The following is a 552612-nucleotide window of genomic DNA, read 5'->3' on the forward strand; positions in this document are numbered from 1 at the left end:
ACATAATAAGACTTCTTTAATTATACACTCGCGCACCCGCCGCCTCTCAGGTCACCTAAGTGGACATACTATGCTGGCTGATAGCGGCCCCCCCTCCCACATTTAGTATGCTTCACCGCGTAACTAAGCTGTACTGCGGCGAAGAAGCCGTACATTTGTATTGAGTGAATAAACAAGTGGTTTTTTACAACAGTAAGAAATAAACGCGCACCATGCATCAGTCTACCACACGGAAGAGCGTCGCAATATACGGTAGCTGATTCACACAGGCCGTGTAGCCCACTTATCAGTCGTAAAGGGTATTATGGGTAATTCAAAATTTCAGACAACACATGTGTTTGTTTACGTTCGCACTCCTTGCGTAATAAGACTCCCAGAACTTCCACAATAGAAAGTAATTTACAACACACAAACGCAAAGAACACTACATGTCTCGTTTTCAACTCGGCCGTCATGCAAATGACATATAGCGCGGAAAAACGTGAACATGCTGTGTATTAGCGTCGTAAACTTTATACTAGGGAAGGAGCTAGCACACCACAATCCCGCAACAGCCGCTAATGAGACCAAGACGGGAGCACATGTCTTTGAACGCGCAAACCCTAAGCCACTCTGCTCCTCCAAACACCCCCGCTGCACGGCTGCACCACTCGTTTCAAGCACAGCACACCAAACACACATTCAGCGCTGAACAGCGGGCGGTCGACGCAGTTGCATTTACATGACTTGCAGCGAGCAGCACATCCCTCGATGTCCGTTAAAGTCGGACACGGCGACGCCACATCGCGGTTCGCAGAACTTCGCTGCCGAAGCGCTAATCCACTTCGATATTTCAATTGTCACCACCGCCGGGTTCTCAAGAAAGCACGGGTCACACAACGCAGATTCTGTAGTGCCAGAGCTCATCGAGGCCAAAGCTGCATTGCCGCACCGCCACTACTCACGGCTTTCCACCAAGTAACACAGAACCTACAACCAACACATAAGCAACGCACGCACGATTACATGAGCAATGTTGAACAACGCGCGGTCCAGAAAACGATCACGCCGAGGACGAACACGCCACGGCGTCGCTCGGCGCCAGCATCGTGCCTTCTCAAAAATCCCTAAATGATGCTGTCCCTAGGCACCTAGGATCAGGTCACGTGAGGGATTTTTGTACGACAAATAGACGCACGCGGTTCCCAGAGGTTCCTACTTTTCCGGCCCAGCGTTTCCTCTAGAGTTGTTAGTAACTCTATGACGTCATCCGTCACGCATAAAAAAAATGGCAAAATAGGTTTTTGATGATGATGATAATGAAGGCAACATAGTGAGTTCGCAACACTGGCTTAGTGGCGCTGGCCACCAGCCTGTTTCGAAAAGGATGCGCATAATATCCGTCCACGCAAATATCCAGCGAAAAGCGCGCCCGCCGCTGTTGTGCATGTGCGCTCATGGTGTGCCGGCGTTTGGAATCACTCTGGATTACCGTCATCGTGGTGCCCATGTAAAACCCAAGCTTTGTTCGCGAAAGTAGATGGCACCGTTATTGTCTTCTCCCCCCGCGGCCGAGGCGGCGGCTGTTGCGCAGGCTCTGGAGAGCACGGTGAAGCTCGTCGAGCACGCCCTGCAATCGGACAGCTCATACCCGCTACTCGTGGACCAGTTCGCTGCTTACGGACCTCTGCCGAGTTGCAGCGGTCTGCAGGATCTCGACTACCCGGCAGATCCCTACTGTGTCGCAGCACCGGCGCCTGGTGCTTCGTCGCTGCTGCGAAGGGTGCCGTTGCCCGCTGAACTGGTCGAGCAGGTCAGTCAAGTGCGCCTATGCTTACTGCTGGGTCATAGCGCGGTGGTTGTCGTAGTCTTAGTGCAGCTAGAGCAGCGCGCGGTTGTTAATGCGTGGCTCACTGCATCACTTACTCAGTGCGCTGCTGCACTTGATTGGGGTAGGGAACCTCTGGTGGTGCTTGTCGAGGGGTCCGTCGGAGCGGACGTTTCAAGAGGACGCTACCTTCGGCAGTGTCTTTAAGACAGCTACGTCTGTATTACAACTGCACTAAAATTTATACTTACTTTACACTCGTTGAGTATTGTTACCCAGACATGTTTCTCGCCTTCCCCCCTGTAATGGAATGCCTCCAGTCTCTTTAATTAAGGTACAAATGAACGAAACGAAAGATCCTGACTGGTTGCACCTTTGCAAACTTTCATTTCCCCCACGGCCTGACAGATGACTTGCACTGCCGTTTGGAATATGGTATGTGATGAAAAAAATCGCCCTGGAGCTCCTGCTATTCCAGTCAGAAACTTGCCGAATAGACCCCAGCACTGCGCCTCTTCAGTTATTCGTCCCTGGCAGTCCCGGATTGGCTGAGATGCTGCACACGCAACGCTCATTGACTGAAAGCACCGCCTTGTGTAGTCCAGGACTGTCGGGGGACGGATAATCAAAGAGGCCCACTGAGTATGGTATGTAACTCTTTTGAGTATGGTAACTCAGGGAAAAGTAGTGTAGTAGATGGAATCCCGGCCATGGCGGCCGCATTTCGATGGGGGCGAAATGCGAAAACACCCGTGTACTTTGATTTAGGTGCACGTTAAAGAACCCCCAGGTGGCCAAAATTTCCGGAGTCCCCTACTGCGGCGTGCCTCACCTTTTTGTCTAACCATGTATGCTGGCGATACGCTCCCAGGAGTGAAAAACCTCTTGTAAACTACGCGTCTTGTCACTCTAAGCTTGTTAAATTCGGAATTGTAACAGGATGTATTGGTATAGCTGTAAAAAAATCGTGTAATTTTCCGCAAACTCAAACGACGGAACAATCCGCAAAAATGGGAAAGATACTTGACGGTATTGCGGGAATACACAAGTTTGCTGAGACAATCTAAATGCAAATATTTCCACCAGGATCTGTTGAGCATTCTGCGTGTCAACCCTTGCAAATTCTGGAACTCATTATCACTTAAACGTACTTCATGTCATAGTATCGCGTTAATCAACTCGGACGGGTCTCCTGTTTCAGTGAGTCAGCGTCCCGATGTCATGAACTCTTATTTTTGCTCGGTTTTCACTAATGAACCTCCCACTGATATTCCTACGTTGCCATCTACTCACTTTTCGGAAATACCGGCTGTTAATATACATACTCAAGGAATCTCCAATTTAATCGATAACCTTAAACTTTCCAGTGCGCCAGGCCCAGACGGCATAACGGCCAAAGCTTTAAAGGGCAACAAATATCAATCTAGCCGCTTCTTGAAATTGATTTTCACTCAATCTATTGCCTCTTCTACTATTCCGAATGATTGGAAAATAAGCAGTATTATACCTGTGCACAAATCTGGTAGTCGTTCTAGTCCAAGTAATTACCGCCCTATCTCTCTAACTTGCATACCTTGTAAAATTCTAGAGCATATATTGTACTCCAGCATTGCATCTCATTTAGACAAGCACTCTTTTTTCTTTCCCAATCAACATGGATTCAGACGAGGCCACTCATGTGAAACGCAGCTGTTTGAATTCACCACAGACCTTCACCTCCACCTTGACTCCCGTTTCCAAACTGACGTTATCTATCTTGACTTTGCAAAGGCGTTTGATCGTGTCGCCCATCTACGTCTTAACGCGAAACTTGCTTGTCTTAATCTCGACCCACTTGTTTTGTCCTGGATTGAATGTTTTCTCACAAACCGCTCACAACACACTGTCATCGATAACCTCAAGTCGTCAAGTAGGCCAGTTTTGTCAGGTGTACCACAGGGCTCTGTGCTCGGACCTCTTTTGTTTCTAATTTTTATAAATGACCTCCCTAATAGCATTCTTTCATCGATTCGGTTATTCGCTGATGACTGCGTCTTGTATCGGCGCATATCATCCCGTAATGACCAACTAATACTCCAGGAAGACCTAAGCAAAATAGCAAATTGGTGCTCTATTTGGCTCATGTCCCTCAACGTTTCCAAGTGCAAGTACATGTGTGTAACTCGCAAGCGGGACATCATTAACCACCAGTACTTTCTTAATTCCATACCATTGACTAAAGTTGACTCTTACCGTTATCTAGGCGTTACTATCACTAATCAGCTTACATGGTCTGCACACATAACTGAACTTATAAACGACTGTTCTAAATCACTTGGCCTACTCAAAAGATTGATTTTTCTGTCTCCTGTTCCCGTACGCAAGCTCGCCTATGAAACATTCATTCGGAGTAAACTTGAGTATGCCTCAGCAATTTGGGACCCTCACCAGTCCTATCTTACTAACTCGCTCGAAGCAATGCAGAATCGCGCAGCACGTTTTATCGCTTCAAACTATGACTGGCATACAAGTATAAGCGGCATTAAATCATCCCTCAGCATCCCTAGCCTAGCAATTCGTAGGAAGATTTCACAACTTTCCCTTTTCCACAAACTCTATTACAATTTTCCACATCTCAGGAACACTCTCTTACTTACGCCCAACCGCTTTTCTAAGCGACTCTTTATCAACCTGAGTCTGCAACGTCTCCCTGGTTCCTCTAATGCCTTTAACAACTCTTTCTTACCCAGTGCTATTGAATTCTGGAACGTGCTACCCAACAGCATAGTAAATGAAAGCAATCCAGATAAATTTAGACATCTCTTTTCATGTTTTCTAAACCCTTAACCTACCAGTACTATGCTGTTACTCTAACATCTAAGTTTTTTTTTTTTTTCACTTTTCTGTTATATTGCTGGTTGTGTTGCCATTTCTACTTCTGGTTTGTACCTTAGTTTATTTTTGTATGTTTTTAAAAATTTTTCTTGCCCGTCGTCTACTAGCATGTATACTAAGTTTTGTTTACCGTTATAGTAATGAGTTAACCATTGTATAATAATGACGATAGTGTTTCTTGATGCTTTTGCCCCCCCCCCCCCTTATGTAATACCCTGAAAAGGGTCCTTAAGGGTCAATAAATGATGATGAAATGTCCAGTAGCCTGATAGTCCAAGCCCAGAGATGCAGAGAGGCCGGTTTTCCAGATTCTGTAATTGCGGCTGGTGCTAATAAGATTATAAGAACGCTGAAATGTTCGGAACAGCCCAAAGAAAATGTCGTGGGGAAAAAGGTTGTTGTCATGCCTTATGAGCACGCGTTGTCACATCGTTTTAAGAGAGTAGGGGCCAAGTATGATGTGAGGGTCGTTTTTTCTGCTCCGATGAAGCTGGGTAAATTAGGGGCAGCAGTTCAGAAGAAGCAGGAAGGCGTTAAACGGAATGCTGCATGCAAGGTAAATCATGTCAATAAGTACATCAGTTGCAAGAAGGGCGCTGTCTACCAAATTCCTTTATCTTGTGGCCAAACTTACATAGGCCAGACAGGCCGTTGCATCAATATTAGACTAATGGAGCATGCCAATTCATTAGACAAAAAAGACACTAATCTGGCAAAGCATTGCAGTATTTGTAAATGCGTACCTTTCTTTGACGATACAAAATTGTTATTTTTTCATAGTGACAAGACTACCAGAGAAGTCGCTGAAGCATTTCATATCATAAGAAAATCTAATAGGTGCGTTAGCAAAACATCTTTACTCTTGTCGGCGAAAGAAATGGCATTGCTGCATAAAGGGTAGATTGCAAGGCAGGTACAACGCGTGCGAATGTTGGCTGTCCGGAGTTTGTATCTGATCATCGATGTATGACCGGGCGCATGCGTGCCCAGTTTTGTACGTATAAATGTTGACTTCTTACTTCAAATAAATCAGTTGTAAGTTCAGCGCCGTGTTTGTCTCCTCCTCATTCTGGTCCTGTTGTTTAGCGCTGTTTGAATTTTATTGTTCCCCGCAGGGCCGTCTGCGTTAGCAGGCATTTGGTGTGTTGCGACACCACGTACCCGAGCACACGAGGGTTGGACCGTCCCGCGTGTAGCCGTGCGCGGCTTAGCTGTGTCTGGGGAAAGGGGGATCCTGGGGGTTGAGCTGATGCTGGGTGTTTGGACCTTTAAGGCCCCCCGGCGGAGGCAACACACCCCTTTGGCCTCTGCTTCACATAGACGGCACCCCCGGACTGATCCACCCGGGGGAAATCGGTAGTTGCTTTTTCCTGTCTCTCTCTCCCTCCAGCCTTCGTCTTTCTCTCACTTTCCACCTTTCCTGTCTTCTCCTGGCTTCTTCTCACTTCCAATTTTCCAGGCAGCAAGGGTTAACCTTGTGTGAATAGCCAACCTAGGTTATTTCATATTTGGTTATAGTGGTAACAACGTACAGCTGGCGTTTGCAGGCCCTGTTTTTCAGGCCCTGCAGCGTCCCCTTGTAGGACTCCACGGTGGGTGGCTGGCGTTACTGCCGAAATCTCACATATATTTATGGATAGCTCCTTTCCTCCACTTCCTGATCGCCCTCAGAAAAGAGGGCGCACCGATGAAGTTCTTCAGTTTTTCGGATGCCAAGTCCACAACTTCCCACGTTTCCATGTAGTTCACTCGGAAAAACCCGGCAAACCAGTGCGCACTATTTCACTGTTCCTTGTATCAAAGACTTTGACTGATGTTTTTGGAGCTGGTTATAAGGCGACCAGGATGGCAAGCGGTGATCTCCTCCTGGAACTCCGTGATAAGAAACACTGCCTAAGCTTGTGTCATTTGGGGATAACCAACTAACAGTAACCCCGCACTGTACTATGAACACCACCCGCGGCGTTGTGTCGGACGATGACTTGCTGGAGCTCACTGAGGCTGAACTCTTGGAGGGCTTCAGTGAACAGAATGTAATCAATGTGAAAAGAATTAAGATGAGGCGAGATGGCAAAGAAATCCAAACCAAGCACTTGATAATCACCTTCAGATCAAGTGTCCTGCCTGAGTCAATCGAGGCAGGGTACATCAAGCTCCGTGTTAGGCCGTATGTGCCCAATCCGCTCAGATGTTTCAAATGCCAACGTTTCGGCCACAGTTCGCAGAGCTGCCGAGGCCGTCAAACCTGTGCGAAGTGCAGTGCCCACGAACATACCTCTGAAGCTTGTGAGAACACTCTCCAATGTGTAAACTGTGAAGGGGAGCACGCCGCATACTCGCGGTCGTGCCCATCCTGGAAAAAAGAAAGAAATTGTGACAATAAAAGTCGAGGAAAATATTAGTTTCAAGGAGACACGCAGGCGAGTATCCTACCTGCCCAAAAACACATTTGCCGAAGTGGCGCGTCAGGGGGCAGCGCCACAACAGTCTCTGGCGGCTGTACGACTCACACCCAGTGAGGCGGCAGTAACGCCATCCGCACCCCCCCCCCCCCCCCCCCCCCCCCCCCCCCCCGGCGGCTGCAGCTAGCGCTGCTGCGCCATCTACCTCCGGGCAGGTGCCCCCAAAGGCCTTGTCCAATGTGCCGAGGCCTTCACGCCAAACAAAGCGCTCAGAAGAGCGCGTGTTCAGAGCCTCGCGAGAGGCGATGGACACAACCACCAGCAAGATGGTGCCACCAGCGCCTAAGGAGCGGCGATGCGCTCTCGACCGCTCCGAAAGAGACAAAACTCCCGTCACGGCGCCTGAAAAAGGCCCGTGAGCTAACTCTTCTCTCTTAAACACACAGTACCCAACACATTTATCATAATGGAAACACAAATACTACAGTGGAATGTACGAGGACTTTTACGTAACCTCGACGACATTAAAGAACTGTTACACAAACATAATCCAAGGTTGCTGTGTGTTCAAGAGACACATCTGAAACCTACAAACACTAATTTTCTTTGTATTTACTCTATCTTTCAGAATGACCGCCTCTGGCGGTGTAGCAATAGTAGCCCACAGATCTGTCGCTTGCCGACCCGTCGCTCTTAACACGCCCCTCGAGGCAGTGTCAGTTCGGGCCATTCTTTTTCACAAATTAGTAACAGTGTGTTCCATTTATATACCGCCAAACCAGTGTCTCGAAAAAACAGCCTTTTATAACCTCATTGACCAGCTCCCCGAGCCTTACATACTCGTGGGAGATTTTAACGCCCATAACCCGATGTGGGGAGACTCACGATGCGACGCGAGAGGTCGACTCATTGAAAATTTCCTTTTAAACTCTAGTGCGTGCCTCTTTAATAAGAAAGAACCGACCTACTACACTCCACAGCATAATTCATACTCCTCAATAGACCTGTCTATCGGTTCTGGTTCTATCTTCCCTGATTTAGAGTGGTCTGTAATTAAAAATCCATTTGGAAGTGATCACTTCCCATTAACTCTAAACCTAGTAACACAACATGACTCCCCTCCGCCTGTTCCTCGCTGGAAACGAGCCGAGGCTAATTGGGAATGCTTTAAAGAATCCACCTACATATTACCAGATTTTATAAGTGATTTTAGCATAGATCATGCCGCGTCATATTTTACCGCTCTTATCATTGATGCAGCAGAGAAATTCATCCCTCAGACAAACGGCACTTCATTGAAAAGACGGGTCCCCTGGTGGAATAACGATTGCAGAGAGGCATGGAGGAGACAAAATAAAGCTTGGGGCAAACTACGTGAATGCCCTACCGCCAAAAATTTAGTAGAATTTAAACAGGAAAATCCCAGGGAAGACGAACGCGAAGACAGGCAAAGAGGGCAAGCTGGCAGAGGTTCCTTTCAGATATAAATTCATACACTCAAGAGGCTAAAGTGTGGGACGGGCTTAGAAGGCTAAAGGGACAAGAAATTCATCCGTTGCCCCTAGTAAACGATGAAGGCAATAGCTTAGAAGATCAAGCTGACGCACTCGGGGAACATTTTGAGTGGATTTCCAGCTCAAATAATTATTCGAAGGCATTCCTACAGCACAAACAAACAGCAGAACGTGAGGCCATCAACCGCAAATGCAGACAGAACGAATTATATAACTAGCCTTTTAACATTGCCGAATTGACAGCTGCTTTGGCTGCATGTCAGAGCTCTGCACCTGGACCTGACAGGATCATGTACAATATGCTTAAACATCTCCACAACGATACTCAAATAACGCTACTCGCACTTTTCAATGCTATATGGGCTGCCGGGTACCTCCCATCTAAATGGAAAGAAGCTATTGTTATCCCTGTTTTAAAGCATGGTAAAGATACATCACTGCTGACCAGCTACCGTCCTATAGCGCTTACGAGCTGTCTTTGCAAGCTTTTTGAAAAAATGATGAATCGCCGTCTTGTACATTTTCTAGAGTCCAGCAATATGCTTGACCCACTTCAATGTGGCTTCAGGGAAGGGCGATCTACAACCGACCATCTCATGCGCATTGAATCAAACATTCGCGATGCTTTCGTACATAAACAATCCTTCCTATCCGTATTTCTTGACATGGAAAAGGCGTACGATACAACTTGGCGGTACGGAATATTGCGCGAGCTGTCGGCACTGGGCATCCGCGGCAACATTATAAACATTATCGAAAGCTACCTACAAAACCGTATATTTCGGGTGAAAATAGGTAATGCACTGTCGTGTACATTCACACAGGAAACTGGTGTACCCTAGGGAGGCGTACTCAGTGGCACTCTGTTTATCATTAAGATGAACACACTCCGCGCTTCATTACCGCCAGCTATATCTTATTCCGTCTACGTAGATGACATACAAATAGGTTTTAAATCCTGTAACCTTGCAGTGTGCGAAAGACAAATACAGCAGGAATTGAACAAGATATCTAAGTGGGCCGACGAAAACGGGTTTAAAGTGAATCCAAACAAAAGTTCTTGTGTGCTTTTCACAAGAAAGAAAGGGCTCGTTGCAGATCCCAATATCGAAATGTATGGCCAGCAAATCCTTGTGAACAAAGAGTACAAGTTTATAGGTATCATACTTGACTCTAAACTAACATTTATTCCACACATAAAGTATCTCAAGGTGAAATGCTTAAAAACAATGAACTTACTGAAAATTATATCCCATACAACATGGGGCAGCGACAGAAAATGTTTGATGAATCTTCACAAAAGCCTCATTCGATCACGATTGGACTATGGTGCCGTGATTTATCATTCCGCAGCCCGAGCGCGCTAAAGATGCTAGATCCGGTTCACCATTTAGGAATCTGACTGGCCACTGGCGCTTTCAGAACAAGTCCCATTGAAAGTTTGTATGTAGAATCAAATGAGTGGTCACTCCATCTCCAGAGAACATACATCAGCCAAACATATTTCCTGAAAGTCCACTCTAATCCTCAACATCCATGTTTCAATACCGTTAATGATATGACATATGATACACTCTTTCATAATCGTTCCTCTATAAGACAGCCCTTCTCACTTCGTGTGAGGGAGCTTAGTGTTGAAATGGATGTCCCAATCCTCAAACATCGCCTAATGCCTCCAGCTAAGCTGCTAGCTCCTTGGGAGTGGCAAATGATACAATGCGATATATCTTTCCTACAAGTTACAAAGGAAGCCCCAGATATCGAAATCCGAATGCATTTCCGGGAACTCCAGTACAAGTACTCCTGCACGGAGTTCTACACAGACGCATCGAAGTCACGCGACAGGGTGTCCTATGCAGCCGTCGGTCCATCCTTCTCGGAATCCGATGTACTGCATCTGGAAACTAGTATCTTTACGGCTGAGGCCTACGCACTGTTGTCGGTTGTAAAGCATATAAAGAAATCAAAACTCCAGAAATCTGTTATATATACGGACTCCCTAAGTGCTGTGAAGGCCTTAATGTCATTATTTAAGCACAATAATCCAGTAATCAATGAACTATATTCCGTCCTATGTAAAGCGTATATATGTAACCAGCATGTCATCATATGCTGGGTGCCGGGTCATAGGGGCATCGAAGGTAACGTTCTGGCGGACCAGGTGGCCACATCAATTGCATCATATTCTGTTAATCCTACCGCTGCAGTCCCTGTCACAGATCTGAGGCCCTTCTTGCACAGGAAACTGCGAAACGACTGGCAACGCTCGTGGGACATGAAAACAATAAGCTGCACGTAATAAAGCCACAATTAGGGTTCTGGCCTTCTGCAACAAAATCACCCCTAACAGATGTCCTATTCTGTTGTCTAAGAATAGGACATACATTTGGGACCCATCATTTTCTACTTGCTGGAAGTGAACCTCCAACCTGTAGTAGATGTGTTGACAGGCTGACTGTCCTCCATGTCCTCTTGGAGTGTCGGAAAGCTGAACCTGAAAGAAACATTTTCCGCTTGCATACCGTTATTACATCCCTCTACACCCGGCTATGTTTCTTGGTAAGGAACCGCTTTTTAACACCAAGGCAGTTCTCGACTTCTTAAAGGATGTAGTTCTACACGTTATAAGCCCATTAAATTTGTAGAGCATCCTCGCTCCGGAGGATGCCGCTGCAATAATTGTTTTAATAGCACATGCCTCCAGGCCCTTGTGTTTCAAGGGCTGTAAGGAGGCAGTAGTGCTCTAGCATATCTTATATAACCTGATGTATTTTTAGACATATCATTCTTTTTAAATGCGTCTTATTGTTCACAGTACACTTCATAAGTCATCGCCATAATCTTATTATACAGATTTTACGCACTTTAACGCGACCATTTTTAAGGCCCCTCTACAGCCACGTCACACCAACTTCATAGTACTCATGATTTCGCTGCAAACTTATTAACACGGACCTGGCGCTCTTTGGCCATACTTGGCCCTTGCGCCATAAAACATCATACATTCATTCAATTTTATTGTTACCATGCAACACCAACTCGCCCATCCGCTGCCACACTCCAGTGTGCCATTTATGTTTGTATGCAATGATGTGTTGTAGTGGACCAGTTGGTTCTGTGACGTGATGGAACAGTGTGCTGCGAAGCAATACTTTCAACATGGACACAAAGAACTAAGACATTCCACACATGTGAAGAGGAACAACAAGAACCACAGACTAACAACTGTTTAATGGCAGTTGCAGACCCCTGTGAATGTTGCTGGAGAACGCTGTGCCTTAAAACAAAAAGACAATTTAGTTGGGAGAGATGTATATACTTTTTTTCTATCATTGTCAGTAAATACTTAGTCTGTACTTCATGAGTGTCTAATGTCTTAGTTCTTTACATCTGTGTTGAAAGTATTGCTTGGCAGCATAGTGTTCCTTTGTATGCAACTTTGACGTCATTAAAAGTGTCTTAATTTCCACTGTAATAAGATCATGATTGTTTGTTTATTTATACTGTCAGTCCAAGAATGGACCATTGCAGGAGTGGATAGAAATAAAACAAGCATACAATATATCAGTACATGTACAACGAAAAAGGAGACAGGTGAGTGTCTGTATATGTACATCCCTTTTCTAATGGCTATGCATCACGAACCAGCCCAACAAGAATATCTCATAATACATATCTTTGTGCTTCCTTCAAGGACCCCATTCCATGTCTCCCTGTACCTCTTCATTTCTAGTTTTTCAATGAACATCCAATGCTAATCTACGTAATGCTTTCTGGTTTATTTCCAGCCATGACTGTATTTGTAACTTCAAAATGCATTATTGCACTTCTGAACTTCCCAGCTACATGGGCACCACCATGCAGATTTTCTCCGAAGCCGATGAGGTCCAGGTGGTTTCCCCAGTGTTTTGGTGCTTTTTGGAAGAGAAACAAACGTGTCTTAGAACGACAGAAAGCTGAGCTAGTTGGTAAGGACTCGTTATGCAAAAAAAGAGGTGAGGCGTGCAGACAGGACACAAGACTAGAGAAGTGGACAACACGAACTTCGACCATCAACTGAAGGGAGCACAGGGGCGAAAAAAGAAATAAGACACAAAACTCATCTCCGCAAGCTCAGGAATGGTAACACCACGTGTCAGTCGGGTACACGTGCCAGTCTACGTGAGAGAACTGTTAAGGCACTTAATCTCTTTCTTATGTAAAGTAATCGAAGGCTGACTCACGCACGCGTTTCCACCATTATAGATATGCCATGCTGCTACCATAAGACGCGTATCTTCATTCTTATGCCTGTACAATATCGCGCATTCATCTAACTCTGGCGTGCAGTTACAATCTTGGCAATGTAGGGAAAGACACGTGGTAATGCCATTCCTGAGCTTGCGCAGATGAGTTATGTGTCTTTTTTCTTTTTTCTCCCCTGTGCTCCCTCCAGTTGATAGTTGGCGTTCGTGTTGTCCACTTCTCTACTTTTGTGTCTTCCTGTCTGCATGCCTCACCTCTTTTTTGCATAATAAACAAACGTGAATGGGCAAGAAGCATTGAAAAGTACAGTGTGCCACAATGCGAATGTCGGGAAAAAAGTACAGTGTGCCACAATGTCGGGAAAAAGAAGCCTGCACCATATTCTTGAGGGTAATACACGAAAGAAGGTGCTGGTGATTTTAAAGCTGCAGGTACTTTTAAGTTCCTGTGTGTTGCTTAGGGTGTGGGTTCAATTGCTGGCCGTAGCAGTGCTATTCTGATGGAGTGCTAAAACACCTGTGTGCTTGGTTGTGCATTATGAGGTCTATCTACTAAGATGTCTCTTGTAGCAGACGTGTCGCTTCGTGATGTTTGATGCTACACTTGGACTGTAAAGCTGCCGACGGGTAAAATGTGAGTGATAAAAAGAGCACAGCACTTTATTAGGGGCCACCTTGGTTAGTCTTTCTGAGTGTTGGCCCATGTTCGGTGTTTTCATTTCCACTTTTTGCAAGTTAATCGTGAAATACTTAAAAATGTGTTGAAACCCCTGTAAATGTCGCTGAAGAATGTTGTGCCTTCAGAGAAAGAGGAATTTTAGCTGTGAAAGCTTTATAAACAAATGTTGCACTTTTTCAAGATTGCCCTATAGATGTGTGCTTACTGGCACATCTGATTGTCTCGCACAAACCTTCTTACGTGGCACTACTAAACTGCTTTGTTGTAATTTTGACTTTCTTAACCAGCATTGCACAAACTGAAGCAGTTTGTTATTGTGAATGATTACAGCGTTTATTTTATGTAACTGCATGGCTGTGAGCCACTTTAATAGTGTGCTTCTCTAATTTATGCCTGAGTGATGTCACGCTCACTATTTAATAGCTGGCTATCTTCTCTTACACATTTTAGAAGTATTAGAGAAAGCAACAAAAAGTGATGTACTGATGCTTACAGCACCAGTTCCACTACAACTTCAATACTAATGCTGTGATAGGAGCTAGTTGGTGGAGCATCATGGCTTGATCTGCACCCAGACAGTATGATGTTACAGCTGCTTTATTTTCTTGATGAATGAATTAAGGTTATGTATTCTCATTACATGCATGGAAAAGAACCAGAATAGGAACCCGCACAACATGGCTTCAAAGTGTTCGAGGCCCGACAACAGGCATGGCAAACGACAGCACACCACGAGTGCACTAGCATGCTCACAAAAAAGCAAGAGAGAATCTTCTCTCTACCCATCACACCAAAATTAAGTTGCAATCAGTATTTATATACAGACAAAAGCAAACTTAGGCAGATAGCTTACACAGCAAAGGAAACAGTTAACTATTTTCAAGCTAAATGTTAGTATTGTTTCAAACATCACTTGCTGCATGTACAATGTATGCGCTGCAAGTGGTGTTTGAAACAATGGAATACCAACTAGCCCGTACTCAAACCCTGCGTTAGTATTGTCACAGAAAAGAACTAAACTACCAAAAATATTACTGCTAGTACGAAAGGTGCTTTCGGGGCAATGTAACAATCTAACTTTGCTTTTGAATATTCAATGTTTTAGGGACAGTTCCAATGTATTTGGGACAATTCATAATGCAAAGAAGGGGTAAGGCATGGAGACATGGACACTAGAGGAGTGGACAACACGAACACCACTTCTCTTGTCTGTGTCTGCACGCCTTACCCCTTCTTTGCATTATGAATCCTTGCCAACTAGCCCAGCTTTTTGTCGTTCTTGGGACAATTCCATTAGAAAATGTGGCTTAATGCAGGAAATCTACAAAAAAGCAGCCATTTCCATAGATGGGAAAACCTGACATGACGCGTCTTAAAACTGTAAGAACACACACTTACCTTGTCGTTTTTCTTCTTGAACATGTGCAGCATTCAATAATTAAAGTTCTTGTTTTGGTTAGAGCTGTGGATAGTTCGTATATGCAGTATGGCAAGTGTTGCGTGCTTCATAATCTCTGACGTAGTAGTTCTGTGGAAACCCGCAAGGTGGAGAGAAGTAATGAATAAAGGGAAAATCGGACATCCACCCGTTCGTAGCAATTGCTACAAAGGAAACCCATACCAGTTTCTCGAAAGAAAAGCTTCGTAGTTGAAAAATTCGTCCTGGTCCGGGATTCGAATTTGGGACCACTGCATTTCCGGGGCAGCCGCTCTACCATCTGAGCTAACGAGGTGGCTAGCAGATGGCAGGGCGAAGTCGAATGTGTCGACAACACGAAGCAATGGCAAGTGTTTGACGTAGTAGTTCTGTGGAAACCCGCAAGGTGGAGAGAAGTAATGAATAAAGGGAAAAAGAAATCTCTGTTCCATAAAAAAGACAATAGTCTCAACAAAGCATGCCACACAGTGGAATGCTGGATTTCCAGCGAGCTTTTTTTTTTTAATAACTATTGACACAAAGATGTGGGGCTCCCGCACCACAGGACGGCACGCGCGAAGGTCGGCGCCACGAAAGACGATGAAGTGCGTAAGCTGCACACTCTTGTTCTGGCCTGCCATTAAAGAGAAGCGTCTATTTTGCAAGACTCAGTCTCCAATCTACGTGACATTTTTCTGGTGGAGGTGCGGGGTACATGCTACCACTCCCAGATCGAACACCGTCTACAAGCCCAGTACGAAGTCCGGTCGAGCTGACTCCTGTGCACGTACGGACAAGCTGCCGACTTCAAGGACTGCTGCCTGAGCACGAGCCTCTACCAAATCAAGTCAGAAGGATGAGTACATCGGTTCCATCTTCTTCCTCGATCGCACCGACCGAGGTCGTACTTAACGAGCCGCGAATCCCCACATCTTTCCATGGGGCACCTTCGAAGGTGTTGAGGACTGGCTCGATCACTTTGAGCGTGTCGCAGAATTCAACTGCTGGACTCCAGAGCGCAAGTTACGCAACGCCTACTTTGCCCTCGAGGACTATGCGCGGACATAGTTTGAGAACCGTGAGGCGGCCCTATCGACATGGGACGAATTCCGATGGCAGCTAATCGGCTCACACGCCAGCCTCGATCGCAAGGAGTGAGCTGAATCTGCAATTCAGGCGGGAGTGCAGCGGCCGAACGAAAGCATTGCAATGTTTGTGGAAGATATGTGCCGACTTTTCCGATGCGCGGATCCGTCCATGCCGGAAGAAAAGACGCTCAGGAACTTGATGCGCAGTGTCAAACAAGAGTTATTCGGTGCCCTAATACGCAATCCACCTAAGACCATTGCAGAGTTTCTCGCGGAAGACGTGTCAATGGAAAAGGCACTGCAGCAGCGAACAAGGCAGTACAACCGCGACGTGTCGACCCTATCGCGTGACTCTCTTGCTATACCCCTGGACAGTACTGATGCCTTGCGGGAGCTCATTAGGCTTATTGTTCGAGAAGAGCTCCAAAAGTTTCAGGTGGCTTCAGCATCGTTACAGTTACTCGCTCTGGCTGAGGTTGTACGGGAGGATATCAGGCAGGCAGTCCAAGTCCCAGAGCGAAGCGAGACACCACAGCACGAGGTACGGCAGCCACTACCTTGCATGTCGTATGCAGAAACTGTGCGAAGTTCATTGTCCCCGATTTTTCGCCATGTGAGCGACGTCCCAGACTTCCATGGTGTGCGCGCCATTGAACAAGCAACTGGCAACTTCAGGCCTCACCGCACACCATTCATGGCTGAAACGCGACCACCCCGCAAGAGCAACGTATGGTGCACCACAGGCCGGAGGCCCTTGTGTTTTCATTGTGGTAAACCCAATCACCTCTACAGGGCGTGTCCTTACCGCCAAGCTGGGTTCCGTGGATTTTCACTGAATGCGCCATGCCCGCGCAATGGTGAACGCCCTCTGGAGATTGAAGCATACCTCACGGACACCAGGACATCATTTGCCCCATGATTCCTTGAGCCCCGGTCACCGTCACCCACCTGCAACAGGTCTTCCAGCCCCCTATTCACGCCGAGAGCAACCAGGCGTGAATAATGAGTATCCAGCGACCTGTGGAGTTGAAGTCACTGACGTTGCAAGTGCTCAAGATGCTCCACTTCGACGACCGCAATATGACGTAATTGAAACGCAGCGAAAGCAGTGTAGTTCTGTGTCAGTATCCTGTGACGTACCAGTTACCATAGATGACCACCAAGTCACGGCGTTAATCGACACGGGTGCGTACACGTCTGTTATGGGCCAGAATCTCGCGCGTATACTGAACAAAGTTTCGACGCAATGGACTGAAACTCAGATTCGTACTGCAGGAGGGCATCTCATAACTCCAATGGGCCAGTGCACGGCACGAGTTGACATTCGGGGCTTCACGTACATCGGCGACTTCGTCATTCTTCCTGAATGTTCAAAGGACCTTATACTCGGCATGGATTTTCTACAGGTGAATGGTGCTATCATGGACCTGCAAGAGCCTAGAGTCAGCTTCGCTACTACGCAAGTCATAGCGAACAGTAATGACAACGACCATGACATTGCGCTTTGCGTAGCTGACGATCACGTCACGTTGCCACCCAAGAGCAGCGTGCTTACCCTTGTCCGATGCGACATGGAGGACGACACTGAAGAAATTGCTGAGGAAAACATGCCCCTGCTTCTTGAGTGCCACATTTGTATAGTCAGAGGGTTTCTTCAGGTGCGAAACAAATCTTCAGTCGTCTTGGTAACAAACTTTACCAATGAATATCGGCATGTACTGCGATGAACGACAATGTCATTTCTTTGCGAAATCACTGATGTTACGACATTGCCACATTGGAAACTGCATCGTCTCAGCAATCTGAGTTACCCAGCCTAAAAAAATGGATTCACGTTAACGCCGCTCTGCCAGACCATCAGAAAGACCGTTTACTGAGTCTCGTGAATGAAATTGTGGATTGTTTTTCAACATCATTCAAAGTGCGGCACACGTCCATCACAAAGCACCGCTTTATTACAAACGAGTCCGCACGTCCTGTTCGTCAGCATCCTTACAGAGTGTCTCCAGTGGAAAGGGAAGCGATCAAGCATCAGGTGAAAGAGATGCTCCAAGACGACGTGATCCAGCCGTCCACCAGCCCGTGGGCCTCCCCTGCAGTGTTAGTCAGAAAGAAAGGCAACACACTACGCTTCTGTGTAGATTACAGAAAGTTGAATCGTTTGACCAAGCGCAATGTTTATCCATTGCCACGCATCGACGACGCATGGGATCATCTACAACATGCCAAGCGTTGGATCTTAAATCAGGGTATTGGCAAATCGAAGTTGATGAACAGGATCATAAAAAAACAGCATTTGTGACACCTGACGGGCTTTATGAGTTCAAAGTTCTCCCCTTCGGTCTCTGTACCGCACCTGCCACCTTTCAGCGGATGATGGATACCATGCTTGCTGAACTCAAATGGCAAACCTGCATCGTATACTTGGACAACGTCGTCGTCTTATCGAGCACGTTTGATGAACATCTCGCACGAATCGAGAGTGTCCTCGCTGCGATCAAGGCTTACGATCAAGGCTTTCAGGCTTACCATCAAGCCTGAAAAATGCTACTTCGTGTTCCAAGAGCTCAAAATTTCTTGGCCATGTCGTTGGTCCTCAAGGTGTCCGACCAGACCATGACAAGTTAGCTGCCGTCGCTGAGTTTTCACCACCTACAGACAAGAAAGCTGTCCAACGCTTCCTTGGTTTGTGCGCATATTATAGGCGCTTTATCGAGGTATTCTCGAGAATTGCTGAGCCTCTGACTCAGCTTACACGCGACGATGCGCCTTTCATTTGGGTGAATGAGCAGCAGCAGTCGTTCAATAAATTGCACAAGCGTTTGCAAGAGGCCCCAATACTTGCTCATTTCGACGAAGACGCTGACACTGAAATTCATACTGACGCCAGCAATGCGGGTCTCGGCGCAGTGGCAAGCTGGTGCGGAACACACCATTGCTTATGCAAGCCACAGTCTCACCAAGGCTGACAAAAACTACTCTACCACTGAAAAAGAATGCTTAGCGGTTGTGTGGGCAATTGGTAAATTCCGACCCTACTTGTACGGTAGACCTTTCAAGGCTGTTGGCGATCACCATGCCCTGTGGTGGCTTGCCAACCTCAAGGATCCTTCAGGCAGACTAGCCCATTGAAGCCTGCGCTTACAAGAGTACAATATTACAGTTGTCTACCGATCTGGAAGGAAACACAGTGACGCTGACTGTTTGTCACACGCACCACTCCCTATGACGTCATCGGACCCTGCCATCGGACCTACTTGCCATTTGTCGGTGTTATCGACGCCAAAAAGATGGCTGAGCACTAGCACGCTGATGCTGAGCTGCTGCCGCTGATCGAGCACCTCCAAGGAGTTGAAGGCATTTTACCCCACTCGCTTGTGCGCGGCTTATCATCATACTACTTGCACAACAACGTCCTTTACATGAAAAACTGCGGAAGCAGTCCCAATACGTACCTCCATGTCGTGCCGTCGGTGCTACGCCAAGACATTTTGCAAGCCTGCCATGATGAGCCATGCGCGGGACACCTGGGATTCGCTAAGACATTAGCGAGGATACGACAGAAGTATTACTGGCCCCGGCTTTATTCTTCTGTGCAATGGTACGTGAATACCTGCCGTGATTGTCAGTGCTGCAAGAAACCACCAGTTAAACCAGCTTGCTTTCTTCATCCTCTGGACCCTCCTCAAGCACCATTCTAACAAATAGAAATGAATCTACGTGGGCCATTCCCAGTGACCTCTTCGCGCAACAGATGGATAGTCATCGCTACTGACTACTTAACCCGGTAGGCCGAAACCGAAGCTATTCCGCAAGCAAAGTCATATGAAGTGGCCAAGTTCTTTATACGCCACATTGTCCTACGACGTGGTGCACCGTCTGTTCACATCACTGACCGCGGTACAGCATTTACAGCTGAACTTATGCAGGACGTTCTCCAGCTGATGCATAGCTCTCACCGCAAGAGCACTGCGTATCACCCTCAAACCAATGGATTAATGGAACGTCTGCACAGAACGCTGGCTGATATGTTCTCCATGTATGTCGACGTAGAGCACAAGAGGAGGGACGAGATCTTGCCCTATGTGATTTTCACGTATAACACTGCTGTACAGGACACTACGCAGTTTATGCCGTTCGAACTTGTATATGGGCGCCGTGCTACCTTTGGCTGATAATAGCCCGACCAGCGAACACGTGGAAAGTTCGTACAAAGAGCCGAAGAGGCATGCCAGCTTGCTCGGCATCGTATAAGGAGCCAACAGCATACCGACACCCTTCGCTACAACCAGGGTTGACGCGACGTCTATTACAATACCGGCGCTTGCGTTTGGGTCTGGATGCCCGTCCGTCGCCATGGACTCTCGGAAAAGTTGAGCCGCCGGTATTTTGGTCCTTAAAAGGTTACACGGTGCCCCAGTGACATGACTTACGAAGTCGTCCCCTGCAGTTCTGACCCCGGTTCACTCTGTTGATGTCCTCGCACTGAAGTTGTTCATGTAGTGCGCATGAAACCACACTATGCGCGTACGTGAACGCCGAGATGCATTTCTTGTGTCGCTGAAAGACTTCTTGACGTGAAGGAGACGGCCGCTTTTCGCATCAGGGGCAATTGACACAAAGATATGGGGCTCCCACACCGCAGGACGGCACGAGCAAAGGTCGGCGCCACGAAAGACGATGAACTGCGTAAACTGCACGCTCTTGTTCTGGCCCGCCATTAAAGAAAAGCGTCTATTTTGCAAGACTCCGTTACAATCTACGCTACATCACGTGGCAATCTACGTTACATCATCATCATCAGCCTGGTTACGCCCACTGCAGGGCAAAGGCCTCTCCCATACTTCTCCAACTGCCCCGCTCATGTACTAATTGTGGCCATGTTATCCCTGCAAACTTCTTAATCTCATCCGCCCACTTAACTTTCTGCCGCCCTCTGCTACGCTTCCCTTCCCTTGGAATCCAGTCCGTAACCATTAATGACCACCAGTTATCTTCCCTCCTCATTACATGTCCTGCCCATGCCCATTTCTTTTTCTTGATTTCAACTAAGATATCATTAACTCGCGTTTGTTCCCTCACCCAATCTGCTCTTTTCTTATCCCTTAACGTTAGTTACACCTATCATTCTTCTTTCCATAGCTCGTTGCGTCGTTCTCAATTTCAGTAGAACCCTTTTCGTAAGCCTCCAGGTTTCTGCCCCGTACGTGAGTACTGGTAAGACACAGCTGTTATAAACTTTTCTCTTGAGGGATAATGGCAGCCTGCTGTTCATGATCTGAGAATGCCTGCCAAACGCACCCCAGCGCATTCTTATTCTTCTGATTATTTCAGTCTCATGATCCGGATCCACAGTCACTACCTGTCCTAAGTAGATGTATTCCCTTACCACTACCACTTACCACTACCACTAACAGTACTTACCACTACTACGCTACAATATGTTGCCAATAGTGCGTTTAATTAGACCCTCTGTCCAAAGCACTTTGCCACTTTGTTCTCACTTTAAGTCATTTTGGTAATCTAGTGTGTTGTGACCTATTTTCATGCAATGGACAACACTAAAGAAAAAGCTTAATTAATTTAGGCTTCTAACAAGTAATTGTTCAAAGCTATTTCAGTTCATATTGGGGTAAGAGGTTGATTGCTAAAGAGAAATTGAGACATTTTCATTTTTTACATTTCTTGCCAAAATCTCAGTGCTGATACGTTAGTGTGATGTCACGGATTACAAAGCACTTTCCCACATTAGAGCTATTGTCGCATCCATGACCCTGCTCGAAACTGTGTTTCAAGAAGGTTCTGTGGGCAAAGTGTGTTTTGGGCAAAATGTTCTGTTTGTTCTGTGGGCAAAATGAGCAAACTGTGTGTGGCTCATTTAGAATGCAAAGTTGTCCATCTTTACTGATAAATAATAACTAGGCCTAAGTAGAATTCATCTAAATCCACGACATCACAGTGCAGGGAAATTGAAGGCAACGAGGCCAACTGTCTGTCACATTTTGCACTTTTTTACTTAACGTTTTCCTACGGCAAGGGTGGCTTTCGTGGTTTATTGCAAAAGGGCAATTTATGATTGCAGCTCAAAAAGCTTCTCCTCTTCTGTGTCCCTTTAAGCATGGAACAAAGAGCACTAAGAGTCTGAAAAGTATTTTAGGCTTTCAAATAATGAATGAAAAATTTGACGCGGTATGTATATTGATTTGTCGCTATTAATGAATCAAGGTGCTTTCCAAATTGTTTTGAATACTCAACATTATCAGTTGTACACAGCTAAGCATAAACTGGAACAATGCACTGCTTTCTTATTCTGGCAACCATCATCATAATAATCATCACCAGCCTATTTTATGTCCACTGCAGGACGAAGGCTTCTTCCTGCGATATCCAATTACCCTGTCCTGCGCCAACTGATTCCAACTAGCGCTCGCAAATTTCCTAATTTCATCGCTCCACCTAGTCTTCTATATACTATGAGTAAGCTAATGGGCCTATAATTTTTCAATTCGTTGTCTCCCTTTTTGTGGATTACTATAATGCTTGTATTCTTTTAGTTTTTTGGGACCCTTGCAGTCGAAGACGCCTTGTATAAAGAGCCGCCAGTTTTCCAAGGAGTATGTCTCCTCCATCTTTGATTAAATCAACTGTTATTCCATCTTCTCCTGCTGCTCTTCCTCGTTTCATGTCTTGCAAGGCCTTTCTGACTTCATCGCTAGTTATAGGTGGAGTTTCTGTATCCTGTTCATTACTGTTTCAAATGGAGGTATCCTGACTCCTCTGGGTTAGTGTGATGTCACAGATTACGTCACAGGTCAGTATAGAATTCTTCCGTTTCTTTTACTATATCTTCCAGATGCTGATGATATTACCCTGCTTATCTTTCAGTGCATACATCTTGGTTTGTCCTATGCTAAGTTTCTTTCTCACTGATTTCAGGCTGCGCCCATTTTTTATGGTTGCTTCAGTCTTTCTCACATTATAATATTTAATATCTTTTAATTTCGCTTTGTTGATCAGTTTTGACAGTCCTGAGAATTCTATCTTAATCTCTTGAGTTGAACGCTTTCATTCTTTATCGTTTCTTTATTAACTCCTTTGTTACTTGGGAAAGCTTGCCTACTGGTTGCCTTGGTGCCTTGCCTCCCACTTCAATTGCTGCCTCTGAAGCCACTCTAGTTACGGTTTCCTTCATTACCTCTATCTCATCATCATATCTCTGTTCTAAGGCTGCATATTTGTTTGCATGTATCAGCCTGAATTTGTCTGCTTTCACCCTTACTGCCTCTAGGCTGACCTGTTACTTCTTCTGGCAACCATATTGTACATAAAGATATGAAATTACGTTATTTGTCTACTGTAAAGATGTACTAATGCACAAACTATTAACTGGTGCAGTGTCCTTTAAAAATATAAAAAACATTGGAGCAATGTAGAAGTTATGTTATTAAAAGATGTGAACTGCACTAACTAAAACGGTAAGCACATACAGTGCGGTCCACTGTTAAATGTGCGGCTTTCACTTTGCTGGCGTCCTAGCTGCAAGTGGCTACAGAAGCGTTGGTAGAGATTCATGCTAGAAAAAAGTAGGCTAGCAGAGACAGATGTGTTCATTGCCAGTTTCTTTTTCTCAGTGGACATTTCAGGGTAATGGTAGTCATTCATTCACAATTTCTTTGTCTGTCACTGTGCAAAAGGCCCTGCCATAGGCTGCCCTGCAGTGACAGAGCATCTAGACATGTGCTCCACCTGCATTTATAACTTGCAAGGTTTGTGTTTTTTGTTGCATGAATTGATTCAGGAGAGGCTGTTTCACTGTGCTGAAAATGCAAAGCAAGTAGTAGCACAGCTTTTTGATGGTGGCACGTGTGCACAGGCGGCGCATGCGCAGATGCAGTGCCGGCTGGGCCTGTTTCCCGAGATAGGGCGGGCCTGGCTGGCGGTGGACAGTGACCTGTTTGTGTGGCGTTACGAGACGGGCGACGACCTGGCATACTTTGACGGGCTGAGCGAGGCCATCTTGGCCGTGGGCTTGGTGCATCCTCAGCCAGGAGTGTTCCAGCGCCAAATCCACTCCCTCCTCTGCCTGGCCACCTGCACTGAGATTGTCATTCTTGGTGCAACCCTGCAGGGTACGTATTGACTGCAGCAGTTGGCTTGTGATGTCATAACAGTTCAGCTCAGATTTTTTGGCACAATTTATTAATTGGGCTCTTTTGCTGAGTACTTTGTCGGCACACATATGGAACTTCCACTTCTGTGAGTTCACTTGAAGTCACCTGAAGTGACAACTATATCTAACAACTATAGTGTGTTGTCAACAGTCAAGTGCCGCAGTGGGCATATTATGGTTAATGAAAAAAGATGAGATTTTTGCCAGCAGTATTAATGTCAACATGGCAACACAGATTGCTTAGCCAAATGTGCTTTACAGTGCACTTAAAATAACTGCAACTGAGTAGAGCCAGATCTACATCCTGAAAGCAGCACTAAACATGGCATGTGAAAATGATGACTCCATACAAGTGATATTTCACAGAATGGTAATACAGCACAATAATGTAATATTTTACACAGGAATGTGGCAGCTAAGAGTTGGTCAACTCGTGCATGTGTTCACTCACTCGGAGTGGTGATGAACAGCTCAACGTACAGTTGATGCTCATTACAATGGATCTGCATGTAACATACTTTCGGATATAACCGACCATTCTTCGCCCTTATTTTGGTCTGGTTATATTATCAATGCTACAAGTTCCGCATCTAACATTGTCAGCTGCGACGGAATATCCAATACAGTGGTCAAATAGTTGGGGAAATCTTGGCTAGATGGTGTAATTACACCATCCTTTGCTGCAGCAATGTCTGCGTGTGGCATTGGACTCAATTATACTGTATTTCAGTTCTTCGCAGCAGAGCCAAGGCTACGTGACATGCAAGCGCAGATTCTTGCGCAATGAGATGTAGTGCCACAGTTCGGAACCTATTGGATCACTAAATGGCCTTGACAAGTGGTCTTGTCAGCACGTGTTTACTTGGAAGCTTCTCTGCAGATCTCAGAGTGGTTTATTGTGCAGTTTTGTTTCGTTATTTAATAAAACATTTATTAAGGCTCTATGATACTGAAAATGGAGCTCTCCACTTGTTCTAACGAAAACGTGCAAAGAAAAAGAAATATGCAGTGCTGTCGTACCGACATTAATTTGCATTTAAACACTACAAACAGTTAATAGCATTGACAGTGGCTAGATTCATACATTTAGTCAGCGCAGCTGCAAGCCTATCTACAAACCTGGTAAGCCGTCCTTTGATGACCCAAAAATCCTGTTTGTGCACATTGATAGCATTACAAGTAAAGTGGCAGAAGCATTTCACATAATAAGAAGAGGTAGTGGGTGTGTTAGTCAGCCTTCCGTAACCTTATCTTTGAAGGAAATGGGCTTGCTAAACTGGGGTGAACAGCGCTGTTAATCTCACCCACGACCACGAGGCAGTGTGTTGAGAATGACAAGTGCTTTTATTCACATAGAGCATGTGCGCACGCTTGATGTAAGGTTTTAAAAAGCCATCGTGTTATTTCCAATAAACGCAATTGTAAGTCAGTGCCGTGTGTGTTCCACCCTCTATTCTGCTGTCTGGCGGAAGTGTTGAGCACTCTTTTTAAACAATATGGAACTCGCCCAATCTGCCATTCTTCTCCAGTTACCCAAGCTGGTGTTGAAGAGGTTCATTGCAGACCAGCACTGACCGAGTGGCACATACCCCGTAGCCCCAGTCAGCGTCAAAGAGTTTCTTTGAACAGTGGTTGCCTAACCAGTCCTGCATCTACAGTGACCCATGTCGGCTTGAAAGAGGTTCATCGAAGGAAGGCACACACTGAGTGTGTTTGTGGCACTGGCTGCTAAAGCATCAGGTTGCTGTCCTTGAGGAATGCTTGAGATGTGGGTTTGACTCCACTCACCATCGGATTAGCTAGGTATTTTTTTTGTCATTGTAAAGCAACATATTCCCAGTGCACATAACTAGTTACCCTAGTTGACATGAAAGATGTTTGTTAAGGAGCGGTGTGCACCTATTGCCACATGACCCAGTTACCCAAGTTGGTGTAGAAGAGGTTAATTAGAGACCAGCGCAGACAGAGTGGCACATACCCTGTGGTCAGCGTTTCTCCGAACAATGGTGCCAACCAGTCCCATGTTGGCACGAAAGAGGCATGCATGTACACATTGCCATCTGCACTTGAACCTCGTTATAACGAAGTTGAAGGGGAGCTGAAATTACTTCCTTATACCTGTTACTTCGTGATATCCATTATTGTCATTTACTGCCGTATATACCCAATGGTGTGCACAATTGTAAACATGTTAATAGGAAGATGACTGTGGCCCGCGCGACTGCTACATGGCCACGCATGCAATGCTACAATGCTACATGGCCACGCATACATGGCCCCACATGCTGGGCAAAGTCGAAATTGTCGATTTCGCCCTGCCATATGCTAGCCGCCTGGTTAGCACAGATGGCAGAGCGGCTGCCCCGGAAAGGCGGTGGTCCTGGGTTCGAGTCCCGGACCACGCCGAATTTTTTTCAACTGTGATGCTTTTCTTTCGAGGAACCTGTATGGGTTTCCTTTGTAGCTATCGCTACGAATGGGAGGATGTCCGATTTCCCCTTTATTAGCCTTTAGATAGCTGCTTTCAATGCCTTGTGATGCTCTTTCGTGTCCGCCTTCCACTTGGCTCGTTGGTGTCGAGCAGTGCGAGATACACAAGACAGTGTTGCGCTGTGTGATCGAGGGGTCAAGCGAACTGTGCCGGGTCGGCTTGACTCGGCTGGCTCATGGCTTCTGAGATTGCACTGGTGCCAATGTGATCTCGGAGGTCACGCCCAGTTGCCAGACTGCACGGCACTCTGCAGGGAGAAGAGAATGCACAGCCTGGGTAAGAGACCCTGAGTGTGCCGGGTAGATTTTTGAAGCTAGGCCCAGCTGTGGCTGCCTGCACAGTGTACCATAGAGAAAGAGAGAAGTGAATGCACTAATTATTTTGCACTGCCACACGTAGCCATGCAGCTAGGCGCGACTCATGCACGCTTCCCCATGACCCCTGAGATACTGTTGGTGAGATCTCGGAGGCGATGGCCAGCTGCTCTTGCCTGTCCGGTGCGCAGTGGAAGTGAATGCACTAATCTTTCACACTGCCGCACATCTTTCGCATTGCCGTACGTCTCGCACAGCCAGGCATGCGCAAGAGAGAGTAAGTGGAGAAGTGCGATAGTGAGCTGCTGCTTGTGCGAGATGCTCAACTACGTGTGGCAGTCAGGAAGAGCAGTGTTTTTCGACGACTTATTCGAAGCGAGGATGTGGGAGTTTTGAACTGCCGCAGCAAATGAGTCCTGAACCCCGCGGAAAGCAATGTACTTGGTGCGCAACGGTCGGCTATTTTTTGCTTCTGGAGACTAATCTAGTTCGTTATATCCATTGGCCGAACATTTTCACTTCAGTAAAACGAGGCTTTGAGTGCGTGCATCTGTATGGGGATTTCAAGGGGAGCTTTATTAACTTTGTTATATTCATTTTGTTACATTGCACTTCATTATAATGAAGTTCCTGTGTACTCAGTGATTCAAGTTGGTCTGATGGGTGGTTTCGAACCCTCGTACCTCAGCACAGCAGTGTGACACGACCTTGGATTGTGACATGGACTAGAAGCAGGCAGGACAAGCGCTAACTCTCAACTAAATTTTTATTGAAACTTAATAAAAATAGTAAAATAAATAATAAAAACTTAATAATAATTAAAAATTATATATATAGGCGATGGCAAAAAACCGCAGCATAAGAACATGAAAAGGTATAAAGACATCAGTTAAACATATCAGGACATAGGGAAGTCAAAAAGGAAACAAAAAAACGCTACTTCAGATGAACAGACGTCTTGTGAAGATACTGAAATTCGCATTCTAACAGAGACAAAGATGCATGGCTAACGCAAGTGTCTCCTAATCTTTTGATATGGAATGCCTCGATTATTTCCTGTGTGGTTTGGCATTTGTGTCTGGAAAGAATTTTTGTGTCTTTAAAAAGAGGTTTACAACCACAATTGAAACAATGTGACGCTAGATGTGAAGCATTAGGGTTGTTTAGGGAATATTTGTGTTCTTTTAGTCTAATATTAATGCACCTGCCGCTCTGTCCAATGTAAGTTTTCCCGCACTTGAGTGGAATCTGATAAACTATACCAGTGTTACAAGGCACAAAAGGGGACATATGTCTAACACCGCAATCATCTTTTCTTTTCTTGCCACACTGTTCAAGTTTCCTATTTATCATAGGGCACGTGATAGACAACTTGCGGGGAGGCCGAGAAAACAGCCAAGACAGAGCCGACAGCAGTGCGAAAGCGGAACTATGGTGGATATCGTAAGGGAAAGCGCATAACGATAAGCTTATTTCTTTATTTTATGACGCCAACTTTGATGCTCGTTGCAATGGACAACCCTGACAACGACACTTTGGCTTGCGATGCTGGGCTTGACTTCAGCGATTTAAGCACTGATAAATGAGGCCTGCTGCTGAGGGCTTGCGCTGCCGGCGTCATTGCGTACTACTACGACGGCAACTGTATGTCATGGCTGTACATATTCGCACATTTGTAGCTTTTCCTTCGTGAGAACTAAATGCCGCACTCACCGCTCTGTCTTCGACCCAGTTGTTCTTGCGCTTCGTAGAATGCAGGCAAGACCGACGGAACAGCGCTACGGGAAAGCATTGCTTTGAAAGGCACTCCACACAACTTCAGTAAGTCGGCGTTGAACTCGCAATCCTCTGGACAAAAGTGCAGCGAGCACACTATGCGATTTTTCTGCTCTTTGCCAACGCGCTGTGCCAGAGGTACGGCACTTAAACACTTCGAACGGAAAGGTTCACTCGTTGGCACACAGTGATGAGTAACGTTGGATTCACCGCTGCAACTGCCCTTGGCCAAGTTCCGCGACCGTTCGTGCATCCCACGACATCGCAAGAACGTGGCATTCTCGCTGCCTGTTCCAAATGTGTTTTTTTCGTCAAGCATGAGCCTAGGTTGGTTACAGCATACAAAGAAGGTTTCTTTGTTGTTGTTCCTTAGGAATTGTACACACAAAGAGCTAAAACTGGTATTGACAAATATTTTGTTTCAAAATATGGGCGGCCAAGGTAACTTGCTAAATTTGATCGAAAGCTATCTGTCCAACCGCACATTTCGTGTTCGGATTGGTAACGTCCTGTCTCGTCTATTCAGGAGACTGTTGTGCCACAAAACGGAGTGCTGAGCTGTACTCTATTTCTTGTAAAAATGAACTCGCTCCATACTGTCATACCACCTACAATCTTTTATTCTGTATATGTAGGTCATATCCAAATAGGTCATGTAATCTTAGTATCTGCGGGCGACAAGTGCAGCTTGGCCTGAATAAATTGTCTAAGTGGGCAGACGAGAATGGTTTTAAACTAAACCGTCAAAAAAGTACATGCATTCTCTTCTCGAATAAGAGAGGTGTAATACTGGAGCCCGTTATTGATCTTAATGGAGAACGGTTATCTCTGAGCCATGAACATGAATTTCTAGGTCTCATTTTAGATTTTAAACTAACTTTTATGCCACATTTAAAACATTTGAAAACGAAGTGCTTGAAGACAGTGAATCTACTGAAGCTCTTGATCTGCACAATTTGAGGAAGTAACAGAAGATGCCTTTTGAGCTTGTACAAAAGTCTTATACGATCACGCCTTGACTACGGAGCCATTGTGTATAACTCTGCCACGCCTAGTGCTTTGAAGATGCTGGATGCCGTCCACCACTTCGGTATCTGTCTTGCTACTGGTGCGTTCTGGACTAGCCTCGTAGAAAGCCTGTACGCTGAATCCAACTAATGGTGTCTACATCTCTAAAGGACATATTTAAGTTTCTCCTATGCCCTGAAGGTGAAATAAGATTTCCATCATCGCATGCCATTCAGTTATTTGAGACCTGTCCAGGGCCAGGCTGTTCCGTAACCGCCCAGCCACTAGGCCTCTGTCCCTCCGGTTTGAAGCACTGTCTGAAGAAACGGGTGCCTCAATTTTAGAGAATGTCATAAAGGCAACTATGCGGCTTCCACTGCCTTGGGAATGGCAGACTATCAAGTGTGACATCTCATTTGCAGAAATATCAAAACGAGTGCCTGAGGAACACATACGTTCACATTTTCTATAGCTTCAGGAGAAGTATTCTTGTGCTGAATTTTACACAGATGCCTCTAAGTCTCCTTCTGGTGTTGCCTACGCAGCACTAAGACCAGCATTTTTAATATCCTGTACATTGAATCCACATACATGTATTTTTACAGTGGAAGCATATGCAATACTGTCTGCAGTAAAGCACATCAAGCAAACGAATCTCACTAGGGCTATTGTGTTCACAGACTCATTGAGTGTAGTCCGATCCCTAATGAATCTACGAAAACATAAAAACACTCTCTTTAATGAACTGTATACATTGCTATGCTCAGCTCATAATGCTAAACAAGTGATCATCCTATGCTAGGTACCCAGCCTCTGTGGCATAAAAGGCGATGAAGCTGCTGACGAGAAAGCTACCTCAGTAACTTTTAGCGACACTGTCACAAATGTATCCACCCCAGCCACAAATCTTAAACCATACTTGCGTCACAAGCTGAAAATCCACTGGCAGAAACTGGAATATTCAGATATCCAATAAACTACACTTGATCAAACCCAAATTAAGACATTATATATCTGAAAACATCACAATATAGGTGAAGTGCTCCTTTGCCGATAAAGAATAGGACACAGTTATGGCACTCGCTCTTACCTGGGGACTGGGGACCGTCCTCCGACTTGTAGTAAGTGCGGCAAAAATCTCACAGTCCTGCACATTCTTATTCAATGCCCTGCAGTAGAAGCACAGAGGAAAAAGCATTTCACTTCTGCACATTGCAAAAATATTCCTCTTCACCCGACATTTTTTCTTAGCAATGAACTGCTTTTTAATATGAAATTAGTCTTAGAGTTTTTAGCTGAAACAGACACGCTGAAAATCATTTGACCAGGTAATTTTTTGCACATTTATAACAGCCCTTGTACTCAAGGGCTTTCTTAATGCAAGAAAGAGGTGAGGCGTGCACACAGGACACAAGAGTAGGGATAGAGAAGTGGACAACACAAACACCGACTATCAACTGAAGGGAGCACTGAGGCGAAAAAGAAAGAAGACACAAAACTCATCTGCGCAAGCTCAGGAATGGTATCACCACGTGTCAGTCGGGTACATGTGCTGGTCTACGTGAGTGATAACTGTTAAGACACTTAATCTCTTCCTTATGTAAAGTAATCGAAGGCTGACTCACGCATGCACTTCCACCATTATAGATATGCCATGCCTCTACCATAAGACGCGTATCTTCATTCTTATGTCTGTACAATGTTGCGCATTCATCTAACTCTGGCGTGCAGTTACAATCTTGGCAATGTAGGGAAAGATTAGAAGGCGATCCACTGGTTAACGACCTTTTATGTTCCATTAGCCTCTGATTGATACACTGTCCCGTTTGCCCTACGTAGAACTGGCCACAGCTAAGGGGCCACAGCTAAGGGGCCACAGCTAAGGGGCCACAGCTAAGGGGAGGCGCAGCGGTGGCGTAGAGGTAGAACACCCGCCTCGCGTGCAAGAGGTCCGTGGTTCGAATCCCGGTGCCGGCAATTTTCCACCAAATTAAAGAAAAAAATCCGCGTATTGATAAAATTGCACAAACAGGCCTGGAGTGTGGCCTGATCCCGGTGACCAGAACCGGTAACGCACTCCCTCACCAGAGCAGGATTGGCCACCCTGGTGCAGTACTTGGCCACAACCTCCTATATGAACACAACAATCAAACCCCGGCCCTCAGTCCCCAGCAGCTGCGAAGCAACTGACCACGGCGGCGGTCAGACCTGCGACGCTGCAGAGGGTGCTAAGAATCACTGGCTCCGGACAGGCCGCCATTGGAATATGAACCTGGCAACGTTTAACGTTAGAACGTTATCTAGTGAGGCGAGTCTAGCAGTGCTATTGGAAGAATTAGAGGGCAGTAAATGGGATATAATAGGGCCCAGTGAAGTTAGGAGGCCAAAAGAAGCATATACAGTGCTAAAAAGCGGGCACGTCCTGCGCTACTGGGGCTTAGCGGAAAGAAGAGAACTAGGAGTCGGATTCCTGATTAATAAGAATATAGCTAGTAACATACAGGACCTCTATAGCATTAACGAGAGGGTGGCAGGTCTTGTTGGTAAACTTAATAAGAAGTACAAAATGAAGATTGTACAGGTCTACACTCCTACATCCAGTCATGATGACCAGGAAGTCAAAAGCTTCTATGAAGACGTGGAATCGGCGATGGGTAGAGTGAAAACTAAATACACTATAATAATGGGCGACTTTAATGCCAAGGTAGGCAAGAAGCAGGCTGGAGACAAGGCAGTGGGGGAATATAGCATAGGCACTAGGAATAGCAGTGGGGAGTTATTAGTAGAGTTTGCGGAACAGAATAATATGAGGATAATGAATACTTTCTTCCGCAAGCGGGATAGCCGAAAGTGGACGTGGAGGAGCCCGAATGGCAAGACTAGAAATGAAATAGACCTCATACTCTGCGCTAACCCTGGCATCATACAAGATGTGGATGTGCTCGGCAAGGTGCGCTGCAGTGACCATAGGATGGTAAGAACTTCAATTAGCGTAGACTTGAAGAGGGAACGGAAGAAACTGGTACATAAGAAGCCGATCAATGAGTTAGCGGTAAGAGGGAAAATAGAGGAATTCCGTATCAAGCTACAGAACAGGTATTCGGCTTTAACTCAGGAAGAGGACCTTAGTGTCGAAGCAATGAACGACAACCTTATGGGCATCATCAAGAAGTGTGCAATAGAAGTCAGTGGTAACTCCGTTAGGCAGGATACCAGTAAACCATCGCAGGAGACGAAAGATCTCATCAAGAAATGTCAATGTATGAAAGCCTCTAACCCTACAGCTAGAATAGAACTGGCAGAACTTTCGAAGTTAATCAACAAGCGTAAGACAGCTGACATAACGAAGTATAATATGGATAGAATTGAACATGCTCTCAGGAACGGCGGAAGCCTAAAAACAGTGAAGAAGAAACTAGGAATTGGCAAGAATCAGATGTATGCCTTAAGAGACAAAGCCGGCAATATCATTACTAATATGGATGAGATAGTTCAAGTGGCTGAGGAATTCTATAGAGATTTATACAGTACCAGTGGCACCCACGACGATAATGGAAGAGAAAATAGTCTAGAGGAATTAGAAGTCCCAAAGGTTACGCCGGAAGAAGTAAAGAAAGCCTTGGGAGATATGCAAAGGGGGAAGGCTGCTGGGGAGGATCAGGTAACAGCAGATTTGCTGAAGGATGGTGGGCAGATTGTTCTAGAGAAACTGGCCACCCTGTATACGCAATGCCTCATGACCTCGAGCGTACCGGAATCTTGGAAGAACGCTAACATAATCCTAATCGATAAGAAAGGGGACGCCAAAGACTTGAAAAATTATAGACCGATCAGCTTACTGTCCGTTGCCTACAAAATATTTACTAAGGTAATCGCAAATAGAATCAGGAACACCTTAGACTTCTGTCAAGCAAAGGACCAGGCAGGATTCCGTAAAGGCTACTCAACAATAGATCATATTCACACTATCAATCAGGTGATAGAGAAATGTGCGGAATATAACCAACCCTTATATATAGCTTTCATTGATTACGAGAAAGCGTTTGATTCTGTCGAAACCTCAGCAGTCATGGAGGCATTACGGAATCAGGGTGTAGACGAGCTGTATGTAAAAATACTGAAAGATATCTATAGCAGCTCCACAGCCACCGTAGTCCTCCATAAAGAAAGCAACAAAATCCCAATAAAGAAAGGCGTCAGGCAGGGAGATATGATCTCTCCAATGCTATTCACAGCGTGTTTACAGGAGGTATTCAGAGACCTGGATTGGGAAGAATTGGGGATAAAAATTAATGCAGAGTACCCTAGTAACTTGCGATTCGCTGATGATATTGCCTTGCTTAGTAACTCAGGGGACCAATTGCAATGCATGCTCACTGACCTGGAGAGGCAAAGCAGCAGAGTGGGTCTAAACATTAATCAGCAGAAAACTAAAGTAATGTTTAACAGTCTCGGAAGAGAACAGCAATTTACAATAGGCAGCGAGGCACTGGAAGTCGTAAGGGAATACATCTACTTAGGGCAGGTAGTGACGGCGGATCCGGATCATGAGACGGAAATAATCAGAAGAATAAGAATGGGCTGGGGTGCGTTTGGTAGGCATCCTCAGATCATGAACAGCAGGTTGCCATTATCCCTCAAGAGAAAAGTGTATAATAGCTGTGTCTTGCCAGTACTCACCTACGGGGCAGAAACCTGGAGGCTTACGAAAAGGGTTCTACTCAAATTGAGGACGACGCAACGAGCTATGGAAAGAAGAATGATAGGTGTAACGTTAAGGGATAAGAAAAGAGCAGATTGGGTGAGGGAACAAACGCGAATAAATGACATCTTAGTTGAAATCAAGAAAAAGAAATGGGCATGGGCAGAACATGTAATGAGGAGGGAAGATAACGGATGGTCATTAAGGGTTACGGACTGGATCCCAAGGGAAGGGAAGCATAGCAGGGGGCGGCAGAAAGTTAGGGGGCCGGATGAGATTAAGAAGTTTGCAGGGACGGCATGGCCGCAATTAGTACATGACCGGGGTTGTTGGAGAAGTATGGGAGAGGCCTTTGCCCTGCAGTGGGCGTAACCAGGCTGATGATGATGATGATGATGAAGGGGAATTTTATAAACCACACCCATACGACAGCCAGTAAAACGGTTATTCTTATTGTGCTTCACTGGACAAATATCTGTTCTTTTCTTGCCTTTTACCTGCTCCTTTTTCCTCTGTATGGCAGCGCATATCTTACCTAGCTTATTGGGAGCAGTGAAAGAAACATTAACATCATATCTACTTGCAACTTTTTTAAATTGTGCGACACTGAATGAAAGTACAAAATAGCCACTACTCTTTTTTTGCTATTACTGGTTTCTGTAATCACGTCCGTCCCCCTCAAAACCGACTTCTTTAGGCGCTCAGCCACAGTGGCCACTGCTACACTAGGATAACCTGCTTCTAATAGGCGCCGGACCTGTGCATTAAAACTTGCGCTCATTTTGTGCGTGCAGGATCTGGTGAGGGAAAACTTAAGACACGACATGGCACTTCCGTTTTTTAGTACGTTGGAATGCTTGGATTGAAAGTTTAGCAACGGCTTCGAAGATCTTGGGGAGTACTGCCAACAAACGTGATTTTGTTCGAAGACCAAGGAAATGTCAAGAAACTGAAGTACGCGTCGCTGAGGAAATTCCTTAGTAAGCATTAATCCTCCTCCATAAAGTTTAAATTGCTCACTTACTGAGGTAACAGCGGAATCGAATTCCTTCCTCTTGCAGAAAATCAGGTAATCATCAACGTAACGAAATATCTTGATAACGCGATCACCTAAGGCTTTCTCTAAGCAGCTGTCAACCTTACTCAGGTAAATATTGCTAAGAATAGGGGCAACCTTTGAGCCAATACAAATGCCTGATTTCTGCAGAAAAACTCCATCTCTCCACCCAATCAGCGTCGACTTCAGGTACATTGAAATAATTTCTAGAAAAGCTCCCATGGAAACACTACATCTGTCAATAAAAGCCGACTCTTGCACCTGTTTTTTAATGCACTCATTTACCTAGTAATGTACTCCTTTACCTAGTGTTCCACAACATTGTGAACGACAATACACCTCATCGCATTTGGTGGAGGTGCTGGGTGAAGGCACTACAAGGGCTGTCGGTAGCACGGGATTCGCTCGCGATCATGGCACGCTCCTTCGTCTTCCTTGTCAGTCGGCACATACACAGGGGCGCGTGTGCTTCATTACAATATAGATAAAACAAAGTACATTAGGCCACCCTTCCAACATTCGGAAAGAACAAATCACCGTAAGTGCATCAGACAGTTTTCTGCGTGTGGCAACACATTCATTTTTTCCATCTGCAATTGAAGCCTGGAACCGTCTGCCGGAACCAATTGCACATGTTGACTCCATCGAAAAATTCGCAACCAGGATATGTGCACTTTTTTGTGATTAGGTCTGTTTCTGATTATTTACTGCTTCGTTACAACGTTGCGTTGTGCAACTGTGTCTTGGCCATTTCCCACTACATCTGAATTGTTCGTAGCTCTTACCCCTTCCATGTATTATCTGCCTTGTACTGTTTGCTTTGGTCTGTCGTTTTGTTTGCATGTCATATCTTTGAATTGTAATAATTAGCGTATTTCATTGCTATCTTCTGTTTTGACCCACAATGTTGTTTTGATTGTGACCCACTCCTGTATGAGCCTGTAAAAATGCTTACAGTATCGCTAAATAAATAATAAATAAATAATACCTGGCCCTTGTGGGGATGCGGGACTCTCACGCGTCCCCTGATATGTTGTTTTGCCGCATAGCTCCCGTCTTCTCCAGTGCGGCTTCGCCGCGTGGCCTGGCGCCCGCGGCAGTCGGAGTGGTTGAAGCGCAGTGCGAGAGATGGCGCTAGTTGCGCTGCTGACGCCGCCTCACGGCAGGGTTACTTGGGGGCGCAGGGGAGAACACGCTTCCTCTTTGGTTGGAGATCGTCAAGCGGCGCGGACGTTCCGCGCGTGCGCCGATCCATGCTTCTGCGAGACCGTCTCGCGTGGCCGCGGTCGAACGCGCCACCGTTCGCGTGACCGTACGTGCAAACGACCAGGCGTTCGGATCCAGCATGGGGCGAACTTATTCGCTCGCTATCCGGTTGCAGTGAGTCGGGCTTCCTAGATTTGTCGTGCGCCCATCGGCATGTTTTGTGGATAGCAACTCGGCTAGCAGGCATTGATCTATGAAAGGTGCAATAAATGCCCTTGTGATTGTTTGCACTACTGTGTTGTCGTTCCTTTGTCCCAAGAGCACAGGAGAAGAATCCCACACCCTTGCGCCATAAAACACCACACATCATCATCATCATCATTATCATTATCATGCACATATATAGATAGATAAATGATAGCCGCCGGTCGGTGCGTGAAGTGCCCTATGAATGCTAATGCATTAAAACATACAATTCGAAGTCACTAAAAAAATTCACTGACGATATTACGATACTCCCTAATGCGAAATTTTAGCTCAAGTCTGTACGTGTTTTTCCTTTTGCATGTCAATATTTTATATTATGATTATATGGGTACATGGTTTATATTGACACGTGTACTTGTTTGGCTTTATTGGACAACCACATTTCACCATCTAAGAAATGTTATCACTCAGTGCAGGATGTGCCTGTATGTGTTGGAAGTACCAAGGATGTTATCGAGGGTTTTATCTGCGATCTGTTGTCACTGAGCCTTGTGTAATCTGATTGCTTGTATGCACGACGCGAATTGTGTAGAACTTTCTGGAAGACAAGCGGGCATCAATGGTTATTCTGGAACCTTTGATGACTTATGTATAAAAGCCGACGCGCTTGCCCTGTAGATCAAATTTCGATGATTGCCGACTGTGTTCACCGCTATTGTTGTCCTTTGAGTGTAACTTGTTTTTGTGGGCAAAATTCGCCCAATAAAAGTTAGTTTCGTCATTCACAGTTTTGCATGCAACTGTTTTCTTCATCGTCACTGCAACATCCCGGCCACGGCGGCCGCATTTTGATGGGGGCGAAATGTGAAAACACCCGTGTACTTAGATTTAGGTGCACGTTAAAGAACCCCAGGTGGTCGAAATTTCCGGAGTCCTCCACTACGGCGTGCCTCATAATCAGAAAGTGGTTTTGGCACGTAAAACCCCATAATTTCTTTTACTGTCACTGCAACGTTACGGTTTCCTTTGTAGCAATTGCTACGAACGGGTGGATGTCTGATTTTCTCGTTATTCATTACTTGTCTCCACCTTGCGCGGGTTTCCGCAGAACTACTTCATCAAACCATTGCCTTTGCTTCGTGTTGTCGACAAATTCGACTTCGCCCTGCCATCTGCTAGCCGCCTGTTTAGCCCAGATGGTAGAGCGGCTGCCCTGGAAAGGTGGTGGTCCCGGGTTCGAGTCCCGGACCAGGACGAATTTTTCTTCAACTATGAGGCTTTTCTTTCGAGGAACTCATATGGGTTTCCTTTGTAGCAATTGCTACGAAGGATGGATGTCTGATTTTTCCTTTATTCGTCTGGTGAAGGTGCTAGTGTGTTCATGCACCGAACGTGCCCCCAAAGCCAGGAGCCAAGCCCGAGCCACGAAAACATAGTCACCAAGGACTAGTGAGCTAGCTGCATGCTGCAAGGACTGCCCCCCCCCCCGGAGCATGGACTTTTGCCTGAGAAGATCGGGATGTGCACGGCCATGACAGCAGCTACAATGACAGCCCCAGTGTTGCCAACACAGATCGTGCTACAGCAGCCCAGGAGCCACCGACTTTCCGAAGTTCAACATGTGAGGACCCAGAACGCTAGCGGAGACATATGAGAGGGTCCCTGCATTTAACAGCTGGAACAGTGACGACAAGCTGCACAGTGTCTTTTTCACATTGGAAGATGCCCCCACGACATGGTTTGAGAATCGAGAAACTACCGTCAGACCTGTTCCAAAGTGACTTCCTGCAGACATTCAGAAATGTTGTGCGCTAAGAGCAAGCCCAAGCTCTACTAGAAACCCGAGTACAGCTGCCTAATGAGACAATTGAGATCTTCACGGAGGACATCGCCAGTTTTTCTCGGCACGCAGATTCAGAAATCTCCAAGAAAAAAGTTCGCTTCATAATACGAACCGTCAAGCAAGAACTTTTCGCCGGACTAATCCGCAACCTGCTGAAGACCGTAGCTGAGTTTTCGACAGAGGCAATGACGATTGAGAAAACTGGAAATGTGCACCAGGCAATATTGTTACGCGAAGGACGAGTCAGTAAGACGAGCAACTATTTACAGGTTATATTTACAACAACGGTTGCAGCACTGACTGGTTAGATTCTCAGCGCGAGCCCAGTTCGTTCTTCCTCCTCATTTCTCGAGTGATGGCGCCCACGCGCCTCATTCAAACAATGAAATACCACACGCGTGTAGCATAATCCTGCGGCGGTAGAAGCGACGTCCCGAAGCGTCTAAATGTCATAACTGGGAGCGTGATACTGCTTCAGTTGAGTAATGTGCACGATATCACTGGACTGGGAAGCAGATGGGGTATCAAGGGCGATCTCGTAGGTGACGGGAGTGATGACATGAGGCACTCGGTATGGGCCTGTGTAATGAGACAGCAGTTTTTCTGACAGGCCGACCTGACGCGACGGAGACCATAGAAGCAGCAAAGAACCAGGTGCGAAGTGCACATCTTGGTGTTGCCGGTTGTACAAACGCCATTGACTCTCTTGGGATTTCAGAAGGCGGTCACAGGCAATATTCTTTGCGTGGGCACAGCGGGCGATGGCGTCAAGTGCATATTCACTGGTTAGTGCCGCATGAACAGGGAGGGTTGTGTTGAGGGGCAGTGCTGGTTCTTGGCCGAACAGAAGGAAACATGGGAAAAACCGTGGCGCAAGGGATTGTAAGCAAATGTGACAAATGGTAGAGCGAGGTTCCAGTAAGTGTGGTCTGAAGAGACATATTTCACGAGCATGTCTTTGAGAGTGTGATTGAGACGCTCCGTGAGGCCATTTGTTTGTGGATGGTATGACGTGGATAGCTCGTGCCGCGTGGCACAGGACTGCAGGATGTCCGCAATAACTTTTGATAGGAATGTCCGGCCACGGTCTATGAGAAGTTGTCGCGAAGCTCCATGTAATAAATTCACATCACGTAGGAGAAAATCGGCGTCATTTGTGGCGCAGCTTGTAGGAAGCGCTCGGGTGATGGCGTAGCGTGTGGTGTAATCCGTGGCCACAGCGATCCACCTGTTCCCAGAGGTAGAAAGAGGAAAAGGGCCAAGTAAGTCCAAACCAACCCGAAAGAATGGTTCCGTGGGAGTGTCGAGTGCTTTAAGGCACTCAGCAGGGAGCATCTATGGTGTCTTGCGTCGCTGGCATTTCTCACACGCAGCTACATATCATCGAATGGAGTGAGCAAGCCCTGGCCAAAAGAAGCGTCGGCGGATCCGGTCGTAGGTACGTGACACACCCAGGTGACCGGCAGTGGGGAGGTCGTGAAATTCGTGGAGAACAGCCGAACAAAGGTGTTTAGGGATCACAAGGGGTAATGCAGGGCCGTTGGGGTAAACGTTGTGGCGGTAGAGTACGCCATCTTGAAGTGTGAATAAGCAAAGGGAACTGTTGGCAAGCGACGATTCCAGGCGGTCAATGATGATACGCAAAGACGGGTCAGGGCGCTGCTCGTCGTTGACATGGAGCAATGGAAAAACAGAGGGAACACAGGCATCGGTGTCCGTATCAGACGTAGAGGTCGCGCTTTTGACTGGGTAGCAAGAAAGGCAATCTGCGTCCTTTTGTTGGCATCCCGACTTGTAAGTCACTGTGTAGGGATATTTTTGTAGTCGGAGGGCCCAACGACCGAGCCGGCCAGTAGGGTCCTTGAGTGATAAAAGCCAACAGAGCGCATGATGGTCTGTGATTACTGAGAAGGGCTTGCCACATAAATATGGGCGGAACTTCAAAACAGCCTAGGTTAGAGCAAGACCTTCGCGCTCGGTAATCAAATAGTTGCGCTCTGCAGTTGTCAGGAGCTGGCTAGCGTAGGCTATAACGTGGTTGTGTCCGTGTTGGCGTTGCAATAAGACGGCACCGATCCCATAACCACTGGCATTGGTTTGGACCTCTGTAGGGGTGGACGGCTCAAAGTGGGCCAAGACTGTGAAGATTGGTGAGAATCGTGATAAGGCGTGAAAATGAAGCAGGTTGAGGGGAACCCCACGTAAAAGGCACGCCTTTCTTCAGAAGTTCAGTGAGTGGTGGAGCGATTGCTGTGAAATCTTTTACGAACCGTCGGAAATAAAAACAGAGCCCCACAAAACTCCGGACGTCTTTGACAGACTGAGGTACAGAAAAAGCCGCTACTGCTCAAACCTTCTCCGAGTCGGGTTGTACTCCGGAAGCATCGACGAGATGGCCTAGCAGTGTAATCTTTCGGCGCCGAAAGTGGCACTTCGATGAGTTTAATTGGAGCCCAGCCTTGCGGAAGACATCTAGGATATCTGCGACGCCCACAAGGGGCGTCTCAAATGTAGGAGAAAACACAAGGACGTCGTCGAGGTGACAAAGGCAAGTTGACCATTTGAAACTTTGAAGCAGAGAGTCGATCATCCGTTCGAACGTGGCAGGGGAATTGCATAAACCGAACGGCATAACCTTGAATTGGTAGAGGCCATCTGGATTGATGAAAGCGGTCTTTTCTTGGTCTTGCTCATCGACAGAAATTTGCCAACAACCAGATCGAAGGTCGATGGACGAAAAGTATTTGGCACCGTGAAGACAATCAAGAGTGTCGTCGATTCGTGGTAAAGGGTAAATGTCCTCTTTAGTAATTCGGTTTAGGTGGCAGTAACACAGAAACGTCACATGCCATCTTTCTTTTTGACGAGCACGACCGATGACAGCCAAGGACTCAATGAGGGTTCAACAATACCTCTGTCGAGCATCTTCCTGCTGAATAAGTTGCCGCTCTGCCGTGGACACGCAATACGGTCGACGGTGAAAAGGGAACAGCATCGCCAGTGTTTATCCGATGCTTAACAAGGGACGTCTGACCAAGTGGTTGATTGTCAGTGTTAAATATGTCGCGGTAGGAAAGCAAAAGGCGATATAGGGTGGTTGCTTGGTCAGGTGCGAGGTCCGGAGCGACCATGGGATGTAATGGGCCATCGAGGTTCAAGGCATCCTGTGGGTGATCTGGAGGATCTGGGGACGCGTCGGCTGCAAACGCAGTGACGTGGCCGTCTGTCACTGACCGGAGTGTGGCCACCGCTATGCCTTCAGGTAACACTTGCTTCGTCAAGCCAAAATTGATAACGGGGAGACACATCTGATTAGTGGTAAGGGTTATGATGGACTGTGGCACAGAGATGTCACGTGCCAGGAGGACATCGCGAATCGATGCGATGACATAGTCGCTATCAGGCACAGTTACCGTTCAGGCCATTTCGACAAAGGTTAGGACTTTTGGAGGTAAGCGAACAAACGCTGTAGTGCAGAGGGTGTTTGGTTATTCGGGGCGAACGTCTGAAAGAAGAGGAAGCTCGAGGCACAGCATACCGTTGGAACAGTCGATGAGGGCAGAATGCGTCGTCAGAAAGTCGAGCCTGAAGATTAGGTCATGAGGGCAACTGGTTAGCACGGTGAATAGGACTGCAACTTGGCGGCCCGCAATTCCTATGCGAGCAGTGCACATACCCCTGACGGCAACAGTGGCGCCAGTAGCGACACGTACGGCTTGAGTGATGGCAGGTGTAAGAACTTCTTTGAGGCGACGAGATAGGTTAGCGCTCATTATGGACACTTGGGCTCCAGTATCAATTAATGCCATCAATGGAACACCATCTGCGTCTACTTCAATTAGGTTCGTGTTGATGAGGAGCATCAACGGAGGATTTGGACAGGACAAACGTGAGGCAGCACTACCTCCAATTTTGGCATGGCCTAGTTTTCCGTCTGTCGGTTTGGCGAGGAAAAGCGGCGAGGCTGGGGTGACGGGGAGCGACGGCGTTGAGGAGATGGCGATCGCACGGAGGAGCGACTGTCAGGGGCATCAGAAGTAGGGTACAGACGGCGAGGTGAATAACAGCGAGCGTTGGCATATGGGCGGGGAGCAGGGAATGAGCTCCAGTACGGCGGCATCCAGGTGGTGCGGCAGTGGCGGGATACATGACCAACATGGCAGCGGAAGCAGATCGGTTTGTCGTCTGGGGTACGCCATTCAGCAGGATTGCATGGCCTGGGAGCGAAATACTAGTCATTACAGGTTGTGCACATAGGAATGGGTGCCGAATCAGGTCCGGAGACGGAGCAAGCGGTAGGAATGCCAAGGTTTGCAATTTCTTGCCGCACAACTGCTTGAATAACAGAAATAGTGGGGGCCGCTTGGTCAAAGGTACCGTCAGGGGGCCATGGATGAAGGGGGGGGCCGGACTCGCCGCTTCAGTCTCACGGCGAACGATACATGTGATGTTCTCTTGAAATGGTCGTGTGGCTGTGAAAGGACGTGGCAGGGGTGTTGGGGAGCAGAGGAAACTGTGGGACGATGCGGCGGCTTTTGGCTACCTCGAAACGACGGCATTCTTTGACGATAGCGTTGACGGTAGAAATGTCGTTATAGACAAGTAAATTGAAGGAGTCGTCCGCAATGCCTTTTAGGATATGGCCCACCTTGTCAACCCCAGTCATGTGCTCGTCGACTTTCCGGCAAAGCGCGAGCATTTGTATGTAGGAGACATATGATTCGGTCGACGACTGGACACGGGTGGCAAGTGCTTTTTGCACTGCCTCTTGGTGACCTGATGGGTTGCCATATAGGTCGCGAAGCTGCTCTTTGAAAATGTCCCAGCTGGAGAGCTCGATCTCATGGGTGAAAAACCAGACACATGGTGCTCCGTCCAGATAAAAGATCACATTGGCAAGCATGATAGTAGGGTCCCAGTGGTGGCTTTCGCTAACACGCTAATACATGCTGAGCCAGACGACGTCATTTTGGGCAGAGAATGTCCCACTATCACGGAGACTAGGAACCATAACGTGCATTGTGGTTGGCGCTGCAGGTGTAGGTGGCGACGGGGTGGTTCCATCGGAAGCCTTTGCTGAGAAGACAATGGTGCGGCCGCTTTGGAGCTTCGTGGCGAGGAGGGGAAATGTTCTACCTTCACCACAATGTTACGCGAAGGATGAGTGAGTAAGACGATTTACAGGTTATATTTACAACAGTGGTTGCAGCGCTGACCGGTTAGATTCACAGTGCGAGCCCAGTTCGTTCTTCCTCCTCTTGTCTCGAGTGATGGCGCCCACGTGCCTCGTTCAAACAGTCAAATACCACACGCGTGTAGCAATATAACCCCAAGTTCTCTCGACGCAGTGTGCCATCCAAGCACTGGGTTCTGACGACCTTCAAGAGGCCATCAGCACCATTGTGTGTGAAGAACTGCTCAAGATCTTGCTTTTGTTGCAACCCCAGGTGGCCTCGGTCACTGACATAATCAAGGAGGAACTACAACGATCACTTGGAGTTTCTCAGGTGCAGCCCCAATCCCCGCAACCCTCGCCAAAAGCAGACATACGCCGCCATCACACGCCACCGTGATCCCACTCTGCGCTCGCGCCGGGACCCCGCAGTTTCGCAATTCCATTTTCCACCGCCGCCGCTGCCAGCATGCCCAACCATCGCTCAGCGCAGCATTCCAAGGAAGACTGGCGTTTGGCGCACCCCTGACCATCGTCCCCTGTGCTATCGCTGCGGAGAAGCAGGCCACGTCTACCGCCGGTGCCCATATCGTGAAATGGGACTATGACACTCTGCGCCCGGAGGAAGGTGAATGCCTTCATGATATTGCTGACTATCTCGCCGCCACATAATGGAGCCCTCAACGACTGCCCCTGTCGGCGTCACAAGGCCGCTACCTGTCGCCGCAACACCGGCCATACACTGGCCCAGCCCGGGGCCGGTCCGTCAGCCCATATCCGGAAAACTAAAAGGAGCAACTGATGGAGGTGTGGTTGCTGTTAGTCGAACTGACAAAAATCCTCTGTCACCGCCAAAGACGCCGAAGAGTATCTCGAGGACATGACGCGCCGCCATTCAGATGAAGCCTGGAAGCAAAGAATGCACCGACCAAAGACCTGATGACACTACGTACCAGCCACACGTCAACGCGATGCAGCCGGGATCTGATGCCAAGACATAACTGCAGCGCAAGACAAAGAACTACTGACCTTGGTGTGCTTCTCAATGGCCACGCAGTCATTGCACAGGACACAGGAGCCGACTACGTGATGAGTGGACCCATTGCCGCCCTGTTGAAGAAAGTTAAGACTGCATGGGAAGGCCCTCTAATCTGGACAGCTGGAGGACATCTAATAACGCTGACTGGAATCTGTACAACAAGAATCACCGTTTGTGAGTGGACCTCCCCTGCTACCTTCGATATCCTCCAACAGTGTTCACAAGACATCATTCTCTGCACGGACTTCCTGAACCAACAGGGTGCATTCATCGACCTGAAGTCAAAGTTGATAACGCTATCCGAAGACCAAGCAAAACCGCCAGTGAGCGCTCGTATCACTATGCCCTGAGCGTACTTGAGGACCAAGTCAGCATCCCGCCTTGCTTCAGCATTGTCATTTCGGTCGGCAGCACAACACCCGCAGACGTAGGGAGCGTCATTCAGGGCACCCAATGTCTACTGCTCAACCGTGAAATTTGCATTGCAAGAGGGATCGCTCGACTGCATGGAGGGAAAGCGAAAGTGATGGTGACAAACTTCAAGCACATCAACAAGGGCACGACGATCGCATATATAGAGGTAATTGTGGAAGTCAGCAATGTGTTTGTCCTCTCGAATTCTACGCCATCTACCCTGATGACCATAGTTCCCGAACCAGACTTCAACATAAATCCAAGTTCCTCATGAGTAAGCAGCAATAGCTCAGACTGCTTTTCGACATCATAGAGGATTTGACAAACACCAGTCGCAAAGCATTGCATAATAACCGAAGAGAGCGCTCGACCACTCTGCCAGAGCTCTTACTGAGTTTAACGCGAGAACGTGAAGCTAAGGCAATAAGTTGAAATGCTGCGCGACGACATCATCCAGCCATCAAAAGCTTGTAGGCACCTCCTGTAGTCTTGGTGAAGAAAAAGGACGGAACCCAACGCTTCTGCGTCGATTATCGTCAACTGAACAAAATCACGAAGAAGGGTGTATACCCCCTCCCACGGATAGATGACACATTGGATTGACTCTGTAACGCTAAGTACTTTTCAGCGATGAATCTTAAGACTGGCTACTGGCAAATAGAAGCCGACGAGAGGGATTGCGAAAAGACTGCCATCATCACACCGGACGGCCTATATGAGTTCAAGGTCATGCCATTCGGACTGTGCTCGGTACCTGCAGTGTTCCAGTGCATGATAGACACGGTGTTAGCTGGATTGAAGTGGCAGATCTGTCTTGTTTATTTGGATGCCATCGTCATCTTTGTGGGAAATTTGAAATGCTTTGAAACTTGAAATGTGCAGCAGGCCGATGCATTTCAAGAACTCAAACGACGCATGCAGTCGACACCAGTACTTGCGCACTTCGACAAGGACGCCGGCACAGAAATCTACACTGACGCCAGTAGCCTGGGCCTCAGTGCCGTCCTAGTCCAAAATAAAGACGGACTTGATTAGGTTATAGCTTACGCTAGCCGGTTGCTGTCAAAAGCGGAAGGCAATTATTCTATGACCGAAAAGGAATGCCTCGCCATCATTTGTGTTACAGTAAAATTCTGGCCTTACCTATTTGGCAGGCCGTTCAAAGCCATCAGAGGCCATCATGCGTTGTGTTGGCTAGCGAAATTAAAGGACCTTTGAGGATGCCTGGCGCGGTGAAGCCTCAGACTGCAAGAATATGATACGGTCGAACCTCGATATATCGAACAGCGTGGTGATCGCAAAATAGTTCGATATAGCCAGAATTCGATATATAAAATCACGTATAAGACGCGTAAAAAACTAGCACAAATCAATCAATGAACCAATCGTGGCGCAGTAGATACTCACATGAAGCTTCAAACAAAGTATTTATTTCGTTCGCTGAAAGTACTGAAGCAGCGTAGCCTGCTTCATATTGGCAACCGCATGCTTGACCACGGCGTCCTCAACATAGTCCAAACGGTCCACAAGAGACAGTCCAATGCCTTCTATTGCGCCGCAGTAGCGGCGTACAACAGCCAAAGCAGCTACAGCCTCAGTTGCAGTCGGGAGCAGGGCAACATCAGCGCTTGCTGGATCAGCCTCGGCAGCGTCTTCGTTTGGCCGCTCAGCAGTCACTTCTGCCGCGATCTCCACGTCTGTTAACTCCGCCACTGTTCCGGTGTTGTCGTCACCGCCAATGAAGTCCTCAATGCACATGCTGTGTGGCTCAGCACCGACAAAGCGCTCCAACTGGCTCCAGGTTTCTTCGAGCTGGCATTCTTCCTCTGTGCCATCCAACATTAAATCTTCGGTTGCTTCCTCGGAAGCTTCTTCAATGCGGCTCACGAAACCCGCATGCCGAAAGCAGTGAACTATTGTCGACTGCTTGACATTGTCTCACGAGGCTTTCAGCATTTGAATGGCCCCAAAAGGTCTATCTTTAGCTCTTGGCCCATCCGCAGCTTGAGTAGCAAAATGTCGATCAGCTGACGCTTATAAATGGACTTGAAAGCGCGAATAATGCCCTGGTCCAATGGCTGCAGCTTTGACGTCGTGTTTGGCGGCAAAAAATGAATTTCAATACTGCTCAGCTGGACATCTGTGTGGTGTGCTGTGCAATTGTCGACGATGAGGCAAACCTTCCGGCCTTGACGCGCCAGCTCAGAGTCCCATGCCTTCAACCATTTTTGGAATATATCCTGAGTCATCCATGATTTCTTGTACCAGGCATATGTCACCGGAACGCTGGGGCAGTTGCGCATGCACCTCGGGGTTTGAAACTTGCTTATGACAAGCGGCCGCAGCTTCGTGCTTCCGTCCATATTAGCAGCCAACAGAACTGTGATACGTGCCTTGCCTTGCTTGCTGCCATGGCACTTGTCTTCGCGAGTGTCGAGCGTTTGTCGTGGAAGGATTTGCCAGAACAGGCCCGTTTCGTCAGCATGAAATATCTGATTGGGCTTATACTTGGCGAGAATCTGAAGCCACTCTTGTTCAAGCCACTTCTTGATCTCGCCTTCATTGGCGTCCTCACTTTCCCCCATGACTGTCTTCCCGACAATGTTAAAACGGGCCTTAAAACGTTGCAGCCAACCGCTGCTGGCGTTAAAGTTCTCGGCGCCGAGAATGAACGCAGAGTTCTTGGCCTTCTGCTGTAGCATTGGTCCCGATAAAGGAATATTCCGGGCCCTTACGTCGATAAACCATTTGTACAGCGCCTTCTCGACGTCTTCAAAGGCAGCTTTGTGCACCCGCCACGTGCCTGAGTGCTGGTTCTGTTCTGCCTTGGCCTTTATGTCACTCTTGTTTTTCAGCAGAGTGCTCAAAGTACTCCTTGGGATGTTGAAAGCTTCGGCAACGCTCGACTTCTTTTCTCCATTTTCAACGCGCTGTATCACTTCCAATTTCGCAGCATACTATGTCAGGGACGTCCGCTTCTTCGCTTTTGCAGCCATCACACCAACCACGACAGGCCTAAGCCACACCCACACTAACAATGACTGTCGTAGCACAAGCGGCAGCACCGAGACACACGTGTCGTTGACGTTTTCAAATTAGCCAACCTGGCCAAGCCACGGCCACGCCAAGCCCGCGCAAGCGTTTGCCGCTACGTTTAAATGGCGCCCTCGGCGCAACCGATGTGGGCAGCTGTCGTACGCAGCAGTCTGGAACGCCCATCGCGCCGCCGCTATCTTCGAGAGTTGCGGGAAAGCTCGCTTCCTGTCAACAGAGTGCACTTGGTCTGGGGCAGCGGAGTTCCATATATCCATTTTACATCCGGCCTCGTTCGAAATAAAAAATAAAAAATGCATGCGATTTTCCACGTGATATAGAAATTGTTCGATATACGCAATAATTCGATATATCCGTGTTCGATATATTGAGGTTTGACTGTATTACTGTTATCTACAAGTGCCGACGAAAACACTTACCAAGTGCCTTGTGCTCCCGTGGACCCGCCTCCCCAAGGTGACCAAGACGAGGATGCCTCTTCAGGTACACTAAATGCAGACAACTTTGCCGAGCAGCAGCGAGCTGACCCAGAGCTTAGAAGCCTTGCTGAGTACTTGCAAGGCAAGAGTGACTTTGTCCCCAGGCTATTTAGGCACTGATTGTCTTTGTTTTTCTTTCGAAGCTATGTCCTGGTGAAGAACTTTTCACCAGCTAGCGCAAATTACGTTCTCGTTGTACCTGCAGCACTTCGGTCAGAAGTCCTGAATGATGATAAGACAGCTGGGCACCTCGGGTTTTCCCGTACACTTCCAGGAACACAAGAGAGGTACTATTGGCCCCAGCTGACCGCCGACATTGCCCGTTACGTGAATACATGTAGAGACTGCCAGCGAAGTGAGGCCTGCGGGATTACTACAGCCAATCGAGCCTCCTTGCTGATCATTTCAGCATATCGGGATGAAGTTGTTGGTATCCTTTCCGATGTCAACATCTGGAAACAAGTGGATCGTCGTAGCCACTGACTACCTTACTCGCTACGCCAAACGAAAGCGCTGCCCAAAGGTAGTGCAGTGGAAGTAGCTAATTGTTTTGTTGAGAACATCGTGCTACGACATGGTGTGCCAGAAGTCCTCATTACTGACAGAGGAAGGGCTTTTACAGCTGAGCTTACTCAAACGATCCTGCAGTACAGCCAAACAAGTCACTGGACCACTGCCTACCACCCACAGACAAATGGCCTAATGGAACGACTGAACGCTCGCCGACATGTTAGCGATGTACCTAGAGTTGAACACAGGACATGGGATGTCGTGCTCCCGTTGGTCACAGTTGCTTACAACACGGCAGTGCAAGAAACAACACAGATCACGCTGTACAATCTGGTTTACAGAGGGAACCCGACGATGACTCTCGACACCATGCTGCCGCACATCACTGACGAAAAAACGTCGCCGCCTATCTCTAGCGCGCCGAAGAAGCCCGACAGCTGGCACTAGAATGTTCGACGACGCTATGTGGAATACCAGCCTGGCGACCGTGCTTGGGTTTGGACCCCAATACGGCAATGAAGATTCGGTGAGAAACTATCGCGGCGCTATTTCGGATCCTACAAGGCTATCGACGCATTGGCGCACTGGTCTATGAGGTCTTGCCAGACAGCAGAAGCTTGATGTGGGCGAGTTGGTTTTGCATACTTGAAGAAAAGAGCGCTACGACGACGCGGACTAAAAGAGCGCCTTGTCCGTTGTGCATGTGCTTCTTTTAGTCCGCGTCTTCATAGCGCTCTTGTCTTCAAATCTTGCCAGGCAGTATTTCACAATCACAGTGGCGCCGTTTGCTACCTGAAATAGTCCATGCTGTGCGCCTAAGCTGTTCTGCCAGCACTAACGAAGTTTGGGGCTTTGGTTCTTCGTTGCTTTGTTACTTTTTTTTTACTAACCGTGCTTTTGTTTTTCACTCTCCTGTTATGCTTGCAGCATCGGGACAATGCTATTTAGGAGGGGGGCACTAAACACTTCTATTTGTTTATCTTTATTGGATGACCGCATTTCACCGTCTAAGAAGTGTTATCGCTCAGTGTAGGACATGCCTGCATGTATCAGAAGTTTCTCAAATGTTATTGATGGTTCTATCTGCTGTCTGTTGTCACTGAACCTTGTGTAATCTGATTGCTTGTATGCACAACGCGAATTGTGTTGAACTTTCTGGAAGACACGCGGGCACCAGTGAATATTCTGGAACCTTCGATGACTCGTGTATAAAAGCCGATGCATTTACCCCACAAATAAGATTTCAACGGTTGCCGACTGTGTTTGCCGCTGTCATTGTCATCATCATCAGCCTGGTTACGCCCACTGCAGGGCAAAGGCCTCTCCCATACTTCTCCAACAACCCCGGTCATGTACTAATTGCGGCCATGCCGTCCCTGCAAACTTCTTAATCTCATCCACCCACCTAACTTTCTGCCGCCCCCTGCTGCGCTTCCCTTCCCTTGGGATCCAGTCCGTAACCCTTAATGACCATCGGTTATCTTCCCTCCTCATTACATGTCCTGCCCATGCCCATTTCTTTTTCTTGATTTCAACTAAGATGTCATTAACTCGCGTTTGTTCCCTCACCCAATCTGCTCTTTTCTTATCCCTTAACGTTACACCTATCATTCTTCTTTCCATAGCTCGTTGAGTCGTCCTCAATTTGAGTAGAACCCTCTTCGTAAGCCTCCAGGTTTCTGCACCCTAGGTGAGTATTGGTAAGACACAGCTATTATACACTTTTCTCTTGAGGGATAATGGCAACCTGCTGTTCATGATCTGAGAATGCCTACCAAACGCACCCCAGCCCATTCTTATTCTTCTGATTATTTCCGTTTCATGATCCGGATCCGCCGTCACTACCTGCCCTAAGTAGATGCATTCCCTTACGACTTCCAGTGCCTCGCTGCCTATTGTAAATTGCTGTTCTCTTCCGAGACTGTTAAACATTACTTTAGTTTTCTGCAGATTAATTTTTAGACCCACTCTTCTGCTTTGCCTCTCCAGGTCCGTGAGCATGCATTGCAATTGGTCCCCTGAGTTACTAAGCAAGGCAATATCATTAGCGAATCGCAAGTTACTAAGGTATTCTCCATTAATTTTTATCCCCAATTCTTCCCAATCCAGGTCTCTGAATACCTCCTGTAAACACGTTGTGAATAGCATTGGAGAGATCGTATCTCCCTGCCTGACGCCTTTCTTTATTGGGATTTTGTTGCTTTCTTTATGGAGGACTACGGTGGCTGTGGAGCCGCTATAGATATCTTTCAGTATTTTTACATACGGCTCGTCTACACCCTGATTCCGTAATGCCTCCATGACTGCTGAAGTTTCGACAGGATCAAACGTTTTCTCGTGATCAATGAAAGCTATATATAAGGGTTGGTTATATTCCGCACATTTCTCTATCACCTGATTGATAGTGTGAATATGATCTATTGTTTAGTAGCCTTTACGGAATCCTGCCTGGTCCTTTGCTTGACAGAAGTCTAAGGTGTTCCTGATTCTATTTGCGATTACCTTAGTAAATATTTTGTAGGCAAGGGACAGTAAGCTGATCGGTCTATAATTTTTCAAGTCTTTGGCGTCCCCTTTCTTATGGATTAGGATTATGTTAGCGTTCTTCCAAGATTCCGGTACGCTCAGCGTCATGAGGCATTGCGTATACAGGGTGGCCAGTTTCTCTAGAACAATCTGCCCACCATCCTTCAACAAATCTGCTGTTACCTGATCCTCCCCAGCTGCCTTCCCCCTTTGCATATCTCCCAAGGCTTTGTTTACTTCTTCCGGCGTTACCTTTGGGACTTCGAATTCCTCTGCTGTCATTGTGCTTTGAGTGTAACTTGTTTTTGTGGGCACAGGTTCGCCCAATAAAAAGTTAGTTTCGTCGTTCAGTTTTGTGACTGTTTTCTTCATTGTCACCACAACGTGACAATGTTAGGAAGAGAACGCTGTGGGGAGTCGCACACTTGGTTTCCATACAGATGATGCACGCTACTCTGGGGCCATATCGTAGCTATCATTGCCACACAGCCTGTATTGCATGGCACTGCGCTTTTCTGCTCATGCTTTTGTTCTACCGATGACTAGAGTGGCCCTTCATATCGGGGAAGTCATGCCAACAGTGTCAGTGGCGACAACACTCAAGGCAGCGTCACATTGAGCCTTACATCGAGCTGCTCGCCATCGCCCCTTGCAGGAGCAGTGATACATGTCACACGCGCTAGTACCGCGGATTGACCTCAGCAGCTGACTCCACAGACGAGTGTAGCCCTGCCCACTACACGCCACCCTGGTACATTGTCCTAGAAGAGGGCAGTGGGCTTACTCAACCACTCCTCTGATGCAGTTAACGTCACATCCAAGAGGAGGTGGCACCACAGACAACTTGAATGGAAGCTGTGCTTGCAGTTACTTGCAGAACTAGAGCAACCCTAACAGGTGCTTTCATTTTCCTTGCACTGCTGTTCATTTCAGTTTGAAGCACTTCACACTTTTTTAATTTCGGCACACTTGAGATTCTTTACATATCCTTAGCAAGCACTATATTTGTTTAGGCCGCATGATATTTGACACAACAGTACCTTGTGGAAAAGGACGACACCAATCCTTTGGCGATTTGTTGCCTATCCAAACTGCAAAACTTTTTATGCAAATAAATCATCACCGATGGATTTTGCTTATGTGGAAGGGGCCTTAAAATTTTCTGAATTATCAGGCAATCGTAAAAAAATTAATTTGAGAAACAATCTTGTTGAATTAGAGGGTCGGTGACCAAATGTACGGTTTCATGTCATGTCGACCTAACCTAAAATGATTTTGTGCCAAGATTATGTGAGGTAGTTCACCAGTGAATTAGTCAGAAAACAGTGTGTGCATACTTCCTAGCCGAGCTAAAAAAATGCAGGTACGCTTGCCAGATGGGGGGGGAAGGGATGAGAGGAGGCTTAGCCTTCATTTTCACCAGTAATAGTCAACTAATTTCCACCAAATATAATGACGATAGTATTTTGAAAGAATACCAGTGTAAAGTGATTAAATTTCCAGGTCGCATTCTACACACGACAGTGGATCAGTGGCTATGGCGATCTACCCTGCTTAGCCGATCTACTCTGCTTGTATGGCTGAAATATTTACGTGTTTCACTTGGGTTGTTTCACGTGTGATAGTAGCCTTCTGCATTATTTCATTAATCATCATTGTGCAGTTACATTCTTGTTTTGCTTATGTATAGCAATAGGATTTTTTGTCAATGTGGCGGCATGGCTCAGTCACTGCAAAGCATACTCATCTCTTGCATACTGTGTGCGACAAAAACACTGCAGAAAAAGAAATTTCACGTAGAGACTCCTCTGGTAGTTGTCTAAGTACGCATAAGCGTTGTGCCACTTGCTCATCTCTAGGCAGCTCGGCGTTATAAATTTTGTTGAAATTGATTGGACCAGTATAAACCCTTATCAACCCTCATTGGTCGTTCGCTTATCATGTTCGACAGAGAACATGATGAGGCAAGTTTAATGAAGAGAGAGAGAGTTACGGCACTGGAACCCACGACCATTCCTGTTAATCAAGTTGCAGTTAATTAGCCACATTTAATTAAGATAAAGTTAATTAAGGTACTAAAACCCTTGACTTTCGGTAATTAACACATTTCGTGGTAATTAAGCTGAATTAGGGCTAATTTAGCAAAGCTGTTGCAAAACCACCACTACATTTGCTGAGGGGTGTATGCAGGGGTGTATGCATTTATGGTGTGCATTCGCTCGGTTACGTGGTATAATGCTGCAGCTGAGGCAAGCCGATGTTCAACGCAAGAATGGCTGCTTTCATCATCATCAGCCTGGTTATGCCCACTGCAGGGCAAAGGCCTCTCCCATACTTCTCCAACTACCCCGGTCATGTACTAATTGTAGCCATGTTGACCCTCCAAACTTCCTAATCTCATCCGCCCACCTAACTTTCTGCCGCCCTCTGCTACGCTTTCCTTCCCTTGGAATCCATTCCGTAACTCTTAATGACCATCGGTTATCTTCCCTCCTCATTACGTGTCCTGCCCATGCCCATTTCTTTTTCTTGATTTCAACTAAGATATTAACTCGCGTTTGTTCCCTCACCCAATCCCCCGCAGGGGCGTCTGCGTCAGCAGGCGTTTGGTGTGTTGCGACACCACGGACCCGAGCACACGAGGGTTGGACCCTCCCGCGTGTAGTCGTGCGCGGCTTAGCCGTGTCCGGGGAAAAGGGGATCCTGGGAGTTGAGTCAATGCCGGGTGCTTGGACCTTTACGGCCCCCCAGCGGCGGCAACACACTCCTTTGGCCTCTGCTTCGCGTAGACGGCACCTCCGGCCTGACCCGACCGAGGGAAATCGGCAGTCGCCTTTTCCTGTCCTCCCCTATATCTTTCACTTTCCTGTCTCCTTTCTCACAACTCTCCTGTCTCCTCATCTCTTCTTGCATTTTCCCTTTTTTCCTGGGTGGCTAGGGTTAACCTCGTGTGGTGAGCTGTCCTGAGTTCAGCCATATTTGGTTATAGTTGCGCTGTACAGCTGGCGTGGGCAGGACTTGCTTACAAGTTCCTCTCCCGTCCCCTTGTAGGGCTCCATGGTGGGTGGCTGGCACCGCGGCCGAATTATACATTTTTCCCATGGCACCTCCTCTCTCCAAACCAGATCGCCCTCAGAAAAGAGGGCGGACCGATGTCACTGCTGATTTTTTCCAAACAACCAAAGAAGTCTTCCCTAAGTATCACGTGATACACAGTGAAATGCCAGAAAAACCGGCTAGAAAGATATCTCCGTTCTCAGTTGCAAGATGTCTGGAAGAAGCCATAGGCACTAGCTATAAAGTAACAAAGCTTGCTAGCGGTGACCTACTGCTAGAAATCCAAAGCAAAGCTCAAGTGTGCAAACTTGCTAATATCTTGTCGTTTGAAGACATCCCCATCTCAATTTCAACCCACAGATCGCTGAACACAGTGCGTGGGGTGATTTCTGAAATTGACTTTTTGGATCTCTCCGAAGAAGAAATGTTAAATGGTCTTTCCGAACAAAATGTGAGCAATGTTCAGAGAATTAAGATAAGAAAAGACAACAAAGAGTTACCTACCAAGCACCTAATTTTGACTTTCACCTGCTGCACACTTCCAGAGACAATTGAAGTTGGGTATACGAAAGTTGCAGTTCGCCCATACATACCGAACCCTCGACGTTGCTTTAACTGTCAGAGATTTGGCCACGGCTCCCAGAGTTGCCGTGGGCGCAAAACGTGCGCGAAATGCGCATCGAAAGACCATACTTCCGAAATATGCGAAGCAGCACCTTGCTGTGCGAACTGTGAAGGAGACCATGCTGCATACTCCAGATCTTGTCCCTCATGGAAGAGAGAAAAAGAAATCATTACATTGAAAACAATTGAGGACATTTCATTCAAAGAGGCTAGAAACCGCACCCTAGTTAAAAACAAGTTTTCACTCAAACCGAACATGAACTTCGCCGATGTGGTGCGACAGGGCGATCCACCACACCGGCCTCCGGCACCTACCCAGACCACACATAGTGAGGCTGGGACGGAGCCATCCTCGCCCCCGGTGGTTGCAGCTCACGCTGCTCCACCAGCCGCAAAGCAGGCTATGCCGTCCCTCGAGTTGGCAAGCCTCAAGGCCTCTTCCCACGAGGGGAGGTCTGAAAAAAGTGCCGACGTGCAGTCTGCACGACCCTCCAGCGCCTCTGATGAGGTGATGGAGACGAGCCAGGGTGGTTCCGTGCCGTCAACGTCGCAGGGACGGCAGAACTCCTTAAATACTGCGTATAAAGAAAACCCCCGAATCACGGGGTGAAAACCAATTAAACGTATCCCGACCCCACACACATAAATTAATATGGCGTTCCTAATACACTGGAATTGCAGAGGACTCCTAAATAATATTAGTGATATAAAAGAGATCATAAATTCTTTCTCTCCTGTAGCAATGTGCCTACAGGAAACGAACTTAGGTCCCCAGCATACAATTGTACTGAAGAAATATAAAGTTTTTCACCGTGACCGAGAGCAGGCAAACAGGCTCTCAGGAGGGGTAGCCATCATTGTACAAAGTGGCATTGCAGCTCGTGAAGTAAAAATAAAAAACTAAATTTGAAGCTGTGGCAGCCACTTTGCTCTCTTACAAAACGATTACTGTGTGCTCTGTGTATTTAGAACCACACCTAAAAATAACCCTTCATGAGGACCTGTTCCAACAATTACCAGAACCCTATGTGGTAGTTGGGGATTTTAATGCGCATTCCGCTTTTTGGGGAAGCGAGAAAACAGACGTAAGAGGCCAAATTATAGAAGATTTTATTTTGAGCAATAATGTTTGTTTGTTGAATTCTGGCAAATCAACATACTGCTCCCCAAGCTCAGGAAAGATGAGCTGTATCGATTTATCTTTTAGTTCACCTTGTATTTTTAACGATTTTAAATGGGACGTCATAGATAACCTATATGGAAGTGATCATCTACCAGTCATAATCACTCTTCCATCCTCACCTGCAATCATTCCAAACAAACCACGACGATGGAAGCTCCAAGCAGCTGACTGGACACTGTTTAGAGAAAAGGCCAATCTAGATGAAGTCTTTTCTGAAGACCTTAGTGTCGATGATCTAAATGAAAAATTCACAACCTGTATTTTAGCCGCTGCCCGTTTAGCTATTCCCCAGACTTCAGGAGTGGTGAGACAAAATCACAAGGTGTGGTGGACTCGGGAATGCAAAGAAGCAAAGCGAAAACAAAATAAAGCCTGGGGTGTCCTTCGCCGATATCCAACTCAGGACAACCTCCTAATCTTTAAAAAGGCACGAGCTAAAGCACGATACGTCCGCCGTAATGCCGAAAAGACGTCATGGCAAGCATACGTTTCATCAATAAATAGCACAGTCACATCAAAAAAAATGTGGGAGCAGGTACGTAAGCTCCATGGTAGCTACTCCCCATTTACAATTCCTCTCGTGACAACCCCTGGCATCCAAACAAGTATAGAGGAACAGGCCAACATATTAGGAGAACATTTCGCTGCAGTCTCTAGTTCTTTACACTACACTTATTCATTTTTAAAACATAAAAACGTGTCTGGAAAGCAAAGGCTTCCGATTAGTGGCAGCATAAATGAGCCGTATAATAGTTTAATCACTCATCAAGAAATCACTAGAGTACTGTCTGCAGGGAAACAAACTGCACCAGGGCCTGATGAAATTCACTATGAAATGCTGGCACATCTTTCCGAATCCGCTATAAATGTACTTCTGCATTTTTTTAACAAGATACTGTTACAAGGGAAAATACCGGAGGCCTGGAAAAAAGCTATTATTGTACCCTTTTTGAAAACCGGAAAGCCACCGACATCTCCCGGTAGTTACAGGCCAATAGCCCTTACCAGCTGTCTGGCGAAATCTTTCGAAAGCATTCTGAATATTAGATTGACGTTTATTTTAGACTCCCGTGAACTACTTGACATCCATCAATGTGGTTTTAAAAAAACGTGCTCTACAACTGATCACCTCATTTGACTTGAAAACAGAATCCGAGAGGCATTCATCCATAGATAACACTGCCTTGCCGTTTTCTTCGATCTAGACAAGGCTTATGATACTACTTGGAGGTATGGCATTCTCCACGGCCTAGCAGACCTGGGCATTCGCGGCAGGATGTTAAATTGCCTGCGTGACTTTTTGTCCAACCGTTCCTTCTATGTGCGCCTCGGTTCAACTCTCTCAAGGAAGTTCAGTCAGGAAAATGGGGTACCACAAGGGTGTATCTTAAGCACTACCCTCTGTATTGTAAAAATGAACTCCCTAGCACAAATAATTCCGAAATCCATTATGTATTCAGTTTATGTTGATGATCTCCAGATTGCTTGCACATCATCAAACATAGCAACATGTGAGAGGCAACTACAGTTAACAATAAACAAACTATCAGCATGGGCAGATAAAAATGGATTCCAGTTTTCCCCACAGAAAACAGTAGCTGTTATGTTCTCGCTGAAACGAGGTTTACAGCCTGATCCCACCTTACACCTTAATGAAACCCAACTCCCAGTAAAAAACGAGCACAAATTCCTTGGCATTACTTTTGACAAAAAGCTCACTTTCCTACCCCACATAAACACTTTGAAAAACAAGGCCTCTAGAGCACTGAACATACTTAAAGTCCTTTCACGGAAACGCTGGGGCTCTGATAGGGCATGCCTTTTACAAATATACCGCTCCGTCATACGGCCGTCCTTGGACTATGGGTGTATAGTGTATGGGTCTGCCAGATCATCTTATTTGCAACGATTGGACCCAGTACACAATTTAGCTTTACGCTTGTCAACTGGTGCCTACAGGACGTCGCCAATAACCAGTTTGTATGTAGAAACTAACGAACCCCCTCTTGCCGACAGAAGAAGCATGCTGACATGCTCATATGTTCTAAAAATCCGTTCCTTGCCAAAACATATATGTTACCCAATAGTTAACAAATGCCCATCTAGAATATTATTTACAAACAAACCCCAGGCTATCAGACCACTCCTTCTCCGTTTTGAAGAGAAATTACAAGAGTTAGATGTAACTGACACACTGCCTAATATTGCCCAGAAACCCAAACCACTGCCACCATGGTACTGCTTGCCTTCTGTTTCTGACTTCGCATTAACACGATTTCAGAAAAAACTAACGCCGCAGGAACATATATTACAAGAATATTTAGCACTAAAAGAAAAATATGCGGAATATACAGCATTTTATACCGATGGTTCGAAAGCTGCACACTATGTGGGATGTGCTGTGATACAGGATAGCTGGGAAAAAATCGTATGGCTGCCACAATGTGCATCGATTCTCACGGCAGAGGATCATGCAATTTCCATGGCTGTGGAAAGAATAATACATGAAAACATTGAAAACAGCATCATTTATACAGACTCACTAAGCATACTTGCAGCCCTTCAGCCTAGGAATGCAGTTCTGCCAATAATCGGTGACATCCTACACAACACAGCAGGAGCCACGAGGCGGGGACAAAACATCAAATTTTGTTGGGTGCAGAGCCACGTAGGAATCTGTGGAAATGAGAAAGCAGACGAGAGTGCAGCTAAAGCTCGAAATAAGGAAATAAAAAACATAAGAATTCCTTACAGAGATTGCATGAAATTAGTGTGCCATAAACTGAAAGAAAAATGGCAGTCCGCATGGAACAATCAAACGAACAATAAGCTACGCCTTGTAAAACCCATCATAGAAGAGTGGAAGTCATGTTCACACCAAGAACGTTTTATTGAAGTTGTCTTATGTCGCCTCCGCATTGGCCACACACACACTACCCATAACTACTTGCTGACAAAAAAAGACAAGCCAGTTTGTGAGAAATGCGGAGACGAACTTACAGTGACCCACATTTTACTCTCCTGCAGACAACTTGAGACATTGAGAAAAAAATATTTTACGCCATTTTACAGCGAACGTATTCCTTTCCATCCTTCACTGATTATAAGTGAAGATGCGCTGGTTGGGACAATTCATGTATTTAGCTTTTTAAAAGAAGCCGGTTTTCTTGAAAAATTGTAAAGCGTGACCTTGTTCTCTTTTACATCCAGTGACACACCTCCTCCACCTTCTCATGTCTGAGAAGAAGGCTGAGGTGTTTATTTAATTTGTTGGAATCCTCGGGGTCCTCTATCAGAAAAGGACCTTCTGAGGTTACCCAGCTTTTTCCTACATTATGCCTTGTGATTGGCGCATGATAGCCTTAGTTGCTTATGCGCCATTAAACTCAACATCAACATCAACTTCCCTCACCCAATCTGCTCTTTTCTTATCCCTTAACGTTACACCTATCATTCTTCTTTCCATAGCTTCTACTTAAATTGAGGATGACGCAACGAGCTATGGAAACGAGCTGCTTTAGATATACGCTATAAATATTTGGCAGACTCTGACATCCACTTAATGTAGTGTTGCACAAATAATTGAAACACCAGACGCTGACGTGTGCTGAGCTGCATTGTTGTTTTTGCGGCATCCTCAAGGTTGCGTTTGTGCTCCTCGAATTCGGCCCGAGTCAGCAGCTTCATCTTGTGGGCAGGGCATTTCAGCAAGGAGTTTTAACATGCCAACTTATTGGGTATCGTTGCAGCACGAAGTGGAGACTGGTGATTCTCGAGCAGCCAGAGTGGGCCAAGATGCACTTTGTTGTTTTCATAATGCGTAGTGTTTTAAGATTTTAAAATGGCAATGAGAAACCGAAATAAAATCAAGCTGGTGAGTGATGCCAGAGTCCAATTCTGCTAGAGCAAAATATGACGCTCACTTTGCGTCGTTTGCAGGTGGCTACGGCGGCACGTTTGGGTTATTGTTTATACAAAGCTTGCAGTACGCTTCCAACAGTAGCATGCCACTTACACTGAAACAGAAAGTGCTTGTTGCAATAGGATTGGTGGGCATAGCTGTGAATGCAGTGCACAACGAACTGGGAGGAGATGTGCTGGTACCAGAATCGGAAACTGAGTGCCCGCTGGTGATTTCACGTGACAAGGGTAAGCAGGTATTGCGGTGAAGGCTGTATTATGGTGGTGGCTTACTGCGCTCAGTCATGCGCCTCTGCCAAGATTCTCTGCCAAGTGTTTTGCTCTGAAGGTACCACTATTTTTTCTGCGGTTGTAGGGGAGGAGCTGCTGCTGTTGCCGGAGCCTGTGTTTACGCTGTCAGCTGATGGTGCGCCTGCGACGTGCGTCGTGGGCTCAGCATCGGGGCGGATCTTCCTGGGGGGCCGTGACGGCTGCCTCTACGAGATCGTCTACTCTGCTGGCAGCAGCTGGTTTGGGTCGCGCTGCCGCAAGGTGAACCACTCGAGCAGCACCCTGGCCTACCTGCTGCCCGCTTTCCTCAGCCTGCCCTTTGGCGAGGAGGACCCCATCGTGCAGGTGGGCTGCTGGCTACTCCAAGCAATTCCTCTACTTGTCATGCATAATTATACTGCCAACAAGTGAACAATTTTTGTAGCTCAGGTTTTGTGATCGTAAGCTCTGCCGTGAAGCCACACCTCAAGGCAAGGTTCTCCACCATTCAAAGTATCTCCTAGGGAACCCCACTTCCTCCCCACCCTTGCGTGCTGAAGCTCCCTTCTCTCTACTTTCACGGTCGCCCATTCTCCTACTTTTTACAGGCCGCCATTTCGTGTTTAGTACTTGGCGAATAGTGCACGTGGCACCGGCAAACTCGTGCGTCATCCGTTCTCGCGGCGCTCCCTCAGCCTGCACTATATAGCAGTGAGCCAAATCACTGTTGGGATTTTCGGCTCGGTCGCGTTTGCTCCATTGCCGATGCAAGGGCTTCTCCGTGTGCGCTGTCATCCGCTACCATGCAAGTGCTAGCTGCGGAGTGATCCAATTCACATCAGATATCATGCGATTGATTCGTCCGCGATAATGTGCGGCATGTGAATCCAGCTTTGTCAGCATCGCCGAAGAATGGGGGAACAGAGCCGTTGGCCGACATAGGCAAGTTGTGCAACCGTCAACGGAGACTGCTTTATTTATTTATTCAGCACCTGCGTCACCTTGGAAGGCATTACAGCAGGGGGGTGCGTACATATCTACATCCATTGTCACTCATTTCAACATACAAAGTGTGGTAAAAGCTTTCATTACATTGTATACCTACAATATTTCACGGGAGAGTATTCCACTCCCTCATGGTCCTATAAAAATATTCATAATGCAAGGTGTCTTCCTTAAAAAGAAATTCATGAAGTTTCAAAGCATGGTCCCTTCTACGCAAGATATACGGCGGTAATGTAATATATTTGTTCCTGTCAATGCCTGTTTTAGAATGGTAAACACTGAAAAAATTTGATTCTGAGGCCATTTCTTCTGTCCTTTAGATCCTGCCAATGAAGTCTGTGCTTGCTTTCGGTGATACTGAAGTTTTTGTTGTAATTGTGGAGAATGAATTGAACCACTCTATTCCGAATTTTTTTTCAAGCGATTCGACTAACTGACACCAGGGTTCGCACGAGTGCTTGAAAACCTTGAAAACCCTTGAATTTGAAAATGTGATTTTCAAGGCCTTGAATACCTTGAAATATTTAGTGGTGCCAGAAAAACCCTTGAATTCCGTGATGATAGTCATTGGCGCCGCTCAGCGATTGCCCGTTGATCAACTGGCCACATTGAAAGCGAGGGTTGCCTCCCGATCCAAGCCAAGAAAATCCAGTCCAGTTCGGGCGTTCGTCCTCCATGTTTTGTTTATTTTGTTCGCTGCGATCGCGCACTTTATATAGTTGCCGTCCTCATACCGCTTGCTAATCGCCTTCCGTTGGCTTATTCAGAGCACGTGTACTGCAGCACGCGCTGGACGTGGACGTAATTGTGTGTGCCCGCAATGCCCAGGAAGTGCAATTTCCAGCGATCGCGGCTTAGCCATGACGAGTACAAGGACTGGATTGCGCCGGACACCACAAGTTCGCATCGTGCTAGATGCAGACCGTGCGGAAAAGTGTTTTGACATCTCGTCGATGGGAGAGTCTGCGCTGAAGAGCCACAAGAGGAGTTCGAAACACAGCACGAGCATGAAGAATGCAGCAGGTAGCTCCATGTTGAACTACGTGACATTGCGCGAGTGTGGCGAATCCGTTCGTGTGGTCGAAACGCAGTCCTCGATATTGAATGCCGCAAGCAAGGCTCACGATTTAGTGACAGAAGCCAAAATATTGTGGGCTTTGAAAGTTGTCACGTGTCATTACCCGCACAGCTCATCCGCCCACACAAGCGATCTGTTCAAGAGAATGTTTCCCGATAGCGAAGTGGCGAAGGTCTTCACATGTGGAGAGAAAAAGTGCGCATGCCTGGCATGTCATGGTCTCGGGCCATTCTTTCTATCATCCATTCATTGGGCAATATATAAGTGTGACTATTGCGTTGTTCTGTGTGATGTATCCGTAAATGATTACCTCCATCAGAAGCAGATGGATATACACGTCAGGTACTGGGATGCATCTCAAAAAATAACAACAAGGTACTTCACATCCGTTTTTATGGGCCACGCGACGGCAGATGGCATCGAGGATAAATTGTTGATGGCACTGGAGCCATTACCACTTGTTAAGATCCTACAAGTGTCCATGGATGGACCGAATGTCAACTTGAAATTTTTCAGAAGCTTTCAGGAGCACCTGCAAAAAAACTATCAAATAGTACAGTAGAACCTCGTTAATTCGAAGTCCGTTGGACCGTGAAAAATCATCGAATTAACTGGGTTTTCGAATTATCAAAAATGGACTAAAAACGAAAAACAAACGTATGAAATGTGGCTGTATCAACACTGCACCTTTATTTCGCCTGAAAAACGGCCACTTTAAGTATGTCATCGATGTGTGACTGCTTGGCGTGGTAGTTAGCCGCACCGTCGGCTGCGTCCTCCAGTCTGTTTACAGTGCCGATGCCTCCTTTACTAGATGCCCGCTGCGTTGCTCGCTTTCCCATTGTAGCGGCGTTTCCCTTAGTTCAGCATAAATAACCTGAGGCGGCGCTCGTTGCCTTTTTAATTTCCGGTGGATGTGGCAGCAGCGGCTGAATGCTTCCGCCAGCGCGTTATATGCGCGGGCGTCTGTTAAAGGGCTGTTTATAGTTCGACGTAACGCTCGCGCGCGTGCACGCTACGTCACGTCGGCGAAAACGTCACCTCTATAGTCGGGCGCGCCGGCGCAGCCAACGTAACCGGCGGCTTCCGACGCGCCCCAACGGGCCCGGCGCCGATATGGCTCCTGAGCCATTCGCGCGTCGAAGTCGGCGCAACTCTCGCACCCCAATGCATTGCGCGCGAAGAAAAAGGCGCCAACACAACTCCGCAGGCGGCTTTTGCGGACGGCGCGCGACTTGGCGAACGTTCTGCGCATGTTCCGAAGATAGCAGCCGAAGGTGCGCGTGTTCAAGTATAGAGGGGATAGCATCTCCGCTGGCGCAGCGCAACCGACGTAGCGTGACTGACCGCGAACGACGCTCGCCCGTGCGCCAATAACGTCGGACTATAAACGTAGCGAGCGTTATCACGGACCTCCGAGATGGTGAGAGATGCCATGGTAATCTGCCGCAGCAAGTGATATAAGTTGCAGGCGTTCGCCATGAGAGGCGCTCGTTGCCTTTTCGCGGAGACGAGAAAAGGGAGAGGGCACGGAACCGAGTTTACCGGACAACGCGGCAGGCATCTAGTAAAGGAGCTATTGACAGTGTGCAGCAATTCAGTTAGTGCCGCTACACTCCACATAACTGCGCACAACGTTCGCCGGAAACAGAAAGTTGACTTAAAGTGCCGCCTGGCTGCCACTCCGGCAACTATACTGGCCTCAGAGACTGGCACACTAACTTTTTTTGTTGCGGATCACGGAGGCCATGGTTTAAACTGACGTATTATCCGGATATGGGCACGCTGGCTGTTCAAATTATCCGGCAAAATTTGCATGCAAACTGTTGGGACCGCCGAAAACCTTCGAATTACGCGGGATTTCGGATAAACCGAGTTCGAATTAACGAGGTTTTACTGTACAATGCCGAGATTTAGGCACTTGCGGTCTGCACGTTGTGCACGTCTACAGGGCGGGTCTAACTGCCAGCAAGTGGGGAGTGGACATTCCCCCGCGAGGCGAGAGGACTTCATAGCGGTGACTGGTCAGACTAATTTCCCCTTAAGTACGTCGCCCATCACTGGGTTGAAAACGTTCCAGTAGTTGAACGAGCCCTTTCACTGTGGCCTGGTGTGAGAATTTACATTGAGTCTGCAAAAAAGAAAGAAGTGAACCAGCCAAAATGTGTCTCCTTTCAAAACTTGCTCAGTTTCTCCAGTGACCCACTAGTCCCAGCAAAACTTAACTTTGCCCTTGGGATTGCACTAGTTCTGAAACCTTTCCTGATGGACTATCAGGCAGACCAACCACTTGTGTTTTTTCTGGCAAGGGACCTCGAAAGAATTGTCAGGAAGCTTCTCACAAAGTTTGTGAAGTGTTCAGTTCTCTCTGCGTCAGTTGGGACTATAGGCCTGTTGAAAATCAACATTAAAGACGTGAACAGTCACACACCACTTGAGAAAGTGGACATTGGTTATGCAGCTGAACAAATTTTGAAGAATTCCAAGGTCAGTGCAAAAGATGCGTTTGCATTTAAAATGGAATGCAAGCAGTTCCTTGTTACTGTGTGTAAAAAGGTTCTTGAGAAGAGTGCTTTAATATTCCCTTTGGTTAGAGGCCTTTCCTCACTGGATCCCCGTCAAATGTCAAGCCAGACCCGTCAAGCCAGACCAGTGCCTAGCAGGGCTCGAGAATGTTTTGAATGCCCTCATCGCTGCAAAAAGGTTGAGCGTTGACCAACGGGACTCTGTTCTCTTTGAGTACGCCGAAATGCTGCAGATGGAGGAGCACAAGCTGCGATTGTTTGAAAAGAGCTCTGACAGGCTAGACATTTTTGTCTTAGAACTCCTAAAGTTCAATTCATCCTACGCTGAGCTCTGGACAGTAGTCCAACTTTTGCTTGTGCTCAGCCACGGCCAGGCAACTGTGGAAAGAGGATTTAGTGTCAACCGGCAGGTCTGTGTGGAAAGCCTGAAAAGTCTGTCATATGTCTCACAACGCGTTATATGTGACGCTGTTGATAAGGCAGGTGGCATCCTTAACATTCCTATAACAAAGGAGTTGAGGACCTCTGTTTCAGCTGCAAGGCATCGTTATCATGCATATCTGGAGGTGCAGAAGAAGGAGCAACTTGAAGAAACAACGGAGTCAAAGAGGCGCCTTGTTGTGGAAGAAATTGATACCTCAAACCGAAAGAAAGCAAGACTTGAAGCAACCGTTGCTGATCTGACAGCTTCAGCAGACAACTTGGCTGAGAAAGCAGAAGACATGCGACGTCATGCAGATTGTGAAGTCAAATTGCCTTAGGAAAACGGCAAAAAGCAAGACGGAAGAACTTCTAAACATCAAGCAAGAAATAATCACAAAGCTTCAGGAGCTTTCATGAACGCTTGTTACGACCTGTCTTAGTTTACTATTAAACTAGTCTAGTCTGTAAGTGTGTCTTTTTCTTAGTGTTCAATAAATTTGTTGCAGTATGTTTTTAAAAAGTTGTTTTTCTATAAAGGGTACTAAATTGAGTATTCAAATGAGTCCTTGAAAAAAACTTTTGGGGGCCTTGAAAGTCCTTAAAAACCCTTGAATTTGTGCCTTCAAAGCCTTTACGAACCCTGTGACACGTATAAGAATCCCAGTAAATACACGCCTAGTCAAGTACCAAACGTACGTGAGTGAAATACAGCCATTCTTTCAACTTACTAGGTAATTGGCCAAACTTCTGACATAGAAAGCCCAACTTTTGTGCCGCCTTCCTTCTTACCTCCTGTACATGCCTGTCCCACCTTAAATCCGAGGTACACAAAACTCCTCTAAGTATTTGTATTCCGTAACCCTTTGCAAAGGTCTGAGCAGTGTGGTATGCTGTTACTTTCGCAGTTTATATGCAGGCTTTTTTCTTTCTTCCCCAGCTGTTGTAATTGGAAGTGCAGATTATAAGCGATGGCAGGTTACAGTCGCCGACGGTTTATTCGGACCTCATGGAGACTGCGGAAATGTCCGAATAAACAGGTGTCTAAAAAAGCAGATTAAGAAAAAAAAAATGAATCCTTTATTTCCACGCCTTATTTGGGCTCTGCAGTAGGCTTGAAGAAATCTGAATGTGCCGTTGCACGCTGTTCCGTTTACGCGCAATCAGATAAGCCTGAATCTCGGAGAGGGTCGTACGGTCACTATAGGCGGCTGAAAGCACAGTCAGTGGGCGCGTTAAGTTAGCGCGCTCCGAACTCGAAAGGAGCACGCTCGAGTGCGCGCAAGTGCGATGCCTTCGGAGCTTAACTTAACGGCCATTTTCGCCCACTGTTTTCGGGTGCACGAACGCGTCGTCTGGCGAATGTTATGTTGCTTCCGCATCCGCTATCGCGCTTCGCACGCTTTTCTAAATTGGCCCCACCGACTGTACTCCTGCAGTTCTTGTTACACGAGGCAGAGGTAGAAGAACTTGACGCGCCCCCTCTAGCCACCATAGACGCGCGGCGGCGGGGGCAGCAGCAGCGGCTTACGTATGCGATGCGCCAAGCTCAAAGCGTGCCAACACGTTTCCGATCTCGCCTGAGAGCAGCTTCAGACGCATGGCTGCGTGGCGGCGGCAGGAACGAGTGGGCTAGGAGAAAGGACTTGCATCAGTAGAAAGAGTAGGAAACACGTCATCTTTCCGGAAGCCGTAGCAGGCGCGCGCTCTCGCGCACCGTTTCCAGGTTGGGGCGCGTAGAGCGCGCTCTGCAATCACGCACTGGAAGTCGCTTTTTAGCCGTTAAGTTTAAAATAGCGCACTCTGCTGGCTAGAGCGCGCTCGAGCGCCTTAATTTAACGCGCCCACTGTTTGTGCACGCTCAGCATGCGACGGCAGTGTAGCACATGGTGCGTCATCTTCCGACTCGGAGACAATCGTCCGGCGGTGCAGCAGAAACCTGACGAATGATCTCGCCGTCGTTGAGTTCTGCGCATGTCAGTACTGCAGTGTCAGCACCTGTGAAACTGTCAAATGAGACAGTGTCCGGAATCGCAATGCAACCACTGCGCAGGTCTCGGCAGAACATTTTCCGACAAATCTTAGGCCTCCCGGCACCCGCTTGCCGGCATTCCCCAGCGAAGTCTGCGCGGGCACTGTCGGCGCCATTAGACACTTGACGCGATGTTTCCGTACGCCGCGTTGGATCACGGAAACCTCGACACAGCACACAAAGCAAACACCACCGTGCCGACACCAGTCGCACAAATGAAAAATGTGGCCTGCTCACACCGTCGTGCGCGAAGAAACAAATCAGCTGCTGGATTGTCTTGACATGGCTTACTAAGCTGAAACCGGAACTGCTGTAGAGCCACTCTATCGAACCAGGCAGAAACGATGATGATGAGTGGGGATTTCCAGTAGCGCCACTTCGTGGGGCAGCAAGGAGGCTCTGTTCAAAACAAAAATGGCGTTCAGCAAGCCGAACTATGCCCCGGTCATAGTCGGTGCATGATGCTCTCGATCGAGTTGGCTCAAGGAGTGTCCGAAAAATCAGACGAGAGGTTGCAACGTGTCCGAACTTTCAGCAGTTGTTATACATTATGGTCTATGGGGAGAATGGCGGTGCCGGGAAGCTGACCGAATAGTCGGGCATGTCCGAATTTTTGGAGTCCGGAAAATCGGTCGGCGACTGTATATGCTTCAATATACTGTACATACTGTATTCTGTGACACTTGCCCTTTTCCACTTGTGGTATGCCTCACCGCAATACTTTGTGTATGCTTCACCATGTAACGTTGCTGTGTCGAGGTGAAGTTGACGTTTGGGAAACTTAATCATGCTATGCGTCCTGTTTTCCAAGCTTCAAAACCATTGGTGAACATTACAAAGGTGGAGTCGGCACCATTGCAAACAGTAATGAATTGTTTTAATGATAAACACGACACCGAACAATGAGGAGCTTGGTAGCAAACGTCGAAGTGGTGGTGGCTACGGCTGCCAGCATATCTGCATGCAAGAGCACCGGTTCGAGGCAGTGCGATAATCAAAATGACGGTGGTAGTGGCTTTGATTAATGCCGTTTTGGACGTGTGGTCGTGGCAAAATGTAGCGAAAAATGGGTGGTGCGTCCAAAATTGTGCCTCCGAAATTTCAGATGTTCTTTTAAATATTGACTATGAAGTCTGTGGCAGTGCCGTGACGGCGTCCAAATTATTGGGCATGTCACGCATTGTCGCCACGCAAAGTTATAAAGGATCAGTGGTTACTACGCTTTTATCAGGAGATCACGGTTCGACGGCACTTTGTTTGCGCTCCTAATGGTAACAGCACAAACAAAACAATGACGGAGTGAAAGGACACAGGACGAGCGCTGTTTACGTGTTGCCAATTGCTGATAACGTTTCGTGGAGACATTCTATTTTTTGAACATCGCATTTTGTACACCTGAAGCGACATACAGTGAAATCTCCATATGACGAACTACAGGGGACCATGGTAAATTGTTTGTTATTCTGAAAGGTTGTTATAGTTTACCATAATTAACCATTTTGCTCTTAACCCATCAGCTCACCACTTGTCATTGTATGAGTTATCCATTAAAATGTTGCTGTTGACTTTTGGCTCGCGCTCTTGCTATTTCCTATAGCATGGGTTCTAAAAGTGGGTTCCGTGGAACCCAGTTGGTCTGCAGGCCCCTCCTTGGGGTTCCGCGAGCCACTGATAAATATTCCCTGGTCCCGCACTTGCCAAGTTACTAAGATGGCAAATACGAGTGCGATCACCCGTGCCCGAGTGTCATCACCCGTGCCCGAGTGTCAAATAGCACGTTACAGTACGTGAATGAAGTATGCGAACCATGCAATAATTCCGCCAGCAGTTTGTAGCCAGCCAGCCTCCGAAAACGGGCAGTGTGCCTAAGCTTTTGCACTTGAATCTCGAAGGCTGTAACTTACCCTCGTGCGCATCTCTCCCACTTGGATCGGTGCTGCTAGCGTGCACGCCTAAATATACACCAAAGGAAAGAAATAGGCATGGAGCAGCACAGCACATTTGGTTCTTACGGTAGCTGAGCAAGCGCCACAAATGTGCGACTCAAAAGAGCAAAAACGGTGTCAGCATCCAACCAAAACGGAACAGCAGATTCCACATTGTCGTAGTCATCAGCGGAAATGGTATGTGACGCTTGAATGACACAAATGCCGGAGCGCTTCATGCCTAATTGTGCCTTTGAACTCTTTATTATTGCGTATATCATTGGGCACAACACCGCGTTGGCGACTGGTGACATGTCTTCATAAATGCATAGTCGTCACCCATGATCACGTCAATAGCCACCGTGGTTTCGTCCACAGTGGTTGCAACAAACAATAGTTTTGTTTTTACTCTATGCATGCGTCGACCGCGTGCCTTCAAAAATGCATAGTCACCCTCCATGATCACGTCGACAGTCACCGCAGTTTCGTCCTCAGTTGTTGCAGCAAACAGTAGTTCGATCTTGTCTTGGTGTGTGTGTTGGCTGCCTGCCTTCACAACTGCAAGGTCACTGTCAACAGCGCCTGCGGTTTCATTTGCAAGTTTCGCCCGTGGTTTCGTTCGCCAACAATGATTTGTTGGTGGCCAACTCACTGGCCAAAAAACAATCTGGATCTGTGCGTGCTAGTGAATACAGTCAACGACCGATTTTTCGGACCCTCTAGGGGACGTAAAAACGTCCGAAAATTCAGGCAGTCGGAAAAAATGAATGCATGCAAAAAACGCACCTTTTTTTTTCTTCTCGGATCTAGAGGTAAAGGGCGAAGTACCACGCTTCCGAAACCCTGCCAAAGCATCAATGAACGTGCTATAAAAAGAGGCATTGAAAAACTCGGTATGCAGCCGACTGCCGGTTTATTATGTACACGTGCATCGTCGGGCAGCCAGTGTTATTGCTGCAGTGGCTTGAAAAACTTGTTGATTGTTGTTTGGACGGCGTTCTGGTTGCATGCGATCATATTCGCCTCGATCCGAGCAAGGGTCATGTCAGCACTGTACACTGATGAAAGAGTCAACAGTGCTTGCGTCAACTCGGCGCTTGTAGGCGGCGCAGGCATTGGCTCCTCATTTTCAACATCGGAGTCTTCTGAATCCCCCACAACCTGACGGACTATTTTCTCGTCAGTCAGTTCTGCGCAGAAGCTGAGCTCGTTTTCAGCGTCAACAAACTGTTCAAAAGTTATTTCCGTGGGTACGGTACTGCTTTCCACGCTTCGATGCCATCGGTGAGGACGACGAAGACGAAGAGGGGGCCATCGAAGGCAAGCGAAATCCTCAAGTTGCGAACAGTGCAGTTCACTGACGAGCCTCGAAGCACCTAGGCCTAGCGTCGCAGAGCACACTTGACACAACAGCACAACCACACACCACGCTAGCCAAAACGTGGCTTGCGCAAATAAACGAAATAGCGCCGCTCCGGAAACTCCGCCGGAGGCGGAAGTGCGGCCATTTGCGGCGATCATGGCGGCAATGAACATAGCTAGCGTGGCCACACCAAATCGGTGTGTGACGGCTAGATTCGGCTAGTTGTGGTTCAAAGCGGTAATATGCTTTGGCTGCAAGTCGATTTCCTTCGCAAGGGCGCTGTGCTTGGAGCCAAAGGACCTTCCGTCGCGTCAAAAAGTCCGGCGGGGGGTTCGAGCGTCGAAACTTCAGATGTCATACATTGATTCTATGGGGCTCGTGGCGGTGCCGCGAAGACGTCTGAAATATCAGGCATATCCGAAAATTTGGCCGTCCGAAAATTCAATCGTTGCCTGTAGCATGTCTCAGATGAAGACGCACGCCGTGGCTGCACTGCGAAGGAAGTCACGAGGCCTTCCCCACTGTAAGTGCTAATCAGTCACGAGATGATGAGAACTGCATCTTCCACACTGCACTTTTTGGGCAAGTTGGTTCATCTTGAAACATGGGTAACAGCGCAAACAGACGGCCACAAGAAGGGAGACACCTGCCAACCCTCCCGATTCGCCCGGGAGACTCCTGATTTTTTACTGAACTTTCCGATTGTATGATCAATGTCATATATCTCCCGAAAAGTGGTCTCTGTTCGCGCAAGAGTGGTTTTTGCGAAACCGGCACTGTGAAATCTAAAGCCACATCGTAATTGTCAGCATCACCAACAACGGCTGCACTAGCACCGTCGGTATCATCGACTACGCAGCCGAGTACGGTGCCTGGTAAGCCAACCAAAGGCAAAGCCGATGTAGCTCTTGCATTTCATGCAGGTCTTCCTCCATGGTGCAGGTTGTTGCTGCTGCTTGTGTGTATGATTAGTGTTGGCTAGGCCGTGTGTACGCGGTGCATCGTGTAAAGTTACAATCCTCGTGTGCTTGATGCCATAGGGCTATCAAAGGCCAAGAACAGGTATTTGCAGAAGTTTTTGCGATCCTATACTTCTAAATTTCCATGCTTTTTGGCATCAAGAAAAGGAGAACCCTATTCATTTTGTACAACGTGTAGATGCGACGTCAGCACGCGGTGGCAAAGGCGACTTGAAACTGCATGTTCCCACGACGCACCTCTGAGCAGCAAGACAACATAGTGAACTTTCTCCGGAACAACTGCGACGACAGTGTCATACGTCTGGAGTGCCTGTTTACAAGATTCCTCGTCGAATACAACCTACCCCTTAGTGTCAGCAACCACGTTGGGCCTCTTCTACCGAAAATGTTTCAGAAATGCGACGAGGCAAAGCATTATGGATGTCAACGCAACTCTGAAACGCAACTTGGAAGAGTGCGGAGATGGCCAACCTGAAATTTATTTCACAGGCATCGCTCTCGAGTCTTCATTTTTTTATTCAAAGTTTCGATCAGCTGCTACCCCGAGGAGGAAATAACTTTATTGTGTCCTGAGGAACCCCTCCCCACCCACTCTTGGTTTAGTGGCTGGCAGGGGTTGCGGGCCGCACCCACGTTGGGACGGGAAGCCCGTGAGCCTCCGCCCTTTCGTGAGCCCTCTGGACGGCCCGGAGCTGGGTCTGGTGGTCGTCGCTTTGCAGGGGGTCCACCCAGTCTTCTTCTTTAGTGAACACTGTGCCGCTCACCGCGGAGCATTGCCAGAGCATGTGCGCTAGCGAGCAGTACGATTTGCCACAGTCCGGACATTGCGGCTCTACTTCTGGTGAATAACGGCTCAGTCTGCCTCTCGAGGGGAACGACCCTGTCTGAAGCATTCTGAATATCGATGACTGTGGTCTAGTGAGTTTAGCGTGGGGGAGTGGGAAGGTCCTCCTTGATAGCTGATAGTGTGTTGTTATTTCGTTGAAGGTGAGCAGCGGGTCTCGGTGCTCCCCTCCCTCCCCGCCACTTTGCTTGCCACGATCGGCGCGGTGCGAGAGTCCTCGCGCGCGTCCGTGCGCCAGTTCGTTGGCGTTGGGAAATTCGGGGTGCACGTCGGCCCCCATGAGGGCTGGAAACCATTTGACGATGTGCTGACCCGCGGCTCCCTCGCTGCCGAGGATGGCCGCCGCTTCCCGGGATATCGAGCCCGAGGCGAATGCTCTTGCCGCCGAGATTCCAATGAATCTGCTGAAGACGCTTTAGATGCTCTCAGAGCTGAGTTTGCCACACTACAGGCATACAGTCCTCAAGAGCACATCCTGAATGAAGAAAGGTGGGACGTGCAGTGGTCTATGGTTGGAAAAATGAGAAACATTGATGGAAAACAGGTTTCGATGAGTTGCTGAGGTGATGCTCGATTTACTCGTGATACTGCGTAGCAAGGCAGTGTGTGAGAGGATTTTAGCACGGCACGAAAAACTAGGGACTGCATTCCGCTCATCAATGTGCAACACAACCCCCCAACACCTGGGGCTAGTGAAGGGGTTTTGAGCAAAGCTACTCGGACAAATTTGTGAAGTGAGCAAAGTCTGCTACTACGAGGTCCCTTCAAAAGGACTCGTCCAACACTGCCTGAAAGTTCGACCCCCCCCCCCCCCCCCCCCCCCGGTCCCAACAGAAGTTGAAACAGTGAATTCAACACCCCCCGTTGGCGTGAAGGGTGATAGCATGCCAACAACGCAAGTGTAATACAGCCAAGCATGCGTAACAAAATGCCTACAATTATTTTCTTTTTCTTTGCAATCAGAACCCCCCTGACAGCCGCATCCAGAAGATCTAATTCAGCATCAAAGAGAGCAAGGGAAGGGGTGCTAAAGGCACTTTCTACCTAATTTTCTAATGTGGTAGGCTTTTAAACTGATGCGCACGGTCTTGTCACGGTTCTTACCTAAAATCGTTGTCTCTTTCAACCGGGCCACACGATCCGTACACTTGCTAACATGCGCAACTAAATGTGCGTATTTATCATCTAGTTTTTTTAGTTTTTGAGCGTGTTCCCCTAAACGCTGACCAGTTTCACCGGCGTAAACCTTCCCACTTGACATGGGAATGCAATACACCATTCCAGTGAAACATTTAAGAAACGGCGGGTGGTGGTTCTTCTGCAACGCCAGGCAACGTGGATACGTTGCCTGGCGTTGCAGAAGCGTAACAGTGCTTGTGTGTACGTGTCTCCCTTCTTGTGGTCTTGTGGTCGTATGTTTGCGATGTTACCCATATGTTCCACACTGCTCTTCCGCAAAATCGAAACGGGATTTGCCAATTCATTCAGTAAATAAAGCGTGTTGATGTAGTAAGCATTTGTTTGTTGTTTTCTGTATACCCTCGATAATTTTACATTCTGTTAATTTGGACATTTTGTTTTCGGTTCTGTGAAATTCGAAATGATGAGGTTTTACAGTACTTAAAGTAGAGTAGGCACTAATTCCAAGACTTCTTGTGATGAAAGATTATAACTCTCCCCATGCAATATGCACTGAAACTTGCGATTGATTCTCGGCATGCCTTGGTTGCTATGCTGTCTTGTATTGGCTCATGACATTGGCACCCAGTTTGCACCACGTGGGTTGCATATTGCCACTAAATAGCCTGTCGACCACCAGCGTTGGCCTCAAACATGTTTTAGTAAGATCTTGATGAGGGCTAGTTGGTTCATACTTAGAACTGAGGTGAAACAGCGCGAAAAAGACGAGGACACAAGGAAACAAATACCACAGACAAGCACTGACTGCCAACTATAAGTTTATTTGAAAATCACCGGACATTTATACCTTCTTCAGCATAGGCATGCGCACATCAGTCGCAAAAACATCTGCAAATCATCATTTTAATCTTTCTTCCAAAAATGTGATTTCTTTTCCCGACAAGGCAAGAGAGGGAGTGCTTACACATTTATCGCCTTCCTTTCTTATATGAAAGGCCTCTACTGTTTCCCTTTCCTTCTTACTCTTTCCTTTCCCTATGAATTTAGTCTTTTCAAATATGGGGGTGCATTGACACTTGTTACAGTGTCCAGCTAAATGACTCCCATAGCCCATCTTTAGGTTAGTGCTGTGCTGACGAGCTCTTTCATTGAAGCACTGTCCCGTTTGACCTATATAGGATTTTCCACAGCTGAGCGGTATTTGATACATGACGTTGTGCCTGCACTCAGTGAAACGAGTTTTATGATTTGTGGGCACAGGTGCCTTTCGCGCTTGTTCATGCGATTGCATGTCGAGGACAACTTACACGGGGCACTGGAAACCAAATTAATATTATGTCTATTGGAAACTTTCTTCAGATTGTGAGACAGCTTGTATAGGTATGGCACCACGTGCGCTAGTCTTTTGTCTTTGTTTTCTTCTTGGGAAGCATCGGAACTTCTTTTCTCTTTCTGCAAAATGGCTTCGCATACTCAAGTGATCACAGAACTGGGAAAGCCTGCGTTCTGTAGTCGCGATATCTGATTTAAAAAACTATGATCGCACTCATGCTCACATGACTTATTAAGTGCTGCCTTAATGCACATTGTTGCTATGCCTCTCTTAATCAATTTAGAGTGTGCGCTGTTGTAACGCAACAAGGTTTTCTTAGATCTGGGATGATATCCCCAGCATACGTGCTCGTCCAAAGAAAAACGGAGGTTAATATCTAGAAACTGAATACGGTTGTTAATTGGCAATTCATACGTGAACTTAAGTCCTCCCGATGAGTTGATGAACAGGTTCAAAATTTCTTCGACCGCGTCATGAAAATGCATACAGGAATCTTTCTTCATAACAATTAAGTAGTCAACATATTTAAACACTCGCTTTACAGGCATGTCAACCAACTTAGCAGAAATTACATTGTCAACCGAGGATAAAAAAATGGCACATAAAATGGGGGCGATGGCTGATCCTATACAGATGCCAGTACGTTGGATGTAGAATTGGCCATCATAATTAACAGCAGTTGAATGAAGATAAAAGTCTAAAAGCGCTAAAAAATTGTCGCTGTTGACACATACAGAATTATGAAAATTGACTTCTCCAAAATACTCTATCCTATCGCGCACAGCGCACATCAAACCATCTCGCGGCACAGAATAATACGCGTCCTCTGCATCTACTGAAAATGCCGTTAGTGCGGTTCTCTGGCCGAGATATGGCCGAGATAACTTCTTCCGAGCTTCTTACCAGGAAAGGGTCATTTATCTGCAACATCTTGCAGATTGTGTCTGAGAAGACGTCATGGCAATGTCATGTAGGAAAAGTTCTGCAAGGCCATCTCAAGATGTTGCAGATATGCAACATCTTGCTAAAGAAGGTATAAATGTCCGGTGATTTTCAAATAAACTTCCAGTTGGCAGTCAGCGCTTGTCTGTGGTATTTGTTTCCTTGTTTCCTCGTCTTTTTCGCGCTGTTTCACCTCAGTTCAAACATGTTGTTCGCTATGCCTAGCATCCCCTTGGCACTTGATGAAGCTTAGCAGGGTTCCCTTGGACCAACATGCTGGAGAACCTGTAGAGATGCAGACCTACGCAGAATAGGACGGCTCATGGAAAAATTTCAATCCCAGTGAAGTAATACAATGCATTGGAATGCTGATCTACATGGGAATTGTGGAACTGCCTCGCCTCCATCTATACTGGAATACTTCGTAGTTATTTTGGGGCCTCATTCCTCCAACGATTATGCCCAGAAGCCGATTTCTTTCTTTCCTTGTTTTTCTCAGAGTTATGGACCCAGAGAAGACTGACTCTGTCCGTGATGGCAAGCTGCACAGGATCGCACATCTACTGCAGCATATGAATGACGTGTCATGTCAACTTTTTGAGCCATACTGAAATTTGTGCGTGGATGAAAAAATTGTTAAATCAAAAGGACGATCGTGAATTTGGCAGTATATGTGTGGTAAGGGGGTCAAAGGGGGGGGTATAAGGTATGGATCCTCGCCGACTCAAGGACAGGCTACACTGTTCAAATCAGTGTTTACGCCAGGAAGCGAAAAACGGCCAGCTCAAAGGGACTGGCTTATGGCGTTGTAACCTGCCTGTGTGATGCATATTTGGATCAAGGCTACATCATCTACCTTGACAACTTCTACACGTCCACTGCCCTTTTTGAACGTCTTCTTGAAAGGAAAACTCTCTTGCAAAACAACGCAAAGATCGTCGTGGATTTCCCTCCCAGTTGAAAGACATCACATGGGAGAAAAGAGCAACTCGAGGGGACATTCGCTGGCTGCAGTGCCATGATGTGCTGTACTTGCAGTGGAAAGACGAGCACGCTGTAAGCATGATAAGCACAGTGCACACTGCCAACAATCACGTCACTGCAATGCGCAAAGACAGGAGACCAATAAACAAAGCTCCCCATCAGGAAGCCGCTCTTGCTAGAAGACTACAATAAGGGCATGCTTGTTGTTGACAAGTCCAATCAACTTATTATTTTTGATGAAGTGTGTCAGGTGGTGGAAGACACTGTTCTTTCGCTGCATTGACATTGCTGTCAACAGCTTCATCATTTTCCAAGAACACCGGGAACATCACCCTGAGATAGAGGAGCTCTTCAGAAAGACTGGCTTTGACCAGCTTGCATTCCGAATTGAGCTGGCAAACCAGATTCTTGGGATGGGCGACAGACATGTTCACCCTCCACCTCCTCCAACAAAGTTGGAGCACAAGCCCCAGGTGTAAAAAAAAGCGCCGTAACTGCAAGCTCTGCAGTAGAGATGAAGACTGCAGTTTTTTTGCGGGCCATGCGGTGTGTATCTGTGTTTGATCCCGATGAGGGACTGCTTTGGAGAATGGCATGCCGCCCAACCCTGCTAACTTTTTTTTTTGTGGAAAGAACAGTTTTCCGCAAGACTTTCTAAAACTTGTGTCGTCTCTTTATGGCGTAATAGGCTACAAAATGTGTATCTTCAAATTTTCTCACTCTCGATATTTTTGAAGTTGTGCACCTTTTTCAAGCAGGATATCCTCACTATAAATTTTTACACTGTAAAATTTTTTTCAATAATTTGTGTAATAAATATACATATATGCAACATTTATGTTATTGAATAGGAAATTATTTTAGCTATATTTTGATACCAAACAATGTAAATAAGGCATTAGTGTCTAGCCGCCAAAAAATATTTCCTTCCACTTAGTAAAAACTGCCCTTTTTCTTGTCGTAGCAAAAGAGTTAAGGGAGTACACTGCCATTGAAATAAGGTTCATCATTTCTTTCATCAGTATTAATGAAACACTGCAGTCTTATTAAGATTCTTGTGCTGATTTCAAATACGTAATTCATTTTCAAATTAGTTTTGAATTTAAATGAAACTCATTGTCCATCGTCTGCAGAAACAATAGAAAAATAACCGCGCTACAAAAATTCATATTGGCACATTCATAGGTACTAGAAAACATGAACGCAATGGTAGGAATACTTTTTTGATATAACAGATATTAGTAATTCTATAGTAATTAAATCTTCACTGTTTCAAATGTGGTTACCCTACTGTCTGATCTAAAGCAGAACTGAAAAATTTTGAAGCATAAATTCCAAAATCTGTTTCTACCATTGTGGGCTTCGCACACACAACTACGAGCCATAACAAAAATTATGGCTCTACGTGCCTTGAAGGCAGAGATATCACTGCTGCAAATCAGCAAGAAGTAAAAAATAGGTATTTTGAGAAAATGAGAAAAAGGAAATACATTCACTTTTAATCAAAAGTGTAGGAAAAGTTTTACAATATTTTGCAGTGAAAGTGACTAAGAGCCACCAAGAATGTGGTTGCTCTGACTACAGCCATCCAAATGAGGCAAAAACATCGTTTAGTGCTGTTGGTCGATTCCTGGTGGCTTACATCGCATGTGTGGTGAACACAAATATGCCGCGGATAAGCCGCGGTGCTGCCAGCGCGGAACATAGCCGACTGCAGTCGACCATAGCCAGCCGGTTGCTGAGAAAGGGCCTGCGCACAAAGAATAAAGACCAGTTGGCACCGAGACTCCAAGGCCCACGCCTCGTCTCTGCTTTCCTCGCGCGTGCCAATACATGCGCGGCTAGAACGTTCACAAAGAACAGGTTGCTCTTCTGGTTGCCGTTCACGCAGGGCGAACTCTATGCCAACGCGATATCACCGCTGCACGCGCATGTGATGATGGTCTTCATGGCGAGGCCATATTCTCGTTTGCTTTAGCGTACTGTGATGCTACCACGCTATGCACCTTGCACTTGACAAACGACAGTGCGGTCACACTGTTTATAGTGAAGCCTGCGTCAGCGTCAACTGGTGCGGCCGCAACGTCTGTGCGAGTGAGGGAGTCCAACTTCCGCTTTGTGGCTGGTGTTGAAGCAAGAACATGAAGTTCTTTTTTTTGGGGGGGGGGAGGGGAAGGGGGCATTCATATCCCTCTGCAGCAGATCGGCATGCTGCAGCATTGCAGTGTCCTGCTGAACGCAGCTGCTGTCTGGAACACTTTCACTCATTGGTGAGCTGGCTAGTCCTTCTTCGTCATCACTTTCTGATGGCGGCAGACTATTCTCGATGTTTTCCAAAGGAATGGAATACTTTTGAAAGTTATAAGCTGATTGCTTCTTGTTTTCGCTGAACTTGTGTGCCTCATGGCAAACTTTGCCAGTGGATCAGACATAGTTGTGCACTTGCTACAAGCCTACGAGATGCGCCATTGTGTTGCCTGCGGAGTGGAGCAGATGACAGGAACCTTGCGCAGCCAACCACAGCACGTGTTTCTGGTCACGTGTGCTAGTCGACGAATGGGATCGTGCATTTGAACCTTTTCTTCTCCCCAGATTTCAGTATCACCGGTGAGCTGGCAGAGTCACTTTAGGCGGGAAATTGAAGAAGAAAGGCTCTTTTTTCCAATGAGACCAAGATGGCTGTGATTGTATGCGTAGAAAAAGAGCTACGCGCCGTGATAAAAAGGGTTCTTGTGCGGAATTCAGCTCACAGTGGTGTTATAAATTGATATTGCGAGCAGAATACTCATCCGCAAGATGGGAAACTTGGTGAATTGAAGGAATAGTAGCTGTAGGCATTAAAAATGTCAATTTCAAGAAATCGATTCTTTTCATGTTCTTTTTTGCCTCAAAGAGCTGTGTCCTCCCCCCCCCCCCCCTCTTTAACCTGTCTCAGCAGACTGAAGTGTGTAATCTTGGGTGAAGAACATTTAAAGGTGTCCTGCACATCCTTCCCACGAGCATTTCACGTGGTGCTCTGCCAGTGACCTCACGTGGTGTGGTTCAGTAATGAAATAACAACCTTTAAGTTTGAGTAAAACTTTAAGCAGCGCGCAGAAGACGAGAACACACACAACAGGACGAGCGCTGTTCTGCCAACTGGAAAATTTATTGAAAGGTCCCACAGCTTTTATAATATATCAAAAAACACCAATAACCAAAAGGTTTAAACGCATGCATTCTGCCTACAAGTATAAGTGCTTATCTAAGAAATTTCTCATGTTTTGCTAGGCTGAGCGACGCTACGCGTTTTTGATTCTCGTTTTTTCTATTGTTGTCTTCGTCTTCTTCATGCTGCTTCACGTTTTACTTGAGATGAACCAATTCGCCCAAATCAAGTTGTTGCTACTATTGAAGTATGGGTTTGAAAGGATCCACAACCGCTCTTCTTGATCTTGACAGCCCGTACAACTCGCTCTACCGCACCATTGAAAGCTGGTTGGTTGTGCGGCACAAGCATGCGACGTATCCCATTCCGTGTCAGGATTTCCAAGTATTGCTCACTTGCAAAGGCAGGTCCATTATTGGACACGATGACATCCGGCAGTCAGTGCTGTGCAAATGCTGTCACAATGCTGGGATGACAGCATCTGCTGACATTTGTGCCACTAGACAGACTTGGATCCATTTTGAATAGGTGTCAACAATGACAAGAAATGTATGTCTCAAGAATGGGCCCTTAAGTCAACTTGAAGCCTTGACCAAGGCCTCTTCTTTGGAAATGGTGAGGGTGTGTGCTGAATGCGTTGACAGTGCACTGGTAAGCTTGGCATCTAGCACAAACCCTTACGCTCTTAGCGGTGTCACTATCAGTGCCCGGCCACCAGTCATGGCTTCTGGCAGTCAACTTGATTTTCTCAATGCCAGGATGCCCAGCATGAAGAAGAGTCAGGACTTTGCCTTGCAGAGATTTTGGGATAACAACTCTGGGATCCCACAGCAAGTAACCCTCGTGGAGGCTGAGTTCAGTGCTGTCAATAGATTCCTTCTGGTCCGACTGGAAGCCCGTCTCCTCGCAGGAGAGCAAGAACTATGTGACTCGGGAGGGCATCATTTCTTGTAGTCTGTGCTACTACCGAGCACTTTCCGAGCACTTCGAAGTGCTCGGAAACTAAAGGGACAGGCATTTTTATTAATGAAGGCTACTCAAAAGATGTTAGACAGAAGCGATAAAACCTTTGGAACAGTGCTTTGAGGGATAGGGAGAGCGGGTGCAAAGTTATTCTTGTTTACGACAAGATGAAGATTGACGGCAGCACTATGCCTGGGATGACGTGAAGAAGCAACGTTATGTAATGTATCAGCAAAAGACAGACCCGAATGCAGCTGGAACTAGTGTGTTAACATCTGACTGGCGTCCCCAGACGCGCAGGCTTCACTTGCTCAATATTAATGCCCGTAGCCTCTTAAACAAAAGCGTTGAACTGGAGTATGTTTTGACCGAGCATGAGCCGGATGTAGTGATAGTGATGGAAACGTGGCTCTACTCCAAAGTTTATGATCACGAAATCTGTTCGCCGTGGTACAAAGTGATAAGGAACGACCGTAGCAGCTGAGGTGGGGGTGTGGCGATTTTCATTGATAGCAGACTGCGGCATACAGTATTTGAGTATCCTTTTAGATATAGAAACAGCGTGGTATAAAATTTTTTTGGGGGGTAAATGAGGTTATCGGTGCAGTGTATTGCCCACCTGGGACAAGCACAGCAGCTATCGAGAGACAATGATTTCATGCACTGCTTGCGTGTGCAACACAAGAACGTTGTTGTAGCAGGTGATTTTAATGTTCCTGGAGTATTGTGGGACAGCATGTTGCCGGCAAATAGGGAATACGAGTCTGCCACCACACTATGAAATGTGTTTTTCGCACAGTTTTCACCAAGTTGTCAATGAATACACTCGTGTCCAGCAAGCCAGCAAATCTGTCCTTGACCTTATATTTCTGAGTGAAAACTTGTTCCTCCGGCTACACAAAGTTGAGCTTTTTCCTGGAATTTCTAATCATTTTATCGTTGGCATTATCGTTGGCGTTGGCACTGACGTTGCAGCAGAATGGAAATGTATCCAGGCATGTTTCGACTTACAGGGACTACAACAATATGGCCGATGATACGGCTATACTTGACAAATTAGACATTTATTTTGAACGGTTTCAGGAGCTGTGTCTCCAACAAAATACGGATACAAGCAAAGTTTGGCTAATGTTTAAAGCCCTTATACACAAATGCATAACCCAGTTTGTGCCCTTGAGGGTAAAAAAGAAATGTGTGCATAACCCCTGGATATCACGCGAAATTATCCATTTGAAAAGGAAAATACAACGATCCAAAGCAAGGTACAAACATGTGTGCGATCTAGATCTGTTAGAACAGATTATTGTGCTCAAAAAAGAGTTGAAGGGTAAGAGTGTCCAAACAGAAGTATTTTAGTGTTACAGTGTCAAAGTTCCTTAAAGCTTCACCCCAGAAGTTCTGGAGGCACTTTTCAAAAGATAAAAAGGCAATCTCTGAGTTAAGTACGACACAAGGCTTTATTACTAATGAAGAAGATATTGCAAATGAGCTTAACATTTTCTTCTCCAGTGTCTTTACTACAGACAATGGCGAAGTAAACTTTTGTGTTTCTCGTTGCTTCCTTTCTCTAGGGGAACTCCAGCTTTCCGAGTGAGGTATATTTAACCCTCTCGCTGTCGGACCTTTCTGGCCGTGACGCACCCCCAGTGTCGGCTTGGTTTCAGGGAACGAGCATAACAGGGAATGAACATAGCAATTTATTTTTTATTATGATTGGTATACAAATAATATAGTCAATGCAATATGCACACTTCAGTGTTCTGCAGCTGCTGTTAGTAAACATCATCATCATCATCAGCCTGACTATAAAATCTGTTCAACATCCGAATCTGACGATGCGGAACCCTCTTCCTCGCATGCGACTCTGTCCGAGTCCGAATCCGAGCTCGGCTCGTATACACGAATCGGAATTCAGCCACCTCCTCTATGAGCAGACGAAGGTCCCGCACCGCTCAGCCATCCGAAAGTAACCGGGCGCAGGGAGGATGCGCTTTCAGTCGCCCGCACAACGGAGAGAAATGGGACGTTGCGTGATCAAGAGGACAGAGGGAGAGGGAAAAAGGCTAAACAAAGTTCGAAGGGCTTTACGTTTACTGCTGCAGGTCGGAAGCGAGGGTGCGGCGAGAGAGCGAAAGCAGCAATCGAGTCGCCCTTTTTGGAGAGGCAACGGCACGTGCGCCTGAACTTGACGCGCCGTAGCAGGCACACCAACAGAAGAAAAATAAAAACCTTCAAACCAGCGGAGATTGCAGAACAACCCTTGAACCCATAACCACATGCGCGCGACGCATGATCCAGCGAACGCGGAGCCACCGCGCCACTCAGCAAAGAGAAAGGGGCAGTGGCAGTCGCACCGTACTCTTCAATACATGCACTAACACAGGTCGGGGTGAAAATACGAACTTGTAGAAAGAGTCAACAGATGGCGTGGCCAATCTAGGAGCGAATTTGGTATTCAATGAAAACAGTCAACAGACAGGGGAGATACAGGGCCAAGAAATACCTCGGGTAACAGAATATAAATACCTTGGTATATGGATAAACGAAGGCAATGGATATATGGAAACACAGGAAAATACCATAACAGTCAAGGGGAAGAGAAATGCAGCCATAATGAAGCACAGAGCGCTATGGGGATACAATAGGTACGAGGTCCTCCGAGGTATGTGGAAAGGGGTAATGGTTCCAGGACTTACTTTTGGAAATGCGGTTGTTTGCTTTAAATCAGGGGTACAATCAGGACTCGACGGGAACCAAAGGTCAGTGGGTCGCCTCGCATTGGGCGCTCACGGGAAGACTACAAATGAAGCTGTGCAGGGGGATATGGGCTGGACTAGTTTTGAAGTGAGGGAAGCTCGCAGTAAAATTGAGTATGAAGAACGGCTGAGGAATATGGAAGAAAGTCAACGGGTTGGGAGAGTGTTCAGGTATCTGTACAGGCAAAACATTGATTCACAGTGGAGGAAAAGAACTAGGAAGCTTACCAGCAAGTATGCGGCCTGTGGGGTGGGCAACACAGCAACAAGGAAGGTCAAGCGGAAAGTCAGAGAGGCTGAATTAATCTCGTGGGTGGCGGCAATGGAAAAGAAACCTCCCATGAGTAACTACTTAAGAGGAAAAAACGAAATCAGGAAAGAAACCATTTATGATAACTCAAAGGGAAGCTCATTACTTTTCGAAGCGAGATCGGGATGCCTTAGAACATGCACCTATAAAGGGAGATATAAGAAGGAAGAAGAAGCATGTGCTTGCTGCGGTAAAGCTAAGGAAACGACGGAGCATATTTTATTAGAATGTGAAGACGTCTACCCAGCGGTCGATTTAGGCACCACTGGCCTCCTTGAAGCCCTTGGGTTCAGCAGGAGCAGTGGTAAAGCAAACTGGTCCGCAATAGACATTAGTAAGAGGCGATTGGAGGATTGGTGGAAGAAAAGTAGGGAAACGACAAAAGACGGAGACGTACAAAAGCACAATTCACAATAGGGGATCAGAAAGTTTGGACGCGGTAGTTCATAGTGTTCTTTTTTTCTTTTTTCATTGGTTAACCTAGGTAGGATATTAGGCAGCATAGTAGCAAGAGCTTGGTGGCGCAACCCACCGCCCCGTTCCAAAGGGGACGCTCATAACATCCATCCATCCATCCATCCGCCAGCTTTGCGCTCAGGCGCGAAATTTTGAACGCACGATAGAGAGCGTACCGGTACATCAGTGACACTGTGGGGGGAAAGCGCGATGACGTACCGGTACGTCCGTGACAGCGAAAGGGTTAAACTATTGCTCAATCTAAAACAATGTAAATCGTCTGGACCTGATGAAATTCGTAACGCATCTTTAATGAGGTATGCAGAGTGGATGTCCAAATACCTCTTAGTTATCTTTAAAAAATCTCTGTTGTCGAGGGCTCTACCTGACGATTGGAAATTAAGTAAAATAATCCCAATACCAAAAGGCGGAGATCTTAAATGTGTTTCCAACTACAGGCCTATTGCACTAACGTCAACACCATGCAAGATTCTTGAACACATTGTCTCCAAACACATCAGATAATTTCTGACGAGCAAAAAATTCTTCAGTGAGTCTCAGCGTGGTTTTCATAGCGGCCTCTCGACAGTGACGCAACTTATGGAAACAGTGTATTTCATCTGTGAAGTGCTAGATCGAAGAGGCCAGGTAGATATAATTACCTAGACTTTAGAAAGTCATTTGATACGGTTAGTTGCACGAAACTATTATTGAAGTTAAGAGTCGTGTTAGGTAACTGCAAAGTTGTCCAATGGATCGAAGCTTTTCTAGTAAATCGCCGACAGTTCGTTAGTGTTAAAGAAAGCCAGTTTACAATATGTGAGGTTGTCTTCGGAGTGCCGCAGGGCTCTGTGCTGAGACCCCTGCTCTTCCTAATATATATATCAATGACCTGATAGCAGACCCATCCATTCAAGTCAAATTATTTGCAGATGATTGCGTTATTTTGACTGAAGTAACCTCCACAGCTGACCAACTTAAGCGCGGGCTACATGGAGCGAATTGTCACGGCGAACGTGGCGCGGCGAACAGGGGCGCGGCGGCAAGACGTCGAAGATGCGTTGCATAGCAATACATGAGGCAAACAGCGGGCGGACGCCGCCGCGAGTTCGCCGTGTTGGCGCCAGTGTTATCAGACTTAGCATACGCGTTGGGGTAAACGATGAAACACATATAAGCGCTTTTTAAGGTGGCATATACCGCTTTTATAACTGAAAAATACACCAACACTAGCGCAGACACCAACATGGTGGCAGAAGACAAGAAAAAGCCCGCGCGTGAAAGACCAGCATGCCTAGCGACCGGAACTGGCGCCTCTCGATTTTCCTCTCGTCCGCCGCTGCGCGCTCCACGCTTCCGGCGGCCCTACGACAATATTTGGACAGGCAGGTCGGCGGCGGCCGTAAAATTTTTGGACGCCGGCCGTCGGGCGTTCGCCGCCCAAGGAAGTTCGTCGCTCGGACGCCGGTTATTCGCTCCATGTATTCCGGGCTTTAAGGGGGACGCGGCCCTCGAAAACTGAAAAATCGCGAAAAAGTCGATTTTTGAAAAAACATTTTTGCGTTGTATGTCTCATAAACTACCTGTTCTGTAATTATCAGCACCTAATTCAACCGCAAAGTACAAAAAAAACTACCTTTGAGGCCACCGTGGCCCACAAAACACGTGCAAATGCCGAAATGAAGTCAAGCTTCGCCCGCGCCATCTTGGTGTTGTTTTGACCGTGAATTCTTTGTCTCCGTTTTGCCACCTTGCAAAATGGCATCGTCGGCGCGGTTGAGGTGCTATTGGCGTTTTCCTGCAACGTGATGCAGAGCGCTGATTGGCCGGAGCAGCGCTCTCAAATCCCGCAGGCTAAAGCGCACCTGCCATTGGCTGCTGCGAGGGCGGCGGCTGCTCCCTTTGATGTCACGTCCGCTGCGCTCGCGTCGTTGTTGCCCCTTGCTCCGTCCGCCTCAGCACTGAGCTTGCGAGCTGCTCATCGCCTTGTGCAATCTTTTGGATTATTTTTTCAGCTTTTTCTTTCTTTTTTTCGCTAGTTCTTTGCCGCACGCGAAGCCGACAAAGCCCAAGACAGTGCAAATGTTCGGTGCGCGGGAGCGCGATATGCTTCTTGTACGAGCATGGAACTTCCGATCTTCCGCAGCGAGTGCCGACTGCGTAGACGCTTTTCAGCGGCGGAACTGTGCTTTCAGCTGTTGCCAGTCATAAATCCAACACATGGAGTGTGCCTGGAGCTGCAAGAGTTAATTAAAAGCTCCGCAGGAGCTTTCTACTAAAAAAACACATGTGTTCAACTTTAAGGCCTGTTTTCTCGGAATGGGTTTTTTCACTAGTAGTGGTGCTGGGGAAGGCGATATCTCAAGAACCGCTCATCAGATTTGTATGCCGTTTTTTTATTCTGTTCCTGAATGACTTTGCCAGGGGGTAACAGGCTTCTTTTTTTTGAAAGATGGTGCAGTTAATTTATAATAAGCGATTAATTTTTTATGAATGTGGTCATTACTGACTCCATCAAATTCAAAGTTGTCTTAAAATATTTTGGAGGGGAAATTAAAGAAAAGGGCTCTTTAGCCCCCTGAGATATCTATCAAGGGATCATCACAGTGAATTTCAGCTTCCTATGATGTCCTGGCATTTCTCCAGGCTCTTCCTCAGGCATATACATGAACCACCTAGTTAGACCTCAATAACTCTGGAACTAATGAACACATCTTCATGAAACTTTGCAGTTCCTCATAGTTCGGTGGTGTGGACGTACCCTGAAAGTTTCATCTGGATATCTTTAAAAATGAAAAAGTTTGGTCTCCAGGGTAGCCTCCCCCCTTAAAGTTAATTCTTACTTCAATCAAATACATTAAAACCTCGTTAAACTGCACCCGCTTAAACTTTAGTTTTGTTTTAAAAGTAGTAAAGTCAAATCCCCGACTCAGCGGCCATTGAACATAATGTGTTTTGTATCCGCATAAACCGTACCAGCTTATTGCGTACGCATCGGTTAAAAAGTAGCATTTCCTCTTTTCGTCGCACAAACACAGCGGTGCGTCGTCTCCATCGGGTAGCTCGGCAGAACAACAAGCCTCAGAGATTGAAACAACGGCCTCCAAGCGCCCTGTGCATTTGCGCGTGAAGCCACATCAACATCATTTCGACGCCATACCAGAGAGTGTTGTGGCGTTGTGGTGTCGTGCATACGAGGACTCGTGTTATACCGAAGCTCAGATAAAAGAGACGCTGGGTGCTCAGCATCGAAGAAAAATTGGATATCGTCTGTGCTGTCGAACGTGACACGAAGAAGTCGGCACTGGCACATGACAGGGATCTGCTGTTGACTACAGTGTGTGGCATTTGGAATGCGAAGAAGTTGCTCGGCAGCGCTGCAGTGACTGCGAAAAGATGTCGGCTACGAGGTTTGACTTTTCGCCATTGTCGCCTCTGTTGTTGCCGAAGTGTCGACTAGCGACAGTGATGAGGACGACACAGAAAGCGACGGCACGGGCGATTCAGGATCGACAATGGCAGAAGCTGCGCGTTACGTCAGCCTCATGAATACAGTCGTCGCGACGAGAACAGGGATGCGGTAACGTAACTATTCCAAACAAAAAGTATTCCGAACTCCGACACCAGGCAATGAAAAAGGCACCCCGGGGCTTCTGCAGCACTACCGCGCGCGTGCACGGAGAATACATAATGCCAAAGAGGAATCTGCCATGCGAGTGTTTGCTGAGAAAGAGGGGGCTGGCTGAAAAGCAAGCACGCAGTAAGTTTGAGGCCACTGCCGTCGTGCTAGGCCGCCGCGGCATGAAACGAAAATAACAATTTTGTCGCGCGAAGTGAATAAATACTGCATGTTTTTTTTCCCTTTCATCGCACTCTCTCTGAGTTCCGTTTTCGACGGTAAGTGGACGAGCTCATGCTATTTCGTTTAAACAGTACTACTGTTTAGTACGTACTTTTTCCGAGCTCCGGCCAACTACGGTTTAACGAGGTTTCACTGTACATGAATGATGTAGAAAATGGCAAATGTCATTGAACTTGGATAAAAATGTATGCATGACAATATTGCACAAACGCGCCCCTTTACAGTTCAACTACTCCTCATCAGATACCCCACTAACTTGAGTGGCCGAATACAAGTACTTGGGCGTAACTTTGACTGCAAATATGAGTTGGACGACTCACATTGACAATTTAGTAGGCAAAGAAAATCAAAGATTAGGATTTATTCGATGCACTTTCAAACAAGCACCTGCAGAATCCAAGCTTATCATATACAAAATGCCAGTTCATACTATAATGGAATATGCGTGTGCAGTCTGGGATCCGTACGACCAAATTTAGGTGTGCATCGGCGTGCCTCGTGCTTCATTTATTCCAAATATCGAAGACAAGACACGGTGTCACCGCTTTATGAAAAGGCAAACCTTCCTTTACTTAAAATGTGAAGGAAACAGAAAAGGCTGAGCCTTTTTTACAGCATTATGAATCACATGGTGCTGGTAAACAAGGAATGCTACATAACCGAGACAATGTCGCGGGTAGTAAGGAGTAAACATTCAAAGTACGTGAAAGAGGGTAGATTTTCTAAGGATTGTTTTATTGCAAACTGCGAGAGAATGGAATAAACTGCCAGAGAGAGTGGTAGGCGCAACAGACTGCGAGCAGTTTCGGACCCATCATCATCATCATCATCATCATCATCATCATCATCATCATCATCCTGGTTACACGAACTGCAGGGCAAAGGCCTCTCCCATACTTCTCCAACAACCCTGGTCATGTACTAATTGTGGCCATGTCGTCCCTGCAAACTTCTCATCTTATCCCCTTAACGTTACACCCATCATTCTTCTTTCCATAGCTTGTTGTGTCGTCCTCAGTTTAAGTAGAACCCTTTTCGTAAGCCTCCAGGTTTCTGCACCCTAGGTGAGTATTGGTAAGACACAGCTATTATACACTTTTCTCTTGAGGGATAATGGCAGCCTGCTGTTCATGATCTGAGAATGCCTGCAAAACGCACCCCAGCACACTCTTATTCTTTTGATTATTTCAGTCTCATGATCCGGATCCGCAGTCACTACCTGTCCTAAGTATATGTATTCCCTTACCACTTCCAGTGCCTCGCTACCTATTGTAAATTGTTGTTCTCTTCTGAGACTGTTAAACATTACTTTAGTTTTCTGCAGATTAATTTTTAGACCCGTTCTTCTGCTTTGCCTCTCCAGGTCAGTGAGCATGCATTACAATTGGTCCCCTGAGTTACTAAGCAAGGCAATGTCATCAGCGAATCCCAAGTTACTAAGGTATTCTTCATTAACTTTTATCCCCAATTCTTCCCAATCCAGGTCTCTGAATACCTCCTGTAAACACGCTGTGAATAACATTAGAGATCGTATCTCCCTGCCTTACGCCTTTCTTTATTGGAATCTTGTTGCTTTCTTTATGGAGGACCATGGTGGCTGTGGAGCCGCTATAGATATCTTTCAGTATTTTTACATACGGCTTGTCTACACCCTGATTCCGTAATGCCTCCATGACTGCTGAGGTTTCGACAGAATCAAATGCTTACTCGTAATCAACAAAAGCTATATATAAGGGTTGGTTATATTCCGCACATTTCTCTATCACCTGATTGATAGTGTGAATATGATCTGTTGTTGAGTAGCCTTTACGGAATCCTGCCTGCTCCTTTGCTTGACAGAAGTCTAAGGTGTTCCTGATTCTATTTGCAATTACCTTAGTAAATAGTTTGCAGGCAACTGACAGTAAGCTGATCGGTCTATAATTTTTCAAGTCATTGGCGTCCCCTTTCTTATGGATTAGGATTATGTTAGTGTTTTTCCAAGATTCCGGTACGCTCGAAGTCATGAGGCATTGTGTAGACAGGGTGGCCAGTTTTTCTAGAACAATCCGCCCACCATCCTTCAACAAATCTGCTGTTACCTGATCCTCCCCAGCTGCCTTCCCCCTTTGCATAGCTCCTAAGGCTTTCTTTGCTCCTTCCGGCGTTACTTGTGCGATTTCAAATTCCTGTGGACTATTCTCTCTTCCATTATCGTCGTGGGTGCCACTGGTACTGTATAAATCTCTATAGAACTCCTCAGCCACTTGAATGATCTCATCCATATTAGTAATGATATTGCTGGCTTTGTCTCTTAACGCATATATCTGATTCTTGCCAATCCTTATTTCTTCTTCACTGCTTTTAGGCTTCCTCCGTTCCTGGGAGCTTGTTCAATTCTATCCATATTATACTTCCTTATGTCATCTGTCTTACGCTTGTTGATTAACTTCGAAAGTTCTGCCAGTTCTATTCTAGTTTTAGGGTTAGAGGCTTTCATACATTGGCGTTTCTTGATCAGATCTTTCGTCTCCTGCGATGGTTTACTGGTATCCTGCCTAACGGAGTTACCACTGATTTCTATTGCACACTTCTTGATGATGCCCATAAGGTTGTCGTTCATTGCTTCGACACTAAGGTCCTCTTCCTGAGTTAAAGCCGAATACCTGTTCTGTAGCTTGATACGGAATTCCTCTATTTTCCCTCTTACCGCTAACTCCTTGATCGGCTTCTTATGTACCATTTTCTTCCGTTCCCTCCTCGAGTCTAGACTAATTCGAGTTCTTACCATCCTATGGTCACTGCAGCGCACCTTGCTGAGCACGTCCACATCTTGTATGATGCAGGTTTAGCGCAGAGTATGAAGTCTATTTCATTTCTAGTCTCACCGTTCGGGCTCCTCCACGTCCAATTTCGGCTATCCCGCTTGCAGAAGAAGGTATTCATAATCCGCACATTATTCTGTTCCGCAAACTCTACTATTAACTCTACCCTGCTATTCCTAGTGCCTATGCCATATTTCCCCACTGCCTTGTCTCTAGCCTGCGTCTTGCCTACCTTGGTATTGAAGTCGCCCATCAGTATAGTGTGTTTTGCAAAAGGATAGAGAGTTGGGCGAGTTGGTACGGTAACATGATTTTGGCTTCTAGCGCGAGTGAAACACGGACACAGGAAGGAGCAGACAGGACGAGCGCTATTTTTTACTCTCAAGTAAATTTTTATTAAAACGAAGAACATATATATAGGTGATTGCAAAAACCGTAGCAAAAGAACATGACAAGGTAAAAAGCATCAGTTAAACATATCGGGGGGGTATCGAAGTCAAAGAATAAAAATTACTTCAGGTTAGTACAAGTATTGCGAAGGTACTGAAATTTGCAATCTAACAGAGACAACGAAGCATGACTGACGCAAGTGTCTCCTAATCTTTTTATGTGGAATGCCTCGATAATTTCCCGCGTGGTTTGGCATCTGTGTCTAGAAAGAATTTTTGTGCCTTCAAAGCAAGGTTTGCAACCACAATCGAAACAATGTGCCGCTAAATGTGATGCATTAGGGTTTTTAGTGAATGTTTGTGTTCTTTTAGTCTAATGTTTTAGCGCTCGTCCTGTCTGCTCCTTCCTGTGTCCGTATTTCACTTCGTGCTAGAAGCCAAAATCATGTTAGTGTATTTTGTTTTCACTCTACCCATCGCCGATTCCACGTCTTCATAGAAGCTTTCGACTTCCTGGTCATCATGACTGGATGTAGGGGTGTAGACCTGTACAACCTTCATTTTGTACCTCTTATTAAGTTTCACAAGACCTGCCACCCTCTCGTTAATGCTATAGAATTCGTGTATGTTACGAGCTATATTCTTATTAATCAAGAATCCAACTCCTAGTTCTCGTCTCTCCGCTGAGCCCCGGTAGCACAGGACGTGCCCGCTTTTTAGCTCTGTATATGCTTCTTTTGGCCTCCTAACTTCACTGAGCTCTATTATATCCCATTTACTGCCCTCTAATTCCTCCAATATCTGCTAGACTCGCCTCACTAGATAACGTTCTAGCGTTAAATGTTGCCAGGTTAATATTCCAATGGCGGCCTGTCCAGAGCCAGGGATTCTTAGCACCCTCTGCTGCGTCGCAGGTGTCGCAGCCAGAAACAAAGATAGGAGAGTTTTTCTGTCGTGGAACTGCACTGCGACATCTGCTTTGCCTTGAACTTGTGTAAGCTCGCCCGAGTAGCTTTGTAGGAGCACATCCGATGGCATGACAGTCATCGACGGTAGTAGCTCCTGAAGATTTTTTTTTTGCACTGACAGAAATGCTTGCATCTGTGTCCAGCTCTATATGGAGCGGCTTGCCAGAAACGCTACAAACGCTAACGGTCATGATGAAGGGTGGCGAAAGCACGACGGTGTTGACTGGCCACATGTCAAACACATCGGCAGGTGCGTTGTTGTCAACAGTATTGACTTAGTGTGTTCCACTTGAAGTTTTACGAGTTGGAGGTGCGGAACCGTGTAGTTTTGTAGACTTGCGCTTCCTTGATAAAGCGTGTTTTCTCTTCGAGTTGCGCACTCGAGCATTGTGTCCCTGTTTTTGGCAGTAGTTGCACGTAGGGCTGATGTGCTTGGCCTCGGTCGCGAGTTGTTCCTCCCTGCAGCGGTAGCATGAGACATACTGCTTTGATGCCGCAACCTTATGCTTAGGAAGGGAACTTCTGCTGGAACTGGCTATCTCGCTGGCATCTTTCTTCGCAGCTTCTATGTCAAGTGTAGTTTTTGTCTTCGTATATAAGGTCTGCTTTCTTGAGCAGCCTCGTCTGCACGGCTGAGCCGTTGATGCTGCTTCTGAGCAGCCTCATCTGCACGGCTGAGCCGTTGATGCTGCTTCTGAGCAGCCTCATCTGCACAGCTGAGCCGTTGATGCTGCACAGGATATGGTCGCTCAACATATTGCCATGCTCAGTTCCAAAGTTGCAATATTTAGTGAGAATTTTGCATGACGCCACGAAGTTACTGATGGACTCGCCCTCCGTGTGAACGCGCATGTAGAACCTAAACTGCTGAACAACAGCAGGTGGCTTGGGGCAGTAATGGTTACCCAGCGCGGAAAGAATCTTTTGCAAGGTTTTGACTTGCACCGGAGCGGGTTTGACGAGATCTCGCACGAGGGCGTACTGTTTTCTGCCCACAGTAACTAAAGAAGACTGACCTTTTTTCTCTGCTGAAATGTCATTAGCGATGAAGAAAGCTTCAAGGTGTTCAACGTAGTAGGGCCACGCATCTGTCTCCTCCGTCGAAGGCTTCGAAGTTCCAAACATTGGTATGACGAAATTCTGTTACGTCGAATTCACTAGACGAATGACGAACTCACGTGCGTAAAAGTGGGGGTGGAAGGACGATGTGCTTGAATGACAACGCACTTGAAGAAACTTGAATGAGAAACTTGAATGCTTTTTCCCTCGTTGCCACTTCTTACGAGTGTAGCCAAGCAGTTCCGAGAGGCAGACCAACTGGGCGGTCACCGTCAACGGTTTCGCCCAATGAGCAGAAACAAACGATGTACTGCAGCACGACCGTACACTTGGGACCGCGCCTGCAACTAATCCCGTGTTGTTTATTTTCTCTGCGTTTACTGGGTGGCATCGCCATGCAACGCCTCTGAAACAAAACCATAAGAGGGATGACTGTTATTCACGGCTGCCATCTTTGTGAAAAATTGCATGGTGACCCCTCCTTACAAAAGCTGTTCGTAGGCGTGCAACGGTCTCTTGTAGCATCGAGTGACCTGTCACAACACTAGCTTCGGATTTACATGGCGGGCTCGAAAATATCATGACAGTGCGCTTGACCCCCTGCTGCAGACGCATTTAACAGACGGCAGATGGATGTGTGCAAAAAAAGAAAAGGAAGGGGGAGAAGAAAACTGGAAGCAAAGCTTTCTTAGCAATAGAGGATCGCCATTAAGCACAGTATTGCCCACTATTCAACCGAAAACTATATTTGTGTTTAGAACATGTTTGCTATTTGTTCAGCTTCACAAAGCACTTGATTCTATTTGACAGACGTTCTATTGATAAAAAATATTTCACAGACCTTTGTGCACGAATGGGCTGTTATCAGTGCTCGCATACTAATTTGGTGTTTCCTTTATTTAGAGTAGAGCATAATATACATCTCGATTCGTAGGCTTCCAAGTTACTGTCAGCTAGCAAGATTCTTGTTAAGTAATGTGATAGCGTCTTGAGCATGTGCAGCACTGCGTTTATTGCACGAAATTTGGAAGCCTAAAAGATTGTGTTTTCTGATATTCGATAGTCGTGATGTATGTAGTGCGCGACACGGTGCGGTGGTTGGAGACTGTGATGTGCGTAGTTTGCGTCGCGGTGCGGTGGTTGGAGAGGACAAGAAGCAGACAAGTAGTGCGCATGCTGAGGCGAATTCTGTGCTAGAAAACGACAACGTCGAAGAGCGTCTTGCACGTGATCACGTCGCACAAGGAAAGAAACTAAAAGAAAATGAAAAACCAGAAGAAACCACGGAGCTTCAAGCAGCCAGTGAGCAAACAACAAATCGGTCAGAGCGGCAGAAAAGCGAGGCGCGTTGGAGAAAATATTTGCTTCTGTATGCATCTCCTTTTTATTCGTATTTGAGAATGTCTGACTCGATTTGCAATTTTTTTCAGAGGCATTTTATTTGCTGTGCATTTTGCTAAACCCTCCCTTTTTTCTCTTTTTGAATAACGTAAACACTACTCCTTAGTATTCAAAGTGGATTAAGTCGGTTTTTAATATTTTGTTTCATATATTTACTAGAGTGACAGCATCGGGCGATAAGCTTTCAGCCCGTTTTGACATAAAACATAGTTCTGCATCACTCAGGGAATTTCGCTAAGGCACTCAGAGAAAACCTGGCAAACTCGGGGAATTTGGAAATGCTTTCTTGGTAGACACCCTGATATGATCTGCCGCTCTGTTGTCCATGAAGATAGTTTCCTTCGCACCTGTCAAACTCCGGCAGAGTAGTCCATGCGAATAGAAAAATTCATGCCTTTGAGCTTAGAAGCCACTGCAAGAATCCTTGAATTACCTTTAAATCTTGCATATTTTATAATAATAGGCCTAGATTTGTCTTACTGGTACTGACCCAAGTCGGGCACTCTCCAAGTTGTCTGTACCAATGGATAAACCCAAGCTTCTCGGAGCAGAATGATACTATTTTAGTCTGGGACTCAAGCCAAGTCTTGCCCTTTGTGTCTTAAATTCCACAGAAAAATAAGCTTAAACGACGCAAGCCATTTTCTCCAGCATCGCATTTTTCGGTAACAACTTTGATTTCAGTGGAAAGTTTTGCAAGGCTACCATTCACGTCTGCCTTTAAACCTATTTCGTTTGACTGAGTCGACTAGACGATCTTCTCTAGGGCATCAACACGAGCCGAAAGGCTGGCCACGAGGGTCTCGATGCTATTCTGTGATGCTTGGATTAAAGAAAGTTTGACAGAACAGAGCTTCGTGATGTTTCTATGTGAGATATGGCCTTTGCAATATTTATTTATTTATTTATTATACAGTCCCACATTCGCTCAGAGAGCATTACAGTGGGGGGGGGGGGAGTAATACATATGTTGAACAGTTGTAATTATGGTTACATAACAAAAAGAAACACGGTGACGAATAATGCAGTGCAGGCAGCATAACTATCCCAAAACAAGAAGGAGAGAAAAAAAAAAAGAAGAAATGGACTATATGTACATATATACACACATACATGGGCATACATGAGCATATGAACACATATACACTCAGAAATACATATAGTAGGCAAGCAAACGCGAAAAATAAAAAAAATAAAGAAAAAGAGAGAAAGAACATCGAAACACGCAAAATGATCACTTTTCAAGCAGTTCATTGAAAAAGGCTGAATTTGATGTTTTAGAAACGGTATCCTGAGGCAGAGCATTCCATTCATTGATGGTTTTAGGAAAAAAGGAATACTTTAACAAGTTCGTTCTTGACTTCATTGGCCTTACTTTTAATGGGTGTTCACGGCGATGGGATATGTAATGGGGGTTAAGCATGTATTTTGATTTATTGATGCCAGTATTGTTGTAAAAGAGCTTATGAAAAAACTTGAGACGCAAGCAGCGCCGGCGTTCGGCTAACGTCGTAAGCGCTAAGCGTATTTTCATTTGTGTGACGCTACTAGATCTGCGATAGTTCCGAGTGATGAAGCGTGCCGCTCGGTTTTGCACGCGCTCTAATATGTACTTAAGGTTGTCCTGATAAGGGTCCCATATCGTGCACGCGTATTCAAGAATAGGCCTTACGTATGTCGTGTATAATAACTTTTTGGTTGCCAGAGGACAGGGATGAAAATTTCGAGCCAAGAACATTAGTGTGTTATTCCCTTTCGCGGCAATCTCTGCAATGTGATCCTACCAAGTAAGGTTGCTTGAGAAGTGAACGCCGAGGTACTTGGCCCCTGTTACGTTCGAAATGGTCGAATTATTTAGCCTGTAAGAATGGGAAACGTCAGTTTTTTTTTCTAGAAAAGCACACGTAGTTGCATTTTGATTCATTTAGTGTCATGCACCAAGTGGTACACCAGTTCGAAATTTTATTAAGGTCCTCTTGAAAGATTTTGCTGTCATTTGAATTGTTTATCGAGCGGTAAACAACGCAGTCATCTGCGTACAATCGTAGGTTCGACTGGATGTTCTTAGCTATATCGTTAATAAAAATAAGAAATAATAACGGCCCCAGAACAGACCCCTGCGGTACTCCGGACGTGACTGGAACAGCTGATGAGCAACATCCATTTACCACTCTTATCTGTCTGCGATTTACAAAGTAGTTATTTAAACAGTTCATTAGGTCAGCGGGAATTTTTAAATGCTGAAGCTTGTGAATTATACAATCATGCTGTACCCGATCAAATGCTTTTTTGAAATCTAAAAACAAACAGTCAACGCTAGTACCTTGATCTAATGCAGTTGTTATGTCAAAAGAAAATTCCGTTAACTGTGTGTCACAAGAAAATCCGGCCCGAAAGCCATGTTGTTCTGTGTAAAAAAAGTTTTGCGAATTCAAGTGCCTTATTAGGTTGCTGTATACGATGTGTTCCATAATTTTCGAAGCGCCGCATAGGAGAGAAATCGGGCGATATTGTTCTAAATTATTTTTCGGTCCTTTCTTATGGACAGGAACCACATGAGCAAACTTCCATTCGTCCGGCACGATTCCTTCGGATAATGACGTCATATACATTGTATGAAGTAGATTGCTAAGAGAACTAGCACATTCTTTCAGCGCGCGATTGGGTATGCCATCAGGACCTGTCGCTTTATTTCTGTCTAGGCTGGTAAGGATTTGAAAAATACCATGAATTGATAAAGTGATATCAGAACTGAGACGCAAGATGGTAAAGGGATATTGCTCATCACTGAATTAGCGGAAAAGGCGGACCTGAAATAATCGTTGAAAGCAGTGGCTTTCAATTCATCATTTGTTATCGTGCCATTGTCAGATGTGATACACTGTATAACAATTTTCTCTTTCCTGGTTTTTTTGGCAAGCTTCCATATAATGTTGGCATTGTTTCGAATCTTTGCATCTAAAGTACTGAAGAAATGACGCTTCGCTTCACTAATTTTTGATTTACAAATTTGCTGGACAGAAAATAATTTTTCCGAAGTAACTGACATTTTGCTTTTTCTGAGGTTCTGAAAAAGACGGCGTGTTGTTCTAAGGAGTTGACGGATTTCGGGGGTGATCCATGGTTTATCTTTCCGACGTTTGGCAGTTAGAAATTTTGATGGTATGTGCTCCGAAATTAGTGCAACTATTTTATCTTTCAGTATGCGCTAAGCAATGTTAACATCTTTTTCTGAGCAAACCTGTGAAAAAGTTGGAAGAAAATCAGTTAATTCACTGTTCATTGCCTGGTAGTTTCCCTGATCATAAAAGTATATGTTTTGGCGTAAGCCGAGCTCTATTTCGGTGTGGATAAGAAACGCTGGTTAAAACGACAGCATGGTCGCTGATACCGGGAACACAGATAGGTGGAGACACCAGATCAGCTTCATTTGTGAAGAGGAGATCGAGGGTGTTGTATGACAGAGCAGTAACTCTGGTTGGGGACTCGACGCACTGAGTCAGGTTGAAGCTACTTGTGAAGTCAAGCAATGCAGAATGCAACGATGAGTTTGATAAATTGGTCGGCAGACCGCCGCCCCAGGACACGTCTGGTAGGTTGAAGTCACCCCCCAGTAGAACAACGTCACAAGAAACTGACGCCAGTGTTTCAGACAGGCTAGATATAGCTCTACTGTCATTTCCAGGTGGCCTGTAGAACGAAGCTATTGTAATTGTCCTACCAGTTTGTGAAGCAACTTTACACAGGACAAGCTCACAGTCTATGTTGCAAAGATCGATCGGCCAGCTTTGCCAGTTATCTGAAACAAGTATAAATACGCCCCCTCCGTGTCTGTTCCTGTCCAAGCGATAAACCGTGTAGCCTGTTGGGAGCACTTCAGCATTTAAAACTGCGTCATCCAGCCAAGATTCAGTGCCAATGATAATGTCCGGACAATGCAGTGAAATTACGAGCGCGAACTCGTCAGTTTTATTTTTTATGCTGCGACAGTTAATAATTATAAGCTGCAGACTTTGTTTGTCATGCGCAGAACGGTCAACTTCGTGGGTTTGCTATGTATTGCACTGTACTACCTCTTTTGCCTCGTTATCAAAGATGTAGGTGCTCTTTCCAATATTCAAACGGTTAAACCGAAGCTTAAAGGGGTGACTTTGCTTTTTGGTGAATGATATTAGATGCCTTCTTTCTAAGCGAACCTGCGCGGAGTAGTCCTCACTCATAGCGTAGGCTGTTTCTTTAAGCTTTCGACCTTGAAGCAAGACCTTCTGTTTAGTTTTGTAGGACGAAAAAGCAACTAAAGTTGGTCGTGGCTTTTGCGTGCTGTATCGCCCTATCCTGTGAGCGCGTTCAATATCACTGTGACTGATGCTCACACCAAGCAGATCCTTACACAAACAGATAACATTTTTTTCTGCCTCATCCCAGGTTTCTCTTTCAGTATCCGTAATGCCATAGAAAACAACGTTGCATCGCCTAGATCGGTTTTCTAAGTCATCGTTTTGTCGTGACAAAGTTTGAACTTGTTTTGTCAGAGATTCTACAGTCGACTGAAGGTTCGTGACAGCTTTCTGTGTGCCTCTGAAGGACTCAATCTCTTCTTCTACTTTGGATAGCTTTGTTGCCAAACAATCTAGCTTCTCCGTGAATTCGCATTGATTTGACTGGATAACAGAGACCTCCTTCAAAAGTTTTGCTGGTTTTCTTGAATTACAGGAATGACATCAACAGCTTTCATGAGCTTTGCAACCTGAGCCTCTGTCAGAGGTCCAGGATTCAGCTCAACGTCTCCGGACAAAAGTACAAGCAGATGCATCACAAAGCTCGTAATGCAAAACCACGTGAAAGGCACACTTCCAATAAAGCTAATAGCAAGGAACAAGGGCCACGATGTTGACAGAAAACGGCGTTTTTTAGGTTTAGGAGTAGCATAATATGCGACACCAACCTGCACAAAGACGGCACGTAAGCGCATGGTAGTGCTCTCGTCGACACCGGGCCCCGTTCTGATGGCGTGAGGCTGCCGCTTTAGTACTTGGTCTGTTGGCGATGCCCACTGTCCGCTGACGTTTTCTGTAACGGTTGACATGGTCGAAAGATCCAGCGATGATCCCGCCATTTCCACCGGGAATCGGTAGGCGTGACCAGGTGACGGTGATAGCGCCGACATCAGTAGCCCAGCTGCCGCGATCTGCACAAAGACGGCACGTAAGCGCATGGTAGCGCTCTCGTCGACACCGGGCCCCGTTCTGATGGCGTGAGGCTGCTCACGCGACAGAACGTTTCAATGGACAGCTGTTAAACGTCATTTGGTCCTGGGTTTAATTCTACGTCTCGCGACAGCAATTGGAGCAGAATAATTGTTTTAGCATTGATGTATAGAGACAACATTCGACACAACAGACCACAACAAGTTCCAATTACACAAGAGGGGCACGACACCGCAAGAAAACAGTGATTTCCAGAGCAGACACAAGCTGCTTTCGGAAGGTAACTGACCTGCTTCAAGAAGGGGATTTTTGTCAGCGCTGTTGTTGCGGTGGCATGCCCCAACTCGCCCCAGTCCGGTGGTGCAATATGCAGTTGATGCAGCTGTCCCTTGCACTTGGTCGCTCGATGTTGCCAGACGAAAAACCGTACTGTGGCAAGGAACGGCTTGTGTGTCATATGTAAGAGGCATGTGGCACAAAAAGAAAAGGACAATGTGCGCCGACCGGTCCGAACGGCACGAGCTTTCGAGGCGCGTGATCAGAGGTGTGATCGGAGAAGCGGCGCTGAGCTGGGATTATTGACGTGGCTCTGGGCCAAGAAGGTTGGAGCGCCAGCTTCGTATTGGTGACGGGAGCCATGGAGGTTCCGGCTGGCCCATGACGCTGGCTATCCAGGCTGTGGCCGTCCACCTCGGCGACGTTCGAGTGAGGCTTCTTGGACCTGCTGCAGCCTCCCACGGCGCTGCCGGGCACTCCAGGAATTGGATCCCTCTTCTTCGACAGACCAGCACGTACGGTAGTCTCCGGCACGTCTCGCCGGCACTTGGAGAAGAAGCGGCGGAGCCCGGTGTTAAGCCTAGCCAGGCAGGCCTGAGTGCAACGTCACCGACATAGTTCGGGACCCCGGCATCCGGTACGGAGTAGCTGGCCGGCCGACACCAAGGAAGCAAAACTTGCGGAGTCGGCAGGAGCACTGACGGTGACCAAGAGCCGATGCACATCGGACTTGGAGTGACGTGCGACAACGGAGCCTTGTAAGAGCGTTCCTTTTTGTTAGCCTGCAGCCATAACCCAGGGTTGGTGGACTTTCGCGCTAAATACGCTAAGGATGCACATAGGCGAAGATAAGGACATTGTTTTGGTTAAGCAAGTGTGGAGTTTTATCTTTGTCACTTGAGTTTTCAGTTCCATTTTGAGTGTTTTATTTTGGGTTTGTTATTAGTATAGTCTGTTTGCCGTGCTCGCCTGCGTCTCCCAACGCCATCTCTCCCAACATCCGCATGGCCCCGAGATCAGTGTGATACACTGATCTCGGGTGACTTGCGAAGAATCGTTCAGGGCCATGGGTAGCATCTGGGTGGGTGCGCTTGGTGATAAGCCAGAAACGTGTTGCTGCCGTGGAAGCTCAGCCGAAGCGACAATACAAACCACGGGAGGAAAACCTGCATCAAGAAGGGGATTTTTGTGACCACTGTCGTTGCGGTGGCATGTCCCGCCCCACCGTTTACAGTTTCGCTACTGTGTTCCTGACTGTCACTAACACGTGACAATATGGTTACTAAATACCAGTGCAGGACGGTGTTTGAGTCGTGTTCATATTGCCACGTGCCTTTTGGGCTTTGCATCTGCGCCGGTGGCGTTCAAATGATGGATGTTAACGCGTGTGAGCACCCACACAAACTTACTGCGATAGCTTCGTATCTACGATGGGCCCATCGTATCAGGCAGGCAACTCGCGCTATCTCTCGTGATAGTTCTACTCATGTTCCTTCACAGCCTTTAAATACTGCCCGCAGATAGAGGAGGCTCGTTCTTTGTCGATTGCTGTCCATGCTCGCAAATGTTGCTGCTATAGGGCTAGTTGCTTTTGGTTATGTGGGGCACAAGTTCGCCTCAATAATTGTTTGTCTTGCTGTGCGCTCGTCTTCTTTAATTACCGGTTGTTAGCATCACTCGTGACAACTGGTGGAGGTGCTGGGTATGTCCAGCGCTCGTTCAGGCACTCGCGACACCAGTCTGCATCAGCCAGAAGAAGATGACCAACGAAGAAGCCACCGGAATCTGGGGCTTTCCCCTGAGAACGGCTTCCTACCATAGAACACACGCCCTGCAAAAGAGGCCATGACAGTCAAGATGAGTGAGCCCATCACTCCTACAGCCATCGTGTTGCAGCAGCCACGGGAGCCACTGACATTCCGTGGAACCCCCTGCGATGATCCTGAAGACTGGCTCGAACAGTTCGAGCGCGTGGCGAGCTACATCAAGTGGGACGATGATGCGAAGCGGGCAGCACGTTTACTTCGCGCTGGAGGAGTCTGCACATACGTGGTTCATCAACCAAGAGTCACAGCTCAGGACATGGGAAAACTCCAAGCGAAGCCTTCTTTTTTACATTTACAAGTCTCCTTCGCAAGGAAAGAGCTGATAGACAACTTCAAACACGTCTCCAGCTGCCCAACGAAAGCGTGGCCATCTTTGTGGAAGAAATGAATCTTTTTGGTAGGGCAGACCCAGAAATGCCAGAAGAAAAGAAGATTGGTTTTCTTATCAGAGGAGTGAAATAGCTTTTCGCTGGGCTAATGCGTGGCCCACCAAAAACGGTTGCTGAATTTTTAACTGAAGCCGCAGCCATGGAAAAAACACTCGACGTTCGAAGAAGACAGTATGGACGCCCTGCTCTGGTCCGTGGTGCGTCTCTCACGGAATTCGACACCATGAGCAACCTTCAAGACACAACAAGGCTGTTGTACAAGAGCAACTTCCTAAAATGTTCCCTAGCTCCAGTCTTCAAGTCGCAGCGCTCAACAATGCTATCAGACAAGAAGTCCAGCAGGCACTGGGAATAGGGCAACTAGTTCAGCCGCACCAAGCACCCGAATACACCTCGACCACCTCAGGTTATGGCGTATGCCGCCGCTGTGCAAAGCCAAGTGCGGCGGACCAGATCGGAGCACTCGCCATTGCAATGCTCACGACCAAATGACCACCCGCCTGAGTCGAACAGGCAGCCCCGAGAAAGTCCGACGTCTGGAGGACTCCCCACCAGCGTCCTTTATGCTTCAACTGCGGCGATCCCGGCCATGCATACCGTCGCTGCTTCTACAGGAACCTCGGCATCCGTGGGTTCCCTATCGGGGCTCCACGTCCGCAACCTGGCCAAAGGCCACTTGAGATCGAGCACTACCTACAAAGGCGAATTCGTCAACAAGCCGCTACAAGTCGCCATCGCCCTCATCCCGCCGTTCTACTTCTCCCCGTCCTAGCTATGCGGAAGCAGCGCGAGGAAGGTCCCTCAGCCCTAGCTTGGGAAACTGAGGACGACAACCGGTGGAGGCACAGTTGCAGCCCATCGCACTGCTGAAAACCCTCCCCTGCCGCAACATTCCAGTGATGTAACTATGCCTGCGCTGTACGAACAAAATGTGTCAATGACGTGATAATATAATCTTCATGCCAGCGACGAGACGAAGCGATGCGTCAGTAGCAAGTACCGGCAAAGCTGCAGCACCGCACCCTGATGCACGTGCAATACCAGAACAAAATCCACGGACCTAGCAGGGAAGATTGACAACCGGGATGTGTTCGCGCTGGTTGACACCGGTGCTGACTTCTCCGTCGTGAGTGCAGTGTTCGCCACTCAACTAAGGAAAGTTCTTACTGCTTGGGACGGCCCGCAGATACGAACAGCAGGTGGTCACGTAGTAATGCCAAAGGGAAGATGTACGGCTTGTGTAGCGGTGCGAGGACACACGTACCCTACCGTTTTCATCGTCCTAGAGCAGTGCAGTGACGTCATTCTGGGCGTAGACTTCCTTTCGGCAAACAGTGCAGTAATTAATGTACAGGCACAGACCATAAGTCTTTCACCAGAGAACGCCATCGCGCACGATTTAAGTGCTGCATTATCTGCTTCACTCGCGATTCTCGATGAACATATCATGTTGCCACCCCGGTCGAGGGCTCTGATCGCAGTGGGTACCAACAACGGCAGCTGCGTGGAGGGATTGGTGGAAGTGAACTCAAGTTTGCTGTTTGAGCGGGGGTTGTCTGTAGCAATAGGGATTGTCCGCCTGGTCGAAGGAACAGCCAATATACTGATAACGAATTTCTGCTCGGAATATCGTCATTCGCTAAAGGTACCGCAGTGGCGCTCTTTGAGAATATTCCCGACATAGGCAACATCCTCACGCTCGAAAACAAACTCTCACCTCGACCTCCTGACATTTCATTCGATATAAACCCTGCTCTGCTGCAAGCGAGACAAGAACAGCTGCAGAAACTGCTTCATACATACCAGGATTACTTCGCTACATTGTCCAAGATTCGCCAGACGACGCTTACAAAGCATCGGATAATAACAGATGAATGTACACGGCCTATTCACCAATCACCGTACCGCGTGTCCACGAAAGAATGGGAAGCAATCAGGAAACAGATAAAAGAAATGCTGCACGACGACGTCATCGAACCCTCTCAAAGTTCTTGGGCTTCCCCCGTCCTGCTTGTGAAAAAAAGAGACGACGCCCTAAGATTCTGTGTCGATTACTGCCGACTCAACAAGGTCACGAGAAAGGGCGTCTATCCGCTCCCTCGAATTGACGACGCCTTGAATCGCCTTTGCAATGCAAGATACTTCTCGTCCATGGACCTAAAGAGCGGCTATTGGCAGGTGGAGGCTGACGAAAGGGATCGCAAAAAGACTTTCATTACACCAGATGGCTTATACCAGTTCAAGGTCTTGCCATTTGGGCTACGTACTGCCCCTGCAACCTTCCAAAGGGCAATGGACACCGTGTTGGCTGGACTGAAATGGCAGACTTGTCTGGTATATCTTGATGATGCGCTAGTATTCGCTTCCACCTTCGACTAACACCTTAGCAGGCTAGAGGTGGTACTGCATGCTATCAAGTCTTCCGGACTTACGCTGAAGGCTGAGAAATGTCGCTTCGCCTACGAACAGCTCAAATTACTAGGCCATGTTGTCAACTCTGCAGATGTCTTACCAGACCCAGAGAAGACAGCTGCCGTGCGACACTTCCCACAGCCCCGTGAAAAGAAAAGCTTCGGAAGGTTTCTCGGACTTTGCGCCTACTGCAGACGTTTTGTCAAAGACTTTTCGCGGATCGCAGCGCCTCTGACACTACTGACAAAAGAGGATGTCGCGTTTATATAGCATGCACCACAAGATCAAGCGTTTCGAGAGCTCCAGCGCCGTCTCCAATCGCCACACATTGTGGCGCACTTCGACGACAACGCGGAAACTGAAATCCACACCGACACCAGCAGTTACGGCTTCGGCACCATTCTTGTTCAGAGACAGAATGGACGTGAACATGTCATCGCCTATGCCAGTCGCTCTTTATCAAAGGCAGAATCAAATTATTCCACTACGGAAAAAGAATGTCTGGCACTAGTGTGGGCAACATCAAAATTTTGCCCATATGTATATGGCCGACCTTTTACTGTCGTTACTGATCACCATGCTTTGTACTGGCTAGCAAACCTGAAGGATCCGTCCGGAGTTTGCGGCTGCAGGAGTTTGACATCTCCGTAGTCTACAAAAACGGAAGAAAGCGTTCAGACGCAGACTGTCTGTCCCGAGCCCCTGTCGAGCAACCACCACCGTGTACAGACGACGACTCAACTTTTCTGGGCATGGTTACCACCTCCGATTTCGCCACGCAACAGAGGGCCGACCCTGAACTTAGTGGTCTGATTGAGTACTGGAAGGACGAAGTGACTGCATACCACAAATCTTTAAGCGCAGTGTGTCTGCATTCTGGATAAGAAATGGTGTTCTAGCCAAAAAGAACTTTGATCCTACGAAGAAGGCCTACCTTCTTGTTGTACGATCGTCGTTACGTCCAGAAATCTTGCTGGCGTCTCATGATGGGGGGAAGCAACATCCGGACACCTCAGCTCTGCACGAACACTCGCGCGGATTCGAGAATATAATTACTGGCCGCATATTGCCGAAGAAGTCAAGCACTACGTCCGTACGTGCAGAGAGTGTCAACGCCTCAAGACTCCCCCAACGAAATCTGCCGGATTCCTGCAACCGATTGAACCCTCGACAAGACCGTTCCAGCAAGTTGGATTAAACTTTCTTGGGCCTTTCCCGACGTCCACCGCTGGGAACAAATGGATTATTGTTGCGACGGATTACTTGACGTGCTACGCAGAAACGTGCGCACTCTCAAGAGCCACCGCTGAAGAAGCCGCCAGATTTCTTATTTTTCATATCGTCGTGCATCACGGCGCGCCAGAGGCCATTATCACTGACAGGGGGACAGCATTCTGTAGTGACCTGATGCAGGCCATATTGTGGTACAGCCAAACTACTCACCGCAGAACTACCGCATACCATCCGCAAAGTAATGGTCTCACAGAATGGCTAAATAAAACCCTGGCAGACATGATGTCAATGTATGTTGACGTTGAACATAAAACATGGGATGAAGTACTCCCTTATGTCACCTTCGCATATAATATGGCCATTCAGGAGACAACTGGGCTGACACCGTTCGCTCTTGTTTACGGCCGGGAAGTGACTACGACACTCGACGCCATGCTCCCTCATGTGAATGAAGGTGACCCACATCCTGACGTGGCGACGTTTCAGCAGCGTGCCGAAGAGGCCCGGCAGCTCGCTCGAGTACAAACCGCAAGACAGCAAGCAATTGACACCCGGCACTACAACCTTCGACGCCGCCATCAAGAATACACGCCCGGCGACCAAGTTTGGGTATGGGCACCAGTTCGCCGACGAGGCCTCAGCAAGCAGCTCCTTTGACGTTATTTCGGCCCATACAAGATTGTCTGCCGTGTGGGTGCATTGAATTATGAGGTCATTCCTGACGGTTTGCCGAACTCTCAGCGACGGCACGCACCATAGAGTTTCCTACAAAAATTACTAGAGGGAACTCTGGCGCTGCAGTCGTTGTCCTACCATGGGAATGATGGGAAGTACGTGGATCTGTCTGATCTTCGTGTTTGTGGATTCAGACGTTCTTGTGGCTTTGTATATTATGCTATATAAATCTTATTGTATACTTCAGCACAATCTATATTCTTCGAAGTGCAAAAGACGCCGGGCACACGTACAGTTGCTATTAATTGCTACAATTGAGCTTGTCCAGGTGGCCAAATCGAAACGCACCAAGTGTCTCAAGGCACTGGCATGCCCGCGATAAATTCATAAGGGCGTTTCATTCGCTTGTCGATACATGCATCCGTGGCTTAATGGTTTCAATATCAGGCTTCTGTGCTAGCGTCCCTGTGTTCGAATCCTGACGTCGGGCAATTTTAATGATGTTTATTTAAATATTTATTATGCAATACACTGTTGAAAATGACGAGTTTACAAAGTCACAAAGCCGTTTGAAGCCAAAAGGACGAAGTTTAGGCAAATCCATGTACTTCCCATAATTTCCATGCAGGGACAACCGCTCCCATTGCAGCTCCCGTATACACTAGCGCCAGAGTTCCCTCTAGTAATTTTTGTATGAAACTCTATGGCGCGCACGGCCTGATATTGTTGATGTTGTGCGCATGAAACCATATTACGCACGTTAGAAAACTTCTAGCACAGTAGCGTAGTTCTTTTTTTCTTTACTAACTTTGTGTTCACCGCGAACTCTAGTGCTGTGTATTTATTTATCTAAGTGCTTATTTTCAACATCGGGACGATGTTTTCTTTTGGAGGGGAGCAATGCCACGTGCCTTTCGGGCTTTGCATCTGCGCCGGTGGTATTCGAATGATGGATGTTAACGCGTGTGAGCACCCGCACAAAGCTACCGTGATAGCTTTGCATCTACGATGGGCCCATCATATCAGGCAGGGAACTCGCGCTATCTCTCGCGATAGTTCTACGCACGTTCCTTCACAGCCTTTAAATACTGTCTGCAGATAGGAGATGCTCGTTCTTTATTCACCTTGTTCACGTTTTGCTCATCGTCTTGCCTTCCCCGTCTTTTCTCTGGATTGCCATAGGGCTAGTTGCTTTTGGTTATGTGGGGCACAAGTCCGCCTCAATAAATGTTTGTCTTGCTGTGCGCTCGTCTTCTCTGATTTCCAGTGTGTAGCACCACTCGTGACAATATTCGATCGACTGCGGTTCTCAAGTTGTGCCTCAAATTCAGCGCAGGTGCGTAGGTGGTGTTCAAAACATGATGTCCATGGCCTGTTTCCAGTTCTACAATAGGTGGTGTCCAAATCTAAGCCCTAGTGACAGCTATCTGGATAACAGAAACAGATCCTGAAGATAATGCTTCTGTTGGCTGCATTTGCCAGAAGCACTTAGGGAGCCGTAAATGCATCATAGGTGCCATGTTTTGGACATCGCCTATTGCTTTCAGTGCGTGTAGCCAGCAAACCTTTGAGATTAGTTTTGGAAGGTGCTGTTGCTTCAACAACAACCTTGTGTCTTGCCCACCATTGGTGTGACAGGTGGTGGTGGATGATGGCCGGAAGGCGCTCTATACGCGCTCCGAGAGGGGCACCTTGCAGCTGTTTGACCTGGGTGTGCGGGGTGATCAGGCCAGCCGGGTGATTTCGCTGCAACTCCACCAGCTGGTCCAGATGGCTTCACGGGTGGCGCCTACGGTGGACACCGACAACTTTCGTGTCCTGGTACACATCCAAGTGATACCGCCTGCTGAATCTCCACAGGCCCACCTGGTGGTCATCACTCAAACTGGTGGGTTGTGCACATCTTGCATAGGAGGCTGCCAGTGGACTCTTTAGTTGCCAATATGTTGAATAGTTCATTACTTGATTTCATTCACACTGCATGTGCACCATTTCAACAAGCCCTTTTCAGACGTTTAGTATTCACTTGCAATATTGTTAGTCAGGCTATGTCGGGTAGTTAAACTGGACAGCCAGGCTAGTTGGAAAATAGACATTTCATGCATTTCCAGCGCTTAAAGAAATAGGAAATAATAAGAGAAGAGGAAAAAAGCAAGGACAGGTAGGACACTGGCATATAAGCAAGGGCTGTACATCTTCGGTGTTATTGTGAACAAACGTAGGAATTGTAAATATGCGTAAAGGGCATATACTGCAGAAGAAGTAACATTAAGCATGGCAAGAATTGCTACGGTAGTTAGCAGTGCAGAACTTTTAATTGTTGTAACACATATGATATTGGATATTGGTAATGTTGTAAAACCATGGTAATTAGGAAAATTCGATTATTCGGATTTGTCCTCTGGTCTAGGCAGACGGATGCATTATTTTGTGGCATCAAACTGTGACCATTTTGGATGTATTTGGCCCCACACTTGTCAATTTAGACAACCATTCATGCATTCCAAGTGTGGAGCGCTGTAAGCGTTAAAGGCAAAAGAGCGAGAGCAGTGCTAGTGTCCAACCAAAACAAACTGGCAAAGTTCACATTGTTATTTTCATTAATGGAAACCATATGGGTTTCCATTGACATGTATGACATAAATGACAGGAATGCATTAGCGCTTCATGCCTATTAGTGCCTAATAGCCTTCGTTCTTGCATCTACCACCACACATGACACTGTGTTGGCTGCATGCTTTCAAAGCTATGTAATTGCCATCTGAGTTTGCAGGGTAGTGGTTGCAGTTTCATCTGCAGCTATTGTGGCAAACAGTAGTTTCATTTTGACTCGGTGCACGTTGGCCGCATGCCTTCAGGACTGCATAGTCACCAGCCAGTATCGCGTCAGTAGCAACCGTGGTGTAAACTTGCCGCAGTTGAGGCAAACAGCAGTTTTAATGCGATAGTGTTAGGGGCCCTGTGTTGCAGAAAAGCTGGTGTTGACGTCCGGCATCGACCGTCGTTTCGGGAATAATCATTACGAACCATATACAGTGAAACCTCGTTAAACCGTAGTTGGCCGGAGCTCGGCAAGTACTAAACGGTCGTACTGTTTAACCGAATTAGCATGAGACAGCCCACTTAATTAACTGTCGAAAACGGAACTGGGAGAGAGTGCGATGAAAGGGGAAAAAAACATGCAGTATTTATTCACTTCGCACGACAAAAGTGTTATTTTAGTTTGATGCCGCGGCGCCTAGCACAAAGACAGCGGCCTCAAACTTACTGAAGCTGCGTGCCAGCTTTTCAGCCAGCCCCTTCCTCTCGGCAGACACTCGCATGGCAGATTCCTCGGCGTTACGTATTCTCCGTGCAAGCGCGCACTAGTGCTACAGAAGTCCCGAGGCGCCTTTTTCATTGCCAGGTGCCGGAGTTCGGAATGCTTTTCGTTTGGAATAGTTACATTATTGCGCCCTGTTCTCGTCGCGACGATTGCATTCATGAGGCTGACGTAACGAGCAGCTTCTGCCACTGTCGGGCCTGAATCGCCCATGCTGTCGCTTTCCGTGTCGACCTCATCACTGTCGCTAGTCGACACTTCGGCAACAACAGAGGCAACGATGGCGAAAAGTCGAACCTCGTAGCCGACATCTCTTCGCCGTTGCAGCAGCGCTGCCGAGCAACTCCTTCGCATTCCAAATGCCACACACCATAGTCAACAGCAGATCCCTGTCACGTGCCAGCACCAACTTCTTCGTGTCACGTTCGATAGCATGCACAATGTCTAATTTTTTCTTCTATGCTGAGCACCCGGCGTCTTTTTTATCCGAGCTTCGGCATGACGCGAGTCCTTTCTTGCATGACACCACAACGCTCTTTGGCACGGCGTCGAAATGATGTTGATGTTGATGTGGCTTCGCGCTCAAACGCACAGGATGCTTCGAGGCCATTGTTCCGATCTCTGAGGCTTGTTGTTCTGCCGCACCGCCCGATGGAACGACGCACCGCTGTGTTTGCGCCATAGAGTTTCCTTTGTAATGGGGTGTATTGAACAGTTCAAATGGTAGCGTCTGTTTGTAACCGAGAAGGCAGGTGGTGCATAGCAAGAACAGCTTGTTGCTCGAACGGCTCACACTCGTGCTAAGCACTGGTTATCCGGCTGGCCCACTGGTTGCACTGCAGGCATGGAACAGACTATCTGGCTGGCCTTGTCCTTGTGCTCTTCTTCTTCATTACAATTACCCCCGGTGCAAAGGCAGAGCCATCCTGGCGACTTACGACGTGGAGACGAGTGGGTCATAGAATTGTTTCAGGCGGTGAATATGAACAACATCCCGACCTTGGCGGCGCTTGTCGAATGTCGGTGTAAGCGGCTCTATGGCATAGTTGACCGGAGAGGTGCGTTCGACGATGCGGTATGGTCCGTCATACTGCGAGAGAAGTTTTGTCGAAAGTCCAGGCGTGGTAGAAGGCACGGACAACAAGACAAGTGTGCCGAGAGCGAAGTTCGTATTTGTAGTGTCGCCATCACGATTGGCTTTTTGTCATTGTTGGTCGGAGGGGGTGAACTTTCGGGCTAATTGACGGCATTCCTCACCGTATAGGGCGACGGCTGAAATGGGAGCACACTCTGGCATGTCTGGTGTATAAGCCAAACCGTATCGATGGTATGGGAAGGATCACGACCGTAGAGATGAAAGTATGGGGAATTCCTGTAGTACTTTGTGTAGCCATATTATATGTGTGTGTGACAAATGGGAGGATGATGTCCCAGTTTGTAAGCTCCGATGAAACGTACATGGCGAGCATATCACTAAGGGTGCAATTGAAACGCTCCGTAAGCCCGTTAGATTGAGAACGGTATGTCGTGGTGGTCCGGGGAACTATGCGGCATTGAGCAAGCAGAGCTTCAACCACCTGCGACAAAAACACATGGCCTCTGTCACTCAGCAGCTCCCGAGGTAGGCCATGGCGAAGAATGAAACGATGGAGCAGAAAGGATGCAATGTCACTGGCGGTCGCTGCAGGTAGAGCAGCGGTTTCAGCATAGCATGTAAGGTGATCAACTGCAACAATAATCCATCGGTTGCCAGCAGGTGTTAGCGGTAAAGGCCCGTACAGGTCCGTTCCCACACGTTCGAAGGCACGAGCAGGGCACACAAGCGGCTGTAATAAACCGTGAACTGGATGAGGCGGAGATTTGCGGCGTTGGCATTGCGGGCACAAGCGGACAAGCTTTTGGACAAAAGTAAACATTCCTCACCAGTAGTACCGTTGCCGCAGGCACTCAGATGTCTTCAAAACGCCTGTGTGTGCACATTGTGGGTCAGTACAGAAAGACGCGCACATGTCGAAACGCAAAGTCTTAGGGATAACCAGCAGCCACTTGTGACCATCGGGCTGGTAGTTGCAAAGATACAAGAGGTTATCCCGGACAGCGAAATGGGCAGCCTGGTGACGCAGGGAGAGATGGGAGATGCAGGTGAGCCAGAAAGGAGATCCACAAGAGAGGCCACCCAAGGATCCTTGCGCTGTTCTGACGCGACGGTGTCGATGTTGACTGAGGATACCGCCTCAATGGTGGAGAGGGAGGCCGTGTTGGCTGGCAGCGGAGAGCGGGACAGAGCGTCAGCGTCAGTGTGCCTGCGACCTGAGCAGTAGATTATACATATGTTGTATTCTTGAATGCACAGAGCCCAGCGGGCAAGGCGTCCAGACGGGTCTTTTAAAAAGGATAACCAACAAAGGGTGTGGATGGTCAGTAACCACATTCCTGCCGTATAAGTAAGGACGAAACTTCCCAAGTGCCCAAACGATGCCCAGGCATTCTTTTTCTGTGACGTTGTAATTGTGTTCTGCTTTGGTCAGCGCACGACTGGCGTAAGCAACGACGTACTCAGAGTAGCCAGGCTTGCGCTGTACAAGGACAGCGCCAAGGCCAATACCACTAGCATCAGTATGCACTTCAGTTGGAGCGGTAGGGTCGTAGTGTCGCAGTGTCGCAGTATAGGCGGAGACGTCTGGAGACGACGCAAGGTCACGAATGCGGTGTCGCATGCAGGAGACCAGGTGGATAGGTCGTTGGTGCCACTTAAGAGTTGTGTCAGAGGTGATATAATCGAGGCAAAATTGCGACCAAATCGTCTGAAGTAAGAACAGAGGCCAGTGAAGGCGTGGAATTCTTTGAGTGTCTTAGGGTTAGGAAACTCTGCCACAGCGCGAAGCTTTGATGGGTCGGGGCAAATGCCATCTTGTGATACGGTGTGACCTAGAATCATGAGCTTGTGCCCGGCGAACTGGCACTTTTTCAGGTTCAGTTGCAGGCCTGCGTTGGTCAAACGTCAATACTTGCCTAAGGCGAAGAAGATGCATGCTGAAATCAGGGGCGAACACAACGATGTCGTCGAGGTAACATAAACATGTGCTCCATTTTAGGCGGCGCAAGATATTGTCCATCATTCGTTCAAACGTAGCAGGCGCATTTCATAGGCCAAATGGCATCACATTAAATTCGTATAAACCATCTGGAGTAATGAATGCAGTTTTAGGTCGATCAACTGTTGACATCGGGACCTGCCAGTAGCCTGAGCGTAAATCCAACGAAGAGAAGAATTCAGTGCCTTGCAAGCTGTCCAGAGTGTCGTCAATGCGCGGTGGAGGGTAGACATCTTCTCGCGTTATCTTATTAAGACGACGATAATCGACGCAGAACCGAATGGAACCATCTTTTTCTATGACTAGAACCACCGGTGATGCCCACGGGCTATTGGAAGGTCGAATGACGCCGCACTGAAGCATGTCGTCCACGTGCTCACTGATCACCTGATGCTCCTTGGCAGAGACGCGGTACAGGCGCTGCCACAATGGCACGTTGGAGCCAGTGTCGATGTGGTGGCTGGCGGTTGACGAGCGACCCAGAGTAGGCTGAGCAACATCAAAAGAAGAGCGGAACTGGGCAAGCAGGTGAAGAAGCTGGGAGCGCTGCTAGGAAGCAAGCTCATAGGCAATGAAAGGTGCGAATAAGTCAGGTGATGGCGGAGCAGAAGTCGAAAATGCACAGAAGTCAGTGAGCTCTTCATACGAAGCATCCGGCACGTCAGTTACAAACATGTCATCAAGAGGCTGAACATGACCAACTGCTTTGCCCCAAAGAGCCTTCAGGGCTGTAGGAAGCAGATTGCAGACAACGATGGAGCTGAAACCGGCTGAAATGTCAAGCCTGGCGAAAGGGAGGGGAACATCTTTGCGGGTTATGAAGAGTTCCGAAGGAGTGAAGAAGACAGTGCCTTCAGAGAAAGCGCCACAGAAGTCGGGAAACACGGCAGACGAGTACAGCGGTATGGCGATGTCTTCCCGAAGGACTAGCTTAGCGGGAAGAGAAGTGGCGCCGATGAGGGGCACGTCACACAGAGGCGATAATTGGACTTCAGCACGTGCACAATTGATGACGGTGTTATTTCGCGAAAGAAAGTCCCACTTACGTATCGCGTCGTGAGAGCAGGACTGCAGAACCACAAACTCCACAATATAGAAAACTCCCTGAATAACAACTCTAGCTGTGCATGCTGCTGAAGGCTGAACTGGCTGGGCGCTTGCTGTGCGAAGAGAAAACCCCAAAAGTGGCATTGTAACTATTCGTAAAGCGCGAGAGAGGTGTTCGGTTAGGACAGACACGGCTGCTCCAGTATCAATTAGCACAACATAGGGACGCCGTCAACAGTAAGGTCGACAACGTTCGAAGGCGACAATGGAGGACTTGTACAGATTGATGACGATGTAGTTCCTGCCTCCCAAACTGCGGCACTTAGTTTTCCTCTTGCGGGGGTGAAGGGCGCCGACGCATGGGGTACAACGAGCGGCGACGCGGGGAAGGTGAACGACGTGTAAGGACCGGGCGCTCGGCTGGTGGTCTGTTCGACTGCTGGCTAAAATAAGTGTCGTGGAAAGGTTGCACGACGGCAAACCCATCAGAGTGCAGCATGCGGCAGCGGCAGAGTCGTGCAACATGACTGGGAATACCGCAGGCATAACATATGAGCCTGTTGTCTTGCGTGCGCCAAGGATTAGCAAAGGCAGGAACAGGTTCAGGGTGTCTACCAACCGGGAAAACCGGGAATTCTCAGGGATTTTCAATAGTCTGGAAAAACTCAGGGAAAACTCAAGGAATTTGTGCTTCTATCAGGGAAAATTAGCTGTAATTTTATTGAAAGGGAAAGAAAGTTGTAGTAAAGCCAGCTCGAGTAGGAAGAGTTGCCAGTGTTTAGTCAACGACCGACTTTCCGAACGCCCGATAATTCGGATGGCTTCGCAGCACCACTACGTACGTACCCCATGGAGCCTATGTTTAATAACGGCTTAAATTTCTGATGCAAGAACCCTTCGCCATCCGATTTTCCTGACTTTCTTGCCGTCATGGCAGGTCCGAAATGGCATTACTAAAACCACCACCACCACCGCAGTTTTGATTACCTCGTGGCTCCTCGAACCGGCGCTCTCGCACGCAGATCCGGTGGCAGCCGTGGCCACCACCGCAGCAACGCTAGGCCTAGCTGCTTCTGCGTTCGCTATTAAGCTTCTTGCCGTTCTTCGCCGTGTTTTTCATTGAAAGAATTCGCCGCTGTCAGCACTGGCACTGACTCCGCCTTTGTGGTCCTCGCGATTGGCTTCGAAGCTCGGAAAGCACGACGCGTTGCATAATGCCGAAAGTCAGCTTCGCCTCACTACAGAAATATAACGCTATGAAGCGTGCGCAAATTATTGCGGTGAAGCTCAACAAGCGTCGGAAGGGGCAATTGTCACGGTACACAGTATGTATTCCTTAATTAAACGCGCGTGCACCTGCTGCCTCCTGTCACACGATGAGCACCGATGTGCCTAATAAGTGTACTGGCAGACCTTTCATAGCTTTTTCTGATGTGCTGCGGCAGTAAAAGACATGCAGTGGCGTACCAATTATTTCTAGTGTGTGTGCGGGGGGGGGGGGGGGGTGGCAAACCGCAGACGGTTTGACCTTTCGCTCTGTGTGTGTGTGTGTGTGTGTGTGTGTGTGTGTGTGTGTATCATCATCATCATCATCATCAGCCTATTCATGTCCACTGCAGGACGAAGGCCTCTCTCTGCGATCTCCAATCACCGCTGTCCTGCGCCAACCGATTCCAAATAGCACCCGCAAATTTCCTAATTTCGTCACTCCATCTAGTCTTCTGCCGTTCTCTACTGCACTTTCCTTCTCTTGGTACGATAGCAGTAGCTACGGTAGCACTAGCATGATAATTTCAGCTCAGTAGCTAATCAGGCTCATCAGAATCAGGCCTGAATAATCTCAGGAGCTACGATAGTAGTAGCATGATAATTTCGAACACTTGTTCACAATTTTTTGATGCTGTATTTGATCAACATGCATTTACCATCGCACATAAACTTGCGCATTGTTCCCCTTATGTTCGCACAATTTTATCTCAGTTATTGTAATTGTGCAAGTGCAGCAGTCTGTCTTACACCGCTCGTAAAACAGACCAATAAAGCTATGGACCACTTGTATACCTATTCTGCTTGAAAATGCTCATTTAACCCACCCATTCGGATCATTGCCGACACGTTATCCATACCATGCCCCTAATTTCCCCTAGAAGCAAACAAGATGCCTTGTTTAGCTCACCGAGAACACCGGAGAAACAAACTGCGAATCTCGTAATATCCCCTTCAGTCACAGCATGACATTTGCGAACGCAATTTATTTTTGCCATTACTGTGTAGTGGTTACAAGGAATAGACAGTGAACATTAGGCTTTAAGTAAAGTGCACATTCTGCTCTTTTAAGGTACAGCCATTCCACTTCTCAGTGAAATATATATCGCTTCAAACGATCGCTTTCACGAAGGCATTGCTTTCTTTGACGTCCCTTCAAAGAGGGCCTTCACGAAAGCTAAGTGGGGGGTTTCGGTAGTCATCGCAAAATATTATTTCTTCCCTTGTTGTAATGCTTGGGCCCAATAATTAACCTTTGCAAGTAACTTGAGCGCGTAATTCAATATATTTATTGAAGAAACATAGCACGGCTCACTGTACAATTAATGAATATTAGTTGCTATGTAATAACAATTGGTCACTATAAAATTCAGAGGCATTCTCCCGCCTTGACTTGCCTTTTATATAGAGTCTCCAGCACCTTGGGATAAAATTGATAGAAATAGCTCATCTTGGAAAATGTTTGCTTCTGTATACATTTCGTTTTTATTCGTATTTGAGAATGTCTCACTATGAGTTTTACGCATTTTTTCCAATATATCTTTTTTTCGCTGTGCATTTTACTAACTCCACCATTCTGTTTTCTTTTTGAATAAAATAAACAATACCTCTTACTATTCAAGCTGGATTAAGTTGTTTTTCTTTATTTTGTAGCATGCTTACTAGAAAGTGACACCATCGGGCGACATGGTGTCCGCCCGTCTCTTGACATAAAACAAAGTTCTGTGTCGCTCAGGGAATTTGGCAAAGGCACTCGGGGAAAACCTGGAAAACTCAGGGAATTTGGAAATGACAACTTGGTAGACACCCTGAGGTTGATGAACGGTATGATGAATGGGTGGTAGCGGCTGTGCATGTCGCGCAACGAGTGGTTGACGAGGAGGCTGCGACGGATGCGTAAGTGGGGCAATGACAGGCTACTGCTGATGCAGCATTGGTAGAGCCTCAGCAACTAACCCGCCAGAGCCTAGGGGTGAGCTATGTAGGTGGCTGTTGTGGCAGCAGCTGCTGTTGGGGTAGCTTAGCGAAGGGTAGTAGAGAAAGCTGATGTGCAACTTCCTCCCACACGAAAGCTTGGATTTGTGGGAGCAGGGGAGAGCGATCAGAGAAGACTGTCATGGTAGAGAGGGCCTCGTCAGCCACTGAGGGACGCCTGGTCAAACGTCGTCGCCGATGACATTTGGAAAATGTCATCGGCAATGCCCTTCAAAATATGCTTCAATTTGTCATTTTCGGGCATAGGAGCATCCACACGTTAGCATAGGTCTAGAACCTATTCGATATAACAGGTGAATGTTTGACCGGTTTGTTGTGCTTGCTCTCGTAACCGCTTCTCTGCGTGCAACTTATGGACGGCGGGGCGATCGAAAACTTCAGTGAAACTGGTCTTGAATGTAGACCAGGACTGAAAGTCGGCTTCGTGATTTTTAAACCACAGGTGAGCCACTCCCGCAAGGTAGAAGATGACGGCATTTAACTTGGCGGTATCGTCCCATCGATTGTGCAAGCTCACCCGTTCGTAGGTAGACAACTAGTCATTGACGTCCTGCTCATTTGTACCGCTGAAAATCGCTGGATGGCATTGCGGGACAGTGCTAGAGCCGGCAGTGGAGGGTGGCAGCGACGTCGGCTGCGGAGAGTCGGGCATGAAGGGAGGTAGAGTTCGAGACCGGAGTTCCAGGGTGTAGGTGTTCTTAAATACACCGCACCTCCACCAATTGTAATGGGGTGTATTGAACAGTTCAGATGGTAGTGTCTGTTTGTAACCGAGAAGGCAGGTGACGCAGAGCAAGAACAGCTGGTTGCTCGAACGGCTCACACTCGTGCTAAGCACTGGCGATCCGGCTGGCCCACTGGTTGCACTGCAGGCATGGAACAGACGATCTGTCCTTGTGCTCTTCTTCATTACACCTACAATAATTACTAGAGGGAACTCTGGCACTGCAGTCATTGTACCACCATGGGAATGATGGGAAGTGATAATAATAATAATAATTTATTTCTGCCTCAAAAATAGAGACAGGGGAGATGCTGGAAAAGCTGTCATAAACAGCTTGACTCGGCCGCAGTCCCGATATACAACGAAGCAGGGACAGGCAATCTCATTGCAGACATGATGGCTTCATGTTAAATAAGATTAAAAAATAAATAAACAATTAGCAAAACGTAAGAAGACTACAAAATCTTATCTGCACTTATATGTGCAGAAACCAAGTTACTTCATCACAAGCGTGATTACACTTAAGATAATTGTCAAATAACATTCATCAAGTAACAGCACAAATGACAAAGAATAATGGACACAATAAGAATAGAACAAAGAAAGCATCCTATATTAAGCATTAACTATACCTAAAGATTACTCAGTGGTACTTACATTCTTTTGCATATGAATTGCATATGGCACGTATATCTTGTTGGCTACAGGTAAACAAGTTGATGTTAGCAGATTCGTACGCGTCGCGAAGGGAAGAAAGTGTGTGTTGAAGGCACTCTTTCCCGGTATTGATGCGTGCCATTGGCACCAACCAGTTTTCGGGGTGTCTGAAAGAGTAACTCTTTTTATTTTCTTGTAAGTTTGCTAGATGCCGAGTGTTGCTTATATTATTTCTTGTTTCTATTTTGAAACGAACGCTGAGCCTATACTGATACAAATTTAAGATTTTGATTATACCAGTTTCAAGAAAGAAGCGTTTGGTGGTGGTTCCATAATTTGCATTAAAGACATTGCGAATAAATTTTTTTGCAATATATAAATTTTCTGTAGACAGGGCGGTGTTGCAGTGCCTCATACCAGCTTGCAATACTTAATGTGAGAATAAAATAATGAGTTGTAAAGAAGCAGTTTAATTGGCTTAGGAAGAATGTATCTAATGCAGCCAATTGCGACAGTTATTCTAGCTAATTGCTTGACAACTTGGTCCACACATGCTGTCCCTGACATAGTTGAAGAAAATACTACACCGAGACATTTAAAATGATGAACTATTTCTATTTGTTTGGAGCTAAATAGTGTCACGTGGTAGTGACGTTAAAGAACACAGTAGCAGTACTGTGAAAGACAAGAGTAGCTTTTATTGGGCGAACCTGTGCCCACAAGAAAGGCTACACTTAAAGCACAACGATAGCGGCGAACACAGTCGGCGATCGTCGAAAATCTGATCAGCGGGTCAAGCGCGTCGGCTTTTGTAGAGCAGTCATCGAATGTTCCAGACTAATCGTTGGAACCCGCCTGCCTTCCACAAAGTTTTACAACATTCGCGTCACGCGATGAGATCAGATAACATAAGGTTCGGCGACAACAGACAGCGGATAGAAGCATCGATAACTTTCCAGAAACTTCGGATACACGCAGGCGCGTCCCACGCTGTGCGATTACATTTGTTACGCGGCGAAACGTGGTTGCCCGATACAGATAAGTACACGTGTCAATACCCCCCTCTTAAAAAGCATCGTCCCGATGCTATAAATATAAGAGAGCGAAACACAAAAGGACACCTATTAAACATAAGTAACAAAACAATGAAAAGAAACAAAGTCCAAAGGTCAGTTACGCGAAGCCCCAAAGTTCATTAACGCTGGTAGTACGGCTTGAGTCGCACAACGTGGACTATTTCAGGTCGTGACCGGCGCCGCTGTGATAGCGAAATGCCATCTGGCACGACCTCATAGTCCAGTGCGCCAATACGTAGGATAACCTTGTAGGGTCCGAAATAGCGTCGCAGTAGCTTCTCACTTAGTCCTCGTCGGCGTATCGGGGTCCATACCCAAACACGGTCGCCGGGTTGGTACTCGACGAAGCGTCGTCGCAGGTTGTACTGTCGGCTGTCGGTACGCTGCTGGTTCTTGATCCGTAAGCGGGCGAGCTGTCGAGCTTCTTCGGCGCGCTGGAGATAGGAAGCGACGTCAAGATTTTCCTCGTCAGTGACGTGCGGCAGCATAGCGTCGAGCGTCGTCGTCGGGTTCCTGCCGTAAACCAGCTTAAATGGCGTGATCTGTGTTGTTTCTTGTACCGCCGTGTTATAAGCGAATGTTACGTACGGCAGGACCGCATCCCACGTCTTGTGCTCGACGTCGACGTACATTGCTAGCATGTCGGCGAGGGTCTTGTTCAGGCGCTCCGTGAGACCATTCGTCTGCGGATGGTAGGCAGTTGTCCTCCTGTGACTTGTCTGGCTGTATTGCAGAATGGCTTGCGTGAGCTCTGCTGTAAAAGCCGTTCCTCTGTCGGTGATGAGGACTTCTGGGGCACCATGTCGCAGCAGGATGTTCTCGACGAAAAATTTCGCCACTTCGGCTGCGCTGCCTTTTGGTAGAGCTTTAGTTTCAGCAAATCGGGTGAGATAGTCCGTCGCCACGACGATCCACTTATTCCCGGATGTTGATATCGGAAACGGCCCCAACAAATCCATCCCAATCTGCTGGAATGGTCGGCGAGGAGGTTCTATCGGCTGTAGTAATCCTGCTGGCCTTGTCGGTGGTGTCTTGCGTCGTTGACAGTCTCGGCATGTCTTGACGTAACGGGCGACGTCGGCGGTCAGACGCGGCCAGTAATACCTTTCCTGTATTCTCGACAGCAAACGGGAGAATCCGAGGTGCCCAGCGGTTGGATCGTCGTGTAGGGCGTGCAGTATTTCTGGACGCAGCGCTGACGGTACAACAAGAAGGTAGCTGGCGCGGACTGGTGAGAAGTTCTTCTTCACGAGCAGGTTGTTTTGTAGCGTGAACGACGACAACCCGCGCTTAAATGCCCTAGGGACAACGTCGGTGTGCCCTTCCAAATACTCGACTAGGGCTTTTAGCTCCGGGTCCCCTCGTTGTTGTTCGGCGAAATCTTCCGCGCTTATTATGCCAAGGAAGGCGTCGTCATCCTCGTCATCTTGCGGCGGCGGGTCAATGGGGGCGCGTAATAGGCAATCGGCATCTGAGTGTTTTCGTCCGGACTTGTATGTTACAGTGATGTCATATTCTTGTAGTCTGAGGCTCCACCGTGCCAGCCGTCCTGAAGGGTTCTTTAAGTTAGCTAGCCAACACAACGCGTGATGGTCGCTGACCACTTTGAATGGCCTGCCATATAGGTAAGGGCGAAATTTCGCTGTAGCCCAAACGATGGCGAGGCATTCCTTTTCGGTTGTAGAATAATTGCCTTCCGCTTTTGACAACGACCGGCTAGCGTAAGCTATCACGTGTTCATATCCATCTTTTCTCTGGACTAGGACGGCACCGAGGCCTAGGCTACTGGCGTCAGTGTGAATTTCGGTATCGGCGTGCTCGTCGAAGTGCGCAAGTACGGGCGGCGACTGCATGCGTCGTTTGAGTTCTTGAAATGCGTCGGCCTGCGGCGTTTCCCACTTGAACTCGACATCACATTTGGTTAGATGGGTTAGCGGCTCCGCGATGCATGAAAAGTCCTTGACCAAAAGTCCATGTGTGCCTGTAGTAGGCACACATGCCAAGGAATCTACGCACTGTCTCTTGTCGATGGGCTGCGGGAATTTTGCGATGGCAGCTGTCTTCTGCGGGTCGGGGCGGACTCCAGATTTGCTGATGACGTGGCCTAAAAATAGAAGCTCCTCGTAAGCGAAGTGGCACTTTTCCGGCTTCAGAGTAAGTCCTGATGACATGATGGCCTCTAGTACTGTTGCAAGCCGCCTAAGGTCATCGTTGAAATTGCCGGCGAAGACAACGACGTCATCCAAATAAACGAGACAGGTCTGCCACTTCAATCCTGCTAAAACCGTGTCCATCACCCGTTGGAACGTTGCGGGCGCCGAGCACAGTCCAAATGGCATAACCTTGAATTCGTAGAGGCCGTCCGGGGTGATGAAGGCGGTCTTTTCGCGATCTCTTTCGTCGACTTCTATTTGCCAATAGCCAGACTTGAGGTCCATCGACGAGAAGTATTTAGTGTTGCAGAGCCGATCCAATGCGTCGTCTATCCGTGGGAGGGGGTATACGTCCTTCTTCGTGATCTTGTTCAGACGACGATAATCGACGCAGAAACGTAGGGTTCCGTCCTTTTTCTTCACCAGGACAACAGGGGACGCCCACGGGCTTTTCGACGGCTGGATGATGTCGTCGCGCAGCATTTCGTCGACTTGTTCTCTTATAGCTTCACGTTCTCGCGGCGAAACTCGGTAAGGGCTCTGGCGGAGTGGTCGAGTGCACTCCTCGGTGATTATGCGATGCTTGGCGACTGGTGTTTGTCGAATCCTCGATGATGTCGAAAAGCAGGCTTTGTATCGTCGGAGCAGACTTCTGAGCTGTTGCTGCTTGCCCATGGGGAGACTTGAATTAATGTCGTAGTTTGGTTCGGGAACCATGGTCGTCGGGGCAGATGCGGCGGAATCCGAGAGGACAAACGCATTACTGGTTTCCAGAATTTCCTCAGTGTACCCGATCGTCGTGCCCTTGTTGATGTGCTTGAACTCCTGGCTGAAGTTTGTCAGCAACACTTCAGTTTTCCCTCCATGCAGTCGAGCGATCCCTCTTGCGACGCAAATTTCACGGTCTAGCAATAGATGTTGGTCGCCTTCGATGACGCCTTCTACGTCAGCGGGTGTTTCTGTGCCGACCGAAATAACAATGCTGGAGCGAGGCGGGATGCTCACTTGATCTTCGAGCACACTCAAGGCGTGGCGACTACGAGGGCTCTCCGGCGGTGTCGCTTTATCTTCCGACAGCGTTATAGACTTCGACTTCAGGTCGATGATTGCGCCGTGTTGGTTCATGAGGTCCATACCGAGAATGACGTCTCGTGAACACTGTTGGAGGATAACGAAGGTGGCAGGGTAAGTCCGGTCATGAATGGTAATTCTTGCCGTGCAGATTCCAGTCGGCGTAATGAGGTGTCCTCCAGCGGTCCGAATTTGGGGGCCCTCATATGCAGTCTTAACCTTCCTCAACTGGGCGGCGATGTGTCCACTCATTACGGAGTAATCGGCCCCTGTGTCGACTAAGGCAGTGACTGCGTGGCCGTCGAGAAGTACGTCGAGGTCGGTGGTTCTTCGTCTGGCGTTGCAGTTGGGTCTTGGCGTCGGATCACGGCTGCGTCGTGTAAAAGTGAAGCTGGAACGTCGCGTCGTCACGTAGTCATTTGTCGGTGTAGTCTTGGCTTTCTGACTTCGTCGGGACGGCGGCGTGTCATTATTATGTCGTGGAGATGGTCTCTTCGGCGGCTCCGTCGGCGTCGGAGGATATTCGTCAGTTCGACGAACAGCAACCGCACCTCCATCGGTTGCTGCTTTTAGTTTTCCGGATATGGGCTCGCAGACCGGTTGGTTGGGCCAGTGTATGGTCGGCGCTGCGGCGACAGGTAACGGCCTGGTGACGGCGAACGGGACGGTCGTCGAGGGCTCCACTGAGTGGCGGCGAGATAGTCGGCGATATCGCGAGGTCGTTCGCCAATCTGTGGTCGCGGCGCGTTCACGGCGAACCCTCAGAGTCCCATCTCCCGGTATGGGCATCGGCGATAGATGTGCCCGGCTTCTCCGCAGTGATAGCAAAGCGGGCGATGGTCAGGGGCACGCCAAACGTCAGTCTTCCTTGGAATGCCGCGTGGGGTGACGGGTTGGCGGTGCTGGCGGCGGGGTTGGTGGTGGACGACGGAACTGTGTCGTCACTGGGCCCTGCCGCGGGCGCGGAAAGGGAACGTGACGGCGGGCTACAGCGGCGTATGTTATCGCTTGCGGCTGAGGCTGCGGCGATTCAGGGGCTACTCCGAGTTGTTGTTGGAGCTCCTCACGTACGGCGTCGGCAATCGAAGCCACTTGAGTCTGCGGTGACGGGAACAGCTTTTGTAGTTCCTCCCGCACGACCGCTCGGATAGTCTCGCGCAGGTCGTCGGTGGCCAGTGACTGAATTCCTGTGTAGTTGGTAGAGTTCGTGCGGCGGTTGAATTGCCGGTTCCGCATTTCGAGTGTCTTCTCGATGCTGGTGGCCTCGTGAAGAAACTCTTCTACGGTCTTCGGTGGACTTCGTATCATTGCGCCGAAAAGTTCTTCCTTCACGCCACGCATGAGAAGGCGGACTTTCTTCTCTTCGGGCATATCCGGGTCGGCGTGGCGGAACAGGCGGTTCATTTCTTCCGTGAATATGGCGACGTTCTCGTCAGGTAGCTGCACTCGGGCGTCCAGCATAGCTTCGGCCCTTTCCTTGCGCACGACGCTTGTAAAGGTGCGCAGGAAGCCGGTACGGAACAGGTCCCATGTTGTCAATGTCGACTCCCTGTTCTCGAACCACGTTCTGGCGGCGTCTTCTAGGGCGAAGTATACATGCCGCAACTTGTCGTCGGAGTCCCAGTTGTTGAAAGTCGCGATTCGCTCGTACGTCTCCAGCCAGGATTCCGGGTCTTCAGTTGCTGCTCCATGGAAGGTCGGTGGGTCCCGAGGTTGTTGTAGGACAACGGGGGTCGCTGGGGCAGCCATTGGGGTTGTCTTGGCCACGATCTTCTTGGTCTTCTCAGGTAGAAGTCCGTGTTCCGGGGGCAACTGTTGTAGACGACGGCTTACTCGATGGTCCGTGACTACGTTGGTGCTCTCTTTACGGTCCGGGCTTGGATCACGGCTTGTCGGGGGCGTCCGGTACATGGACCAAAAGCACCTCCACCAGATGTCACGTGGTAGTGACGTTAAAGAACACAGTAGCAGTACTGTGAAAGACAAGAGTAGCTTTTATTGGGCGAACCTGTGCCCACAAGACAGGCTACACTTAAAGCACAACGATAGCGGCGAACACAGTCGGCGATCGTCGAAAATCTGATCAGCGGGTCAAGTGCGTCGGCTTTTATAGAGCAGTCATCGAATGTTCCAGACTAATCGTTGGAACCCGCCTGCCTTCCACAAAGTTCTACACCATTCGCGTCACGCGATGAGATCAGATAACATAAGGTTCGGCGACAACAGACAGCGGATAGAAGCATCGATAACTTTCCAGAAACTTCGGATACACGCAGGCGCGTCCCACGCTGTGCGATTACATTTGTTACGCGGCGAAACGTGGTTGCCCGATACAGATAAGTACACGTGTCAATAGGATACTTTTGTGTGGAGGAACCGGTTTATTTTTCGGCCTGAAGATTACCGCTTTTGTCTTGCTCTCATAACACGCATATGATTAGATTGGGACCATTTTTCCAGCGAGATCATCGTCGCGTTGCACGATTGTATCAGTTTGTGAATGTCATTTTCGGAGAAAAAAATGCTTGTATCATCTGTATATATTATAAATCTGGCATTTGGGTTAATGTTTGCAATGTTATTAAGGTAAATGTTGAAAAATAGTGGTCCTAATATACTGCCTTGTGGGACACCAGAATAAACAGGTTTTACTTCTGAGTATGCATTATGTATGTTTACCATTTGTTGCCTTTTAGACAAGTAATATTTTATTAGTTTTGCAGCCTGTCCTCGGATTCCGCAGTACCATAGTTTCTCTAGAAGTAATTCATGGTTTACAATATCAAACGCTTTTGAGAAGTCAACGAACATCCCAATTACGAAAGATCTGTTTTCAAATTGTGACAGAATATACTTTTTTTGTTCTAAAAGCGCCAGTTCAGTCTATTTGTTTTTTTATTATCCGAATTGACATGGTGTTAGCAAATTGTATTTATCTATAAATTTTCTGTAGTGCTTTGGAGAAGACAGGTAGTACGGACAGGTATATGATTGCTGAAATCATTTCTATCTCTATTTTTAAATAAAACAGTTACTTTTGCAATCTGCATTTGTTCTGGAAATACCAATGTAGCTAAACAAAGGTTAAAAATATGTGTGATGGTTGGCGCTATGATATCTGCAACCAATTTTACAGGCTTTATCTGAATGTTGTCGATATCTCGGCATCTGCTGTTTTTTAGGCTGAGTATAACAGTTAGTATTTCATCCATTGTCACAGGATCTAAAAATATTGTATTCTCATTATGAAAGTTTATGTAATATATGTCCTACAAACACCCATTAGTTTTTCTTTTTGTAAAAGAATCATCGAAGGCGTTTGCGAGTTCAGTGTTCCCGTTAGCTCTTTACCACCAATATTTAAATTGCGCACATGGTTTTGTGACTGATTACGATGTAGCAATGAGTTTAGACGCGTCCAAATCACATCATGGCGGCCCTTCTTCAAGTTTAGATATGTGGAGTAATATTCCGTTCGAGCTGATCGCAGTTTCTTTGTTAAGCTATTTTGAAACTGTTTAAATAAATGCAGATCTGCCGCTCGTGTCATTATAAACCTGAATAGCTTATTTTTATACTTAATTTCATTTCGCAATTCAGGGGTGATCCAGGGTTTGCGAGTTTTTCGAGATTGTTTACATGTTTTAGAGGGACAGTAGGAGTGGTATAGCTGTTAAGAGATCAATAAACTTATTATAGGCTTCATTGGCATTCTTAAGGCAAGCAATGTGCTTCAAATCAACTTGTTTAACAGCATCCCGAAAATCATCAAGAGTAACATTGGTTACACGTTGGTATGTAATACCGTGTTTGGGTTACCGTCTCCATGCACAAGAACACTGGTAGACGGTCGCTTATAGGGCATGATAAGGCACCAGTGTTGATTTTAGGATGGGAGAAATTAGTAATGAACAAATCTAAAGTAGACTGACTTTCAACTGTTATTCTAGTAGGTATTTCGAGCACATAAAAAACCATTCGAAGCCAATAACATCTTGAATTCTCTAGTACAATGATTATCACTGCTCACATTAATGTTGAAATCACCTCCAGCAGTACTAAGCGTGTAACCACCGTCTGCTACGTACCACAAAAAATCGTCATAGAAATTAACAAAAGAAGCTGCATTTTCGCTTGGTGGGCGGTAACAGACAGAGTAAAAGAATTTACCCAAACACAATGACATTATCTCATAATCCGGTGTAATTGTACTGAATGGGCTCAGAATTCCACAATTTTCATTCACACCCAGCAGTAGTGCAACTCCCCCGCTACGACCAAAAGGTCTGTTAAGGTAGTATGTTCTATAATTTGCAATTTTCTAGACATCTGCACTAAAGCTCCAGGTTTTACCCAACATTATCACGGAGAACTAAAATTGAAATTCCCTAAAGAACTCTTCTAGCGATTATGCTTTATTTTGCCCTGATCGTGCATTCATATGCACCGCTTTAATGGATGCACATGAAAAAGACGAAGCAATGCAGTTCAGGTCAGTCGGAAGGTGATACGGACACTGTATCATTTTTTTTCTTTCTTTACATACTGTGCTTACGCAGGGCTTATTTAAGATGGTCCAGGTCGTTTGCTCCTTTGATATGAATGACATTCATTCATTCATCTTTGCGGACGAGGATCTTCTCATTCGTATGCCAGACAAAACGATAACCACTATCTTTTGCCCTTCCTTTCGCAGTGTGAAGCAAGTCTCTGTTATATCGAGTCATGTTTTCCTGGATAATGATGCACGGTTCACCATTTTCGGCTTTGTTCTTCGCTTTCAGCCATGAGTCTCTTGTCTGTCTGGCGAAACGTGCGATTATTCTCGGCGTCCTACCGTGTCGAGCAGGCAATCTGTGTATTGTGTGAATGTCTTCTGCTGTTAAGAGCGGGATTTCAAGTTTCGGGGCAATTGCATTTAATAAGTGCAACTGCAATGCCGTGTATCTCCAAGTTAAGTTTCCTGCTTCAGTACTCAATGTCATTAACATCTTGTTGCAGGTATGTTTGCACTACTTGGGTCGTGTCGTCGTTTGCTTCTAGTTCCGCTGCTTTCTTCTTCAGCGCCTTGTGTCCTGGCGGGAAACATGTCTTTCAAATTCTTCAAACTTCTTAGACATATGTTGGACAGATTCTTCCATTTCTGCCACTTTTTTGTTAATTCTGGCAAATTATCAAGTTTCTCGAGGATAGAGGCAAGAGCATGCCTGACATCGAGATCAGAACCGTTTCCTTTTTGCTACTTGTGCGAGAAACATTTTCCGTGCACGTGAGACAGTGCCACAATTGCTTTGCAGTATTGTTTTTGCTTTAAATGATTTCTCTGTCACGCCCGCGCATTTACCGAAACAATATGCGTAGACACTCCATGCATGTCACTCTCGGCCCATCGTCACAAATAGGTGACTTACAGGACGAACACACTCTAGACACTTGGTTTTCGTGATTGGACATTTCAGCAAAATGGCACAAAGTACGTTTAGACTAGCAATCAATAACAGCAGATGAGGCAGCAGCGGCAGTGGCATTTGGCACAATCCATTTCAACCTTAAGTTGTATTGCACTAACCTGCAACAGGAGCAGTTTCGCCGTTAATGATGTAGACATGTTGCTGCCGCCGCTGCCAAGTAGCTGAACGATCCAAGTGCTCCAATCGTTTTATTTTGCACTGGCACCCAGTCAGCGCCTGCGCAGATTGTCTCAGGGCTGACGGTAGCGCGCTGACGGTAGATTGCGCAGACGGTAGCACGCCTGGCATTCGATGACCAAGCTCGGTGGTGGTGGCTTCAAAATGACGTAGGTTCCGAGCAGCAGAACTGTTGTTTTTCCAGGTTCCCAGCCGCAGGAATGCTCAGGAAAGTGAAGTACGATCTGCAACAGGAGCAGTATCGCCGCTGACGATGTAGACACGCTGCTGCCGCCGCTGCCAAGTACATGGATTTGTCTGATATTCGTACTTGTGGATTCAGACGTTCTTGTGGCTTTTTATATTACGCTATATAAATCGTATTGGTGTAAGTTTCAGCGCAATCTGTACTCTTCGGAGTGCAGAAGATGCCGCAAACATGCACAATTGCTATTAATCGCAACGATTGAGCTTGTCCAGGTGGCCAAATCGAAATGCGCCAACCGTCTCAAGGCACTGGCGTGCCCACAATAAATTCATAAGGGCGTTTCATTCGCTTGCCAATACATGCGTCTGTCGCTTAGTCATTTCAATATCAGGCTTCTGTGCTGGAGTTCTTGTGCTCGAATCATGCCGCCGGACAATATTAATGATGTTCATTTAATTATTTATTATGCAGTACATTGTTGAAAATGACAATTTTATAAAGTCTCAAAGCCATTTGAAGCCAAAAAGACGAAGTTTAGGCAAATCCATGTACTTCCCATAATTCCCATGCTGGTACAACCGCTCTCATTGCAGCTCCCGTAGACACTAGCGCCAGAGTTCCCTCTAATAATTATTGTATAAAACTATGGTTTGTGTGACGAAAAGTGGAAACACTACGTGTTAACTGATACGTAAGCAATAAGCTGGTACGGTTTGTGCGGATACAAAACACATTATGTTCAGTGGCCACTGAGTCGGGGATTTGACTTTACTACTTTTAAAACAAAAATACTGTTTAAGCGGGTACGGTTTAACGAGGTTTTACTGTATTTGGTTGTTTGCTTCAATAACTTTGTGTATTCTGATGTCTGTCACCCCTATGTTGCCACAATGTATTAATTACTATATTGTTAAATTACTAATAGGAGGTCCCCCTGACAGTTTTTGTAACTCCGGGGCCTCCTTCTGTACTAATGATCATTGATGGAATGATAAAAGAATAAGTGCTAACAGATTAAAATTTGTCACTGGCAGATGTGGTGATCGCTCGGGCTGCAAGCAATCGCGGAACGCTTGCTGCTGTGTTCGTATGAGTGGCTCATAAGTGATCAGTCCCAAGATGAGGCGTACGGGTTAGATTGATGACTGTTGAAGTGGTGTTAAGTTCATCACTGCATTAGCATCTAACACGATTGTGTGCCTACTGGCGGCTCATCGGCCCGATCTCCTCACTTGATTTCACAATGAATTGCTGTTTCCTCTGTCCGTGTTGCTAACCTTGTACCGAAAGAGGTGGCCCCGGCTGACGCGGTGCCATTTTGTGAATTGGGGCATTTGAGGGCTTTGTGTGCGATAACCTCATCAAGCCAATGTCAAGGAGTGCGCTCGCAGTGCCAAGCTTTTTGTGTCGGGTGTGGCAACCCGTTCAAGGTCAGCTCAGTGCTCCTTTGGAGCTGAAAAAAAAAAAAAAAGACTGAGTGAGGCGCTCGCTTGCATGGCATTAAGCGCAAGGGGCTCCGCGGTGTGCACAACATGTGGCACTGTGTAGGTCTCTACATCGTAGTTGTATTCGATTCCCAAATCAAATTATTAACACTTTCACTATTTGATTCGATTTGGTGATATTAGAGTATTAGCACACCCCTATATTTAACCATTCGGATTTTTGCTGTTGCCCGAGCAATAAGTTAAAAAACTTTGCATTCTTTGTGGCCACGTGACACAAATATTCGTCACCAAGGTGAGCTGTAAAGCTCCTTTCCTCACACGCATCGGCAGCATCATTCTGCATATCGGTTTTTGTCATATGTGAAGTACAGGCTTCAAACTTGTGTAATATGTACAATGTACTTAATGACAGGATTCTGTCACCCTCAACTTCAATGATAAGGTTTACATTTGAGACTTCTGCAATCTCTGGAATGTGGACAGGTTGTCACGTGGCACTTTTAAGAATGCTGTGGGCTTTCTTGTTCCTTTGGAAAAGAAGAACCTCACAAAACTTAGCTTGCTTTAAGTGCTGTTACTGGTAATTTCTGATTATCTCTTTCAACTTTGCATTGACACCTTATTGGTTAAGTAAGTTAACGATAGACCAACTAAATAAATAGGAATGTATGCTCAATGAAAGTATGACCATGACTAGCATGAGCAGCTGGCTTGAACTTACGTCACCTAATGCCATCTGAATAGAGGCCTTCGTTATTTTATAATTCGTGGTGACATTTTGTTCAGAAACGGGGAGCTCTTCTGAACACGAGAGGCACTGAAGGGAGGGCTCACATGCACTTGAATATGACAGGTGTGCGCCTGTACCTGACGACCATCTCGCATGGGGGACCTGAGGCTCGGCCTTCAACCCTGGCGCTGCTGCACGTTCGTCTGCCACCGGGCTTTACCTCACACGCACCTCCACAGCGGGTACGTGCCGTGCGCACCGCACTCTGCCACCGGGGAACTACCGTGCTGGTGGCTGCCCATAGCGAGGACAAGGACGTCTTCTGGACCCTGGCTGCCGATGCCTACCCGTTCCAGCCATGCTTCATGGAGTCATCCACGTTTGGACCAGTAGATGCTGGCGTCTGCTGCCTGGCCAGCGTGAGTTCCCAGCATGCCCCGCAGCCGCAGTGCACCATTGGCATGGCTGGCGGTGTGGTCATACCCTCCGACCCTCCGGTGGTGGTCACGCAGCACATGGAAGGACCTCACAAGTTTGTGCTGCTCTCACGCACTAGCTGCAGTGTTTACGAGAAGCCTCGGCCTGTGGACACACTGCGTGGCTTCCTGCAGAACCCTGCCACATCTGAAGATGCCGTGCGGGCCTTCTTCTCGCTGCATGGTGAGGTCCAGGCAAGTGCCATCTGCCTCGTCCTCGCCTGCAACCCCGCAGACGTGCAGCTGGCTGAGCGGGCCACCCAGGCGTTGTTGCGCTACGGCGGGGAAGCCAAGCTGGTGGAACAGCAGCCGCCGCCGCCGGCCGCGTCGTTCCTCGCTTCCCCGGTGTGGGCCAGCACCCCGCTCCACGGAAGCCAGGGACGGCCACTCAGCAGCTTTGGCTCGCCTCTAGGCATGCAATCGACTCGGCCACTTGGCTGGAGGCCAACGGGGCCACCGCTGTCGACGCCAATCGTGCCGCAACAGTCCACCGCCGAGGTGGTGTTCTCTGGCCGTCACGATGGCTGCTATGTCTACTTTTCACGTCTTGTGCGGCCACTGTGGACGCTCAACCTGGTTTCACCGGCGAAGGACTGCAGTGCTGGGAACCTGGCCGACGTGTTTGCTAGCAGCATTGCGGGGCAAGATGTGGAAAACTATCTGCAAGCTATCATCTCCTTCAAGCGCTTCCTGGCAAAGCTAGTGGGCTCATCCACCGAGAGCTCCTTTGCAGATGTGGTGGCCATCTCCCGGTCGCGTCTCAACACAGACACCTCGCTGCACCTCCGAGACCAGATACCCAGGAAAGCGCAGGTGAGGGTCGCAGAATCAGAAGCACACTGTGACTTTTATATTACAAAAAGCAAGAGAAAACAAACACAACAAAAACACAGGTGTTACATGAGGCACTTCCACCATGTTGCAAGAAAATCAATTTCATTCCCGGAAAGTTTCAAAGAAGGAGTGCTTGTGCAATCAGTTTTGGTACAACCAATCTCAAAGACGTCCATTATTCCTCTCTTGCACTGTCAAGCATCACAGTGTGATGCTTGACAGTGCAATAAGGTTGATAAGGCAACTGATTATGGGTGTCGGGTGGTATTTTATGACGGGAAGCTCGCCCCTGATATATGTTCGTACCTATAGACAAATGCATGTTGATATGGCGCGAGATCACGTGCAGACTAAGGGCAGTGTGTGGGAAGTGGGGCTTGCAGGCGATCAGCCAGCAACTACCGCAAACACATATAGCAAAAGTTGGCATGTGCATGTATAGTAGGGATGTGGAAAGCTTGTGTGTGGGCAACGATCTGAACTGATGAACTTACGGAACAGTGTTTAAACTGACAGTGTTGCAGAGTCACGACGACGGGCGAACACGAATCACACAGCACAATTCGAAAAGACGCACACATGCTGGAAGTACGAAACCCGCTCTTGCAACGGGTTCCTGCCATATGTTTCCAACCATTACAAGAATGTAAAATGAGCCATCGTGGCCACAGTGCTACAGGCTGCCCTAAACAAGTCGTGTCATCACGTAATGAAAGAGAGGTTCGTGCACCAGGTAACCAGGCTCAACAACGCTGGCTATCCCAAAGGTCTGCTTACAGCAGTCGTTGAAGGGTTGCTAAAGAATACGACACTTTTGAACAGCAAGGTTCAACAAGAATCAAATGTTCTACGGAAAAGGAAGAAGGTCGCCGTTGTGCCTTATGTACACGGCCTAACCCACAAGCTAAAGAAGATAGCCGGAAAGGAAGCCATCACAGTTGTATGCTCAGCACAAAACAAGGCGTATTCAATGTGGGCACAAGTCAATTATGGCCTGCAAAATAAGCAATGCACAAGAAACCACAAGAAGAAGCACACTACCTGCAAAACAGGGGTGATATATGATACAGTCAGCGACCGATTTTTCGGACCCTCTAGGAACATAAAAACGCCTGAAAATTCAGGCAGTTCGAAAAAATGAATGCATGCAAAAAACCGCTTTTTCTTTTTTTTCTCGGATCTAGAGGTAAAGGGCGAAGCACCACGCTTCCGAAACCTTGCCAAAGCATCAATGAACGTGCTATAAAAAGAGGCGTTCAAAAACTCTGTATGCAGCCGATTGCCAGTTTATTATGTAGTACATGTGCATCGTCGGGCAGCCAGTGTTATTGCTGCAGTGGCTTGAAGAATTTGTTGATTGTTGTTCGGACGGCGTTCCGGTTGCATGCGATCATATTCGCCTCGATCTGAGCAAGGGTCATGTCAGCACGGTACACTGATGAAAAAGTCAACAGTGCTCGCATCAACTCGGCGCTTATAGGCGGCGCAGGCATTGGCTCCTCATTTTCAACATCGGAGTCTTCTGAATCCCCCACAACCTGACGGACTATTCCCTCGTCAGTCAGTTCTGCGCAGAAGTTGAGCTCGTTGTCAGCATCAACAAACTGTTCAAAGGTTATTTCCGTGGGTACGGTACTGCGTTCCGCGCTTCGATGCCATCGGCGAGGACGACGAAGATGGAGTGGGGGCCATCGAAGGCAAGCGAAATCCTCAAGTTGCGAACAGTGGAGTTCGCTGACGAGCGTCGAAGCACCTAGGCCTAGCGTCGCAGAGCACACTTGACACAACAGCACAACCACACACCATGCTAGCCAAAACGTGGCCTGCGCAAACAAACGAAATAGCGCCGCTCCGGAAACTCCGCCGGAGCGGAAGTGCGGCCATTTGCAGCGATGAACATAGGCAGCGTGGCCAGATTAAATCGGTTTGTGACGGCTAGATTCGGCTAGTTGTGGTTCAAAGCGGTGATATGCTTCGGCTGCAAGTCGATTTCCTTCGCAAGGGTGCTGCGCGAGGAGCCAGAGTGCCTTCCATCGCGTCAAAAAGCCCGGAAAATTGGACGGCGGGTGGTTCGAGCATCCGAAACTTCAGATGTCCTTATACATTGATTCTATGGGGCTCGTGGCGGTGCCGCGAAGACGTCCGAAATATCAGGCATGTCCGAAAATTTTGGCGTCCGAAAATTCAGTCGTTGACTGTATATCTTTGTTATGTGGCCGACGATATATAGGACAAAAGTGTGTCAATGACAGGACACGAGCATGCAGCATCTCTGGAAGGAATCTCCGCTGGGCATCTTGCTTTTCATTATCGCCAGCGCCAGTATACTGTTCAATTCCACGACATGAAAGTATTAGGAAAAAGTAAAGACAAGCTGACGCGCGAAATTTTAGAAGCCGTGGCAATTGAAAGAAGCGGGAAATCTTGCATCGGTACACCATCAATACTACTAACAGAAAAAAAAAAAGGGCTACTTGTGCAAAGATGATATTTCAACCTCAGGAGTTGGATAATCGGCATGACACAAAAAAGAAGCATTGGCTGTCTTGTGCTATAAGAAGTGCAGGAAATCAATAATAAACATTCAGTTGCTAGTCCAGCATGTGTTGTCGTCTCTTCCTGTCCGTGTCGGAACGTTCTGCTGGAAACCAATTGTGCTATGTGCAACCAGCGAGCTCAGGCAAACACTATTCTAACGAATCACACTTGCAGCCTTGGCCGATATATCCCTGGTGGAGTTGTAAAAAAAAGAACAAATTTGTTTTACCGTCAAAATTCGTTTTACCAGCCTGCGGCATAATTCAGACATTTTTGCGACCCTGTCCCTGTCTGAAAAAAGTTGGTCGGTGACTGTATTTACTTTCTGCACACAAACTGAAGAGCCAAAATGCGACAATGTGTAGGCATTCAACGCGGACTGACCCGCCCTGGTTGCTCAGTGGCTATGGTGTTGGGCTGCTAAGCACGAGGTCGCGGGATCGAATCCCGGCCACGGCGGCCGCATTTCGATGGGGGCGAAATGCGAAAACACCCGTGTACTTAGATTTAGGTGCACGTTAAAGAACCCCAGGTGGTCGAAATTTCCGGAGTCCTCCACTACGGCGTGCCTCATAATCAGGAAGTGGTTTTGGCACGTAAAACCCTATAATTCAAGTCAATTCGACGCGGACTACATGCGGCTGACAAGTGGCTGGAGCAAAAGGCTTCTCTGTCGCCTAGCCAACAATGTCCGTGCGCCCGCTTAGCCAGCAATCTTTTTCCCTTTCATTTCTGGTTTGTTCGCTCGTTCCTCCTCATTGGCCTCATCTTCTGGACGAGGGAATAGCGACAATTTGATTTCCGGTGACCGCATTATAACCAATATTTAGTCTCGTGCGACTGCACTATAAGCGGTAAGCATATGCATTATGTCGTGTGTGAAGATAGTGTGGAGTAAAACAAACACTGCATTATATTCGGTGCTGCACTATAAGCGGCTGCATTATACAGTGAAACCTTGTTACTACGAACACCACATTAATAATCTTTTCATAAATCCCCTGCCGACTGCTTGTAAATTAAATGTAAAAAGATTTCAGTAACAACACACGAATACTGAGCTTTTTAGAATAACTAGCATTATTCAGTTTCCGTGTCATGTTAACAATACCTCAGTACTACGAAATAATATTATAAAGGAGATTTATTGGGGTTCGTAGCGACCACCGGTTCTAGGATGCACCAAGCAGTTCCCGAGCTCGAGCCTCTGCTGCGCGCTTGATGCTGCCGATGCTGCTTACTGTGCGCACGTTCGTCATCTTCCTTACAATGGCCCCGCGGAAATAAAGGAGCCATCCTGGCGACTTAGTTTTCTGGAAGGACGGTAGAATGGTGATACGGCTTGAGACGCTGAACGTGAACGACTTCGTGGTTACGACGTCGCATGTCGGACGATGGCGTTAGCGGCTCAACCAGATAATTAACGGGTGATGTTCTCTCGAGAATGCGGTATGGCCCGTCGTACTTCGGAAGGAGTTTTGAAGCGAGTCCAGGCACGCGGTGTGGCACTAACAACCAGACGAGAGCGCCCGGGAGAAAAGTGGGAGTCGAGTTCTGGGCATTGTGAACGGCTTTTTGGCGGTTCTGGTCGTCCGAGGTGAATCGGCAGGCAAGCTGGCGACATTCCTCTGCTTGTCTGGCGGCTTCCGAGATCGGCAGGCATTCAGATGGGTCCGGCCGGTAGGGCAGAATGGTGTCGATGGTGTGCGAAGGATGACGGCCGTGAAGAAGGTAAAAGGGTGAGAATCCGGTAGTGGCCTGAGTCGCGGTGTTGTAGGCGTAGGTGACAAACGGAAGAACTAGGTCCCAATTAGAGTGATCAGGTGAGACATACATGGCGAGCATGTCACCAAGAGTTGGATTAAAGCGTTCTGTGGTACCGTTAGTCTGTGGGTGATAAGCAGTGCATTTACGATGAACAATAGAGCATTCAGCAAGCAGTTGTTCGATGAATTCGGATAAGAAGGCGCGGCCTCTGTCGCTTAAAAGTTCACGTGGACCTCCATGACGACGGAGAAAACGGCGAAGTATGAAATTGGCGACTTCCTGCGCTGTAGCATTTGGTAGAGCAGCAGTCTCCGCATAACGGCTTAAGTGGTCTACCACAACGATTATCCACCTGTCTCCGGTAGGAGTCAACGGAAGTGGCCCGTAGAGATATATGCCCATGCAATCAAAGGGTCGGGATGGGCATTGTAAAGGCTGGAGTTCACCAGTGGAGTTGTGCGGTGGGGCTTTGCGGCGTTGGCACTCATGACAAGAGCGGACAAATTTTAGAACGAAACTGTACATTTCCCGCCTGTAATAGCGGTGTCGAAGCCTTTCGTAGGTCTTGAAGACTCCCGCGTGGTCCCACTGAGGGTTGACGTGGAACGAGGAGCAGAGCTCTGACTGCAAGATTCTCGGAATGACGAGTAACCAGGTGCGTCCCTCTGGGGCATAGTTGCGTCGATATAGTAGCTGGTCTCGAATCGCAAAATGAGGAACTTGGCGCCGAAGCGTACGTGACGCCGGAACGTTCGACGTATCCGAGAGAAGGTCAAGCAGAGATGCAGTCCAGGGATCATTACGCTGTGCAGCAGCAATAGTGTCAATGTCCAGAGAGGATAATGTACGCTCGCCGGAGGAGTCGTGACTGGCCTTCAGGGGAAGCGGCGATCAGGATAGTGCGTCAGCGTCGGAGTGCTTGCCAAGCGCCCACACAATGGCCAAACACTCTTTTTCTGTAACACTGTAATTGGTCTCCGCCTTGGCTAACGTGTGACTCGCGTGTGTGACGACGTATTCTGTGTGGCCAGGTTGACGCTGTGCCAACACAGCGCCAAGGCCTACACCGCTTGCATCGGTATGGATTTCGGTTGGCGCTTGAGGGTCAAAATGGTGAAGAATGGGTGGCGTCGTGAGAAGACGGCGCAAGGTTATGAAGGTGTCGTCACACGCTGGAGACCAAGATGAAAGATCTCTAGCGCCACCAATGAGCTGTGTGGGAGGTGACATAATTGACGCAAAGTTTCGAACGAATCGCCAGAAGTAAGAGCAGAGGCTGTTAAAACTGCGTAGCTCTTTCATAGTGGTAGGTTTTGGGAACGCAGTAACAGCACGTAGCTTCTCGGGATCCGGGCGAATGCCCTCCTTTGACACGACATGGCCTAAAATTATGAGCCGACGAACTGGAAATCGACACTTCTTCAGGTTAAGTTGCAACCCGGCGTTGGTCAAGCAAGTGAGTACGTGCTGGAGGCGGAGCAGGTACGTTGCGAAATCAGGGGCGAACACCACAATGTCATCAAGATAGCAAAGACAGATTTTCCATTTGAGGCCACGCAGAACATTATCCATCATTCTTTAGAATGTAGCAGGTGCGTTGCAAAGTCCGAAAGGCATGACGGTGAATTCATACAAGCCGTCTGGTGTAACAAAGGCAGTTTTCAGGCGATCGGCCTCTGCCATCGAAACCTGCCAGTAGCCTGGCCGCAAATCCAGCAAAGAAAAGAACTCTGCTCCCTGCAAACAGTCCAGAGCATCATCGATGCGTGGTAATGGGTAGACGTCCTTCAGCGTAATCTTGTTCAACCGTCAAAAATCAACACAGAAGCGGATGAAACCGTCTTTTTTTGTGACAAGACCCACGGGAGAGGCCCATGGGCTTTGGGAAGGTTGAATGACGCCTCGGCAGAGCATGTCATCGTCCTAGTCTGCAATGACGCGACATTCCGTAGCAGAAATATGGTCTTTGTCACAGCGGTGAGTGAGAGCCAGTGTCGACGTAATGCTCGACCGTCGATGCACGGCCAAGAGATGTTTATGCAACGTTGAAAGAACGGCGGAAGTGCTGAAGGATTGCGAGAAGTTGAGATCGCTGCGAATGCGTCAGATCTTCGGCGATGAATGGGCTGGACACACCAGTCCATGTTGAGTCGGGTACGGAGAGGGCACTCAGTTCAGGGACGGCAGTAGAAGACACTTCGTCGAGGACGGAGACAATTCGTGTTGAATCGACCAACTCTACGTAACCAAGGCATTCGCGGCGGAGCAGTGATAGCGGCGATGAAAGATGATTGTAACTGGGCATCGTGCTGACACCGGCGGCAAGGTCAAGAGCTGCAAATGGCAAAGGAAGCACTTTTCGGGTAACAAAGTGATGAGAGGGCATGAAGAAGACCGTCCTGTCGAATATGGTACTACAGAAGACTGGTACAAATGCTGAAGAGCACGGGAAAATGCAGGTGTCTTCTTTCACGGCAATTTTAGCGGCAGGATGAGCATTGACGGTGGCCAGGTCACCAAGGTGGAAAAGTTCAATCTCAGCCCGAGCGCAATTGATGATGGCATTGTGGCGTGAGATAAAATCCCATCCCAGAATAACAGCGTCCCGGGAGCACGATGACTGAACTATGCATTCAATTGTGTACAAAACGTCCTGTATGGTCACACGGGCAGTACAAGCGGTAGGGCAAATGGGTTGAGCACTCGCCTTTCAAAGCAACAATCCAGACAGAGACGTGACTTTACGAAGCGAACGGAAACCTGCAGATTCTTAGATTTTTGTGTATCCTCCATGGCAACTGGGACAGTAAGGCTAGCAGACAAGGCGCCGAAAGGGGACACCGTGGCACGTGGGTTAGGAAAACCTGAAACACTGCCAGAGGAGAACTTTTTCTCTATTGCGGGGCGACGACACATTGGATTTTGATAGTGCATGCTCCGTCCAGACAAGTGTTGCCTAGCAACTGAAGCTCACCTCTTCGTCTTTTGCCTTTCTTTCTGTGCACACCTTTTTTTTCGCACTTCTTTCTGCGATCGTACCAGCTATGCGCGCAGTGAAATGTAACCTTTGTGCTCGCGGGGATGCCACGTGGTCGCACTTCCCAGATGGTGTCATTTACACACCCTTGCACTTCGGAGTAGTTCCGTTTTCCACCTTAAGCGAAATAGTCGAAATAGTTGGTGTCCATGGCAAGGGATGTGAAAAGCAAGCAAACAAAAAGGAACTTTGCACTTTGAATGTGACATGTAGCTTCCTCTTTGTCGTTTGTTTTCTCAGTGTGAGCTTATCTTTTACACACCCCACTCTTACTACATATACAGTGCTTCGGTGGTGCATGGCAATGGAATCTATGGAAAATAGCAACAGCACGGGCCGAGAGCCATCAGCAACGTTTTTGTGGATCCTTTCGGGGATACAGTTACAACTAATAGGTTGATAGGCGGGATGGTTAATTTTGTGGCTTTCACTATTACGACCTTCCAGAATAACGAACAATTTGTTGTGGTCCCCTCAAGTTTGTTATATCAAGATTTCACTGTAAAGGCGCAAACACACTAGTGGAAAAAGCGAGCTGCAGTAAAGCGGCCACACCATCTGGGGGCTAGCCGCTTCAGCAGCCACGTGACAACAGGAAAATCCTTTCTTTCACTCTGCGTGCAGGTGCAAGATGTCGCACCTTCTTCCTTCGCCTGCTGGCAGATCGGCGCTCTGTTTATGTTCTTCATTCTTAACGCGAGTTATGTCTTATGAAGATGACGTCGTTGCCACTAATCGTAATCATGTTGATGTGCTCCCTTCTGTTGTGGCGTTGCCATGTTCAAAAGACAAGGAGAATGAGGTGCTAGGTGTCGCCTCTGCATCCTTGTACAGTCGCCGACCGTTTATTCGGACCTCACGGGGAGTGCAGAAATGTCCGAATAAACAGGTATCCGAAAAAGCAGACTAAGAAAAAAAATTCCTTTATTTCCATGCACTTATTTGGGCTCGGCAGTAGGCGTGAAGAAATTGTGAATGCGCTGTTGCACGCTGTTCCGTTTACGCGCAATCAGATAAACCTGAACCTCGGAGAGGGTCGTACGGTCACTATAGGCGGCTGAAAGCACAGTCACTGCTTGTACACGCTCCGCATGCGACGGCAGCGTTGCACGTGGCGCGTCATCTTCCGACTCGGAGTCATTCTCCGGCGGCGCAGCAGAAACCTGACGAATGATCTCGCCGTCGTCGAGTTCTGCGCATGTCAGTACAGCAGTGTCAGCACTTGTGAAACTGTCAAATGAGACGGTGTCTGGAATCGCATTGCAACCGCTGTGCAGGTCTCAGCAGAACATTTTCGGCATCAGTAGGGAGCACATCGGAAGGTGACAAATCCTAGGCCTCCTGGCACCCGCTTGCTGGCATCCCCCAGCACAGTATGCGTGGGCACTGTCGGCGCCATTAGACACTTGACGTGATGTTTCCATATGCCGCGTTGGATCACCGCAACCTCGACACAGCACACAAAGCAAACATCACCACACCGTCACGCCGACATTAGTCGCGCAAACGAAAAACCTGGCCTACTCGCAGCGTTGTGCACAAAGAAACAAACAAATCAGCTGCTGGATTGTCTTGACATGGCATACTAAGCTGAGACCGAACTGCTGTAGCTACAAACCAGGTAGAAACGATGATGATGAGCAGGGATTGGCAGCAGCGCCACTTCGTGGGGCAGCAAGGAGGCTCTGTTCAAAACAAAAATGGCGTTCAGCAAGTCGAACCATGCAACGGTCAGTCGGTGCATGGTGCTCGCGATCGAGTTGGCTCAAGGAGTGTCTGAAAAATCAGACGAGAGGTTGCAAAGCGTCCAAACTTTCGGAAGTTGTTATACGTTATGGTCTATGGGGAGAATGGCGGTGCCGCGAAGCAGACCGAATAATCGAGCATGTCCGAATTTTCGGAGTCTGGAAAATCAGTCAGCGACTGTATTCAGGATTCGTTTTTCATGCAGAATCGGATATAGCGTACTGTCTCCACAAACCTTTCCATCGGGATGTCTCAGTTGAGAGTCATTATTGTAAAACACAATTTCAAACCATGAAAATGAAAACAAGCGTGAATGCAATCAAACCAAGCAAACCAAAACAAGCGCGAGTGAGCTGACGCGAGCAGATGACAGTATGAAACGAGAGGTCTGACTGAAACCACATACGAGTATGAATCGAGCTGTCGGGCGGGTCCGCATGAAACCAGTTTTCTCTGTGCATGTCACTGAAGGGGCCACTCTCATTGGTCTCCGGCGTCCAAGACAAGGAGTGACCGCATGGCACCTGGGCAGTTCCGAACCCATTTTACCCAATCACGCACAAGCTCGTTGCCCATGCAGCTCTTTCTGTGGATGCAAACTACAATTTCCTTGGGGAAAGTGTCGTTAAGATTCTCTTCAAACCTATGTAGGGAGGTGGGGGGCAGCTTTTGCCCGTCTGTGGCTATGCGCAGCGTAAGAGTGCAATGTTGTGTCCCAGTTGTTCGTATGCCAACACTCGCCTTTCATTTCACCTGTGCATTTTTCAAAGCAGTCAGATTGCACGGCAGACTGATCAACGCTCGCTATCTCAAATTTTGTGCTCGTGGCGCTGACCATTGACATGCTTTTGAAAGCTGAGCACCTTGTTGGTGCAGTCGCAGTGAAGTCACAGTGAAGACAGTGTGATCCTTTGCCAAAAGCAAAGGCCCTTCTTCTTCAAAAATCTTCGTACGCCAGCACTAGCTTTGAAGTCCTTGTGCAATATGGCTTTTGCATGCACCAAGGCTTGCATCTTTGCGCACGACGTGTCCGTACACAATGCATAGCTGTTTTTCGACATTCCCATAGCATGGAAGATGTGCTTTCCTTCCAGTTCGAGTAACTTGCATGTCTTGCCTTGGAAAATGCTCTGTTTGCAACTTCTGTTCCTCAATGTGTCCTTTTGATTGCACCATCATCGAATGCACTTCTCGTGCACGTCTAATTTTCTGCCTGCCGCATGCTTGCCATGTTAACTCTTTCCCTACCTACCTACATAGTGGGCATTGTTAGCCCACTATCGATGGTTTGAAATGCTGCTTTCGAGACTTTCTGCACTGCTGACGAACACACTGCACCATCAGACGTTGAGGAGAGCTATATTTTTGTTTCCTAAGCAGTTTGCTTGTTTCCCACTTGGCACTGATTTTTGAACATGCTCCGAAGTTTCACGATCGTTAAAGGGACGCTAAAGGCAAATATTAAGTCAAGCTAAAGTGATAGATTAGTGCTTTGGAATCTCTAAGGCATCAGTAATATCATGAATGCGTTTCTGTACTTTCCTGATCGCGTAGTGCCGCGCTGGTTTTGCTAGCTCACGGAACTTGCACGAACTGCAAGTAGCAGAGAATTCAACTTCCAAAAAGCAGCTGCAGTGGCGAATTCACCGATCTGTCTTGGCTCGGTGCCGCCGTCTGTCGGGCGCAGTTTTACTCACAGATGGCAGCAAAGTGCGGTGATGGCGTATGCAATGTCACCACTACTCCCCCGGTTGGGTGGCGGGAGATTTGAATTTCGAAAAAGGTATTCGGACCCTTCAGATGCATTTTTTTTTGTAAAGTGAGTCCTTTCTTCACCGGAAACAAGCATTGCGAGGTTTCTGGAATGGTATTTAAACAGTCTACGCCGACTTCTTATTTGCCTGTAGTGTCTGTCACAATCCGCCCGGGTTCGTGAACGAGGGCTCGAGGCACCCTCCGTTAGACAGATGCTCTGCAGCGACGAACGATGACTGACTACCGAGCAGCCGTGCTCGTCGGTGTTTATTGGGTGCAGTGTGCAATGTTGCCTACCAAGCGTGGCAGGCCATCGAGCCTGGCGGGCCAACCAAGATTATGCCTGAGGGGGCGTCACATGCTTGTTACAGTGTCCCTTTAAATTAGAAAGCAAAAATGGTTGCCTCCAGAAGCAGCTCATGCGCACGACGATAGGTCGTAGATCTTGTGATTCCATTGCGTCTGTGGCTGTTTTTATCGATGGATCAAGCAGCAGCGAGTCTGAGAATGCTGCATTATCATCATACTTTGACTCTGAGAGCGATGACGACGCAAACCAGCACAGAAGATTGGTGGCCGTAGCCCCGTTAGTTTCAGGTCTTGTTTCGGGCCGTCTTTGTTGTCAGTGCTTGAAAGCCTTCCAAGACAGAGCCTTATAAGAACTGCAAGAAATGCTACAACGAGACATATCTTATTGACTGCAAATGAAGATGGGGACTGTGGAAGAGAACACAAAAACGGCATGGACGGCAACTTTCAACTGGTTTATTCACGTAAGATGAATTGGCGCACTTGCCTGTGCACTGCAATGTCTGCCCCTGTGCACCACTTTTCAAGGAGATAAAGATTCTGGGGAGAAGGCAGGACCAGACTGCACACGAACTGATGGAGGCATCATCATCAGCAGCGGCGGTGGCAGCAGCAATGTCCACCGCAATCTCCAATTACCCCTGTCCTGCGCCAACCGATTCCAACTTCTCTTGTTATCCACTCTAAGGGTCCCACAGTATCTAATCTGTGCATTACATGACCTGCCCCGCGCCATTTTTTTATCTTAATGTCTATTAGAATATCGTCTATACCCATTTGCTCTCTGATCCAAATGCTCTCTTTCTGTCTCTTAAGGTTGTGCCTAGCATTCTTCGTTCCATCGCTCTTTGTGCGGTCCTTAACTTGTTCTCAAGCTTCTTTGTCAGCTTCTTTGTCAGGCATATTGCATAAAAAAGAAAGGCCAAGGCTGTTTTAGTGACACTTCCATTAGGTTGTTTAAATCAGAGAAGATTTTTTTATAACTGATTGCCCCGCTAGGCTGATGAGTGTTCTTGTTTGCTACATTCTGCGCATGTTCTATTTGTCTATATATTGCCACGGGTTGCCGTGAATAAACCAGTTGAAAGTTACCGCCTGTGTCGTCTGCGTGTTCTCTTCCGCTATTCCCGTCTTTATTTGCGGTAAATATGATATGCAGTAAACACCAAATAGGCCAAACTGAAGTTCTTGTGCTACAATGAGACGAAAACTGAGCAGAAAACAAGACTTTACTGCAAGACATGAAATGTTCTGCTATGTTTCACACCGAGCAACTGCTTCGCTGCATGGCATGCCCAGCTCTAGTGCTTGCAGTTAAATTATTATAGTGGAAGACCTGTTCAACGAAAAATTTCGATTTTTTTTAGATATAGTGCCTATTAGATGGCAATACATTTTGTATATCTTATAATTCTTGTAAAATTTTTTTTCTTAGTAGATACAAGCGCCTTTTCAAACTTTGTTCCATTTTATACCACAGTCTTGATTTTGACAATTTATATTTTTTATGACATACACCTCGTAATAAAGCTTTTATTTGTGAAAATTGCACTCATTCTGCTTTTTGTTTATGTATTACATAAAATATTGAGTGCAGTAGTTCCTTCAGAAAAAAATAAATCTGGTATAACCTACAGAAACACCTATTTTCCCCACGCTAGAGAAAGAGTTCAAGAACGAGCTCCATCACTTTCAATTTAAACCTAGCCATGTAGCTATTCAGGGGTTTGCCCATCGTGCTAAAATTCCAATGTTTGGTGTCAATTTATAAAAAGTGACCGATGATTACGCTTCTTCGTAATGTGATCTTTGAGCGCAGCTGCTGCCTTATTTCAACAACAGGCAACCGCATATAGAACACGCAGTGCGGAACGGAGGCGGTTCTGTGTTTCGGATTCGGCAGCATGCACCGTGATCCGTCGTTATCAAGCGGGCGCTCCGGCGACGTGCCATCGCACCGCCTTATAGTGGGTCACCGCCGCGGAGAGAGGGGGGGCATTAGCAGTTAATATTTATTCTTTCTTCTGAGGTGGGATGAGGAAACGGATGGAGAACCCCCTGTTCTCCACCCGTTTCCTCTGAGTGTGTGGCCTCTGTTGAGTAGAGGCCACACACTCATTCACTCGCAGACACGCCTCAATGTGACCACACGAGGTTGGGGTGGGAAGTAGAAGTAAGGGGACAAAACGACCTAACTTTCTTTCAAGTCGCCTCAACGGCACTGCGCCAGGTAAGGGGAGGTGTAGGGCAAGAGTGGAGGTGGGAAAAGGAAAGCCAGGTGCAAGCACTGTCAGAGGCAACAAATGCCACTGAGGAACACGCCCCGCAAATGGGGAAGTGAGAGGCAAGGCTGGGACCCGTACAGCCATGCGATGCGGAGACAGAGGAGTGGAGAGCCGTGGATCACGCGTGAGGCTACAAGGAGCGTCCGCCATCGGCACTGCGGCAGAGTCGCGACAGTGAGAGAAGGGGTAGCGAGGGCGGAGTGGACAGTAGCAGCGAGAGTCACCGCAACGATTCTGCATTGGAGGAAGGGGGCCAAAGGAAGGGGGCCAGAGGATAGGTGAGAACAAGTGATCCATCTTTGGAGGACAAGGGGAGAGCAAGGCTCACGCCGTGCGTGAGAGATGGCTCCAGGAACGTGCGCAGCTAGAGCAGCACATTACCTTGGTTATGATGAGGTCAACGGCGAAGCTCTGTACCGACGCGAAATACAGGAATGGGTGGCAAAGAGCTGCGCTCTAAATAGAGCGAATGGCACTCGAAAGCCAAACAATGCACAAAGCTGGAGCTCGTGATGCCGATAGCGGATGTGGATGTTGCAAGGTCGTGGAGGAGGGAGAAGTGCTGAAGCTGTGATGTTGCATTCCATCTGTGGATGGCGCATGGAAGCTTGTATGAGTCCTTGTTTTGAAGGCTATTTGCACATGGTTCCTGGAAACGATGGGGGTTGCCCACAATCCTTTTTTTTTCTTTCGAATATTCTTTTTTTTTTTCCGGGAAAACACATATGTATGGCACATAGCATCAAACCTAACTATGTCAAACTCAGATATATTGAATTGTCTATATAGAACCGTTGTAATTCTCTTGGAAATCCTGTGCAACGTCGTAGCGCTGCACTATGCATTTATCGAAGTTCAGTTCATCATCACACTCAATGTATCAAATGCTGCTTTGCATGGCAACCCTACGAGTGGGCTTCTAATAGGAATGCGATCCCTTTTCGTGCCGTCAGAAATGTTTAAAGGCAAAGCCATTAGCTGTGCCGGAACTCGGCGGTCATGTGCAGCTAGTGCTGCCTTTCCTAAAACCTGAGGGAATTGGTTATAAGAACAGAATGAATACAAAGTAAAGTGGGCGAATTATTAAGTAAAAACAGTGCCATATGTAAACGTTAATAATGTCATCCACATATACAGCACAGTAAAGCAAGCAGAAGGACAAGGCAGAATCGGCGTTCAGTAACGTGCAAATCTGCACAAGTGTGAAGAGCAAACAATATTTTTTTTCTGCCCAACTTCAGGTTAGAAGTGACTCAACTCTAGCTGAGAATGCTTCTCCAGTAGTTGCCGATATGGCATCAGCCGGGAGCTTGTTCCACTCTGCCGTAGAACAAGGAAAAACACTATTGGACAATGTTCATGTTCCCCTATGTAAGTTGTTGAGCATGTACACGCAAGAACATCGGCATCACTTGTATGCACATTTTTATTAACTGTGTGCCCAGGAGGTGGCATGGGCCTGGCGGTCTGGAGCTCGACCAGCAAGAAGGGACTCGGGCATAGACGCGAGACGATCCACATAACGAATGACAATTATTTACATTGTTACAGAGCGGTCAGCTCTACAAGCTTCCCGACGGAGAGCGACACACACTCTAACTTATGCAGAATGCTGCAGTTCATTGGTGGGAACGCCTTCTATAGAGACATTGGAATGCTGCCCTGGCCGAGGAGGAGGAGAGAGCGCACGCTTTCCATGCTTGTGGCCGCCGATCAGCGCACAGAAGCGATTTTAACAGATTTTCTGCCCACCACTGCTCCAGTAGAGGGAAAGGCAGTGACGCACTCACACGCCGCCTTCCTTTGCTGAGGACGAGGACATGGAGTGAATGCACACACACGAAGCTCAACCGTTCTGCTCGCCCAATGGAGGCAGCACACTGGCGGCGAGCCTATGCAGATCTGGGCATTGCATGCGCCCTGAGGAAGGAGGCTAGAATGCAGGGACAATGGCTAACATCTTTTCGTCGTTACAATCTCCTAGGTGTTGAATTTCAACGCTTGCAGGCAGCACATCACACTTGAAACTTCCGGGCTTTCGCCATGGCTTTGGGGGCACGTTACAAATTGTTCCTCACACAGGACACTCGTAACAACATACTGACACGTGTACTTGTTTTTTTTTTCCGGTGACCACTTGTCACTGCTTAACAAATGTTATCACACAGCGCAGGGCGCGCCTGCATGTATTGGAAGTTTCTGGAATGTTATCCATGGCTCCATCTACTGTCACCGAACCTTGTGTAATCTGATTGCACATATGTGCAACGCGAATAGTGTAGAACTTTGTGGAAGACACGCGGGTCCCAGTGATAATGCTGGAACATTCGACGACTGATGTATAAAAGCCGACGCGCTTGACCCGCTGATAAGATTTTCAACGATTGACGACTGTGTTTGCCGCCATCGTTGTGCTTTAGGTGTAGCCTGCTTTTGTGGGCACAGGTTCGCCAATACAAGTTAGTTTTGTCTTTCACAGTATTGCTACTGTGTTCTTTACCATCACTACCATGTGACATCTGGTGGAGGTGCTTTGGGTTCATGTACCGGATGCCCCCAGAAAGCCGTGACCCAAGCCTGAGCGCGGAAGACAACGCCAATGTAGCCAAGAATCAGTGAGGGAGTCGCAGGCAGCAAGGACTGCCCCCGGAGTGCGGACTATTGCCTGAGACGACAAGGAAGATTGTCGCCAAATCAACCCCAATGGCAGCCGCAGCCTCCTCCATCGTGCTGCAACCAGCCCAGGGAGCCACCGACCTTCCGTGGATCATCATCTGAAGGCTCGGAAACAGGGCTGGAGACCTATGAACGAATAACCATTTCAACAACTGGGACTCCGATGAGAAAGTGCGGCATGTATACTTCACCCGAGAAGACGCCGCCAGAACGTGGTTTGAGAAGCGGGAGTCGACCTTGACAACATGGTACCTGTTCCGTAGTGGCTTCCTGCGCACATTTACGAACGTCGTACGCAAGGAAAGGGCTGAAGCTATGCTGGAAGCCCGACTGCAGCTACCTAACGAGAACATTGCCATCTTTATGGAAGAAATGAGCCGTCTGTTTCACCACGCTGACCCGGATATGCCAGAGGAGAAGAAAGTCCACCTGCTCATGCGTGGTGTGAAAGAACTTTTCGACGGAATGATGCGAAGCCCACCGAAGATCATCAAAGAGTTTCTTTGTGAGGCCACCAGCATCGAGAAGACAATCGAAATGAGCCGTCTGTTTCACCACGCTGACCCGGATATGCATGCCCGAGGAGAAGAAAGTCCACCTGCTCATGCGTGGTGTGAAAGAACTTTTCGACGGAATGATACGAAGCCCACCGAAGATCATCAAAGAGTTTCTTTGTGAGGCCACCAGCAGCGAGAAGACAATCGAAATGTGGAACCGGCAATTCAACCGCCGCACGAACTCTACAAACTACGCCGGAGTTCAATCACTGGCCGCCGTCGACCTGCACGAGACTATGAGAGCGGTCATACGGGAAGAGATGCAGAAGTTATACCCAAGGTCGCAGCCTCAAGTGGCCTCAATCGCCGAAATCATTAAAGAAGAGGTTCAGCGATCACTTGGGATTCCTGAGGTGCAACCACAATCGGTGCAGCCCCAGCCGCAAGCGATGACCTATACCGCCATAGCCCACCGTCAAGTTCCGCTTCCGCGACTGTGCCAGGGCCCTGTAACGCCGCAATTCTGACGTCCACCACCGCCGCCACCGCCAGCAGGCCCACCTGTTGCCCAGCGCAGCTACACAAGGAAGACGGACATTTGGCGCGCCCCCGACCACCGCCCGCTCTGCTATCCCTGAGGGGGAAATCAGACATGTCTGCCGTCGATGACCATACCACGAAATGGGACTACGAAGGTTTGCCGTCAATGCACCGTGCCCGCAGCAAGATGAACGCCCACGTGACATGGCCAATTACCTGGCAACTACTCAATGGAGCCCTCTACGACCATCTCGTTCACCATCACCAGGCCGCTACCGATCGCCGATGCGCCGACCGTACACTGGCCCAGCCCGTGGCCAGTCCGTCAGCCCATATCCGGAAAATTAAGAGTAGCAGCCGATGGAGGTGCAGTTGCTGTTCGTTGAAATGACGAAGATCCTCCCCTGCCGCTGAAGATGCTGAAAACACTATTTAAATGACATAACGACACAGTCTGGAAGCAAAGAATACGCAGATGAAAGACCACCTGACGACGGCACGTACCAGCGACAGGTCAACGCGACACAGCCGTGATCCGACACCAAGGCCTAACTGTAATGCAAGACAAAGAACCACCGATCTCGACGTGCTTCTCGACGGCCATGCAGTCACAGCCTTAGTGGACACAGGGGCCGATTATCTGTCATGAGTTGACACATTGCCGCCCAGTTGAAGAAGGTTAAAACTGCATGGGAAAGTTCTCAAATTCGGACTGCTGGAGGACACCTAATAATGCTGATTGGAATCTGCGCCATAAGAGTTACAGTTGAAGACCGGACGTACCCTGCCACCTTCGTTATCCTCCAACAGTGTTCACGAGACGTCATTCTCGGCATGGACTTCCTGAACCAACACGGCGCAATCATCGACGTGAAGTCGAAGTCGATAATGCTGTCAGAAGATCAAGCGATACCGCCGGAGAGCTGTCGTAGTCGTACCACGCGTTGAGTGTGCTCGAAGATCAAGTCAGCATCCCGTCCCACTCCAGCATTGTCATTTTCGTCGGCACCAAAACACCTTCAGAGGTAGAAGCCATTATTGAGGGTGACCAACGTCTACTGCTCGACCGTGAAATTTGCGTCACAAGAGGGATTGCTCGACTGCACGGAGGAAAAAGGAAAGTGTTGCTGACAAACTTCAGCCAGGAGTTCAAGCACATCAACAAGGGCACGACGATCGCACAAATCAAGGAAATTCTGGAGATCAGCAGTGCGTTTGTCCTCTCGGATTGTGCTGCATCTCCCTCGACGACCGTAGTTCCCGGACCAAAGTTTGACATAAATCCAAGTCTCCCCATGATTAAGCAGCAACAGCTCAGAAGTCTGCTCCGACGATACAAAGACTGCTTTTCGACATCATCGAGAATTCGACAAACACCAGTCGCAAAGCACTGCATAATAACCGAAGAGTGCGCTCGACCACTCCGCCAGAGCCCTTACCGAGATTGACGTGAGAACTTGAAGCTATAAGACAACAAGTCGACGAAATGCTGCGTGATGACATGATCCAGCCATCGAAAAGCCCGTGGGCATCTCCCATTGTTTTGGTGAAGAAAAAGGACGGAACCTTACATTTCTGCATCAATTAGGACGTGTAGCCCCTCCCATTGATAGACGGTGCATTTGATTGGCTCTGCAACACTAAATACTTCTCGTCAATGGATCTTATTAAGTCTGGTTACTGGCAAATAGAAGTCGACAAGAGAGATTGCGAAAAGACCACCTTCATCATGCCAGACACCCTCTACGAGTTCAAGGTCATGTCATTCGGACTGTGTCGGGGCCTGCAACGTTTCATCACATCATGGACGCGGCGTTAGCAGGATTGAAGTGGCAGACGTCTCTTGTTTACTTGGATGACGTCGTTGTCTTCGCCGGAAATTTCGACGATCACCTTGGCGGCTTGCAACAGTGTTTTTAGAGGCCATCAAGTCATCAGGGCTCACTCTGAAGCCAGAAACGTGCCGCTTCGCTCACGATGAGCTTCTGTTCCTAGGCCATGTAATCAGCAAATCTGGAGTCTGCGCCGACCCACAGAAGACCGCTTCCATAGCAAGGTTCCTGCAGCCCATCGACAAGAAGGCAGTTCGTAGATTCCTTGCCATGTGTGTCTACTATAGGCACTTTGTCAAGGACTTTTCACGCATCACGGAGCCGCTAGCACATGTAATCAAATGTGATGTCGAGTTCAAGTGGGAAATGCCACAGGCCGACGCACTTGAACTCAAATGACGCATGCAGTTGCCACCGGTACTTGCACACTTCGATGAGTACGCCAATACTGAAACCCATACTGAAGCCAGTAGCCTAGGCCTCGGTGCCATTCTAGTCCAGAGGAAAAACGGACTTGAATGGGTGATAGCTTATGCTAGCCAGTCGCTGTCAAAATCTGAAGGAAATTATTCTAAGGCCGAAAAGAAATGCCTCGCCATCGTTTGGGCTGTAGCAAAATTTCGCCCTTACCTATATGGCAGGCCATTTAAAGTCATCAGTGACCATCATGCGTTGTGTTGCCTAGCGAATTTAAAGAATCCTTCAGGACGGCTGGCGCGGTGGAGCCTAAGACTACAAGAATATGACATCACTGCAACCTACAAGTCCAGACGAAAACACTCAGATGCCGAGTGCCTATTACGCATTGACCCGCCGCCGCAAGATGACGAGGATGATGACGCCTTCCTTGGAATAATAAGCACGGAAGACTTTGCTGAACAGCAACGAGCACACCCGGAGCTAACAAGCCTCGTCAAGTATTTAGAAGGGGCACACCGATGTTGTCCTAGGGTATTTAAGCGAGGATTATCTTCGTTCTCACTTCGAAACAGCCTACTCATAAAGAAGAACTTCTCACCAGTCCGCTTCTTGTTGTCCCTTCCGCGGTGCGTCCAGAACTACTACGCGTCCTACATGACGATCCCACCGCTGGGCACCTCAGATTCTCCCAGGCATTATCAAGGATACAGGAAAAGTATTACTGGCCGTGCCCTGGACTGACCCACCCGGGAGAAATCGGTAGTTTCCTTTTCCTGTCTCTCTCCCACTCCAGTCTTCCTGGCTTCCCTTTACATCCAATTTCAAGGGTTAACCTTGTGTGAATAGCCAACCTAGGTTATTTCATATTTGGTTATAGTGATAACGTGCAGCTGGCATTTGCAGGACCTGATTTTACAGTTCCTGTAGCGTCTTCTTGTAGGGCTCCATGGTGGGTGGCTGGCGTTATTGCCGAAAACTGCACATTCCTCTATGGATAGTTCCTTCTCTCCACTCCCTGATCGCCCTCAGAAAAGAGGGCGCACCGATGAAGTTTTCCACGTTTTTGGTCGTTCAAAAAGAATCCTTCCCTAATTTCCATGTCATTCATTCTGAAAAACCAGATAAACCAGTATGAACGATCGCACCCTTCCTTGTTTCCAAGTCATTGGCTGAAGTCTTTGGTCCAAGTTATAAGGCGTCGAGGATGGCAAGCAGTGATCTCCTCTTGGAGCTCCGCAATCAGAAGCAGTATGAGAAATTGCCAGAACTAGTTCATATGGGGAAACCCAAGTAATTGTAACCCCGCACCGTACGATGAACACAAGCCGCGGTGTTGTCTCGGATGATGACTTGCTGCAGCTCACTGAGGCTGAACTCTTGGAGGGCTTCAGAGACCAGAATGTTGTCAATGTTAAAAGAATTACTTGATGACAAGAGCGCTACGAAGACGCGGACTAAAAGAACAACATGTACGACGGACAAGGCGCTACTTCTAACTAAATGTTTTTATGAAGAAACAGGACTTTAAATAGATGCAACCAAGAATGGCCCATCGTGACATCACGACCTCCCTATCTCATTAGAAAAGCTATCTCTTTTTCGGTAAGCGTCACTGAAGGGCAACTAATACACGTGCCCTCGACCTTTGCAATGTAAAAAGCTTCTAATATCTCCCATTCTAGTCTATCTCTAGACCGTGCCAGAAACCTGGTGTCGCGAAGATACGGACGGCAATTGTGACGTTTACAGTGTTCTGCCAGATGGCCCCCAGCATTGTTATTTACGGCCCAATTGTGCTCACGCCTTCTTTCATTAAAACACATTCCGGTTTGACCGATATAAACCTGATGGCAACTTACGGGTATCTCATATACGACATTAATTTTCTAAGCAATGTACTGCGCTGCATGTTTCTTAGAGCATGGTTCGGGTTTTGCTTTTGTCATGATAGGGCATATCTTGGCCAGCTGACATGGTGCACTGAAGAGAAGATTGATACTGTGCCTTTGTGCCACCTTGAGGTTGTGGGACACCCTGTGCCAATAAGGAATCACATGTAATCTCTTCCTATCAAATGGCTTTCTTGTGTTAGTGCCCTCTCTTGCCTGTTTGATCTTTTGAAGAAGCTTATCGCAAACGCTAGAGGTCAAGAGTGAAGGGAAACCGGCTAGGCGTAGCCTTGAAACTTGGTTATTGAAACTGATTTCTATTTTGTGGTTGCAAGATTTGTTTAGCGCTTCTTTTAGACAAGTCATTGCAACTTCTCGTTTTACTAGCTTGGAGTGCGCAGTTTCGTATGAAATTAGCTGCTTGTTCAACCTCGGCTGGTATTCGAAACAGACATGCGTGTTCATCAGAGTGAGATTGAGGTCCAGAAAGCGAATGCTGTTATCACAAGGCCTTTCGCACGTGAAGTTTAGAGCCTCCGATGCAATTCTAAATGTGTTAATTATCGATTCTACAGTGTCATCTAGCCTAGACCCTGGAACATTAAGAGCCACCAGGTAGTCGACATATCTCATTATGGAAGGAGCACATGTCTGATTCAGCATGCTGTTTACACACTTGTCAAAGGCGCTGAGAAAGATATCTGAAAGAATGGGAGCGAGCGACGATCCAATGCAAATGCCCTTGCGTTGTACATAGTGTTGGTTTTTGAAACTTAACGACAGTGGAATGAAGATAAAAGCTTAACAGTTCTAAAAACTGGCCACTGTTCAGTCCGGTTGCACAACTGAACCTAACTTCACCAAAGTCTTCGATTTTGTTCCTAATGGCACTGAGCACTCCATCATGAGGAATCGCATAATACAGGTCTTCAACGTCCAGTGAAAACGCGTACACATTGCTCCAAGTTCCTTGTTCTAAAGTCAGCACGACTTCTCTAGAGCTCCGCACAAGGAAAGAGTCATCCAGGGGTAACTGGCATAAATGGCGCTACAGGTAATGCCCAGCACCACCGACAAGGCCAGTGGGATTACTACAGCTGATCGAGTCTCCTTGCTGACCATTTGAGCAGATCGGGATGGACTTGTTGGGGCCCTTTTCGATGTGAACAACTGGAAATAAGTAGATCGTCATGCCGACCAAATACTTCACCCGCTTCGCTGAAACGAAAGCTCTGCCGAAAGGTAGTGCAGCCGTAGGGGCGGAATGCTTCATCGAGAACATCCTGCTGTGACATGGCACCCCAGAAGTCCTCATCACCTACAGAAGAACGGCCTTTACAGCGGAGTTCACCCAAGCCATTCCGCAGTACACTCAGACAAAGCACAGGAGGACAACTCCCCACAAGCCAAAGATGAATGGTCTTAATGGCCTGAATAAGTCCCTCGCTGACATGCTAGCAATGTACGTCGACGTCGAACACAAGACCTAGGATACCGTCCTGCTGTGCGTAATCTTTGCTTACTACACGGCGATGCAAGAAACGACACAGATCACCCAGTTCAAGCTGGTTTATGGCAGGAACCCAACGACTCTCGACGCCATGCTGCTGCATGTCACCGACGAAGAGAATCTTGATGTCGCCACCTATCTCCAGCTTGCCAAAGAAGCCTGACCGCTCACCCGCCTACGAATCAAGAACCAACAGCATACCAACAGCCGACACTACAACCTCCGACGACGCTACGTCGAATAACAGCCTGGCGACGGTATTGGGGTTTGGACCCCGATACGCCAACGAGGACTCAGTAAGAAACTATTGCGACGCTATTTCAGACCCTACAAGATCATCTGATGCATTGGTGCACTCAACTATGAGGTCGTGCCAGACGGCATTTCGCTATCACAGCGGCACCGCTCATGACCTTTCTACCAGTGTTCTGGTAGAAAGCCGTTCTACCAGAGCCGTTCTACCAGTGCTAGTAAACTTTGGGACTTTGAGTAGCTGACCTCTGGACTTTTTTTTAAACTTGTTTTTTTTCGTTGTTTTGTTATCTTTTTTTTTATTAAGTGTCTTTTTATGTTTCGCTCGCATATGTTTCTAGCATCGGGGTGCTGCCTTTTAAGAGGGGGGTATTTATTTTTATTTTTTTATTTATTAAGTACTGCTAACCTGAATTCCAGGCCTTAAGCAGGAGTGCGTGACACTTTGGTACAAATGTACCTGAAAAAAAAAAGAGCACACATGCAAACAAATGGAACTGGAAAAAAGCGACTGGTGGGTCAGGTACGGCACTGAATTATATAATTTCAAATGGTAGAATAGTTATATGAACACACATCAAGACACATTAGACTAGAGTGTTGCTCAACAATTGGCAATATGAAGAAAACAAAAAAGTAGTTGGTTCGATGCGTTAGACATGTCAATGCGATGCACAATGTCGGGCCAGAGGAGTGACGAGGTACTCGCCATCAGGGACTGGTGGGGAAGACAAGAGTTCAATATAGGCTATTGATTTTGGCGGCAGGCGAATAAAGCCGGTGGGGCGTAGGCAGCACTGGGGTGCGTCAGAAGGTTCTGTGAGAATCGGCAGTCAATAAGAGCGGAATGCGCGGAGAGAAAATTGAGGCCGAGAATGAGGTTGTGGGGGCAATGAGCAATCACGGTGAAGAGGACAGGAGTGTGGCGGCCGGCGATGCTGACACGTGCCGTACACATGCCGATGATAGGCACAGTACCGCCATCCGCAACGCGGACGACGCGTGCCGACGCTGGGGTGAGGAGCTAGTTCAGTCGTCGTCGGAAGGCAGCACTTATAATAGAAAGATGTGCACCTGTGTCGATGAGTGCCGGGACAGGATAGCCATCAACGTCAACGTCAAGAAGGTTTTGGTTTGTGTGTGACGTCAGCAGAGGATTTGAGGACAGAGTGGACAACGCAGCTTCACCTCCAGAAGCTGCAGTGCCTAGTTTTCCGGCTGGATCCGGGAGGCGATAGGCGACGGAGAGAAGCGACGGGGTTGGGGCGAACGAGACTGATGGCGTCGAGGTGAGGGCGAGCGGCTGTAGCGAAGGTTCGGGGCAGGAGCATCAGCGGCAATGGGTTCATGGCGGGTGGCATAGGGAACAGAAGGTCCAAAGGGTCGGGAATGAGCGGCAGTGTATGTCCGAGGAGGTGGTGGCCATTGGTTGTGGCAGTGACGAGCGACGTGGCCGATGCGACAGCAGTGAAAGCAGATCGGCCTGTCATCAGGGGTACGCCATTCGGACGGGTTGCGGCGAGGTGTGGGAGAGAAGGACTGCTGGGGACGAGGCGGGCTGCTAGAGAACTGGGGAACCATGGGTGTAGACGATGAACACACGGAGTTGAGACCCATGTTCTCAAATTCCTTTCTGACGACGGCCTGAATCAGCGCAATTGTGATTGCTGGTGGATCGGGAGGCGTCGCGGAGAAAGCTGGCAAACAGGCGGCCTCGAGCTCGCGGCGAACAATACGAGTTACGTCATCACAGGGGGTAGTTTGACGCGGTCGACCCTCACATGTCGACGTAGCGGCAGTGTTGGGGAGAAGCGTGATGTGATGTGTGATACGGCGGCTCTTAGCTTGTTCAAGGTGACGGCATTCTTTGATGATGGCTCGATAGTCGAGACGTGGCCGAAAACAAGCAAATTGAAAGCATCGTCGGCGATGCCTTTTAGCACATGCGACACTTTATCTGCTTCAGACATAGTATTGTCAGCTTTGCGGCAGAGAGCCAAGACATCGAGGATGTATGAAACGTACGGCTCTGTAGATGTCTGAACACGAGATGCAAGAGCCTTTCTCACGGCAGCCTTGCGCCCAATGGGGTCGCCGAACAGTTCCCTGAGCTTTTCTTTGAAACTGTCCCAGCTGTTTATCTCGTTGTGATGCGTTTGGTGCCACACGTGTGGGGTGCCGCCGAGATAAAAGATGACATTGGCGAGCATGATCGTTGGCTCCCACCTGTTATTAGCACTGGCGTATTCGTAGAGCTTGATCCATTCGTCAACGTCCTCTCCCTCCAGGCCAGAGAACACACCAGGGTCGTAATGTTGAGCAACCGTGATAATTTCATTTCATTTCATTTATTTACTCTCAAGGCTGTACAGGCATTACAGAGAGGAGTGGCAATAGAAAAAGAAAAAAAAATTGCTAATGAGGCAGCACATGGTCACACATAGCCGACTTGAACACATCATGGTCTCTGATAGTGACAATGGATGCGGGAAGGCGATTCCAGTCTTGACTTGTTTTCGGGATGAAGGCTTCGAGGTATACATTACTTTTACACTGAGGCACCCCAACCTTCATTCGATGATCAATACGGGATGACAAATGGCTCGGTGGCGAAAGAAAGTGTCATTTTTAGCTCATTATTAGTGTAGTATATTTTGTGAAACAGGCATAAGCGGGAAATTCGACGTCTAGTAGCAAGGAGAGGTAGTTCAAGCATTTGCTTCATGCGAGAAACGCTGGCTAAGGGCCCGTACATGGTCGATCCGCCCGTCCGTTCCGCCCTAGCCCGCCCACGTGTGGAGGCCTAAAAGGCGGAAGGTGTCGCAAAATTCGATGCACGCTCAATCCGCACGAGCGGATCACACGCGCGCTCCTATTGGGCGACGCGGCCTGTTGACAGCTGGCAACCGTTCGGCGGAGCAAAGGTGTTCAAGGTTGGCAACGACCTGTGACAGCAGACGACACTGGCATATTTTTGCAGATGTGATTTCAAGTTTCCGCGTTCCGGTGAAAATGCGACTCTAGGCTGCCACATTCTGTTCTGCAGCCGTATGGGTTGCATTGGCACCGTCATCCTTCTTCGAAACATTGCACAGTCGTCTTATCTGCGCCACCTTTTACAGATGTATTGCAATCGCATCACGTCGCAGCACGCGACGTATTCTCGGATGATTACTTTCAGTGCGCGTTGCCTTAGCTGGTTGAACAAAACCTCTCATTATCAAACGTAATGTGTTCTGCGTCACGCGAAACTGATAGTGTCGCCGGAAGCGCGGTGGCGTGGTTTCTGTAGTGCTAGTGACAGCTTACAAGAATACGGAACACACGCACATCTGTCACGGAATGCATTTGCGTAGGTCGCCAAGACGCACCTTTTTACCACTGAGCACGCACGCGTGTGAGGCTCCGAGTACAGCTTGCTGATACGCTTGCTCGTGCTTTTTTTTTTTTTTTTTTCGCTCTGCCAATTTTAAGAGAGTGCTTAAAGCAGTTGGATGCATGAAATGCCTTGTCCTTAAATGATGTGCTCAGCGATGACTGAAGTTCTCACCGTGTGCAAAAAAAAGTTGTGCATAAGTGGTTAACTTCATGCAGCAAGAAATTGAAGGTTAAGCAGTGAATGTACAATTCATTATGACTGGCTTAAAGCAATATGTATGTATAGCGGTGACCTTATGCAGATATATGCATACTCATGAGATATGTTTCCAAGGGGAGTTTTTATTTGAAAGCATATAATTTACATTGCTGATAAGAAAACTTATTTTGAGTGAACTCAAACAATTGCATTCTTTCTTGCCAGCCTGGGTGGCCAATATGTTGCCACCTTACTACTTAACATACCTAATTTAACATTTCAACAATGTACAAACATTACCAAAGCACACAAAATTAAGCAGTACCTTGACAGGCATGCTCCCTCTCTCACCCATGGCACCAAACAAGGATGTTCAACTTGAGACTGTTTGATACTGTCGGTATCATACATGCGTGTTCTATTTTGATTGCTCTACATATAAAAAATAAGCTCTACTCAGGTTATATGAGTTAGTTGGGCATGAGCTGCATGTTGTTTATGTATTTATGTAGTAACAACCTTGCTAGCTCATGCACAGCCATATTTTGGGAAAATGAAAAATGCATAGCATAACATAAACAGCTGGCCAGTGTCTGTATTGATTTGAAAGCAAACCGATATTATCAAGTGTAGCTTAGCAGTGAGTTCAGTGACCTCTTGTGGTGTGAAAACGTTGATGTAGTTAGTAGTTTTGTGTTTGTCTTTCTTACTTAGTTGCTGCTTTAACATGCACATGACAATGAAATGGTGTGTAGGGCAGAAGACAGGGCCACACAAAAAGTGAGGAAACATTCATTGCCATTTTTTTATTTCCATAACAAACCAGCGGATTGTTCCTTAGGTTCAGTTTTGTGAATAATTCACAAGGTGTTCTGCGTAAAACTGAAAGATTGTAGTGCTCTATTACCTATTCACTATTCGGGTAGCCAAATGAACGATACTCCCATTAGCACTGTGAGAGCACAGAAATTTGCAGTCAAGAGGCAGTAGTGGCTCAGCCTCTGTGCCAAATGTAAAATTGTTCCAAAAGAAAACATGCATACTGGTGAATTGGGTATGCATTCACATCTACTATTCAAATCCACACATCACAAGTAATCTTTCATTCCTTGGCACATTTCTCACCATTGTACAGACTTTCTTTCAGCGCTGTGTGTGTGCAGTAGTATAACTTGGTAAATCAAAGCTGTGGTTATTCAGTACACTGAAAGCAACTTTGCGTGTGGGTTAGATAATATAATGCTCCTACATATGGGTCAGCTTAGTATTATCAGCCGCTTTGTTTACTAGTTCACTGTTACGCCTGAACTATATGGTGCTACTGGACAATGCTGTATACCTGCAGGCACGCTAGAACAGCTTGGCTATGCACAAACAACCCTTTACATCGCACTTAAATTAAGGTGGTGTAGATTTGCTGTTACAATGTGCTTGTAAGCATAACTGCCGAGCATTCAAAAAAGTGTTTGAAATGTAAGGGTGGATGCTCAGGTTTGCATTTGTGACGTTTCACATTTATAGTGCAAGGACACACCGATGAACAGGAAGGATAGCACACAAATCCTTGTGTTGTGACCTCGCAGTCACAATGCAAGTAGTTTTCTGTGGTTTTTAGCTATAAACATGTGAAGCGATCTGTAAATTCAAAACTGTCTTAAGTAAACTGAGACACCATGAAAAGCAACATAACACTAAGGTGCACACATTTTTTTGTCACATCAGCTCTTTGTGGTGCAGGTCAAATATGTATACACGCTATTTGTAGGAAGTAGGAAGCCTATCCAATATAAACAAGAAACTTGCAGGCAAGGTAATCACAACAAACCAGCTGAGACGGTGGTACTATTCTACTTGTTTTCGTTTGTGATAGCACAAGTATTCCCTCTTGTGCTGCTGGATGGTTGTGACTGATATGCTCGTGAGGGTTTGGGTCATTCACATTTCAAGGGATGAGTAACTGTTACATACGTGAATCATTTTCCTCTGCCTATATCAATGACTTAACTATATGTGGCAGGTTTAGCTGTGTGATTATTGGTGTAGCTGAAGTGATGTATCACACATAGTTTCCGCGCACTACCTAATTGGCGAAAAGCATGCAGGAATTGGTCTTTGAGCTATTGGTTCAGTGGTGGCTTTCCACTAAACTGACTGTTGAAGAGGCAGATTTCACTTCATCGAAAGGCCCATGTGAAAAATAGCCTAGAACTCATGACGCCAAATACTGTCACCATGTGTGACTGAAGAACAACATGTTACAGAACAATGAGCAGTGGAATTAACCTCACTAGTATACGAAGAATGGCAGCTGCATTCAGTATTTCACTGCTGGTATACTAAACACAAACCTTTATATGAGTTGTTTGGATGGCATAATCAACAAGATCCCTCTAATGAGCTGTGGCAAAAGCCAACTAAAAAGCTGCTACCCCAGGTACTACATTGGCCTAAAATATGGATTCTCACATGCAGTGAATACAGTTCTTAAATTGGTTTACATACAGGTATGAAATGTTGTAACTGCACCATGTGATAAAATTTCAATAAGATCAGCTGACTACCACATAGAACATCTTTAATGGGTATGTATAGATGTATAGGTGTATAGGTGTCGTGTGTTTTCACCGTTGTTGCATGCAGACGACGATACACATGTGACGTTTTTTATCGCTGCGACGAGATGAAAAATTGCTGAATAAAGTAAACTTCACTTTCTTGAAACTTTTTTTTATTGGAAACTGAGCCACAGGCGAATGGTGGTAAGTTCGTCTGCTAAACCCGTCAGCTTTGCCTTCGTTCGCGTGATGCTTGCTCGCCGTCTGTTACTGCAGAGACGGTATTTTTATTTCAGTACCATCAGGGCCTAAAATTATGTTACAGAGCCGGTGGGTGTTCACTGTATGTGTGTGTCTACCTTACTGACTTTTAGTGATTTACACGCGCAACGATGCGTTGCTGTTGCATACCAGGCTGCCCGTCAAGTTGGGGACGGAAGCAACCGGGGGTGTCCTTCCACGAGGTGCCAGCGAAAAACGCTTTGCGTACAAAGTGGCTGAAAGCTATATCAAGAGACGCTTTGCCGATCATTACTATCTCGGACTGCTCTGTTGTGTGTAGCCTCCACTTCCGTCCTACGGATTTCAAGGAGAACTTCACGAAGCGACTTCTGAAACCCGGTACGGTACCCAGTGTGTTCGCTGAACTGACACCGTGCCTTGCACAAACTGAGAGCTCGACAGTGTCCGGTGTGTTCGGCGAACGGACACGGTGCCTTGCACAAAGCAAGAGCAGGACGGAACCTCAAGGCAGGACGCGAAAACGTAAGCATGCCCCTTCGAGTGCTGCGTTGCCTTGCGAACCACCGGAATGCGCAAATGAAGGAAATCAAGGACCAGCCACGCCTCCAGGGCACGAAAGTAACAAGAGCAACACTGAAGGAACCGAGCCAACGCACCATGCCATTCAACTTCAGTGAGAGGAAACCACGATGAATGATCTAACAGCCAAGAATTCTGGTAGCTTGAATGCACCACGTACAGGGATGGTGCATGCTAAACGCTCGTACAAGACACAGACACCATTGAAATTGTATTCCTCGACGTATTTTGTGCAGCGCAAGTGGTGGCGCTAGAAAGAACGAGCGCTCAAAGCGAAAAACGAGAGGCTGAGTAGGACTAGAATCGTACAAACAGGAACTACTCAAGCTGAAAGAAGCAGCACACGTTGGTACATTCCTAGAAGTGACGTCCGATGCCGGTAAAGGAAATTTAAAGGCACTCCTAATCGTTGACCAGGTAAAGAACTACAGAAAGAAAAAGCCACAATGGTCAGAAACAACGCTGCGACATAGCATCGTACTCCGAAATTTGTCAGCGAAGGCGTATGAGTACTTGCGCTCCAAAGACCTGCTGAGGTTGCCTTGCAACAAGACCCTACAAAAATACATCGGCGTGGTTTCCGGAGAAGTTGGCTTTACTCAGCTAGTTCGTTGCCGTCTGGAAACAGAAATATTAGCGCTTGAAACGCCACAGTCAAAAGTTTGTTCTCTTATCATAGACGAAATGAGGATTCGCCAGAAACTACAATACCACAAACAAAGGGACGCGTTCATCGGCGACGTCAACATGGGCACAGAGCTGCAACACCTTGTCCCAATCTCTCAGAATGAGTGCCTGGCAAACTCTGTCCTCTGCTTTTTGCTCTGCAGGCTCCACGGTCCATACAAGATACCTGTCGGGTATTTCTTCACAAAGGGATGCACAGGGGAGCAACTGGCAGAAGTCATGCGCCATGTTATCGAGAAAACGTCGGAGATCAGCTTCGATGTCGTCCGTGTTGTCACAGATAATCACAAGATAAATGTGACAGCCATGCAAATTTTGTGTGATGGAGTCCTGTGTATACGCGCTCCGCACCCTGCAGATCTCACTAAGCATATCTTTCTGGCTTTTGATCAGAGCCATATAATTAAAAATGTGAGATCGCAATTTCTGGCGAAAGACATCGGCGGAGAAAAAGAGATATCATCGAAGTACCTAAAGATGGTGCACAAAATGCAGAAGAACTTAACAGTAAAGCCAATCAGGTTCCTCACGTGAAAGCACCTCTACCCGTCCAATATTGAAAAGATGGGCGTGAAACTTGCCATGCAGTTGCTGTTGGCCGCAGTAATTGAGGCACTCAAATATTTGAAAGACCAAGCAGGGCACACTGCGGACATTGAGTTTGCATCGGCAGGGCCTACAATCCACTTTCTGGAAGCGATGCAGAAATGGTTTACTCTAATGGACATAAGCAATTGCCAGCAGTTCATTCATTGTAACAACGATGATTGCTGTCCATTCAGTGATGTGGATGATTCAAGGCTCGACTGGCTGGAACACGCTTTCATCGCGTACATCGAAGATCTGAGGGATGCCAGCAAGACTGAAAACTTTTTCAGCAAGGAGACGTGTCATGCTCTGATATTCATAACGCAATCAAATGTTGCTTGCATCCGCCATCTGCTGACTGAGAAGCAATTTAGCTTTGTTCTTACCCGCAAAACGTCGAGTGATCCTATTGAGGCAATGTTTGTATTCTTGCGGTGTAGTGCTGGATGTGATGATGCCCTAGACGTCAATAGCACAATATGCGGTCTCAAAAAGATGTTGAAAACAGGCATCATAGCCGGTTCCAGTGGCAGCAATGTGCAGAGTTCGGCAAGTTTCACATCAAAGCAGCTTCTTCCAATTCAGCACAAGCGCCATACAACCGCAGGCACTGCCGAGCGCATCTTGAACATAGCAGCAATGAGTCTAAGAGAACGCTGTTTGTCAGACAGACAGCTTGTCTCGAACCCCAACATTGCCAGCGTGGCCATGATGGGAGGGTTCATTGTTCGAGCTGTAAGCGAGCGCATTCCCTGTGCTGACTGCGTTGCAATGCTTCAGGCACCAAAGAGCAGTGCTCCCGCTCATGGCCTCATCACTCACCAGGATCGTGGTGGCCTTTTCTACCCGACGCAGGAGCTCGTCAAAGTTCTTATAGGTCTTCGCAGATTTGCGGACTGAATACTGTCTCAGCGACGGTCAGTCGAGAAGCCTCTCGAAGTATGCGTGCAGAGGACAGTGCAAGAGCTCATGAGTCTGCCCGTCTTGACCTGCGGCAACACCGATTGAGACCACCGCAAGGGCCTGTTGGAACTCATCGCAAGAAAGCTCATTAAGCCACTTTTTGCAAACTATGTGCAAGCAAAAACCGACACGAATGCTGTCGTCAAGTTTCTTGAGAAAGAGCCCCTGTCGAGAAAAGTATTAAAATTGTAGTAGTACATTTGTTGTGTGGCAGTACACGAAGCGCCGTGCCACACTTTAACCACCAACCACTTTCTTCATCAAAATGCGTGGAATCATCATCATCTGCTTGTGATGAACCAGAAAAGAATATCTCACATGAACCATATATTAACGTGTACTTTTTATGACAAGCAGGTGCGAGTAATGTGGTCGAGTTTCGAACATTGCTGAGCTAGCACTGCGATCTGCTTAGGAACGATTTTTGGGCCGCGCATTAAATTCTCGTGACATCACAACTGGCTGATTATGTGCACTTAGTGTTATTTTCTTCGTTTTGTGTTTCGTTCAACCTACCCCGAATCAATAATGTATACAGGCGCTGTGTATATGTTCTATCTTTCGATCATGTCTTCTTCACCACGGGATTAAGCGCGCTATTATTCGAGTAAATATAATTCCTGGCGCCTTAGGAAACGGAACAGCGCGAAGCACATGCTTCAAGCTCTTAAATATTTAAATCGCTTTATCCAGAAGCCTCCTACATAAGGCTGATATCCATCTCCACGCCATTAGTATTGTCAATAGACGCACATACGGTGTCCTATCTTCCCTGTAACAAGGCAGGCAATCCAGTGTTTACCGATCTAGATAGAGTGCTCATGAAAAAGCACAGCATCAGAATTTATCAATGATCATATTTTTTCATGGCCGCTCTTAAACGGGCAGCCACACGTAAAAAAAAAAGCAAGAAGAAAAGAAAGAAGAAAAACGCGTGAACGAAATCCCCCCTAAAAAAAGCGCGAAACACTATGCATCGTTTATATCCCCGAATAACTGCTTTGTGTGAGCAACATTATTGTGCTTTTTTGACGCCCGTTAGTTTGTCTTCGCACAAAATTTTGCAGCAGAGCAGCCGGGTTCCAGCGCGCCACTCGCCCGACAGCCGGCCTGAAAGCAGGGGAGCAGCGGCGTGAAGCCGCGATGCTTTCGGCGGCGGCGGATGGGGACCGGTACAGTGGCGCATGGTCGCAACACTCGGCAGAGAGCTCCCTATGGAAAAGAGAGCGACGTTCCAGGCATATAGTTATAGGGGGCGTTGGCACGCACTGATGAGGTCTGGAAGGGTACACCGGCTTGCTGCTTTCGATGACTATCTCCGTGGGTGCCAGATAACTAGTAAAAATCACAAAAAGGAGAAAAAATAGACTGTTTCTGACGCGGCTGTAGCTTAGGCCTTACGTCCCCGCTTCGCTTCGAGCACGCGCCATGTTTGCTGTGACGACAGCCGAACCATCCGCCTCGGACCAGCCAATGAGAGACGAGCAGGCGTGCGGACGGGAAAGTTGCAACCGCTCCTCGCTCACCAGTAGAGAGCCATCAACACGCGGGCGGACTGGCCATGTACGGGCCCTAAGCGATAGTAGTTAGAGAGGATAAACCTAACTGAGCAATTCTGAACCGATTCTATGGACTGTGTTAACGAGCTAGTGTACGGGTCCCATATCGATGAAGCGTACTCGAGTTTAGAACGCACGAGTGCTTTATATAGTAGTAGTTTCAGCGGAACGGGAGCGAGGCGGAAATTCCGCCTAATAAAACCAAGGGAACTGTTAGCTTTGTTAATAACATGGTGGATATGCTTCTGCCATGACAGATTATTAGTGATATGGACGCCTAGATACTTGTAGCTGTCGACGAACTGAAGAGGGCAACCGTTAAAATCATAGCCCTGAGAAATGGACTGGTTAATCTTTCGAGACACCCTCATTGCTTTACATTTGTTAATGTTTAGTTTCATAAGCCATGCATCACACCAAGAAGAAATTTTATTTGTCAGATTGAAGAACGGAGAAGTCGGACTCATTAGAAATTACGCGGTACAGAATGCAGTCATCTGCAAAGAGCCTTATGTTAGAAGTAACAGAATCAGGCAGGTCATTAATATAAATTAGAAAAAGAAGAGGCCCTAGGACTGACCCCTGAGGAACACCGGATGTTACATTGCATGATTTAGAGTCATGATCATTAACAGAAACGTACTGTGTTTTATTCTGCAAGAAACATTCAATCCACTTAAGCAGGTTGTAACCAAGATGGAGTGTGCTAAGTTTCAGTAATAGTAGTCGATGTGAGACGGTATCGAAAGCTTTCGCGAAGTCAAGGAAGATGCAGCCTATAACTGAAGCTCGATCTAATGCGGAAGACAAATCATTAGCAAAGGTTAATAATTGAGTCTCACAAGAATAATTTTTGCGAAAACCATGCTGCTGTGACGCAGAAAAATTATTAGACTCGAGAAAGCTAATCAGGTTGCAGTAGATTATGTGCTCTAATAATTTGTATGGAATAGAAGTTAAGGAGATCGGCTGGTAGTTTAAGGGGTTATGTGTATCACTAGTTTTGTGGACTGGAATCACCTTCGCCATCCTCCAGTCGTCCGGAAGTGTTGAACTCTGCAAAGACTGTGTAAGAATATATGACAAGAAAGCAGATGAATACGCTACAGTACTCTTAAGGAATTTGTAATTTATGGTATCAACACCTGCTGATGAAGAAAGTTTAGCTTTCTTAATCAAATTGTATATGCCATCTAAATAGATCGAAATCGGCTCCATCTCAGGGTACGTAAAGGCACGTGCAGACGGTGAAGTATCTATTAGAGCGTTAGAAAAAGATAGCGAGAATGTGTTGTTAAAAACCGTTGAGCAAAGCTCACGGGGGACAGGAAATCCATCGTCAGTTTTCAGAACGATTTCTGTGGGTTTGCGTACGTTAATAATGTTCCAAAACTTCCTAGGATTAGTTGTGAGCAGATGAGGTAGTGTTTCAGAAAAAAAGTAATTCTTGGCTGAGCGAATGGCCATTTTATATTCAGATGCGATAGCTACGTAGGCAGCTTTTGCTTTGGTTTCCCCAGATAGCTTGAAGCGTCGAAAAATGCGTTTTTTCTTGATAAGAAGTTATTTTAAACTGACGTCAAACCAAGGAGCATGATGATAATAGGCGAGTCGGAACATATTTTTCAGTTAGCGTTTGGACCTTGTTCTTGAAAAGGAGCCAGTTTTCTGCAATAGTTCTTTCCCAGAACTGAGGAAAAAAGAAATCGGCAAAACTTTGTAATTCGTTATTGATCGAGGAAAAATCTGCTCGACTGTAGTCACAAATTTTCTTACGGTGTTTTAGGCGCTGTAGCGAGCGTAAGGGAATTGTAAAATGAATCACGCAATTATCGCTTAAACCAGGTATAATTGATCATGATGAAATTGAATCAGGGGATGTGGTGAAGACGAGGTCAATGATGTTCGCAGAAACTGCAGTGACACGGGTAGGCTCTTTAACAAACTGGGTGAGGCCAAATGTCGAACATATATCAAGAAAGGTTGAACATTGGGATGAGAATAAAGTCACTGATGGGAAGTCAACAGGCCAGTCAATGCCAGGGAAATTGAAATCACCGAGCAAGAATATTGGTGCTGCTGGATATTTAACAATGATTTGGTTAAGACAGTCAAATAGCTCATTGCAAGATGTGGATGTACTATCGGGTGGTCGATAGCAAACGGCAAATATCACGTCTTTGTTGTTTATGTGAATACAACAGCACAAGAACTCAATTTGCGAAGGCACGTGTATATCAAAAGAGGTGATATCAGATGAAACAGCGATCAAGGTCCCACCACCACATCGTCCTATTCTGTCATTTCTATAAATATTGTAAGCCTTACTGCACGCGAAAAAACAACAATAACTGCATTGCACGTGTCGATCAGCGCAGACAGAGCATCGCGCTTATTCATAATGGAGCGGATGTTAGTGAACAGCACAGAGTAATCGTTGTCATGCTTATTCTTTACGGCCGCGCGATGCTAACTCGAAGCGGGTGACGGGGGATTCGCAGGGAAATTTATTCCGCTGCTGCCTACATTACCGCTGGCAATAGCAATACTGTTCCGCTGGAGTTCATAAATAGTATCGGTTTGAGAGCAATACGCGTAGCACGTTTTGTTGATGAACAATTTGTTGTACCTGAGATGATACTGTCACGTGGTGGTGACGTTGAACGACAAAACAAACTTTTATTGGGCGAACCTGTGGCCACAAAACAGGCTACACTTATAGCCCAACGATAGCGGCGAACACGCTCGGCGATCATCGAAAATCTGATCAGCGGGTCAAGCGCGTCGGCTTTTATACAACAGTCGTCGAATGTTCCAGACTAATCCTTGGGACCCGCATGCCTTCCACAAAGTTCTACAACATTCGAGTCACGCGATGAACACAATGTTCGGCGACAACAGACAGCCGGGTAGAAGCATCGATAACTTTCCAGAAACGTCGGATGCAGGCGCGTCCCTCGCTGTGCGATTACAGTTAAGCGGCGAAACGTGGTCGCCCGATAAAGATAAGCACACGTGTCAATACAATTGACTTCCCAAATGCAATTAACTTATTCCTGGTCATTCTAGTTGCCCGACAGAAGTCTTCTTGAATGGATACCCCGGATCCTTTCAGTTTCTTCTTTTGTGTTAATATGTTTTCCTTTGCTTTAAATGATGCCGATTTCATTACCACTGGTCGACATTTGTTATTTATAAAGGAACCTAAGCGATGCGCACGCTCAGTTCCTTCTTCGGGTAATTGCAACGCAAAAAACTGCACAAGGAGTGCACAAACTTCTTTTTCTGTTTCCGCCCAAGTTTCAGAGGCACCATCGGTGATACCATAGAAAATCAAGTTATCTCTTCTTGACCTGTCCTTGAAATCGTCCAGACGAGATTGCACCGATGCATTCTCACTTTTCATGGCTTGGGTAATAATGCCTTGGATATGAGCAGGTTCTTGCCGAGTTTCAAGTGCAGCAACTTTCTGCTCTACGTACGCTAATCTGGCATTCATGCTTATAATATGCTCCTCAAGTAATTCTTGGTTGGCTTTCACTTCATTAAGAGTTGAGATTAGCTCAGCGTGACGCGCATCCATTTTAGTAGCAAGAGAGTTGATGGCCTCGAGAACCAGGTTAGTGCTACAACTGGGATTAGGCCCAGGGTTAAGCTCAATGTCTCCGGACATCACAAGCAACTTCGTAACATGTACACAGTCGGAAAATAAACACCACAAAATGTCCGGGCATGGGACGAGCAGCAAAGCGCGATTGCTAGAGCGCTTACAGTAAAGGGAAGTCGAGTTACCAACCTGGATGTAAAAGAACGGTCTCAGCAAAGAGTGCGCCATTGCTGCTATCCCATGCCCACTGACGAGGGTCGTCATCGTTGGCCTATTTATATGCGCACCACAGGGTGATGCATGCATTGATGCCGTTGGTTTGGTGAAAAGATCCGGTGTGATGATTCTGCTGACGTTTCCGGCATGCGCAGACGAAGAGAACAGCAAATCGCCGCATGATGCAAAGGCCGAGTTTTCAGCAAGGAAGGGCGTAGTGCAGGCTCCATCGAAGGGGTTCCAGGCACGGACAAGAAACAGCCCGATTAGTGGAAGAATCTGGATGTAAAAGAAGAATGGTCTCGGCAAAGACTGCGCCATTGCTGCTATGCCATGCCCACTCAGTCAGACAGTCGGACAAGCAGTCGGACAAGCCGAAGCCGTTGCAGAGGCGGTCTCGTCACCGGGAGGCATGGTGACAAGCTCGATGTACCGACCACTCCGGAGTTCCGTGGTGAGGACGGGGATTGCCGACCTCCACCAGAATGTTACGTGTGGAAAGACACAGATTAAAGAGGCTATATACAGGTTATTTACACTGGAGCCAGATCGCCAGGCCGGCACTTGCTCGCGTCAAAGGCACAGACCCACTTCGTCGTCGTTCTTGCGGCGGCTCGTCCCTTCAGCATCGCTCGATGATATCGTAATAATATAAAGAAAACATAACTGTAAAAACATCAAAATAAAGAAAAGCAGGATATAAATGCGACGCTTTCATGAAACGTTGCTAGACCATTGGTGATAAGACACTATCATTTCACATGTTGAAGTGCAGCAGTGAAAGCGGCAACAGAAGAGCTCTCGATTACTTCTCTGGGCAAATGATTCCAATCACAGATGTTAGGGGGGCAGAAAGAATTCATGTGTTAGTTCTGGAATAAATTTCGCTAACCTTCTTTTTTGAATGGAAAGAATGAGTGGGACGCTGCGTAATATAGGTTTCAAGTGCGTGCTTTTGTCTATTCCAAGGTTATCATTGTATATCATGTAGAATGTTTTTAGCCTTTCGCGGTACTGTCTTGTTTGTAGGGATTCTAAATTTGCAGAAATTAATAGAGCAGTTGGTGATGTTTTGCTGCTGTACGAATTAAAAATGAATCTAGCTGCCTTTTGCTGAATGTTTTCTAGTTTCCTTATATTTGTATTTGTGTGCGGATCCCGTACTGCCGCAGCGTATTCGAGTGTTGGCCTTATGTACGTTTTGTAGGCTAAAAATTTTACATCGCTTGAAGCTTTGGGAAGTGTTCGCTGTAAGTAGCCTAGTTGTCTCATGGCTTTCTTGTGCATGTATGTGACGTGATCATTCCATCGAAGATCAGATGTAATAGTTACCCCTAGGTATTTGCAACTTGAAACTACAGACAGATTGTTACTGCTGATACTCTAAGTGGAAGTGAGTGGATTCATCTTACGCGTAAGTCTCATTGCTACTGTTTAGCTGTGGTTTATTGGCATCTGCCACGAAGTACACCAATTTGTAATCTGGGCTAAAGATTTGTTAAGAGAAACCTGGTCATCAGAACTGTGGATTTCATTATATAGGATGCAATCGTCCTGAAATGAGCAGATTTTTACGGGTATGTCTTGAGCAATGTCGTTTATGAACATCAAAAAGAATAACAACCCAAGAACAGAACGTTAGGGGATACCTGAATGAAGGTAGGCATAACCGGAACTGACATCGTCGATGGACACAGATTGCTGCCTAAAAGACAAGTATGCTGCGATCCATGCAAGGAGGGAATCGTTTTTAAGTAGAGGTCTTAGTTTCAAAAGAAGTTTAGGATGCAATACACGGTCAAAAGCTTTCTCGAAGTCGAGGAATATGATGTCAACCTGACCAGATTTATCCAGCGCTGCGGCAAAGTTGTGAATGCTCTCTAGTAGTTGCGTTTTTGTAGAAACTCCTCGTCGGAAACCATGCTGGCGACTATTGATTATTTTATTATCTTCAATGAAGCTGGAAATGTGTTTAAAAATAATGTGTTCGAATACTTTGGCACAACTGCAGAGAAGAGAAATTTACCTATAAGAGGTAACAATGGCTGGATCATCTTTTTTGGGTATTGGAGTTATTCTGGCGCATTTCCAATCATTGGGGATTGACACATGTGCTTGTTTATCTTTTCTGGGTGACCGCTTGTCACCGCCTAACAAATGTTATCGCACAACACAGGATGTGCGTGCATGTATCGGAAGTTTCTGGGATGTTATCCATGGTTCCATCCGCTGTCCGTCACCGAACCTTGTGTAATCTGATTGCACATATGTGGAAAGTGAATGGTGTAGAACTTTGTGGAAGACACGCAGGTCCCAGCGATTGCTCTGGAACATACCACGACTGATGTATAAAAGCCAACGTGCTTGACCTGCTGATCAGAGTTTCGATGATCGTCGACTGTGTTCACCGCTATCGTTGTGCTTTAGGTGTTGCCTGTTTTTGTGGGCACAGGTTCACCCAATAAAAGTTAGTTCCATCTTTCACAGTATTGCTACTGTGTTGTTTACCATCACAAGCACGTGACAACACGGTAGAAGCGCTCGTTACGACAGACTGTGATATTCCAACGAAAAATGTCTGTTAAATGTGAACTCTGTTCTATCAAAAATTAAGGTTGTGGTATGTTGTAAAATGGCAAAACTTCGTATGTGCCACTGTCTAACCTGTAAGCAACCGCAAGAGCGACAAAAACATAGAAATTAAAGCGAATGCTGTACGTAGACTTGTTTAAAAGCCGCTCTTTTTTTTTTCTCCAATTTGGCAAGGCCTGGCCCTTACCTAGGACTGAACCTTTTGGTCAAAAGGGTGCAGCCAGCAACTTGTGCACACCCCCCTGATGTGCTGTTGCATCAGAGGTCAATGTGTAGCCTCGCCATCTAGTAGCAGTACACGGAAATATGCAGTTTGAGAAAATCCGCAGATGTGTGCACACGGCGTTGGGGTACCAAACACAACTGCTTCTCCGCTCGAACTTTCTTTTTTCCAAATTTTGGGCTGCCAAGTTGGGGGTGCGGCCCTTGCAAGAGTCTATATGGTAGGCGGTGTCCAAAACTTATTGTCTGTGACGTGTTTCCAGCTCCTGCAATCGCTTCTGCCGTATGCAACCACCAAAAGCATAGCTTTGAAGACCTGTATCTGTCTATCCAGAGGGTACCACCCCTACAGTCTAAATAGTTTCTTTGCCCCACAACAGTAATTGTTATCTGTCTTCCTGTACAGTGAAACCTCGTTAAACTGTAGTTGGCCGGAGCTCGGAGGAAGTATGTACTAAACGGTAGTACTGTTTAACCGAAATAGCATGAGATCGCCTGCTTACCTGTTGAAAATGTAACTCGGAGAGAATGCGGTGAAAGGGGAAAAACATGCAGTATTTATCCACTTCGCGCGACAAAAGTGTTATTTTCGTTTGATGCCGCGGCGGCCTAGCATGACGACAGCCGCCTGAAACTTACTGAAGCTGCGTGCCAGCTTTTCAGCCAGCCCCCTCTTCTCGGCAAACACTGGCATGGCAGATTCCTTGTTGGCATTACGTATTCTCCGTGCACGCGCGCAGTAGTGCGGCAGAAGTCCCGGGGCCGATTTTCCATTGCCGGTGCTGGAGTTTGGAATACTCTTCGTTTGGAATAGAGTTACGTTATTGCGCCCTGTTCTCGTCGCGACGATTGCATTCATGAGGCTGACGTAACGCGCAGCTTCTGCCACTGTCGGGCCTGAATCGCCCGTGCTGTCGCTTTTCATGTCGTCCTCATCACTGTCGCTAATCGACACTTTGGCAACAACAGAGGCAACGATGGCGAAAAGTTGAACCTCGTAGCCGACATCTCTTTGTGGTCGCAGCAGCACTGCCGAGCAACTTCGCATTCCAAATGCCACACATCGTAGTCAACAGCAGATACCTGTCGCGTGCCAGTGCCGGCTTTTCCGCGTCACGTTCGATAGAACGGACTATGTCAAATTTTTCTTCTATGCTGAGCACCCGGCGTCTTTTTCATCCGAGCTTCGGCATGACGCGAGTCCTCGCTAGCACGACGCCACAATGCTCTCTGGCAGGGCGTCGAAATGATGTTGTTAACCCTTTGAGGGTCGAATTATTTTGTAAAAAACTTTCCCAAGTGGTCAAATTACTTTATTGTGGATCTTGAATGTACAAAATGCATAAAGTCAGAAATAAATAGTACAATAAAAATTAGGAACAGTATTTTGATGTCAACATCACTCAGAACTGCAAAATGTTCATTAGTATTTCAGAGTGTGGTACTCCTTGAAACACAGGTCTACGCACAGCGCCTTATCGCAATCTGCACACCTAAAATGCGTGTCTGTTCTCCTCGTAGAGCGACGAGTTGTGTTGGTGCACACGACATCTTCTCTGCGTGCGGCTGCCTTGGGCAGAAGTCTGAGGTGCCCTCTTGCGTAAGCGCGCTACCGCAGAGAGCGAGGATACCTCGTGAGCGGTGGTAATAAACAAGCTAAGAGCAGCGCCAATCAAGATAGAAATCAACTTCTGCCGCCCCTGCGAGAGCGTGCCGACAAAGAAAAAAATCACGTTTCACGCGCCTCTGTTGCGATCACGCGACGGTACCGAAACCGCGAAAGCGCGTTGGCGCTGAGAGCGAGAATACCTCGCGAGCGGCGGTGATAAACAAGCTAAGAGCAGCGCCAATCAAGATAAAAATCAACTTCCACCGCCCTGCGAGAGTGCCGACAAAGAGAAAAATGACATTTCGGACGCCTCCGTTGCGATCACGCGGCAAAAATGAAACCGCAAAGGGGTGTTGCCGCTGTCTGCGCGACGCGCTGAAGCTAGAAATCAGTTCTGCTTATCTCCCCAAGAAGGTAGCACAAATTTCAAACGCTTGTAAGTCCTAAGAAGTGGCAGCACCTCCCAATGAGCACGCATCGGCATTATGGCGAAAAATTTCAAACGGAGGGTCGAAACCGTACTCGTACTGCAAAGACCTTGCGGGACGGAAAACCGCCGCCGTACATGTACGGCAAAAACCTTCAGAGGGTTAATGTGGCTTCACGCGCAAACGCACAGGGCACTTGGAGGCCGTTGTTCCGATCTCTGAGGCTTGTTGTTCTGCCGGGCCACCCGATGAAGACGATGCACCGCCGTGTTTGCGCTACGAAAAGTGCCAGTGCTACGTTTTAACCGATGCGTGCGCAGTAAGCTAGTACGGTTTATGCGGATACAAAACACATTATGTTCAATGGCTGCTGAGTCGAGGATTTGACTTTACTACTTTTAAAACGAAACTACTGTTTAAGCGGGTATGGTTTAACGAGGTTTTACTGTATTTCCTTTCTTGAAAACTTTGCATTCACTACTTTCCTGTCGAGATTGCTATGTCATGCGGCTACCAAGCATACAGCATTAAAGAAAGGGAAGGCACGCAAGGTAGGTAATGATTATTGTGGAAAAAAAAATTTGAGGTGTAGGACATAAATTTGGAAACCACCTATAACTATAGATAAAAGGGTTTATGAGATAATTATACAACCGCTGTGTTTTCCTGTCAGCCGTTTTCCGAATGATGGCTGCTGAAAAATGGCAGTTTTCCCATACTAGAGCATTCCACACTACATGGCCCATGCAGTGGCAGGATTAACGGTTGGCACAAACCAGGCACAATGGACAGGAGCCAGCCAATGCTGCCATGTCAGTCACTTGGCTGGCCCTTGCACGTCACCACCGCCATTGACAAAAACATTGGCTACAATTCGCTCTTAACGCCAGACACTGCTCAGTAGTATAAACCGATGTCATAATTTTATCTTTCACGACAAATGACCACCATTGTCAAATCTGTAGCATGAACGATAGTCTCAGTATGAGGCACGTTTAGCTTGGAGCCCCTGACGCCTGGCCACCGCTACACCGCATGCCAGACAGCGCGACCGCATCACGTGGCTCGCAATCTGGACGGCTCAAATAGCAGCATATCTCCATTTTCGAGAGAATTGATGCAATGAGAAATAAACAAAGTGTTTCCGAAACGGTGCGTTTTGTGATCAGTTGGTTCGGAAGTGAAGTATGCTGCAACTTCTCTTCAAAAATGGTTAGGCCTAGCGGGAACCTCAGCACTTGCTCACCACTGAGCTGACAGTGGTGGGTGGCAATGGCTTGCTGGTGCGGTTGACACAAAAATTCTCTGCCAGCGGAGCGCTGCGTGGCACTCTGCTGTAGGGAGCTTGCTGTTAGTGTATTTGTTCTGCAAGATAAAGTGCACAAGAAGTAGAAACAGACAGGACAACGCTGGACTTACTACTGAAGTTTATTGTGAAAACATTCCACAAATCTCCGCCACGCATGCGCATACAACCAAGAACAATAACAAGGTTTGTAGTCAGTTATCAACAAAAGTTCTACACGTACACAAAAGCGTGGTCACACCCCTTCCCGACAAAGGCAACAACACGTGGCTTAACATGATAAATTTAGAAATTGCAGTTCTTTATCATTGATATGAACCGAAGGTTCACTCACACATGTATGCGCGCCCAACTTTTTCAAGTGGAACGCTTCGCTAATTTCACTTTCCAGTTTGTTGCGCTCTCTCCCCACTATCGATACGCTATCAAAAACTGGTCGGCAATCGTGCTTTTTGCAATGCAATGGCAAGTTCCCTCCTGTACCTGTAGGTAGCAAATAGTGATGCTCACGCATCCGGTCATTAATGCAACAACCTGCACATTAACCTCGCCTTCTGGGCTTCAAAACTCTACTTCAAAATGTTGGCAGGGTACCCGGTCTCACTTTTGATGGCTGTGTCAGAATCCTTGTTTAGAAAGTACACAAAAAAGAAAACCGTGGAAACCCCGGACGACAATGATTCTTCAAAAAGTCCAAGTCCAACGTTGTCCTGTCTGTTTCTACTTCTTGTGCTCGCGTCCGTACTTGCTGGAAACCATTATACGTTCACCATGCACCAACTGGCCCAGCAAACTACTCTACTAAATAAAAAAGTGCATTTTCGCAAATTCCGCAGGAGGCTAGAAATAGTTGTGTGCAGCGTATTCCCGCTAGCACTAGTTCCGTGAAGTTTACTACCACAGCAAAGTACATGGTATTTACACCATCTTGACAAAATTCGCCTGAAAATTTGTCCATTACAGCCCGGTCCGATAAAAGTGGATTTTTCGCATTGTTAATATAGGCTGACCAAACTGAAGTAGAGGAATAGTCTATTATATCTGAAAGTATGTTGTATGCGGACTCATTGTAATGGGCGTGGACTGTAGTATCTTTGTTACACAATGCACACTATCAGTGTTCATGGTAATTTTTTGTTTGCTACTATTTTGTGTACTAAAACTGTCTATTAAAATACCAAAAGTAGTAGTTCTGGCCTGTGAGAGATCCTTTTATAAGCTTCATGGCCATTGCACACATGGCATTGCACACACTGTCTCAGGCTGAGGCCGCATCTCGTGAGTGGGCCTCCCTGGGCCAGCTGTTGCAGCTGGTGAAGCATACGGCTGAACTTCTGGGACTGTGGAAGGTGCTGTGCGACCACCAGTTCCGTGCCGTGTCTGCAGCCTTCCCACCTGACCTCCGCGACCAGCTGCGCAACGCCACCCTCCGCGAGCTGGTGCTGGCCGACCGACAGCTTCCGGCTGGCCTCGCTGCCGCACTGGTGCAGACCTACTTGGAGGTGAGCTGTCAAACATGGTGTGCCTGGCCTGCGCTTGCAGTTGTAGTGATTGAGGGTGTCTCAGAGAAGTTCTGACTGAAGTGCACAGTTATTACGATGACACATTCATGAAAGCGCTCAACTGCATTAAAGGGACACTTAAAAGAAATGATTTAACCCTGCTTGCCGGGATGGGGGGGGGGCTGTGATGGCACCTGTGTGTACCTGGTTAAACGTTTATTGATAGAGGTAGACTACATTGTGTTTCAATGGAGCCAAAGACTGAACATGGTAAGTTTCTAGAACCTTTACTGGGCCAACATGACCTAAATACGAAAAATTTATTCGAAATCCGTCGTCTCACACAGGCATACCATCACTGGCGTTTCAGTGTGAAAAAAAAAGAAAAGAAATAAAGAAACGGATCTGTTACTTTTCTTTTCTTTTCTAATAGTCAACCTATTATTGCAAAGTTAACCACACTAGCATTTTCAAATAAATCTTTTTTATCAGTTTACACAGTGTTTGATGCAAATATTGCTGAAAGGTGTTTGCCCCTTGCAGTGCCGGATTGGCCTGCCCTGTTATGCATTGAAGTACAAATTATAAACGCATGAATGTGCAGTTTATCCCTACAATAATAAAATTAGCGTAGCAGGCTGGAAAATTTGCTATAGCGAGAATTTCGTTGTTGCCAAATAAGACAGCACAGAAAGGGAGTGCACTGAAAAATGTATGTTCACTGTTAAAATTCTGTATGTGTACTTTCGCAAGTCTTGCTCGATGCCATCGTGAACTGCATTACTGACACCACAAAGTGTGCTGGGTTATCGGTCACTATGGGGGTACAGTGCAGTCCACTTATAACGATATTGAGAAGAATGAAAAATCCGATCATTATAACTGATCACCACTATATCTGGACTGCCTTAAAAAAAAAAAGCTGCTGAACATACCTTTCTGGTTCCAATACCAAATTTGCCAATTGCACTAAAAAATAGAATTCTATAGAGTTGCCTGTGAAAAATGAAATGTTTATTTATACAATCAGTCAATCAGTCAATTTATGCAATCAATCAATTTATTTATAAAAACAGCGTATCAAACATTAGGCGTGTTAAAGTAGTCAGAAATTTGCATTTGCTATTGCGGGATTTTCAGGTTCACATCTGCGGTGTCCAGCTTCTGTGCAAACATTAGCGAAAATAATTAACCATGGATAAAATCAATGAGCCACTTGATCGACGACAGTGCACTTCGCGTGAACATCGAGGTCTGTGTCAGAGATGGGTCATTGTCAATCTCGTCACCCCTGTCGCACAACGTCACTGTCTGTCGTGACAATGGTCGCCCCATCAGAGATCTCTTCGCACTCAGAAACTCCTCCATCAAAGCACCATCTGTTTCATCGTCAGTAATGACGCGTTGGATCAAGAAGTTTTGCCCAGGCACACAAACCCACCTTTTTCGTTGATCGGCATGGTTGCTGTTTCCAGCCGTCATGATCGCGGTGCTCCTGTGTGAGCTCGCACTTTGGGCCTTGCAAAATTTGAAGCTTTGTCTCAAGCGACACAACTTTGCACTTTGTCGGCGCCGTCTTCTATCAACCGAGCTGTATCCTGCTGCTTACGCGGAACATTTCCGCACTCCCTGAGAAATGGGCAAAGGGCAGGTGACACTTTGCTTCTCGTTTTCCTTCTCCTTTTTTCTTTTTTCCCTTGTCACACATCCACATCCCCACAGTCAACGGATCTCGTATGTGAATGACAGGAACACTTAAATGCTTCATGCGTGGCTTTGTAGCGTTCTTTCTTCTGTTTCTTGCCGTGCATAACACTGCATTGGCTGTGTTCCTTCATGCATGCGTAGTCACCATCTGTGATCATGTCATTCATTTGCCACCGCGGTTTCATTCACAGCGGTTGCGGCAAGCAGTTATTTTGTTTTGACCTGTGTGTGTTGGCCCCGAGCCTTGAACTGCATGGTTGCCGTCCAGGATCATGTCGACAGCAGCCACAGTTTTGTCTGCAGCGGTTGCGGCAAACAGTAGTTTTGTTTTGACTCAGTGCAGTGGCTCCTCGCGCAATGTCACAAACGCAGCTGTTGGTGATAATGAGCAGCGGCTACATCTGTTGGCAAGCTCTGAAGTGAAACGATAATTGAGATGTGGGTGTGTGGTATTGAAAAACGCAGTTAAGACGAAGATGCGCTGTGAAGGAAGTCACTAGACTTTCGCCGCTGCCAATGCTAATCATTCACGAGATGAGAACTGCAGCTTCTGCACTTCTTTGGCGCAATATAGAAGCAGGATTCACCGATTCATTTAGTAAATAAGAGTACTGAGCATTTGTTGATTGATATCTTCATACCGGGGTGCAACGGTGGCATAGAGGTAGAGCTTCCGCCTTGCGTGCAAGAGGACCGTAGTTCAAATCCCAGTGCCGCGCAATTTTTCACCGGATTAGAATAAAAAGAAAAAAATCCGCGTGTTGATAAAATGGCATAAACAGCCCTGGCGTGCGGCCTGATCCCGGTGACCAGAACCGGTAACGCGCTCCTTCACCAGAGCAGGATTGGCCACCCTGGTGCAGTACTTCGCCACAACCTCCCATATGAATACAACAATCAAACCCCGGCCCTCAGTCCCCAGCAGCTGCGAAGCAACTGACCACGGCGGCGGTCAGACCTGTGACGCAGCAGAGGGTGCTAAGAATCCCTGGATCCGTACAGGCCGCCATTGGAATATGAACCTGGCAACGTTTAACGCTAGAACGTTATCTAGTGAGGCGAGTCTAGCAGTGCTATTGGAGGAATTAGAGGGCAGTAAATGGGATATAATAGGGCTCAGTGAAGTTAGTACGAAAGAAGCATATACAGAGCTAAAAAGCGGGCACGTCCTCTGCTACCGGGGCTTAGCAGAGAGACGAGAACTAAGAGTCGGATTCCTGATTAATCAGAACATAGCTGGTAACATACAGGAATTCTATAGCATTAACGAGAGAGTGGCCGGCCTTGTTGTGAAACTTAATAAGAAGTACAAAATGAAGGTTGTACAGGTCTACGCCCCTACATCCAGTCATGATGACCAGGAAGTCGAAAGCTTCTATGAAGACGTGGAATCGGCGATGGGCAGAGTGAAAACCAAATACAGCCCCCCGGCGGAGGCAAGACACCTCTTCGGCCTCTGCTTCACATAGACGGCACCCCCGGACTGACCCACCCGGGGGAAATCGGTAGTTGCCTTTTCCTTTCTCTTTCTCCCTCAAATCTTCGTCTTTCTCTCACTTTTAATCTTTCCTGTCTTCTCCTAGCTTCCGTTTACTTCCAATTTTTCCAGGCAGCAAGGGTTAACCCTGTGTGAATAACCAACCTAGGTTATCTCATATTTGGTTATAGTGATAACGTACAGCTGGCGTTTGCAGGATCTGTTTTTACAATCCCTGTAACGTCCCCTCGTAGGGCTCCACGGTGGGTGGTTGCCGTTATTGCCGAAATTTCCATTATTCTATGGCTAGTTCCTTCCCTGCCCTCTCAGATCGCCCTCAGAAAAGAGGGCGCACCGAAGATGTATTTCAGTTTTTTGGACGACAAAGACCGAACTTTCCACGATTTCACGTCATTCATTCAGAAAAGCCAGATAAACAAGTACGCACAATCTCCCCATTTCTAGTTTCGAAGTCTTTAACTGAGGCTCTTGGTCCAGGTTACAAGGCATCAAGGATGGCAAGTGGAGATCTCCTTTTGGAGCTCCGTGACCTGAAACAATACGATAAGCTACCCAATCTAGTGTCTTTTGGAGACTTTCAAGTGACAGTGACTCCGCACCGCACTATGAACACTACACGCGGCGTTGTCTCCGATGACGACCTGCTTCAGCTGACAGAAGCAGAGCTCCTAGAGGGCTTCAATGAGCAAAATGTTGTTAATGTGAAAAGAATAAAGATGAGGCGCGATGGTAAAGAAATTGCGACCAAACACCTAATTCTCACCTTCAATTCAAGTGTCCTGCACGAATCAATCGAGGCCGGGTACATCAAGCTCCGTGTCAGGCCTTACGTGCCCAATCCACTCCGATGTTTCAAATGCCAGCGCTTCGGCCACAGCTCGCAGAGCTGCCGCGGCCGCCAAACTTGTGCTAAATGCAGTGCCAAAGAACACACCACTGAAACTTGTGAGAACGCTCTCCACTGTGTAAACTGTGATGGAGAGCACGCCGCGTACTAGCGGTCGTGCCCATCCTGGAAGAAAGAAAAAGAAATAGTAAAGATCAAAGTGAAAGAAAATATCTCATTCAAGGAGGCACGCAGGCGGGTAGCATACCTGCCAAAGAAAAGCTTTGCCGAAGTGGCGCGTCAGGAGGCAGCGTCACAACGGCTTCCGGCGGCTGTCCGACCCACAAGCAGTGAGTCGACAGCTACGCCATCTGCCCCCGCGGCGGTCGCAGCTAGCGCTGCTCCGTCAACCCAGAATGAGGGATCATCGACCCCGAAGGTTGGCGCAGCCGAGGCTGCCCCGGCCTCCCCGGCCCCTTCCAGCGCTGGCAACAGCCGGCGCAGCCAAATCCCTCAGGGAGCCCCATCGACCTCCGGGCTGGTGGGCGCAGGGGTCTTGCCTTCCGAGGCGGGACTCACCCGGAAAACTTCTCGCTCTCAAGAGCACGTGTCCGGCGCCTCAATAGAGGCAATGGACACTACACCTGTCCTGAAGGCGCACCAAACGCCTAAGGAGTGGCGAGGTTCCCTTGAGCGCTCCAGAAAAAACAAAACCCCGGTTACAGAACCTCGAAAGAGTTCTGTAACCTAAGGCATGACGTCCCTTTCCGTAGACACAGTACTTATTTAAAATAAATATGGATACACAAATTATTCAATGGAACGTCAGAGGTCTTCTTAGAAACCTGGATGACGTACAAGAACTCATACACAAACACAATCCAAAAGTGCTGTGTTTACAGGAAACACACCTAAAATCAAAACACACAAACTTTCTCCGACAGTATATAACTTTTCGCAAAGATCGCGATGATGCTATCGCATCATCGGGAGGTGTAGCTATAGTTATCCACAAAAGCATTGCGTGTCAACATTTACAGCTCCAAACGCCTCTTGAAGCAGTGGCAGTTCGAGCTGTCCTCCTAAACAAACTCATCACCATTAGCTCGCTTTACGTACCCCCACACTACAAATTAAACAAACATGAATTCCAGTCATTTATAGACGAATTGCCAGAACCTTATGTTGTTCTTGGCGATCTCAATGCGCACAGCTCCCTGTGGGGTGACTGTCGTTTAGATGCGCGAGGTCGTCTTGTTGAACAGTTCCTTTTTTCTTCTGGTGCGTGCCTTTTGAATAAGAAGAAACCCACTTATTACTGTCTTGCAAATAATACCTTTTCTTCAATTGATCTCAGCATAGTTTCCCCGTCTATACTGCCTGAACTGGAGTGGGAAGTTGCGAACAATCCTTACGGAAGCGACCACTTCCCCATACTATTAAGAACACTTAAAGAAAACGAATATCTACCACAGGCTCCTAGGTGGCAGGTTGACACAGCCGACTGGGAGAAATTCCGAACCATAACTAGCATATCATGGGATGACATGTCCTCGTTACAAATTGATGCTGCTGTGGATTACCTTAGAGCTTTTATTACAGATGCCGCATCTAAATGCATACGTGAAGTAAGTGGCTCGGCATGCAAACGGCATGTCCCGTGGTGGAACGATGAATGTAGAGTCGCACGTAGGAATCAAAACAAAGCGTGGGGGTGAATCCTACAACTGCCCATTCAGTATTGCTGAGTTGAAAGCTGCCTTGAGCTCATGCAAGAGATCTGCACCCGGATCTGACAGAATCATGTATGAAATGCTCAAAAACTTACACGATGACACGCAAGTTACACTACTCACACTTTTCAACACCATCTGGGATGCAGGGTACCTTCCAACCGCATGGAAGGAAGCTATTGTGGTCCCTGTTTTGAAACAAGGTAAAGACCCTTCCTCAGCGGCAAGTTACCGCCCGATAGCCCTCACAAGTTGCCTTTGTAAGGTATTTGAAAAAATGATTAATCGGCGACTGATCCATTTCCTTGAAATGAGCAAAATGCTTGATCCTTATCAATGCGGCTTTCGAGAACGGTGGTCCACAACCGATCATCTCGTACGTGTTGAAGCAAATATTCGGGAGGCATTCATACATAAACAGTTGTTCCTATCGATATTTCTCGATATGGAAAAGGCCTATGACACAACGTGGCGTTACGGAATCTTAAGAGACCTGTCAGAAATGGGCATCCACGGTAATATGCTTAACATAATGGAAAGCTATCTGTCAAATCGTACGTTCCGGGTAAAAGTAGGCAATGCACTCTCACGTCCTTTTACGCAAGAAACGGGTGTACCCCAAGGAGGCGTGCTCAGCTGCACGCTCTTCATCGTGAAGATGAACACGCTTCGCGCTTCATTACCTCAGGCCATCTTTTACTCTGTCTACGTGGACGACATTCAGATAGCTTTCAAATCCTGTAACCTCGCAGTGTGCGAGAGACAGGTACAGCATGGCCTGAACAAAGTTTCAATGTGGGCAGACAGGAATGGATTTAAGATCAATCCTAACAAAAGCACTTGCGTTCTTTTTACAAGAAAGAGAGGAATGATCCCAGACCCTTGCTTAGAACTGGGTGGACAACAAATACCTGTAAACAAAGAACACAAATTTCTAGGTGTCATACTTGACTACAGACTCACTTTCGTCCCCCACATTAAACATCTTAAAGAAAAATGTCTAAAAACGATGAACATAATGAAACTCCTATCCCAGAGTACATGGGGTAGTGACAGGATGTCTTTATTGAAACTCTATAAAAGCCTCATTCGTTCACGCCTAGACTATGGTGCCGTGATTTATCACTCTGCCGCCCCGAGTGCGCTAAAAATGCTAGACCCTATTCACCACCTAGGTATCCGTTTAGCCACGGGTGCTTTCAGGACAAGTCCTGTTGAAAGTTTATACGCCGAATCGAACGAGTGGTCACTTCATCTCCAGAGAACATACATCAGCCAAACATATTTTCTGAAAGTCCACTCTAATCCTCAGCATCCGTGTTATACTACCGTTAATGATTTGACATATGCTACACTCTTTCATAATCGTCCCTCCGTAAGACAGCCTTTCTCGCTGCGTGTGAGGGACCTTAGTCATGAAATGCATGTCCCACTCCTCGACCTTCGCCTAATGCATCCAGCCAAGCTGCTACCTCCTTGGGAGTGGCAGCTGATACAATGTGACATATCCTTTATAAAAGTCACAAAGCACGCTCCTGAGGCTGAAATCAGAATGCATTTCCTAGAACTACAGCACAAGCACTCCTGTGCAGATTTCTACACAGACGCTTCGAAGTCAAATGCCGGGGTATCCTATGCAGCAGTCGGCCCATCCTTCTCGCAATCCGACGTACTGCATCCCGAAACAAGCATCTTTACGGCCGAGGCCTACGCATTACTCTCTGCCATGAAACATGTAAGAAGATCAAAACTTTCAAAAGCAGCGATCTATACAGACTCCCTAAGCGTCGTGAAGGCCTTGATGTCAGTCTATACACACAAAAATCCTGTACTTAGTGAACTCTACACCGTCTTGTGTAAAGCGTACATATCTAAACAGCGTATCATTATATGCTGGGTGCCTGGCCACAGGAGCATTGAGGGTAATGTTCTGGCGGACGAGATGGCCACGTCAATCGCATCGCAAACTGTTAACCCTACCGCTGCGGTGCCTGTCACAGATCTGAGGCCTTTCTTGCGAAGGAGATTGCGGGACCACTGGCAACGCATGTGGGACGCGGAAACGAATAATAAGCTCCACCTGATAAAACCACAGTTAGGATTCTGGCCCTCTACTACAAAATCGCGCCGAACAGATGTCCTATTCTGTCGGCTCAGAATAGGACACACGTTTGGCACCCATAATTTTCTACTAACCGGAAGTGAGCCTCCAACCTGTGGTAGATGCGGGGAGAGGCTGACCGTGCTCCACGTCCTTCTGGAGTGTCGCGAAGCCGAATTTGAAAGAACGAAACATTTTTCCTTAGCTTACAGACAGGACATCCCTCTCCATCCAGTAATGTTCCTCGGCCCAGAACCGCTTTTTAACACAGACACAGTCCTAGGTTTTCTGAGAGATGTGGTCCTACATGTTATTAGCCCCATGCATTCCTAGCGCTTCCTCTCTTTAGAGGATGCCGCTGGGATAGTTGTACGGTATAGCACATGCCTCCAGACCCTTGTGTTACAAGGGCTCTAAGGAGGCAGTAGTGCTCTAGCATTTATTATAATCTGATATATTTTACCTATTGTATCATTCTTTTTAAATGCATCGAAATGCTCATAGTACAGGTCATATGTCATCGCCATAATTTTATTACACAGATTTTACGCAATGTAGAGCGTATATTTTAAGGCCCCTTTACAGCCACGTCACACCAATTTCATAGTAATCATAGTTACACTGCACACCCACTACCACAGACATGGCGCTCTTTGGCCATTCCTGGCCCTTGCGCCATAAAACCCCATACATCATCATCATCATCAAAACCAAATACACTATACTAATGGGCGACTTCAATGCCAGGGTAGGCAAGAAGCAGGCTGGAGACAAGTCAGTGGGGGAATATGGCATAGGCTCTAGGAATAGCAGGGGAGAATTATTAGTAGAGTTTGCAAACAGAATAATATGCAGATTATGAATACCTTCTTCTCCAAGCGGGATAGCCGAAAGTGGATGGGGAGGAGCCCGAACGGCGAGATTAGAAATGAAATAGACTTCATACTCTGCACTAACCCTGCATCATACAAGATGTGGACGTGCTCGGCAAGGTGCTCTGCAGTGACCATAGGATAGTAAGAACTCGAATTAGCCTAGACTCGAGGAGGGAACGGAAGAAACTGGTACATAAGAAGCCGATCAATGAGTTAGCGGTAAGAGGGAAAATAGAGGAATTCCAGATCAAGTATTCGGCTTTAATTCGGGAAGAGGACCTTAGTGTTGAAGCAATGAATGGAATCTTGTGGGTATCATTAAGGAGTGTGCAATAGAAGTCGGTGGTAACTCCGTTAGACAGGATACCAGTAAGCTATCACAGGAGACGAAAGATCTGATCAAGAAACGGCAATGTATGAAAGCCTCTAACCCTACAACTAGAATAGAACTGGCAGAACTTTCGAAGTTAATCAACAAGCGTAAGACATGACATAAGGAAGTATAATATGGATAAAATTGAACATGCTCCCAGGAACGGAGGAAGCCTAAAAGCAGTGAAGAAGAAACTGGGGATTGGCAAGAATCAGATATATGCGTTAAGAGACAAAGCCGGCAATATCATTACTAATATGGATGAGATCGTTCAAGTGGCTGAGGAGTTCTATAGAGATTTATACAGTACCAGTGGCACCCACCACCATAATGGAAGAGAGAATAGTCTAGAGGAATTTGAAATCCCACAAGTAACGCCGGAAGAAGTAAAGAAAGCCGTGGGAGCTATGCAAAAAGGGAAGGTAGCTGGGGAGGATCAGGTTACAGCAGATTTGTTGAAGAATGGTGGGCAGATTGTTCTAGAAAAACTGGCCACCCTGTACACGCAAGGCCTCATGACGTCGAGCGTACCGGAATCTTGGAAGAACGCTAACATAATGCTGAACCATAAGAAAGGGGACGCCAAAGACTTGAGAAATTATAGACCGATCAGCTTACTGTCCGTTGCCTACAAAGTATTTACGAGGGTAATCGCAAATAGAATCACAAACACCTTAGACTTCTGTCAACCGAAGTACCACGCAGGATTCCGCAAAGGCTACTCAACAATAGGCCACATTCACACTATCAATCAGGTGATAGAGAAATATGCGGAATATAACCAACCCTCATATATAGCTTTCATTGATTACGAGAAAGCGTTTGAATCAGTCGAAACCTCAGCAGTCATGGAGGCATTCCAGAATCAGGGTGTAGACGAGCCGTATGTAAAAATACTGAAAGATATCTATAGCAGCTCCGCAGCCACCGTAGTCCTCCATAAAGAAAGCAACAAAATGCCAATAAAGTAAGGCGCCAGGCAGGGAAATACGATATCTCCAATGCTATTCACAGCATGTTTACAGGAGGTATTCAGAGACCTGGGTTGGGAAGATTTGGGGATAAGAGTTAATGGAGAATACCTTAGTAACTTGCGATTCGCTGATGATATTGCCTTACTTATTGTAGTAACTCAGGGGACCAACTGTTATGCATGCTCACTGACCTGGAGAGGCAAAGCAGAAGGGTGGGTCTAAAAATTAATCTGCAGAAAACTAAAGTGATGTTTAACAGGCTCAGAAGAGAACAGCAGTTTACGATAGGTAGCAAGGCACTGGAAGTGGTAAGGGAATACATCTACATAGGACGAGTAGTGACTGCAGATCCGGATCATGAGACTGAAATAATCAGAAGAATAAAAATGGGCTGGGGTGTGTTTGGCAGGCATTCTCAGATAATGAACAGCATGTTGCCATTATCCCTCAAGAGAAAAGTATATAACAGCTTTGTCTTACCAGTACTCACGTATGGGGCAAAAACCTGGAGGCTTACGAAAAGGGTTCTACTTAAATTGATTAAATTGAAGATGGCGCAACGAGCTATGCAAAGAAGAATGATGGGTGTAATGTTAAGGGATAAGAAAAGAGCAGATTGGGTGAGGGAACAAACGCGAGGTAATGACATCTTAGTTAAAATCAAGAAAAAGAAATGGGCATGTGCAGGAAGTGTAATGAGGAGGGAAGATAACTGTAGCAAGCATGTGACGCCCCCTCAGGCATAATGTTCGTTTGCCGCCAGGCTTGGTGGCCTGCCAAGCTCGGCAGGCAACATTGGTCAGCACCCCGCAATAAACACCGACGAGCACGACTGCTCGGCAGTCAGTCATCGTTCAGCACCACCATGCTGCGGAGCGTCCGTTTAACGGAGGGTGCCTCGAGCCCTCCCTTGTTCACGAACCCGGGTGGATCGTGACACTAGCGACAAGTACCCACGGATCGTCCCATGCCGCCGTGAGCGGCGAATCGCCGACCCTCGTTTCTGCCGCCATGCCGCTGTACAGAAGGCTCGAGCCGTTTGAGGGAGATGGGTCCGCCTGGCAAATTCACGAGGAGCAAGTTCACATGTTCTTCCGGGCAAACGACACACCCGAGGTCATACAGCGGGACATTTTCCTGGCCAGCTGCGGGACCCGCGTCTTCAGCCTCTTGCTCGACCTTCTCAAGCCAGCCACGCCGCACGTTAAGACGCTGGGTGAACTGCTCACCATACTGCGCTCACATTTCAACCCAGCACCGTCCACACTAATGGAGCGTTTCCGCTTCAACAGCCGGACCCTCGGGCAGTTCGTTGCTGCGAGTGCCTGCGTTTTCGGGGACCAGCTGGACTCTCTGCTCCGGGACCGTTTCGTCTGCGGCATCAACAACCCTGCCATGCAGACGCAACTCCTGGAGCTTCCCGACCCCTCGCTGGATGACGCTGTTAAGGCAGCGCTGGCAATGGAAGCTGCTGCCAAGGATGCCGGCGAGATTCCCCGTGCGACTGGCTCACCGTCGGCGGAAGTGGCGGTCAACGAGTTGGCGACAAAGGGCAGTACCTGCGGTCGCTGTGGTGGTGCCCACTCCCCCTCACTATGCCAGTTTTCTCAAGCACAATGCTTTACGTGCGGGAAAACTGGGCACCTGGCACGTGTATGCCGAAGGGGGAGGACAAACAGCAGCAGCAGCCTGATTCAAGCCCAGGTACCACACAAGCCCGCCGCCAGGGTAGCCGTCGCAAGGGTATGCGGCCGGGCCTGTGGTAGCAGGCTCAAATTCGTCCGCGGCCAGGCTCCCCGTCGTTTCCAAGAACCGGCCGATTTTTTAGATGTGGCACACAGGCTTTGTACCATTGTCTGTGCCGCCCTACATGCTGACCGTCGAAATCTGCGGGCACCCCATTTCCATGGAGCTGGACACAGGGGCCAGCATGTCAGTAATGGCCAGGAAACTCTTCAAGCGCACTTTCCCCGGCGTGTCCATCGAGGCTTTGGGCGTGACGCTGCGCAGCTACTCCGGGCAACTCTCCCAGGTCCAGGGTCAGGCACAGGTCAGCGTTTGCTTGGGCGACAGGCAGCCAACCCTCCCCCTTTACTTAACGAAGTGGTCGTCGCCGACGCTGCTGGGCCGAAACTGGATTCATGCACTGGGCGTTCGTCTGCCAGAGTACCCGGAAGCCAGCCTGCATGTGGTGCAAAACGTCCCCAGCCTCCTGACCGAGGTCAAGTCCCTGTTCCAGCCAGGGGTGGGCACATTTGCCGGCACGACGGCTGGCATCTATGTACCTGAGGGAGCCCAGCCACGTTTTTTCAAGCCTCGCCCACTGCTGTTCGCCCTGAAGGACGGGGTCACCCAGGAGTGCAATGGCTACAGCGTGAGGGCATCCGGGTACCTGTCAAGACATCTGAATGGGCCGCTCCCATCGTACCAGTCCTCAAGCGAGACGGCAGTGTCAGGATCTGCGGGGATTTCAAGGTTACCATCAACCCCGTTGCTACCGTGGAGAAGTACCCGCTGCCACGGATTGAAGATCTCCGGTCAGCATTGTCCGGTGGACAGAAGTTTACCAAGCTCGACCTCAGAGATGCTTACCAGCAGCTGGTGCTCCAGGATGCCTCCCGGAAGTATGTCACTATATCGACAACTTTGGGACTCTTTCAGTACACGCGCTTACCGTTTGGCGTGGCCTCGACCCCAGCCATATTCCACTGGGAGATTGACAACCTCTTCTGGGGCATGAGGCACGTGGCGGTGTACGTGGACGACATCCTGGTTACTGGCAGCGATGACGGGTACCACCTGCAGAACCTGTAGAACGTCCTGGCACGACTGCAGGACACTGGCCTCAAGCTGAAGCTGGAAAAGTGCGTTTTCCTAGCCCCCAGTGTTGAGCACTTGGGACATGTCATTTCCCGGGCAGGCCTAGCCCCTGCTCCCCGCAAGGTTGATGCTGGGCTCAAGGCGCCTGAGCCCCAGAACAATGAGCTTCAGAGCTACCTCGGATTCATCAACACCTGCAGGAGTTTCCTGCCGAACCTGTCGGAGCATCTACAGCCGCTCCATATTCTGCTTCGAGATGGTCAGCAATGGGTCTGGAAGAAGGAGCAGGGCCGGGCCTCTCAGCGCAGCAAGGAGCTAATCACCAAGGCTCCAGTGCTGGTGCACTTCGATCCTGCTAAGCCTGTCGTCCTTATCGTAGATGCGTCGCCGTACGGTGTGGAAGCCGTCCTGGGAAACCGGGACAAAGATGGCCAGGAACACCCTGTATTGTTTGCTTCTCGACGGCTTCATGCTGCAGAGCAACGTTAGAGCCAGATGGACAAGGAAGGTTTGGCCCTCATGTTCGGTGTCGAACGCTTCCACCAGTATCTGTGGGGCTGGAAGTTCGAGGCGGTCACGGACCACAAGCCGCTGTTGGGGCTGCTGGCGCCTGACAAGGCAGTTCAGGTGAGCCTGACAAGAGGCCTGACAAGGGGCCTGACAAGGGGCCTGACAAGGCAGCTCGAGGTGAGCCTGTGCAGGCATCACCTCGAGTGGTACGCTGGGCTTTGAGGCTGGCAGCTTACAGTTACCAGCTGGTTTACTGTCCGGGAAAGGACCTGGGACCTGCTGATGCCCTGAGCTGCCTGCCCCTGCCAGAGGTGCCTGATGCTGTGCCAGAACCTGCTGAAGTGTTCATGCTGGAACATGCATACCCGGGGGTGCTCTCCAGATCTGCGGTATTTCAAGCGACCAGCCGGGACCCAGTCCTGTCTCGTGCGGTCAAGGCGGTGTCCCGTGGAGAGGAATTGGTGCAGCAGGCCTATAGCCACAAGGCTGCTGAGCTGAGCTTGCAACAGGGCTGCCTAGTGGGGTTCTAGGGTGGTGATCTCACGAAGTCTCCGGTCCAGGGTCCTGCAGTTGCTGCACGCGGGTCATCCTGGCATAGAAAAGACCAAGATGGTGGCCCGGTCCCTTGTTTGGTGGCCTGGCCTGGACCAGGACATCGCTCACTTGGTGCAGAGCTGCCAAATCTGGCAGGAGCATCAGCGAGCCTCACGTAATGTGCAGATCACCCCCTGGCCGTTCCCACAGAGACCCTGGTCCCGCCTACATGTAGATTTTGGGGGACCTTTCAAGGGCCATAACTTTCTGGTGGTGGTGGATGCCTTTTCGAAGTGGGTGGAGGTTCTACCTGTCACCGCTCCATCAGCAGGTGCGACCATTGCAGCACTACGACAGGTCTTCGCTGCCCAGGGGTTGCTGGATGTCATCGTGTCAGACAATGGTCCTGCTTTAGCCAGCACAGAGTACCTGGCCTGGCCAACGAAGAACGGAATCCGTCGGATGATGGTTCCACCGTACCACCCTGCTTCAAATGGTGCAGCCGAGCGGGTGGTGCAAACCATCAAAGACAAGCTCAAGAAGAGCCTGACTGGGGATTTCCGGACGCAGATTGCCCGGATACTATTTCACTACCGGACCGCGCCCCACGATGTCACTGGCCGTGCCCCCTGTGAGGTCCTGCTGGGTCGGATGGTCAAGACACCTTTGGACGTCTTGCATCCGGACCTCCAATCCACAGTGTTTTTGAAGCAGCTGAAGCAGAAGCTGGCTGCTGACCAAGGGTGCTGACTAAGGTGGTGTCTCCTGCCAGCGCCTCATCGCTGCTCGGGCGCGTGCCAGACAGGGCCATGGGCACAGACGCGCCGACCATGTCAGGCCTCGCCTTGGGACCTGGCCAGCACCCTCGACTGCCACTTCTGAGTTCCAGTCTGCAGGAGGACTAGCAGCAGCACCAGTCGCTTCCAGCGGACCACCACCCACCTCTGAGGCGGCTACCGTTGCCAGTGGTGCAGCACCCGTTGGACCGGTGTCGAGCCCAGCACCACTCGCAAGGCTGACCACTATGGACCCTCCGGATGGAGCGAGGCTGGCTCAAGCGGCACCCGGCGTTGCCACCCCCGACCCATCAACACCGGTGCCCAGGCAGGGTACTCGACAGCGGAGGCCACTGGACCGTTGCTCGCCTGGATAGCGTCCGTCTAATGGAGGGTGCCTCAAGCCCTCTCTTGTTCACGAACCCGGGTGGAGCGTGACAATAACCGATGGTCATTAAGGGTTACGGACTGGATTCCAAGGGAAGGGAAGCGTAGCAGGGGGCGGCAGAAAATTAGGTGGGCGGATGAGATTAAGAAGTTCGTAGGGACGACATGGCCACAATTAGTACATTACCGGGGTAGTAGGAGAAGTATGGGAGAGGCCTTTGCCCTGCAGTGGGCGTAACCAGGCTAATGATGATGATCATCTTCATACCCTCGATAATTTGACGTTCGGTTCATTGTTTCGGTCATATTTGTCGGACATATCCTTTTGGTCCGGCGAAACCCGAATTAGCAATATTTTACTATTTAACTATGCAAATTGCCAATTTACCGACATTGTTATATTGAAATTTAACTGCACTAAATCTTGCAAGAGCTCCAGATTGTTAAAGAAGCGTACGGCAGTTACGATATTCCCTAATGTGAACTTTGAGCGCTGTTTGATACACATTTTCATTTCGTGAGATGTTAAGGCAAAGAATTTGATACCAAAATTGCCACACTGACTGGCAGTGGGCCAGTGCCATCAGCACTTTCGCAGAGGGAGGGGCAGTATGGGAACACTGACACAATGAGCGGCATCGGAGCCAGCCATGGTGGAAGACAGCGACGAAAGTGTGAGCAGTGGCACGAGTGCGATCGGGCAGTTCCCTCGAGGGAAGCCATTGCTCAACCTATGAACAGGAGCCTAAGAGCTGCACTCTGAAGAAGTTGTTGCATCTTGCGTGAATTGTGATGAGCAGCTGATGTCTGCGACTCGATGAGGATGGGTGTTCCAGTCTTTAGATGCTCAGCAGAAGAGCGATGCTGACAATGTTTTTTTGTGCGAGTGTGGGTATCCCGCCTGCAGGGGATGAATGATGATGCATTGTGACTGGCATGAAGGAGGCATGTGTGGTGCGGGATTTAGTGTCGGAATAGTAGAACCTGTTGGGTGGCGATGTGGCAATGAAAAAAAAATAGACCACGAAGAGTGTGAGGCAGGTACGTACCCAGGATTATTTTTCGGGGGAGGGCGTCCCAACCCAAGCTAACTTTTCTATGCAAATGAGGAGGGTACCTTTACTGGCACAAATGTGAATAATGCCCACCATTTGCCATAAATAAACGTGAACCTGCAAAAAAGAAATGAAATAAGGTGTATATTGTTACGGGTATGTTAGGAGTATATACAGACTGTATTTACAATATACATACAGGATCAGTCAGCGTAGACAAGATGGCTGACCACCAACAACACGCAGCAGCCAGCGTCTCGTGATCTTCTTCTTCCTCTGTCTTCTTCCATTCTTTCCTAACAGGACCCCCGGGTGGTAAAGCGCCGTCTCGGCGCATGGTTGGCGGAGAATTGTGAGCGAAGCATGGCTTAAGCCGCGAAATCTGCACGACGTCAACAGGCGTCGAACCTGAGGATGCATCAAACTGTAGCGGTGCAATCTCGTAATTTACATTGTTAACTTGACGTAAGACTTCATAAGGCCCTGTGTAGCGAGAGAGAAGCTTCTGAGAGAGGCCAACCCGATGACATGGTCACCAAAGGAGCACCCAAGCACCTGGTGCGAACTTCACATCGCGATGGCACTAGTGATAACGCTGCTTTTGTATATGTTGCGAGGCTAATAAATAAGATCGGCCGACTTGACGTGCCATGTGAGCACGATCGATGACTTTACTAGTGTACTCAGTTACAACATGTGGCACAGAAGGGAGCATGGTGTCAAATGGCAATGTGGAGTCGCGGCCATACAAAAGATAAAAGGGTGTGTATCCTGCGGTGTCATGTCGAGATGAGTTATACGCGAACGTCACGTAGGCCAGCGTGGCGTCCCATTCACGGTGAGCGTTGGAGACATGCATTGACAGCATCTCTGTGATTGTTCGGTTGAAAGGTTCTGTAAGACCGTTCGTTTGTGGGTGGTAGGCGGTGGACAGCTTGTGCTCAGTGGCACAAGTGCGGAGGAGATCTTCGACAACTCGAGACAAGAATGAGCGGCCGTGGTCTGTAAGCAACTGTCGAGGTGAACCATGGTGGAGAATAACGTCATGAAGAAGAAAATCGGCGACATCGGTTGCGCAACTAGTCGGCAACACCTTTGTTAACGCGTAGTGTGTCGCGTAATCTGTAGCGACGGTGATCCACTTATTCCCCTTAGTCGTCGCCAGAAAAGGGCCAAGCAGGTCAAGGCCTATGCGAAAGAACGGTTCAGAGGGAACTTCAATTGGATGGAGTCGTCTGACAGCTGGCAAGGGAGGTTTCTTCCGACGCTGACACAATTCGCAAGTTGTGACATAGCGTCGCACGGAGCGATAGAGACCAGGCCAGAAGAACTGGCGTCGTACGCGGTTGTATGTACGCAATACTCCAAGGTGTCCCGCCGTCGGTGCACCTTGAAGTTGTTCGTGGGCGACGGATCGCAGATGACGAGTGTTATAATGTCATCACGCAAGTTTGTTCAGTGCCGGCATACATATATATATCGCTATGTGACGTCACATGGATCATGGCAGTTAGCCCGCCCAGTACACATGCGGCACGGCATGCTGCGCTATCGCAACTCCTTCCCGCTCAATTAAATACATGGGTTAGCTACCGGGACTGTGCCTTAATTGCGAGTGAGCCCCGTGCTACGGACAGCCCTTGCAGTGCCTTTACCTAGCGTTCCACAACGTTGTGAACGACAATACACCTCGTCGCACTAAAAATAAAGGGGAAACGGAATGCTGCAATAATGAAGCACAGAGCATTGTTGGACCACAATAAATATGAGCTGGTGTGTGGAATCTGGAAAGGAGTAATGATGCCGGCGCCAATGTTTGCAAATGCCATTTTATGCTTAAAATTGGATATCTTGCCTGAGTTGGAAGTTAACCAAAGATTAGTAGGCTGGTTGGTATCGGAGCCCGCGGTAAAACCACAAATGAAGCAGGGCAGGGTGACATGGGTCGGGTCTCTTTTGAAGTCTGAGAAGCGCAGAGCAAAATTAGTTTTGAGGAAAGACTCGGGAACATGGGTGAAAATAAATGGGCAGCTAAAGTGCACAAGTATCTTACTTCAAAAGCATGGACACAGAATGGAAGAAAAGGTCAAGAAAGTTAGCAACCAAGTACAAGGTAATTGGAAGTGTAAATAGATAACCAGGAGTCGTCAGAAAGAAAGTGGGAGAAACGGAGACAGTTGAGACAAAAAACGGAGACGGAGACAGGATGCAAAGAATGGAAGCAAAAAGGACCATGGAGATTCATGAGAATGAGAAGGAAATTAGAAGAGAAAATCTGTACGATTACACAAAGGGCAGTGCCTTCCTATTTGAGGCTCGAGCCGGTTGCCTAAGGACAACATACTGGGGAAAATATTCGTAAATAGATGAGATATGTGTATGCTGTAGCAAAATTCTGGAGACCACTCAGCACATCCTAATGGAATGCGAAGAGATTCACCCAGTGAAAATCGTAGGTAACGTACACCTTGCACAAATGCTTGGGTTTAAAGTGGACAGAAGCGTCAACTGGTCAGCAGTCGAGATAAGCAAGAGATGTTTAGAGTATTTCCAATTGAGCATGACGGCCTCATCCATATAGCCCTTTTCATTCACGCGAACGGCAACATCCTGTGGGAAAGCCTCTTTCGGCAGCGTTTTCCTCTTGAAGATTATATATGGGGGCAGCTTTCTGCCGTATGCAGTACACACGGGCATCACCGTGAAGCGCGAATGCTCGTTGCCCGTAGAAAGAAGCTTGACTTCTTTTGCGCCGCGTTCGCATACTGTGGTGGGCGATGGCATGTCGAACCACACCGGCATTTCATCCGCGTTGCCGATCTGTCCTAACATGTAGCCATGCTGCTGCCGGAGACGGATAACATGGCGCTGGAATTCGACCAGCTTGTCCTCGTATGCCTCTGGCAGCTTCTGGCAGATTGATGTGCACCGTTGAAGTGCGAATTCCTTGTGTCGCATGAAGCTACGAACCCAATAAATGGAGCCCTTGACTTTTTCCTTGGGCAGTGCGGATTCTTGGGCGATCTCAATAGCTTTCATGCGGATGAGTTCCGCTGTCACTGGCAAAGATCTGGCACGATGCTCGCGGACGAAATCTGCCACCTTGTCTTCGAGCTCCGAGTGCACCGCGCGGCGCCCGCGAAAGGATGTCGTCCGCGCGTTGCAGGCAGACAGCTTGACTTTCTGCATTCACCAGTACAGGACGCTTTCTTCAGAGACGCCAAATTGCCGCTGGGCAGACATGTTCCCATGCATTTCAGCATATTCGATGACTTTCTTTTTATACGCCGCGGTGAACTGACGTCGAGTACTCGTACTCATTTTGCGGGTTGTCAAGAAATTAGCAACGCCAGGAACGATAGCAGCACAAAAAGGGAAGATGGCGTCGGTCCAACTGCGTAGGCCGCGTTAACGTTGGGCCGCGTCATTGGGGCCACGTCGGTCACCAAGGAGGCAATAACGATGCGGATGCCGAAAGGTCTGCGCTCCTACATGTTGCCAGATGACTATTCATGTTATGCTAAGGGCCGGTATATAAGTCGAGGGGTGACCTTTTAGTAATATTTTTCGGAAAAAACCTCGACCTTTATTCCGCACTATACGGTATGTTGATCCCATGTTGATATGCTTGTCCTGTCTTGACTTGTCCCTTGTCCTTACTGTGCCATGTTACATTACGATGAATAACTGTCACGAGGATCCCATCCTCGTCGCCAGTATCACGATTCACCCGGGTTCGTGAACAAGAGAGGGCTCGAAGCACCCTCCGTTAGACAGACACTCCACAGCGTTGTGGTGCTGTACGATGACTGACCGCCGAGCAGCCGTGCTCGTCGGTGTTTATTGTGGTTCGGTGACCAATGTTGCCTGCCGAGCTTAGCAGGCCACTGAGCGTAGCGCGAACAAACATTATGCCTGAGGGGGCGTCACATGCTTGCTACACCCCCTTACCCCCAGTTTGTTTGTTAAATAACAGAAACAAACGTCTATGTTCAAAATACGAGGCTCTGCCTCCACCCTAGCTGGGTCTACGGTGCCTGCTTTCCAGGCGAGTAATGGTCCGTTGGCTTCCGCCGTCGAGTACTCCGCCTGGACACCGGTGTTGATAGGTCGGGTGTGGCAACGCCGGGTGCCACCTGAGCCAGCCTCGCTCCATCCGGAGGGTCCGTAGTGGTCGGCCTTGCGAGTTGTGCCGGGCTCGACACCGGTCCAACGGGTGCCGCACCACTGGCAATGGTTACCACCTCCGAGGTGGGTGGTGCTCCACTGGAATCAACTGGTGCTGCCGCTAGTCTTCCTGCGGGCTGGAACTCAGAAGTGGCAGTCGAGGGTGCTGACCAGGTCCTGAGGCGAGGCCTGACATGGTCGGCGTGTCTGTGCCACATGGCCCCGTCTGGCATGCCGACGAGCAGCGATGAGGCACTGGCAAAAGACACCACCTGTCCGGCAGACCAGGGTGGGCTAGGATGGAAGTTCCTGGCAAAAACTGGAGCTCCCGACTCTGGCAAATGCCCGGGACGGCACCCTTGGTCAGCAGCCAGCTTCTGCTTCAGCTGCTTCAAGAGCCCTGTGGATCGGAGGTCTGTATGCAAGACGTCCAAGGGTGTCTTGACCATCCAACCCAGCAGAAGCTCACAGGGGGCACGGCCAGTGACATCGTGGGGTGTGGTCCGGTACTGAATCAGTATCCGGGCAATCTGCGTCCGGAAATCCCCAGTCTGGCTCTTCTTGAGCTTGTCTTTGATGGTTTGCGCCATTTGAAGCAGGGTGATACGGTGGAACCATCATCCGGCGGATTCCGTTCTTCGTCAGCCAGGCCAGGTACTCTGTTATGGTGAAAGCAGGAGCATTGTCGGACACGATGACATCCGGCAACCCCTGGGTGGCGAAGACCTGTCGTAGCGCTGCAGCGGTCGCGCCTGCTGATGGAGTGGTGAAAGGTAGAACCTCCACCCACTTCGAGAAGGCGTTCACCACCACCAGGAAGTAATGGCCCTTGAAAGGTCCCACAAAATCCACATGTAGGCGGGACCAGGGTCTCTGTGGGAACCACCAGGGGGTGATCTCCACATGACGCGAGGCTCGCTGATGCTCCTGGCAGATTTGGCAGCTCTGCACCACATGCAGGCTGGCTTCCGGGTACTCTGGCAGACGAACGCCCAATGCATGAATCCAGTTTCGGCCCAGCAGCGTCGGCGACGACCCCTTCGTTAAGTAAAGGGGAAGGGTTGCCTCCCTGTCGCCAGAACAAATGCTGACCTGTGCCTGAACCTGGACCTGGGAGAGTTGCCCGGAGGAGCTGCGTAGCATCACGCCCGAAGCCTAGATGGACACGCCGGGGAAAGTACACTTGAAGAGTTTCCTGGCCATTGTGCTTGAGCATTGAGCAAAGCATTGTGCTTGAGAGAACTGGCACTGTGAGTGGGAGTGGGCACCACCACAGCGACTGCAGCTACTGCCCTTTGTCGCCAACTCGTAGACCGCCGCTTCAGTCGACGGTGAGTCAGTCGCACGGGAAATCTCGCCGGCATCCTTGGCAGCAGCTTCCATCGCCAGCGCTGCCTTCATGGTGTCGTCCAGCAAGGGGTCGGGATGCTCCAGGAGTTGCGTCTGCATGGCGGTGTTGTTGATGCCGCAGACGAAACGGTCCCGGAGTAGCGAGTCCAATTGGTCCCCGAAAATGCAGGCACTCGCTAACCCTCGTAGCACAGCAACGAACTGCCCGAGAGTCTCTCCTTCCTGGCGGCTCTGGTTGTTGAAGCGGAAATGCTCCATTAGTGTGGACGAGCGCAGTATGGCGAGCAGCTCACTCAGCGTCTTAACGTGCGGCGTGGTTGGCTTGAGAAGGTCGAGCAAGGGGCTGAAGACGCGGGTCCCGCAGCTGGCCAGGAAAATGTCCCGCTGTTTGGCCTCGGGTGTGTCGTTCACCCGGAAGAACACGTGGACTTGCTCCTGGTAAATTTGCCAGGCGGACCCATCTCCCTTGAACGGCTCGAGCCTTCCATACAGCGGCATGGCGACAGCAACGGGGGGCGGTGTTTCGCCACTCGTGGCACCGTGGGACGATCCGCGGGTACCCGTCGCCATCCTCGTCGCCAGTGTCACGATCCACCCGGGTTCGTGAACAAGGGAGGGCTCGAAGCACCCTGCGTTAGGCGGACGCTCCGCAGCGTGGTGGTGCTGAACAAGGACTGACCGCCGAGCAGCCGTGCTTGTCGGTGTTTATTGCGGTTTGGTGACCATTGTTGCCTGCCGAGCTTAGCAGGCCACCAGCCTAGCGGCGAACAAACATTATGCCTGAGGGGGCGTCACATGCTTGCTACACCCCCGAGGTGATGCCTGTGCAGGCATCACCTTGAGTGGTACGCTGGGTCTTGAGGCTGGCAGCTTACAGTTACCAGCTGGTTTACCGTCCGTGAAAGGACCTGGGACCTGCTGATGCCCTGAGCCTCCTGCCCCTGCCAGAGGTGCCTGATGCTGTTCCAGAACCTGCAGAAGTGTTCATGCTGGAACACGCGTTTCTGGAGGTGGTCTCCAGATCTGCGGCATCAACAACACCACCGCACTGCGGAGCGTCCGTCTATCGGAGGGTGCCTCGAGCCCTCCCTTGTTCATGAAACCGGGTGGATCGTGACGTTGGCGACGAGGATGGGATACTCGTGACAAACGAACATGCCCAAACCTATTTCCTACTGAAGTGTATTTCTAGTACCTTGGTCCTTTCCTCTCTTGTAGCGCTTGTCCTGTCTTGACTTGTCCCTCGTCCTTACTGCGCCGTGTTACATGCGTTACGATGAACAATCAACATGCCCAAACCTATTCCCTTCTGCTATGTTGATCCCTTCTATTGCCAAGGTGGAGTGTTTGCTTTTTGATGTGCAGGATTAGTAGACGGTGTACATGCGCTCTGTCCTAGACACACGTCGGGCCTTTAATTAGTAGACAGTTTCCTGAGCTTGGGATATCAGCGAGTGCTTTCTGCATGAACAGCGATGTGTCATGACCACGATTTTGTGTCCTTGTGGGAACCCTGCTTAAGTTTCACTGGCAATGAGCTAGCTTAAATACAGCATTTAAGGGGAACAAAGAGTGAGCCTGCACTTTGTGAACACATTCTATGTGCTCGGGCTGCGATTCCAGGATGCAGGCTTTTTGGTGGTGTCGGTGACGTGGCCTCTGGGACCGCACCACTTCGGGGGCCGTGTTAATAAATTCGCTGAGCAGATGACAGCAGCAAGGAGAGTGACTTCTGGTCACGGTGCTTTCGAACGAAACCTCGGGCAGTCCTCGACAGCTGGATCACTTGACTGTGACTTGTACTTCTGTCAGGGCTAGCCAGACTGGAAGCCGCAGACGGTTTGCAGGCAGTCCGGGACTGCATAATTGAAGTCAGGGATCTTTGAATGCTAATGCGTTCCACTCTTAAAGGTGAAGCTTAAGGATTCTTGACATATTTTTTTTTTTGCTGCGCCACCCCCAATTCTCAGCTTATTGCCTGACAGCAAGTGCGGTGATTCGCAGGGTGTCTAACAACTGGGAAAACCAGGAATTCTCAGGGACTTCGAATAGTCTGGAAATACTCAGGAAAAACTTGGGGAATTTGCGCTACTATCAGGGCAAATTAGCTGTAGCTTTATTGAAAGGGAACGAAAGTCGCAGTAATGCTGGCTCGTGTAACTGAGAGGGACTGTAACGAATCGTCTGTTGACGCCGTGTCGTCGGCTGGAGGACTTGCCAGTGTGCAGTCAATGGACAACTTTCCGGACTTTCAGGTACCCCATAGAGTCAATGTCTAAGAACATCTAAACTTTCGGACGCAAGTGCCCTTTGCCGTCCGATCTTCCGGACTTTTTGCCGTGACCGCAGGTCCGAAACAACATTAATCAAAGCCACCACTGCCGCCGTTTTGATTACCTTGCCGCCGTGGTAAACGCTAGGCCTAGCTGCTTCAATGTTCATTATTAAGCATCTTGCCGCTTGGCGCCATGTTTTTTATTGAAAGAATTCGCCGCTGTAAGCAAGGGCACCGACTCCGTCTTTGTGGTCCTAGCAGCGATTGGCTTCGAAGCTCGGAAAGTAGCATAGTGCTGGTTCCCAAAAGTCAGCTTTGACTAAATACAGAAGTGTTACGCGGTGAAGCATAACAAGCATGGGACGGGGCAATTGTCACAGGACACAGTATCACTCAGTCAATCAATCAGTATTTATTTAAAAAAAAATCAAATACAGGATGGGTATAAGTTCACATTCGGAGGTCCCGAAGTAACGACTGTATGGGGGACCTTCTAACAAGGCATGAAAAGGGGACAGTAGGATCGTGGCAAGCAGTGAGTCATGTAACATATTATACAATTTATACATCGTCATCGGAAATAAACGGTAAGAGAGAAAAAAATGATCTAATAAAGATACCACAAGTATAATCACACAGTTAAGAAAAAAAATTGAAGAAATCTTAAAGATAACTCGCAAAAATTCAAATGAGGATGAATGGCATGTAAGACTAACGAGGAGAAATATTAGTTATAGGCAAAATTGAGTGACTCAGTAATTTCAACAGTACATTGCATAATGGTAAAGCAGAACAAAATCTAATAATTCTGGTTTTGTTAAATCAGGTGTCAGATAAAGTGTTCTTGAAATGCTCCTTCATTCTACACTTGAATGATAATAATGTAGGCTTCATATCGGATGGTATTGAATTCCAAACAGAAATGCTTGAAAATGCGACAGTAAATTTCCCATAATTAGTTCTTGCTTTTGGAAGGAGAAGATTGAGTTGTACAGAAAATCTTGTGTTGTTGTAATTGATGAGGCTAGAGTGAGTAAAACGTGGTATATTAAACTGGGTATTTATAAGACGAAACATAAGTCGTGACAGCTTATGGTTGAATAAAATGCGTAAAGGTAAAACATTTAGGGAATGGAATATGGGAGCAAAGGGAGATGTATGCAATTGGAAAGCTATTAATTGTAATGCTTGCTTTTGCAAAACTTCTAGCTGATGAAGATGTGTGGCATATGTATTTCGCCAAAATGACAGGCAGTATGAGAGATGACTGTGTATGTACAGTCGAACACGGATATATCGAACCCACATATATCGAATTATTGTCTGTATCGAACTCGTAAATTATCCCCTTGAAAATTCTGTGTTAAAGTATAGCAATCCGTACGTTTATATCGAACGATATTGTTACCCGCCATTCGATATATAGAACGCCGCGCGATCTCGGCACTCGCTGCACCCGCGAGCTCCGCGCCTCCCACGAAATGCTCGGAAAATGTGAGAGCGAGAGGGAGGGAAGCTCGGACTGTACTCCCGCTGCGCACGCTCTCCGACTTGCGGAACTGCTTTTTTTTTTTTTCTCTCTCTCAATGTCTCTCATCCTTCCCCCGCGTAACCATAGTGATCGGCTCGGAAAAGAGGAAAGAAGGTGCCGGCGGCCTCCTCCTTTTGCCTTTTTTTTTCTTGTTGCTTTTTCACGAGTTTTGCTCAGCCAACCACAGCTCGTGCCTTTCGTACGTCGCTGTCGCCCTCGGAGGTGACCGGTGACCATCGTGAGCGGTTTGTTGGCGGAGGCTGCGCACGTGAATTCTTGTGTTTTGTGCGCGTTCTTGTGTTTCGTGTTCATTATTGTTTTGCGTGCGTCTCACGACACGTGTGACTGGATCGTGGTTAGCTGACGCGGAAGCAATGGCCACAACAAGCACAAGCAGCGTCAAGAAGCGCAAGAACCTGGACTTTGCGACAAAGCTGAAAGCCATTCAGCGTGTTGAGGCGGGCGAGAAAAGTGCGACGGTGGCAGACGACTTCGGGATTCCTCGGAGCACTCTAAGCACCTTGTTAAAAAACAAGGCGGACATAAAGTCGAAAGCGGCGGAGCAACGAACGTCGGGAGCTTGTCGTGTGCGCGCTCCTGCCCACGAGAAAGTTGAAAAGGCCCTCTATGCGTGGTTTTTAGAGGTGCGGGCTAAAAACATTCCGGTGGATGGCTCTATGCTAATGGCTAAAGCTAAATGGTTTGCCGCTGCACTCGGTGATGACAACTTCGCCGACAATACAGGGTGGCTGCAGAGGTTTAAGAACCGCCATAAGATAGTTGGCAAAACCATTTCTGGGGAAAGCGGAGCCGTCATCAGCCAGGATATCCAGCAGTGGATTTCGAACGAATGGCCGGAAATTTGCGCGAAGTTTGCACCCGCGGAAATCTTCAACGCCGACGAGACCGGGTTGTTTTGGCAGATGCTGCCAAGCAAGACGCTCGACGTCCGGGGCAGCACGTGTCACGGGGGCAAGATGAGCAAAGTCCGCGTGAGCGTTCTGCTCGCTGCAAACATGGATCGCTCTCAAAAGCTCCAGCCCTTTGTGATCGGCAAAGCAAGGGCACCGCGCTGCTTCAAAAACTGTAAGCAGCTCCCCGTTCGCTACGCCTTCAATAAGAAGGCGTGGATGACGCGTCAGCTGTTTATAGAATGGCTGCAAGCGTGGGACGCCGAACTGGGCAAGTCGGGGCGTCACGCTTGCCTTCTCGTCGACAATTGCTCGGCCCATCACACCACCTGCGAGCTCAAAAACATCGCGCTCAAGTTTCTGCCGGCAAACACAACAGCGAAGTTGCAGCCGCTCGACCAGGGCATCATTAAGTCGTTCAAAGTCGGCTACAGGAGGCGACTCATTGATAGGCTTTTGGTGAACCTCCGCATCGGCACCGAGCTTAAGGTTGACCTGCTGGGGGGCATTCAAATGATGACGGGCGCCTGGAGAGACGTGAAGCAGGATACCGTGGCCAACTGCTTCCGCAAGGCAGGCCTCGTGACGGCCAAACTTCCCGCAACCTGCGAAGACGGTGACAGCGACAACGAGTGCATGGACGACGCGTTTCGCGAGTTGTCGTCCCTTTTCCCGGCTGCCGTACCAGCCGAAGTGTCTGCTGACGATTTTGTGAACGTTGACAGCAATGTTCAGGCTGTTGCGAGCCTCGCCGACGAGGACATTGTAGCTGCAGTCGCAGGGACCCAGGCCGACAGCTCGAGTGGCGACGAAGATCGTCCGGCCGAGGGGGCGGCTACACGCTCGTACTCCGCCGCTGAAGTGGCGGCCGCGTTCAGCTTGATTCGCCGTTGTTGCGGCGACATGGAAGGAACCGGGCTTTCGCACCTGAACAGCCTCGATAAGATCGAGGCTGGCGTCTTTAATTTCATTTGCAAGGCGAAGAAGCAGACCACCATAAGCGATTTTTTTTCACGCAAATAAAGCGTTACGTTGCGTCGTGTGTGCGGAAATAGTTGTCATTCTTGAATGCGCCGATCGGTAGGTCATCGTCCGCCACAGGTAGTCTCTGGGCCTGTATTTTTTTATATCGAATTTTTAATATATCGAATTAATTTGTGATCCCCTTCGAGTTCGATATATCCGTGTTCGACTGTATTCTTAATTATACACGCGTCCATCCGCCATCTCCTGTCACAGTACAGGCACCAATATGCCTAATAAGCGTGCTGGCAGGCCTTTTCGGATGTGCCTGTCGCGATTTCAGCCTTTAATGGCAGTAAAAGACATGCATTCATTTTCTCAAACTGCCCGATTTTACGGACGTTGTTGGGGCCCTTAGGGAGTCCGAAGAATCATATGTTGACTGCACAGCTGACGAAGAGAATGCTTCAAATTGTCCGTGGGGCGAACGCGCGGTGGAAGGAGGACGAAAACAGAAAGGGTCTATGCATTGAGGAATGAACAGGAAAGGAAGCCTGCCGCCACTTTTTTAAAGGAGCTTGAGCTCAAAAAAAACAAGGTGTTGGCTGACGCCGAAATGCAGGTGTCCCTCATTCAAACCGAAATAAACTCTTTAAAGCAGTGAAACGTGACACTGAGGCATTGTGCGTGGACTGAGTATGTCAGGCACTAAGAGTCGACCTCAACTCTCCTGAGAGTTGAGGTCGACAGCTGTTGAGAATCTAATTTGTGACAAAGTTTGGGCCTCACACCAATGAGCTTGCTATAAATTTATAAACGCAGCTCATATCACCTTCAGTCACGGCGTCCACATTTGTAGTTACGACCTGTTTTTGCCATTTTTGTGCAGTAATAGCAAGGAGCAATAGCATGAACATTAAGCTTACGGCAAATTGAAGATTCTGATAACCTAAATTACTTCTATTTTGCTTCCGAGTGATATGTATCATTACAGAGTATCGCTTTGGTTAAGGCACTACCATTATTTATGTGATGCTTGAAGTGGGGCATGTCGGAAGCAACCTTGAAATATATATATTTTTTCTTTTCTTGTAATGCTTGAGGCTAATGAATTAACTTGTGGATGTAATCCGAGGGGCGGATTTAATCCTTTTTATAAAGAAATGTAGCATGACTTACTTTACAATATTCAAATATTTAGTTACTCTATAAATATAATGACTCATCATAAAATGCTCAAAGATTCGTTATATCACCTTGATCTGCTTTCAGTGGAGTCTCAAGCACCACCTATATTTCACACATATGTATCGACAGTCGATCATAATTCATGGCTGAAGTAGATATTCGAAAACATTTGTTTATTTATGCATCTCGTTTTTATTCGTATTTGAGAATGTTCCACTCGATTTGCAATGAGTTGTACCATTTTCTTCAAAGATATTTTATTCGCTGTGCATTTTACTAACTCCTTGCTTCAGATTTAAAAAAAATTAAATAAATTATACTCCTTACTATTCAAACTGGATTAAGTCGTTTTTAGCATGCTTACTAAGAGTGACAGCATTGGGCTTTCCAAGTTTTCCAAGTTAACATGAGCCAAATACACAATGTTTTAGTATAATGGCTTACTAGTCTAGTTCTTTAACATTCAGAGTGCAGTTACAGCGTTCTAACATAACAAATTATCCCAACTTGCTAATAAATTCATGTTTATATCATTATTTGATATTCAATTTGATTAGAAGTTAAGCATTTGCATTTGATTCATATTTGAATATTGACACGTGTACTTGTCTTTATCGGGCGACACGTTTTGCCGCCTAACAAATTTAATCGCACAGCGCGAGACGCGCCTGCATGTATCCGAAGTTTCTGGAAAGTTATCGATGCTTCTATCTGCTGTCTGTTGTCGCCGAACCTTGTGTTATCTGATTTCATCGCTTGACGCGAATGGTGTAGAACTTTGTAGAAGGCATGCGGGTCCCAGCGGTTAATCTGGAACATTCGATGACCGATCTATAAAAGCCAACGTGCTTCACCTGCTGATCAGATTCAACGATCGCCGACCGTGTTCGCCGCTATCGTTGTGCTATATGTGTAGCCTGTTTTGTGGGCACAGGTTTGCCCTATAGAAGTTAATTTTGTCGTTCACAGTATTGCTACTGTGTTCTTCAACGTCACCACCATGTGACAACATTTTGATATTCGCACACCCCTAATACTGTGCCACGTTGGCAGCGAGACGTAGCCTTTAATACTTCTCTTGTATCTTCGAGAGCGTATTGGAAAACCCAAGGCGCCCAGCGGTCAGATCGCTATGCAAGGTGTGTAGAGCCTCTTGACTGTGATGCTGATAACACAATGAGAAGGTAGTTGGCGCGAATTTGAGGAAAGTACTTCACCAGGATGTTGTTTTGTAAGAACGAAGACACTCCTTGCCTAAACTCCCTTGGGATAAAGTCGGCCTGTCCTTACAAGTACTGAGCAAGGCTTAGGTCTGCTAGATATACTTGCTAGGTAACTGCTAGGTTGGCGCTTCACTGTCTTCCTTTCTTTTGTCCCTTCTCAAGAAATGTATTTTGCGCCACAATGTATACCTAGGAAATCTAACCACCAACTTGCCCAAGAAGGAGTCCTTTTGGAATTTCTTAGATCTGTGTTGGCAAAGTTGTCGGCGATTATTGTTTCTAGGAACGCATCCTTGTCTTGGTCGTCTTGCAGCTGCGGGTCCAGGGGGGCATGAGACAGGCAGTGGGCATCATTGTCATCTGGACTTGTATATCACGGGGATATCGAATTCTTGCACTCAGAGGCTCCATTATGCTAGGCGTCCGAAGGTCCTTTTAAATAGGCTAGCGAACACAATGTGTGATGGATGCTTACAACTTTTAACAGCCTGCTATATAGGTAAAGGTGAAATTTTCTGGTAGGCCAAATGAACGCAAGGCATTTCATTTTCATTGTGAATAATTGGATTCTGCTTTCAGCAGCGACCGGCTAGTGTAAGACATGACCCTTTGAAGTCCGTGTTTCCTCTGGACTAGGAACAGCGCCGAGGCCTATGCTACTTGCGTCGGTATGAATGTCAGTATCGGCATTTTTTGTTAGAAGCGGGCAAGTATTAGAGGTGACAGCAGGTGTTGTTTAAAGGGCAACTCCAGCGGTTTTTCAAGGTCGACGGATGTCGGGGAAATCTACTGGGTACGTTCCTCTGCACCATCATGTCCTCAAAAAAGAAGGTTTGAGAGTTGCACAGATTTCTCTCTAACACCCTACCTTACCTCTGCCTTACTTACTGGCCACAATGTGTAGATGATGTGAGGAGTGTTACACGCAGAGCATGCTGGGATTATGCAGACGACAGTGTAGAGGAGTTGACGATTGTGAGCTAGTGCTTGGCATGAGAAGTTGCTGTCGCGAGAAGTTACATTCCCTGTGGACGGGCAAGAGATGGGAGGCAAGTGGTTTTGCGTTGTTGGCTGCATGAACTTGAGTCTTCGCTTTCCGCAAACAGTTTGAGCCGATGCCGATTGCATTAATCTGAGGTTAAGCCTATCACAGTCGCCAAGTTCGTGCGTCTACTGCTGGCAGACCTGAGCGATTGACCTGAAGCTAATTAAGCCATCAGGATGAAGAAAACTCCTCCTGTAGTTAAGTTTTGACCATATGGATTTGAAATAAACCATTCCTCATTTCATACAGTGCACGCACGAAAAGCAAAAAGCGACAAAATGGAGCAGTATCGACATTGGTACGTTGCCGTTTACGACGGAAAGCTGCCATCCACACTCACCGGCACTTCCCTAAATTAAGCGTGGCTACGTACAAGGGTATGTTTTTTTCGTAGTGTTATGCTGACTCATTGTTTCGTTTCCAAAGTGCACTGTTTGCCTTGCATCGTGAATGGGCAGCAAGCGGAGGTGCCTTCAATACAGCATCGTAAACAACCGACTCATTATGCTGCCAACGGTGTCAATACTGGCATTGGCGTTTCCGCGAGAAAAATACTCGTCCTTTAAATGAACGATCATACGTGCAAAGCCCTTATCTGCATCTGCTTTATGGAACGTATTGTGAGCATGAAGAGAGTACGAAGAATAATAAGTAGCCAGCATAGTAACGTTCCCGTATTACGATCTCCCACTCACTGTTTTCGAAGTTGTGTCCATAGTCGCTCATATCAGTGTGACTCGAAGTGTTGCAACAGTGCTTACATGCAGAAAATCTGCGCTTTGATATCTTCTAACATTAATTGATGTCATCGATGAGCAGCTATAGCATTATATCTCATGCGAATGATGAGTGGTTGCTGTACCTGCCGATGTAAACAAATGCACCGGTCAGTGCTTTGGACTGCCAGAGGCGTTCTTGCAACATACAAGTGCAGAAAGTCGTGCTCCACATCTTACAGTGAGCATGCGAAGTGCTTTTCTGAGAAGGGGTAAAACACTTAAAAATAGCAAGCAGCACGTATGAAATCAGTGGTTAATGCTGCCTTTGGTCTTCACATCGCAGCACGATATGGTGTGCTTGGGCACTGGCTTTCGGGGTGGCTGGTTGTATGCGAATGGTGATTTGTGGCTTTTGAACTTGACAAAATCATAACTGTCACTGTATGACAGATCCGAAGAGCTGGTGCAGCTGACATTGTCACCCGAAGGTCCGGCATGTCCGTTGACCATGCACTGCATTTGAAGCTACAGCTTGTGCCTGTGTATAATGGTGCGCGTCCGAACTGCCCTGTCACCTCCCCATGTGACAGCTTTGGCAAGTAAACGAGAAGAAAGGGGGTTAACCGAGGGGCCTGATTTTTATTAGTCATATCATAAGAAGCCAACAAACACTGACACCAAGGAGAACACAGGGGAAATTACTTGGGCTTAATAAATGAAATAAAAAAACGATAGATTAATGGAAATTAAAATGGATGAAAAAACAACTTGCCGCAGGTGGGGAATGATCCTCAGAAGGGCTTGGGTGCGAACTAGTTGGTACGGATCATTCATATTTAAAACAGCGCCAAAAAACATGGACAAGGGAGGGGAACGATCCACAACCTTTGCATGAGCAGCGAAGTGTTTGTTGGCTTCTTATGATATAAGCTTTGGCAAGTGCGATAATAGTCCTATCGTTGTGCCATATGGCTCCAATTTATATGCGACGTCATCGGATGGCCCAGTTAAAGCATGCGCTTGGTAACTAACGTCATCGACACAACGCTTAAAAGTCCTTGACTCGGCTTCCCTCGTCAGTGGGCAAGACCGCAGCAGCACTGACAGGATGCTTAATTGCTTCTTGTTTTTTGTGCAGGTACATTACTTTAAACACGCCCATTGTTTGAGATCAGATTTTCATTTCATTTAATTTCATTTGTTATACCCTCAAAGCCTGTGAAGGCTTTACAGAGGGGAGAGGGTTACAGGTAAATTCAAACAGTAAGTCTTATAAGAGAAAAATATACAACATAAAAATATAATTTGGCAAATAATTCAGTAGGAATACAATGAGCAATTACAAAAGCCATTACGAAAAAAGGACAAGATATACAAGCACATTGAACAGCATTCTAGAAAGTAATGTTGGTTAAGACATCACGAAACAAGAAATTATCGCTGATAGATACAATGTTTGCGGGAAGGTGGTTCCACTCTTGGGACGTCCGAGGTACGAATGACTGGGAAAATGTATTTGTGCTGCAAGAAGGGACGTGAACCTTGTAAGAATGATCGATGCGACGAGATAAGTAGTATGGAGTATGAATGAATACATCACACAGTGTTGTGTGGTGAAAAATTGTGTGAAATAATGATAAATGGGAAACTTTACATCGAGCTGCAAGAGATGGAAGAGAAAGGCTAATTTTCATGGCTGTTGTGCTGGCAGTTCTGTCATAATTCAAGAGAATAAATTGAGCAGCGTTATTCTGAACTAATTCTATTGTGTTAATTAAGTTTAGGTTATTGGAGTCCCAGACCGATGTAGTGTATTCTAATTTCGGGCGTATTAAGGCTTTATAAAGTAGTAATTTCAAAGAGCGTGGAGCCTTAAAAAAGTTTCACCTTAAGTAACCAGGAGCGCAGTTAGCATTTTTAACTATATTAATAATATTGGTTGCCCAGGTAAGGTCGTATGTAATATGAATTCTTGAGTACTTCTATGAAGTTACCTGTTCTAAAGGGAGATAACTTAAATAGTATACCTGAGAAACATTTGGTGTGCTAGATACATGCATAGCTTTACACTCGTTAACATTTGATTCCATTATCCATAATCTGCACCAGTCTGATATTATATCAAGGTGCGAGTGAAGACGGTTAGTATCAGAATTTGTAGTTATTTCTCTAAAGATAATACAGTCATCTGCAAAGAGATGAATGTTAGAAGTTACTTGTGAAGTAAGGTCGTTAATATACATTAAGAACAACAATGGACCGAGAACCGATCCTTGGGGCACTCCGGAAGCAACAGAGCACACCGGTGAATTGCAGCCGTTAGCAGTAACATATTGTGAGCAATGAACAAGAAAACATTCGATCCATTTTAAAAGATTAGCATCAATATTCAAATGAGTTAGTTTGTGGACTAGAAGTTTATGACAGACTTTATCGAATGTTTTTGAGAAGTCTAAAAATTTGCAGTTGGCGCATGATGAACAATCAAGAATTCGATGCAACTGATGAGTGAAGGATACAAGTTGAGTCTCGCTAGAGAATTATTTCCTAAAGTCATGTTGTTCAGGGGAAAAACGTGTTATCTTCAAGAAAGTGGACGAGGTTTGTGAATACAATGTGTTCGAGCAGTTTGCAGTATGTGCTGGTAAGTGAGATGGGGTGATAGTTAATTGCTACGTTTTTGTTACCAGATTTCTCTTGTTTTATGCATGCACTGTTCTCTGCAAATCGGCTTGTCCTTAGCAGTGATGTAGAATTAAATCCCGGTCCTATGGTAAAGACAACTTGTAAAACCAGTAATTCAGACAAAACTTCGTGCTCATCTGAACCTGACATAACTGATAATGACTCGAACAATATTTCCGGAATGCTGAGCTATTGGCTGGGCAGAAAATGATGGCTGATTACATCGCTGACATCAAGGTTTTCCAGCAAACTGTTCAAGCGTTTCGACGCTCTGGACTCCCGTGTGGATGCCCTCGAAAGAAACTACCGCTGATCCTAGAGTCTCGTTTGATCATTCTTGTTCTGATGTAGGCTCTTTATCTCAGGCAGTTTCGGAACTAATGGAACAGAATGATGACCTTGAAAATCGCTCCAGACGCAACAATATAATTTTGCATGGACTTGGTGAACATAATGCCGAAAATACACACAAGCTTTTGTGTAATGTACGCCAATTTTTTCAGAGAGAAACTTCAAATTGAATGCCCGTCATCGAATGCTGTCATAGAATTGGCACCAAACATGAAGGTAGATCGCGCCCAATTATATTACAAGTACTAGACTTCAGGAACAAAGTAGTCTGCTACCACGGTCCGTGGGCTTTTTGAGAGCATTCGCAATGCGTCGTCTTCGATGCCCTTCATTACATGACGGATCTTGTCAGACTCAGTCATCGATGAATCGACATGCTTGCAAAGGTCCACAACGTCTTTTTTGTACTTGGTGAAGTTTTCACTGGGTTGCTGGGAACGGCTGCGCAAGCGCTCTTCGGCACGGAGCTTGCGCACCTCAGGGCGACCAAATCTTGCGTAATGCGCGCCTTGAAATCTGGCCAGGTGCTGAGGCCGGATTCGTGGTTGTGGTACCACACGCTAGCGACACCCGTGAGATAGAAGTTCACGTAACTGAGCTTCACAGCATCGTCCCATTTTTTGTCAGCACTCACCCGCTCGCATATCGAGAGCCAGTCTTCTACGTCGTATTCCTCGGAACTGCTGAAGATGGGAGGATTGCGTTGACGCACTGAGTCGGGACAAATCAATGTTGCCGATGCCGGAGGTGTTGTTTGGCTGGCGTTGTCAGGCATGATGGCTGGCAGTGTCCGATTATGTAGTTCCAGGGTGGTTGGGGAAGTACTACTCCGCACCTCCACCAACTATGTAACGTGGTTTATTGAGCACTCAGAAACGCGACCATCTTAGTTGAGCGTCGGACACCGAGAGCGCGAGCCCCTCTTCGTCAGTGGGCCAATGATGATAGCGCATCCATAGGGCGTACCAGTCTTCTTCGCTACAGTAGAAATAATGGATATCGTCTCAAAGCTTAAAGGAACAAAATTTTACATCACTTAAGATTTCTCAGCTAATGCACGTGTTATTCGCAAAAAGCTATGGGCAGCAACCTCTTCTTTTTGTGACCATGGCTCTGTGGTGATGTCGTGTTATGACCACATTTTTATAAATGGTGTCTGCTACAGGTGGAATGATACAGCTAACGCCCTAGTTGACGATTCAGGTCTCGCTGCAAACACCGTAGTGTTCCAGTCTTTCTGAAGGCTTGCCAAGCACTCTCCCAGCTACGTCGTCTTCACATTGACATATCTGCGACTCTTGCAAGCTTACTTTCTTGAATTTGAATGCAAGAACTCTAGTAAATAAGTTCCTGCTGTTTCTTTCCCTGGTAGCCTCCTATTCCACTCATTTCATTGGTGTCGCTTAAACCTGGCTGCGCTATCACATATATGACTCTGAAATCACTCCACCTGGCTATGTAGCTGTCCGATCAGACTGCAAAACTGGCAGGGGAGGCGGTGTCCCCCTTTTTTTTCTTTTCAAATCTGACTTGAAGTTTTCGGTTATCTATCCTTCAGCAGATCTTGAGTCTGTTTGGTGTAAATTGCACCTAGGCAAAAAAACAGTCATAGTCTCTGTTTTCTACCATCCACCTGCTTCCTCACCCGATAACCTTTTTCTTCTCGCTGATTATATCAACATGCACAGTTTTTATGCATCTAGTTTAATTCTAGTGGGAGAATTTAACACACCAGATATTCACTGGCCCTCACTATCACATCGCAGTTATTTAGGTAGCGAGTTAATTAACTTTTCTTTATTTTTTGGGCTTACACAAGCAGTTAATGGCGCAACAAGACAAAACACACCTCTTGACTTGGTGTGCATTAGTTCAAACCTTGTTGATAAGCTGTCTGAGTGTGAAATTACTGATGGAATTTGAGATCACAAAGCAGGGTTCATATCACTAAACTGCACAGTCTGTAAACCGCGTACCGAAATTCAAAATTTTTTCGACTTTAATTGCTCTGACGACACATCTATTCTTGAAGATTTATCAGAACGTTTCGAATCATTTTGCACGCTCAGTAAAGATTGTGACGTGAATACACTAGTTCGTGAGTTTGAAAACATTACAAAGCTGTGTATTCAATGCTTTGTTCCGTTAAAAAGTCAGAAAAAAAAAATCGTGCCATCCCTTGGATTACTAGAGAATTCTTTCAATTATCACGCTGTGTTACAAGACTGAGACGCTCAAAACGCAGTAATGACCCAGATGCAATTGCTAGATTCACCTCTGCTAAAGAGGAACTAAATTTGAAAATGAATATGGCCAAAGATTTTTTCTTCTATGTCGAGGTGCCAGGATTGCCAAGAAATATTCCTCGGAAGTTCTGGCATTCTGTCATGCCTACTACTGATTCTTCATCTTCATTTACTATCAATGATGAAATTGTAAACGATCCTGCACGCATCTCCAATGCATTCAATGAATATTTCCTTCGGTGTACGCAAATGATTCTCATGTCTACCCTCTTTTGATAATAATTCAGATTTTTCTATTTCCGAGATTGCAGTTGGTGTTAATTGTGTTGAGAAGAGGTTTATTGGCGGCTCCTAAGGCAAAAGCGCAGCGACGGCGAGACAGCCCGAAGCACTGTCCAAAAAAGGCGACCGTAATCAACAGCGCGAGCGGAGCCGAGCCGCGCGTTGGCGATGTGTCTGTGCCGCGAGGCGCGTCTTCTTCTTCACAATCTCCCCCCGGACAAAAAAGAGCCATCCTGGCGCCTTAAGAATCAGGAGGCAGAGGGTCGTGGTAGGGCTTGGGAGCGGCTGCAAGGCACCAGACGGGCGTAAAGGCGGCGATTTGCGGCGTTGACAGTCAAGACAGCATCGAACAAATTTTTGTACAAAATTGTACATGCCGCGGCAGTAGTAGCGGTGGCGAATTCGTTCGTACGTCTTGAAGACTCCGGCGTGGCCACACTGTGGATCGGTGTGGAAAGCGGCACATATTTGTGACCTTAAGCTGCGGGGAATCACCAGAAGCCACCGACGGCCTTCAGGCGAGTAATTGCGTCGGTGGAGCAGCTGGTCACGAATGGCAAAATGAAATGCTTGGCGTCGGAGGGTTCGGGATACAGGGATGGTCGATGATCCAGAAAGATAGTCGAAAAGAGAAGCGATCCACGGGTCACGACGTTGTGCGGTGGCAAAGGAGTCCATGTCGAGAGATGAGATGGAGTGTGCGGAAGTTGGTCCGCAGGCCGAGTCTGGAGGTAAAGGTGAACGAGACAGGGCGTCGGCGTCGGAGTGTGTTCGCCCACTGCGGTATACGACGCGAATATCGTACTCCTGGATGCGTAATGCCCAACGGGCTAGGCGGCCAGTGGGATCTTTCAAGTTGGCAAGCCAACAAAGCGCGTGGTGATCTGTGACCAAGTCGAATGGGCGCCCGTACAGGTATGGTCGGAACTTGCCAAGTGCCCATACTAAGGCCAAGCACTCTTTTTCGGTCACGCTGTAATTGGCCTCAGGCTTCGTCAGCGTGCGACTCGCATAGGCGACTACGTATTCGGGGTAGCCTGGCTTTCGTTGGGCGAGGACGGCGCCGAGACCGACCCCGCTGGCATCTGTGTGTACCTCAGTTGCAGCCGACGGGTCGAAATGGCGAAGAATAGGTGGGGAGGTGAGAAGACGACGCAGCGTAGCGAAGGCGGAGTCACATGCAGGGGACCAGGAGGAGAGGGTGGTGTCACCGCGCAGAAGCTGAGTCAATGGCGCCATGATCGATGCGAAATTCCGAACAAAGCGCCGGAAATATGAGCATAGGCCCACAAAGCTCCGAAGTTCTTTGATGGTCTGAGGCTTCGGAAACTCAGCGACTGCTCGAAGTTTTGCAGGATCGGGTAGAACGCCGTGCTTGGACACAACGTGGCCTAAAATGGTGAGCTCTCGCGCGGCGAAGCGGCACTTCTTGAGGTTGAGTTGGAGGCCAGCGTTCGTTAGACAGGTCAAAACAAGTTTGAGGCGGAGCAGGTGAGTCGGAAAATCAGGCGAGAAAACCACGACATCGTCGAGGTAACACAGACATATGGACCACTTGAGGCCACGCAGCGTGTTGTCCATGAGTCGTTCAAAGGTGGCAGGGGCGTTACAAAGCCCGAACGGCATTACGTTAAATTCATATAAGCCGTCAGGCGTAATGAATGCGGTTTTCTGGCGATCGGATGCAGCCATCGGTACCTGCCAGTACCCCGAACGCAAGTCAAGGGACGAAAAGAATTCTGCTCCCTGAAGACTGTCGAGGGCGTCGTCGATGCGCGGCAAAGGATAGACGTCTTTGCGCGTTACCTTATTTAGCCGACGGTAGTCGACGCAAAAACGAATAGACCCGTCCTTCTTGCGAACGAGAACGACAGGCGATGCCCAGGGACTGTGCGAAGGTTGAATAACGTCACGGCGCAGCATATCTTCGACTTGGGTGGTAATGACACGACGCTCTTCGGCCAAGACGCGGTAGGGTCGTTGACGTAACGGCTGATGTGAACCGGTGTCAATGTAGTGCTGCACTTCCGACGTGCGGCCCAAGTGAGGTTGTGAAACGTCGAATGAACTTCTAAAGTGGTGCAGGAGATCAAGAAGGTCGGCGCGTTCGGCAGGTGTGAGGGTATCGGCGATGGCACTCGAGAATGCATCCTTGGACGTCTCGTCAAGCGCGGAAAGCGAAGACGACGGGCCGGAGTCGACATCAAAAGAGTCTCCGGGGACGTCAACCAAAGACGAAGAGTCGAGGAGTTCCACGATGCCAAGGCATTCACCAACGAGCAATGTAATAGGCGCACAGAGGGGATTGCAAAAGTATATATTGCTACAGCCGCCAGCCATGCCAAGTGTTGCGAAGGGTAGTCGGAGAGATTTACGGCTCATGAAGACGTCGGAAGGTGTGAAGAGGACCGTTGCATCAGTGATGGCATCGCAAGAGACGGGTACGAGAGCGAAGGAGCCAGGTGGAATATCTGTGTCCTCGCGCACGGTAAGTTTAGAAGGGCGGTCACAATCTTCGTGCAAGGGTGCGTCACAAGGGGAAAATTCAACTTCGGCGCGTGCGCAGTCGATCACGGCTTTATGACGGGATAAGAAGTCCCATCCGAGGATGACGTCATGCGAGCAGGTGGGAAGAACAATGCACTCGACTATGTAAACAATGCCGTGAATAAGCACACGTACAGTACAGGCTGCGTGCGGAGTGACGTGCTGAGCGCTTGCCGTACGAAGCGACAGTCCAGAAAGCGGCGTGGTCACCTTGCGCAGCGAACGGCACAGTTTGGCGGCTATCACAGAAACGGCTGCGCCGGTATCCACAAGAGCGAATGCAGGAACACCTTCTACACTAATTTCGACCACGTTAGCAGGACAGGCGCGAGGACTTAGACAGTTCGAATGGGGCGCAGTTCTTGCCTCGTGAACTGCGACGTTCAGTTTTCCTGGTCAGGTGGTGCGGGTCGCCGACGCATTGGGGAGAGCGAGCGTCGGCGAGGGGATGGCGAGCGACGCGAAGGAAATTCTGGAAGGTCAGCACGAGCATACGGTTGAGGGGAAGGAGTGGCGTATTGGCGAAAGGGCTGGCTGCCGTACTGGAAGGGCCGAGAGGCGTCGCCGAACGCTTGAGGCCGACGTCGGCAATATCGGGCGACGTGTCCAGGAGTGCAGCAAGAATAGCAGATGGGACGATTATCCGGCGTCCTCCAAGGATTAGCTCTCGGTGCGGTCCAAGATGCAGCATGGGCTTCCGGTGGCACCGGTTGGGAATGGGTCGCGAAAGACGAAGGCGGAGGCCTGCGTACTGCCTGCGCGTACGTAAGAGGCGCGGCCACAGGCTGGACTGGCTGCGCATAGGTGGGAGGAGTCGCGACAGGCTGCACTGCCAGAGCAGAGTTGAGATTCGTGGCTGCAGGCGGCTGATGGTGTGCGGAAGGGACAACTTGAGCGACCTCTTCGGAGATGAGAGTGCGGAGCGTGTTTGGAAGACGGGAGGTGGGCTCCTGAGTGAAGGGGACTAAAGAAAGTTGGCGGGCAACTTCCTCACGCACGAAGTCCTTGACCCGTTGAAGTAACGAGCATGGGTCGTACATGCTGTCAAGGCTTGCCACCAAGTCGTCGCTGCCCAGAGCACGCCGAGTCGAAGCGCGTTGCTTCCGTAACTCATCATAACTTTGGCATAGGCTGACGACTTCGGACACAGTGCGCGGATTTCTGGCTAGAAGCATCTGGAAAGCGCCGTCATCGATGCCCTTCAGTATATGGTGAATTCGCTCAGCTTCGGGCATTGCCGCGTTGACTCGTTTACACAGGTCCACGATGTCTTCAATGTAGCTCGTGAATGTTTCTGCCGTCTGCTGTGCTCGGGTGCGCAAGCGTTGTTCAGCGCGCAGTTTGCGAACAGCGGGTCGGCCGAACACTTCTGTAAAGGTTGTCTTGAAGATGGACCATGTGGGTAAGTCACTTTCGTGGTTGTGAAACCAGAGTTGGGCAACACCAGCCAGATAAAAGATGACGTGGGTTAACTTGGCTGGATCATCCCACTTGTTGTGCGCGCTCACCCGTTCATATGACGCCAACCAGTCTTCTACGTCTTCGTCGTCTGCACCGCTGAAGATCTTGGGGTCGCGTTGTCGTGCAACGCCGGTGCAAGTGACGGACTGCGGCGTCGGCGCCGTTTGGGATGAGCTGTCGGTCATGGCGGGCGATAGGGTTCTTGATCGCAGCTCCAGGGTTACAAGCGACGGGGTTTGAGTCCCAGCACCTCCACCAATTGAGAAGAGGTTTATTGGCGGCTCCTAAGGCAAAAGCGCAGCGACGGCGAGACAGCCCGAAGCACTGTCCAAAAAAGGCGACCGTAATCAACAGCGCGAGCGGAGCCGAGCCGCGCGTTGGCGATGTGTCTGTGCCGCGAGGCGCGTCTTCTTCTTCACAGTGTCCTTAATTTGATTTTAAATTTAGACACAAAAAAGTCTAGTGGCTCTGATGGCATTCCGAATTCGTTCTTACTTCGCTATTCACAATGGACATCACACTATCTTGAAATTATATTCAATAAGTCTCTAGAAACAGGAATCGTTCCTTCATCATGGAAACTTGCAAGAGTAATACCCTTGCATAATACAGGTAACAAGACAGTTGTAACAAATTACAGTCCAATTTCTTTAACTTCCCAATCGCGCAAAATGCTGGAACATATTGTCAACCAGCTATTACAACTAAAAAAGTTTGGCAAAATACAGATTGGCAAAAAACGTCTGTCTTTAGCGATGGCTGGTCCTCGGAGAGCCCGCGTGCAACCACGAACTTCGTCGTTCTCGCCGTAAGGGTCCCGTGTCAACACGTGCAAACTTATTTCGCGTCATTGCTCCCTTCTCAAAAGCGACCGGCCCGGTCGCTTCAAGGGCAGCGGGCGCGCACTATGGGCAAGAGTGCCAACATGAAAAGACAAAAAAAAACGTACTGGAATGTACACAATGCTGAAGCGGTTTGTGAGGGTTGCTTAGCCCTGGCATGCATAGTACGGCTTCATCCGTACTACGTGGACGACTTCAGCACGGGGACGGCGTCGGTTCGAACCAGGATCAGAGCTTTGAGGCACCACCTCGTAGTTTACATCACTGAGGTGGCGTAGAACTTCGTAGGGGCCGAAGTAGCGGCGCAACAATTTCTCTGACAGCCCACGGTGTCGGATAGATGTCCACACCCACACGCACTCGCCTGGTAAGTACTGGACATTCCGTCGGGTCCGGTTGTAACGGTAGGCATTGGTATTCTGCTGGGTGCGGATGCGATTCAGAGCAAGCTGGCGAGCTTCCTCGGCTTTCTCAATGAAATCTTCAGTAGTGTCATTTCTTGTGGATCCGTGGTCTACTGGGAGCATGGCGTCTAAGGGGGTTGTAACGCGACGTCCGTAAACAAGCTCGAATGGTGTAAACTCGGTGGTCTCCTGCACAGCGGTATTGTAAGCAAACGTGACGTATGGCAGAATTTCATCCCATGTTTTGTGTTCCACATCAATGTACATGGAGAGCATGTCGGCTAATGTTCTGTTTAGGTGCTCTGTTAGCCGTTAGTTTGTGGTTGATAGGCTGTGGTCTTTCGCTGGTCTGTGTGCGTCAGTGTGATGACTTGCTGCAATAACTCCGCTATAAATGCTGCACCACGGTCAGTAATGAGTACAGCGGGTGCACCATGGCGAAGCACGATGTTGTGAACGAAGAAGCTGGCGACTTCAGCAGCAGCTCCCCGTGGCACAGCTTTCGTCTCCACATAGCAAGTTAAATAGTCAGTTGCCACGATTATCCTCTTATTTTGCGAGGAGGACGTGGGGAACGGCCCAAGAAGGTCCATTCCCACTTGCTGGAACAGCACCGGAGGTGGATCCAAAGGCTGAAGGAGGCCGGCAGGCTTGACCAGTGGAACTTTACGCCTCCGACAGTCGCGGCATGTTCGCACATAGCGCTGAAGCGACGAAAATAGGTGTGGCCAATAGTATTTTTGCCGTATGCATGCTAATGTCCTCGCGAAGCCTAAGTGGCCGGCACAGGGATTGTCGTGACACGCCTGTAAAACTTCCTCGCGCAGTGCCATCAGAACGACGAGAAGGAACGTTTCCTGGCTGTTCTCGAAATTTTTCTTGTACAGGGCATTGTTTCGCAGGCAGTACGATGTCAATCCTCGTGAAAGTGGGCGTGGGACAACAACATCAGCTCCCTCGAGATATCGGATGACTGGAAGCAGCTCAGAGTCTGCACGTTGATAGTCAGCCATGCGCACCAGGTCGACGACACCAAGAAACGGCAAATCCAGCTCCAAGTCGGAGGATGTCAAGGGAATAGGAGAACGTGACAAGCATTCAGCGTCGCTACGCTTATGGCCGGATCTGTAGACAACAGTCGTATTCCTGGAGGCGGAGGCTCCAACGAGCGAGGCGACCTGACGTGTCTCGTAGATTGGCAAGCCAACAGAGCAAGTGGTGATCACTGATCGCTCGAAATGGCCGGCCGTATAAGTAGGGTCGGAACTTGCTGATGGCCCACACGACTGCTAAGCATTCTTTTTCGGTCGTTGAATAATTAGCTTCTGCTTTTGTCAGACTACGACTCGCGTACGCAATTACACGTTCTGCGCCATCTTGCCATTGAACCAGAATGGCCCCGAGTCCTACGTTGCTGGCGTCGGTGTGGATTTCAGTTGCCGCGGTGTCATCAAAATGCGCCAGCACTGGAGCGGATTGAAGGTGTTTACGCAATTCGGTGAAGGCCTGCTCTTGGTCTTCCGTCCACGCAAAGGGCACATCTCGTCGCGTCAGTCTTGTGAGCAGTTCAGCAATCCTTGAGAAGCCTTCAATGAAACGACGGTAGTAAGCGCAGAGGCCCAGGAACCGCTGAACAGCCATTTTGTCTTTAGGACGAGGAAACTCGGCCACGGCAGCAAGTTTTCTGGGTCTGGTCGTACTCCTTGGGACCTGACCACGTGGCCTAGAAACTTGAGTTCCTGGAAGCCAAAGTAACATTTTTTAGGCTTGATGGTGAGGTTGGCCTTGCTTATTGTGGTAAGGACACTTCGTAGCCGGGCGAGATGTTCATCGAACGTGCTGGGAAACACAACGTCGTCTAGGTACACTAGACACGTCTGCCACTTTAGTCCAACGAGTACAGTGTCCATCATTCGTTGGAACATAGCAGGAGCGGAACAGAGACCGAAAGGCAGCACTTTAAATTCGTACAGCCCATCGGGAGTCACGAAGACGGTTTTTTTACGGTCACGCTCGTCCACTTCGATTTACCAGTAGCCTGACTTTAGGTCTAACGAAGTAAAGAACTGAGCATGACGCAAACGGTCCAAAGCGTCATCGATCCGTGGCAGGGGATAAACGTCTTGTTGGTGACTCGGTTAAGCCGTCTGTAGTCAACGCAGAAGCGGAGTGTGTTGTCTTTCTTTTTTACTAGTACGACAGGCGATGCCCACGGACTTGTCGATGGCTGGATGACGTCATCATTTAGCATTTCTTGAACTTGACGCTTAATCGCCTCCCGCTCCATAGGTGACACGCAATACGGATGCTGACGAACAGGCCGCACCGACTCCTCTGTAACGATCCGGTGTTGCGTAATGGAAGTGCGCTGGACTTTGGATTCCGTGGAAAAACAGCCGGAGAATTCTGTTAGTAGGCCCAGCAGCTTATCCTTCTGTACATCTGCTAAGTCAGCATTAATGTTGACACGGGTATTCAGGCTGGCGTGAGTTGTTGCATCCGGTGAAGTCACTTGTAACGTGCCGATATCAGAGAAGTGAGGAATGTCACAGCTGTACCTTGAGGGACGTGCTGATACTCATGGCTGAAGTTTGTCAACAAAACTTGCGAGCACTTATGCTGTATTCGAACAAGGCCCCGGGCGATGCAGATGTGTCTTTCGAGCAGCAGCGGGATATTTGCCTCGGCAATACCCTCATAGCCGTCGAATGCTTCGCAGGTGACGAGGGTCAATACGCTGCTCCTTGGCGGCACCGTGATGTTCTCGTCAACAATCCTGAAGGCGTTGACATACGTGTCGTCAGTGCTGCTCCCTGCTAAGGCCTGCGCCGTTGAAAACGTTACCCGCGACTTTTGTAAGTTAATCACAGCTCCATTAGCCTGCAGAAAGTCCATTCCCAGAGTTAGGTCCCTCGAACAGCTGGGGAGGATAACGAAATCTCCGAGGTACGTAAACCCACGAATGCTCACTCGTGCTGTGCATCTTCCTACCGGTGTTAGCAGATGGCCTTCTGCAGTTCGAATCTGCGACCCAGTCCACTCGGTAGAAACTTTCTTCAGCTTGCAGGCAAAGTCCATGCTCATAACTGAGGTGTCCGCTCCAGTGTGAATTAACGCCGTTATTTCTTCGTCGTCTATGGTGACAGGAATGTTCTACGTTACTACCTCTCATAAGGTGTTCGACTCCGTCTGTACGTCTGCGTCGTTCTGTTTTCGTCGTCGTTGTAGTGGAGGATATTGCGTACGGTCGTCAGCGGCCTCACCTCCGGAGGTCACTGAACTCAGTTTTCCCCACCCGCCAGGGTAGGCGAGCGGCATCTTAAAGCGCCGCGAGTTAAGGCTTGGCTTGGTGATTGTGACCTGTAACGAGCAGGAGGCGATGAACGGGACTCCTGCCATCGCTGATCAACATTGCGATAATTTGCAACGAAACTCTCTATTTCCGGCGGCCACTCACCAGGTCGTGGACGAGGTGCATTCGGCGAGAATCCACGGAGCCCCACATGACAATAAGGACACATTCTGTAGATGTGTCCGGCTTCGCCACAATGAAAACAAAGGGGCTTGTAGTCTGTGGTGCGCCAGACGTCGCTCTTCCTAGTCGTTGCTTCGGCAATGTGCGGTGGGCAGCGAGGCGGCCTGAAGCTTACGTCCATTTGTTGAGTGGGATGTACCATGCTGCACGCACTTGAGGGTGGTGGACGGCGTACTGCTTCAGCGTAACTCATTTCGGCGTGCGGTCCCTGCTGTGGTGCCTCTTACTGTCCAGGAACATTGACGGCCTGTCGGACCTCGGCGCACACCATTTCCGCAATGGAAAGTTGTCCCACAGGGGCAGTGGTCGTCTGCATCTTCTGCAGTTCCTCCTTGACGACAGCCCTGGTAAGTTCTCGCAAGGGGCCAACGTCGTTACCGAAGGTAACGGCAGAGAGCTCCCTTGAAATCACGGCGTCGCGGTTGTTTTGCCTGGCCCGCTGTTGAAGGGCCTTTTCCATAGTAGTGGCTTCGTCATAGAACTCTGCAAGTGTCGTCGACGGATTTCAAATGAGGCCAGCAAAGATTTCCTCTTTGACGCCGCGCATGAGATGGCGCACCTTCTTTGTTTCAGTCATAGAAGGGTCCGCACGTCTGAAGAGCCGATTCATGTCTTTTACGTACACCGTCACTCGCTCATTCGGGCCTTGAATTCTTGCCTCCAACGTTAACTCCGCCCTCTCCTTCTTGTCCGCCCTCTCCTTCCTGTCTGCCCTGGCGAAGGCATTGAGGAACTGCCTACGAAATTCTTCCCATGACGTCAGTGTCGCCTCGTGGTTCTCAAACCATGTTTTCGCGGAATCCGCAAGAGCGAAGTACATGTAGCGTAGTTTACGCTCATGGTTCCAGTCGTTGAGGTTGGCAACCCAGTCAAAATGGTAAAGCCAGTCATCGGCGTCCTCTGAAACACTTTCGTGGAACATATTCGGCGTCCGGATGTGATTGACGACAACGTGCGATGCTGCAGGAGTGGCAGGAGGTGGTTGGTTCGTCATCCTAGTTGGGTCGGGTAGCAGACCGTGCTGTGGCTGGAGTCCCTGGAGACGCCGGCTGGCACGCACGTGCACAGGGGTAAGCTCGGCTGAACTACTCGCCGGGCTTAGGTCTGGGGTATGCTCCGGAGATCTTAACATCGACCGTACCCCGCACGTCCACCAGAAATGTCACCCAGCTACTACAACTAAAACAGTTTGGCAAAATACAGATTGGCAAAAAATGTCTGTCTTTAGCGATGGCTGCTCCTTGGAGAGCCCGTGCGCAACCACAAACTTCGTCGTTCTCGCCTTAAGGGTCCCGTGTCAACACGTGCAAACTTATTTCGCGTCAATATTATTTACAAACATGTAATAGATTTTCTTGAGTCGAACAACATTCTAACTAATGTTCAGCATGGCTTTAGACGTGGTTTCAGTACTATTATGCAGTTAACTGACATCACCCATGACATTGCTGACCAATTGTATCTCGGTAAACAGATTGACACTATCTTCATTGATTTTTCTAAAGCTTTCGGTTCATTACTTAATTCTTATCGCTTGCAAAAATTAAATGCGATACTAAAAAATTATCGTCTGGTCGATTGGATTGCTAGTTTCCTTTCTAACTGGTCCAATACGTCAACTTTACTTCTGCAAAGTCATCGATACTTGAAGTATTCTCCGGGGTTCCTCAAGGATCCATCCTGGGTCCTTTATTGTTTTTAATTTATGCCAATGACCTCCCAAAAAATTTTTCTTCCAGCATTCGTCTTTATGCTCATAATTGCGTCTTATAGATGGATGGATGGAATAACTTTAATGAAAGGCCCTGTGAGCTACAGGGCGCAAGGCCCCATAGAGCGGGCTACTCCCACGTTGGGACAAGGAGTTGTAACTCCCTGGCCGCATCATGGGCTCACTGGACAGCCCAGAGCTGCTCCGCCAGGTCCGTGCTGCATAATGCTTCTTGTAGCCTGGCGGAGTCTTGATTCTTGTTTGCTTGGGTCCGACCACACGGCCAGAGCAAGTGATGTACGTCTAGTGTGTGTGCTATGGCAAGTTTCGCAATGTGATGTTGTGTAAAGGTCAGGCATGTAGTGATGTAGTCTTATACCACCCGATTGACTCTGCAACTAGTTATAAGCGACTGAACGATTCCTTTGTCTCTTTCGGTGCTGGGTGGGAAAAATGGAAAATGAACATTAATTTTTCAAGAAACATTTTGTTTTGACCTTAACGAAAAGAGCAGCACCTGTAATTGCAACATATTCTTTGAATGGGTCACCTTTAACCAGAGCTTAACAATACAAATACCTTGGCGTAACATTTACCCTTATGGACTACACACATTGACCAAACTTGTTCAAAGGCCCTGAAACAACTTGGATACCTACGTCGTACTATGCAAAAGGCTCCAAAGGCAACTAAAATGTATAAAACTGTTGTTCACCCCGTTATCGATTATGCAGCAACAGTCTGGTCACCTCATAACCAAAACAACATAATCAAACTGGAAGCAGTTCAGAAAAAAGCTGTCCGTTTTGTTTTTCACCAGTATGACCGCTATTTTTCACCCTTGTCTGCCCTCCCTACGCTGAAACTAACATTACTTTCAGTACGCAGTATGTGGAATCATCAAAATTTTTGCACAACATAATTAACAAGTCCTATCGAACTTCAAACACAACTTGCATATCTTTCACCAGGCTTCTTGTACGCGTAACTTCCATGAGCTTAATCTTAACCATTTCTATGCCTGTACAAATAATTTCAAGTACAGCTTCTTTCCCCGCACAATAGAAGTATAGAATTCCTTACCTGGTTGCCTTCTTTCACTCTCGATAAGCGAATTCGAAAGTGCTCTCTATGAAAGCCAGTATGTGTAACAACTTAAATTAGGTTTAGTTTATAGTTTGTGTGAAGCAATAAAATGATGGACACCGACCAAAAGAGTACTAAAAAAGGATTAAATCTAAAAGACGTTTTGGATTCCCTATGGAAGCCTTGTTCACAGTGCGATGAAGGAAAGTTCACAGAAGCTTATGTATACGTCATAATGTGACATAAGCAGCACGTGTATGATGGGGGGAGGGTTCTCTCATTTCGATTGAGCATGTGACGTGTTTTTTGTATCTCCAGCGATTCCAGATACAGCCGTGATTTCAGGTTTCTTGGCCGATAACTCTCGAGCGATCCCAGTCAACCTTGTGGCCCGTTGCATCCGTGTGCTCGGCAAGGGCATTCGAAACTGTACGCTTCTTTTTGACATCATTCTTATGCTGCCTCAGTCTCTGTTTGAAGTTGCCCGATGCACAAATGTATGTGTAGTCACAATCTGCGCAGGGTATCTTATAGATTACGCTGGGAAACGATTCTCTCGGAAGCCTGTGCTTACTGCCAACGAGTGCTTGCCTCAGCTTACACACGGGCACGTGCGCCACCTGAACATCATAACCCAACATCGTAACTCACATTCTGCGCAGTTATGACGTTGAGATGGCGCAGTTGAGGAGGCGGTCTTCTCTCAATCACTCTTATTTACTTCAATTTGCCAGTAGCCAGTCTTGAGATCCACCTACGAAAAAATTGTTTGCATTGCAGAGCCAGTCAGATGCATCGTCTATCTGTGTGTGGGAAAGGGTATACGGCCTTCCTCGTGACTTTGTTCAGGCAGCGATACTCGACACAGAAGTGCAGAGTTCCATCCTTCTGCTTTACTAAGACCACAGGAAACGCCAACGGACTGTATCGATGGCTGGATAATCGCGCTGCATTTCATTGACTTGTTGCTCTATGGCTTCTCGTTCTCACATTGAAATGCAGTATGGGCTCTGACGGTGGGGTCAATCTATTTTATTATGCAATGCTTGGCAACTGGGTGCTTTTCCACTACTTTTCCTCTACTTTTTGTCTTCATCTTTGATGCAGTCCTTGTATTACAGTAGGAGGTGTTAAGGTACTCTTGCTTGTGCCAGGGAAGACTCCGAATAATATCGGAAGCTGGTTCAGAAACTTTGACTGTCGAGTTAGGTGGCCATGAATCCGAGAGAACAAATGCTTTGTTGACAGCAGCAACTTCCTCCACATAAGTGATTTTCGTGCCCACCCTTGTTCAGGTGTTTATACTCCTGGCTGAAGTTCATCGCTATTACCTGTGCTTTTCCTGTGCAAAATTGCATGATTCCTTTGTGACACTGATTTCACGGTCGAGCAGCAGGTGTTTGTTGTTCTCGAAGATGACTTCCATGTCTTCAGCTGTTTCTGCATCGGTTACTCACTTGGTCTTCAAGTGCACTCAAGGCACGATGACTGCAAGTCATATCTGGCGATAGTGCTTGCACTGTGGACAGGGTTATTGATTTTGACTTGGTTCGACGACTGCATTGTGTTGGCTCAGAAAGTCCATGCTGAGAATTACGTCTCATGAGCAGTCTTGCAGGATAACGAAGGTTGCAGTGGTAAGTCCGGGGATGAACTGTCACTGTGGCTGGGCAAATCCCACTTGATTTGAGGGCCCCCCATGCAGTCCTGAATTTCTTCAACTTGACGGTGAAGGATCCACTGATCACAGAGTGGTTGGCTCCTGCATCTACTAGAGCAGTGCATTGTATCTGTCGAGAAGCATGTCAAGGTTGGTGTTTCGTGGTCTCTTGCATGAGGGAGTGGCGTCGGGTCCTGGCTGCATTGCATCGTCCTGGTACTGTTTCGTTGAGTCTTCAAATTTTGATTAGGCAGGGTTTTCTTGGCTTCAAGGCTTTGTTTGGATGGCGCCATGTCATCGCTACGTCGTTGAGATAGAAGTTGAAGTGGCGGCAACACAGGATTTTCGGCACTATTGAAGGTTCGAAATAGCAGTTGCTCCTATTGGTCGAAGCGCCGCGGTCATGTGCGAGCGCACGCTTTTTTCGTGTGTTGCAGACTCCGGCGCCATTCCCGGGTATTGAAATCGCGATTTGGTTCGTTTCTGGTGGCGGAGTTCTGGCTTGAAGCATTTCGCTAGCGCTGGCGCCGTTTACCTATTGCAGCGTTGCCTAGCCTATGTTGTTATTATGGGTGCAACAAGTGAAGAGGCTAGGTGAAAAGACATTATTCCCTCCGGAAGAAGCAACGCCACTTGTTGAAATATTTTGCTGCACAGGATCGGCCAGGCAAACTTTAAAAATGTGTGGGACCAGCGTCTTTGTGAGGATAGTGGCCGTTCATCAGAAGTCACTTGTATTTCTTCAGACGATTTGGTGAGAAGCGCGAGCGTCTGCAGCCTTTCTTCGCATGACATAATGTTCAGCATGATTGTAGTTGGAAACATTTACTCGCTGCTACGAAAGCCATGCTTCATGTTTTCTGAGCCTCACATTTCACGCTTCTGGTTCAGCAGGCTTCATTATGATGTTGCATACATTGCTTGGCATACTCGTTTCGTTGTAGCTGAAACTGTTGCTGTGCTCAAACACGAAAGTTGCGCTTCATTTGTTAGTTCAACCTGCTGTTCAGTGACGCGTATTGCATGCTAAAGAGACGCGCATCGCTAGATGTATATATATATTTTTTGTTTGAGTTGGACTCCGCTTTTGAACACGAGACTAAAATGGCGGTTCTCATCGTTTGAGCCCCCGCTGTTCATGCTACTCACACTGCAGGTCTAGCTTTTATGTAGTGTGCATTGGTGCACGTATCCGTATTTGCGGGCTTGTTACCAAAGTTGGCAGTTACTGTGCCTAGGCACAGTAACGGCAGCTGTATCTTGAGTACGCCATATCTGCACACGTAATAAATCAGCATGCAGACATTTGCTAAAACACCCTAAATTATATTGGGTTCAAAGATGTCGTGCTGGTTGAAACATTTTTAACGCAAATAGGTCGGGTAGGGAAACCTATAACGAAGGGGCGCGCAATGACCCAGACTGTTTTCAACGTTCGACATTGATAAAATTGTTATGACCATGCACACGGCGGGCTGATATATCAACAGTCCTTATTTTCGAAATTATTTGTGAAACGTCACGGCATATATTTTCTTCCGTGCCTTGTATTATTTCTCAAAAAGTTGTGCCATAGCAAATCTTAGTTTATCTTAAGTTCACTTCACCGAAGACCAATTTGAAAGCGAAATATTTCGGAATTACGACATCAAGAAATGAAGGCCACATGCATTACCAAGGCATTTTGTCGTTTCGAGCAAATGCACCTTTGACAGAATATATTATGGAAGTAGACCCTAAGTCTGTGTTTTCAAAAAGTAAAAGGTAAATATCCACATACAAAGCGTATGTTGTTCCTATTTCTCTTGGCCGCGTTCAAGTTCAAATGAAGCTCATCAAAAGGTGCCGTTCGAGAAGCAACGCTACGTTCGCTCGCTTGCGCCTACCACCTGCACCGTTGACACCGCAATCGAAGTGATCGTAGTGGAAGGAGCTTCGATAAAGCAGTGCAACATGGATTCGGGAAGTTATTGACGTAACTAATTTATGAACCTCTCCTGCCATAAACGCAACAACTAAATCCTTCAGGCACGCAGTGCACTGCGCGCCAAAGGGGGCGAATGTTGGGAGCATCTGCTAGCTGTACCCGGTCTAGGTGCCGCCACGGTTGGCACGTGGGTGGAGTCGAGAGAAGGAGCGCTGGCATAGGATGAGGAGGGAGGAGATGTTGTTACTTTTAGATCATTTAGGGGCTTTACTGCATCACGGCCCATGCAAGAGGTCGTGTTCCTACCAGAAAGCTCGCCTTTATGCATAGCATTTGCCACCAGCATTTACCGGTAAACATTACAGTTATGTAAGCTGCAGTTGCCAGGAAGTGTGAGGAGCAGTCAGGGCTCTTTGAATGCTATCACGTTCCACTCTTATAGGCGAAACTTAAGTGTCCTCCAAATTTTTTTGTCCACCCTTAACCAACCGAAGACTATGTGCATGTGCAGATCGTAAGGAAGATATGGTTCCGCACAAACCACCTTTGTTCATCATTCAGAAGCATCAACATCCTCACCTGCTTCTAAAAAAGCAGTAAACTGAGTGAAATGTGAACGCCATTAGCCTCAAGATCTTTGAGTGGCACCCTCTCGCATGTCATGTTAGAGTGCCCTCTTTCGCCGCCCAACATTATTGATGGCGCTGTTGAAGGTGTCTCTGTGCTCTTCACTTTCACGCTGTGCGCCGTGCTTGCTACGTGAAGGCAGCTTGGCGCTGCCGGCTGACCTCCTCTGCTAGAGTTTTTCAAATGCGAGTCGGCAGGTTTGTAGAACTGTACATATAGAATGTCCTAGGACACTATTTCTTGCAAAATCGAGCGGAGTTGCCATCGTCACCACGCTTAGTGTCGATTGCTTCTGGTGTTGTTTACTATAGTGATCAATGGGCCTCCTTGATTATCAGTGGGTTTCTTCGATTTTTGGAGTTCTGGCAGACAGATGGCAGCCAGGTAATTCCATTCTCGATAGGAAGTCCCGTGGGCTGGGTTCCCAAACAAGCCAAAGCTGCCAGAAGTTTGCAAAATTGAACGCTGGGACAGCTGGCTGCAGGATAAAGGTAAACATGCTACCAGCATGGCAACGGCAGGTGAGGTCGTTGCATGCTCGGCGTAGATGGCCAATTTATGCATCGCCAGCTTGAAGATATGTAGTTGCACTCGGGAATGTGATCAATTTTGCGATATTTCGCGTGAATCAGCATAGGACATGCACTGGGCACCTCACTTTGCACAGTGCAACAAATGGCCTCCAACGTGTCCAATGCCAAGACGCGAAATTGCGGTAAGTGATCGTATGCCCAAAAGCGATCGCTCGAGGATGGATAGATAAATCGACGCTTGGAGCGTCCCCTTTGAAACAGGGCGGTATGTTGTGCCATGAGGCTCTTGTTGTTATTTTGCCTAATGTCCTACTTATACTTAAAATGAAGAAAAAGAAAATATATATATTATATATACACAACAAACAAAAGGACAAAGAAAATGGAAGGAAGAAGAAGTGCGTCGTGCAAAGCTCCGCAGCCGGATCGCCAGCGCTACTGAAGTGAGGCTCGGACTAGACGCTGTTCCTGGTGTGACTAGCTAAGCCTACGCCGTTGCGTCTTCCTGTCAGCATCCTTCGTGTCGTCCACAGTCGTGTCTGACTTTCCCATAATTGGTGGAGGTTTGCTAAGTCTCCTGTAATCCTGGAATTGGGCAACCTGACTCTCCCTGCTATTATGACTACCGAAAGCACCACGAGCTTACCACCACCTGCTCCCCTGTCCTCCGTATGCCCCGGCACACTCCGTCAGCGGGACCCTCCCATGTTCAGCGGCACTGACGACCACGACGTTGATGACTGGCTCTCATCATATGAACGCATCAGTCTGAACAACAAATGAGATGACATCACGAAATCGACCACCGTCTCAAGAAGTTGCTTGCCAACTCTCCCTCATCTCCAACCCGCTGGAGTCAAGTTCGTCCCTTAGTCCGACCCTACGACACGTTATAGAAGAACAAGTGTCCGAGGTCCTTCCTCTGGAACGGGTGCCTCAACTCACCGCCTCGTTTACTTACGCCGACGCTGTCACACGACCACGACCACCGACCTTCTGGGCTCCGCCTTCGATGCCTAGCCCTGTTTTTACCTCCACGCCACCACGACCTCCAGTCCATCAAGTAATTAATCCGTGGCACACAGAGGACAATCGTACGGTATTCCTGGACACGTTGCATGCCTGTGCCGCCACCGTCCACTTCATACATGTGATGACCCACGCACAGCTGCGTACAACCATCCATTGTCTTACGCTCCAGACCGGGATTTACCCCGTGCCCACCCAAGCCTTCACCCTGTTTCTGACCGCCGTTCTCCTCCTCCTCGTCGCTCGCTCTCCCCGATGCGTCAACGTCCCTCTACCGCTCACACGGAAAACTAAGTGGCGCAGTTCCCAAGGCAAGAACTGCGTCATCGCCGCAACGCTCAAGCCCTCTTCTTTCGCCACCCAACATTATTGATGGCGCTGTTGAAGGTGTCTCTGTGCTTGTCCTCATTGACACAGGTGCTGCCATATCTGTGATTGCCAAAAAACTATGCCACTCAATACAAAAAGTCACGACGCCTTTCTTCGGTCCTCTACTCTGCACGGCCACAGCACAAAACGTCCAGCCGGTGGCTGCGTGCACCTCCAGACTTGAAATTCGAGGAGTGCTCTACACAGTTGAGTTCGTCGTTCTTCCCCACTGTTCCCACAATATGATTTTAGGTTTGGATTTCCTGTCCCGTCACGAAGCTGTCATTGATTGTTCCCGTGCAGAAGTTGCCTTCTCTTCGCTTGGAAATGCCATATCCGATGACGTTTTGCTTTCCTGCACCAAGTTGTCCCTCACTGACGACATCCAAATACCTCCGCATGCATCCGTTATGGCACCTCTATCCTGTTCCGTTGCCTCTGCCTCTACCGTACACACCTTCCACTGCTTTCGTTCATCGCCATCTCTCGCCACTCCCAACTGCACTGCTTGGCCTTCAAGCTGGTGCGACTCACCTTCCTGTATACAACCATTTCCCATTCCCGATAACGATGCTTCGCGGTGAATCTCTCGGCACTGTGGAGCCTTACGACACCATCACCACGTTGGAACTTCCTAATGGATCGTCATAGGTCAACACCCTCTACTGTAGTCCCGTAACTGCCACATCTCCTGAAGACGTTTTAAGCCACGTCATCGACAACGCCTTAAACCCCAAGCTACACCATGACCTTCTCCGTCTCCTCGAGAAATTTCGCCCAGCATTTGACAGCCATAACACTTATCTGGGCCGAACGACGACTGTAGGTCACCAGACTGACACCGGTTCTCACTCACCGCTACTGCAGCCACCATACCACATATTGTCGACAGAACGACGCGTCATTGATGAGCAAGTAGGTGAGATGCTAAAGCGTGGTGTCATTGAACCGTCCAACAGCCCACGGGCATTGCCAGTTGTTTTAATAAAAAGAAGGATGGCTCGATCCGGTTTGAAATGGATTACCATCGCCTAAACAAAATAACCCGAAAGAATGTTTATCCATTGCCGCGGATCGACGACGCCCTAAACTGCTTACAAGGTGCAGAGTTTTTTTTCCTCCTTTGATCTACGCTCTGGTTATTGGCAGGTGCCTATGTCGCAGACAATAAGCCTAAGACTGCTTTCATCACACCAGATGGCTTATACGAATTTCGTGTGATGCCATTCAGATTTTGCAACGCGCCTGCGACTTTTGAGCGAATTATGGACACTATTCTTCGAGGCCTCAAATAGAACACGTGCTTGTGTTATTTGGATGATGTAGTAGTGTTTGCACCAGATTTTCCTACTCACCTTCATTGCTTCGAGCAGGTTTTACGCTGTCTCAGTCACGCTGGCCTCCAACTAAACCTGAAAAAATTTAACTTTGGGGCACGCAAGCTGACAATTCTTGGACATGTCGTATCGAAGGACGGCGTTCTCTCTGATGCCGCTAAGCTCTGTGCTGTTAAAGAGTTCCCGAGGCCAACGTCTCTAAAACACTTGCGTAGTTTCATTGGCCTCTGCTTGTACTTCCGCTGCGTCATTCGAAATTTCGTTTCGATTATGGCACCTCTGACAGAGCTTCTTCGGGGACCCAAGTTTTCCGCGTTATTTCTGGCTTGCGATGATGCCTTTGCAACGCTACGTCACCTGCTCACAACACCACCGATACTGCGTTATTTCGATCCAACTACTCCCACGGAAATCCATACGGATGCTAGCGGTGTTGGTCTTGGCGCTTTGCTCGCCCAGCGAAAGCCCGGCTGCCAAGGATATGTTGTTGCTTATGCGAGCCACGCTCTCACGAAAGCTGAAGTGAACTATTCAGTCACGGAAAAAGAATGTCTAGTGATCATCTGGGCCATTACGAAATTTCGTCCATACCTGTACGGCCAGTACTTTGATGTCGTTACCGATCACCACGCACTTTGCTGGTTGTCGTCTCTCAAGGATCCCTGCGGCTGCCTAGATTGGTGGGCACTGAGGCTCCAAGAGTACGATATCTGCGTTGTCTATCGCTCAGGCAAGAAGCATGCTGATGCCGATGCTTTTTCATGCTTGCCTGTCCACGCCGACATTGTCAGTGTCTCCGTCCTAGACGACCCACTTCTCCCATTCGCTTCTGTCGACATGGCTTTGGGGCAGCGCAAGGACTTCTGGATGTCATCTTTGATAGATTACATCTCTCATTCATCTGCACACCCACCATCCCGAGCGTTACGCCAACAAGCTTTGCACTTCGCCATCCATGACAGAATTGTGTATCGCCGTAACTACAGTTCCGACGGCCGCAAATGGCTATTCTTCCTTACTGTCCCGACTTATCACTGGGTACACCAGTTTCCGAAGGCGCCTGGTATGCAGAAGAATGACAGCAACTAGCTCGCTCTCTTACAACGCAAGAACAAGCGCTACAGAAATTTCGTCATGACAATGGGCCACCAGTTTTCACCTGACGCTCTCGTTTGGTTGTGGGTGCCTCCTACAGGATTCTACACCAAACTTCTCCGGTGAACTGCGTCATCGAGCCTCTGACGCCTTGTACGGACCTGCGTCGCCGAGGCTGCGAAACTCTGCACGTAGATCGGCTCTAGCCATCTCACGAGCCCTTCGTCCTCATGACGCCTTAGGCCTCCTGTGCGGCTCCGTCTTCAGCAAGGGGGGAAGTTGTAAGGAAGAAGTGCGTTGTGCAGAGCTCCGCGGCCGGATTGCCAGCGCTACTGAAGTGGGGCTTGGGCTAGATGCTGTTCCTGGTGTGACTAGCTAAGCCTATGCTATTACGCCTTCCTGTCGGCGTCCTTCGTGTCGTCCACAGCCGTGTCGGACTTCTTTTCCATAAAAAGAACAGTATTCCGAGCATCAAGCTTTTTTAACCACTATAGGAAACTTTGTTCTGTGTGCCTCCGTTGTTTGTGATCTCCCTACTTCTCTGCCGCCAAACTACCGATCGCCTCTTACTAATCTCTGTAGTGGACATGTTTACATTCTCCCTGCTATCGCTGAACCCAAGGGCTTCCAGGAGGCCAGAGGAGCCTAAACCGACTGCTGGGTAGATATCTTCACAGGATGCCTGCTCGCGGCAATCATGTTGGCCACCGGTGACACTTATGAGTTTGCGTTTTGTCATCATTTGACAAGACACGAAAAAGCAGGATATAAGCAGGATAAAAGCAGGGCACCTCTCACGTGCATGAAATTTCATGCAGAGATACTTGCATGGGTTTTGAGCCGAAGCAGATGCGCGACGATAGTGACACGGCACTTCAGTGGCTGCCGCAAATGTCAAAAGTGCATCACGGGGAAGGGAGCGGCAAGACATGCCTAATAGCGAAGAAAAGACATGCATGCGCAAAGCGTGCCTAGCGTGGAAGTGGCTTAGAGTTCAACTCTGGCGATTTTTTCACATGTCGAGTTAATAGAATATTTATGTTCTCGAGGCTCCCCTGTCATGTGTCTGATAGCAGAATTGTCTCGCAAATTAAAAAATAAATTTAAATAAGCAAAAAAGCGCAAAGACGAAACTGAAACCTGACTAAGCAGCCAAGCGAACCTCTTCGTGTGACGTCACGGGTGTCTCCACCGGGGAAGACATGCTGGTCTCGCCTGCTGGCAGCGAAGAGCAGACACTCGGCGTAATTATGACTGTGCCGATTCTTTGGGTGACCAAGTCAGCTGCACCAGCTCTTCTGTCAAATATTGACAGGTATGATTCTGACGAATTTGATAGTCACGTATCGCCATTCGCATTCGACCCACCATCACGAGAGCCAGCACCCATGTGTTACATATCGTGCTGCAACATGAAGACCAAGGGTAGCCCAAACCACTGATTTTATATGTGCTGCTTGCTTACGCTTCACATCATCATCATCATCAGCCTGGTTATGCCCACTGCAGGGCAAAGGCCTCTCCCATACTTCTCCAACTACCCCGGTCATGTACTAATTGTGGCCATGTTTTCCCTGCAAACTTCTTAATCTCATCCGCCCACCTAACTTTCTGCCGCCCTCTGCTACGCTTTCCTTCCCTTGGAATCCATTCCGTAACTCTTAATGGCCATCGGTTATCTTCCCTCCTCATTACGTGTCCTGCCCATGCCCATTTCTTTTTCTTGATTTCAACTAAGATATCATTAACTCGCGTTTGTTCCTTCACCCAATCTGCTCTTTTCTTGTCCTTTAACGTTATACCAATCATTCTTTCCATAGCTCGTTGCGTCGTCCTCAATTTAAGTAGAACCCTTTTCGTAAGCCTCCAGGTTTCTGCCCCGTACGTGAGTACTGGTAAGACAAAGCTGTTATAAACTTTTCTCTTGAGGGATAATGGCAACCTGCTGTTCATGATCTGAGAATGCTTGCCAAACGCACCCCAGCCCGTTCTTATTCTTCTGATTATTTCAGTCTCATGATCCGGATCCGCAGTCACTACCTGTCCTAAGTAGATGTATTCCCTTACTACTTCCAGTGCCTCACTACCTATTGTAAACTGCTGTTCCCTTCCGAGACTGTTAAACATTACTTTAGTTTGCTGCAGATTAATTTTTAGACCCACCCTTCGGCTTTGCCTCTCCAGGTCAGTGAGCATGCATTGCAGTTGGTCCCCTGAGTTACTAAGCAAGGCAATGTCATCAGCGAATCCCAAGTTACTAAGGTATTCTCCATTAACTCTTATCCCCAATTCTTCCTAATCCAGGTCTCTAAATACCTCCTGTAAACACGCTGTGAATAGCATCGGAGAGATCGTATCTCCCTGCCTGACGCCTTTCTTTATTGGGATTTTGTTGCTTTCTTTATGGAGGACTACGGTGGCTGTGAAGCCGCTATAGATATCTTTCAGTATTTTTACATACGGCTCGTCTACACCCTGATTACGCAATGCCTCCATGACTGCTGAGGTTTCAACTGGATCAAACGCTTTCTCGTAATCAATGAAAGCTATATATAAAGGTTGGTTATATTCCGCACATTTTTCTATCACCTTGATTGATAGTGTGAATATGGTCTATTGTTGAGTAGCCTTTACGGAATCCTGCCTGGTCCTTTGGTTGACGGAAGTCTAAGGTGTTCCTGATTCTATTTGCAATTACCTTAGTAAATACTTTGTAGGCAACGGACAGTAAAGTGATCGGTCTATAAGTTTTCAAGTTTTTGGCGTCCCCTTTCTTATGGATTAGGATTATGTTAGCGTTTTTCCAAGATTCCGGTACGCTCGAAGTCATGAGGCATTGCGTATACAGGGTGGCCAGTTTTTCTAGAACAATCTGCCCACCATCCTTCAACAAATCTGCTGTTACCTGATCCTCCCCAGCTGCCTTCTCCCTTTGGATAGCTCCCAAGACTTTCTTTACTTCTCCCGGTGTTACTTCTTCCACTTCACATGCTTGCTCTAAGATGTAGAGCGTAACTTTCCGCATTTGTATCTCGCAAAAACGCCACTGACTGTCCAAAGCACCGAACGGTGCATTTGTTTACATCGATCAGCAGGTGCAGTGACCATTCGTCATTCGTCACTCGTCATGAATTACGCTGCTGGTGTATGCTTGCTGCCCATTTGGGATGCGAGGCAAGCAGTGCAGCTTGGAAGCTAAATAATGAGTCGGCATGCCAATACGTAAAAATACACCCATCTTCGCATTTAATTTAGGGAAGTGCCGGTGAGTGCAGTGGGCAGCTTTATGTCGAAAACGGCAAAGTACCGATGTTGATACTGCTCCGTGTCGTTGCTTCTCGCTTTTTGTGTGTGGACTGTACAAAATGAGAAATGGTTTATTTCAAATCCGTATGGGCAAAACTGAACCACAGTAGTAGTTTTCTTCATCCTGATGGCTTAATTAGCTTCAGGTCAGTCGTTCAGGTCCGCCAGCACCAGACGCATGAACTACGTGGCACCACTTGCCACCCCCCATCACTTGCCCGTCCACGGGGAAAGCAAATTCTCGTGACAGCAACTTCTCACTCGAAGCACTAGCTCACGATCATTGACTCCGCCATGCTCTCGTTGCTGTTGTCTGCATGATCCCGGCATGCTCTGAGTGGGTGCTCCCCTGCTATCATACTCAATGTTGCCTGTAACTGAGGAGCAGGTAAGGTAAAGTGTTTGAGGCAATTTATTAAATTAATTTGTAAAAAATCTGCAACTCTCAGACCTGCTTTCTTGAGGACATGACGGGAGTGCGTGGAGAAACATACCCAGTGAATTTCATCAACACCCGTTGACATCGAAAAATCGCCGGAGTAGTCCTTTAAGCCTCAACACCATGCTGTGTGAGGGCGGACGGCACAGCAATGCATTTATGCGTCACTCCACCACGAATTGCAGATTCCGCAAGCTTTTGTGGCTGATAGTATGTTAGCTTCAAGATTAGCATGAATGTCATGTAGAAAGAGTGTAAGATGGGTCTTGCATGACGGGACCCTGCGAAACCCGTTCTGCGAAGGATGAAAAAAGTTGCTAATGCCTAGAAAGTTGTGTGATAAGGGAGTAGGTTACATGCACCACGAACTTGCAGGGAATGTTTGTCAGTAAGATGAGACAGTTATTTAATGCAAAATTTCGTTACCCAATTTGTACACTTGAATGACCTTCCCCATCTCCTCTGGCATGGTGCCTGTGGAAAGTGAATGAAAAAAAAAAAAAGATACCGAAAGACTTCAAGAATGTTCATTTTTTAGTAGTTAGGAGTTAATGTCGTCAATGCCAGCTGACAAAGACAGCTTGATATTTTCTGTTACAGATAAAAGGCCACTTGCTGTCAATGTGATGACTGACATATTGTATTTTATATTGGTTTTGGGCAAAGGAGTCCTTATTTCACTTGTGAACACGGATAAAAACATGTTGAATATGCTAGCGTAGCTTAGATTTGTAACTCAATTTGTTAGTAACAGTAATGGTGATCGCTTGTTCAGGGTTTATTACCTAGCAAAATTATTTGGGGTTAGTGAGCCAAATGCTTGGCAAGTTATAGTAAAAAAAGGTTCGCTTGGCATCGCAAATTTCAACTAAGTAGGCTGTTTCACCTGCACGATATTTCTTCTACACAAGTAAACTTGCCCTAACTTTAGTGATGCAATAGAGGCGATTTTTTTTCTTTTCTAATAGTTTTCAAGATTTTGTAAAGTATGGTTTTTGTCGATTGGAGCGAATGGTAATCCTGGGAATACATTGATTCTTTAGTTCAATTATAGTACAAGCCTGTTAACTCGGCAACTCAATGTCGAACCGCCGAGCCATGGACGATTTTTCCAGCTCCTTCGGCATCAAAACTGCTCGTCTCGAAGCAAGCATCATGCCAAATGTGTTGTCACTATAATGCGATGAATAAGTAAAGTCGAAGCATGAAAGGCTGCAAGGTACTACAGTACCATAACTGTACCGCCACGACTCACAAGCACAGCAAAAATGGTGCCAATTTGAAAAAAGAAGTACTTTTGAGTTGACTTTTCTGTGGATTGAATCGAGTCGTAAAGGTGCAGGTTGCCCACATAAAGCTAGAAATCACTGGATTTGGATTATTGTGACACTCCTATGTGTGTTTAGGGTTTACACCTCAACAGTATGTGGGGCATCCAAGACAAGTGGAGAAGAGGAAGACGAGGTTCGGATGAATCTCGATGGGTATCAAGGCCGTCGTGACTACCTCTACATGGAATCTCAGTAAACATCCTTTGGTGGCTTAACAATATGTTTGAACCCCTTAACTGCCGTGACAAATTCCGAAAATTTTTTTACAAGGGCAAAAAAAAAGTGCCAGAAGTCATAGGATAATATTTTCTTGTCAATATGACAAGAAACTGAACACATATACACGTGTGAAAATTGCCAAAAATTCACGACGAGTTAACTCGTCATCAGCACTTGAAGATGCTCATTGTGAGGGCGAGCTATCTCGTCATCGACAGTTAAAGGGTTAAATTGGCATGGACAAGATATTTTCGAGTATTAATTTTTCCTTGTGCGTTAAATGAAGGTCCTGATGCTCTAAACCCTCGAAAAATGTTGACAAGCATCGAAGCGCCGTAAATAATTTAATACAATAGCTTTTCTACAGTTTCGGTTTTGTTTCCTGGAAGGATATTACGACACAGCATGCGATCACATGGGAGCAGGACATTGCAACGTTTTGAATTGCTCGCTCTGTCATCTGCAGTGCTACTGCATTAGTCCTCACGAGTAGCATCACAGGAGCGAGCCGGAGGGAGTGTCAAAGCGTCGTAATGTCCTGCTCCCACATACTGTGTCTTGATGTCACAACACGGTACCCTCCTGGAAACAAAACCGAAACTGGTTGTAGTAAAGCTATTAAATTATTTACGACACTCTGAGGCCTGTCAATATTTTTTTGCTGAGGTTTAGAGGCCTAGAATTTTTACTTAATGCAAGAAATGAATAGTCGAAAATATGATGTCAATACTTTTTTAAAATGGCCAATTTTGCTGTCATTAGAATGTAATGCAACGGTTGACTTCAAGCAACAAAAATCATGCAAAAGACATATTACAGTTCAGCGCATGCACTGAAAGAGGAGTGCACACTCCCGTGTTGCGGTTACTGAGGATGTTCTGTTCAAGCACCTGACAGTGTGCTTGACACAGCGCCATTGCCACCATGTTCTGCCGAGTCTCCGACATTGTTTTGCATGAGTACAACAGAAATTTTAAGCAGGATTTGCAAGTTACAAAAATGGAAGCCATTTGTTGTTTGAATGGACGCACAGTTCACTTCACTGCCCAGTAAAGACCACTTTATTGTTTTGCCTCATGTGTCTGAGACAGCATTCAGCTGGGGGAGTGCAAAACTAGTTACTTAGTTGCACATGGCGTTGCTCCTTATTTCCAATACTGTTTGCTTTCAGGCATAGTAAACAACTTATTTTACCGAATGCAAGTGTAAGACAAATGGTATGGGAGGGATGGGATGGCAAGGGATGATATTGTACTGGGATGAGCTCCCGCCAGGCGTCAATTGCCCTTGTGCTGTCTGTGTGTTCGCACCCATTTACGTAATACTTTGACACAGCTCAGTACTATTAAAGCGCATTAGCACTCTAGCAGGTACTTTCTGTTCTAGTCGAAAAATGGCAGTAAAGCATAACACGAGCATAGTCTCTCTTATATTCGAGTTGGACTTTTTCTAGGCTGAGAAATATTTTGTAAAATTGTGCAAGCAATAAATGGCATTGCATTGCACTAGCATTTTTGCTAGCTACCATACTTGGTTGTCGCTTTTACTTTGGTCATGCATTCTATACAATTTGTCAAGGAATATTGGTTGCAATTGTCCTAGAAAAAACCTAGAAAAATCAGGGAGATTGAAAATGTAAATTCGGTATTTGCTCCGATACTGTTCAACTGCAGTTTGCCCAGTACGCGCCTACCTGCACCAAAAAGGTGTTTGATGTGACAGCTGCACTTCCACACCTGCGCGTTCTTCCGTGTGTCATGTATTTGTGATTTTGTACTGTCTACTTCACTTGTCTGCTGTATTACAGTTGATGACTTGGTATGCAGGACAATGCAGCAGCAGAAGCTGTGTCCAACCGGCTACGCAGCGTTTGCCCATCTCTGTACCGCATTGAGGATGCGCTCTTCACACGGGCCCACGAGAAGCTGCTGGCCGCGCGAACTGAACGCAATGCCGAAGAGCGCCAGAGGCTCCTGGACGAGGCACTCGCGCTTTGCAAGCAGGTGGGGCTCAGGAAGCGCAGGGGGCAGCACTGTCACCGTTAATTACTTGTCTGTTATTAAGAGCTGCTCTGAAAACTCTGCGTGAACACAGCATGATGAAATCAGCAGGCAGAACCATCAGTGATGCGCAAAATAGAAACATAGTTATGGATGACTTCTTTTGAATTTTGTTGCTCGAAATCGTCGAGCAGTTCCAAGTGGCGCCAACTCCACCTTCAATGTCAGTGTCAGCGAGGGCAGTCATTGAGGGAATAACCCTTCAATCACTCAACCATCACTGCACGGTGGACCTCCGTCTTAAGCTCCACGGGATGTAGATTTGGTGCATGCATTGTCTGTACTTTTGTTTATAATGGCAGCATGAGAATACGAACTTGCCAGGTCACAGATGGGCACATACCAGGGCATTCACAAGCTTATTTTTTACCACTTAGGGAATACAGTCACTTATTTTCTGGCAAATCCAATATTTCAGACTTTTAGACAGTCATCTTTGAGTTCAAATTATTGGTAGGCGACTGGCATAAATTGTACAACTTACAGACAGCACTTAAGCCTTGCCGTACCAGCTTCAAGACTTGGGTGCCAGCTCCAATATTCTTCCTGTTGAAGTACATGCAGGAATGTAATGAGTTGCGCTAACAGGAAAGTAAAGACTTGGGAAGGAAATTATGGTCAAGCAGTGGTACAGAGGACTCGTTGGAATGATACCACAGAAGTGAGTCTGTGGAAACCATTTCTACGATGGACGAAGCACTACCCAGGAGGGAGTCCTTTTTCACAACACAACAGCTGGATCAATTTGAATGAACTTTGTTGCATTTGAGACAGACAGATAGAGAACTTTAATTGAGAGAGAAAGTTAACTTCTAGTGACTTTAGAAAGCAAAATTTTAATTTAGGGCCTGGGGCTTTTTTTTACAAAAATTGGTCAGCTTAATAAAATACAAGCACTAAGTTCACAAACTTGTAACTCTTCACCAAAAGTGGCTATTGCAGCTCTGTGAACTGCATCTGTTAGTACGCATAAAGGGGACAAATTTGATATTTAAATTTACACTACGCTATGTCTGTCCACGTCCTGTCCTTCACTTAATATCATCTGTGTAAAACTGAGCGCAATATAACCATGAACATTCACCAACTAGCCCCTTCATTGCTTTACTAAATTTACAGCTTACATGAATGTGTTACAATGTTTACAAGGTTCTTGCAGAAGTCATACTCACTAATGTGAATATATTTCATAGTGGTGTATGGTACATTGATAATGTCTGCTTTAGATACAATACTATATTCGAACCTCGTCATGACAAAGTTGAAGGGGCGGCCGATATTACTTCATGATGTCCTTACTTCGTTATTTATTTATTTATTTTGTAATACTGTCAATCCCTTGTGGCATTTTTACAGGAGTGGGCATAAAAACAGGTGGTGCACTCAACATTAGTTTCATCATCTTCAGTTTTGAAGCTCTAACAGCAGCATGATCATACAAGAAGTACATGCGTTATAGACAAAAGAGACAAAATAAAGCAACAGTGAAGGCACTTCCAGCTAATAAACGCAATGGGAAAGAAACCCTGCAGTAGCAGAATACAGTTTACAATGTCAATACAGAAGAAATGAAAGGACAGAGCTCTCACACAGATTAATGAATTTTTCTATGGTTGGCTGAGCTGTAATCGATGGGTGCAGTTGATTCCACTCCTGAACTACTTGTGGGAAAAAGGTATACGGCAAAGTGTTATGTTTGGAACAAAGAAATTCTTCAAGTGTTAGCGTATGTTTGTGTCTTGTTTCTCGTGAAAGCTTAATATGAAGAAAATCGGAACAGGACATTTTTAATGAGTTATTAAGTAACAAATACAAAAATTTGAGGTGGTGTATTTTAGCGTGGCTGGAAAGCATGTGGAGGCCTGCAGAGTGTAGAAGTTCTGTGGCTGACTGAGTGGGTTTATAACAGTTCTAGATAAAGTGCACAGCCTTTCTTTGCACCATTTTAAGAGTTTTGACCTTATCTTTTGTGTAAGGGAACCAGGCTATGTTTGCATATTCCAGAATTGGTCGGCTGAACATGACATAAACTAAATGGTTTGTATCACTTGAAGGGTGACGCAGGGCCCTCTTAACCCTTTCAGGGTCGATTTTTTTTGCCATATGCTACCGCCCAGGGTCGATATCTTTTTATTGCAGATTCCAATTCTTCTTAGGGACTTATATTGAAAAAAATTCACTGCAATTTTTGTAAGGAGATCGTAAAGTTAGAAAAAAATATTTTGCATTGGTGTATATGTACTCTTCATTCATGAATAACAACAATGAAAAAAGAAATAATCTTATAAGAATATAAAATTTGATGCGTTGTTATGCACATAGTTCAAGTTCTTAGAAATGCGCACGCGAGAATTTTTCGCAAGATTCAAATGTTCCTGCTTTTACACTAATATGTACATCCATAGCCTGATCGAACTGTGTAGGTGCGCGCACTCAAGAAAATTGTGTGGTTGTATGCCCATCAAAAAAGCAGTACATGTGACAAACTTCCGCTAATCTTCATCTTATTGCCAACCAGAGGCAATTAGTTTTCGCGAGTGTCAAAAAAAAAAAAAAGAAAAGAAGAAGCAACAGAAACGCATGCACAGCGCCATCCTTTCTATGCGCACCCTGTGAGCACTAAATGAGCGAGAAACAAGCAGTCATCCTTTGAGCAATTAGTAACGATAGCCATCAGTTTTGCAAGTGCAAAAAGCCGAAACCGCCCGCTGAACAAAACCCAAACCGCCACCCACCCGCACGCGCACCGATGCGCGAGCGGTAGTATATGGACGCACGGGAGCAACCTAGCTCTAAAACAAACCATGCAACGAAAACCGAGAGAGGGAGGCGCACGAAAAAAATTCCCTGCATTCCCACATAGTGGCATGCACACGACAAAAAAGAAAAAGTTAGGAAATTGGCGTGCTCTTTAAGCATACAGACGGCGCCGTAAATATACGGCATCGACCATTTTTGGACTTGTTCGCGGCACCGTATATTTACGTCATTGGCCCTGAAAGGGTTAAGAACAAACAATTTGGACACTGCTTTGCTGCATGTGCTGTGGACAAGTGCAGTCCAATTTAGGTCAGAGGTATTTAAAACACGTGAGTACCAATATTTAGTCACACTTAGGATATTTGTGTTATTCAAAGAGTACATATAGTCAAGTTTTGATTTTTTTCTTGTTATCAACATAGAAACTGTTTTGTCTAAATAAATTGTCATCTGCCATTTGTTGCACCACTCTTCTATCTCTCCTAAGGCATTGTTCAGTCTTTCGTGAGCACTAGCATCCTGTACTTCTGTGTACAGCGTGCAAGTGTAATTTTTACATCGGGTTCATTTGAAATGTCATTTATGGACAACAGAAACAAAAGTGGAGCTAAAACTGTTCCTTGAGGGACTCCTGAAAGAACTCGAACTAATTGCAAGGTGCGCTGATCATACTGCACAAACTGACAGCGGTCACATAGATAATTATGTATCCACCGTGTTAGTGGTCCTTCACCAAATATATTCATGAGTTTAAAGTGGAGTTTCACATGGAATTCAGTCGCTGACCGTTTATTCGGACCTCACGGGGACTGCGGAAATGTCCGAATAAGTAGGTGTCCGAAAAAGCAGATTAAGAAAAACAAAAATGAAATTCTTTAATTCCACGTACTTATTCGGGCTCGGCAGTAGGCTTGAAGAAATCGTGAATGCACCGTTGCACGCTGTTCCGTTTACGCACAATCAGATAATCGTGAATCTCGGAGAGGGTTGTACGGTCACTATAGGCGGCTGAAGGCACAGTCACTGCTTGTACACACTCCGCATGCGACGGCAGCGTAGCACATAGTGCGTCATCTTCCGAGTCGAGTCATCGTCCGGCGGTGCACCAGAAATGTGACGAATGATCTCGCCGTCGTCGAGTTCTACGCATGTCAGCACAGCAGTGTCAGCGCCTGTGAAACTGTCAAATGAGACGGTGTCCGGCATCGCAATGCAACCACTGCGCAGGTCTCAGCAGAACATTTTCCGCATCAGTAAGGAGCACATCGGAAGGCGACAAATCTTAGGCCTCTCGGCACCCGCTTGCTGGCATTCCCCAGCACAGTCTGCACGGGCACTGTCGGCGCCATTAGACATTTGATGCTATGTTTCCGTACGCCGCGTTGGATTACCGGAACCTCGACACAGCACACAAAGCAAGCACCACCATGCCGACATCAGTTGCACAAACGAAAAACGTGGCCTACTTGCAGCGTCATGCGCGAAGAAACAAATCAGCTGCTGGATTGTCTTGACATGGCTTACTAAACTGAAACCGGAACTGCTGTAGAGCCACTCTATCGAACCGGGCAGAAACGATGATGATGAGCGGGGATTTGCAGTAGCACCACTTCGTGGAGCAGCAAGGAGGCTCCGTTCAAGACAAAAATGGCGTTCAGCAAGTCAATCCATGCACCGGTCAGAGTTGGTGCATGGTGCTCTCGATCGAGTTGGCTCAAGGAGTGTCCGAAAAATTCGACGAGAGGTTGCAAGGTGTCCGAACTTTCGGCATTTGTTATACGTTATGTTCTATGGGAAGAATGGTGGTGCCGCGAAGCAGACCAAATAATTGAGCATGTCCGAATTTTTGGAGTCTGGAAAATCAGTCGGTGACTGTACTCAATCAAAGGCCTTTGATAGATCTAAGAAAATGGTGTCGATTTGTGACTGGTTATTGAGGCATTGTGCAAAATCATGAATTATTTCAATCAGTTGTGTAGTCGTTGACAAGCCACTACGAAATCCATGTTGGTTTCTACGGAGTATGTTATTGGCATCAACAAAATTTGTCATAACTTATTAAATAATGTGCTCCGATAACTTACAACGCATGCATGTGAGGGATATGGGCCTATAGTTAGCCGCAGATGAAACACTACCCGATTTATGCACTGGAATGATTTTTGCCCCCTTCCACTCGGTTGGAAGGCGACAATCGTGTAGTGATCTTTTATATATTCATCATCATCATCAGTCTATTTTATGTCCACTGCAGGACGAAGGCCTCTCCCTGCGATCTCCAATTACCCCTGTCCTGCGCCAACCGATTCCAGCTAGCGCCCGCAAATTTTCTAATTTTATCGCTCCACCTATGCTTCTGCAGTCCTCGACTGCACTTCCCTTCACCCATTCTGTAGCCCTGATCTTTAGTCCGCCGGTTATCTGACCTGTGCATTACATGACCTGCCCGGTTACATTTCTTTCTCTTAAGGTCAATTAGAATATCGGCTATCCCTGTTTGCTCTCTGATCCACACCGCTTTCTTCCTGTCTCTTAACATTACCGTATTTACTCGAATCTAGGCCGACCCCGATTCTAAGCCGACCCCCTAAAGTTCGAAGCCAACAAAAAAAATATATATATATATATATTACCTCGAATGTAGGCCGAACAAGAAAAGTGAGGACAGGGTTCACAAAATGCAAACAGCATTTATTGAATATGAACATGCAGAGCTCATTCAACGTCGTCGTCGCTGTGTTCCTTGCCACTGTCACCTTCAAACAGTGTACTATCTTCAGTACCGTCAAGTGCATTAGATATGCTGCACTTTTTAAAGGTGCGCACGATCAAAGTACCTGGGATGTCGTCCCACGCTGCAGCTACCCAGCCCGCCAGCTGCGATAGCGATGCACGTTTGATGCAGCCCATTGCCGTTAGCACGTGGTCTTCGTCAGTCAACCAGTCCATGTAATATTTCCGTAGACGATCCTTGAAAGGTTTGTTGATGCAGACATCAAGTGGCTGCAACTGGCCCGTCATGCCACCCGGTATGACAGCGAGGTCCGTGTTCACTTGGGCAAGCGCAGCCTTCACGTTGTCGGTCAAGTGCCCACAGTAGGAGTCAACGACAAGGAGGAGCGAGTTCTTTGTCAAAAGGGCTCCTGAACGCCGTCGCCACACAATCTTAACCCACTCTTCCATTATCGCACCTGTCATCCACCCGTTCTAATGGCCCGCACAATGACATTTCTTGGGAAAGTTTCTCGAGCAGGCAGTGTCTTCCTTTTAAATGTCATATAACGAGGGAGTTTATGTCCATCAGCTGTGCAGCACAGCATCACAGTTGCGCGCTGCTTCTCGTAGCCCGCAGAGCACACCTTTACCTCCTTGGCACCCTTTTCATTCACGGTGTACGCCACTGGCATATCAAAATACACAGCCGTCTGGTCGGCGTTGCCGATTTGCCCAAGGTTGTAGCCTGCCGCTTCTCTCTTTCGCACCACATAGCGCTGAAAAGCTATCAGCTTTTCTTCGAAATCGCTTGGCAGCTTCTGGGTGATTGAAGTGCGACGTCGGAGGCTGAAGCCGAAGTGCTTCATGAATTTCTGAAGCCAGCCCCGGCTGGCTTTGAAATCCTTTGGCGTTAGGCCTCGCTCCCTCGAAAGTTCTCTAGCTTTCGCTTGGAGCACTTCTGTTGTCACTGGAAGGGCAGCTGTTCTCTGCGTCCGAACAAAGTCGGCCAAAACTGTCTCCACTTCGTGGGGACAGCCTTTCTTTGGTCCGCTAAATGCCATCCTCGTTGCGGCACACGCAAAAAGCTGCTGTCATTGTCCCCTCCAACGACTGACATTTTTCGCGTCAACGCCGAAGTCCCGTCTGGTTTGAAGGTTCGACGATGCCTCTGTGGCTATCACAACTTTTCGCTTGAAAGCGGCACTGTAGTGGCATCTCCTGCTTGGTGCCATCGTGATAACACCACGGCGCACACCGATACGGCCGACATGACACAGGTCAAAATGGCAACCTAGTTTGTGTACGGTTGGCTACTGGCACGGCTAGTAGCGGCTGCGATACTGACTTTTCTAGATGGCGCTAGCTATGCACCATATTTAGCAGTTTCAATGAAAAACTGGCGCGTTTCTTAAATCCTCGAATCTAAGCCGACCTAGAGTTTGGAATATGATTATTTGAAAAAAAACACTATCGGTCTAGATTCGAATAAATACAGTACGCCTAACATTCTTCGTTCCACCGCTCTTTGCGTGGTCCTTAACTTGTTCTCGGATTTTTTGTCAGTCTCCAACTTTCTGCCCCATATGTCAGCACCGGCGAAATGCACTGATTGTACACCTTCCTTTTCAATGATAATGGTAAGCTTCCAAACAGGAGCTGACAATGTCTGCCGTATGCGCTCCAACTCATTTTTATTCTTCTGTGAGTTTCCTTCTCATGATCAGGGTTCCCTGTGAGTAATTGACCTAGGTAAACATACTCCTTCACAGACTCTAGAGGCTGAGTGGCGATCCTGAACTCTTGTTGCCTTGCCTGGCTATTTGTGATTACAGTGTCTTTCTCTTCTGCATATTAATCTTCAACCCCACTCTTACACCTTCTCTGCTAAGATCCTCAATCATTTGTTTTAATTCATCGCTGTTGCTGAACAAGACAATGTTATCTGTAAACCAAAGGTTGCAGAGATATTCACCGTTGAACCTCACTCCCAAACCTTCCCAGTTTAATAGCTTGAATATTTCTTCCAAGCATGCAGTGAATAGCATTGGAGAGGTTGTGTCTCCTTGTCTGACTTCTTTCTTTATAGGTATCTTCCTACTTTTCTTGTGGAGAATTAAGGTAGCTGTAGAATCTCTGTAGATATTTTCTAAGATATTTACGTAAACAGCCTGTACTCCTTGATTACGTAATCCCAGTATGACTACTGGTATCTCTACTGAATCAAATGCCTTTTCGTAATCATGGAAGCCATATAAAGAGGCTGATTGTACTCTGTGGATTTTTCTGTTATGCACCTGATTAATGACATTGATGAGATCCAATGTAGAGTGTCTTTTCCTGAAGCCAGCCTGTTCCCTTGGTTGACTAAAGTCCACTGTAGCCCTTATTCTATTAACCCTTTCAGACGCCACTTTATCCCGTTGATTGAAAACTTGCTTTCGCTGCATCTCATGCATCTTCAGAATCTTAGAAAGTGTACAGCTGCAGAAAAGAGTAAGAATTTTCAATTGTTTAGCGAGCTTTGTTAAGGTTACAAAGTTTCAACTCCATGCGAAAACTCACTACAGGAACACAAAATATGGGAACATATACTATTTTGTGTTTTGGAAAGCTTGAAAAGCACTTATCCAGTCACTTGAAAATTATGCCTGGTGTATGACATTGTGAAAAACAATGAAAGAAGTGAACCCGCTACATACAACATACTGACACAGAGTAAAAACACCCAGCCGTCTACCTTCCCACTCATTTTGCTAAAACATTCTGCACGTTATTCAAAATTGCAGCACAGTTCCAATAATTTGTGTTTCAAGATGTATGAAACACATTTTAAACACAGTCAACAACCGATTTTTGGACCCTCTAGAGAACGTAAAAACGTCCGAAAATTCAGGCAGTCCGAAAAAATGAATGCATGCAAAAAAACACCCCTTTTTTCTTTTTTTTGCGGATCTAGAGGTAAAGGGTGAAGTACCAGGCTTCCGAAACCCTGCCAAAGCATCAGTGAAGTGGCTATAAAAAGAGGCTATCAAAAACTCTGTATGCAGCCGACTGCCGGTTTATTATGTACATGTGCATCGTCGGGCAGCCGGTGTTATTGCTGCAGTGGCTTGAAGAACTTGTTTATTGTTGTTTGGACGGCGTTCCGGCTGCATGCGATCATATTCGCCTCGATCTGAACAAGGGTCACGTCAGCATTGTACACCGATGAAAGAGTCAACAGTGCTCGCGTCAACTCAGCGCTTGTAGGCGGCGCAGGCATTGGCTCCTCATTGTCAACATCGGAGTCTTCTGAATCCCCCAGAACCTGACGGACTGTTCCCTCATCAGTCAGTTCTGCGCAGAAGTCGAGCTCGTTGTCAGTTTCAACAAACTGTTCAAAAGTTATTTCCGTGGGTATGGAAACCCCAGCAGAGCGGAGGTCGTTGATCACGTCGTCCATGGGCGGGCACACGTCAATTGTGTTGTCGCTTTCAGGCAAGTCTGGTTCCTCTGTGGCGAGTACGAAGCCCGCGTGGCGAAAACAGTTGCGAATCATGTCTTGCCTCACTGCCTTCCATGTGTCCGCAAGCATTCCAACAGCAGACTGAAGATCAACATTGTAGCCTTTGCCGTTTTCCGCACACAGCACCATGCGGTTTAATACCCGCAAACGGTACAAAAGTTTCAGATTGCGGATGACGCTTTGGTCCATTGGTTGGAGGACTGCAGTCGTGTTGGGTGGCATGAATTCCAGCTGGACAGCCTTCAAATTCTTGATGTGACCATGAGTGGCGCAGTTGTCAATGAAGAGCACGACACGTCTGTTCTGAAGCTCAAGCTTCCTGTCCAACCTGCGGACGTAACTTTCGAACAACTGCTGAGTCACCCATGCCTTTCTGTTGTCTTCGTACAACACTGGCAGCGTTGCCCCTTTAAAGCAACTCGGGTTCTTTGACTTGCCGATTACTAACAAGGGAAGCTTCTCGCTGCCAGACATGTTGCTGCCGACGAGAGTGGTCAGCCATTCTTTACTGTGCTTGCCACCATGGCATGGGTCACCAGCAAAAGCGAGCGTCCTTTCCGGCAACATCTTAAATAACAAACCAGTTTTGTCGCAGTTGAAAACGTTGTCAGCAGAGAACTGCTGCAACAAAGACTGAAGTTTTCCGTTGCGGTACTGCTCAATAACTGCACTGTCGACGGCGCCGCTCTCACCGCACATCTTCTTGAACTTCAGGTCATTCCGATGTTTAAAGTTCCTCAACCATCCATCACTAAATTTAAAATCCTCAATGTCCATTTGAACCGCGAGAGTTTCCGCTTTTTCTTTCAAGATTCAGCCCGAGACCGGCAACCGCTTTGATATCATCGAATTAAGCCACACGACAAGAGCTTCCTAAAGCTTTGGATGAACACCTTGGCTTGCATTCTTTTTTTGGGCACCAGATGGTTTTTTGGCCGCTTCCAAGATCTTTCCCTTGTCCTTGAGGAAATCCGAAACTGTTTGCTTAGAAATGCCGAACTCCTTGCTCACGTCAACCTGCGATCGGCCGCTCACGACTTGCTTAATAATGGCGGCTTTCTTCTCCATCGTTAACCAACGGTACTGCTTTCCGTGCTTCAATGCCATCGGTGAGGACAACCAAGATGGAATGGGGGCCATTGAAGGCAAGCGAAATCCTCAAGTTGCGAACAGTGCAGTTCGCTGACGAACGTCGAAGCACCTAGGCCTAGCGTCGCAAAGCACACTTGACACAACAGCACAACCACACACCGTGCTAGCCAGAATGTGGCCTGCGCAAACAAACGAAATGGCGGCGCTCCGGAAACTCCGCCGGAGGCGGAAGTGCGGCGATGAACGTAGCCAGCGTGGCCAGACCAAATCGGTGTGTGGCGGCTAGATTCAGCTAGTTGTGGTTCAAAGCCGTGATATGCTTCGGCTGCAAGTCGATTTCCTTCGCAATGGCACTGCACGAGGAGCCAAAGGACCTTCCGTCGCATTAAAAAGTCCGGAAAATTGAACGGCGGGGGGTTCGAGCGTCCGAAACTTCAGATGTCCTTATACATTGATTCTATGGGGCTCGTGGCGGTGCCACGAAGACGTCCGAAAATTCAGTCGTTGACTGTACCATTACTTTCACCAGTGCTTTTGCTATTGATACACTCTCCTGCTGTGCACAATTGTGTAAACAGCGTCTCAAAGGGTTAAATAGTAGTATTTACTGATAGGCTTGGCACATCGTTTCAGAAACATATTTGGAATTTCATCTGGTCCGTCACATTTTTTCTCATCAATGTTTAACAAAAGTGTGAGTACTCCCACTTCGGATATTGTTGGAGAATCTATCAGTGCTTTCACATGCTCTTCCTAGGGCAAGCCCAGTAGAGCCGTTATCATGCATAAACGCTGACTGAAAGTGACTGTAGAAGGAGTCGGCATCTATTTCTTTAGTGGATTTTGCCGTACTATTGGACCGTTGGGAGCTTATATATCGCCAGAACTTGTGGGGTGAAGTTTTAATGAACCCTTTCGGTGTGGTACTGCAGTAGTGTTGTTTATCATCCTTTAATTTACTTTTCTTTATATTTTAGTTAGAGAATTTAAACAAGTGCGATAGTCAGGAATCATGTGTGTCTTGTTTGATTTTCTTAAGGGGACCATTGTTATATTCATTGTTTCCATTTACTGCAATATATGTCCAGTGGGGCACACAGTTGTGAACATGTAAATAAGAAGACGGTATTGCAGAGCCACTAGCTACACAGCTACACATGCAATGAAATTTGAATAAAACAACCGAAGAATCTTCGGCGTGTCATGCAACTTCTTAGCACCTGACGTGACAGCCTTTAGATAGCTGCCTTCTGCTTCATTGTGATGGTATTTCGCCTCAGCTTTCCACTTGGCTCGTTGTGGTTGAGCAGTGTTGTGTTGGCAGTGGCAGGCAAGTGGGGGCCCGCGACCAGCGGAAGCGGCGAGCGCCGACGCCGAGAGGGAGATGCGGAGCCAGCTGCTCCTGATGAAAACCGGACAAAGAACTGGGCCGGCTCGCGGCCGTTTATTACCAAAAACGACTTCACACGCCAGATGACACCTCCTGATTGGTCCAAGCTCGTCACATGACAGAAGGGGGGTGCGCCATCTAGCTAGACTACTACAAAACATAAATGTATGATAACACGGAGATCTGGCAGGGGGAGACACTATACCACAAGCAGCACATGGCATACAACACAATGCTCCTCTGTGTGGTTGAGGGGGTGAGCGAATGTCGCCTGCTTGGCTCAACCAGCTCGTGGCCTCCGAGATGGCACCAATGCCAACCTCAGCGGCCATGCCCAGCTGCCAGCCAGTGGCGCGCTGCAGGGTAGAGGGAGAAGTGAATGCATGGCCTGGGTGTGATCCAGTAGATTGCACTGGGGTGGTCTTTGAGGTCAGCCCAGCTGTGGTTGCGTGCACGGTGCACCGTAGAAAAATTAAAAAGTGAATGCACTAATGTTTCACACTACCATGTGCAGCCAGGCACGTGCAAGACAGAACGGTCAGGGGAGAAGTGCGATAGTGAGCTACTGCTTGTGCGCAGCTACCCGCAGCGGTGAGAAAGACCATTGTCGCTTGACGACGTACTTGACATGGTGTACCTGGCATGCCACGGTCGGGTATTTTTTGGTTTCGGAGACGAACCTAGTTTGTTATATCCTTAGAATAAAAACAGAAACTGCAACACAGGACGAACGACTAAAGAGCACAGGACAGATCGCTGCCGACGAAGCTGGCGTATTATATAACCTCTTGCCCAACCACACTTTTGTGCTGAAAGGCGAAGCCTGCTCTGGCCGCAAGTCCTCAAAAGAGCGCATAACTGTGTAGTTCTGCGCTAACATGGATGGAAGCGACAAGCGCTGCCTGTTTGTAATTGGAAAATCAGTGAGACCACGTTGCTTTGAAAACGAGAGTGCCTGCCGAGAGTGCTCGCTCGTCTGCGCTGTTCCTGTTTTTATTCTAAAGATGAACCAACCAGCCCCATTGAACACACTGCTAACGTTATATCCATTGGCCGGACAATTTCACTTATAAAGAGGTTTTAGATATGTGGATCTCAATGGGGATTTCAAGGGGAATTTTATTTTCTTCATTATACAGTGCAGACCACCTATAACATAACCGCTTTTACCGCGGGACTGGTTATAGCGTGGGTTTTTTGACCCCCGATATATCTCCTATAGAACTCAATGTATAGGCGGATCGTTCATTGCATAGGCGCGCGAAGCAGAATACCAGTTAGCGTGGTTCCTTTAAGCGCGCGACCATGAAATTGTTGCACGGAGCACGGCCTTTTCTCGGAGGCGTTGAGCACGGCCCACACGGCCACACGGTTGCCAGGCGCGCAAATGCGGAGAAGGGGCAGCGTGGACGCGCGCAGGGAGACCAGCGGCGAAACAAAAAGGAGGAGAAGGGCGGGTGGATTTAGAGGAAGGATGGCGAGTGTTTTCGTCACTATAGCAGCGTCCAATCAGGGTGCGCGGAGTGCGGGGTAGAAGCGATAGCGGCGACAGCGCACTCCTTTTTTTTTTTTTTTTTTGGTCTCTTTGTTGCATTTGGTGTGTGCACGTCATGATCTCGTCGTGTCGTAGTTGTCCTCCCTGCACGTGTGTTGTCGGGCTTTTGTCACCGTGGCATCGGCGGCATCTTCAAGCAGTGTGAGAAAGAGGCATGCGTTGTCACTGGAGACAAAGGAATGCGTTATACGGGACATAGAAAGTGGGCTCAAGAAGGCGTCGGTGGCGGCCAAGTACGACGTTTCCGGCACAACCGTGTCGACCATATACAAGAACAAGGACAAATTGCGGCAGCAACTGCAGCAAGATTAGTCTTCCCTGTCACAGAAGAGTATACGTACATGGAAGTACGAAGACGTGGACGCAGCGCTCTTCAGATGGTTCTGTGAAGTTAGAGCTCAGAGCATACTAGTGAGTGGCTCCATGCTCCAACAAAAAGCCAAGTCCCTTGGTGCTCTTTTAGGCCACAGCTACTTCAACCCACTTAATAGATGGATCCAGCAATTCAAGGATCGCCATGGCATCAGCTGCAAAATGGTGTGTAGTGAAAGCGCTGATGTCAACGGCGAGTCCATCGAAGTCTGGCTTCGCTTAAATTTGGAAACCATGCTGCTGTCCACTTATACGGACAGAGGCTTATACAGTGCCGACGAAGCTGGTGTATTTAATAACCTTCTGCCCAACCGCACTCTTGTGCTGAGAGGCGAAGCCTGCTCTGGCCGCACTGCCTCAAAAGAGCACATAACTGTGTTGTTCTGCACTAACATGGATGGAAGCAACAAGCGCCGCCTCTTTGTCATTGGAAAATCAGCAAGGCCACGTTGCTTTGAAAACGAGAGTGCCTGCCAGTGACATAGAAATCCAACAAAAAGGCGTGGAGGATGCAAGACACGTTCACAAGCTGGCTTTGCAAGTTCGATGAAGACATGGCAGAGAAGCAACAGGTCGTGCTCATTCTCGACAAATGCACAGCCCACAACATCAAGCCAATGTTGACTGCAGTCAAGTTAGTTTCTACCTGCCAACACGGCTGCAAAATGTCAGCCGCTCGACTAGGGTGTCATCGCAACCGTAAAGGCACTTTATGAAAGAGTTTCGCTGAGCATGCAGCAGCAGCCTCTTAAAGTGAATTTAAGGGGCGCGATTGATATGGTTGCCGCTTTGTGGTGGCAGGTAAAAGCCACTACAATAAGCGAGTGCTTCAACAAAGCAGGCTTCATGCGCAATGCAGAGGCTCTTGACGCCGTTGAGCCGTGCAACCATGTTGGCGATGAGATGGTCAACACTTGTGGTCTGGCCTCGTTGAAAGCAAGTTTGTTTCCACCACCTTCCAAGAATATGTCGATGCCAGTGAGTCGGAGCTTCCCGTCTGCGAGGAAGCGAGCACAGATGAAGTGATCGTCGCAGCGGTGCGCGGTAGCGCAGAGCTTGCAACCGAAGACGAGTCGGGCGATGATGTCGACCCGACACCAGACCCAGATGTTCCGTGCAAAGACGCTTTCGAATACCTCATTAAAGGGAAGATGTACTGCGCAAAGAACAGTTTGAGTGAGAAAGGGCTTCAGTGCTTAAGCCTTGTAGAGGACGAAACTGTTCGAAGCGCTGTTAAAAAATATCTCTTGATGGAAATAACAGCGTTCTTCCACTGTTGCCGCACTTGTCAGGAGAACTTGGTTTTTGTGCTGTGTTGCGATTGTGTGTTGCATGTGTGTGTGAGTGAAATATGTAATAAATTGGGTTCGAAAGGTGGGTGGTCTGCTTGGCATATGGAAAAGCCGAAGAAAGCACGCTTTGGTTATAATGTGGTACGGCTAAAGCGCTGATTTTTACAACTCTTGCGACCTAAGTTATAAGCGATCACACTGTATCCATTATATCCTTATAATGACATTCGAGTGTAAACTCTGTTTCAGTAGTTTTATGCAGCACTGTGGTAGCTACAGGCTTTATCGACCAATCAGGAGCGCGAACAAATCTTAAAGGTGACCTTCCCCATCCTGTCGTCTGCTAGCAACAAGTGCAGACGGTGGCAGCATCTATGAAGACTGCAACTGCGCAGCAAGATCATCTGTGGAGGTAGCAGCTGTAGAAAATTTGTTCCATATTCACTCTGACATGGTGAAGGCTTAGATATCTTGAGATACAGAGGAGAAGGAGGGTTGCAGAGAGGGTGGAAGCGGAGAGTTCAGAATGAATACTCGGCCAGTGTGTCGCATCGGATGGTGGCGCCATCTCTTGATCAATTTTGTAACATCCACTTGTACACGGTGCGCTCGCTGACATTCGTAAGTGCAGCCAATTTCTAGTTATAATTTGTGCATTTACTGCACTCCTTTCGCACTGTTCCAAGCATGTTCAATGCCAAGCTATTTGTCCCTTGTGCGTAAAGGAGTTGCTTGGAACAATACCGCACAGGCGAGTCTTCCAAGTCTTCTAAGACGAAGTACTGCCCAGCAGGGAGTGGTGTTGCAGCTGTGCCAACTACATGTATGAATTTGGCTACTGTCAAAGCAATTAATTGTTTGTACTTTTTAAATGAAAATGTCTATATGGCAGTGTTGCATTAAATTTGTTTGTTCTGTGCACGTTTTCGTTTTAACAAGTGGAGAACTTTATTTTCAGTATCATACAGTCTCAATGAATGTTTTATTAAAAAATGAAGCAAAATTGCGCAATATAGCCCAGCTGTGACCTGCAGAGAAGCTTCGAGGTAAACACTTGCCGACAGGAACACTTGTCCAGGCCATTTATATCTTGCAGCAGGTTCTGAACTATGGCACTACATCTTGCTGCACAAGAATCTGCGCTTGCAGGTCATGTAGTCTTGGCTCTGCTGCAAGAAACTACTGAAATGGAGTATAGGTGCAGGTTAGAGAACTGCGATATCTATTTTCATAGACCCCTTTTGTAAATACACCACCTGGCGATGGGCTTTTCATCAGTTTTGATTTACACACGTTTATGGGATAAAAACCGCCATGTTTCCGCCATCCTCACTTCTAAGCCTTCCCAGTCTACTAGCTTAAATACTTCTAAGCATGCAGTGACTAGCATTGGAGAGATGATGTTTTTTGGCATGACCCATTTCTTGATGGGTAATTTTCTACTTTTCATGTGGAGAACCAAGGTAGCTGTGGAATTGTAGATATTTCCCAAGATATTCACGTATGCCTCCTGTACTTGATTACGCAATGCTTCCATGTCTGCTGCTGTCTCTAAGAAATCCAATGTATTTTCATTATCTATGAAAGCCATATAGAGAGTTTAATTGTACTCAGCATATTTCTCAATTACCTGATTTATGACATGGATGTGATCCATTGTAGAATATCCCTTCCTGAAGCCAGCCTGTTCTTTTGGTTGATTGAAGTGTTGCCCTGATTCTATCGGAAATTATCTTGGTGAATATTTTATACAATACTGAAAGCAAGCTAATGGGCTTATAATTCTTCAATGATTATGTAAAGAAAAATAAAGCACTTGCACTTGAGAAACTTGAAAAAATTCTTTAATGTTTTCCTTCTGATAGATTAGCATAATGTTGGCATTATTCCAGCTCTCTGGTACACTTCAAGACATGAAGCAATGCGTATAAAGGACTGCAAGCTTTGCAAGCATGATATCTCCTCCATCTTTGATTAAATCGACTTATTCCGTCATCTCCTGCCGCTTGTTTCCGGGTCATGTCTTGCAAGGTCCTTCTAACTTCATCGATACCGGTAGTTATAGAAGGAGCCTCCATATCCGGTTCATTGCTAATTTGAATGAAGGTAGCATGGCTGCTCTAGGCACAGGTCAGTATAGAATTCTTCTGCCGCATTTACTCTTATCATTGAAATAGGTGATGGCATTACCCTGTTTATCTTTCTTAACTGCCATATGTTGTGACAGGTTCGTCAAATCAAGTTTTGTGCATAGTTATTTTGCTCGGGCCTTTACTTTTCCCAGGGAGGCATCAGGGCAACATTTGAACGCAGAAGAAACCTTGTCATACACTTTTAAATGGTGTGCAAGGATAGTACAGTGAATGCACCTTCTTTATCTGCTAGAACCATACTAAGCTCATTTTGGATTAAGAAGGCGGACATTTTCTTTGAGAGCGAATTCTTGTGTGGAGGCCTTTCATGTAGCAGAATGTCAATGCCTTCAGCATGCACCTGCTGCACTTACTTATTGGGCCGAGGCTCGAGATCCTTTGACCAGCGGAAGGCAGCTCGGCGTGTGACTTCCGCTTCACTGCAAATTTCGGGCCCAGGCCTAACGTACGACACGGTGTCTGGGAGATGGACGCCATCCGAGTTTTGGACGACACCACCAGTAGGCACTCTCGCAGGTTGAGCAGTCTAAGCTGCCTCGCAGCACACTTCCACAAGTGCTCCACAGTGCTGTTCATGAGCGCTGAATATTCCTGCCACCTTTCTTGTTTTCCTGGCAGCCAGATTACGGTCGTAATAATTGCAGTCACAAGTTCGGAGAGCACTTGTTTATGTTCTTTCGTTTCTTTTCCTTGTTCCATAAGCCACGCTGTTACACCTGATTCTGCTGGGAATTCACCATACAATACCGTATGCAAACTGTTAAACCTTTCCTTTCTCATGGATCATTGGAATGAAGCACAGCATAGAAAATCTTTGTGAGCTTCTCGGGCCAGGTTTTATTTGTTCCACTGCCGGATGACAAGGGAGCCTTCGATGTGCAGGTGGGTCCTCAACTGCCGCTGGGCACCGCCTGTGGCCTGCTGACCAGCTGCGGTCACCACGCAGGGGTCATTGATCTCAGCCTCTCAATAGCCAAGCAACGGGACCCCCAGGGGCTGGCCCTGCACTTCTACCGGCAGGGAGAGCGACCCGAGGACGAGCGTGGCCGGCAAGCGTATGGCGCACGCATTGAGTGCTACCAGGTCGGTGTGCAGGGGCATGCTTCTTCTTGTAGTCAGGTGCTCTACGCTTAGACCAGACAAGTAAATGTTATATACAGTTATACCTCGATTTAATGTAGTCTGTAGAATTGGTCACTTGCTTTGCTATATCTAAACTTATGTTATATTAAAATTCGATCTTTTATGGAAATAAGCAAAGTCGCCTATGCACTTTTCTTACACGGAACGGGCCACTAGAGTTATTGGGTAATTGTAAAAAAATTTGAACGAGAAAGAAAATTTTTTTGAATTTGATAGTCAGTGACAAAAGATATGGTTTCATGCCTTGTTGAAGATATCTTCAAATCAGTGGTACAATGCGAAGCCAGGCACACTCGTGTTCTACACGCAAAGAATGAATGCTTCGTCTACCTTTTGCTTTAAAGCATCTCCGAAACTTGAGATTACACAACGTCCATGCAAAATATGTGTGGGAAAATGGTGCACACGGTACCGTCTCATCTCACCCATCTTTGCACATGTGGCAGGCTAGAACCTCTAAAATGGGGCCCGTGCAGGCAGTGCTCACCACACTGACAGCCATGCACAGCCACTGCTGAACGTCTGCGATACGTCGGTGTTATGCGGTAAAGCATACAAACGCCTTGAAAGCATTTTTGGTTTCGTATCAGATTGCACCGCGCAGGCAATTTGCAGCCCAATCTTCTTGAAAAAAAAAAGGTGCATCTCTGTATCGGTTAAATATCATAGTTAGACATTGTGAGCTATGGTTATCGCTGGAAAATTTTCCTAGGGCAGGCTAAACGCAAGTGTGTTTTGATGAGAGATGATGTGTCCACACATTCACTGTTCTCTAAGCTCTGCTGAGGCAGACTATGCCACTTAAGGGGTCTCTTTTAGGGTCACCCTAGGGGTCAGGCACGTGTACCGACTGGTCAAGTTCGAATTATCCCATGAACGCAATGTTAGGATCGAAATAGTGAAAGTTCGGGCCCATAGAAATCAATGGGCTCCAGTTGGGATCGAATTAAAAAAAAAAATCAAATTAACCGGGGTCAAATTAATGTAAGTCTGCTGTATTGAAATCCTGTACAAATGCAGTTCATTACATGAGGTTCAAAATACTTGGTGTTCTGTGGACAAGTCGGAAAAATTAAAAACTTGATTATATCAAGAATTTCGTTATATCGAATTTCACTGTATCCAGGTTTAACTGTACTCACATAATGAATCCTCTTTCTTTGTGGGAAACCAAAGCAAAGTATTATGCAGTGTAAATTTTATGGGAACATTGTTGACAACATCAGAAATCAAAAAGTAAGATGGTAATGATTTGAAAAATGCATAAGGGTACTTAGCTTTGCAGCAAAAATACACGTCCAATATTTGAAAACGTTGACAGCTTTATTATTGTATTTCAATCTGCATTGTAATCAGGAGACTTGTCGTCCTGGTCACTGGCCGGCTTCTCCTTACAACAGCTCGTCCGCGCTGCCATCCAGCTCATTTGCGGTGTCAATTTTTTTGAAACATTTTCTGATCAGGCCAGATGCCAGCTAGCGCCTTGCATCCAGGAACACACCAGCTCGATGGACAGCCATGCCAGTTGGCATCCCCGGATCATCCAGTACAAGTGTCGCATGTGTTCCTTAACCTGACAGCGTCACGTAGTTGCGGCCGTGGGTAATGCGGGCTCAGGACAGCATTTATTTGTGCTAGATGGTGCATACTTGAATTAAGAAGGAATAGTGCCAACTACGACAATCACGAAAGGGAGAACGACACAGGACAAGCACCAACTTCATCTATCTTTATTCACCAAAAAATCAGCAAATATGAGGAAAATCGCAGACATGCGCATAAGGACTATAATGCATCACTTTCCAAATCATTCTAGATAGAACATTTCGCTTTTGAAGAGGGTCACAGAAGTATCACTAACAAAATTTTTTTCTCTCTTCTTTATATGGAATGCTTCCAAAACCTCACATGCCTTTGTTTCTCTGCTTCTGCAAAGAATCTTTATGTCTCAGAACCGTGGTTCACAATTCTTGCAGTAGAGTCATTGTTTCCGTGGCGAATGTTCTGCCGCTCGGTCACACGCAGTGCAAGTTGCGCAATGTTGCGAAAGATGCACACCTCCTTCTTTCAGTGACTGCACATGTTCAGCTGTACGGTCATTCACGCATCTACTCGTTTGGCCCACATAGGTTTTCCCGCAGGTCAAAGGTATTTCATACAGTAGAGTCTTGGTGATACGAACCCGGCTGATACAAATTTCGATGTGATACGAATTTGTAAAATTCCCCCGCTGAAATGCATTGTGTACAATGGGCCAAAATTCGGATGTTCCGAACATTTTTCCATGTCGCGCCGGGTGATACGAACTTTGGTACCGCGACCATTGAGCCGCCACCGGCGCAGCGTGCGCCAGTGCCGGTTTGGGATTGCGTGGCAGCAGGGCGGCTGACGAGGCAAGCGGAGCTTTCTCCCTCTAGTTTTTGTGGGCGGCCTCTTCGCCTTTTTCTTTTTACTTTGTTGTTGCCCGAGGCTAGCACCGCTGCTTATTGGTCCGTTCGCCCTGCGAACCGGCCAACCCGACCGGTGGGGCACGATTTGTCCTCTCCACATTTCTCGTGGCCCTGCTCTCCCATTCCGCCGGTCTTTTCACAGCAGTATTAAGCAATTACTGTTGCTAAAACTTGGAGGACACTTGAGCTTCACCTTTAAGAGTGGAACCCAATAGTATTAAAAAACCCCCGACTGCTTCTCGCGCTTCTCGGCAACTGCAGATGTCTGTTTCCTCATTTGTTGAAGGTATTGAATAAAATATGGGAAAACTCTAAGAAAATTTTATTCACTTTCTCTAAACCATAATGTACTTGAGCGGGCGAGTTCAATTCAATACCTTGGTGTGACACTAGATGAGCATCTTCATTGGAAGCCTTGCATTGCATCGCTCTGTAAAAAGTTAAGCAAAGCTTGTTTTATTCTGGATAAATGCCGTGATTACTTCAACACTGCCACTCTTAAAGCAATTTACTTTAGCATATTCCATAGCCATCTATCCTGCTGTATATCATCTTGGGGTCACATGTGCGTTTCGTATGTAGCACCTATTCTTCTTCACAAAAGGGTATAGCGATTTGTGAATTTTACAGATTACAATGCTGAATCAAAGCTGGTGTTTCAAAGCTGGAATATACAGTCGAACACGGATATATCGAACCCACATATATCGAATTATTGTCTGTATCGAACTCGTAAATTATCCCCTTGAAAATTCTGTGTTAAAGTATAGCAATCCGTACGTTTATATCGAACGATATTGTTACCCGCCATTCGATATATAGAACGCCGCGTGATCTCGGCACTCGCTGCACCCGCGAGCTCCGCGCCTCCCACGAAATGCTCGGAAAATGTGAGAGCGAGAGGGAGGGAAGCTCGGACTGTACTCCCGCTGCGCACGCTCTCCGACTTGCGGAACTGCTTTTTTTTTTTTTTCTCTCTCTCAATGTCTCTCATCCTTCCCCTGCGTAACCATAGTGATCGGCTCGGAAAAGAGGAAAGAAGGTGCCGGCGGCCTCCTCCTTTTGCCTTTTTTTTTCTTGTTGCTTTTTCACGAGTTTTGCTCAGCCAACCACAGCTCGTGCCTTTCGTACGTCGCTGTCGCCCTCGGAGGTGACCGGTGACCATCGCGAGCGGTTTGTTGGCGGAGGCTGCGCACGTGAATTCTTGTGTTTTGTGCGCGTTCTTGTGTTTCGTGTTCATTATTGTTTTGCGTGCGTCTCACGACACGTGTGACTGGATCGTGGTTAGCTGACGCGGAAGCAATGGCCACAGCAAGCACAAGCAGCGTCAAGAAGCGCAAGAACCTGGACTTTGCGACAAAGCTGAAAGCCATTCAGCGTGTTGAGGCGGGCGAGAAAAGTGCGACGGTGGCAGACGACTTCGGGATTCCTCGGAGCACTCTAAGCACCTTGTTAAAAAACAAGGCGGACATAAAGTCGAAAGCGGCGGAGCAACGAACGTCGGGAGCTTGTCGTGTGCGCGCTCCTGCACACGAGAAAGTTGAAAAGGCCCTCTATGCGTGGTTTTTAGAGGTGCGGGCTAAAAACATTCCGGTGGATGGCCCAATGCTAATGGCTAAAGCTAAATGGTTTGCCGCTGCACTCGGTGATGACAACTTCGCCGACAATACAGGGTGGCTGCAGAGGTTTAAGAACCGCCATAAGATAGTTGGCAAAACCATTTCTGGGGAAAGCGGAGCCGTCATCAGCCAGGATATCCAGCAGTGGATTTCTAACGAATGGCCGGAAATTTGCGCGAAGTTTGCACCCGCGGAAATCTTCAACGCCGACGAGACCGGGTTGTTTTGGCAGATGCTGCCAAGCAAGACGCTCGACGTCCGGGGCAGCACGTGTCACGGGGGCAAGATGAGCAAAGTCCGCGTGAGCGTTCTGCTCGCTGCAAACATGGATGGCTCTCAAAAGCTCCAGCCCTTTGTGATCGGCAAAGCAAGGGCACCGCGCTGCTTCAAAAACTGTAAGCAGCTCCCCGTTCGCTACGCCTTCAATAAGAAGGCGTGGATGACGCGTCAGCTGTTTATAGAATGGCTGCAAGCGTGGGACGCCGAACTGGGCAAGTCGGGGCGTCACGCTTGCCTTCTCGTCGACAATTGCTCGGCCCATCACACCACCTGCGAGCTCAAAAACATCGCGCTCAAGTTTCTGCCGGCAAACACAACAGCGAAGTTGCAGCCGCTCGACCAGGGCATCATTAAGTCGTTCAAAGTCGGCTACAGGAGGCGACTCATTGATAGGCTTTTGGTGAACCTCCGCATCGGCACCGAGCTTAAGGTTGACCTGCTGGGGGCCATTCAAATGATGACGGGTGCCTGGAGAGACGTGAAGCAGGATACCGTGGCCAACTGCTTCCGCAAGGCAGGCCTCGTGACGGCCAAACTTCCCGCAACCTGCGAAGACGGCGACAGCGACAACGAGTGCATGGACGACGCGTTTCGCGAGTTGTCGTCCCTTTTCCCGGCTGCCGTACCAGCCGAAGTGTCTGCTGACGATTTTGTGAACGTTGACAGCAATGTTCAGGCTGTTGCGAGCCTCGCCGACGAGGACATTGTAGCTGCAGTCGCAGGGACCCAGGCCGACAGCTCGAGTGGCGACGAAGATCGTCCGGACGAGGGGGCGGCTACACGCTCGTACTCCGCCGCTGAAGTGGCGGCCGCGTTCAGCTTGATTCGCCGTTGTTGCGGCGACATGGAAGGAACCGGGCTTTCGCACCTGAACAGCCTCGATAAGATCGAGGCTGGCGTCTTTAATTTCATTTGCAAGGCGAAGAAGCAGACCAACATAAGCGATTTTTTTTCACGCAAATAAAGCGTTACGTTGCGTCGTGTGTGCGGAAATCGTTGTCGTTCTTGAATGCGCCGATCGGTCGGTCATCGTCCGCCACAGGTAGTCTCTGGGCCTGTATTTTTTTATATCGAATTTTTAATATATCGAATTAATTCGTGATCCCCTTCGAGTTCGATATATCCGTGTTCGACTGTACTTCCTTTTTAATTTATTGTCCACATGTCCACAAGAAAGTGGCACTTTGTAGCCGACGCCGCATCTGCAGGACACAAAATGCTTGGCGTGTGTCTTGCTACAGGCGTTAAGCTGTTCGGCAGTCGTATTCACATCATCATGATCATCATCATGATCATCATCATCAGGCTGGTTACGCCCACTGCAGGGCAAAGGCCTCTCCCATACTTCTCCAACTACCCCGGTCATGTACTAATTGTGGCCATGTTGTCCCTGCAAACTTCTTAATCTGATCTGCCCATCTAACTTCATGCCGCCCCCTGCTATGCTTCTCTTCCCTTGGAATCCAGTCCGTAACCCTTAACGACCATCAGTTATCTTCCCTCCTCATTACATGTCCTGCCCACGCCCATTTCTATTTCTTGATTTCAACTAAGATATCATTAACTCGCATTTGTTCCCTCACCCAATCTGCTCTTTTCTTATCCCTTAACGTTACACCTATCATTCTTCTTTCCATAGCTCGTTGCGTCGTCCTCAATTTAAGTAGAACCTTTTTCGTAAGCCTCCAGGTTTCTGCCCCGTACGTGAGTACTGGTAAGACACAGCTGTTATACACTTTTCTCTTGAGGGATAATGGCAACCTGCTGTTCATGATCTGAGAATGCCTGCCAAATGCACCCCAGCCCATTCTTATTCTTCTGATTATTTCAGTCTCACGATCCGGATCCACGGTCGCTACCTGCCCTAAGTAGATGCATTCCCTTGCCACTTCCAGTGCCTCGCTACCTATCGTAAACTGCTGTTCTCTTCCGAGACTGTTAAACATTAGTTTTCTGCAGATTAATTTTTCTGCGTCCAATTAATTCGCTTTGGTGTTCGGCGATATCGCCTGTTGCTGCTGTTGCTCCCGTTCTGCTTCCGTGGAGCCTTTGGTACCTGCCAATCTAATCAGTCGCTGTTGGCGTTTCCGTTCTGCCTGCCTTGCTTTTGCGGCTGGTGACATGTTCAGTCGTCGCATGCGCTCCTTGTTCTTCTGCTGTTTGGTGTTGGGGGAATCCGGCGTCCGCTGCTGTTTCCCTGAACCGCTTGGCGTGGAATCACTCAGCCGCTTGGGAGCCATGTGTCTCACTCAAATGCAACGAGATGCTGGCGAAGGAGCGGCGGTGCAGCTGCCACTGCCGATGTGCATGCGCTCGTTCTACCACTACTGTGTGATGTCACCATTGCTATGCACAGCTGCGGCCCCACCGGCGTGCCGGTTGCTAAGGAGGGGAGGAGGTTGCAGCGCTGCGCAGAAGAGAGGCCACAGTTGGCGCGATTCCAGCGCACGGACGGACGCGACCGTGAGCATGAGCCATTAAAGGCTTTCGCCTTAATAGACAGTTTCAGTTTCACGTACGTAAAGGCTTTTCATAAGTAGAGCTCTTACGTGTGAGCAGTGCACCTGCGCAGAAGGCAAAGGGTTTGCATGAGTCTCACGGATGTACGTGAAACTCAGAAGTTTGCGTGAGTTCCTTGCGCACGTAGAGAGCTCCACGCGGCGGTCTCGCGAGATCTCAAACAAGTGAGAGCATCATTGCAAGATGGCAGCCAAACACGCGGATAAGGTAGCTCCGCGCCTTTATTTTTCTAAAAACGACTTGGATTTGTTGTGAGATGTAAATGAGTGCAACCCCTCCGAGGACAACATGCGGTATAGCACTTCTAGACATTGCGAAGCTTCGATCGGCACAAGAACACACTTTTACGTGTTTTGCACGCCAATCCAACTCGGCTGGCTCGGCTTTGATTTGTCTTGGATTCCAATGGCTGCAGCAGTGTTTATACTTGGCGATAGATGGCGATACATGGTTGCTTTTAGCATGCGTCGCATACATGTAGCTAAAAGCGTTTCAGGTGCAGTGCGTGTATAGTACGTAGAGCTTTCACATTTGCGTGCATGAAGTCTCTGTGTACGTGTAACTAAAACTGTCTAATAAGCGCTACTCCACCGACGGCCTCGAAAGAGAACAGCCCGCAGTCACACGATTTCTCCCTTTCTCTTTTGGTGCGGAGGCGCAGACGCGGCGCCAGGCAGCGTGGAGGCCGCGACTGGGCACAAAGAGTTTGAAGCGGTAGCATTTTTGTTGCTTTTGTGCTTTTCCTCCTCCTTTTCCGCATGCCATCGGAAGGAGTAGCTGCTGTGCTTCGAGCCGCGTCCTTTGTGTTAGACGTGGGCGACGGCGAAGGACCACCACCAGCGGCTGAAACGCTGCGCGCGCTCGAAGTTCCAAGGCGTAGGAAGGGTTTGGGTGCGAGCTAGTTGGTACGGATCATTCATATTTAAAACAGCGCCAAAAAAACACGGACAAGGGACAAGGGACAAGGCGTGCTATAGCCGTGGATGAAATCAGTGACGACACATGCACGTGTTGTTATGGATTTGAACCAAGTCTGCTAAGTGACCTGACAAAGAAAAAGAAGCACAAGGACATTAGAGACTTTTTCTTCAAGAAATAAATGCTTTTTACGTACATGTGCCTGAGTAAGTTCACATTTAGCTCTTTAATTTAGCTTGTTTTAATTGTTTCGATGATACAGCTAATACGAATACTTTTCGTGACCCCATGAGATTCGTATCATCGAGATTCCACTGTATAAGGGTTGGTTATATTCCGCACATTTCTCTGTCACCTGATTAACAGTGTGAATTTGGTCTATTGTTGAGTAGCCTTTACGGAATCCTGCCTAGTCCTTTGGTTGACAGAAGTCTAAGGTGTTCCTGATTCTATATGCGATTACCTTAGTGAATGCTTTTTAAGCAATGGACAGTAAGCTGATCGGTCTATAGTTTTTCAAGTCTTTGGCGTCCCCTTTTTTATAGATTGGGATTATGTTAGCGTTCTTCCAAGATTCCGGTACGCTCGAGGTCATGAGGCATTGCATGTACAGGGTGGCCAGTTTTTCTAGAACAATCTGCCCACCATCCTTCAACAAATCTGCTGTTACCTGATCCTCCCCAGCTGCCTTCCCCCTTTGCATAGCTCCCAAGGCTTTCTTTACTTCTTCCGGCGTTACTTGTGGGATTTCAAATTCCTCTAGATTATTCTCTCATCCATTATCATCGTGGGTGCCGCTGGTACTGTATAAATCTTTATAGAACTCCTCAGCCACTTGAACTATCTCATCCATATTATAATGATGTTGCCGACTGTCTCTTAATGCATACGTCTGATTTTTGCCCATTCCTAGTTTCTTCTTCACTGCTTTTAGGCTTCCTCCGTTCCTGAGAGCATGTTCAATTCTATCCATATTATACTTCCTTATGTCACTGAGCACATGACATTTCCTTGGCAGCAGGTATTTATTCCTGTGTCAAGAAATAAAACGGCCAGTTGTTAGTGTGCCTACGGGCTTGTCTCGTGTCTCCTTCCTTCGTCCGTTGTTTTATTTGGCGTCTTCGTTGTAATCATTCCTTATGCCACCTGTCTTACGCTTGTCGTATTCACACGATTACACAAACCACTGAGCTTGTTAAGGGCCGAAAACGCAGCCCAAACACCGGCGAGTCCCACCGCCTTCTGAATCTTGCGTGACACTTTGTGCACACATGGGACTACAGCATTTTTTGTCCTGTCAGTGTTCTTAGGTGGCACAGCACTGTTCCTTCGAAGTTCACACTGCAGGGTTTCCGCAAGGTTGCATGGAAGAAAATTGCAAAAACTAGCTTCTCTCAATTGCTTGATTTGCGAGGCAAGGCTCTGCACAACTCAAAGAGGGCACGACCGCAAAACTGCGGCGGGAAATGCAACGGTGCGTTGCTCTAACTCCAAGTGGTTAGAATTTAACAGAAGAAGGCGTTTCTTAACCAGGGGGCATTCATCAAGTAGGCGAGCTCCAGGGTAAAGTTCAGGTCTACATCAGTGAAGCACATGTGGCCATCCACCGGAACTTTCTTGGTGAGAGTTAAAGCTGGAAACATTTTGTGAAATTTTGAAAACAATTGTGGTTGGTGGGAGTGAAGTCTCCAAGAATTTCAATACCTCACCAGGTGCTTTGATGAGTTAAGGGTCATCGATGTCCAGCAAGGAAAGACCTTTTTGAAGGTAAGACCGTATACATCGCTGCCAGGTTCCTCCCTTTGTCACAGTCACTCGAAACGGAAGGGAGTCCTTGGAGTCTTCATGGTGAAGAAGGCAGTAAAGCGCGTTTCTTTGGAAGCTTTAACGGAAGTGGCCAGCTTTGACAAACCTGTCTTGTCACGAAGCTCCAGTGCTTTCTTTTTGGCCTTGGTTGGTGTTCCTTCCATCCAAGGCCCATCCCAGGCCTGCCCAGAGCGGTCCATGTCGGACATAATGATCACAAAGCCTCTCTCTTTGTCTGGCTGTGGAGCTTCTTTTCTTGTAGCACTCTCACTAAGTCAGAAACGGCAGGCTGCTTGATTCTCATCAATTTTACCAGAAGGGCATCAATGCTCTCATGGATGACGCGATCCGCTTTGGGTGGGGTAGCTCTGTTGGAGGTGGTTCATACTACTGCGAAAAGTTCAATCTTGTCCTGCCTCAGGGCATAGTGAATGCTTAGATAAGGCTTTCGCAATAAATTTAGTTGCAAGTAGTGCTCTGTATGTCCTCATTTTTTTCTCCGCCTATGTTTTTTGCACTTTACCTGCCTTAAAAATCTTGCCGTACCAAATAGCTCAGATACACACCCTAGTACTGCGTTATGCACCTGCTCAAGCAGCTATGCTCCTCACTAAGCTCAGAAGCTCCACCTGATCAAGCTTGGATGGTTTGCAGAACTATTGGGTCCCATTTCCAACACACCTTTAACACCTGATGCAATGCTGCTGCTTCCTAGCATTATAACTTCATGTCCAGACTGCTGCTACAACCTATTTCTTGGTAGGTAAGGAAATGGCTGTTTCCAAAGGAACTCCGCCGTATGTGACGCGATGCGCAGGTCCTTGTGGACAGTCGTCAGGGCCCTTCTTCTGTATTCAAGGTGTCTACCAACCGGGAAAACCGGGAAAACCGGGAATTCTCAGGGATTTTTAGTAGTCTGGAAAAAGTCAGGGAAAACTCAGGGAATTTGGGTCTCAATCAGGGAAAATTAGCGGCAATCTTACTGAAAGGGTCGAAAGTCGCGGTAATGCTGGCTCGAGTAACAGACAGGAATCGTAATGAATCGTCTTTGACGCCCTGTCGTCGGCTGCAGGAGTTGCCAGTGTACAGTCAACGACCGACTTACCGGATTCGCGATAATTTGGACGGCTTCGCGGCACCGTCACGCACCCCATAGAGTCAACGTATCAGAACGTGTGAAATTTCCGACGCAAGAACTCTTCGCCGTCCGATGTTCCGGGCGTTTTGCCGTGACCGCAGGTACGAAAGGGCGATAATCAAAGGCACCACGGCTGCCGTTTTGATTACTTCGCCACCTCGAACCGGCACTCTCGCACGGAGATCGGCTGGCAGCCGTTGCCACCACTGCGGCAACGCTAGGCCTAGCTGCTTCGACGTTCGCTATGAAGCTTCTTGCCGTTGGGTGCCGAGTTATTTATTGAAAGAATTAGCTGCTGTCAGCAATGACATGGACTCCGCCTTTGTGGTCCTCGCGATTGACTTAGTAAATGCCGTTTCCTGAATGTCAGCTTCGCCTCTGTACAGAAATGTTACTTGGTGAAGCATGCACAAAAGTATTGCAGTGAAGCATAACAAGCCTGGGAAGGGGCTATTGCCACGGGACACAGTGTGTATTCCTTAATTATACACGCGTGCACCCGGCATTTCCTGTCGCAGTACGAGCGCCGATATGCCTAATATGTGTACCGACAGGCCTTCAGAGCGTTTTCGAACGTGCCTTTGGCGGTTTGAGTCCCTAAGGGCAGTAAATGACACGTATTTTTTTTTCCATCTGGCCGATTTTCCGGACGTTTTCGCGGCCCCTAAGGAGTTCGAAAAACCGGTCGTGGACTGTGCAACTGACCAAGATGCTTCAAATGGTCCTTGGGGCGAACGAGTGGCAGAAGGAGGACGAGAACAGCAATGACCTACGCATTGAGGAATAAACGGGAAAGGAAGCTTGCTGCCGCCATTTTGAAGGTGCTTGAGCTCAAAAAATAAAGTTTTGGCTGATGCCGAGATGCAGGTGTCCCTCATCCAAACCAAAATTAACTCTTTAAAGCAGTGAAACACAACACTCGGGCGTCGTGCGCGGGCTGAGAGTATGTCAGAACAGTTGAGGTTGACTTACGAGCTGTTGAGGGAGAATCTCAGTTGTGACAGATTCGGGCCTCATACCACTGAGCTTCCTATCAGTTGATAGAAATAGCTCATATTCGAAAATATTTGCTTCTATATGCATCTCCATTTTATTCGTATTTGAGAATGTCTGACTCCATTGCAATTTTTTTCGAAGGCACTTTATTTGCTGTGCATTTTACTAACCCCTGCCTTCTATTCTCTTTTTGAATAACATAAACACTACTCCTTAGTATTCAAATTGGATTAAGTCACTTTTTTAATTTTTTTTCATGTGCTTACTAGGGAGTGACAGCATGAGGCGATATGTTTTCAGCCCGTCTTGACATAAAGCATAGTTCTGCATCACTCAGGGAAATTTGCAATGGCACTCAGGGAAAACCTGGAAAACTCAGGGAATCTGGAAATGTCAACTTGGTAGACACCCTGGTATTCTTCTTCTGTATTCATTTTGTATTCATTCTGTATTCTTCTGTATTCTTCTTCTGTATTCATTTTTACACTAGCAGCCAGTGAAAAAATGTGCCTTACACCAAGCTTCTGATCGGAGGATGCGACACATTCTGTCACCATGTCCTTTCGATTATGTGAGTCCACCAAACAGCTGTAGAGCATCTGGCAGTAGTGCTGAATTCTTGAGAGTGAATGTGTACAGGCAAGTTCTTCAGTTACTAAAGAGTGACACAAACAAGCAAAGGGTGAAGCAGGACGTATGGTAAAGCCCTTATAGTTAGTGAGTGCATTGTTGGTAAGAGGACTAAGATTTACTGCTTGGATTGATTTCGTGAATATAGTACATTGGACAAACACTGCACTGTTTAAAGCTCCTTAAGGAGCACCAGAACGTGTGAAAGACCCGGGTGTTTCTTGAAGTTGGCAAACACGACTTGTGTGTGCACTGCAGAATTTATGTGGGCAAAGATTTCATTTTGTTACCCAGATGGATGGATGCACAAAATAAACGAAACGTGTAGCATGCCAATGGCGAGCCCATGTTGTGCAAGTCAGCCCTCAGTAGCTGAGAATTTTCGTGGTTAGGTTATGTGGATAGGTTTCATCGTGGCAGCTTTCCCTGTTTTTCTTGCATATATTTTGTCTTTGCGAACTGACCTGTGATTTATTGTGTTGTTCACTTCCTTGCCTTGTGCTACAAAATATTAGACCATATGCCAGAATAAACTGTAATTTAATTATCTGCACTTGCATTTTATCGCTCAACTTTGGCTTGTCCAGTTCTCTCTTGTTCTGTTGACTGCTTTTCAGTTTTTAGTGTATAATCAAGTTTTTTTCCGACGGGGCCTGATGAGTGCGAATAGTACGAAGTCATGGGAATGTATTGAATGTGCAACATTCCATTGATCTAAGATCCTAAAACGTGTGCTCTGGCTCATTGTTGCTGATGTTTTGTGCAACTCGAGGCCACTAAGTGCTACCAAGGCAACTTGGTGCATCCCAAGGGAAACAAAAAAAGAGCATAGGATTCACCATTCACGATTTCGTTATGGTGTGGCACAGGCACGTACCCAAGGGGGGGCCCGGGGTGCCCCCCCCCCCCCCGAATTTAAGTGGCATATACCCCCCCCCCATCTGCCCACGCCACCACTCCTCACACACATTCCTAAAGCTCCGACAAATCAATCTACTCGGCAGTCAACATTTTGTTGCCTTTTACAACTAAAGCAGTGTATGACTAACTTCCGTAGTTTTTTTCGACGTCAGTTAACAGAAAGAATCTCCATGTGAGCCATCCTGGTCACAGTGCAAAAAGGCTCCAAAATCAATGGCACATACCCCTGTGGAATCGGGAACCTATAACGCGCCCTTCAGAATCTTTGGGATGGGCCCACGTATGGGGAGTGCTTAATGCGTGCTTCACCTCTACCGTGGCTCGGCCCGAAATTGCACTACCTTCGGGATGGACCCACGTATGGCGAGCGCTTAACGCCTGCTTCACCTCCGCCAGGGGTGGGCCCGGTATTGCACTATCTTTGCGATCGGCCTATGTATGGGGAGTGCTTAACGTGTGTTTCACTTTTGCCACACGTCGCCCGGTGTTGCAGTACTTTCGGGATTGGCCCACGTATGCGGGGTGCTTAACGCCTGCGTCACCTCCGCCGTGGCTGGGCCCGGTGTTGCATGACTTTCGGGATTGGCTCACGTATGCGGGGTGCTTAACGCTTGCTTCACCTCTGCCGAGGGTCGGCCCGTTGTTTCACTACTTTCGGGATTGGCCCAAGTATGCGGGGTGCTTAACGTCTGCTTTACCTCCGCGGCTGGTTGGCCCGATATTGCACTATATTCAGTCCAACCCACAGCGGAGGTGAAACACTTTGCTTTTCGTTTGAGAGCTTTGACTGTCGTCAGCTTTCGCTGCCATTCCATCTCCACAGAGTGGAAAGGTTGTCAAGTTTTTCACTTCTTTTGGATGGCGGTAGTTATTGGCATCTCCTGGGGTGTAGGGGCCAGTTTTCTCAGCGATTTGGTGCCCACGCGATAAACTCAAGATGAATTCAGTTGTCACCATCTATTGCAGCACGCAGGGCGTAGTTTATTGTTTTAATCATAATATTTTACTTTATTTATGATGCCCAACACAATTTTTATGTCACCATCTATTCGACGATCACGCGCATCGCTGTTGCTATGTTAGTTCAACCTTCTTTGTTTAGACTGCTCCAGGGGCCAGGAAAGGGACTCTGTTCATAGCCACCTGGTCTGTATGCTTGTGGAACGAGTTGTGGCCGGAGAAAACGCGAGTTGCGTTGAACTTTTCGTTTTGCCTCATTATTTCCTCGAGTGACGGCTCGCCGCGACGCTGGCAGATCCTCGGAACCATATATCCACGATATGGTTTAGATAAGGTGCAAATAAAATATTGCGAAACAGCGTCCATCATCAAACCCTGCATTGACCGTTCAACCCATAAGCAATATGACTGTCACCCCTTACCTCGTCTGATTTTTCCCTAATTGTACAGCACTTTTCGTGCAAAATTGGCAACTGGAAATAAGAGTCGCAAGGAGATGAGAAATTAAGCGATCTGCTAAGGGAGAAAGCTAAGGCAACAGCCAAACAGGGAGGACAAGCGAAAATGGTTTGTGAAAATATTTATGGATCGACATCTTTTTATTTAAAAAGGAAGTAGAGAAAACGCCGCCGGAAGTGGAGAATAATTCCGTGTGTTTTGAATGACTCTTCTACAGTTATCAATCGAGCCGCCTGACGTAGCTGCTTCCCTGCTGTGCTAACGGGGGTGTTTTTCTAACCTTCCTCGAAGTACGTCTAGAACCGCAGCGTCCTGCGCTCTACGCCGTTGTACGGGACTGGTGACGCAACTTCCCAAATAACGACACGAGTCGGTTTTGGCGCTTGGTAGAGCTGTATAGGAGGGATCCAAAAGAACTGTGATTATACCGCAAATATACATTTCTCTATAATTCTTCCAGAGCTAATTCAAAAAAACGCTACTAGAAGTCATTATTTTGCACTTTCGCTGCTCAACTTGTTCTTGGCAAGGTTCTTCCTGCACATCATTCATGCGTGAGTCCATTTGATGTGGTTCTTCTTTTGCCAAGTTAAGAAGAGGTATATCTCACAGGCGTACCTGTGAGATACACATTATTTCAATTCTCTTTTGCGGGTTTACGTGGCTTTATGGCGAATGGTAGGCATTTTTCACATTTGTACTAGTAAAACTACCCTCCCCCTCATTTGCATAGAAAAGTTACCTTGGGTTGCCCCCCCCCCCCCCCCCCGAAAAAAAATCCTGCGTACGTGCCTGGTGTGGCAATAGGGAAGGCATGCTCACACAATTTTCACGACATTGATGGATTGTGAAGGCTTCAAAAAATGTCAAGTTCGCATTGTTCGTAGTGAATGGGTGCGATTTTTAACCGTAAAAATACTGAAGAGGAAAGATTAGCAGCGACAGACAGAGCGGAAAGAAAGACAGCACTATACTCTGTCTTTCTGTTCTAGCCGTTGCTGCTAATCCTTCCTTTCTGGTATTTTTGCACTACGAAATCATGTCATTCAGCAAGTGCCAACTTGTGCAAGAAGATGTTATTGTGCATTCTTCATAGTTTTTGCCTCAAGCTGTGCTCTTGGCAAGCCTTGGTTACGGTCATATTTCTTTCAGTGTTGAGCTGCGAACCGAGCCTTTTAATGAGCATGCATGCTCACGAAGTCTATCATTACTACATCTACCCATTTGGGCTATGTAGAAGCGCCTACAGGAAAATGGCGTCTGTAAATAATAGCACTTGGATGTTGAACAAAATTTGCACATGCTTCTTTTTGCAATGCATTCAGTGCTGTTTCCTTAAAGTTCAGTAATGTACCAAGCAGCCCAGTTCATCACGCTCCTGATGCTGTTCTGCTGTGCTTGCAGGCAATTCGAGACATGCTGTCCGAGCTACGTGCCACCAGCGATGGCTGCTCCTACGAGACCCTGCTTGGCCTGGCACTGCGGTCAGATGACGAGACGTTTCATGCCTCGCTGTACGACTGGCTTTGTGAGAGTGGTCAGTCTGCACGCCTGCTGGATGTGCGCAGCCCCTTTCTGGAGGCCTACCTACAACGTCGGTGCAACGCGGCCGACCTGCTGTGGAAGTACCATGAGCGGGTGGGCAACTACGGTGCGGCTGCGCGCATCCTTGCCAAGCTGGCAGACCGACCGGGTGCCGATGCAACCCTGGCTAGGCGCCTGGAGTACCTGGCGCGGGCCATCGTCTGTGTCAAGAGTACCCACTTTCAGGTTTGTGCATGTGCCGTAACGCAGCCACATTTGCTGGCGATGTGCAAGGTTTTCTCATCATTGACACTGGTGTGGCTGCGTCATTCCGACAGCACTCGAAGCGAGTAAGGCCATCGCAGCAGCATTGTATTTTAGCTGAGTTTCCCATTTCTGCCCGTACCCTCTGCTGGTGTGCTTTACCAATGCTCCCAGATTCCCAAGTCCTGTTCGAAGGCACCTTTTGTGGACCTGCACTCGAGGGCTGGCGTGTATTAGTGAGGATGCTGTTACACGCAATGTTGGGTCATTTCGAGGTAGTTGGCCAGCCTGCCATCACCAGGGTGAAGCAATTGTTATTCGCCTCACTGCTCTGATACACATTGCTAGTTGCCAACTTCAGTGATCACCATCCTAGCAGTGCTATGTAACCCTGTGTTTTATGCCAGAATGTGAAAAAGATGAGGGCTCACCGGCTGGGTGCGTTTTCTGGTTGTTGTAGATATTTCGAACACATCCACCAGAAAAGAAATACTGTTCTGCGTAAAATTTGCACGTCTTTCCTGATGCTAGGAGTGGCCTGAATCTTATGAGCTGAGGCATAGCAATATACTGGGTGTCTTGGTTTTATCTTGTTATACATTTTTGGTGTGTAGCAGTTTTTATACCTGGCATTATCTTTTGATTGTAATATCCTTATTTCATATTTTGTGCCTTTCCTTTCTTCATATTGTGTGCCTAGAATGGGTCTCATGATAGAAACTCAAAGTTCCTACATTAGTTAATCAATAATGTGATGATGCTGTCCAGACCTTGTCATTCAACCCTTTGCCCTTGTAATGACAGCAGTATGCGGTGGCTGTTAATGATCTCTTCTCTGAGAATCTAAAGAGAAGCTTCTGTTTGAGCGAAAAGTTAGTCGATGATTTTGCAGGAAATAACAAACAATTATAATTGGTAACAACTTGTGAGGGACTACATGCCCTTGATCTCCTTGGCATGTCACTAGCTGAGTGTGGCCACTACAGAAGCCTATGCTCTCCTAGAGCATTGACGTGGGCTAGCTAGTACGTCTGAACAGCGCAAGGGTTTAGCCAACAACAATAAACTTCAACCAGTGTTTATCTTCGAAGGTAATCGAACAGCACTTCAGACAAGACGAAGTATAGACGACCGACACAGTGCCAGCTAACAACCAGTCTTTACAAAATTACATGCTTAACAAGTGGATACTGGTAATCGCAATTCTAAGATGGGATAGAAGATACACGGAAACACAGGACAAGCGCTAACTCGCAACTAAATTTTATACTGAAGACTTCGCCTACTTAAGCACACAGCAGACGAGGATCACACAAGCACACTGCCCATCAAGCGAACCAATGCATCATATCAAGAAGCATATAGATTACAGCATCATTTCCAAAAACTGCTTTTTTTTGCAACCAATCATATTAAGAAGTGTATAGATTACAGCAGTTTTTAGTTGTTAATTCAGTTGTTAACCAGTGTTTATTGCACTTGAGTGACAATACAGTAGAATCTCGTTACAACTAACTTTGCGGTACCGCCAAATCTAATTCGTTATTTTGACCTATTGTAGTACTGAAAAACAATTAGTTTCATGTCAGTAATGTAACACAATGAAAATTATGTACCTTTGCAGTAGGTGCACGTGTTCGTACATAAATAATAAATGAAAATGCTGGACACACTTTGACAACAATTTATTGCTTGAAGCAGTCTGTTATCTTCTGGCGAGTAGATAACAAGCGCTACAGGACGAACACCTCCATTTCCTTGGCATTCCCATGAACTTCCTCAGGGACATCATTGCAGCGCCCGAGGAATGATCAAGTTTTCTTGAGAAAAACTTGAACATTCGAGCTGGAAACTGTCTCTTCCTCTTCCTGCGTCGATCCAGTGTTGGCATTGTCTTCATCACTACTATATTCTTCTTGCTCACGCACTAGATTCACAATGTCTTCACCGGCGAGCTCCACAGATGTAGCCGCCGCGCCGTTGCCATCATTGTAATCTTTGAATATCACCGCAGTGTCTGCGGGGAGCTTCTCGGTAAGCTCCATCCACAATTCTGGGTCGAGCTACTCTTGTGTCCTCACTGTGTCGTGGCATAGGTGAAGCCTTCAAATGGCCTCCCTTTCACCAGCAATTGCCAATTGTGCTTGCTTCAATGTTTCACCTCTAAGGATTTTGGCCTCTGGGCGAATATTAATTAATCAGGAGGCGCAAGATGTTTCCGAAATTCGGCCTTCACACATCTGACGATGCCCTGCTCCAAAGGTTGGAGCAAAGAACTCCCATTTGGGAGCATGAATTCAAGTTGCACATTGCTCCATCGCCCGTTCACTGTATGTACCAAACAGTCATCATCGATTAGAGGAATTTTTCTCGCTTTCTTCTTCATTGTATCGTCGAGTTGCATTAGCCACTGTGCGAACAAGTCTCGCGTCATGCACGCTTTCTTGTTGGCTCGGTAGTCGCCAGGCAAGGAAGCATCTTTTGAGGTGCTTGGCAGGCTTTGCCGACAGATGCCCGTGGCATTGCAGCAGAACAGAACCGCCGTGCGGAGACATGATTTCTTTCTGCACTTGTCACTTTTGACAGGATTCGTAGCGGTCCTTGAAACTCTTGAGAACCCTGGAGTTCTAAAATAGCATTTTTAAGGCCTTGAAAACCCTTAAATTTCCTTAAATTTCTTCAATAGACTTTTGTTCAACCAGTTTTAAGCGGACGCCTCTTGAACGCCTGACAACTACCGTATTTACACGATTGTAAGTCAACCACTTTTTTTAAATTTGAAAGTTGGGGTGTCGACGTACAATCAAAACCAAAACATGGCGCCGCCAAAAAAGCAAGACCAACGGGAGCTACAATGTAGTTACGATTTTATGTTTGCTCTATGGCCCTACCCGTATCTTTTCGCTATCTCGCGTGTTTGTTCGCTTTTCGGAAGGGTTTTTCAACATTTTTTAGACTATTATAGTGCACTCAAGGCGGGCAGGGTGTCGATAGTTGATGGAAGCACCGCTGTTCCTATTTGTGGTGGCACCCTCAGAACGGCGGCGCTTGCGGGGAGCATCGGTAGTTGATGGAAGAGCAGGCATTGCTCGCGGGTTTCTCTTTGCCTGTTGCGCATAGCTTTCTTGACGAAAGGCATTGGTTTGACGCGTTCCACTTGAATGCCGGCTACGTGCTACTTCTATGCTTCCCCAGTCGTCATGAGTGCTCCAGGCCCACTAATCGTTCGGCACTCATTCACAGCAGTGTTCAAGAGGGCTGCCATCCTTTATGCCGAAGAAACAAATCACTGCACAGTGGGCCGCAATTTCTGTTTCCTGAACGGGTGGTGCAAGAGTGGCGACTGCAGCGAAGCGAAATTTTCACCTGTGACGGCAAGTGAGAAATTTCCTACATGCCGAAGTCTGGACACTTTCCGGAGCTGTAGGCTAAGCTGGCGGAGTACGTCACTGAAATGCATGATCGGTCCCTGTCAGTGAAGTGCGACATGGTCATGTAACAAGCCCGGACCTTCGCCTTTTAAGGCCCTGCTCCACCGTGAGTACGAGTGGCTTGCGGCAGAATACCACGAAATTACGCCAACCGGACCTGTAAAAAGAGCCTCCCTGACGGCTGCGTGTGGTTGGGTGCATTCGGCGTGGGCTGCTGTTCCACAAGATGTCGTGGTGCGGTCGTTTGCCAAATATGAAATTTCGCTGGACCACAACGCGCTGTGGGACCGTAGTAACGATGACGATGGCAGCACTAGTGAAGATGAGTAGTCCAGTGACCATGTGAGCTACTAATAAATTTTCGTTATCGAATGTGCCCTCGGGTATGCTCTCCTTTTTTTTTTCCTGTCGCGCGATATGGGGGGGTCGACTTACATTCGAGTCGACTTACAATCGTGTAAATACGGTAAGTCGACCCCCACATATCGCCTGACAGGGAAAAAAAAAAGCATACCCGAGGGCGCATTCAAAAACAAACATTTATACCGTATTTACTCGCATAATGATCGCACTTGCGTAATGATCGCACCCCTGAATTTTGTCGTCAAAATGCGTTTTTTTCTTTTCCCATGCAATGATCGCACCCCGAACTTGCCGCAGCGATATGTCGTGTGCCAAGTCTAGCTAATATTGATAGCGCTTACCATCTGTCGAATGCTATGCGAACAATTCTTCAAGACAAACCAAGCGGTCTGCACGCATCAAACATTCTTATGTAGATGCCTCATTTCATTACTTTCATCACTTTCCGCACTTCCATGACTAAAAAAAAGCTGCAACCAAACTTGCCTTTATTATGTGTAGGCTTTATAATGGTTGTGGTCAACAACAACAAAAAAAGACGCCTTTCGATTCTTCTCATCTGCACTCGTGGGCATGCAACAAATAGCGAGCGGCAACGATAGTAGTCACGTCTACACTGATACATTAAAACTGTACCCTATTCATACGCCGACGTTTGTAACACAGCTAAGATATTCACCCATCCTTAGCGGAAACGTGCCATATTAGGATAGCAGTGAAGACAAATGCCGCAGTTTCCGGAGCATGCTGGCCATGTGTTTCTATGTCACTGGCAGCTAAGCTCTGTTTCTGTCCCCTCAATGTGGACATGGCTACGTTACTGCCGCAAGCTTGCAGATATTAACATTCATTACTGAAGAAACTGTTTCAATGCACGTAATGTACTCACGAGAAGAAAAAGAAACATTGCGGTCGGCGCGCTCGGCTTGCTGCGCCGGCCGCCATTTTTGTTTTGGTGTCCCGCAGCAAACGCGGGACGAAAAAAATTTGTCTTTTCGCGGGAAATTTAGCCCGCGTAATGATCCCCTGATTTTGCGTCAATTTTCTGACTAAAAAGTGTGATCATTATGCGAGTAAGTACGGTATGTAGTAGCTGACATGGTCACTGGACTACTCGTCTTCACTAGTACTGCCATCGTCATCGTTGCTACGATCCCACAGCGCGTCGTCGTCCAGCAAAATTTCACATTTGGCAAACGACCGCACCAAGACATCTTGTGGAACAGCAGCCCACGCCAAATGCACCCAACCACATGCAGCCGTCAGGGAGGCTCTTTTGACTGGTCCGGTTGGCGTAATTTCACGGTCTTCTGCCGCCAGCCACTCGTACTCACGGTGGAGCAGGTCCTTAAAAGGCAAAGATCCGAGCTTGTTTCATGACCATGTCGCACTTCAGTGGCAGGGACCGATCACGCATTTCAGCGACGTACGACGCAAGCTTAGCCTACAGCTCCTGAAAGTATCCAGACTTCGGCACGTGGGAAATTCCTCACTTGCCGTCACAGGTGAAAATTTCGCTTCGCTGCAGTCGCCACCCTCGCACCACTCGTTCAGAAACATCGAACTTGCAGCCCGCTGCGCAGTGATTTGTTTCTTCAGTGTAAAGGATGGCAGCCCTCTTGAACGCTGCTGTGGATGAGTGCCGAATGATTAGTGGGCCTGGAGCACTCATGACGACTGAAGAAGCATAGAAGTAGCACTTAGCCGGCAGTCAAGCGGAACGCGTCAAACTATAGAGAAAGCTAAGTGCAACGGGGAAAGAGAAACTCGCGAGCGGTTTCTGCTGTTCTGTGAACTACCGATACTCCCCGCAAGCGCCGCCGTTCTGAGGGTGCCGCCGCGAATGAAACAGCGGCGCTTCCATCGACATACCCCCTCCCCATGAGTGTTGTATTCACTGTAAAACTCTCAAAAATGTTGAAAAACCCCCCAGAAAAGCAAACAAACACGCGGGATAGTGAAAAGCTATGGGTGCGGCCATAGAGCAAACATGAAAATGTAACTACATTGTAGCTCCCGTTGGTGTCGCTTTTTTGGCGGTGCCATGTTTTGGTTTTGATTGTAAGTCGACCCCCCCACTTCAGATTTTCAAATTTAGAAAAAGTGGTGGACTTACAATCATGTAAATACGGTACTACTTGAGCCATCCAGTCCAATCAGTGTCTGTAGCCACAACACAGTAGCGGGGTTACGGCAGCAGACACAACCTTCATTGTAGGAAACGTGGTGTGCGGATAATTGCGGTCGCATCTTTCACATGCAGTATGCCGGGAAAGGGCACATTCCGGCAGTTGTGGTTAAGCAGTGGTGCTCATAAGGATTGGATTTTTCTCCGGATATGTCAAACTCGCGTTGAGCAAAGTGCAACACACATGGGGAACCCTTCCACGTATCATCAATGGGTGAGTCTGCTCTTAAGATAACAGGAAAAGTGCAAAACACATTAAGAAAACGAAAGCGATCACAGCGCACAGTACCGTGTTGAGCTACTTGACAAGTGTTCACGAGCAATGCATTGAGCCGACTCCGTTGTTGAACGTGAGCAGCCTGTGCAAACTGTACACGCTGAAAAAAGCACACGAGTGTGTGACCTATGTGGAGATACTGTGGACCCTGATATATGTAACGTCACACTATTCCTACAAATCGTGATCACACATAGGAGAATGGTTAAAGTGTTCCCAGATAGTAATTTTCTGTGGCAAAAAGGAATCTGCCTACGTAGTGTGCCATGGTCTGAGAGCATTTTTCATCTCGTGCCTCCAACAGGAGCAGCCTTGTGGTTGTGCCATTCTGTTTGACAAGTCTTTGAACAACTACCTGCTGAGAAAACAGATGGACATTCATTTGCGGCACTGGAGCACAGTACTCACGAGATATTAACCACGAGACATTACACATCGGTGCACTGCTGAAGACCTTCAGGAGAAATTTCTGCATGCCTTGGCAGATTTGCCGAGCCGTCCGGCTGTCTATGGATGGCCTCAACATAAAGTGCTTTAGGGGAATGCAGGAATAGCTGCAGCAGAACCATCGAGTTTAGTGTTTGGACCTGGGCACTTGCAGACTTGACACAACGCTTACGGGGTGGGTCTTGGTGCTGGCTAGTTCGTGGTAAAAAGAGCTCCGAAGACTGCACAGCGGCGCCAAGATACCAAAAATTCAACAGCTAAACACCTTCCAATTACTGGTATTTTTCAAAACAGCATTCCGTGTGTCAATGTAGCCCTGTGGTTAACGAGCCAGTTCCAGCTCGGTGGTGGGGCATCTTCTTTCCAGCCTCAGTGCCAGCCAGCACGAAGGGAAGGCTTGTCTACACTGACATTTCTTCTCGGCTTTCTGGCTGGATAGAAAATGTTGCTGTGATCGAACGTGCCATTGCACTGTGGAGTGACGTGAAAGGGCACATGGAATGCGCAAAAAAGAGACAGGTGAACTTGCCAAAGTTTGCATCGTTTACACGGGGTTTTGCCAGGACCCACTGCCTAACTGAACTTTGCTCTTGGCATTGTGGTGATTCTGAAACCATTTCTCACGGATACCAAATGGACAAATTACTGATGGTTTTCTGAAAAGAGATCTGGAATGTCTCATGAGGAAACATTTTTATTTTTATTTAACAATACTGTAGGCCTTTGCACAGGCCCAAACAGGAAGTGGATATACACACGAGCATGGGAAAACAGGAAAAAGGGAAAAACAAAAGATAGATAAAGCAAAAAGAAAACTGCCATACAACAGCACTGGTATTCAACACAAGACACTTTTTTTTTTGTTTCACATGAATCAGGGAAAAAGGTACTCAAGACAATTGCAATATTTGTCGTATAATACTCTTGTAGTTATCGTGGATCTATAAAACACCACTATTCAGCACATTGCAATATTTACATTTGAAATGCAATCACACGTGCACTAGTGTCCAATCACTCAACCGACGCATTACCTTTGAACTACGCACTCAAATACTTTCATGAACAGCCAAAATATCACTCCAATTTTGCGACAAAGCCATCCACAGAATCTGATTCTACAATTTCCTTTGGCAATGAATTCCAGATTTCAATTGCCCATGGGAAATATGAATATCTAAATGTGTCGCACTGTGTCGGATACTGCCTGATGTGTTTATTATGACAGGTTGTATTGGAGTGTCGGTGTGGTGGCTGCACGTAATCTCGCTTATCTATATTAATGTTGTTATTACATAGCATAAAAAGAAATTTCATGACAGCCACACGACGCCAACAAACAAGGGTAGGCAGTGCTGCCTGGCTTCTAAGAGCACTTACGCTTTCGTGTCGAGAATACTTATGGTATATAAATCGCAACGCTTTATTTTGAATGCTTTCTAATTTCTGTGAGAGTCCTTTCTGGTGCGGGTTCCACACTATGCTACCATACTCAAGAATTGGCCTTACTAAAGTTTTATATGCTGTTAGTTTCACATAGGGTGGTGCTGCAGTTAATTTTCTTCGCAAGAAACCGAGTGTTCGGAAGGCCTTCGTGCATGTGTTATCGATATGGGTATTCCATTTTAACGCGCTTGTAAAAGTTATGCCTAAATATTTTACTGTGTCAGTTTGTATTAAATCGTTGCCCATTAATGTATAATTGAACCTAAAGATCGACTTTCTATGAGTTATGGTCATATACTGTGTTTTCTTAAGTTAATTTCCATTCCCCACATGTCGCACCAGCGGGCTATATTGCTTAGTGTAGTATTTAGTCTAAGCTGGTCCTCGATTCCTTGCACGCTTGTATAAATTACCAAGTCATCGGTGAAGAGCCGCAATTTTACTCCATTTTCTGCACAATCAGCGATGTCGTTAACGTATATGAGAAATAATAATGGCCCCAATACGGACCCCTGTGGTACCCCTGAATAAACTTCAAGTTGGTCCGAGTCATAATTATTTATAGTAACATATTGAGTTCGGTTTGACAGATAGGCTGCTATCCATTCTACTACATTGTTTTCAATTCCGATAGACTTTATTTTCTCGATTAGTTTACAGTGCACAACGCGATCATAAGCCTTCGAAAAATCAATAAAGATAGCATCAGCTTGGAATTTGGAGTTAATTATTGATGCGAAATCATGTGTTATTTCTAATAATTGTGTTATAGTTGACAAGCCTTTTCTAAAACCGTGTTGCTTAGGATATAATATGTTAATTTCTTGTAAGTATGTCATGACGGCTTTACTTACTATGTGTTCCATTAATTTACAGCAGCAACTGGTTAGTGATATTGGTCTATATGTTTCCACGTGTAATTTATTGCCTTCTTTATGAATGGGTATTACTTTGGCACATAGCCAATCCTTGGGAAGAGAGGCTGTACTCAGCGATTCAGGAAATATAATTTGCAAAAAGGGAGACAGCTGCTGCGTGTATCGTTTCAAAAATACATTTGATATATTATCGGGCCCCGGCGCCTTCTTGGTGTCTATTTCCAGAAGCAAGCTTAAAATGCCCGACTCTGTTATCACAACTCCGCCCATCCGGGTGTCAGCGGCTGTCACAGGCGCACTCCATATTGGCCAGCACGTGAAAAACGGATTGGAAATAGGTGTTAAATGTATTTGCTACAACGCGCTTGTCTTCTACGACCAAACCTGCCACTTCTATTTTACTGCTCATGCCTTCTGGCTTCGACAAGTAGCGCCAAAACTTTTTCGGTTGATTCCTTATGAAATTTGTTAACTTATTTGAAAAGAAGTCATCTTTTGCAGCTTTTATTTCTAATTTCAATTTGCATGCGAGCTCTATTATCTCCGCAGAATTTATCCTTTTTCTTCGAAGTCTTTTTAGTTGTTGTTTTAGGTGAATTATGCTCCGCGTGATCCACGGTGTTTTCCGCTCAGTTCTTTTGAATTTTGTAGGTATGAAATTATTTTCGCAATGCATTATAGCCTCTTTTAGTTTTATCCAAAGGCCATTAACGCCTCCACAGGATTCAGCTGAGAAACCACCCAAGGTTTCCTCTAAGTAGTTAGTAACACTCTCATCATTAGCTCAGCTATAGTTCTTGAAAGCTATTCGAGATGGTTTGGTCTTTCACCCAGCGCTCATACGCAGAGTAAAAAATGTTAGAACGAGCATCTTATGATCTGAAATCCCTTCTTCAACGCCTAAGTGTGGTGTTATCGACTGCGATACTAAAGCAAGATCAAGTACTGAACAGGTATTTCCCTTGACACGCGTAGGTTCATTAACAATCTGTGATAAAGAAAAACTAAACATTATGTCAAACAGGCGCTCACAGTTTTTTGCATCTCTGTTGCCGATAGTTAACTTATTCCAATCTATCCCAGCTAGATTAAAATCCCCAATTAATAACAGCTTTGTACGGTTATTAATTTTGCTGTGTAGGTAATCATGTGTAGGTATTCCTCAGGCACTCCAGGGTGTCTGTAAATAGCACCTATTAACAATGACGTATTATCAAACTGAATTGTGCACCAAGCACTGTCATGGTTAGCTATTCCAGGCTCTTCTTGAAATGTTAAACTGCTTTTTATCATAATAGCTACGCCGCCTCCTCGGCCATCACGATCTGTGCGTATCAATGAATATGAGGCAGGCGCAATTTCAGTATCATGTATTTGGGCATGTAGCCATGTTTCGGTAACTATTACAGTATCTGGACTATACAGTATGATTATCTCTTCTAATTTATCAATTTTATTAATGACACTTCGAGCATTCAGGCACAATATTGAAAGCGGCGCAGAAATCCGTTGTGTCTTGTTACCTTGTCATTTCTTTCTGCGTTCTTTCGTGCTACCCTGTGCCGATGACGAGGTGTGGGAGTCACTTAATGTAGGTGCAATGTTTCTTGTTATTTCTACTCTGGTGCGTTTATCGGGATCCCACGTGTAAATACGTCCGTTCAGTCTTAGTTTATGAAATGATAGTGAGGCTTTTGTACCGTTTGCCTGTTCAATTGCCGTTGAACACCACAAATTAGATCGGACGTCTCTTATTCTTTTTGAGAAATCTTCTGATATTGATATCGGTGTGCCCTTGAGTTTGTTACAGCAAGAAAGAATTTTGGTTTTTTCTCTGCAATCAAAAAGCCGAAGAATGATTGGGCGTGGGCGCTGACCGTAACGATTGCCAATCCTATGAATTCTTTCAATAGATTTAACTTCAAGGTCGAGTATATCCTTGAATATACCTTCTTTTATTTTGTTTTTTAGTGTTCTCGCCTCCTCGTCTGAGACTTGAGTAACGCCATAAATGACTAAGTTATTTCGGCGACTTCTATTCTCCATATCATCCATTTTAATAACGAGTTCATGCATTTGTTTGTTCATGCTTTTGCAACAACTTTCACATTCCGATATTTTTTGTTCGCATTGTCTGAATCGAGATAGCTCATCCTCAATGACCGTCATTCTTGTTTGTATACCGGCTACTGTTTCTTCCACTTGCTTCAAGTTAGAAGCCAAATCCTTCAATGTCTTATTTGTTTTACTTTGTTCTTTTAGTATCTTCTTCAGTAAGTTAGTGTTCGTGCCTTCATCACTTTCTGAGTCAGAGTGCAGTCCTGGATTAAGTTCTACATCTCCTGACATTAGCAGTAACAGTCTTATAACATCACAACATTCACACACCAAACCAGCAAGAAATCGTGGACTCGGTAGCACCGTCAGGGTGATATCATCATCTCGAACAGAATATACGAAATACTTGTCACCAACCTGTGCAATAAAAAAGACGTGCGTGAACATGTGTCCCGAGACTGAAGGGCTCGGCATGAAGACCCGCTCTTATACCCTGGGGTGGAAGTGGCTCTGCTGACGTCACTGGCTGTGGTGGCCGCATTCCTGAGCTGCGTCCGTGCTCAGTAGGTCCCGGAAATTTCCTTGGAATGGCCGCAAGGTGACAGCCATTGTCGACTGGTTACTTCCCAGCGAGGCATGCGCGGTTGATCCGAGGCTAATACCGAGTTGCCACCACCAATCTATGCAATAAAAAAGACTTGCATGAACATGTGTCCCGAGACGATGCCACCAAGTCCACTTCTTGCAATTCATCAAGTGCTTGGTGCTGGCAGCTTCCACAGGAATTGTTGGCATGCTCAAAATGAATCTCATGGACCCATCGACATTTACATTGGGCATGCTGCTGACAATGTAAATGTCAGCATTGCTTGGTGCTGGCAGCTTCCACAGGAATTGTTGGCATGCTCAAAATGAATCTCATGGACCCATCGACATTTACATTGGGCATGCTGCTGACAAAGTAGTGAAAGCCGCAAAGGTGAGCGCCAAGGGCATATTTGCCTTTAATGCGAACAGTTCCTCATAAGTTCAACCAAGAAAATTCTGGAAAGGAGCCCGCTGACATGCCATCTAGCCTGTCATTACTAGACCCTTGCCAAACAGGTTTCAGGGGTCTTACACGGCCATTGCAGTTAGACAATTGGGCGAGCATGAGCACGATTCTGTGCTTGGCAAATACACAGAACTTTTGTCAGAGAAGAAACACTAGTTTGATAGACAGCATAGACGATCGGTTCTACCTTGAGCTCATCCTACGTACACTTGTGGTGAGTTGAGGCAGGCAACCGTTGAAAGAGGCTTCAGCGTCAACTGTCAGGTCAAAAACATGAAGGAGCTCTCGTATGTGTCGCAGCGAATTGTTGCAATGCAGTAAGTAAGGCGGCAGTGGCGTCCTGAACATTGGTATACTGAAGGAGTTGCGTAGATCTGCCTCAGCCGCACACAACCGCTATCGGGCCTACTTGGAGGATGAAAGAAAGCAAGTGATCGAGCAGTCAAAGGTGTCAATGACGAATCTACGAAGAAGAGGCTGGAAGTAACTATTGCCGATTTAACAGCTTGTGCCGGCAACTACACTGACCAGGCAGAAGCCACAAGCAACATCACCTTCATTGTGAAGGCGTAAATGGCAAAAGAAAACACTCCCAAGCTTGCAGAAATTGATGACGAGTTGGAAGGGAAAGCTCTTGAGTCCACTGTTTCAAAATGGACCTCTTTTTTTTTGTGTGTGTGTGTTATGCAATACGTCTAGATGGTGAGGTGAACCAGTTTAACTCTTTCCCTACCATGCGGAAGCTAGGTGTTTTTTGTAGGTTACACTAGATATTTTTTCCTGAAGGAATTACTGCACTCAGTATTTTATGTAATACATAAACATAAAGGCGAATGAATGCACTTTTAAAGCATAGTTGTTTTATTTATGAGATGTATGTCATAAAAAAGATATAAATTACCAGAATCAAGATTGTGGGATAAAATTAAAGTTGGTATCTGGTAAGAAAAATATGTAACAACAATTATGAGATATACTAAACGTATTTCCTTCTAATAGGCACTTTCTCCAAAAAAATCAATATTTTTATTGAACAGGTATTCCGCTACAAAAATTTAACTGCAGGCACTGCAGTCGGGCATGCCAGGCTGCAGCCGCGAATGTTCAGGGTGGCTTGCGTCGTTGCCGCTCTCAGGGTCAAAGTTTGACGAAAAGGCTGCATCCTCAGACTCGCTGCTGCTCGATCCATTGATAAAATCGGCTGCAGACACAGCAGCATCACAAGATCTGCGATCTTTTGAAGGGCGCTTGCGTTGCTCCCGGAAGTGGCCATTTTTTGCTGTATACTTTGATGATCACGAAACTTCGGAATGAGTTCAAAAATTACCGCCTCGCGGGAAAAAAATTGAGCTGCTTGGAAAAAAAAAATATATAGTTTTCCTCCTTCATGTCTGATGGCGCAATGTGTCTGTAAGCGGCGCAAAAGTTCTCGAAAGCAGCGTTTGAGAACATCGATTGCGGGCGGCCATTTTTGCTTTATACTTCGACAGTCGCGAAACTTCAAATGATGGTTTAACCCTTTCAGGGTAGATCTTTTTTTTGCCATATGCGACTGCCCAGGGTTGATTTTTTTAATTACAAATTTAAATTCTTCAGAGGGACCTATTTCGAAAAAAAAATTATTGTAATTTTTCTAGGGTGACCGTAAAGTGAGAAAAAAATATTTTGCGTTGCTATATGTACTTTTTATTTATGAATAACAACAATAAAAAAGCAAATAAACTTATAAGAATTAAAAATTTGATGCATTGTTATCAAAAAAGTTTGATGCATTGTTATGTCAGGTCTTCAGCTAAATGCGTAGCAGAGATGCTCGATTTGACATAAAGGGACTCAGGATTAATACTCACTCGTGCACTACATGTGTAATCATGTATAACCAACTCGCCCATCAACACGTGCTCAGTACACATAAGGCTTAGAAAATACGCACACGAGAATATTTTGCAAGTGTCAAATGTTCCTGCTCTTACATCTTATCGCCAACCAGAGGCAGTTAGTTTTCCCGAGTCTCCAGAAAATGAAAAAAAAAAAAAAAACAAGGAAATGCATGCACGGCGGCATCCTTCCTATGCGTACCCCTGTTAGCACTAAACGAGCGAGAAACAGGCAGTCACTCTTTGAGCGATTAGTAACAAGATAGCCATGAGTTTTGCGAGCGCAAGAAGCTGAAACCGCCCGCGGAACAAAACCTAAACCACCAATGCGCCTGCGCGCTGCCAATGCGCGAGCGGCAGTGTATGGACGCACCAGAGCAAACCTGCTCTTAAAACAAACCGTGCAATGAAAACCGAGAAAGGGAGGTGCGAGAAAAAAATTCCCTGTATTTCCACAAAGTGGCAGCACATGCCAGAAAAGAAAAAGTTAGGAAATTGGCGCGCATTTTAAACGTACATACAGTGCCGTAAATATATGGCATCGACCATTTTGAACTTGTTTGCGGCGCCGTATATTTACGTCATTGACCCTCAAAGGGTTAACATCGCTTCTAATGCAATCAATCGATTCTTTATTTTTATCTCTGCTGTCATTACCTGTATATTGGTAAGCTACTCCCAGCCATGACTTTTTGCCTTGCCATTTGCCGCTAATGCATAAGTGCTCCCTACATGCTTCTTTTACCCTTTGCCACTTCAGACCTTCCCTCAATAGCATGCCTATGCCTCTGCCTTTTCTTTACCCAGCTAGTCTGTTGCACCTCTTGCAAGTCTCGTTGTTGCGTTTTGGTCAACGTGTTCACACTAATTGCTTCGTCATTCATCATCATCATCATCAGCCTGGTTACGCCCACTGCAGGGCAAAGACCTCTCCCATACTTCTCCAACTACCCCGGTCATGTACTAATTGTGGCCATGTTGTCCCTGCAAACTTCTTAATCTCATCCGCCCACCTAACTTTCTGCCGCCTCCTACTACGCTTCCATTCCCTTGGAATCCAGTCCGTAACCCTTAATGACCATCGGTTATCTTCCCTCCTCATTACATGTCCGGCCCATGCCCATTTCCTTTTCTTGATTTCAACTAAGATATCAATAACTCGCGTTTGTTACCTCACCCAATCTGCTCTTTTCTTATCCCTTAACGTTGCAGCTATCATTCTTCTTTCCATAGCTCGTTGCGTCGTCCTAAATTTAAGTAGAACCCTTTTCATAAGCCTCCAGGTTTCTGCCCCGTACGTGAGTACTGGTAAGACACAGCTGTTATAAACTTTTCTCTTGAGGGATAATGGCAACCTGCTGTTCATGATCTGAGAATGCCTGCCAAACGCACCCCAGCCCATTCTTATTCTTCTGGTTATTTCAGTCTCACGATCCGGATCCACGGTCGCTACCTGCCCTAAGTAGATGCATTCCCTTGCCACTTCCAGTGCCTCGCTACCTATCGTAAACTGCTGTTCTCTTCCGAGACTGTTAAACATCACTTTAGTTTTCTGCAGATTAATTTTTAGACCCACCCTTCTGCTTTGCCTCTCCAGGTCAGTCAGCATGCATTGCAATTGGTCCCCTGAGTTACTAAGCAAGGGAATATCATCAGCGAATCTCAACTTACTAAGGTATTCTCCATTAACTCTTATCCCCAATTCTTCCCAATCCAGGTATCTGAATACCTCCTGTAAACATGCTGTGAATAGCATTGGAGAGATCTATCTCCCTGACTGACGCCTTTCTTTATCGGGATTTTGTTGCTTTCTTTATGGAGGACTACGGTGGCTGTGGAGCCGCTACAGATATCTTTCAGTATTTGTACATACGGCTCGTCTACACCGTGATTCCGCAATGCCTCCATGACTGCTGAGGTTTCGACTGAATCAAACGCTTTCTCGTAATCAATGAAAGCTATAGATAAGGCTTGGTTATATTCCGCACATTTCTCTAACACCTGATTGATAGTGTGGATATGGTCTATTGTTGAATAGCCTTTACGGAATCCTGCCTGGTCCTTTGGTTGACGGAAGTCTAAGGTGTTCCTGATTCTATTTGCAATTACCTTAGTAAATGCTTTGTAGGCAACGGACAGTAAGCTGATCGGTCTATAATTTTTCAAGTCTTTGGCGTCCCCATTCTTATGGATTAGGATTATGGTAGTGTTTTTCCAAGATTCCGGTACACTCGAAGTCATGAGGCATTGTGTATACAGGGTGGCCAGTTTTTCTAGAACAATCTGCCCACCATCCTTCAACAAATCTGCTGTTACCTGATCCTCCCCAGCTGCTTCCTCCTTTGCATAGCTCCCAAGGCTTTCTTTGCTCCTTCCGGCGTTACTTGTGGGATTTCAAATTCCGCTCGACTATTCTCTCTTCCATTATCGTCGTGGGTGCCACTGGTGCTGTGTAAATCTCTATAGAACTCCTCAGCCACTTGAACGTTCTCATCCATATTAGTAATGATATTGCCGGCTTTGTCTCTTATCACATACATCTGGTTCTTGCCTATTCCTAGTTTCTTCTTCACTGCTTTTAGGCTTCTTCCGTTCCTGAGAGAATGTTCAATTCCATCCATATTATACTTCCTTATGTCAGCTGTCTTACGCTTGTTGATTAACTTGGAAAGTTCTGCCAGTTCTATCCTAGCTGTAGTGTTAGAGGCTTTCATACATTGGCATTTCTTGATCAGATCTTTCGTCTCCTGCGATAGCTTACTGGTATCCTGTCTAACGGAGTTGCCACCGACTTCTATTGCAGACTCCTTAATGGCGCCCATAAGATTGTCGTTCATTGCTTCAACACTAAGGTCCTCTTCCTGTGTTAAAGCCGAATACCTGTTCTGCAGCTTGATCCGGAATTCCTCTATTTTCCCTCTTACTGTTAACTCATTGATCGGCTTCTTATGTACCAGTTTCTTCTGTTCCCTCCTCAAGTCTAGGATAATTCGAGTTCTTACCATCCTATGGTCACTGCAGCGCACCTTGCCAAGCACGTCCACATCTTGCCTGCTTCGTCATTCATCATCATCATCATCATCATCATCAGCCTAGTTATGCCCACTGCAGGGCAAAGGCCTCTCCCATACTTCTCCAACTACCCCGGTCAGGTACTAATTGTGGCCATGCTGTCCCTGCAAACGTCTTAATGTCATCCTCCCACCTAACTTTCTGCCGCCCCCTACTACGCTTCCCTTCCCTTGGAATCCAGTCCGTAACCCTTAATGACCATCGGTTATCTTCCCTCCTCATTACATGTCCGGCCCATGCCCATTTCTTTTCCTTGATTTCAACTAAGATTTCATTAACTTGCGTTTGTTCTCTCACCCAATCTGCTCTCTTCTTATCCCTTAACGTTGCACCCATCATTCTTCTTTCCATAGCTCTTGCGTCGTCCTCAGTTTAAGTAGAACCCTTTTCGTAAGCCTCCAGGTTTCTGCCCCGTACGGGAGTACTGGTAAGACACAGCTGTTATAAACTTTTCTCTTGAGGGATAATGGCAACCTGCTGTTCATGATCTGAGGATGCCTGCCAAACGCACCCCAGCCCATTCTTATTCTTCTGGTTATTTCAGTCTTATGATCTTGATTTGCGGTCGCTATCTGCCCTATGTAGATGTATTCCCTTACCACTTCCAATGCCTCGCTACCTATCGTAAACTGCTGTTCTCTTACGAGACTGTTAAACATTACCTTAGTTTTCTGCAGATTAATATTTAGACTCACCCTTCTGCTTTGCCTCTCCAGGTCAGTCAGCATGCATTGCAATTGGTCCCCTAAGTTACTAAGCAAGGCAATATCATCAGCCAATCGCAAGTTACTAAGGTATTCTCCATCAACTCTTATCCCCAATTCTTCCCAATCCAAGTCTCTGAATACCTCCTGTAAACATGCTGTCAATAGCATTGGAGAGATCATATCTCCCTGCCTGATGCCCGTCTTTATTGGGATTTTGTTGCTTTCTTTATGGAGGACTACGGTGGCTGTGGAGCCGTTATGGATATCTTTCAGTATTTTTACATACGGCTCTTCTACACCCTGATTCCGTAATGCCTGCATGATTGCTAAGGTTTTGACTGAATCAAACGCTTTCTCGTAATCAATGAAAGCTATATATAAGGGTTTCTTATATACCACACATTTCTCTATCACCTGATTGATAGTGTGAATATGGTCTATTGTCGGGTAGCCTTTACGAAATGCTGCCTAGTCCTTTGGTTCTTTGGCTGATCGGTCTGTAATTTTTGAAGTCTTTGGCGTCCCCTTTCTTATGGATTAAGTTTATGTTGGTGTTCTTCCAAAATTCCGATACGCTCGAGGTCATGAGGCATTGCATATACAGGGTGGCCAGTTTTTCTAGAACAATCTGCCCACCATCCTTCAACTAATCTGCTGTTACCTGATCCTCCCCAGCTGCCTTCCCTTTTGCATAGCTGCCTAGGCTTTCTTTACTTCTTCCTGGGTTACTTGTACTTGTGGGATGTCAAACTCCACTGGACTATTCCCTCTTCTATTATCGTCGTGGGTGCCACTGGTACTGTATAAATCTCTATAGAACTCCTCCGCCACTTGAACTATCTTATCCATATTAGTAATGATATTGCTGGCTTTGTCCCTTAACGCATACATATTGTTATGCATGAAGAAAACGAAGACCAGTGAACGTGCTTGCGGTCCCAGGTGGGGGAAGGAAGAAGAGAATGACGCTAAGTTGGTCAACCAGCTGGCCGCTCTTGCGCTCACCTTTGCGACATAAACGGTCCCCTTCATCCGTAAGGGTGATAAACGGTCTCCTTCGCGCTTAACAAAGTGGTGGAGGTGCGGGGTACCGCTCACAACAACGGAACCGTCACTGCCGCAGCTTCGTCGAAGCCGTCAACTTGCTGGCTTCTCGCCATCAGCCGTGACCGTCTGCGACATGCCAGAAGAAGGAGCCGCTCCGAGGGCAGCTCCTAGCAGTTGACTGCCATACTACCGAGTTCCACCCACCTTCGGAGGCAAAGCGGGGGAAGATGCCGACGAGTGGCTCGTCCACTACAAACGAGTGAGCAAGTCCAACGGGTTGGATGCAACCGCTCAGCTCATCAATGTGGTGTTCTTCCTGACCGATACCGCCCTCGTGTGGTACGAGAACCACGAGGACGTGCTTACGATGTGGGAGCATTTTGTTGACGAGTTAACGACGTGTTTTGGGGACTCATTCGCCAAAAAGAAGTGTGCGGAGCAGACACTGTCGCAACAGGCGCAGCTACCAGGTGAGACATGCACAACATATACCGAAGAAGTGTTAAAGCTGTGCAAGGTGGTCAGTGCTCGCATGTCGGAAGAAGATAAAGTTGGACATTTGCTGAAAGGAGTGGCTGAGGATGTGTACAATTTTCTAGTTGGAAAGGAGAGCCTCAGTTCTGTGTCCTACGTCATTCGGCACTGCAGAACTTTTGAAACGCTCAAGATGCGTCGGATTGCGCCAAAATTTGGTCGGTTGGCAAACGTTACGACGGTTGCCAGTGTGGACACGAGTCCTTCCTTCGAACATCCGACAGATTGTCCGCGAGGAACTTTCCGCCGCGAGGAGTGGTTGCATTCAACTGCTGACCACCATGGCGTGTACACGTCACGTGAGGCTATGACAGCGCCACATTCGGCCCCTTGGCAACCGATCGCTCCCCAGCATCTGACAGGAGTTTGACAACCCCACTGCAACGTCGTGCTCCCCGTTCTCCATCACCGCTGTGTCGCACCCCGTCTCCTTCATCACCGGAAAACTAGCTAGCGCGGCCGATAGAGGTGAGGTTGCTGGAGACATGCTACTGACAGAAATACCTCCTGTGTTGATGCTGAAAAACAAAGTGCGCGTTCTTGTAGATAACGTCCCTGTGATGGCTCTGGTGGACACAGGCGCAACAATTTCGTTCATGAGTGTCTCTTAAACACGTGTCAGGGCGAAAGGTTTTGTTTAAATGGGATGAAGATTCAAAGTTCTGTAGAGTGAGTGGCGAGCCGTTGCGACCTATTGGGGTGTGTAGTGCTGACGTGTTTTTGTGAGGCCATGTTATTACGACAGAGTTTGTAATTATTCCTCGGTCGACCCATGATGTTATTCTCGGCATGGACTTCTTGCGGGAGTGTGGTGCTGCTGTCGGCTGCCACACAGGGCAGGTATTCATAAGTGGTAGGATTCCATCAGGACTCCTGGAGAACCCTGTAGATCACGAAACTACACTGTGTGTTTGTGGTGATCCGGTCATACCTGCATCGTCTACCATTTGCATTCCCATTGTGTGTTTCGGCACCGATTCCGACAGCTTCGAAGCTACCGTTGAACCGATGCACTTTAACTGTGGAAGAAGAATGTGTTGGTGCCACATTGTGTAATGTCGATCAAAGAAGGACGCACTGGCTTATAGACCGTAAACTGTTCTAAGGAGCCCGTTGTACTACCAGACGGCATGAAATTAGTCTTCGCCAGTGAACACGCGTCCTTATCAGTGGCTGAACTTACAGATGTGCCGGAAAAATCTGATGGCCACAGTTCGGAAATGGCCCTTTTGTCGATGGTAAATAAATCGCTCAGCACGAGTGAACGCCGAACGTTAGTGGGTGTGCTTTCGAAGCACGTTTCAGTATTCGACTTTGCGCAGAAGGACAAAATACCTGCAATCCCTGCGTCTCGGAACGCGCCATACTATCAACACGGGTTTGGCAAACCTGATTAGACAAAAGCCATAAAGTGTTTCACCATCAGAGCGCCAGATTATCAACGAACAAGTGCACGAAATGACGAAAAAGGGAGTCGTACAAAAGTCAGTGAGTACGTGGGCAGCTCCAGTGATTCTTGCTAAAAAAAAAAAGATGGATCTTGGAGATTTTGCATCAACTATCACAGTTTGAATGCTGTAACAAAAAAGGACGTGTGCCCACTCCCACGTATTATGACGCAATAGACTGCCTTCATTCCGCCTCTTACTTTTCCTCAGTAGATTTATGATCCGGCTATTGGCAAATTCCGATGCATCCTGACAACAAGGAGAAGACTCTTCTGATGGACTTTCCGAATTTAATGTGATGCCATTTGGATTGTGCAATGCTCCGGCAACTTACGAGAGATTTATGGACACTGTTGTGTGCGGCTTGAAGTGGAACATCTGCATGTGCTACCTCGACGGCGTCGTCATCTTTGGCTGCACCTTCAGCGAACATAACTCGCGTCTGGATATTGTCCTGAACTGCATCAGAAACGCTGGCCTAGTTTTAAACTCTAAGAAATGTCACTTCGGAGACCGCCAAACCCTTGTGCTTGGGCACCTCGTCGACAAGGATGGCATCTGCCCTGATCTCCAGAAAACAGCAGCCGTTGAAGTCTTCAGTGCACCGCGCTCTGTCAAGGAGCTCCGTAGTTTTCTGGGGCATTGTTCCTATTTCCACCGATTTATTCCTAAATTCGTTGTCGTCGCGTATCCGCTGACATGCCTGCTACGAAAGGACACCCCCTTTGAGTGGACTCCGGAGTGTGACTCTTCTTTTCGTCAGTTGAAGTTTATGCTGACGTCACAACCGGTTCTTCAACACTTCAGTCCTTCAGCTCTGACGGACAGTGGGATAGGTATTGGTGCCGTCTTAGTTCAACACTATGGTGACCGCGAACATGTGATCACATATGCAAGCCGCTCATTAAGTAGGCTCGAGCAGAATTACACTGTCATGGAACAAGAATGCCTCGCGGTAATATTTGCGGTTCAGTGGTTTCGTTCTTACCTGTATGGACACCCCTTTACAGTGGTCACCGACCACCACTCATTGTGTTGGCTTGTGAATCTTCGTCACCCTTGTGGCCGCCTTGCGCGCTGGGCGCTCCGACTACAAGAATATAGCTTCACCGTCTCTTATTAGAGCGGTCGACGACACGCTGATGCGGACTGCCTCTCGCGTATGCCACTTAGCACTATGGACTGTGACGCCGACGACTTCGATCACCTCGTGGCTTCTGTGTCGCCGTGTTTTCCAAACTTTGACTGCTTCAAAGCAGAACAGCAAAAAGACGACAAATTAACACAGCTATCGCTACGACTGCCTCGACGACGGCAAACCATTTCTGTGTATGTGATGGATTCCTGATAAGAAGAACTTTTCCAGCACTGGCGCGTGTTTTCTCCTAGTGGTACCAGAGATCCTTCGCACGGCGATTCTGAGGTCTATGCATGACGACCCTAAGTCTGGCCATTTAGGTTCGGCGAGGGCGCTCTACCGGATTCAGGAACGCTTCTATTGGCCTGAAATGCAACAGTCTGTTGAGACGTATGTGGCCAGCTGCATGCAGTGTCAGTGCCACAAATGGCCATCTACCGCTCCAGCTGGTCTCCTGCAGCCGATCCCACCTCCAAGCATGCCTTTCCAACAGGTGGGCATTGACTTTGTAGGCCATTTTCCAAAATCAGCCAAGGGAAACCATTGGATAGTTGTTTGCGTCAACTACCTCACATGCTACTGCAAGACGGCGGCTGTGCCCTCCGCAACTGCCACTGACGTTTCAACATTCCTGCTGCAATATGTCATCCTGCGACATGGCCCACCTCGCGTGATCATCAGCGACTGTGGACGACAATTCACAGCGGACGTCGCAGAGGAGCTGCTTCGTTTGTGTGAATCCCACTTGCGTCACTCGACACCATACCATCCCCAAACGAATGGGCTTACGGAGCGCACCAACCGAACAATTGTAAACTTGCTATCTATGTATGTTTCATCCGACCACAAGAACTGGGATAACGTACTGCCTTTATCACCAGGGTGTCTACCAACTGGGAAAACCGGGAGAACCGGGAATTCTCAGGGATTTTGAGTAGTCTGGAAAAAGTCAGGGAAAACTCGGGGAATTTGGACCTCTATCAGGGAAAATTAGCTGTGATTTTACTGAAAGGGTCGTAAGTCGCGGTAATGCTAGCTCGAGTAACAGACAGGAATCGTAATGAATCGTCTTTGACGGCCTGTCGTCTTCTGGAGGAGTTGCCAGTGTACAGTCGATGACCGACTTTCCGGTTTCCCGATAATTTGAATGGCTTTGCGGCGCCGCCACGTACCCCATAGAGGCAATGTATCAGAACGTCTGAAATTTTGGACACAAGAACTCTTCGCCGTCCCATTTTCCGGACGTTTTGCCGTGACCGCAGGTTCGAAACGGAATTAATCAAAGCCACCACCGCTGCAATATTGATTACCTCGCTGCCTCGAACCGGCGCTCTCGCACGCATATCCGCTGGCAGCTGTAGCCACCACTGCGGCAACGCTAGGCCTAGCTGCTCTGACGTTCGCTATGAAGTTTCTTGCCGTTGTGTGCCGTGTTTTTTATTGAAAGAATTCGTTGGTGTCAGCAATGGCACGGACTCCGCCTTCTTGGTCCTCGCAATTGGCTTACAAGCTTGGAAAGCACGGTGTGTTGCATAATGCCGGTTCCCGAAAGTCAGCTTCGCCTTCGTACAGAAGTGTTACTTGGTGAAGCATACGCACGTGTATTGCAGTGAAGCATAACAAGCGTGAGGAGGGGCTATAGCCACGGGACACAGTATGTATTTCTTAATTATACACGCGTACACCCGCTATTTCCTGTCACAGTACGAGCACCGATATGCCTAACATGTGTACCGACAGGCCTTCAGAGCGTTTTCGATGTTCCTGTGGCGGTTTAAGTCCTTAAGGGCAGTAAATGACATGCATTTATTTTTTCAAACTGGCCGATTTTTCTGACGTGATCGCGGCCCCTAGGGAGTTCGAAAAATCGGACGTAGACTGTGCAACTGACCAAGAAGATGCTTCAAATGGTCCGTGGGGTGAACGAGTGGCGGAAGGAGGACAAGAACAGAAAGGACCTATGCATTGATGAATGAACGGGAAAGGGAGTGTGTCGCCACTTCTTTCAAGGAGCTTGAGCTCAAAAAACAGAATGTTGTCTGACGCCGAGAGGCAGGTGTTCCTGATCCAGACTAAGATAAACTCTTTAAAGCAATGAAACGCAACAATGAGGTGTTGTGCGCGGGCTGAGAGTATGTCAGGAGAGTTGAGGTCGACACAGCAGCGATTGAGAGAGAATCTCTTTTCTGACAAAGTTCGGACGTCATACCATCGAGCTTGCTATCATTTGATAGAAATAGCTCATATTGGAAAATATTTGCTTCTGTATGCATCTCCTTTTTATTCGTATTTGAGAATGTCCGACTCGATTTGCAATTTTTTTCGAATATATTTTATTTGCTGTGCATTTTACTAACCCCTCCTTTCTATTCTCTTTTTGAATAACATGAACACTCCTCTTTAGTACTCAAATTGGATTAAGTAGTTTTTTAAATTTTTTTCATATGCTTATTAGAGAGCGACAGCATTGGGCAATATGGTTTTAGCCTGTCTTGACATAACAGTTCTGCATCACTAAGGGAATTTCGCAAAGGCACTCAGGGAAAACCTGGAAAACTCAGGGAATTTGGAAATGTCAACTTGGTAGACACCCTGATCACGTACGCGTTCAACACCGCCAAGCACGAGACTACCAGCTATAGCCCTTTCTTCCTGCTGTATGCACGGCCACCCCGATACACAATCGACAGTTTTCCCTTTCTGTAGTCACGAAAATCCCGCTGTTGCCGAGACTCTCTGCCTTGCCGAAGAAGCTCGTTGCATTGCTCGTTAGCGCACTTTGGCATCGCAGGACAGATCAAAAGCACGCTACGACATTCGCCACCATCCAGTAACCTATCGCCCTGGTGATTTAGTCTGGCTGTGGACTCCAGTACAGAAGCGCGGGTTACGCCAAAAGCTTTTGGCCACCTACGATGGACCGTTTTTTATTATTAAGAGACTCGCAGAAGTCACCTATAACATAGCTCGCCTCACGGCAAGTGGTAGAAGAGCTGCCAAGACACAAGTGGTCGATGTCGCCCGCTTGAAATTGTTCACGTCAAGACAAATGGATTGACTCGCCCGGCGGCTTCGTCAGCAATGAGAGGAATGTTATGCATGAAGAAAACGAAGACCGGTGAACGTGCTTGCGGTCCCGGGTGGGGGAAGGAAGAAGAGAACGACGCTGAGTTGATCAACCAGCTGGCCGCTCTTGCACTCACCTTCTCGACCTAAAGTAAATGGTCCCCTTCATCCGTAAGGGTGATATAAACGGTCTCCTTTGCACGTAACAATATGATTCTTGCCTATTCCTAGTTTCTTCTTCACTGCATTTAGGCTTCCTCTGTTCCTTAGAGCATGCTCAATTGTATTCATATTATACTTCCTTATGTCAGCTGTCTTTCACTTGTTGATTAAAGGGAAGCTGAAAGGTTTTCTAGAAAAAATGAGTGAAGAGCAGTACGCCGTGGTTTTCAACCCTCTGAATTCGTATATTGCATCGAAATTGCGTGAAAGAAAGCGCAAACATATTTTATTTCGATGAAAAGTGCAGCAGCAGACACGCCCAGCTCGCGCGCCTCGTTTCCGCCTGTGATTGGTTGGGCGCCTCGTGACGTCAACAATGGTGTTCGTCCGGACCAACTGCTGCCGCTACACACGAAGCACGGTGCAAAGTAGTTTGGTGATGTTTTGCTGAGACGGTCATGAAAATTTTCGAGAGCTTGCGTTTCTCTGAGGAGTTCGGCGTTAAGTCCAACTAGTGTGTTGGAAATAAAGTGGATTCTGATTTTGAACTCTACGAGAGCGATTCTATGCGCGACGGTGATGGACGACAGCTTCGAGTGACAAAACGGGCCGTCGCTTGAAGAAATCGCTCGGTGTTGTCGCTCGATCGCTCGTTTCTAGAAATCTAGAACTCGTCGCTCGTCGCCCGGAAATGCTATGAGCGACTAGCCAATTGTGCAAAGCCGAAACTGGATGTACATAACTCAAATACTGCTGTTTGTCGCACGGAACGAGCAAACTATTGAATTTTACACGTGCAAGAATAAGAACCTAGTGCAAGACCTTCAGAAATATTTAATGCTCCTTCTTCAGTAAAATACATCAACTTAAATTGATAAAGCATGCGTCACACTAGTTTCGGCGCGTATATTGCTGCCCTCATACCAGGAAGTTGTCGCTCAAAGCCGTCGCTTGCGTGGAGTTCGGCTTGCAGACGACGAGTGAATGCGACAGCCATCGCCTCGCTTGTAGCGTTGTCGCTGTCGCGTGCAAGATCACTTGTAAGGGGTTTATACTTGTACATACTACACGTACGTACATACTTGTACATACTACATGTACGAGCCGATTGCGAAAAGCCGGCCTCTTCAAGAAGCAAAAAATGCTGGTGCAAGCACTGCTTTCCACACGAACGAAGGCGAAGTGTTAGCATCTCCTTGTGTTGGAAATGTTCTTTGGCGAGTATGTTTTTTGCTAAGCTGCATTCAGCGTTTTCCAGTGAGTACGTTTCCGGGCAAACAACTGTAGTGTTATGTTCCTGCATGCCTCCTCGTAGAACGTAAGCGGTGATGCGATCTTCAGCATTTGTGCGCTGCCCCAAAGCTGTCGGCAATCTACACAGACGGTTTAAATGCGGGAAAAGTTTACCGGCTGTTGTAGCACGTGTAGTATAGAACTTTCATCAGCGCGCCATCCGCACGCTACTCGTAACCGGCGAATTCCGTCGGCTACGTGAGATGGTCGGTTTCTCTATGTGTGCGAGAGAAGGGGGAGCGCAGCATCCTGGCGTGAGCAGGCTTTCCAACACATGCAAACTTTACGCTTGCACTGCGTTATGGTAGCTGCATGCAGGCTGTTTCACAACACACGTGCGAATAGAAAATTCGCGGCACTTGGCGATGGAACCTGCGTCAAGGGTGGGCGATAAGCATGCACCTTCCGTTCAGCGTGCTATTTTTTTTTAGGAGAACCCAAAGCACTAATTATTGATAAACTCCGGTAGTAATCGTCACGGAAGTGGTTAGAGCACAACACTTGTTCTTGAGCGCTTGAAGTTGTTTCGCTGCACAGCAGCCTCCCACTTAGCTGAAAGCTTCTTGTCTTGCAGCAACTAACGGAACATCGAAACATCGTCGCGGCCGCTGGTGTTCGTGCAAGCGTACCCGCCGTGGTTTCTCAGTGGCTATGGTGTTAGGCTGCTGAGCACGAGGTCGCGGGATCGAATCCCGGCCTTGGCGGCCGCATTTCGATGGGGGCGAAATGCGAAAACACCTGTGTACTTAGATTTAGGTGCACGTTAAAGAACCCCAGGTGGTCGAAATTTCCGGAGTCCCCCACTACGGCGTGCCTCATAATCAGAAAGTGGTTTTGGCACGTAAAACCCCATAATATATATTCGTGCAAGCGTAGGCTGCACAGAACGCCGGCATGATCGGCCTACAAGTTTAATTGATGCTGCGCACGTCAACTACCACTCCTATATACACACAAATAAAGCAATGTAGGATTGAGCGAAGCAGATTAGGACGGCACGCACGCAGAAATAAGCCCGGTCAGGCACGGTCGCGGAGACTGCGAAGGAGCGGAACATCAGTGTTGACGTCACTAAGCCGCGGTTTCCGGTCTCTGCTCGCATCGTCAGTGTCAGCAGCAGCGCGCGGCGCTCGACGGGGGGCGGAGCTACAGTGCAATTTTAACCAACGATTGCATCGCTCCTAAGTGAAAAATCCCCCCCAAAATTTTACGTTCGTGGTTTATAAGGTTCCCGCATCCGTATATGAGCGTCTTATTGAATTCGACAGACTCTTCGGCTTCGCTTTAAGTTGGAAAGTTCTGGGAGTTCTATTCTAGCTGTAGGCTTAGAGGCTTTTGTACATTGACGCTTCTTAATCAGATCTTTTGTCTCCTGGGATAGCTTACCGTTATCCTAACGAAGTTACCACCGACTTCTTTTGCAGACTCCTTAATGATGCCCATAAGATTGTCGTTCATTGCTTCCACATTAAGGTCCTCTTCTTGAGTTAAAGCCGAATACCTGTTCTTTAGCTAGATCCGGAATTCCTCTATTTTCCCTCTTACCGTTAACTCATTGATCGGCTTCTTATGTACCAGTTTCATCCCTTCCCTCCTCAAGTCTAGGCTAATTCGACATATGACCATCCTAAGGTCACTGAAGCGCACCTTGCCGAGCATGTCCACATCTTATACGATGCCAGAGTTAGCGCAGAGTATGAAGTCTCTTTCATTTCTAGTCTCGCCATTCGGGCTCCTCCACGTCCACTTTCGCTTATCCCGCTCCGTAAATTATTCCGTTCGGCAAAACTCTATTAATTACTCTGCCCTGCTATTCCTATAACCTATGCCATATTCCCCCACTGACTTGTCTCCAGCCTGCTTCTTGCCTACCCTGGCATTGAAGTTGCCCATCAATTCATTAACCACTCTTTATGTGATACCTCTCCAGTGGGGTTTTTAAGGTAATCAAGCGAAGTGAAGAATGGTCCTCCAGTTATCTACTCTACGCATTACATGGCCCACTTAGCTCCATTTTTCCCTCGCAATGTCAAATAGAATATTGGCTATCCCCATTTGCTCTCTAATCCATACCGCTCTCTACGGTGTGCCTCATAATCGGATCGGGGTTTTGGAAGTAGCACATTGTAGTGTCGTCACCTTTCTGTCCTTGTTCACTGACACTAAATATGCTTTCCGAGTCAGTTTACCAACACGCCCAACAAATGGCAATGCTGAAAACCCCAAAATTAAATTTTTTTTTTTTCCTGTTCCTTCATGCTACGCCTAACATTTTTTGTTCCTTCGGAAAGAGAAGTGCAGTGGAGGACGGCAGAAAACTAGGTGATGAGACGAAATTAGGAAATTTGCAGGTGCTAGTTGAAATCAGCTAGCGCAAGACGGAGGTGATTAGTGATCACGTCATGCAGTGGACATAAAGAAATGCTGCTGCTGATGACAATAATGATGATAAAACCAACTTCACAAAAACGATCTCGTTTGCTACAAGGCAAAGGCACAAGCTGGCTATAACACCTTTTCAAACCAAAAGCAGCTGTTTCAATATTCTTTTTCTTTTTTTTCCGCAAGCTGCCAAAGATTGGAATGGTCTAACAAACATTTGAGTCCTACAACCTACAATAACATTATTTGGGTCGCATTTAGCGTAATGAATGTTCTTTCGCTCTTTTTTTTGTGACACTAAAGTGTGTTTTATTTATTTTTATTTATTTTATTTACCGTATTTACTCGCATAATGATCGCACTTTCTTGTCAGAAAAAATTGACGCAAATTCAGGGGTGCGATCATTACGCGGGTTAAATTTCCCGCGAATGATCGTCCCCCGTTTGCTGTGGGATGCGGGTGCGGGACACCAAAACAAAAATGGCGGCCGGCTGAGCAAGCCAAAAGCGCCGAACACTATTTTTTTTTTTTTCTCGTGAGTACATTACATGCATTGAAACAGTTTTTTCCGTATCAGTAATGAATAATATCGTTAATATCGGTAAGTTTGCGGCAATAACGTAGCCATGTCCACTTTGAGGGGGCAGAAACAGATGGGCGCGCTTAGCTGCCAGTGACATAGAAACACATGGCGGGCATGCTGCGGAAACTGCGGCATTTGTCTTCACTACTATCCTAATATGGCACGTTTCCGCTAAGGGTGGGTGAATATCTTAGCTGTGTTACAAGCGTTGGCGTATGAATAAGGTACACTTTTAACGTATCAGTGTAAACGTGGCTACTATCGTTGCCGCTTGCGATTTGTTGCTTGCCCACGAGTGCAGATGAGAAGAATCGAAAGGCGCCTTTTTTGTTGTTGACCACAACCATTATAAAGCCTACACATAATAAAGGAAAGTTTGGTTGTACCTCTTTTTGTCATGGAAGTGCGGAAAGTGATGAAAGTAATGAAATGAGGCATCTACTTAAGGGTATTTGGTGCGTGCAGACTGCCTGGTTCGTCTTGAATAGTCGTTCGCGTAGCATTCAACAGATGGTAAGCGCAATCATTATTAGCTAGACTTGGCACACGACATATCGCTGCGGCAAGTTCTGGGTGCGGTCATTATGCGGGAAATAAAAAAAATCGAATTTTGACGACAAAATTCAGGGGTGCGATCATTACGCGAGTGCGATCATTATGCGAGTAAATATGGTATACAATACTGCAGGCCCAAATGAGGGCCCAAGCAGGAGGGGCAGAATACATAAATATTTACGTATGCACAAAAAGATACATACAGACATGAAAAGAAAATACAAAAGCAATGCAACATATGGAAATATAAGAAAACAAAAAATGAAGGCGATGACTAATAAGATTAAGAGAAGGTACACTGAAGGAAGGCAACTTGACAAACATTAGAATAGTATCACACGCATATTTGAGCAATGGCAACCATTATCTAGTTTATGCTGTTTACTTTTTCCTTGCTGTAATCTGTACATGCTATATGTAACATGTATATGTACTATATGTAACATATGTATGCGCAGATAAGCCGAAAAATGTGTGAAATATAAGAAGTGTACAAGCAAGTCCTTGCTTACACGTGTTGCTTTCATGCCTCCTGCAGGTGACGAATGCAGCTCACGAAGGGAACTTCTTGCACCAGCTTGAGGAGAAGCTTGAAGTGGCCCGTCTGCAGGCTAAAGTCCGGGATGCACTGCTACGGAGACCAGACCTGCCGATGGCAACTGACCTGGCTGCCCGCCTTGATGCCGAGCTGGTAGATGTGACGCACCTCTATGGTGAATACGCAGATCCGTATGATCTGGCCGAGTGCAAGCTGGCGATTGTGCGCTCCTCGGGCTACGACAAGCCCTTGCTGGTTGAAAGCCTGTGGCAGAGTATCCTGGAGCGAGAGTTCCATGAGAATGCACGTCCGGACCAGCTGTCTCAGCGACTGGAATCTTTAGCGCGAGAGTACGCTCCGTCGGAGAAGTTCTTCCCACTAGCCCTCCTGGTCAAGTTCCTGGAACTGCGTGGAAGCCAACATGGTTTCGAGCCTGGCTGGATTCTCGGGCCTTTACTTGGTGCCCACGTGTCCATCTCCAGGCTCAGAGATGCTTACAATGACCTCTACCGAGGAAAAGACCCAGCATTCGCTGAGCGGTCGCTCCATCTGCTGCGTGCTATAGCACGTCTGATTGGACTGTTCCTCGATGGTCGCCACGTTGAAGGTGTCGAGAGGAGGCGCCTGGCCAACAGGTGCCTCAGTGACATCCCAGGCTACCTCATTGACCTGCAGTCAACAGCAGTAGGAGATGAGGCTGTGGTTAGCCTAATAGGCACGTTTAAGGAACTCAAAGCTGGCCTGGACATATATGTGGCAAATTAATGTGTCTCATTCCATCGACATCTTGTTATTGGTTTATATTTTTTATGTTCTACTGTATGTCACAAGTTTCGACATTTTATAGCATTCGCCAGTGGTGCCATCCGCTGTCATTGTAATCACTGTTGCAAGTTGGTGATGAAAGAGCATGTGGTCAATAAATGTTCAACTTGTTCAGTGGGCCAATATCTCGTGACATTGAAAATGCATTATGCAACAGTACAAGACATGGCACCAAGTAAAGACAGAATATAAAAATCATTAATTTAAGGAAACCTGCGGACGCAGTCTACAAGATTTATTAAGGCTCATTGGTCTGCTAGTCGGTTCTTATTCATAGTGAATGAATGAGTGAACAGCGTGAATGAGGACAGTACATGTGTGTGTTGCCTTCTTGTCTCGTCCTCCTCAATTCCTGCCGTCATTCGTTCACTGCAAGCTTTAGCCACATTGTGCGTGGGTTCACTACTCAAGTTTGCGGATTTTTGTGAAGCATATGCAATACTCTAAGACCTTGATATAATGAAATAAATATGAAATTTGGTTGGTTAGGCTTTATTCCAATGGTGTATTCTACTAATACAGTTACTCCTCAACATAATGAAGTCTATAAAATTGGCTATTTGCTTGGGTTGTTGAAATTTCATTGTATTGAAATTCAGTGTTTTTTGCAAATAAGTATGGCTGCCAATCAATCTTTTATGGAAGGGGCCACAAAATTTTCCAGATTATCACGCAATTGAGGAAAGAAAATTTGAATTAGAAAAACATTCATTTTGCTGAATTTTGCGACTCTCCACGGCTACCTCTGCCCACTCTGCAACGTACCGAACACTGGCACACTTCCTCCTGTAATGCCCGTGACAGGACGGCAGCGAAATGCAACCGGAAGCGGACGCAAAATGAGCGCTAGAAGCAAACCACCTATTCGAAACGTGGGAGGCTAAGCTCGCCCTCGGGGACCTGGAAGCCCAACGACAACTTGTTGCCAGGGCCAAGAGGGCAGCCAAAGCCAGAGGGTTCCTGGACTAAGGTGCCTTCCCACCTTAGGGTGATACCGGTCCTTGCTCGGGACACTGTTTCAAATAATAAACGTTTCTTTCTATCTCTCTCTTGCTGAATTTGAGAGTTGATTTGAGTGTTGAAATATGTTTTATGCTGCGGCGGCGATATCTTCGCTTCAGCAGTATGAATTAAGCGAAGCTAGTTACGTTTCTGTGTCCACTCTGCCCTTGCGGCCGACGCTGTCACTGCAGTAGGATGACGCTATCATGAAAAGCACTGGCAGCGGGAGCGAATGCTTTGTCTGCCCCTTGCTTCAATGCGTCTCCAAAACTCAAGATTACGCAGCCTCCAGTACCAAACGTACGGGAGGACACTGCATATGATGCCACGATATCTCGGCACGCCCAGTCTGTGCACATACAGCAGATTTCCTCTAAAATAGGGCACGCAGACCGAGTATGCGCTCAGCTGCACTAGAAAAGGAGACGCATGAACAAACCCCTGCTGCCCCCCCCCACCCTTACTCACGCGCAAGGACGGTGCTCATCAAGCCACCATAGTTCTTTGTTCTTACTCGCACACTTTTATTCGCACGCAAAACATACAGCGTGCGGAGCGCAATAGGATCTTATCGCACTTGGACTTTATGTCGAACATGATGCTGCTCTGCTTTGGTGGTCACTTTTGGTCATGTGGCACGTAATTTGAGAGTTGTTCTCACCAGCAGCCACTTGTAATTTACCATTTGACCATCTGCGTCTCCGTTAGTCTCGGTCATTTATTGGCCAAAACAATGAAACGTTCCTTTCCTTCAACCGCTTCCTAACCTTACGTGAGGCCTCGTAACAAAGGACCAATAGAGCAAGCAAGCATACTCTGAAAGCTCCCTTTGCCTGTCCTCGCGTAAGGAATAGTTGTCACACATCTGGGTTCGAGAGCATCTCTTAAAAGCTTTACTTGAACACCATTATTCAATAAAAATAAGTTGTATTATCGCACAATTTTTAAATTACAGTGCTCATGTAGAGATGCATGGACGATTTGATCTGGTTTTGTTTACTAAACGTGAAAAGATACTACATTCTAGCGCAAAACTTTGTGTTCCAGCAACAGTGCCACGCCGGCGTCCTGCAGCCATGAAGGAAGGAAAAGGCTAGGAGAGCGCATTACGCCATGCAGCCAGCCTTGGCAAGCGAACGCTCCGTAAAGCCACAGTGGTGGCGCAACACGTCGCCTCTTGCGTCGAGATCACAGAGCGAATTCAAGATTTGCTCGGACGTTTGGTTACTGGTAGTTCCTATTCGGTGTGCGCAGGGCCGGCAGCTGCTATAGCTGCTCAGGCAGAGGCCTCCATGGCTGCTCAGCTGCTCTGCCTGTATCTCTGGTCACATTTTTCTCTGAATACTTGTCCCGCTTCAATCGTTTCCTGCAATGCATGTGTTCCGCACTGTGTGCGTGTTGTGAAGGGTTCACAATCCAACATCGGCACATTTAGGCTACAGGTATACTTTGGCCGAAGTAAACAGACTGTTGTAAGAGATAATAAGTGCTATGTATTCGTTACATTTTTGACCAAGGCCTTGCCCGTGTGTACTTTGCCCTGTTATGCAAGCTTCATCGATTTGCATTTTCACTGGATTAGTAGCTTCTTACGCACGAGGGTTTGCATGCATGCAGGAGCAGAGTCATCCATGCAGGCCTAATGCGGTAGGCTTATTGCCTCAGATGATGCTGACTCCCGCAAGAAACTGTGAGTTGAATTTGCTTCGTATACATGCTATGCTGTTTTCTCGTGAAACACGCTGCATTGTCGATTTGTCTGCGCCCAAAAAAAGAAGCGGCAAACAGCGCTTGTTCCAGCTTTTCCTATTTCTTTTTTTTAATGCGAGGGTTATTGCCTCGGGGCATACAGGGGGGTGGGATGCGGGCGAATAAGGATGATTAAATGAATGGAAAAAGATTTGCGGATCTAATAAACTGCAGGAGGGATCAATAATATGGTCCCTGCGTCCAAGCAATGTAATGGCTGGAGTTATGCGGCGAAAGTCCCGCTGCTGTGGGGTGCCAGAGCCTCGTCGGTTTCAACACAAGGCAAACCCACAGCAGGTGGCGGATGTCGGGTTCAACATTGCGTGACTTGCAGACTGGACACCCAGGGCGAGGATGTAACTGGTGAAAGTGCGGCCACTTCCGAGTCACGGTAGGTATGAGGGCAACCCCAACTCCTCTGCAAGACAGCGGGGGAGGGTTACCGCACATGTGTGCGGTGGTGGAGGTGCTCCGTTGTTGTTAAAAGGAAGGCGACATCGTCTAGGTGCTGAGGCAGTGACGATGTAGAGGTCGCTAGATGGGTCGCAAGATCCGCATGGCTTTGGAAGCTCAGAAGGTCGCGTGGGATCCACTCGATAGATATTTGCTGCGGGATGCGTGCCGCCAGAAGATAGATCTGCTGACATATTTCCGGGCTGCGACTGACGCCCGCGTCACCCGGAAGGCATCAGTGCCGATGATGATGTGGGCCGTAGGGACCATGGGAAAAGAGGCCACAGAGCGCAACGCTTCTCGAGCAGCAAGGAGCTCAGCACAAACAGAGGCTCTGGGATTTGAAACCGGGACGTCTTATTCAGGGCAGGTACGCAATGTTCCAGCTTTTGGAGACACATATACGGCCGTGTCATGCAATCTCCACTACGTTCCCTAGCACCGACCGCGTACTGCAAACATAAACAAGTGGTAGGTCATCGGGCGCATATGATCTTATTACAAAAAACAACGCAAAAAACATGGTGTTTTAGGTGCCAAAATCACGATCTCATTATGAGGCACACCGTAGTGGAGGACTCTGTAATAATTTGGGCCACTGGAGTTGTTTAACATGCAGCTAAATCTAAATACACGGGTGCTTTCGCATTTCGCCCTCGTCAGAATGTGGCCGCTGTGATCGGGATCTCGTGATCTTGTGCTTAGCAGCTCAACAACATCGGTGCTAAGCAAATACGGCGGGTAAAACAGCATTTATCAGTGAGCGAAAGAGAAAGGTGCACTCCAACTTGTAAACTAAACTTTGCTTTATCCCTCACATGAGAACTGACCAGCTTACAAAACAGTTTTTAGCCTCCCTTTATAAGCGAAGGATATGCGTGCTTAGCTTCTGAAATGACAACAGACATTACTATGCAATTTACTGCAACGCGAATCGCAGTGCATTGTTAACGCAAAGGCAGTCAGCAATGTAGCAATGCCGCGCACCTGTCACAGAGGCCTGCAACATTTCCCTTCAACTTCGGACATGCTTGAAAGGCTTTCTCTCTGATGCGGCTCGCTGAACGGACACTTGTAGTGCAACACCGTGATTCGGTGCCACAAACTTGAGCGCGGCATTCAGCGAAAGTACCGCAGTGGTAGCCATGTTTTGTTCATTTGAAGAATTCCAAATGGTTTCGAATGTGTATCAAAGAAGAAAAAAGAGTAACCTACCGCGCACTCTGACGTTTTTACCATGTGTTGGGCCCCCACATACAGCCATGTCAGCTTCAATCGCATTGCAGCAAGCTCCCTCCTATTATTTCCTTCCTCCATGTGTGCAATGCCTACCAACGCCATGGCTGCGCTCGGCATGAACTGACGACGCCTCGCAGCTGGCACCGGGCTCGCACTTCTCTGCAGGCGGGCGACAGCGTGCATGCGCAGGCAAACGTCACGTGGCCAAGCAGCGAGGTGAAGCGCTCGTTCAGAGCCAGGGGCAGTGTAAGGACGCATGAAGGTAGCTTTGGAGAAAGAAAGAGAATAAGCTTATTTGGCAGACAAGTAGGAAATTTTCCTCGGTGAGTGGGGCCCTCAGTCCAGGGCTCCATTGCCAGGTGCTACTGTAACGTAGATTGAAGACGGAGTCTTAAAATATAGACGCTTCCGTTTAATGGCCGGCCAGGAGAACGTATAGCTTACAGTGGAGCTCACGCGCTTCGTCTTTCATGGCTCCGACCTTTGCGCGCGCCGTCCCGCGGTGCGGGAGCCCCACATCATTGTCGCCTGCACAGGCCACAGATCCTAGATCGAATGCACTGTTAGCTGCCACGGCGTGCCGTCCGGGTTCGACCGCTTCACCACCGCCTTCCACAAACTTCTCCTCTCTACATTAATCTTCGCGGGCGGAAATCTGAAGAAATTACTATTTCCATAATAATAGCTCGTGCAGCCGAAAGCGACGCACTTGGCTGGCATGTAACGCCCGAGCTGCGCAGTTTGCTTTCCAACCACGGAGGATGGATGGATGGATGTTATGAGCGTCCCCTTTGGAACGGGCGGTGGGTTGCGCCACTAAGCTCTTGCTACTATGCTGCTTAATATCCTACCTAGGTTAACCAATGAAAAAAGAAAGAAAGAACACTATGAACTATCACGTCCAAATTTTCTGATCCCCTATTGCGAACTGTGCTTCTGTACGTCTCCGTCTTTTGTCGTTTCCCTACTTTTCTTCCACCAATCCTCCAGTCGCCTCTTACTAATGTCTATTGCGGACCTGTTTGCTTTGCCATTGCTCCCGCTGAACTCAATTGGGCTTCAAGGAGGCCAGTGGTGCCTAAATCGACCGCTGGGTAGACATCTTCACATTCTAATAAAATATGCTCCGTCGTTTCCCTAGCTTTACCACAGCAAGCACATGCTTCTTCTTCCTTATATCTCGCTTTATAGGTGCGTGTTCTAAGGCATCCCGATCTCGCTTCGAAAAGTAATGAGCTTCCCTTTGAGTTATCATAAATGGTTTCTTTCCTGATTTCGTTTTTTCCCCTTAAGTAGTTACTCATGGCAGGTTTCTTTTCCATTGCCGCCACCCATGAGATTAATTCAGCCTCTCTGACTTTCCGCTTGACCTTCTTTGTTGCTGTGTTGCCCACCCCACAGGCCGCATACTTGCTGGTAAGCTTCCTAGTTCTTTTCCTCCACTGTGAATCAATGTTTTGCCTGTACAGATACCTGAACACTCTCCCAGCCCATTTATTTTCCTCCATATTCCTCAGCCGTTCTTAATTCATACTCAATTTCACTGCGAGCTTCCCTCACTTCAAAACTAGTCCAGCCCATATCCCCCTGCACAGCTTTATTTGTAGTCTTCCCGTGAGCGCCCTATGCGAGGCGACCCACTGACCTTTGGTTCCCGTCGAGTCCTGATTGTACCCCTGATTTAAAGCAAACAACCGCATTTCCAAAAGTAAGTCCTGGAACCATTACCCCTTTCCACATACCTCGGAGAACCTGGTACCTATTGTATCCCCATAGCGCTCTGTGCTTCTTTATGGCTGCATTTCTCTTCCCCTTGACTGTTATGGTTTTTTTTCCTGTATTTCCATATATCCATTGCCTTCGTTTATCCATATACCAAGGTATTTATATTCTGTTACCCGAGGTATTTCTTGGCCCTGTATCCCCACTGTCTGTTCACTGTTTTCATTGAGTACCACAACACCTGATTTTCTAACACTAAATTTCAAACCTAAATTGTTGCCTTCCTGTCCACAGATATTTGCCAGATGTTGCAAATCACTTTGCTTGTTAGCGAGCAACACAATGTCGTCCGCATAAAATAAACCTGGGAGTTGCTGCTCCAATATTTTATTGAAATTCTTTTGATTTGACACGGTTTGATTGTTAGCTTACTTATGTATTTAATAACGCTAATGTTGAGCGCGTGCGCAATGTTTCGTGCAGTAGACGAACTGGTACTGCAGCCGTAAATAAATATAGGTTTTGTACATAAATACTTACTCTTGGGAGTACCACCGGGGAGATTTCAGCTTGCATACTTTCCTGCATTTTAAATAGTTCTTCCTCATTAATAACGTCAGCCTCCTGGCGCCAGAAATGTATTAATCAGTAATTAACTCTCACCACTGATACGTACCACTGATTTCCTCTACAGAGGCTTGTGGACGTCTGGATCACGTCGTCTTGGAGCATGTCTTTCACTTGATGCTTGATAGCTTCCCTTTCCACTGGAGACACTCTGTAAGGATGCTGACGAACAGGACGTGCGGACTCGTCCGTTATAATGCGGTGCTTTGTGATGGACATGCACCGTAATTTGGACGACGTTGAAAAACAGTCCGCAAATTCATTCACGAGGCTCAGTAGACGGTCTTTCTGTTGGTCTGGCAGAGCAGCGTTAACGTGAATCCGTTCTTTCAGGTTGGGTAATTCAGATTGCTGAGACGATGCGATTTCCAATGTGGAAATTTCAGTAACATCAATGATTTCGCGAAGAAATGCGATTGTCGTTCCTCGCGGTACATGCCGATGTTCGTTGGTAAAGTTTGTTAGCAAGACGACTGGACATTTGTTGCGCACCTCACGAAGCCCTCTGGCTATGCAAATGTGGCGCTCAAGAAGTAGAGGGATGTTTGCCTCCGCAATTCCTTCGGCGTCGTCCTCCATGTCGCATCGGACAAGGATAAGCACGCTGCTCTTGAGTGGTAACGTGACGAGATCGTCAGCTACGCGAAGCGCGATGTCACGGTCGTGGCCATTGTTGTTCGCTATGGCTTGTGTAGTAGCGAAGCTGACTCTACACTTTTGTGAGTCGATGATGGCACCGTTCACTTGAAGGAAATCCATGCCGAGTATAAGGTCCTTCGAGCATTCAGGAAGAATAACGAAGTCGCCGATGTACGTGAAGCCCCGAATGTTGACTCGTGCCGTGCACCGGCCCATTGGAGTTATGAGGTGCCCTCCTGCAGTACAAATCTGAGTCCCGGTCCATTGCGTCGAAACTTTGTTCAGGATACGCGCGAGATTCTGGCTCACAACAGACGTGTCCGCACCCGTGTCGATTACGCCGTGATTTCGTGGTCATCTATGGTAACTGGTACGTCGCAAGATACTGACACCGAACTACACTGCTTTTTTGCGTCTCAGTTACGTCATCTTGCGGTCGTCTTAGTGGAGGATCTTCAGCGCTAGCAACGTCAGCGACCTCACCTCCGCAGGTCGCTGGACTCAGTTTTCCCTGGAGGTAGGGCTGAGTGAGCGACGCCTTGTTGCGCTCGGCGTGAAGATGGGGCTGGAAGACCTGTTTCGGGCGGGTGACGGTGACCGGGGGACACGGAATCGTGGGGAAAACGAGGTCCTGGCGTCCGCGAGGTAGGCTTCAATCTCCAGGGGGCGTTCACCATTGCGCGGGCACGGCGCATTCAGTGAAAATCCACGGAGCCCAGCGCGGCGGTAAGGACACGCCCTGTAGAGGTGATCGGCTTCACCGCAGTGAAAACACAAGGGCCTCCGGTCTGCAGTGCGCCATACGTCGCTCTTGCTTGTGTTAAGAACGGCCAGCTGCAGTGCAAGTTTTGCCGGCCAGTTGCAACAGTGGCGGCAACTTTCCTGGAGCGTCGCCGCAAACTTCTAGCCACGGCGTGACTAAGTCGACTGTGTGTGAACAACAATACGTGCGTCCTCGACTCTCCATCGCTGGAGCCGAGCTTGATGAAGTCGCCATTGTGGCTAAACGGGCTCGGCGGACCAACTGTTGTTACTGAGCCCGCGGGAACGTCTACTGAGACCCCTTCCCACGCGCCGACCAAGACGCCAGACAATGGGCAGCCGGCGGGCGCGTTGCAGCTCGGGGAATAAATGCCCCTATGGTGACGGGTCGTCTCCCCTACGGTGCCTCGTCAACTCGCCTACGGTGCCTCGTCTTCTCCCCTACGGTGCCTGGTCAACTCGCCTACGGTGCTTGGACGGCCGTTTCCGTCACCTGGGTATCGGGGGAGGACCGAGTGTTTACAAACCGCTGTTGTGCGGCTGCTCAGGACACTCTCTCAAGTAGTCATGTTAGACTGATGTACTTTCTCAAGCAGTCATATTAGACTGATATAAATACTGTAAATAAACCCATATTCCTCGTTCTCAATGAGAAGCAGTCCTTCCCTTCATCAACGTCCTCAGCGTGGATAAGTTGGACAACGGCATGGGCCAGCTACCTTTTATTCATGCCCGACTCCAATCTTGACAACGGATCACGAGCGATGGGATTGAACCCCCAATCATAACAACTGGCTGACAGCGGTGAGATGGACTTTGCGACGTGGTGCTGTGTCTGCGGTGCGTGCTTGGTTCTTGCTTTGACTCTCTAGGCTTCATTTTGTGGTTGTTCTGTTTAGAACAGTAGGGAAGCTAGATTGTTGAGTGTTAGCTAGGTTGTGTTTTCCTAGCTAGATTTAGCGAGCAGGATCAAGGCAGTAACGCAGCAATCATGGAGTTAAGGAGACTGCTGAGAGACGAATTGTTGATTGTTGGTGAGGAACTGGGCCTAGATGTACGCAAAGAAATGCTAAAAGCGTAATTATTGGAGCTAATTTCCGAAGAGGCCAGTGAGGAAGAAATTGAAATGGGATTGGAACTTCTAAAGAAAAGAGAGAAACGGGAAAGAGAGAGAGAAGAACGGGACAGAGAGAGAGAGAGGAACGCGATAAAGATCGCGAGTTAAGAAAAATGCAACTTGAACTTGAAAGCAAACGTTTGGAGTTGTCTCAAGGAAGTGAAGGGGCTCTGGGACGATCAAGTGAGGCAGAATCATGCCGCATGGACAGGCTATTAAAACCATTTGAGGTCGGGACCGACATAGGCTTGTTCCTAAGCAATTTTGAAAGGACTTACGAGAAGATGAATTTCGGCCCGAGTACATGGCCACAGCGGTTGCTGTCTATGTTGCCGTGGGAGGCGGCGGAAGTAATCGCCAGACTCAGTGCACAGGATGCATATGATTATGTGAAAGTTAAGGCTAGTCTCCTGAAGAAATACCGCCTTTCAGCCGAAGCTTTTCGGCAAAGCTTTAAAAGCACAGGCAAGAAAGATAGCGAGGGGTATCCGGAGTTTGCACACGGCTTAAAGGCCAACCTACTCGAGTGGCTGAAAAGCGCGGAAGCGTACGATAGCAGAGACATGATCATTGAATGCATGTCTAGAGAAGTTTTACAAAAGCATTCCCCAAGCGGTGAAACTGTGGGCGTAAGACAGAGGGAATTTAAACACTGTGGAAAGGGCGGCTGAATTAGCCGAAGAGTACGCAACGCGTAGAAAGTTGAACGCCGAGGACGGAAATTGTGACGGTCGAAATGGACCGCGGAAATCATTTCCGTTCAAAAGGGGTTCGCAGACTAGACGATGGAGCCTTTAGAAGTGAAGGAAAAGCCCGTAGAAAAGAGCGAGGAGAAACTTAACAGAGAAACCGCACAAGAAGAACAGAAAAGAAAATTCGAATCTTTTAGGCCAATTCGTTGTTATAAATGCCACAAACTGGAACATACATATAGCTGTAAACTGCGGGAAGCCCAGTGTAGTTTTTTCCTACGTAGAGGAAAAAGACGAGGCTATGGAACTTTTAAGCCCATATCTTCACGACCTGCAAGTTACTGGCAAACCATGCCGAGTGCTAAGAGACAGTGCCGCCACAATGGACATTGTCCATCCGTCTTACGTGACGGTAGACGACTTCACCGGAGAAGTAGCATGGCTCAGACAGGTTGTAGAAGAACACAGCGTGTGCCTACCCATGGCCAAAGTCAAAATCAGTGGACCATTCGGGGAGCTAGAGACTGAGGCTGCAGTTTCCAAATTTTTGTCACTGCAGTATCGTTCGAATCGTTCGAATCGTTCAAATCAGTTACTGCGTGAAAAAGGGCTTAAACTGGGAGAGGGCGTACTACAGGCATTGACGCGAGGCCAAGCTCGTAAAATCGTGTAGCTTTCAGCCGAAAATGCACAAGCTGCTCTAGCGGAAGTAGCAAAGGAGATAACTGCAATAACCTAATCCGAGCTAGGCTCGAGTGATGAAAAAACAGTTGAGGAAAGCCTGCCAGCTGACCAGCTCAATGGGAGCGTATCGCTAGGGTGTCAAAGTTCGCCCCTGCAGGAAGAGCCCGCTGATGCACTCGCATGCGAGACAGGGTTGTTATTATCACCGGCCTCAAAGAACTTTGATCAGCTCTTACGTGTGGATAGAGAGTCATTGGCAGCCGAGCAAAAGAATGATGAGAGCTTAGCTAAATTACATAACACAGCTAAAGAAGGCATTGCTAGGCGCAACGTGACGATACACAAGAGAGCTCGGAGGATTGTTGTATCGGCACTACAGAGATCGAAAGGGTAGGATTTTAGATCAGTTAGTCGTACCTACTAAGTACAGGGAGGACTTTTTGAGTCTCTGTCATGGAAATGGGTGGTCCGGCCACCTAGGCATAAACAAATCAAAGGAAAGATTGCTTATGAAATACTACTGGCCTGGTTGTTTCAAAGACGTAGAAAACTTTGTAAGATCATGCGACGCCTGCCAGCGCTCGGGTAAACCAGGAGAGACATGGAAGGCTCCACTAAAGCTAGTGCCCTCAATAACGGAACCTTTCAGACGACTTGTGATAGACACGGTAGGGCCTCTACCAAAAACAAAATCGGGTTACAGGTACTTGTTTACCATGCTGTGTCCGGCTACAAAGTTTCCAGAAGCAATCCCCCTGAAAGAGCTCAGCTCCACCGAAGTAGTAGACGCGCTTTTCACAGTGTTTGCACGAGTTGGGTTTCCAGCCGAAATTCAGGCGGATCAAGAGTCAGTATTCACCAGCGCACTGACTTCCACATTCTTGCAAAAGTGCGGGGTAAAGTTAATACACAGTTCCGTCTATCACCCTCAGTCAAACAGTGTAGAGAGGTGGCATTCGGTGCTTAAGCGAGTTTTGCGTGTGCTCTGTTACGAGCACAAGGAGGACTGGAAGAACTGTCTGCCGGCAACACTGTTTGCTTTGCGAACGGTTCCACATGAAGCGACAGGGTTCTCGCTAGCAGAACTAGTGTACGGGAGGACACTCCGTTCTCCACTGAGAAGGTTAAGAGAGATGTGGGAGGAAAGAGGAGAATCCAGCAGCCGTTGAATACGCGCTAAATTTGCTGGAACGGCTAAGTGCAACCCAAGAACTAGTCGAAAAGAACATGGGGGAGGCGTAAAAGAACGCCAAATTCTATTACGACAAGAATGCGAGGCTTCGTACGTTTAACCCCGGAGACCAGGTAATGATCCTCAAACATTCAAGAAAGAACAAGCTTGAAGTTCACTGGGACGGGCCCGTTAAAGTGTTGCACAAACTTTCAGATACTAACTATGCTCTGAAAATGCCCGGTCGGAGGAAGGAGGTGAGGATATATCACTGCAATTTTATGAAGCCGTATATAGAGCGGAGCGGAGTCGTTAACTTAAAAAGGCACCGGTAAACACAAAAATTTTAGCATATAACGCATTCGTACGATCGAAACTTGAATACGCAGCGGTTGTATGGGATCCTCATACCAAAAAGGACATCATGAATTTGGAACGTGTATAAAGGAAGGCCGTTAGATTTATCTTTGGAAAGTATAAAAGAGAGGATTCCCCGTCCTTACTAATGCTTAGGAATAAAATCACTTAACTAGAACACAGGCGTAAAGTTAGTCGTCTCCAGTTTTTACATAACATCATAAATGGAAAAATCGGGCTTCAAATACCTCAATATGTAACGCCTCTTATTACACGAAAAACAAGACATAGACACAACTTTTCCCTTACGCCATTATTTGCTAAAACAAAATCTCACATAAATAGTTTTTATCCGCGTACTATAAACGAATGGAATTCTCTCCCTGTTGACATACTTCAATCGGGGAACTTCACAAATGCGCTGGAAAACTATTTTTCACATAAAATAACACAACCATAAACACTATTTTCACTATTTTTCTCGTTTTCATATGTTGAAATTTCCTGTATTTAGTTATGTTTAGTGTCCGATTGTTGTTTAGCACAGCGTTTTTATCCACATATAAATTCAAATGTGCGATTATTTTTGTTGTAGTTACTCTGCTAAGGGAAGCATTGTGATTTTTGTAACGTGGCTAAGGGATGCACATTTTCATGCACTGTTTATATATACATTTTTTATCATCTTTGTTGCATTGTTATTACCTTGTCAACTGTATTTCCCCTCCTGCATGGGCCAGTATGTTGGCCTGCAGTATAATAAATAAGTATACCATCAAAGAGCAGGATGGCACTAGTACCAAGTTTAAGGAGTATAGGGTGACCTCCAACTCTGAAATCGGCCTAGAAGAAGTAGTAAAAAAATTGGAGGACGCTTAAGCTTCACCTTCAAGAGTGGAACGCGACAGCGTTCCCGTCGACCCGCCAAGGGGTGTAAGACAATGGGCTACGGCGCAGCGACTACGCGCTCCGCATCGGACGCGGTGAGCGTCGAGCGTGGCATCGAGCAACGCAGCGTTCGGCGCAACAACGAAATGTGCGCCTGAGCAAGCGACGCACGCCTGAGCCTTAGAAACAGCTCGTTTCTAAGACAACACCGCGTTCACTAGAGACGCTTTTGTACCACTTTGAAGCATCGAACTCGTGGCTCAGTGGTAACGCCTCCGTCTCACACTCCGGAGACCCTGGTTTGATTCCCACCCAGCCCATCTTGCAAGTTGTTTTTTATTCATGAAGTGCCTGCTGGGATTTATCACTCACGGCCAACGCCGCCGACGACATCGGCTTTTCTGCGACACGAGCTCCTTAACGCTGTCGCGTTAATATTCGGTAAGCTCGCACGCTCCAAGACCCGAGCAGCTAGATGAGCTAAAAGAGGTGTTAGGGGAATATCTCGACAGATTCAGCGATCGGCCGGGTAGAACCGAACTAATAACGCATGAAATAGAGCTGACATCAACCGAACTCGTAAGATCAAAGCCTCACAGGGTGTCTCCAAGACAGAGAGAGATTATCGAGGCAGAGATACAGCGCATGCTAGAGTTGGGAGTTATTGAGCCCGCTGAGCGTGACTACACGTCACCGCTAATACTGGTAGAAACCCCTAACAAGGACCCTCGTCCGTGTGTCGACTACAGGAAGTTAAATGCCATCACTAGGGATCAGCTGTACCCGATACCCAACATTGAGGAACGAATTGAAAGAGTTAGCCCTGCTAAATACATTTCCACTATAGATCTCGTGCGGGGGTACTGGCAAGTTCCCCTTTCAAAAAGTGCCAGCCGCTATGCCGCATTCATCTCACCTGTAGACACTTTTCGCCCTCTCGCACTCAGCTTCGGGCTGAAGAACGCCCCGTTTAGCTTCTCTAAGTTAATGGATACTGTCCTAAAAGGCTTGCAGGAGTTCGCCTTGCCATATCTTGATGATGTAGCAATTTTTTCGGATAGCTGGGAACAACACGTATCGCACCTCAAACAGGTGTTTTCACGGTTGAGGGAAGCCGGCTTAACGATGAAAGCGGGAAAGTGTAGATTTGGTTGTTCACAGGTTATTTATCTGGGCCATGTTGTCGGCCAGGGCACGAGACGGCCGGCCGAGCTGAAAATAGCCACGATTGGAGAATTTTCTCAGCCGCGCACGAAAACAGACGTTCGTTCATTTTTGGGACTTGTGGGCACTATCAACGGTGTCACATATAAGAGGGAAGATAAAATAAAATGGTAGACGAAGAAAGGTTTCAAGGACACGACGAGGATGGCGTTAAGAATGACGTGGATTAACCGAAGACGAAAGAAGATAAAGAAGCTCTCAGTGAGGTGACAAGAGATGATTGGTGGAGAAGAGAAGAAGAAGTATCCGGTGAGATGGAAAGCGATGATTGCTGGAGAAGAGAAGGATTACGTGGACTAACAAGAGGGCTATAAAAGGGCGAGGAAGGGCGAGTCACGGGGGGGAAGAAGAAAGCAGCGGAGACTCGGCGGGTCAGGGACGATTCGACCGGAAGAGAGCGACGCCGGCTACTGCTCCGGTGAGCTCGCGTTCTACGGCGTTGCACCGCAGACTTCCCGCCGTTCCTGAGCCCGTTCCGCGGGGAGCGTGTTTCTATTTCTTCCCAAGCCCAGCGCTCGATCGCTGCGCCGCCCGCACGTACTACATTTCTAGGTACTTTTTCGCCGAAGCGCCATGGCACGCGCCCTAAATGTATTTGGTTTTGCGTCCCTGGCTGTGCCAGGGACGCAAAATGCGAGGTGTGTGGTGTGTTCGGGCCAGCCCGCATTCGCAGAGTTTAGGCGGTGTAGGTAAATTTTAATTCTGAATGCTTAAGCAATTGTACGCTTACCAAAAGAGAAAAACGTCCCTTCGTCCGTCCCGTAATAAGACGACCGCTTTCGAGATAGCGCCCGCAGTAGCGAACGAATTTGCCTTTGCGCTGCCTTCCGCTTCAACTGCAACGAAGCGGCGAAAACACAGGGCAGGTGTTGCTTTCAGTTAACGCCTCATTCTGCAACTTTCGCAGATCGCTTTGAAGTTAAGCGGACCCGCGTCTCTTCAAGAACTATGTAAGCGGCAAGAACACAGCGCGCGAAGCTATGAGCTGTTGGCACTGTTTTGTGGGCATCGCAGTTCGCTTTCCAGCTGCGTCCCACGCGGCATTGACATAAGCCACCGGCTGAGTACGTTCATGGCTCAATAATAAAGAATGTTAGGGCGTCCAGTATTCTGGCAAGCGCGGGCGGTTTGCCAGGGGAACGGGGGCGTAAACTTCAGCGGCCTGATTGGTGGCGCCAGCTGTTGGCGCAAAGCTCAACCACACAAACACGGAGCCAATTGTGCTTGGCTGCTGGTGTAAATTTTGGACAGCGGCGTAATCGCCTGCACAATTATGCCACTGCCAAAAATTTGCACCGGCAGCGAAGCAGAATATAGTAGCTTACTGCAATTTTAGCTCTGTGTTTGTCTGGTTGAACTCTACGCCACCAAGGCGGCTGCATCGCGCCGGCTGCTCACGTTGCTCCCGCCCATCCGACAATCCGCCCAAACCACCCCCGTTTGCCGGAATACCGGACACATTAAAGTCTCCAATGGTTTCACGCGGATGAATAAGGCGCTGAAGAGCGATAACGTCTTATAAAATTATTGGAACGGTCATCAGCGGACCTCGGGCCTCCACCTGCAGTACTTTGCTTGCGTCATCAATGCTCCTTGCGCCGCCGTCGGCACCAGTTCGTGTCGCCACTGAGCTGTCGTTAGTAATGGCCTAATCAAGTTACATAACATTGGTGATGACACCGGGCTGCGCGGAGATGAGCTAGTGGCACAATGCTTACGCATAGTCTAACTCCCAGAGGAGTTTCTGCGAGATTTTTTTTTTTGTTCCCGGACGTTTAATATGCGTCGTGTATGGCGCCAGTGCATTGCTATTGTTTCTGCTGGAAGAGAGATAGTGATGTCAATAAGGAAAGGAAGCTTAAGCGCAGCGATGATGTGGCTCGTGGTGCGAGAAACCCTCCACGCCCCACGATTATCCCAGCTTTTGTAGATCGAAGCGCCTCGCACACCACAACCAACTTCTTATCACATCCCTTTATCCACCTATCCAAACTGAACAATTTCGTCCAGTGTTGCGTCAGCTTCCGCACGCAACTCTTATTTCGAAGCAGCCTATGCGGCTTGTGTTGAAAAACCTATTTTCTCTTAGCGACAGGTGGGTGAGCAGATTGTGCGCCGAAGCATAACATCTCCCTAGTCCCACCAAGTACCTACAAGAATCTAGGGCGCTCGCCGTGGAGTACCTAGAAACGTGGTACACGCGAGCGGCGCATGGCGGCGCAGCGATCGAGCGCTGGGTAAAGTCCCTCAATCTCCCAAAGTAGCGCCATTCGCTTCCCTCCTCCTCCGCTCGGCGCGGCCTCGACGGTGGCGCCGCCGGTGGTGGGCCTGCTGTAGCAGACGACGGCTAACACGCTACGGGAGGAAATCCGCAGAAAAGTTCGTTCGAGCCCTGCGGAGCAGTTTTTTCAATCGAGATCTTTCTTCGTCAGTCGGTAACTGGCCTTTAGAATTTCGTGTTAGAATTGCGAAGGAAATAGAGAAAATGACCATTATTCAAGGCGTATTTAAGGCGTAAAGCGCGCGACGTTGAGAGTTCGTATTGCTGAAACACGACGCAAGCACGCGGTGTACTCAAACACGCGCGTAATTACCAACGTTTCAGGTGTTGACAGCGTGAAAGTATGTGTACGTGGTTTCGTAGATTCATTCACGTACCTGCAGGACACTTTTTTTCGGTCACGCGTGAGAGATTCCGGCTGTGTGCGGTCAGCAATGCCTGGCAACAGGGCCGTTTTTTCATTGCGGGGTGCTTTGGTAATCGTGACAATATATATATATATTTTTTTTACAAGTACTGCTCCAGGAGGGCACAAGTAATGGCTAACAGAGGCCTCTGAAGAGCACGTAACATTACACTAATGCAGGCGTCGCAGGGAGTGTTCGCATACAAAATTGGCTGCCCGCGATCTTATACCCCCTTGGCAGGCACAGGCTTCGGCGAGCCCCATCCAGCGCTGGTTCTAGCTTTGGTGTTCCCGTTGCCGCTTTGGTGCCCTGGAGGCGCCGTCAATAATACGAAATAATGACAAGTTGTTACACTAGTAAATAAAATTTATTGAAGAAATACAGTCGCGCCGAGGCGCCAACTTCTAAAGCAGCGCTAGCGCGCGGGTATTATGAAACGCCAACGAGGAATTTACCGGCCCACGTACGACTCTACGATCAAAGTGCACGTTAAACATCCCCAGGCGAGCTAGATAAAGTTATCCGGAACCATCCACTACGACCTCCATCCTAGCTTTAGTCGCTTCGGAACGTTAAAAACATTAATCACCACAAACCAAATCTATACATGCGGGCGTACATTCGAAGCTAAAAGACTGCATCGTAAGTCATAGTGAGCCTTGCAATAGCGTCGAGAATGTGCTAACTTCTGGTGGAGCTCAAAACACAACCTGAATAAAGTCGCTTTTATGTCACAGGCCAGCTGCAGATGCGTGCATTTCACCGCAAGACGATACTACATGAAACAAAGAGAGCACATTCGAAAAAAGGAAGTCATACGACGCGCTAAAAACCACGCAGAGCATGAACACCCACTTTTTCGAAGCGGAAGGCGTGAACTAGGTTCAAAATAAGAGGTTGTGAGTAGCCGTGGCCCTTACTTCACTAAGCCGTGCGTTCTTTGCCACTTCCTCGAAGTCAGCCCGCCCGATCCTGCGAATCCACACTTCCTTTTGCGTTGCGCCCGCCGGACGGCAAAGCAAAAAGCTTTTTGCCCTCGCTGTGTCTGTTGCGGCAACCGAAGGCGCAGCAGCATGGCATCGCAATTAAGTTCTCGGCCCTGCACATTCTATTACGCTAACGCACTCCGTCAGTCCGCCTGCCGTACTTTCGTCGCGCAGGCCCAAGAATGGAGGTCGGCGCGCGCTGGAAAGAAAAAATATGCAAAAGCGCGGCGCCTGCTCCGCGCTGGAAAGAAAAAAATATACAAAAGCGCGGCGCCCGCTTCCACGTGACACAGATTGGCCAATGGGGGAGTGGAGGAGGCTGGGGTGACAGGAGGCGTGGAGGAGGATGCGCCAGGGTGAGCGGGGTGGCGGAAAGATCTAAGAATGGCGCTACTTTTGGAAAATTGAGGGGCTTTAGCGCTGGGCTTGGGCGTAAATAGAAACACGCTTCAGGGGAGTCCACGGAGGACGCTACCACCTGCTACGGCCAGGGGTGTCTCTAACGCTGTTGCCACTCTTCCGGGTGGTGCCCCAACGCCAACATCATCGGCCACACCTCCACGGGCGTTTGGACCGGGAGCGTGTACGACGCAGCCAACGACGCCGCCAGCGACGCCAGCCCTAGAGCGTCGAACGCCACTCTGACGCCGGCTACGGGACCCACACCACGCCACATCCGCACCGAACCAGACGTGAGCACGAACGCAAACCACTAACAGTAGAACGCTAGTGGCAGTGTTACGGGGTCGTGTGTATGATAGTCTTTGTATCTTGTGTGTTAGTTTTGTTAGGTTTGTGTGCTGCTGTTCGTGTCGCGTGGGTTGTATTAAATGTGCATCTGTGTGAGTACACCTGTCGCCTAGTCCATTCTTTCGGCCAGAGTGTTCTCCGGAGGAGATCCGTGACAAACGGTACATTCTGAATTACTCGCATATGGCAAGTCCAATAACGGACGCCCTCCGAAAGGGAGCACCGAGTAGCGTACACTGGGATAAGGACAAAGAGAACGCTTTCCAGAGTTTGAAAACGCTATTAGTTTCTCGTCCTGTGCTTCGCGCGCCAGACTACAAAGGAATTCATAGTTCAATGCGACGCAAGCGACAGAGGTATGGGCGTGGTACTTAGGTCGGCGACGATAACGAGGAGCATCCTATCGGCGACGATAACTCATGTGCCTAACTAACTCAGATAACTCAGACCCCTCATGTGCTATGCCAGCCGTAAACTAAATCTACGAGAGGAAGCCTACAGCGCTTCAGAGAAGGAATGCGCTTGTTTACTTTGGGCCGCCCAGAAGTTGTCGTGTTACTTGTACGGAGCGAAGTTCATCTTCGAGACTGACAACTGTCCTCCGACGTGGCTCAATCAAATGTCACACAAGAATGGCCGCTTGCTCCGATGGAGCCTCACTCTCCAAGAGTAGAACTTCTCCGTTAGATATAAAAAGGGAAAGTTTCATGGCAATGCGGATGGTTTGAGCGGGCTAATTTGAATTCTGCGTTTGAGGGTCCCGCCAAAATTTTAGGGTTACTAGTGTTAATTTTGTTAAGCCAAGAAGATCCCTTCTCATTTTAGCAGGATTCCCTCCATGATTGCTGAATTTGTCAGCACGAAATTGCTTCAAAAATTGGCATAGCGAAATGCAGCATATTTTGTTTCTGCACTTATGTTTTCTTTGAAGCCTAGCGGGTGTAAAGTGAGAGCCAAGGTACGTCATCTAGGCGCAGAGCCGTGTTGTGGGGTTCGTTTTGAAATTGCCTGCCCTTGTTGGATGTTTTGGGGCGGTGACATCATTACCCAAGTGGTCGCTGCGAGCCAAGGCATCACGCCCTGGCCACCAGCCGTTCTCTTCCTGCCCAGCGGTTGACAGCGCTGGACAGTCGAGAGTTTCCGGGTCATGGAGGCGCTGTTAAGAACGGCCAGCTGCAGTGCAAGTTTTGCCGGCCAGTTGCAACAGTGGCGGCAACTTTCCTGGAGCGTCGCCGCAAACCTCTAGCCACGGCGTGACTAAGTCGACTGTGTGTGAACGTGCGTCCTCGACTCTCCGTCGCTGGAGCCGAGTTTGACGAAGTCGCCATTGTGACTAAACGGGCTCGGCGGACCAACTATTGTTACTGAGCCCGCGGGAACGTCTACTGAGACCCCTTCCCACGCGCCGACCAAGACGCCAGACAATGGGCAGCCGGCGGGCGCGCTGGAGCTCGAGGAATGAAAGGCCAGCCACGATAACGACGACTAGCGCTGGAATGATGCCGTTTTCGGTGTCTCACTCTGAGCACGTGACAACGAACTTTTCATTCGTGGGATACGAACTGCAAGGTGTTACGTCATCAGCAACAGACCTACTAAAGGAGCGACACGACTACGACCAGATCAGAGGGCACGGCACCTGGCCTGCGGACAGCATGGCTCACCCGCTTCTGCTGTTTGTGCAGGTACTGCCGTGGATCCTGCATGAAAGGCCAGCCACGATAACGACGACTAGTGCAGGAATGATGCCGTTTTCGGTGTCTCACTCTGACCACGTGACAACGAACTTTTCATTCGTGGGATACGAACTGCAAGGTGTGACGTCATCAGCAACAGACCTACTAAAGGAGCGACGCGACTACGACCAGATCAGAGGGCACGGCACCTGGCCTGCGGACAGCATGGCTCACCCGCTTCTGCTGTTTGTGCAGGTTGGTCATCAGGGTACTGATTGTTCCTACCGAAGTGACAACAGATTTTTGGTTATCCTGCCGTGCCCTCGCAGGTGTTGTTGCATTCTTATTGACTGTTGGTCCATGATGTTGCTATTAGTGTCAGGAGACATAGAAAAAAATCCCGGGCCTAAATCGACCGAACTGCTGCAAACAATTATAGAGAATCAGGCGGCGACTGATCGCCGACTATCCTCAATAAGCGAGAACGTTGTGCAGTTAAACGCAAAAACAGATTGACTGACGGAATTTCTTGTTATGATACAGGAAATGAACAAGAAAATTGGGCATCTTGAGGCTATAGTTCAGCACCAGGCTGAAAAATTGATCGAGTATGAAAACCGCAGCCGGCGTAACAACTTGTTGGTTTTTGGAATCTCGGAGGAAAGCGGTGACTCAGAGGTGAACTTGAGGGCAGCTGTCATTGATGAACTGTTTCATGAAAAACTGGGGGTTCAAGTTAAAACTGTCGAAAGAATTCATCGCATTGGCAAGAAAAATAGTCAGCGACCGAGACCAGTTATCATGAAGTGTTATGATACCAGAGAAAAGGAGCAGGTATTGAAGAACTGCAAAAAACTTAAAGGAAAGTCAGTATCAGCAATGATTATGCAAAGGAAACAGTAGATGTGCGACGAAAGTTGTGGGCGAGCGCTTCTGCCGAAAGGGCGAAGGGCGCGAAGGTATTTTTGATTGACGACAAGCTCGAGGTAAACGATAAGCTTTACGTATGGGACCAAGAAAACAACGCACGTTTCCTTCTAAACCACCGAAATAAAAATAAGCATCGCACACAAAGGACAGATGACACGCATGGTGATTCTGGCCCCTCAGGCAGTCCCAGCGATTCCCCATGTACTTTCATGAGCTATACCCTTTCATAGCTCCGAATCCTGTCACTGAATGCACGCAGTATTGTTAATAAGGTAACTGAGTTAGAATACGTGTTGCTCACAGAGACCCCTCATGTGCTAGTAGTAAGCGAAACATGGTTGAACAGTAATGTACCTAGCCAATGTATAGTGCCACCCAACTACCGAATGTTTAGATCAGATAGAGACACTCGTGGTGGAGGCGTTGCGATTATTGTTAAACAGCACATTGATGTTGTAATGATTGAATGTATCATTCCTGAGACAGTATGGTGCAAAATTACTTACGCGAACACTGTATATCTTGTTGGCGCAATATATAGGCCACCTGCCACTGCACCCGAGTTTTTAGATAAGCTGAATGATTTCCTATGCAATCATTTGGACCGTAACACCAGACTAATAATGACCGGGGACTTTAAATCTACCTAATATTAACTGGGACAGTTTACTACCTGGGCACGTAGAAATTTCTAGTAGTGAAAAGCTGCTTCAAATAATGATCTCACACAATCTAAACCAAATCGTGAAAGAAAACACGAGGGTAACGCCTGAATCTGTCATTGTTGGACTTGGTGTTTCTTTCGAATAAAATAGGCGACTATACAGTGTCTGTGGATGATGGTCTGTCAGATCACAAGATGGTTCTTGTACACATAGTGTCGAGCGCAAGCACTCGTTCCCAGCCGTTTATACCTGTGAAAGTTAAGGACTATAGTCGGGCAGACGACACATCTACTCTCGATTTTTTAGAATTATCATTTAATCAATTTGAACTTGTCTGCGATTGTGAATCGGTTGACGAACTATGGCAGCGCCTCAAGAAAATTATAAGACATTGCGTTGATAGTTTCATCCCAACTCGACTAAAAAAGATAAAACGACGGAACCCTTGGATTAATCGACATATCATTCATATTAAGCGTAACATAAAGCGTTTACGCAAGAGGCAAGGTATCTCCGCCTCTACGTATCTCCGTATCTACTACTTTTAGATTCTCAGAAGGCTAGCGGGCCGGATGGAATACCAACCCAATTTCTAAAGCGATACGCGGAGTGGGTGTCATTTTTCTTAAATAATATCTTTGTTGAGTCATTGCAAACTCACTCGTTGCCACAAGACTGGCGTTGCGCAGTCATAACTCCTGTTCTTAAAAACGGTAACCGATTGCTAATAAATAACTATCGCCCAGTTTCCCTGACTAGCGTCTGTTGTAAAGTCTTAGAGCATATCATAAGTAAGCATATTCTCGTTCTTCTTGAAATATTGTCATTTTTCTTAAATAATATCTTTGTTGAGTCATTGCAAACTCACTCGTTGCCACAAGACTGGCGTTGCGCAGTCATAACTCCTGTTCTTAAAAACGGTAACCGATTGCTAATAAATAACTATCGCCCAGTTTCCCTGACTAGCGTCTGTTGTAAAGTCTTAGAGCATATCATAAGTAAGCATATTCTCGTTTTTCTTGAAAATAACGACTTTTTTTATCAGCACCAACATGGTTTCCGAAAGGGACTTTCTACAGTAACCCAGCTCGTAGAAACTATTCATAATTTTACTTCAGCTATAAACGCCCAAGAACAAATGGACGTCATCTGCGTAGACTTCGCGAAAGCCTTCGACAAAGTTTCGCACAATAAATTACTTTTCAAGTGACATAAAGCAGGAATAAATGACACTATTCTAAAATGGAATGAAGCCTACCTACACAGTCGCAGGCAGGTTGTGCGTGTGGACGAGTGCTTGTCCCCTGCGTTAGAAGTGTTTTCTGGTGTTCCCCAGGGGTCTGTTTTGGCCCCGTTGCTGTTCTTGGTTTACATTAACGACATCACAGAGGTTGTCGAGCCCTGTGAAATTGAAGCTTTTTGTCGTCTAAACGCTGAAACAAGGAGTCCATCATAGGCTGAAAGTGGCCGGCGCATTACATAAGCTAAAGAGCATAAATTCATCGGGAAAAGAGCATCATGTGTTATAAATGCGGTATTTACTCCGTCCATATCGTCGACGCCGATCTGCCACTGTACCGATTGAAGGGCCATATAGGAGAAATAGCTGGCACCGTAGATACAGTCAAGGGCGTCCTTGATTCGTGGCAGCGGGTAGACTCCTTTTTTGGTGGCTTTGTTCAGAGGGCGGTAGTCACAGAATGGCCATGTCCCGTCCTTGTTCTGAACCAATACTACCGGAGACGCACATGGGCTCATAGAAGATTCCGTGATGTTCTTGCCAAGCATTTTGTTAACTTCAGTTTTGATTAACGGGCGATCCGATAGAGATACTCAATATGGTATACCGTGACTTTGAGCAGCATCGCCAGTAAAAAAACGATGCTTGACAGCAAGCAGCTGGCGTGAGGCACAATTGCGAAAGCCGAAAATATCCCTGTAAGAAAACAAACATCCTAAAGGTCCTCGGCTTGTGCCAGTATGCCCATCGCAATCGTTATCTTTATCTTGCTATCCGTATAAGAGGCAGACTTAAGAGACCTGGTAGGCTCAGGCAAAATGTCGCCTGAGAAAGGCGCCACGTGATGGTAATCTCAGGGATCAAGTTGGCCGAGGCAAATTCCGTGTGCTAAATTTGACTTTTTAGACAAAATTTTACAACAGGAATGCAAACGCCGTTGGCCGTGATAGTCAGAACTGTGTGAAATACGGTGACCACCTAGTTCAGTGGAATGTCTGGCAGATGAGCATCGAGATACTACAGATCAGCAACACACGGAGAAGTCGGCACTTCGATGTATGATAATTATTTGGGCAGCCGTCCAACAAAGCTGGTGGGGCTTAAGCGGATGGGCGTTGCACCACAAGTATCCGAAAGAATAGTTCTAGGCGCAGGGAGCAGCGGGAGCACTCAGTGAAAGCCGAATACGCAGAAAGGAAAGCCAGACAGAGAATGAGGTCGTGCGGGCAATAGAATATCGTGGTAAAAAAGACAACAGTGTGGCGGCTGGTGATGCGTACGTGGCCTCTGCGCATACCGACGACAGTAACAATACTGCCATCAGCAACGCGGACGCCGCGTATTTTTGCAGGAGTAAGGATTTTTAATTCGTTTTCCGGAGGCGGCACTCATGTTGGAGAGGTGGGCCCATTTGTAGATCAGCGCAGTGACAACAGTGCCTTCGACATCAACTTCAAGAAGGTTCTGGTTCATGCAGAAAGTAATAGATGGATTGCAGGACCAGATCGACATCGCATCTTCACTTCTTGAAGCTGCATTTGCTTGTTTTCTGGGCGGATAAGGGGACAAATGGATGGCGACAAAGAACGAAAGGGGCTGGGTTGAAGGAGACTGACGACGTCGGTATGGCGCCAATCGGCCACAGTGATGATTCGGAGCAGAGACGTCAGAAGCAGTACGATTCTGGCAGGAAGCATCGGGAGCATCATGTGCAGAGTTACAGAAATTAGCACTGTTCTAAGTCGGACACGCGGGTAAAAATAGTTGCAGCATTGACGAGCGATGTGGCCAATGCGGCAGCGGTGGAAGCAGATGTGCCTGTTGTCATTGATGTGCCATTGAGACGAATTGCGGGATTTCGTGGTAAAAGAGTGCCGGCGACGATGAGGGCCATGAGTGAAGTACTGCATGCAGGGTACGTAGGTCGATGAGCACGCGGAGATAATACAAATATTTTTTTTTAATTCTTGTCGGATAGGCCGCCTATACGGCGGCCTAACGCTCACGGCAAACGACAGAAGCTACGTTGTCACGTGGGATTCGCTGGAAGGGATGTTCCTCACCTGTCGACGTGACAGCGTTACATGGCAGGCGCACGATGTGTGGCGAGATACGTCGGCCCTTAGCTTGTTCGATGCGGCGACATTCTTTGATAATGGTGTCAATAGTAGAAACTTTGCCGGAAACCAGTAAGTTGGAGACGTCGTCTGCGATACCCTTCAATATGTGGGCCGCTTTGTTCCAGACGTCTTGTCGTTAGCTTTGCGGTAAAAAGCTCAGACGGCTCATATGTATATTTAAAGTACCTTAGAGGCCCATTTAATGGCATTGGGTAAGGGGGGACACAAAGTAAGTGCTTCAACAGGAATAAACAATATAAATATAAATACACGCAGTCACAAGATAAGTAAAGCAAAGTTCAAAAACATGTTTGTCTAGGCTAAGCTTTAGACAGCGTAAACACAGTAATATACTCATACACACAAAAAATACAAAAATAGGTATCGAAATTGCGAAGGGCACTGAAAACGGCTCTGAAGGAATCAAAAGAGCAGTTCTTTAACCAAACATTAAATAATTTTATGAAAACATCACCACAAAAATTCTGGCTTTATCTGAATGATAAAAGAGAACAAATAAACAAGATCGAAGTTAACAATGTAATAGTAACGCAAAAAGCAAATATTGCGAGTCATTTTAATAATTTCTTCCAATCAGTTTTTTCAGCGCCTAGCAGCGATTGCGCAGTCGCTTGTCTGCCGTCTTCCTTTTCATGTGGGATGGAAAATCTTGTCGTCACTCAAGCAGGCGTGTTTAACCAACTACTACTTTTAGATTCTCAGAAGGCTAGCGGGCCGGATGGAATACCAACCCAATTTCTAAAGCGATACGCGGAGTGGGTGTCATTTTTCTTAAATAATATCTTTGTTGAGTCATTGCAAACTCACTCGTTGCCACAAGACTGGCGTTGCGCAGTCATAACTCCTGTTCTTAAAAACGGTAACCGATTGCTAATAAATAACTATCGCCCAGTTTCCCTGACTAGCGTCTGTTGTAAAGTCTTAGAGCATATCATAAGTAAGCATATTCTCGTTCTTCTTGAAATATTGTCATTTTTCTTAAATAATATCTTTGTTGAGTCATTGCAAACTCACTCGTTGCCACAAGACTGGCGTTGCGCAGTCATAACTCCTGTTCTTAAAAACGGTAACCGATTGCTAATAAATAACTATCGCCCAGTTTCCCTGACTAGCGTCTGTTGTAAAGTCTTAGAGCATATCATAAGTAAGCATATTCTCGTTTTTCTTGAAAATAACGACTTTTTTTATCAGCACCAACATGGTTTCCGAAAGGGACTTTCTACAGTAACCCAGCTCGTAGAAACTATTCATAATTTTACTTCAGCTATAAACGCCCAAGAACAAATGGACGTCATCTGCGTAGACTTCGCGAAAGCCTTCGACAAAGTTTCGCACAATAAATTACTTTTCAAGTGACATAAAGCAGGAATAAATGACACTATTCTAAAATGGAATGAAGCCTACCTACACAGTCGCAGGCAGGTTGTGCGTGTGGACGAGTGCTTGTCCCCTGCGTTAGAAGTGTTTTCTGGTGTTCCCCAGGGGTCTGTTTTGGCCCCGTTGCTGTTCTTGGTTTACATTAACGACATCACAGAGGTTGTCGAGCCCTGTGAAATTGAAGCTTTTTGTTGACGACTGTTTAATTTATTCTACGGTAACACACATTGACGACCAAATCAGAATTAACCGGGTTCTTCATTCCCTTCACCTTTGGTGTGAAAAATGGGACATGGAAATCAATTACAACAAATCGACTTTTACACATGTTGCAAACAAAAAAGTGTGGCACCATTCTTTTATAAAATTGCAAGCAACAAACTAAGAAATGTAGATACATTCAAGTATTTAGGGATCACAATTTCACATAACTTAGACTGGCGTAAACATATCGATAACCTGTGTTCGACGGCTTCACAAAAACTGTATTCACTGAAGAAAAAGCTGGAACATGCAACGAAAGATGCTAAATTAATTGCTTATAAAACTCTCATACGTCCATCTTTAGAATACGCTTGCGTTGTCTGGAGCCCCCACCAAAAAGTCTTAATAGACAAACTAGAAAGAATTCAGAGAATGGCTGCTTGTTTTATTGCTTCAAGGTATCCAAGGACTGACTCGGTAACAACAATTCTGCGTTCGTGTGGGCTTGAGTTGCTGGAAACCTGAAGGAAGAAAGCCAGACTTAAGATTCTTTTTTCAGATGCTTCAAATGGTTCTGAAGATAAAAAAGGAAATATATGTCCAGTTCTCTGCAAATCGTAGCGAGAGAATAAACCACAGCAGAGCCGTCAAGCCTTATAACACACGTGTTGATGTTTTTCGTTATTCTTTTTTCCCGGATGTAATTGAAATGTGGAATGCCTTACCGGATGTTGTTGTCGATCAGACGGATGTGCACAAATTTGAATGCTTGATTGATATTTTGTATCGTGAACACCCACTGATGCTATGAAATATCGAATTTGCTTGTGTTGTACTATTTTCCCTCCCTGTAAGAACCCTCAAGCGAGGGTTAACTGTATTAATAAAGAATAAATGCCCCTACTGTGCCTCGTCGTCTCCCCTACGGTGCCTGGTGAACTCGCCTGCGGTGCCTGGTCAACTCCCCTACGGTGCCTGGGCGGCCGCTTCCGTCGCCTGGGTATCGGGGAGGACCGAGTGTTTATAAACCGCTGTTGCGCGGCTGCTCAGGACACTCTCTCTCAAGCAGTCATGTTAGACTTATATAAATACTGTAAATAAACTCATATTACTCGTTCTCGATGAGAAGCAGTCCTTCCCTTCATCAACGTCCTCAGCGTGGATAAGTTGGACAACGGCATGGGCCAGCTACCTTCTAATACATGCCCGACTCCAATCTTGACAACGGATCACGAGCGGTGGGATTGAACCCCCAATCATAACACTGGGTGGTCGTGTTTCAGACATGAATGGCGTGCGGCGAGTCCTGAATTCGCCAGTTGCTTGTTCAACGGCGCGCGCACCATGAAAGTCCGGGACGTCGCGCACATCGTAAAAAGTCGGGGTCAACGAACTTCTCGCAGCTTCCGCATACGACATACGAAGCTGTGGCTGCCGTACCTCGTGCTGTGGTCTCGTTCGCTCCGAGACTTGTACTGCCTGCCTAATTTCCTCCCGGACGACCCCAGTCAGAGCGAGTCGCGGTACCGATACTGGAGCCACCTGAAGCTTTTGAAGTTCTTCTCGGACAACGACAAGGAGTCGGTATTGTCCAAGGGTATAGCGAGAGGGTCGACACCTCGCGGTTGTACTACCTTGTTCGCTGCTGCAGTGCCTTTTCCATGGATATGGCTTCCGTGAGAAACTCAGCAACGGTCTTTCGTGGGTTGCGTATTAGTCCACCGAACAACTCTTGCTTGACGCCGCGCATCAAGTTCCTGAGCTTCTTTTCTTCCGGCATGGATGAATCCGCGCGTCGGGAAAGTCGGCACATATCTTCGACAAACATTGCGACGCTTTCGTTCGGCCGCTGCACTCTCGCCTGAATTACAGAATCAGCTCGCTCCTTGCGATCGAGGCTGGCGTACGTGCTGATTAGCTGCCGTCGGAATTCGCCCCATGTCGATAGAGCCGCCTCACGGTTCTCAAACCATGTCCGCGCATAGTCCTCGAGGGCAAAGTAGGCGTTGCGTAACTTGCGCTCTGGAGTCCAGCTGTTGAATTCTGCGACACGCTCAAAGTGATCGAGCCAGTCCTCAACATCTTCGAAGGTGTCCCCATGGAAAGATGTGGGGAATCGCGGCTGGTTAAGTACGAGCTCGGTCGGTGCGGTTGAGGAAGACGACGGAGCTGAGGTACTCATCCTTATGACTCGGTTGGGTAGAGGCTCGTGCTCAGGTGGCAGTCCTTGAAGTCAACGGCTTGTCCGTACGTGAACTGGAGTCAGCTCAACCGGACTTCGTACTGTGCTTGTAGGCGGTGTTCGATCTGGGAGTGCACGGTAGCATGTACCTAGCACCTCCACCAAGAAAAATGTAACGTAAATTGAAGAAGGCGTCTTAAGAAATAGACGCTTCCGTTTAATGGCAGGCCAGGAGAAAAACGTGCAGCTCACGCGCTTCATTGTCTTTCATGGCGCCGACCTTTGCGCGCGCCGTCCCGCGGTGCGGGAGCCCCACATAATTGTGTCACTACTTTTTGAGCCCGCTGGATCAGCCGTTGCTGTTCCTGCCGGCTTGTGCTGAGCAGCGCAGACTCCCAAAAGAAAAAGGTAGGGTTGGGTATAGAAGCAACACGCGAAGAGTTATTCCCATGTGGAGTGGTACACCATGGGTTTGGTCTCACAGTATTGCGGGGAATCGGAGCTACTTGTGCTAGCACGTAGAGCAGGAGCGAGGCGAGAACGTTGGACGTGTGTCTCGGGGGCAAGGTAGCCAAGGCGAACAAGTGTAGCGGAGCCCTGAGACGGTGGAGCTGACCGTTTCGATGAGCCTTGAGGAGCTCGCCTACGGTGTTGTGGATGCCAAGTTGAAGAAGGCGTTGTGTGGAAGCATGTGGAGGCAGCCCTACAGTCACTTTCACTGCCTTCCGTAAAAGGGCGTCCATCTTCAGAGTCAGAATGAGGGTTAGGTTATGATAGGGGAGATGTTGGTGAGCCGGCTGATTATCAGTGTCTGTACTGTGTGGAGCACATCTTTCTCGTGAAGGCGTCTTCTACGATAAGTAGTGAAGTTTATCATGTCTGTAACTTGAGCTATGGGCTGACCCAGGAGGTACGTAGTGTGCGAGGCTTTGCCCTCAGACTGAATGTGAAGGCCCAAGATATGGAGTCTAGCCACCTGAGGGCTGCCATGTAGAACCGGAGAGATATTAGGGGATTCGTCAGTTCTGCGGTGCCGCCTGTGCACGAGGAGCAATTCGGATTTTTCGGCTGCATAGTTTTGCACGACACGTACAGCTTCCTAGATAGCATCCTGAATGGGCCCGTCGGATCCCTGGGTTGCCCAGATCGTAATGTTATCGGCGTAGAGTGCGCAGAGTAGCGACCATGTCCGAGGTGTGCTTGGCGTGCTGCTGGGGCGATCGCAAAGGCTATGCCAATTGTTGTTAGGGTGTTCTCGTTGTCATCTGCCTCCGTAGTTAGGCGGGCGATACGGAGACGAAGTTTCCGATTACCGTATTTACTCGCATAATGGTCGCGCTGGCGTAATGATCGCACCCCTGAATTTTGTCGTCAAAATTCGATTTTTTGTCTTTCCCCTGTAATGATCGCACCCTGAACTTGTTGCAGCAATATGTAGTGTGCCAAGTCTAGCTAATGATGATCGCGCTTACCATCTGTCGAATGCTACGCGAACGACTCTTGAAGACATACCAAGCGGTCTGCAAGCACGCAACATTCTCAAGCAGATGCCGCTTTTCATTCCTTTCATCACTTTCTGCACTTCTATGAAAGAAAAGCTACAACCAAACTTGCCTTGGCTTTATTATTTGTAGGCTTCATAATGGTTTTGGTCAACAACATAAAAGGCACCTTTCGATTCTTCTCGTCTGCACTCGTGGGCACGCAACAAATCGCGAGCAGCAACGATAGTGGCCACGTTTACACTGATACGTTAGAAGTGCACCCTATTCATTCACCGCCGCTGTTGGAATCTCAGCGCTGACGCCCGTTGTTGCAAATGGGTCGCAAGCCCCAAGGGTAGCGTTGGCCTGGCGGCCTGGGGCACAACTGGAAGCATCCGAAGGTCCCGGCAAAGCATGAGTCGACTGGTAACAGAACAACTTGTTTATTCTAGCATCGCAAAAGAGCGGGCGGTCAGGTCGACCGAAGTGGAGAGACGGGAGAGCACGTAACTCAACGGAGGAAATCGGAGCCTCTCTCTTGGCGTCCGGGGGCAGCTGCTCTTATACTCTCGGAGTTGGGGGCAAGAAGGAACGCCTCGTCACTAGCGCACGTGACGGCGCCACGGACACGCTGAGAGACACGTTGAGATGAGTGTAGTGACGCATCCGCCAAGCCGGCGCCGGTCGGACCTCCTCGCTTCACACTTGGGGAGCTCCTCTCCCCGGCTGCCGCGCTTTGACAAGCGTGAGCACACACACACACACGCACACACGAAGACACGTGGCACTGAAACACGCCTGGACGCGCTTGGCGGGGAGGCTTTGCGGCAGCTCCGAACGGGCCAAAATGTCCGCCGCTTTGAACGAAGCCCCGGTGTCCGTTGCATCCGCGCCGGCTATACCGCGCGTCGTAGGCGAAACGTAACAGACCGCCCCGCCGGGGGAAGGAGATCCCGATGGTCAGGGGACTGCATCCGCTGTCCGGAGGGATGTCGCTCGATGATGCTCATAACCGAAGTCGGTCGTCCCTCGGCGTTTCTTGAGCGCAGCGCACAGAGAAGGCCTCGTTCTCTCGTTCAGGTTCACACAGGACACTGCAAAGTGACTTCGGGAGAGTTGACATATTTGTTCTCGTTCCCGGCAAGCGTTAGAACTACGCCGAAACTCAACCGCTCAGTCAGCAAGCACGAAACAACCCTCACCAAGGCCTGCCAGGCTCTTTCCCCTTTTATACCACTGCCTAGTTCCTTACAGTAGTCTAGCAGCACTCAGAACGCGTCCACAAATCGGAAAATTGCACTAGAAAGCACATCATCACTTTGAAACACTACACAAAAGCAATATGTTAAAAATCCTGCCTCAGGAAGAAAAACATCAGTAACAAATAACTTTGAGGCTGATTCTTACATTAGGGGCTTCGACTTAAGCCATCGGCGTTACCGTTGAGACTCCCCTTTTTGTAACGCACCTCAAAGGAATATTGTTGCAAAGCGAGGCTCCAGCGCAGGAGGCGGCCATTTTTGGTAGAGATGGTCTGCAGCCATTGGAGAGGGCAGTGATCCGTCTCAATGATAAACCTCGAGCCGGCTAGGTAGCATGACAATTTCTGAACGGCCCACACGATACACGCACACTCTTTCTCGGTGGCGCTGTACGCCTGCTCACGACTGGTCAGCTTACGACTAGCATACAGGACGGGGTGTTCTACTTCTCCATTTTCCCGTTGGCACAGTACAACGCCCATGCCTCGCTCACTAGCATCGCACTGAACAACGAACCCTTTTGTGTAGTCGGGCGATCGTAGCACAGGCTAGCTTGTTAGGGCGCTAAAAGCTCTTTCCTTTGTCTCGTCCCATACGACTGTTTGGGGCTCTGTTTTTCTTAGAGCATCCGTCAGGGGAGCCGCGATATCAGAGTACCTGGGGATGTACCTCTGATAGTAGCCGGCGACACCTAAGAACGACCGAATATCGGTCTTCGTACGCGGTTGCGGGAAGTCTCGCACAGCGGCCACCTTTATTTCAGAGGGGCGGCGACGACCCCGACCAATCACGTGACCGAGGTAGACAACCTCGGCCTGTGCTAACTGGCACTTGGGAGCCTTGACTGTCAAGCCCGCATCGCGCAGGCGGGTTAGCACTGCCCGCAAGTGGGCCATATGCTCAGGCCAGGATTCGGAGAATATCGTTACGTCATCTAGATACGGTAAAGCGAATTCTTGCTGTCCCCGCAACACTTTATCCATGAGGCTTGAAAAGCAGTATGGCGCGTTCTTCAAACCAAAACTCAAAACTTTAGGACGGAACGTTCCCATTGGTGAAATGAACGCCGCATACCTACTAGCCTCTTGTGTAAGTGGAACCTGCCAATAACCCCTGACAAGATCTAGGGTGGAAGTAAACTGAGCGCTACTCACTCTCTCAAGGCGCTCCTCGATGTTAGGGATCGGATAAATTTGATCCTTAGTGATGGAATTAAGCCTGCGGTAGTCGACGCAAGGACGAGGTTCCTTGCCCGGTACCTCAACTAAAATCAAAGGGGAGGTATAATCACTCTCACCCGCCTCAATAACACCGAGCTGTAGCATTTTCTTTACCTCAGCCTCCATAATATCACTCTGGCGGGGTTACACCCGGTACGCCTTGGATCGCACTGGCTCTGGGGAGGTAAGTTCTATGTCATGAGTAAGGACAGAAGCCCTACCAGGCCTCTCAGAGAACAGACCTTGAAACTCTTGTAAGAGCTGGTGTAGTTCGGCTTTCTGCTCAGGCGACAGCGGTGCTTTACTGATTAAGTCACTAATGACTTGATCGGTGTCTTTGCTGTTCGTCACTGAGCCTAGTCCCGGAAGCTCGACCGGAAGCTCTTCGGGAACGTTTACCATCATGCACACCACTGCTTCCCGTTGTTTATAGGGTTTGAGCAGGTTACAGTGGTAAACTTGCTGTGCTTTCCGCTTTCCTGGCAGACTCACCACGTAGTTAATGTCCGACAGTTTTTGAACAATCCGTGCTGGGCCCTCCCACTGCACGTCGAGTTTGTTCTTTAGCGATGTGCGCAATATCATGACCTCATCGCCCACCTCAAAACGACGGGCCCTGGCTGTCCGATCATAATAAACCTTGGCCCTCTGCTGGGCCTTTGCCATTGCCTCACCTGACAACTCCTGTGCCCTTCTTAAGCGTTCGAGGAGCTTAAGCACGTACTCCACCACGACTGGGTCGTCGCCCCTGCCTTCCCACGATTCTCGAAGCATGCGAAGCGGAGACCGCAGCGAGCGACCGTACACCAGCTCAGCTGGCGAAAACCCCGTAGCCGCATGCGGCGCGGTCCTTAATGCAAACATCACCCCAGGCAGACACAGCTCCCAGTCAGTTTGATGTTCAAAACACAATGCTCTCAACACGCGCTTCATGACGGAGTGGAGCTTCTCAACGGAATTCGACTGGGGGTGGTGCACTGAGCTGTGGAACAGCTTTACCCCGCACCTTTCGAGAAAGGCTGTCGTCAAAGCGCTAGTAAACACTGTGCCCTGATCTGATTGGATTTCCGCAGGAAAACCAACTCGCGCAAATATGGACAGTAGTGCATTGACTATCTCAACTGAGATGAGTTCTTTAAGCGGCACTGCTTCAGGGAACTTTGTCGCTGGGCAGATCACAGTCAAAATGTGCCTGTACCCCGTGGCTGTTACCGGCAGAGGTCCCACTGTATCAATAACGAGCCGTCTAAAAGGCTCCGTAATGATAGGTACCAACTTCAACGGCGCCCTCGATTTGTCCCCTGGTTTGCCTACCCGCTGACAGGTGTCACATGTCCTCACAAAGTGGTCTGCGTCCCGAAAACACCCTGGCCAATAGTACTCTTGCAAGAGACGGTCCTTAGTTTTTTTAACTCCTAGGTGTCCGGACCACGAACCCCCATGCGAAAAGCGCAACAGATCCTGTCGGTAGCACTGAGGCACGATCAGCTGATCGAACTCCACTCCCCTGCGGTCTAGATACTTCCGGTACAGGACCCCACCTCTTTCCACAAAACGAGCATTTTTCTTGGCGATACCTTCCTTGACATTGCAGCGTATGTTTTCTAGGCTGCCATCCTTTTTTTTCTCGGCTATCAAAGCCGACCGGCTGACTTTTAGTAACCTATTAAGTCCGTCTGACGTAGGCGCGATGAGCAAATCTGCAGATAGCTCTTCTAACTTTCCCGTGTCGGGCATTTCCTCTCCAGTATCTGGTGCCTTTAACGCTACAGGCTCAATTTTATTCAGTTCGGGCGTGCTCTGAATATCAGCTTGCTGCGCCTCTGACCCTTTCTCATTGTTCGACAACGTCGGCCCCGCAACTACCGCCTTTGCAGCGAGCTCCCGAACCTTCGATCTGGTTAAGGCCTGAACGCTAGCCTCACCAAACAAAAGCCCCTCCTCGCGCAGGAGGTGATCGGACCTGTTCGAAAATAGGTACGGGTACTGGGGGGGGGGGGGGGGGGGCAGCATAGATGACACTGCCGCCTCCGTCTCAAGTGCTGCGAAAGGTCCTTCAATAAGCACTTTTGCTACGGGCAGACACACGCTATGAGCTTCCACGGCTTGCTTGATCCATGCACACTCGCCCGTGAACATATCGGGTTCTACGTAAGAGGGGTGAACTACATCCATTGTGGCTGCGGAATCGCGAAGCACTCGGCACTCTTTCCCGTTCACGAGGAGGTCTCGCATGTAAGGCTCGAGAAGCTTCATGTTCTCGTCAGTGCTGCATAATGACAAAAACACGACTTTTGTTTTTGTTTCTGGACACTGCGCCGAAAAGTGACCCGGCTTCTGGCACGTATAACACACGCGCGCTTGCCTCGTCTCGAACCGCTTTCTGCGTTCGGCTTCGGTTGCCGCCGTCTCCTTAGGTTCGGTCGGACTGCTTTCACTCGCATCCGCACTGCGTGTGTCCCCCTTTGCTCTCTGGATAGCCACCGTACTAACGTCTGGCCTATCCAAGACCCAGTACCGCACGTTCTCAGGTAACCGACTATAAAACTGTTCCGGCCCGAAACACTGCAGAACTTTCTCGTGGTTACCAAACGCTTTCTCTTCTTTGAGCCACTCCTGCATGTTTGACATAAGCCTGTAGGCAAACTCTGTATATGACTCACTTCTGCCTTTCTCATTTTCCCGAAACTTCCGACGGAACGCCTCCGCTGACAGCCTGTTCTTTTTTAGCAGACTCGATTTCACTTTGTCGAAATCCTCTGCCTCCTCTCTATTCAAGCGAGCGACTACGTCGGCCGCCTCGCCGGGTAACAAAGTGAGCAAGCGCTGTGGCCACGTTTCCCGAGAGAACCCCTGCTTCTCGCACGTTCGCTCAAAGTTAACCAGGAACAAACCAATGTCCTCTCCAAGCTTAAACGGCCGCATCAGGTCAGTCATTTTGAACAATACTCTTTCTCCTGCACCGTGTGCCTGACTTCCATTACGAGCGCGTTCCATCTCTACCTCGAGACGCTTCATTTCCAAAGCGTGTTGACGGTCGCGCTCTTCTTTTTCTTTCTCTTTTTGTTCTTTTAGTTCGCGCTCCTCTCTTTTTGCCCGCTCCTCAATGGTCTCAAGGCATTCCGACAGCTCGTCATCCTCAGCTTCTAACTCAAGAATAGCCCTTAGCAGTTCTGGTTTTCTGAGTTTGTCTGAGACATCCAGACCCAACTCTCTTGCAAGCTCCAGCAATTTCGGTTTGCGCAACGACTTCAAATCCATGGCTTCTCTGAATGCTGCTTTCTCTACTGCCTACTATTGTCTTGCCGCAAACTAACCCGGCAGCAACGACAACCACAATTACCAGCTCTGTTTCTGACACTAACAAAAGCCTGGCAAAACTCAGAAGAAGAAAGTCCCGCACTCACCAAACCTCGCAGCCAAGAATTCAGCGCAGTCGTTCCGCTGCAGGCAACCAGTCATCACACAGGGCTCGTTGCACTGCTCCCGGACGGTCGTTGTGCTGCTCAGCATGCAGTCAACTGCATATCTTCGCTGCTGGCCTCTGTTGTCGCGATCTCACCGCTGGCAGACAGTTGTTGGAATCTCAGCGCTGACGCCCGTTGTTGCAAATGGGTCGCAAGCCCCAAGGGTAGCGGTGGCCTGGCGGCCTGGGGCACAACTGGAAGCATCCGAAGGTCCCGGCAAAGCATGAGTCGACTGGTAACAGAACAACTTGTTTATTCTAGCATCGCAAAAGAGCGGGCGGTCAGGTCGACCGAAGTGGAGAGACGGGAGAGCACGTAACTCAATGGAAGAAATCGGAGCCTCTCTCTTGGCGTCCGGGGGCAGCTGCTCTTATACTCTCGGAGTTGAGGGCAAGAAGGAACGCCTCGTCACTAGCGCACGTGACGGCGCCACGGACACGCTGAGAGACACGTTGAGACGAGTGTAGTGACGCATCCGCCAAGCCGGCGCCGGTCGGACCTCCTCGCTTCACACTTGGGGAGCTCCTCTCCCCGGCTGCCACGCTTTGACAAGCGTGAGCACACACACACACACGCACACACGAAGACGCGTGGCACTGAAACACGCCTGGACGCGCTTGGCGGGGAGGCTTTGCGGCAGCTCCGAACGGGCCAAAATGTCCGCCGCTTTGAACGAAGCCCCGGCGTCCGTTGCATCCGCGCCGGCTATACCGCGCGTCGTAGGCGAAACGTAACACCGCTTGTAACGCAGCTAAGATATTCGCCCACCCTTAGCGGAAACATGCCGTATTAGGATAGCAGTGAAGACAAATGCCGCAGTTTCCGCAGCATGCCCGCCAAGTGTTTTTATGTCACTGGCAGCTAAGCGCGCTCATCTCTGTGTCTGTCCCCTCAAAGTGGACATGGCTATGTTATTGTCGCAAACTTGCCAATAATAACTATATTATTCATTACTGATACGGAAGAAACTGTTTCAATACGCGTAATGTACTCACGAGTGTTAGCGGAATCGGAAGCCAAGGCTGGCAACATAGAGAAGAGAGATGGCGGCCGCCATAGAGTTAATATCATCTAGTTTCGAACAATAATTAATACAGAGAACTCTGGCGCTAGTGTCTGCGGGAGCTGCAACAAAAACGGTTGTACCAGCATGGAAATTATAGGGAAGCACATGGATTTGCCTAAACTTCGCATTTTTGGCTTTAAACGGCTTTGTGACTGTGTATATACTGTGTATATACTGCGTAATAAATAATTGAATAAACATCATTAAAATTGTGCGATGGCAGGATTCGAACACAGGAACTATAGAACAGAAGACTGATATTGAAACCATTAAGCCACGGACGCATGTAATGACAAGCGAGTGCAATGCGCTTGTGAATTTATCGCGGGCATGCCTTGAGACGCTTGGCGCATTTCGATTTGGCCACCTGGACAAGCTCAATCGTTGCGATTAATACCATTTGTGGATGTTGGCGGCATCTTCTGCACTTCGAACAATATAGAGTGCGCTGAAATTGACGACAATAAGATTTACTGTATGTACTCGCATAATGATTGCACTTTTCTTGTCAGAAAAATCGACGCAAAATCGGGGGTGCGATCATTACGCGGGTTAAATTTTCCGCGAAAAGAAAAAAAAAATGTTTTTCGTCCCGCGTTTGCTGCGGGACTAATCAAAAATGGCGGCCGGCGGAGCAAGCCGAACGCGCCTAATGCGATTTTTTTTTCTTCTCGTGAGTACATTACGTGCATTGAAACAGAGTCTTCCGTATCAGTAATGAATAATATTGTTAATGTCGGCAAGTTTGCTGCAATAACGTAGCCATGTCCACTTTGGGAGGACAGAAACAGATGGCGCCGGCAGCTTAGGTGCCAGTGACATATTGGCGGCGAGGAGTTACGGAGTCGCCATCTATCGGAAGCGCCTCGCTGGCGTAGTATGAGGGATCACGTGGCGCGCTCCTCATAGGTTTTGCTGTCAGCGCTCACTGAAAACACCACGCGCGAGCTCTCCCGCATATTTCTGTAAGTACTTTCGAAACGAGAGAAGTTTTTTACTGTCTAAATAATAATCTTGCGCAAACTGAAAGCACAGAATCGTTTACAGACGCTATGTCTCTTTACCGAATACATACAGTGAACGCCACTGCGCCCGGTCGGCGCGATGGAGTCTCCCGAACCGGCTTCTTGCGTGAAAGGTAGGTAAACACTGAGAGCAAACCATGTGAAATATGTTCTTATAGTGTTTTTATAACTAAATGGAGCGTAATAGAATGAAGCCTCAATGCAGCGATCGCACAGATTCGCAGCGACCGACTGCGCGTCTGCATGCTTGTCCGCGTACTGTTTCGCTGTCACCGCGTGCGCGTTTTCGCGCCGTGCCATGAGCTTTAGGCCGCAGAATATGAGCATTTGACAGTATACAAGCAACCATTGTTGCGTGGGCGCTATCAGAGCTATTCAAAATAATTTCATTGTAGAGGCTTCGACGCCTACGGGGACTGTGATGTGCCGTCGCGACGATACATTTTCTTTTTCTTCTAAATTCTTGGACGTTTCAATATTATTTCTCGAGTTGCGCCGCACTGTATGTTTATCGGTGTTCTCAACGTGCGATTTCCCGCTGCTTCTTGTTTGTAATCCAGTGCATTAATCCATAACACAAACATGACCATATGCCATCCTTTTTTTAATGTGCTTTTTACCGCTCCCTTTCCACTCCAGTGAACTTGCCAGTATCTATAGCATCGACAAGGTCATAGACCAAACCGTCATGACATTAGTCGGGCAGCGGACTCGGGCGAGCGTTTCAGTGCGCGTTTTCCGAACCTCGCAGACCCAGCGCTGTAGCAGAAATCTTCCTCGCGTCTGTGCTTGCTGCATACTCGAGTTGTAGCCGAGGACTGACGGTTTTATGTTTCGTGAGCCAAGCTTCACGCAGCTTCTTGTCTTGTGGCTACGTGTGAATAAGGCTGATACCGGGCTCCGTTGCGTAAGTCCGGCACTGCGGCACCGAGCAGTAGCCTACCATGTTGCGCGCCTTCAAAGGCAGCCACTACCTATTGAAGTGCTTTCAAGCGTTGTAAAGGAGGCACTCGAAGCGGGAAAATCTCGCCACTAAATGAGGACCGCAGCGTACGAGGGAATTTAAACTCTCGTTTTCAGCTCGCTTCGGCGCTCCCGAAGCAGCCGACGCGGCCGCTATGTCCACGTGATCCCTAATAGCACGTCACGCCGACGGTGGCGCCAGCTTTTCCAGTGGTGGAGCTCGAGGCCAATAGAAACACATGGTCAGCATGCTGCGGAAACTGCGGCATCTGTCTTCACTGCTATCCTAAACGGCACGTTTACGCTAAGGGTGGGTGAATATCTTAGCTGTGTTACAAGCGTCGGCGTATGAACAGGGTACACCTTTAACGTATCAGTGTAAACGTGGCTACTATCGTTGCCGCTCGCGATTCGTTGCGTGCTCACGAGTGCAGATGAGAAGAATCGAAAGGCGCCTTTTTTGTTGTTGTTGACCACAACCATTATAAAGCCTACACATAATAAAGGCAACTTTGCAGCTTTTTTTCAGTCATGGAAGTGCGGAAAGTGATGAAAGTAATGAAATGAGCATCTGCTTAATGTTTTGTGCGTGCAGACCGCTTGGTTTGTCTCGAAGAGTCGTTCGCGTAGCATTCGACAGATGGTAAGCGCGATCAATATTAGCTAGACTTGGCACACGACATATCGCTGCGGCAAGTTCGGGGTGCGATCATTAGAGGGGAAATAAAAAAATCGAATTTTGACGACAAAATTCAGGGGTGCGATCATTACGCGAGTGCGATCATTATGCGAGTAAATACGGTATATAGCATAATATACAATACCAAAAGAACGTTTGAATCCACAAGCATGAAGATCAGACAAATCCATGTGCTTCCCATCATTCCCATGGCGGTACGACTGCAGCGCCAGAGCTCTCCCTTGTAATTATTGGAAGAAACTGCATGGAGTTTCCTACAATAATTACTAGAGGGAACTCTGGCGCTAGTGTCTACGGGAGGTACAATGAGAGCGGTTGTACCAGCATGGGAATTGTGGGAAGTACATGGATTTACCTAAACTTCGTCCTTTTGGCTTCAGACGGCTTTGTAAACTCGTCATTTTCAACAATGTACTGCGTAATAAATAATTAAATAAACATCATTGAAATTGTCCGATGGCAGGATGTTATACTTTGCAGAGCTACAGAGCGTATTTTGAAGCTTCTAACTATATTTTTTACCTTTAATTACGTATGTGTTGCGTGGCCCTCAATGCTGTTCATGTTGTAGCAGCTGCTTTGTGTATTGCACACCGGATAAAGCTTGTGATATCTACATGTACGAAAGGCTTATACTTCTCTCACATATACAAAATAAGGTTCACAATAAAAAATAAAAGTAAACAATCCGATCATGGAATTGTAACGGTTATTGACAAGCTGACAACTTGGACTGGTCAATGCGTCATGAGAAGGAATTGTATGTATACATATAGAAAACAAAGCGTCTTAGCCAACGCGAAGAAGCTGAAAGGGAAAGCTGTTAGTATATCGGAAGATTTCTCTGAGACTATACGTCGCAAAAGGAAATTCCTGTGGGATTTTTCGAAGCTGCATAAGAGTGAAGGCACTCGTGTAAAACTGAAGTATGATGTTCTGCACCTAAATGATACAAAATATGTGTATGACGAAGGTCTAGGGCAAGTTGTTGAGAGTGCATGATACAAGCCGGTATCAGTATCTAACATTTCTTTTTTGGTTGTGAACTGCCGAAGCATCCGAAATAAGGTGGAAAATTTGGAAAACCTACTGCGCATGACAGAGCCCTCCGTGGTTCTGGGCACAGAATCATGGCTCCATTCTGATATCGGAGATAGTGAAGTTTTTCCAGCTGATTACGCATGCTACAGGAAAGACAGGAACAGTCACGGAGAGGGTGTCTTTATATTAGTTCATCATACTATATCTTGCTCCCGTCTTGAAGTGCCAGTTGGGTCATGCGAAGCTGTCTGGTGCCGGATTAGGTTGCCAAACGGGAAAGGTTTATCTGTTTGCTCCTTCTATAGGCCCCCTGGAAGCTCGGTTGATATAATGCGAGAATTGTACAAAACAGTAGAAATGATACAAGCAGAGTGCCTTGTGATAGGAGGAGACCAACTTACCAGAGCTCTGTTTTAATCAACAATCTAGCTCGTGCGGAGCTGCTTCTGGTGCAGAGAAAGAATTCGTAAACATCATGCATGACTTCGCATTGACCCAGATGGTGACCCAAGCAACTCGACTAACCAATATATTAGATTTAGTACTGACAAATCGGCCAGCTTGGGTTTCGTCCACTTTAGTCCTGCCAGGAATCAGTGATCATGAATCAGTTTTTTGTCAAATGCAGGTGTCGTATGAAAAAGCAAAATTGAATGCAGCAAGAAAGATATATAATTACTCGAAAGCTAATACTACAGAAATAGACTTAGCATTAGAAGCTTACTTTCCGCTTTACGAGGCCTTGTCAGAAACTTGCAGCGTTAATGATCTGTGGCTTAGTTTCAAAAACAAAATGTTAGATTTACAGGAAAGGTTTGTTCCTTCATGGGTGCAGTCGCCAAGGCGTTGGAAGAATAAGCCATGGTTCAATGCTGATTTACGACGCCTTCATAACAAACGCCAAAGAGCGTTTAAAAGATATAAGAAGAATCGAAACCCCTTGACGAAAACAAACTTAGAGGCGGCTAACAATGTTCTACAGATGGCTGTTGCAAAAGCTAAAAAGGGCTTCCTTGACTCCTTCTTGTCAAGGTTCCGAAAGAACCCAAAGGAATTCTGGCGATACGTCAAACGCAATGGTAAAGATAATGTAGGCATTCCAACCATAGCGCACAATGGCCACATGATAGATGGCAGTCTTGAAAAAGCAAACTCCTTCAATGATTTTTTCAGTTCGATATTTCGGCCCAGCACTACTTGTGACATCCCTTCTCAGCCAGTTCAGCTTAATCCTATGGCACCCATAGAAACAGATGAAAGGGGAATTACTGCGTTACTTCAACGACTAGATGTGTCCAAAGCTGGAGGCCCTGATGGTTTGTCCACTGGCCTTTTAAAGTTGTGTGCCGAATCTGTATCTCCTTTTTTAGCTCCCCTATTCAAGAAATCTTTGCTCACTAGTTCTCTTCCTGTAGATTGGAAGGTTGCCTGCGTGGTCCCTATTCATAAGACCGGGCCTCGGGAATTGGTCTCTAATTACAGTCCTATATCCTTAATAAGTAATGTATGTGAAACTCTAGAGCACATCCTATATACGAACATAATGAATCATCTCAATCCCTTAATAAATCCAAATCAGCACGGCTTCCGGCAAGGGACATCCTGTGTTACACAACTAACCGAGTTTGTTCATGAGGCATGCGAAGCTATGGATCGTTGTAGCATCATTGACTGCATATTCATTGTTTTTAAAAAGGCTTTTGACGTAGTAGGTCATGGTCTCTTAGTCCACAAGTTGCGCTGTTTAAATGTGAATGAGAAGGTTGTAGAATGGATTAGGGAATATTTAAGTTTAAGGTGTCAGTATGTCACAATAAACGGAGCCAAATCAAATGCAGCTTCCGTCACGTCAGGCGTCCCACAGGGGTCAGTTTTGGGACCGTTGCTTTTTCTTGTGTTCATTAATGACATATCAGAGAATATTACTTCCCACATGCGACTCTTCGCTGATGACTGTGTGGTCTACAGAGAAGTGAAAAATTCCCAGGATTCGCTTGCTTTGCAGGAAGACCTAAATACATTGCACCGGTGGTGCGAACAGTGGCACATGAATATAAATTTGCAAAAAACAGTGCACATGTGTTTCACGAGGAAAAAGAATGTACCTAATTACGTCTATAACATAAACGGCCACTTATTGGAAACTGTTCTCGAATATAAGTATTTAGGTGTGTACATCACCTCAAAACTATGTTGGCATCGACATGTTGATTATGTTGCTGGGAAAGCTTGCAAAATGTAGGGTTTTTTGCGCCGTAACACGAGAATGTTTCCGCAAGACTCTAGGAATTTACTATTTAAAACGTATATTAGATCCGTGTTGGAATATGCTTGTACTGTATGGGACCCGCCGACAAAGACTGACAGACAAAAATTAGAAAGAATCCAGAACTTAACGGCCCGCTACGTTTCTGGGAATTATAGTAGATACATTAGTGTGTCTGGCATAAAACAGGAATTAGAATGGGAAGCCCTTGAAGTAAGAGGAAGAAAGCTAAGGCTTAAATTTTTTCATAACATATATTACGATAAGATTGCTATTCCTAGGGAGAAGTCCATTTTTCATCCACACTACAGATCCGAGCTGGTTGATCATAACCATAAAGTGCGTGAATTCAGGTCAAGAACCGATTAGTTCAAGATGTCGTTTTTTCCTCACACTGTTCGAGAATGGAATGCTTTATCTTCATTTCTTGTTAATATTACTGACAATGAAGTGTTTGCATTGTCATTGTGATTGCCATTGTAATATTTTTTTCTTTTGTACAACCCCCCCACTGTAATGCCACTGTGGCGCTGTGGGTAAATAAATAAAAAAAAAGAAAGGGGGTATGTTTTTCTTTGTTTATTTGTTTATTGACAAAACAACGCTCAAGAGCGGTTTGTCTTGGTGCTAAGGCAAAAGGCGGCATTAAAAGCCACCTGACTAGGCCTTTCACACCAGACAGCACGCGCAGCACACAACATGAGCGCAACATGCTCCAAAACACACTGCATAATATCAAACACATACAAATAAAAATGCATGTACAGAGTATCAAACACGATAAAGCAAGATAAGGAAGAATGACAGAATTAGTCGTCAACACATTCATCATCAACAAGACACAGAACTATTAAGGCCAATGGACTACAATTGGATTTGAAGAGAACAAAACAAATGTACAACAAAATTACAACTGTTGGAGGAAATACATTTTAGTTAGTTTTCTGAAAGCAAGCAAGGAGGGAGCACTTTCCATTGTATCTAAAAACGATGGATAACAATTCAGTAGGTTCGGAATTTGCCATTTTAATAATTGCACACCGTATCTAGTTCTCGTTTTAATCTTTACAAAGTTCTTATTTCTGAAATAATATGGTGTCTCCGTATTTGTATATGTATGAAACACGAGAATGTGTGTGTGTTTGTAGGGGGGGTTATAGGATTAGGGCGGTACAAAAAATGTACCAACACCATCCTCTATATCAATTCCTTTTATGTACTGTAACGAAGCGTATTATTTATGATGTTCATACAGCTAACTCTGATATTACTACATACGCCTGGCGACGCGAGCTACATATGCCATGACTCGCATTCGCGACTGCACTGAGGCAAAAGAAAGATCATGGACGCAGGTGCCTCTAAAGTATATCGACCTTGCGAGGCACCGCTGCGCGTGCCAGGGGAGCTGTCCGTGCGAACACTCCTGGGCACACACCTGCCTCGGCGGTCCCAGCCTACGTACTGTTCTGCTTCGAGCTTTGATCCCCCCACTGTCCCTTTGGGGCCCTGGAGTTCCTGTGCCGCTTAATTTATTATAATCTCAGGTGCTCTCTGAGACCTCTGTTTGTCGGTTACATGTGCCCTACAGCTGCATCAGTACTTGTAGAAAAAAAAAAGAAAAACGATCTATCGTCGCGACGAGATAATCACCCCGCAACGAAAAAGCGCCCAGTGGCTTCTGCAACATACCACGCCCGTACGAAGAGAATTCCGGAACGTCAACGAGAAATCTGACCACAGCTTCGTGCTCTTAACTTGTAACATCGTCGAGTGACAATCCTTAACAGGCGTGACCGCTGAAAACCGCATACCACTGGAAACTTCAACGGGATCATCCTTCGTTTGCATAACTGCCACCTGCACGGCCAACATCGACCCCACCCACACCATCCCGCAACATAGAATAATAAAGCCCAAACACACGGCTGCACGCACACTGCATCACCACACTATAAGCGAGACGCCATGCTGCTACGCTGCTAAAGTTGCCAGATTAAAACTGACTACTGTAACCAAGTCTAGCAAGCGTCTCAGGAGCTGGCAACCTCAGCGCGTAGCAACATGGCGGCGCTCTTGCGGTTCCCGATTTCAATGCATGGGAACCTATGGGTAGCTTGTCCTCTAGAGTCAGTATAGTAACTCTATGGTGGCTGCGAACAAAGTCAGTCATCACGCTGTCTTGAACTCTTTTTTTTCTTTTATTTATCTATGAAAGTGCGCCCTTCTTTAAGATCTATCTGTCTGCGAAGAAATTCCTAACATCTCAGAAGTGGGATGCACCGAAACCTTCGTGGTGAAGCGATCCTGGAAGCCGATGTCGTGGGATTGCGTCGACGTTGGTGCTCGCTGACTTTTCAGCGGACGCTGCATTGGTGCCGTCTTCGTGAGGTACTGAACGCATAAAAGGGACCCTTTGTGTTGTCTTGAAAAACGTGCGTGCGGACTCTCTGAGTGACGTCTACGAGACGCAACGGTACCGTATTCGTGAGGTACCGAGATCGAAAACGTGAGTCTTCGTGCCGCCTCAAAAATGTGTGTGCGGACGCTCTGTGTGACGTCGTAAGCTTTGACGCTCAGCTGGATGCGAAAAACTGTGTATGCCTAGGAAGATGCCTAGACAACCCCAAAGATGGCAGACGGCGGCGGAACTGACAAAAACCAAATGATGCAAGCTCTGGTGGAGCAAAGCCGGTTGTTACATGAGCTCCTCGAGAGAAAACCTGAAGCGTTCCATGTTATGCCAGACCTGAATAAAGCTATCCACGATTTCGACGGCAAGGGCTCATCCCATGAATCTGGGGTGTGGCTGAAGAGTATCAATTCCATGGCGGTCCTGCACGGCTGGCCGGCAGCTTCAGACCAGAAAACGCCAGGCGTCACATGAATAGACCGGCTCGATTTTGGCTTCAGGCCCGTGTTGATGACCTCACTACGTGGGAGGACTTAAAGATTGCCTTCAAAAAGACATCTGTGGGCCAGACAAGTATGGCCGAAAAGTGGAAGCAAATGCAGGAAAGAGTCCAGATGAGGGGAGAGTCCATCACAGCATACTTCCTCGAAATGACCTTGTTACGCAAGGGATTAGGCCTTGGTATTCAAGATACCAAGGCGCAAGTTCTGGTGGGGCTGCGGATTAGAGACGCATGCATCTCCATGACGGCAAAGGAACACAAGGACGTGGATGAATTGCTGGCAGACTTACGGCTGGAGCGAATAAGCGAAGCTAGAATGCAGAAGTCACCAGGGACCAAGCCACAAGGTGGTGATCGATGTGCCACGACACCTCGTGCCAAGCCTCCAACCTCAAGATCTTGGACTGCTGCGCGTCCACCTGAGCAAGTGATCACAAATGCATGTGTCACAGACCAAAGAAGTGGTGGGGGACCACCGATGAAAACGCCAGAGCCGCCCAAGCGTGATCAAGCGGAGTGAAGGTGCTACAGTTGCGGAAGGTATGGGCACATAGCGAGAGACTGTCCAAAAACAAAGCCTGTTGGTAAATTCGTGGTGAATGAGAATCCAACAAGTGACAGTGGTCCATCAAAGTTCCTCAAAACTGCGACCATCAATGGAACTCACCAGGTCTCGATGATGATTGACCCGGGAAGTTCGTACTGTATATTGCGTTATCAAGCGGCTGAAAAGTGCAGCCTACAAGTTGTGTGCAGGGCCCAAGACTTGTATGGTTTTGCGAACACCGACACATCTACAGTTCGGTCTATCGGAACCTCGGAGGTGGACATAGAAATCGATGACGTGGTATGCCGCAAGGTCAAATTGATTGTTGTCAACAACAGTGCCTTTCCCGTGGACATGCTGGTTGGTAGAACCTGGACGGAACAAGACAACATTGCATACCTATGCATAGGAAATGAACTCAGGATTGGCTGCCGAGATGACCTTCCATTTTGTAACATTGACTTTACCCAGATGAAGGCTTCCAAGAAACCACTTCGTGTCAAGGAAACCATTGTGCTGCCCAAAAGAACTGTGTGTTGGGTGACAGTGGAGACCGGTGAAAGGGAAGGAAATCTGATCTTACCTAGTGGGCCTGGCAAGGGCAGGCTACTTCACATCGAACACGGAAGGGTTGAGATACCCATGTTGAACAACAAGGATGAAGACCAACAGCTGATCAAGGGAAGTTTGTTGGCTCACGGTGAACTGCTTTCAGGGAGCGAATAGTTAACCCCCGTGAGATCGATGAGGATAGCAATAGGAGCATGTTGGTACGGCATATCTTATTTTGTTATAGCGCAAGCTTGACACGGACAACAGAAGGCACATCTGACACACACAGCGCTAGATCTGTGAGACCTGTGCCTCAGCCGAAGTCCATTGATTGTAGCATGCTTAATGTCGGGAAAGACGTCAATGAACAACAAGTGGATGCACTGCTGAAGATGCCGAATGAATACAGGGACTGCTTTGTACTAAACTTTTCAGAGTGTTTGACGTAGTAGTTCTGCGGAAACCCGCAAGGTGGAGAGAAGTAATTAAAGGGAAAATCGGACATCCACCCGTTCGTTGCAACTGCTACAAGGAGTTTCAACTGCTACAACTGTAGCAGTTGCTACGAACGGGGGGATTTCTGATTTTCCCTTTATTGATTACTTCTCTCCACCTTGCGGGTTTCCACAGAACTACTACGTCAAACACTTGCCTTTGCTTCGTGTTGTCGACTAATTCGACTTCGCCCTGCCATCTGCTAGCCGCCTGGTTAGCTCAGATGGTAGAGTGGCTGCCCCGGAAAGGCGGTGGTCCCAAGTTCGAGTCCCGGACCAGGAGGTATTTTTCTTCAACATTGAGGCTTTTCTTTCGAGGAACACGTATGGGTTCCTTTGTAGCAGTTGCGACGAACGGGTGGATGTCTGATTTTCCCTTTATTAAATTTTTCAGTGTTGGGGTGCTGTAATCAACTGGAAATGACTATCACAGAATATTCCGGAAGCACTCCAGTCAGCTGCAAACCGTACACAACTAATGCAGAGGAAAGAGAAGCAATCCAAGAAATTGCCAAAGAGTGGAAAGCGACTGGCATTGCAACCATAGACTATCGTCTAGTCTAGTCTAGTAATAGACTATCGACGGCTAAATAGCCAGACGGTGCCAAAACATTCTCCCTTGCCAAACATTGATGACCAGCTGCAACGACTGTCCGGAGCACGAATTTGCTGTGTGTTAGACTGTGCAAACGGACACCTTCAACTTCCACTGACTGAGGAATCGAAGGCCAAAACTTCATTCATCACGCCTGATGGGACCAGGTAGCTTGAAATTATGGTGTTCGGGTTGAGAAACAGTCCTGCTGTATTTCGATGTCTAATAAACAAGGTCCTCGGATCTCTACGCAACACTGTAGTATTCTGTTACATGGACGACTTACTGATTCCAGCCAAGGACTGGGAAGATTTGCTCGTTCGCCTCAAACAAGTACTGATGCTCAGCGAGCTGTATGGACTAACCCTTAAGCTATCCAAGTGTGTGTTTGGATGTGACGAACTCGACTACTTGGAATTCAAGATTGTGAAAGGCTACCTGCAGCTAGGTGAAGTGAAGCAACAAGCTAAATTGGACGTTAGCACACCAACTGATGTTCACAGTGTCAAGAGGTTTCTGGGCCTGACAGGAATTTTCAGACGGTTCATTCCCCATTATGCTCTGAAGGCAGAACCACTTACTTCTCTGACCAAGAAAGACACAAAGTTTATATGGGGAGAGGAGCAACAGGAAGCTTTCGACCAGCTCTGAAGGGAGCTGATAGAGCCTCCGGTTCTGAAGTTGTATGACCCTTCTGCTGCAACAGAATTCCACATGGACGCAAGCAAACATGGACTTGCGTGAATGATCCTTCAACAAGATGAGTCAGGACGCTGGTACTTGGTGTTTTGTGTCAGTAAATGCACCACTGAGGCTGAGACTTACCATGGGGGAAAACTGGAGCTGATGGCAATAGTCTGGAGTGTGGAAAGACTTATACATTCCTCCTAGGCATTCTGTTCACGCTGGTAACAGATTGCCAAGCAATTGTGTATCTGAATGCGCACAAGACTCTTAAACCACAGATAGCAAGGTGGTTCAACTTACTTCAAGAGTATGACTTCGAGGTGAAGCACCGAGCAGGGGAAAAAATGGCACACGTGGACTATTTGAGTCGTGAACCCGTAAAAGCGCAGCAGGAAACGATCGATGAGGTTGTCGAGACAAGGATCGAAGGCTGCCTTGCCTTGAGTTTAGAGGACCAAGTTGTGATCATCCAGCGGTCTGATGCGGACTTGGCTAACCTCGCACGAAGTCTCGAGAAGCCAATCAAGGAGAGGACTAAGGAAGAAAGTGTCAAGGTCAAAAACCTACGGCTGAAGGATGAAAGGCTGTTTTACGTGGAAGAAGAGGGACGACTTGTTTTCGTGATGCCTAAGAGCATGCGCAATACACTTTCTGTTAAGTTTCACGACTTACAGGGACATTTTAGTACAGACCAAACAATGACGAAAATCAAGGAACTTTATTGGTTTCCTCGGATGAAGCGCTACGTGGACCAGCACATCCATAGGTGTTTCGAGTGTCTGCTCACGAAGATTCCAAGAGGGAAGAAACCTGGACTTCTGCACCTGGTACCACCTGGGAAGAGACCATTTCAATATGTACACGTGGACCATGTTGGTCCGTTTGTGAGAAGTTCAAAGAAAAACAAGTGGATCTTGGTGTTGGTGGGCAAAATCTGACCAAGTTTGTACGTCTCTACCCCGTGGGAGACACCTCAGCGAGAAATGTACTATGGTGCATGCAAAGTTTTATAACCGAGTGCGGACTACTGGAGCGCATTATCTCAGACCGTGGTTCCTGTTTCACGTCTCACGGCTTTGAAGCCTTTTGTCAAGAAAATGGTGTGGCTCACACACTGAACTCTGCTCACCATCCAAGAGCTAACGGTCAGGTGGAGTGTGTGAATCAAACTCTGGTACAGTGTATTATGGATACAATCAAGGACCCGACTCACAAGAACTGGAATCAGGACATCAAGGAGTTATAGAGCTACCTAAATGAATACATTGTTGCGCGAAAAAGGAAAATGAAGACTTAGGAGGGAGAGTATAAAACGATAGATCGAGCGCTGACTTCAACTGATTTTATTCTTACAGCAGGGCAGGGAGAATGAAAAAATGCGCATGCGTACATCAGTGTTGCCTAGAGCGATTACAGTGACGTTTTTAACAGTTGCAACTCATTTTGAAAAAGAAAAACAGACGTATCACTAATACAACTCGTGCATCACTCTTTTATGTGATATGCCTCCAAAAGTTCTCTTGCTAACGTGTCACCACTCCTGCCAAGTATCGTTATCTCATGCAGTAGTGGCTGGCATCTGCTTTCCAGGCAAAACATGCAATGTGCAGGTAAATGCGCATTACCTTCGTTGATTACAAACAATTCATGCTCCCTGGTCTGGTCACTAACACATCTCCCCATTTGTCCAACGTAGGATTTCCCACATTTCAGCGGTATCTCGTATATAACGCCCGTCGCACATTTCACGTACTGTCTAGTGTGCTTTTTCTGGCATCCTGACTTTTTGTCAACGCGGCTTATGCACGGACACAGTCCAGCCAACTTGCGTGGCGCCGAGAAAACAACTGACACACCAAACCTAGTAGCGACTTTCTTCAAGTTGTGGGAAAGCTTGTGCACGTATGGCACCACTGAGGGTTTGCATCGCTTTTGGTCGGGGCTAGGCGTATGCCTTTTTCCCTTCAACTTCTGGAGCAATGTTTTTGACACCGCCCAAACGACCGAGCTCGGGTAGCCGGCTGTGTGTAGCCTCGCCAATTGCTTATCAAAGCTAGTCTGCATCGCGTGGGGGCACTACTTCACGAGAGCAGATTCAAGGCATAATCATCATCATCGTCATCATCATCATCATCATCAGCCTGGTTATGCCCACTGCAGGGCAAAGGCCTCTCCCATACTTCTCCAACTACACCGGTCATGTACTAATTGTGGCCATGTTGTCCCTGCAAACTTCTTAATCTCATCCGCCCACCTAACTTTCTGCCGCCCTCTGCTACGCTTTCCTTCCCTTGGAATCCATTCCGTAACTCTTAATGACCATCGGTTATCTTCCCTCCTCATTACGTGTCCTGCCCATGCCCATTTCTTTTTCTTGATTTCAACTAAGAAATCATTAACTCGGGTATGTTCCCTCACCCAATCTGCTCTTTTCTTATCCCTTAACGTTACACCTGTCATTTTTCTTTCCATAGCTCGTTGCGTCATCCTCAATTTAAGTAGAACCCTTTTCGTAACCCTCCAGGTTTCTGCCCCGTACGTGAGTACTGGTAAGACACAGCTGTTATACACTTTCCTCTTGAGGGATAGTGGCAACCTGCTGTTCATGATTTGAGAATGCCTGCCAAACGCACCCCAGCCCATTCTTATTCTTCTGATTATTCAAGTCTCATGATCCCGATCCGCAGTGACTACCTGTCCTAAGTAGATGTATTCCCTTACCCCTTCCAGTGCCTCACTACCTATTGTAAACTGCTGTTCCCTTCCGAGACTGTTAAACATTACTTTAGTTTTCTGCAGATTAATTTTGAGACCCACCCTTCAGCTTTGCCTCTCCAGGTCAGTGAGCATGCATTGCAGTTGGTCCCCTGAGTTACTAAGCAAGGCAATATCATCAGCGAATCGCAAGTTACTAAGGTATTCTCCATTAACTCTTATCCCCAATTCTTCCCAATCCAGGTCTCTGAATACCTCCTGTAAATACGATGTGAATAGCATCGGAGAGATCGTATCTCCCTGCCTGACGCCTTTCTTTATTGGGATTTTGTTGCTTTCTTTATGGAGGACTACGGTGGCTGTGGAGCTGCTATAGATATCTTTCAGTAGTTTTATATACGGCTCGTCTACACCCTGATTCCGCAATGCATCCACGACTGCTGAGGTTTCGACTGAATCAAACGCTTTCTCGTAATCAACGAGAGCTATATATAAAGGTTGGTTATATTCCGCACACTTTTCTATCATCTGATTGATAGTGTGAATATGGTCTATTGTTGAGTAGCCTTTACGGAATCCTGCCTGGTCCTTTGCTTGACAGAAGTCTAAGGTGTTCCTGATGCTATTTGCGATTAACTTAGTAAATAGTTTGTTGGCAAGTGACAGTAAAGCTGATCGGTCTATAATTTTTCAAGTCTTTGGTGCCCCCTCTCTTATGAATTAGGATTATGTTAGCGTTCTTCCAATATTCCGGTACGCTCGAGGTCATGAGGCATTGCGTATACAGGGTGGCCAGTTTCTCTAGAGCAATCTGCCCACCATCCTTCAACAAATCTGCTGTTACCTGGTCCTCCCCAGCTGCCTTCCCCCTTTGCATAGTTCCCAAGGCTTTCTTTACTTCTTCCGGTGTTACCTGTGGGATTTGGAATTCCTCTAGACTATTCTCTCTTCCATTATCGTCGTGGGTGCCACTGGTACTGTATAAATCTCTATAGAACTCCTCAGCCACTTGAACTATCTCATCCATATTAGTAATGATATTGCCGGCTTTGTCTCTCAACGCATACATCTGATTCTTGCCAATTCCTAGTTTCTTCTTCACTGCTTTTAGGCTTCCTCCGTTCCTGAGAGCATGTTCAACTCTATCCATATTATACTTCCTTATGTCAGCTTTCTTATGCTTGTTGATTAACTTCGAAAGTTCTGCCAGTTCTATTCTAGCTGTAGGGTTAGAGGCTGTCATACATTGGCGTTTCTTGATCCGATCTTTCGTCTCCTGCGATAGCTTACTGGTATCCTGTCTAACGGAGTTACTATCGACTTCCATGCACACTCCTTAATGATGCCCACAACATTGTCGTTCATTGCTTCAACACTAAGGTCCTCTTCCTGAGTTAAAGCCGAATACCTGTTCTGTAGCTTGATCTGGAATTCCTCTATTTTCCCTCTTACCGCTAACTCATTGATCGACTTCTTATGTACCAGTTGCTTCCGTTCCCTCCTCAGGTCTAGGCTAATTCGAGTTCTTACCATCCTACGGTCACTGCAGCGCACCTTGCTGAGCACATTCATATCTCGTATGATGCCAGGGTTAGCGCAGTGTATGAAGTCTACTTCATTTCTAGTCTCGCCGTTCGGGCTCCTCCACGTCCACTTTCGGCTATCCCGCTTGCGAAAGAAGGTATTCATTATCCGCATATTATTCTGTTCTGCAATGTCTACTAATAATTCTCCCCTGCTATTCCTAGTGCCTATGCCATATTCCCCCACTGCCTTGTCTCCAGCCTGCTTCTTGCCTACCTTGGCATTGAAGTCGCCCATCAGTACACTTTATTTTGTTTTGACTTTACCCATCGCCGATTCCACGTCTTCATAGAAACTTTCAACTTCCTGGTCATCATGACTGGATGCAGGGGCGTAGACCTGTACAACCTTCATTTTGTACCTCTTATTAAGTTTCACAACAAGACCTGCCACCCTCTCGTTAATGCTATAGAATTCCTGTATGTTACCAGCTATGTTCTTATTGATCAGGAATCCGACTCCTAGTTCTCGTCTCTCCGCTAAGCCCCGGTAGCACAGGACGTGCCCGCTTTTTAGCACTGTATATGCTTCTTTTGTCCTCCTAACCTCACTGAGCCCTATTATATCCCATTTACTGCCCTCTATTTCCTCCGATAGCACTGCTAGACTCGCCTCACTAGATAACGTTCTAGCGTTAAATGTTGCCAGGTTCATATTCCAATGGTGGCCTGTCCGGAGCCAGGGATTCTTAGCACCCTCTGCAGCGTCGCAGGTCTGACCGCCGCCGTGGTCAGTTGCTTCGCAGCTGCTGGGGACTGAGGGCCGGGGTTTGATTGTTGTGTTCATATAGGAGGTTGCACCAGGGTGGCCAATCCTGCTCTGGTGAGGGAGTGCGTTACCGGTTCTGGCCACCGAGATCAGGTCACACTCCAGGCCTGTTTATGCAATTTTATCAACACGCGGGTTGTTTTTTTTTAATCCGGTGGAAAATTGCCGGCACTGCGATTGGAACCACGGACCTCTTGCACGCGAGGCGGGTGTTGTACCTCTATGCCACCGCTGCAACCTTCAAGGCAAAGAGTGGCTATTCCTCTCGAAACTAACTTTGAGTGTGCCGAATCATACGGTCGCAATTCCTGGGGCTATACGTGGGCTATACTGCCAACAGACGTGGTTTTTGTCAAAAACTGAAGACAGATCTACAAATTGAAGTGTGTCATGGGAAGGGATTTCATGTTTAAATAGCATGCCCTTTCCATGTAGTCTAAAAACATCTAAGACCTGGCTAATGCACTGGTCAACGGTAATATCATGGTTACTTTTTAAAAGAATTAAAATATCAGCGCTCGATCTGTCGTTTCATACTCTCCCTCCTAAGCCCTTATTTTCCTTTTTTGGCGCAACAATGTATTCATTAGATCCCAACCAACTCGCCTAGCAACAAGTTGTACTCAGCTACCTAAACACTGCATACCATGCCTCAACAGGCTCTAGCCCTTTCAGGCTTCTGCATTGATATCGACCAAGGATGCAGGATGGTGTCCTCAAATGGCTAAACACGGAGAATAACGAGTGGGTATGTCCAGAGCAACTCCAAGAGATGGCTCAGAAGGGAATAGTGAGCCAGCAAGAAAAGTCGAAGCAGTACTTAGACAAGCATCACTTCACAGCAAACAAGCTGAGTGTTGGAGACATAGTGGCCATGCGCTGCATTCCAGAGCACACCGGCGCCCCAACAAAAACCCAGAAGTTCAGAGGTCCACTGACTGATTGAAATACTCCCAGCGGACATCTACAGAGTGACCGAGATGATCGGAAAGAAAAGGGTTTACTCGACTACCGCCCACATCAGCCAACTGAAGAGATGGGGTGGTAGCTGCCAAGAACTGTCCGACCAATCAAGCACCGACGAGGAAGACAGCGTGCCGAGACGTAGCACACGTGTGTCCAAAAGACCTTTGTATCTTCGGGACTACACCGAGTAAACTGTCAGAATGGCCGAGTGTTAACGAAATCGGAAGCCAAGGCTGGCAATATAGAGAAAGAGATGGCGGCCGCGAAGGAAGGACGAGCACATCATGATTGGATTTCTCCGCTCTTTCTGAGCATGCGCGAGGAGCAGTGGTTGCGAGGGAGAAATGTGGGGACTTTCGGTCCTTGAGATTTCGCTTCGCCTAGGTACTACGGGGAGGAAGTTAGCTCCGTTTGTCCATATCGAGCTGGCAGACAGCATGCGTGGCTGGCAAGGCGAAGAAGCCGTGTCCGAGGTGAGTTTGTTGCTATTTTGTTGCGACGGTAGCATATTACATTTTTATAGTCGCAGGAGGATACGCTTGGAAGTGAGTTGTCTTCTCGGATGGCTTTAGTGGCAAAGCATCACATCGTGCTGATGCATTGTTCATTAGTGTCGTTGAGCAAGGTCAGCATACCGCACACTGCAGGAGATTCGCGGAAACTGAAACAGTTTATGAATTCGACTGCCGTGCCGATGCGAGGTTGTTGCTTTCTTTTGTGGCGGTAGCATATTAGATTCAAGATTGAAGATTCATTTATTTCTCCAAGGGAAAAAGGCCGGGGACAAAAAGCTGCCTTGAAGCAGCTTGACGGGGTCCGGGGCCCATTTACAATACGGCAGCAGTGAAGGGAAAAAAGTACAATTTGACATACATCATGAAATCAAGGAACCATACACAATGCAGAATTTCAATTAAGCTTAATGTAATACAAAGTAAAAATTCAAATATACAATGTACTGAGAAGTAACAAAAAAAGCATAATACAGCGGTATACGCCCCGTGCACGCCGACGGACGCGCCACTGGTGGCGGCCTTGCGCAGAACACGCGGGAGAGGAGCCTGGCGCGCGCCGTAGTTTGTTGTGTCATTGATCGTGGTTCTTTGTCTTATTCACGTTTTCAGAGCAAGACAGGCAACACTATTCGCACGTGTGGGGTGGCCAAAGCTTCAGGGAATGTCGAAGAAGAATTGTTGCAGGGTGGGGGGCTCAAATACGCGTGAAAACGTGCCGGCGATACGGTTCTAATCATTCCCGGCAAAGCTTCATCAGCGGGAGCAACTGTAGCAAAAATGGATCGTCGCTTCGAAGGGAAATTTCTTGTTCTCCTCCTTTCCTTTGTCTCGTCGGTGTTTTTTTCCACTCGATCATAGTTAGATGCGTGAGCAACGAAGTTCGCCTGCAGTGCAGCATGAGGTTTAAAGGCATTTCGCTGAAGTTCGGAATGCTGTTTGCCGCTTATATTGTTTTCCGCTTCTTTACCGCGTTGCGTTAGCTAGGCAGCACGACTGCACGAGCGCATTGCGTTTATGTTAAAGCTACTGAAGTTTGCAAGAACTGAGATTGTTGGTTTCATGTGGCGCGGTAAATCCTCGCACCAGCTGTGGCGCACTTCATGTTTTACATCTATTTTATGCGTGGCTTTGCGCATGTCTAAATGTTGCTAGTTGCTCCATGCATAACTCTTGTCGATTCTTTTGAGCTGCGAAGTTTTCACCCTGCCTTGTTTGTAAAGGGTATAAATCACGCTGTGTCTTATCGGAATAATACCAAGGAAGTGCTTCTTTAACAGCTTTATTCTTTTCGCCCGAGGGCATCTTAGATATTGTTTGCGTTTTGGAAATGTGTTTAGAAAATAGGTAGTTCAGGGCGAGAATTGCTAATAGCTGCTGCATATGGTATTTTTGTTCCATTTCTCGCTGAATAGTTCGCGACCCGTTTGGGAAGTCATCACACCTCGATGCTGCCTGAGCAAACTTAACACGCCGAGTGATTTCTTTGTTTCACAACGTAGTCCCTTCTTGCATGTGAGTTTTGTACTCAACTGCATTCTTTCTTATACTTACGCTGCAGACGACTAAACCGGGCCTTGCCGCCAGCGCTCATTTACTTTGACTGACGCTGCTCTGCCTTTAAATATATCATGTGGCACCTCTCTCTAGTAATATAAAAAAGTGCTGAAAAGTTATTCAGTATTTAGCTTTGTACGTTTCCAAGCAGCTCCCTTGGGGAATTTCAAATTGCACAAACTGCAGCGGGAACGGTAGTTAATCGGCGTATGCAGCAGAATTGTATCGGCGGTACAGCACTAAAACGCGCTTTTAATAACCCGTGTGTTTGGTGACTTCGTTGGCTAGTGTACGCGTTTCCATCAATAAATTGGCAATTACTCTTCTTGAGGCGACTTCGACTGCAATTATTCGGCGATGTCACATGTATTCATCGGCAGAAAAATCACAACGGCATATGCAGAGATTGCACCGTGCGGATTTGTTTGATATAAGTCTGCACTAACGACGGGTGCTTATTATTCAGGTACAGAAGCAGCATTGCGGCAAGGGTAGAATTAAAAAAAAAAACATCGAGAGATCGCATCACTCAACAAAATTTATCGGCTAGTGAACATGAGCTCCACGTCATGTAAATGGGGTTCATGGCGTTTGTCTGCGGGACACACCTTGCACGTATGTGGACGATGTTGTCCCAAACACCGGTAACATCGTGTTCATACCCGCTCGCACAGAGGTCAGCATCTTCCCTACAGCTGTCACCGCAGAAGAAGCAGCCTGGCACTCGAACAAAGGAGAAATCGCAGCCGCGAACTTCAGCCATCCTTGCTGCAAAGGGTTGTCGTCTGCTACTGCTCCCGCGTGTACTGTTCGAAGCGTCCGCTAGGTGGCTTTCAGTGGCGCCTCTATAGGCGGTGCACGAGGCGTATAGCAGAAACAGAAGGAGTAAAACGTAATTGCATTTCAACACTACGATATAATATATCAAGTTAAACAATACATAGCAGCATTTCTTTTTATACAATGGAAAACAACACTATTAGCCTAATTTGGGTTTGAACCCACCACATGCTCAAAAAATTGCTGAACAATTGTTTTTCTGTTTAGGTTCATATTTTCTGTGTACCATTTGTTTGTGTTAAGGGTGTTCGGAACCAGGAAACGCAACATTTGGGAGCCATACGTCGTGCGAAGTCGGGGTAGATGCCATTTCTCTTTGCGTCTGGTGCTTGTATGAGTGTGCGTTTGTGTCACCGATGAGAGTTGGATTATGAACTTAGCCCGAGGCAAGCTGAAGTTATTCAAGGTGCTAAGAATGGTAAATGACACTAGATGATGAATGGGAGATATTCCATGTTTAATAAACAGTGGTCTGGTGTGAGCTAGGTAATCTGAGCCAGAAACTATGCGGATAGCTTTTTCTGCAGAAGTAGTAGTTGGTTTAGATGCACGCGAGCCGCAGTTCCCCACACAAGATGGCAGTAGCTTACTAGAGAGTGAAATAATGAATGATGTATTAATATTTTAACTTTCACGGGAAACAAGTCGCGGCCTCGTGAAAGAGCTCCTACAGATTTCGACAAGCTTAAAGAAAGATGACGGAACTGATCAGCCCACTTAAGATGTTCGTCAAATATTACGCCATGAGATTTATATTTACTTACGATTTCGATAGCGTAGTCTCCAATAAGCAGTGGGATTAATATGGTTACTTTCCGATTTATCGAACGAAAAATAACCGCCTTTGTTTTATTATTATTAATCTTTAAACTGGTTACATGTGACCAGTTATGGAGGCTTTCCAATATGACGTTCGCTTCGAAGAGGAGTTCATTCGATGAGTTTCCAGAGAAAAATAATCTAGTGTGTCGGCATATATTATAAATTCAGCCTTCTTGGAAATATGGACGAGATCGTTTATATATACGTTAAAGAGGAACGGACCTAAGATACTGCCCTGCGGTACTCCGCATCTTATATACTCAAAACTGGAGCTACAACCATCAACACATACGGATTGCTGCCGTTTTTCAAGGTATGACTTTATCAACTTAAGCGGATTGCCTCTTATACCGTATGCATAAAGTTTATCTAAAAGAATGTTATGATTAATGCAGTCAAATGCTTTGCTTAAATCGACAAAAATGCCCAATGTTAGAAGTTTATTTTCAATGTTTTGCAAAATTAGTTCTTTTTGTTTAGGTAGCGCAGATTCCGTACACAAGCCTTGTCTAAAACCAAATCGGGAATGTGTAAAAAGGTGATTATCATTAAAGTAAATTTCCAAACGCTTAAGCAAAATTTTTTCTAGTGGTTTCGTAAAATTGGCAGAATCGATATTGGTCGATAGTTGCCCATGTCTTGTGTCGTCCCAGATTTATGGATAACAATCACTTTGTCTAGTTTTAGTCTGTCTGGGAAGGCAGATGAAGATATCGATAGGTTAAATATATACGATAAGTGAGGTGCAAGAAGGTCAGCTACAAATTTTATTGGTTTTACTGACAGACCCTCTGCGTCAAGGCTGGAGCTATTCTTCAAGTCCATTAGTGTAGCAAAAACTTCGAATGGGTGCATAGTGTGGAGAAAAAAGGAGTCAGGTGTCTGTACAGAAATTAGGCAGGTAGCATCTTTGTTGTAGTCTGTTTTAGGGAGACCAATAAAATATTTGTTAAAGCTATCCGCTAGTTCAGTACCCATTACGGTTACACCGTTCATTGTAAGACCTCCTATAGAATTGGAGGGCTTGGGCATGTTACGGACTGCGTTTATTGTTTGCCAAACTAATTTTGCATCACAGCGGCCGTCTTTCTCAAATATATTCGTATAATATTCCTTACGCGCCTTGCGGAACTCGCTGTTTAATTTATTTCTGCACTGTTTGAAGGCAGTCAGGTCGGCCAAATCTCGGCTGGATAAAAATTTTTGAAACATCTTGTCTTTCTTTTTGGAACATCTTGTCTTTCTTTTTTCTGTTTATAAAGAGACGGCGTAATCCATGGGTTTCCAATTTTTTTAGATTGGCGCTTTGTGGACCACGGGAAACATGCATCATATATTTCACGAAATTTATTTATAAATATATTGTACGCTTCATCTGCACTGTTATTAGTATAAATTTCGGACCAGTCAGCACTGTTTATCATTTCTCTGAATTCATTAAGATTTGTGTCATTAATTGACTGATAGGTAGTAAGGGCTTTTCTAGTGAAAGTTGAAAGTTTTTGTGCAACCGACACAAAAATTGGACACTGGTCACTAAGGTCGGACGACAATGTACCAGCGTATTCGACAGTAGTGTCTGCATTCACGACGTATAAATTTATAGTTGTCTGGCTGGAAGCCGTAATTCTTGTGGGAGACACTATTACGTTTGTAAAACCATTGGATTCAATTATGTTGGCAAGACTTGTCATTCAGCTCATTCAACTGCAGTGCTTCTGATATGCTTTTCAACCACAGAATACTTTCAGTAAAAAATATTGTTAAATATAAGTTAGCCATAACGTTATTTAAGGTAATACGTAATCCTTCTCCAGTAAATATATTTTCCGCGGCTACTTTGGTTAACTTGAACCGCACAAGGTTTGCAGCTAACAACAATTTCTTATTGCCACTAATACATACTAATTATGGAAAGCAATCTGGATATTTCGCAGCATTATCCACTTGGAACAGCCTCCCATTAAATGTCAAACACTCTTCGTCTTTGAGTTTCTTCAAGAAAACATTATTTACTTTTCTACTAGATAGCCAAAATAATCCACATGTCTAAGCTATGCACTTCACTCCTGCTCATTTCCTAGCCGTTTTTCTCTCTTTTTTCTTTAGTTAGTTTTTTTCTCTCATTTATAGCCTTTATAAGTATTTTGGTTTGTTCTGTTGCGAATGCCTTAAACTACTGTTTTAATTGTACGACTAGCTATTGACTTTATATTACTTTACAGTTTGTACATATACTTTGAATAATCTTCCTCACAGTGACTACTGTATTGCTGTCTTATGCCTTGTATTTCCTTTAATGTATATATTTTCTGACAGGAGGTCCCCTTCCAGCCACATGCTCTGGGACCTCCTTCTGTATACTTATGTAAACATGTATGTGTCCTCCTTATTAAAGAAATAAACTGAAACTGAAACTAAGTGACGTGTAATTATCTTCAGCTATATTTTTGGAAGTGAGTGAGCTATATACGCTTGGAAGTGAGTTGTCTTCTCGGATGGCTTTAGTGGCAAAGCATTACATCGTGCCGATGCATTGTTCATTAGTGTCGTTGAGCAAGGTCAGCATCGGCACGTGTAATGCTTTGCCATTAAAGTCATCCGAGAAGACACCTCACTTCCAAACGTATCCCCTGCGACTATAAAAATTTAATATGCTACCGTCGCAACAAAATAGCAACAAACTCACCTTGGACAAAGCTTCTTCGCCTTGCCGGCCACGCATTCTGTCGATTGCGTTGCCAGCTCGGCTAGGGACGAACGGAGCTAACAACTTTCTTTTCCGTAGTACCTAGGCGAAGAGAAATCTTAAGGACCGAAAGTCCCCACATTTCTCTCTCGCCACCACTGCTCCTCGCGCATGCGAAGAAAGAGCGGAGAAACCCATTTACAATGTGCTCGTGAAGTCGTCACCCTGTCTGTAGTGTCGTAGGGCGACACTAGGTGCCCTTAGTTGCGTAATTAACAAAGCCATAAAGAGATGGCACCACTAATGCCCGTACATATATATCAGTGCTCGCGTGAATAAAGGGGTCTTGCGTTTTGTGTGATATGGGTTAACGTCTTTATTAAAACTTCTTTCTGGGCGAGTTGGTGCATACTTGACATGAAAACTGTTTACAGCGCAAACACATGCAACCACAAACGTCTGTGTCGTTCTTCTGCTGATCGCAATGCTGGCACTACAATTTGGCGACGAGGATGGTGCCCGTTGCACTTTCGCCGCCGCCGATATGCCTCGCCACCCCGGGCACTTGAGCCATTCCATGGCCCCGCTGGATACGCCTCTTCGAGAATGTCCTTCTCGCGTCTGGACCTGCCTGCGCCCCGCCGCCGAGCTCTCTTAACGCGACAGCGCTGAGCTCGCGTCGCAGAAAAGTCGGCGTCGGCGGCGTTGAACGAAAAATCCAGGAAGGCAATTCATAAATAAAAAAACAACTTCCAAGATGGGCTGGGTGCGAATCGAACCAGGGTCTCCGAAGTGTGAGACGGAGACGCTAGCACTCAGCCATGAGTTCGATTTTTTTTCTTTATTACATGGAAAAGAAAACTGAAGGTGTATTACAAAGTGGACACAACTACCCACTTAAAACTCAGGCAAACACACATATGCATCCAACAAGTGCATCCAGTCTGGCGGAGGTTCCTGCGCAGCGTAGACACTTCTTACATAAGCAGCACTTTTGCGAAAGAAGGACTTTGTAGATCGCGGGCTTTCGGCATGGCGGTCACACAGTCTACTTCTCCATAGGCTATGTAAACCAAGTACTATGAACATGTCATAGGGAGGACCACCCGTAACCTTAAACGGTAGAAACCTAATTGTATCTAATTGTACATTGAGTCATGTCAATTCCCTTTTTAAGCGTCCGTTGGAGAATGTCCCCAAAAAATACAGCGCACCTACAGTCTATGAAGCAGTGATCTATGGTTTCGGCACGTGGACAGAGCCAACAGTTTGTTGACCACGCCACAAAGCAACCCCTCAAATTCAACCAAGTTTTAACAGGGAGTGTTTCCGAATGTAAATTAAAGAAAGATGTTTTTACTCCAGGAGGTACACACATTTTTCGGACGCGCGTAAGTACATCATGATAAGTTCGGCTTAAATAAGGTGCGCGATACAAAGGATTTGGGAAAATAGAGTCCACCAGTGCCGCAGGAATTGCTTTTCGACTCGCAGTGAACGCGTACTCCAGGCTGAATCTAACTTTCAAGAAAAGAAATGTGTGAACAACCTCCTTAAGAAAGCCCCATGTTAAGAAAGTCACATGGACATCCTTGGCATTTCATGACACTACTATATTAGGAATATAATGAACTAAACGGAGTTGCGACATTTCCCGCAAAAATGGATGGTCATTGTCTCGAAAGAAAAACAGGCGTGAAACTATTTGCCTGACGAAGAGGTAGACTAATCCTAGACCACCACGTTCAAGGGGGAGGAACAGATTGTCGCGCCGCATCGATTCACAACTCGAACTCCAAATAAATGTTGCAAATACACGATGCAGTGCCTGAAGGCGAAGTCGTGAGCAGTGCAGTACTTGGAGCACATACATAAGACGGGAAGCTAAGAAAACGTTACACACTTCAGCACGAAAGAACATTGACAAATTCCGCCCTCGCCATGAATTCACTTTACCTTGAATTTTGCCAACTTCTCCCGACCAATGAGCGTTGCTATTTCTATACTGTGAGAGAGGCACACCTAAATGACGCAGCTCTTCTTTCCATTGAATGCCTGCGCAATGTGATGGCATTGTGGCCCATAATCCAAACCAAAAACCTGAACTTTTTTCAAAGTTAGCGCTTGCACCAGAAGTCGCACAAAATTCTTCTGTAATTGCAACAGCAGTCTTTACAGTCTTTTTATCTGTACAAAAAAGGCCACGTCGTCTGCATACGCAAGAACCCGAACCTCATTAGTCAGTAATTTAAATCCTTGGAAATTTTGTTCTTTAAGAATGCTCATGCAAAGTGGTTCTAAATACAAGCAGAACGGAAGCGGTGACAAAGGGCATCCTTGTCGTACTGATGATGCAAGCTTAATCGAATCGGAGAGAGAGCCATTCACTATCAGCCTCATTGAACCATTAGCATAGCATATCCTGACACCTCTAAGGAGCAGGGACCCGATATTTATATGCTGTGGTACAGTAAACAGGAATGAGTGATTCACCCTGTCGAACGCCTTAGCCAGATCTAGCTGTACCATTGCCACCTGTCTAAACCCCTCAGCTACACACTCTAGCACCGATCTCGCAACATGAATGTTCATCTGAATGGAGCGGCCCCTGTTGCCACATGTTTGATGATCACCGACCACAGATCTTATTACAACTTGCAAACGGTTAGCTAATACCTTAGCAAAAATTTCATAATCAACATTGCATAAGGAGATAGGCCGATATCCGTCAACTTTTTGCAATTTAGTCTCATCATCGCTTTTGGCTATAAGGACGATGTGTCCTTCGTACATTGTGGCGGTTAGGTACCCGACTTCCAAGGCCTCACGGTACACCTGAAGTAATAATGGTGATAAGAGGGAACGAAAACACTGATAATATTCGGCAGTAAGGCCATCCGGGCCGGGCGTCTTGCCATTCGCTAACGAATCGATGCATGCAGTTACCTCATTAATATCAATGTTTTCATTTGTATAATTGCAATCATCCTGATTGAACTGGGGCAGCAACGATACAATTTTTTTGGCAGCATCTGTATCCAATGGCTTAGGGTCTCGAAATCGTCTTTGATAATGCTCGAAAAACGCTTTAGTTATTAGAGTAGGCTCATTAACAATGATTCCACCATACTCTATATCTAGTATTTGTTTCGACAGCGCGTGTCGGCGTTCATCACCGAGGGCCCAAGGCTGTTCTTCCAAGATACGCTGCTCTCGCGCACGCACTAGTGCACCTCTGTATTTTTCTGCGTTCAAAGTTTGTAACTGTGCATTGACCTTATAAATATCATCAATATATTGACCCGGATGTAGGCATTCAAGCTCATGCAATTCATTCAGAAGTTTATACAATGCTTTGTAATTATTCTTTTTTTCAAAGGCCAATGTTGACTGATTCTTCGATAGCTATCATTTTAACTTCCTGTTTGCATAATTCCCACACAGCAAAGAGTGGCAAGTCCTTGCGGCATGACACATGAGCTATAAGCTCAGTAACACGATTTAAGAAACACTCACGCGAAAGTAATTGGTTATTAAACTTCCACAGCTCCCAGCACATACGCCGACTTTGATACCGACGGCTGCCAAACGATGCTGAGACTAGGCAATGGTCCCTAAAGAATATAGGGTGCACAGTGTAACCATAAATAAGAGGTAGCGCGCTAAGTGAAACGTAAATTCGATCAATCCTTGCATGCGAGGTACCCTGGAAGTGTGTATATCGACATCCCGCCTTTTCATTTTCCCCAATGTCCACAAGCTGATAATCACATATCAGGCGTTGCAACGCATCACTACTTGGATCATGTCTCAGCTTCAGTGACGTACGATCTCGCGCGTTGCATACACAATTAAAGTCTCCAATGAGGACCAATGCACGATCGGTACAGAACTGATGTTCTAGAGATAAGAAGAAACACTCGCGTTCACGTAACTTGTTCGGAGCATAAACACACACAAATCTAAAGCTCATACCACTGATATCAATATCGCAACAGATTAGGCGCCCTTCCCTATCTGTAAACAAATGTAGCAAATCACATGGTAAATGTTTTCTAACAAATAACATACAGCCTGCGGAAACGCCTACTGCATGGCTGACACAAACATTATAGTCAGATAGGAATGGAGATAGAGCTACTTCTGTGTTTTCGTCGGATTCAATCTTTGTTTCTTGGATAGCAGCAATATCTAATTTTCTATTGCGTAACAAATGAAGAAGTTGTACTTGCCGTCGCTTACTTCGTAAGCCACGGACATTTAAGGTGCCAGAATGGAAGGGAAGAGTGCCCGCCATGATTACCTATGTAGGTGCAGCGTCTAAACGCTACTCCAGAGGTGCACCACTCCCTTCTTGATGAGGTGATGCACTATGGACCTTTTGGTGCACGTTAACACAAGGGACATCTGCAGGAGTAGGCGTTCCCCGGAGCGGTTTTGTCAACTCTGACACTTTGGGAACGCGAGCCTCCTTTCCCGAGGGCGATGGATTGTCAAATGGCGCTGGACGCTTCTTAGCTAGCGGCCTCGCACATCGATGCAGATTCCACTGACGGTGGGCGATCTTGAACTGGTGGCGATTTTGCCCATGACACAGTTGGTTCGTCGTCAGGCGCCTTAGTCTCATCCTTACTCGGAGGCTTCTGGCTGAGGCTAATGTCAGCCGATGACGGCTTATCTGTTCTTGTCGATGAGTCTCAGGGAGTTGCATCCACAACCTCGCTCACGTCCATTGGATGATCGGTGATGGTATCATCCTCAGCTTGTCTATTTCCACGAAGCTTGTCAGCGTAGGTTCCGACGCATGCATCTGCAGGGTGACCGTAGCGGTGACAGTTACTGCAGCGTGGTGTTCTACAATGTCGCCGGATATGCCCAACTCTGTTGCACCGGAGGCAAAGTGGTGGTCGGCCAGGTACCAAGATAAGGCACTGGTGGCCGTATATGCTCAACAGATGTGGCAGATTACTGGCAGAAACTCCATCTTTCAATGTGAACGCTACGTTTCGATTAGTCATTTGCCAGCCCTCCATGCAGTCACACCGCCACATTTCTCTCGTGATGGACTGCACTGTGCCATATGGCTCTAGCGCTTCAACAATCCGTCTCTGTTCGAGGTGTGGGGGAAGCCAAAGAAGCTTCATCTTGATATTCTTGCATTCCGGGTCTATGACAAGGCACTTGAGGCCCTTCACCAACAACTCGCCTTTGTCGACAAGTTTCTGTTTCGCGATGCTGTTAACACATGTCACCAACCACAAATGGCTCATCTGGTATTGTCCAGCGCCGTGGATATCAGTTGAATTTAGCACTGAAAGGAGAGCATCGCGAAAGTCTGGGGCCCGATACGGCCGCCCTGCCTGGTCAGCATGCAGGAAAACTGAATTGAGAACGGTGTTGACAGTCGGTAGACGAGGAAGAACTACTTTATAATTACCTGAATCAGTAGTTGACGGTGGGTGTGATCCTCGGCCGAGGGCCGATGCGCTGTTTCCAGCGGAGCTCATGGCAAACGTGGCCGTTCGAACAAGGCTCTTTTTCTTAGTTCGATGTTTCAAAGCGGGACAAAAGCGCCTCTAGTGAATGCGGTGTTGCCTTAGAAACGTGCCGTAAAACGTTATCATCATCATGATCATCAGCCTGGTTACGCCCACTGTAAGGCAAAGGCCTCTCCTATACTTCTCCAACTACCCCGGTAATGTACTAATTGTGGCCACGTTGTCCCTGCAAACTTCTTAATCTCATCCGCCCACCTAACTTTCTGCCGCACCCTGCTACGCTTCCCTTCCCTTGGAATCCAGTCCGTAACCCTTAATGACCATCGGTTATCTTCCCTCCTCATTACATGTCCTGCCCATGCCCATTTCTTTTTCTTGATTTCAACTAAGATGTCATTAACTCGCCTTTGTTCCCTCACCCAATCTGATCTTTTCTTATCCCTTAACGTTACACCCATAATTCTTTCCATAGCTCGTTGCGTCGTCCTCAATTTAAGCAGAACCTTTTTCGTAAGCCTCCAGGTTTCTGCCCTATACGTGAGTACTGGTAAGACACAGCTGTTATATATTTTTCTCTTGAGGGATAGTGGCAACCTGCTGTTCATGATTTGAGAATGCCTGCCAAACGCACCCCAGCCCATTCTTATTCTTCTGATTATTTCAGTCTCATGATCCGGATCCGTGGTCACTAACCTGCCCTAAGTAGATGTATTCCCTTACCACTTCCAGTGCCTCGCTACCTATCGTAAACTGCTGTTCTCTTCCGAGACTGTTAAACATTACTTTTCTTCAGATTAATTTTTAGGCCCACCCTTCTGCTTTGCCTCTCCAGGTCAGCGAGCATGCGTTGCATTTCGTCCCCTGTGTTACTAAGCCAGGGAATATCATCAGGGAATCTCAAGTTACTAAGGTATTCTCCATCAACTTTTATCCACAATTCTTCCCACTCCAGGTCTCTGAATACCTCCTGTAAACAGGCTGTGATTAGCATTGGAGAGATCGTACCTCCCTGCCTGACGCCTTTCTTTATTGGGATTTTGTTGCTCTCTTTGTGGAGGACTACGGTGGCTGTGGAGCCGCTATAGACATCTTTCAGTATTTTTATGGCTCGTCTGGACCCTGATTCGGTAGTGCCTCCATGACTGCTGAGGTTTCGACCGAATCAAACGCTTTTTCGTAAAAAGTTATACTGCGCTGTATATCGGTAATTATGAGCATGTAAATTGCAGAAGGCACAGTTAAACGAGTCGCGAAGTACGTTTCTGCTACATTTCTTCTGCGCTTGGCGCACACGCAGATCCATCTTTCGGGAAACACAGAAGACCCCGTCCTCGCAATGTACGGCGCTGCCCTGACAGGTGGCGCGCCACTCGCCCGCTTCTCCCCTTCGTCTCGTTTGAGCGCATTGAGGCCGTGCAGGGACCGGTGCGAGGATGCCCCAATACCCTTGCGTTTAATAAGTTTTCTCGCTCTCTCTCCTTCCAACTTCCAGCGTGCGTCACTCGAACACTCGTGTTTAGGCGACGCGGCTCCTCTTTCCGCTCACAGCGCGATTTCTAGGTGCAGCGTCCGATGCGGGACGCCTCTGACGTGATCGCTGCGCCGTGCAACGTCTGGTGGGAAAGGGTCCCCCAGAGAGAAAGAAATTCAACAAGAGGGGACACTCTTCAAAAACTGGCAACTGGAAACACGTCACGCCTAGTTTCAACACCATCCGTTAGTTGACGCGAGCATCAGAAAAAAAGAATGTGAAATAAAGTTCCAGACAACGTTTTATTTTTTTTTATTCCTTCTCACTAAAAGTGAAAAAGTTTTGCGTGTAAATGAACTTATATTTTGCAACTTTTTGTTGCGTTGCCTAGCAACAAGCTAGCGGCACGCCAGACGCTCGTGCATACGTCATGCGCCAGACAAGCCGCAGGAGTGAGCGAGGCCGGTCGTACGTGCGAAGCTCGCGTGCTCGGCGACCCGTCTGTTTTCGATATAGCCCATTTTTTGGGGCTCCCGGCATTCTCTATGCTTCTCTTGCGTATCGTCGGCATTTCGACACGGCACCACTGCACTATTGGACTACGGCAAGGTGAGATATTGTGTTTGACAGTGTGCGGCGCATTTTAAGCACATTTAGGTTTAGTTCGAGTGGCGCAGTTAGCGAAAAACAGCTCCGCCGTCCTAGCGCAGTTAACTTGAGTTAATGCCTCGTCCTGGGAGATGTTCGCGACGCTTTCTATGAGCCCCATCATTACTGTAACTTATTTCGGTAGTGCTTGGGCACGCTTGCCGCGCCCGGCTTATTGACGCAGTAAGCGAAAACCGGCTCGGCCGTGTGACGCATTTACGCGTGTACATACATGCGTGTACTACGTCGTAGCGCTTAAGACAGACAAGTTCTCGCGCATTCTGTGGCCCCCAACATTATTCTAACTAACGTCGTTATATTTGGGGTAGTTTAGAAGCACGGTTGCCGCGCCCGGCTTATTGACGCAGTTAGCGAAAAGCAGCTCCGCTGTGTGCCGCAGTTAGTTTCGTGTGTACTGAATCTTACTGGTAGAAGTTCGTGACGCATTCTCTGACACGAAAAAGTATTGTAATTTATTTGGTAACTTTTTGGGATATCTTGAGGCTTGCTCGCCGCGCCTGGGGTTGTGAAGTTGTTAGCAAAAAAGCAAGCCGGCCATAGTGAGTTAGTTTTGCGTGTGCTGAATTTTAGTGGGACAAGTTTGTGACGCATTTTATAGCCCTGCAACAACATATACCTTATTTCGGTACTCACGCTTCTCGAAAACGCGACGAGCGATTGCCGAGAGTGATAACACGGGAGTGTTGCATGCGCCGGCAGGACGCGTAAAAGATAACACGGAGGAGCTCAAGAACATGACATTTATGTATTCTGAGCGACTGAAAACAGGCTTTGCACTCACAAGTCTGACTTGAGTGCGATTAGAAGGCATTATGCGAGCGTGTAACATGGTCTGGCTGAGCCTGTGTTGTAGCCACCTTTGTGTACTTGGCGTACCATCATGTCGACTGAGGCCACGTTGTTTTGGAAACGCACAGTCACCCGTGTATTTGTGCATTTAAAGTGCAGAAAATAATGCCCGCGAAAGGAGGGGTGCTTGAAAATCGGATGTTCAGATTTTATGGCATTGTTTGGGAGGAGTCTTTGCTGCGAAATGTACGTAAAAGTGAATTTATCTGTAATGCCGCTCATTCACCACTTACGCACGTTTCGCCTCTACATGCAATACTCCTGTTAGGTCAATATACCGAAATGATACATGCTTGTAATTTACTTTGTTTCAGCTGATGGCATCCGGTGGAGCATCGTACGGCAACGACTGCTGCTTACCTGATGCCACAACTTTGGATGAGTGCAGAAGAAGCCCGGAACGAGCATTTATATAGAGCAAAATAAACATTTCATCATTTCAGAAGACGTCTTTCGTTTTCTTTATGAAATTGCACCTGACAGATTCGGCGCAGTCTTGTAAAGGTCAATCGCAATCATTTCTACTTGTTAATGAAACGACTCCACGCCAAGGCCACGCGAGGTTCAGCAGAAGCGAAAAAAAAAAAAAAAATATGAATGCCTCGCCGAGCAGCGGAGCCAGCGCGGCGGTACCAACTGGTGTTCAAAACGCGCGCGCTCAAAACCGAAACCGGAAGAAGTCAACAACATCCGCTTGGGGTGCTACAGTCAATTCGGCCGCTGGGCTCTATGGGAGTGTCCGCTCTTGTTGAAATTTCTTTCTCTATGGGGTCCCCTGCGATGTGTGCCGTGCTGCTGGCGAGGAGTCATGCGTCTGCGTGGTGCTCCTGGAACAAATAATTAGAAAAAAGTTGTGCTGTGGACTTGGAAGTGTTGTATATGAAAACTATGCCTATGTGTGACTCAAGAGCATGCCGAGCGAATGAGTGGGCGGTGCGAACGGGGTGCGATAACGCTATTGCGTTCCACTCTTGAAGGCGAAGCTTAATCGTTCTCCAATTTTTACTACACTGCTTTGTGCCAGAAGGACAACGTATTTTCGATGCGCTCCCATCGCCAACGGCGCCGAACGAAGCTGTTTCAGCCGCTTATCCAGCGGACGCCACACTCCCCAAGCAAGACGCCACAGCGACGCGTTCCCCAGACGCATACGACGTGGCCTGCGAGTGACTCGGCATTTCGCCGACGCGCGCCACATTCGAAGAACGCAACCACTTCCGCGAACGCCGTCAGCTACATGGTGAGTCCATCTCTGACTTCGCCCTTGCCCTTCGAGAACTCTCTACCTCTTGCAATTTCGGCGAGCAAGCAAACGAAAACATGTGCGAGCAGTTCATCACTGTCGTTGCATCTCCGCAGTTACGTTCACGGTTGTTATTGGAAGGAGACGCACTGATTTTCGACCGCGCCGTTAAAATTGCGCTACTTCGTGAGCGAGCTCAGCTTGAGTCTGAAGCCTTTGCCAACCCCGTTCAGCGCATCATACAACAGCCACGCCAACGTGACGCTTTTGGAATGACCAGACAAGATCACCGGCGTTTCAGCGACAATGACACGCGCGTCCCTAGTCAAGCCCGAGTTCGTCATGCTCGCCCGCCAACTTCAGACACGCCCACCGCCGTTGTTCCGTACAGCGGAATTTCACATGTCTGCGGCAATTGCGGCACCGCATGTTGCGAGCCGTCTGTATGCCCCGCTCGCGGTAAAACCTGCTTCGCATTCGGCCACCGTGACCACTTCATGCGTCTGCCGTAGCGGCCGCAGCGCACGAGGACGACGCCCGACTCGCGTCCGCGAAGTAGTTTCTGAACAGGACACGTCAGATGCCATCAGCATCCTCACTATTTACGAAGCCCACAGGGGTCTACATTGAAGTGGCAATCGCGGCAATCAACTCCAGATCGCAACCGCGCGTTGTGAAGTTCTTGGTCGACATTGGATCAGCTATGTCAATTATACGGGAACAAGAATTCCGAAGCGTGCTCGAAGACAGCATACAATTGACCAGCTCTAAACTTACTTTGTTGGACTTCCGACGCCGAAAGATTCCTGTGCTGGGATAGTTTAAAGCCGGCATCTCATACAAGGAAAAAACGGCCGTGATAGCAATTCATGTCGCACCCGGAGGGAATTGCCTTCTTGGTCTGGACGCTGTGCAAGCTCTAGAACTACATATTGGGGGTACACAGCTACGCTGCCTGCACACGGCTGCCAAAGAAGGTTCAGAAGCCATGCTGAAAGGAGCAGCTAAAACGGCACAGGAACAGCACAGTCCGCTAAGTCCACCAAAGTTCGGTATGCCAGCTTTGCTATTGGCAAAATTTTGCCATTTATTCTCACCAGGCCTTGGACTTGCCAAGGGCATTCAGCACAAGGTCAAGATAAAGTCGTCAGCCTCTCCAGTAATTCAGAAGTTCAGACATTTGCCACTTTCTCTGCGCAAGCCGGTTAGCAACCAGCTTGAGCTCCTTCTTTCCGATGATGTCATTGAAAGGGTTAACGCTTCCAAGTGGGTTTCTCTTATGTTGTAGTCCGCAAGAAAGACGACAGCATCCGCTTCTGCGTTGACTTGAGAGAGCCTAACAAAGCGATTGTAGTCGACAGCTTTCCCTTGCCCCACGCGGGAGAGCTGCTACACTCTCTGAATGGAGCACGCCACTTTTCAAAGTTCAATTTAGCTTCTGCCTATTACCTGGTGCTGCTTCACCCAGATAGAAGAGACCCCACTGCTTTGATTACGCATGATGACCTTTTTCGTTTCAGAAGGGTGCGCTTTGGACTGGCATCAGCCCCAGCTGCCTTTCAACAACTCATGACAATGGTCCTGCAAGGCTGCAAAGGGGTACTCTTCTACCTAGACGACATCATTATCTTTGGCAGGACTGAAAAAGAGCACTTGAGAAATCTGGAGCAAGTTCTTCAACGCATCTCTGAAGCTGGACTTAAGCTCAACGAGAAGTACGTGTTTAATGCATCGAAGTTACCATTTCTTGGGCATCGCGTCAGCTCGGAAGGAATAGCTCCCCTTCAAGCCAAGGTCGATGCCATTGTCAATGCTGCCACCCCCACATACACAAGTATGCTGCGTTCATTTTTGGGCTTGGTCGAGTACTATGCTAAGTTTATCCAGCATCTGGCTGAAGAGGTAGAACCTATGGGTAGGTTACTTCGTAAGGATGTACATTTTGAATGGGATGCCCCTGCCGGAAAGAGCTTTGCAAAGGTAAAGAAGCTCCTGGCATCGCACAAGATACTGCAAATGTTCGACCCGACGCTCCCTGTTACTGTGGCCACAGATGCGTCTGCTTATATATATATGGCCTGGAGCAGTACTACAACAGGCTGACGGGCCACGCATCCCGAACTCTGACAGAAACGGAGCGGAAGTACTCAGCGGGAGAGCAGGAGGCCCTGGCGTGACTGTGGGCGTGCGAGAAATGGCACATTTATCTCTGGGGACGACCATTCACATTGATAACTGACCATCAAGCCTAGTATCTCTACTTTCGACACAAAGCACAGGACAGTGACCACTTCGCATCACAAGGTGGACCGCTCGTTTGCTACGTTACAATTTCACAGTTCAGTGCAGACGTGGGGAATACAACAATGTAGCAGACACTTTGTCCGGGCTACCTGTCCCAGACACAGAAAATGGGATTCAGATTGAAGAGGAAATTGTGTCTCTGGTCACATCTTCAGTTAATGTCAGTGACCTTCGACTTGCTAAAGCCAAGGATTGCAAACTCCAGGAGGTTGCTCATTTTGTTCAGACATAAGGGCCAGCGAAGAAATGTTTGACTGCTGAACTGACTCCTTACTATGAGGTCCGGGAGGAATTGTCAGTAGCAGATGGTCTGCTTATGCGCTCGGAGCGTATAGTGGTACCAGCCAAGCTCACTGCTACGTTCATTCAGCTGCCCATGAATCGCACCTGGGAATTGTGAAGACCAAGCAACGTCTTCGTGAAAAGTACTGGTGGCCAGGTCTGTACAAACAAGTAGAGGCTGCCATCCGAAACTGCACAGTCTGTCAGTCGGCAGACAAAAGTGCTAAGAGCTATCCTACTCCACTACAGCCAGTGACCCTTCCAGATAAACCTTGGAGCAAGATAGCTGTTGATATTGTTGGCCCATTTGAGCGTGCGCCAGCAGACTGTTGTTGTATTATATCAGTTGATTATTTTTTCAAATGGCCAGAAGTTGCTTTCTGCAGGGATGTGTCTTTCAGTAAAGTGGTAGACTTCCTCCTGTCAATATTTGCACGGGAAGGCACCCCGACGAACTGGTCTCGGATCATGGACCACAATTTACATACCGAGAATTCGAGTCCTTTCTTCAAGACGGGCATTAAGCACAGCTTCTCGGATGTGTATCACCCCCAGGGAAATGGACGGGTTGAAAGGGTGAACCGTGTGCTCAAATCTTATATTCAGTTGGCCTTGCTAGAGCAGCGACCAGTGAAGAACACTTACAGAGTACTTGGGAATCTTCAGAGTCACTCCTCACAGTACCACAGGCCTTTCTCCTGCAGCGCTTCTGCATGGCCGGCACATCAGGACATCCTTGGACGTCGTTGGACACCCCACCTCCAACTTCTTCACGGACCCCGCTCCGGAGATGTTATCACTTCGGAAGAGGATGAAAGAGCACCAGCGCAAAAACAAAGTGTATGCTGACCGACGAAGAGTAGCCTGAGTACCGCAGTTCCAAGTTGAGAAGTATGTGCACGTTAAGAAACCAATCACTGGTCCGAAAGGCACTCCCAGCTTTGGACCTCCAATGAAGATCCTCAAGCGCATAGGACGTTGGTCCTTCTGCCTGGAAGACGGTCGAACTTGGAATGCCTCGCAGCTGACTGCAGTCCCAACAAGAGCATCGCCACAACGTGCTGCATGGTGGGAGGACGACTACAAAACTGCACCTCTACGTGGATCACAAGCCTCTTCGCTGCCAAGTCCACGGACACCTGGCAGAACCTCTGGGCATTTGGTGCTATCTCCGTCAATATCTTCAGATCTTCCGATCGCAAGCCTCTTCGCTGCCAAGTCCACGGACACCTGGCAGAACCTGTGGGCATTTGGAGCTATCTCCGTCAATATCATCAGATCACAAGCCTCTTCGCTGCCAAGGTCACGGACACCTGGCAGAACCTCTGGGCATTTGGAGCTATCTCCGTCAATATCTTCAGATCACAAGCCTCTTCGCTGCCAAGGTCACGGACACCTGGCAGAACCTCTGGGCATTTGGAGCTATCTCCGTCAATATCTTCAGATCACAAGCCTCTTCGCTGCCAAGTCCACAGAAACCTGGCACAACCTCTACGCATTTGGAGCTATCTCCGTCAATATCTTCAGATCTTTCACAGCCACAGGGTCCAGGACATGCAAGCCTTGCTTCAGAAGATGGTGACAGTACTTCCGTTGCCATCGAAACTGCTGGTAAGCCGCCAGCGTAACGTCGGTCCACAAGAGACAGACCACCCGCAACGTTTCAGGACTGTGCTTGGACGTAAACATTGACTGGCTTTGTGAATATGCAGGTGCAGCGGTGGCGTAGAGGCAAAACACCCACCTCGCGTTCGAGGTCCGTGGTTCGAGTCCCGGTGCCGCGCAATTTTCCACCGGATTAAAAAAACATCTGCGTGTTGATAAAGTTGCATAAACAGGCCTGGAGTGCGGCCTGATCCCGGTGACTAGAACCGGTAACGCACTCCCTCACCAGAGCAGGATTGGGCACCCTGGTGCAGAACTTCGCCACGACTTCCTACATGAACACAACAGTCAAACCCCGGCCCTCAGTCCCCAGCAGCTGCGAAGCAACTGATCACGGCGGCGGTCAAACCGGCGACGCAGCAGAGGGTGATAAGAATCCCTGGCTCCGGACAGGCCGCCATTGGAATATGAACCTGGCAACGTTTAACGTTAGAACGTTATCTAGTGAGGCGCGTATAGCAGTGCTATTGGAGGAATTAGAGGGCAGTAAAAGGGATATAATAGGGCTCAGTGAAGTTGGAGACCAAAAGAAGCATATACAGTGCTAAAAGGCGGGCACGTCCTGTGCTACCGGTGCTTAGCGGAGAGACGAGAACTTGGATTCGCATTTCAGATTAATAAAGATATAGCTGGTAACATACAGGAATTCTATTGCATTAACGAGAGGGTGGCAGGTCTTGGTGTGAAACTTAATAAGAGGTACAAAATGAAGGTTGTACAGGTGTACGCCCCTACATCCAGTCAAGATGACCAGGAAGTCGAAAGCTTCTATGAAGGCGTGGAATCGGCGATGGATAGAGTGAAAACAAAATAGGCTATACTGATGGGCGACTTCAATGCCACGGTGGGCAAGAAGCAGGCTGGAGACAAGGCATAGGCACTATGAACAGCAGGTGAGAGTTATTAGTAGAGCTTGCGGAACAGAATAATATGCGGATAATGAATACCTTTTTCCGCAAGCGGGATAGCCGAAAGTGGACGTGGAGGAGCCCAAACGGCGAGACTAGAAATGAAATAGACTTCATACTCTGCGCTAACCCTGGCATCATCCAAGATGTGCACGTGCTCAGCAAGGTGCGCTGCAGTGACCATCGGATGGCAAGAACGCGAATTAGCCTAGACCTGAGGAGGGAACGGAAGAAACTGGTACATAATAAGCCAATCAATGAGTTAGCGGTAAGATGGAAAATAGAGGAATTCCAGATCAAGGCGCAGAACAGGTATTTGGCTTTAACTTAGGAAGAGGACCTTAGTGTTGAAGCAATGAACGACAATATTGTGGACATCATTAAGGAGGGTGCAATAGAAGTCGGTGGTAACTTCGTTAGACAGGATACCAGTAAGCTATCGCAGAAGACGAAAGATCTGATCAAGAAACGCCAATGTATGAAAGACTCTAACCCTACAGCTAGAATATAACTGGCAGAACTTTCGAAGTTAATCAACAAGCGTAAGACAGCTGACATAAGGAAGTATAATATGGATAGAATTGAACATGTTCTCTGGAACGGAAGAAGCCTAAAAGCAGTGAAGAAGAAACTAGGAGTTGGCAAGAATCAGATGTATGCGTTAAGAGACAAAGCCGGAAATTTATTACTAATATGGATGAGCTAGTTCAAGTGGCTGAGGAGTTCTATAGAGATTTATACAGTACCAGTGGCACCCACTATGATTATGGAAGAGAGGATAGTCCAGAGGAAGTTGAAATCCCACAGGTAACGCCGGAAGAAGTAAAGAAAGCCTTGGGAGCTATGCAAAGGGGGAAGGCAGCTCGGGAGGATCAGGTAACAGCAGATTTGTTGAAGGGTGGTGGGCAGATTGTTCTAGAGAAACTGGCCACCCTGTATACGCAATGCCTCATGACCTCGAGCGTACCGGAATCTTGGAAGAACGCTAACATAATCCTAATCCATAAGAAAGGGGACGCCAAAGACTTGAAAAATTATAGACCGATCAGCTTACTGTCCGTTGCCTACAAAGTATTTACTAAGGTAATTGCAAATAGCATCAGGAACACCTTAGACTTCTGTCAAGCAAAGGACCAGGCAGGATTCCGTAAAGGCTACTCCACAATAGACCATATTCACACTATCAATCGGGTGATAGAGAAATGTGCGCAATATAACCAACCCTTATATATAGCTTTCATTAATTATGAGAAAGCGTTTGATTCTGTCGAAACTTCAGCAGTCATGGAGGCATTGCGGAATCAGGGTGTAGACGAGCCGTGTGTAAAAGTACTAAAAGATATCTATAGCGGCTCGACATCGATCGTAGTCCTCCATAAAGAAAGCAACAAAATCCCAATAAAGAAAGGCGTCAGGCAGGGAGATACGATCTCTCGAATGCTATTCACAGTGTGTGTACAGGTGGTATTCAGATACCTGGATTCTAAAGAATTGGGGATAAGAGTTAATTGAGAATACCTTAGTAACTTGCCATTCGCTGATATTACCTTGCTTAGTAATTTAGGGGACCAATTGCAATGCATGCTCACTGACCCGCAAAGGCAAAGCCGAAGGGTGGGTCTAAAAATTAATCTGCGGAAAACTAAAGTAATGCTCAACTGTCTCAGAAGAGAACAGCAGTTTACGATAGGTAGCGAGGCACTGGAAGTGGTAAGGAATACATCTACTTAGGGCAGGTAGTGACGGCGGATCCGGATCATGAGACGAAAATAATCAGAAGAATAAGTATGGGCTGGGGTATGTTTGGCAGGAATTCTCAGATCATGAACAGCAGGTTGCCATTATCCCTCAAGAGAAAAGTGTGTAATTGCTTGTCTTACCAGTACTCACCTACGGGGCACAAACCTGGATGCTTACGAAAAGGTTCTACTTAAATTGAGGACGACGCAACGAGCTATGGAAAGAAGAATGATGGGTGTAACGTTAAGGGAAAATAAGAGGAGATTGGGTGAGGGAACAAACGCGGGTTAATGACATCTTAGTTGAAATGAAGAAAAATAAATGGATATGGGCAGGACATGTAATCAGGAGGGAAGATAACCGATGGTCATTAAGGGTTACGGACTGGATTCCAAGGGAAGGAAAGCATACCAGGGGGCGGCAGGAAGTTAGGTGGGCGGATGAGATAAAGGAGTTTGCAGGGATGACATGGCCACATGACCACATGACCGGGGTTGTTGGAGAAGTATGGGAGAGGCCTTTGCCCTGCAGTGGGCGTAACCAGGCTGATGATGGTGATGGTGATGATTATGTGAATGTTTTGTAAATATGTTTGTATTTAGGGAAGGGGTAGATGTAGCGTCGTAGGGCGACATTAGTTGCCCTTAGTTGCGTAATTAACGAAGCCATAAAGAGATGGCACCACTGTGGCCCGTATATATCAGTGCTCGCGCGAATAAAGGGGTCTTATGTGGTATGGGTTAACGTCTGTGTCGTTCTTCTGCTGATCGCACTGCTGGCCAACGCTACACTGTCTTGAACTATTTCTTTCTTTTATTTATTTATCGAATATTTATTTATTTTATTTATAAAGAGCGCCCTTTAAAATCTGTGTGTCCTAATACGAGAATAAAATAGCGTTCGGCTTGTTCCGCGTAGCCGCCATTTTTGTTTTGGTGCCCCGAAGTGACAGCGGTAGCAGCCTGCTTGTCATACCGCGGGAAATGCGGGATGAAAAAAGAAAATGTTTCTTTTCGTGGTAAATTTAACCTGCATAATGATCGCACCCCTGAATTTGCGTCAATTTTCTAAATAAAACAGTGCGAACATTGTGCGAGTAAATACGGTATGTTTCTGCGGCTGCCACCGCCGGGTAAGGCCTCTGCGGGCCTCCGAGAGATGGAGCAAATGGAGGTCCACATTGGGCGTCTGTCGCAGTGACGTGTTGAGTTGAAGTTTTTAGATCAGTTTGAAGTTGTTTGATCCACTCCCGAAAGGAGGGGTTGTCCTGACTAGCTAGGGAGGACCAGTTACGCCTAAATGAATCCCAATTTCTTATCTTAACAGTACGTTCAGGAGTGTGTGTTGGTTGTACCTGTAGTTCAGTAGCTAGAATGTAGTGGTCGCTGTCCAGGTTCTCCACGAGATCGCTCCAAGAGTGTAGACCTACTCCTCCGACCATCGTGAGGTCGGGGCCCATTGTCGCGGTATTCCATCGTGGCAGCGGTAATATTTTGTTATATTGAGGTTTTAGAACTTCAATATAACAAAATATTACTACCTACATGGTATATTCTATGGACAAGTTATAAAAAGTTAAATACTCTTGTAACAAGCATGTGACGCCACTCCGACATAATCTTGGTTGGCCCGCCAGGCTTCGTGGCCTGCCAGGCTCGGTAGGCAACATTGTTCACCGCACCGCAATAAACGCCGACGAGCACAGCTGCTCGGGGGTCAGTCATCGTGCATCGCCACCACACTGCGGAGCGTCCTACTAACGGAAGGTGCCAACAGCCCTCCCTTCTTCACGAACCTCGGCGGTCTGTGACATTGGCGACGAGTACCCACGGATCGTCCCACGCCGCCGCGAGCGGCGAAACACCGCCCCCCCCCCCCCCCCTTTGCTACCATCAGGCCGCTGTACGGAAGGCTCGAGCAGTTCGAGGGAGATGGGACGGCTTGGCCAATTTACGAGGAACAAGGCCGCGTGTTCTTCCGGGCAAACGACACACCCGAGGCCAAACAGCGGAACATTAGCCTGACCAGCTGCGGGACCCGAGTCTTCAGTCTCCTGCTCGACCTTCTCAAGCCAGCCACGCCACATATTAAGATGCTGGGTGAGCTGCTCGCCATACTGCACTCGCATTTCAACCTAGCACCGTCCACACTAATGGAGCGTTTCCGCTTCAACAACCGGAGCCGCCGGGAAGGAGAGACCCTCGGGCAGTCCGTTGCTGCGCTACGAGGGTTAGCGAGTGCCTGCGTTTTCGGGGACCAGCTGGACTCGCTCCTCCGGGACCGTTTCGTCTGCGGAATCAACAACCCCGCCATGCAGCTTCCCGACTCCTCGTTGGACGACGCCGTGAAGGCAGCGCTGGCAATGGAAACTGCCACCAAGGACTCCGGCGAGATTTCCCGTGCGACTGGTTCACCGTCGGCGGAAGCGGCGGTCAACGAGTTGGCGACAAAGGGCAGTACCTGCGGTCGCTGTGATGGTGCCCACTCCCCCTCACAGTGCCAGTTCTCTCAAGCACAATGCTTCACGCGTGGGAAAACTGAGCACCTGGCACGGGTATGCCGAAGGGGGAGGACGAACGGCAAATAGCAACAGCAGCCTCGTTCAAGCCCAGGTACCACACAAGCCCGCGGCCAGGGTAGCCGTCGCAAGGGTACGCGGCGGGGCCGTGCGGCAGCAGGCTTAAGTTCTTCCGCGGCCAGGCTCCACGTCGTGGCCTAGGACCCGCCAATTTTCGACATGTGGCACACAGGCCTTGTACCGTCGTTTGTGCCGCCGTACATGCTGACCGTTGAAATCTGCAGGCACCCCATTTCCATGCAGCTGGACACAGGGGCCAGCGTGTATGGCGGGGAAGCGGTTCAAGCGTACTTTCCCCGGCGTGTCCGTCGAGGCTTCGGGCGTGATGCTGCGCAGCTACTCCAGACAGCTCTCCCAGGTCCAGGGTCAGGCACAGGTCCGCGTTCGCTTGGGCGACAGGGAGGCAACCCTTCCGCTTTATTTAACCAAGGGGTCGTCGCCGAAACTGCTGGACCTAAACTGGATTCATGCACTGGGCGCTCATCTGCCAGAGTAGCAGGAAGCCAGCCTGCATGCGGTGAAAGACGCCCCCAGCCACCTGACCGAGTTCAAGTCCCTGTTCCAGCCAGGGGCGGGCACGTTCGCTGGCAAAGCCACTGGCATCTATGTACCAGAGGGAGCCCGGCCACGTTTTTTCAAGCCTCGCCCACTGCCGTTCGCCCTGAAGGACGGGGTGACCCACGAGCTGTAACGGTCACAGCGAGAGGGCATCCTGGTGCCCGTCAAGACGTCTGAATGGGCCACTCCCATCATACCAGCCCTCAAGCGAGATGGCAGTGCCAGGGTCTGCGGGGATTTCAAGGTTACCATCAACCTCGTCGCTACCGTCGAGAAGTACCTGTTGCCCCGGATTGAAGATCTCTGGTCAGCATTGTCCGGTGGACAGAAGTCCGCCAAGCTCGACCTCAGGCATGCTTACCATAGGAACTAACTTTAGAGAAGGGAAACTGTACCTTCGGCAGTGGTTCGAAAGTAAGCAGCCGCAGCGCATGGAACTTAGTTAGGAGGATGCCAGATGACGCTGGTAAACCAGGAAGCGGAAGTCTGTTTCTTTAGAGCAAAATCCAATATGGCCGCTTTTTTCCGGTAGCGTACGCTGGTACGCGCCGTGCTTGCCCTGCCGGCTATGCGGCATGCCTGAATGACTTGGCTGCCGCGTAGCTGGTGCGTTCTAGTTGCCAGGAGACCAAAGAGCCTCTGCTGACGCCCATACAAACAAGCCACAAGTGAGTGAACAGAACGTGCGACTTTATTGGCAGAAGACAAGCAGTGTACATTCTCGTGCAATAGCAGAAATAAAATTTGCACGTCGAGATACGCTGGAATCATTGACGCGAGCTCGTAAACAGCTCACCGTGGTCGTCGCACATGGCGGTCTGGTAACGAGATGAGCAACTTGCATTGCGATGCTATCGGATGATGCAGACATTTGCCGCCGCAGCCAACACAGCGACATGGACTACCCAGCATTTTAGCTTTCACCCCTTTCCAACCTGTGCGTTTCTTTTCCTTCGGGGGCCGCTAATTTGTGGCTCACACTTGGTGTCCCACATTGTCTCAATGTAGCCGCTTTCACTGGCATCACCTTCATCAGCCACTTTTGCGGGCCTTTCCACCCATGTGGCTATAAACTTCATGCACGTCGGACCGTGTAAGCCCGTATGCTGGTCTTCGTTCGTGCTTAGTGGCAGCAGAGAAAGGCCACAGGCACAATTTGCCCATGGCTGCAGCAGGAAAGGATGAACGGGGAGCACAAATCGTGTGTAAATTGGGAGTCTATGTCGCTGTGCAGAGTGCAGGAGCAAATGCTTACTTCGAGAGACTGCTTCCCAAAGCAACTGACCAGGCCGCCATATTCGAAAAACATAACACGGCAACCGTAACCAAGTAAGATAACAGCGAAATTAAACAGCAATCAATCATTGCATAGAGTTCAGACAATACATTATACATTGGCTACGAAACATAGGGCAACAGTGAGCATTCACTTACACGGGTCTCTTTTTGCCTCCTACCTACAGGCATAGTGCTTGTCTTCGTCGCATGTGGTGGTTTGGTAACGAGCGACAACCAGCAGTACAGATTGGACAGAGCGTCGCCCCTGTTTCATTTTTTTGCATCATTCATCATTAGTACAGAAGGAGGTCCCGGAGTTACAAGAACTGTCAGGGAGAATTCCTATTAGTATTTTACCAATGCAGCAATACATTATGACAACATAGCAGCGACAGACATCAGAAAACACGAAGTTAATGAAGCAAATAAACAAATACAAAAAGGTGCTTACAATAATTGAAGCTCAAAACACAAGCAAATGAAACCGATACAGCGTATGAATAAATAAATATTGTCACGTGGTAGTGACGTTAAAGAACACAGTAGCAGTACTGTGAAAGACAAAACTAGCTTTTATTGGGCGAACCTCTGCCCACAAAACAGGCTACACTTAAAGCACAATGATAGCGGCGAACACAGTCGGCGATCGTCGAAAATCTGATTAGCGGGTCAAGCGCGTCGGCTTTTATACTGCAGTCGTCGAATGTTCCAGACTAATCGTTCGGACCCGCGTGCCTTCCACAAAGTTCTACACCATTCGCGTCACGCGATGAAATCAGATAACACAGGGTTCGGCGACAACAGACAGCCGGATAGAAGCATCGATAACTTTCCAGAAACTTCGGATACATGCAGGCGCATCCCGCGCTGTGCAATTACATTTGTTAGGCGGCGAAACGTGGTCGCCCGATAAGGATAAGTACACGCGTCAATAACCCCCTCTTAAAAAGCATCGTCTCGATGCTACAAATATAAGAGAGCGAAACACAAAAGGACACTTATTAAACATAAGTAACAAAACAACGAGAAGAAACAAAGTCCAAAGGTCAGTTACGCGAAGTCCCAAAGTTCATTATCGCTGGTAGTACGGCTTGAGTCGCACAACGTGGACTATTGCAGGTCGTGAGCGGCGCCGCTGTGATAGCGAAATGCCGTCTGGCACGACCTCATAGTCCAGTGCCCCAACACGTCGGATGATCTTGTACGGTCCGAAATAGCGACGCAAGAGCTTCTCGCTCAGTCCTCGTCGGCGTATAGGGGTCCAAACCCAAACACGGTCACCGGGCTGGTACTCGACGAAGCGTCGTCGGAGGTTGTAGTGTCGGCTGTCGGTACGTTGCTGGTTGTTGATCCGTAGGCGGGCGAGTTGTCGGGCTTCTTCGGCGCGATGGAGAAAGGTCACGACGTCAAGATTCTCTTCGTCGGTGACGTGCGGCAGCATGGCGTCGAGCGTCGTCGTCGGGTTCCTGCCGTAAACCAGCCTAAACGGCGTGATCTGTGTTGTTTCTTGCACTGCCGTGTTGTAAGCAAAGGTTATGTACGGCAGGACCGCGTCCCACGTCTTGTGCTCGACGTCGACGTACATTGCTAGCATGTCGGCTAGGGTCTTGTTCAGGCGCTCCGTGAGACCATTCGACTGCGGATGGTAGGCCGTTGTCCTCCTGTGGCTTGTGTGGCTGTACTGCAGAATTGTTTGGGTGAGCTCTGCTGTAAACGCTGTTCCTCTGTCGGTGATGAGGACTTCTGGGGAGCATGTCGCAGCAGAATGTTCTCGACGAAAAATTTTGCCACTTCGGCTGCGCTGCCCTTCGGCAGAGCTTTAGTTTCAGCAAAGCGGGTGAGATAGTCCGTCGCCACGACGATCCACTTATTTCCGTATGTTGACGCCGGAAACGGTCCCAACAAATCCATCCCGATCTGCTGAAATGGTCGGTAAGGAGGTTTGATCGGCTGTAGTAATCCTGCTGGCCTTGTCGGTGGTGTCTTGCGTCGCTGACAGTCTCGACATGTCTTGACGTAACGAGCGACGTCGGCGCTCAGACGCGGCCAGTAATACCTTTCCTGTATGCTCGACAGCGTTCGGGAGAATCCGAGGTGCCCAGCGGTTGGATCGTCATGTAGAGCGTACAGTACTTCTGGACGCAGCGCTGACGGAACAACAAGAAGGTAGCTGGTGCGGACTGGTGAGAAGTTCTTCTTTACGAGTAGGTTGTTTTGTAATGTGAACGAAGACAATCCGCGCTTAAATGCCCTAGGTACTACGTCGGTGTTCCCTTCCAAATACTCGACGAGGCCTTTTAGCTCCGGGTCTGCTCGTTGCTGTTTAGTGAATTCTTCTGCGCTTATTATTCCGAGGAAGGCGTCGTCATCGTCGTCGTCTTCCGGCGGGGGATCGATGGGGGCGCGTGATAGGCAGTTTTCGTCCGGACTTGTAGATCACCGTCACGTCATATTCTTGCAGTCTGAGGCTCCACTTCGCCAGCCGTCCTGAAGGGTCCTTTAAGTTAGCTAGCCAACACAACGCGTGATGGTCGCTGACGACTTTGAATGGCCTGCCATATAGGTAAGGGCGGAATTTTGCTGTAGCCCAAATGATGGCGAGGCATTCCTTTTCAGTCGTAGAATAATTGCCTTCCGCTTTTGACAGCGACCGGCTAGCATTAGATATCACCCGTTCATGTCCGTCTTTCTTCTGGACTAGGACGGCACCGAGGCCTAGGCTACTGGCGTCAGTGTGGATTTCGGTATCGGCGTCTTCGTCGAAATGTGCGAGTACTGGCGGTGACTGCATGCGTCGTTTTAGTTCTTGAAATGCGTCGGCCTGCGGCGTTTGCCATTTGAACTCGACATCAGATTTCGTTAGATGCGTTAGCGGCTCAGCGATGCGTGAAAAGTCCTTGACAAAGCGCCTGTAGTAGGCACACATGCCAAGGAATCTTCGCACTGCCTTCTTGTCGATGGGTTGCGGGAAGTTTGCGATGGCAGCTGTTTTCTGCGGGTCGGGGGTACTCCGGATTTGCGGATGACGTAGCCTAGGAACAGAAGCTCGTCGTAAGCGAAGCGGCACTTTTCTGGCTTCAGAGTGAGCCCTGATGATTTGATGGCCTCTAGTACTGTTGAAAGCCGCCTAAGGTGATTGTCGAAATTTCCGGCGAAGACGACGACGTCATCCAAGTAAACGAGACAGGTCTGCCACTTCAATCCTGCTAAAACCGTGTCCATGACGCGCTGGAACGTTGCAGGCGCCGAGCACAGTCCGAATGGCCTAACCTTGAATTCGTAGAGGCCGTCTGGGGTGATGAAGGCGGTCTTTCCGCGATCTCTTTCGTCGACTTCTATTTGCCAGTAGCCAGACTTGAGGCCCATCGACGAGAAGTATTTAGCGTTGCAGAGCCGATCCAATGCGTCGTCTATTCGTGGGAGGGGGTACACGTCCTTCTTCGTGATCTTGTTCAGACGACGATAATCGACGCAGAAACGTAAGGTTCCGTCCTTTTTCTTCACCAGAACAACAGGAGATGCCCACGGGCTTTTCGACGGCTGGATGATGTCGTTGCGCAGCATTTCGTCGCCTTGTTCTTTTATAGCTGCCCGTTCTCGCGACGAAACTCGGTACGGGCTCTGGCGGAGTGGTCTAGCGCACTCCTCGGTGATGATGCGATGCTTGGCGACTGGTTTTTGTCGAATCCTCGATGACGCCGAAAAGCAGCCTTTGTATCGTCGGAGCAGACTTCTGAGCTGCTGTTGCTTAATCACGGGGAGACTTGGATTAATTTCGTAGTCTGGTTCGGGAACGATCGTCGTCGGGGAAGATGCGGCAGAATCCGAGAGGACAAACGCATTACGGGTTTCCAGAATTTACTCGATGTACGCGATCGTCGTGCCCTTGTTGATGTGCTTGAACTCCTGGCTGAAGTTTGTCAGCAACACTTCAGTTTTCCCTCCATGCAGTCGAGCGATCCCTCTTGCGACGAAAATTTCACGATCTAGCAGTAGACGTTGGTCGCCTTCGATGACGCCTTCTACGTCAGCGGGTGTTTCGGTGCCGACCGAAATAAAAATGCTGGAGCGAGGCGGGATGCTCACTTGATCTTCGAGCACACTCAAGGCGTGGTGAATACGAGAGCTCTCCGACGGTATCGCTTGATCTTCAGACAGGATAATCGACTTCGGCTTCAGGTCGATGACTGCGCCGTGTTGGTTTAGGAAGTCCATGCCGAGAATGACATCGCGTGAACACTGTTGGAGGATAACGAAGGTGGCAGGGTAAGTCCGGTCATGAACGGTAATTCTTGCCGTGCAGATTACAGTCGGCGTAATCAGGTGTCCTCCAGCGGTCCGAATTTGAGGGCCTTCCCATGCAGTCTTAACCTTCTTTAACTGGTCGGTGATGTGTCCACTCATGACGGAGTAATCAGCCCCTGTGTCCACTAAGGCGGTAACTGCGTGGCCGTCGAGAACCATGTCGAGGTCGGTGGTTCTTTGTCTGGCGTTAGTTAGGTCGTGGCGTCGGATCACGGCTGTGTCGCGTTGACCTGTGGCTGCTATGGGACGTCGTCAGGTCGTCTTTCGTCGTCGTATTCTTTGCTTTCACACTTCGTCGGGACGGCGGCGTGTCGGTATGTCGTCGAGGATGTCGGTATGTCGTCGTCTCGGAACCGTCGCGTTTTCGTCGGCGGCGGAGGATCTTCGTCAGTTCGACGAACATGAACCGTACCTCCATCGGTTGCTGCTTTTAGTTTTCCGGATATGTACTCACGGATCGGCCCCGGGCTGGGCCAGTGTATGCTCGGCGGTGCGGCGACAGGTAGCGGCCTGGTGATGGTGAACGCGACGGTCGTCGAGAGCTCCACTGAGTAGCGGCGAGGTAGTCGGCGATATCGCGAGGGCGTTCACCTTGCTGCGGGCGCGGAGCGTTGACGGCGAAACCTCGCAGTCCCATCTCCCGGTATGGGCATCGTCGGTAGACGTGGCCGGCTTCGCCGCAGTGGTAGCAGAGCGGGCTGTGGTCGGGGGTGCGCCAAATGTTCGTCTTCCTCTCGTAGGTGCGCTGGGCGACGGGTGGTCGTGCTGGCGGCGGTGGCGGCGGATGGAACTGCGGCGTGACAGGGCCCTGGCGCGGTCGCGGCGGGGGACCTTGACGGCGTGCGACGGTGGCGTAGGTCATCGCTTCTGGCTGGGGCTGCGGTAATTGAGGTTGCACCTCAGGAGCTCCGAGCGATCGCTGAACCTCATCTTTCACGATGTCAGCGATCGAGGCTACTTGAGGTTGCGACGAATTCAAGACCTTGCGGAGTTCTTCGCGCACAATGGCCCTTATGGTCTCTTGGAGATCAACGGAGCGCAGCGCTTGGATGGCGGAATGAGGCGTGAGCACTTGGCGGTTATATTGCCTAGTGCGCATTTCTAACGTTTTCTCAATCGTCGTAGCCTCTGTCAGGAACTCATCTACGGTCTTCGGTGGGTTTCGGATTAGTCCGGCGAAAAGTTCTTGCTTTACGCATCGCATCAAGAAACGCACTTTTTTCTCTTCGGACATTTCCGGGTCGGCGTGCCGGAAAAGACGGGTCATCTCTTCTGTGAAGATAGCGATGGTCTCATTGGGTAGTTGGCCTCGGTTTTCCAGCAGAACTTCGGCCCTTTCTTTTCGGACAACGCTCGTGAACGTTCTCAGGATGTTGCTGCGGAACAGGTCCCATGTTGCTAGGGTGGACTCCCGCTTCTCGAACCAAGTGCTCGCGGCATCTTCCAAGGAGAAGTACACGTGCCGTAGCTTATATTCGGAGGTCCAGTTATTGAAGGTCGAGATCCTTTCGAAGGTTTCGAGCCAGGTTTCAGGATCCTCCGACGTAGCTCCACGGAAGGTAGGGGGCTCTCTGGGTTGTTGAAGTACGATGGGTGAGACTGGGGCAGCCATTATGGTTGTCTTGGCCACAATCTTCTTGGTCTTCTCAGGTAGAAGTCCGTGCTCCGGGGGCAGCTGTTGTAGACGACGGCTTACTCGATGGTCCGTGACTACGTTAGTGCAATCTTTAGGGTCCGGGCTTGGATCACAGCTTGTCGGGGGCATCCGGTACATGAACCAAAAGCACCTCCACCAGATGTCACGTGGTAGTGACGTTAAAGAACACAGTAGCTGTACTGTGAAAGACAAAACTAGCTTTTATTGGGCGAACCTCTGCCCACAAAACATGCTACACTTAAAGCACAATGATAGCGGCGAACACAGTCGGCGATCGTCGAAAATCTGATTAGCGGGTCAAGCGCGTCGGCTTTTATACTGCAGTCGTCGAATGTTCCAGACTAATCGTTCAGACTCGCGTGCCTTCCACAAAGTTGTACACCATTCGCGTCACGCGATGAAATCAGATAACACAGGGTTCGGCGACAACAGACAGCCGGATAGAAGCATCGATAACTTTCCAGAAACTTCGGATACATGCAGGCGCATCCCGCGCTGTGCAATTACATTTGTTAGGCGGCGAAACGTGGTCGCCCGATAAAGATAAGTACACGCGTCAATGTGTAGTAATAGACACGTTATGGAAACATGGGAATGGCACATATCAAAGAACACGAGGTTAATGTAACAGATAATTAGAAACACATGTATGCTTACAATACGCAAAGTACAAATGTTATACGGACTATGCGACAAAAAATTTAAAACGCCTAAAAAGGAGAAAAAAGACAAAGGGAGATATAGAATAAAAAATATATAAAAGCTATCGAAAGATTAGGTAAATACAGAATCCTTGAAAGCTGGAAAATAAATTTCTACACAGTATATACTTATAGTAATGAATCAGTAGCCAGTAATGTCGTTAGTAAATATTTCTTCGTGTCTCTCCTGAGTGTTAATGTTGTGCGGCAGGCCTTAATATGGGGTGGTAGTTTGTTCCAGTATTTAATGACCGTAAAAAGTGAAGTAAACGTTCCATAATTAGTGTTTATTCGAGGGAGCAAAAAATTGTTGTTAGAGGAAAATCTCGTACTTTTAGTGTTGGTAAGAGCAGAGTTATTAAATGCATCTAAAATTATTTTATGGTTTAGTGTGCGGTATATTAGTAAAACGAATTTGCGCTGGAGCATGCAACGTAATGGTAGTATTTTTAAGGAACTGAAAATTAGTACTGCATGTGACATGTAACTAGAGAAATTGATGATCCTCAAGGCTTGATTTTGTAAATGTTGTCGATGTATTATGTGCGAGCAATATGTGTTTCCCGAAACTGAGATGCAGTATTGCAAGTGACAATGAATGAATGCGTAATAAAGTGAAGTTCTAACGTTTTGTGGAAAATACGAGCGCGGTAGAATTAGTACTCTTATTCCAAGGGCAATTTTTTTGGGACCGTGTCAGCATGCAAGTTAAACTTAAGTTGGAGGTCAAGTTTGACGCCAAGGAAGACAACTTCATGTGCAGTTGAGAGAACATGAGTTTGTAAGACGAGCGGTGGCGCGGGCGCGATGACGCGTTTATGTGTATGAAAAAGCGTAAGCTGAGTTTTCGAAGGGTTGGTGTGAAGTTTGTTACTTGTGCACCACGCAGATAAGTTGCTTAGGTCAGTATTTAGTCGTTTTATTACCGTATTTATGAATTCGGTATTAGTAAATATAGTCGTGTCGTCAGCATATAGTATAGATGAAGTACTGGTTAAACAGTGAGGAAGATCATTAATGTACACCAGGAAAAGTAAAGGGTCTAAAAGTGAGCCTTGTGGGACACCCTTAGTGACTGACTTAGAACGTGAGAGTGAACCTCCGAAATTTACAACTTGTGTTCTGTTAGTCAAATAACTGCGGATGAGCGTAAGGGCTGGGCCACGAATGCCCAGAGCTTCTAACTTGTAAGAAAGGATGTTATGACAGATTGTATCAAATGCTTTACTGAAGTCAACGAAAACTGAACCAACAATATGGCAGTTGTCAAGGGCATGTTTTATTTTGTCAGTGAATGATGTTATAGCTATTTCAGTCGAATAACCTTACGAAACCCGTGTTGTTTAGGCGAGAGAAGATTAAATTTCTGAAAATAGTTAAGCGGTTTACAAGTAGTTTCTCAATGATTTTGCTAAAGAAAGATAGCATGCAGATAGGGTGATAGTTTGAAATTAATTCTTTGCTACCTTTTTTTAATATAGGAGTTATTTTACCGCCTTTTAATTCGTCGGGGAAAACGCCTGTTATGAACATGCAGTTAATAATGTGTCCGAGTACATCGGCGATATGATGTGATACTAATTTGATTTTAGAAGGTTGTAAATTTTAGAAGGTTTGAAGGCCAGGACCTGTAGTTCGTAAACTAGCGATTGAATCGGATACTTCTTTGGGTGATGTAGGGAACAAGTAAAATGAATAAGGGGTTTGCCTGAGTACTGGCTGTGGTATACTGTCTGGCTAATGATCATGTGTAGGACAGAAAAAAGTATTGAATTCATTTGCGATATCAGTGGCTTCCGTTACCACCCTTGTTCCTGTATTAAGTTGGTTCAGTGCGTAGTTGGGTGAAGACAGATGAAGAAAGGACGTAATGGTATCCCAGGTTTTGCGGGTGTTATTTTTGTGTTTAACAATCGTTTTCTCAATGTAGAAACCCTTGGCTTCTTTCAAGAGTCTCGTAAGTGTATTAGAATAAGTTATGTACCGCGACTTTCAAGTTACAATAAAAGGTTGGCGTTTTAATTTTTTTATGGAGGTTATCACATTTTTTAATACTTTTTAAGAGGGATCCTGATATCTACGGGTTTCTAGGGGCGGAGAACCAGTGAGTATTTTGTGTTAGACTCGTACACTCCGAGTACACGCTTTTAACTTTGTTGTTAAATTATTCGAATGCCAGGATTGGGTCTGTTATAGAAAGAATCGGGTTCCGGTCGATTTCAGCAATTTGACTAATGAACTTAGTGGTGTGAAAGTTCGCTGTTTTTAGGTTTCGTTGGTACGGTGGGTTGCCATTGGTACGGGGTGCCATTGTGCCGTACTAACCGGTACAGTGACTCATTCATCCCCAGGACAAGCACGGACTGGAATCGCCTTCCCGCCTCAATCGCACTCATCACCGACCCTACTAACTTCAAGACCGCCGTTCAGACTGCCTTTTGTTAGTATTTTTGTTAATACTTTTTTGTTTGTATTTTTTACTGCATTACTTCTTGTTTTGACTCCACTCCTTTCTGTAACGCCTTCGGGCCTTGAAAGTACGTGAAATAAATAAATAAATAAACAAATAAATAAATAAATAAATAAATAATAGACTTTAATAGAACGAATACGGGATAGTGGTCTGTTACGGGAACAGTGACTACGCCAGCACATTGCTTTAGGTGTAAGTTTGATAATACATGATCTATTAAAGAGTGAGATGCGGACGGAGGACATCTTGTGGGTACGGTTATTAATGAATCTAGGCCATATCCCGCATAGCAGTTGGTATAATTAGAGGAATGACTTTCATTGGGGTTAGTAATATCTATGTTTATGTCACTGAGGATGACGACATTTTTGTTTTCGTTTGCAATGATGCTCAAGATAGCATCTAGTTGAGAACAAAAGTTTGCAGAACAAGGTGGTGGGGAACGGTACACTGATCCAATTATTGTGTTTCTACTGTTAGGTGAAAGAAAAGATTTATCGAATTCCAAAAATAGAGATTCAACGTTAGGGCAAGAGAAAGATAGATCATGGCGACGGTGATATGAATGGTTATCTTGGACAAGAATTGCTGAACCACCATACCGAACCTCCTTACGGACACATACTTCCGGGTATACCAAATAGCTTGCTATCAGCGTTTCTCAACCATACTCCTGAGAGGCAAATGATAGTGAAAGGGTTATTTCGATCAGAAAATAAATCTATCATGTTATCATAGTATCTACGCGTGTTGAAGTGTATCAGGGATTTATGGGTGAGCCTGCTGTTATTTAGTGAACGTTTTAGTTCTTCTGAAGAAAAATACATTGTCTGGAATATTTATTTGATTAGATATGAAAACAGAAGGCTAGAAATAACGTACGCGCGGCCTCCTTTTGTCTTTCGTGCTTTGATGCGGCAGTTGTCAGTCCATAGAAATTTCCAGTTGTGCTGCTTTTTCAGTTCGAGGGCTTGAGCAAACAGACGTTTGTTGTCTTGTGTTAAGTGGTCATTAATAAAGACCTTGGCCTCTGCAGACGGAGGGAAGCCGAGAGTAGTAGTGTTTAGTCGTGCTTTCCGGGCCTTATTTACGAAATCAGCCTTCTTAGTGCGGGAACAGAAACGTGCAATTATATGTTTATCCTTCTGCGCAGGGACGCGGTGAACAATGTCTATGTCAGATGGCGCCACAGGGCAGCCAATCTTGTCGCCGATTTTTTGGAGAGCAGCGACACAATTCTCGCCCTCTGTGGACGGCACACCCCTGATCTCGACATTGCTTGTACGAGAATACTGCTCGAGGTCCGCTACCCTTCTAGTCAGCTTTTCGTTTTCTTTTGCGAGTGTTTAGTTGTCTGCATTCACAGCGTCACATTTTCCCCTCGATTCTTCGTGCAGCTGGTTCATCATGTGCAAACTTTCACGGATTTCTGCGATTTCTTTTCGAAGGGCGTCAACATCGCGAGCAAGTTCTGCCTAACTGGGCATCGCTAAAAACCACGGGAGTAACCTTGGCAGTAGCAGGCGTGACAAAAGTTAAGAACAGAAGCGGTAAATGTCGTATAAAAGCGAAGACTAAGCTGCGCAACCAAAAAGCATTGCTTAATGGTGTGTCCCTGCTGCCACGGCTGCTGCTGCCAAGTGAAGTGGAGGACCAGACTGATCCCTTTTTTGTAGTGCTGGTGGCGCCACGGAAAGAATTATGATTCTTTGCTTATGCGACAGGTGGCGCCACAACAGCGCGGCTCGCTTCTTATTGGTGCTCGTTTTGCGGCTGCCGCGAAAAAAAATGGGTTTCGCACACATTCGCGCGTTTGCCGCGCGTTGCGGCCGCTTTTCGTGAATAGAGAGTTTTAGAATAGGGGCCCCAAACGTTTTGGGGCCCCAATGAAATAGCGTCGAAGCCACTGCGCATGCGCGAGACGCAAACTGCGTTTGGGTTTTGCGTTGGGAACGCTATTTCACCAATTTAGCGGGAGCTCAAATAGCGTTCCCAAAAGCTTTGCGTCAACAAACATGGCGGCACCCATCGAAGCGACGGCTCTAACCTAGCACCAAACTGGGTTCGATTCGCGATAATGCGTGAAGTTCGCAAGCTAGGAGAACTGACTGCAGTTATCGCTTTCTCTCAACTAGCGTGTGTTATGGAGATTGATTCATTAGACGCCGCTGATTCCGAATTCGAGTGTGGATTTTATGGCTCGTAGGCCTAACACGGCTAAGCTTGGCTGGTGAAGGCACGTAAAGTTGGTTTTGTTGCTCCAAACTAAGCACAACCAATTGTTTGCTGCTTGAAGAATAACCTCTAAATTGTAATTAATCGCGAATACACGCAAGTCAAAATTACTATTCATAACTTAAGATGGTATATTTGATTTTATTATTTTTATCGTTTTTCTTAGACGCCGTAGTGGCGCTGTCAGCGCAAGACGCTATCTGCAAACGCAAAGCCCTATTCTAAAACTCTTCACTCCTGCGTGCCCCAACGCTAACACTCGTAAAGCTTTTTGGGGCCCCTATTCTAAAACTCTCTAATCTTGCCACGCGGGACAGCACCGCTCGCCGCGCGCGGCGTGTCGCGCGCGTTTTTGTCGCTAGTGTGGACGTACCTCACTCAGCGAAAACGCGAGAGAGAGAGAGAGAGAGAAAAAAACGACCGTGGCTTAGCTTGGTTAAGCCTGGTGATTGCGAAGCAATAGTGTGTTATTCTCGGATCAGCTGGTAGTATGGCTGGTGGTAGTCTTGGGTTATGCTAGTGTTACGGCTTACAGTGAATCATCTAAGCACCAGCACTTCCAGGTGCATCTCGGACTTGAGCACGTGAATGAAAGCATTCGTTGCATGCTTACACAAACGTTTGCATCTGGAGTTATTATCAATCAGACCATAATGCATGTACTTTAAGGCCATTTAAACTTCGTAAGGTACTGCCACGCTTTGAAGAATGCCGCCCCTCCTCGAGCGCTCTGCCCGAAGCCGACGCCGCGTCGCTATTGGCCTAATGGCACCACGTGGCCCCTTGCGCCGGCTTCGTTTGTTTGCAGTCACGCTTCAGTGCCATTTTTGCTCGAGAAGCGGCGCTTGTTGGCGCCATTCCTTCCGTTCCTATTCTGTGTTGTTCTGATTTTGTGAACGCCTTGAAGGATGTTTTGTGGCAAGTGCGACGTCGCTTCACGTCATTTTCTGTGACCATGACCTGCTGCGCGTTCGGATGCCAATATAGCTTTAGCAAAGGCAAGAATCTGTTCGCGATACCGTCCGGTAAGCGCGACGGGTTAAGAAGAAAGACATGACTTCACCGAATCGGGAGGAAGAACATCCGACCAACTTCCTCCGCGCGGCTATGCGAGGTATGTTGCGAGTCTCTCAGAGTATAGTATGTGCCAGGCTTGCGTATTGTGCTGCGGGCAATAACGTAGTAGATATTGCACAGTTCACTGTGCATGTTGTCATTTGTACGCACGCTTTAACACGAGTTTTACGCAACGTCTGCTTTGTTTATGTACGCACTACGGGCAGAGTTCTGACTGGTGTGGTTTAAACCTGTTGCCAGCTTTGCGGGTCAATGTTGCCAGACTGCCTGCCAAATTTGACGGGGAAAAACACCGTCAAATGCAGCGAATGCAACGACGCCGTTTCCGAAGCGCTAGAGTTACCAGATCACACGCGCGCAGGCTCCCAGCTCCCGACAGTACCGGAAAGCTGCTGCATAACCCGCGCGCTTTCGAATCGCTTGCTGGTTGTGGGCCCTGTTCCCCGACGGTACGAAGTGCTTTCTTTCGCTGCACACGCTGTGGCTGGTCCACGCGGGACGAGGCTTTCGCTGGATCTGAAACTGAAACACGTCGCAAAACACTTGAGGCGCGATATATCGCTGCGCGCTCTCGCTACAACGTTAGAAAAGGGTTGCATCGCCTTGATTTGCACAGGCAGTCTCCTGGGGATTACGCTGCTCGCAATAAAGACTTTTCTGAAACGGAGACGCGTCGCATAACACTTGGGGCGCGATATATCGCTGCGCGCTCTCGCTACCACGTTAGAAAAGGGTTGCATCGCCTTTCTTTGCACAGGCAGTCTCCTGGGGATTGCAAATAACCCGTCCACGCAGCCGTACTACAACCTTCTCTGCATCCTTATTTTGCCGATCATCAACCGACTGGAACGGCCTGCCCCGTCACATATCCGAAACCACCTGTTCATCGACGTTTCCTGATAAGCTTAATACTAAAATTCTTCATTGAACTCATGTGGCCACTAATTAGAATGAACACTTGTAAACCCCACCCCTTATGCAATACCCCCTTTAAGTGGGAAATAAAAGTGAAGCGAAGTGAAGAAAGCATACGTAGCCTCTCTCCACAGTAGTTGGTCACGTTGATTTGTGTGAGCATATAGGCTCATGTGCGACCTCTACCTCTGAGATGACAAAATAAGCAAGAATGTCAGCTGCTACATGTCGATGTGCTTTATTACAAAGTGTACGAGCAACACGTTTTACTGCGTGAGTAAACCACTTATGGAAACAGTATGTACCCTAAACATTGTAGCTATCTAACGGCCTACGGAGTGCGTTGTTAAGAATGGCCGTACGGGGTGGCAACGTGCCAGCTTTCAGCCCGCTGCACGTGTTCCAAGCCCACCAGTCGGGGCGCCCTTCCGAGAACTGCGGACGGCCGGCGGCCACGTGGCGCGCGATCAACTCCGGAAATTGGTACTTGGCCGAGCCACCCGGGACAAAGCAGTTCTACGAAGCTCTCTGACGTCGGCACTGAAAGCTGGGCGGTACCGAGAACTGCGGATGACCGGCAGACACGTGGCGCGCGATCAACTCAGGAAATTGGTACTTGGCCGCACCACCCGAGACGGAGCACAGTTCTACGAAGCCCTCGGTCGTCGACTCCGGAGCCTTTGTGTGTATGGGCTCGAATGTGTGTGCCTTTGTGTGTGTGAGCCATAGTGCGGTGCGGCGGCGAGTTTACAATGCTTGGACGAACCTTCCCGACTATTCCTGCTCCGACACACCCCATCCTCCAAAAAGGCGGGTCATCTTGAATGACGTCGAACTATGACGTCGAGCAAGGGCTTATAAGCAGCGTTTGCCGGCTGCTAGGGAGTGCTCGTGCCGTGCTCGTTGTCGGGAGCTGAGTGCTCTGTCATACTAGAAATGTACTAGTGAGCTGTGTGCTCGTAAACTGTTTGCTGTATGTTAGTTTGGCGGGCTCCATATGGGAGTCGCGCTAGTCTGCCAATGTATCCTGTTTTAAAATGTAAATCCTGCAATTAAAGCCTGCTCGCCTAGCCCTGTCGTCCCAAGTTCATCTCTACAGCTACGTCCGACAAATCCAACAGCGTCTGTAATGGACGTTACAATTCTTTTATATTCGCAAAATAAATATTTCAATGCTTTCTTAAAGCAGACTTCGCAGTGGTGTGCTGCGTGAGTAAGTTAAGAAAGCAGTGCATTAATTAAGATAAACCAGAGGAATATCTGCAAGTAGGCATTTATACAACAGAGTATTTTTTTACATTTTCGCAGATGTTTTCAGTGAAAAGTTAGGAGTTGCATGCGTCCAGGTGAACTTCAATATTGTCTTCGGACTTTCAGATGAACCATGGTGTAACCCCCCCCCCCCCCCCAATGACGTGAAATTCAGCACTCCACTTCGTTACATCAGAATTGTGTTACAATAGAATACTGCATTCTTTTGTACGTGCCGCATGCGCCCCAAAATTTTGGTCGCTCTAAAGAAGTTGCCGTTTCGCCCGAAACTTAGATTACGCGATTTCCAACACTCATGAAACCACCAGTAATATTGGCTTGTCGCCTTTACACCGGCCGCAAATTACTTGCAAAATATATGGCACGCGCGGGCCATGCATGCGCTCAGCCACGCGCGAATGGCCGTGCGCGGGCAAGAAACGCGCGCTCTCCCGCCCTGTATAGCGCTTATCTCCGGATGGGGCATAAAGCGGCCATCCTGCCCTTGCACCCTTTCATTCGCACGGAGCATATAGGACACAGCGGGCCACTATAAGTTTTATCGCACTTGGACTTTTGGCCAACGGCCAAAATTCGCCAGGAGTGTCCAAATAATTGCTATCGCAATCACACACTATGAAAATAGTGTGTGATTGCGATAGGTGGGCTCGGCAGCTGTGCCACGGCCCGGTTATCAAATCTGGCTCTCTTCATCATGCAGGTGCCCTTTCACGCCTCCGCTTGCCTTCTGCTTACCGTGTTCTTCGATGCCTCCCGGACCTTCCTGGACACCTCCCGGTCCCCAGCCGAGTTTTCTTGGAGCGCCGTCGAAGACAGCCACCGCTTCATCAGCGCCATCGCCGACTCTGCCCATTTACCGCACGCGGAAAACTGGACCCTCGACTTCAACTGGGAAACACCATCAGCAGCAACATCACTCGGCAAGCCACCTATAAAGGACCAGCAATCACCTCACACAATCTGTGGGCTCGGCAGCTGTACCACGGCACGGTTATCAAATCTGGCTCTCTTCATCATGCAGGTGCCCTTTCACGCCTCCGCTTGCCTTCTGCCTACCGTGTTCTTCGACGCCTCCCGGACCTTCCTGGACACCTCCCGGTCCCCAGCCGAGTTTTCTTGGAGCGCCGTCGAAGACAGCCACCGCTTCATCAGCGCCATCGCCGACTCTGCCCATTTACCGCACGCGGAAAACTGGACCCTCGACTTCAACTGGGAAACACCATCAGCAGCAACATCACTCGGCAAGCCACCTATAAAGGACCAGCAATCACCTCACACAATCTGTGGGCTCGGCAGCTGTACCACGGCACGGTTATCAAATCTGGCTCTCTTCATCATGCAGGTTGGTGAACCGGTCAGTCTATTTACTAAAAAATCCAGTAATTATTTCCTGATACAGCTGCCGAGCCCGAAGTGTTTAACCGCTATTTCTGCCGAATGTTGTCATAATGTACGGTCCGTATTACTCCTTGCTGGTGATGTTGAAACTAACCCTGGACCAGACAAATTGGATGTCGTTCTGGCTGAATTGAACAAGCTGTCTGATGGCCAGGCAACACTAATCTCTGACCTGCAAGATATAAAAGGACGTATGCTTTCAATCGACAGAGCGATATCCGATTTCAATACCCGCCTCACTGAACTCGAAGAACGTTTCCAGAATCTGTCTACAGTTACATCAGACGTTGAAACCATTCAGTCAACAGTTAGCCAGACAACTCTTTTGGTTCAAGACTTGCAGCTTCGTCTTGACGATTCCGAAAACCGCTCCCGCAGGAACAATCTAATTTTCTACGGTCTGCCTGACTCATCCCCCCGTGAAACATATGCCGAGTCTGAAAAAATTATCACTAATCATTGCTTAAAACACCTGGAAATAGCCCTGGATCCCAAAGATATAGAGCGTGCCCACCGGCTCGGCCGTCATACCCCAAACCATCTGTGACCTATCATTGTCAAATTCATATCATCCAAGGCAAAAGAAACCATTCTATCTAATGGGCCCAAATTTAAAGGAACGAAATTCAGTGTAGGCGAAGATTATACCCGCCGCGTCCAAAATATTCGTAAGCACCTGGTTGCATTTGCAAAAGAAACAACTAATAAATTCTCGCTCCGCTATAAGACGCTTCGTATCGGGCCCAAGCGCTACTTCTTCGACGAAACGATTAACACAGTGAAGGAATTCGCATAGCAGATAACTTTTCGGCGCCGGTCCCCACAATGCCCTCTATCAGCTCGTCATCCTAGAACCAACTCCCGAACCACCCTTTGCCTTTCCGTCATTTTCACCAATATACGCAGCTTCCTTCCCCAACGAGACCTTGTATCTAACCTTGTATCGTCGTCCGGAAGCAACATACTTGTACTAACAGAAACGTGGCTCAACGAAAACATCAGTAATTCTGAAGTTCTGCATGATTTGCCAAATTTTCGCCTCTTTCGCAACGACCGCGAAGGTTCTCGAGGGGGCGGTGTTTTAGTCGCCGTTAATCGAGAACTACCATTCTCGCTTGTCAACATCACATCTCACCTTGAAATTATGTGGCTCATTTGCCGCACTGCGCCAATAACAACACTAATTGGTGTCTGCTATCGACCGCCACATAATAGCCCTGACTTCCCCCGTGAGTTTAACAGTGTTTTGCTACAATTAACAACTAGGTATCTTAGTGCACGAATTATTCTTTTCGGCGACTTTAACTACCCTTCTATAAACTGGCACCAACCTCACGTAACCGTTTCTCAAGAGCCTCGAGAATTTGTCGACGTATGTCTCAATTTTAATCTTTCACAGCTAATAACTGAGCCAACTCGCATCACCGAGACTTCACAAAACACTCTTGATCTCATTCTAACTAGTCATCCTGAGACCTTAGCTTACATTACTTACCTAAGGGAAATCAGCGACCATAAAGTTATTCACTCCTCATTTAACATTACTCCCGTTCAAAGGAAAGTGTCCAAAAAAACAAAGCTTTACGATAAGGCCGACTACGTAGCAATAAATAATGAATTAAACTCCCTCTTACCCACTTTTGAACTTCACTTCCATCAGCATACAGTCGACGAAAACTGGTCAATCTTCAAGCGCAAAATTAGCGATCTAACGAGCAGATACATTCCAAAGTGCACTATCAACTCTGATTCCCAAAATCCTTGGTTCAATAAAACGCTCAAAAGACTAAAAAATAAAAAACAGCGGCTGTACCGTGCAGCTAAACTTAGACCCAGCTCTTCGGCATGGGGAAAATACTACAGCGCTGAAGATGCGTACTTGGCAGCAGTGAAAAGCGCGAAACGTTTCTTTCTTCATAACGACTTACCCAAAATGATAACAACTAACCCGACAAAATTTTGGAATGTAATAAATCCCCAGCAATCGCACGACATCACCCTTACTAATGATAACGGCGACTCTGTTAGTGATGCTCAGTGTGCCAATATATTTAATACTGCCTTTTCATCAGTATTCACGAAAGAACCTGAAGATACATTCCTTTCACCACCCTCCATTACTGAACTAGCAATGCCAGCCATAATTTTTCATCCAAATGGCATCTCGTGCGCAATCGACAAATTGAAAATTTCATCGTCAGCCGGAACGGACGAAATTTCTCAAACGACGAGTTTCTCAAAAACACTAAGGACATTTCATCCAAGTTTTTATGCTTATTGTTTTCTCAGTCACTCGCCACAGGTATCATCCCAGAAGACTGGAAGATGGGGAAGGTCGTTCCTGTTTTCAAATCAGGTAAGAGACTCTCCCCTCAACTATCGCCCCATTTCCCTAACTAGCATCCCTTGTAAACTAATGAAACACGTCATTTACTCCCAGATAATGCAGCATCTAGACTCTATAAATTTTTTCACTCCATCCCAACATGGATTTAGAAAAGGCTTATCATGTGAGACACAGCTTGCCATCTTTCTTCACGACGTTCATTCCAACCTTGATGCTAACTTACAAACTGACGCCATCTTTTCAGACTTCGTCAAAGCATTCGATAGGGTACTTCATCAACGTCTACTCTTAAAACTTTCCACACTAAACTTGCATCGAGAAATTATTGCATGGTTAAAAGAATTCCTCACACATCGTTCACAGTCCGTTACTATTAACAACTACTCCTCTAACCGTCTACCAGTAACATCGGGCGTTCCTCAGGGAACTGTCCTTGGCCCTCTCCTATTCTTAATTTATATTAATGATCTACTACAAAATTTATCATGTCATGTCCGTCTGTTCGCCGACGATTGCATTATTTATGCCCCAATTACTAATACCGCTGATCAAGAATCCCTTCTGGACAATCTTAACCGCATTCAATCATGGTGCAATCACTGGTTGATGACGCTTAATCCCAATAAGTGCAAACTCATGTCTTTTCATCGTCGTCACAACCCGCATTTATTTACATACAAGATTTCCGATTCCCCTGTCCAACTCGTTTCGTCCTATACTTACCTCGGTATCACTATCAGCAATGACTTATCATGGCGCGAGCACGTAACAAAGCTAATATCATCTGCGAATAAAAAACTAGGCTTTCTTAAACGTCATCTTCACGATACCCCTCAAAATGTAAAGCTACTTGCTTATAAATCATTAATCAGGCCAAAACTTGAGTACGCATCCGCCATCTGGAATCCACAGCAAGCTTACCTCATCGACTCATTAGAAGCTGTGCAAAACAGAGCCGCCCGTTTCATTCACCGCTCATACTCACCCTATATCAGTGTTTCATCTCTCAAGCTACATTCCCAATTATGCAGTCTTTCCCTCCGTCGCCGTATTTCTAGCCTGTGCCTATTTCACAAATTTTATTATTCCCAGCTCAGACAGCAGCCATACATCTGCGCACCGCCATCACGCACGTCTCGCCGAATCGGTCATCCGCTGAAAGTCTCACGCCAACGTGCCCGTACGACTACATTTTCCCAGTCATTCTTCCTCCGAACAGCAAGCGACTGGAACGACCTTCCCCATAAAATTGTAGCCATCACCTGTCCATCAACCTTCCTAGAAAAAGTTACATCCCACCTGTCATCATGAAAAAAAAATGTTTTACTTTTTCACGTTAAACCCACCCCTTATGTAAAACCCCCTGCAGGGGGTCTTTAAGGAAATAAAAATGAAAAAATGAAAAAAGATATTATGGAAACTATCTGTGGATCCCTATTGCAAAACCTAGCGCCCAGTATCCAGTGCGCCGGATTACGGGCCCAGTGCAGCGCGCTGGTTGCTGGGACGCTGGCTTCTGGTTCTGAAAACAGCTCTAGCGCGTTAAATACGCGGTGCCTGGACACCGTATATATTTTTTTTGAATACAGAAAGCAACAGAGAGCGTCTTAGTGCAATATAAAAAGAACTAAAAACGGAAGCACTCCGAGCTGGATTCCATCGTCCGACGTTCCAATCCCAAGCCCGGTACTTTACCGCTACGCCACGCCATAACATGAGCACGAACGGATAATTTGCCATGTCAAAATCGAGAAGCAGTTTTAGTTCCGCAGAGAAATACGTTTCGCACAGACATGGTAGGTGCGCTGTCGCCAAGCAACTAAAACTCACGCCTTTACTAGAAAGAAAAATTTGCTGTCCGTATTCAGTAACACGCTCGGAAGTGCCACAACATCGATTTTCATTTGCGATTGGTATTTTAACTTCGAAAAATGTCCTAAATGAACTGCCCACCCGGGACGCTGTATGGACTGTTACTACCGATTTCGATAGCCGTTTCTTGCTCTTCACGTGAGGGATATGCAACGTTTCTTTAGTTCAGTGATGCCTTTCAGTCAACACGTCTGTCTAGTCATATATCTTCGTCAGAGAAGCGCAGGCTAGGGCTGGGAGCCTTTGGCGACAGCACATATACCTGTGTTTATGATGCGTCACATCGGTGGTCATCGCTTCTTGTGCTGGCACTGTAGACATGAAAAAATGGCTTATTTAAGAACTCCGATGCGAAAGCTGAAATATAGTGATTTATCCGTGTTAACTTCTTCCCGAGCCTAGACGCGCCGGTAGCGTGCAGACGGACTCGGCGGAAACGCTAGCCCTAAACTTCGGTGGGGACCGATCTCGGTGCGGGTAGCTAGCGAAAGCTAAAGTGTGTGTATTTGAGCCTGAGAACCTTTTTTAGTACAATAGGGAAAGTGGAAGCGCACGAATCACCTCAGCTTTGTTATCGGTGCGATAATACCAGTCAGCGATAGGCTTCGAACTCGGGTCACGTTCGAGCGCGTCTGAACGACTTCTGGATTTCATGTCCACTCCACAACACTGCGACAACTGCAAGAATTCCCAGTCATATGTTACGTGCGAACTACTAAAAAACGTGGCGTCCTCTGCGTCCGGGTGGTTTCGTTCAAGAATTTACCTATCCGTTCAGTCAAAAGGAAAAATGCAAGAAACGAAAGTGATCTGCAGTGCCAATGTGCATGAATAAACAGGGCCGCTCGCGCACCTTTATTCCAAGCTGCGACACGAAATAGAGTTTTATGACCCCAAACTATAGCGTTATTTAGGGCAGACTAGTATTAAGCGATTTAGGAGACTAATATCAAGCGATGAAATTGTATAAAGCATTTAATATTCAGGAGCGCTCTTCCTTGCGTACTAGAACCAGCGCAGTTTCCAGTGCGAATCAGCGAACTGCGGCGAGAACCAGCGCCTGTGCAGCACAAAGCAGTGCACCGCAGCGTCTCTTCCAGTGTGAGCCAGCGTTCTCACTGGTGTGCCAGGGAGTCCAGTGAGCGCCAGCGTGCCCAGTGCCAAAAAACGCGCTGCTTTCACCCTGGAAGGCACTGCAAAACTCCGGTTTTCGCAATAGGGATGGGTCGAAACCCCCTTCATTTCCCTCACCCATCCACAGGTTCGCGGCGCTGCGGTATCCCACGCGGAAAGGTGCATCATTAAGGCGTATCGGTCTTCTATAGCTCTGTGATTATTTCTGCACTAGTCAGTTGACGAGAAGCTGAATTTTCAACCAATACGCTAGTGTCGTACCTGAATTTCAAGAGTACATGAACCCTATATAGGTTTGCAAAATAACCGGAACTGCCTCAGACTCACAAAAATTACGCCTAGCTGCTCCGTTCTATTCAGGAAAATTGTACTCATCCAGGTTCACTCAGACTCATCGGACGGTCTGAGCGAGTTTGCCAGCATCTGATGTGGGCTGCCACAGACTAGGCTTTCTCAAACAAAAAGAGTTGGTAGTAGCAACATACGTTCCGGTCTTTATATGGACGCACATATAATACAGAGAGTGCGACATTGTAAAGTCTCCCGCAGTGTTGCAGCTCATTTCAATCATGTGAAATGCAGGACCCCTGCCACTTTCGAGTGAGTCGATCAAATGCGATTGTTATTTACTTATCTCATCACCACACCTAATTTTCCTGCCTAAGACCTTGGGTAAATTTTGCTTGGCACCCATTCTGTTACGCTAACAGGTTACAATTTATCTGCTGCCTACGAAATTTGAAGTTGTGCGCATGTCACGGACTCCATCCCAGACTGGCGGTACTGCATCCATTTGTGCAGTTAGGTCTGGAGTTACACAATTCCGTGTGGGAGCTACTGTAGTTGGCAACTGCAGCCTTGGAGCAAACACGTGCATGAGAGAGTGCTTAAGTGTTACCTGTCAAGACTGCAAGCACCAAGAAAACTTGTGCAGTGAACGCATAGCAGTGTCTAGACTTCACTATGAAGAGAGCCAAATATAAGGTCACCTACCCATTATCTATTCTGGAGCCTTTTCAGGAGCTTTTCTACAACATTTAAGCATAGCGTCAGCGCTTTATCAGAGCATAATTATTACAGGTGACGTAAAACATTATATTTTGCAGTTTCTCCAACTCTGTAGGAGAACATCTCTCCATAGATTAAACAGGAATAGCTCAATATGTCGACATATCTCCACTGCAGCGTCTCCAGGACCTCCTACTGTCACAGTCCATCACAGACATTATTTAAATGCACACCAAAAGTGAAGCTCTTCATTAACATTTGCTAAAATTGTATTTTTAGGAAAATGCTCATGCATAAATCTCTACGTCATGACAGAACGCTTCATAATTTTTCACGGAGTTTGGTATGCAGTTGCTTTCAGGTTGTTCGCTGTGGGATGTAAGAAGGATAAAACTGATGAGAAATCCCAATAATCTCGGGCACATTGAATTATGGCCCAAGTCAAGTGTCATTTTAGGCTTCGCTGTCCTCTTTTATGGAGCACATAGCAATAACTGTGGATTCCAAGCACGCTGGCGGTTCTTCCTGACTTAACCTAGTCCATGCTCAACTCCCAATGGGAAGGAACAAGTAAACTTGAGGACGTGCCACAAAAGTTGGGGCTAGCGCTCCACGCAGACTTAAACTTTATATTGACCCGTGGTGGTGACGTTGAAGAACACAGTAGCAGTACTGTGAACGACAAAACTAACTTTTATTGGGCGAACCTGTGTCCACAAAACAGGCTACACTTAAAGCACAACGATAGCGGCGAACACGGTCGGCGATCGTCGAAAATCTGATCAGCGGGTCAAGCGCGTTGGCTCTAACACAGCAGTTGTCGAATGTTTCAGACTAATCGTTGGGACCCGCGTGCGTTCCACAAAGCTCTGCACCATTCGCGTCAGGCGATGAAATCAGATAACACAAGGTTCGGCGACAACAGACAGCGGATAGAAGCATCGATAACTTTCCAGAAATTTTGGTACATGCAGGCGCGTCCCACGCTAAGCGACAACACCTGTTAGGTAGCGAAACGTGGTCGCCCGATAAAGACAAGTACACGTGTCAATATACTATGTGCTTCCACAGCCCTAGGGGGCGACTGTGTAAGTGTTGACTAAGTGGACTGCCCATTTCAGCATGCGCTGATCCAGTAGAACATGAGAGCCCGCAGTGACGATTGCCGCTTGCTCTACCAGCTTTGAGCTCTACCCAAACAGTGTGCGCTGAAATGGACAGTCTACTTATTGGACCCTTACATAATTCCTCCCTAGAGTGATCTGCGTGTTGCAGGTTTCAGGTATTGCACTTTCTCTTAGTTCATGTAGGCGGTTCCTACACATGGATGTCGTATCACAAGTTGTATTCGTACCACATATGATCTATGAATTTTCAATTCATGCTTATAAGCAGGCCCACCACCTCCTTTTGTCCTGTATATTTATGACCATATCTTCTCATTTCTATATCAACACTGCACAAATTTATGGCAAATTGGAGTCACTCTCCCTTTACACTCAAGTACTTGAATTAGATACTGCAATAACACCAACACGGTAACATGAAAACCTTGTTCGGCTTGTAGTGCTGCTCAAGGGTGAACACGTACCATTTATTCTAAAATTCTCAGCAGACATTCCTAGGTTGATGATGATGATGTCCTTATTCCTTTTTGTGGTATTTTCAAGCTTCTAGATTATTTATAACATTGATTGTAGGCAGCTACCATGCGATTTAATCTCGCAGCAATCTGGTATTTTCGTTCGGCTTCCTTGCAGTTATGTCAATTTCTGAATAACTCTAGTCTGTTCATCTGATAGCGTGTACTCCTTACTGTGCAAAATAAGAAACATTAGCACACCTCGCGTTCTTGCTGCTCGTCATTGTATGTGTACTTACGAATGTAAGCTATAGCTCGCTAAACTGAATGATGCATTTTGAAAGCAATGCTTACAACACTTGGTCAAACTGAATGAAACTGGACAGCGCAATCAGTCGTGTTCATCTACCAATTATACGACTGCTGCCTCGAGCATTGTACCGGTATTTTGCCTTTAGTTTCTGTATTGTCAAGTTCAAGAACAGCACACTTGTACTTTACCAATGTACACGTAGAAGGGCTTCGAGGGCTTTTTCGGGGCATTCAACAGTGACTGTTTATTCCTGTAAATCTTCCTGCATGTGAAAGCTAGATAAATTTATTCATCCATGCTGGCACCAGAAAAACGAGCAGGTTCTTGAACAGAAAATGTTTATTTTCAGCACGGATGTTCTCACTGATGTAGATATGGTGCTAGTTCCTTCCTTGCAAGAAGCATGTGCTGGCTGTACACAGCGCCAGGTGACGGCTTCCTGGGTCAAAAGATCAAATTGAAGTAAGAGGCATTTTGATTTAGCTTTGGATAGAGAAAGAAAGATTAAGATGTTAAAGTGTAAAAAAAAAGTACTTGCCTAAGAAAAAGAAATGCCCAGCAAATTTAATAAAGATGTTCACTTTCAAGAGAAAAAGTATGGCTACAATGAAAATACAAGGACGCTCCACTGCTCATTGAGGTGTACGCTTAGTAGTTGTTGAGCTAAGTGGGTTAGCATGCTAGTGCTTGCATATTATGCCTTCTAGGGCAATATTGCACTTTGAACAATGTAGTATTTAAATGAACTGACAAAGAGCGCTGTAACTCCAAGCGAGGTGGGTCTGTATTAGATATGATACAGACACTGTACTACTTGGATTTAGTGTTTTTGTAACTGATCTCGTGCAAAAAGAGCATTCATTCCTATCCTACATGAAATGCAGTTAATTCTTTGAAGCTTCATCTAGTCCTTGAATTTGTTGCATGCTTATGTCTAAGAAAGTTCGTTTCGTTCCTGTTGATGCGGTACATCTAAGGGAACTGCAGTTAATTAAATGCACGGAAAATCCGTAGCCAATTGCATATAGTGTTCCCTTGCATGTACAAAAGTCCGTGGCCCTTTCAATGCACAATCCCCACTACACTTGACGTTTAGGAATCGTGCGAGGCGCCACTTAGGATTATAAATGCCTGTCCACAACATAGCCTTCATAGCTGGGTCCTTCCAATAAGAAATGCCTAAGTGATTACTGCGATCATCTCCAATTTTCTTTTAGAATATTTTGGTCCACATTTAAGGAAGCATGCCACAACACAGTGTTACCATCCTAGTGGCGCGCTATGGAGTTAACTTGTGCGATAGCTGTAGCAGATGACGTCAACTAAAGACGAAGCTCTTGCTAGAATGCTTTTCGCACAAGAATGCAAACAATAGGGAATACTCAGAATGCAGTTATCTGGCAACACTGGCCGCATTAATCATCTCTGTTTGGTGCAAATTTGAGGCGGCTCTATGTTGTGAGGCTTCGAGATAATTGCCATGCGACTGTTCAGGACTCTAAAATGCAAGAATTGCATTCTTCGTCTACGTATTATTCAACAACAAACTTGAATGCCTTGGCACGAATGAATCAAGCCATGCAAATGGCTTTGCTCTTTGGATATCCCTCCGGATGGCATTCTCAATAGGCTTACTAATTTGAAACTTAAGCCCACACTTAGTCTTTCTTGTTTGCATGTGGTGTGCACTTCGAACCTGAGCTAAGTGTTTTAAGAAACGGCTAATTCACTGTAGAACTTTTACGTCATGCCTCAAAACACCCTTTCGTTGCAATATAATGCTCAGATTCATTTTGTCTCCAAGAAAATGTCGCATGTAAAAAATCGAAGCAATAGTACTAAGGGGATGTTTGCCAAAGCTCCAATCCATGGGACTAACCCAGGTAGCACAAAACGATACATAGCGTTTTTATAGCGTTTATACGATACGATGAAAATGGTTTAAAGAAGACGCGAGTGAGACAGCTATGTTGTTGAAACGTCGTATATGTCTGCTAATGTCCGACTTAATTATTTTTCAGGCGATCTAGAACAGCTCTTCAAAACGTATTCGAAAAGCTGGTCTTGAAATAGGATTGGGAAAGACACAAATAATCCCTTTGCGAGGGCTCTTCATATTTAATTTCTAAACGTTTTTAAGACGTTATCAAAAAAGCTGTTCCAGAAGTAGTGTTGAACGGTTTATGATAATCTCAAGCTCGTTTTCGCGGCTTCCGAATGAGTCGAAGCGTCGGTGTCTAGTGCAACTGAGGTCCCGGCGCAGTGCCAAGCACTGTTGCCTATAGAGACCGACGCATCCTCCAGCAAGTAACATGTCCACGAAAATGAATCCGCAATGCCACTTTTGTTATGCAGCACCTATGTTTACAACCAAAATGGGAATGACATCCCGCTAAAAAAATGGGAGCATCTTGAGAATCGGCCAGGCCAGGGGTTTTGTGCCAAGAGCGCATGGAATGAGCGTATCACAAAGCAAGACTGTATTAGAAATAAATTCTTATGGAAGGTTTTAGCACATTATATGAGAAAGGCGTCGTCATCATCAGCCTGGTTACGCCCACTGCAGAGCAAAGGTCTCTCCCTTAGTTCAACTACCCCGGTCATGTACTAATTGTGGCCATGTTGTCCCTGCAAACATCTTAATCTCATCCGCCCACCTAACTTTTGCAGTCCCTTGCTACGCTTCCCTTCCCTTGGAATCCAGTCCGTAACTCTTAATGACCATCGGTTATCTTCCCTCATTACATGTGCAGCCCATGCCCATTTCCTTTTCGTGATTTCAACTAAGATGTCATTGACTCGCGTTTGTTCCCTCACCCAATCTGCTCTTTTCTTATCCCTTAACGTTACACCTATCATTCTTCTTTCCATAGCTCGTTGCGTCGTCCTCAATTTAAGTAGAACCCTTTTCGTAAGCCTCCAGCTTTCTGCCCCGTACGTGAGTACTGGTAAGACACAGCTGTTATACACGTTTCTCTTGAGGGATAATGGCAACCTGCTGTTCATGATCTGAGAATGCCTGCCAAACCCACCCCAGCCCATTCTTATTCTTCTGATTATTTCACTCTCATGATCCGGATCAGCAGTCACTACCTGTCCTAAGTAGATGTATTCCCTTACCACTTTCAGTGCCTCGCTACCTATGGTAAACTGCTGTTCTCTTCCGACACTGTTAAACATTACTTTAGTTTTCTGCAGATTAATTTTGAGACCCACTCTTCTGCTTTGCCTCTCTCCAGGTCAGTGAGTATGCATTGCAATTGGTCCCCTGAGTTACTAAGCAAGGCAATATTGTCACGTGGTGGTGACGTTAAGAACACAGTAGCAATACTGTGAAAGGCAAAACTAGACTTTATTGGGCGAACCTGTGCCCACAAAACAGGCTACACTTATAGCACAACGAAAGCAGCGAACACAGTCGGCGATCGTCGGAAATCTGATCAGCGAGGCAAGCGCGTCGGCTTTTATACAGCAGTCGTCGAATGTTCCAGACTAATCGTTCGGACCCGCGCGCCTTCCACAATGTTCTACACCATTCGCGTCACACGATGAAATCAGATAACACAACGTTCGGCGACAACAGACAGCCGGGTAGAAGCATCGATAACTTTCCAGAAACTTCGGATACATGCAGGCGCGTCCCGCGCTGTGCGATTACAGTTGTTAAGCGGCGAAAGGTGGTCGCCCGATAAAGATAAGCACACGTGTCAATACCCCCCTCTTAAAAAGCATCGACCCGATGCTGCAAACAAACGAAGTTAATAAACAAAAGCACTCGTAGCAAAGAAAAGAACAAAAATGACGAAGTTCGTCAGCGTCCGTAAAAGGGTTTAAGGCGCACCACGTGGACCACTTCAGATCGTGCGCGGCGCCGCTGTGAATGCGAAATGCCGTCTGGCACGACCTCATAATCCAGAGCGCCAATACGTCGGATGACCTTGTAGGGTCCGAAATAGCGTCGGAGTAGCTTCTCACTGAGTCCTCGTCGGCGTATCGGAGTCCAGACCCAAACACTGTCGCCAGGCTGGTACTCGACGAAGCGTCGTCGGAGGTTGTAGTGTCGGCTGTCGGTCCTCTGCTGGCTCTTGATTCGCAGGCGGGCGAGCTGTCGGGCTTCTTCGGCGCGCTGGAGATAGCTAGCGACGTCAACATTCTCTTCGTCAGTTACGTGCGGCAGCATGGCGTCAAGCGTCGTCGTCGGGTTCCTGCCGTAGACCAGCTTGAACGGCGTGATCTGTGTTGTTTCTTGCACCGCCGTGTTGTACGCAAAGGTTACGTACGGCAGGACCGCGTCCCACGTCTTGTGTTCGACGTCGACGTACATTGCTAGCATGTCGGCGAGGGTCTTGTTCAGGCGCTCCGTGAGACCATTCGTCTGCGGATGGTAGGCAGTTGTCCTCCTGTGGCTTGTCTGGCTGTACTGCAGAATGGCTTGGGTGAGCTCTGCTGTAAAAGCCGTTCCTCTGTCGGTGATGAGGACTTCTGGGGCACCATGTCGGAGCAGGATGTTTTCGACGAAAAATTTCGCCACTTCGGCTGCGCTGCCTTTTGGTAGAGCTTTAGTTTCAGCAAAGCGGGTGAGATAGACCGTCGCCACGACGATCCACTTATTCCCGGATGTTGACATCGGAAACGGCCCCAACAAATCCATCCCAATCTGCTGGAATGGTCGGCGAGGAGGTTCGATCGGCTGTAGTAATCCAGCTGGCCTTGTCGGTGGTGTCTTGCGTCGTTGACAATCTCGGCATGTCTTGACGTAACGGGCAACGTCGGCGGTCAGACGCGGCCAGTAATACCTTTCCTGTATTCTCGACAGCGTACGGGAGAATCCGAGGTGCCCAGCGGTTGGATCGTCGTGTAGGGCGTGCAGTATCTCTGGACGCAGCGCTGACGGTACAACAAGGAGGTAGCTGGCGCGGACTGGTGAGAAGTTCTTCTTCACGAGTAGGTTGTTTTGAAGCGTGAACGAAGATAATCCACGCTTAAATGCCCTAGGGACAACGTCGGTGTGCCCTTCCAAATACTCGACTAGGGCTTTTAGTTCCGGGTCCCCTCGTTGTTGTTCGGCGAAGTCTTCCGCGCTTATTATGCCAAGGAAGGCGTCGTCATCCTCGTCATCTTGCGGCGGTGGGTCAATGGGGGCGCGGGATAGGCAATCGGCATCTGAGTGTTTTCTTCCGGACTTGTATGTTACAGTGACGTCGTATTCTTGTAGTCTGAGGCTCCACCGCGCCAGCCGTCCTGAAGGGTCCTTTAAGTTAGCTAGCCAACACAACGCGTGATGGTCGCTGACCACTTTGAATGGCCTGCCATAGAGGTAAGGGCGAAATTTCGCTGTAGCCCAAACGATGGCGAGGCATTCCTTTTCGGTTGTAGAATAATTGCCTTCCGCTTTTGACAACGACCGGCTAGCGTAAGCTATCACGTGTTCATGTCCATCTTTTCTCTGGACTAGGACGGCACCGAGGCCTAGGCTACTGGCGTCAGTGTGTATTTCGGTATCGGCGTGCTCGTCGAAGTGCGCAAGTACGGGCGGCGACTGCATGCGTTGTTTGAGTTCTTGAAATGCGCCGGCCTGCGGCGTTTCCCACTTGAACTCGACGTCACATTTAGTTAGCTTTGTCAGCGGCTCAGCGATGCGTGAAAAGTCCTTGACAAAGCGCCTATAGTAGGCACACATGCCAAGGAATCTGCGCACTGCCTTCTTGTCGGTTGGCTGCGGGAACTTTGCGATGGCAGCTGTCTTCTGTGGGTCGGGGCGTACTCCTGATTTGCTGATCACGTGGCCTAGGAACAAAAGCTCATCGTAAGCGAAACGGCACTTTTCCGGCTTCAGAGTGAGCCCTGATAACTTGATGGCTTCTAACACTGTCGAGAGCCGCCTAAGGTGATCGTCGAAATTTCCGGCGAAGACAACGACGTCATCCAGGTAAACAAGGCACGTCTGCCACTTCAGTCCGGCTAACACCGTGTCCATGACGCGCTGAAACGTTGCAGGCGCCGAGCACAGTCCGAATGGCATGACCTTGAACTCGTAGAGGCCGTCTGGCGTGATGAAGGCAGTCTTTTCGCGATCCCTCTCGTCGACTTCTATTTGCCAGTAGCCAGACTTGAGGTCCATCGACGAGAAGTATTTAGCGTTGCAGAGCCGATCCAATGCGTCGTCTATCCGTGGAAGGGGGTACACATCCTTCTTCGTGATCTTGTTCAGTCGACGATAATCGACGCAGAAGCGTAGGGTTCCGTCCTTTTTCTTTACCAGGACTACAGGAGAGGCCCATGGGCTTTTCGACGGCTGGATGATGTCGTCGCGCAGCATTTCGTCGACTTGTTGTCTTATAGCTTCGCGTTCTCGCGTCGAAACTCGGTAAGGGCTCTGGCGTAGTGGTCGAGCGCACTCTTCGGTTATTATGCGATGCTTTGCGACTGGTGTTTGTCGAATCCTCGATGACGTCGAAAAGCAGTCTTTGTATCGTCGAAGCAGACTTCTGAGCTGTTGCTGCTTAATCACAGTGAGACTTGGATTTATGTCGAAGTCTGGCTCAGGAACTACGGTCGTCGGGGTAGATGCAACAGAATCCGAGAGGACAAAGGCATCGCTGGTTTCCTGAATTTCCTCGATGTATGCGATCGTCGTGCCCTTGTTGATGTGCTTGAACTCCTTGCTGAAGTTTGTCAGCAACACTTTCGTGTTTCCTCCGTGCAGTCGAGCGATCCCTCTTGCGACGCAAATTTCACGGTCGATCAGTAGATGTTGGTCGCCCTCGATGACGCCTTCTACGTCAGCGGGTGTTTCAGTGCCGACGGAAATAATAATGCTGGAGCGCGGCGGGATGCTCACTTGATCTTCGAGCACACTCAAGGCGTGGTGACTACGAGGGCTTTCCGGCGGCATCGCTTTATCTTCCGACAGCGTTATTGACTTCGACTTCAGGTCGATGATTGCGCCGTGTTGGTCCAGGAAGTCCATGCCGAGAATGACGTCTCGTGAACACTTTTGGAGGATAACGAAAGTGACAGGGTAAGTCCGGTCGTGAATGGTAATTCTTGCCGTGCACATTCCGGTCGGCGTAATCAGGTGTCCTCCAGCGGTCCGAATTTGAGGGCCTTCCCATGCAGTCTTAACCTTCTTCAACTGGACGGCGATGTGTCCACTCATGACTGAGTAATCGGCGCCTGTGTCGACTAAGGCGGTGACTGCGTGGCCGTCTAGAAGCACGTCGAGGTCGGTGGTTCTTTGTCTTGCGTTGCAGTTGGGTCTTGGCGTCGGATCACGGCTGCGTCGTGTTGAACTGAAGCTGTTACGTCGCGTCGTTAAGTCGTCTTTCGGCGGTGTAGTCTTGGCTTCCTGACTTCCTCGGGACGGCGGTGTGTCGTTATTATGTCGTCGAGATGGTTTCTTCGGCGTCTTCGTCGGCGGCGGAGGATCTTCGTCAGTTCGACGAACAGCAACCGCACCTCCATCGGTTGCTGCCTTTAGTTTTCCGGATATGGGCTCGCTGACCGGCCCCGGGCTGGGCCAGTGTAAGGTCGGCGCTGCGGCGACAGGTAGCGGCCTGGTGATGGCGAACGCGACGGTCGTCGAGAGCTCCACTGAGTAGCGGCGAGGTAGTCGGCGATATCCCGGGGGCGTTCACCTTGCTGCGGGCGCGGAGCGTTCACGGCGAAACCTCGCAGTCCCATCTCCCGGTATGGACATCGTCGGTAGACGTGACCCGCTTCTCCGCAGTGGTAGCACAGCGGGCGGTGGTCAGGAGCGCGCCATACGTCTGTCTTCCTCGGGTAGCTGCGCGGGGCGACGGGTGGGCGTGCTGGCGGCGGGGGTGGTCGACGGAATTGCGGCGTTACAGGGCGCTGTCGCGGTCGCGGAGGAGGACCTTGACGGCGTGCGACGGCGGCGTAGGTCATCGCTTCTGGCTGGGGTTGCGGTAATTGAGGTTGCACCTCCGGAACCCCAAGCGACCGCTGAACCTCATCTTTGACGATGTCAGCGATCGAGGCCACTTGAGGCTGCGACGACGGGAAGATCTTCTGGAGCTCCTCTCGTACGACTGCCCTGATAGCCTCGCGCAGGTCGTCGGAGGCCAGCGATTGAACGCCGGCATAGTTTGTAGAGTTGGTGCGGCGGTCGAATTGCCGGTTTCGCATCTCGAGTGTCTTCTCGATGCTAGTGGCCTCGCGAAGAAACTCGTCGACGGTCTTCGGTGGGCTTCGTACCATACCGGCGAAAAGTTCCTCCTTTACACCACGCATCAGTAGCCGGACTTTCTTTTCCTCGGACATTTCCGGGTCGGCGTGGCGGAATAGGCGGCTCATTTCTTCCGTGAAGATGGTAACGTTCTCGTTTGGTAGCTGCACTCGGGCGTCCAGCATAGCTTCAGCCCTTTCCTTGCGCACGACGCTTGTAAAGGTGCGCAGGAAGCCGCTACGGAACAGGTCCCACGTTGTCAAGGTTGATTCCCTGTTCTCAAACCAAGTTCTGGCGGCGTCTTCTAAAGCGAAGTAGACATGCCGCAGCTTGTCGTCGGAGTCCCAGTTGTTGAACGTCGCGATGCGTTCGTAAGTCTCCAGCCATGATTCCGGGTCTTCAGTCGCTGCTCCATGGAAGGTTGGTGGGTCCCGAGGTTGTTGTAGGATAACGGGGGACGCTGGGGCAGCCATTGGGGTTGTTTTGACCACGATCTTCTTTGTCGACTAAGGTAGAAGTCCGTGCTCTGGGGGCAGTCCTTGAAGTCTACGGCTAGCACGCTGGTCTTGGGCGATGTTGGTTTTGTCCTCGGGCTTCGGGCTTGGATCGCGGCTTTGCGGGGGCGTTCGGTACATGAACGCACTAGCACCTCCACCAGATGTCACGTGGTGGTGACGTTAAGAACACAGTAGCAATACTGTGAAAGGCAAAACTAGACTTTATTGGGCGAACCTGTGCCCACAAAACAGGCTACACTTATAGCACAACGAAAGCAGCGAACACAGTCGGCGATCGTCGGAAATCTGATCAGCGAGGCAAGCGCGTCGGCTTTTATACAGCAGTCGTCGAATGTTCCAGACTAATCGTTCGGACCCGCGCGCCTTCCACAATGTTCTACACCATTCGCGTCACACGATGAAATCAGATAACACAACGTTCGGCGACAACAGACAGCCGGGTAGAAGCATCGATAACTTTCCAGAAACTTCGGATACATGCAGGCGCGTCCCGCGCTGTGCGATTACAGTTGTTAAGCGGCGAAAGGTGGTCGCCCGATAAAGATAAGCACACGTGTCAATATCATCAGCGAATGGCAAGTTACTAAGGTATTCTCAATTAACTTTTATCCCCAATTCTTCCCAATCCAGGTCTCTGAATACCTCTTGTAAACACGCTGTGAATATCATTGGAGAAATCGCATATCCCTGACTGACGCCTTTCTTTATTGGGATTTTGTAGCTTTCTTTTTGGAGGACTACGGTGGCTGTGGAGCCGCTATAGATATCTCAGTATGTTTACATACGGCTCGTCTACACCCTGATTCCGTAATGCCTCCATGACTGCTGAGGTTTCGACAGAATCAAACGCTTTCTCGTAATCATTGAAAGGTATATATAATGGTTGGTTATATTCTGCACATTTCTCTATCACCTGATTGATAGTGTGAATATTGATTGACACGTGTACTTATCTTTATCGGGCAACCACGTTTCGCCGCCTAACAGATGTAATCGCACAGCGTGGGACGCGCCTGCACGTATCCGAAGTTTCTGGAAAGTTATCGATGCTTCTATCCGCTGTCTGTTGTCGCCGAACCTTATGTTATCTGATTTCATCACCTGACGCGATTGGCTTAGAACTTTGTGGAAGGCACGTGGGTCCGAACGATTAGTCTGGAACATTCGACGACTGCTCTTTAAAAGCCGACGCGCTTGACCCGCTGATCAGATTTTCGACGATCGCCGACCGTGTTCGCCGCTATCGTTGTGCTATAAGTGTAGCCTCTTTTGTGGGCACAGGTTCGCCCAATAAAAGTTACTTTTGTGTTTCACAGTATTGCTACTGTGTTCTTTGACGTCACGACCACGTGACATCTGGTGGAGGTGCTTTGCGTTCATGTACCGGACGCCCCCACAAAGCCGTGACCCAAGGCCTCACGCGGAAGACACCAACGTCGCCAAGAACCAGCGAGGTAGCCGCAGGCTGCAAGGACTGCCCCCGGAGCACGGACTTTTGCCTGAGACGACTAGATAGATCGCCACCAAGTCCACCCCAATGGTAGCCCCAGCGTCCCCCGTCGTGCTGCAGCAGCCCAGGGAGCTTCCGACGTTCCGCGGTTCAACTTTCGAGGACCCGGAAAGCTGGCTTGAGACATATGAGAGAGTCGCTGCGTTTAACAACTGGAACAGTGACGACAAACTGCGACATGTCTTCTTCGCATTGGAAGACTCGGCCAGGACGTGGTTCGAGAACCGAGAAGCCACCTTAACATCCTGGGAACTTTTCCGTAGCGGCTTCCTTCAGACATTCGCAAGCGTCATGCGCCGAGAAGGAGCCCAAGCGCTATTAGAAACCCGGGTGCAGCTACCTAGTGAGACAACCGCGATCTTCGCGGAGGAAATGAGCCGTCTCTTCCGCCACGCCGACCCTGAAATGCCCGAGGAGAAGAAAGTCCGCCTGCTCATGCGTGGTGTGAAGGAGGAACTTTTTGCCGGAATGGTACGAAGCCCGCCGAACACCGTCGACGAGTTTCTTCGCGAGGCCACCAGCATCGAGAAGACACTCGAGATGCGAAACCGGCAATTCGACCGCCGCACGAACTTGACAAACTACGCCGGAGTTCAGTACCTGGCCACCGACGACCCACGCGAGACTATCCGAGCTGTCGTGCGGGAGGAGCTACAGAAGCTGTTCCCATCATCACAGCCTCAAGTGGCTTCGATTGCCGACGCCGTACGTGAGCAGCTCCAACAACTCGGAGTAGCCCCTGAATCGCGGCAGCCTCAGCCGCCAGCGATGACCTATGCCGCCGTCGCCCGTCGTCAGGGTTCCCCTCCGGGACCGCGCCAGGGCCCCATAACGCCGCAATTCCGTCGACCACCACCGCCGCCGCCAGCACACCCACCCGTCGCCCAGCGCAGCTACCTGAGGAAGACAGACGTTTGGCGCGCTCCTGACCACAGCCCGCTCTGCTACCACTGCGGAGAAGCGGGTCACGTCTACCGACGATGCCCACAGCGGGAGATGGGACTGCGAGGTTTCGCCGTGAACGTTCTGCGCCCGCAGCAAGGTGAACGCCCTCGCGATATCGCCGACTACCTCACCGCTACTCAGTGGAGCTCTCAACGACCGTCGCGTTCGCCATTACCAGGTCGCTACCTGTCGCCGCAGCGCCGACCATACACTGGCCCAGCCCGGGGCCGGTCAGCGAGCCCATATCCGGAAAACTAAAAGCAGCAACCGATGGAGGTGAGGTTGCTGTTCGTCGAACTGACGAAGATCCTCCGCCGCCGACGAAGGCGCCGAAGAGACTACCTCGACAACGTTACGACACGCCGCCGTCCCGACGAAGTCTGGAAGCAAAGACTACGACGACGAAAGACGACCTGACGACGCGACGTTCCAGCTTCAGTTCAACACGACGCAGCCGTGATCCGACGCGAAGACCTAACTGTAACGCAAGACAAAGAACCACCGATCTCGACGTGCTTTTCGACGGCAACGCAGTCACCGCCTTAGCAGACACATGAGCCGATTACTCCGTCATGAGTGGACCCATCGCCGCCCAGTTGAGGACAGTTAAGACTGCATGGCAAGGCCCTCAAATTCGGACCGCTGGAGGACACCTGATTACGCCGACTGGGATCTGCACGGCAAGAATTACCGTTCATGACCGTACTTACCCTGCCACCTTCGTTATCCTCCAACAGTGTTCACGAGACGTCATTCTCGGCATGGACTTCCTGAACCAACATGGCGCAGTCATCGACCTGAAGTCGAAATCGATAACGCTGTCGCAAGATCAAGCGATACCGCCGGAGAGCTGTTGTAGTGACCCCGCCTTGAGTGTGCTCAAAGATCAAGTGAGCATCTCGCCGCGCTCCACCATTATTATTTCCTTCGGCACCGAAACACCCGCCGACGTAGAAGGCGTCATCGAGGGCGACCAACACCTGCTGCTCGACCGTGAAATTTGTGTCGCAAGAGGGATCGCTCGACTCCACAGAGGGCAAGTGGAAGTTATGCTAACCAACTTCAGCCAAGAGTTCAAGCACATCAACAAGGGCACGACAATCGCATATATCGAGGAAATTGTGGAAACCAGCAATGCCTTTGTCCACTCGGATTCCGCCGCATCTACCCCGACGACCATGGTTCCCGAACCAGACTACGACATTAATCGAAGTCTCCCCGTGATTAAGCAACAGCAGCTGAGAAGTCTGCTCCGACGATGCAAAGGCTGCTTTTCGACGTCATCGAGGATTCGACAAACACCCGTCGCCAAGCATCGCATCATCACCGAGGAGTGCGCTCGACCACTCCGCCAGAGCCCTTACCGAGTTTCGCCGCGAGAACGTACAGCTACTGGCAAATAGAAGTCGACGAGAGAGATCGCGAAAAGACTGCCTTCATCACGCCAGACGGCCTCTACGAGTTCAAGGTCATGCCATTCGGCCTGTGCTCGGCGCCTGCAACGTTTCAGCGCGTCATGGACACGGTGTTAGCCGGACTGAAGTGGCAGACGTGCCTTGTTTACTTGGATGACGTCGTTGTCTTCGCCGGTAATTTCGACGATCACCTTAGGCGGCTTGCGGCAGTGTTAGAGGCCATTAAGTCATCAGGGCTCACTCTGAAGCCGGAAAAGTGCCGCTTCGCTTACGATGAGCTTTTGTTCCTCGGCCACGTCATCAGCTAATCAGGAGTACGCCCCGACCCACAGAAGACAGCTGCCATCGGAAAATTCCCGCAGCCAACCGACAAGAAGGCAGTGCGCAGATTCCTTGGCATGTGTGCCTACTATAGGCGCTTTGTCAAGGACTTTTCACGCATCGCCGAGCCGTTGACATGTCTAACTAAATGTGATGTTGAGTTCAAGTGGGAAACGCCGCAGGCCGACGCATTCGAAGAACTCAAACGACGCATGCAGTCGCCGCCGGTACTTGCGCACTTCGACGAGTACGCCGATACAGAAATCCATACTGACGCCAGTAGCCTAGGCCTCGGTGCCGTTCTAGTCCAGAGGAGAAACGGAGTCGAAAAGGTGATAGCTTACGCTAGCCGGTCGCTGTCAAAAGCGGAAGGCAACTATTCTACGACCGAAAAGAAATGCCTCGCCATCATTTGGGCTACAGCAAAATTCCGCCCTTATCTGTATGGGAGGCCATTCAAAGTGGTCAGCGACCATCACACGTTGCGTTGGCTAGCTAACTTAAAGGATCCTTCAGGACGACTGGCGCGGTGGAGCCTCAGACTACAAGAATACGACATCACTGTAACCTACAAGTCCGGACGAAAACACTCCGATGCCGATTGCCTATCACGCGCCTCCATTGACCCGCCGCCGCAAGATGACGAGAATGACGACGCCTTCCTTGGAATAATAAGCGCGGAAGACTTCGCTGAACAGCAACGGGCAGACCCGGAGCTAAAAGGCCTCGTCGAATATTTGGAAGGGCACACCGACGTTGTCCCCAGGGCATTTAAGCGCGGATTATCTTCCTTCACGCTTCAAAACAATCTACTCGTGAAGAAGAACTTCTCACCAGTCCGCGCCAACTACCTTCTTGTGGTCCCGTCAGGACTTCGTCCGGGGGTATTGCACGCCCTACATGACGATCCGACCGCTGGACACCTCGGATTTTCCCGGACACTATCGAGGATACAAGAAAAGTATTATTGGCCGCGCCTGACCGCCGACGTCGCCCGTTATGTCAGAACATGCCGAGACTGTCAGCGACGCAAGACACCGCCGACAAGGCCAGCCGGATGACTACATCCAATCGAGCCTCCTTGCCGACCATTCCAGCAGATCGGGATGGACTTGCTGGGACCTTTTCTGCCGTCAACAACCGGAAATAAGTGGATCGTCGTGGCGACGGACTACGTCACCCGTTTCGCTGAAACTAAAGCACTGCCGAAAGGTAGCGCAGCCGAAGTGGCGCAATTCTTTGTCGAAAACGTCCTGCTGCGACATGGCGCCCCAGATGTCCTCATCACCGATAGAAGAACGGCATTTACAGCGGAGCTCACCCAAGCCATTCTGAAATACAGTCAGACAAGGCATTACATGTCCTGCCCATGCCCAAAAGAAATGGGCATGGGCAGGACATGTAATGAGGAGGGAAGATAACCGATGGTCATTAAGGGTTACGGAATGGATCCTAAGGGAAGGGAAGCGTAGCAGGGGGCGGCAGGAAGTTAGGTGGGCGGATGACATTAAGAAGTTTGCAGGGACGGCATGGCCACAATTAGTACATGACCGGGGTTGTTGGAGAAGTATGGGAGAGGCCTTTGCCCTGCAGTGGGCGTAACCAGGGAGATGATGATGATGATGATGATGATGTGTAAGGCACAGGAGGACAACGGCCTACCATGCGGAGACGAATGGTCTTACGGAGCGGCTGAATAAGACCCTCGCCGACATGCTAGCGATGTACGTCGACGTCAAACACAAGACCTGGGATGCCGTCCTGCCGTACGTAACATTCGCTTACAACACGGGGGTGCAAGAAACAACACAGATCACGCCATTTAAGCTGGTTTACGGCGGGAAACCGACGACGACGCTCGACGCCATGCTGCCGCACGTCACTGACGAGGAGAATCTTGACGTCGCTACCTATCTCCAGCGCGCCGAAGAAGCCCGGCAGCTCGCCCGCCTGCGGATCAAGAACCAGCAGAGGACCGACAGCCGACACTACAACCTCCGACGACGCTTCGTCGAGTACCAGCCCGGCGAGCGTGTTTGGGTACGGACCCCGATACGCCGACGAGGACTCAGTGAGAAACTACTCCAACGCTATTTCGGACCCTACAAGGTCATCCGACGTATTGGCGTTCTGGACTATGAGGTCGTGCCAGATGGCATTTCGCATTCACAGCGGCGCCGCGCACGATCTGAAGTGGTCCACGTGGTGCGTCTTAAACCCTTTTACGGACGCTGACAAACTTCCTTATTTTTGTTGTTTCTTTGCTACGAGTGCGTTTGTTTACTACTTTCGTTTGTTTGCAGCATCGGGTCGATGCTTTTTAAGAGGGGGGTAATGACAGATGTACTTATCTTTATCGGACGACCACGTTTGGTCGCCTAACAAATGTTATCGCGCAGCGCAGGACGCGCCTGCATGTAAAAGAAGTTTCTGGAATGTTATTGATGGTTCCGGTCACTGTCTTTCACCGCAACTTGTGTAATCTGATTGCATGTATGCGCGACGCGAATAGCGTAGAAGCTTGTGGAAGACACGCGGGTCCCAGCGATTGCTCTGGAACGTTCGACGACAGATGTATAAAAGCCGACGCGCTTGACCCGCTCATCAGATTTTCGACGATCGCCGACTGTGTTCACCGCTCTCGTTGTGCTTTAAGTGTAGCCTGTTTTGTAGGCACAGGTTCGCCCAATAAAAGCTAGTTTTGCCTTTCACAGTATTGCTACTGTGTTCTTTGACGTCACGACCACGTGACAATATGGCCTACAACACGATACATAAGCAATCGCAAACACTCTGTACATAAACAATACACAATAGGCCAGAAACACGGTATCGAACCGAAAGGTCACTCACAATACGCTGGATCTTTTATTTAGTTACAATTGCACAACATATGTTCGAAGCTGCCTTCTACTATATCCAGCAGTATTTTGGTGCTTATTAAGTGTTAGAGGAACATTGTGAGCCAATGACTGAAACTTGTAATTCGTACGAAAATGCGGTATCACCCACATATCAGTGCGGCGCGTTTTAACAGTCGACGAGTAACGTTGTATTAATGCCAGGGAAGAGAGGTAATTAACGATTTTAGTTGATGAAAAATTAAACAACTGCGATAACCGAAATTAATACATTTTATCCGCGCGAAGTAAATTATGCCCTAGAAATGCTTCTTTCGTGGTATCTGTGCGTTCAAGACTTGAAATTTGTCGTATAATTCTTCTTTGTATGGTAACAATCTTATTTATATTAGTTTTAGTTCATCATCATCATCATCATCAGCCTGGTTATGCCCACTGCAGGGCAAAGGCCTTTCCCATACTTCTCCAACTACCCCGGTCATGTACTAATTGTGACCATGTTGTCCCTGCAAACTTCTTAATCTCATCCGCCCACCTAACTTTCTGCCGCCCTCTACTACGCTTTCCTTCCCTTGGAATCCATTCCGTAACTCTTAATGACCATCGGTTATCTTCCCTCCTCATTACGTGTCCTGCCCATGCCCATTTCTCTTTCTTGATTTCAACTAAGATATCATTAACTCGCGTTTGTTCCCTCACCCTATCTGCTCTTTTCTTATCCCTTATCGTTACACCTATCATTCTTCTTTCCATAGCTCGATGCGTCGTCCTCAATTTAAGTAGAACCCTTTTCGTAAGCCTCCAGGTTTCTGCCCCGTACGTGAGTACTGGTAAGACCCAGCGGTTATAAACTTTTCTCTTGAGGGATAATGGCAACGTGCTGTTCATTATCTGAGAATGCCTGCCAAACGCACCCCAGCCCATTCTTATTCTTCTGATGAATTCAGTCTCATGATCCGGATCCGCAGTCACTACCTGTCCTAAGTATATGTATTCCCTTACCACTTCCAGTGCCTCACTACCTATTGTAAACTGCTGTTCCCTTCCAAGACTGTTAAACATTACTTTAGTTTTCTGTAGATTAATTTTTAGACCCACCCTTCGGCTTTGCCTCTCCAGGTCAGTGAGCATGCATTGCAATTGGTCCCCTGAGTTGCTAAGCAAGGCAATATCATCAGCGAATCGCAAGTTACTAAGGTATTCTCCATTAACTCTTATCCCCAATTCTTCCCAATCCAGGTCTCTGAATAACTCCTGTAAACACGCTGTGAATGGCATCGGAGAGATTGTATCTCCCTGCCTGACGCCTTTCTTTATTGGGATTTTGTTGCTTTCTTTATGGAGGACTACGGTGGCTGTGGATCCGCTATAGATATCTTTCAGTATTTTTACATACGGCTCGTTTACACCCTGATTACGCAATGCCTCCATGACTGCTGAGGTTTCGACTGAATCAAACGCTTTCTCATAATCAATGAAAGCTATATATAAAGGTTGGTTATATTCCGCACATTTTTCTATCACCTGATTGATAGTGTGAATATGGTCTATTGTTGAGTAGCCTTTACGGAATCCTGCCTGGTCCTTTGGTTGATGGAAGTCTAAGGTGTTCCTGATTCTATTTGCAGTTACCTTAGTAAATACTTTGTAGGCAACGGACAGTAAACTGATCGGTCTATAATTTTTTAAGTCTTTGGCGTCCCCTTTCTTATGGATTAGGATTATGTTAGCGTTTTTCAAAGATTCTGGTACGCTCGAAGTCATGAGGCATTGCGTATACAGGGTGGCCAGTTTCTCTAGAACAATCTGCCCACCATCCTTCAACAAATCTGCTGTTACCTGATCCTCCCCAGCTGCCTTCCCCCTTTGCATAGCTCCCAAGGCTTTCTTTACTTCTTCCGGTGTTACCTGTGGGATTTCGAATTCCTCTAGACTATTCTTTCTTCCAGTATCGTCGTGGGTGCCACTGGTACTGTATAAATCTCTATAGAACTCCTCAGCCACTTGAACGTTCTCATCCATATTAGTAATGATATTGCCGGCTTTCTCTCTTAACGCATACATCTGATTCTTGCTAATTGCTAGTTTCTTCTTCACTGTTTTTAGGTTTCCTCCTTTCCTGAGAGCATGTTCAATTCTATCCATATTATACTTCCTTATGTCAGCTGTCTTACGCTTGTTGATTAACTTCGAAAGTTCTGCCAGTTCTATTCTAGCTGTAGGGTTAGAGGCTTTCATACATTGGCGCTTCTTGATCAGATCTTTCGTCTCCTGCGATAGCTTACTGGCATCCTGTCTAACGGAGTTACGACCGACTTCTATTGCACACTCCTTAATGATGCCCACAAGATTGCCGTTCATTGCTTCAACACTAAGGTCCTCTTCCCGAGTTAAAGCCGAATACCTGTTCTGTAGCTTGATCTGGAATTCCTATATTTTCCCTCTTACCGCTAACTCCTTGATCGGCTTCTTATGTACCAGTTTCTTCCGTTCCCTCCTCAGGTCTAGGCTAATTCGAGTTCTTACCATCCTATGGTCACTGCAGCGTACCTTGCTGAGCACGTCCACATCTTTTATGATGCCAGGGTTAGCGCAGAGTATGAGGTATATTTCATTTCTAGTCTAGCCGTTCGGGCTCCTCCACGTCCACTTTAGTTTTAGTTGTGGTAGCCCAAACCAGGTTTCAGTAGCTTATGTGTGAATAAAACAGAGCGTAGTAAATTGGAAGCTTTGCTTGTAGTGGAAGAATACTACGACAGCGCGATAGTACCCCTGCAACTGCAGGCAACTTTCGACAAAGAAATTCAATGTGAGAATCCCATTTCAAATTTAAAGAAAAGTATATTCCTAGAATTTTGTGCTCACTGACAATGGCAACAGGCTGGTGTTCATAGCTAAGCTGATGAGACGAGGAAACCTTTTTGTTTTTTGCACAGAATATGATGACCTTCGTTTTAGTTGCATTAATCCTGAGTCAATTTTTTTTTACCATAAAGACACCTTATTGAGAACTTCATTGCGTTTCGTAATTTTTTGATCTAAATTAGAACCGCGGACAGTAAAAGTGGTATCATCAACGTATATCATAAATTTAATTTCGGTGACTATCAGGACAATGTCATTAACATACGTATTGAATAAAAGTGGACCCAATACGCTACCCTGAGGCACTCCGTGCGTGACGGGTAAAAAGGATAATTTGTTATTGTTAATAAAAACACATTGCCGTCGGTCACGCAGGTATGACTCAAGCAAGGCGAAAGGTTTCCCGCGAATCCCGTATTAAGCTTCGTCGTAAGAATGTCGTGGTCAATGGAATCAAAAGCCTTACTAAAATAAAAAAAAAACCTACTGTATATAATTGTTGTTCAATGTTTCATAGGATGGTTTCCTTTAAGGACAATAACGCCAATTCTGTAGGTCTTCCAGCTCGCAAGCCAAATTGAGACTATGTTATCACATTTTTCACGTCGAAGAATTTCGTTAATTGTGAAAATATGATTTTTTCCTACCCCTTAGAAAAAACAGGTAGAACAGAGATTGGTCTGTAATTCGATGCATTGTTTTTGTCTCCCCCCTTGTATATTACTGATACTCTCGCCTTTTTCATGGCATCGCGAAAAATTCCAGTCTCCATCGCTAAATTAAAAATGTAAGCAAGTGGGGAAGTGATGAACGGCAAAACAGGCTTAACGGGTACAACTTGGATGTTGTCAATATCTAGAGCCTTAGTATTTCGCAATATCATAAACGTGCTGTGGATTTCATGTTCGTTGGTTGGTTGGAAAAACATACTATCAACAAAATTGCTATATTGTGTGCTGATATCTGGTGGGCTATTATCTGCTACATTTACATTAACTAAGTGAGTATTAAAATAGTCTGCAAGCTCGTTGCCTAAGTTCACGGTGGCCTACAGTTAACGTTTTGATAGAAGGTATACTGGTATTACGACCGAGAACATCATTTATTGTCTTCCAAGCAACATGAGGGCGTCGCCGAGTAATATGTCCAAAAATGTGTTGATAATAGTTTATCTTGGATCGCCGCAACTCTGTGTTAAGCTGATTTCTAAATCTCTTAAATTGTTTGAGCGTTTTGTCTGAACGCGTCCGCAAAAAAGAATAATAGAGGCGATTTTTACTTTTTATCATATGTTCTTGAGTCACCCAAGGCTTCCGTATCTTTTTAGATACCTTCATCGCTATGAGCGGGAAATGTCATGCGTAAATGCGACAAAAGCCTGCAGGAATTCTGTGTACGCATCATTTACATTGGTTTTATGAAATACAAATGACCAATCACGGTTCATGACGTCTTGTTTAAATGATACGAGCATGTCTTGTGTAACTCGCTGAACAATCAAAGGCTCAGATCTGGCATCCCTTTCCGCGCAACGAGAAGAGTAAATAAGAAAGACTGGGCAATGATCGCTTCAATCCGATGCTATTGTGCCATCACTGCAGACGGTAGTGTCAATATCGGTAATAAGAAGGTCAAGCGCAGTAGAGCTACATTGTGCGACTCGGGTTGCAGTGGTAATTAAGTTGACAAAACCGTATGAAGGGAGCTTGGTGTTGAACTTACGAACAGACCAATCTTGGTCCAGGATATGTAAATTAAAGTCCCCGCCACAAACTAGGTAATAGTTGTCTTTACTTATGTAATCTAGCAACTGTTCCAATAAATCTAAAAAACGCAGCACATTCCCTGTCGGAGGGCGATAGATAACGGAGATAATTTGCTTTTTGCATACCAGGGCCGGTATTTTGTGGCGATGCCTTTTCCGGTTCTATGCTTTTTCACGCTTTTCGCGCTTGGCCGCTGGTCAGAGCGACAGTCTGCCCACATTATCAACGCGAGCAGGCGGCCGTGTGTGGTGGATGATAAGAATAGCATAGAATAAGGCACAAGGCATCGCTACAAAATAGCGGCCCAGAGTAAGAATTTCATAGTCGTCGGTGATTTTGGTAAATTCTGGAACCATTTCGCATTTTTTTTTTTATCTGTAACATTGGTGGCAACTCCACCTCCTCGTTTGTTATCCCTATTCATCTAGAAAGCATTGTAACCGGCTAGCTTTAATATTTGGGAATCATTTCGATACCAGGTCTCCGAAAACGTGATTATGCTGAACTTGAAAGAAAATTGGTCTAAGAAAGCGATGGAATCATGTTTGTTGTTGACAGAACGTATATTGATGTGTAGGGCTGATTCACACGATAAATCATAAAGCTGAACTGTGTGTGGCAAACAAAACTCGTGGTAGTTCATCGCGTCTTCGCTGTTTCGAGCAGAAGCGAAACTTCCTTCACTGCACCACAGCAGAGCGTCGCACGTCGGCGGGCGTTTCGCTTGGTGTGCCGGTAACCTGACGAGCACAGATCTTGCTGACATCGTTTACATTCGTTATCGACACAATGGGTGAATCATCAGCTTCTTTCGCGAAAATCTTCCCATTGTATGACCAAACGCTTTTCCAAACGCTTTTCCAGTGGTATTCATGTTTCCTTTTGACAGCCATGGCAAGTGATTTCTTTAGGGCGGGGCAAAGATGTTCATTTACGTAAACTGGTGTTGCGTTCTCAAGGCCAAAGTCATTATTCGTTAGTCGAGTTTTCTACGCTTTCTTAAGCACAGCGTCGCGTTTTGTGCGCGACTTGAACTGGACAATGATATGAGACCTATCAGCGTTGCGCGTAGGCACGCGGTAGCAGACCTCGATATCACCGTCGTCCATAGGCTCGTTTATTGCAGGGCCAACTTTGGAAAGGATTTCAGTCACAGATTTGTTGTCTTCTCTGATTACGCCCTGTATCTCTAGAATGGTCTTTCTCGAGTACTGCTCCATGTGAACAAGGCGCCTTTCCAAGTCTTGCAGCGTGCTATCCATCGCTGCGTGCTTTGTGCGAAGCGCCTCGTTGTCAGACGCAAGCCTAGCATTTTTTGTAGTCTCAGCGTTCAGTTTTTTTAGCTCTTCAATGCTTCCGTGAGCATACTCAAGGCTCTTAGCCAAAGTTTGTTGCTCGATTTTCAGTTCACGGAGCTCGCTCCGTATTTGGCGCTCGACCGCTTCCCGGTGTTCTTCCAGCTCTGCCCTCATTTATTCTTTTAGTTTCAAAAACTCTGCCTTCATCTCCTCCTGTATTTTACCCATTTGTTTGGCCATTCTGAAAGTTCATACACGACGTAGTCAAGTGTTCGACGAAAACTCGTCTGGCGAGGAAACATAATGGTGCCAAAAAACGTGCACTCGCCAAGCATGAAATAAAAAAAAATACAAGATACCCTGCAAGGAGTGTGACGTGTCGTACGTTATCGCGAAGGCGGAAATTTTAAACGGCGCTTGAAACAACACATGAATGACGTCGCCAAGGGCCACACAGCCGCGAACGCCCTGGCGGAACATCACGAACTAACCGGACACATCATTGACTGGGACTCGGTAGACATCATCGCAAACGAAACACACTTATCTGCCCGTTTGCTTTTAGAATAATTTCACATCCAATCAACTAGACACACGATAGACAGGGCGCGGGTAATCTTCCCGAGATATACACCCGAACACTGCGCCACCTCAACCATAAATAGCCGCGCGCTCATGCTTACATCTTCATTGTGATCAAGGGACCCGTACGGGGCCCGAAACGTTGGTTCTTCTTTTTTTTTCATTCTTGGCGAGTGCAAGTTTTTTGCCACCTTCATACACGACGGTAAGCAACACAATGTCGGCGAGGATTTACAAGAACAATTCCTTGGCAGGAGCGACAAGTATGAAAAGAAAGCTGTGCGATTCGTGCGTTATTGGTACTGACCTGCAGCACAGGCAGAACGTGATTAACGTGTCCGGAGTAGGCCCGTCGCTACTGCCAAGTGTCGGGGCCACGATGAAAAAGGTGCTGCCGATGCTGTGACGTCGAGGCCGACGCGGTATGTCACCGGTGCAGCTGACACCTTCCTGGTGGTGGACGATGCAATCTTCCACGCGTAGTGTGGGCCGGGAGCTTGATCTTCGTCGGCGCGCAGTGCGGCTGCGTGGCAGTCACCTGCAGCACAGGCAGAACGTGATTAACGTGTCCGGAGCAGGTCCATTGCTACTGCTAAGTAGTACTACAGTAGTACTGCTACTGTCATCATGCTGTCATTGACTATTCGCGTGCAGAAGTGTCGCTTTTACCACTATGTGAATCACTGCTGACCAGCTCTCATCACTTTGCCGACAAACTCACTGTTGATGCCGGCACAACCGTACCCCCTCAGTCGTCGATGGCTGTTGTCCTGTCGTCTGACGGCGCATCTGACGCCACTGTAGTATTCACGCCGTCCGATTTGTTTGCTCTGCGCAAGGGCATTGTTCTTCCGTTTTCCGTGCTCACTATGACATCTGGGTCAACTGTGATTCTCGTCACCAACTGCTACCAGTACCCGATAAGCCTACTGCGTGGAGAGACCGTAGGATACTTCCAGGCGGTCGACTACGTTGACGATCTCGATGTTCCTACCGACTCCCTCCTTCACGTTGACGCCATCGCTTCGATCTCAGAGTCATCCCCTTCAGTGGGTTTTGACAACGCCATCGACCCTGCTCTATCCCCGTCTCATCGCCGCCAACTTCTCGCTCTCCTTCACAAGGGTTGCAATGTGGGCTTGTTGGTAATGCATCTTCAAGGGAAGTACGGTAGCGCGATTAAAAGACGGGTCAAAAGAAGACACATAGGGACACACACAGCGCTAACTTCCAACGAAGTTAGCGCTGTGTGTGTAGGTTGGAAGTTAGCGCTGTGTGTTCTTTTGTCCCGTCTTTAATCGCGCTACCGTACTCTCCTTCACAAGTTTCTCTCTTCTTTCGACTGTCATCAGACGTCATTGGGCCGTGCCACCGGTGTTTCTCACACTATTGACACCGGTTCCCCCTGGCGACAGCGCCCGTATCGTGTCTGCGCCGAAGAGCGCCGAATCATCACAGAGCAAGTGGACGATATGCGCGAACGTAGCAAATATGCGCAAATCCATCCCTCTCAAATTCCTTGGTCTTCACCTGTCGTATTGGTTGGAAAAATGATGGCTCCATTCGCTTTTGTGTCGACTACAGACGCCTAAACAAGATGATGAGAGAAGACGTTTATAAACGGCCTCGGATCGATGACGCTCTCGACTGTTTACAAGGCGGTTTCAATTCCTTGGATCTGCGCTCAGGGTGCTGGCAAGTTGCATGGCCGAACCTGACCGTCCGAAAACCACATTCGTTATACCCGAAGGCCTCTACAAGCTTAACGTCATGCCCTTCGGGCTGTACAACGCGCCTGCTACTTTTGAGCGTATGATCGACACCATTCTTCGCGGCCACAAATGGCAGACCTGTTTATCTTACCTCGACGACATCGCCGTCTTCTCAACTGATTTTCCGACACACCTCCTTCGCCTGCATGAGATTCTGACCGGTCTCGCATCTGCCGACCTACAGCTTAACCTCAAAAAGTGCCATTTTGCTGCGAGCAAGCTAACCATCTTGTGCCACGTCATCTCAAAAGACGGCGTCCTCACGGACCCAGACAAGCTCCGCGCCGTTGCAGACTTCCCAAATCCCACGTGCATCAAATCCCTGAGAAGTTTTATTGGCTTATGTTCCCATTTTGTTCGCTTCGTACGCAATTTCGCATCGATCATGGCACCCTTGACAAATTTACTTTCCGCCAGTAACGGCATAGCAGCGTGGTCACCTGAATGTGATGGAGCATTTCAGCAGTTGTGCCACTTGTTGACCTCACCACCGATTCTTCGCCACTACAACCCTAACGCCCCCACAGAAGTTCATACTGACGCCAGCCCTTGCATTGGCTTTATCTAGCTTGCCACAACGTTGTGAACGACAATACACCTCGTCGCAGGTGATATGACCGAACTCGAAAGTCTTCGTTTCTGGTTGTGTGCATCTTTTGTTGCGCTATACAGGTACCTTACAGTGATGACCGACTAACAAGCCCATATCGCCATCCTCGTAGACTAAATATAAGATCACTTGTTCTTTATATTCAAGCCAAGCCAAGCCGAAATTGCTTGTCGGATCCGTAGCCAGGTAACGAGACAGTAGCCGGATACGAGGTTTATTGTGAAAGTAGGCTCGGAAAAGCGCCTAAATTTGCACCTTGAAAAGTATTCGCTCTTATTGTCCTGCCGTAACATAGGTGGGGCAATTTTCCTCGACTGCGGTGCGCTCCAGTGTACCTTCCTATCTCTACTGACACCCGTATCTCAGTTGAACGGACGGCTTTTATGTTGCGCCAAACGCAGCCTGCGCGTCGCGAAACGGCTTCGATTCAGCCTCGAGCCAAGCTTTCCCAAGGTAGCTCTGCTTCGAGAAATCAGATTTTCCACTGCTCTTCCGTGCCACATAGGTACTTGAGTGCGTAGTGAATGTCCAGGGAGTGAGCGTCTTGGCTCAGGGCGTTTTGTACGCTGCTGATCGTGCAGCAGTGGCATTGTATACACCTCTCCTCATCTGATAAAATACTTACCTGACTACGCAGTGATTACTGGGCCATCTGGATGTGGGCACCATCGCACAATGGAATATAATCGTAGGGGAACCATTCGACAGCTTGGATCCTTTGTCACTGCCCGTCTTTACAATACACCGCGAACGATAGAGATACGCTCATCAGCAGTGGCATTGTACACAACTTTACCCGTCTGCTAAAATAATCACCTCGTCACAGAAATTGCTTGGCGATACGGATGTGGCAGACACTACACAATGAAATATAATCAAACGCGAACCATTCGCCAACTTGGAACTTACGTCACTGCCCGTCTTTACAGTAGACCGCTTCACCGGGGAACGACCAATATACGCTCAGCAGCATTGGCATTGTACACAGCTTTCGCCATCTGCTAAAATAATACCCATCATCACGCAGGGATTGCCGAGCCGTCCGGATGTGGCTAGCATCGCACAATAGAATATAATCACAATCCAGCCATTCGCCAAATTGGATCCTACGTCACTGCCCGTCGTTACCGCGTCAACGCCGGAACGACAGAGACAGGCTCAGCAGCAGTGGCATTGTACGCAGTTTTCGCTGATTGCTAAAACATTGAACTCGTCACACCAGGACTGCTGAGCCATCCGGATGTGGGCAGCATCGCACAATAAAATATAATCAATGGCGAATAATTCGCCAACGTGGATCTACATCACTGCCCGTTTTTACAAAAGACCGCTCCACTGGGGAACGACCAACACACGCTCAGCAGCATTGGCAATGTACACAGCTTTCGCCGTCTGCTAAAATAGTCAACTAATAACACAGGGATTGCCTGGTCATCCGGATGTGGGCCGCATCGCACAATAAAATATAATCAAAGGCGAACCATTCGCCAACTTGGATCCTACGTCACTACTACCCGCCTTTACACTAGACCGCTTCACTGGGCAACGACAGACACACGATCAGTAGCATTCGCATTGTACACAGATTTCACCGCGTGGTAAAATAATCAACTCATCACGCAGGGATGCTGGGCCATCCGGATATGGCTAACATCGCGCAATGGCATACAATCAGAGGCCAACCATTCGCCAACTTGGATCCTACGTCACTGCCCGTCTTTACAAAAGACCGGTTCGCCGGGGAACGGCCGACACATGTTCAGCAGAGTGGCATTGTACACACCTTTCGCCGTCTGCTACTGAATTAATGATCTGATCACGCAGGGATTGCTGCGCCATCCGGATGTGGGCAGCATCGCACAATGCAATATAATCAAAGGCGAACCATTCGCCAACATGGATCTACGTCACTGCCCGTCTTTAAAAGAGACCGCTTCACTGGGGAACGACCGACACACGCTCAGCAGCATTGGCATTGTAAACAGCTTTCGCCGTCTGCTAAAATAGTCAACTAATAAAACACGGATTGCTTGGTCATCCTGATGTGGCGAACATCGCACAATTAATGGCATATAATCAGAGGCCAACTATTCGTCAACTTGGATCCTACGTCACTGCCCGTCTTTACAGTAGACCGCTTCACCGGGGAACGACCGAGACAGGTACAGCAGCAGTGGTATTGTACACAGCCTTCGCTGTCTGTTAAAATATTGAACTCATGACACCGGGATTGCTGAGCCATCCGGATGTGGGCAGCATCGCACAATGCAATATAATCAAAGGCGAACGATTCGCCAACAGGGATCTTACGTCACTGCCCATTTTTAGAAAAGAATGCTTCACCGGGGGCACGATCGACAGACGCTCAGCAGCAGCGGTATTGTAAACAGCTTTCGCCGTCTGCTGAAATAGTCTACTATATCAAAGTAGCTGTCTAAAACTAGAGAAGGTCCAGCGCCTTAGTTCTAGGTTTATATTTAATAAATACCGCCGTTTTCACTCTCCGACTGAATTATGTAAACTTGCAACGCTTCCACCTCTACAAAAGCGTACGGAGTATGAAAGGCTTAAATTACTGTTCTTAGTAATTTATAACCATGTCAAAATTAGATAAGACAAGTACTTCCAAATCAACACACAGGAAATATAATGGCACAGACACAGTATGTATATATCTCCTTCCACAATGCGCAATGACTGCTTCAGGTATAGTTTTTTCCCAGGGGAATTCAGCAGTGGAACTCTATGCCTGACTCAATTGTCCAAACAAAATAAGTTAATGCATTCTTGGAAGCAATACATTGCCTTATGTACCCTGATGCACCCTGATGTTCTGTACTAATATTGCGATATAGTAAGTCAAAATGTGCTCTGTAATTATATTGTTAATGTGTTTCATTTCAGCAGTGCTACTTCATTTTCTTTTTTCTTCTTTTTAGTGCATTGTCCAATCGCACTAATAGACTTCTCTGTTTATGTATGTTACATCCACTCCTGTAATTGCCTGTCATGGGCTGACAGTATCAATAAATAAATAAAAATAAATAATAACACGGATTGCTTGGTCATCCGGATTTGGCCAGCATCGCACATTAAAATATAATCAAAAGCGAACCATTCGCCAACTTTGATCCTACGTCTCTCCTCGTCTTTACAGTAGACCGCTTCACCGGGGAACAACCGACACACGCTCAACAGCATTGGCATCTTACACACCTTTCGCCATCTGCTGAAATAGTCAACTGATCACGCAGGGATTGCTTGGTCATCCGGATGTGGGCAGCATCGCACAACGAAATATAATCAAACACGAGCCATTCGCCAACTTGGATCCTACATCACTGCCCGTCCTTAAAGTACACGCTTGACCGGGGAAAGACCGATACATGCTCAGTAGCATTGGCATTGTACACACGTTTCGCCGTCTGCTAAAATGCTCCGCTCATCACGCAGGGATTGCTGGGACATCCGTGGCTAACATCGCACAATGGCAGGCTAACCATTGACCAACTTGGATTCTATATCACTGCCCGTCTTTACAGTAGACCGCTTCACCGGGGATCGACTAACACACGTTCAGCAGGAGTGGCATTGTACACACCAGTTCACACAGTCATTGTGTGAACTGTTTAACGAGACTTTCATTCGTGCAACAGATAAGCTGCGCATTGCTCATTGAACGAATCGTCTCGAATATAAGCCAACACTTTCATGCGCACAGACAGCGTACCTTCCTGAGATAACAGAAGCTGAGCTATAGAATATAATAGGTAGAATGAAGATGTTCAAACCACCAGGTTTTGATAAGGTCCGCGTACGAGATATGTACTGCAACTTTAACAAACTAAAAGGTGTGATTCTGAACATACTAAACGGAATATAAGAAACAGGAATGATGCCCAAATAATTGCAAATTTCCATAGTAAGACCTGTGTACACAAGTGGAACGAAAAGCGACTGCGCAAACTATAGACCGATTTCTATTATACCTGCCCTGGATCATATATTTAAATAGCACGTGGCATCCGTTATGCAGTCTTCCTGCGATAAATGTTCATTAAACAACCCGGCACAATATGGGTTCACAAAGGACCGGAACACAACTATGCTCTTAGAAGAATTCTCGGATTATATTAACACCGCAATAGAAAACAATCACTTTATGCTAGCATTGTTTTTAGACCTATCAAATGCATTTGATACTATTGATCACGCCTTATTGCTGCAAAAGCTGGACAAGTTAGGTTGCCGGGGCCGATTTCATCAATTCCTTGAGGGATATTTCACAGACAGATCACAGTGTGTTTTAATTGAAAACAAATTCAGTGAACTTAAAGCAATGAAATTCGGTGTTCGGCAAGGAAGTACTCTGGCCCCATTACTATTTAATATCTACGTCTCTGAACTGGGTTTTTTGAATTTAAGATCAAGAATCTTCCAATATGCAGATGACACAGCATTAGCACTACAAGTCACTGATCTAGATCTTGGGTGCGAAGTGTTTCAACAGGACGTGTGCAGGGTAATGGACTGGCTGACGCAAAGCTCAATATATTTAAATCGGCAAAAAACAAAGCTTACCTGTTTTAGAAACCCACACAAACGAATGCTCCTAAGGGAGTCTCTCTTTTTACATAACTCGCATTGCGCTCCGTGCACATGTAATGCAATACCATTTGAACATGCAATCAAGTATCTCGGAATAATATTTAATGAGCATATAACGTGGAATGATCACGTGCAGTATATGTAAGAGGTTTAGAGCTGCGTCTGCGATGATGTACAACCTAAGAGGTAAAACTTCGATGCACTTGAGGTGCACCATATGCATGGCGCTGGATGAATCTGTTATAACCTACGGTATTACATTGTATGGAACTTGTTCTGATCACAAAATGGGAGCCATAAACCGCAAAATTAAAAGAATAGTAAGGAGTGTAACCTACGGAACTATACTGCAGCATGCTGACAAGGAGGAACAATACAATAGACTTGGCATACTAAAAATGCGTGAACTATTTTATTACACTGTGCTCACACGTCATTACCATGCAAAGGATTTCAAAGTACCTGTCAAGAAAAACGTTGCCCTAAGAAACAGAGAAATATACATTAAGACACAATGCTTTACACATTACGGGAAAAACATAAAGCGACATTACATGACACAGATATTTATAGATCTTGGAGAAGCGCTTGGGAATTTCAAAACTAAACGAAAAATGACTAAATCATAAGGAAATGGTGCTCATCTTTGCAGATAAATCACTGGTGGCCTCTTGCATGTAGAAGGTTGCTTTCCTGGGTTTGCTCCTTAGATGTTCTGTTAGTTGTGGCATGGCTCATTGTCAAGCTATTCTGATGTCCTTTCATTCATTCATTCATTCATTCATTCATTCATTCATTTATTGATACTGTCAGCCTTTCTCAGGCTATTACAGGAGTGGCAAATCTAATAAATTCACATTCTAAACAAGGTACATTTCACAACTACGATATCGACACAAAAGACAAAGGAAAAAGGAAACAGTAGATAAGAAAACGCATGCAAGTGCTGAGGCACAACTATTACAATGGTGTACTACGGTCCAGGTAAGATTTCAGGCATTCTAGAAAAGCATCGAGGAAGTTAATATTTACAAGGGAATCAGGCAGCATGTTCCATTCTTTAATAACACGAGGAAAAAAGCTGTACTTAAAACAATCGTTATAAGAACGCGGTACCGGAATGTACATGGAATTTACTTATTTACTTATTTGCTTAGTTTTAATTTTGCTCGAGTATTGCTCATTATGTCTCAATGATTTCGTATAATATGCTTAGTATTGTAACCAACAGTTACGACGGCCGTTTCTATGCAAACTAATTTATTCTGGGCGAACCTGTGCCCGTCAACAAAAACGTCCCTTGAGCTGCGCTTCTTCTAACGTCGTTCTCTTCTTTGTCGCCTCCTGTCGCGTGCCAGTCCGTTTCTCGCGCACGAGCCGCCGGTCTGTCAGCACCGGCCCAGCGTTGCCTTGCGGTGCTTTTCTTGACGCTTGCGGTGTGGCGGCTCTTTGAAACGCAGTTGGGATGTGGCGGTCGTCTTGTGTTCTCGCAATGCTGGCGGCAGTATGTACTAGTATGCCTTATTTCATTGTTTTGTGGTACACATTCAATGATTCACTGTGCGGCCTGAACAACCAACAAGCACGCTGTGCTTAGGTTGGACAGAAAATGAAAACCTATGTACCAAATGAAGATGAATAAAATTTTGATTTCATTTCGCCGTCTCTTAAAATAATGAGCTGATCACGCAGGGATTGCTTGGTCATCCGGATGTGGGCAGCAACGCACAATGAAATATAATAAAAGGCGAACCATTCGCCAATTTGGATCCTACATCACTGCCCGTCATTAAAGTACACACTTCACCTGGGTACGACCGACACACGCTCAGCAGGATCTGAAGTGAAAGCGCTAAAATGACGGAGGACAAAGAACACACACACACACACACACACACACACACACACACACACGCACGTACGCACACACGCGCGCGCGCGCGCACACACACACACACACACACGCACGCACACACGCGCACACACACACACACACACACACACACACACACACACACACACACACACACACACACGGCGCCTCTTCCAACAATGTTTAATGAGGAAAAAACGCCACTGATTTATACTAGGAGCGCTATCACAGTTTCTCAGGGCGCATTCGCGTTCAGGCAAAGCAGTTCGTCCCGTACAAAGATGACTGTTCATTAACCATTGATGTATTGTTGGGGAATTGTTGAAACAACGGACTTCAACAAATTTTCAAAAGCAATTGAGTTCGCTCAACACCTGCACAACAATATTACCGTTGAGTGTTCTCAATAAACAATTTATTGGGTAATTTGTGCTGATTTTTGTAGTTTTTTGTTGTGTAGCAGTTGAGTCCAATAAACAATAATTAGGACTCGCATATGAAGACATTCCAAAACTTTAATGCGAAGCGTTCCAACCTCATTGCTGTCGCTTTGCGGCAGGTAGGTTCTTCTTTCGCCTCGTTTTCATAAAAAGAAAATAATGTGTGACCGATGGGGTGGCATTGAACGTCGGCCATCGAGCCCGGTGCTCTACCCATTAGGCCACGAACGCGCGCATGCTCCTATCGTTCTACAGCCAGTAAGTTCTGAAATGCTTGGCGCGTGCGCAGCGTGCCACTTCCTCGTGCTGTCGCTAAAGCTGGCACTTTCAAGCGCCTATCTCCGGGACCGCCCCACTTTCGTAGCCGTTTTCTCTCTAAAAACTGCAGCGTTAGACTAGCTTCATGACCGCCCAAGTTCATAACGATTTATTTCTTCGCCGGTGTACAAATGCCATCGTCGTTTTAACATACATGTACGATCCATAATGAGCACGTTTCGGGGAGCAGAAGAATGCGAAGTTCACTCGCAAACACGGTGACTACGCGCATGTGGAGTTCCCCAAAAGTAGACACGGCGGCAGCGCGGCCGGCGATAAGACAGGCGCCGACACGCGACGACGCTACCTTCGAGCATCCGCCGCGCTGTGGGAACCGTAGGATGCAAGCGGCGCACATGCTGCAAACATACACGTGAGAGATCTTCGAATTTCCTGCGACGCACCCTCTGTCCGGAAAGTAAATATAGCTATTTTTATCCAACGGCCGTGGTACTAGAGATAAAACAACGAACACGCTTTGAGATCGCAGCGCGCAGCCGCTATAACCATTGACTTCAAAGAGCTTCTGATTCAGAAACAGCCGCAACAGTATCGCAGCTAATTGCTGTATCTGCGGCTGCTCCCGACTCTCGCCTTGCAAGAAGCATGCGATTTATTTGAGCCTCGCCGAACTGTCGTCCTCACGTCTCCCATGCCTGCAGGACAGGTCCCGTATGTTCAGAAGAACACCAAAGGGGAATGAAAGAAATACAGGTCCCGGACTCTTATCATACCTTACTTGTCACCTCGCCATCTGCAAAGCTGCTATGAACTATTCTGGCAGGGTTACTTTTGTAAAAACAATAAAATTAGTAGTAATTTTTATTTCTAGGTGGCGCTACGAACGTCAAGGTAGCGTTTGGATGTGTGTGTGTGCACGCGGTTGCAACCGTCGTAGCTTCGTTTTGAGCACGCTTTTGCAACAGTACACATCGTTACAGCTAGTTTCGTAGTCGCATATTTTGGTCGTAGTATTTGTTGTTTACGCTACAAATTAGGTTCGTAAAACTTTATGAAGGTTAGTGGATGAAAAATTATTACCAATTATTAGTGCTTTTTCTGTGTGGTTGCTTTGTGTTTGAAAGGTTTTTATAACTCCATACGATAGTGAAGCTGTGAACGGCTTTCGGACTCAGTTAGTTGGTTGCCGTTGTGTGGTGAATCACGCCTCGTGTTTTTGATGAAAATATTTTTTCTTTTCGGACATCGTGGCGCACATTTTATTAAAATGCTTTACAGACGATAAGTGGGACGTTTGTCCGTTGAAGTCGTTGGCTGACCCAGCTACTAGTCTTCGACTGATGTGCGAGCCTGGCTGTTTTGATGAGCTGCGCGGCGGAGGTACCCGCGCAGCTCATCAGGAGAGAAGGCACCCCGAAACAGTCGCAGCCGAACTTCTGCAGATAGGTAAGCAATCTCGTCTTTTTGGGCACGTAGCCTTTTTTCTATTTTGACATTGACACGCGTGAGATGTTAAGCACACCGTTCACTTTCTTCAAGCAAGCCGTATGCCCCGGAGCTAAAGCGCGCGATAATAACGCTCGCTGCCGCCGTCACTTCGTTTGAAGCAATAGTAGGCGAAGAGGCAGCGGCGCCCCACGTGCGTAAAATTGCATTGCTTCATTTGTTCCTGTCTAATGACCTTTCTTCAATTTGTATGAGAGAACACAATTGGAACATAAGGATCAGCTTCTCTGAGCAGTGATAATATTGTACAGTGGCCACGCCATCTTTCATAAGGGCTCACGGGGGTCGTCTAAGCGCTTGTTATCGCGTTCCGATACGTGAGAGGCGCGCTGCCTTTCAAGGTATTTAGGCAGACACTACGAGCTTAGGAGAACCGCGACAAATAATTGTGCAGTAGGTGTGCAGCTGTGCTACTTTTGTACCACATTCGTACCGGAAAGCGGTGTTGCACGTCACGCTTACGCATTTCGTAACTATGGCGGCCGCCGTGGCAGTTTGGGGCTCGAGGTCGTGGATATGATCCCTGCAGCGGCCGCATTCCAAAGGAGCGGAATGCAAAAACGCTCGTGCATTGTGCATTGTAGGCACGTAAAATTTTCCACGAAGTCAAACTTAATGCGGAGTCCCCAACTACGACCTGCCTCATAATCAGATCGTTGGTTTCGCACCTGGGACATCATAATTATTTTTTTTTTAATCCGTAGTGGCTTATCGTATACCATACGGTTAGTGTGATCACCTTTTGTGCCGTAGCGGTTAAGCGCGCCTAGATTTAGGTTGCGCCTAAGGATGGGGCGCACCGCAAAATATAGTTCGCCTCTTTGGGATTTGCGGAGAACGGCCAACCGATAAGCCGCAGCTTCGGCGCCGTGACTGTACACGGATACACAGCGCAAATGAACGGAGGTGTGGTGACGACGTCGCCAAAGAACACAGACGCCGATGGGCTCGCCTTATCGCCTATCACCGCCAAAACTACCGCAGTAAGCATCTTTATCTAGCGCGGCGCGTTTCCGTCGAAGGCGTACTGTACAATTTTAATTGGCGATAACCGAAACATGCCACCGTTCTCTGCTGCCTCTTTGAGCTGGACCGATCCGAACGTGCGTTGCTTGCAGAAGCGAAAGGAGCGCCACTCGGCGCGTTGTCGCGTCGAGCACCGTTTGCGCGGTGAACAATGACGCGTGCATGAAGCTAGCTCACTGCGCAGACGCTACCGCGCAAAACGCGCAAGGGCGTGTACACGACGTTCTGCACACAAATCGCGTGGGATGATCGGAGCCACGCCGGAGCGGATAGCTTCAAAGAAGCGGTACATGTTCTCATTCGTACAGGCACGCTCATGCTCGCATCGCTCTCGGCGTATCTTTAGGTCATTCCATCTGCTGGACTCCTACGTAAACATTCGATATCTGCTTGGTATCGGCTATGCACTGTCGCGTGGTCTTTGGTTCCGCAAGAGAGCCGGGAATATTTTTCCCCGCTGCGAAACATCGCTGTGCGCTTTAGCTAACATTTACCGTAGCAACCCATTTCTTCCTTTTCTCGACGGCACTCGTAAATAGTCGCAAATTTTTACTTGCCAGTATAGTGCGTACTTCCATTTCGTGCGTAGTTATGTGCAGTGTGTGGCAGATTCTTAATCCGCCTAATCTCATTTTCTGTCCGCATTCCCTTCGCACAGGTTACGCATGCAGCAAATACCCAGATGCTAAAGTGTTCTACGTCAAGAGCAGCTTGGCGTCGTGGAAGAGACACCTGTTGATATGTGGCTGATTCACTAGCAAGCTCGCATCTCTGTTGCCACTCTCCATCAAGTGGGATTTTTAACTATTTTTTGTGCTGCTGTGTGGTGTACGAGCTGCCGCATGGACGCTGTGAAGGCTTACTTTCGATTTGCTCTGGCTTGGGAGGTATTATCTTTTGCTTGCGAGAATGTTTACCAGCCTAACCAAGTGATACGTGCGTACTGGAAACAGCAGCGCGAGCAGAGGCGGACGACGGACGACGAAATGGGTAGGAACACACACGAGCGCAAGTTTATTTTTGAAGACAGAGGTATTAAAGACGCCGGTCAACTTGACAAAGGTAAAGAGCCGTGCATGCGTGGTAGAAACAGCCATGAGCGACAAGAAAAAAATATGAAAAAGCCATGTCGTAGAATAAACGCGCGTGAGAAACGAGAACTATCGGACAAATCTTTCGAAAAAGCGAAATATTTGTCCGATGAGTGACACTACCCAACGAGAAATACTCTTGAGAACTGCATGTGTTCCCCACTAAGGGCAACAGACAACTTGGTTATGCATTTGTTTCGTTTGTGATCAATAAATATTGCTTCTGGAACTCCTCTGGCGTTGAGGTATAGAGCAGAAAGAACGGTTGTTTCATCACAAAGACCAGAACACAAGAGGACTTATGGAATAATTATTTATTGATCACGAAGAAAAATTCATAAGCAAGATTTCTGTGACCCTTAGTGGGAAAGAGTTGCTGCAGTATTTCTCGTTAATATCACTTACAGGACAAACCTTTCAGTTTTCATGTGTTTTTTTTTTTGACGCGCATGTTTGTTCTACAAGACATGTCTTTCGGTCCTTTTTTGTTGCGCCGGGCCGTTTCTGCTGCACATCCATGGCTTTTTCTTTGTGAAGTTGGCCAATGTGTTTAAAATCTTTGTCTTCACGAATAAACTTCTAGTTGAGTCAGCGTGCATGTGTGTTCCTACCTTAATTCATCCTTCTCCTCTTTGTTTTGGTGGTTGTCAAATATAAATGCACACCGAATTGGCGAAGTGTCCATAGAATTGATACATGAAATATTTGCGCTGTTTATTTCAGGAAGAACGCTATAGGGTCTTATCTCCTCTGTTTTTAACAGTGATGTACATTTTTCTAGTTCAACTTCAAGGAGTCCTCTGAGGAAGCGAATTAGAATGATGGTAACTTAATTTGTGTAAGATTTATGAATTTCATCCATTCAGGGCATGACATGTCACATGCCTGTAGGTATGCCAGTATTCGTACTTTTTAAACATACTAAGCTCTAGTTTTCGGTTCTCATAACGCTGCTTTGTGCTGTGCTGCATTCTCCAGGCGCAGGAACCTTCTTTTATGCAGTCAGTGCATGTGTTCTTTTTGTATGTATTGGAGAAAAAATTGTCTTGAGCTTAAATATGCATGTATATAACTTGTAATTTTTTTTCAACACGGGTGCTGTATCTTCCTTCGCCTTTGTACTGCCTTGTCCCAATTTTTATGCAACTTTTATGTATTTTATGCAATAAAATTCTGGTAGCATTTTAATAACATTTTACCTGCGCAAATGAGGTCATTGGTTTTTCGTATACGTATTTGCGTTTTTCACTGTCTCACCAATCTGGCTGTGCAGTCATTGAAACCTTTTCCAATCCTTTATGACTATTTCTGGGGTACTTGATACTGCAAGTGCAGGTGACCATCTATTTGGCACTTTGGAATTGTGTTAGCCGTGTGTTACTACCAACTTTCTGGGCTAAATAATTCTTTTTTCTCTTATCGTTCAAGGTTTTAGCCTTGCCTTATCTCTATTGACTGAGGTACCACTTAGTTGCTGTGTATAGTGAAAAAGGCCCCAAAAAGTGCTCTAAATAGCTTTGTGCAAGTCCAGAAAAAATTAACTGAAAATGAGCTCACTAAATTGAGAAAATACCACCACCAAACTCTTCTGTACCTCAATTTAACATATACAAATGGTGTACTGTTCTTGCAAACCTGGCTCGTCAGAAACATGATTCAGGTGTTCACTATGCCCGACAACTTTCTAAATGATGTCTCATCAATTAATAGCTAAGGTGAGTGATGTTATTTTATAAAATAATTGGGCAACCTGAAAATATATACATCTCGAAGACAAAAAGCTCAGACAAGTCTACTTTGGTACTTCATTAAATTTTAATCGCGGTGAAAGACGTGTGCTAAAGCTTGTATATATTTACGTGAAGTCATTTGTTTCAAGTCTGTTATTTTGCCTTCTCACAGTCAGCCGTAACTGTTCCTGTGATGGATTAGTGTGCGAAACATTTTAATGTAACGTATTCAGATGTCTTGTGTGTATTCACACGCAAGCAGCTTCAAGTGTTCATGTGTTCAAAGTTGGTTGTTAAAAGGGTATGCTTAAGCCCTGCCTTTTGAGTCGCTTTGCCTTCTAGTCACAAACTTAAGTCGCAATTAAGACCACAATGATCGTTTTGATAGAATTCATATGTATATGTGTTTTCAGATGTATTTACACTGTTAAGAGTGCTGTAGGTACTAGCCTATGTCTCCAGGTTCGATGTAGTGGTGCCTTATGTACTGTAATAATGTTTCATGGGCACGCATCTTTAGTGTAAATAAAGGTACTTCAAATTAATCAGTCACTTCTTTGCTTTTGTTTGTGTTTGTGAAAGTTATGAGCAGGCACCGGGGCATGCAAATGTGAATAGCAAAGCGGTTTCAATATATGAATAAAAATCCACTAGCTCAACGAAATGTCAGTCATATTTCAGTGGCGACATCTGAAATCTCAATGCCATCTCAACTGGGCCACAATGTACTTTTAAGTGCTGTGACAACAATAACTCAACAACAGGTCAACAGAACTACCACAACATCAATTCAATGCAGCATCAATGGTAACCCAACAACCATTCAACAAAATTAACACAACGAGCCGTCTAAGCACAATGGAATTTCAATGGTAACTTAACAATTATTCAACACAGACACACAATGGTCTTTCAATTAAATTTCAGTGGCCAATATTCAAGACAACTTAACAGTCAGCCCAACAATTCTCCAACAAAATGCCCACAATTCCTCAATGAAAAACTCAACATGCACCAATAATAATACAATGCCTTCTCAATAATTTTTTGTACGGTTTGGGTGACAGTGATATGGATGCAACAGATTGTTTTTAGCAAGTAACCACGTCTGTTGGCAGTATGAACCTCGGGCTACTAAATCTCTGCTACCTTTTAGTTCCTCTCACTATAAGCTAGTTAAACGCAGCATTGCAACATGTGCCTGCTGAATGGTTTTAAGAAGTCCTGTCCACATCGAGCTGCGGCGAGTTTTCTTAAGCAGATTGACCACCTGGAAGAGGCAGGCTACCCGCAACCTGTTTTAGTGTCCGTAGCGGAAACAATCCTGAAAAAGTCGCGAATCCGCCAACCGGACCAGGAGTCACCCCGCGAAAAAGAAAAAGTTGCTGTCATACCCTACATACACCGCATGTCGCATAATTTGAAAAAGATTGCAAAGCGAGCTAACGTAAATGTCGTGTTTTCTGCCCCGTGCAAGCTCTCTAAGCTCTGTAGAATGACCAACCCTTATTCCTGCAAGGCACCAGCCTGTTCTACTAAACACGATAACAAATACGTAGAATGTCAGGCAGGAGTTGTTCATGAGATTCCTTTAGATTGTGGTAGAAAGCACGTGGGCCAAACAGAGCAGTGCCTGAATGACAGGCTGAGGCAACACAATAACAAAGTGAACAATGGGAGGGAGGGCCACCTGGCAATTCATTGTAGAAATTGCAAATGTAAGCCAGACTTCCACGCCTGCGCTGTGGTTGCCAGAAGCCATGACAAATGGGTTGGAATAATAATTGAGGCCAAAAGAATCATTTAAGCAGCTGATAACTGCGTAAGTGTTGCATCCATATCACTGTCACGCAAAGAACTGCTTTACCTGAACGCGAATGCGCCCTGAGAAGCTGGGATAGCGCTCCTAGTATAAATCAGTGGCGTTTTTTCCTGATTAAACATTGTTGGAAGGGGCGCCGTGTGTGTGTTTCTTCTTTGTCCTCCGTCATTTTAGCGCCTTCACTTCAGATCATGCTTAACCAACACGCCCAACTATCCATCCTAACGCTCAGCAGCATTCGCATTGCAGACAGGTTCCGCCGTCTACTAAAATAATCAACTCATCACGCAGGGGATTGCTGGGCCATCGGGATGTAGGCAGCATCACACAATGAAATATATTCTAAGGCGAACCATTTGCGAACTTGGATCCTACGTCATTGCCCGTTTTTACAGTACACGCTTGACCAGGGAACGACGGACACGCTAAGAAATTCGCATTGTACACACATTTCGCCATCTTCTAAAATAATTACCTCATCACGCAGAGATTAATGGGCCATCGGGATGTGGCTAACATCGCACAGTGGAATATAATACCAGGCCAACCATTCGCCAACTAGGATCCTACGTCGCTGCCCGTCCTTACAAAAGACCGCTTCACGGGGGAACGACCTACAAACGCTCAGCGGCATTGGCATTGTACACACCTTTCGCCGTCTGCTAAAATAATCAACTGATCACGCAGTGATTGCTTGGTCATCTGGATGTAGGCAGCATCGCCCAATGAAATGTAATGAATGGCGAACCATTCGCCATCTTGGATCCCACGTCACTCTCATCTTAACAAATGACCACTTCACGGGAGCACGACCGACACAGGCTCGGCAGCAGCGCTATTGTACACACTTTTTACCGCGTGGTAAAAGAATCAAATGATCACGCAGGGATTACTGGGCCATCCGCATATGCATAGCATCGCATAATGAAGTATAATTACTATATTATCGGGAGATACACAAGAGACGAGCCGCCGCGAGAACGACGAGGAAGTGGGTCTGTGCCCTGGCGAGCGAATGTCGGCCCTGAGCTCTGGCTCCAGTGCAGTGTAAATAGCCTGTAAATAGCCTCTTCCGTCTGTGTCTTTCTAGGCGTAACATTCCGGTGGAGGTGAGCGATCCCCGTCCTCGCCACGGAACTCCGGAGTGGTCGGTACATCGAGCTTGTCACCATGCCTCCCTGTGACGAGACCGCCTCTGCAACGGCTTCGGCTTGTCCTACTGCTCCAATCGTCACGTTTGCACAACATCGCGACCCTGGTGTGTTCTCTCGCCCGGAAGAACAGGACGTTGACGAATGGATCAAGCTATATGAACATGCCAGCGATAATAACAGGCGGGACCCAACGATTATGCTCGCCAGTGTCATCTTTTATCTCGGCGACACCCAACGCGTGTGGCATCAGACGCATGACGATGAGATAACCAGTTGGGACAGTATCAAAGAAAAGCTACGGAAACTGTTCGGCGACCCCATTGGCCGCAAGGCTGCCGCGCGAAAGGCTCTTGCGTCTCGTGTTCAGATATCTACAGAGCCGTACGTTTCATGCATCATCGACGACTTGGCTCTATACCGCAAAGCCGACGATGCTGTGGTTGAAGCAGATAAAGTGTCAGATGTTCTAAAAGGCATCGCCGACGACGCTTTCAATTTGCCTGTTTTCGGCAACGTCTCGACAATCGACGCCATCATGCCATCGCCTTGAACAAGCTAAGAGCCGCCGTATCACACACCACATAACGCGGCTACCCAACACTGCTGCAACGTCGACAGGTGAGGGTCGACCACGTCAGGCCACCGCCTCTAACAACGTCACTCGTATTGTTCGCCACAAGCTCGAGGCCACCTGCTCGCCAGCTTTCGCTGCGACGCCTCCCGATCCGCCAGCAACCACGATTGCGATGATTCAGATAGGAATTTGAGAACATGGGTTTCAACTCCGTATGTTCAACGTATCAACACAAGGTTCGTCTGTCGTCGGCATGTGTACGGCACGAGTCAGCACACCCCTGTCCTCTTCGCCGTGATTGCTCATTGCCCCCACGACCTAATTCTCGGCCTCGACTTTCTCTCCGCGCATTCTGCCCTTATTGACTGCTCTACCAGTACCCTTCGCCCTGAGTTGCCGATTCTCCCAGAACCTTCTCACGCACCCCAGTGCCGCTTACGCCCCACCGGCTTTCTTCGCCTGCCGCCAAAGTCAATAGCCTTTATTGAACTGTTCTCTTCCTCACCAGTTCCTGATGGCGAGTACCTTGTCACTCCTCTGCCCGACATTCCACTACATTATGACGTTACCGTGCCTCACACTATCCTTAGTATTACTGCGAACCGCACTCGCATACCTATCTTTAACTTTGTATTGGCAAAGCAAATTCTACCGCAAGGTATTTGCCTTGCCAACGTTGATTGTCTCGGCGACCATCATGTGGCAGCATTATCAACCGATGGTTCTTGCGAGTTTCGCAGGCCCTTGCGCCAGCCTCGAGCGCCGATCCCAACATAAAGAAAATGGTTGCGACGGACCTGTCCTCTGCGCAGGCTGAAGACCTTTGCCAAGTATTATCGTCCTACCCAGATATTTTCGACTTGGACGATCGCCCTTTAGGCCAGACGCTCGCGTTCAAGCATCGGATTCTTACTGGCGATGCTAGGCGTATTCACCAACGACCGTATCGAGTTTCTGCGTCGGAACGCCAAATAATTCAAAGTGAAGTGAACAAAATGCTAGATAAAAACATCATTGAGCCTTCTTCGAGTCCCTGGGCGTCACCTGTGGTGTTGGTTAAGAAGAAGGACGGCGCATGGCGCTTCTGTGTAGGCTACCGTCATCTGAACAACATTACTAAGAAGGATGTCTACCCGCTCTCACGTATAGACGATGCCATTGACTGCCTCCACGGTTCCAGCTATTTCTCTTCTATTGATCTTCGTTCTGGATACTGGCACATTGCTGTTGACTATATGGACAGAGAAAAAACCGCGTTCGTCACACCTGATGGCCTATACCGATTCAAAGTAATGCCGTTTGGATTATGCAACACCCTTGCCACCTTTGAGCGTATGATGAGTTCCTTGCTCCAACGTTTCAAATGGTCCACATGCCTCTGCTACCTCGACGACGTCATCGTCTTCTCGCCAACGTTCGACACTCACCTTGAGCGTCTAACAACTATACTTGATGTATTTCGAAAGGCGAAGCTGCAACTTAACTCGTCCAAATATCGTTTTGGCCACCGTAAACTTACTCTTCTGGGCCATCTCGTTGATGTTTTCGGAGTACAGCCTGATCCCGACAAAACTCGCGCTGTCCGAGGCTTTTCTGTTCCGAAGACAGCCGCAGACGTCTGAAGTTTTGTAGGACTGTGCTCGTAGTTTCGTCGTTTTGTTCCCGATTTTGGAACAATTGCTAGACCCCTCACTAATCTTTTGACGAAAGGCGTACAATTCTCGTGGGGCAGTTCAGAAGCCACCGCCTTTTCTCGTCTCGTCACTCTTCTAACCTCACCACCAATTCTCGCCCACTTGGACCCTGATGCCCCAACAGAATTGCGTACAGATGCCAGCGGGCATGGCGTAGGTGCCGTCTTAGCCCAGCGTCAGCGTGGCCAAGATCGCGTTATTGCTTATGCGAGCCGCCTCCTCACACCATCGGAGCGCAACTATTCCATTAGGGAAAGAGAGTGCCTTGCTGTTGTCTGGGCGGTTGCGAAGTTCCGTCCTTACCTTTGCGGTTGCCCTATTTCCGTAGTCACTGACCATCATGCTCGCTGCTGGCTCTCATCGCTAAAAGGTCCTACAAGGCGGCTTGGTCGATGGGCTTTGAGGCTACAAGAATTTTCATATTCCGTGGTCTACAAGTCTGGCCGCCTGCAACAAGACGCTGACAGCTTGTCACGTTGCCCCTTTGACAATCCTGACTCCTTCAATATTACTAGTGGTGCTTGCGCATTCTCTGTGTCACAGCTGCTTTCGCCGACGAGCAACGTCGTGACGCCTACATCAGAGCACTTATAGACCGTTTTGAACACTCTCCGGCCGATGACCCTCTACGCCTCTGCGTCCTCCGCTACGGTACTCTGTGCCGTCGTAACCTTCATCCGGACGGCTCCGAGTTCCTACTTGCCACGCCGAAACACTTCCGCTCAACCGTTCTAGAAGAGCTTCACGACGCACCAACGGCAGGACACCTCGGCGTATCTCGAACGTATGACCGTGTACGTCACTGTTTTTACTAGCCGGGCCTTGCCCGTTCCGTACGACGTTACATCGCCGCTTGTGAACATTGCAAACGACGCAAGAAGCTTTCCCAGCTCCCCTATGGTTACCTACAGCCGCTCGACATCCCTGCCGAGCCCTTCCATCGTGTTGGCTTAGACCATCATGGCCCATTCTACATCAGGAAACAAGTGGGTTGCAGTCGCGGCTGACCACGGAACCCGCTACGCCATAACCCGCACTCTTCCGACCAGTTGCGCAACTGATGTTGCGGACTTCTTTCTACATATCATATTGATGCATGGTGCTCCGCGTCAATTGTTGACAGACGGTGGCCGTACGTTTTTGGCCAAAGTCATTGACGACACCATGCCAGCCTGCTCCATAATGCATAAATTTACCACCTCCTACCACCTTTAAGGGAAAACATCTACTTGGTAAGGGAATACATCTACTTACGACAGGTAGTGACTGCGGATACGGATCATGAGACTGAAATAATGAGAAGAATAGGAATGGGATTGCGTGCGTTTGGCAGGCATTCTCAGATCATGAACAGCAGGTTGCCATTATCCCTCAAGAGAAAAGTATATAACAGCTGTGTCTTACCAGTACTCACGTACGCGGCAGAAACCTGGAGGCTTACGAAAAGGGTTCTACTTAAATTGAGGACGACGCAACGAGCTATGGAAAGAAAAATGATAGGTGTAACGTTAAGGGATAAGAAAAGAGCAGATTGGGTGAGGAAACAAACGCGAGTTAATGATTTCTTAGTTGAAATCAAGAAAAAGAAATGGGCATGGGCAGGACACGTAATGAGGAGGGAAGATAACCGATGGTCATTAAGAGTTACGGAATGGATCCCAAGGGAAGGAAAGCGTAGCAGAAGGCGGCAGAAAGTTAGGTGGGTGGATGAGATTAAGAAGTTTGCAGGGACAACATGGCCACAATTAGTACGTGACCGGGGCTGTTGGAGAAGTATGGGAGAGGCCTTTGTCCTGCAGTGGGCGTAACCAGGCTGATGATGATGATGACCACCCTCAAACGAACGGCCTCACTGAGCGTTTGAACCGCACCCTTACAGACATGCTATCCAAATACGTTTCAGACGGCCACCGTGACTAGGACCTGGCTCTACCTTACATTGCCTCTGCGTACAACTCTTCCCGTCTTGAAACTGCTGGCTTTTCCCCGTTTTACCTCTTTTATGGCCGAGAACCTACGTTATGGCCGAGACACTGTGCTTCCGTCCGCCACAGCTTCAACTAGCGCTTATGCCCGTGATGCAATCGCCCGTGCTGACCATGCTCGCCAACTTGCGCGTGTTTGTCTACAAGTGTCTCAAGACAAACAGAAGTGACGCTACGACCTCCGTAACCGTGATGTCCATTTTGTGCCCGGCACCCTCGTGTTGCTTTAGTCACCATCGCGTAAAGTTGGCCGTTGTGAGAAACTGCTTTCCTGTTATACAGGCCCATATCGCGTGCTCCGCCAGCTGACCGATGTCACCTATGACGTTCTAGCCACGCCCAATACGTCCTCCGCTGTGACAGCCAGTGCCATTGTCCACGTCGTCCGACTCAAGCCGTACAACTTTCCACGTGCCTTGGATATTTAACAGCCCTGAGACGGCGCTTTGCCGCCGGGGGGTAGTATTACGATATTATAGGGAGATACACAAGAGATGAGCCGCCGCGAGAACGACGGCGAAGTGGATCTGTGCCCTTGGCGAGCGAATGTCGGCCTGGTGCTCTGGCTCCAGTCCAGTGTAAATAGCCTGTAAATAGCCTCTTCCGTCTGTGTCTTTCTACATGTAATAGGCCAACATTCACCAATTTAGATCCGCCGTCACTCTCATTTTTACAAAAGACCGCTTCACCGGAGAACGACCGAGACACACTCAGCAGCTGTGGCATTGTAGACGCCTTTCGCCGTCTGCTAAAATAATCAACTCATCACGCAGGGGTTGCTGGGCCACCCGGGTGTGGCTAACATCGCACAGTAAAATATAATCACAGGTTAACCATTCGCCAACTTGGATCCTACATCACTGGCCGTCATTACAGTAGACCGCTCCCCCGGGGAATGACCGAGACGCGCTCAGTAGCAGTGGCATTGTACACACCTTTCGCCGTCTGCTATAATAATCAACTGATCACACAGGGATTACTTGGTCATCGGGATGTGGGCAGCATCGCACAACGAAAGAAAATCAAGGTGAACCATTTGCCAACTTGCATCCTACGTCCCTTCTCGTCTTTACAGTAGACCGTTTCACCGCGGAAAGACCGACACCAGCTCAGCAGCATTGGCATTCTACACACCTTTCGCCGTCTGCTAAAATAATGAAGTAATCACGCAGGGATTGCTGGGCCATCCGGATACCGGAAGCATCGCACAATGAAATATAATCATTATGCGAAAAAGAGGTGAGGCGTTCGTGTTGTCCACTTCTCTACTCTTTTGTCTTGTCTGCACGCCTCAGCTCTTTTTTGCATAATGAATCCTTACTACCTAGCTCAGCTTTCTGTCGTTCTAAGAAATATATTCATAGGCGAACCATTCGCCAACTTGGAATCTACGTCACTGCCCATCTTTAGAACGGACCGCTTCACCGGGGTACGACCGACACATGCTCAGCAGCAGCGGCATTGTACACACCTCTCGCCGTCTGCTAAAATATTCAATTGATCTCACAGGGACTGTTCAGTCATCCGAATGTGGGCAGCATCGCACAATGAAATATAATTAATGGTGAACCATTCGCCCACACAGATCCTACATCACTGCCCGTATTTACAGTAGACCGCTTCACCGGGGAACGATCAACAGGAGCTCAACAGCATTGGAATTGTACACATCTTTCGCCGTCTGCTGAAATAAGTGTGACGAAGAAGATCGGCAGGCGGAAAAGCCCCGTTGCCATCGCGTGGCTCGTACCGAGTTCGTTCGCTGGCTGCGCCTTACCTGCTGGTGCTGAGCTTGTCGCTGCTCCTCTACGAGCCGTATAAACCCCCCTTTACAATTGGTGGAGCTGCTTGGTACAACCAGAATTCTGGAACTTCGTAATCGGACACTGCAGCCCGTCTTCATAATGCCAGAAGAAGGACCACCACAACCCGCTGCCCCGGTGACTACCGTGGTATGCCCCGGCCCGTTGCGTCAACGCGACCCACCCATCTTCAGTGGTACCGAAGAACAGGACGTACAAGACTGGCTCGCTGACTACGACCGGGTGAGCATCCACAACCACTGGGACGACACCAAAAAACTTAATTACGTGTCGTTTAATTTGAGCGGTGTCGCCAGCGTGTGGCACCGCAACCACGAACGTGATCTGACGACGTAGACGGCCTTCAAGACAGTCCAGCAGCAGTGCACTTTGGCATCGCACACTAAATCTACGCCTCTTTCAGATACGCCTACTGCCAATACATCGCTGGTGCTTCCTGATACTCCGGAACTGGCATAGTGGGACGTGTTTCCTGCATCGACGACGAAAGCTGCGCATCACCAGAGGGCAACGGTTCACCGCTGCTACATAAAGACGCTGCAAGAAAGTCGTCGTCCACAGTCCGGCAGCAGTGCACTTTGGCATCGCACACTAAATCTACGCCTCTTTCAGATACGCCTACTGCCAATACATCGCTGATGCTGCCTGATACTCCGGAACTGGCATAGTGGGACGTGTTTCCTGCATCGACGACGAAAGCTGCGCATCACCAGAGGGCAACGGTTCACCGCTGCTACATAAAGACGCTGCAAGAAAGCCGTCCTCCACAGTCCGGCAGCAGTGCACTTTGGCATCGCACACTAAATCTACGCCTCTTTCAAATACGCCTACTGCCAATACATCGCTGATGCTGCCTGATACTCCGGAACTGGCATAGTGGGACGTGTTTCCTGCATCGACGACGAAAGCTGAGCATCACCAGAGGGCAACGGTTCACCGCTGCTGCATAAAGACGCTGCAAGAAAGTAGTCGTCCACAGTCCGGCAGCAGTGCACTTTGGCATCGCACACTAAATCTACGCCTCTTTCAGGTGAGAAATTTCCAGCTGCATCTGCAGCAGTTAAACTTCGCAAGCTGTGCACTGCTGCCGGACGTACTGTTCTTGTCTTTGATGCTTTGCTTGTGATTTCATTTGTGTTGGCAAACTATGTCTAAAGATGCGCGCGATACCGCCCAAGCCATAGAAGACTTACGACGTGAATTGAGAAAGGAACTTCGAGATATAAAAGATGCCTTGAAGGAAGTGAAAGATCTCAGAGAAGATATTCAATCAGTAATGAGGCTAAAGGAAGAGCTCAGAGCTGAAAATGATAGACTGCACCGCAGGATAGAGGAGGTTGAGCAATATCAGTGCTCAAATAATCTGGAAATTAAGGGTGTTCGGCCTGATGTTGAACCACTGGGAGCAGTTAAGAAAATCGGTGTTCTCATTCAAGAAGACATAACTGCGGATGACGTCGATATCTGTTACAGAGTACCGACTGCTCGTCATGACCAAAGCAACATAATTGTCCGATTTGTGCGCAGGACAAAGAAGGCTGCTGTTTTAAGCAAGTCAAAGTAAGTCAGAATCGATAGCAAGGACTTAGGCAGCCAGACGTCCTCTGCAGTATATGTCAATGAACATCTGACGAAACACGGCAAACAGCTTCTCTGGTCAGCTATACAGAGAAAAAAGGAAATGCGGTGGAAATTTGTTTGGACATCGGCGGGCAATGTCTTTTCACGTAGAAACGAAGGCTCGCCTGTACTGAAAATCAGAAACGCTAACGACCTTGATAAGATGACTGCAGAAGCAGGAGGAACTACTGGAGAATAAACACGGTATCTGAACACGCCTAAATTTGACAGACGCTCGCAAGTTTCATGAACACTGTTACAGCAACGCCAAGCGAGTATTGTCATGACAGCCATTCCTTCAATAGTCTACTTCGGGATGCGCGCAGGCGCATCAAGGCCTTTCATCTAAACACACGCAGCATACGCAACAAGACAGACATGATCCTTGATATTCTTGGCTCCTTTTCATTTAGTTTTGAGACTTGCTATTATTTTCTGTAGGTGAAGATCCACCATACTTTGAAAACTATATTCATAATGACCTAGTGCGTCCTTGAGGAAGAGGAGGTGGTGTGGCTATTTACGTTAAGCAGTCATTAAAACATGAAGTTATCTCCCAATTTTCTATTATTAACGAGGTTGTAGAGTGTCTTATGATACGCCTAGAAAAAGCATTTGCTGTTGTCGTTTATCGACCACCTTCTGAACTAAATCTGGATTTGCCAAGTTCATGGAAGACGTGCTGGAATATTTGTCACACTGGCTTTCCATTTGTGGTAATGGGCGACGTGAATATCGATATGTTATCTCAGGATGCATCGTCACGTCAGTTAACAGTACTAGCGAAATCGTTTGCTTGCAAAAATGTTATTTCTAAGGCAACCCGTCTCACTGCGCAGACTGCGACTTTGCTTGATATCTGCTTGACGAACATACACCCGCCCCATTGCGTTGCTGGAGTGTTGGTTGTGGAAGTAAGCGACCATTTACCTATCTTTTGTACCCTTCCTTCTTCCAATGATAGTCGCGAAGCTAATGAAAAAGTGCGGTCACGCCAGATCAACGCTAGGACACTAGAAGTATCATGTTTTTCAAAGCGAGTGGAATCACGTGTTCCGGGAGAAGGATCCTAACTTGGCATACAACGTATTCTTGTCTGAACGGATAAAATGTTATAATGATGCTTTCCAGGTATCTGTAAGGTACGTAAAACGGCAGAAAATTAGAAAATTCTGGATAACTAATATCTTACTTAAAGAAATAAAAAAGAAGAATAGCATGTACCATGAATTTGTAAAGACACGCGACATAAATTTATTTATTGAGTTAAAAAATTCAGAAACCAGCTAAATGGTGAACTAAGGCGTGCTAAGTTCAGATATTATGAGAATTTATTTTGCAAAATAAGTAATGATCCCAGGAGAATTGGAAACGAAGTTAGAAATCTTTCCGGTCGAATAAAACAAAACCACGTCCCTAGCTAACTCTAGCGGCGTTGGCTACAGAGAGGTTGCAATTGAAATGAACGATTACTTCATTACTAGTTGTGGTTACGATGAGATATGTGATGACGATGATCCAAGGTTATCGATAAATGACCGTGGTTTACCTAACTCCATAGTTTTGCATTCTATTTCATGTCGTGAGACTGAAGAATTAATAACCAAGATTAAAAACAACTGTGCGGCAGGACATGATGACATCAAACCTATGCCAATAAAATACGTTGCTGATGTGATATCGCCCGCGCTCTCATACATTATTAACTTAACTTTCTCTACTGGAGTTTTTCCTGATCAACTGAATATAGCTCGTGTGTGTCCCGTCTTCAAAGGTTGTAATGACAAAGAAATTGCGAATTATCGGCCAATATCGGTACTTCCGATACTGTCGAAAGTGTTTGAAAGTGCTATTAATATCAGATTACAAAATTATTAAAGCAGTATAATATCTTAAGTGAGGCCCAGTTCGGCTTTCAAAAAGGCAAATCCACTGAGCTTGCATTACTCGATAATAAAAGTGAGATACTAAATAATTTCGAGTCAAAGCTTTACACGCTGGGACTGTTTGTAGATTTCCGTAAAGCATTTGATACCGTGTGTCATAGCGTTCTTCTAGAAAAACTTAATAATTACGGCGTCCGTGGTATTGCCAATAGATTACTACAAAATTACTTGACAGACCGTTACCAATACGTAGTTATTAATCAGGAAATATCCTCGCATGCTAAGGTCAACAAAGGTGTCCCACAAGGATCTATACTCGGTTCACTCTTATTTATAATTTACGTAAATGACCTGTGTCGCATTCTGGATTCTCCTAAAATAATTATGTACGCCGATGACACTAAAATTTTTTTTACTCGTGCTTCAATTTCTAACCTTGAAGGAAGTGTAAATACCTAAGTAAGCTGTCTTGTTGGCTTAAAATCAAGAAGTTACGGCTAAACGCGAGTAAAACTAAATACATATTATTTGCACCTATCAATAAGCCACGGAATGTAAGCTTAAATGTTTCCTTCGAGGGCCAGACGCTTCAGCAAGTTAAGGTTCGAAAATTTCTGGGCGTATGGTTCCAGGAAGACCTCTCTTGTAATGAACACGTAAATAAATTAGCATTAGAATTAAGCAAAAGTGTTGGATGTATGTACAGGTTAAGTCGATTATTACTACTTTGGCTCAAGAAAGCGCTATATTATACTCTATTCTATTCCAGGCTTAGTTACTGCGTGTTGATTTGGGGCACAACGACAGCACAGAATTATACCACATTACAAAAAAAAGGTACTACGAATATTTGAGGGATATTATGGTCAGCCGCAAGGTCTCAGCACGCGTCCGCTATTTACAAAACATTTCATATTGCAAGCTAACCAAATATATTATCTCAAGCTTTTTCTGCATATCCAAAATAAGCTATACCCCACGTACAGTTCTTCTGGATGTGTTCAATATTGCCTCCGTACACAAAGTGTAAGAACACCAAAAATTAGAACTACCTATGGTCGGCAGCATATTCTGCATCAAATACTCACTCTGCTTCGTAAACTTGGCGACATTTTAGACCTAGATAAACAAATTTCCAGAAATAGGTTTAAACAAATTCATCTTGAAAATTGCATTGAATATGTTTAATTACTGTTTAAGTGTTGATTACAACCTCCATGTGTATTCAGTTTTTTTATCTTACTCAATGTACACTGTGTTTTATTTCTTAGCAGACATTGTTTCTTTCTTTTTTTCTTTGCTGCTTGTCACAATATATGCATGTCGATCTGCTTGTTTCTTTGCTCTGTGATATTTGTTTTCTTTTGTTTTTTTGTTTTTTTATAGCTAGAGACAATTTAGATTGTACAATGATTATCTTATGTATGCTTATGCCTGCTTGCTGAACTGTATCTCGGAGCAAAAGCCTCTGTCAGGCTGTATAGCCTTTTGCTTTTGCTTCGATTTCTGTTGATGTACAGAAAGCAATCAATAAATAAACCTCAAACGTCAAACGTGACAGAGGTATTTGGGCGCCCCGCGGTTCGCAAGCTTCGCGTCGAGCAACGTTTGGTGGCCGTGCGCAACTGTGCGGGGAGACATTTGCGAGTTATATAGAAGATGTTGTCGACCTGTGCAACCGCGTTGACGTCGCAATGCCTGATGCCGAGAAGGTCCGCCATATCTTAAAAGGCATTGAAGACGACGCCTTCCAGATGCTGTTGGCGAAAAATCCCTCGACAGTCTCTGAACTCGTCAGTCTGTGTCAAAGCTTCGACGAACTGCGCAAACAACGCGTAGCCACCCGCCAATCTACACCTCAGGCCAGTTCGATGTCGAGCTTGGCTGCTGCCCCGGATAACACTTCGCTGCTGCTTCAAATCAAGGAGTTCGTCCGTGAAGAGGTGGCTCGTCAGCTTTCCTTGATTCCACTTGCACACTGCCAGCCGAGTACTCCGTTGGCGCCCGCTCTCCAATCTGTCATCAAGGAGCAGGTAGCCGGCCACATTTCGCCTTCTCTTCAGCAGGCTCCGACGGCCGCTCCCCTGACGTACGCCGAAGTCGCGATGAGGCCTGCGCCACAGACCTACGGCCCCCTTCGCCCACCTTCGCGCCCACCCGTATCCCGTCCACTCCGTCCACTGGTGCACTATGCACGACCTCAAGACCATTGGCGCACGGAAGACAACCGTCCGATTTGTTTTTATTGTGGCCGCGCTGGACACGTGGCCCGTCATTGTCGCCTGCTTACACCGAACGTCCCGAACGATGTGCGTCCGTATACGCCACGTTTCCAACAACGCCGCAACCATTCGAACGCCTTTGAATCTTCTTCTGCCGTCGACACTGCATTCTCCGCCGCTCGCCGTTCACGTTCTCCTCGCCGCCGCTCGCTTTCCCCCATTCACCGGCGGCGGAGCCCTTTGCGCCAGGAAAACTAAATATCGCAGTTCAGGAGGCGAGAACTGCGGTGCCAGCGAAATGTATAAGGCCGCACACTTCCCCGAAGAACATTACTGAAGTCGCAATAGAAGGAACATTGACGCTAGCACTTGTCGACACCGGCGCTGCCGCAAGGTAGGAAAAGTGACGACGCCGCTTTCTGGACTGTCTCTTCGAACTGCCAACGCGCAGCACGTCGAGCCATCCGGCGCCTGCACTGCTCGTGTCGGAATTCAGGAGGTCCTCTATATCACAGAATTAATCGTGTTGCCATCATGTTCACACGACGTCATATTTGGTTGGGACTTTCTCTCCACACATCATGCGATCATTGACTGCGCCCGCGCTGATATCGAGCTGTTTCAGTTTTCGACCGATATTATAACTGACCATAAGGACCATTGTCGCAAAATCGCTGTTTCAGGAGACACCCTTATACCTACCTGGTCTTCCACTCTTGTCAGTATCTCTTGCGAATCTGTAGATGACGGCACAGTACTCTTCGCTCCGTCCGAACTCTTAGTTCGCCGCCGTTCACTACCACTGCCGTTCGCCGTCCTCGAGTTCAAAGCTGGCCCCTCTCTCATGTGCGTCTCAAACCCATTGGCTGAACCAATTACTTTACGCCGCCGTGAAAGCCTCGGCAGAGAGAGCCACTGACCTCATCTTCAATATTTGACACGATGGACGACTCCACTTATCTTGCTGCTCTCGAGGCATCGCCTCTTCAGTCACTGCCGCGTTCTTTTACGCCAGCTATTGCCAGTGACCTTACGACGACGCAGCGCGACGAACTTCTTCGCTTGCTCCGAGGATTCTCTTCCTCTCTTGACTGCCAAGCAACGTCACTCGGCCGCACAACGACTGTTTTGATCCTGGGAGCCATGCACCAATTCGACAGCGTCCCTACCGAGTATCGGCGACTGAAAGACGCGTTATCAATGACCAGGTGAATGATATGTTCAATCGCGGTGTCATCCAGCCTTCTAGTAGTCATTGTGCATCACCAGTCGTCCTAGTTAAAAAGAAAGACTGCACCATACGATTTTGCGTCGATTATCGAAGGCTTAACAAGATTACCCGGAAGGATGTATACCCGTTGCCACGTATTGACGACGCACTTGACCGTTTGCAAGGAGCGGAGTTTTTTTTCCTCCTTAGATCTCCGCTCTGGCTACTGGCAAGTGCCCATGGCTGACGCTGACTGTTGGAAAACCGCGTTTGTAACACCAGACGGCTTCTATGAATTCAATGTAATGCCGTTCGGTCTGTGCAATGCGCCCGCCACCTTCGAACGCATGATGGACGGCATCCTACGCGGCCTGAAGTGGCATACTTGCCTCTGCTACCTCGACGACGCTGTCGTTTTTTCTTCTAATTTTCCGACACATCTTCGGCGTTTACATCAAGTTTTGACCTGTCTCCGGAATGCTGGTCTCCAGCTTAACTTAAAGAAGTGCCGATTTGCAACTCGAAAACTGACTATATTAGGCCACGTTGTCTCCAAAGAAGGCATTCTTCCTGATCCTGCTAAACTTCGCGCCGTATCCGAATTTCCGAAGCCCACTAACTTGAAAGCACTACGCAGCTTCATTGGCCTATGCTCTTATTCTCGACGTTTCGTTGGCGATTTCGCTGCTGTGATCGCACCACTAAACCAACTTCTCCAAGGTGACAATGAACTTTCTGCTTGGTCGGAAGCCTCTGATGATGCCTTTACGACTCTGTCACCTACTCACGTCTCCGCCAGTGTTGCGCCATTTTGATCCAAGCGCACCTACAGAACTTCACACTGACGCCAGTGGTGTCGGCCTTGGTGCCATGCTCGCACAACGCAAGAACACTAATGCTGAATACGTCTATGCCAGTCGTGCCTTCACGAAACCTGAGCCCAATTACTCAGTAACAGAAAGAGTGCCTGGCTATCGTATGGGCTCTTCAAAAATTTTGTCCATATCTCTACGGTCGACGCTTTGACGTGGTGACAGATCATGACGCTCTTTGCTGGTTATCCAACCTAAAAGACCCGTCGGGCCGCCTCGCTCGGTGGGCCCTCCGAATCCAGGAATGATATCCGTGTCGTCTATCACTCTTGACGCAAACACGCTGACGCCGATGCCCTCTCGCGCTCCCCAGTTACTTCAGACAGGAGCACTTCTACCGACAGACATGACATCTCACCACTTGACATCCCGGACATGGCATCGGAGCAACAAAAAGACCCATGGATCGTCATGATATTCGACTTTTTGTCAAATCCTCCGGCAATTTCGGCACCTCGAGCGTTACGCCGACAGGCGCAGCATTTCACAATCCGGGACGGACTTTTATGCCGCCGCAACTACCACAATGACGACCGCAAATGGCTCTTAGTAGTGCCTCGCTACCTACGACAAGAGTTCTGCTCCGCTTTTCATTCTGACCCGCAGTGTGGTCACGGCGGAGTGTCAAATACTTACACACGGCTTCGCCTACAATATTATTGGCGAGGGATGTACACCTTCGTCCACAAATACGTACGCTCCTGCATTGCCTGCCAGCGACGCAAATGTGTCCCGCATCCCTCCACCGTACCTCTCCAACCACTTCCCTGCCCAGCTCAGCCATTTGACCGTGTCGGCATTAATATTGTTACGTGAAGCTGGAACCGAATACTATTTACAATTTATTCACAGGGAAGCTCACGGAGGCCAATATGGCGACGCTATATCAAGCCGGCACACACGTCGTCTTCGTCCTCCTCAGTGCAGGCACGCTGTGGCGGCTGTTCCGTAGCAATATATACGGGCCTCTTCCATCTACTGGCGCTGGCAACCGAAGGATTGTTGTCGCCTTAGATCATTTGACACGGTATGCTGAAACTGCCGCCTTGCCTGCCGCATCAGCAAAAGACATCGCCTCGTTCATTCTGAACAACTTAAAAAAAAGAAGACGACGAAGTGTCCCTGCTAAGGTGGCTGCTCACCGCTCCTGTGAAAAATCTCGTCTTCCGCGTAAATACGTTCCATACATCAAGAGATTGTACCCCAAGACATCTGAGGACGCTCCGGACGCTCATGCGCAGTCTGGTTTTCTGACATTCAGCGTATGTCACTCCATCGGCCCTGCAGCTGAATTGTACACCGGGACTAGGCCTAGTGCCTCCGGTGACGCGTTGGCGGCGGTAGATTCGCCGGCGCAGCTCGTCACGACGGCATTACCGGCCGCACAATTGACACCTGAGCCTGGATCTCAGCTCCTCATTCCTGCTCCAAGTCCTTCGGCTACAGCCCACCCGTCGCCTTGCCAAAATGCACATCAGACTGTGAGTGATCTGCTTTCAGGGCGGAGGCCGGTGATGGCTTCCCAGACACCGATAGGGAATGGGGCTCCAGTTGTGCATGACGAACCAAGTACCCCTATGGACTTGTCTTCTGCGCTACCATCTGTGCCGTCGGCCCCCCGTGGTTCTCAGAAGCGCCCCTCGGAGCAATCAGCACCAGATTCGTGTTCGGCCAACCATTAGAGCAACCATTAAAGCTCTGGCCCCCACAAGCCTCACGGAGATTCCGAACAGGATTATTCAAGCGAACCTAGACGCTTGTCTTGGCACCACAGGCTTCCGCGGCTTCACGGCAAGGAAGAAGTCAAATACCATCGCTGTGTGGCTTCCGACATTGGCTGCTGTCGAGCGTTTGCAAACGCTTCACCATCTCTCGATAACAAGCGAAGTCACCGTGCCGGTCCAGGTGTACCTGGTAGAGGGCTCGGATTTACAGCGCTGTGTAGTTTACAACGTTGACGTTGGCGAGGACCAGACTGCTCTCCAGCGTGAGCTCTACTCTCCTACTCACCGTGTCATTCAAGCACGTTACATGGGAAAGGGGCGCTCTTGCATCGTCACCTTGCAGGGCCCACCAAGTCCCCCAACCCGCCTGTACTACTATGGCTGCATTCTACGACCTCGGCCATATAAACCCAGTGTCGTCTATTGTTACAACTGTTTCCGACCGGGCCACATGCGCCGATCTTGTCAATTTACAGCGCCAGATGAAGCTGTACTAGCTGGCGCAGTGTCTTACCGATGTGGACTCTGCAAGACCGACGACCACGAGATCACTTCTCCAACTTGTCCCACAAAGCAAAAGGCCACTCAGAAGGTTCGTCGCAGGATTTATAAGCAATGGCCTCAGCATGCTGCAACACAACCAGTGCCGACATCTAGCAGGTTTGCGGCGCTCCAGTGGGATGACGACGACTGGCCAGAGCTTTCCGAGCCTGCACCACCTGTTCCACCTGCACCCCATTTCCAACAGACTTACAGTGACAAAGTTCGCCCGTTGGTTACACAGAAGCAGAGCGTGCCGGATCATCCGCGTGATGATATGGCAGCAGTTGACAATGAAATTGCCCGCCTTTTAGCGGAGGTATCCAAGCTCCGACAGCACCGTGAACTACTTGCGCGTCGGCGATGTGCAGTGGAATCTCACACCACTACAACTATCGATTCCACTGGATCATCGTCTCTGTCATGCCCTGCTGTATAGTTCGCAGAGTCTACGAGGTCTTCAGCTCCATTGCCGGATAACTCTACAGCATCCCTTTTGCGGTTCATGGTCAGCCAGTTATCCAACCTGACATCTGTGATGTTGCAACGCCTGGACTCGTAATCAAAATGGCAGGCACAGGTGTTTGTGGCGTGCTGCAGTAGAACTGTAGAGGGCTCTCCACGAAAGTGGGGGAGCTTAAATCTCGTCTACGTATGAACAAGCTGCAGGTGTTGGCCCTGTTACTACAGGAGAACAACGCCTTGCCTACCATTCCGGGCTTCAGTGGATACGTGTCTCCTTCGATGAGTGACCGTCGCGTGCACACAGCTGCCCCTCCAGGAAAGGTGGCAGTGTATGTTGATACGCGATATCCTAAGGTCTGCCTTTCTCTTGAAAACTGGTGTAACTCATATCAGGAGGTAGTGGCAGTAGCTGTGAAGTTACCCAAGGCAACTGTTGTAGTGTCATACTACGTAAGACCAGCCGGTGGCTCTTCAAGAATTAATCTGGGCTGGTTAGTGAATGTCCGTCGCCAATACTCAGCGTGTGCTATTTTAGTTGGTGGTGATTTCAACGCCCCTCACCCAGATTGGGGGTACCCTACTTCTAGCCCTCGAGGTAGGCGTGTGCGGGACGCCTTCGTGGATGCGTTGTTTGTACTACTGAACCATCCCGATTCAGCAACGCGGGCTGTGCCTCAAGCTCGACGTATAACATACGCACCGGATCTTACGTGGTGGTCGGGTCCCGACACTCCCACTTTGCACCTCGAGCCCGACTGCTAGGGTAGTGACCAGCACCCTATCATCATCGGCCTTCATCCGTCGCAGGCCCGCCGATTGCGCCGCAAGTGTTCTGTGGTCAACCGGGATACCTTTCGCTCCAATCTCCAAGATACCTCTGTGGACTCGTCACCACTACTTGTTGACCGCATACAAAGCGCGCTCAATGAAGCTACAACCATCAGCTGTGTAGACGTCGATGGACCGGCACCGGATATCGGCCTGCTCAACCTGTGGGCTGCTCGCAGACAAGCTGAGCTGGCAGCATCCCGAGACCCCATTTCTGCACAAGCACGTACAAGACTGAATTTCCTTACTGCTAAGGCCCGCAGATATGAACACGTCCTCTCGCAGAGGCACTGGCATACGTGGTGTGAACGGTTTTCATCCAAGACATCGAATGCTTCTCTCTGGCGAACGTTCCGTGCCATGGAACACGGTTGCCGCCGTCCAGACGCGGCAGCCACGGCCTGCTTCGCTGCTGCCTTGTCGCCGGATGATTTCGCCAGAGAAGCAGCCCGGACGTTTTTCCCGCAGTACGACGTGTTGCCTCAAACAGCCAATGGTGCTTCCTTGGCAGGCATTCCCACACATATCGACAGGTTACCATCTACAGCAGACTCCGAGGGGATTGCAAGCTCTTTCACCATGCCTGAGTTGCTTGCAGTGATAGATGGTACCAGTCGCAAGACAGCACCCGGTCCAGACTCTATTACTTATGAGGCCTACAAGAACCTGAGTTCCGCTGTGCTGCCTCAACTCCTCGACACCATTAACAAGGTATGGCTAGATGGCGTTGTCCCTCCAGGCTGGAAATCAGCTGTTGTGATCCCGATTCCGAAACCAAGCAAGCCGCCGACTCACCTTGGCAACTTCCGACCCATTTCTCTAACGTTAACGTTGTGCAAGCTTGCTGAGAAAATGTTAGCAACACGACTGTCGTGGTGGCTAGAGCACCACGGTTTCTACGACCCTGCTCAAATAGGCTTCCGTGCATCCATAGGTACTGAAGATGGGCTGGCTGTCTTGGCATCCTCGGTTTTATCGTGAACTCATAGCCACAGTGTCCGTACTGTCCTCGCTATGGACGTCGAAAAGGCGCATGATAACATCAGTCATGCTGCCGTCTTGGCTTCAATTGACATGCTGCATTTTTCCCCTAGAGTACGGAATTTTGTCAAATCTTTCCTTGAATACCGACATTTTGCAATTCGCCTTAGTGGTGACGCCGTCGGCTCATTTGTCCCTCTTCGTGGCGTACCCCAGGGATCTGTATTTTCATCCACATTATTCAATATTGCTTACATCCCGCTTGCATGGCGCTTACACGATGTACCGACATAAAGTTCTTGTACGCTGATGACATCACGGTATGGCGCACTCATCGCGACCTGCAGACTCAAGCTGCTGCCCTTCAATCAGCTTTAGATATGACGGCGACTTACGCTTCTTCGGTCGGCCTTAGGCTTTCCGTCAGCAAATCTGCTAACATGTCAGTCACCAATCGCTGGGGCCGGCGTAAACTCTCTGCAACACCCATTCGCCTTCATCTATCCGGAACCCCTCTTCAACAATGTTCAACTATAAAAATTCTGGGTCTGATGGTACACGAGTCGGAAACCGGAACTGCTTGGCTCTCCAGCGCTAAAAAGCAGGCAATTCAGACGTTGGGTCTGATTAGGCGCATTGCTCCTAAAACGGGCGGCGCCCGCTCATACGTTGCGCGACAATTGGTGAAGGCGGTAGTGCAACCACGCCTTGTTTATCAAGCCCAATTCCAGCATTTGACGAGGGCACAATGGGATCGCCTTGAGGCTGTTATTCGCGAGGCAATGAGGGTCATCACTTGCCTTCCCCACATCACCCCTAATCGTGGCTCTCCAAGAAAATGCACAGCTCAACACACTAGATGAGCTGGTGCAGCAGCGACGTGATGCTCGCAGGCTTAAGGCCAGCCTTTCACACGCAGCGTGTGCTCTCAGGGCTTACGCTTTCTCGAACTCCCTTCTACCACCCCCATCGCCAGTTCTTCCTCCCTGGAGTTTTGTACAGCTGAGTGATAACAAGCCAACTGATATACATCGCCCGACATCAACTCACGCGGCGGCGTCGCTTCGTGACGAATTATAGCTCAAGATGCCCACCTGCTGCTTGGCTCCATCGTCCTTTACGTTGATGCAAGCATTCAGGACTGTGAAACAACCACTGCAATTTATTGCCCATGCGCACCTGCCTTTAATAAGACGACCCGGTTTCAAATCCAAGAGCCTCCTTCCTCCTTTGGTGCTGAGCTCCTTGCTGTCCGAGAAGCGTTGTGCTTTGTGGCCGCCTTTCCCATGGTCCCCACGGCCCGCATCGTCATCCGCACTGATGCCCTCAAGGCGACGCGGCTTCTGCGACGCGTCTCTCGCAGCCCTGACATATGCCAACAGATCCATCTTCTGGTGACACGCATCCCGCAGCCAATATCTGTCGAGTGGATCCCACGCGACCTTCTAAGCTTCCAAAGCCGTGCGGATTCTGTGACCCGTCTTGCGAACTCTCCATCGTTACTGCCTCAACTCTTACACCTAGATGATGCCACCCTCCTTTTAACAAGAAAGGAGCACCTCCGGCGCCGCACACGTGCTCTCATACCTCCGTGCGCGGTAAACCTCCGCCGCGGTCTTACCCGTGCAGAGGAGGTTGCGCTTCGGAGAATCCGGGTCGGGGTTGCCCTCACTTCTGCCGTGACTAGGAAGTGGCCGCACTTTCGCCCGTTATATCCTCGTCTTGAGTGTCCACTCTGCAAGTCACGAAATGCTGAAGCTGACATCCACCACCTGCTGTGAGTTTGCCCTGCACTGAAACCGACGAGGCTCCGGCACCTCGCAGCAGCGGGACTCTCGCCGCATACTTCGAGCGATTACACTGCTTGGACTCAGGGACCGCATTATCGATCCCTCTTGGATTTCATTAGGTCAGCAAATCTCTTTTCATTCATTTAATCATCCTTATTCACCCCCATCCCATACCCCTGTATGCCCTGAGGCATTTATCCTCGCATTAAAAAAAAATTCTAAACAACTTCGTTCTCCGCCATGGCGCACCTCGTGAACTGTTGAGCGATCGGGGCCACGTATTCCTCTCGGATGTCCTGCAGTCACTCCTATCTGAATGCCAAATTATTCACCGCACTACTACTGCTTATCATCCACAGACCAATGGTTTAACAAAACGATTCAACAGAACTCTTGGTGACATGCTATCAATGTATGTTGCATCTGACCACTGCAACCGGGACATTGTACTTCCGTTCGTCACTTAGGCATATAACACTGCCTCTCAAGCCACTACCGGATTCTCACCATTCTTTCTGCTTTACGGCCGCCATCCCTCCAGCACCATTGATAAGGTTCTCCCGTACCGGCTGGACCCTGCTGAATGCTCACCTGTTTCTGCGGTTGCTCAGCACGCCGCGAAATGCCGACAACTGGCCCGTTCTTTGACGTCGGCTCAACAGTGCCGCCAAAAAGAACGCCATGACCTCAATCCTACCCCTCACCCCTTCCCCGTCGACTCACTCGTGTGGCTTTCGATCCCGCTTGTTGCTGCTAGTGGCCTTTCGTCCAAGCTCCTCCCGAAGTACCACGCGTGGTTGCACAAACATCACCAGTGAACTACGTGGTCGAACCCGTATCGCCATCTCCCGATCTGCGTCGTCGGGGGCGAGAGACTGTGCACATTGACCGGCTGAAGCAGTATTACGATCCGCCCACCTCTTCCTAGGTCGCCAGCATGGCTACTCTTCAATTCCGGGGGTGATTGTGACGAAGAAGATCGGCAGGCTGAAAAGCCCCGTTGCCATCGCGTGGCTCGTACCCAGTTCGTTCGCTGGCTGCGCCCTACCTGCTGTTGCCGCGTTGGTCGCTGCTTCTCTACGACCCGAATAAACCCCCCTTTACATAAGCATCTCCTCCTGAACTAAACGTAACAGCGCAAACATCTAAGACGAGCCACAAAAAGAAAGACAGGACACACACTGGCGCTGACTAACAACTTCTTTTTTCCTTTCGTCGTCGATGCATATATACATCTAGGCCACATAATCGCGCAGGCGCAGAGAATACATTACTGATATCTGCCAACTTATCGTATACGTAAACGTAGGAAATCAAATTCTGATTGGTGCAGGGACAACGATGTGTCACTAATGCAATTATTTCCTTGTCTTTTTATGTGGTAGGCCTCTAACGCAAGCCGCGCATGTTCATTCTTGCTTTTTCCAATAATTATCGTCCGATCAAGTCGCGCCTCGCAATTGCTGCAAGAGTTTATATGCGCAACCAGGTGCGCTCCTTTATCTACATTTTTGCTTACTTTTTGCGCATGTTCCCTGAGTCGCTCATTGACGCAACGCCCTGTCTGGCCAACGTATGTCTTACCACATGAGAGTGGAATGCCATAAACCACGCCGACAGCGCACGACACGTATGAGGCATCATGCCGAATTTTGCATCCTCCTCTGTTCTCTCCGCAGGTGCGGGAACATAGCTTTGAAAGCTTGTTTGGCGCAGAAATTGCCAAAGGAACGCCATCCCTGCAAGCAACTTTCTTGAGTTGATGGGTCACCTTATGTATATAAGGGACCACCGCAGGCCTTCGCGTTTCACGTTCGGCGGCCAGCCTTTTTGTGGTTTTACTTCTCTGGATCAGAGCTTCAACCACTGCAGTCAAAAGCGACATAGGTAACCCAGCTGCCAAAAGTCGGCTGATCTGATTGTCAAAACTTTCTTGCATCTTGTGCACACACGAACTCTTAAGTGCCAATTCTATACATGACGATGCAATACCTCTTTTCACAATCTTCGAGTGCGCAGACCTGAAGGACAACAGTTCCTTTTTCGCACGGGGTTGATACGCCCAACACACATGGCGTTCACAGAATTCATGCTTCAGTTCCAAGAACTGCAATACGCTGTTTTGTGGACTTTCGTGGGTAAACATAAGACCTTGTCCATGTACCTTAACATCTTCTAAAACCTTATTGATCGTATCCTGGTAGTACGAGTCAAGCGACAAAAATACCAAAAAATCATCGACATATCTAAAAACTTTTAAAACTTTCCGCTCAATAAAAGCATGGTCTAAAGAATGATCCACACTAGACAAAAAATATCCACCAGGACGGGAGCAACACATGATCCAATACAAATACCATTCCGTTGTAAATACGGTTGGTCACTAAAAACAATAAAAGTAGGTCTAAGGTAATATTCTAAAAGACTTAAAAAATTTCCCACCGAAAGTCCGGCATGATTCTGGAACGAGATCGTACCACTATACTCAATACATTCATGTACCGAAGACAGGAGTTGACGCTGTGGAACTGAATAAAATAAACCTTCAACATCAACAGAAAAACCATAACCTACATCCTTATTCCCACGCAAGAACTGCACCACGTCATTCGAATTTTTTTTTCGGAAAGGGTCGTTCACTGTTAGCAACTTTAAGTTCTTTTGCAGGAATTGGCTCACATTCTTCTGCCAACCACCAGATTCACTAATAACGGTCCTGAACGGTGAATGGTGTTTTAAGGCTAAAACCCACAAGCCAGATTCACCATTCAGGACCATTATTAGTGAATGGTGAATTAGTGAAAAACTTATGAGCTTGTTTCACCGGCAATATGGTGTCGTTCAATTTTAGGACTGGATCGCTGTGTAGCCCTCGTTTCTGAGAGAACAAAACAGTAACTGTTTTCTGTGTGGAGAAACGGAAACCATTTTTGTTAGCCCATTGTGTAAGTTTATTTATTGTCATTTGAAGCTGCCTTTCACAGGTTGGCAAACTTGAGGCGCGGCAAGCCACTTGGAGATCGTCTACGTAAACAGAGTGCATAAGAGACGACGGTATAATCTTATTATTGAATTCATATTTACTATAAACAGTGTCGTGCTGAGAACACAGCCTTGCGGAACTCCATTTTCCTGCGTAAATGTATTAGAATGAACTGTACCCAGACGTACCTGAAATGTTCTATTAGACATAAAATCAGCTAGGCAATTCAGCATTTTACCACGGATGCCGAGGTCAGCCAGGTCTCTTAAAATTCGATATCTCCATGTGGTATCATAGGCTTTTTCTAAATCGAAGAAAACTGCAAGACAGTGTTGTTTGTGTAAAAATGCATGTCGAATTTCATGTTCAAGACGGACAAGATGGTCAGTGGTTGAACAACCCTTTTTATATCCACACTGCTGGGGGTCTATGAGGTTTCTTGATTCTGAAATAAATGAGAGTCTTATATTGATAATGCTTTCATATGATTTTGCCAAACAGCTTGTGAGGGCAATGGGTCTGTAGCTGCTTGCGGATGTTGGGGATTTACAGGCTTTTAGAAATGGAACTACTGTTGCTTTTTTCCACTGTTCGGGCATTATACCAGATTCCCAGATTATGTTGAAAAATTTAAGGAGAGCGTCTACAGATGTCTGAGATAGATGAGCCAGCATGGCGTAGTGAATACGGTCGTGTCCTGGCGCTGTTGTTTTCCAGGCAGAAAGGACTCTGTTTATTTCTTGTTGTGTCAGGGGGGAATTGTACGGTTTATTTGACGCGCCAGTAGTGGGCAGCTTCTGTTTTTCAGCGGACTGTTTGTACTGTAAAGATTCCTCTGTATAATTCCCTGAACTGGATACACCACGGAAATGTTCGCCAAGTATATCTGCTTGTTCTTGTATTGTTGTTTGTGTGCCTGGACATGTAAGTAGTGAAATTGTGTACGATAAGTACTCTCCTCTACATTTCCTGACCTGGTCCCACATTCGTTTTGATGTTACTGTACTGTTGATTGAAGATATGTGTTTTTGCCATGATGATTTTTCAGCCTGTCTTCTAATGAATCGTGCTTTGGCTTTGGCTTGTTTGAAGTTTAAGAGGTTGCAATAGGTGGGGTACCTCCGTAGGATTCCCCAGGCCTTATTTTGTTCTTTTTTAGCGTTGGTACACTCCTTCGTCCACCTGGGGTTGAGCCTTTTGCTCACAATTCCCGATGACTGGGGTATCGCCTTTTCTGCCGCTGAGATTATTACCTCAGTGAATTTTTTGTTAAGTTCATGAACGCTTAGTTCTGGCGAAAAGACATCTTCCAGTTTGGAATTTTCCGTAAAGAGCGGCCAATTAGCGAGGTTTAGTTTCCATCGACGTGGCCTAGTGGTTAAGGTTGGTGGTGATGAAAGGAGTTTAATGACTGCTGGTAAGTGATCACTACCATATGAGGTGTCGAGGGCCTCCCATCTAAGATCATTAAAAAAGAGATGGTGAGCAAAAAGCTAAATCTAAACAGCTAAAACTGCGGGCAGTTGGTGAAAAATACGTTGGGGCATCTGAATTTAAAAGGCAGATATCATTGGATAAGATAAAATCTTCAACCAGCTGTCCTCTTTGGTCAGTTTTGACGCTGCCCCGAAGAGTACAATGAGCTATAATATCCCCTACTAAAAGAAATGGTTCCGGTAATTGATCTGTTAAATTTTCTAATTGTTTAGTAGTGAAGTGGGTGTGCCGTGGGATATACAGTGAGCAAATGGTGATGGTTTTGTAAGATAGAATGGTGACAGCTGCGGCTTCTAAGGATGTATTCAATTGGACGTTTCGGGTAGGAGTGCCGCCCTGCACGATTATAGCTACTCCGCCTGATAAACGGCTGGAACATTCGCAGTCCCTTCGGACAACGGTGAAACCTTTGAGAAATTGACTATTTTTTGGACCGAGATTTGTTTCCTAAGACATACAGCAACTGGTGAAAAGATGTTGATGATGTCTTTGATGTCACCGAGATTGTGTATGAGACCTCCACAATTCCAATGGATAATAAGAGCCATTTTGAAATTGAAAGGTAAGAAATGGCACTACGGAAAGAATAAGAGGTGAGATGTTAGGTGACATGGATTTTAAAAGGCTTATACAAGTGAGCGATAACCTTTAGGTTATCGCTTTCTTATTTTGAGTGGTTATTGGGATTTTGTCCCTCTTACCGCGCTCGAGGGAGCGCTTGTAGTTTGGTGTCAATGACACCGGGGTTTTTGCGTCGACCTCCATCGCTCTCTCTGAGACGCTGGAGGATCGAGAGTTAGGCGCCGAGACACGTGTCTCGGGCCTTGGGTTCGCTTGATCTTAGGGCCCTGCGGGACTGGTGTCTGCAGGGCGTTTGAAGAAGATGGAGCAGGGTCGGCTGCTTGCATCACGGGGGCGGGAGGGGTCACTGCGGGACCACTGCGCGTGGGCTCGGAGGACTCCTGAAACCTCTGTGACGCTGCCCCCATCTGCGTCACATCGGCGTAACTTCTTCGCGGAAGGTACGATAGCCGCTTTCTTGCTTCATAGAACGAGATTTTTTCTTTGACTGTTAGAGCAATTACTTCTTTTTCTTTTTTCCAGCAAGGGCAGGACCGCGAATAAGCGGGATGATCTCCCTTGCAGTTGACACAAAGTGGCGAAGAGGTGCAATTGTCAGTTTGGTGATCGTGCGAACTGCATTTAGCACAGGTTGTTCGTCCTCGACATGCATGCGAAGCATGTTCAAACTTTTGGCATTTAAAACATCGTCTGGGGTTTGGGATATATGGCCTAACATTTACCTTTACATAACCTGCATCCAGCGAGGTAGGCATTACACTTGTTCCGAAGGTGAGTATGACATGTTTTGTGGGGATTTCTTGGTCGTTCCTACGAATGACAATTCTTTGGACTTTAGTAACATTTTGTTCCTGGAAACCTTCCAGTAGTTCTTCGTCGCTCAAACCAATAAAGTCTTCCTCTGATATCACACCCCTGCTTGTATTAAGGGTTCTATGTGGTGAAATTGTCACTGTTGTGTTACCAATACTGGTAAGTTCTGTGAGCTTTTGCGCTTGTTCTTTGTCATTTAGTTCTAGGAGGAGGTCCCCGCTAGACATTTTTGAGGCTTTGTATGAAGGTCCGATTTTTTATTTTAGGCACTTGGCCACAAGGAATGGAGAGAGCTTTCTCACACGTACGCTGTTTTCACTGTGCAGTACATAGAACTTGGGAAATGATGGAGCGTTTCTCCGAAAAGAGAACTGGAACGTTTCTTCGGTGCAGCATCTTTTCAGACGCTGATCATAGAGAATAGAGGCTTGCACTACCATGACAAAAATGTGTATCTTCGGCAACAGCGCCGACCGCCCACCACGGAGCCCAACGCAGGGACGCGGCAGAGCTTGCGTACAAGTATGCACGACGCCAGTCGTACGCTGTCACTATAACCAAATATGGTGTACCCAAGGTAGGATAGCCGCACAAGGTTAACCCTTGCCGCCGTGGAGAAAGGAAGTAACTGGAATAGAGAAGAAGACAGGAAAGATAAAAAAGTGAGAGATAAAGACGAAGGTTTGAGGAAAGAGAGAGACAGGAAGAGACGACTGCCGATTTCCCCCGGGTAGGTCAGTCCGGGGGTGCCGTCTAAGGCATTTGGCAACACACCTCTTTGGCAGAGGCCAAAGAGGTGTGTTGCCTCCGCCGGGGGGCCTTAAAGGTCCAAACACCCGGCATCGGCTCAACCTCCAGGATCCCCCTTTCCCCAGACACGGCTAAGCCGCGCACGGCTACACGCGGGAGGGTCCAACCCTCGTGTGCTCGGGTACGTGGTGTCGCAACACACCAAACGCCTGCTTACGCAGACGCCCCTGCGGGGTCGAAGATTGTGATAAGAGGTATTGCATCGTCATGTATAGAATCGGCACTTAAGAGTTCGTGTGTGCACAAGATGCAAGAAAGTTTTGACAATCAGATCAGCCGACTTTTGGCAGCTGGGTTCCCTATGTCGCTTTTGACTGCAGTGGTTGAAGCTCTGATCCAGAGAAGTAAAACCACAAGAAGGCCGGCCGCCGAGCGTGAAACGCGAAGGCCTGCGGTGGTCCCTTATATACATAAGGTGACCCATCAACTGAAGAAAGTTGCTTTGCAGGGATGGCGTTCCTTTGGCAATTTCTGCGCCAAACAAGCTTTCAAAGCTATGTTCCCGCACCTGCGGAGAGAACAGAGGAGGATGCCAAATTCGGCATGATGCCTCATACGTGTCGTACGCTGTCGGCGTGGTTTATGGCATTCCACTCACATGTGGTAAGACATACGTTGGCCAGACAGCGCGTTGCGTCAATGAGCGACTCAGCGAACATGCGCAAAAAGTAAAAAAAAATGTAGATAAAGGAGCGCACCTGGTTGCGCATACAAACTCTTGCAGCAATTGCGAGGCGCGACTTGATCGGACGATAATTCTTGGAAAAAGCAAGAATGAACATGCGCGGCTTGCGTTAGAGGCCTACCACATAAAAAGACAAGGAAATAATTGCATTAGTGACACATCGTTGTCCCTGCACCAATCAGAATTTGATTTCCCTACGTTTACGTATACGATAAGTTGGCAGATGTCAGTAATGTATTCTCTGCGCCTGCGCGATTATGTGGCCTAGGTATATATATGCATCGACGACGAAAGGAAAAAAGTTGTTAGTCAGCGCCAGTGTGTGTCCTGTCTTTCTTTTTGTGGCTCGTATTAGATGTTTGCGCTGTTACATTTAGTTCAGAAGTATGTACCAACTAGGCCCAAATGAAGTGTTACTGAAAATCCCTTCCAGTGCAGTGGGTCCCTCTTTTTGTGTGTCTTCATGTTCTTCAACTTCTACTTTCGTCAATGCATTAATCAGCTACATCATCATTGCGACTTGCCGTGCAAGACTTTACGGGTTCTCCCTACGCAAAGGACTTGTGCCGACAGATGTGAGTGCTTTGTTCAGTCCTGTGTCTCCATCGTGGAGCCATGCCAAGAGACTGTGTAAACTCTTACGCTCGGAACTGTGGCGGCAAATCCGACTTTTCAAGGACTGGCTTTGGTCTGTTTGCCATGCTGCTGACTCCGAGTGGATAGCTCTTAGGAATTACCGACCTTATATTCGCCTTGCGGCTCAGCTCACGGAAGCAAGATGGAATTGCATGGTAAAGATCTCGTGTAGATCTGGTACAAAAATGGTAAAGATCTTGTGTAGATCTGGTGCAAAAATGACCCCAGATGAAACAAAAAGTGTGAAGGTGCTTGGTAATGCTGTTCTACCTGATGAGGTTAACCGTTTGCTAGTGAAAGGCCCTAAGTTCTGTGTTCCTTCTATTGTCCATGCTCTTGAACTCATAGCTATTAATAGAAAGGTTGCTTCCAAGGCGAATCAAGAAGACCGCGATCGCTGCCTTCTTGAAGGTGTCGAGCGTTTGGAAAAGGTAGTACCTATAGGACCTTCACGCTGTTCTGATGTCCGTGTTCGACGAACGTTCTCTTTCCTAAAAGATAACGAACTGAGCCTTTTGGAAGCAGATAAAGAAGCGGGTTTGTTGTCGTCGAGAAGGGCATCTTTAACGAGAAAGCGTTGCAGGCTGTGCTAAAAAACTTTGTTCCTATTAAGAAAAGTGCACTTAGGATAAAAACAAAGTTTGTTCACTTTCGTAAAAAAAAACTGGAATTGATGCCGCTTGCAAAAAGCATAGAGAAAAGTAGAGGCAAGTGCCTATCGGTATTTTTTAAGGATAAAACCCACAAGCCAGATTCACCATTCAGTACCATTATTAGTGAATCTGGTTGTTGGCAGAAGAATATGAGCCAATTCCTGCAAAAGAACTTAAAGTTGCTAACAGTGAATGACCCTTTCCGAACAAAGAATTCGAATGACGTGGTGCAGTTCTTGCGTGGGAATAAGGATGTAGGTTATGGTGTTTCTGTTGATGTTGAAGATTTATTTTATTCAGTTCCACAGCGTCAACTCCTGTCTTCGGTACATGAATGTATTGAGTATAGTGGTACGATCTCGTTCCAGAATCATGCCGGACATTCAGTGGGAAATTTCTTAAGTCTTTTAGAATATTACCTTAGAGCTACTTTTATTGTTTTTAATGACCAACCGTATTTACAACGGAATGGCATTTGTATTGGATCATGTGTTGCTCCCGTCCTTGCGGATATTTTTTTGTCTAGTGTGGATCATTCTTTAGACCATGCTTTTATTGAGCGGAAAGTTTTAAAAGATTTTAGATATGTCGATGATTTTTTGGTATTTTTATCGCTTGACTCGTCCTACCAGGATACGATCAATTAGGTTTTAGAAGATATTAAGGTACATGGACAAGGTTTTATGTTTACCCACGAGAGTCCACAAAACAGCGTATTGCAGTTCTTGGAACTGAAACTTGAATTCTGTGAACGCCATGTGTGTTGGGCGTATCAAACCCGTGCGAAAAAAGAACTGTTGTCCTTCAGGTCTGCGCACTCGAAGATTGTGAAAAGAGGTATTGCATCGTCATGTATAGAATTGGCACTTAAGATTTCGTGTGTGCACAAGATGCAAGAAAGTTTTGACAATCAGATCAGCCGACTTTTGGCAGCTGGGTTCCCTATGTTGCTTTTGACTTCAGTGGTTGAAGCTCTGATCCGGAGAAGTAAAGCCACAAAAAGGCCGGCCGCCGAACGTGAAACGCGAAGGCCTGCGGTGGTCCCTTATATACATAAGGTGACCCATCAACTCAAGAAAGTTGCTTGCAGGCATGGCGTTTTTTTTGGCAATTTCTGCGCCAAACAAGCTTTCAAAGCTATGTTCCCGCACCTGCGGAGAGAATAGAGGAGGATGCCAAATTCGGCATGATGCCTCATACGTGTCGTGCGCTGTCGGCGTGGTTTATGGCATTCCACTCTCATGTCGGAAGACATACGTTGGCCAGACAGCGCGTTGCGTCAATGAGCGACTCAGCGAACATGCGCAAAAAGTAAAAAAAATGTAGATAGAGGAGCGCACCTGGTTGCGCATACAAACTCTTGCAGCAATTGCGAGGCGCGACTTGATCGGACGATAATTCTTGGAAAAAGCAAGAATGAACATGCGCGGCTTGCGTTAGAGGCCTACCACATAAAAAGACAAGGAAATAATTGCATTAGTGACACATCGTTGTCCCTGCACCAATCAGAATTTGATTTCCTACGTTGACGTATACGATAAGTTGGCAGATGTCAGTAATGCATTCTCTGCGCCTGCCCGATTATGTGGCCTAGTTATATATATGCATCGACGACGAAAGGAAAAAAGAAGTTGTTAGTCAGCGCCAGTGTGTGTCCTGTCTTTCTTTTTGTGGCTCGTCTTAGATGTTTGCGCTGTTACGTTTAGTTCAGAAGTATGTACCAACTAGGCCCAAATGAAGTGTTACTGAAATAGGCATGTCATCACACAGGAATAGCTTGGTCATCCGGATGTGGGCAGCATCGCAGAATGAAACATAATCACAGGCTAAAAAAACACCAACTTGGATCCTACGTCACTGCCCGGGTTTACACTAGACCGCTTCACCGAGAAGGACTGACACAATCTCTGCAGCAGTGGCATTGTACACACATTTCGACGTCTGTTAAAATAATCAACTGATAACGCTGGGAGTGCTTGGTCGTCCGGATGTGGACAGTATCCCACAATGAAATAAAATCAAGGCGAACTATTTGCCAACTTGCGTCCTACGTCACTTCCCGTCTTTACAGTAGACCGCTTCAAACGGGGAACCACCGACAGACGCTCAGCAGAATTGACATTGTACACAGCTTTCGCCCATGTGTTAGAATAATCAACACGTCATGCAGGGATTGCTGGGCCATCCGGAGTGGCACACACATACGATGAAATATAATCACACGCCAACCATTCGAAAACTTGGATCCTACATCACTTCCCGTCGTTAAGTTGACCGCTTTACCTGGGAACGACCGACACGCGCTCATCAGCATCGGCATTGTACACAGGTTTCGCCGTCTGCTAAAATATTTAACTCATCACGCAGGGATTGCTTGGTCATCTGGATGTGGCTAACATCGCACAATAATATACAGTCACAGGCCAACCATTCGCCAACTTTGATGCTACGTAACTGCGCGTCCTTACAGTAGACCGCTTCACTCGGGAACGACCGACACACATTCAGCAGCAGTGGCATGGTACACACTTTTCGACGTCTGCTGCAATAATCAACTGATCACACAGAGATTGCTTGGTCACCCGGATGTGGGCAGCATCCCACAATTAAATTCAATCAAAGGCGAACCATTCGCCTTTGATAATATTAATCCCTAAGAAAGGGTACGCGAAAGAGCTGAAAAATTATAGACCGATCAGCTTACTATCCGTTGCCTACAAAGTATTTACTAAGGTAATCGCCCTTAGACTTCTGTCAACCAAAGGACCACACATGATTCCGTAAAGGCTACTCAACAATAGACCATATTCACACTATCAATCAGGTGATAGAGAAATGCGCGGAATATAAGCAGCCCTCTTATATAGCTTTCATTGATTACGAGAAAGCGTTTGATTCAGTCGAAACCTCAGTAGTCATGGAGGCATTACGGAATCAGGGTGCAGACGAGCCGTATGTAAAAATACCGAAAGATATATATAGCGGCTCCACAGCCACCGTACTTCTCCATTAACAAAGCAACAAAATCCCAATAAAGAAAGGCGTCGGGCAGGGAGATACGATCTCTCCAATGCTATTCACAGCATGTTTACAGGAGGTATTCAGATACCTGGATTGGGAAGAATTGGGGATAAGAGTTAATGGAGAATACCTTAGTAACTTGAGATTCGCTGATGTTATTCCCTTGCTTTGTAACACAGGGGACGAAATGCAATGCATGCTCACTGACCTGGAGAGGCAAAGCAGAAGGGTGGGTCTAAAAATTAATCTGCGGAAAACTAAAGTAATGTTTACCAGTCTCGATAGAGAACAGCAGTTTACAATAGGTAACGATTCACTGGAAGTGGCTAGGAAATACATATACTTAGGGCAGCTAGTGACCGCGGATCCGAATCATGAGACTGAAATAATCAGATGAATAAGAACGGGCTGGGGTGCGTTTGGCAGGCATTCACAGATTATGAACAGCAGGTTGCCATTATCCCTCAAGAGAAAAGTGTATGACAGCTGTGTCTTACGAGTACTCACCTACGGGGCAGAAACCTGAAGGCTTACGAAAAGGGTTTTACTTAAATTGAGGACGACGCAATGAGCTATGGAAAGAAGAATGATGGGTGCAACGTTAAGAGATAAGAAGAGAGCAGATTGGGTGAGGGAACAAACGCGAGTTAATGACATCTTAGTTGAAATCAAGAAATAGAAATGGGCATGGGCAGGACATGGAATGAGGAGGGAAGATAACCGATGGTCATAAAGGATTACGGACTGGATTCCAAGAGAAGGGAAGCGTAGCAGGGGACGGCAGAAAGTTAAGTGGGCGGATGAGATTAAGAAGTTTGCAGGGACAACATGGCCACAGTTAGTACATGACCGGGGTAGTTGGAGAAGTATGGGAGAGGCCTTTGCCCTGCAGTGGGCGTAACCAGGCTGATGATGATTATGGTGATGATTATGCAGCTGATAATACGACCAACTTGTCTAATATATTGCTCTTGCAATCAATGCTTCGCATCTCGGCTGAAACGGTGACTTCTTTAGGTCTTAACCCGCCGTGGTTGCTCAGTGGCTATGGTGTTGGGCTGCTGAGCACGAGGTCGCGGGATCGAATCCCGGCCACGGCGGCCGCATTTCGATGGGGGCGAAATGCGAAAACACCCGTGTGCTTAGATTTAGGTGCACGTTAAAGAACCCCAGGTGGTCAAAATTTCCGGAGTCCTCCACTACGGCGTGCCTCATAATCAGAAAGTGGTTTTGGCACGTAAAACCCCAAATATTATTATTATTATTATTATTAGGTCTTAGCAGGATGGGTGAGAGGTGGAGTTGGTAATTTAGATTCATAATCGTAAGTTTAACGCGTGAGAGTTAAACGTGGGTGACACCTCGTCTTGCCACTTGTCTCGACCTTCGCGCCGTACACTTTTTAGTTTACGTCCACTGCAGGACGAAGACACCTCTCCAAGGGATCTTCAAATAATTACTCTTTGCGCAAACGGATTAAAAGTTATGCCTGCATATTTCCTAATAAATCACAGAACCTAATTTTCTGCCGTTCTTTGCTGTCATTGCGCTCTCTTGATACTCACACTGTGGGCGCGGCGAGAGCTTAGGAACCATGTGCCTAAAGAATCCGCTTTTGTTCCTAATACAGGCCCTGATTTGCATCACCTACAGCGATGCAGCCTCAGCTACAGAGTCCGATCCAGCTGCATGGAAACTGACGGAATTGCGCGGGCACCAGCGCAATACATCGACAGGCTTTTCTGCTGACGACACTCCGGGCCTGCGCAGCTGGACGACGCACTTGGACCGGCATCGAGCGCCACCATCCGCTACGTCACAGCTATCGGAGAGTATAAAAACAACGCAAGAGCGGCAATCGACCAGTGGGCGCGGCGAGAGCTTAGGAACCATGTGCCTAAAGAATCCGTTTTTGTTCCTAATACAGGTGAGAGACTACCACCATGATTCTGGCTATAGTAGTGACGATGTGTGTCTTTTGCTCTTGCCGTGCCCACGGCCGTTTATAGATGCGTTAATTAATGTGTACCATTGTTTTGTGGGCTTACTAGCTTCCTGCGGGGACGTTGAATTGAATCCAGGCCCCTCTACCGAAATCATGCTGCAAAAAATTATGGACGACTTGCGAGAACTTAAGGAAGGTGTGGCCATATCAAACCGGCGTCTAGATGAAAATATCGATAAGTTAGCTTCCATTGACCGAAAAGTAGAGGATATTTCGGCTACTGTTAAGACCTACACAGTCAAGGTAGACGACCTGCAGAAAACCGTTGATAGCCTACTGTTAAAAGTAGATGACCTCGAAAACCGAAGCCGAAGGAACAATTTAATACTGTATGGTCTACCGGAACCGAAGGAAGAAGCACACCAATCTTTGGAACGAGAGGTTTCGACAAAAATCCTTGACAGCGTACTAAATGTTCCAAATGTTTCAATTGAGCGAGCTCATCGAATAGGGAAGCCTAGGGACGACAAATTCCGCCCCGTAATATTCAGGCTAGTAGACTACCGAGACAAATTAAAAATACTGAAAGAGTGTGAAGCCTTCAAGAACACTCCATACAGCATCTCAGAGGACTTCTCTCCTAGAGTCCAATCAATAAGAAAAAAAGCTTTGGACCTGGACAAAAGAGAACCGAGACAGAGGCGACAAAGTATTTCTATCCTTCGACAAGGTTAGAATCAATGGCAATACATTCAGATGGGACGAGGCACTGGACAGGGCAGTTCCCTCAGCAGCAAATTGACATAGCCGGTCTAATTCCAGTCAAAAACAGCACGAAAGTAAGACTAAAGCACATTTGTTAGAGTTACCCCACGTCTTCAGTCCGCTAACTGTTTTAAATGTTAACGCCCGGAGCGTTGTGAAGAAGTCTGATGACCTTGAGAGCCTACTTCTTAGTTACAATCCTGACATCACGCTTCTAACAGAAACATGGCTTCATGATGCTATCCCTGATTCTGACATAATACCCAGCTCGTACAACATAATTCGCCACGACCGTGGCTCGAGAGGGGGTGGTGTCGCGACCATAATAAAAAAATAGCATCCCATTCACATCCATTCCCCACAATACTTCTGCTGAAATGGTTTGGATTGTAGTGCCGTCTTTCAAATGTAAGGTTCTTATTGGTGTAGTATACAGGCCTCCGAATGCAGATATCTCAATTTTGGAATCGCTGCATGATTTTCTTTACGTCCACAGTAAACACTATACTCATATCATCTTATGCGGGGACTTTAATCTACCGATGATAAACTGGGACGATCTCTGTGTTCGGCATTCTTGTCAACATGCTGAAATGCTGCTCGATTTGGCGTTTTCTTTTAATCTAAAACAAGTAGTAGGAACACCTACACGTGTTACTACAAGCTCAAAAACTATCCTCGACCTTGTTCTTATCTCTGAAGCAGTCAGTGAAACAGGATTTACTGTAGAAGTTTTACCAGGCATATCAGATCATGAAGCTATTCTGCTTTAAAGCAATCTACAGCAAAATATTATCCGTTGTCCAGACAAAGAAGTCTTGGATTTTGGGAGAGCTGCTGATGAAAGTCTAATCGACTACTTAGAGCAAGATTTCGACATTTTTCTTAAAAAATCAAATCAAGGTGTAACCTGTGTCAATGATTTATGGATGCATTTTAAGGACGCAGTGCGGGAACGTATGTACAGGTACATTCCAACAAAACGCAAGAGAATGGCCCGCAATAACCCTTGGATCACTCGGGACATACTGCAGCTAAAGCGCCGCTTAAAACGCTTGTCACGCCCCAATAGTTGTGTCGATCGTTCTGTGCTACCGTCAATGCGTACCGAACTTAGGAAAAAAATAAAAGACTCAAAGTACCATTTTTTCAATGTTAAACTACACTATTTTATATCTAACGCCCCAAGACAGTTTTGGATGCACATAACCGAGAAAAAGAACCCGGTCACCAAAATCAGATTGAATGATACCGAGACCAGTGACAATCAGAATATTGCGGAAGCGTTCAACGAGTACTTTGCTTCGGTATTTCTACGCGGTACTGAAGACGATAGCCTAGAATTTTCAGGTTCTGGCTGCGAACTTCCAGACCTTTTTGTTTCCGAAAAAAGTATTCTTTCGTCCCTATTAAACATAGATATAAAGAAATCTGTTGGTCCTGATGACATACCAAATAATTTTCTTTTTAGATATGCGGAGTGGTGCGCAAAGTATCTGTACATAATATTTAACGAAAGTCTAAAGCAAGGTGTCCTTCCTAACGATTGGAAAGCAGCAAAGATAATTCCCATCCATAAGTCCGGAGATAAACTCAGTATTACTAATTACAGACCCGTCTCGCTTCTCTGCACCGCTAGTAAGGTGATGGAGCACTATGTTTTTAAGCACCTGAGCAGCTTTCTGGAAAACGATAATTTCTTTTCGGAAAAACAGCATGGATTTCGGCGTGGCCTATCTACAGTTACTCAGCTTCTACGTATTACCAATGAAGTCATGGCAGCGCTGGACTGCGGCGGGCAAATGGATGTGCTTTTCCTTGATTTTCCGAAAGCATTTGATCGTGTATGTCACCAAAGGCTAAAGCTCAAGCTACAATGTGCGCTGAAAAATGAACAAATTCTTCGCTGGCTTGACTCTTATTTAACTAATCGAACACAATATGTCCGTATAGGAAACTCATCTTCTTCACCTGCTCCCGTACTTTCCGGTGTACCGCAAGGTTCAGTGCTTGGACCTCTTCTCTTTTTGATTTATCTGAATGACTTGTCCTTTGATTCCCCGGTACGATGCCGGTTCTTCGCTGATGATTGTATTGTGCACCACAACATTCAATCACCCCATGATCAGACTGCTATACAGGATTACCTTAATGCAATCGATAATTGGTGTCAATCCTGGCGTATGAACTTAAATGCCTCAAAATGTACTCAAATGATGATTACAAGAAAGAAAGCACCATCAATTTGTACATATAAAATCAATAATGTAGCAATTAGGACGGTTGACAAATTTAAGTATCTGGGTGTAGTTATTGACTCGAAGTTAACCTGGAACGCTCATGTCCAATACGTCGTTTCGGCGTCGCTAAGGAAGCTATGGCTAATTAAACACCGGCTCAAACATTGGACTAGTAGGACTAAACTCGCTGCCTACACGACACTCATTAGACCACTGCTTGAATATGCCGATGCTGTCTGGGATCCCCACACAAAGACCGGTGTCAACAACATTGAAAGCGTGCAAAAGAAAGCCCTCAGATTTATTTATAATATTTATAATAGACGAGTCTCGATCACTGATCTCAGAACACGGTCTGGCCTCCTATCGCTAGAATTTCGGCATAGACTGCATCGCCTACAAACTTTGTTTAATATCGTTAATAAACAAACAAAAATGGATCCCGACATATACATCAATTTTAATAAAACAAGAGAAACCAGACGCAAGCACAGCAAAACGATTGTGATGCCACCGACTAAAACTACTGCTTATCGCTTCTCGTTTTTCCCTCGAACTATAGCAGAGTGGAATGCTCTACCGCAAGAAGTCGCTTGTATGTCCTTGGTTGAATCATTTGTGTCTGCCGTACAATCTTTGCAATGAAGCGTGTTCGTTTTAGAATCACCATTTTCCTATTTGTGTAATTTTCTACATGCTGCCTTTCCCGACGCAATAGTCTGTATATTTAAGCATTTTTTTATGGTTCCTTGTAACCCATGTTTTTGTTATTTTGACTTGCAGTGCCGACTTTGTATACACTCACTCCTGCCTTGACTGCCAAGAGGCAGTTGGCAGTATCTAATAAATAAATAAATAAATAAACACTGAAACTCTGTTAAACCATCGGTTATCTGCCCTACGGCCTATGTACATGACATGACCTGACCAACCAGCTCCATATTTTTTTCTTCTAATGCGAACTAAAATACACCCGTATGTATGTCGCTTAACCTTTGGCAAAGCTATTATCCTTGCGTGCCTCGTTGTGCGGTCATCACCTTCTTCACAACCTTTTCTTTGTCAATCTCAAGTTTCAGCCCCCCATGTTAGTATCTGCAAATGCAATGATCGCGGGCTTTTCAGCTCGAGTATAGCGGTTAGCTGCCGGTTTTGATTTGGCCATAGCTACCTTTGATCTGCAAACCATATTTCTGTAACTTTTGTCGTGATCAGGGCGTCAAGTGACATAGACGCACTCTTGCACAGAAAATAAAGGTTGACTGCCAGTCTTGTCACCTGTGAATCGTAAGTTGCTCAGATATTATCCGTTGAACGTCTCTCCTAATCCTTCCCCATCTAGTTGGAATACTTCTAAGCATATAGTGAATAGCCTCCGAGAGATCGCGTCTGCTTGCCTTTCTTGGATGGCATTTTCCCACTTTCATTGTGGGAAGTTATTGTAACTGTAGAATATAGATTCTGCTAGGATACTGCCGTATGCTTCCTGTACTTGGCATGGTGCCTGACTGGGCTTAATTCTAGCTGAACGTTAACAACGCAATAGCTACACGGGGACGAAAAGGAGAAGCGCTTCCTGCTCTCCCCTTGGCTCCACGACGGCTGGTATCGCTACTGAATCGAATTCCTTTTCGTAGCAAGATGGCGAGAGGCAAACGGCGCCGTGTTGTTGTGTATTTCACGTTTTCTCTCTGTTTCATTGCGCTGTTGTGTATGTTAAGATGCAATTTTTGCAATGTATGGAAGCCATATAGAAAGGTTGGTAATACTACGCAGCAGATTTTTCGATTTCCTCATTGATGGCATAGATGTGACATATTGCCCCGTCTTGAAGCCAGACGCGCATATAGTCTCGCGTAATCAACGGGGTTTCTGGTCCATAAAGCGTAATGGTTCTCCAAGCGCTCAGATGCTCGCCACTGTGCTCGATAGCCGACTTGAGGCGCAATCCAGAGCATGCAGAGTGCGGTGAGGCGAGAGCAGCCCAGGTGAACAGTGATCACTTCACCTGTGTGGATAACACCTGGCCAAACAACGACTAAATCAGGCACACGAAGCAGTGTCTTACGAGACTCGTGTCGATAGGCGTGCCGCCTCCAAGCCCTCTTAGTTTACTTAGTTTCCCACCTTCTCAGGGCTTTTCTACTCTTTCATATCTATTTCATTAAGGCAAGGTTAATCCGGTGGCATAACAAAAGTGATAATTAGAAACATGCCTCCGCCAACCCCAATGGGACGGCTTTGCTCGTTTAAGAAAATAGCCTATTTACATCTAATGTAAACTTAAGCGTCGAAATTAACCGTCCTTCAAGGTGTTTTAATGTCGATGATTCTTCCCGCCGCAGCTGTTAGAAGCTGTGTTATGGTTGACAGCCAACCACACTGATTCAAATCGATGCATAACTTTTTCGCAAATAAACTCTGGTTAGAGCTGCTAATGTGACATCCGGGAACCTTGTATGCAACGTGACTGTTGCAAGCACCTAATTTGCAGCCTTCGAAATATCTTTTATCCTTGAGTCAACAGAGGAGCTCCGCTAGGCTGCTTCGAATAATCTTCTAGTCACTGAATTCGTGGGCGGGAAGGTAACCAAACGCACACCCCGAGTGCACGACAACCGCTAATCTTGTGGCGAGTCAAGCCTGGACCGCTCGGCAATCCCACGACGTGTCAGCCAATTACGGCTGAAGTACTGGCTTTAACGATAATCGCTGTGACTAACGGCCCGCGAGCTTTTTTCTAAATGGTGAATTTCGTCACGTGCTGCATACATTCAGCCGCTGCACCGGCAGTAGCACCCATACTTGTGGTCAGAAGGAGGTGGCGAAAGTGAAAGACATCTTATTGCTCGAACTGTGCAAAAACAGACAGGGAAGTACGGAAAACACGCGAGGCTTGCTCGGCTTCTTTTAATTGGCATCGTACATAAGGCACAAAAAACGAGGATAAAAAAGAAAAGGAGAGAAACATCTAGCGCTGCGTACGGTTACCGCCAACTGCATGTGCGCACCAGCGAATGCATTAACTCGGCCAAACATGTAGCTGGACCGCCGTGGATGGATGGATGGATGTTATGAGCGTCCCCTTTGGAACGGGGTGGTGGGTTCCGCCACCAAGCTCTTGCTATTATACTGCCTAATGTCATACCTAGGTTAAACAATAAAAAATAAAAAGAAAACACTATGAACCACCCCAACCAAATTTCCTGATCCCCTATTTCGAACTGTGCTATTGTACGTCTCCGTTTTTTTGTAGTTTCCCTACTTTTCTTCCACCAATCCTCTAATCGCCTCTTACTAATGCCTATTGCCGGACATGTTTACTTTTCCACTGCTCTCGCTGAACCCAAGTACTTCAAGGAGGCCAGTGGCGCCTAAATCGACCGCTGGGTAGACGTCTTCACATTCTAATAAAACATGCTCCATAGTCTCACATGCTTCTTCTTCCGTCTTATATCTCGCTTTATAGGTGCCTGTTCTAAGGCATACCGATCTCGCTTCGAAAAGTAATGAGCTTCCTTTTGAGTTATCATACATTGTTTCTTTCCTGATGCAGCAGCATTTGGCATTGTGCTGCCGTCTCCGTGCTGGAATAAATTCAATACTTGTGTCCAACACGCCCTGCGCAGTCGTTCGCACGGTATGTTGTCGGGGGTTTGTCGAATTTCGTTTTTTTTGGGGGGGTGAGTGTTATCGTAGCACGGTGGGAGGGGGGTGGATGCGAAGTTATTGGTTATATATTTTTTTAGCGAATTGCGGGGCGGGGAGGGGTGAGGAGGTTCGAGCGGCTGGCACTCTTTTTACCAGGTTGTTGTATTTAGTAAAGCTGAACGCGTTTTTTTCACCGAATGATGACGGAAAGGCTATTGCAGACTCACAGTAATTAAAATTTCAAGCGAGCATGTTAAAGCACACGGTACAAGGGAGTTCGTCTTTGATGTCGAGCTAATACTGTTGCGCAAAAACGCTACAACGAGGGCGGTGACAGGTGGGCAAAGAGAGGCGGGCACGAATGAATGCTGTATAGAAGGCCGAAATGTTTGCCTCGTTTTGCTGGATTATAAAATTCAATACTGCATTTTTTTAATATATGGGGTTTTACGTGCCAAACCCACTTTTTGATTATGAGGCATGCCGTAGTGGAGGGCTCCGGAAATTTCGCCCACCTGGGGTTCTTTAACGCGTACCTAAATATAAGAACACGGGTGTTTTCGCATTTCGCCCCCATCGAAATGCGGCCGCCGTGGCCGGGATTCGATCCCGCGACCTCGTGCTCAGCAGCCCGACACCATAGCCACTGAGCAACCACGTAAACACCCAAGGCATTCTGTCACCACGTTTGACGATTGCAAGAACATAAGAGACAGCGTTTAGAGTTTTCCTTTGATTGTACAAAGGCTATTTCTTTCTACGCAGAACAAAGTGAGGCAAGTTGTTAATCTTTGAGTCTTGACAGAAATATGTTCAGACGTTTCGAAAACTAAGTGCAATATTATTTGCACGAGAAAAAAAAAAGAGGCACAATGAACTCGGAGGAGCCATATTCCGTAAACAGAATTAAAATATTACTTCGAGCAAAAAGAAGATACGCGCATCATGTCCGCCACACTCCGGTACATACTCGAAAAACTAGAGGGTATCGCACGAGTAAAGGTGCCGCTTTGCTCTTGAAAGCATTGTTTTACTCTCGCAAAATGTCGTGCAGAGGGAATTGCATTGTTCACTCCGTCAACAAGGAGTGAGTGAATAATCTGCCCTTGTGCCCTTTGGGGAGAGAGTAGAATGCCCGTGCAACTCTTGCGGCAATAGAGAGCAAAACGTAGCGTTAGCTCCTGCTTCAACTGTAAGAGGCTGGCCCCGAGCATGTATCACTCATGCACGCTGAGCAAAGAGCTCAACCATTTTGCTTCTAAGAGAACAGGCAGCCACAACGCAACGGGAAGCGGAGCTTTTTCACTCGACGATGCCACGCGCGCGCCAAACATCGCGAAACAGCACAGCACGAGGTGATCCCAGACAGACTGTACTTTCCACAGTGCAACGGAAATAAGAGTAGTGGTGGCGCTATGAACTAAAGTATACGACCGAGAGATGGTGCAGACAAAATCAAAACTAATATCATCATCATTATGTGGTAAGCAATATCGCCGCTGTGGTAGCGGCTGGTGGGGCTCGTCGCGCTGCTCGCTCGCTGGTTTTGGGCGTTTTATTATCGCTTTCGGGGCGGAAATTGTGTGTGCGGCACTCTAACGTTACTAAAGATATCTTTATCATGTCGCCAGGTGACCACGAGGCCTCAACTGGCAAAAAAAAAGCACTTGAAACAAGTAAGCTTACATCGTTAATTCTCAATAGTGAATGAAGCAGTACATGCTCACAATTTTCATAGACGTCAGGAGGACTTAATGCTATCGGTCACTAAGTTTACAAGACAGAGAAACACAGATAGCCATGTATTCAATTGAAATGAAAGCTGAAATCGAGCCAAGTTTTCTCATTATGTTCGGCATGCCGCTAAAGCTGGGAGAGCAAAGCTTCAGCCGACGATATTTATGCTGGACTACCCTCGTACATGTAGTTGAGTACAGTGCTGCGGGACGTGTTTCATACTAAATTGACTATACTATACTGTATACGTTTATTGTCTACGTTCGACAATTTCAACTAGACTAAAAAGAAACATAAGTGCTCGGCAAAGATGTACTGCAAGCAAGATAAGCTCGAGCTGCAATGTCCGACTGTTTTCATAACAAATTGGCAAGAGGCTTGTATTATAGGTAAAAAACGTTCTGCTAAATTTTACAACAGATATTGTCTGCTCTTAATACTTCGGCTGCACATTTAGTGTTCAGGTGCGGCAATAAAGGCTTTGAAACAAGCGGAGTACTCGTAGGAAAGCAAGGAACGTTACGGAGACAACAGTGCTAACAAGGACTTCTGCGAATATTGTGTGAATAAACAAATGCACAAAATTAACATTTAAGTAAAACCAATTGATGCTTACGGATCCTTGGAAAATGCAATTTACGGTCTCATGTTGAAAAAAACATCTCTGTTTGTGCATTCAAATAAAGCAATGTTGCAAGAAGATTAACACTTCAACTGAATAACAGAAGTGAGCAAGGAAAGCCTCAGCCTGCAGCCAACATTTCAACAAGAAAACATATTTGTGAGGGCCATGACGATGACAAGTTGCCACGCCTAGGTATCCCTTGCTCGTCCACTGTTGATTGGCTGAATGACGAGCCAGTCTTACTCCGAGTATATTTCGCACAAAGGTTCTTTTGGGAGAACACACTGTGCTCAGGTTTGTCATCTGCTGTTTGAAGAGAAAGAAAATCTTTATTGAATGATGTGTGTTTTGGAGAAGTGTGGAATAAGCCGATTGTGTGAATATACCTTTCCAAGCTGTCTCTTACGGTGCAGGGCTAGACCGGTTATTGATTTCATGCAAGCTGTGCATGAACCACTCTACTTAACAAATGTAAAATAATGCACGTATCCATATCTAATTCTAATCCTAGCACTTGCCATCTTAACATTCCCTTAGATTTCGTTATGTAATATTTGCGTTCTTTATCTGCGTTCTGAAAAGCAAATTTGCTAATACAAAAAAGGCACCAATGTTATTTCAAGGTATTCGACAAAAACCTGAAAATTTTCAAAGTGAATTTAGTAATCATGACTGGAGCAATGTTCTTAAGGAAACAAGTGCCGAAAAGGCTTATGCTTTGTTTTTAACGGCTTTTTTGTGTATTTACAACGAGTTCTTCCCTTATAAACATGCAGAGGAACAAAGGAACATTAGGAAGCCATGGATCACACCTGGATTGCCGAAGACAATTTATAAAAAGGATAGGCTACATAAGAAGTTTGAAAAAACTCGGGACCCTGAGAGGCTTTTTTTTCATCAGCATCAACATCAATTTATTTTATGAAACCAATACAACAAAACATGATTGGACCCATAGCCAGCTCGGCTAGTGAAAGGTCCAAATACAAGATATTCACTAAAGAAATCGCAAATATTCAAACTACATGTACAAAAAGACGTGAGATACTACAATAGCGGTATTGCAAATATGTAAAGCGCATACATATTCTGAAAAACTACGAAAAATAGGTTTATGAATATACAAAACTAAACACAAAGGTATTTCCCTTCCCTTGGAATCCATTCCGTAACTTTTAATGACCATCGGTTATCTTCCCTCCTTATTACGTGTCCTGCCCACGCCCATTTCTTTTTCTTGATTTTCAACAAAGACATCATTAACTCACGTTTGTTCCCTCACCCAATCTTCTCTTTTCGTATCCCTTAACGTTACACCTATCATTCCTCTTTCCATAGCTCGTTGCGTCGTCCTCAATTTAAGTAGAACCCTTTTCGTAAGCCTCCAGGTTGCTGCCCCGTACGTGAGTACTGGTAAGATAAAGCTGTTATAAACTTTTCTCTTGAGGGATAATGGCAACCTGCTGTTCATGATCTGGGAATGCCTGCCAAACGCACCCCAGCCCATTCTTATTCTTCTGATTATTTCAGTCTCATGATCCGGATCTGCAGTCACTACCTGTCCTAGGTAGATGTACTCCCTTACCACTTCCAGTGCCTCAGTATCTATCTGTTCTCTTCCGAGACTGTTAAACATTACTTTAGCTTTCTGCAGATTAATTTTAAGACCCTCCCTTCGGCTTTGCCTCTCCAGGTCAGTGAGCATGCATTGCAGTTGGTCCCCTGAGTTACTAAGCAAGGCAATATCATCAGCGAAGCGCAAGTTACTAAGGTATTCTCCATTTACTCTTATCCCCAATTCTTCCCAATCCAGGTCTCTGAATACCTCTTGTAAACATGCTGTGAATAGCATTGGAGCGATCGTATCTCCCTGCCTGACGCCTTTCTTTATAGGGATTTTGTTGCTTTCTTTATGGAGGGCTACAGTGGCTGTGGAGCCACTATAGATGTCTTTCAGTATTTTTACGTACGGCTCGTCTACACCCTGATTCTGCAGTGCCTCCATGACTGCTGAGGATTCGACTGAATCAAACGCTTTCTCATAATCAATGAAAGCTATATATAATGGTTGGTTATATTCCGCACATTTCTCTATCACCTGATTGATAGTGTGAATATGATCTATTGTTGAGTAGCCTTTACGGAATCCTGCCTGGTCCTTTGGTTGACGGAAGTCTAAGGCGTTCCTGATTCTATTTGCAATTACCTTAGTAAATACTTTGCAGGCAACGGACAGTAAGCTGATCGGTCTATAATTTTTCAAGTCTTTGGCGTCCCCTTTCTTATGGATTAGGATTATGTTAGCGTTTTTCCAAGATTCCGGTACGCTCAAAGTCATGAGGCATAGCGTATGCAGGTTGGCCAGTTTCACTAGAACAATCTGCCCACCATCCTTCAACAAATCCGCTGTTACCTGATCCTTCCCAGCTGCCTTCACCCTTCGCATAGCTCCCAAGGCTATATTTACTTCTTCCGGCGTTACCTGTGGGATTTCGAGTTCCTCTAGACTATTCTCTCTTCCATTATCGTCGTGGGTGCCACTGGTACTGTATAAATCTCTACAGAACTCCTCAGCCACTTCAGCTATCTCATCCATATTAGTAATGATATTGCCGGCTTTGTCTCTTAACGCATACATCTGATTCTTGCCAATTCCTAGTTTCTTCTTCACTGCTTTTAGGCTTCCTCCGTTCCTGGGAGCCTGTTCAATTCTATCCATATTATACTTCCTTATGTCAGCTGTCTTACGCTTGTTGATTAACTTCAAAAGTTCTGCCAGTTCTATTCTTGCTGTAGGGTTAGAGGCTTTCATACATTGGCGTTTCTTGATCAGATCTTTCGTCTCCTGCGATAGCTTACTGGTATCCTGTCTAACGGAGTTACCACTGACTTCTATTGCACACTCCTTAATGATGCCCACAAGATTGTCGTTCATTGCTTCAACACTAAGGTCCTCTTCTTTCTGAGCACCATTGTACTTTAATAGCCTTTGACCGTAAATGTTATGACAAGGCGGTAGGTTAAATCTATTATTAGCGGCGGCTCTTGTTTCTCTCAGCGGCAATCTAAACAGTGTAAGAGGAAATGGATCATTAGTTCTAATTACTGTGTTTATTATTTGAGCTATCCTTAGTTTGCATGCAACTGATACCGGTAATATTCGCAGTTCTTGAAAGAGTGGTCGACTAGGGTCGGTTGTCTTGGCAAAGGTTATGATACGAACAGCACGTTTCTGCAAGCGTAAAATTGATTCTAAATACGTTTTATAGGTACCGCCCCATGTCTCTGCGCAGTAACATAAGTGACTATGGACAAACGCGAAGTACGATATGCGCAAAATCGGTGCACGAAAACATTCCCTCGCCCCTAATAAAATATGACAGCCATAAGCTAATTTAGAGCAAACATTTTTCATTTGTTGCTTCCAATGCATGTCCGATTCAAAGACTACACCCAAGTACTTGGTGTGAGGGACATTAAGCAAATACGTACCGTTTAAAGTAAAAAATAAATTATCACAGCTAATAGATTCTTTCTTCTTGAGTGAAATAAAGTATACTTTGTTTTCTCGGTGTTAAGTGTGAGCCGATTGTTTACGAACCATTGCGAAATTTTACTAAGTTCCTCGTTAATTTTGCCTACCAGATCCTCTAATGAATCTCCTGTAAAAAATAGCGCAGTGTCATCATTGTATAAAACAGCTTCAGAATGGTTCAGAAACGATGGAAAGTCATTGATGTATATGGAAAAAAGGAGGGGCCTGAATACAGAGCCCCGTGGCACGCCAAGAGTGATATTGCGAGGAGCGGAGATATAGTCTCTGGTAACAACGCATTGCTCTCGAACAGAAAAGTAACTCTTAATTAAATCATAAATTTTCCTCCTTAAACCATAAGTCTCTATTTTCTATTTTCTGTAGTAATATCGATAGGTCAACCGTATCAAAGGCTTTTGATATGTCTAAGTAAACAACTACGGCCAGTTTATTGCTTTGTAATGCGGTGTTTATCAGCTGTGTAAGGACGAAAACTGCCGAGGAAGTGGATCTTTGGGGTTGTAAACCGTGCTGATTTGGACAGAGGACATTGTAGTTCGTTAAAAAGCTCTGTATTCGCTTGCGGAGCACCTTTTCGAATACTGTATTATTTACACTTAATACCGAAATTGCCCTATACTTTCATAGAATGGACCGCTAAAAGCTTTTAAAGCTTTGAGTGGTTTAGGTTTAAAGCTTTTAAAGTGTTTATAAATAAACTGACGGCGGAAATACGCAGTGCACGTAACCAGTTTTGCTGGTCGATGATTAAGTCGGATGAATTATGGAGGAAATGGAATGGGCTTCTAAACAGATCTACAGGCCCAAGCCAAGTAACAAAAATTCAGACTCAAGATAAGGTACTCACACGCATTGATTTAGCTAATGCATTCAACACCTACTTCACAGAGATCACTTGTAATTTCGTTTAGTCTAATACCCTTCATATAAGCAACGAGAAGTCTATGTTCTTAACGCCAATATCAGAATCAGAGGTCATGTCGGTTTTCGTGAGGCTAAATAATAGCAAATGTGGTGACGAAGACAGCATTGTGATAAAATCGCTGAAGTTTGTGATAGGAGACATAGCAGAGTGCTTAGCTCACATATATAACCTTTGCTTATCTCAGGGAACATTTCCGGGGCAAATGCAACTCGCCAAAGTGAGCGTATTGGAAAAAAAGGACGTAAGAATGATTTTACAAATTTTAGACTAGTGTCCATACTACCCGTTTTCTCAAAAGGATGTGAAAAAATGGTTCTTCCTAGAATAACAAATTTTAGCGAATAATGCAATATGATTCACGGCGCGCAGTATGGCTTCCTGAAATATCGAGCAACAGAAATGGCAGTGTTAGAACAAAAAGAATTTAAACTGCAATCGCTCAAAAATAAAGTAAGGAGTAGCCCTTGGAATATACGTGGATATACGTGGAGAAATCACGTCCGTCCCCCTCGAAACCGACTTCCTTAGGCACTCAGCCACAGTGGCCACTGCTACACTAGGATAACCTGCTTCTAATAATTGTTTTGAGAGGGACGGATGTGATTACAGAAAGAAGTAATAGCAAAAAATAAGAGGAGTGGCTATTCTGTAAATTCATTCAGTGTCACACAGGCTTAAAGAAGTTGCAAGTACATATAACGGTAATGTTGCTCTCACTGCTCCCAATAAGCTAGGTAATATATGCGCTGCCGTACAGAGAAAAAAGGAGCAGGTAAAAGTTAAAAAAGAACGAACAGATATTTGTCCTGTGAAGCACAATAAGAACAACAGTTTTACTGACTGTCGTATGGGTGTGGTTTATAATATTCCCCTTAGCTGTGGCCAGTTCTACGTAGGGCAAACGGGACGGTGCATCAATCAGAGGCTAATGGAACATAAAATGTCGTTAACCGGTGGATCGCCTTCTAATCTTTCGCTACATCGACAAGATTGTAACTGGACGCCAGAGTTAGATGAATGCGCGATATTGTACAGGCATAGGAATGAAGATACGCGTCTTATGGTCGAGGCATGGAATATCTATAATGATGGAAGTGCATGCGTGAGTCAGCCTTCGATTACTTTACATAAGGAAGAAATTAAGTGCCTTAACAGTTGTCTCCCACGTAGACTGGCACGTGTACCCGACTGACACGTGGTGTTACGATTCCTGAGCTTGCGCAGATGAGTTTTGTGTCTTCTTTCTTTTTTTCGCCTCAGTGCTCCCTTCAGTTCATAGTCGGCGCTCGTGTTGTCCACTTCTCTACTCTTGTGTCCTGTCTGCACGCCTCACTTCTTTTTTGCATAATGAATCCTTACCAACTAGCTAAGCTTTCTGTTGTTCTCTCTCCCATACTTCTCCAACAACCCCGGTCATGTTCAAATTGTGGCCATGTCGTCCCTGCAAACTTCTTAATCTCATCCGCCCACCTAACTTTCTGCCGTCCCCCGCTACGCTTCCCTTCCTTTGGAATCCAGTCCGTAACCCTTAATGACCATCGGATTAACATTACCTCAGACATTAAGTTGCAGAACTCAAAGGTAGAACTAGTAAGCGCATTTAAAATACTTGGAGTGTATTTCAGTGAAAATATGACTTGGGACATTCATATCGACCACGTTGTGTCAAAACTGTTTGGCAGCGTTGGACTGACATACGCCAACAGATAAAATGTCGCGTATACTCTGCTGAAGTATACACACGGAATGGGGATCCAGGCGTTTGTTCTTCACGAAACGAAACCGTTGATGCGCGATGCCGAGACGAACCTCGTTCTCTTCTTCTTTTGACCCCTTGCTATGCCACTGCATGTGGCACTACCCCCTCATCAAAAAATAAATAAATAAGAGAATGAAAACATACATAGGCTTGACGTGAGAGCGCCGAGATGACCTAGGACGAACACATAGGCTATAGTAACAATCACTGTGGTGTGCGATACTTTGAGCGAAATTACTACGCACTATCACCTGGGTAGGAGGACTTATCCTCCCCCTCACTGCAAACTGGCTAGACCTCTGGCGTCCACTTTACGCATGCTTCAGACGCAGTGCTATCCAAACCTGGCCCTTTTCCACACAATCACTCCAGAGACTTTCAGCTCTACTTGCCCCGACTGTGGGGCTGTTAGCAATTTGGCACACATGCTCTGGCGATGCCCCTCGTTACAGGGACCCAATCGCATCACAGAACAAGAATCGAGCTCTGCCATCCGGAGCTCAGAATATGCACGTCAAACTTGGACGGTCCAGAGAGCCCACGATGCGGCGGTTAGGCTCGGCCTACCCGTCCCCACGTGGGAGCTCTGCCCTAGGGCAAAGCTTCTCAGGACCTTGTTATTAAAGTTCTTTGTCTGTCTGTCTGTCTGTCTGTCTGTCTGCGATATAGTCACAAGACACTGAGGGACGAGCAACACCAAAAACTAACCTAAGCGGCTGAAGACGTCAGATTTTAGCGGCTATGGTACGGTTTCAACCGCACAACATGCACAATCTCAGATTGCGGTTGTCGACGTCGGGGAGGCTGGCTTCCGTCAGGAAGGACTTCGTAATTCCCGTCCCTAATCCGCTGCAACGCTTTGTAAGGTACGAAGTAGCGACTCAAAAGCTTCTCGGATAGTCCTTTTCGGCGCACGGGAGTCCAGTACAAAATTTGATCGCCAGGTTGGAACTCTACTTGTCGATGGCGGAGATTGTAACGTTGCGTATCGATGCTCTGTTGTTTCTTTATGTGCACTCGGGCAAGCTGACGGGTTTCTTCCGCGTGCTGCACAAAGAGTTTGGCATCTTGGGCGAGATCGAGGTGATCGATGTTGTCGCATGGCAGCATTGCTTCTAACATAGTCTGCACTTCACGGCCGTAAACGAGGTAAAACGGCGTGAAGCGTGTTGTTTCTTGCGTAGCAGTATTATACGCAAACGTTACGTATGGGAGTATCTCGTCCCACGTCTTGTGCTTTACGTCTACGTACATAGACAGCATGTCAGTCATCGTTTTATTCAGTCGTTCGTCAAGCCGTTTGTCTACGGATGATAGGCAGTTGTCCATCGATGGGTTGTGCAGCTGAGTTTAAAAACGTCTTCAATGAGCTGCGCTGTAAAGGCTTTGCCTCGGTCTGTGATGACGTGCGATGGGGCGCCATGCCGTAGGACGATGTTCTGTATGAAAAACTGGGCAACCTCGGATGCTGTGCCTCGAGGCAACGCCTTTGTCTCAGCATATCGCGTTAAATAGTCTGTGGCGACGATTATCCACCTGTTGCCAGAAGATGACAGTGGAAACGGGCCCAGAAGATCCATGCCGACCTGGTCGAAAGGTTTGCCAGGTGGGTCAATCGGATTCAGCAATACCGCAGGCTTCACAGCTGGCGACTTTCGGCGCTGGCATTCACGGCAGGCTTGGACGTACCGCTTAACACACTCGGCAAGTTTCGGCCAGTAGTAGGATTCGCGCACTCTATCAAGCGTGCGCGTAAAACCCAAATGGCCAGACGGAGGCTCGTCATGACAGGCAAATAAAACTTCGGCGCGGAGGTCTGCTGGAACAACCAAAAGGTATGTCTTCTTGGTGGCAGCGGAGTTCTTCTTATACAAGACGTCAGGTCGTAAACGAAAAGACGACAATCCTCGAGCGATGTGCCGGGGTATTGATGGGTTTCGTCCTTCCAGATGTTCGAATATAGGTCGTAGTGAGTTGTCTGCGCGCTGCCGTGTGGTCAAATCAGGAACGCTTACGGTCCCAAGGAAAACGCCGTCGTCCTCAATGTCTTGGTCGGTAGTGTCGATAGGGGCGCACGAGAGTGCGTCAGCGTCTTCGTGTATGCGGCCTGACTTGTACACGATGGTCACGTCGTACTCCTGCAAACGTAGACTCCACCGTGCCAGTCGTCCAGAAGGGTCCCGCAGATTTGCAAGCCGACATAACGAGTGATGATCGGTTACAACCTTGAACGGGCGGCCGTAGAGGTAAGGTCGAAATTTGGCCAGCGCCCATACGACGGCAAGATACTCTTTCTCCGTAGTGATGTAGTTGGTCTCTGCACGCGAGAGTGTGCGACTTGCGTAGGCGATCATTCTTTCAATACCTTGCTGCCGTTGTACAAGTACCGCGCCAAGACCAACGTTACTGGCGTCTGTATGAACTTCCGTGTCCGCTTCCTCGTTAAAGTGGGCCAGAACTGGTGCTGACACCAGACGCTGTCGAAGTTCAGTGAAAGCAGTCTCTCGGTCTGAGGCCCAGACGAACGATACATCGTCCCTCGTGAGTCGAGTCAGCGGCTCCGCCATCTTCGAAAAATTTTCGATGAAACGCCGGTAGTATGCGCAAAGGCCCAGGAAACGTCGGACACCTTTCTTGTAGGTCGGTGTTGGAAATGTGGCTACAGCGGCAGTTTTCGCGGGATCGGGGCTAACGCCTTCCGCGCTGACCACGTGTCCCAGAAACCGAAGCCGAAGTGACACTTCTGAGGCTTAAGGGTGAGGTTAGCCGATCGGATGGCTTCGAGAACTTGCCGCAGTCATTTCAGGTGGTCGTCAAATGTCGCCGAAAAAACGACCACGTCGTCCAGGTAGACGAGGCAGGTTTGCCACTTCAGACCAGCGAGAACGGTGTCCATCATTCGCTGGAAAGTTGCTGGTGCCGAACAGAGCCCGAAAGGAAGTACCCTGAATTCGTAAAGGCCATCTGGAGTGACGAAAGCAGTTTTTTCGCGGTCTCGTTCATCTACCTCAATATGCCAGTAACCGCTCTTTAGATCGAGAAACGAAAAATACTTAGCTCGCCGCAACCTGTCTAAAGAATCATCGATACGTGGTAGTGGGTACACGTCCTTCTTGGTGACATCGTTGAGGCGTCGATAATCAACACAGAAACGAAGCGTTCCGTCTTTTTTCTTGACCAGAACATTCAGCCTTCACTCGGACTGTGCGAAGGCTAAATGACACCATCATCTAGCATCTCCTTGACTTGGGCTTGAATTGCCTCACGTTCTTTCGGCGAGACACGATAAGGCTGTTGTTTGATGGGGCGTGCGTCGGCGGATGTCATGATTCGGTGCTTTGTGATTGGCGTTTGGCCCACCTTAGTAGACCGAGCGAAGCACGCGCGGAATTTGTTCAAGAGTTCCTGCAGTGCGCTCTTTTGGTCGTCCGTAAGCTCGGAGTCTACATTGACGTCTCTGAGCGAACCGTCGTTTGTGTCCACTTCAGAAGCAAAGCACTCGACGATGTCCGTTGATGGTTCGGCGTAGGCGACGGCAGTGCCACGAAAAATGTGCCGATGCTCAAAGCTAAAGTTCATAAAGAGGACCGCTGTCTGGCTATCACGAAGTTCCACAAGGCTTCGTGCTACACAAATACCTTGGGCCAGCAACATAGAAATATTGCCTTCTACAATGGCTTCACCGTCTCGTAGCTCGTCGGACTTGACCGGGACCATAACACTCGCACGCGGCGGTATCGTGATGCTGTCGTCCGAAACGCGAAGTGCGGATCTGTGTCCAATGGCGTCGGTCTGTGTTGCCCTTTGTGTCGAGAAAGTGATGCAGCGCTCGCGGAGGTCAATAATGGCGCCATATTCCCGGAGAAAGTCCATCCCAAGAATTAAATCGCGGGAACACTCGCGTAGAACCAGACAAGTGGCGAGAAAAGCAGCACCGCGAATTTCTACTCTCGCCGTGTATAAGCCAAGCGGTGTGACGACGTGGCCACCTGCCATACGAACTGGTGCCCCATTCCAGGGCAACGTAATTTTTTTCAGAACGCTCGCCAGTTTGCCACTAAGAATGGAGTAATCGGCGCCAGTATCTACAAGTGCACTCATTTTTCTGCCGTCGATCAACACAGGTATGTCCAGTGAAATCTTGTTGGTGGGAACTGGTTCTGGCGTCGTCGTGTTCTCGTTGTTCTGCGGTCGGCACGATACGAGGTCTTCAGCGCGTCGAGTGTCAGCGGCCCCGCCTCGGAAGGTCGCTGACGTCAGTTTTCCCGGCGTGGACTTGGTGATCGCCCTTGCGTCGTCCTCGAGGTGGTATCACGAGCAGGGAAATATCGCCGCGGTGAGGGTGAGCGTGACTGCCGCTGCGATGTACCCGGCCTGCGCTGCTGTTCGATAAATTCTGCGATGTCGGGAGGCCTCTGGCCAAACCTAGGTCGAGGCGAATCGATGGAAAAACCCCGCAGGCCGAGTCGTCGATAGGGGCACTCCCGATACACATGACCCGCTTCGCCGCAGCGGTAGCACAGCGGTCGTCGGTCGGGTGCTCGCCAAACCTCTGATTTCCTCGCGGGTGTTCGGCGGTCGTCGAAGTACGGTAGCGGAGTTGTTGGAGCGGCTTGCGCCGATTGCAGCGCGGCTGGCGACGCAACATAAGTAGGTGCGAAAGCTTGGGCGGGGCTCAGTAACGTTTCTGCGTAAGTCTTGCGCCGGGATTCACTTGGCAGAGTTGGCGCTCCACTACTGGAAAGAGATGCCTGCAGTGCCTGCTGTACTTCGTTGCGTACGACGCTGGCAAGGGAGCTGACTGGTGGCGGCGACGTACCGTGGTGCTTCTGCAGCTCGTCGCGAACCACTGAGCGAATAAGCCTACGGGCGTATCCGGAGTGCAGGCGGAATTTACTTGTCGGTTGTACATGTTCGACCGTTGCTGAAGCGTCTTCTCCATTGCGGTGGCTTCGGTGAGGAACTCCGCGACAGTCTTGGGCGTATTCCGAACAAGACCGCCAAAGAGCTGTTCCTTTATTCCTCTCATCAGATGACGCACCTTCTTCTCTTCCGACATGCTCGGATCGCCACGCTGAAGGAGACGCGTCATGTCCTCCACGTACATCGTGACGCTCTCGTTGGGCTTTTGGACGCGTGACTGAAGGGCTCGCTCCGCTTTTTCTCGGCGATCGGGGCTGGAGTAAGTCTCCAGTAGCTTGCGCTGGAATTGAGGCCAGGATGACAGGGCACTTTCGCGGTTCACAAACCACGTGCGAGCACCATCTTGGAGGCTGAAGTAGACGTTCCTGAGTTTAGCGTTGTTGTCCCACTCGTTAAACGCAGCCACGCGCTCGAACTCCGCCAGCCAGTCTTCCACGTCATCAAATATGTCGCCATGAAAAGCCGTCGGCACTTGGGGGTTCAGCAGCGTTAGGTAAGTCGGTGTCACCCTTTCCGTAGAAGTCACAGTGGTCGTAGTCATCACTTTTTCCGGGAGGTTTCCAAATTCTGGGGCGAGGCCTCGGATTCGCCGGCTTGTGCGGTGAACTGGAGTCAACTCCAATTGTGCGAGGTTCTTGCTGCCCAGTGGGGTCTCCTGCATAAGTTGGGTGTACCCAGCACCTCCACCAAAATGTCGCGTATAACTTGCTGAAGTATACACACTGAATGGGGATCCAGGCGTTTGTCCTTCACGAAACGAAACCGTTGATGCGCGATGCCGAGACGAACCTCGTTCTCTTCTTCTTTTGATCCCTTGCTGTGCCACTGCATGTGGCAACATTTTACCGCGAAAAGTTAAGCTGCTATTGTACAATGTGCTATTCTAGCTATTCTACTAACATATGAACTATTGCTAATTAGTTTGGGGGAAGGTAATTTGCAAATAATCGTGATATTGCAGAAAAAATGTTAAGAAATATTGAATATGTCCCCATGAGTCACCCTTCCTACCCTCTGTTCTTGAAGTACTGTATAATGAAAATAGACGAGCTATATCCGCATTGCCGGGGTTCACGTTATAAGCTTGAAGTAAAAAATAATAGCTATTCCCTACTACGGTTGGCATCGCTTTCTAAAAGGCCCACACCTTATGAGAATCAAAACACACAGCCATGGCTAATCAAAACATGCTGAACCGGATGCGGACAACAAATGGTAAACAGAACGCTACCGCATTTGTTAAATTTCTGCCATAACAACAGATTCACTCCCGAAACAGCATCGAACCAAAACTGAAATTGTTCTTCTGCGGGAAAACTGCTTTCTCACGATAGAATTTCATATGGTTTTTCATCTCTGCGCATGTAAAGCAGTCTTTCGAAGTAAACATTTGCTCCTGCAGTCTGCACAGCGACATAGACTCCCAATTTACACGCATCGTGATTCGTGCTCCCCGATCACCCTTTCCTGCTGCAGCCACGGGCAAGTTGTGCATGTGGATTTTCTCGGACGCGATTAAACATGAACTGAGACCAGCATACGTACTTACATGGTTAGATGTGTATGAAGTTGATAGCCACATGGGTGGAAAGGCCCACAAAAGTGGCTGATGAAGGTGACGCCCACGAAAGCGACTTGTCCATATTGAGACAAAGTGAGACACCAGGCGTGAGCCACACATTAGCGGCCTCCGAATGAAAAGAAACGTGCAGGTTGGGAAGGAGTTAACGCTAAAATGCCGGGTAGTCCATGTCGCTGTGTTGGCTGCGGCTGCAGATGCCTGCATCACCCGATTGCTTCGCAATGCAAGTTGCTCATCCTTAACGGCGACTGCTGCTACAAACAGGCGGGACACTCTGTCCAACCTGCTTGCGCCGCTCGTTGTCGCTCGTTACCGGACCGCCATGCGCGACAACGACGGTGAGCCGTTTGAGAGCTCACGTCAATGATTCCAGTGTATCTCGACATACAAATTTTATTTCTGCTCTTGCACGAGAATGTGCACTATTTGTCTTCTGCTATTACAGTTGCACGTTCTGTTCACTCACTAGTGGCTTGTTTGTATCGGCGTCAGTAGAGGCTCTTTTGTCTCCTGGCAAATGGAACGCTCCAGCTACTTGGCAGCCAAGTCATTCAGGCATGCCGCATAGCCGGCAGGGCAAGCACGGCGCGTACCAGCGTACGCTACCAGTGAAAAAGAAAACCCCTTAAACTTCGTAAAGTAGTGACACTCTCCTCCTGTCTTTCACGCTCCCTCCACGACCGTGGCGCCGCCTACGATGCTCGAGCACAGCAGACGAGCTTTCGCAGAGTGAATGCACGCATAACAAGGCAGTGCTCTTTAGGCGTTCACGTTGGCTTTCCAGCTCCGCGTAACTTCGTGTACAGCGTAGAATTTCTACTCGGATGGTTATACAAATTCAGTAACGGCAGCTTTTGTTTCATTTTTGATAACTATCTCTTTAAAAAGTATCTGAAGGAGTGTTAACGCTGTGCGTTGAGGATTGCGAATGTATCGCGTGCCCTACAATTAGGTACGCAACATTTGTCAAGGGCGTGTTGCAAGATCTTGTTGCTAATAGTTGTAAATAACACGTTTACGATCGAATGACAACATCTTGACTTACAGCAAGCCCTCAGCCTAAAGAATCGCGGCGCGCATCAGCTATGACGTACAAAGGCTGACGGAGATCACTGCTCTGAAGGTTCCAAAGTGTATTACAAGCTACAGTCCCGCCAACGTGCGTGCCTGCCAATCTAAGCGCGCGCAAAGGCTCAGAGGTGGGTGCTGGTGCTATTATGTTTCTCGTGTCTCAACGTCGACAAAAATACCACGGCCGATCATCGAGTCGGGACTCTGCTTACACAAAAAAATAAAATAAGTTTCTTGCATTCGTGCGCGAAGCGGGAGCGCGATAATAATGCTTGACTCAATCTCAAGCAAGACCACTGTGGGTTTCAGTAATTTTTTTCAGGTTAATGACTTATCACGAATAACACTTCATCGTGCGGTGGTTCGTCCGTTTACTAAGTGACGTACTTGTCGCTAACCGAGTTGCACTGAAGTGCATGCATTGAGGACGGTTGCACTCCCTCCGAAGTAACATTTGCGAGACATGACTTTATTAGTGAAGTCATGATCGCGCAAAGAATCCCGCCGCCATGACGCGGCCAAAATTGTGGCAAGTGCAATGATGTTTTATCTAGAGGTCAAAATGATATGAAACGGCATTCGAGTTGCAAGTTAACAGTTTATTTTCAGCATAGATGCATCACAGATATGCCTTTGCAGTCACAAGTCCGTGTGCACCATTTATTGTATCATTGCGTAAAGTAACGCACCAGCCTAAGAGGCCTACAGCAAGCGCGTCTCATTAGGCATAGTGACTGTAGAAACTAATAGTGGAATGAACGAGCAAGCGAACGACTATACGAGCGCGCGAACTAAACGAACGAGCAAACGATAAACGAGCGTGCGAACGAACGAGCAAACGACTAAGCACGAAAACCAGCCAGAGAACGGGCGGGCGACCGCACATTTTCTTTGCGAGTGCTCCCCCGCCGTATCTTAAGCTTCGCACACTTTAAAACTCACGCGAATTAGCACATACGTCTCAATTACCTATGAAACTGTCGCTCGGCGACGAACGCACCGCGTAACACGGTTTCGGGAGAGCACGCACGCTTTTCATCGGTGCCTCTCTATCGCAAATCCACCGGGCGACCGCCAACGAGGAACACGAACAAATGAGGCAAATAACGCTATTCTATCTAAAGAAGGCTAGTAAGTAACCACAAAAGGCAGAGAGTTGCTCTCCTGAGGCGCTTTCATGATCGAGACTGACATTTTGTCAAAAGGACTGCGCTGAATCTTACAAATTTCGTAATCATGTTATCGCACGCAACCTCGCGTGCCCGCGAACTCAAGCCGGATGGCGTACAAAACGATTAAGCGCACCAAATAAGACTGACACGACCACGTAGTGCGTACATAAACAAAGCAGACGTTGCGTAAAAATCGTGTTAAAGCGTGCGTACAAATGACAACATGCACAGTGAACTGTGCAATATCTACTACGTTATTACCCGCAGCACAATATGCAAGCCTGGCACATATTATACTCTGAGAGACTCACAACTTACCTCGCATAGCCGCGCGGAGGAAGTCGGTCGGAAATTCTTCCTCCTGATTCGGTGAAGTCATGTCTTTCTTTTTAACCCGTCACGCTTACCGGACGGTATCGCGAACAGATTCTTGCCTTTGCTAAAACTATATTGGCATCCGAACGCGCAGCAGGTCATGGTCACAGAAAATGACGTGAAGTGACGTCGCACTTGCCACAAAACATCCTTCAAGGCGTTCACAAAATCAAAACAACACAGAATAGGAACGGAAGGAATGGCGCCAACAAGCACCGCTTCTCGAGCAAAAATGGCACCGAAACGTGACTGTAAACAAACGAAGCCGGCGCAAGGGGCGACGTGATGCCATTAGGCCAATAGCGACGCGGCGTCGGCTTCGCCGGGACCTGAACATCGCCCCCGAGGGCTCCGTGGTCGCTGCGCATGCGTTAGCTGAGAGAAGGTGAGAAAGGAGGACAAGTTGGCTTTACCGGATGTGACGTCACATTGTTGTTTGTTTTTGCTTTTATGAAATAACTACTCTCGAACTCAGACGGCATGGCTCGCGTCTCGTTCGCGCGCGTACGTATGGATGTGGTCCGCTTTTAGTTTTTGGCGAATGCTTAGAAGCTTCAAGTTGCGGACACTGCGGTGGGCCAGGGCTTGATGACATTTGTTGCCCAGCTGATGGTGCTACCGCGACGTACTTGGAACAACGGTAAGTGTTGTGCGATTACCCGTTCTCTTGCTGACACGTAAAAAACCGGTTGCGCATTCGAGCTGTGGTCGGTGTGATCTCGAAATTCGAAGGAACACGAAACGGTTGTCGCAGGTCCCGCAGCGATCGCAGCATAATTTATTCGTTCGTGCCTTCAACGCTGCAGTTCCTACGCGTTGCACCGATGTAAAAAAATGAACAAAAAAACAGCGACATCTTCCACGCGCCAGAAATGCATGCACTCAACTAGCGTGGATGTCGTCCTATGATGTTTATCGCGTTCTTAAGTCTATTTTTCTCCATCTCTATAGCATGACTACGCTATGCCCTTCTTATTTACCCATGCAGCACATTGCTGCATTTAATTACCTTTCTCACTGCTGACCGCGGTATGGGCGTTAGAGGCTTTCATTCGTTGCAGCGAGATAACGAAAGCGTATTTCCTTCACTTAAAGCTTCTTAGTAGCTCCTTTGCGAGCCGTGGAGTTAAATCATACAATGCGTACGTTGTGAGCGAGCTGGTAAACGAAACCACTTTACTGCTGCTACTACTATCACTAAAATTTTACGGGAACTTTCAAAATCAAACATATATGAGTATGAATCGGCTCACCAAACTTTATATGCACGTCCGTTGCTTTCGTTCATAGATCATGTGCGTAGTTTTGCAACCGTGACCGATATTGTAAAGACAGCAAGAAGACAGATGACAAAAGTAATGTGTCTGCTTTAATTGTTGTATGTGCTGTGTTTAGAATATCAACCAACCCCGCGTAGTCGTGCTGTTTACAGCTAAAACGTGTTTTTTCTTGTTGCATGAGGAGCATTTGCTTCTAATTGTGGCAGTAACGTTGTGAATTGTCCTCGGCCCGGATCGCTGACTGTCTGCAAACCTGTCTAACTTGTTTCACTTTGCTGCTGTCTTTACAGCTTCTGCTTATTTCCTCTGCCTGCACCTTATATTTGTTGTGTTTATCGAGACCTGGCCTGTCTCTGCCTCGTTGAAGACAAATGGACACAAGTACTGGTTGCTGTTGGTTTGTTTGGTTTGCTCAGTCTGAGCGTGGTATGTATATCCATGCGCAGTCTGAGCTGGTATGTATATCCATTTGCTAAAAGGGTATGCAGCTGCGTCTAATGCAGGTACTGCTCATCTAAAGGTAGATTTAATAAGTAGAGGTTTGAGTGAGAATTAGTTGCTTTGAGTGATGTATGACACGAGAGAGTTATTGTTCTAGAAAGGTGACAAAGCTGGTCCACAAATTTAAGGTATGGAGATGCTTAACCATTTAAGTGTTCTAAGTTGCCATGAAGTATTACACACATTTAAAATTTCAATTGCAAAAGACATAGTAGAAGAAGAATCCAGAGGATTTGCTGCCAGATGTCTTGCGACAATAAACTAGAGAAAGCATTATAGTGTGAGCTGCCATTGATTGTCGTCAGCATTAACCCATTTTTCTATACAGTCACTGTTGCTCCATTGCCTGTTGCCATCACATGCTTGTTATAAACAGAAAATTGAGCTGCATAATTCCCCTGATTTTTCTCGCTCATAAGATACAAATGTTTTGATTTCGGCTGCCTTGGGGCCTCATGGTAGAAAACGAGTGTTTATTAGCCAGTTGTCAGCTTCTAAGATCATGTGCTTTGTAATGTGGGTGTTTTAAAGGATACTACACGTCTGCCATCATAACTGTGAGTGCTGCTGCCTAGCACTCCCACGGCTTTGCTTAATACATATGCGCAGCTATCCAAGAAAATTGACATTGGGACAACTGCCGTTGAAGCTCACTTGGTAGAGCATTGCAAGCACAAGGCAGAAAACGTGGGTTCAGCTTCGTTGTCTCTTATGCAAAGCATTATCATGAGCTGTCTCCTGGCTTCTTCGTACATCCAGTCAGATAGGCTCAATAATAGTAACGTGCCTGATGGTGGGTCGTTAATCTGGGTCCTTAGTGCAGCAGCCCAATTCTTTACCCATTAGGCTAAAGATGCATGCATAGCGCGCCAGATTAATCTCATTGGTTCTCTCGTAGCAGCTAATTTTTTCAGATGTTATGTGACACAGAGTTTGGGATTCACCCGTTTCAGCTCAGATGCAACAAAGCAGGTGTTGTGTCTATTTCGGTGAGAAGTGTGTGCAGTTGTTTTGGTTTCTCTGTGTTGACATAGTGTGCTTTGTATTTCATGTGGTGTTAGGCATTACCTCAATTGCAGCTTCAATGCTGTGCCCATAAAAGCAGTTGTAGGTAGGTGCTCAGGAGTAACGGGAAGCTCATTCTTCCTCATTCTCTCATGCATACAGCAGGTAGTGCGTCCAGTTTAGTGCCATGCACCTGTGTGGGGCATTTCCTCGTTCTTATTCTGCTGATGTGTTGTACATAGGGGGAAAGTCAATCCTCTACATCATGGTTGTCAGTGCCGCTGAATACAGTGCAGTCTCGGTCTCGCTGCCTTGAAATGTCATAAGAGGTGACATCTGGGGGTAAAGTAGCATCTTGCTGCACCTTGTCATCGGGCATAGCCAAGGTTGTGGTTGCGCAACCCAAGGATCCTGGAACTTTCTGTGGGACCAATGGCACCGATGTTGAAAAGTCGGTGGCTATGTACGAACGTGTGAGTGGAATCAACAGATGGGACCCCACGCGTGTGCTAGTTAACCTGTTGTTCTACCTAAGAGGCACGGCAAAGGTGTGGTATGAAAACCACGAAAAGGAGCTAACCAGCTGGGACCAATGCAAAGAGAAGTTGACAGAGTTGTTTGGCAAACCAGCCGGCCGTAAAATTGACGCAAAACAGGAATAGGCCTCCTGTACCCAATCTCCCACGGAGTCCTATCTCTTGTACATCCAAGACATGCTGGCACTTTGTCGTAAAGCAAACCCGATCACGACATGACAGAAGCTGAGAAGGTCGGGCATGTGCTTAAGGGTTGCTGACGACGCCTTTAATCTGCTCATGTACAAAAGCTGCTCTACAGTTGATGTTATCTTTAAAGAGTGCCAACAATTCCAGCACGCCAAAAGCCGATGCGTCTTGCAACCATTCGCCAGACTTCCCACTAGTGCTGCAACGCCAACGTGTGAAGATCAACCCACACAGCAGCATGCGTCGCCATCGGAGGATGTGGTGTAAATCGTTGACGTGAACTGGATGCGATGGCGCCTGCATTTCTGTTTGCCTATCCCTGATGCTACATTTTCAGTCCCCTTCTTACAAGCCATCATTCCCCAGGAACTTGAAAACATTAGCTTACGTTCTGTCTGTGCTGTTGCCAATCCCAGAGCTAACAAACGCCCTTCTACTATTTTTGCTCCACCCCGACGCTTCTCTCCGCGTTATCGCAACCCGACTGAGTAGAGAACTGCGGACGACCAGCCGATATGTTTCACCTGCTGCCGCATTGGTCATGTCGCCTGATACTGTCACAACTCGTGGCCCTTAACACTTCGCATGCCGACCAACCTGAGCCGTTGTGATGAAAATGCCCGCAATGTTTCGCTCACCGCCGAATCTAACAGCGCCAACTCTGCTAGGAACATGTGGTACAGTCGCTCACCATCGCCGCACGGACACCAGTCTCGTTCACCGCAAACACGTCGCCCATCTTCGCGTTCGCCACAGCCACGTCGCCTTTCGTCCCCTGTGGCGTTTGGCCGCACCCGTTCGTAAAACTGAGAAATGCAGCCCTCGGAGGTGGTGCTGCATTGCCTAATGCTGCAGCAAATCCTCTGTCTATGCACACAAGGAGAAGTGTAATTGGCGTTAAAATAGACAGCATAGCTGTCCAAGCACTCATCGACAGTGGAGCACACATAATTGTGATGAGTGCTAGCCTGCGTAGTCGTTTAAAGAAGGTCCTCGCCCCAGCAGCTGCCCGAGTGCTTCATATGGCTGACGGTGGAATGCTGGTTCTTGGAATGTGTACTGCAAGTATAGCTGGCCGCCCTACTTCTGTTCTCTTTACTGTGAGCAACATCTTCCCTCACAACGTTATTCTAGGATTTGACTTTTTATCCACTCATTCCGCTCTCCTCGACTGCACGGCCGACGTTCTTCAGTTAGAACTGCCTCAACTCGCCGATGCTCCGAGCACCGCCCCACCGCACTTGTGCTCGCTTCGTGATGTGCGTCTGTCACTCGAAGCAGTTACTTACGTCACTTTGACCGCCCAGCCACAGTTTCCTGATGGTGAAATGTGCTTCGCCCCATCATCGATGTGCTTTTAACCGGTCACGGTTACTAATAATGACATTGTTTTAGCTCTTCTGAATTTGAGCCTGTGCCGTCAAGTGATTCCGGCCAGCATGTTCTTGAACAGCGTTTCTAGTGGTTCTGAATTTGATATTGTGAGTCTGAATTCTGAGAGTGGTTTATTAGTGCCAATCGCAGCGCCCAGCTCTGGTTCCTTTACGGACGACTTTGCGAAAATGACTGCACTTAACCTCACCTCTGCACAGGCCAGGGACATACGTCTCCTGCTTGAATCGTACAGTGGAATCTTTGATTTCGGCAACAGGCCTTTAGGCTGAACATCTGTTGTTCACTACCATATAAACACTGGAGACACAAATCCTATTTGTCAGCGTCCCTATCGTGCATCGCATGCTGAACGTCGAGTCATCCAATCAGAGGTGGGCAAAACGCTCCGCAAAGGGGTCATCGAGCCATCAGCCAGCCCTACGCCTGTCGTCCGTGTGAAAAAAGAAAGATGGTGCCTGGCATATTTTCGTCGATTATTGCCACTTAAATGAGATCACGCGAAAAGACGTCTACCCACTACCATGCATCGATGACGCCTTGGACTGCTTGCACAGAGCTAAATACTTATCGTCCATCGATCTTCGATCCAGCTACTGGCAGATTTCGGTTGATGAAATGGTTGGAGAAGACAGCCTTCATCACACCGGATGGCTTATGTCAATTCAAAGTCATTCCCTTTTGCCTATGCAATGCTCCTGCGACATTTGAACTTGTGATGGACTCTCTTCTGCGATGCTACAAATGGACCACCTGTCTTTGTTACCTTGACGAAGCTGTTTTTTCTCCCATGTTGGGCAGCTGCCTTACCCGACTCACTGCCATTATTGCGGTCTTCTGAAAAGCTGGCCTCCAACTCCACGAAGTGTCAATTTGGGCACCGTCAGATTACCGTGTTGGCGCACCTCATTGACGCATCCGGTGTCCAACCAGATTCGGAAAAAGTTCGTGCCATACGCAGTTTCCCTGTGCCACATTCTGCTTCTGACTTGCGCTGCTTTTTTGGCCTGTGTTCTTACTTTTATCGTTTCATCAAAAACCTTGCCAACATTTCTCGGCCTTTCACAGATCAAAAAGAACACACCATTCTCATGGGGCCCGGAGCAGGCTCATGCGTTTGCCGCTCTCATCAGGTTTCTGACCACCCTTCCCATACTTGCCCACTTTGATCCATCTGCACCGACCGAAGTCTACACTGGCGCAAGCGGCCATGGCATCGTCGCTGTTCTCGATCAACAACAGAATGGTACGGAGTGCGTGATAGCTTACGCCAGCCGCCTGCTGTCACCTGCCGAGAGAAATTGCCCCATCACCGAGTGGGAGTGCTTCGCTTTAGTTTGGGCTGTCGTCAAGTTCCGGCCATATTTGTACGGCCGTACATTTTCGATCGTTACAGACCGCCACGCACTCTGCCGGCTGTCTTCCCTCCGGGACCCGACAGGACGGCTTGGTGGCTGGGCTTTGTGGCTCCAGGAATTTTCATTTATTGTCAGTTACAAGACTGGATACCTCCACAAGGACACTAACTGCCTCTCGTCACCCCGTGGATCCACTTGATCCTTCTGTGCATGATCCGGTGACCTGCGTGATGGCTTTCACTGACATGACTGACATGCGCACCGAACAACAACGCAACGAGTCCTTACAGTCCATACATTGCCGGAGTGCAATCACTCCGACAGCACTGACGGCACATGCCGCATGTTCTTGCCGCGCAACGGCATCCTCTACCACCGCAATATGAACGCTGATGGCCCTGAGTTGCTCCTTGGCCGTCCTCATCATCTGCAATCTGTTGCTCTTGAACAACTTCACGATGCACCGACGGTGGGACACCTTGAAGTTTTGCATACATACGATCATGTACAACGCCGGTTCTTCTGGCCAGGTCTCTACTGCTTTGTGCACTGTTATGTCGCAACTTGCGAATTGTGTCAGTGCCGGAAGACACCTCCCCTACCACCTGTCGGATGACTGCATCCAGTTGAAGTTCCCTGTGAACCGTTCTCTCGCTTAGGCCTTGACTTACCTGGCACTTTTCCGACGACGACTAGAGCTAACAAGTCGACTGCCATCGCTACTGATTACATGACACGCTATGCGATTACAAAGGCGTTGCCGACTAGCTGTGCAACAGACGTCGTCGATATTCTCCTCCACGACGTCATTCTCCACCATGGTGCACCTCGACAGTTATTACAGACCGCAGCTGCTCATTCTTGTCTCTAGTTGTTGACGGCCTCGTCCGCTCTTGTGCCACTGAGCATAAGCTGTCCACCGCCTACCACCCACAAACAAACGGTCTTATGGAATGTCTCAACCGAACAATCACAGAGATGCTGTCGATGTAGGTCTCCAACGATCACCGCGACTGGGACACCACGCTACTGCCGTTTGTGTATAACTTGTCCCGACGTGACACTGCAGGATATTCACCCTTTTATCTTTTGTATGGTTGCAACCCCACTTTGCCCTTTGACATCATAATCCCTTCTGTGCCACGTGTTGCAACTGACCATGCTCATGAAGTCATCGATCGCGCTCACAGGGCATGTTAAGTCGCCCGATCTCGTTTATTAGCCTCGCAGCATATACCAAATGAGTTATGAGTGATGCCATCGCGATGTTAAGTTCGCACCAGGTGCTTGGATGCTCCTTTGGTCACCATGTCGTCGGGTTGGCCTCTCCCAGAAGCTTCTCTCTCACTACACAGGGCCTTATGAAGTCCTAAGTCAAGTTAACAACGTAAATTACGAGATTTCGCCACTTCAGTTTGATGAATCCTCAACTCTGACGCCTGTTGACGTCGTGCATGTTTCGCGGCTGAAGCTATACTTCGCTCGCGATTCTTTGCCTACCATGAGCCAAGACGGCGCTTCACCACCCGGGGGTCCTGTTACGGAAGGATGAAAAAAGAAAGGAAGAAGACCGCAGCACGCTGGCTGCTGCGTGCTGTTGGTGGTCAGCCATCTTAACTACTCTGCCTCATCTTGTATATTGACACGTGTACTTCTTTATCTTTATTGGGTGACCACTTCTCGCCTCCTAACAAATGTTATCGCACAGCACAGGATGCGCCTGCATGTAAAAGAAGTTTCTGGAATGTTATCGATGGTTTCGTCCACTGCCTTTCACTGCAACTTGTGTTATCTGATTGCATGTGTGCGCGACGCGAATAATGTGGAACATTGTGGAAGGCACGCAGGTTCCAGTGACTGCTCTGGAACATTCGACGACAGATGTATAAAAGCCGACGCGCTTGACCCGCTCATCAGATTTTCGACGACCGCCGATCGTGTTCGCCGCTACCATCCTTCTTTGAGTGTGGCCTCTTTTGAGGGCACAAGTTCGCCCAATAAAACGCTTGTTTCGTTAATCATAGTTTTGCTGCCTTCTCAACCGTCACTACCACGTGACAATATATATTGTAAATACAGTCTTTCTATACTCCCAACATCCCCGTAACAGTATGCTTTGCCTCTGGCATGTTTATGATCTCCGATGGTATATAAAACTGATGCAGACTAAGCTTCACAAAGAATTATGTTCCGTCTCTTCCTTACAGGCTGCTGTGTTTCAGCTAAATCTGCTTTTCCTGAGTCCAGTGGTCTTGTCGCTGAATTAGTGCTTGCCTATTTCTGTTACACTGCAACCTCTCTTCTCCTCTCTCCTCTTGTCCTCCTGTCCTTTTACACTGCTGCAAACTTTTAGATTTCAATACTCGAATGATTAATACAAAGATTGATGCTACCATATAATATGTGACGGCTGTCATGACGGCAATAATTTAGGTGGACCTGAAACTAAATGAAAAAACAAAAAACTAAACAGGCATGTGTGAATAGGAATAACCTCCTTGTGACAAAACTGACTCCATGCTAAACTTTGCCTCAAGGAAATCGGTCTTAAAAGTCTCAAACCAATTTGCGCATACTGCATAAGCCAAGTTTTCCACTCTTCAAAACAGCAGCCGCCACAAAGTGTTAGGAAAGAGGCAAAGAAACCATGCCTTTGCATTCGTACTCTCCTCACAAAGCTTGTGTCATATATGCAATCACTCACCATACACAAACACATTGGTCAACACTGCAATGTTTGGAAGAACCCGAACCAACACTATGTAGCCATTTACCTGCAGTATGCCTCCTGTAACATGAATCCCCACTGTGCTTGGAATCTACATAACTTTTTTTAAATTTCTCAGGCATTTGGTGGTAGAGGCCAATGCATTAGACAGAAATCCTGCTACACTGCAGCAATGTTCAGAATGTAGTATGAAGTACACTGTCTGGCTGGAAGTTGAAGATAGAAATTGTATTAGTCGTTAAAATATAGTAGCCAGTATTGAAACTAAGCATGCACTCAAGGCTGAGCCACATCATGAGAACACGGAAGAGCAGACACCCACTTGAGCTGCATTGTGTAGCTTTACCAACAAGCCCAGCTGTACACTGAAGTAAGGCATGTTTTGGGCTAGTCAGCTCGTAGCTTCAGCAAAATTTTAAACTCTGCGAGGAAGACAGGACATGAACAAAAACATAGATGCATGCACAAAGTGTAGACTTCCGACTGGCTTTGTTTGGTGAAGGCAGAGAGTTTATAAGGTTCTTCAAAATGGCAAAACAAAGAACATTCGCAAAGAAATTGTGCACGAGGAAGTGACAAAAAATAGCAAGGCCACCTGTGCATTAAGAGCGCAGTAGAGTCCCAATGTGCCCTCTAAGAATTCTATTTCTTTCCTTGATAGGGATCAAGAAGGTGAGCTAACTTAGTTGTCACACCTTTTAGCGATGTGGAATGCCTTGATGACTTCTCTTTCTGTTCTTGAGTTTGCCTTCGAAAGGAATTTATTCTGTTCCTCATAAGGCAGGCAGCTTTTGCTGTCGCAGCTCTTGCACTGCAAGAGGAGATTCTCAAGGAAAGAATTGAAGTCTTAGATTGGCACATAAAGACTCTCCTGCACTCCTAATGCATACATGGCCTTGATATTTTTCGTCAATACCTCGTGCACAAATTATTTGCAATTGCTGCTTGTTTTGCTATATTGAAGTACCTTATATATTCTTTGCTTTCACAAAATAAAACCAGTTGGCAGCCTGTGCTTTGTGTGTGTCTATGTTTCAGTTCACGTTCTGTCTTCCTCGCGCAGTTTAAAATTTTGCCTAAACAGTTGTCTAGCTTGTGTATACGATGAGTAATTAATATTATGATGACTGCAGCACAGCAATGGTCTAGTGGCATAGTGTCGACATAGTATAGAGATGGTACTAAGTTAAAAATTTGGAAATGCCATAAATTGTGCAATCAACCCTTATCCCTCGGTCTCCTACAGCTGCAGAGCACTTGACCACTGCAGCAGTCAAGCATGCTGTATATTGGGCAGTGCCAGGAATTGAGAGATCGAGACAGGCTGCCACTAGAAGTTCCTTGGGCCAGGTGATAACTCAAATACATCCAAATATTTCTATATTTCACTTATAAACCTTTGTAGAATGAGAAACTTTTCAAGGGTGAAGTTGTTTCACACAAAGGAAAACTATTACTAAATAGTGACCAGTTCCTTTTGTTTTGTAAGCCAGATTGCATGTATTTGACATTGCTTACTGACTTAATTATTCTCGCTGTCCAATACAAGCATATGCACTCACATATGTTTTCAAACAAAATTATTGTGTGGAGCCATGTTTGTGGTGGAATAAAATTGGTCCCAATACAGAGCTTTGTGGCACACCGGATCTTACTAACAGTCACGGAGAATAGTTCATTAGTAGTTACAAATTGGTACCGGTTAGTTAAAAATTTACTAATCCAATTCGTAGTCCTGTCAATTCGAAATTTACTGTCATTTCGGACCAAGCCGATGTCCCCTGGCCTGGGCGGGCCCTGGTGCTTCACCTAGTGGTGGCCTTTGAAAATTGCAGTGTGGCACTAGTGGTTGCATCAGAATCTAGGCTCGTGAAGACAGACAGCACAGGGCAAGGAGTTCGGTGGCCTGGTACTCGTCACATTTGTGGAGAACACTATAGTTTATGCGAGTCCTAGCCCCTACCTAGGGTACCAGTCTGTGCACTGCGCGCGTGTATATGTATATATATATATATATATATATATATATATATATATATATATATATATATATATATATATTATGTTGTGCAGGATTGCTCGTTGGCAGCACGTGCTCATGCAGCAGCTGACGGGCCTTCGATGTGTTTCGCCCTGGTAGTGCGGTCGTCTTTGTGGTTCTAGAGCTGCGCTGGCATTGCCCAAGAACAGGATATATCAGCATGGTGCAGAATTGCAGAGTGGGGGCGCTCCATTCTATTCCCACTTCATTCCTTCAGAGTTGTGGTTTATGTGATTCCAGTCCTTTTGTTGGGGTTCTGACAGTTGAACCGTTCCCACTCCTTGAGTGGTCGAACTAATCTGCTCCAATCCTCCAATTACAGTAAATAAAACGCTTTCTGTATAATTACCTACTACTTGCGCCCCGATGCGATAGCGTAGAGGTAGAGCATCTGCCTTACGTGCAAAAGGACTGTAGTTCAAATCCCGGTGCCACGCAATTTTCCACTGGATAAAAAAAAATCCACATGTTGATACAGCTGTATAAACAGGCCTGGTGGCCTGACCCCGGTGACCAGAACCGGTAATGCACTCCCTCACCAGAGCAGGATTAGCCACCTTGGTGCAGTACTTGGCCAGTACTTGACCTTCTGTATGAATAGAACAATCAAACCTCGGCCCTCAGTCCCCAGCAGCTACTAAGCAACTGACCATTGCGGCGGTCAGACCTGTGATGCAGCAGAGCGTGCTAAGAATCTCTGGATCTGGACAGGCCGCCATTGGAATCTGAACCTGGCAATGTTTAACGCTAGAACGTTTTCTAGTGACGAGAGTCTAACAGTGCTATTCGAGGAATTAGCGGGCATTAAATGGGATATAATAGAGCTCAGTGAGGTTGGGAGGACAAATGAAGCATATACAGTGCTAAAAAGCGGGCACATGCTGTGCCACCAAGGCTTAGCGGAGAGACGAGAACTAGGAGTTGGATTCCTGTTTAATAAGGATATAGCTGGTAACATACAGGAATTGTATAGCATTAACGAGAGGGTGGCAGGTCTTGCTGTGAAACTTAATAAGAGGTACAAATTGAAGGTCATACAGGTCTACGCCCCTACATCTAGTCATGATAACCAGGAAGTCGAAAGCTTCTATGAAGACGTGGAATCGAGCTAGGTAAAGTCAAAACAAAATACACTATACTGATGGGCGACTTCAATGCCAGGGTAGGCAAGAAGCAGGCTGGAGAAAAGTCATTGGGGGAATATGGCAAAGGTTCTAGGAATAGTAGGGAAGAGTTATCAGTAGAGTTTACAGAACGGAATAATTTGCGGACAATGAATACATTCTTCCGCAAGCGGGATAACTGAAAGTGGACGTGGAGGAGCCCTAATCGTGAGCCTAGAAATGAAATAGACCTCATACCCTGTGCTAACCCTGGCATCATACAAGATGTGCATGTGCTCGGCAAGGTGTGCTGCAGTAACCATAGGATGGTAAAATCTCGAATTAGCCTAGACTTGAGGAGGGAATGGAAAAAACTGGTACATAAGAAGCCGATCAATGAGTTAGCGGTAAGAGGGAAAATAGAGGAATTTCAGATCAAGCGACAGAAGAGGTATAGGGCTTTAACTCGGGAAGAGAACCTTAGTGTTGAAGCAATGAACGAAAATCTTATGGGCAGCATTAAGGAGTATGCAATAGAAGTCGGTTGTAACTTCGTTAGACAGGATACGTACCAGTAAGCTATCGCAGGAGACGAAAGAACTAATTTTAATACCACCCCTTATACATAGCTTTCATTGATTACAAGAAAGTGTTTGATTCAGTCAAAACCTCAGCAGTCATGCAGGCATTACGCAATTGGGGTGTAGACGAGCCATATGTAAAAATAGTGAAAGATATCTACAGCAGCTCCACAGCCACCGTAGTCCTTCATAAAGAAAGCAACAAAATCCCAATAAAGAAGGGTGTCAGGCAGGAAGATACGAACTCTCCAATGCTATTCACAGCATGTTTACAGGAGGTATTGAGAGACCTGGATTGGGAAGAATTGGGGATAAGAGTTAATGGAGAATACCTTAGTTACTTGCGATTCGCTGACGATATTGCCTTGCTTAGTAACTCATGGGACCAATTGCAATGCATGCTCACTGACCCGGAGAGGCAAAGCAGAATGGTAGGTCTGAAAATTAATCTGCAGAAAACTAAAGTAATTTTTAACAGTCTCGGAAGAGAACAGCAGTTTACGATAGGTAGCGAGGCACTGGAAGTGGTAAGGGAATACATCTACTTAGGGAAGGCAGTGACCGCGAGTCCGGATCATGAGATCTAAATAATCAGAAGGATAAGAATGGGTTGGGGTGTGTTTGGGAGGCATTCTCAGATCATGAACAGCAGGTTGCCATTATCCCTGAAGAGAAAAGTTTATAACTGGTGTGTCTTACCAGTACTCACCTACGTGGCAGAAACCTGGAGGCTTACAAAAAGGGTTCTACATAAACTGAGGACGACACATCGAGCTATGGAAAGAAGAATGATGAGTGTAACGTTAAGGGGATAAGATGAGAGCAGATTGGGTGAGGGAACAAACGCGAGTTAATGATATCTTACTTGAAATCAAGAAAAATGGGCATGGGCAGGGCATGTAATGAGGAGGGAAGATAACCGATGGTCATTAAGGGTTATGGACTGGATTCCAAGAGAGAGTAAGCGTAGCAGGGGCAGCAGAAAGTTAGGTGGGCGGATGAGATTAAGAAGTTTGCAGGGACAGCATGGCCACAATTAGCGCATGACCGGGGTAGTTGCTGTTTATTCAAGCATTTTGTAAATGTGGCTCGCTTCTAAGCACCCCTTCTTATGTCTAAAAAAAAATGAACATCCAGTATTCTTTTTTAACTTTCACTAAGCTCATCGTATAGCTCAGTGTTAACATACAGGTTAACATACAGTATTTACAGGTGAGGTTACAGAAAGCAGTAATAATTGACAGTAAACACTGCTTGGGTGGTGAAAAACATGGGAATCAGGTCATTGTATTTTCGAAATTTTTTTTTTTGGCATAGGAGGCTAAGCAAATGGTGATGTAGCAACACTGTAAAGGCTGAATAAGATGGATGTGGAATGCCTTGATGACTTCTCTTTCTGTTTTTTATTTTGCCTTCGAAAGGAATTTATTCTGTTCCAGAGAAGGGAGGCAGCTTTTGCATCTGCAACAGAACATTGGTGGATGTTGTGTGAAGCACCTGAGCAAGGTAACTTTCTTGGTGCTTCATCACGCAATTTATACAATCAACTTCCATTAATTCTACCCTCACGAGACTGACGGGTCGAATTAAGATGCAAAAACCTGCTGAAGCACCGTTGATTCATTTGGCAATATGTGCTTGAGTAACACGCCTCTGAAACGAACGTGCATCAAATTTCTATTTGTCCACAGTATAAAACTAAAGTAGAAATGACTTAACTCCAAATCAAAGTAGAAACCTACGCGTACCTCATTTTTTAGAATGCCAGCTGATTTTCCAAAGCCAGCTTCGCCGTATTACAGCGATGATATGTGGTAAAGCATATGAATGGTGCAACCACGGTTTTAGTTTCGCAATCGATTGCACAGCTAGGCAATTTTCGTCTTAATGCCCTTCGAAAACAAAAAGTGTTCGTTAGAATCAGATAAGTAACACAATCGGACATTGTCAGCTACCGTTACTGCTTGAAAATCTTTCTCGGGTGGGTCAAAAATAGGCATTTCAGAGAGATGGCATTTGTTTAACGCATTCACTGTCCCCTAAGCTCTATTGAGACATGGACTGCCACTAAAAGGGGTCATTATTGGGGTCTGGTCAAGTTCGCATTATCCGGCGAATGCCAGTTTTAGGATCGAAATGATGAATGTTTAATCCCATAGAAATGCATGGGCGTCGGCCAGGTTCGAATTAACTGCAAAAATTAAATTAACTGGAGTCAGATTATTGGAAGTTTACTATACGCCCTTTTCTGTTCTCCAAGAAGTTGCCATTTTAATATGTAGTTTTCTTCTATCAGTGTGGCAATGGTGCTAAATTTAGCATTTGTTTGAATCATCCATTGTTCCAAGGACAAGCTACAAAGTAGGGGCACACTTTGAGACTTGAAACATTTCCACATATAAAGGCAGGGCATGTTAACATCTGTACAATTAACATAAGTTGGCTGTATTGTCTGCATAGCAGTGGTTGCTTTCTCGGAATGTGGTCTTTCTGTAAAACAAAGTTGCATTTGTTTCAAATAAATTGCTGAACCATTGCTTATGTGTTTTCCTGTGCTCTCTGTGCTGATTGCGCTTTTGAAAGTGGAGTGAGCAACTGCAGACTGAAATGCACAAGGATCCACTTTATCATGCCAGGAAGCATTTTGGCTTGACAAAGGAGCCTTAATTAACCCCTTCCATGCACACACTTTTTTTGTATAAACACATCAAATGAAAGACAGTGACCCCTTCTCATGTATTTTAAAGCCTGGCAGTGTTAAAGACAGAGTGAAGTTGTACAAATACAATTTACTGTTAAGTATTGCTGCTAAAGCCTCATGCTTGTGTGTAGTATATGCATGCAGTGCTGGCTATGCCGTGGTAGAGCCGTGAAACAGCTTTCACTACACTGTTTGCTATAGCATTGCTGTGTTCTGCAACCTGAGGTCAAAACTATAAATCTCTAGATGTTCAGCAGCACAATTGACAGCTATTTCCGTATGTTCGATGCACTCCTGGCCAGGGACTTCTCTTCCTGTAGGCAAAATAGATGGCTGCCTCGGACGCTGTTTTGGAAAGAGCGCAGCGTACCTTGAAAGCTTGCTCACAATGCTTCACTAGCAGGTTTTGCCAGCGAGAGTGGAGGGGGGCACAATAATTTGACTTTACATGGTGCGGCACAATACCTTAAAATGCTGCTGCTTCTGGCTTCCACTTACTATGACATACTGGTGCACCTCAACATGGAGCAACCCCATTTTACTAAAATTCTGATTTCTTCTACCAACATGGCGTGGTGTGGCTATCTATGATCACTGTATAAAACCAGGGCAAACAGCATGTCTAAAAAGTACAAAAGCTGGTATAACTGTAATGAATGACCTGCAGTCATCCGAAATGTGCAAAATCGCAAGAATTGGTCAAACTCAAACACTGTAGAGTTTAAGTAGTCCTGGCACAATTTTTTTCTTGTGCGTGTGTACCTGTCATTCAGTTAACTACACTACAAAACTTCAAATTCCTTGTATGCGCAACAAATATATCCTTAACGCCAACATTTAAACATGTGCCTAAGGCAGTGTGGCCCCATAATCTGGTGACAACATTGCATGGTAGGTCACAAACAAATGATGCGTGCTGCAGTTGTTCATGAGTAAGCCATGCCATTATTAGGTCATTGAAAACTGAGCATGTTAGGACCACTATGCAGCACAACATTGGTCTTTCTGTCTTGGTGCACACTGTGGAGTGGGTGCATGTTAAAAACCTCAGGCGATTAAAGTCAAGCCGGAGTCCGAAACTATGGCATGCCTCGTAATCGTATCGTGGTTGTGACTTATAGAGCATTAGAAGTAAATTAATATTAATTTAGATGTTTGAGAAGAGTCATAAGACAATTTATTTAGTGAAGCAAGTCTTAGCACACATTAAGAATCGCTCAAAGCACATGCAGCTTTCAGTGGCATGGTGTGGCCATAAAAGGTGCCATTTGGAACCAGATTAATATAAAAAAATTCAGTCCAAAAGTTTAATGTCAGTGCTCCTTTACATGTAAGCATGAGGGACACATCTTTAAAGGCATCATCTAAATCCTGTGGAAGTATTTATTGGTGAATATCAAATGGCCCTACATTTAAGGAAGTTATAGTGTGTTATGATAACAGGAAGCCACAAGATTTTTGTTGTGCATTCTTCCTATATAGGAAGAGTGCACAATATAGGGCAGCAACAAAATAGTTGGGCCTAGTGAAGAATTCATTCAAGATCCTTGCCAATTTGGCAGGTTCACTATGATTAGAGATAATGAAGGCCAAACACCTTGAAATACATGCCCAAACCTCATCAGCATTGCATCACTTATTTCAAACAACTTTCATTTTGTCATTTTGCCAGATTAAAAGTTCTCAAAAACCTGCTTGACTGGTTTCAAGAACTTTTTGAGAACGGTTTGGTTCCATTCGAATGCAGCATTGTCAGTTTTTAGTGAACTAGACCCATCTTTACTGATATGCAATTAGGTAGATCAAAGCAGATGCTGTCAAAGTGCATGTGCAAGGGTGTTTGGAGTGGGCATTCCTGGGTTATGTTGCCAAGAAGGGAGTTTTGAGCTTAACGCACACAGCAGCTATAGATATGAAAACCAGCACTTTATTATTTTTTTAGATACCACAGACCTTTAGCAGGGCTTGAGCTAATGCTGGTCATAATCTACTATAATTTCCACCATATATGGCCCTTGTCATCACAAGTTTTTTTATGGTCCTACAGTTTATTCCCGCTGTGTACAATCAAAATCTCTGCCAAAGACAACAGAAACAGTATGATTGGAAACTGCAGAATTCTCCATCTGCGGAGGTGGCTGGCTGATTGCCGTATTAGATGCTTTGTGAGCTGGCATTGATGTGTAAGTCTCAACTCATCTGCAAGCATACAAAATAGGCTTTGGGATACTTTTACCACAAGAAGAGAGACTAGAATGACTGTTGCCTGTGACATATGGCACATACCCATGACGAGGGATCGGCTAGAATTCCCCATGAATACAACATCACACAGCTTTATATTGCCACTAACTTGATAGTACATAATACTGATATGTAACAAAAATAAACAACAAAGTAACTGAAAAACGAACAGGTCTACTACGATTGAGCCACAAGGGGAAAGATAGAAACATTTGTGTTAATTGTATGAAAAAAATGTGCCTAAGATGTCATCTTCCCAGCAGCAACAATATGATCATGCACAAACTAGCATTGCTCTTCAGGCACACACCAGGCTGCTCACACCATTTTCTGCAAGATTTGAAGCCCAACAGGCAAAAGGGGTGAATACCTTCAGCATAAAAGAAGAAAGTTATTCTATTCCATATCCTCACATGAAACACAGCAATATTGTTACAAGCCATTTTCACACATTGAAGGCATCAGCAATGTGATGAAGACAATTGAAGCACTCATGTTCTTATTTCCATTGCAATACAAACCTACACTTGGTCATATGAAGGTGCAAGTGCCAAATTCAACCGTGTACTGTTATGAGGCACATGGAACAGACATTCCAAGGAAGTGAAATATTTGTAATGCAGTTACTCAATTTGCCCAGTCAGAAGGGCAATGCGCTAAATACAAAAAAAAAAAACCCTACAGGCCCACTATGCAATGCTTTTGCCAAACTATCCAAAACTTCAATGTGTGCAAGTCCACAATGACCAGGAAAAGAAGTAAATTTCTTGAAGATGGAATGAAAAAGAAATGTTGCAACAATTGAGAAATGAGTTCTTTGCTTTCTAGTGGCACACGGATAGACCGTCGGTGGGCACAATTTGAACCTGAACTCATGGCAATGTTGCAGGGGCAAATACCACTCGTACTTCCGAGAAACGTCAGTTACAATGCTGAGTTGGAAGGGAAACTTTACAAATACTTCTTCGGAAGTTCAAGCATCTGACCAGTAAGTAGTTGAGCATGACTAGGGGAAATATGATCAATTTCACAAATAGCACCATTCCAAAAGAACTGGCACACTGCATTGATTTCTCAGGTGACCACTATTTTTCGAAAAGCCTCTGCGCGCGTTAATACAACCTGAGGCAGCTTAAATCTAGGTCACATGGAATCGAAAAACACAGCAGCGGGTGTAACACTTAAATTTGCTGTCTCGCGAACATGAGCGAAAACTTCAATTTGAAAAGGTTTGCTCGAAAGGAAAACTCACGGCCGTAACGCTGCTGCCCATCACCAGTTGTGTGAATAAAAATAAACATCTGCACGATCAATAGACACTTCGTCGATATTTGAAGCAGATCGTTAGTGGATATCAAGAAATGTGCACTGGATAAGAGCGAAACATCTAACCGACTGACTGACGGAAGTAAGGCTCGCAGGATAAGTTTTCTCTATCTGCACCGATAATGCAGCACGTACTGTGCAATTAAATCGCCCGTAATGCGCAGCAATTACCACACTCGATTGAAGTCACCATCGCAGCGAAGCGCTATTTATTTCAGTACCACGAAAAACAAGGTATTCACCTAAGTACAGCGGCGGTTTACCTGTCGGCAAGCCCCTAACTCGCATATGACGAAATCTAATGTCACGGAGTCCCAACCCACGATTGCTCAAGTCAAACTGCGCTCGCACGAATAGCGCGCACGTTATACGCTTTCGACACGCACAAAAGCGCGCCAAGCGCGCGCAGAACGTCTTGCAGCCGACATGACGACAATGGCTAATCTACGTTCGAGAGTAGCTCTTTCAAAAAAGTAAAAACAAGCAACAATGTGACGTCACATCCTGCGAAAAAGAGTTGTTCTCCTTTCTCTCCTTCTCTCAGCTCACGCATGCGCAGCGATCACGGAGCACTCGGGGGCGATGTTCAGGTCCAGAGCGCTCGAGGAGGGGGAGGCATTCTTCAAAGCGTGGCAGTACTTGACGAAGTTTAAGGGGCTTTAGTGAAAAACGGCCATATTGGATTTCGCTCTGAAAAAACGCACTTCCGCTTCCGGGTTGAGCAGCGTCATCTGGCGTTCACATAAGTAAGTTCCATGCGCTGCCGATGCTCATTTTCGTACCACTGCTGAAGGCACAGTTTTCCTTCTCTAAATTTGGTTCTTTATTCTATGATCCGGCCGTGGCCGACATTACGAGAATTTCATTTGAGGAATCGCGCGCCATTTGTGCGCTGGCGCGAGTGAGAACGGATGCCGGGGAGAAAATCTGGGGGGTTTTGCTCCTTGAATATATGACTGTGCTACAGTGTACTAGAACAGGGGCGTGTCTTCAGGAAGCGCTCGGCGCTGAGGCGCTTCAGGTATATAGCGCAAGATGGCGCTGTAGGGAACATGGGCTGTAGAAAAGTGAGAACGTGGCCGCGTGGTTGAGCGCGTGCGAGAGCGTGTCATAACTTTGGTCTCCGCGGCATTGATTGTTTTTGAAACAGTGGTGAGAGTTGCTTTGCGGCATTTTGAGGATTTGGATCCTGTGCGTATCGGTTTTTTCTAAAAGGCACGTGCTCTGCATTGATATAGCATTATAGTATTTGCAAAAAGCCGTGCATTACCTGGCGAGAAAGCCGGTAAAGCAGGCAGTACGGGGGGGGGGGGGGGGGGTCCCTCAAGGCAGATGAGGAGCGGGTGAGAATATAGAAGGTGTCGAATCAACCTACACACAATTTGATGTCGATACTAGGCTGCAGAAAATGGAGGCTTTCCAGGAAGAGCTTCTCAAACAGGTGCAAGAGCTCAAAAATGAGCTAAACAGGGAGCGTGAGGCACGGAAGGTAGTTGAAAAGAGACTTGAAGCAGCCGAGGAAAAGATGAACAGGGCCGCCATTGTGACCGAGAATGTGCGTGACAATAGAACGCAGATCCCCGAAGCGACAGGCGCGGGAGGGTCAGAGAAATACGTGGAACGCAGGCAGGGTGATGAAGGGTTAGCTGGAAAGAGCAGCACCTTCGTTGAGGCCGCTACGCGGAAAAAGCAGGAGCCCTGGGGACAATGCCCCTTGTCGAGTACGAATCACGCGGAAAATGACAAAGGGAAGCAGGGACAGGTAGGAGAGATTGAAAGGGTGATTTTCGCTGGCGATTCAAACCTTGCTGGGTGCTCAAAAGCAATTGTGGAGAGGGTGAAATGCGACAAAGAGTGGCGGTAGGGACATTTCCAGGGTGCACACTGGGTTCTCTCATGGAGCGAACAAAAGAAAAGCTCACGGAAAATGCCCACGTGCGGAACCTCGTCATAGTAGCAGGTGGGCTATCATCATCATAATCAGCCTGGTTATGCCCACTGCAGGGAAAAGGCCTCGCCCATACTTCTCCAACTACCCCGGTCATGTACTAATTGTGGCCATGTTGTCCCTGCAAACTTCTTAATCTCATCCGCCCGCCTAACTTTCTGCCGCCCTCTGCCACGCTTTCCTTCCCTTGGAATCCATTCCGTAACTCTTAATGACCATCGGTTATCTTCCCTCCTCATTACGTGTCCTGCCCACGCCCATTTCTTTTTCTTGGTTTCAACTAAGATATCATTAACTCGCGTTTGTTCCCTCACCCAATCTGCTCTTTTCTTATCCCTTAACGTTATACCAATATTCTTCTTTCCATAGCTCTTGCGTCGTCCTCAATTTAAGTAGAACCCTTTTCGTAAGCCTCCAGGTTTCTGCCCCGTACGTGAGCACTGGTAAGACAGCTGTTATAAACTTTTCTCTTGAGGGATAATGGGAACCTGCTGTTCATGATCTGAGAATGCCTGCCAAACGCACCCCAGCCCATTCTTATTCTTCTGATTATTTCAGTCGCATGATCCGGATCCGCAGTCACTACCTGTCCTAAGTAGATGTATTCCCTTACCACTTCCAGTGCCTCACTACCTATTGTAAACTGCTGTTCCCTTCCGAGACTGTTAAACATTACTTTAGTTTTCTGCGGAATAATTTTTAGACCCACCCTTCTGCTTTGCCTCTCCAGGTCAGTGAGCATGCTTGCAGCTGCTCCCCTGAGTTACTAAGCAAGGCAATATCATCAGCGAATCGCAAGTTGCTAAGGTATTCTCCATTAACTCTTATCCCTAATTCTTCCCGATCCAGGTCTCTGAATACCTCGTGTAAACACGCTGTGAATAGCATCGGAGAGATCGTATCTCCCTGCCTGACGCCTTTCTTTATTGGGATTTTGTTGCTTTCTTTATGGAGGACTACGGTGGCTGTGGAGCCGCTATAGATATCTTTAAATATTTTTACATACGGCTCGTCTATGTATGTAAAAATATTGAAAGATATCTATAGCGGCTCCACAGCCACCGGCTCCACAGGTGGGATAAATGACCTCCTAATCCGGAAAGGACCAGGACTAGCCGAGCGCATGGTGAAGGGAGTGGACGACTTGCGTGAGCTATCCCCCCAGGTGCAGATCATGGTGTGCACGGTGCCGGAGGTGCCTGTGCGTGACAGTCATGTACAAAGAGCCGTAGTGGCTGCTAATGAGGCAATATGGAAAATGAGCCGAGAGAAAAGCTTCGAGGCGGCGAAGTAAACAGGGAAGTGAGAAGTTGTGGTGGTTTTAAACGAGACGGGATCCACTTCAATTACAGGCTGGCACGAGAAGTGGGCTGGCGACTTGGTGGTCGCGCTGTTGCTTTTTTAGGAGGCCCGCGGGCGCTCAGGAGGTCAGAGTAGATATTAATGAAGAAGGTTCCCTAGGGGAACATCAGAAGAGCATCGCCGTCGATAAAAGAAAAAGGAGCAAAACAAGAAAAAGAGCTCGCCATGAAATAGGCTGTATAAACATGCAGGGCGACAGAAGAAATGAAAAGGGGGCAGAGATTGAGGAGCAGTTACACAGAGAACAAATAGGGGTGTATGCGGTTACAGAAACGCGCCTTAGAGACTCAGAAGAACCGCCAGTTATTGAGAATTATGTTTGGGAAGGGTGCAACAGAACTAAGTCGGAAAGAAAGGGAGGGGGGGTCGGAACGCTCATCGATCAGGGAGCCAAATGGAAAAGAGTAAATTCACAATGTCAAGAGCATCTTTGGTTATCAGGTACAATGAGTGGAAAAGAAACATGGCTGGGCGTTACGTATTTGTGGACCGGAAGAAGTTGCACTGAGAAGAATAAAGAGTTAGTGGAATGCATAATCGCTGATATTAAGGGTTTCGGGAAGGATGCTGAAATTGTCCTATTAGGTGACATGAATGTCCACATACAGGATTTAGATAGCTATACCGACAATAACGGGAAGTCAATACTGGACCATTGTGAGCAACATAACCTCGTGATCGTGAATACAGGGCCTAAGTGTGAAGGACAGATCACGTGGGAAGTGGGAAACCGGCAATCGACCATTGATTACTGTCTGATGACAGAAGGTATTCATGAGAAGTTGAGAGAAATGGTCATCGATGAGGAAGGGTTTAACAGCATAGGGAGTGACCATAAACGCATCATTTTGAAAATGGGATATGTAGTTGGGAAAGAGAGCAAGGAGAGCAAAATGGCCAGTCCAAATTTGAACGCTGAACAAATAGCAAATACAGTCACTAGAGTTGAGGAAGAACTTGGCAAATGGCCAAGTAAAGATTGGGAATATAGTGAGCTTCTAATTGTAATAACGACAGAAATACGGAAAGAGAAACAACATGTTCGTTGGAAAGGAAAAATGAAACCGAAAAGCTGGTAGAACAAGGAGATACGAGAAGCGATCGCCGAACGACAGAGAACATCTCGAGAGCACAGGCAGGCAAAGAAGGCGCAGTTGCCACAGGATGAAGTAACCAGTAAATGGGAAATATACCGGGAGAAAAAGTCTATGTTTAAAATACTGGTGCAAGCAAAATTAAAAGGTGAAAGTGAACGTTGGTTGTCAGAAATACGTGAGAAAAAGAAGGCCGCACCTAGAATATCTTGGAACCACATAAAATTATTAGGCAGGAAGTCAACAATACAACATATCCTAGACGAAGATGAAAACAGACTGGAAGGAGAAGCGGCAATAAATTACATCTGAAAAGCAACAGCCGAACCTTTCCAAGGCAATGCCGAGGTTGTACTTGATGAAAAAAAGAGCATGAAAAAGACTCAAGTGGAAAAGCAACTGGTGCTGACAAATTTAAACTGGAAGAAAGCGGAAGAGAACATTCCTAAGCGCACAGCCACAGGGCAAGACGAGGGCTAGACGAGACCAAATAGAAAGGAAGCTCTGGTGAAAGCAGTGGAAAAAACTTTAAAAGATGGACGAATACCAGACAGTTGGCGACAAAGTAGAATGAATTTAATTTATAAAGGTAAGGGGGAGAAAGACAGAATTCACTCGTATAGACAGTTGACCATTACATCGGTAATATGCAGGCTAGCAATGCAGGCAATCAAATTAAAGCTTCAAGCATGGACAGAGAATAAGGGCATTTTGGGAGAGCTTCAGAATGGCTTCAGAATAGGTAGGCGTTTGGATGATAACTTGTTTGTTCTTACTCAGTGTATTGAAATATCAAAAGCAGAAAGCAGACCATTGTATGTGGCCTTTTTAGACATTACAGGAGCCTACGACAACGTAGACCGCAACATTTTGTGGGATATTATGGAAGGGGAAGGCTTAGGTAACGATTGTCTACAGCTTTTGAGAGAGATTTGCCTAGAGAATACCGTTTGCGTTGAATGGGAAGGGATGAGGAGCGAGGAGAAAGTTCATATCAACGAGGGACTGAAGCAAGGGTGCCCTTTATCCCCGCTGCTGTTTATGATGTACATGGTGAGGATGGAGAGGGCGCTAGAAGGAAGTAATATCAGGTTAAATCTCTCATACAAGCAGGCGGGTACAGTAATAGAGCAGCAACTCCCAGGTGTATTTTATGCGCACTACATTGCGTTGCTAGCTAACAAGCAAAGTCATTTGCAACGTCTGGCAAATATCTGTGGACAGGAAGGCAACAATTTAGGTTTGAAATTTAGTGTTAGAAAATCAGGTGTTATGGTATTCAATGAAAACAGTGAACAGACAGTGGAGATACAGGGCCAAGAAATACCTCGGGTAACAGAATATAAATACCTTGGTATATGGATAAACGAAGGCAATGCATATATGGAAACACAGGAAAAAAACCATAACAGTCAAGGGGAAGAGAAATGCAGCCATAATGAAGCACAGAGTGCTATGGGGATACAATAGGTGCGAGGTTCTCCGAGGTATGTGGAAAGAGGTAATGGTTCCAGGACTTACTTTTGGAAGTGCGGTTGTTTGCTTTAAATCAGGGGTACAATCAGGACTCGACGGGAACCAAAGGTCAGTGGGTCGCCTCGCACTGGGCGCTCACGGAAAGACTACAAATGACGCTGTGCAGGGGGATATGGGCTGGACTAGTTTTGAAGTGAGGGAAGCTCGCAGTAAAATTGAGTATGAATTAAGAACGGCTGAGGAATATGGAAGAAAGTTAATGGGCTGGGAGAGTGTTCAGGTATCTGTACAGGCAAAACATTGATTCACAGTGGAGGAAAAGAACTAGGAAGCTTACCAGCAAGTATGCGGCCTGTAGGGTGGACAACACAGCAACAAAGAAGGTCAAGCGGAAAGTCAGAGAGGCTGAATTAATCTCATGGGTGGCGGCAATGGAAAAGAAACCTGTCATGAGTAACTGCTTAAGAGGAAAAAACGAAATTAGGAAAGAAGCCATTTATGATAGCTCAAAGGGAAGCTCATTACTTTTCGAAGTGAGATCCGCATGCCTTAGAACACGCACCTATAAAGCGAGATATAAGAAGGAAGAAGAAGCATGTGCTTGCTGCGGTAAAGCTAGGGAAACGACGGAGCGTGTTTTATTAGAATGTGAAGACGTCTTCCCAGCGGTCGATTTAGGCACCACTGGCCTCCTTGAAGCCCTTGGGTTCAGAGGGAGCAGTGGTAAAGTGAACATGTCCGCAATAGACATTAGTAAGACGCGACTGGAGGATTGGTGGAAGAAAAGTAGGGAAACGACAAAATACGAAGACGTACAAAAGCACAGTTCGCAATAGGGGATCAGAAAATTTGGGCGAGGTAGTTAAGAGTGTTTTTTTTTCTTTTTTCATTGTTTAACCTAGGTAGGATATTAGGAAGTATAGTAGCAAGAGCTTGGTGGCGCAACCCACCACCCCGTTCCAAAGGCGACGCTCATAATATCCATCCATCCATCCTGTACGGAACGGACGGCGCAGCGCCAGCGCTGCATGTTGATATTTTGACAATAATTTTCTGTCGCACTCAGATAAGATGTGCAAATTATCTTCGGGACTATGCGCGAAAACACACACGATACAAGGCAGCAGACGATACAGAGCTCCGCTTAAAACTGCTTTATTTCGAGGCACACCACACACTTATATACCCGTCTTAGACGCAAGGAACACAATCACATCAAGATTGAAATGGAAACAAACTGGCTAAATATTTCTTTTCAGCCATATATAAGGATATTGACGGGTCGCAGACGCACATGCTTCCTCTCTTTCCGATAACGAAAGCTTCAATTACTGCCCGAGCTTTGTATTGTCACGTTGTGGTGACGTTGAAGAACACAGTAGCAATACTGTGAAAGACAAAACTAAATAACTACTTTTAACTAACAAAACTAATTTTTATTGGGCGAACCTGTGCCCACAAATACAGGCTACACTTATAGCAACACGATAGCGGCGAACACGGTCGGCGATCGTCGAAAATCTGATCAGCGGGTCAAGCGCGTCGGCTTTTATACAGCAGTCGTCGAATATTCGAGACTAATCGTTCGGACCCGCGTGCCTTCCACAAAGTTCTACACCATTCGCGTCAGGCGATGAAATCAGATAACACAAGGTTCGGCGACAACAGACAGCGGATAGAAGCATCAATGACTTTTCCAGAAACTTCCGATACATGCAGGCGCGTCCTGCGCTGTACAATAACATTTGTTAGGTGGTGAAACATGTCGCCCGATAAAGACAAATAAGTACACGTGTCAATACCCCCCGCCCCCCTTAAAAAGCATCGACCCGATGCTGCAAACAAACTAAAGTAATAAAGAAAAGCACTCGTTGCAAAGAAAACAACTAAATAATGAAAATTCCTCAGCGTCCGGGAAAGGGTTTACGACGCACCACGTGGACCACTTCAGATCGTGCGCGGCGCCGCTGTGAATGCGAAATGCCGTCTGGCACGACCTCATAGTCCAGTGCGCCAATACGTCGGATGACCTTGTAGGGCCCGAAATAGCGTCGCAGTAGTTTCTCACTGTGTCCTCGTCGGCGTATCGGAGTCCGTACCCAAACACGGTCGCCAGGCTGGTACTCGACGAAGCGTCGTCGGAGGTTGTAGTGTCGGCTGTCGGTCCTCTGCTGGTTCTTTATCCGCAGGCGGGCGAGCTGTCGGGCTTCTTCGGCGCGCTGGAGATAGGACGCGACGTCAGGATTTTGCTCGTCAGTGACGTATGGCAGCATGGCGTCGAGCGTCGTCGCCGGGTGCCTGCCGTAAATCAGCTTGAACGGCGTGATCTGTGTTGTTTCTTGCATCGCCGTATTGTAAGCGAAGGTTACGTACGGCGGGACGGCATCCCACGTCTTGTGCTCGACGTCGACGTACATTGCTAGCATGCCGGCGAGGGTCTTGTTCAGGCGCTCCGTGAGACCATTCGTCTGCGGGAGGTAGGCAGTTGTCCTCCTGTGCCTTGTCTGGCTGTATTGCAGAATGGCTTGGGTGAGCTCTGCTGTAAAAGCCGTTCCTCTGTCGGTGATGAGGACTTCTGGAGCACCACGCCGCAGCAGAATGTTCTCTACGAAAAATTTCGCCACTTCGACTGCCCTGCCTTTCGGCAGAGCTTTAGTTTCAGCGAAGCGGGTGAGGTGGTCCGTCGCCGCGATGATCCACTTATTTCCGGACGTTGACGTCGGAAACGGTCCCAACAAGTCCATCCCGATCTGCTGAAAAGGTCGGCAAGGAGGCTTGATCGGCTGTAGTAATCCGGCTGGCCTTGTGGGTGGTGTCTTGCGTCCCTGACAATGTCTTGAGGTAACGGGCGACAACGGCGGTTAGGCGCGGCCAGTAATACCTTTCTTGTATCATCGACAGCGTCCGGGAGAATCCGAGGTGCCCAGCGGGTGGATCGTCGTGTAGGGCGCAGTACTTCCGGACGCAGTGCCGATGGAACAACAAGAAGGTAGTTGGCGCTGACTGGTGAGAAGTTCTTCTTCACGAGTAAATTGTTTTGAAGCGTGAAGGAAGATAATCCGCGCTTAAATGCCCTGGGGACAACGTCGGTGTGCCCTTCCAAATATTCGACGAGGCCTTTTAGCTCCGGGTCTGCCCGTTGCTGTTCAGCGAAGTCTTCCGCACTTATTATTCCAAGGAAGGCGTCGTCATTCTCGTCGTCTTGCGGCGGCGGGTCAATGGGGGCGCGTGATAGGCAATCGGCATCGGAGTGTTTTCGTCCGGACTTGTAGGTTACAGTGATGTCGTATTCTTGTAGTCTGAGGCTCCACCGCGCCAGTCGTCCTGAAGGATCCTTTATATTCGCTAGCCAACACAACGCGTCATGGTCACTGACGACTTTGAATGGCCTGCCATAAAGATAAGGGCGAAATTTAGCTGTAGCCCAAACGATGGCGAGGCATTCGTCTTCGGTCGTAGAATAGTTTCCTTCCGCTTTTGACAGCGACCGGCTAGCGTAAGCTATCACCTTTTCGACTCCGTTTCTCCTCTGGACTAGAACGGCACCGAGGCCTAGGCTACTGGCGTCAGTAAGGATTTCTGTATCGGCGTACTCGTCGAAGTGTGCAAGTACCGGCGGCGACTGCATGCGTCGTTTGAGTTCTTCGAATGCGTCGGCCTGCGGCGTTTCCCACTTGAACTCAACATCACATTTAGTTAGACGTGTCAATGGCTCAGCGATGCGTGAAAAGTCCTTGACAAAGCCCCTGTAGTAGGCACAAATTCCAAGGAATCTACGCACTGCCTTCATGTCGATGGGTTGCGGGAACTGTGCGATGGAAGCTGTCTTTTGAGGGTCTGGACAGACACCAGATTTGCTAATTACGTGGCCTAGGAACAGAAGCTCATCGTAAGCGAAGCGGCATTTTTCCGGCTTCAGAGTAAGCCCTGATGACATGATGGCCTCTAGTACTGTCGCAATCCGCCTGAGGTGATCGTCAAAATTTCCGGCGAAGACGACGACGTCATCCAAGTAAACAAGACAGGTCTGCCACTTCAATCCTGCTAAAACCGTGTCCATCACGCGCTGGAACGTTGCAGGCGCCGAGCATAGTCTGAATGGCATAACCTCGAACTCGTAGAGGCCGTCTGGGGTGATGAAGGCCGTCTTTTCGCGATCTCTTTCGTCGACTTCTATTTGCCAATAGCCAGACTTGAGGTCCGCCGACGAGAAGTATTTAGCGTTGCAGAGCCGATCCAATGCGTCGTCCATCCGTGGGAGGGGGCATACGTCCTTCTTCGTGACCTTGTTCAGACGACGATAATCGACGCAGAAACGTAGGGTTCCGTCCTTTTTCTTCACCAGGATATCAGGGGATGCCCACGGACTTCTCGACGGCTGGATGATATCGTCGCGCAGCATTTCGTCGACTTGTTCTCTTATAGCTTCACGTTCTCGCGGCGAAACTCGGTAAGGGCTCTGGCGGAGTGGTCGAGCGCACTCCATGGTGATTATGCGATGCTTGGCGACTGGTATTTGTCGAATCCTCGATGACGTCGAAAAGCAGCCTTTGTATCGTCGGAGCAGACTTCTGAGCTGCTTTTGCTTAATCACGGGGAGACTTGGATTAATGTCGTAGTCTGGTTCGGGAACCATGGTCGTCGGGGTAGATGCGGCGGAATCCGAGAGGACAAACGCATTACTGGTTTCAAGAATTTCCTGGATGTACGCGATCGTCGTACCCTTGTTGATGTGCTTGAACTCCTGGCGGAAGTTTGTCAGCAACACTTCAGTTCTCCCTCCATGCAGTGGAGCGATCGCTCTTGCGACGCAAATTTCACGGTCTAGCAGCAGACGTTGGTCACCTTCGATGACGCCTTCTACGTCAGTGGGTGTTTCGGTCAACGGTGCCGACCGAAATAACAATGCTGGAGCAAGGCGGGATGCTAACTTGATCTTCGTGCACACTCGAGGCGTGGTGACTACGAGGGCTCTCCGGCGGTATCGCTTTATCTTCCGACAGCGTTATTGACTTCGACTTTAGGTCGATGATTGCGCCGTGTTGGTTCAGGAAGTCCATACCGAGAAGGACGTCTCGTGAACACTGTTGGAGGATAAGGAAGGTGGCAGGGTAAGTCCGGTCATGAATGGTTATTCTTGCCGTGCAGATTCCAGTCGACGTGATGAGGTGTCCTCCAGCGGTCCAATTTCAGGGCCTTCCCATGCGGTCTTAACTTTCTTCAACTGGGCGGCGATGTGTCCACTCATTACTGACTAATCAGCCCCTGTGTCTACTAAGGCGGTAACTGCGTGGCCGTCGAGGTCTATGCTTCGTTGTCTGGCGTTGCAGTTAGGTCTTGGCGTCGGATCGCGGCTGCGTCGTGTTGAACTGAAGTTGGAACATCGCGTCGTGAAGTGGTCTTTCGTCAGTGTAGTCTTGACTTCCTGACTTCGTCGGGATGGCGGCATGTCATTATTATGTCGCCGAGATGGTCTCTTCATCGTCTTCGTCGGCGGCGAAGAATCTTCGTCAGTTCGACGAACAGCAGCCGCACCTCTATTGGTTGCTGCTTTTAGTCTTGCGGATATGGGCTCGCAGAGCGGCCCCGTGCTGGGCCAGTGTATGGACGGCACTGCGGCGACAGGTAGCGGCCTGGTGACGGCGAACGGCACGGTCGTCGAGGGCTACACTGAGAAGCGGCGAGGTAGTCGGCGATGTCACGAGGGCGTTCACCTTCCCGAGAGCGCGGTGCGTTGACGGCGAAGCCTCGCAATCCCAGGTCGCGGTATGGGCATCGGCGGTACACATGGCCGGCTTCCCCGCAGTGGTAGCAGAGCGGGCGATGGTGAGGAGAGCGCCAAACGTCCGTCTTCCTCGGGTAGCTGCGCTGGGCGACGGGTGGGCGTGTTGGCGGCGGAGGCGGTGGTCGACGGAATCGCGGCGTTACAGGGCCCTGGCGCGGTCGTAGAGGGGGACCTTGACGGCGGGCGACGGCGGCGTAGGTCATCGCTTCTGGCTGGGGCTGCGATGATTGTGGTTGTACCTCGGGAACTCCGAGCTATCGCCGGACTTCTTTGACAATTTCGGTGATGGAGGCCGCTTGAGGTTGCGATGAAAGGAATATTCTTTGAAGCTCCTCTCGTACGACTGCCCGGATGTTCTCGCGGATGTCGTCGGTGGCCAGTGATTGAAGTCCGGCGTAGCTTGTTGTCTTGGTGCGTCAGTCGAATTGCCGGTTCCGCAATTCCAGTGTCTTCTCGATGCTCATCGCCTCACGAAGAAACTCGTCGACGGTCTTCGGTGGGCTTCTTACCATTCCGGCGAAAAGTTCCTTCTTTACACCACGCATCAGTAGGCGGACTTTCTTCTTCTCGGACATTTCCGGGTCGGCGTGGCGGAACAGACGGCTCATTTCCTCAGTGAAGATCGCGATCGTCTCATTCGGCAGCTGCGTTCTGGTCTCCAGTAGAGCTTGGGCTCGCTCTTTTCGCACGACGCTTGTACATGTTTGCAGGAAGCCGCTTCGGAACAAGTCCCACGTCGTCAAGGTGGCTTCTCGATTCTCGAACCACGTCCTGGCGGCGTCCTCCAAAGCGAAATAGACATGTCGCAGCTTGTCGTCGCTTGCCCAGCTGTTAAACGCAGCGACCCTCTCATACGTTTCCAGCCAGCTTTCCGGGTCCTCAAATGTGGAACCGCGGAACGTCGGTGGTTCCCTGGGCGTCTGCAGCACGATGGGGGACGCTGGGGCTGCCATTGGGGTTGCCTTGGCCACAATCTTCTTAGACTTCTCAGGTAGAAGTTCGTGCTCCGGGGACAGCTGTTGAAGACGGCGGCTTGCTCGAGGGTCCGGGACTACAATGCTGTTCTCTTTGCGGTCCGAGCTTGGATCACGGCTTGTCGAGGGCGTCCGGTACATGAACAAAAAGCACCTCCACCAGATGTCACGTGGTGGTGACGTTGAAGAACACAGTAGCAATACCGTGAACGACAAAACTACCCTTTATTGGACGAACCTGTGCCCACAAATACAGGCTACACTTATGGCACAACGATAGCGGCGAACACGGTCGGCGATCGACGAAAATCTGATCAACGGGTCAAGCGCGTCCGCTTTTATACATCAATCGTCGTATCTTGAAAGAGCGTAGGTTAGGGCGTGTTGGTATTCCATAACTGAGGTTTTTAGCGCACGAAAAGGGACGAAAGACAGTGGCCAGATGCGGACACAGCGCTAACTTCCAACAATTATTTTATTCCACGAAGCGGTACACATATATATAGGTAACACACACAACCGTACGCATGCGCATATGTACTGATTTCTAGTCAAATGAGACAGCAACGAGACATGTGTAAGGGAAAGTTAAGATCATATCAAAGATGAAAGAGCGACCATGCATAGCGAAAAATTTTTTTTGTAATTGCAAGATTAAAATGTAATCTCCATCAGGCCACCCTCTGTGTCACGTTTAAAACGAATTCTTTACTTGAAAGATCTATTGAAGGCGCGCTAACACAAGCGCTTCCTAAACTAGCAATCTTTGCCGCTTCCATAATCTCACGTGTTGTTTGCGCTGGGCTTCTTCCTATCACCGTGCACTGTTTATAAATGGGACTGCACCCATGCTTTCTGCAATGAAAAGCCAGATGCCCTACTCTTCCAGTTCGCACATTATTTGCGTGTTCACGCAACCTGTCATTTACGCACCTTCCCGTTTGGCCGATGTATTTCTTGCCGCACGACAGGGGCAGTTCATACACGATATTGTTCTCACAATGCACGTAGTGTTCCTTGTGATTTGTCCGGCAACTGGGCTTATCAGAACCACAATAGCTGGCCTTGCACAAGTTGGACAGCTTGATTGGCGCTGAAAAGGTGACGCTTACATTGGCGTTATTGCCAATCTTCTTCATTCTGTGCGAGATATCGTGGGTGTACGGTATGATTGCGTGTTTCTGCTTCACTCTCGCATTTCCCGGTGAAGTAGACTGCTCTTGCTGTCGCCCGCGTTTTGCGGTCTTAAGGAGACCTTCGGCCACAGCTGTGATGATATGCTGCGGGAAACCGGCCTGTTTTAGGCGATCCACTTGCGCCATAAAACTGGACAAACACTTGTGAGGACATGAGCGGCGAAGAGCATTCATTAGGGTTGACCCTAACCTACGCTCTTTCAAGTTACATTTCTAGTACATCGGGCTCTGTTTTGTGTTCTACGTTACATCCATCCATACTCATCACCGTCATCTCAGCTGCCTTTTGCAGGGCACGCATGCTCTCGTACTGTCTACGGCTCGACCAGTTGCCGCCGGACGTGCAACGCTTCTGCGGGGACCTTGAAACCTCCAGAGGACATGGACGAAGAATTTGCAAGATTCTGAGGTCAGAATGCCTGAGACAAGCTCGGCTTTACAGGGACTTGCTACACGCAAGAGTGTTCCTTCAGGAAAATCAACCAGCAACAAAAAGGAAGAAGTGGCGAGAGCACTCAACAAGAATTGACGACAGTGTTGAAGCCCTCTGGAGACCTCTGCTCAGGCAGCTACGGGCAAAACAGAATCAACAGAAAAAGAATCAAGGGAACCGGAACAATGCAGTCCACATCGAGGGTGACATACAATTGCCTGGGTATGTGAGAGACACCCTGAAGCTGGGACCAAAATTTGCTGTTGAACCAAAACTGTCTGCTCTTGAACTCTTAACTTTGGTTAGAGACGTTTGAAAATGCGCTGAGGAAAATGAAGTAGGAAGGTGTATCTCAGTAGGTGTGGATGTTGTGTCGCGAGCTAAGCCATCCAGGCCAGTCGTGCCCTTAAAACGTGTGAAACATTTCCTTCGCGAAAATAGTTTGGCACTGCTTCCTGCAGATCAAGAAGGTGGTTTTGTGGTCATCCCACATAACTAGTTGAAACAGAAGGCAGATGAGGCTTTGGGTTCCGTTTTTCATAGCAGGAAAGATGTCTCACTTGCGAAAGTAAAATCAGAAGCTAAGAAGCTTTGTGAGAAATTAAACCTGAGTAAACTGGTCCGCGAAATCGAAAGTAAAAAGTCTGGCAGCCTTGAAATGTTTTTTTCGATGAAAACCCATAAACCAGAATGGCCACTGCGTATTATAGTGTCGGAATGTAGAACTTGGCCAAAATCCGTAGGGCTTTTCCTTCAACGCAAGTTGAAGTTGCTAGCAGTAAATGATCCTTTTCTGACCAAGAACTCAGAAGAAGTAATAGGGTACCTGAAGACGCATGTAAGCAGTAATGTGAAAGCTTTCTCGATAAATGTAAAAGATCTATATTGTTCCCTGCCACATGATGAGTTATTAGTATGTGTTCAAGAGGCTATTGATGCTTACGATGAACTGAAGTTTGTAAACGCCATCTGCATATCTACACAGGGTTTTCTTGAACTATTGTCCATGTATCTGCGCTCGACGTTCTCCAAGTGGGATGGAAGTGTTTATCTTCAAAAACAAGGAATTTACATTGGTTCCTGTATTGTGCCAATTTTAAGTGACCTTTATCTTGCTCGTGTAAACAGGATACTGGATGCAAAATTAGAAAACTCAAATGTAAGAAAGGTGTATAGGTACGTTGACGACTACCTTGTTCTTCTCTATCCAAGCCCTAGCGGGGAGGTTTGTCTTGATGTCACGCAAGTGCGAGATCTTTTCAACAAGTGCTTACAACCGCTCACTGTTACGCATGAAACGCCACAGGATGGTACTTTGCGATTTCTCGATCTAAGAATGTTTTTTGAGGGACACCAGCTGTGCTGGGCATATGAACCAAGGGTAAACAAACCGCTACTGCCATTTTCATCAGGCCACTCTATGTTGGTAATGAGGGGGATTGCAAAGTCAACCCTAATTAATGCTCTTCGCCGCTCATGTCCTCACAAGTGTTTGTCCAGTTGTATGGCGCAAGTGGATCGCCTAAAACAGGCCGGTTTCCCGCAGCATATCATCACAGCTTTGGCCGATGGTCTCCTTAAGACCGCAAAACGCGGGCGACAGGAAGAGCAGTCTACTTCACCGGGAAATGCGAGAGTGAAGCAGAAACGCGCAATCATACCGTACATCCACGATATCTCGCACAGACTGAAGAAGATTGGAAATAACGCCTATGTAAGCGTCATCTTTTCACCGCCAATCAAGCTGTCCAACTTGTGCAAGGCCAGCTACTGTGGTTCTGAGAAGCCCAGTTGCCGGACAAATCACAAGGAACGCTACGTGCATTGTGAGAACAATATCGTGTATGAACTGGCCCTGTGGTGCGGCAAAAAATACATCGGCCAAACGGGAAGGTGCGTAAATGACAGGTTGCGTGAACACGCAAATAATGTGCGAACTGGAAGAGTAGGGCATCTGGCTTTTCACTGCAGAAAGCATGGGTGCAGTCTCATTTATAAACAGTGCACGGTGATAGGAAGAAGCCCAGCGCAAACAACACGTGAGATTATGGAAGCGGCGAAGATCGCTAGTGCAGGGAGCGCTTGTGTTAGCGCGCCTTCAATAGATCTTTCAAGTAAAGAATTCGGTTGTTTAAACGTGACACAGAGGGTGGCCTGATGGAGATTACATTTTAATCTTGCAATTACAAAAAAATTATTTTGTCTTTGCATGGTCGTTCTTTCATCTTTGATATGATCTTAACTTTCCCTTACGCATGTCTCGTTGCTGTCTCATTTGACTAGAAATCAGTACACATGCGCATGCGTACGGTTGTGTGCGTTACCTATATATATGTGTACCGCTTCGTGGAATAAAACAATTGTTGGAAATTAGCGCTGTGTCCGCGTCTGGCCACTGTCTTTCGTCCCTTTTCGTGCGCTAAAAACCTCAGTAATCGTCGTATGTTCCAGAGTAATCGCTTGGACCCGCGTGCCTTCTACAAAGTTCTACATTATTCGCGTCGCGCACACATGCGGTCAGATTACACAACGTTCGGTCGCAGGCAGCGGATGGAACCATCGATAACATTCCAGAAGCTTCCGATAGATGCAGGCGCGTCCTGCGCTGTACGATAACATCTGTTAGGCGGTGAAACATGCCTCCCGATAAAGACAAATAAGTACACGTGTCAGTATCTTAACTCTTTGCTAGAATCCGCGCCCCTGCAAAACATGACTCACAAGAGCGTGACGGGCAGGACTTAATGTGCTTGGCAATGTTTGGCCCTTCTTTATCTTGCTCTACATTTCGTTGATGTTCCCTAATTCTGTCGTTAACGCAGCGCCCAGTTTGCGCTATGTAGGAGCGGCCGCATGAGAGGGAGATTTCGTACACGACACCTTCGGTGCACTTCATTAATGGTCGCGCATGTTTGGTGCCGCATCCATTTTTATCGTCTCGTATTCTTTCGATACGAGAACAAAGGATTCCTAGCTTTTTGGGGGCTGAAAACACAAGCGGCACCCCATGTCTGCTAGCAACTTTCTTTAAATTGTGGGCCATCTTGTGTACATAGGGCACCACCACAGGCCTCACGACCTCATTTCCCCAGCTCTCACAGCCACACTCTTCATTTTTTGTAGCAGGCTTTCAGCGACTGCCATAACAATCGAGTCAGGGAATCCAGCTGAAGACAACCTGGTCAATTGGTTCTGGAAGCTAAACTGCATCTTGTGAGGGCACGATTTTCCGAGGGCGGATTTCAGGCAAAGTGAAGCAATCCCCCGTTTTATTAATTTCGAATGGGCGGAGTCATATGGCAGAAGCCCTTTCTTTGCACGAGGTGCATATGCGCAACAAATCTGATCCACACAAAACTCAATATTTATATCTATAAACTGTAGGTGGTTCCCCTCAGGCACTTCAATGGTGAATTGCAAGCCATTTCCATGTTGTCGGAATATGGATAAAATATCATGCACTTTCTCTTCGAAGTTGAAACTTCCGTCCTTAATAAATCATATAAAAAAATCATCCACGTATCTAAAGACATTAAAAACGTGCCTAGCCGGTAAAACCTGATGTAAAACTTGATCCATTTGTGAGATAAAAATATTACACAATGCTGGCGCCATACAGGATCCTATACAAATTCCGACTTTCTGCAGAAAACACTGCTGGTCAAATGTTATAAACGTCGATTGCAAGTAAAACTCTAGAAGGGTTAAAAAATCGTCAATGTAAATTCCCGCATTGTTTTCAAAGGAAATGGGTTCGTTTTATTCTATACACTCTCGGACGGTAGTAAACAGGGCCTTGTGAGGAACAGAGTAGAATAAATGCACCACATGTTTTGCAGGGGCGCGGATTCTAGCAAAGAGTTAAGATACAAAAGCTCGGGAAATAATTGAAGTTTTCTTTATCGGAAAGAAAGGAAGAATGTGCGTCAGCGACCCGTCGATATCATTATATATGGCTTAGAAGAAATATTTAACCAGCTCGCTTCCATTTCAATCTTGATGTGATTGATGTGATTAAGACGGGTGTATAAGTGTGTGGTGTGCCTCCGAATAAAGCAGTTGTAGGTGGCACTTTGTCCTGCCTTTTCGCGCCTAGTACCCAAGATGAATTGTGACCAACTCGCCCAACAAGACGTCCTTTTAGACGTGCAAATGCTCGGCGAATGTTAAGATGCATCCCCAAAACTCATTTCATATAAGAGATGACTTATATGTGCACTCTTAGCGCATCTCAACGCCCATTAGACGGATTTATTAATTATGCAAAAAATAGGTGCGGTCAGCTTTCTGTCGTTCTAGGATTTATTAATCTCACAGCAAATGTTTTGCCGACACCGAAGTAGTGGCGTAAAGCCGTTAAATTTGTTTTGAGCCACGCTGCCACGTAAGCAGAAATTATTCGGACGGCAAACTCGGCTGGAAATACCGCCGTAGTAAAGGACGTCGGATTGATTTAGACCAACTCGGGTTCCACGTGCGCACACTTTCTTTTGCGGTTCGCATTCATAAAAAAGCGGTCGCGG

The 552612-nt window shown here is 47.4% G+C and overlaps 4 protein-coding genes, 1 long non-coding RNA gene and 2 pseudogenes across 6 annotated transcripts; 4 read left to right on the plus strand and 3 right to left on the minus strand.

The window, feature by feature from the left end:
• Positions 1–1399: 1399 nt before the first annotated feature.
• Positions 1400–310260, plus strand: Nup154 (nuclear pore complex protein Nup154). Its single transcript, XM_050174549.3, has 10 exons — positions 1400–1792; positions 23899–24154; positions 61135–61394; positions 109372–109621; positions 132276–133441; positions 178509–178748; positions 243138–243314; positions 261088–261288; positions 277449–277814; positions 308378–310260. The coding sequence occupies exons 1-10, from the start codon at positions 1520–1522 to the stop codon at positions 309140–309142; spliced, it is 3954 nt and encodes a 1317-aa protein (XP_050030506.2). The 5' UTR covers positions 1400–1519; the 3' UTR covers positions 309143–310260.
• LOC140219763 (uncharacterized) lies at positions 26683–56069 on the minus strand. 2 transcript variants are annotated; one of them, XM_072289581.1, is made up of 4 exons: positions 55645–56069; positions 30875–30953; positions 28714–28778; positions 26683–26933 (listed from the first exon to the last, which is right to left on the minus strand). In XM_072289581.1, the coding sequence occupies exons 1-4, from the start codon at positions 55794–55796 to the stop codon at positions 26822–26824; spliced, it is 408 nt and encodes a 135-aa protein (XP_072145682.1). In that variant the 5' UTR covers positions 55797–56069; the 3' UTR covers positions 26683–26821. The 2 variants fall into 2 exon arrangements, 1 of the variants encoding a protein (XP_072145682.1); XR_011895932.1 differs by lacking the exon at positions 28714–28778.
• Positions 46854–47422, minus strand: LOC140219927 (tigger transposable element-derived protein 6-like; annotated as a pseudogene).
• Positions 62894–66476, plus strand: LOC140219928 (uncharacterized; annotated as a pseudogene).
• Positions 310261–356794: 46534 nt separating the features above from the next.
• LOC140219966 (uncharacterized) lies at positions 356795–358615 on the plus strand. The gene is made up of 2 exons (XM_072290136.1): positions 356795–357008; positions 358260–358615. Exons 1-2 carry the CDS (start codon positions 356795–356797, stop codon positions 358613–358615), a joined length of 570 nt encoding a protein of 189 aa, XP_072146237.1.
• Positions 358616–375801: 17186 nt separating this feature from the next.
• Positions 375802–376380, minus strand: LOC126526722 (uncharacterized). Its single transcript, XM_050174577.3, has one exon. The coding sequence runs from the start codon at positions 376372–376374 to the stop codon at positions 375802–375804; it is 573 nt and encodes a 190-aa protein (XP_050030534.2). The 5' UTR covers positions 376375–376380.
• Positions 376381–449484: 73104 nt separating this feature from the next.
• Positions 449485–454192, plus strand: LOC129383626 (uncharacterized). Its single transcript, XR_008611489.2, has 2 exons — positions 449485–449733; positions 451478–454192. It is a non-coding gene; the product is annotated as an uncharacterized lncRNA (long non-coding RNA).
• The last annotated feature ends 98420 nt before the right edge of the window (positions 454193–552612 follow it).

The sequence above is a fragment of the Dermacentor andersoni genome, chromosome 8, assembly GCF_023375885.2.
Source record: "Dermacentor andersoni chromosome 8, qqDerAnde1_hic_scaffold, whole genome shotgun sequence".
Lineage (NCBI taxonomy): Eukaryota > Metazoa > Arthropoda > Arachnida > Ixodida > Ixodidae > Dermacentor > Dermacentor andersoni.

Excerpts from the sequence above, each read along its gene's own strand:
- Nup154 (XM_050174549.3), top strand. The coding sequence starts at position 1,520 with ATGGCACCGTTATTGTCTTCTCCCCCCGCGGCCGAGGCGGCGGCTGTT. Across the intron at positions 61,395-109,371 it reads AGGAGGACCCCATCGTGCAG|GTGGTGGTGGATGATGGCCG; the intron begins GTGGGCTGCTGG and ends TTGGTGTGACAG. Across the intron at positions 243,315-261,087 it reads CACTCGCGCTTTGCAAGCAG|GTGGGTCCTCAACTGCCGCT; the intron begins GTGGGGCTCAGG and ends TTCGATGTGCAG.
- LOC140219763 (XM_072289581.1), bottom strand. The coding sequence starts at position 55,796 with ATGGTCTCCTTCACAGTTCGCACAGCAAGGTGCTGCTTCGCATATTTC. Across the intron at positions 30,954-55,644 it reads AAAGCAACGTCGAGGGTTCG|GGCATTGAATAAGAATGTGC; the intron begins GTATGTATGGGC and ends CTTCTACTGCAG. Across the intron at positions 28,779-30,874 it reads GGACGGTCCCCAGTCCCCAG|CGCTGTTCCGTCGGTCTTGC; the intron begins GTAAGAGCGAGT and ends GCTTTCCCGTAG.
- LOC140219966 (XM_072290136.1), top strand. The coding sequence starts at position 356,795 with ATGAAGGCTTCCAAGAAACCACTTCGTGTCAAGGAAACCATTGTGCTG. Across the intron at positions 357,009-358,259 it reads CCAACAGCTGATCAAGGGAA|CCAAGGACTGGGAAGATTTG; the intron begins GTTTGTTGGCTC and ends TACTGATTCCAG.
- LOC126526722 (XM_050174577.3), bottom strand. The coding sequence starts at position 376,374 with ATGAGCCATTTGTGGTTGGTGACATGTGTTAACAGCATCGCGAAACAG.